Genomic DNA, 445,678 nt, shown 5'->3' with positions numbered 1-445,678 from the left:
AGCATTTCTTTAAACCACCGTCTTGGGCAAGAGTATATGGCTGCAGCCTGGAGCGTCCCATGTCATCCGTCCCGTCTCATGCAGTCTCGTCTCATGCTGATGCAGAGGGTCAAAAATGCAAAATCGCGAACAATTTTTTTTAAAAATTCATTTATATGATTGTCGTTAACGGTAATCATACAAATTAATAAAATGTGTTTTTTTTAACTAAACATGTCTATAAGATAAATGTAGACTATCATACCGATGAATAAAAACACTTAAAATATATGTTTGTCTATAAAATAAATGCAGATTATAGGCAAACTAAAAAAATCCTTCTGCCATCCCCAAGTTTCTACTTTTAAAAATAAAAGCTCTTATCTGGAATAAAATACTAATATCTCTTACTTTTCAAAGTAAAAGCTCAACTAACATGCTAATGAATAAAATATTTGGTGTGTTTTTAAATATTTCAAAATATATGTCCGTCTCTAAAATAAATGCAGATGATAGGCAAACTAAAAAAATCCTTCTATGGAAGGAATTTCTCTCCCGACAGAGTTCAAGTATTTGGTTTTGTTATAAAAAAAAAAGTCCCCCTTTCATACAATACAACACAAAATACAATAGAACCGCTGGCGGAAGTGGAAGAAAAATTCAATTGCATCCTGGCCCAAGACCGTGGCAGCAGAGATACGCAGTTGAATGCAGGATGGGTCCCAGAGACCCGAAGGCCGAGGCCGCGGTAGTAGAAAACTACAACTGCATTCTGCCCCGGGTCCCAGAGACCCGACAGCCGAGGCAGGGCCAGTAGAGCTGTATAGTCGAATGCTCTCGCCATGCTGATAAGCAGTTGTATTTGCAGCAATGTCCCAGTGAAGTGTGAAAACAATATAAAATATACAATTAAAAAGTCTTGGAAAGAGTGTAACATGTTCATTTTTGTAGTCTTGTTGTGTGTGCAGATCGTGGATTGTTATCCCCCCTTCTAGAGGCCCTGCCTTTAGTTGGCAGAAACGGCTGCGTCGCTGATGCAGGTTTCATCAGATGTAGCTACGTTAATATGGAACAACACAAGCATAACATTCAGAAATTAGCAAACTACATGTAGGCTAAGGCAAAATTGTTACTTTAACAGTTTTTTAACGTTTTTGATCACGAATTTACTTTAGACTTAGACTTAGAGACTTAGACTTCTCTTTATTGATCCTTTGGGATGACTCCCGCAGGAAATTGAAAGTTCCAGCAGCAGTTTTTAGCAAGAACAAAGAAATAAAAAATAGATAAAAAGACAGTATAAAGACAACAAAATCAACAAAATACCAATAAAAATTATAACAACTATAAGAACATTTGTCAAATAAACAAAGAAAAGACCATACATTATTATTAAAGTGTCAGTGTTTAGTCCAGTGTTAAAAATGATTATAAATTGACCAGGTGTGAATTTAAGTCCAGGTGTGCATGTATGTATGTATGTATGTGTGTATGTATGTATGTATGTATGTATGTATATATGTATGTATGTATGTATGTATATATGTATGTATGTATGTATCGTCCTCTCTGCCCTATTTCCTCCTCCCCCCTAGTGAGGAGTTGTATAGTCTGATGGCATGAGGGACAAAGGAGTCCTTGAGTCTGTTGGTCCGGCACTTGGGAAGGAGCAGCCTTCCACTGACCGGCTCCTCTGGGTGCTGATGACGGTGTGCAGGGGGTGGCTGGCATTGTCAGTAATGTCCAGCAGTTTGTCCAATGTCCTCCTCTCTGCCACCGTCACCAGTGAGTCCAGCTTCATGCCGACCACAGAGCCGGCCCGCCTGATCAGTTTATCCAGCCTGTGGGTGTCCTTCTTTGATATGCTGCCCCCCAGCACACCCAGGTAGAAGAGGCACTGGTGACCCAGACTGGTAGAACATCCACAGCAGTTTGCTGCAGATGTTAAAGGAGCGCAGCCTCCTCAGGAAGTACAGCGGCTCGGTGTCTTCCTGTACAGGGGCTGCGTGTGTGTTGTCCAGTCCAGTTTGCTGTCCGCCCAGCCCGAGGTTTTTTGTACGACTGAACTGCCTCCACCTCAACTCCCTCTAGCAGGACGGCCCGTGGTCTTGGTCTGGACCTCCCAAAGTCAATGACCAGCTCCTTCGTCTTAGAGTGTTGAGCTGTAGGCAGTTTGTGCGACACCCGAGAGCAAAGTCCCCCCACCAGACTCCGATACTCCTCCTCCCGTCACCGCTGTACACCCAACGATGGCTGTGTATCTGCGTACTTCTGTATGTGACCAGCTCCGAGTTGTAGCGAAGTCCCAGGTTTACAGGGTTGAAGAGAAGAGGGGCCAGCACTGTGCCCTGGGGGTCCAGTGCTGCTGACCACAGTGTCAGACATGATGTCCTTTAGCCTGACGTACGTGGCCGTCGGGGGTAGTCTTGATCCAGTCCACCCCGATAGGGGGCCACTCCCATCCTGATCAATTTGTCTGGAGTATAGGGGGGCGGATGGTATTAAAGGCCTGAGAAGTCCAAGAGAGGACCTCACGTGCCATTCCCCTTATCCAGATGGGAGTGGAAACCCCGGGGTAGCAGGAGAGGATGGCGTCCTCCACACCCAAAAACTGGCTGGTACCAAACTGTAGGCGGTCTGGGCGTGCTGTACCTGAGGTCTGAGGAGGCTGGGAAAAGCCGCTCCAAAATCTTCATCGGTGTGAAATGAGTGCACCGGTCGGAAGTCATTCAGCCCCTGGGCCTGTTCTTTGGGAACTGGAACGTGCGGATGTCTTCCAAAGGGTGGGCATCTCCCTAGCTGCAGGCTAAGGTGTGAAGATCCCTTGTGACTCCATCTGGAAAATTCTTTGCGATATCGTAATTTTGACCCTCTGGATTTACCGTTGGACACACCTCCGCGTGAGACGAGACCGCATGAGACGGGACGGATGACATGGGACGCTCCAGGCTGCAGCCATACCCGTCTCGTCTTAGGGGTGCTAAGTGCTGGACGGCACAACGGTGCCTCTGCAAAATAGCCTCAGGTAGTATCTTGTTTTGCTGGAACGTGTATGATCAAAAGTAGTATTACTCGTCAACAGAAAACTCAGATTGGACAGGTAGTAGTAGTCTATTGTTTGCCTGTATTTCTTGTGTGCTTACTTGCTTGTGTGTTTTTGTTTTTTGCTGTTATTGAAAAAATGCTGCTGCTGTAACAACAAAATGTCCCCGTTGTGGGATGAATAAAATCTAATCTAATCTAATCTAATCTAGTATAATCATAATCCTCAGAAATCCACCGGAGGTTAGAATGGAGATGTAGAAACCTTTTGGAAAAGCTTTTGGAGCTAGTGCTAGCCACTTTAATTGGAAAAGAGTTGGCAACGCTGAAGTGTGTTTCTGACCCTGAGTAACCGTGACCTCGGTGTGTTTTTCAGGGGCCGATTTGGTGATTTAGGGGCCCCAGGAAAACAGCGTCTGGCTTTATTTTTTACCATTTCTCTTACTGGAAATGGTTGAAGAAGTACTCAAAACATTTCTTTCTAAAGTAAAACTATTAACTGTAAAAAGTAAAACTAGTAACAGCACAGTACAGGTCCTGTATTCAAATTTAAGTGAAACTTTAAGTGAAAATATAGGCGTCAAATCAGCACACACATATTTAACGTCAGTTCAAGGTGGAGCTTTGAACTGAAATGTTTAATGAATAATAATGCATCATACATTTAATTCTGATAATTTGTGAGTAAAATCTGAAATAAAGACTATACATGACTAATGAAATAAAAGTCCCCTGAAATAAATAATTTGAAAAACATGTTGTTTTTTTTAAATATTTATTTATTTATTGGACTATATTATCCAATTTCTGTATGTCAATTTACATAGATTTATTTATTCATTGCCTCTTTTATTTATTTAATGTCACATACTTTTTTTTTATTTGATCAGTTTATGTGTGCATATTTTTAATTTATGTACTTATTAATTGATGTTGAATAAAATGACATTCCTTACAACAGCACTCTCTCTTGTGTGATATAATTATCTGAGTTATTCAGTGGAGAAGATGAATATATAAGAGGAATATAAATCAGTTTCAGTTCTCAACAGCCTGAGGTCCTTCATTTCAAGCAAGATATTTTATTCAAAGTATTACAAGTAGGCTACGTTCCACACTCATGCATCAAGGTATTTCAATTCAGTTTATGTGGATTCTTGCACATCTAGGATACTGTATCTCTGAAGGGGAATGAGTAGGTGGACCTGTTAGCAAAACTAGCAGTAGCCTACAGATCTACAAATCCATTTAAGTAAATCACAGACAAAGTCAATAGTTTAGAAATAAAACAAGTGGCAAAGACAGTGGAACACTGAAATAATGGAAAGGTTTCTGTATATGGTGTAATATTTGTGCCTCATTCCTGTGCAAGCAATTGTATATTTTGGTCAGAATTGACCTTTAATTTTCCGATTGTTTGATTTTAACGCAGTGGCAAATTGAGCGAGTGTGTGCGGCAGAGTTGAGCGTGCAGAGGCTGAGAGAGAGAGAAACAGCCGGTGTGCAGCAGCAGGCCGCCAGCAACTACCATTTTCTTTCATCCTGGACGCTATTTTCCTATGTTTCTGTGTCTAAGTGACTGATGGGAACAACAATCTTTGAAATTGGTCCAGTATTAAGCAAGATCATTGCAGTCGGCAGCAGTAAAACAACAAAGGTTGTCCACTGACAGGCTCAGATTAATATTCTAAGTGTCTAACTTACATTGTAGCTTGTTCCGCTGCTGCTGACTGCAGCGTTCTTGCTTCCAGGTTGAAAAAAAAATAGTAGTTACCTTTTAAACAACAGTTTTGACACCTTTCAGTCGGGTTTCCGACCACACCACAGCACTGAGACGGCTCTTGTTAAGGTCTTTAATGACATCCACCTTAACACAGATAGTGGCAAAATTTCAGTCTTAGTATTATTTGATCTCAGGGCTGCATTTGACACGGTCGACCATGACATATTACTAGACCGATTGGAAAACTGGGTTGGCCTTCTGGCTCAGTACTAAACTGGTTTGAATCCTACTTACAGAATAGGGATTACTTTGTGTCAATAGGTAAATACACATCTGAACATAGTAATATGACGTGCAAAGTTCCCCAAGGCTCCATTCTGGGGCCTCTTCTGTTTAACATGCTTTCACTGGCTCAGATTATGGAAAACAACAAAATAATAAGTTACCATAGTTATGCGGACGACACACAAATTTACATAACCCTATCGCCAGGGGACTATAGTCCAATACAAAAACTGACTAAGTGCATCAAACAAATTAACGGCTGGATGTGCCAGAACTTTCTGAAATTAAATGAAGGAAAAACTGAGGTGGTTGTTTTTGGAGCAAAAGAGGAACGATTAAAAGTCTGCGCTCAGCTTCAAACAACAATGTTAAAAACAACAAAGTCAGAAATCTTGGTGTAGTCATGGACTCAGACCTAGACCTAAACCTGAATTTTAACAGCCACATTAAGACAAATACAAAGTCAGCCTATTATCACCTTAAGAATATATCAAGGGTTAAAGGACTCATGTGTCAACAGGACTTGGAAAAACTGGTCCATGCTTTCATCTTCAGTAGACTTGACTACTGTAACGGTGTCTTTACAGGTCTCCCTAAAAAAATCAATCAGACAGCTGCAGCTGATTCAGAACGCTGCTGCTCGGGTCCTCACTAAGACCAAGAGACTGGATCACATCACTCCAGTCTTTACACTGGTTACCTGAGCCTCAAAGAATAGATTTCAAAGTACTTTTGCTAGTTTATAAATCACTCAATGGTTTAGGGCTAAAATACATTTCTGATCTGCTACTACACTATGAACCACCCAGACCTCTCAGGTCATCTGGGACAGGTCTACTTTCTGTCCCCAGAGTCAGAACTAAACAGGGTGAAGCAGCTTTCAGTTTCTATGCTCCTCATATCTGGAATAAACTCCCAGAAACCTGCAGATCCGCTGCTACTCTCAGTTCTTTTAAATCCAGACTGAAGACCTTTCTTTTTGATGTTGCCTTTCTTTAAATGACTGTTCATTTCTTTAATGTTTAATTTCTTATGTTGCACTGTAACTTTTATTCTTGTGTTTTATGTGTCTTAATGTTCTTATTTTTAACTTGTTTATTGTCTTGTTTATTGTTTTAACTGACATGTTTTATCTGTTTTTATTTTTTAACTGTTTTTTAACTGATTTAGTGTAAAGCACTTTGAATTGCCCTGTTGCTGAAATGTGCTATACAAATAAAGCTGCCTTGCCTTGCCTTTAAAATGGGTAGTAGCAAGTAGTAGATTATTGAGTACAGAATAGATTTTTTTGCTCAAACGGAATTATATTTTGCTTGTTTAGCCTATAATTTATCATAATTGTGCTTGCAAGAAATATTTTTCTGTGCTCAAAACATACAATTGCTCAATCAGGAATGGGGCACAAATATAACGCCATAGTTCATCAGTCTATTAGTGAACAAGAAAGGCAAGCATGCAAGCAGATCTAAAAAAAAAAAAAAGGCTGGACTCATACTTTCTTACCAGTGCATTTTTTGTCTTCACAAATTTCTCATAGAATCAGGATTAGCGAATTTGATCTAATCTCTGGAACACACTCCAAAATTGAAGGTGGCGGCAATGCACGTTATATGCTGGTTGCCAACCGCCGTTAAAACCCTTACCCCTTATGTCTGGCTACTTTCTGCCAACAACAGTACCAGCACTCAGGGTGGCAGTAAAAGTCCCAACGTACCACTATGACCAAGGGGGTAAGCAAGTGTCCACAAAGCATGCTCCTATGGAGCCATTTTGATGCTAACAAGCCATCACTTGCCAACAGCATCCCGTTGACTGCCATTCATTTTGACACCACTTTGACAGTAAATAACTTTACATCTGAAACGTTTAAAGACTCTATTTGTCCATTGTTTATTTCTAAAGAAACATGGAAATGTATAATAAGGCTCCATTACCTTGTAGCTCACATTATGGCTCCGTAGGAGACGTTTTTGTAAACATAGACTAACGATGGTGTCATGACCGCGCAACTTACTGTCCCATAGTAGAGGAATTACCAAGGGGGTAAGCCTCCCCTCTCTAAGCGTAGCTCACATGGCGCCATTTTAATGCTACAAAGCCAACACCAGCAGTTAGCATCCCATAGACTGGCATTCATTTTGGCGCCACTTTGACAGTGAATAACTTTACATCTGAAGCATGTCAATACTCTATTTGTCTGTTGTTTATTTCTAAAGAAACACGACAATGTATAAAAGACTCCGTTACCTTTTATCTCACATTATGGCTCCGTAGCAGACGTTTTTGTTAAAATAGGCTAACGATTGTATCATACCCACATGACTTACTGTTGCATAGTTGACAAATCACCGGTACCAAGAGAAGCACGCAGACAGTTTGGACTTACATCAGCTGTTTAGGTTTAATTACCAAGGTTAACTAGCATGTTAGTTAGCAGTCTTAGCCTGTGTCTATGTTAATGTTAACTAGCATGTTAGTTAGCAGTAATTAGCCTGTGCCTTTGTTATCTCCTAACCTATACCTACGCTCTCTGTCTCTGCTGATTGGGAATGATTGAGATTTCTCTTGGCACAGCTTCCAGAAGACTTACAAGTTTCAGACACGTTTCCCACATCATATCTAGGTCATCAAGCTCTGTTGGAGGCAACTGTGATTTGTCGACTCTGTAACACCTAGCCATCACCGGAAAACTGCTTCTATTTTTCTTCACTGGTCTCCATCCAGAACAATGGGATCTGCTGGTCCACTTCTTTATTTGTCCATGGGAATTAATTAACATTAGCCTACAAGATAAGCTCTCAGGCAGTTAGGATTTACCTTAGCTGTTTAGGTTTAATTACTAATATTAACTAGCATGTTAGTTAGCAGTAATTAGCCTGTACATATGTTAATGTTAATTAGCATGTTAATTAGCAGTAATTAGCTTGCGCCTATGTTAATGTTAATTAGCATGTTAATTAGCAATTAGCCTGTGGCTAAGTTCATTTTAACTAGCATGTAAGTTAGCAGTAATTAGCCAGTGCCTATGTTAATGTTAACTAGCATGTTAGTTAGCAGTAATTAGCCTGTGCCTATGTTATCACCTAACATATGTACGCTCTCCATCTCTGCTGATTTGGAATGATTGAGATTTCTCTTGACACAGCTACCAGAAGACAACTTTCAGACACGTTGCTCACGTCACATCTACGTCGTCAAGTTCAGTTGGAGACTGCGCAGTAACGCTCAGAGCGCACAGGAAAAGGGCTTCTAATAGCATTCAGTGGTCTCCGTTGAAAACAACGGCGTCACATTGTCCATTTCTTATACTGTCCATGACTATGACAGAAAAGAGGAGGAAGCCTGTAAATTGTCTGTTTACTTTGCTTTACGTCCACTGGTTGCCGGTAAACGGGGCAGGGCCATCGTCTTCTGTCAAGCTAGCCAGAGTTTTACAGAAAGAAAAGCGATTCTGCCTTCAGAATAAACGCACTACCGCTGCTTAAAAGACATTTTGAGTCTTCCGCTGATGAGCCATTTATTTTGAATGTATAGCGACCGGGACTTGTATATGTAACTCGGAGGTTTGACCCTGTTTGGGCCACAGTGAATGCTCAACGTTAGCTTAATATAAGGCAGAAAGGTAAGCTAACTCTACATGTATGTGATAGTAAAAACACAGAAGGAACCGTGGAATTGAACACATATGGATCCTAACCGCATAATCCAGGCTCTGAAAGGGACGATCGACCCTAATTTGAGGATAGCGGCGGAGAATGAACTCAATCAGGTAAGTGAGCTAAAGTAGTCGGTTGGTTTTTGTTTTGTTTTTTTCAAAGGGACATGGCATTAAAGAACGGACCGAAATGATGCCATGATTGGAGGATGGAAGGCCGTTTTTTGGTGATTGAGCGCGGCTTTGGCCTGGTGAGAACCCTGCTTTAAGGGGGTTTATGTCAGGCATGGACCACTGTTACCCACCACAGACTGTAGTTCTCCTCACACACAGACTGTAGTTCCATACACACACAGACTCAGGCAGCTGCGTCGACGAACAATAGGAGTCCGTTCTGACAGCACGAACCATCAGGAGCTATGGTGGCAATCCAAACTTTCTCACGTCAACACTGGAGTTCACACAAACACTTTTATAGAGCTCTGCTGCTGTATCTATCTATCTATCTATCTATCTATCTATCTATCTATCTATCTATCTATCTATCTATCTATCAGGGCTGTGATAATATGCTTTTTACCCGACATGGGTTTCTGTTGCGATTGTCATTTATTTAACAAAAAAGTTGAATAATACACTTCAAGAGACAATATCATGAGACATTTCTAAAAATTAATTGTTTCCTTAAAGAATGCATCAGAAATAAGTCAGTCTGACATTTGTTTCCTGTGTGAAGAAGTAATATGGATTTTCAGCATTTTCTGCTTTTGATCTGTTTTGCTGGAAACTGATATGATGAAGTCGCCATCTGCTGTAGCCTAGCGTAGAAATACATATATTTAGGTGACTCCATTGGTTAAAAAGAAATTGATTATAAATCACATATATACATGGATCGATTTTTCACCCCTAAAATACATATTTACACAAAGCTGTCTCCCTTCCATCAGGAGTTAAATTAGTAGCGTATTTTTTGAAATATTTTGATTAGTTGTATTTATTTATATTCTCTCTTTTTTTCTTGTCGTATTTGTGTCCCCTTCAATTACTCTAGAATGTAATATGCATGTTTATTGCCCCACGAGGAAAAAGAGATAACAAAGACAATTTAAAGTGAGTTAACAGTAAACAATATAACAACAAGCTTCTAAAGATACGGCGGCTTAAGCCTGTTCTTCACTGGTTTCATCATACTTGAAGGACAGGAGTCTTCATGTTTCAATAGGTAGTCCTAAATCTACAGAAAAAAAACAACTTCTCTGGGGTACCACAAGGGTCACTTGTTTGACCAGTCCTCTTTAATCTGTACATGCTCCTGCTTGCTGTTGTTGTTAAGAAGCACAATTTATCCTACCAGTCATATGCCGATGATCAGCTTGGTTAACAAAAATTAGTAAACTGTATAAAAAAATCGAAATTACTGGATGTCCAAAAAACTTTCTACAGCTAAAGACTGAAATTCTCGTTGTTGGTCCTAAAAATCATAGACAAAAGATTTATTCACACCTGGATTCACTGGCCCTCATTTATCAACCTACGAAGAAACCAGCGCAGATATGAGCGCAGAAAGCATCCTACAACAGGCTTCACGTAGAATTTGTGAAACCGTGATTCGTATCACACCGATCGGAGCGTAAGAATGGTCGTACATTGATAAATGCAGCGTCTGGAAACAATTGTAATTTAAATATCATGCCCCAGTATATTCTATAATAGAAGCGGCACTTTCCAGAGGTGGAGATTGAAACCCTGACATCTCAGGTTCATTTGCAGTAACGTGTGTCCTATTTGGCAGCCTAAAAACTGGTATTAAAGGCTGTATAAAGAACTATACAGCCTTATAAGAAGTGTATAAAGAATTCAGAATGGAAAGACATCACCAATGCGGTCAACAGTGTTGCTACATTAAAGTAGACTCCAGCTGAAGTTTAATTTATACATCCTTGACATACGTATGCTATAGTCATAATAGTAATATACAGGCTTATATTGCAATCTCTTAGGCCTACATGTAGGTTTACCTATATTTAAATAAACACACGGTAGCAGAGTTTAATTTTATTTTATTTTTGTTCATCAGTCAAAGCCAGGCAACCATGAGCTGTGAGGGACAAAGCGTGTCCTACGGCTGAAAACCTGAAGATAAATAAAAAAAATGTTGTGCATCGTCATGTTTCCTGTATTGAACATCCTTGCCAAACTTAACACTAGGATATATCTTTTAAAAGCGAGGAGTAATATCCTGTCTCCTTGGCGTAGCCCCCAGTTGGGGCTGTGCTGGACCCTGCTCTCTGGGCATCAGGTCAGCGGCTCCGTCACTACATCTATGGCGCCCTGTTTTCCTGCGCGATGTTGTGCAGAACCCCACAGGCTAAAACAATGTTGCAGACGTTTTCTGGCGTGTATAGAAGGGTCCCCCCACGGATGCAAGACAGAGCCATCTACCCATAATCAATCCAATAGAGCGCTCCACCGTGGCCCATGTGTGTACGTGTGCACTGTTCTACCGGTGCATAGAGGTCTTCTAAAGGAGCCAGATCTGCCATTGCTGATAAGTGGTCAGCTGAAGAATTCTCCTTCTCCTGTTACATGCTGCACCACAAGTCAGACCAGACAAGAGATTTAAACGCATTCTACGCTCACGTTCAAATTTATAAATGCCGGGCTTTGCATAGGTTTTTAGGTCATACACACGTTTCGTAAATGAGGCCCACTGTCTCTGAAACACCCTGTGACACCCTACAGTGCCCAGCTACACCATGAACTACTACAACTATTCCTAGTCACCGTTCCATTATCTTTATTGGGACTGTTATTGCCGCTGTTCATTACATCCCCAACCGGCCCCGTCAGACACCGCCTACCCTTAAAGGGAGTTCTTCCTTGCCACTTTTTTAGATGAATCGTGCAACCCTAATTGAGTTGTTTCTCTGGCATGGCAGCATTATGGTTCTTTAAGTTTGAAATCTTTAAACAATTCAAACTTTATGCCATCTCCCTTTCAAATGACAGGTTAGAGATTAGGTTGACCTGGAGCAGTGCCCGTTCAAAACGTGCCTGTTTGGTAGGGCCCGATTGCTTGGACTGTGGTAACGCTGCTTGCAGCTGTATACTACTGACTGTGTACTTCTACAGTCTCCTTCTTCAGAGGAAAACATCATACTACTACAAGTTTCAATGGCTGTTAGCTTCAAAATCAATACATCTGTGTTACCAAAGCATAAGAACAAACATACATATAAACAACAAAAGTAAATACATCTGTTATAATAATGCAAGTAAAAATGATCCCATGAGATAATTAACAAATTCTCTGACTATTCCTTAAAGGGTATGTTGAAATAATGTTTAAAAAAAAAAAAAAAAAAAAAAAAAGAATAATAATAATGATAATTTATACAATTTTCTACTTATTTTGCCTTATATTGGGGCAGGAGAAGACAAATTTAACTGCTAGCCATGCTGGGCTTTTATTTTTCCCTAATAAAAAAGGAAGCTTTTTTTCCTCAGTGTAAGTTTGCGTTTTTCAAATTATTGATGAGTAGAGGGACAGAGACCCTGTGCGGTTGGCAGAAGAGCCGTGGACTGTGCTGCTCTGAGCATCATGCTGTGTGTCTGCCTGGCATAGCCAGAAAGACATGAACTCAAAGGGAGGGGGCCCCGCATCACCCTCAAGGTAGTCTATATCCAGGAAGTTCCACTTGCGGGACAGCTCCTGTGGCCAGATGCATGTATTTTCGCCAATGCCCTTTTCCTTCCGCTTTCTTCTTGTTGGAATAATAAACGGGCATCATGGAAGTTTCTGTTGAGAAAAAATAAAGAACTTACTGAGTAACATTAATGGTGTGAAGATATTCCAAAAACTCCAAAATGTTAAGTTATGTTATGCTCAAGTATCTCTCTGATCTCGTGTCAGCTAACGTTAAAAAATGTACATGTTAAATTAATGGACTGAAATATGCAATGATAATAATGATGCGGTTATTTCATTGACAATTAGTTGTTGTTGCGTTCTTAAAAATACCACAGATGCAATTATTATCTCTTTGTCGGAAATTTCTCTCAGCGGAAAATACATCACCTTAGTGGAGAAAGATATATGAAGGTATATTGCAAAATATTATTTAATTGTAATTATTCTGGTGTCTAGACAGCAGGTTCTCTGATTTGACATTAACATGAATGCAAATTATACATCTATTATTATCTGTCCATCTGTCCTCTGCCAGTTGTTTGACACTGAGTCTGCTGTGTGTTTCAGTCGTACAAGATCATCAACTTCGCTCCGACGCTGCTTCAGATCATTGTGTCGGAGCAGGTGGAGTTCCCTGTTCGTCAGGCAGGTAGGACTCTTAGCTGTGGCTTTGCATCTCACTGCGGAAAGTTTTTTTTGGTATGATGTACAGGTGTAAAGATCCATCAATCCTCAGCGATCCAATATCGTCGGTACAAAGTGAAAATATCAATACATATCGTCATATTTAAAGGGTAACCACTGGTTCCAGTATTAAGCGAGATCGCTGCAGTTGGCAGCAGCAAAACAAGCTACAATGTAAATTAATAGGGCAATTGTCCAGCTTGTATTTAGCGTCACAAAAGTGCTCGTTTTACGACTGACACGCTCAGATTAATATTCTAAGTGTCTGACAACATTATGGAAAGGATTTCTAAGAAGGTCGACCCTTCTGTTAAAGAGTAAGATCCTTTTATTTTACATAAATAATTGGTGAAATTGCGTTTGCTAAACCCACCAGACACCATGTAAATAAACAGTAATTTTAGCATCGTAAACTACGCTACATTCAAAGTAGACAAAAACAAAATACGAAAAGACATTTTTGGTCATCTTTCCACCCTTCCAACCATTACAACTTTAGATTTACATGTGAAAACATATTGGCTCTATACACGCTAAAAGTATTGTATTTTTTAAATAGAGTCTGGTGGGTTTAGCACTAGCGACCTCAGAGCTGTTTTCTGGTTACACAGAAAGGTCTCAAAGAGGTTTTAAATGTCTATCTCGTAAGCATCCTTTCCATAATTTTAGTCTGTCAGTGGCAAAATTAGCACTTTTATGAACCACCAAATTTGCTGGTTGGTTTGTGTATAGTAGCCATAGCAACACACAGAGCTGACAATAAGCTGTAAACAGGCAAGAGGCCGTAAACTGGACGTAAACCACAGTAAAAAAAACTATAAAATGCTATATTCTGAAAAGGCCTTATTCAGAATATCCAACCAGAATATGGTTTTTGCATGACCTGTATCAAATTCGGAATAACGTCATATTTGGATTAGTAGTGGAATATTAGTGTGCATGGATATATACTCCGTTAAGTGTGTTTAAAATATATGAGGTGTTGTTCGTGACCTGCATGTATTTTCATGCGTTGATTATTTGCTGTCACCTCAATTACCTCATACGTCTGGTGTTATTCTGTATTGTTCTTAATGACAGCAAATCCCAATAAAACACCAAAACCACCAACTTCAACTTTCTATCATTTCTAACTTCCCTACTCTGTCTGATGCTCTCAGCTCCAAGCCCATGGGTTCCTACTAAAGATGTGACTCTTTAAATGAACCTCACTAATAAAGTGGCTTTAACATTTAAAAAAAAAATTGGCTCAGTGTACTAAAGAGTATTATTGGAGATTACATTTAACAGCGGATTAATCCACGTTAGGAGCATGGAGCAACAATGGAGCATGTTAAAGATAACAGAAATGTAAAATATCACCACAATAATCTTTTGAATCCAGTCTCTGTGATTGAAGATCAACTGGATAGATAAAGTTCACAATGATGTCTGTATGTGACTCCCTTTGTGTGTAGCGGCCATCTATTTGAAGAACATGGTGAGTCAGTACTGGCAGGACAGGGAGCCGTCTCTGGGCGAGGTGATCTTTCCCTTCAACATCCACGAGAACGACCGGCAACAGATCAGAGACCACATAGTGGAAGGCATCATCCGCTGTCCAGAGTCCATACGGTACACACACACAGACACACAGACAGACAGACAGACAGACAGAAGTTTCTGCAATTTATAGATAGATTAGAGTCCATATGATACATATACTGATCAACAAATGAACAAATGCCTTTTCACACTGATGTGTCCAAGCCTGACCCGTACATAAGTTTTAAAAATCTGTCCGAACCCGGTGAGGCTTTTTGGGTTTGGGTATCTGTAATCTAATGTGGACGCACCAAGAGTTTTGTTGTCACTACTTAGAATTCCTCGTAGGGGATAGAAACTACGCACTATTGCATTAAAATGAACCAAACAATAAATACAGTGCATGCCCCGTACCGTGACTGATACAATAAATGACTCCATATGTTTTTGTACTGTCCGTAGCGCCCAGTTGACCATGTGTTTGCGAGCCATCATCAAGCATGACTTCCCCGGCCGCTGGACCGCCATAGTGGACAAGATTGGCATGTACCTGCAGTCTCAGAACAGCGGCAGCTGGTACGGCAGCCTGCTGGCTCTCTACCAGCTGGTCAAAACATACGAGTGAGTAACAGTTTCAGTTACATTACAACTACAGTTTTAAAATAAGGGTGGTTCAGTGATAAACTTCATAAGGCTTATGACTGAGAGATTAAGACTGAGAGAATAACTCTGTATTTAAATCCCTGCAATGTTTCCACAAAAAGTTTTCAGACTGGTTGGTAGGCCTCCACTGTTATTTTCCACACAGCAAAAATAATTAATTTCAGGAATTATAAACCCTGGACAATTATAGGCCTGTTTGCAGATTATTTGTATCAGTGTTTTATTTGCCTGATAACGTGAAGTTACTGAATTTAAAAGTGTTCTACTTTGGCTCAGCTACAGCTCTGTGTCTGCCCCTCTGCTTCAGGGATTTAATGTCCCGCCTACAACCTTATCTGACTCTTTTACTGAGTATTACGTTGAAAAATCCTAATTCATTAAATAATTGCTTAAAACATCTTAACTATGTTTTCTGTTTGTAACATTCCAAAATCTTAATTTTGACTTTAAGATTTTCATTTTCTCTGTAAACGCATATCAGTTCCAAAAATTGGATATCAGTTTTATTAACTACTGATAATCAGTATCGAATTTGGCCTAGAAAAACCAGCAATGGTTGATCCCTAGTACTAATCAAGCCTCAACCTCCACATACAAACATCCTTGTAATTAGGAGGACCGGTCACATTTACCTGCATAAACACCATTTTATGTGTGTTTTGCATGTGAGCCAATGTAAACTATGACTACACTTGAAAAACTGTGGTATTTTTATTTCTGCCTGATTGCCAAACTTGGTATGTAGTTGAGAAGCGTTATGTTTTTGTGATAATCCATTTCTAACCCGCCGTCATTGTTTTGTGTTGTGCTTCAGGTACAGAAAGGCAGATGAGAGGGAGCCGTTGTTGGCAGCCATGCAGATCTTCATGCCCAAGATACAGCAGCTCATCAGCCAGCTGCTGTCGGACGCCACCATCTTCTCTGTCCTCATCCAGAAACAGATCCTCAAGATCTTCCACGCTCTCGTACAGGTGCATCTGCGTGTGTGTGTGTGTGTGTGTGTGTGTGTTAAAAAGCCAGTGACCGCAACTCGTATTAATAAATATGAAACGTATAAGAAAATGTACTATGGAAGTGACTGTGATGATCATGATGGTGACAGCTTTGAACTTATCGTTGTCCTGCAGTACTCGCTGCCTCTCCAGCTGATCAACAACACAGTGATGACTCAGTGGATGGAAATCCTCAGAGCCATAATGGACCGAGACGTCCCAGCTGTAAGACAGACACACACACATACACATACACACACACACACACACACACACACACACACACACACACACACACACACACACACACACACACACACACACACACACACCACACACACACACACACACACACACACTGATTTGCATGATTTTCTTGGACCTTGCTAAATTTTAGCAACTCAGCAGATAAAATACCTGTAACACTGTACAATGATCCATACAGAAAGTTACATGTTATCATTAATCTCAACACTGTTCCCTGCTTCAGTGAGGGGAAAAAGTATTTGATCCCTTGCGGATTTTGTACATTTGCCCACTGACAAAGAAATGATCAGTCTATAATTTTAATGGTAGATTTATTTGAACAGTGAGAGACAGAATAACAACAAAAATCCAGAAAAACGCATGTCAAAAATGTTATGAATTGATTTACATTTAATGACGGAAATATGTATTTGACCCCACTATGAGTACTTGGTGGCAAAACCCTTGTTGGCGATCACCGAGGTCAGACGTTTCTTGTAGCTACCTTCAGCTCCCGCCACAGATTTTCTATGGGATTACGGTCTTGAGACTGGCTAGTAGGGATTAACCGGATACTCGGCTGAAACGAGTATCCGGTACGGATAAAGCACTTTTTTTGAGTACAATTATTATAGAAGTAACGCGAGTCAGTGTCTGTGCTCGGATTGAATAAAACTCCTCATTTGGTGGCAGACTGTATCTGCGTTCTGTGATAGGCTAGTCACAGGGCTAGTCACAGTGCCCCTCCCCTACACAATTCTGTGATAGGCTAGTCACAGTGCCCCTCCCCTACACAATTCTGTGATAGGCTAGTCACAGCGCCCCTCCCCTACACTATTCTGTGATAGGCTAGTCCCAGCGTCCCTCCCCTACACACATACAGATTCCTTGTGTTGCTGTGTGCTGCTCAGCTCTATGGAGGACCAGGTCTACCATATTTAAAAATAAATACAGAAATAAATAAATGCTCAATAAATAAATAAGCATACAATTAATTGCCCCAAAAAATACAATAAACAAATAAATGTAGGTAGAAATTAAATTATACAGTGAGACATAAATGTATATATCTCTTTTAATTAGCTTCTTTATTTATTCACCTTTGTAATAATTACCTTATTTATTTATTGTCCGTTATAATCTTCAACTTTATTTATTAATTACTTATTTTTTAAATGTATTTATTTCTGTGTGTGTTTAAATTTGTTGTCTGTTTTATTCTTCCGTTGCATTTTCTACCCTATTTATTTTCACCCTTGGTATTTATTTCTGCCTGTCAATTTTACATTTCTTCATGCATTCCTGCCTCATTATGCAAATGAGGAGGGGCGGGTCTTAAGGAGTCAACTTCTGCCCATTGGTTGGTTAGCATTTTACTGCATCGGTCGAATCTACATGCCACTGGCCACAGTCACAACAAAGATGGCTACCTATGATGAAGTTGTCAGTGAGCTGAGGCATTTAGCAACTGTTTTTGAAAACAATGCTAACGTTATAAGTATTGACTTTATCATTTTTCATTTAGACGCTCTGACAGAACGTGTGTTTCAGTTAGCGGCACACATGGACACAGATGTCGACAATGTAGTTTTTCAGAATCTGGAGGAAGCGGCCTATCTTCTTAACTCGGTCGCTAACGTTAATCACACACCTGGGATAGCTGGTCGCCCTGCTTATATGCTGCCTGTGGACGCCGTGGAAAAAAATGATTACACTGATCATAAAAAAATTAAGTTAAAAAAAAAAAAATTATATTGAGTATGAAAACTCTTGTTCATTACATTTTACTTCATAATTGCAACCGTATGTGTATTCATTGTTGCAAAACTTGTTCTGTATATAGTTTGTTTGTTACCATGACAACACCATTGATCTGAAGCTCGATGCTGTCATATAAATAGTTTTCTAATCAGCAATAAATATAACAATTTATGATCAACCCATATCAATTGAATGCTTAAAATAGCATATTGGTTAAAGCCCCGCCCATTTCAAGACAACCCTGACCCACTTCCGGGTTAAATCCTGTCCACTTCCGGGTGAAATTCTTCCCACTTCCGGGTTAGGCCCCGCCCAGTCCGAGTACAGATACGGATACAGATAATTCATGTGGGAAACAGATACAGATACAGATAATGCTGTACTCGCTCATCCTTACTGGCTAGGCCACTCCAGGAACTTAATATGCTTCTTCTTGAGCCACACCTTTGTTGCCTTGGTGTGTTTTGGGTCATTGTCATGCTGGAATACCCATCCACGACCCATTTTTAATGCCCTGGCTGAGGGAAGGAGGTCCTCACCCAAGATTTGACGGTACATGGCCCTGTCCATTTTCCCTTTGATGCGGTGAAGTTATCCTGTAGCCTTAGCAGAAAAACACCCCAAAGGCATAATGTTACCACCTCCATGTTTGACAGTGGGGATTGTGGTCTTGGGGTTATAGGCAGCATTCCTCCTCCTCCTCCGAACACGACGAGTTGAGTTGATGCCAAATAGCTCCGTTTTGGTCTCATCTGACCACAACACTTTCACCCAGTTGTCCTCTGAATTATTCAGATGTTCATTGGCAAACTTCAGACGGGCGTGTATACTGTATGTGCTTTCTTGAGCAGAGGGACCTTGCGGGCGCTGCAGGATTTCCGTCCTTCATGGCGTAGTGTGTTACCAATTGTTTTCTTGGTGACTATGGTCACAGCTGCCTTGAGACCATTGGCAAGATCCTCCCGTGCAGTTCTGGGCTGGTTACTCACTGTTCTCCAGATCATTGCAACTTTACGAGGTGAGATCTTGCATGGAGCCCCAGGCCGAGGGAGATTGACAGTTCTTTGGTTTCTACCATTTGCGAATAATCACACCAACTGTTGTCCCCTTCTCACCAAGCTGCTTGTAGTCCATTCCAGACTTGTGTAGGTCTACAATCTTGTCCCTGACATCCTTGGAGAGCTCTTTGGTCTTGGCCGTAGTGGAGACTTTGCAATATGATTGATTGGTTGCTTCTCTGGACAGGGGTCTTTTATACAGGTAACAAACTTAGTTTAGGAGCCCTCACTTTAAGAGTGTGCTCCAAATCTCAACTCGTTACTTGTATAAAAGAAACCTGGGAGCCAGAAATCTTTCTGATTGCGAGGGGGTCAAATACATATTTCCCTCATTAAAATGCAAATCAATTTATAACAATTTTGTCATGCTTTTTTTAGATTTTCTTGTTATTCTGTCTCCCACTGTTTAAATAAATCTAACATTAAAATTATAGACTGATCATTTCTTTGTCAGTGGGCAAATGTACAAAATCAGCAGGGGATCAAATACTTTTTTCCTCACTCTAACTCTTGTTTAATAATATAAAACTATCTAAAGTTAATTCTTGTTCATTTTGTTTGTTAGATCATTGTTTGTTTTATGAAGTGTGATGTTATTAATCCATGATTTGGGGATCCTAAACACACTGTTCAGATCTCATCTGAGCAGATTTCTTTCATTCAAACAACTTTTACAGACAATTTAATAAAAGTAGTGCAGTGCCCGTTGAAAATGTTCCTGTTTGGAAGGGGCGAGTGCTTAGCCTGTGGTATTGTTGGTTGTAGAATTCATCAAAACCAAATTGTACCCCAGAATTACTTACAGAAAAACCCCAAACCACTTCACATGCCACACCCCTGTATACCCTAGTACTAACTTACTGATTTACTTGACAGAGAATGTTGAAAAACAAAATATCCCAATGAAAATGTGGAGTAACCAGACATTAGCCTCATTGACTCATGGCAGTGTGCTAAGAGTCAAAGGCGTAGTAGTGCTCCTTTGCACATTTTTGGGTTAGGGTATTTCCATTGAATGCCAATGTCCGCTGCTTTCTTCGCCCTTCTGGTCGGGCCCGCGCGTCCCAGAGCAAAACCCTTTTTGGGCCCCCACTTCAGGCGTATTTATTTTGCGCGTGGTTAAAACAGGGGGGGAATGTACAAACCGCCTGTCGGGCAGTAAAAAGGGCAAATTTTGCGTTTTTCCCGCTGCTCGCTTTCAGGGAGGGGGGGAAACCCAAGTGCCCTAATTAGGGAAAATTTCTCCGCCTTTAAAAGCAGGTGAAACCCCCACTGCAAGTTGGGGCCCTTGCATCCCCCCTGGAAAAAGGGCCAAAAAGCAAAGGAAGGCAAGGAGACAAGCTGAAAGGATTTTTTTTCACAAGGCCCCTTTTTCAGTTTAATCATTAAGCGTAACTTTAAGCCCCAGCAATTACATTACGGGAAAAAAGTCAAGATGAATTAATCCCCTCAGCTTCACTTCCCCTTTCCGCAGTTTTTAAAAACCCCTCGCAAAATTACATAAAAAACAAAAATTTTGGCACAGGATCATTTCAAAAAGCATGCATCACAGTGGGAATACGCAGTCTGCCTAAGCCGTTCATGCCAAGTATTTAAACGCTTGCTACGCCCATCTTTTTCCCCACCAGTGCTAAATAACAGATCATGCGGATTTTTTGACAGCCCATTCAGTTGCTTTAAATTTGGAAATTTTAGGGTATAAGGGGTTTTAAAGGCGCTGAACCTATGAAAAGGAGGTTTGGTAAACGACCCTAAGTGAGTACACAGGTGCGCTTTCTGCAAGTTGGCCATGGGGCTGTAACACTATTTTGCAAAGTCAGGGGGGTCAAAAGTTTTTTACACTGCTTATTGACTAAAAAGAGGAATAAAAAATCTGTTTTTGGGAAATTTTTTTTAAAACCTAAATTAAAAAGAGGGTTAAAATCCAACCTTTTAAGGGCACCATTTTCTTTTGGAAGAAAAGTATTGTAAAAAAATAAAAGTTCTTATTTTAAAAAAAAAGGGGGATAATAACTACCCTATGTTAAATTCCCATAGGCAGGGAGATTTTTTATTTAAAGGCCTTTTTCCGGATTAGGATATTTTGTCCCTGATAAAGTTCCTTTGGCCTTAAAATTAAAAAGCCCCAATCATCACACTTTTACAAGCTTGAGAAGGCATGGTTTTTTTCTTAGACAATACCGGGTTTTGATTGCTGGAGAGATTTTATAAAAAGTACCCCCAGCTATCTAAGCAGGGTAAAGAGTTGTGGGGGATGTGGGGCTTTTTTAATTTAAAGGCCGGGGAACTTTATCGGTGCAAAATTGAATCCAGGAAATAACTGCCTTAATAAAAAAATCTGCGCCTCTATGGGAATTTTTAAAATGGGGTTGTTAACTTATCCCCCCGTATTTAAATAAGAAAATTTTTTTTTTCAATTTTTTTAATTCACAAAAAAAATTTGGTCTTAAAGGGTTTGGGGGTTTTCCCTTTTTTTTTAATTTAGGTATTAAATAAATTTCCAAAACATTTTTTTTATTCCTCTTTTAGAAACTTAAGCATGGTAGAAATTTGAGCCCACTGTACTTTACATTGGCCCTGGGTCGCATTTTGGGAGGGGGGAAAGGGGCCAGCAGCTAGAGCAGAAAAAGCCAATGTGTGTCTTTACAAAAAAAACTGTATATTTTAAAAATCTTTTTCATTTCTATTCCAAAAAATGACAGATTTTGGACTGCACTTATCTGCGTGGAGACTGCGGGTTTAAATTTTTGGATTAAGGTTTTGAGAACACACAAACAACACACACCGACACAGAAGAGGTTCCCGTAAGATAGATGATGGTTTATTAGGTTGAGTCCCCAAATACAGTTAATGGGTAAAGGGACGGAGAACTGACGGCTTGGTTTGCAACCATTAGCTCCGTCAGCGGTTAGCTCCAATTAGCCAGCTCTGACAAATGACGTTCGGGGAGCTTTCACAACTCTTCCTAGTAAAAAAGAACAATTCAGATATGCACAATGACAATTTTCCTATCTACAATTGTCATTTCAGACATCCACAACGTCATTCTTACTAGTACAAATCCTGTCACGTTTTCTATTCATGTGTATGGGGCTTTCAATTTCAGATATCCACGTCATTCTCTATCTGCAATAGAATTATTACTAGGAAGAACTCCCATTTCAGATATCTACAATACAATTGTTACTAGTCAAAACTCTAAATTCAGATATTCAAAATGAAACAAACCTTCCAGATATCTTTATTGGAATTTTCTAAAATACATTCTAATTAGTTAAAATCTTATAGGAAAACAGGGCCAGGTTGAAATGCTTACCCTTTAAGTACATTACTTAAGTAAATGTACTTGGATAAATTCCACCACTGTATGACGAGATGTGTAGGTGATATGTTGTTACAAAACTAAGTTTCTTGAAAAAACAAACAGAATCATTTGCTATCCAATAATAATGAGAACAAACAGTAAATGTCATAATAACATGAAAAGTATAGTTATAATGGGAAAAGGGTCCTGGGTCTCGGACTGGGTACTGAATCATCTATAATATCGAGTATTGAAAAAATGCCTCATCATTCAATACCTAAGGAGTAAATCTCATAATCAGCGTCAGTGAGCCAATCAGCATGCAGCATGCTTCTAGCAAGATCTAATAATGTGATTGGCTGTCTAATGTTACATGTCGTAGAGACACGCTGGAAAAACTTTGCGTTATGCAAAGAAGAAAAAGCTGAAAATAAACACAGATTTGTGCACTAATGAGTACTTTCTTTCCGTTTTATAAAATTGACATAAAAAAAAAAAGTAATGTTTAAGACCCGGATATCGAAGTCACGGTATTGTATTAAAACTTTTTGAACAATACCCAGCCCTACCAAAAACTGAACATAAAGTGTGTGTGTCTGTGTGTCTGTGTGTCTGTGTGTCTCTGTGTGTCTCTGTGTGTGTGTTTGTCTGTGTCTGTGTCAGGAGACGTTGGAGGTTGATGAGGACGACCGTCCTGAGCTGGCATGGTGGAAGTGTAAGAAGTGGGCATTACGCATCATCACCCGACTGTTTGAACGGTGAGTCCAGAGCTGCTCTCATATTACCACAAAGCAGATATTTGCAGTGAGCAGAGGGACAGTAGCTGCCATTCACATGCTTCTGGTCTGAATTCTAGGTATGGAAGCCCTGGCAATGTGACAAAGGAGTACTACGAGTTTGCAGACTTTTTCCTGAAGACATATGCAATGGGCATACAGCAGGTAAGCATGTGTCACTGACAGATGTTGGTTTAGATCGGGGATCGGCAACCTTTTTTGAATTTTTATGTGTCAATGTACAAAGATGAAGGTGAACAGTGGCTTTTTTTGAATGCGCTTTTTTTTTTAATTTTTAAAATTTATTTTTCATTGTATGCACTGAAAAATAGTTAGGCCTTGTTTCTTACGATACAGTTGTAGATATAGTTGTTCTTTCTACAGGCTCCCCTCTTTGTTACTCATTTACTCTTACAAAACTATGTTGTGATAAAGGCTACTACTAATAAGCCAAATGTAAACTGGGCTTACCATTAGTACGATCCCTGTCCCCGCCTTTCACTGCTCGCTCGCTCTGTCCGGTCTGTATGTTACTTTCAGCTGTATGCATGCCTCTGGTCTGTCAGCTAGTCTATATCAACTAAAGTACATTTCCAAGATAAAACATGACATCTGTCGCGTGGCTCACATGTCCCTCACCTTTCCCTTTCAGTGTGTTGCCGTTCTCAGACTCCGATCTCTCTGGGGAAACAAGAACAAGCTTCGAGCTAGCAAGCTATACGCTATATGTCAAGTTTTAAAGCAGATTTGGATGGTACAGCAAGGCAGGCCTACTTGGTTCTTTTGGGGAATGATTATAAAGATTTACAAAGAATATGTTTAGGGCATTTCTCTCTAACTGGGACGTTTTGGGATTGATTGGTAGGATTGTGTGGACAGATCCGACCAAAACAATCGTGATTAGTTTAAAGAAATGAAATCAACCCAGAGCTTTTTTTTCTCCTATCCCATGATGTATGTGTGGTGTAGCCAGACCTTACTCCACAGTGCTGTTGAGAAAGCGCTGGCAATGTGAGACTAGTTGTCAGCCAACTGTGACATGTAGGAAGTGTCCACACTCTCATCTACAGCCACACTGAACATCTTTTGTATTTTTCAGTGCAACAGTTGCTGCATTTGCCGCCATTTCAGCAATGCTCCTCTCAACAAGTCTTGCAGACCGTGGCGAGATGAAGGTCTTTTTATTTTGTACTCCATCAAACAAAACCTCTGCACTGTTGAGGAAAGCCTCCTTTATGTACCCTCTCTTTGTGGATGGTTTCCTACATTTACTTTCTGATTTCTCTCTGTAGCCTGATTGTTTTGGAGGTGATACATTGATTTAACCGTGCTACTCTGCTCAGCATATGTGACACTGGCCCCTTGATGGTTTCAATACTTGGCTGTGTTTGACTCATCTTTTGTAGTTTTTCTTGCTTAGTTCCAAATCACTATCACAGCAAAATGCACATATGACTCTGGCTCCTTTTGCAACCAAACTTTGTAGTCCAACTGGTCTGAAACCGTAGGCTAGATTTGCTTGACATGTCTCATGCAGATTGGTGCAGTGTAGTCTCTTTGCCAGGTGGTTACTGGTAACTACACCTGTGCTGTTGTCCTGCAGAACACTGTAGGGCATTAACACATAGTGTAGTTTAGTAGTCATCAACTACTCTACAAATAATTGAATATTCAAGATATGTATATATGCAATTTTGCCAATAAACATGAATGTCCACAGATGTTATGTTTATGAATGCTATTCATTAATTGAAAAAAATCTGTTGTGGCTGGTACAGGGGAATGAGCTGTCAAGAGGACACAGATTAACACATTAATGAAAATAGGCTATAAACGGTGATTTTTATAGCCTAACCGTGAGAACAGAAATTCTAAACTTAGCCTACTCATCACAATAAAGTACCATGATAAAAGTGCAAAAATAGAAAATATCCAACATCTGTGTGATAAACTGACATTTATTAGCTTTATTATCTTTGGGACAGAGTCCTAAAATAAAAAAAATAAAAACCATATAGCTCTGATATAGCAACTTTGCTTAAATTGTCTTGAGACAGAATCGTTTCCAAGTTGGATGTTAAAGGTTTGGACAATCTTCTAAATACAGCATCTTCTCTCCCTGGAGTGAAGTGCTGGTTTCCTCAAATGGGACTGTACTGAGACGATATCTCAGCTTCTTTGACACAGTTTTTCACTTCAAACGTGCAGTGTTTTTTGTAATGTAGATTCAACATATTTTAATATTACCAACCTAATTTAGCAATTTGTAATTATGGGACTGCACATAGGATATATTTAACATAGTAGTGACATATGTCAGTCTTGTAGTATATTATTTTCTTTCTCATGTGCCACTGACTGTGTGTCGTAGGTTGCTGATCCCTGGTTTAGATTATGTTGTTTATGCCTGGTTGCTAAGGCTCTGACGGTTTTGGTTTGACTGTTGTCTCTGTGTGTGATGTGTTGTCTGTCCAGGTCCTGCTGAAGGTGTTGGACCAGCACCGACAGAAGCAGTATGTGACTCCTCGCGTCCTGCAGCAGTGCCTCAACTACCTCAACCAGGGCCTGTCCCATTCACTGACCTGGAAACAAATGAAGCCACATATGCAGGTAGGACAGTCATGGAGGGGATTGATGCCGAGTGAGTTTGTAGATGGCTTTAACATTAGCTGGATACTTGTATTAAATTAACATTTTGCAGCTAAGTATCCGCATTCACTTTAGATTTTCCATGGTAAGCATTTTACCTTTAGCTGCCATTACTTTACCATTAGTTGCTGTCACATAAAGAGATAGACCGTATAACTCTGCAGTCTGTTCTGGCTAGATCTTTGATTCTTAGTCCGAAACTTGATCAGACCACCCCTAATGGGTTCAGCTTTGGTAGGGTTCTAGTTGCCTCACAATCGGGTTAGGGTATATCGACGGTTAGTGCATTTCTATCATGGGAACTTTCCTAGAGGTCCAAGAACCTCTTGAGGAACTTAACCTGCCCCAGGTGAAAAAGAAATGTATCAGTGCTTTTTTTTTAAAGATGAACTTACCACATTTTAATTGTACTAGAAGTGCATAAGCTTGAAGTATTAACCACTGAGATTATCATTTAGATAAAGTCTATTGAGTCACTATCTATTACTGAATGAGGCCCTGGCATTAGCAGTATTATGAACTGGGTGTCTGAGGCAAAATTCTCGTGAAAAATCAAAGGCGGCGCACAGTTTCCGTCACACAGCAGGAGCTAACAGACACTCATCAACTGCCAACTAGTCTATGTCCAGGACGTTCCACTTCCAGGATTGCTCTTGTGCTGTCAGAAATGCTGCAGAATGTCACTCTTTTTGGCAGATGTCCGTCCCCTTAAAATGTGTCATTTCATAATTTCAACACTCTGTCCACAGTTCTTGAAAGGTGGGCTTTAGAGGGATGCAACATTTCCTCTATCACTAGTGTTACATTTCTTTCCTTCTTATTGATTGTTGTTTTGAGCCACTGTATTTCTCCTCCTGAGCTTATTTCTCATAAGCTCTTACATCCTCTCTTACAGACCATATGCCAGGAGGTCATCTTCCCTCTCATGTGTTACAAAGATGAGGATGAGAAGCTCTGGCAGGAAGACCCTTATGAGTACATCCGCATGAAGTTCAGTGAGTACTCAAACACTCGGGTAATCACAATCTCGCGTACTGCTTTTGATGGTTGTCAGTTGGCTAACAGAAAACACACCATATCTGCCAGCAAATGTTGGTAGAAGAAAGGTCTTGGTGGTATTTTAACATAAATGCTGTTGATTTTAGCTTTAATTACCATGCAGTTGTTAGACAGTCATGTACAATAAATGATTAGATCACAGGAAAACTTACAGGAAGGGATTGGACTTTTGTTATACACCCACTTTGAGTTGTTGATTTTAAGCTGCATTATTGCTCTCCAGATTTTCAACTTTCTTTTTCCCTTCCCCCCCCCCCTTTTAAAAAAAAAAAACAGCAGAAGACCACATCGGGTGCCACTCCTTTCAGCTAAGAACAGGAAACTGAGACTACAATTTGCACAAGCTCATCGAAATTGGACAATACAAGATTGGAAAAACGTTGCCTGGTCTGATGAGTCTCGATTTCTGCTGCGACAGTCGGATGGTAGGGTCAGAATTTGGCGTCTACAACATGAAAGCATGGATCCATCCTGCCTTGTATCAACGGTTCAGGCTGGTGGTGGTGGTGTCATGGTGTGGGGAATATTTTCTTGGCACTCTTTTGGCCCCTTGGTACCAATTGAGCATCGTTGCAACGCCACAGCCTACCTGAGTATTGTTGCTGACCATGTCCATCCCTTTATGACCATAATGTACCCAACTTCTGATGGCTACTTTCAGCAGGATAATGCGCCATGTCATAAAGCTGGAATCATCACAGACTGGTTTCTTGAACATGACAATGAGTTCGCTGTACTCAAATGGCCTCCACAGTCACCAGATCTCAATCCAATAGAGCATCTTTGGGATGTGGTGGAACGGGAGATTCGCATCATGGATGTGCAGCCGACAAATCTGTGGCAACTGTGTGATGCCATCATGTCAATATGGACCAAACTCCCTGAGGAATGCTTCCAGCACCTTGTTGAATCTATGCCACGAAGAATTGAGGCAGTTCTGAAGGCAAATGGGGGTCCAACCCGTTACTAGCATGGGGTACCTAATAAAGTGGCCGGTGAGTGTATGTGCGCCTTCTCTACCACTGAACCAACCTGGCCACAAGAATCTTTGATTGTAATACGTGGAGGAAGAAGTGTTTCCGCCATGTTGTATGATCCCAATCTTTATGAGTGAGGCTGAATCCCATTTCTCTGTCTTACCCCTACCCCTTGGCCCTTGAAACCAAGGGGTAAGTGGTAGGGGTGAAAACATACCCCTATGAAATGGGACACCACTTGGTTACATCACCATACAGAATTGATCACAAACTTCCAAGATGCTGTCTCTGTCTGTCGACTGTGTGGGTTTGGACAACAGTGGCATATGTATTTACATATTTATATATTTTATAGTTATTTTATGTTCACTTTGGTGGTGCAGAGGCAGATGTTGTTATCTGTTTAGTACTTAGGTCTGTTTGCAATACATATGTATACACATGTATCATGTATACATACATATACACCCTGTATACACGGTGTGTTGTATATCTGTTTTAGTTATCACCGTTTTGAATGTCCTTGATGTTCAGAAAAACATTTTGTTGACAAACAGCTGTCTGTATTGCTGATAAATTGAACATTACTGGGAAAAATATTACATAAAATGATGTTACAGAACCATTATCAACTATTAGAACCATAACTAACATGTCACACACATAAAAAGGCACTCATATGTGTAAAACTAAAAAGAATACACACAAGACCACAAACGAACAAATTAACTACAGCTGTTCTGATATTCCAGACCAGTCTGATGCCTGTTGGCCAGTAACCCGCCCCCCTAACATTTCATCAGTGTCCCATAACAAAACCAACAACAATATACAACTGCATGAACAATGAACAGGAATTAATTACAAATTATTACAATAATACAGTACCAATGCAATAATGAATGGGTTAAACATGAACATGTGATTTAGGAAACTTCTGCGTTTTCAGCCCCAAAGTGGACCAGCTGCTGTTCCCTCCTGTGTCCTCCTGTGTGATACAGGGCGGTATATGTAAGCACCTAGCGATGTATCATAGACCGTTAATATTAATATATATATAGCTATACAATCTATGCGATGTATACAGTCCATTCAAGGCAGAAATATGTGGGACTGTTGTGCAAATCAACGTTAGCGTTAGCATTGCAAGCTAGCGATTTTTAAAAAGTTTCAGTTAGGAACATGGTTGCAAGTATATATGCACAGGACTGCATAGACCACAAAACAAGACTGTCGTAACTTTTTAATCAATTATTTAAGCCGAAAGTACTTACATTTATGTGTCTCTCTGGTCGATGGGCAGCCATTGATGCCTAGTGTGTTTTCAAGTGAGGTCGCATCCACACTAGGTTCCTAGGGCTATACACCCCTTGGTCTATCCCCTACCCCTCGGTCGTAATAGGTATTGGGACAGCACTAGGTCCCGCGTGAACGCGCAAAAGCTAGGGGAAGGGGTAATGGGTAAGACAGAGAAATGAGATTCAGCCTAAGTGTCTGTTTTTTTCTGTTACAGACCTCTATGATGACCATGCCCTACCAGCCACTGCGGCCCAGAGCGTCCTGTGTAAAGCTGCCCGCAAGAGGAAGGAGGTAAGGAGGAGCATTTTAGAACCAGTCCAGAGGAACTGGGTACATTTACTCAACTAGGGCACTTCACAGTGTCTAGGCACCTGCTCTTTGCATGAGGACATCAATTTTACAAGACTTTATACTTTTACGTTATTACAGTTTGCCTTATGGCTGTAGTTGCTGGTGGGTGTGTGATTTTACATGTAAAGCACTGCAAAGATATTACCTTGTACCTCAGGGCTTCTTATGCCAATGTTCTTTATTTTTACTGGGACGCATGGCAGTACACATGACTGCTATGCGCACAGTAAATGAGTCTGTGTTACCTTCCTTGAAATACCTGTTATTTCTGACAAATCTGTTCACCGGTTGTTTGGTAAATTGCTCTTAAACCCGGACCCTATTTTCCAATTTTTTTGTGTCTGAGTGTCTGATGGGAACAACAGTCCGTGACATTGGTCCAGCATTAAGCGAGATCACTGCAGTCGGCAGTGACAAAACAAGCTACAATGGAAGTTAATATGGTAATTGTGCAGCTTTTTCCTTCACAAAAGTGCTTGTTTTGCCACTGACAGACTCAGATTAATATTCTGATAACGGTTGACTTTTCTGTTAAAAAGTAAAGATACTTTTTTTAAACATAAAAACAGCTGCAAATCTGCTTTCGCCAACCCCACCAGACTCGATAGTAACAAAAAATAAAACTATGTAAAGTCGTTTTGGGTCATCTTTCCACTTTTCCAACCATCACAACTCTAGTTTAGGTTGAAATAAACACATAGTTTACCGATTTACATGAGAAAATATGTTGGCTCTATACACGCTAAAAGTATGTTGTTGTTTTTTTTGAATGGAGTCTGGTGGGTTTAGCTCTAGCGACCTCAGAACTGTTTCTGGTTAAACAGAAATGTCTCAAAGAGGTTTTAAAGGTCTATCTCAGAAGGGATACTTTCCATAATGTTGTCAGACACTTGTCAGCAAAAATGAGCACTTTTGTGAATACAAGCTGGACAACATACATTGTAGCTTGTTTTGCCGCTGCCGGCTGCAGCGTTCTTGCTTAATAACGGACTGATGTCAAAAATTGTTGTTCCCATCAGTCACTTATCATTTTGGTGCTGGTTTTTTCTTTGGGACTGGCTAAAACCTCTTTGGGGGGCGCCAAAAAATTCCTCTATGCAGGAAAAAACCCTGTATGGTGTATAAGCAGTGAATCAACTGACAACTCTTGGCAGGTTCTTCCTCAGATGATGGAGTTCTGCCACCAGATACTGATGGACCCCTCCGCTGACCCCCGCAGGAAGGACGGGGCACTGCACTGCATCGGAGCTCTGGGCGAGCTCTTGCTGAAGGTACACACATTCACAGACACAGATACACCTCTGTGTGTGACTTGATTTATTTTTGGGTTAAACTGTTTGGATAGAACCTTTTTAAGGTTTAAAGTTATTTTAATCTTCCCCGGGCTGGGATGTGTGTATGGATGCAATGTTGTGTTTTCTTTTTGTGTTGTCTTTTTAATTATTATTTTATTTTGCTGGCTCAATTTACTGTTATGGGTCTTATTTTAGCAGTTGTCTCATGTGAAGCACTTTGTGACTTTGTCAAAACACTTATTTTGGGCGCCTGGGAAGCTCGCCTGGAAAGCTCACCTGGTAGAGCGTACGGCCATATACAGAGGCTGAGTCCTCGCCGCACTGGCTATAGATTCGGTTCCGACCTGCCACCCTTTGACCCGTCCCCCGTCTCTCTCCTCTTTCATTTCCAAGCTGTCTTATCAAATAAAGCCCTAAAATGCCAAAACATTAAAAAAAACTAAAAAACAATACCCTTATTATGTCTCATCCTATAGAAGCGGATGTACAGGGAGCAGATGGAGCTGATGCTGCAAAACTATGTCTTCCCTCTGCTCAACTCTGCTACGGGTTACCTGCGAGCCAGGGTGAGTGAAACCCATAATAAATTGAGAAAATACGCCGTGCATTTTATTTCTCAAGTAGTTGCACAGGAGTATAGAAAAATAGGCAAACCATGGGGTTATTTCAGATAGACTATTTATTGGATTAGAAGATAACATGCTGTAACGTAATTTATATTGTTATTGAGATATGAAATGACCAGTAGTGGAAGAAGTTTTTAGATCCTTTACTTAAGTAAAAAATACTATAGTCCTGAGAAAGTCAATTTAGTAAAAGTATCATATGGGAAATTAACTTAAAGTATTAAAAGTAATAGGGCTCAGTGCAGAAAAACAAACAAAACAATCAAAACTGGGTAGTTTAATTTATAAATATTAAATGTTAATTAAACATATTTTATACATGTGTTTTGCACATTTGTACAGTACTAAAGTAAGTACTAAAATGTACTAAGTTACTTTCCACCACCGTACGCGTGGTGGTCCATCACTGAACGCTACAGTAGACACTTGTATTAGGGGCTTTGAAATGAATCATTGCATCGCGATGTGGATCTGGATGATTCCGCATGGATGCAGCGACAGACCATAATTGTTGATTTTTCAGTCGCTGCTTTTTTTGTTTCTGCCTTTTGTCTGTTGTCTGCTGTATTCAGACTCCACTACATTCAGGAGGGATCTTTTTATAAGAGCACATACAATAAAAATGGGAGTTCATATACAGTGGGGCTCAATAGTTTGGGCACCCCATGTAAAAATATGTATTAATGTGCATAAAGAACCCAAGAAAAGATGGAAAATCTCCAAAAGGCATCAAATGATAGATTAGACATTTGTATAATATGTCACAAAAAGTTAGATTTTCATTTCCATCATTTCCACTTTCAAAATAACAGAAAACAAAAAATGGCGTCTGCAAAAGTATGGGCACCCTGCAGAGTTTCTAGCAAGCACCGCCCCCTTTGGAAAGCTGAGACCTGACAGTGTCATGGATTGTTCTCAATCATCTTCTGGAAAGACCAGGTGATGTTAATCTTAAGGTTTTAAATGGCCAGACAATCAGCACCATGGCTTCTTTTAAGCAGTTGTCTAAAAAATTGTAACTGAAAATAGTCAACGCTCACAAAGCAGGAGAAGGCTAGAAGAAGATAACAAAGAGTTTTCAGATGCCACTATCCTCTGTTCGGAATGTAATTAAGAAATGGCAGTCATCAGGAACAGTGGAAGTTAAAGCAAGATCTGGAAGACCAAGAAAAATATCAGACAGAGCTTGTGGATTGTGAGAAAAGCAAGTCCAAACCCACGTTTGACTGCACGATCCATCCAGAAAGACCTGGCAGACAGGGGGGGAGGTGGGCACAAGGTATTAACTCTGCAGGGTGCCCAAACTTTTGCAGACGCCATTTTTTTGTTTTCTGTTATTTTGAAAGTGTAAATGATCTAAATAAAATCTAACTTTTTGTGCCGAATGTCTAAGCTGTCATTTGATGCCTTTTGGAGATTTTTCCATCTTTTCTTGGGTTCTTTATGCACATTAATACAAATTTCTACCTGGGGTGCCCAAACTTTCAAGCCCCACAATATATCTGACTGCTTGAATTTCTTGATGAAAACTACTGGGTAAACCCAGCCCGATCTGACGGCAATTTAATTTTGCTCTGCAGCTAGAGCTGGAAACCTGTTGATAGTTGGTCTGATTGGTTGAAGGACCATCCAATTGTGTACAGAGTAATTTGAACTATGCCCGTTGGTCATGTGCAGTAGAAAATACAGACTAATGTTCCAACTTACAAAAAATTGAGCTTGGTCTGGTGATGGCCAGACTACATGTGTAGCAATATATAGTAATATTGAGGAGGTGAGGCAACGAGATGCGTTGTGTTATTGAATCAATTCAATCATTGACAGGATAATGGTAATTGAACTGAATTGTGAGACCGGTGAAGATTCACAGCGCTGACTTGTAGTGGTGGTTTCTGAGATCTAAGAACACTGTGGATGGACTGAGCTCCAACATGTCTGGCTGTTGTATTGACCTGTGCTTCTGTGCCGTATTGTGGCAGTCGTGCTGGGTGCTGCACTGCTTCAGCCCCCTGCGTTTTCACGACGAGCTGGTGCTGAGGAACGCAGTGGAATTGGTCAAACAGGATCTGATCGACGACAAAGAGATGCCTGTCAAGGTGGAAGCTGCCATCGCTCTGCAGACACTGGTCAGCAACCAGGAACAAGGTAGGGCTGCTCGATTCTGGGGGGGGGGAAAAAACGTTTGAACTTTTAGACACTTTGAGACAAAATAAGAGTTTCCAAAACAATCGGACTTCTGGATTACTCCGTATTTGTGATTGTCAAATTTGATTAACTGCAAAGTCCAGAACAAGGTCTGTGGAGGAATATGGATGTTTGACAGTATTTTGAAGTTGATACCAATATGGAAAAACTTTCTCACTTCAGTCAATTGATACTACTGTTAGAAAAACAGATGACAGAACAAAAGGATGGTGCAGACTAATGGATGAATAATGGTGAATGCAAAAAGTGCAAATATTACCATGAAATGCACATTTACTTAATACTACTTTTAGGTAGAGGTGGGGGGTCCCCAGGTTGGATCAGTGGTAGAGCAAAAGGTGGAAAAGCCCAAACAATAATCTTTAAAAAAAATAAATTAAAAAAAAGGTAGAGGTGGGGGGAAGTCTTAGATCTTAGATGCTTTGCATCGATGGGCAGCATTGTGGCCCAGTGGATATCACAGTTGCCTCACAGCAAGAAGGTTCTGGGCTAGAATCCCCGTCGTCCTTTCTGTGTGGAATTTGGATGTTCTCCCCATGTTTGCGTGCGTTCCTCCAGGTCCTCCGGTTCCCCCACCTTCAAAAACATGTAGATTAGGTTCTCTAGCCAGTACCCTGACTCAGATCTGGAGGTGGTCCCCAGGCACTGTAAGTGGCTGCCCACTGCTCCCTTGAGGTATAGGTAGAAGTGCAGAGGATGAATTTTGCTATGTGACAATAAAAGTACCTTTCTTTCTCTTGAAGGATGTATCATATGTCTCAATGCAGAACACTTTTTTGAAGATTTTTCTTATTTTCTGTTGTTTACGATCCATTCTTGCCTTACTTCCTTTCTTTTTCTAATGTCTTTCCTTCCAAGTTTTGTCTTTTTTCAAAGTTTTTGTTACTTCATTCAACATTTGACGCCTTTGAATGTTAACATTTTTACAAAATAAAATGTAATGTGGTAATGTGGTCACACAGTGAGTAAAAACAAATCATGTATAGAAATCAAAAACTTTGATACATCGATAATTGTTTGATCATTGCATCGTAGCCCTCTGAATGGTAATCGAATGGGGAGGGGATAGTCATTTTTTGGAAACACACTTGTTTTCTTGATTTCCAAAAGTAAGATGTTGATTGTAATCTAATGTCTGTGTGTTAAGTTGATTGATATCATGACTATTATACTGCATATAAGAGATAATGTCATTGTTGCCAATTAGAACCCCAATAGATACACACACACAACACAACACAAAACAAAACAAAACACACACACACACACACACAGACTAAAAAAAGAGAGGGTCAAAAAACCCAGAGCCGAGTTGTGACAGGTTAACCTTACCGGTGAGAGAGCTAACATGGAGCTAACTAACGCTCATTTTGCACTGTAGCCATTAGCGCTCCCCATTTCCTCCACGCGCTCTCTCTCTCCCTTAGGGATCTGCAGATCAGCAGTATGAGCTCTGTATGAGCCCACATTTTAAATTTGAAAACAATTTCTGATATTTAAAAATAGTCCGGCAGAGATAATGATCAGATCTCTGCCCATGGCAACGGTCTGTTACACAGTAACAACCAATCATAGCTGTGTAATAATATGATATAAAATGACTGTGATGGGGGATCTTACATACATGCTCACTCTGTGTTTGTGTGTGTGCGTGTGTGTAGCCAAGTTGTACATCAGGCCGTACATCCGGCCCGTCATGCAGGAGCTGCTGCACGTGGTGAAAGAGACGGAGAACGACGACCTGACCAATGTCATCCAGAAGATGATCTGCGAGTACAACCAGGAGGTGGCTGCCATCGCTGTGGACATGACGCAGAACCTGGTGGGAACACAACACGTGCACACAATTCTGACCATTTCATATCTGGCAAAGCCTTAAATAGTCTTGATTTGTATGATATTGTTTTATGTTTTTTCAAACATGCACTGTGTGTCTATGTTTGGGTCAGGCGGAGATTTTCACCAGGGTCCTTCAGAGTGAGGAGTACGAGGAAAGCGAGGACAAGACCGTCATGGCCCTGGGCATCCTCAGCACCATCGACACCATCCTCACTGTAATGGAGGACCATAAGGAGGTCACACAGACACACACACACACACATACAAAGTCATTACAGAAAATACTTGAACATGCTGTCACTATATTGTATTGTGTGTGATGTTTGATAGTATATGGTTTTTCATTCTGCCTCTCAGATCACTCAGCAGCTGGAGGGGATCTGTTTGCAGGTGATTGGTCTGGTCTTGCAGAAGCCCATCATAGGTATGGCAGGTGTGTGTGAGCGGGCAGTCCAGCGTTTTTACATGAACACACTCACTTACACCCATATTTTGCCCCTCCTTTAGATCATTTTATTTGGGTATTCACACAGGCCATGTAGCTAATATTCACGTGAGTTTGATATCGGGATCATTTGTTTAGTCGCACTACTTGCATTAGCTGCTGGTGTAGAGCTGTAGGCACCAACAACGTTTCTTTCCGTCATCAATATGGCCAAAATAGTTAAGCACTAGACTTAGACTTAGACTTCTCTTCATTGTCAGTCAATACAAAATACGACTAGGGCCGTAACACAGGCAGTATACAGAAAGGGCATGCTCTAATTTGTGTATGTAAGAAAAAAATGAGAGTTGATGTAAAGTGGGTGTAATCCTGGTAATTGGAGCAGCTTGCCTTGCAGAGGATTGCATCCTTCCCACTTTGTCAATGAATGGATTAACTGATAATCTCCTGCTGGCAGAACGGAAAGCTGTGTTCAGGCAGAGGCAGATAGAGCAGCCGGAGATGGTCATAATGAACAAATGAAATGATAGAGATGTCAAGCAAATTACACTTCAGGAAATTTATTCCACACTTACATACACACTCAAAGTCCAGCACCTCGGCACTTTTAGTTACTTTATTGTGCAAATCCCCGAGGAGGGGGGACTCAACTAGGACTGCACAAAATTAATTTTGCCGTCTACATCAAAGGATGTGCGATGTTTACGCTACACTTTTTTGCTGCTTGATAGAAAAGTAAACTTTCACCTGTTATCCTTTTACATGAATGTTACCTGCCGACCTTTCCCCTTTAAGACAGGAGGCCATGTGGGCAACGTGTGTATGTGACATAACGCTTGCTAGAATGTTGCGCCTCATGATTAATTTTCAATGAGAGGCAAGCGGGCAGATTGGGAGGCGCATGCAGTTTGACAGGTGACGCAACAAGCGGGCGCAATCCTGTGAAACATCCTGCTTTACAGAACTAGAGCTGTAATCAGGCCTTAGAAATTAGGCCTGACAAGAACCAAGCCCAACAAGTTCATTTTGATTGACAGCTTTTCTAAAAGCTTGAGCCCTTTAACGTAGGCTATAAGCCACTTTGAAGTAGGAACAAAGAAATGAAATAAGTTCTGTGTAACATTGTGACATCTCAGCACTCTAAATAGGCTTTTTGCCAGAGGCCAGCCTACGTTTCACCTCCTCAGCATTCATTTTTGCGCTAATTGAAAGCCACACCTGACCTTCCTCAGGTTTTCCAGCTAATTTCCAACTGCTACTAGAGTGTATCTACTCTATGACCTGTTTGTTGCTCCTGTGCTGACAGTGTAGCGTGGGGACAGATCTGGCAATGAAAGACTATCCTGGTTTTTCTCTTTAGTGTCAAAATACAACAATGCAACTTAAGATGAACATAAAGTACGACTAACTGCCTTTGATTTGTCCAAATATGGTTTTTATTTTTATTTCCATCTGATTATAAGTGCCCTACATTTCTACCTGTATTATTGAAACTTTGGTCTTAATGCTTTTAGTTGTGTCATGATAACATTGTAGTCACCTCATTCATAGTTCAGATCTGGGAACACAGTAACTTGGCTACATCAAAGGGCCAATTTCCACTGGTGTTAACGTGATCGGTAAATTGATACATCATCTCAATAATGACATTTACACCTGGTAATAGTCAGCTTTCTCATTATTTGAAATCTGCCTACTGTGGGGCGTCATCTATAAAACTGTGGAACTTTCTATACATACACAAAGTCTCTTTTTGTAATTGAGCATTGCATTTTTCAATCTCTGTCATAGATCTTGACATATCTTGGCATTTGGCCCTGCTGCCATTTGTTCAGCTTGGAGCAGTATAGCTACCAAACCACCTTTTCAGGCTTTACTGTAGGGGTCTTCAATGTTTTTTAGACATATGACCCCTTGGCTAAAAAAGAGTCAGAGCACATAACCCTTACTACATTGTATTTAATTGCAAAAGTGCATACAATATTAAGCTTTTAAATTAATAACTGTTGCCATAATCATTGATTCATCATGTTTTAATGTTAAAATGGGGCGCAGTGAATCCTTAAGCCTAACTGTCACTTTGGATGGCTACCTAACGGCTACCTTAGCTATAGGCTAGTAAGCCTATCATCATTGTACTTTGACAGGACCCCCCTGTTCTTTTTGAGGGGTTCAAACCTACTTTAAGGGTTCAAAGTAGGTTTTTTTCCCATTGTTTTTCATGTCAAGAAGGCCATTCACACACCTTGTTCCAAAAGTGGAAAAGTAAATAAAATAAATAAAAACGTAAAATATATTCTTTCCTGTCCTCCGCAGAGTTCTACGAGGAGATCTTATCGCTGGCGTTTGGCCTCACCTGTCAGACCATCTCCCCCCAGATGTGGCAGCTTCTGGGTGTCTTGTACGAGGTCTTCCAGCACGACTGCTTCGACTACTTCACAGGTCTGGTTACATGAATGTGCGAACCCGTATTGACTCTTTCAGTAGTCCAGGAGAGGCTCTCTGTTGGTTTCTGGGAATGTGATGGCACTAACAGTACATAAAGGCTGCTGCAGTGTCAGAAACAGTCCCCCTCACTTTGTCTTCACTGATACTCTAAAAGCCTTGTTTCAGCTTTTCACGACTTTGAATCAAATGCGTAACTCTGTGTTCAACATTGGGGGTTGAGATTTCCACCAGCAAAATTCTAATTTTGAATGTCAAATACTTAATTTTTTGCGTGAATTTTTCTGCAACAATATTTGCCTTTTCTGCATCAATGTATGGTGTAAATGTTTTTATTTATGTAAAGGAAATTTTAAATTTTTATTATTTATATTTTATTATAAATAGAGATGGCAACCAAGATGATCCAAGCCACTCAGCATTTTTACTAGCCGCTATTTTGTGGGATCTTGCAGTAATTGTATTTTGTATTTTTTTTTGTTTTTTTTCAAATAAAGTTGACTTTGGTGTGCTACAATAAACTTTAAAAAAGATTTAGAGCCCTTTTAAATGTTAAATTGGCACTTTAAACACCCAAATCAAGACTACATAAAATGTATGAAAAAGTAGCTAGTGAGAGTGACTGTATTACGCTCCACTGCAGAAATCTACCCTTATTTGGTGGATTGGCGCGAACTTTGGCGGATCGGCGGCAACATTGTAAACAGATTTCTATTAGAAAATAATTCACAATAAAATAGGCCCTCCTGGGGTGGTTGCCACCACGTACAGAGCTGGTTGCTATGGAACGCATCACGGGTACGTTAGCCTTCACTGTACGTGAGCTAGAAACAGACTTTTAGCACAGACTCTCCTTTGCTTAAAAATAAAGAAAGGCCCAATAACACAACCAGCTTGTAAGTCACTTGTTGTCTAACGTTTATTTGCTCAGACTCTGATGATAAATTATTGGGCAAAGGAATTCAAACATAGCTGTTTATACGTTTTTTATACCCCCGGGTATGAACCAAACAATTGCCTGATTTGAGCTAACCGTTTTATAAAATTTGACTGACCATCAGTGATTTCAGGGCCCCAGATCATTTAGTACTGGATTTGAATTAAGACATTATGGGACCAAATTGACAAAGATATTTTCTTATATAAACCCATTAACATATCATTTATGACAATCCAAATGGTCGCACTTCTTTTTCTAACTATAAAATGTGTTTATTTTCCCGCAACCAATGATGAGGCTGCTGTTCATGTGTTTCATATTCTCAAAAATCTGGTTTATGATGCCAGAACATCAGTAACCCATGAATCGTTTCAATTCATTAGTGAACAATTCTTCCCATCATCAATTTTAGTGCAAGAACATTTTTAGACAAGACATCAGGACATTTTTATTACCACGATTTTTTTGTGATGCATTACTAAAATATATTTATTTTTGGGACCACTTTATTTAAAGGTACTTACTTTTAAAAAACTTTGTGGAATGGTGCACACTGTTTGAAAAATTTTAAAAATGTATTTTTTTATATGTGGAAACTGGTGTGTGAAACTTAATGTAACCATGATCAGCACAACTGAGAAACGAACCAATTTTGCTTTTATTTTTTATTGAAACGTATTTGATGTTCTAAGGACTGAATGTGGGAGAAAACCGAGCACCCGGTAAACCCAAACATAACCGCCACAGTAGACAGACACAAACTCAAAAAGGCCCCGGCCCGATCACCGACCCTCGCCTTCTAGCTGTGAGCTCACGCTGTTGACCACTGAGCTGGCCCTGAAGCTCGGGTCCTGCCCCCCATCTAGTGGCCTCCTCTCCATTGGTCTCTATAAGGACAGGGGCCGGTGGAGGAAAGGGTAACCTGGATGTGAGGCAGGACTGGAGCCCTTTACTGCTAATGTTTTTTTTATTTTCCTGAATGTTGGAGAAAAACTCGAGGCGGCCGGAAAACCCTAACGTAGCAGACCACACCACGTTTCACTTAAAAACAACCAAACCTGGTTCTACATCTTGGGGATGTTGGGAGATGGCTTTGCCCACGATGAGAAGAACCTGGAGATGGTGCTAAACCTTTTTTGGGGGCGTCATCAGGGTGATTTTTTGATAAAAGGAAATACTTTATCATTCGGGTTTGTCTAGGTTGCATGGGGACCAGCACCTCTTCTGCACAGCCCCCTTTTTAAACTCAATCCTGGGAATGGCCTTTAAAGGTGTTGAAAGGGTCTTCCAGCTTCCCAAAATCTCAACCCCCTTTTCGCCCCGTTCTTTCATCAGACGGCAAATGGGGCCTCGGGATTTCCAATGGCCCTTTCTCTTTCATAATATTCGCAAAACCACTTCTCTTAAATACCTTGACTCGTTTTTTCAAATTTTTTACCCTGTGCTTTGCACCCTTTTGGGGGTTTGCTACATGTCTCCCACAACTGACGAACCTGCAGCTTTTCCCAAAAGGCTCCTTTACACGGCCTTGGTACTGGGGTTTTTCCGGGGCTGTTTTTTAATTTTGGTGTTTTAAACCTTTTCACGTGCTGTCGTCTGGTGTTCGCCACCACCCCATCAGCCCAAAAATTCCAAACCCTTGTTCGATATCAGCGTACTTCGCATGTGAGTGAAAAAATCCCGCTAAACGCGGACCCCCTCTCGGGGGGTTTCGGGATCATCCGGGGTTCCACCTATGGAGGGCCCTTTAGAGATTCGGTAAGTTTCTGTGTGAATAACATCCTTTTCCGGGGACACTTCTTGAACTTGGGAATCACATTAAAAAATCTCCAACTTGGGTTTTTTACGGTCCTTTCGAAGGGGGTGTCAAACTCTTTTACTTCCTGCATTGCATCTTGCTTTAAATATTGGTCCTTTGTGAATTTGGTCCCAAATCCTCCAAAAAAAAAAATGATGAAACCAAGCTTTGGGCCAGCCATCGAAAAAAAGGGTCTTGATCTTGCCTCTATTTTTTTAAAAACCTTTGGCTTTTTTTGACTGTCCACCCAAAAACCTTTTAAATTTAGAAATTTAAACCCGAGGAAACCCTTTCTCAACATTTTCATATCCACGCTTTCACTTCCCGCGCTTTACTTGGAGTCGGGCCTTCATTCAAAGAGGATAATTTTTGTACTCACCTCCTTCTGAGATTTTTTCCAACGCTTTTAAATTTTTGAAATCTCATAACACTGCCTGAGATGAGGTTCACTGGTTTTCTGCTTCTGCAGTCATCATTTTTTTTCCCCTCCATATCTTCTGCCCTCTTTTTCCCCTCTGTCTTCAGTGTCTTTCCGCCCTGTGTCCATCATTTCTTTCGGGGGGGGGTCTACCTATTGTCCCCTGGGCGGTATTTTTGGGTTGCCCACTTCTGTTTGAAAGGCACCCAATTTTCCCCTTTTTTCTGAGAAGTTTTTAACATGTTAAGGCATGACAAACTAACTTTAATCTGCGAGGGCATACGCGCAAAATTTTACGGGCTCTGTGGGGGCTAGCAGGGGGAAAACCTTTACACTTTTTGAAACCTCTTTACTATAAGCCTGTCAATGCTGTGAGCTGACACACTCCCCTGGTCCCCGCTTCAGAGCTCCCGAAACCCGTAAGTATTCCCCAGACTGGACAAACACGCTCCTCAAAACACAACCCTCAGACCCAAACTTTTTTCCTCCTAAACTTAAACCAACTTTTGAAAAGGCTTTTTATGTTTCCCAAAAAGCGGGTCAGCCGCAGATTTTGTGGTACTCGGGGGTGCGGGATTTAAACAATTCCCACTGTTCGCTGTTATCCTTTTGAAAAAAGGTCCCCAGTGGCGAACGGTATCTTTTGAAACCCGGTTTCTCCCTGTCTCGATATTTCATTGGACATATATTTAAATCCAAATGTGTTGGTCTTTTTTCTGTACTATTAAGTAACAACTGTTTGTAAAATTTAAATTGTGTTTTGGGGCCAAGGACGTTTTTAAATTTTTTGCAAGTTTCAAAAAAATAACCTACGATTTTTTTATAATTTTTTGTGAGAACACTAATGATAAAACTTTTTCCGCTCCGAAGAAAAAAAATGGAAAAAATCTTCTTCTCTCTCTCTCTCTATATAGAGATATAATCCAAAACCAAAAACCTTTAAATCGATGTCCCGGGTCGAAAGGATAGATCAAAACTCCACCCCCCAAACAAATGCAGCTAAACACTGTTTTTAGGGAACCCCACCTGGCAGATTTCTAAAATGCCAACATTCCGCACAAGCATTCATAACTCTTCACAATAAAGGCATTATAATTGGATCATAAGTTACTCCAAGTCGTCCAAGTGGTCCCTGGGTGCCCCGAGCAAAACAATCAAATTTCTGAGGCTCCGGTAGACATAAGCCATTACAGGCAGGCAACCAAGTCACCACAAGTGGTCATTGCCTGCTCCAAGCAAAGTATGCTCAGATTACTATTCTATCTGACAACATTATGGAAAGGATCCCTTAAGAGAGAGACTTTTTAAGAAATACATAAATAAATATATAAGATCCTTTTTGTTTAACATGAAACATCCCCAAAATCGCTTTCACCAACCCACCAGATTCCATGTAAATAAAAAATTATATCACCGTAAACCACACATCATTCAAGGTAGACGCAAACAAAATAAAACAAAAGCCATCTTTGTTTGTCTTGCCACTGTTCCAACAATCACAAATTTGCTTTGGTCACAAATAAACCCTTAATCATTCCATTTGCATGCGTAAATATGCTGGTTCTATTCACGCTAAAAGTATTGTTGATTTACATGGAGTCTTGTGGGGTTAATGATACGGATTTTGGGGCCATTAAATGTTACACAAAAATTAATTTACACTAACTCTAACAAAAAGGTCTATCTCTGTAGGAATCCTATGCTTGACCAATTTCAAAAAGATCTTTGTTCACATTAGTCACTTAGACACAAAAACATGTGAAAATCCTGGTCCAGGTTTAAAAATATATACACCAACACACACCAATGGCGTTAATGTTAATGAAGGTCTGTGTTTGTGTTACAGATATGATGCCTCTTTTGCACAACTATGTTACCGTGGATACAGACATGCTCCTGTCCAATCCTAAACACTTAGAGGTCATCTACAGCATGTGCAAAAAGGTCAGGCTATAAATGTCTTCACCAGCTGTTCTCAGATCCATCAAATGTGAAGGATCCTGTTTTTTTCCAGTGCTGCTGATGTGTTGACTGGTCAACTATTTTGACCTTTGACCTGTTGTAGGTGTTGACCGTTGATGCAGGTGAGGACGCAGAGTGTCACGCTGCCAAACTGTTGGAGGTCATCATCCTGCAATGCAGAAGCAGAGGCATCGACCAGGTCAGAAACAGCCCCACACACTATAGACCTTCCTTTTCATGGAATCAGTTGTACTTTAACCATAGGCGTAAATATCATCTTACAGTTGAGTTGGGGGAAGCAATACATCTTTTTTTAGGGGGAAACGAGGAAGAAGTGCTTGCCCTGCCTTGACCCAGAGACTGACGTAAGCCGCGTGGCCACCAATAACAATTTAACATACAGTATATCTACGCTCTAACAATCTTTTTTTAACTGTTAACTACAGATTTAGGGAATGTAGGCAGCAGCATAAGTGAATGTTTTGTTCCAGGACTGTCTCCCTGTCTTGAATAGTTGCATTGCGCAGTTATTTTTATTTTGGCACCCATGTTTTCCAATCTGTCTGTTCATACTGGGCGTGCAGCGGACAGGCTGCGATCATTGCTCCGTCACCTCTATTTCTTGCGTGACACGTGAGCGTATGTGTCAAGCCAGGCAGGTAATTACATACAGGAAGACCACAGTGCAGCCGGATACTTTACAAAAAATAAAACTCATTTCAAAATGAAACACCTAGGTTCATGGTTTGGGATTTTGGCTGGAGAGAGACCAACGGACGGAGAGAGAGTGACATACACACACACGCGCACACACACACACACACTCACCACAAAAACATATAGGCTACTATTACCACCGTTTTCCCCACTCATCCTCTCTCTTTCTATCGGGGATAGAGAGAAAGAAGGATCACCTTGTGACCAGTGCTGAGATATATGCGGCCGGTATACACGGCCAGGTGTTCAATCAGGCATCGTATCTACGCTGGTGTGTTTTCACTGTTCCACTGTAGCATACAGAGAAATGAAGGTGCTCCCAGCCTATCATAGTTGATATAGTTGAATATGGGATACTTGGTTTTCAATTATGAGAAATTAGGGTTGAGTAATTAAAACAGCTACATACTTCATGTACACTCACCGGCCACTTTATTGGGTACACCTGTCCAACTGCTCGTTAACACTTAATTTCTAAGCAGCCAATCACATGGCGGCAACTCAGTGCATTTAGGCATGTAGACATGGTCAAGAGAATCTCCTGCAGTTCAAACCGAGCATCAGTATGGGGAAGAAAGGTGATTTGAGTGACTTTGAACGTGGCATGATTGTTGGTGCCAGAAGGGCTGGTCTGAGTATTTCAGAAACTGCTAATCTACTGGGATTTTCACGCACAACCATCTCTAGGGTTTACAGAGAATGGTCCGAAAAAAAAAAACATCCAGTGAGCGGCAGTTCTGTGGGCGGAAATGCCTTGTTGATGCCAGAGGTCAGAGGAGAATGGCCAGACTGGTTCGAGCTGATAGAAGGGCAACAGTGACTCAAATAACCACCCGTTACAACCAAGGTGGGCAGAAGAGCATCTCTGAACGCACAGTGCGTCGAACTTTGAGGCAGATGGGCTACAGCAGCAGAAGACCACATCGGGTGCCACTCCTTTCAGCTAAGAACAGGAAACTGAGACTACAATTTGCACAAGCTCATCGAAATTGGACAATAGAAGATTGGAAAAACGTTGCCTGGTCTGATGAGTCTCGATTTCTGCAGCGACAGTCGGATGTAGGGTCAGAATTTGGCGTCTACAACATGAAAGCATGGATCCATCCTGCCTTGTATCAACGGTTCAGGCTGGTGGTGGTGGTGGTGTCATGGTGTGGGGAATATTTTCTTGGCACTCTTTGGGCCCCTTGGTACCAATTGAGCATCGTTGCAACGCAACGCCCTACCTGAGTATTGTTGCTGACCATGTACATCCCTTTATGACCATAATGTACCCAACTTCTGATGGCTACTTTCAGCAGGATAACGCGCCATGTTATAAAGCTGGAATCATCACAGACTGGTTTCTTGAAACATGACAATGAGTTCGCTGTACTCAAATGGCCTCCACAGTCACCAGATCTCAATCCATAGAGCATCTTTGGGATGTGGTGGAACGGGAGATTCGCATCATGGATGTGCAGCCGACAAATCTGCGGCAACTATGTGATGCCATCATGTCAATATGGACCAAACTCCCTGAGGAATGCTTCCAGCACCTTGTTGAATCTATGCCACGAAGAATTGAGGCAGTTCTGAAGGCAAAAGGGGGTCCAACCCGTTACTAGCATGGGGTACCTAATAAAGTGGCCGGTGAGTGTATAAGGTAGTTCATTGGAAGATGGTTTCCTTGTTGTAGTGTCATTTGAAATTAGAATCATTTTACAACACAACCAGCCCTCAAATTACAACTTATTTTATCTGAACCTCATCAATCTTTGGGTGTACTGCTGCTTTCTAATTCTTATCTCATCCAGGGGAAAACAATACAAATAAACAATACATTCAAATATAGTTGGCAAAAAAGCCACACTGAAACACATCTTGGTCCTTTTTATTATTTAATATTATTCCATATTATCAAAATGTTTATGGATTCTAAACGTGGTAGGGAAACGAAAGATTGTAAACAAATGAAAAATCTTTATTACTCGGCTAAATTTACAGTGATTAAAAAGATTCTGAAATGTCAACTCATTTTTTTTTACGTGTCACAGTCCAGACTCACTGAACTCGAAAAAGCAGGAAACCAATCAAGAGTTAAAGTCGTTTAAACAATATTTATTTGGAAACTAAAACATAAACAACATAACACATTAAACTGTAGTCTGTAACACAGTGGTGGTTGCAATGCTGAATGTATATATGGTGTTGTGAAGGTAAAAGGAAAACTAAATGGTGAACTGTGGGAGTAGCCACAGACAAATTTCTCTGTTTTTTCCTACGTACAGTGCATCCCTCTTTTTGTGGAAGTTGTTTTGGAGCGTTTGATGCGGGGAGTGAAGTCCAGTGAGCTGAGGACCATGTGCCTGCAGGTGGCCATCGCTGCTCTTTACTACAACCCAGCCCTGCTCATTCACACTCTGGAAAACATGCACTTCCAGCTCAACCCTCAGCCCATCACCGCCCACTTCATCAACCAGTGGATGAATGACACGGAGTTCTTCCTGGGGTAAGAGGGAGGCCTTTGTTGTTTTGAACTCGTTAGGGTAGGAATCACAGGTATTAGCTAGGCTACATTTACATTGTTACGTTTTGGTTTTCAAGCAGAGTTTTGAGCAAAAAGGGATCTCCATGCACCCAAGTGTTTTTAGCTCCAGTGGAAGAACTAATTTCCGTTTTAACTTTAAACATGCCCAAACCACACATCTCATCATCATTCTGGTATACTGGGCATAAATAGGAGGCAGCATGTATACTCCGCACGTTGCTGGTAGTTGCCATGGTAACATTAGTATCTTAATCTCAGAGAACGAGACAACGTGAATGAAAAGCCCCAAAAAGGGGTGTCAGTGTGAGTTGCAAGGTCCCGTTTTACCGTTAGACGGCAAACAACCAGCGTTCCAAACCAAATTGGGTCAGAATGTTAATGTCCAAATTTCGTTTTTTTTTTAAAACCAAAAATAGCAAGAAAATGTAAAGCCTTTGAAGGAAGCCAGAGCCATTTGTTGCGCAATGTTTTTTGGGGCCCACCCGCCTTAATACTGCAGGGTCAAAAAATTGCCCCACGCCCGTTATTCTCTTCCCCTGAAAAATCACCACATGAAAAATAACGCCTTCATGCCTTTTTGCTACTAAAAGTAAAGGGACAACTCGGGCGTAGGTTTGCCCCCCCTTTTTCTCCCTCTCCTATTGTGTCACGTCCCTCTGTTTTTTTGTTTTTTACTTTTCGTTTTTTGAACGAAAAAAAATTTTGGAGTGGAGATAAAGAGCGAGTTCTTTTTTTTCTTTTGTTGTTGCTGGGACTTAAATGGTGGGGAACCCAATATGAGGTTGAACGAAAGGTCATGGGGTTTAGCCCAAAATGTTTGAAATAGGGCCGGGGTTGGGGGCCTAGGCTTTATCAGTATCAAACCCAGACCGGTTTTACAGTCGAATTTCAACAATCCAGCCTTTAGCAGTTTATACCTTTCTTTAGGCCCACTCACCGCCGTGAAATGCACCACTGAAAAAAATTAACGCCTTATGCATTTTTCCCCCACTAAAGCTAAAAGGTACATATCTCCACGGCTGGGTGTCCCCTTTTGGTCATTTCCGGAAAATTTTACTTTCCCAAAATTTCCCCTTTTGTAGATGTTACCTGGTTTGATTCAAATGATTGCAACCCTTTAGCCTGAAACCCAAAAAAAATTGGGTTTAATTGTTGGACTTACAGGCTAAGAAAATCATTGAAACCCGCTGGAAAAACCCAAATCTGATGGGCTGTTCCCCATGGTTTTGTTTTTTGGGTGTCGTGTACGGACCCAGGATTTTTGGACACTTGCCCCGGCTTTTTGGGGTTTTTAATCCGCAAGACTTGTGCTACAACCTTTAATTTGTTTTTGGTTTTTGGTCCACAAGGAATGACAGTATGGAAAGGTGGAGGAAAGGGGCCAGAGGTTTACTTAAATCCCCTCCGAGGAACCCGGGTTTTTTGGGTACGGAGGAGAATGTCTCCACGAGTAGGCTTTAAACTTTCCCCTTTGATAAGCATGTTAGGTGGCCGGGAAAATCCTGAACATCCCTTTTATTCGCTATAGGTTTAAATGTGGGGGGACTTCCCCTGATTCTTGACACCTTTCCCTCCTTCTCTTTCCCGTGAACCCATTCATTTAATGAGTTATAACACGACTTTTTCCCTTTCCCGGGGTCTTGTCCTCTTCCCCCAAATCTTGCCCCCCTCCTCTCCTCCCACGCTTCCGAGGTGTTCTGGCTTGGATTGTGGAGTTTGGATCGTGGTTTTGGGGTCACTGCTGCCTCCCCTTTCTGCGCAGCCCCTGTGCAATTTCCCTGTCTCTCCTTTCTCTCTATCTCTTTCTTCCCCCCCCAAATTTTGGGAGTGCCCCCCCCCCCCTGAGATAGTTCTGCCTCTTTAAAGAAGTTTTTTCCTGCCTCTGGCCGGTTTCTCTTGGTGGGAACTGTTGGGGGTTTTGTAAAAAAAAAAATAGCACAGATACGGTCTAACCGTCTTTCATGAAAAGCGCAAAGGATTCTGTTCTTGTGTTTTGGCTATATAAATAAAATTGAATTTAATTTATTGAAGGGTACCGACAACTTTTTGATTTAAAAGGGCGAAATTTAAACCCCCAAAATAAAAGCGCATTTATTTCAGTTGGATATTGGTATTAAAAAATTACACAGATCATGAACCATTGGTGTTTTTGTGTCAAGTGGTGCCTGGAAAGTGTCATCGTCCAACGGTTTTTTGCCTCCGCGTTTTCCATTATTCCTAATAATGGCACCTTTTTGTAGGGGGTTGGAATGAAGAAAAATCTTTTAAACAAAAAGGGTATCTTAACCAAAAACTCTTCATAGGGTTTTGTGGGTTGGGGCTTTAAAAATAAAAAATTTTAACCAAAGGGGTTCTGTTTTTCCAAAAAAAGACAAGAGGGGGGAGGTTTGGCTGCCCCACAACCAGACCCCCTCAAATATCGGTTGGGGAAACCCCCATGGCAGGCTCAAACCAGGGGGGGATAAAGGTTGTCTTTAAATTTCCCCCTTTCACCGCAATAGGATGTTTTTACCGTTCCGGTTGGCAAAACTCGAAAACACTAAATCCAGAGTCCGAAAGCCGTTTTTAAAGGACAGGTCCCTTTGTTTTTAATAGCGGGAAAGTTGTCTCTCCGCCTTTTGTTTTCCCCCCCACCGATACCCACAAGGGGTTACCGACCAGAATTTTGGTTTTTTTAGCTTGCAGGCCAACGGAGAGTTTCAAGACTGACCGTGTGCGTGTGCGTGTTGTGCGTGTGCGTGCACGTGCGCGTGTGGACAGAGAGACGGAGGAAAGCAGGGAAAGGAAATGCGTGTTTTAAATACACAATATTTAAAAGATTAATAATGAAACGCAATGTATGGCGGCCGGCGTTGATTGTGTAGCGCAACGCCACCAGTTATGTGTGGGACAATATCTTGTCTAGTCTTGCATCTGGTTTATTGGACTACAATAGAGCTGTTAGAGCTGGATAGAATGTTTTTTTTTTGGAGATAGTAAGTGCCTTTGGGGTGGACTTTGGGCTTGTTCACTTTAACTTATAACATGCACAAAAAAAGATAAATGACACAATAAAAGAAAGGGAAAAAAGCATAATATGAGCACTTTAAGACTCCACAGCTTCAGTTGCCCTTATTCGTTTATTCATTCATCCCCTAGGCTCCATGACCGTAAGATGTGCATCATCGGCCTGAGCGTGCTGATGGAGCTGCCCAGTCGGCCGGCAGTGCTGGAGGGAGTCGCCGCCCAGATCATCCCCTCCATCCTGCTCCTGTTCCTGGGCCTCAAACACCTCTACGCCTCCCGCCTTGTCAACAAACCGGACCTGCTGACCCATGCAGGAGCACAGGAAGAAGACCAGAACGGTGAGAAAGGATCAGCCGCGCACAGAACAAGGGCGATGTTTGGAAAGTAAAGAAAAGAACGGAAGAAAAGTTGGGAAGATAGCGTGCAGGACAGAAGCAAAGGGACTAATGTAAAACTAGAGAGAAAAAAAGAAATAGGCTTAGCGATAATGAAATGAGATTCTCCATTTCTGCCAACAACAGATCTTCCACTTCTCAAATCTTCATTCAGCACTGAGCATGGCTCAAATTAATTGCACCACATTCACGTTCTCTTCCCTCACAGGCTCTTACTTTGCTTCAGTCAAGCGAATAGGATTAGAGTCCCAAACCTTGTCTACTGCTTGTGGGGCAGACTGATGAATTAACTTATCGCTACACTGGCGGCTAAGAGTTTCTCCTCTGGCCTGGTATCTAAAATGCATTGATTCCACTACATTAAATGGTTCCGAATTGTGTATTCTTAAAAAGAAATCTTACATTGTTTTCCAGCAAATGTTGAACGTGTTCAGTTTTCAAATCTGCTCCCAGTCACAAGGCAAGGATATGAAAGGACAATGTTACGGAGCAAATATCACCTAACTAAGCTTTAGTGTGTAGGTATGTGTTTTAAATTCAGCTTAAGAGTACTAATATAGTAAGACTGTATACAGTAGATATGAAAAGGTATTGTAGATCTCAATATAGCAAGTTTTGTTTTCTTGAAATCAGTAAACAGGCTGATAGTTTTTTATATATGCACCAATCCAGGGGTGGCCAACCAGCTCAACATAAAGAGCATCATAGCAAAGAGCCACACAATACATGCACGTCCACACTACAACAGCAGCAGTGACTTCCAGATGTAATGACCCTACTTAGATTGACTAAGTGGGAAACTTGACAATCAATGAATCAGTAAGGGGTTCTATGCTCGCTCATTTTCATCAGGTTGCAGGATCTTTTCTCAAAACTAAAACAGTAATTTTTTTTGTTTGTAAATGATGCATTCAAATGTGTTTTTCCTTATCTAAAACATGTTTCACAAACTGAACAGCCCACACCCTCACAGGTCAGCCAAAGAGCCACAAGTTTACCACCCCTGCACTAGGCCATCAATTATAAGATAGAATTTCTCATACTATCCAATATTTCATTTATTTCTAAGCAGATTTTCTATTCTGTATTCTGATCAAATCCAGAGCAATTTATAGAGCCGTTTATGTAAAGAGTTTGACCACTAGAGAATCAAATGTTCTGAGCTATCCTGTTATGCAGTTGGTTCTGAGGTGGTCACGTGTCTCGCAGACTCCATGTTGTATACCAACATTCATTCGATTTCCATTAATAGAGTGGAGGGAAAATTGGAAAGAATTTAATAAATTATTTTAAAAAATTGAATAAATCACTGAAGAAAAGCCCAATGTTTGCGCTGTTGTCAGCAATGAAAGACAGGGAAACGGCAAAAGATTTCTCAAGCTTCCACATGAACCAAAAAATGCAAAAACTATGGGAGCTGAATGTGAAAAGAGCAAACTGGAGCGCAAATGACTGCTCATTATTGTGTTTGGTAAAGTTCTCTCTTTGACGTATGATAATACATTACACTGGACAAATATAGTAATACCATGTAGTGTACCATGCTGTCAAAAAAGTTCTAACACTGCTTTAGAAATGAATGAAGTTTGAAGTTAGCAAGTGTTAGTTTTTTAGCTAGCACTCATGTACTTGTGATCTTGCCATATCAGATGGCTTTTGATCGAGTCCAGGTGTCTTTGTTATGTTTATAATAATATTGGAGAGAAAGTGAAACTCAGCTTTCACCTTGTTTAGCTTTTCACAAGTTAAGACCGCTTGCTATCGATGCGCTGCAGTTTGCTAACGTTAGCACAACAGCGTTAGTCTAGCCTACTTACGTCTATCGTCTATACGTCTATAGCCATATTACAACAGCCTTTGGAATTTCCTAACTATCTACGTCCACGTGTCAACATAAGACCTATGGCATGAGTCCTTCTTTTGTACCATAATTTTATTGAATGAAATATTAAGCTACGCTACTATGTGATGGGTGGATTTTTGTTACGTTACACACAAAGCTAACTGGACGTATACTAGCGGACTTATTAGAAAGGTAAACACTGCTCGGAGACAACCATGTCACTACAATGGGCCTTTTTTAGAGGCCCATTTACCATATAGAAGGTAAATATGCACTGGAATATTTCCGTAAGGGCCTTTTGCATATTGACAAACTAAGAGAATAATGTGTCTATGTGTGTTTATGGTGAAATTAAGACATTTATTTCAAGATAGCATATTCGTTCCATACGGTTACACTGTAGAGTCATCTGATGATGGTAATACAATATGGGGCCCAGGATTTGAGTTGGCCAAACTCTCTATATAAACGGCTCTGACAAAATCAAAGGATTTCGAAGGAGGGCAACCTTTCTGTTAAAGAGTAAGATCCTGTTTTTAAACATAAAAACATTCCACAAATTGTATTTGCCAAACCCACCAGACTCCATGTAAATAAACTTAATAATTAAACTTTGCAAAACTGTTTTGGGTTGTCTTTTCACTTTTCCAAGCATCACAACTCAACTTTTGGTTGAAACACATAGCTTACCAATTTACATGTGAAAACATGTTGGCTCTACACGCTAAAAGTATTGCTTTTTTAAATTGAGTCTGGTGGGTTTAGCGCTAGCAACTTGAGAGCTGTTTCTGGTTAAACAGAAAGGTCTCAAACAGGTTTTAAAGGTCTATCTCTGAAGGGATCGTTTCTTTAATGTTATCAGACACTTAGAATATTAATCTGAGTCTGTCAGCAGCAAAACAAGCACTTTTGTGAAGGTTATACAAGCTAGACAATTGTCCTATGAACTTACAATGTAGCTTGATTTGCCGCTACCAACTGCAGCGGTCTTGTGTGTGTGACTGAAGGTGACAATGTTAGGTGAACATACAAATGCTTGTTTTTATGTGTGAGATTTTTTAATGTTACCTGTTGACTGTTGGAGCAGACGATGCATGAACATTTTCTGTGTGATCAGACAATAAAGTTTTATTTTATTTAAGTTTTAGTCTTATCTTATATAGAGTCAAGAAACAGTTTGTGCAATGTGATGTAAATACAATGACGCTATACAATTATTAATACATTATTAGGGCTTTGATCCTAACGGCTGTATTACTCTGTGTATGGGCAGAGGAGATTCCCAGCGATGAGGATGAGGTGAACGAGAACCATAACGACATGCAGCAGCAGTCCAGCATGGCAACGGGCCAGGCCAGCGAGGATGATGATGATGAAGACGAAGATGACTACTGGGATGACGACGGCTTTGAGGGAACCCCCTTGGAGGAATACAGCACGCCTTTGGACTACGACAACGGAGAGGACGAGTATCGCTTCTTCACCTCCGCCCTGCTCCGTAAGTTATTGTTCCAATATAAGACCAGGTGTCAGCTTAAATGTTTTTTTAGGGTTAGGTTAGGTTTGTTCTTTTCTTTTCTTTTCTATGTTCGATTACATGCTGGTTTATTTTGCCAGAGCTGTTCACACTGTGTGTGTCTGTGTGTGTCTGTCTCTGTATGTGTCTTTGTGTGTTAGGGGTCCAGAACACTGATGCAGCCTGGTACCAGTGTTTGACAGCTCCACTCAGCGACGAACAGAAGAAACAGCTGCAGGAGATCTACAGCATTTCACAGCAGAGGAGGAGCACCGCTGCCAAGGGCCAGTGGTGAGAGGCTACAAACAGACACACACACACACACACACACACACACACACACACACACACAGACACACACACTCACACATGGTAGAATACAGATAGGGAGAGAGAGAGAGAAAACAGGTCAGTTTTATTACCCAATATCACATATTTCTCAGGGGGTTATATTATATATAAAATTACAGTATAGACATCAGAATGATAAAACTATAGATATATTGTTAGCATAAATTTAAAAAAAAATGCATCCAGGAGGATATGAAGCAACTTCCTGGTTTCTCCAAACTAATAAAACCTTAGCCACACAAGACTGAGATCAATACGGCAGCTGGATAAGGACAGAATAAGCAATGAATTGAAAGTTATGGCAGAAATTATGAGTTTTAAGCATAGACTGTAAACATAATGGAAGTAGCACCCGGGACGTCGCCTATTGGTTTGTGGACTGCTGTTCTGAAGCCTTGAGTTGGGCGAAACGGGCATCGGCAACTTGTTTTTTTGCAAATGTAATGATTTTAGACAAGAGGGTAGAGCTGGAGAGGATGGCATGGCCAAACCAGTATTGTTCATGGTTGCAATGCTGCTAAGCTAAATGCAGATTTTCTAAAGTGTAGATTTTCAACCTTTCTGAAGCGACGCATCCATCTGAATTTTACCGGACGATAAACACAGACCTCTGGCTACTGGAGGCATTCACCTGCATACAGCAGAAGAGAAAATCAGCAGACTTCCCCTCAAGTAACCAGCTAACACTAGTGCTAGTTTGACAGCTTGGTTAGCATAACACTGAACAAGACATTTTAAGGCAACCCAGATATTCCAGTTAATGGGTCTAAGTTTAAGAAGAAAACACAGGCCCAAAAACAAGTTTACCGCTATTTTAAAGGTCCCATGGCATGGAAAGGTCACTTCATGAGGTTTTTAAACATTACTATGAAATCCCCCAGCCTGCCTATGGTCCCCCAGTGGCTTGAAATGGTGATAGGTGTGAACCAAGCCCTCTCTGTCTTTGTGAAAATGAAAGCCCAGATGGGCCGATCTGGAATCTTGCCCCTTATAGGTTACCTCCCCTTTCGCTGCCTTCCCGCCCAGAGAATTTGGCCCACCCATGAGAAAGAGACATCATAGCTTTCAAACAAGTTAAGTGGCAGTTGGTCAAGGCCACTTGCCTCCACTTTGCCCCCCCCCCCCCCCCCCCCACTCCCTCTCCCACTCCTCCTCAAAAGCTACAGACTCAGAAATGCCACATACTAAAGAAAGCTAATATTGGGACTGGCTCCAGTGGCTGTAATTCTGCACCAAGGCTGAATTTTGGGAGAGCGACTTCGGATACAGTATTAGGGGACCACTAAGGTCTGTATAAAAGACATTTCAGATACAGTATTAGGGGACCACTAAGGTCTCTATATAAAAGCATCGAAAGAGGACCATGTCATGGGACCTTTAATGTCCACTTTGTTAGCATGGTTAGCATTGCTAAGTCTCTGTGTAGCCACGTCTCTAAAGCATCCCCTGCTTTATCGTCTACATTTAAAATCAATGGGACCATAATTTACACAAATGAACATCATGTTGTATTAAAGAAGACTTAAAACTAGCAATTTACTGAGGTAAATCATGGTAGAAGTAGGGTCATTTTTTCCTTAGACTTCTATAGAAACAGACTTTTTTTTGGAGCCAGTGGACTCGCCCCCTGCTGGAAGTTAGATGGAATGGATGTTTAAGGCTTCACTTTACAGACCCGGATGCTTCGTCCAGTATTTTTACAGTCCATGGATTTAAGTTGGGAAAGAGAAAGAGAGATCCCAGAGACATTAAAACTGGAAGGAGGTTGGGAATAATGCTCTATAAATTCAGTTAGGGATGTTTTTAAATTGGAACATTGTTCTGTAAGGTTGTCACAGTCACAGTTTTCATAGTATGAGGTGGAGATTTCCAACTTCATGGAACGCAGCATGAGGACATTATTCATTCAGACAAAAAAGACCCAGAAGGAAGAAAATATTTCAAATAGCAGGAAAATGGAAAAACTTCAGTTATCCCAAGAAATATTTATCTTATGTCCCATAACGACCACCAACACAAGACCCGTGGTTCAAAACTCTTCAGGATTAAAGCACATAAAAGCATCTCCTCTGCCGTTAACTGACGAGAATACTTTAGTTTGGTCCAGTAAAACATATTAGCAAAAAAACTATTCAAAATATCACATAAAGACATTACAAACATACAGTCCCTGACAAAAGTCTTGTCGCTTATCTATTTTGTAGAGACACCTGCTATTAACCTGACTTTTAATTAATCAATTGGTGTAAGAAATAGCTCATATGAAAAGCTAAAACCCTCCCAAATGATGTTCAATGCACTGAAATAAATTAGTTTCACTGAAACAAGATTTATCATTTAAACAAGACAGAAAGGTCAAATTTTGGCAAGACAAAAGTTTTGTCGCCTATACAGAAATTGAACAAATGTACTGCAAATACTAAAATATGTCAGCAAATGAAATAGCGGTGCATCTTGTATGACTTCCATGAGCTTGAAGGACTGCATCCATGCGGTTTGGCAAGGATTCATACAATGTATTGATGAAGTCATCAGGAATAGCTAGGAAAGCAGTCTTTCTGCCTCCCAGAGTTCATCAATATTCTTTGGTTTGGTCTTCCATGCTTCCTCTTTCATCCTACCCCACATATGCTCAATGATGTTCATGTCTGGTGACTGGGCCGGCCAATCCTGGAGCATCTTGATCTTCTTCGCCTTGAGGAACTTTGAAGTGGAGATGGAAGTATGCGATGGAGCACCATCCTGCTGGAGAATTTGGCCTCTTTTATGGTTGGGAATATAAGAGGTAGCTAAGATTTCTTGGTATTTGAGACTATTGATGTTGCCTTCCACCCTGTAGATCTCTCGCACACCCCCATACTGGATGTAACCCCAGACCATGATTTTTCCGCCACCAAACTTCACTGTTTTCTGGGTGAATCTTGGATCCATGCGGTCTCCAGTAGGTCTCCTGCAATATTTGCGGCGACTGTGGTGTAATTCAACAGAAGATTCATCTGAAAAATCCATTTTCTTCCACTTCTCCAGCGTCCATCCTTTAGCAAGCTGTGGGCCTTGGCAAATGCCACACGGTTTTTCAATTGTCTTTTGTTTAGTGCTGGCTTCTGGGCACTGATTCGACCATGGAGGCCATTTTGAGACAGAATCCGACAAACCGTTCTGGTTGACACAGGGACTTCAGGGGACCAGGTTTGGTGGAGCTCTGCTGCAGTGGAAAATGGGCTGGTCTTGAATTTTCGAGCCAACAAACGGTCCTCTCGAGCAGTTGTCTTGCGGGGTCTGCCTGACCTGGGCTTGTCAAAAACATCTCCAGTGTCTTCAAATGTTTTTTTAATCCTCTGTACTTGACGCTGAGACACATTGAAGGTGTCTGCCACATCAGCGTTGGATCTGGTCTTCAGTCTCTTGATAATCAAAACTTTAGTCTCAGGGTGAATCTTAGGCATGTTTGCAGATGTCTAGTTGCAGTTGATGTGAAGGTCTAGTGTACTGGGGTTGTTTTTATACACACCTGAGACCTAATTGATCCATTATTAGACACAGGTGAAGCTCATATGACAAGGCGACAACACTTATGTCTTTGCAAAAATTGACTCAATGGGCTTTACCAAGCTGTGAATATTAGAATACTTTCTTTTTGCACTGAAACATTATTACAAAAGCTGTTGGGATTAAAATGAGCCATTTCTTGTAAATAAATCTTGATTTGAAATATATTTCAGCGGCACTTCAGGTCAATTTGTACACAAGCGACAAGACTTTTGTCAGGGACTGTATATTATTAAAGGAACAGTTTTCCAAGATCACTCTTCCATCTATTCCATTAATTGAATAATTAGCAGAATAAATTAATGATTTGGAGACAGTGTGCAGAAAGTATAATTGTACTGTACTTTACTGTATTAAGTACCTTTACTTTAGGATCACAATATTATTTTAATATGTAGATATATTGACAGTGCATTATAATTTACAGCTTAAAATGACACATTACTTTTCTGACACCTTCTGGTATTCTCACTTATTAGGTATGATTAATACCCATTAAATAACAAATTACAGTACTACAAAAATTCTAAAAACAATTACTTGGGGCTTTTATTCTGAAGTTGATCTTGGGAGGTCTAGCAAGATCTTGCAAAACTTTTGGTGAGATCAAACTTTTCCCTCAGACATCTAGAATGACCTGATGAGCTTTGAAACACATCCTGTATGTTTAGTCTTGAGTGAAACTGAATCTTGGGTTTTCAGAGCGCCATGGTGACAGACCGACCGTAGAATCAGAGAAAGGGGGGTGTTGAAGAAGAAAGGAGCTGGTCTGACCTGACCTGAAGTGGATTTCAGTCTAATCTGAATGATATCAGTCCAAGTCAGACCATATCAGATGTATTGGATACAACCCAAACCAGGTCCCAGGGTGCCATCAGAACTGGATGGAGGAGCAGGGGCTGAGTCGCCATTACAGTTTGGACCTGGTGTACTGTAAAGGTCCCCTACTGGATTATTCCTATCACCGGGACAGGACTGTGTGACTGTCTGTGTCTGTGTGTCTGTGTGTCTGTGTGTCTGTGTGTGTGTGTGTGTGTGTGTGTGTGTGTGTGTGTGGTGTGTGTGTGTGTGTGTGTGTGTGGACTCAAGATAAAGCTCTGCATTCTAAATATAAATGTCCTTGACCAGCAAAAGTAGTTTTAAGTTCTTGTACAGTGCAGTCCTTTTTGTGTGTGTGGGTGTGTGTGGGGGGTTTGAGCAGCTGTAAGAAATAAAACCACAGAATGTGCGTTTGTACATACTCTAAGCATTTGTCGTAGTCTGTCTGTAGTTGTAGCACTTTTTATCATCTTATGAAGCGAGAGCCGAGGGGGGGGGGGGGGGGGGGGCAGGTAGTGCCCGGTTGTGCCCGGTTTCTGTTTGGATGCCTTGTATACAGACTGCGGATGGACAAGAAAGTCAAAGACCTGTGGCCTCAAGCTATGACATCACACATGAAATGTGAAGGGGGGGGGGGGGGGGGGGAGTGATCTCGGGAGAAGCAGTAAATTGTCTTTCTGTTTGTCCCTGGGTTTTGTTTTGTAAGGGTTTTCAGAACTAATTTAAAAAAGAAAATCATAAAAGTTCATGTTTTTCAGAGTTGTTTCCTCCTTCCTCCCTACCTTTTAATGAAACGTGGGTTTTTTTTGTGTTAATGCTGGCTGCCAATGTTACCAGATGTACTTGCCGAACATTAGCGTTTAATTGTGAGAATGTTAGCATGAGAATGTTAGCATTTAGCTCCAAGGAGCAGTACAGTCTCACAGAGCATCTTGTGTGGCTGTTGACTCATGAGTCTAGTTTTTCTTTTTATAATGTTGTTTTTTACCATTACATTTGGAATTAAACAACACCGTGCCCTTTACACTTTAAGAGATTAAATAATAAAAAACACCATGTATGCCAAAATAACCTTGCATAGCCCATGACTGTCAGCTCACATTTTTGGCCCCAAATCCTGCCACTCACATGCAGTTGAAAAAAAACGATTATATTCGGGTTAAGGCATTACCCCGATTCTCAAGTGCCATGTAACCACTGCCCGAGGTATTCCTGCATGTATACACCTGAACCAGAGTATGGTCGGGTTAAGCATCTGCGCATGCTCCAACTGCCCATCCACACTCCGCTGAAGTGGTTTTAGAACCAAAAATAATCCGTCAGCGCTGTGAATTGTAGTCATTGCTAAGATGCCATACAATCCGGGGCTGTTAACGTTATGTGTTTGCAAAAAGAGTGGAGGGACAGAACAACCCCCGCTGCGACTGCTGGTAAATGTTAGCTAATGAAGTTAGCTTTCTTATTCCACCCAACAGTGTGTAGATAGTGTGTCGGTCTGGCAAGAGCACTGTGCTTCCCTATGTTGTGACAAGAGTGTGTAAATTAAAAAAATCATTAAGTTGATACAGCTGGAAGAAAGCAGAACGTTTTTAGCAAAACTTCCAAAGGTAACAACCTTTTTCACGCCGGCTACTGACAACACTAACATTAACGCTACTAAAGAGCAGCAAGAAGCCGGTGCTTGCGCTAGCAATGCTAACACTGAGGAGCTACCCAAGGGCAGCGTCAGCCCAGGTTGCGCTAGCAATGCGGGGGCTACATACAAGACAACCTTACAGGATCCTTCGGATGGAGATGGTTACTGAACTGCTGCTTTCACTGTCCATGATGATAACTATGGCAATGACGAAGATGGTGACACACATAATACTCAGCAACAAGACCCTGTGAGTAGCAGTCCTTCTAATCAATGTGTTATGTTTGAAGATGATCCAGCACTCTGGCCAAAACAGCTGTCAGACAGAGAGCACGTCTTTCTCAGATAAAAAAGGACTGAAAAGGGGGAGAACACGGGTTGTGAAGGGCCCCATGCCTGTGTTTGCCTTAGGCCTCAAAATGACTAAATCCGCCCCTGGCGCTAAGAACAAAGCTGTGAACCAGAGATATAATAACATTATCTTCTACTTGTTTCACAGCAGTTCCGTTCTAAAGCACAAATTGAGACGCGCACCTCGGCTCACCTCCACTCAACCCTGTTGTAAGGTATCATATTGACAGATTCTTTGTGAATGCAGAGCTTTTTTCTGTCCCTGACTACGTTTGCATGCACATATTTCGTTTTTTGTCCTTATTCCAAAAAAGACTATATTCCTCTCCGTTTACATGGCTAATAAAAGTAAATATATTTAAAATGAAATAAGACGAACAAACCCAACTAAAAAAGAAAAGAAATTGTACAAATAAATGCCCATTCCTCTAAAGTAATATGGGAGAAAACAGTGACAGTCAATATTGCACTCAAAGACAGTCCTTTAAGTCATTTAGGTTTCATTCAGACCAGTAGCATGTCTTAATGTCCTGATGACAGATAAATCATTATCTCTTTTCTAAGTTTGAGTTTATCCCAACAGCTGACTGGAATTGTTTTAAGGCCGCCTATATGGCAACCTGTCTTCCGGCTGCAGTCATCTGCACTCGCGAGGCAAATGTTTGGCCTAAGTACACCCCACTGCACTTAATGATTCTGTGGACTGATAGAAAGAGGGAGTGCAAATTGCCGGTGTCCCTAAAGAACCTCAGCCCTTCACAGGGCCATGACGTCACACGTATTACATAAGTCTACATTGTCTAAGTCTACAAAGCATCCAAATAGCACCATCTCATGGGACCTTTAAAGTGTAAATTTTTACACTTGGTTTTGATAAGTTGTTTGATGCTATAAAAAGTGTGTCACGATTGTCATGATTGTGTGTCATGATTGACAGGCAATTTAGTCCAGCGAGTGTATGGGCGGGACTTTGTTACCCCGGCTCCAACTCCAGTCATTACTCCTCAGACTCTGGCTCCAAATGACGCCACCTGCACAAGATGGCGGCGCCTGTATCTGGGATTTTCTTTAAGTGGGAGGGAGTGGAGATGCAACGTCCATCTTTATATATTGTCTATAGTCAGTCCGTCCATCCATCTCATTCTCGTGAATGCCATATCTCAGGAACACCTTGAGGGAATTCCTTCAAATTTGGTACAAACGTCCAATTGGATTTAAGAATGAATTATATTTTGGTGGTCATAGGTCAATCTCATTCTGACCTCACAAAACAGTTTTGGCCTTAAAGGGTAACTGCTGTTTTTTTTCAACCCTATTTTCCTATATTTTTGTGTCTAAGTAACTGATGGGAACAACAATCTTTGACATCGGTCCAGTATTGTAGTCAGCCTGTATTTACCTTCACAAAAGTACTATGTGTCTGACAACATTATAGAAAGGATCCCTTCAGAGATAGACCTTTAAAACCTCTTAGATACCTTTCTGTTTAACCAGAACAGCTCCAAAGTCATTAGCGCTAAACCCACCAGACTTTATTTAAAAAAGCAATACTTTTAGCGTGTATAGAGCCAACATATTTGCACATGTAAATTGGGAAACACTGTGTTTAATTTAACCTAAACTAGAGTTGTGATGGTTAAAAAAGTTGAAAGATCATCCTAAATGTCTTTTCATAGTTTTATTTTGTTTCTGTTGACTTGGAAGGAAGTGTATTTTATGATGCTAAAATCACTGTTTATTTACATGGAGTCTGGTGGGTTTAGTAAATGCAATTTCACATCTGTTTTTATGTTTAAAAAAAGTATCTTACTCTTTAACAGAATGGTTGACTTCATTAGAAATCCTTTCCATAATGTTATCAGAATATTGATGAGTCTGTTAGCGGCAAAACAAGCACTTTTGTGAAGGTAAATACAAGCTGGACAATTGTCCTATTTACTTACATTGTAGCTTGTTTCTCTGCTGCAGACTGCAGTGATCTCACTTAATACGGAACCAATGTCAAAGATTGTTGCTCTCATCAGTCACTTGGACACAAAAACAGGAAAATAAGGACAAGGTTGAAAAAAAAACGGTAGTTAACCTTTAACTCAAGTATTCATATGTCAATTAATAACAGGGAACACTACAAACTGTTCCGTCATGTAGAGAGAGCAACAACTGTACAAATAAGTGTTCTTTTAATGTGTAGAATCCTTCTCTCTCACACTCTTAAAAATAATTTGTCCTGAATGTGAATGACAGTACGGCTGGTGGAATCTGTTTTTTTGGGTGACGTATCTAGGCCAACCGAGGAGGCTGCTGCAGCAGTAACATTTAAGTAAGCATTAAATGTAAGCAGTTAAGTAAGCAGGCAGCATTTCCACGCCAGGAGAAGAGAACTGGAGGGAGAAACACAGGAGCTGGTATCAAGAGGAGATTTGCCGTGAGGAAAGTAAAGAGCAGTGATCAATCAACACTGTTATGGAGCTAGATTTGTTTCTTTATTAAATGCGAGAAAATAAATTATCTGAGAGGAAAAAAAAAGTTTGAGAGAAAAAGTTTTCATACCAATATCGAAAAAATATAATATTTGAAATTTAAAAAGAGTTTAAATTTCTGAGGAAAAAAATCTCTCTCAAAATACTTTTTTAAACCCTCAAATTTATATTTTTCGCTATCAGTGTGAAATGTTTTTCTCTTTAAACCCTAGTCTTTTCTCTCGATGTAATTTTTTGCTCTTGTCTCAGGAATTTTTCTCTCGATGTGAAACTAGTGTCGTGGTCGGGGCCACGCTCCTTTTGGCCACTTAGGTGAGCACCGTTTTGTCTTGGGAGTCCATCTGAATCATTACACCATAACTAGCAGCCAGTCCACTTCTAAATAAAACCCTTTTAATTATCTCAACACTTTTTTACAGTCAATCTGAAATGCTGGCGGTGAGCTCCAGGTCCTGCAGCCGCAGACGGACCGCCGTCAGCGGGGCTCGGCCAGCGTGGAAACATTCGCTGCCGACCTCGACCTGATCTGATCGGGGCTCCAGCGGGACACGGAGAGCCCCAAACCCCGTAGATTTTTTCAGTCTCAAATATTATTATTTTTTGCTATTGGTATGAAAACTTTTTTTCTCAAAGACTTTTTTTCTCTCATAAAATGCTTTTTTGCTATCAGTGTGATAACTTTTTCTCTCAAACCTTTTTTTTTTTCTCTCTCAGATTATTTATTTTCTTGCATGTAATAAAGAAACAAATCTAGCTCCACACACCATAGGGGTTGGGTAAGTCTCGCGTTGCCAGACCTTCCTCCACAGCGCTGCGGAGGAGGGTCTGGCTAATGCACACAGCATTCCTGGTTTATCGGCATGTCTTTAAACCAATCACAATCATCGTGGGCGGTGCTAAGTGCCGGACAGAGCCACGGTGACTCTGCAAAATTTGTTAAAGCAGTTCCGTGACCGTGGAGAGCAAAGGTTCATCACTGGATTTGTCAAGCTGGAAATTAACTTTTTAATGGTTTTGCCCACAGTGCTGCATAATACAAGGAGATTACTTGGGTCAAGAAATTCATAAATGATGTCAATGTATTGATATTTATTTATTTATTTATTTTAGGGCTGTCAAACGATTAACATTTTTTAGTTGATTAATCGCATAGTAATGGTGAGTTAACTCACGATTAATCGCATTTTTAAAATTCTATTTCAAATCCACTCCAATTGAAGTTAAATGAGATTATCAAATGTAATGACACATTGTCATTCATACCAAATGTACTTAATAAGTAAAAACTAGACCAATTGATCTCAAGGGGTTTTTATTGACTGGCTGTCACTTACTGCATTTGTAATCAAGAAGTTACTTACAATTATTGAATGTAAAGTGGAACAAAAAACAAAATAATTTCTAATGATGTTGACAGTCTGTGGGCAGAACAGAAAGTAGACCTTTCAAGTGGAACTAAACACACAAAAAAAAAATTTTATTGGATGTTCTTTTGGGGCAAAAAAAAAGTAACTTTCAAATTACGTGAGAATCGGAACTCGAATTGGAGATAAGTCTCCCCTTTTTTTGAAGTCAGATGATATTTGGTTTTTCTAAATTTCTCTTAGTTTCCCAAGCCAGTCTAAGACACCAAGTTTGGGACATTTTTTGATGCAAGGCAGCTCGCTTTTTCGAAAAAATGCCCTGAGAGGGAAAACAATCTTCCCCAAGTAAGAGGGGGGGTGTTTCCAAAATTTTTTGGGGAAGACAGTAATTTTTGTAGATACAAGAGTTTTCACCACCTCTAAGGGCATCACCTTGCGAGGACGGCCAGCCCTATAGCGTGAGGAGTTTTCCCCAAAAACCCCCGCCCCTCGACTCGGAGTAAAGCAAATAAAAGGCTGCCCTTTTTTGGGGGTAATGAGGGTTTTCCAGGGGCTGTCCTGTATTCCCCTTTAGAGACCAGCAAACAATGCCCCACCTTGCTCTTTCGATTTTTTAAATTAGGTCCTTTAAACCCCGGTTTAAGGGGAGTTGAAATTTTAGCCCGTAAGGGGGTTTGTCTTTCGGGTCGTATATCCGCAGAAGGTTTGCTTTAACTTTACAATTATGCTGGATCTCCAAAAAGTCTCCAACCCGGGGCAGTGGCAATGCAGGCAACACGAGAGCGGATCAAAATTTTCACCCCCAAGGGTTTTTGTAAAATATTACAAATTTTGTACAATAAAAAGAATTTAGGGGTTAAAAACCGTCAGTGAAAAATGAGAATTTGGTAGGGAGTAAACTGAACTAAGGGGTATTAGGCTGGACGTAAAATGGCTTATGCCCCACAGGCCCGCTTTAGCATCTCTCCATACTCGGGCAAAATTACAAAAAGGCAAATTTTTTTTCCTTGGGGAGCACAAGCGACCCTAGACAAAAAAGGGGTTGGTTCATGGTCAAGACACTAAATTGCTATAAACACTTTTAGGGTAAAAAGAGGCATTTATTAGGGCATTGGTATGGAAGAGGTGAGTGCACAGGGGTCCCCAAACAGAGAAAGTTTTCAGTCGGTTTTTTGTAAATGGGGGTTTCAAAAATTTGGCCCAAAAAGGAATTTTTATCGAAAATAGTACCGCTGGTCGAGCAATCTCCAGTTTTGAATTTCCATCTCAGATTTGTTGGTGGTAATTTGGTTTTTTTTGGGGCAAGAACATTCTCAGTGCTTCCGATTTTTTTGCACCCTTTTAAAATCTCCAATGGATTCCATGTAGGAACGTCCGAAAAGAGTGCCCCAGCCTAATCCATGCCAAATTTCTTGTCTTGAGTTCACAGATTAGGTGGGGCGTGTTTAAGTGGCCCCCCACTTGGACTTTGAGGCACCGTCAAATGCACTGTTTTTAGAGCACGTGATGACGTTGAATATATGAGCCCGGGCCCGGGGGTTTTCGAAGGGAGTGTTCGAAGCTGCAAACAAAATTTTTACACTGTCTGTTCAGCGTGTCCTTTCTCTTCAAAGTTCCCCTGACCGCCACATCAATAAAAGCTCGCGCATACGTCAGCCAATGCCTTCATCAGTTTCATTACAGTCAATGCATGTGAATGCAGCTTCCACTGTCAGAAATAAGCTGTTACCCAAGTAGCTATGATTCCCTAGCGATGTCCAATAGTCCCCAGTAAGCGCGACAGAAGATGTGTTGGCCAAATTCGTAGCTATTTTTGCCTTCTGTGTCATCCCAAACTCGTGTATCCGGACATGACTTGTGGGCCCGGGATGGCAACTCTTTAGGAGGTCACCGGAGGCAATCCGGATAATATCACCGGAGACCTTCGTTCCCTATATAAAAGGCCTGCATGCTGTGGCTATCCACAGTTAGCTATAGCTTGGGTCAGTTTACTGGAGGCGACGTATCCATCGATCTGCTTCTAAAACGGCTGTCAAGTGTAGTTTGTCGTCGTTACCAAAAGCAGAGCTAACGCGGGACCCGTGTGTTTGGCTTGCAAGTGATCCCTCAGACTGGATGTACTTCGGTGATAACTAAACTCAGCTCGACAAATGCTAATATAACTTCGTTTTGTCAAGTGTACTATCTGGCAAAGTTTTGAAAATAAACTTCCCATCCATACCCCTTTCTTTCTCCATAATTCAACTTCTGTGCTGATTCTTTTCAATCTGGCTGCAACCTTTTATGAGACTACCCTTGGCGGCAAAAGCTACTGTTTATCAGTGCGCGCCCTGTCACACACCCAATACGGGTCCTTCAAGGGGTCAAAGACAAAAGTGCGCTAATTGCGACATTTTTTCTTAAACGAATAATATATGATTGCGTTAACGCGTTATTATCGCGCTAATTTTGACAGCCCTAATTTATTTATCTATTTGTGACCTTCAAATTCAAGATGGCCACCAATTTTTGGCTCTTTAAACGTGATTTTTTTTTCTTAATAGACATCGAGCCTTATCGTTAGGCTCAATTGAAAGCTCTGCTCATGCTGAGTTCAGTTATGAACAGTAACATTACAACATACACATAGGTCATCAGATATCTGGGGTGGAACCAATGAAAGCAGGGAGACAGAGGAGGTTCTTTAGCTTGGAGTTGTTTTTATTAAAAAATTGATTACATTACATTTGGCTGACGCATTTTTAAAAAGCAACGTACAACATGGTAAACAGTTTAAAGCTTTTTAAAACAATTATCCCAACAATTCTAGAACAATTTAAAACAATTCAACAATTTGGGCTAGTAGGTAGAGTGGGCGCCCATATGTAGAGGGTTACTCCTAGACACAGCGGGCCCGGGTTCAACTCCCACCTGCATGTCATAAAAGCCTAAATAATGCCCAAAAAATAATCATTAAAAAAATCATGATAAATTATTTATTATGATTTATTTTTTGAATTAACTAAAAAGACTCTCCATCTGAATCTGTTGAATCTCCACACTGACTCCTCTCATCATCACTGCTACTCTTATCTGAGCAGTCATGGGGTGTGAGCTGCTGGGGCTGGGGGGGCAGGCAGTGACGCACTGGTCGACACTTTCCGTTCACTAGTCCCCAGTCGAGACCAATGGGAGAAGGATGTTCCTGCAGATTGTAATGTAAAGCTTGAAATATGTAAGGTAGTTTGTCCTTTCCATATGAAAATTCAAAGAGTTGTCATCAGGTGGGAGACAAATTATACACTTATTCTTCATTTTGTCCCATTTTGAAATTCTGGCCTGCCCTCAACTCACATCTGCACTCTCACCATAAATAATGGAGAGGACAAATGCCTTCACATCTGTTCTTACTTCATGTTTTAATTCCAGACTCTCACCCACTCATCCCAGGATCTCTCTTGCCTCAGAATTGATCTTCACCTTCTCCAACCCCTTCTTCTTCCCATGCCCTTAGAACCCCGAGGTGTGGTAACCGCCAGTGATCACATGGAGAGGTATGCTGATATCTGCAACCTCCTCCGAGAGCATGGCACGGCATGCTTGTGTTTAATCAGCAGATCACCTCTGACTTACTGTGAGACATAAGTTGCTTGGACATACACATCTAAGTCCTCGCAGCCTAGAACAACTGGTCCAGTGTACTGTATCTGCTTCTGGGTGTCTGAAGACATAGTCCACATTAGCCAGGCCGGTGCTCAGATTGGTTGACGTTTCTTGCTCGCAGTAAATGATGTCACCCTGCACCTGACTTGTCTTTCCAGCTGTTCCTTTATAAGTTTCTGTAGTCATGAGTCGGTTGAACTCAGCGGCACCTGAGAACCTGTCTTCGGGCTTGGGGGAAACATTTGGGTCTTTTGGATGTTTTGCTGCCCGACGATCATCCTTGATGCTGAAAGGAAGGTCATATACGACACTGACAAGGATGATAAGGTATGCATTGGCGTGGCGTGAGAAAATCATAGTGTCACAGCCCGGGTTGTGACCTCCAGATTCCCTGTGTTTTCTGTTTGTTTTTCCTTGTCAGTATTTCCCTATGTCAACTTCCCCGTGTGGTGTGTGAGTGCGACTTCATCTGCAGTGACGTGGCGCTGCAGGCATTATTGGGCACACCTGGCTTCTATCACAATTAACAACAGTACAAGAAACCCAGCCCTCCAGTCACTCGTCGCCAGATTGTTTCCACTCACCATGTGGTAAACTCCTCAGGTCTTCATTCTCAGTGTTTCAGTTTCTAGTGAGAAATCTTAGGTTTACAAATTGTCGTAGCGCTGAAAGTTAACTTTGTCTTTCTCATCTGCAGCCGTTGCCTGCCACGCTCCCTCGTCACCTGTAAACCTCCGCTCCCATCAGGACTGTCACCTCACCACCATCCATTCACAGTCGGACTTACTACAACCCAGTCAATAAACCACTTCTAACTTTTAACTTTGAATCAGTGTTCTGAATCTGCTTCTGGGGTCCACACAGGAGCTAACCCTAACAAATAGTATGGATTTTATATGACGGTTTAAAAGAAATTGACATTCAAAGAGCCAAAAGTTGGTGGTCATCTTGAATTTTAAGTTTACTTTATAGATGACAAATCCAGTGAGAAACAAACTTTTGTTCTCCACGGTCACGGAGCTGACCGTGAGAGTCTAGCTAGCTGTCTGGATTTACCCTGCAGAAATCTGAGGAGCAGTTAACCATAGTCTTCAGAAATCCACCGGAGGTTAGAACGCCAACACAAAGGAAGGGGACGGCTGTGGCTCAGTGGTAGAGCGGTTGCCTGCCAATCGGAAGGTTGGTGGTTCGATCCCCGCCCCTGCAGTCATTGTCGAAGTGTCCTTGGGCAAGACATTGAACCCCGAGTTGCCCCCGGTGCTGCGCATCGGAGTGTGAGTGTGTATGAATGTATATCTGATGAGCAGGTGGCACCTTGTACGGCAGCCCCGGCCACAGTGTATGAATGTGTGTGAATGGTGAATGTATCCTGTAGATGTAAAAGCGCTTTGAGCAGTTGTTAAGACTGGAAAAGCGCTATATAAATACAGCACATTTACATTTACATTTACATCTGTGAAAAGAGGGACATCTGGCAAAATTTTCGACGGCAACGGTGCAACCCCAGAAGTGGAAGATCATATAGACCAAGGTTGGGTTGATTTCCAGCTCCACTGCCAGCCGCTCTACACACATTGGTCTGGGTGATATGTGGAGTCCTTGAAAGTTGGATCCATCCTTGAGTCCCATTTAACTGTGACAGGAAAATATTAAGGAGCAGAGGGCATCTATTACACCCCATGAGAATGTCTCTAAATTTACAAAGCTCAGTGGTACTGTACTTACCATTAGTGGTGAAAGACCTTCTTGAGTCAGTACTGCACCATAATAATAGAATTCAGTAAAATCAGTGAATTAGGACTAGGTCTCGTTTGGAAAAAAAAGTGATTCTAAAGTGTGTATTTGAACAATAAGTGAGGACCATTACAAATCTCTCCAGACATTAGATGCCAGCTTTCAGTGTTCTTTTTTATATGTATTTTTTATTGGAAACCAGAGATGCAAAGTACAGATAAACAGTAGGTTCCAGTGCTTTTCTTATTGTGGTTTTCATTTCAAGTCAAATAACCTTTTTAAAGTTCTAGATATCATTTTAGACCTATTTCAAAACTTATAATTAAGATGATGAGGTGAAACTGTCTAAATTAAAATCGTAATACAAATCGACTCTGCGTCCATGTATCATGAAAGAATTGAATTGGGTCAAAAGCATACCAGCCCAAATGCACATATGAGTGGTCTGTCCCAATCCTTTAAGATACATATCCTCTTTATTAAGGAAACAACTGGATGGTTGGACTGGACGCACCGTTTATGCTTCACATACACCAGGTCTTACGTTGTAGCCCCGAAACCAGATACAGTTTACAGTTTCATAAATCAGATTTGCAAGCTCACAAATCTCTCTTTTAGCACTTAAATCTGCACTCATATTAGTCTTTTAACCGATAGAGACAAAACCTTGGGTAGCCATTAAACAATGCCTCTACTGTATGGCCCTAACTTTATCAACCATGCTCGTCTCATAATGGCTGCATTTATAATTTTACAAAACAATCATCTCCTTAGCACCCGCTTCATGTAGCACTTTAATTGCCTGAGCCTTGTTAATCACTTGTGTGATTGTGTATTACGTGCTAGTCTTTCCGCTGCTTTGAGCGCCTGTCTTCCATGCTGTATCCCTGAGGGTCTTGTCAAGTGCAGGCGTCCCTGTGCTCTTCATGGCTGAGTGTCACTGTAATCGCCCTTTCCTCTAATGGCCTATTCAACCTATAACACCATGGGTAATATTTCACAGGCTCTATGCTCGGGGTGGCAGGCAATGGCAGTCGTAACGAGTGCCATCGCCATTTAATGGCAATCAACCAGCCTGCTGTAATTACAGATGAAGCCATCTATAATTCCCTGTGCCTCCGTGCTGGGGCCAGTGACCGTGCAGTGGCCTTGGCTGGAATAAAATCCCCCGCAGAGCGACTCTATGTGGAAATCAGTTGCAGTGGTGTATTTCTCAAACCAAGGGGAGCTGTGATTACTGTAGATGAAGCGGTTTACTGCTAGAAATGGTTTGTTTCTCTACCCCTTTTAAAATGATTTTTATAACGATGAGTCTAATCTCCAAAGACTCTTTACATTTCATATTATGCAAATGTACAAATACACCTTTGCACATCTGCAACAAAGTATTTCCTGATTGAAATTAGCCTGATTTCTTTACTTATACAGTAACCACAAAATTTAGTTTAGTTTAGTTTAATTTTATTTCTGTGTCATGGCAAACAATTGGCCCATCCCACTTGGGATTACAAGATAAGATACCACAAATGTATTTAGCAAATGTCTTCCAGCTGAGTGTGAAGTGGCTGGGATGAGGATCAGCACCTCTAAAGGCCATGGTTCTCAGCAGGAAACCGATGGAGTGCTTTCTTCAGGTAGGGAGTGAGTCCTTACCCCATTGAAGGAGTTTAAATACCTTGGGGTCTTGTTCGTGAGTGAGGGGACCATGGAGCGTGAGATTGGTCAGAGAATCGGAGCAGCTGGTGCGGTATTACATTCCGTTTATCGCACCGTTGTGACGAAAAGGGAGCTGAGCCAGAAGGCAAAGCTCTCGATCTACCGGGCAATTTTTGTTCCTACCCTCACCTATGGTCATGAAGGCTGGGTCATGACCGAAAGAACGAGATCCAGGGTACAAGCGGCCGAAATGGGTTTCCTAGGAGGGTGTCTGGCGTCTCCCTTAGAGATAGGGTGAGAAGCTCAGTCATCCGAGAGGAGCTCGGAGTAGAGCCGCTGCTCCTTCGCGTCGAAAGGAGCCAGTTGAGGTGGTTCGGGCATCTGGTAAGGATGCCTCCTGGGTGCCTCCCCAGGGAGGTGTTCCAGGCACGTCCAGCTGGGAGGAGGTCTTGGGGAAGACCCAGGACTAGGTGGAGAGAGTATATCTCCAACCTGGCCTAGGAACGCCTCGGGATCTCCAGTCAGAGCTGGTAGATGTGGCTCGAGAAGGGGAAGTTTGGGGTCCCCTACAGGAACTGCTGCCCCCGCCACCCGATACCGGATAAGGGGATGAAGATGAGATGAGATGTTTCTTCCAGTCGCATATGCAAATCATTCGGAAAAATACATGAATACAAGTATATATATATCGTCCTGTTTCAACAGTAAAAGGTAAATAAAACACCAGATCTAAACTGAGCACATAGAGATCTCGGCTTTTTAGACAAATTATAACATAATTACATAATAATAACATAATTCTCTTTGCCATATTCAGATTTTATCATCACAAAAGTACGCAATTTTGGCTTAGGCCATATATCATCGGCCTGTTGCTCTTTGTCTTTAGCAAACACAGATTCTTTAAACAAACCAATATTCAGTTTTTTATTACTACACCAAAGCCAAAGTTGAAAAACAATTTGCATAAATCTTTAGACCAGAACTAACAATGTGTTTATCCCAGAGAAAGGTTTTTTCTCGTCATCCTATTTTCGTCCATATCTAATAAACAATTCTGTTCCCATCCCATGTTTCCCACTATAGCCAATGTTGGTGATTATTTGTGCACACCCAGAAAATATCTTACTTATCTTCTATTCATTCATTCATTCGTATTTATTATACAGGAAAGTTAGAAAAAGTAACATTACATCACAATGGAAAAACGGGCCTCACTCCGTTTAAAAACTGGTTTTCAGCAGGTTCCAGCACGTCAGAACAGACATTGATACAAGACATCGATATGGAAAGATAAAATTTAGACAACTATAACAACAATACAGTTACATAAGGACAAAGACATTTATACATGACATCAGCTGGGCTGGACAGATACGGACAGTGCAAACAAGGCTTGGACAATACATGAGCAAATTAATTAATGCGTGCAAGTGTAACTGTTAAGAAGGAGCTGTTTGTATGCCTTTTTGAAATATGTGATGGATGACAGTGTTCTGATGTAATACGGAATGTCATTCCAAATCTTGGTATATATATAAAAAACTGATTTCTGACCAAAGTTGTTTTTGTATGGGGGAACTGGAATAAGTGCCTGTGAGACCGACCTAGTGAGGCGACCTGATCTAACGTGTGTCGGAAAAAATGCAGCAAGTGCTGGTAAAGTAGTATTTTGAATCTGAAAATAAAATGCAATTGCTTGGCTGTTTATAAAGTTTTCATAAGTCAAAGCCTTAGAGCGTTCAAGTGCAATACAATGGTGAGACCACTTTGGAAGGTTACTGTGGATCTTGAGAGCTCGAAGGTATAGTCGTGCTATTGGTTCAATGATTTCCTTTCTGGTAAGTGAGCAAATAGGAAGACAGTACGACATAGTAGAAAACACAATTGCATGTAAGTACACTCACCTTAAGGATTATTAGGAACACCTGTTCAATTTCTCATTAATGCAATTATCTAATCAACCAATCACATCGCAGTTGCTTCAATGCTTTTAGGGGTGTGGTCCTGGTCAAGTCAATCTCCTGAACTCCAAACTGAATGTCAGAATGGGAAAGAAAGGTGATTTAAGCAATTTTGAGCGTGGCATGGTTGTTGGTGCCAGACGGGCCAGTCTGAGTATTTCACAATCTGCTCCTGTCCGTCTTCCCTGACCGCTCCTCGACACACCATCACCTGAGCTCCGTCAAGCCTGGATTTCTTCAACCCGTGGGCTCTTCCTGTTTTATCAATAAATCCTGCCTGATCTCCCTACTCCGGTGTCCGCACCTGAATCATTCCTGTGTACCATAACAGATAGAAGAGCAACTTTGACTGAAAAAAACACTTGTTACAACCGAGGTATGCAGCAAAGCATTTGTGAAGCCACAACACGCACAACCTTGAGGCGGATGGGCTACAACAGCAGAAGACCCCACCGGGTACCACTCATCTCCACTACAAATAGGAAAAAGAGGCTACAATTTGCAAGAGCTCACCAAAATTGGAAAGTTGAAGACTGGAAAAATGTTGCCTGGTCTGATGAGTCTCGATTTCTGTTGAGACATTCAGATGGTAGAGTCAGACTTTGGCGTAAACAGAATGAGAACATGGATCCATCATGCCTTGTTACCACTGTGCAGGCTGGTGGTGGTGTAATGGTGTGGGGGATGTTTTCTTGGCACACTTTAGGCTCCTTAGTGCCAATTGGGCATCGTTTAAATGCCACAGCCTACCTGAGCATTGTTTCTGACCATGTCCATCCCTTTATGGCCACCATGTACCCATCCTCTAATGGCTACTTCCAGCAGGATAATGCACCATGTCACAAAGCTCGAATCATTTCAAATTGGTTTCTTGAACATGACAATGAGTTCACTGTACTAAAATGGCCCCCACAGTCACCAGATCTCAACCCAATAGAGCGTCTTTGGGATGTGGTGGAATGGGAGCTTCGTGCCCTGGATGTGCATCCCACAAATCTCCATCAACTGCAAGATGCTATCCTATCAATATGGGCCAACATTTCTAAAGAAGGCTTTCAGCACCTTGTTGAATCAATGCTACGTAGAATTAAGGCAGTTCTGAAGGCGAAGGGGGGTCAAACTCAGCATTAGTATGGTGTTCCTAATAATCCTTTAGGTGAGTGTAGGTTTCAGAAACAGAAGAAGAAAGATATGATCTGATCTTATTATAAACATGTAGTTTCTGATTCAACTTTTTTGTTAAATTAGACACATGTTCCCGGTATGTAACTGGTATGTATTTTGCACCAAATCACAATTAGATATATTTCTAACTTCTCTAACCCCACAATATAATCACAATGCAGAGTTAGGATGCATGTAGGGTGTAGACGCTTAGTTCAGGGAAGCGTTTTGGGAAGGAGGACTGGTTCTCCACATTGTGTGTAAGTCATGTTAATATGTTTATCAGAAGGTCTTGTACACAGAGTCTCATACTGCACAGGTATTTCAGCAAATCTGTGGGATCATGGTTGATATTGCAGAAATTAAATCAGGATTTAGGGCCCCATTAAACATCAAAAAGATTTGTAATTACTTAAAAAAAAGAGATGGTACAGATTGCGTCGCTACAAGAGACCCATCTAGATGACAATGAACATCTAAAGTTAAAAAGAGAGTGGCCGGGTTATGTTTAATATTCGTCTTTCACAAGTAATAGCAAGGGTGTGGCCATCCTAGTCCAAAAATCTCTGCTTTAGTTAGGGCTGACACATCAGGCAGATATGATTAAATGGACATTCTTTGGGGAAGCTGTCTCCTATTTAAATGTGTATGCCCCCCCGGTTTGTCCCTCAGATTTCTACACTAAGGTATTTTGTTTGGTCTCTGAGTGGATTGTTGAGTCTTCAATGATAGCTGTTGCCTAAACCTGTACTTAGATAGCTCTAGTAAAACTGTACAGTCTAATATGGGGCAAGGTCAATCTCTCCTTGGCTGCTGCATGGATGACTATTTTTTTTTTCTCTAAAAATGCCCTTCAGAGGGTTATTTCTTGCTCCATTGGCAATATAGTTATTAGCGATCACTTGCCACTGTTTTTAGTCATGTCCGGGAGGGCTCAAAGCATTAGAGGGCAAAGGCACTTTCCTAACCATTTACTTAAAAATCCCAATTATAAAACATAATTCAGTGAACATTATTACTGAGAACAGTACCCCAGATGTATCTCCCAGTTTACTTTGAGAAACTGCTAAGGCCGTTATTCGGGTCTCTACTATATCATTTTCTGTAAGTCTTAAGAAAAAACAGAGAGCAGAACAACAGCTTCTTGAGGAGCAATTAAACAAACTGCATGGAGAATTTATCCTTAAGCCTTCGGAAGGCCTGAGGCTCCAAATTGACACTATTACAGCAGCTCTGGACACTGTTCTATCTAAAGAGGTTTAGAAATCCATTCTGTTTGGTAAGCATAAGATATATGAATTTGGTACCAAGCCAAGCAAATATCTAGCCAATTTGATTAAGGGAAACGCTGGCTCCCAGGCTATTCCAGTTGTAAAGAACAGTGCTGTTACAAGAGTCCATAACAAAGATATTGAAAAGCAGATTAAGTTGTTCATAAGCCTATAAGCATAGTCTTGTATTTTGTGTTAATTCTTCCGAGCAAGTCTTAAGGCAGTAAATGTAACACAGCTAATCTAGATAACGTTTACAATCGCGAGACTTGTGATTCAGTTCTACTAGTTGTACGGCACTCATGGCTCCCTGCATGGACATTTCTAAAACGCTGTCTGTGTCTGAGCTAGAGGCCAAAACAACACAGTGTATCATCCAGAAAATCGGCTGTGATTGTAAACTAACATGTACCGGAGCAAGTAAAGTTTGTAAAGAAGATCCCTTGTCGAGTCTCGTAATATACCCACGCACCTCCATCCCACCGGAAGGTAAAGCATGACAATATAAATAATTAATTTCTTGATTTCTATGAACAATTCTTAATCAGATTACAGTCCTGGGACAGCCTCTGAGACTCAGAAAGAGAGGCTTATGACCCGTAAGGAAAGGCTATCAGTGACTTACAAAATAACAAGGGCCCAGAACCTGATGGGCTGACCACTGAATTTTATAAAGCTTTTGGAGACCTGTTGGTTGACCCTCTTCTTAATATGCTATTGAATTCCTTTGATTCTGGGACTCTATTTGACACTATGATGGATGCAAACATTTCCCTAATTCTGTAACAGGAAAATCTGCAGATGAATCCGCCTCCTACAGACCAATTCACCTGCTGGACATAGACTGAAAATTATTGTTAGTAGAGATGAGCCGGAGATTCCGCTGAAAGCACTTTTGCCGAATAAGTATTATACGAGTAATACGAGTCAATATCTATGCTCGGATTGAATAAAAATCCTGATTGGGTGGCGGACCGTGTCTGCGTTCTGTAATAGGCTGGTCATCACAGCGCCCTCCCCCTACACACACACGCTCTGCCCCCTCACACACAGATCACTGAGAAGTGAACAGCTCTCTCCCTCTCTCTCTCCCGCTCCCTCAGTCACTGAGGTCCGCGGGTCTTTTCCGTTAACATTTAGGGTTTCTTCAGCTTCAGGTTTGTTTTTTGCTTCGGTTTGTAGTCCTTACATAGTAACCAGTAGATTTCTGGTAAACATAGGGTTTGTTCAGACATGCTGCTTAGAATGCAACTCGCGTTGCGTCTCTGCTGTCTGAGTTTTTTTTTTTTTCTAATTTAGTCAATCTATTTGATCCGTAGAACACAGTCCCCCCATCCCCTCCCTCTCTTTCTTTCTCTCTCTCTTTCTCTCTCTCTCTCTCTCTCTCTCTCTCTTTCTCTCTCTCTCTCTGTGTCTCTCTCCTATCTCACTCACTCACACACACACACACACACACACACACCACACACACACACACACACACACACACACACACACACATACCTGGTGTGGAAATAAAAAAAAGAACCAAAAACAAAAAAAATCACGCTGATCATAAAAAATTTAAAGTTAAAAAAATAAAGTTATGCTGAGTATGAAAACTCTTGTTCATTTCATTTTACTTCATGATTGCAACCGCATGTGTTGTATTCATTGTTGCAAAACTTCTTCTGTATATAGTTTGTTTGTTACCATGACAACAGCATTGATCTGAAGCTCAATGCGGATGCTGTCATGTAAATAGTTTTCTAATCAGCAATAAATATAACAATTTCTGATCAACCCATATCAATTGCATGCTTAAAATAACATACCGGCTAAAGCCCCACCCATTTCAAGACAACCCAACCCACTTCTGGGTTAAATCTGACCACTTCCGGGTTATGCCCAGATAATGCTGTACTTGCTCATCCATAATTATTAGATTATTTTTTATATTATAATCATACAGAGGGTGTCCTTCCAAATTTAATTTCAGTGGAACAAACTGGGTTCATTTTGGGTTGTAACACACGCAATAATGTAAGGAGACTATTGAACCTCATACAGTATGGTTCAACGTCAAAGGCCAAATCTCTCGTCATCTCCCTTGACACAAAAAAGGCCTTTGACAGGATTTAATGGCTCTACCCAAATATAACCTTGGTGACAATTTTTATAAAGTGGATATTTCTTCTAAATGCTGCCCCTCTATGTTACTACAAATGGCCTGAGGTCTTCCCCGTTCTCGGTAGGACAGGACACTAAATGCCTCGCCACTTTAATTCGCCCTCACCTTGGAACCCCTCGCAGAGGCCATTAGATCTGATCCTTTGGTGACAGGCCCCATGTCTCATAAAATCTCACTCTATTGTGATGATGTCCTCCTTTACTTAAGCAGTTCTGAATCTTTTATCACACAGGGTGTTGACATAATTAATTCCTTTGGCTGATTTTCAGGTTACAAAATTAACTACTCTAAATCTGCAGCTATGCCCCTCCCTTCTCATGTATCTTGGTCTCTGTAATGCTCTTGCTTTTTCTGCTGGGCATACACATTCCTCCCTTACTCTCAGGCCTCTACAAAGCCAATTTTGTACCTGCAATTAGTAAGATTAGCGAAGACCTGGTCCGATGGACAGCTTTGCCACTGTCTCTCTTAGGTGGGGTGAATCTTATCAGAATGGCTATACTTCCCCGGTTACTCTATCCTTTCCAAATCCCAGCCCTGTTAACGTGAAAATCCTTTTCTGTTTGTAACAGAACTTTGACTTCCTTTCTCTGGAGGAATAAGCGAGCCAGGTTGAAACTCACTATGCTACAGCGCCCCCTCGAGGAAGGGGGCTCGGCAAAACTGGATTTTTGACACTATCAGTAAGCATCTCTTTGCACCTATATTTGGCATTGGTTTGACCAGGGTGCCAAATCCACCTGGCTTGGTTTGGAGGCTGCCCCAGTGGCCCCTATTCCTTTGCACCATATATATTATATGCATCTAAGAGGTGGCTCGCCTTAACTTTGGAAACATTATTTTAAAGTACAAAAGAATCTTTGGTGTTGGATTGATCAATATTGAAATCAATCAATATAAATAAATAAGGTATCTGTTGTATAATTGTGTTGCAAAGTGGGATGTAATCAATGACAAAACGATGCCACGTTCCCCCCCATAGCAAATATTTATTTTTCGCTGTATTAATGTTCAGAATATTGAGTACAATAACTTGAGGCATTTGTTAACAATGTTGTCATCTTTCAGAAAACAACCAGTTTCAGAGAGTATTCTTCCAGTTTCTGGCAGTGTGGAGCTGCTATAGCAGACAGCACACAGGATATTCAAAGCACAAACTATCTTAACAAATGCAGGAATCAGCTCTGGAGGGACGCCCGTATTTCAAACAGCTTATGGTGAATAATTCCTCCTGGCAGTTTCCCTTGTAGATCAGCAGGAAGTTGTGAGAGAAGAGAGATGGAGGGAGCAGGTGTTTTATTATTCTCTGATGATTCATGGAGAGCGTTGAATATCTGATGTGGTGATTATAGAGGCTGTGAGTACAGACAAGAGCTTGATAAGGAAAGGCAGCCTCGCAGGGCGACCTGGTTACAGGGCAACAGGTGTATCTTTCCGCCAGCTGAAGGGAAATGCAAGGCTGACCAACCTTGGGAGGGAACAGTGCCAAACAGAAGCAGAGCAGGGTTTCTCTAATGATGATGCTGATGAGGAAAGCTGGGAGGAGAGCAACAGGCCAGATGGGGAAAGTGTAAGGAGATGAAAGGAGGGGAGAAGAGTGTTGAAGGCTTTTGGTCTGCACTTTCATCTCTTCCTCCACCCAGTCTCTGTCTCCTGCTCTTTCATCTGAGTATTCTGACTTCCCCCCGTCTTCCTCTCTCCTTCCTTGTACACCTACTACTAGCCTACCTAACACCTAAACCTACCTTAAAAGGGTAGGCCTAACCCTAGCCTAGCCTAACCCTACCTTACCTAAGACCAGCTACCTAACTACATACAGGTAAAAGCCAGTAAATTAGAATATTTTGAAAAACTTGATTTATTTCAGTAATTGCATTCAAAAGGTGTAACTTGTACATTATATTTATTCATTGCACACAGACTGATGCATTCAAATGTTTATTTCATTTAATTGATGATTTGATGATTTGAAGTGGCAACAAATGAAAATCCAAAATTCCGTGTGTCACAAAATTAGAATATTGTGTAAGGGTTAAATTTTGAAGACACCTGTTGCCACAAACTAATCAGCTGATTAACTCAAAACACCTGCAAAGGGCTTTAAATGGTCTCTCAGTCCAGTTCTGAAGCCTACACAAACATGGGGAAGACTTCAGATTTGACAGCTGTCCAAAGGCGACCATCGACACATTGCACAAGGAGGGAAAGACACAAAGGTTATTGCTGAAGAGGCTGGCTGTTCTCAGAGCTCTGTGTCCAAACACATTAATAGAGAGGCAAAGGGAAGGAAAAACTGTGGTCAGAAAAAGTGTACAAGCGATAGGGATCACCGCGCCCTAGTCAAGATTGTGAAAAAAAACCCATTCAAAAATGTGGGGGAGATTCACAAGGAGTGGACAGCTGCTGGAGTCAGTGCTTCAAGATCCACCACCAAGAGACGCTTGAAAGACATGGGTTTCAACTGCCGCATACCTCGTGTCAAGCCACTGTTGACCAAGAAACAGCGCGAAAAGCGTCTCACCTGGGCTAAGGAAAAAAAGAGCTGGACTGCTGCTGAGTGGTCCAAAGTCATGTTTTCTGACGAAAGCAAATTTTGCATTTCCTTTGGAAATCGAGGTCCCAGAGTCTGGAGGAAGACAGGAGAGGCACAGGATCCACTTTGCCTGAAGTCTAGTGTAAAGTTTCCACCATCAGTGATGGTTTGGGGTGCCATGTCATCTGCTGGTGTCGGTCCACTCTGTTTCCTGAGATCCAGGGTCAACGCAGCCGTCTACCAGCAAGTTTTAGAGCACTTCATGCTTCCTGCTGCTGACCTGCTCCATGGAGATGGAGATTTCAGGTTCCAACAGGACTTGGCGCCTGCACACAGCGCAAAATCTACCCGTGCCTGGTTTACGGACCATGGTATTTCTGTTCTAAATTGGCCAGCCAACTCCCCTGACCTTAGCCCCATAGAAAATCTGTGGGGTATTGTGAAAAGGAAGATGCAGAATGCCAGACCCAAAAACGCAGAAGAGTTGAAGGCCACTATCAGAGCAACCTGGGCTCTCATAACACCTGAGCAGTGCCAGAAACTCATCGACTCCATGCCACGCCGCATTAATGCAGTAATTGAGGCAAAAGGAGCTCCACCAAGTATTGAGTATTGTACATGCTCATATTTTTCATTTTCATACTTTTCAGTTGGCCAACATTTCTAAAAACTCCCTTTTTTGTATTAGCCTTAAGTAATATTCTAATTTTGTGACACACGGAATTTTGGATTTTCATTTGTTGCCACTTCAAATCATCAAAATTAAATGAAATAAACATTTGAATGCATCAGTCTGTGTGCAATGAATAAATATAATGTACAAGTTACACCTTTTGAATGCAATTACTGAAATAAATCAAGTTTTTCAAAATATTCTAATTTACTGGCTTTCACCTGTAGCTCCATTACCTGTAACATCCATTTTAAGATAACACTTTGATTATAAGCCCCTGGACTTGTCCTCATGAGAAAAATGACTGCCTCTGTTATTTGTTTAAACACTTAAAATAACTTGTGTTGACCTTTTCAAGAAATGTGTTTTGATTGAAAACAAGGCCATTTTACCAGAATCATGATTGTATTGAAAGTCATTGGAAAGAAACAACTGAGCACAAATTACTTGCTTCTGTACAAGTTGCAAATACACTGAACAAAATTATAATATATTGTTTTTGCCCCAATTTTTCATGAGCTGAATTTAAAGATCTAAGACTTTTTCTATGAACACAAAAAACTTATTTCTCACAAATATGGTTCACAAATCTGTCTAAATCTGTGTTAGTGAGCACTTCTCCTTTGCCGAGATAATCCATCCACCTCACGGTGTGGCAACAAGATACTGATTAGACAGCATGATTATTGCACAGGTGTGCCTTACGCTGGCCACAATAAAAGGCCACTCTAAAATACACAGTTTTACTGTTGGGGGGGGGGGGGGTCCGGGGTGGTCCAAAAACAGTCAGTATCTGGTGTTAGGGTTAGGGTTATGGTTCATCCATGAAGTAAACCCCTCTCCAAAGTGCCAGACTCCATCGAAAGTGAGCATTTCCCTCTCAACGACAAACTGCAGTCAGGTCGAGAGAGAGAGAGAGAGAGAGGAGGGGGGGGGGGGGGGGGGGGATGAACTCTAACCCTAACCATAACCCTAACCATAATAAATTTGTGAACAATATTTGAGAGAAATAAGCCTTTTGTGTACGTAGAAAAAGTCTTGTATCTTTAAGTTCAGCAACTGACAAAGGGGAGCAAAACAAAAAGTGATGCGTTCATGCTAGCTGCAACTGTATGGTTGGTACATAGCGGAAAGTGGGCTTGCAGAGTCCCGACGCCGACCGACAACGCTGGAAAGCGGACCCGGAGCAGAGGTTGCTTCCTACAGTGTGGAAACCAAAGCTAGTAGGCCTGACTCCGGAAATTGATATAGTGACTGGGTGTATCAGTTTAACACAGCACAACACCTCTAAATAGGATACATAGATAGACTCATCCAGGCCATTGTAGGTCTCACTCTCACGTTAAATGCACAAATGCAGGGAAAGGAGACAATATCATTAATGTTACAAGCTAGGTTAGCTTGATAGAAACTATGTTTGGTTCTTCTACGAGCCCTACTGTGGCAGCTTCATCATCCTCCTGTAATAAAAATGAACAACTTTTGTGTTTTACTTTAACCCATTATGAAAAAACCTGTGGAGTATTAGGAGTACAACTGCATGGAGGTCTTTCCAAGGCTCCACCAGGCATATTACACTATCAGTAGCTGGTAGAAGATGCAGAAGATTACCCAGAAGAGTGCCTCACCTAATTTGAATTTTGTTTTCACAATATTGTGCAGGCCACCTCACAATTTTTCAAATATGTAACTCTGAGTCAACTTGAAGTAGAGAGCAATGTCTGAAGGACAACTTGGAATCTGAAGTAGCAGCAGTCACTTGTATAGAATTGTACTGCTACAAGAAAATCAGTGACTAAGATGGATGGGTGAGTGCCACTGAGCTAACACTGGCAAAAAAAGATAAACATATGTCATTCATTTCAATATGTATCCTGTTGTGTAGGCCCATGTGTCCTGGGGGGGTGGTTGGGTCAGATGAGCTTCATTCAGAGATGCCTCAAGCAATTCTTATTTTTTTGTCACATGACTGTTGCAGAGACTGGAGGGCAAAACACACTGGGAATTCCATAGAGCAAATTTTAATTTTTTATATCCCACAAGTGTTTAGATCCCCTCTCAAAAGAGAAAAACAAAACAAAGATATGTGTATAAATTGCAAGTTTTAGGCACATTTGACCCATGTACAGCACCAACTGCGGTGACTCAGTCGTTAGGTTTGTGTATTTCAACTAGCCAACGCGCTAGCCAGCTTGCTACGCTGCTCATCAACTCCACGTTAATTACATGACGTCGTAACTTTTGCCACTGCTCATTTTTATAAAAGGACGGCGCAAGAAAACATGTCTTTGTTTACATGGTAAAATGTGCTGTTGGATTGCGTTTCATATAGCAATAGAAAAGGATGGCTTGCTAGTGCGCTAACGTTATCTACGCTAGCTAACACCGGCTGTCAGTAACAAACATCTATGATCCAATGTCTTTTTGATAATCTACACGTTTTCTGCCTTTCTAAAATGAGCAGTAAAAGTTACTATAATCTGTTCAAGGAGTCGAGAACAGACAGCATTCGCTATCTAATAAATGATAAGTTATCTACTTCCACTTTAAAACCAGCTACGGTTACGTTTCTGCCACAGCTGTCCACTACTTTAGCGATGTTTAGCTACATAATGTTAACAATAGGCCAAATTATGTGTAGAATCCAGGTCAGAACAGAGGGAAGTATAAAGGAGCAGAGCGGACGTAGTAACGCTGAGCGCAAAAGGTATTTAAATTAAACAAGCTGGTTTGGCCATGGAGATGGGAGATTCGGTTAGCATGACCACAGTCTTTAGTTGCATTGGTGGTGAGTTCAGTGTCAGTTGTCATTGTTTAGTGTAAAAGAGGCAAAGAAGCTCTACAATATAGAGCTTGTCGTAGTCCCACAGTCAGAGACGCAGGTAATTAGGAGCTGTGTCACTTTCATCTGTCAGTTTGCTGTAAGAAAGAAGGTCAATTTGTTTTCAGCGTGAGCAGCTGTTGCGTGCCGTAGTGCCAAACGAGCTCTGTTTCAGAGCAGGAGGCTGAGTGCTCAATGACCAGCTGGACACCACGCAACAGGAATCGCAATGAGTTGGTCAGGTCGCAAGGGGACACACCAGATGTTCAGAATGTTGTTGACTGAATCTCTGCTGTCTGCCCTCAGGCTCTCTCTCTCTCTTTCTCTCTCTCTCTCTCACCCGCACACACAAACACACCCACACACATGCTTTTTCTCTACGTCTCTCTCTTAAACCTCCTTTGCTTTGTGATCTTAAAATAATTCTTCAGAAAACAATTCACAGGAAAATACAAATGCTTTAGGTTGTGGAAAGAGATATTTCCTAAACAATAAAGTAGATATGTCTGTTTTTTTTACATTTGCAATGTTTTAAATGAATGATTTGATATGTTGCAATAATTGTGTCCGTCTGGATTCAATAGCATGAAATAAGTTAAACAAACATTTTATAAAATCTGAAGTTTAATGATAATTTAATAAATTACAGTATTGTACAGTTAACCTAGGTTTTACAATAATACAGTAACACTTAGTTGCTGTAATATAAATTACAGTAACACTTACAGTAACACACTGTAAAAGGAATATACTGTTCTGTAAGTACTGTATGCAAGTAATACAGTAAGTTACAGTAAAAACCTTTTGACATGTCTAACAGTGATAGTAATAGATAAAAGTAATAAATGTATATGGTATAAATGGTGCAAATGGCAGGACAGTATCACTGCCAAATTCACCAAATTAACCTTAACACTGACCATTTATTTGTATGACAAATATATAGTAACACTAACCACTTTCATATTATTAATATTCCTTAAAAGAATCCATTATAAAATAATTTCAAATGGCATGACATTTCTTCTGCTATAGTTCCAAAATATGTTTTGCTTGGGTCTGCGTGCGAAGGGGGGGGGGTTGTGTTTCTCTGTGCTCACCTTTAAATCTCGTTTGGAGCTAATCACGATCCAGTACATAACTTACAGGTATGAGGAAACTTCAAATCTCCACTGCACACAACGGACTGTTCCCCAAAGCAGAAGACATCTTCTGTCCAGCAGTTCACTATTCAAACACATTGGCTGAGGCTGCCTTACAAGGTGCCACCTGCTCATCAGATAAACACTCACACACATTTACACTCTGATGGGGCAGCATCTGGGGAAACTCTGGGTTCTGTGTCTTGCCCAAGGATGCTTCTACATGGGACAGCAGTACCAGTGATCAAACTGCCAACCTTTCGATTGGCAGACGGCCACAAAAAAAAAAAATCCAACTTTTAAATATCGTAAAATGACCTAAAAGCTGCTGAATGCACGTTGGGATAAAACAGAACATTCGGAAAAATTAAAGTTTTCTTTGACAGCACAATGGAATGCACTGAGCCACAGCCGCCCCAAACAAACACCCAAACAAGTCGTAACAAACAACATGCAGAATAACGCCCTTAGTACACGATACAAAGACCAGTCTCTACTGGACCAAATGGCAATGAATATTTCGGCGCATCATTTGATCTGAAGCGGACAGTACAGGCAAGAGGAGCATCACTGCATTTTACGCTGGTTAACACTACACTCTGCAGCATTTATGGGGTCTTGAGTTGCTTTTTACTGATCATTGATTTTGTTAAAAATCCTGTTACTCAGAGCCGGAAGTCTGTCTTTAGATTAAGTGTGTGGCTCTTAAAAGAGCTTTTTATTTGTGATTCAGGACCAGTTTTAACCTCTGAAGCCTATTCAACCCCTGTACCTAGTAGGACACAGCTGCAAAAGGGAAAATAAGCAACAAAATGCCCCCCCAACAACCTGGTGTGCAACTGGATAACAGATTTGCACCTCTGCTGCAGGGCTCTGGACAGCCATCTGATGACCGGGATTGCGTCTCATCGCCACACTACAGGGTAAGGACTGAGAGCAATTCAAAAAGTAAAAAGCTAACAACTGGGCCTCAACCCCTGATTGTGGGTGACTCTGCTGTAAAAGATTTAAAAAACAGTAAAAACACCAAAATACTCTGTTTTCCCAAAGACAAAGACAAAAAATCCCAGATATTGTGGCAGAACACCCAACTGTGAAGAACATTATACTGCATATCGGGTCACATGATGTTGTAAAGCAAAAGTCTGAATTGCAGAAACTGGACTTTATGCAACTGCTGGACACAGTCACCCCCCTAAACGCCAGTCAGAAGAGGAGCTGAGAGATTCAGCCAGCTGCTGGCACTAAACAAATGGCTTTCAACTGAATGTACCGTCCATTCTCTGCAGTTCACTGACAATTTTAACATTTTCTGGGAGCGCAGACATCTTTTTAAAGCAGATGGACTTTTCCTTAATGTAACCGATTGGTTAGAGGTTGGTCATGTGAACGGTCACGTGACCAAGGCGGAAATAAAGGCTCCGCCGAAAGAGCTCACTGTCTCTTTGTCTGCTGCTGTTACCTGGCGTGTGTGGGTCTCGGGTGCTACAGCCAAAAGCCAAGCGTCTGCGGTGTGTCGTGTGTGGGTCTCGGGTGCTACAGCCAAAGGTGAGTTTGGTGACATGTTTTGCACTTTTGTGAGACAACTGTAAAGGTTCTAATGTCTGTCTGTTTCGTTCGTACAGCCAAAGCCAAGCCAAGTACACAAAGTCCGAGTGTCACTGCTGTTTGCCTTGACTGTGTTGTCTATTTTGGATTATTTTATTAACTTTTAACTGATAAAGCGTCCGTGTTTTTGGTTTGTTTTATGCTTTATTGTTTGTGTCACAAGGTGGTTTTTGGGAGAACGTGGTCAAAGTCTGAGTGTGTTTGTCCTTGTGACTTTTAACTAGGTCTTAGACTTGAGGAACATTGATGGTTGTGTCAAGTAGTGGATAACAGGTGGTGACGTATAACAAACTGATTTTTTATTAAATATATTGCATGGTTTTAGTGTGATTTGCATGTGTTGGTTTTATTGATATTTATTTAATTATATAATCCACCTGCTGCCACTGTAGCAACCAATAGTTTAACAAATTCCTGTGCTTTTCTAAATTTTATAAAGTACCTTTTTTTACCAGACTAACTTCATTTCTCCCAGACCCTAAACATTTGTCTTTTGCTTTCTTTGTTAGATTAGTGGTGTTATTTGGTCTTTTAGTAATTGTTAGTTTTTATTTCTTTTAATGTACAATAAATTATTTTAATAGTCATACCTAACAAACGTCTCTGATTACTTTGTGGCCTGACCTGCGTAGTGGGAACCCCTGGGATTATTATAAAAATCAAATTCATATGGTAAACTCTTTGGGTGGAAGTCCCAAGGTGGCGTTGTCTAAGTGGAAATTATTAACTTTGGCTAAGCCCTCCATTGGGCCTGGTTACATTAACAAGCCAGGAGTAAAGCTGTTCACCTCTAATCTACTTTACTTTCTGCGCTACACACCTGCTCCCTCTGCCAAGGACACGAGACAAAACAAATCAAAACAAAAGGAAGACGCAACAAAGTGCGGCAGTGATCCAGCACAGCCCCCACCTGTGCAAAGATTTGACCATGGGAGACCACAGAGCAAAGACACAAAACCTCCACTCCCCTCTAGTCCCACCCGTCCAGCACCCCTCAAACCCCTTTACCAACCCCGAACCCAATGAGGATTCACCCATTCAGCACCCCTCAAACCCCTCTACCAACCCCGAACCCTATGAGGATTCATCTCTGCTGATGTCTCCACACACCCTTTCCCTTATTTCCCCCATCAATTATACACCCCTTTCTACCCCCATGGCTCAACCCCGGGCAAAAGTAAAACGCCAGGCACCTCTGCCAGGAGGTCAGCAAACTCCTTCCCCCCCAGACTGATAAGGACGCTTGTGTGCAAAATCCAGCAAGCACTAACTGATATGTGCCGGGCCTTGGCTGCAGGACTAGTGATACTAATGACTCTTTCCAAGACAAGCCCAGGCCCTGTGAATTCAATTCTTCCTCAATTTATGTTGTGATTTATGATGTGGTAATAGGAAAAAAATGGTGAATAAGCACTTAACTGCAAACTTAGCAAATTTAGCATCCATTCCTCGTCAGCTACAGCCTGTCCCAAAAAATGAAAACACACTAACACTAGCCTTACTAAACGTCAGGTCTTTTGCAGGAAAATCATTTTTAATCAATGATTTTATTATTAAGCACAATCTAGATTTTATGTTTTTAACTGAAACCTGGTTAGACCATAATAACAGCGCTGCTGTTCTCATCGAGTCAGCTCCCCCTAACTTCAGTTTTATGAGTGAGAATAGAGTGAATAAGAAAGGAGGTGGAGTCGCCATTTTGTTTAATGACTCATTCCACTGTACGCAAATATGTTATGGAAATTTTTTTTCTTTTGAATATGTGGCTCTTCAGCTAAAGTCTACCCCTCAAGCAATATTTCTAAATATCTACAGGCCACCTAAATATTGTGCAACCTTTATTGATGACTTCACTGAACTGCTGTCTATAATCTGTATTAACTTTGATTGTGTAATCATTGTGGGTGATTTTAACATTCATGTTGACAATCCCCAGGTCAGGGCGACCAAAGAAGTGTGTTGTGTTTTTGAGAACTATGGACTGACTAAGCATGTGACAGAGCCCACGCACAATAAGGGGCACACTCTGGACTTGATTGTCTCCAAAGGTCTGAACATTTCCAAGGTTGTGGTGACTGACGTTGCGCTCTCTGATCATTCCTGTGTTTTCTTTAACGGCACTATCTCTGTCCCCAAAAGTGTCCAAACAAAGATAATCAGAAAACAGTATATCACTGAAAACACCATTGACACATTTATACAGCTTTTCTCCTCCACACCCGCCCTCTCTGGGCTCTCTGGGCTATCAGTAACTGAGCTTGTAGATAATTTCAACTGTAAAATTGCAAATGTTATTGATGCCATTGCTCCCACTAAGGTCAAAGTTGTCTCTGGTAAGAAAAGATCTCCATGGAGAAATGTCCTATTGGTGAGAACAGAAAAAAGAGAGTGTAGGAAAGCTGAACGAAGGTGGCGAAAAACAAATCTCCTGGTCCATTATAACAACTATAAAGAGAGACTTCGCATTTGTAATTTGGAACTGAGGAATGCAAGAAGGTCCTTCTTCTCTGATATTGAACTCATTGGCCTCACTGATACTGTGTATTCTTGGTTTCAATCCTATCTCACCAACAGGCAACAATACATCACCCGCTAGGGCACCCGCTCTGAATTGGCGCCAGTCGCACATGGAGTGCCTCAAGGATCGGTGCTTGGCCCGCTACTTTTCAATATCTACATGCTACCCCTTGGGATGATCATCCGGAAACATGGACTCCTCTTCCACTGCTATGCGGATGATACCCAGCTCTACATCAGCACTAAGCCATCTACTCCCCTTCCACCAGTGCCACTCATCAACTGCCTGAAGGACATCAAGAACTGGATGGACAGTAACCTCACTAACTCAATAATGACAAAACAGAACTCATGGTGTTTGCCCCACAGTCACTTCTCAAAAAGGTTGGTGACATCACATTGGATGTGGATGGCTGCTCTATCTCTGTATCCCCTCAAGTACGCAACCTGGGTGTTATCATGGACTCCACCCTTTCCTTCCAACAGCACATCAAAAACACTACTAAAACTGCCTTCTACCATCTCAAGAACATCTCCAGACTCCGAAAGTGGCTTTCCACTTCTGTAGCTGAGACCCTCATCCACTCCTTCATCACCTCCCGTCTTGACTACTGCAACGGTCTCCTTTTTGGTCTGCCTAGCAAGTCTATTGACAGACTTCAGTATGTCCAGAACTCTGCGGCTAGGTTGCTAACCCACACAAAACTTGGTCTTCACATCACTCCCATCCTGAAGAAGCTCCACTGGCTGCCAATTAAGTCCCGGATTAAATATAAAATTCTCCTACTGACATACAAATCTCTCCATGGACCTGCACCTCAGTACCTAACAGATCTGCTCCACCCATACACTCAGTCACGGTCCCTGCGGTCCTCTGACAAGGACCTGCTTGCTGTCCCTAATTCCAGGCTCAGGACATTTGGTGACAGAGCCTTCTGTGTCAGTGCACCATCGCTCTAGAACAAGCTTCCCCTTGACATTCGCTCTGCCTCCTCTATTATAACCTTTAAAACCCAGCTTAAAACATATCTCTTCACTGAGGCTTATGGAATTTAATCTCTCCTGGCCTCTCAACTTCATCTCTTAACCCCCCCCCCCCCCCCCCCGATTGTTTAAGCGTCCTTGGGTTTGTGAAAGGCGCTATATAAGTCAAAGTTATTATTATTATTTCTAGAAACAATAATAATTCACGTGCTTTGTTTGCTACTGTCGATAGGTTAACAAACCCTCCAGTACCGGTATCATCTGAACTTTTATCTACCAAGGCCTGCAATGACTGCATTCTTCTTCAAAGACAAAATTCAGAAGATTAGACAAACAGTCAGTGCCTCCATATCAAGTTCAGGATATGTGTTGTCACAGTGTTCAAGCAAAACTAGTTCCAATGTGACAGAATTTCATATAATCAACCATGAAAACCTGGAGGACATTATACAACATCTGAAAACCTCCTCCTGTTGCCTTGGTATTCTACAAACGGGTGTTTTCAAAAACGTTTCAACTTGTTTGGCTTCTGATCTTTTACAGATTGTGAACTCGTTTCGTCTTTCAGGTATCTTTCCACAGGCCCTGAAAACTGCAGTAATCAAGCCACTCTTAAAAAAGAACAATCTAGACACATTACTAATGAGCAACTATAGGCCGATATCAAACCTTCCGTTTTTAAGTAAAATCATTGAAAAAGCGGTTTTTCTAAAACTCAGCCATTTCCTGTCACTAAACAACAGTTTTGATACCTTTCAGTCGGGTTTCCGACCACACCACAGCACTGAGACGGCTCTTGTCAAAGTCTTTAATGACATCCACCTTAACACAGATAGTGGCAAAATTTCAATCTTAGTACTACTTGATCTCAGTGCTGCATTGGACACGGTTGACCACGACATATTACTAAACCGATTGGAAAACTGGGTAGGACTTTCTGGCTCAGTACTAAACTTTGAAACGTTTGAATCCTACTTACAGAATAGGGATTACTTTGTGTCAATAGGTAATTATACATCTGAGCATACAAATATGACGTGTGGAGTTCCCCAAGGCTCTATTCTGGGGCCTCTTCTGTTTAACATCTACATGCTCCCACTGGCCCAGATTATGGAGAACAACAAAATAAGTTACCATAGTTATGCGGACGACACACAAATTTACATAACCTTATCGCCAGGGGACTATAGTCCAGTACAAAAACTGACTAAGTGCATTGAACAAATTAACGGCTGGATGTGCCAGAACTTTCTGAAATTAAATGAAGGAAAAACTGAGGGGGTTGTTTTTGGAGCAAAAGAGGAACGATTAAAAGTCTGCGCTCAGCTTCAAACAACAATGTTAAAAACAACAGACAAAGCCAGAAATCTTGGTGTAGTCATGGACTCAGACCTGAATTTTAACAGCCACATTAAGACAATTACAAAGTCAGTCTACTATCACCTTAAGAATTTATCAAGAGTTAAAGGACTTACGTGTCAACAGGACTTGGAAAAACTGGTCCATGCTTTCATCTTCAGTAGACTTGACTACTGTAACGGTGTCTTAACAGGTCTCCCTATTAAATCAATCAGACAGCTGCAGCTGATTCAGAACGCTGCTGCTCGAGTCCTCACTAAGACCAAGAGACTGGATCACATCACTCCAGTTCTGAACTCTTTACACTGGCTTCCTGTGTCTCGAAGACTTGATTTCAAAGTACTTTTGCTAGTTTATAAATCACTAAACGGTTTAGGTCCAAAATACATTTCTGATCTGCTACTACACAATGAACCACCCAAACCTCTCAGGTCATCTGGGACAGGTCTATTTTCTGTCCCCAGAGTCAGAACTAAACAGGGTGATGCAGCTTTCAGTTTCTATGCTCCTCATATCTGGAATAAACTCCCAGAAACCTGTAGATCCGCTGCTACTCTCAGTTCTTTTAAATCAAGGCGGAAGACCTTTCTTTTTGATGCTGCCTTTCTTTAAAAGACTGCTCATTTCTTTACATTTCTTATACTGCACTGTAACTTTTATTCTTGTGTTTTATGTGTCCTAATGTTTCCATTTTGTTTTTAACTGTCTATTCATGTGTTTTATTGGTTTTGAATGCTTATGATTTTTAACTGTTTGTACTTGTGTTTTATCTGTTTAACTGATTTTATGTAAAGCACTTTGAATTGCCCTGTTGCTGAAATGTGCTATACAAATAAAGCTGCCTTGCCTACACCACATCCATGGCGCTCACCGCCTTCCTCTTGGCGTCCTGGGTGTTAGGTGACAGCATCATGGATTACATTCCCCAGGAACACCTTCAACACACCGTGAGTGTCCTTATAGATCTGACCCGAGACGCTCTTCGCTCCACTGCAGCGAGCCAAGCGGCGGGTTTAGTGATCCTCTGGATGTTATCACATTTTCCTGCTAGCCATCCACAACGTTACTGCTACATCGCTTTTTGACTACAGAATGATCCAAGGCCCAAATCACAGAATGTAAATTGCACGTCAAAGAAATGAGTGGTAAATTTGCATTAACTTGTCATTAACATAATCATTTCCTGCCCTAATAATTATATCTTGATGAGTTCATTTTCCAAAACATATTACTTATTTTGTATTCGTTTTTATTACTCTAGTCTCTTTTCCAGGTATTTTCAATCAGCCAGTCAAAGTAGTGGGCTAAAGCACAGGAAATATTGGCATTTGCGACAGAAGATTATAAATTTAGAACAAATCCTAAATGATATTTAGTAGGACTGTTATGACCAGGTAGCATGCTCTAATTAAGTGGATCTATCTATCTATCTATCTATCTATCTATCTATCTATCGAACGTCGTCCATCCATTCATCCATCCATCCATCCATCCATGTTGACTGGGTTTTTTGACAATTGATTTCATTTGTCTGATTTAGAGCAAGCATTACGTATTATATTTTTAGCTCTATAAGCGATCAACTTTCCCCCCCACCTTTCTTCCCTGGGCTACAAAGTAAGAAACTATTTAAGACGAGGTGGCCGAGTGGTTAAGGCGATGGACTGCTAATCCATTGTGCTCTGCACGTGTGGGTTTGAATCCCATCCTCGTCGGTATCAATTTATTTGGAATTGTGTTTGGTTCAGTGCAAAACTAAAGTACGGAGTGTGGATTGGTGGAGTGATGCCACTACAGCTCCTGGGCACTGCCAGGTGCTCTTCAGCAAAGCACCGTACCAGCTCAGCGTGCTGGTCTAGCACTGGCAGTCCACTCACTCTGACATGTCTCCATTTGTGCATGAATAGGTCCTGAGCATGTGTGTGAATTTCAGGCCTGTGTTTAGTGATTACTTACAAAACAGAGTGTAAATTGTAATTTCCCCACCGGGGATCAATAAACAGTATAAATAAATAGAATATACATGCTTATACTGCAAGAATTTGTAAGTAGTTTTTTGAACTTTTTTGCTTAAAAAACTGTATCAGACAAATTTGTCAGTTTAACATTTTTATGAAACATGTCTGGATGGGACCTCAAAGATGGTGAATATAAAGAATGAATCTGATGGAAGTCATACATGACCAGGGTGGGATATGCGAGGAGAAATGCGTGGGATTTCCCCCTTTCTGGTCTATATATCCAACCCATATACCTGCCTCTTATTTCTTTCCCGGGTGGGGAGAAAATGTATCCATCCATCGTCCATCCATCTTATCCGGTATCGGGTCGCAGGGGCAGCCGCTCCAGCAGGGGACCCAAAACTTCCCTTTCCCGAGCCACATCAACCAGCTCCAACTGGGGAATCCCGAGGCGTTCCCAGGCCAGGTTGGAGATGTAATTTCTCCACCTAGTCCTGGGTCTTCCCCGAGGCCTCCTACCAGCTGGAGGTGCCTGGAACACCTCCCTAGGGAGGCGCCCAGGAGGCATCCTTACCAGATGCCCGAACCACCTCAACTGGCTCCTTTTGATGTGAAGGAGCAGCGGCTCCACCCCGAGCTCCTCTCGGATGACTGAGCTTCTCACCTTATTGCTAAGGGAGATGCCAGCCACCTTCCTGGGGAAACCCAATTTGGCCGCTTGTACCCTGAGAAAATGTATCCCCCACTCAAAGTGATCAATGCTACTTCACTAATAGACCATAAACCTAAAATAGAAGTATTTTAAACTAAGTAAAGTGAAAGTACCAAAATGACTAGTTAACCCTAGTTAACAAGGAACGGACAAGCGTTTCCTGGATGAAAATATTTTGTTTTTGCCGCGGAGTGGATTCCACTCTTGGCCATGAAAGTGCTGTTTTATATTGACATTATTACTTTCAATTGGATATTGAAGGTCATAAATAAGTGTGCTGGCATGGCTGGCCGAATGACTCTATGGTTTTGAAAGGGGATTTAATTCTTGCATATTTTGTTTTGTTGTGCACGATCAACCCCCCTCTGCTTTTTCCCCACACATCTCACCCCGGATTTGACCATGGTTATGACATATTTATATACTATAGGATTAGGCCTAACCCATTCTGCCTCTTTTCCCCTGCAACAGTTATTATATACATATATAAATTTGTTTCTGTATTTAATTATTAGTTCATATTAATGTTTAATATGTTTGTTTGTTCATGTATGCACCATTCCCCAAGGCAGATTCCACATAAGTGTAACTTATTGTGGCAATGAACCCTTTACTGATTTTCTGATTTTGATTTCTAATATTCGCACCTCTCCTGCAGGAGCATCCTGTGATGTGTCTCCTTGCTTTGCGGTCATTATCACCACCTCCCAATCCTCTTTTCGGAATCGTTAGTCTGAGGGTGCGCGGACTGCGGAGGAAAGATGTGTGCCTATGCGATCGTGCAGTTTCCGCTGAGCTTCATTGGTTTTTCTGCAGCTGATGTATCTGTCTGTGAGGCAACGTCCTCATGCGCATGCGTGCAGAGGCGGGCTCTCGGTGCTGATGCGTTTTTTAACTACACATAAGCTCGTACATTCAAGACTGATGTCCCAACAATGCCGTTTGGCCACTATGCACACTTAACAATACTATTTAAAATAAAATTATACAGCCTGCTACAAGCATCCCCCTCTCTTCCTTTCATTATTCCCACATAAACTCCAAGGGGCTTGTCTTAAAATAATATTCCAGTCTTAGCCAATATACCAGTGTGCCAATCATAAGTGTGAGTTTCATTAGACTATTTATGTCAAGTGTCTAGACACAGACAACATAATTGGAGCTATTCAGTTGTATTTTTCTTCTTCAGAAGAATGTTTTTCCAGCTATTTATTCTTACTCTATAGTTGTTTAGGTCATTAAGCTATATTACTGCTATTAAGAAACACTTTACCTGTCACCTGTCTGCCGACACCCACAAAAAGAAATACAAGTCCATGCAGGCTCACAATCTTAATTGTCCCCAATTGTCTTTCATTTCTGCTGTTCTTTTTTTGCATGACCTAACCTAACCACATTCCATTAGGTTGAGAAAAAAAAACACCCTTTCCATTCCTTCCAATAATATCCTACTGCTTTGTTTTTACAGACCTTTTTTTTTTCCTGAATCTTTTCTCTCCCCCCCTCCAAAAAAAAAAAGAAAGCCACTGGCTCTTCCATCTGAGAAGGCTGACAAGCAAGTGGACATTTAGTTAAGATGTTTTTCTTTCTAAACGACTCTATTCGAGCTCAAGAATGAGCTTTCAGGCACATACTTTGTATTTTAAGGCAAAAAAAGAGATTAGGCCATGTTAAATAATAAAGTAAACCAATTAATCCCCAAGTAATGTTATAATATAATAATATAATAGGCTAATACAAATCAAATTTAAACAATACAGTTAAGAAGAGTAAATGTCTAATTTTCTATTTACATAGAAAGAAAAACAGTAAGCTACGCCAACAGCTTAAGACTCTGGTGCTTTTCAGTAAACCGTGAGTATGACGTTCACCGACTGCACCTGAAGGCGGCACAACTCAACCACTGTCTCCGCACTCCACAGCACACACAGCCGCTACCTGCAAGGCGGAATGGAAGTATCCTCCAGTACTCCCCGCTTCATCCTCAGCGCAGCGAAGCCGCGGGAGAAGCCAGGCCCGACATGACAGCGCCGGGACGGGAGAAGAAAGCCCGCCAGCAGCGGCGGTTGACCGTCCGGCCCGAGGCGGTGTGGGCTGTGGGGCGCTACGCAGTGCTGGCCGCTCTGTGCGTCCTGTGCTACGGCAACTCTCTCCACGGGGAGTTGGTACACGACGATGTGTGGGCTATCATTAACAACCCGGACGTCCGACCGGACTCCAGCCTTAGAAACATCTTCAGCAACGACTTCTGGGGCAAGAGGATGGCGGACAACACGAGCCACAAGTCCTACAGACCGCTATGCATCCTTACCTTCAAGTAAGTTCTTCCGGCTCTTCAACTCGGCAGTTTTTCCCACACCTGGAGCTCTTAAAACAGCCACTGTATGCTAGTTTAACCGCAATATTCCTTTCGCTAACTAGCGGATGAAAGCTATACACGTTACTAAAGCTGACGTCACACAACTGTCCCATAATGGATAGAATCTGTTGCAGCCTCATAGTTAACTTTACACTTTGTTGCAGTGGCTTCATATAATATGGTGGATATGAACTCATTACAAACGCGATAAAACTTCATAGAATTCTAGGAAGTTAGGGTTTGGATTTTATAAGACCTCCCAATCCGATTTCTGTAGTGGTAATCGTATATAGATATGCTATATGATAAACTCTAAGGACATAGGACTATATCCTAAAGGAGTGTTTCCAAAATCAAGTAGGGAATTCCTTATGAAATCCTATAGGACTATTTTTAGCTTTGTTAAGGGCATGTTATAGCCTAAATATTAGATTCCCATCCTTCAAACCTATGCTCCTATTATAAATATTTATATTATGAGATAGAGCAGAGAGAGTTGCTCGACTGGCCACCTTCACATTTAACTTGTCCCAGCACATCCCAGCCCTCCTGCCAACAACTCTTATGAGACTTCAGGTTTCAGAATTAATTGAATTCAGATGACACTGAGTCCAAAATACAGAGATAGAGATCATGTGGAAGTTGTTGTGCAGCTAAAGAAGACTTGCAATTTCATGGTAGTGGAGTTTGAGATGCAGTGTGGGTAAGGATGCAAGAAGGTTATGTAAAAGTTCTGAACCAGCGGCTGAGGATGGGAAAACACGGCCTGTGCTGTGCTCCAGGAGGGCGGATTGGTTACACTCAGCTTGGCGCTGGAATTCTGTCGGAGGAACCAGGCGAGCATTCAGAACAGGGTGGGATTGTGTTATAAAGGATATTATGTTGCACTGATTGCATGAGAAAAAGAAGGGCAGCCCACATTGTGTTCCTAAATGAGGGGAAATGAGCCAGACTGAGCCTTTGATGATGCAAGAGACCATTGAAACAGATTCAAAACACAGATTGTCAGCTTTCTCTTTTGGTTTTATGTGTATAATAAATAAAAAAGTGGTATGGTAACAGGGTTTTTCCTGGCTCACAATGGGACTTTGGGGGACACACGTATTAAGTGGAAGGTCTGGGTGTCCTCCCCCAGGAAATTTTGATTGTTTGAGCTTGATGGGAACTTTTCAAGAAGCACGTTTTGCTCCTAAATTGAAAAATGTTGGGTTGACTAACATAAGGTAGCCTAACTGCTATTACTGTTGTAGCTAATTTTACAATAATACAACAGTGTTAAAAATATAAATGTTATAAAGTTTTATGTTTTCTATTTTGAAATACATTCTACTGATACAGTAGAGCAACAGACCCCCATGGTTTGGCATGCATGTGAACCACGGATCCTATTGTAGTTTAACTAGCGCTGTTAAACCTGCGGTATACTAACCGCACCCGAGGTAGCGTACACTAATATGTTGTCAAAATGGCGTAGATCTCGCTAGTGCGCCAGGATTTATAGCGCAGAGGTCGTGCACCACTTAATTTTTTTCAGCGGCGCGTGACAGGAAACAGGAAGCCAGAAGGAGCTTGAGGGAAACCGGATGCCAGGACTCTCAGAGTGACTGCAGGGTTCTGGTAAACTTCCTGGGTTAAGATGAGTTTTTATATAGTGAATGAAAGGCTTGATCCGATGATCTACTTTGTCGGGATTGAAGCATTGACGGCAATGCTGCAGCCAGTTCTGCCGTTGTTTACCTTTTTCTTCTTCTTCTAGTCAGTAGAAATAGCAATGCTGGTAGCCTTTTCTCATTAGCGCCACCTCTGTTCAGGAGAAGACTGCAGCTAGTGTCGCGACCACCACATGGGAGAATAAACAGGTACGTTTCTCACATGGCGTCCCATTTGCGCGCGTCAGCTCGACTGCGGCTACTGAAAACAGGCCCTTACATGATTGAGGCGCAGCAGAGTCTCTGCAGCAGGCCGCCGCCTCTGCAGCTTGTTCTGGGAGTCATGGCGATGGAGATAAAGCAGACGCAAAGTTGTTTTATATGTGTACTCTCATATGGTTTGCATCAGGTGTAAAAACCACCTGTACTAAAATACTGAACGAGACTACTATGTAACTGGACTACGAGCTTTTTTTAACAATTTTTTCACCAATATTGCGATTTAGAATGCGATTATTTTTCAAGGTCTTTGTCCTTTGTATTATTCAACAAAGACGAGCAATAAATTATTGTATAGTATGAATGACACAAGATTCAATAGATTAAACCAGCTGTTCTTTCCTGGAGGCCAGGCCTGTATGTGATGATGAAATTAGGTGCTGCATAAATTTATATAAATGACATCTTATAGTGAACTACTTCAATCACAGTAGTATGATGAGCACTGACCAATATGATATGTAATATATGAAAGTCAGAAACAAATCACACAAACTGAAGTGCAGATTGCAGAAATATAAATCAAATATGTGGCTGTACCACACTTGGTAGTATTTAGATTATTTACCACTAACGGAGGTGTAACGTTACCATTGACTGCTGTTCTGACTCGGGTGCCTGGGTCTGTTTCCTGATGGTTTGGTAAACTGCCGTTAGCGTCCTTAGCACCGGAGTTGAGTGCTGACTGGGATAGCTGCTAGCCGGCTGGGGGCTAACTAGCAATGTAATGATATGGAAATATAACCTCACGGTTATAGTGACCAAAATTATCACGGTATTCAGTATTATTTAAAAGTGTGTTCAATATGTTCAGAAAGCACTGATAGGCCGAAACAAGCTGAAATTGTTTCAAAAAGTGTAACAGTGTTTATCATATTACAAAAAAATATAATAAACTATAACTACTTGAACCAGAGATCTCTGACTTTGAGATCCAGGAAGATTTATTTACAACTCCAACATGAAGTTAACTATGAAGTTGTATTTGACGTTACATGTGAAGTTGGATGTGGTTCTGAAATATAAGCAAATAATAATGCACATTAATAAGCATCTGACTTACTATGTACATTTTTTACCAAAACTAAATGTTATAGCCACCAGCATATAACAAGACGCAAAACTAAGAATTACATTTTTTCTCTGTAATAATTAACTTAAATGTAAGATATTGCTCAGTAACACATATGCATGACAGAGCAAACAGTGTAATACCCCTTTAATATTTTAGCATGTGGCTCCACGGGCTGGTCTGTTTACTGGCGATAGCACCTTGCTAGCAAACACAACCTGGATATCAACATGTGGATGCACAAGTAATATTAAACAATCTGCACATCTATCAGCTATAGAATAAGAAACACAGCAACAGCAATGTTATCAAGGTGATAATATCTCTCTCTGTCTCTTTCTACAAATAAATGTCAAGTCGTAATACGGGTAAACCACATCGTAGCAGAACACTTATTGAAGATAACAAGGCAGTAAAACCTGTGACAGTTTAGCAAGCTACAGAATAGTTCTGGGTTAGGGTTAAAGAAAAGAAAAAAGATAAAGAAAAAGTCTTCTGAATACTTCTTGGTCTGTAGTACTCAGTGTTGAGGACCATAAGCTGGCAGCAAAAGTGTGGTCAGATTTGTAATTTTTTTTTACCCATTATTTGATCAGATCACATTATAATGTCATAGCTGCTAATATCAGCAAACCATCATTGTCATTGCATGCTGACGTTTGCATTGATCTGATACGGAGGCTAGCTTACTCATTCAAAGTATTTCCCATATCATAAAAAAACACTGAGTGAATCATGTGTTTTAGATGTTCTTATCATATTCTGTTAGTAGTGTGTTGGTTCTTTTGTTCCTGCATGCTGCCTGCTCCTATATCCCTGGCTGTTTAGAGCTCTGTTAATTTGAGTTTCATAAAACGTCCCTACAGTCACCAATGTAAGACATTAGGTTACCACAAAACATCTTCTTTTGTTATTTATTAGTCACGCATTACCAGAGCTACAGCGCTGTCTGGAGTTGACGGTGAAATGCATTGCAACAGTCCTCCGTTATTTTGGTATTCGAATGCTTCTATGAAGCAGCAAAATCAGGAAATGTTGGGGCTTCGTCAGCAGGAACATTTCGTGGCTCCCATAAGCGAACTTGAACAGTAAAATGAATATAAACTAAACTTCAAACCAAGAAGCTTCAAACGTACAGAGAGCTGAACACACAAAGACTTATAAAAACATCTTCCTCACCTGCATAGGCCCTGCACCTGTCAGCAAATCTCGTTATGTCGCCACCCATATACACACTCACCTAAAGTGATCCCTCGGATCAGAGAGGCTCCAAAATCATGGTAGCAGCTGTCGCCATGGTCCCGCTACACGATCTGTGATACCATGTTCATCTTGCTACACTCTGCGGTGCCCAGCTACGTCCTGCTGTGCCTTGTAATGCCCACAGTGACCTGCTATGCCATGAACTACTACAAAGAACTGCTACAAACTACTATTTTTTCTACTTTTTGTTATTTCCACTCTTCATTCTAACCCCAACCGGCCCGTCAGACACCGCCTACCAAGAGCCTGGGTCTGACCGAGGTTTCTGCCTAAAAGGAAGTTTTTCCTCGCCACTGTCGCACTGTTGCTTGCTCTGGAGGAAACTACTAGAACTGTTGGGTCCTTGTAAATTCTGGAGTGTGGTCTAGACCTACTCTATCTGTAAAGTGTCTCGAGATAACTGTTGTTATGAATTGATACTATAAATAAAATTGAAATTGAAATTAAAGGATTATTAGGAACACCTGTTCAATTTCTCACTAAAGCAATTATCTAATTAACCAATCACATGGCAGTTGCTTCAATGCATTTAGGGGTGTGGTCCTGGTCAAGACAGTCTCCTGAACTCCAAACTGAATGTCAGAATGGGAAAGAAAGGTGATTTAAGCAATTTTGAGCGTGGCATGGTTGTTGGTGCCAGACGGGTCGGTCTGAGTATGTCACAATCTGCTCAGTTACTGGGATATTCACACATAATCATTTCTAGGGTTTACAAAGAATGGTGTGAAAAGGGAAAAACATCCAGTATGCGGCAGTCCTGTGGGCGAAAATGCCTTGTTGATGCTAGAGGTCAGAGGAGAATGGACCGACTGATTCAAGCTGATAGAAGAGTAACTTTGACTGAAATAACCACTCGTTACAACCGAGATATGCAGCAAAGCATTTGTGAAGCCACAACACGCACAACCTTGAGGCGGATGGGCTACAACAGCATAAGACCCCACCGGGTACCACTCATCTCCACTACAAATAGGAAACAGAGGCTACAATTTGCAAGAGCTCACCAAAATTGGACAGTTGAAGACTGGAAAAATGTTGCCTGGTCTGATGATTCTCGATTTCTGTTGAGACATTCAGATGGTAGAGTCAGACTTTAGCGTAAACAGAATGAGAACATGGATCCATCATGCCTTGCACTGTGCAGGCTGGTGGTGGTGGTGTAATGGTGTGGGGGATGTTTTCTTGGCACACTTTAGGCCCCTTAGTGCCAATTGGGCATCGTTTAAATGCCCCAGCCTACCTGAGCATTGTTTCTGACCATGTCCATCCCTTTATGGCCACCATGTACCCATCCTCTGATGGCTACTTCCAGCAGGATAATGCACCATGTCACAAAGCTCGAAAAATTTCAAATTGGTTTCTTGAACATGACAATGAGTTCACTGTACTAAAATGGCCCCCACAGTCACCAGATCTCAACCCAATAGAGCATCTTTGGGATGTGGTGGAACGGGAGCTTCGTGCCCTGGATGTGCATCCCACAAATCTCCATCATCTGCAAGATGCTATCCTATCAATATGGGCCAACATTTCTAAAGAAGGCTTTCAGCACCTTGTTGAATCAATGCCACGTAGAATTAAGGCAGTTCTGAAGGCGAAGGGGGGTCAAACACAGTATTAGTATGGTGTTCCTAATAATCCTTTAGGTGAGTGTACAATTATACAGTTTAACCCTTGTGTTGTCTTCCCATCAAAATGAAAAAAAAAACACTTTATGTTGATGCTTTTTATCAATGTTTTTAACTTTTCTAACGTTTTTGTACCTTTCTTCAACACTTTTGACGCTTTTTTTGAATGATTGTCACTTGTTTGATGTTTTCAACACTACGTAACACTAACATATTAACTTTAGTTTTACAGTTATTTTTGGAATTTATGGTCAATAAACCTAATTTTTAGAAAATTATACTTAATGTTTGAGTTTTAAAAGCAGAAATTAGGAATTATTTAGACTAAAATTAAAGGAATGTATGTTGATGAATAATCACACCTGGAATATGTCAACTTTTGCTCAAGATTATTTCAAAACCACTTCAATTTTTTTTTAAATGCTATAAAATTGAATTAGACACTTCATAATTAATGAAAGTAGATATTTATGCCTGCCAATAAGCGATGTGTGGAATCAATCAAGTTATCTTGGGTAATTACAATCGGGTAGTTAAAAAGAACACTGATATAGGAAAACGGGGGCAATATGAGGGTGATATATACTATGTACTGTGTGTGTGTGTGTGTGTGTGTGTGTGTGTGTGTGTGGTGTATATATGTATATATATAGGCTGCAGTCTAGGGTTGGCAGACAGACAAACTGTAGGCAGCGCTTTTTCTTTTTAACAACAGACATTATTAAAACAAAACTAGCCTATATGCAAATGATGTATGTGTTTATTTCCATGTAGGGCGGGGAAGTAAGATCTGATCATAAGTGGTCAATGAGGACGTTTGGACTCACCTTCTACAGACAGATGAAAACACGTACCTAGAGCTGTGATCAGATCACTCGGATCGGATTTTGAATACCAGGTCAGAACAGGCCCAACACATTGCTGACGCTATGGCCTCGTTCACACCTGGCATTAAAATCCTCCCTGAGTGATTGGATCACAAGTGGACAGCTCTAAGTACGGGTGTGAACTAGGGCTGCACAATATACATTGTTTTTTAATTGCCATCACAGTATGAACTGGCGCAATATACATATTTCATAGAATAGAATGTACTTTTTAAAGAAGATACTAAATGTTATACTGTTTTGAAAACAATTGCTGCATCATTTCTTGTAGCTTGCAGTGTTGTATAGCGGTGAAGTTGGAGAGAGTACTAGCAGCATGGCACTGAGTGGAGGAGGAATGGTTACACCCACCAGCAAAAGAAGCCACAATATTATTCCTAATATTGTAAATTGTGTATTTAAAGAATTAGGCAAATTCATTACATTTCTCACAAGTGTGGAGCTAGGCAGGTACTAAGAGCATTTAAGTTAATCAGTTGTGCTGAACAGAAACTTTTCGGTGATCAATAAAAAAAATAATAATGCTGTCTGAACATTTTCTTTTCTTTGCATTTGTAGAGCATGTTGTTATAGATATTATCAGGTTAACAGGTTGAGAATTTACTTGTCGCGGTGGGTGGCGCAGGATGTGATGGTGCATGGGTTCAGTTACAAACTAGTCAAACTAAGGTTTAGTAGCTATTCATTTAAAACAATTACTACATAACATTAACAAATCATTTTTTTAAAAGAATAACTATTTACATAATTAACAAACTAGACTGGAAGATGATACAGATACACATGGGGTGTATGATGTTTTTGTCAGTTAAATGTGGTAGCAGGTATAATACCTGATTACCCAGGCCCAAATGTTATATACTAAACCTATAACTTAACCTTAAACCCATACTATGATCCATACAGAAAGTTACAGTACATGTTTTTATAAATATCACCATGATCAAGCGCATGTCTCCTCCTAACTACTGTTAAATCATTTTAGACTAAGGTTATCCAAAGTTAATTCTTGTTCATTTTGTTTTACATCATTGTTCTTTTGAAAAGCGTCAGGATCTTGATAAACACTTATTGCTCATGTTGCACTCATTACATCTCATCTAAGCAGATTTCTTTCATTCAAACGACTCTAGAATGTAGTTTAAAACTTTTATAATAACATCTAACTTAATAAAATGTAGGCTTTTATTCAGGCTGAGATTGACAATACAGTGAATCGGTACGAGCATGGAGACGGAGGCGCCACAGTAGAACCTAGGTAGGGGAAACACTGGCTTTCACATTGCCATACTTAACTGTTATACATCACGTCATGCCTAACAATGCCCTTTTGCCAGGATGCAATCACAACAGGAGCTACCGCTTAAACATACATTTTGTGGTCAACTTTTTATTGTGTTTTTAAGCACAGTACACCGAGTACCTACAGTATACAGAGCATATGGACAAATACAATGACCAAACAAGCAGAAACTGCAAAAAAAAAGAAAAGCTGTTGGTGGTTGTATATGATGATTTAGAGTAAAGTTTGTTTAAAAAGGTTTTGTTTTGTAATGTCTACCTGTGCTTGGGGCACTCGGTGACCACTTGGACAACTTGGAGTAACTTGTGATCAAATTACAATGCCTTTATTGGGATTGTATTTTTAAAATACTTTCTGTGGTAATTTATTTTAGAACTTTGAACTCACAAGAAGCCAAAAGCAAGTCTCATTTTTATTGACAAAATGACAATCCCAGCAGTTGCTGGGATAGTTTTATCAGCTGGAGGGAGTTTTTCAAACTCCATTGGAATGGTGCAAGTTTTGAAACCTGGATGCTAAAGTTGCCTAGCAACGGTTGCTAAGCTGCAGTTGTTGGTTGGTTTTGATCTCTGACATCAGAGTCTAAAAGGCTTTGATCCTTTGTGATGTCATACGCATTTCTTTATATATAGGATTAAAGAAAGGATATTCATTCTATTTCTATCTGTTGCTGGAAAAAGGTTCTCATCGCGTTCTCATTCATACTTTGATACAATCAAATTTGGAATATAAAAAATCTGTAGGTTTTTCAATACTTCTTTCGATAACAGTGCCAAAAACGTAAAACAGTCCTTTGCGCGCAAAACAGCATACTTCATTTTACCAACAGTGCTGTTACGTTAATAGTCACGGAACAAAGACCAACACAGTTGGATTTTACAATAATCATGTCTACAACTGAAATATCGCAGACGGGAGAAATGCCGGAGGTTTCAGAAGATACCGTTCGCCCACTGATCGGATCCTTTTTCAAAAGGATAACAGCTGAACAGTGGGAATTGTTGAAATCCTGCACCCCCGATGATACCACTAAAATCATGACGGCTGACCTGCTTTTGGACATCATAACAGCCTTGTCAAAAGTCTGGTTGAAGACTCTTAGGAGCGAAAATGTTTTGGCGTCTGAGGAGTGTTGTGTTTCTGAGGAGCGTGTTCTGTCCAGTCTGGGCGACATACTTCATCGGAGTTTTGCAGGAGCTCTGAACGCTGAGGACCAGGTGGAGTGTGTCAGCTCACAGCACTTGACAGGCTTAGTTAGTAAAGAGGTTGCAAAAAGTGTCAACTCGGCTCTCTCCACTGCTATGCCCACTACAGAGCCAGTAATTATTCAGCGCGTCACTCGCCCTCGCAGATTAAATGCTATGCTTCGTCATGCCTTCAACATGTTAAAAGCTTTCTCAGCAAAGGTGAAAATTGTGTGCCTTACTCAAACACGTAAGTGGACGACAAGTCATACCAGACATAGAGAGACAATAGGTCAGACCGCCTCCCAGGAAGAACTGATAGGAGATATGGAGCAGGAAGACTCTGAAGATCAGAGAAAACACGAGACAGAAGATATGGAGCAGGAAGAAACTGATGACTGCACTGAAGCAGAAATCCCAGTGAACATCTCATCTCAGGACAGTGTTATTGAGATTTCAACATTAACAGCTGTCGAAGAAATACTCATGAAGGAGGTGAGTACGACCATTAGTCCTCTTTTGAATGAAGTGCCAGACTCCAAGTATAAGCTGCTGCAACATGAATGCGCTCGGCATATTGAAAATGTTGCAGAAGACATTGCTCGGTTAATTACTCAAATTAAGAGTTTGGGTGGGATGTGTCAAAAGAAGCTCAAAGAGTTTATAAAAGAAATAGAGAGCAAGATCAAGACCTTTTTTGCGATGCGCTTGGCCAAAGCTTGGTTTCATCATATATTGGAGGATCTGAGGACCAAATTCAACAAGGACTCCAATATTGAAAGCAAGTATGCAATGCAGGAAGTCATAAAGAGCTTAGACACTCTGCTTCAGACAACGGACAGTAAAAAACCACAAGTTGGAGATGTGGTTAATGTGATTCCCAAGTTCAAGAACGTGTCCCTCGGTAAAAGGATGTTATTCACACAGAAACTTACCGATATCCTCTACAAGGACCTCATCCATAGGATGGCACCCGAGATGATCCCAGAACCAACGAGAGAGGGGTCCTGCAGTAGCGGGATTGTTCCTCATTCACATGCTGATATGTACGCTGATATACAGAACAAGGTGTGGAATTTCCTTGGACTGATGGGGTGGTGGCTGAACACCCAGATCGACGGCCACAGTGAAAAGGTGTTAAACACCATATTAAAAAATCAGTCCCTGGAAACACCACAGTTACCAAAGGTCCACGTCGTCAAGGAGCCTGTTGGAACTGCTGCAGCGTCTCGCTCAGTATGTGAGGAGACATGTAGCAAACCTACACAGGATGCAACGGCACATGATAAAATTAGAAAAACGTATGTCAAGGTATTCACAGAGAAGCTGGTTTCGCGAATATTAACGAAAGCAGAAGTGACCATTGGAAATCCAGAGGCCACCATTAGCCGTCTGTATGAAAGAACGTGGGCCGAAATCGGGGGTGTAGATTTTGGTAGCAGCTGGAAAACCTTTCAACACCTTGACAAGGCCATTCTCCAGGACTTGAGTAAGAAGTGGGGCTGTGCAGAAGAGGTGCTGGTCTCCATGCAACTAGAGCAACCAGAACTGATAAAACTGTATTGCCTCTTTAGTACAAACATCACCTGATGACGCCACCAAAAAGGTTTGGCACCATCTCAGGTTCTTCTCATCTGTGGGCAAAGCCATCTCCAACATCTCCAGATGTAGAACCAGGTTTGGTTGTATTTAAGTGAAACGTGGTGTGTTCTGCTGTTAGGGTTTCTCGGCCGCTCCGAGTTTTCTCCCACATTCAGGAAAATATAAAAAAAACAAAATTAGCAGTAAAGGGCTCCAGTCCTGCCTCACATCCAGGTTACCTTTCCTCCACCGGCCCTGTCCTTATAGAGACCAATGGAGCAGGAGGCCACCTAGATGGGGGGCAGGACCCGAGCTCTCAGGGCCAGCTCAGTGGTCAACAGCGTGAGCTCACAGCTAGAAGGCGAGGGTCCGGTGACGGGCCGAGCCTTTCTGAGTTGTGTCTTGTCTGTGGCGGTAGTTGGGTTTACCCGGGTGGCTCGGTTTTCTCCCACATTCAGTCCTTAGAACATCAAATAACTGCTTCAATAAAAAATAAAAGCAAAATGGGTTCTGTTTCATCATTTGCTGTTTGAGCTCAGAATGAAATTCTGTGGATTATGTTAAATATATGAATATCAACTACCATCCAATCAAAAATCATGTTACATTTAAGTTTCACACACACTTCCACATATAAAACATTTCTAGATTTCTCAATATAAGTGTGAAACATTCCACAAAGTCTGTTTTTAACTGTAAGCACCTTTAAATAAAAGTAGTCCAACAGTAAATATATTTCAACAATGCCTCACAAAACATTCGTGATAATAATAATGTTGTGATGTCTTGTCTAAAAATGTTCTTGCACTAAAATAGATGATGAGGAAGAGTTTTTTACTAATTGAATTGAACGATTCATGTGTTACTGATGTTTCTGGCGCATTACCCAGATTTTTGGAATAAACATTTTAAATTCAAGCAATTATTCAAAAAAGAAGTGTGTCCCATTTTAATTGTCATAAATGATACATTAATGATTAATAAAAAAAGGAAATCTCTTTGTTAATTCTCCATTAATGTCTTTAACTACAGTACTAACTGATCTTGTGGCCTGAAATCACTGATGGCCAGATGCTTCAAATTATTATCAAATGTTATAAAATGGGTAGCTGAAATCAGACAATCTGATTGGTTCATAGCCGTGGTATAATAACCACATACAATGGCTAAGATTTGACTTCCTTTGCCCAATAAGTATCACTGTGAGTCTGAGCAAAAAACCTTAGACTAACAAACTGATAGCTGGTGCCATGAAGGGATGGAACGGGAAATGAAGCCATAACCTCTGCTCTCCTTAAAGCCACCAGATGTTTTTGATGTAAACAGTTATTTTACCTCACTGCTCTACTGCTGCCTCCATCAGTTTGTTGCTTGTTTACTGCTGTCTCGATCAGGTAGTTGGTGTTATTGTTGTTTCTCTAGCTTTAAGCAAAAGAAAGTCTGTGCTACAAGTCTGTGCTAGCTGATAGTGAAGGCTAATGGTAACTGCACTGCGTTCCAGACTAACCGGCTCGGTATTAGATTACATTGACTTTATTGATCCCAAACTCGGAAATTTCAGTGCTACAGTAGAAACATTTCAGATACACAGCACAGACTATAGAATATCAGAATATCCAAGAAATAATAATACATGAAAGCACGAACAAATATTTGAGAAACAATTCAATTCATTTATAGTATCAAATCATAACAAAAGTTATGTTGGGACACTTTACAGAAAGAGTAGGTCTAGAGTAGATAGAGTAGGTCTACTCTTTAATTTATAAAGTCCCAACACTTCCAGTAATTCCCCCAAGAGCAAGAATCTAGTGCAACAGTGGCAAGAAAAAACTCCTTTTGGGAAGAAACCAGGACAGACCCAGGCTCTAGGTAGGCGGTGTCTGACGGTGTTGGTTGGGGGTGTGATGCACAGTGGCAGTAACAGTCACAATAAAGATAATGGAACAGTGACTAAAAATGGTAGTAGTAGTAGTTCATGTCATAGCAGGGCGGTGCATGGCGTTATACACAGTATGTAGCGTGGCAATGAAGGGTATAGGTGGACGTAGCAGGACGCAGCAGGACAGCCGGACCATGGCGACAGCTGCAACCAAGATCTTGGTGCCATCCTAACCCAAGGAAATATGCTGGCCGAAAAAAAACATTAGGACTCCGGGGAGTAAACTCCCCAGAACTAGGTTAGTAATAATAATAGTAAATAGTCATTTTAAAAATTAAAACAGAGTGAATCAAGATCGTGATTTTATAATTATTAATCGTGCAGGCCTAGTTAGCAGGTACCTCCGTTTAATTGTTGGCTCCAGTTAACTCCATTACAATGATTGGCGAAGCACGTTGCTAAGGGGAACACACAAAGGAAGTGTTAGGCTACGGAAATCTGGTCCAAAAAAAGACATAGGGCTGAATTTCCAGCAGCAACGGTGCACTCCTGGAGATGGAAGGTTGTGGATATAGACTGATCGCACGGCAAGCCACAGCACAAGCAGCGTGCTAGTACCATCAGTGAATCGTGTTGCCGGTGCTGACGCTGTGTAACACATGGGCAACATTTTGCAATATTAATAATCATGAAATTTCACTGGTAATGTAATCCATGGCTTGTCATTTCTTCCACCGTGGTATCGTGTATTTTTGTACTTTTGTGGACTGTCTGTCACGGAATGGAAATTTCAAATGAGTAACAAATACTGGCTGTAGCATTGTTGTTAGAAAATACAATCACAACTTCGTTTCCTTAACCCTCATGTTGTCCTCAGGTCAAATAGACCAATTTTTCCTATATCAATGTTCTTTTTAACTACCCAATTGTAGATACCCCAAATAACATGATTGATTCCACACAACGCTCTATTGATGGGTAATTTTGATGGGTCTAATTCAATTTTATAACATTTGAAAAAAAAATGAAGTGGTTTTCAAATAGTATTGAGTAAAAGTTGACATATTCCAGTCTAAATATCCATCAACATACATTCCTTTAATTTTAATCTAAATAATTCCTAATTTCTGCTTTTCTAACTCAAACATTAGGTATAATTTCCTAAAAATTGGGTCTATTGACCATAAATTCCAAAAATCACTGTAAAGCTTAAGTTAATACAAAAATGTAAGAAAAGGATAAAAAAAAAACATTGATAAAAAGCGTCAACAAAATTGATGGTACACAACACAAGGGTTAATATCTGATGTATTGTGGTACTTTTTTGATTTAATACAGTAAATCTATTACAGATTGGAACTGTTCTCTTTTAATAGTAAAAAAACAACAACCAGACTCTGCAGCTCTGTCCACGTTGGCTCTGGGAATGATATTTCAGGGGAATTCATTTGGGGAAAACCTAGAAGTGTGTTGTGGAATGTGAATGGCTGCTCTGGTGAAAGACTTAATGTGTCCCCAGGCGGAGCTTTATCAGCACACGCTGCACTTAAGAAAACTAAAACAGCGAGTGTGTGTGTTTGTGTGGTCAGGCAGCTGGATGGTTTCACTGTTTGGTGATAGTCGGTGTAATTACCCAACAGCGTAAAAGCCCTCAAGCATCTGGTCGCCAGTCCTCTATCTGGCAATACAGTGGTTGATGGCGCCTTACCGCTTCTCCTGAGAGCAGACAGTGTGACTTGCGGCTTTGCAGGAGTGTGTGTTTCTGCTTTCAGAAACACATAAACTGGAGTAAATGATAAGTGAGAGATATCAGATCTCACCATATTCTTGACCAAATACATCAATGTCTATTTTGCAACGATATTGCAGGGTTAACAATTGGTGCATTCACAAAAAAATGGTTACCCTGAGATTTTCGATAAATAATCCTTAATAATGTGGTAAACAGTTTCAAGTGATATTATAGACATAATTATATTTGTTTTTCCCCAGCTATTTACTGACAATGTTTACATGCATGCACAAAAACAGTGTGATGTCAAAACAAATCTTAAATTCTTCAAATGATACTGCCTCAAAATGTTTCACAAGAGAAAATTGAGTTTGTGTGCTTGTTATTATCAATTTAGACAGCAAAATTGTATGTCACAATATCTTGGTATATGATTTGTTAACGATATCCATTAAAGATGATAAATGATCATATTGAATTATTGCCTAAGCTACAGTATTAACCAGATACAAAGATGATCTTTTAGGAGGGACGGGTGTCAGGTGATCGTTAAGGATTGACCATACTGGTTCTTCCAATACAGATTATAGCCAATAACCAATATTTGAACCGACATGCATATTTTGGCTGCACGATAAGAGGAAAATATGCAATAAGGTATTTCAATGTCGCAATAATGATTGCTTGCAATACATACAATAAACTGCTTGTTGAAATTAATTTGTATAAACAATTTGAAAATTGAAGATAAAAGTTCCCTTTTAAACTGCAGTTTGTTGCTGATATTTTCTTTCCACCAACACAAAAATCGCTGAGTGTCTTTCGTGATATGTCGCAGCCTATCTCGATATGGTTATTGCGCCAGTTGATATCACCATGACAATAAAAAAATGATAAGTTGTGCAGCACTACTGCATATACAGGGAAAATTTAAATCTTTTTCTTTGGAATGTCACAAACTCTAACACAAAACTTTGTACTTTGTAGAACACTTTTTAATTCATTCACTTTATCGAGCTGAGAAAAGGCATTCCCACTTTGATCTGTGAAGAAATTATGAAAGGGTGATTCGGGTCACAGGGAACGCCAGGCCCTTTTTCTCCCCTCTTTCTCTCCTCGTGGAAATCTACCAGCAGTTGTTCAACTCTTGTCTCACTTTGCCAGACCTTCCTCCACAGCACTGCCAAGGAAGGTCTGGGTAGTCCACACAGCATTCTGGGATGGGAGAAAATACCAATCACAATAGTCTTGGGCAGCCCTAAGTGCCGGAAGTTTTAGTCGTCAACAGAAGACTCCGATTGGACAGATAGTCTAGCTAGCTGTCTGGATTTACCTTGCAGAGATCTGAGGAGCAGTTAACCATAGTCCTCAGAAATCCACCAGAGATTAGAACGCCAACACAAAGAAAGCCCAAGGGATAGCCAGCCTAAACTAGTGAAATCCGGCAGAATTTCCATCGGCAACAGATCAATCCCGGAAGTGGACCAGCGTAGATATAGGCTTGTCAAGACTTTGCATATTAAAAGTATTAACAGATAATGCTTATTAAATGGAAAATAATTGATAAGGCCAGGCCATTTTGAAGACAGACAACATGGTTTTGCTAATGTGTGATATTTTGCATCTGTCATAGTAAGGGCAAGTTTTGCTTTTTGAAAACCAAGTTTCAGCAAAAATCCCCTCACAGGCATTTTCTATGCTGCAGCTGTTTCCGCAGGATGTATGATTACTTTTAGAAATTACAGAAAATGATAGTTTATTATTAGTATAGATAGTTTTATGAGCAACATTTTCTGTGTAGTGCCATAGATGAAGATGAATGGCGGCAGTACCTGGAGGTCTGTGTTTACCCGCGGTAAAACTCTGCCATGTGTCAAAACAAACAACTTTACCTCCTTAGTGTTTAGCTGAGCAAATTGCCAAACTCGAGTCTTAATAACAGTAGTCTACAAACCAATGGGTGACGTCACTGCTGCTACCGCCACCATCTTTACAGTCTCTAAGGAAAATACATGTATGAACATCAGCCAATCAGGGGAATGCATCAGTTTTATGTGAGGAGGGGGCTACAGGAAAGAGTTCAGTCCTGATGGTTAAGGGAAGAAAACTGCTGGTTTGGTTTTAGTGGACTGTGACCTGTAGTGCCTCCCTGAGGGAAGGAGCTGGAGGCGTGAGAAGGATGTGAGGAAATAAGGAAGAATGTTGGCTTTGTATCACAGACTGGAGTCAGATTAAGTAGACCTACTTAGAAAGGCTCAGTGCTTAACTTCTATCTATCTACTATCATAAAAGGCTCAGATGTACGCAAATAGAGAACAAAGATTCCAGGAATTTCACGACTCCAAAAATCTGTCAACGTGCCGCGAAACATTGTCATTGGCCTGACATTAAGCACGTCTGTCTCTGTGTGTATATGCAGCAGCATGAATTACAGCAGGGTTGCCACCAGTGTATTGCATACCAAGCCTGAGTCAAAGCCCCAGCGGGCCATCAGGACAATTTTAAAATGTTTTTTTCTGAACAAAAAAAATGTCTCATACAAGTAGCTAACTTTTTTAAGAAAAAATAATGTAGGGAGGTTAGCCCCGAAGTTAACAACAACTTTGGCCCAAGCTCAGTTAAGGTGGACCGATCTTTTTTCTCCTTTTAGTAACGGACCACTCACCAGGCAGCAGCAAATCAAAGCAGCGAGGAGTCAGAAATGATAATAAAATCTAACTGCAGTAAACCAGTGCGGAATGTCACGTCAAATTTATTCCTAAAGCACATTTAAAAACATTTCAGCTCTACAGTGTAAGGGCCACAACAGCAAAGGCATGGTCATCCCTGAGCTGAAGTCAATACTGAACCAAACTTAACCCAATGAGCAGCCAGCACTGCCTCCGCACCAGTGAACACTGCAGGGCTTTTGGGATGCTATGAAGGTGAAGGACACACATCATTTCTAAATATACGCACACACGCACACACATGCACACACACATTCACTCTCTCACTCACACACACACGCACACACACACACACACACACACACACACACACACACACACACACACACACACACACACACACACACACACACACACACACACACCACACACACACAAAAGTCACTTTTTGTCTGGCTGAGCCCTGAACTGAGTAGTGATTGTGTTGAGAAAACAAGGGAGATAGGGAGAGATAAAAAATAAAAAATGGCGAGAGATAGATACCAAGAGGCCATGTGATTAAAATAGAATCGCAAGGACAGATGACACAAGACAGGGACGGATGCTCTTCTGATAAATGAGGAGGAGGAAGAGGAGGAGGAGAGGAACACAGCAGATAATAGAAAGAGACAAAAGTAGGAGATGAAGAGTGAAAAATACAAAATGAGAAAGAAGGTTAGGGAAGTGATGGACGGTGCAGTTAAAGTCCGAGAGAAGCTGATTCAGATGACGCGAGAGCTTCATTTCCCAAAAGCTTTTACTATCTTTCAGAAAAAAAATGTTATTACCTAAAGGTCAGGTTAGGGACGTGGTGTCATTCTGTCCATGCCAGCCATATTTCAGAAAATGGACTTTGTTTATCTCATATTCGAAGCTTATCTAAGCATATTTTTTGTTGTCTGCCCCCTTTGCCTGCAGTGTTTCGTGCAGCTTATTTGAAATTGCAGAGATCCGTTGTAATGCTTTCCAGAATATTTAATAACCTATTTTATAAGGGAGGGAATCCAAAATTGCATCTATCGTGATTTCTTTTTTTTACGATTATTTTAAAAATGGATTCTTTCCCCTAATATATATATATATATATATTATATATATATATATATATATATATATATATATAGTGAGTCTACACACCCCTCTTAAAATGGCATGTTTTTGTGATTTAAAAAAAGGAGACAAAGATAAATTATGTCACAACTTTGCTCACCTTTATTGTGACCTATAACATGAACAATTCAATTGAAAAACAAACTAAAATCTTTGAGGGGGGAAATTATAAATGTGCAACAACCTGGTTGCGTAAGTGTACACACCCTTAAACTTATAGTTTGTTGAAGCACCTTTTGATTTTATTATAGCACTCAGTTTTTTGGGGTAGGAGTCTGTTAGCATGGCACATCTTGACGTGAAAATATTTGGCCACTTGTCTTTGCAAAAGTGCTCCAAATGTGTCATATTGCGAGGACATCTCCTGTGCACAGCCCTCTTAAGATCCCCCCACAGATGTTCAACTGGATTCAGGTCTGGGCTCTGGCTGGGCCACTCCAAAACGTTAATCTTCTTTTGGTAAAGCCATGCTTTTGTGAATTTGGATGTGTGCTTTGGGTCGTTGTCATGCTGAAAGGTGAACTTCATCCAGCTTTCTAACAGATGCCAGAAGGTTTTGTGCCAAATATTGCCTGGTATTTAGAACTGTTCATAATTCCCTCCACCCTGACTAAGGCCCCGGTTCCAGCTGAAGAAACGCAGCTCCAAAGCATGATGCTGCCACCACCTGGGGATGGTGTTCTTTGGCTGATGTGCACTGTTGTTTTTATCTTTATCTTTTGGTATTATGACCATAATTATGGTTTCATCAGACCAGAACACATTTTCCCACATGCTTTTGGGACACTTGTTTTTGAAAACATCAGCCGGGCTTGGATTTTTTTCTCTTAAGTAAAGGCTTCCGTCTTAACACCCTACCCGAAAGCCCATTCATATGAAGACTACGGGAGATTGTTGTCACATGTAGCCAGAGGTGGGTAGTAACGAGTTACATTTACTCCGTTACATTTACTTGAGTAAGTTTTTGAAAAAATTGTACTTCTAGGAGTAGTTTTAAATCACTATACTTTTACTTGTACTTGAGTAGATTAGTGAAGAAGAAACTGTACTCTTACTCCGCTACATTAGGCTACAAGGAGCTCGTTACTTTTCTTTTTACCTCTTTGGTATTCTACGCGTCATTGTTTTTACCCCAGCGTACGTCTCATTTAATGTTTTATTTTGACAGAGAGAGAGTCTTCCGCTTAAGGCTCTACCACGTGACTGTGTTCCACCAATCAAACGGCGTTGTGCAGTCACGTGACCATACTCGTTCTCAGCGGCGGGACCATAGACTGTATATATCTATGGGCGGGACGTGTTAGCTTACAGTCGTAGCAAAACAAAGAATCAACCGTTGCCAAGGCAACACAGACGTGGAGGAACCCCCCGGCCTCATAGTGAAAGCATGGTTACCTTTTAGGAAAAGTGCGAAACAGCAGCTACATCATGCGGCGTCTTCTGTGTCGACCAAAACAAACGGACATGTGAGCGTTCAACAACTCAACATCTAACCTGAGGAAACGTAGCGGTAGTTGTAGTTTCTGCTGTGGAGAGGTGGATCTTTGTCTTTTAGGTTACATACAGTATGTTTTACACATGCAGTATCCATCCAAATTTAATGTGACAAGTCTCTCACTTAAGCTATTTTGTAATTAATAAATTAATTTTAATTTATTTTATTGATTGGATGAACAATAGTTTGCCTAAAGATGATTATTTTGTATTTTTGTCTGTCTGATTGATGCTTGTGTTAAGAAATAAATCAGACGTTACTCAACAGTTACTCACTACTTGAGTAGTTTTTTCATTAAGTACTTTTTTACTCTTACTCAAGTAATTATTTGGATGACTACTTTTACTTGAGTCATATTATTCTGAAGTAACAGTACTTTTACTTGAGTACAATTTTTGGCTACTCTACCCACCTCTGCATGTAGCACACTGCCAGTACTTGCCACAAATTCCTGCAGCTCCTTTAATGTTGCTGTTGGCCTCTTGAAGCCTCCATGAGCAGTTTTCTTCTCGTCTTTTCATCAACTTTGGAGGGATGTTCAGTTCATTGGTAATGTCTCTGTTGTGCCATATTTTCTCCACTTGATGATAACTGTCTTCACTGTGTTCCATGGTATATTTAATGCTTTGGAAATTCTATTGTACCCTTCTCCTGACTGATATCTTCCAACAGTGTGACCCCTCTGATGGTCTGGAAGCTCTCTGCAGACACTGGCATTTGTTCTGAGATGCAACTAAGAAAATGTCAGGAAAATCCTACTGGAACAGCTGCACTTTATTTGTGATTAATCAGAGTCACTTTAAATAATGGCAGGTGTGTAACGACTTCTATTTAACATGAGTTTGAATGTGATTAATTCATTCTGAACACAGCCACATTCCCAGTTATAAGAGTGATGCAAACCAGGTTATTGTAAGGTTTTTCTTTTTCAACCCCAAAGATTTCTCTTTGTTTTTCAATTGAATTGTAAACGTTAAAAGTGGAAAAAGTTGGTCTAAGTTTTTTACATTACAAAAACCTGCCATGTTAACGAGGGTGTGTAGACCCTGCAAGTGGTGGGGGCGAAGAAAAAAGCGGCGTAGTTGCTTCATCAGACACCCGAGAGATATTATCTCAACAACTCAGAGAAGGATTCCCAGCAGGGGGGGAACGGTTCCCAAAATTCATAGTTTGGTTTTTGATTCAGTCTACTTCCACATGCTTTTCATTTATTTATTTGGCAAAAAATGTGACTTAACAAAATTCTGGCCAAGAACATAAGGAACAACACTTCTTCCTTGTCACATATTTATTGGAAGAATAGGTTTTCTAATTAGTGCAAACAAAATGCAGCTTCGTTAGTTTTATTTACACATGGCCACATTATACGTAGACCAAGGCCATCAACTTAAAGTAACGCATAAGCTCAACCAACACCTTTTGGATTTTTATATTTTGGGTTTCATGCATTAAGCTGCCAACGTAAGCTAGCTGCTGGCTAATTTACGCAGGGCTATGTTGTCTGTATCAGCTAAGAACAGAGAAATGTTGAGTTAAAAGCGAGCAGTCTGACATTTGTAGAGGTCTGTATGGTTATACTGTAGCAGCAGGTGTCCTTTTCAGGCTATTTAATGAAGGGAAACATTAGGGACTGTTCGGTATTTATGGAATGGACCACCATTAGGACCACCATCCCTATTAGGAAAATAGGGGAGGGCCATGTCTTTTTATTCTCTGTTGAGAGGAGGGTCACCCAACATTTTTTAGTCTTGGATGTGGGGGGGTCACCCAACTTTTGTATTCATGAAAACAGCAAAATTTCAGTGGCTTGATTGGTGCATATTTTTCCATGTTGCTGTCAGTCACAGCCCCCATTGCTAGCAGATTGGTCCAACCCATACACAGAGTTTGCCCTGGTGGCTAAAAACGGGTAATTGCATTGTTTAAAAAATGATGTCTGTCATGACCAGATATTTTATAAATATTTTAAATAACCCAAAACAACTGAATGGTGGTAGGTAATACGTCTGATTTCAGAAACTTCTTTAGTGAAACAATATTACCTGGCTGACGATGGGAGCAGCAACAAACAAAACAAAAATTGGATTTCATAAGGGCAAATTGTTAAATTGATACATTTTTATGATGTAATTTAAAGTCTGCTTTAAAAATAAACATATACAGTATGGTTATTTAGCATGTTTGTTTTGTTCATATGTGCTCATGCTGTGTTCCCCTCGTACAATTAGGTATTTTCTTTTTTTTTTTGCCCCCCTGGCTCGAGTGTCAAACTCCGCCTAGGCCTCTAGAGCACTAGCAAAGGTTCCAGAGTGAATATGATTTCTGGCACCAATACGCTGGCTCATCTTCAACTATCCTTTCTGTCCCGGGGATTTGAAATGGTGCAAACCACAGCCTTTTCAAGTCATTTGAGAAGGAAGGAGTGGCAGAATGCAAGCTCGTCTAAGAAATGGAGTTTTGGATAATGTTGAGCTTCGGCAGCTTTACCTATGTTAAAATATACAATGACTGAGGAAGCCTAGTGACGAGTCCGTAGCAACCAGTTCACATGTTGAACTTGTTATTACCCAGTGTGCTTTGTTGAATGGTCTCAATGTTTTTTGTTTTATTTCTTGTGAAGACTAGTTCACTAGAGTATCTTAGTATTTTAAGTAATGCATTTAGTTTCCATGCCTATTGTGTTTCCACAACAATGTTAGTGAGTAAATCTACGGAAATGGCACCATAACAGTGGAGTGTGATGTGTAAGATGAGAAAGCAGAGAATAAATCATGTATGTCATAGCTGTAAAAAACACTAGCCAAACCAGAAAAGAAGGCCTCAATGAATTGTAGGGGAGGGTCAGGCCTTTTTCCCCCAATCATTTTGGAGGGTCATAGAAAGTGTATTGCTAGCGAAGGCGGGGCCAAGTTTTTTTTGACTAAAGATCCTTAAACTCCTCCCTTGGCCCCTTAAATAAATAAGGAACAGTCCCTAATGGGTGGAAAAGTGCACTTAAGTCAAGATTCGGTTCAGACATCAGGGTTCAGTACAATGGATGGGAAAAGCAAAACAAAAAGGCAATTTATTTTGTATTGTTTATGTCTCAGGCTGTACCACCTAGTGTCATACAGTCTCTCTCCTGAGTGTGTAAAGTAAGATGTAAACAGTGAACAATAAGTACCCACATCATCTCCAGACTCCATCTGGAACTTGTAAACAAAATAATGAAAATACAGCATCTCTGTTCACTGCAAAGACAAATTAAATCAGCTGTTTATTGCCACATTATCACAACGTCTCCCGGCAGTTTTCCCTGCAGAAAGCTGCTCCCTGCCTGGTAAAGCTAATATAGTTAGCCTGGAGAAACAAGGCGTCTGTCCCAACTAACGTTACGGTTCGGAGCCGCGGCGTTGGAAGCATAACACTAACTAACAACATCAGTCTTATCCACCACTCTCATGTCTGTACTACTGGAACTGACTGGGAAACCCAAGTTTTCCCAAACTTTCAATTCAATTCAATTTTATTTATATAGCGCTAAATTACAACAACCGTTATCTCACTGCGCTTTTCATAAAAGAGCAGGTCTAGACTGTACTCTGTGATGTTATTTACAGAAACCCAACAGTTCCCACCAAGAGCAAGCACTAGGCGACAGAGGCAAGGAAAAACTTCCTTTAAGAGGCAGAACTATGGCTCAGGTTGGGGGGGGGGGCAGGCATCTGCCTCGACTGGTTGGGGGTGAGAGAGAGAGAGATAGAGAGAGAGAGACAGAGAGAGACAGAGAGAGACAGAGAGAGACAGAGAGAGACAGAGAGAGACAGAGAAAAGACAGAGATAGACATGGAGAATTGTAGCAGAGGGTGTTGAGCAGGAACATGGAGGCAGCAGGTGACTCCAACTACAGCTTCAGAGCCAGAACCACCTGCAGGAAGCAATAGGAGGAGAGAGGAGAGGGGCACAAGACTACGGGAAAGGGAAGAAGACGAGTTAGTAACATGCATTAATGGGATGAGGTTGCATACAGATGGAGAGAAAGAGGAGGAGAGAGATGCCCAGTGCATCATGGGAAGTCCCCCAGAAGTCTAGGCCTATAGCAGCACAACTAAGGGATGGGTCAGGACTGTCCCTAAAGAACCTGCATTTTATACAGTAGTTCCGCATTGCATTAATTAATTAAGTTTTATTTATTTTTATACTGTGTATTCTCCATGTAAATTCATGCATCGAACGAACCGTTTCTGTTCAATACAAATACATGAACCGTTCCATCCCTAGTAAACATTTTGTGAGTGTTCATATCACAAACACTCTAGTAAAGGCACCGGCTGGCTGAGCGTTCAATCACAAACACTGCGTCGGCTGTCACTTGTCATAGTTCGGCAAAGTTAATGCTCCCCTACAGCCGACACAGACAATCTCATCCAGACAACTGCAGTTTCACTTTGGCTTTGGTCCCCCCCCTCGCCCAATAACTTTATGTGAAAAAGAATTCTGAACAAGCCTTTTTGACTAAAATCTGGGAAAAATGCCTTGAACCGTGATTGGCGGACCGAACGGCTGTTTTTTTTTCTTGAACCGTTCCATTAGGGCTGGGCAATATATCGATTTTATATTAATATCGATATATGAGGCTAGATATCGTCTTAAATTTGAGATATCCTGATATAACACAAGTGTTGTTTTTTCCTGGTTTTAAAGTCTGCATTGCAGTAGGGTGATGTAATTATCTGAATACACCAGACTGTACCCACATAGTTATTATATCAACATAACTGACGATTATTTATCAGATATCTCGTTGTGCAAATATTTTGTGAAAGCAACAACTGTCAACCCAATAATATTAACACTAAATCAGTATCAAGGTTTTTGGTCAAAAATATAGGGATACTTGATTTTCTCCATATCGCCCATCCCTAATGATAGGTGTATTATCATCATACAGGCCCGGTCAGGCTCATTGTTATTCATGTTTGAGAGTAGTGGTTATACAAAGAGCTGCACAATTAATCGAATTTTAATCGCGATTGCGATTTTGACTTCCCACAATCAAATTTGCGTGATTGAGCGATTTAAAAAAAAAAAAAAAAAAAAAAAGCCAATCTACCGCTACTAACCGTCTGATCATGAGCCAGTCAGAGTAGTTCCCTGCAACCCGTGTAGCTTAGTTTCTAGATGTAGACAGTCCCAGAGGACAGAGTAACGAGAGGAAAACTCAACAGATAGCAGTCTGTTATACGTCGGTCTTAAGGATTACCAGTTAACGCAACACTTTGTCCCGTCTGTTGTTTTTAAGACAACAGCAGTGACCAGTGCTAGTCGGTGCTAGTAGCGTCTGTTAGCTGTTAGCTCCTCTAGGACGTACCGGTGCTAATGTCCTACAGTTTTAATTTTTATTAACACAGCTGTATATTGTTAAGTATGAGGGGCAAACCTGTATTTGTACCAGTGTTTCCGCTGGTAACTGCTATCGCGGCGGCCACGGCGAAGAACACAGAAGTTATTGAATGCAACTAACTTCAGTTGGTAGAGTGACAGCGTGTGAGACGGAGCTGCTGGACCTGGGCCAGAGATGTGACCCATGGCCAGAATATCATAGTTCATAAAAATGCAGCGCAGTGACGATACAGACATTTCATACACACGCCGTGTGTTTCCGCCATTCGACCTGTTCTGGACCCGTTAATAATGAGTCAGCTGTCTCTCTGTGGGTAACGTCCATCACACTCCCTCTCGCAGTTATAAATAGCCTACGTGACGATAAAATTTGTTTTGGTTAAAATCAACAAATAATCGTGAGAATAATCACGATCAAAATTTTTATCAAAATAATCGTGATTATCATTTTGGCCATAATCGTGCAGCCCTAGTTATACATCACTAAAAGGAAACAGATTAGATCTCTCCAGCAGCCAGTGTGTGTCCATCAGCAGCCACACTTCCTGTCAAAACCTCCTTGAACGGAACACTGGACCCTGACCTGCACCTCTTTGGATAAGCACATCAGCTGAATGCCTCAAATGAGAAATTTGAATTCCTCTGAAGCCTTCACATCGCTGATGGGTCAAAGACCTTGGCTGGCCCTCTGGGAAATTGATCTCAGAGCCCTTCACTTGCTCCACACTCATCTCAGCATTAGCATTAGATTCGATCAGCATCAGCTAAGGTCAGGGTGAGATAATGGTGAGGGTTAATGTGCTCTCTGCAAGCTCAAGCAGTTTTTTTATGTTGTCCTCATTGAATTATGAATACAAGAGGAACAGTGGAGGCCAGAGTCTCCTTCATCACATAGTACACTGGATGAGGGCTCACAGAGGGCCCCGTTAGAACTGATTATAATCACAAACAAGGAGTTCAGATGTGAAGCCCTACTCTATTCAGCTCGTCCTTTTCATCAGCAATAAGGTTGGAAAAATCATATTCCACTCTCTCACCCCTGCAGAGATCTGAGGAGCAGTTAACCATAGTCCTCAGAAATCCACCAGAGTTTAGAGCGTCAACACAAAGAAAGAGGAAGGTAACAAATAGGGAAAGGTATTGAACCCCGGTATTAAATGGGCCCCAGGGGTAAATTATGAAAGACCAGATCATTGTTAAGCTCTGATTCTATTGGTTTTGCTACAGGTACTGGAGAAACAATAATTTATGTATTTGTTGCTACATAAAAGCAATAATAATTTCGTCACAACTCCAATTTTGTTTAGATTTACGACATTGGTCCTTAATGCATTTTTGCTATTCCCAATCCAAAAGAAAGATCGCTGTCGCTCTCGCTCTCGCTCTCTCTCTCTCTCAGAACACCCGTGTGCGAGGTGCGGGAGCACCTGAGCTCTCACTTGGTGTGGAGAGAACTAAACATACAGAAGTGTGGTTACCCTTTACTGTAATTGATGCTGAAAAATAATAAATAAATAAAATAAAAGTGCAACAAGTATTTTGCATGTAAGGGCGGAAACACAAGTAATCTTTCAAGACTAAGTGAAGTGAAGTCCAACACACAGTTTTTGACCATCTAGCTTGTTCATCTCTGGTTGCCCCCGGTATGTTGTATGCTAGCTGCCTGGAGCCCACACACGGAGTTAAGTCAATTCTACAAACATGAGTTAATGATTGCAAGTAATTATTAGCCAGCTGATTGTTGTGGGCGTGTTCATAATTCAAGGTTGATTGATGTACAGTACAGATGAGAAAATAAAGCAGCTTCAATTCTGTTTTCCTTTATAGGTCCCATGGCATGAACATTTCACTTCATGAGGTTTTCTATCATTAATATGAGTTCCCCCAGCCTAACTATGGTTTAAAATAAAGCTGTGGGTTTGAACAAAAAATGTTGCTCCTTCCATTACCTTGGTAAATAATCTTAAAATCTATCTACTCCTTGTTCCTCTTTGAAAATCCACAATCTATAAATATGCACATATTTATTGTTTCTGAAGTTGAAATATCTCCTACTTCACCCATGAAATAAAATGATATGAATATGATAGAAAATAAAATCTAATATCATGGAATGGCAGCTGTGTCCTAAACCACTGCAGTGCTTTCGGAGTTGGCTTTGATCAGGTTGTTGATATTCTGCTGGGTGGTAAGGGAATTGTCACAGTGTAATACCAATTTATGATAAACCAAGTGAAAATTGCTTCTCACTGTTATTCTACTCTGATGGATTAGCTGCTGGAAGTTCTTAAGCAGGGTGTGATTCCGACACTTTTATTTGAAATTCATGGCACTGCAGAAAATGGATTGAGATTCTGTTGAGGATAATAAGACAATCCCTTCACCCAAGAAATGTAAAAGCTAATTTACCTTGGAGATACCCTCCATAATCCCAGAGCGGAATAAAGCGGAGCGATTGGTTTAGATAAAGTTGACCCTGTTTTTGTCTGTATATGGTTAGGGTTTATAGAAAAATGAATAACATTGACTGTACTTATTTATCCATCACTCTGTTTTTTTTGTATGAATTTGAATCATATCTGATATCTTTTACGCATGAACACACAGCCAGAGCTTATGCAAGTGCAGCTCCTGTCTCATCTCACAGTGCTGAATATTTCTCTCTCTGTCTGTCAGGTTGAACATCCTGCTGGGCGGCATGACACCTCTCTATTTCCACCTCATCAACGTGTGTTTGCACTGTGCCGTAACCTGCCTGCTCATGCACACTTGTGAGCGCTGCGTGTTTGAAGACTGGCGCCTGGCCTTTGTCACAGCACTGCTCTTTGCCGTGCACCCCGTCCACACCGAGGCTGTGAGTACACGACACACAGAGTTCAACCCTCTGGGTTCTACCGTGACATCTTGAACACAATACAAATTGTTTTGCCTTTTCTCAATCTAATTTGAAACTTTGACCTTTTACACAATGTCTCATTTCATTATTTAGCTGCTATAAGAGCAACGACCTTTAAAATCACTGCCAGCCATTTTGCAAGCTCTAATGAGGGCATCAACCTCGGGTCCTGAGGAGCACCTCAAAGGAATACTTAAGCGTTTTGGGAAATGGTTATATGCTGGACTATTTCTTGGCTGGGACCAGGAACTTCCTGGAGCCTCTTCCCTTTTTCTTCGGATCTGGTCCCAGTCAAGAAATAGTCTGGAACACAATCCCCAGATGAACCGCAAACTGCTTATAGATAGATAGATTGAAGATAGATAGATAATTATTTATTGATCCAAAAAAATGGGAAATTACGGTGTTACAGCAGCACACATACATTAGTCACACAACACAGACTATAAATATAAATGGGACACTAGGAAAAAATATACATACATACAGTATACATGAAATAATAATAACAATAGGAATTAAATATAAGAACAAATATTTAAATATATACATCATGGGAAAACAAAATGTGCAACTGCTTAAATAATATGCTAAATGTATGCTAAAATGTAAATAAACCAGTTGTGCAGGTTGCCCTTAGTGCAATATTGTGGTGTCTAAAAGTCTCATCTAGCACCCAGTGATGACATGTTAAAGACTTTTATTGCTTTTGGTAGGAATGATTTCTTGTAGCGGTCTGTGCGGCATCGAAGTTGTTGGAGCCTCTTAGAGAAGCTGCTCCTCTGTTGGACCAATGGGGGGTGGAGAGGGTGGTCAGTGTTATCCATGATAGATAACAGTTTGTTCAGAGACCTCCTCTCCACCACAGCTTCAAATGTTCCCTGCTTGCAGCCGATCACGGAGCCAGCCTTCCTGATCAGTTTGTTCAGTCTGTTTGTATCGCTGGCTCCAATGCTGGTGCCCCAGCAGATGGCGGAGGAGAACAGAGCGCTGGCCACAACAGACTGGTAGAAGAACCCCAACATCCTGCTGCACACGTTGAAGGATCTCAGCTTCCTCAGGAAGTAGTCTGCTCAACCCCTTCTTGTAAACAGCAGTGTTGTTGACCTTCCAGTTCAGCCTGTTGTCAATGTTGACACCCAGGTATCTGTACACCTCCATGTCCACGTCACTTCCCAGTATGCAAAGGGGTTGTGGAGCCGTTCCCTTCCTCCTGAAGTCAATCACCATCTCTCTGGTCTTATCCACATTCAGCAGCAGTTGATTCTTAGCAGACCACTCCACAAATTCATCCACCAGTGCCCTGTACTCCCCCTCCTGTCCATCCCTTATACACCCAACAACTGCAGAGTGGCATGACTCTGAGTTGTACTGGAAGTCTGTGGCGTATAAGGTGAACAGAAAAGGAGACAGCACAGTCCCCTGTGGGGCCCCCATACCACTCACCACCACATCAAACAGAACACGGTCCAGGCGGACAAACTGTGGTCTGTCTGTCAGGTAGTCAGTGATCCAGGAGACTATGGACACTCCAACACCCATCACCCGCAGCTTCTCACCTAATAGCAGTGGCTGGATGGTGTTGAATGCTCTGGAGAAATCAGAAAAAGTGATTCTCACAGTGCCGCCACCGCCATCCAGGTGCAAATGAGCTCGCTGCAGCAGATAGATGACAGCGTCGTCCACTCCCAGACGAGACTGGTAGGCAAACTGTAGAGGGTCCAGAAAAGAACTCACCTGCGGCCTCAGGTAGGCCAAGACCAGCCTCTCCAGCACCTTCATCACATGGGATGTGAGAGCCACTGGGCAGTAGTCCTTAAGGCCAGATGGAGTCGACTTCTTGGGGACCGGGACAAAGCAGGATGTCTTCCACAGCAGCGGTACCCTCTGCAGTCTCAGGCTCAGGTTGAAGAGGTACTGGAGAACACCAGACAGCTGACTGGCACAGGTCTTCAGGACCCTGGGGCTGATGCCGTCCGGGCCAGCAGCCTTGCGCTGATGAAGCAGGGGGGGGTGCTTGAAGTGTCAATGAGAGGAAAAGTGCTGTAGTGGTGGTGGGGGGAGTGGGCTGACTGCAGGAGGGCTGACTACAGGGGAGTGAGGAGGGAGGTGTTGGAACAAAAGAGGGGGGAGGAGGCAATGAGGGGGTGTAGGGGGTTGGTGGAGTGGTGGAGGAGGCAGGGGATGGCTGTGAGCTAAACCTATTGAAGTAGTAGTTTAGCTCGTTTGCTCTCTCCCGGCTGCCTGGTGTTTGTCCTCTTCTCCCCCCACACCCGGTGATCTCTTTCATCCCTGTCTACACCTCCCTTATATATCTGCTGGAGACTGGCCTCCAGCTTCCTCCTGTAGATGTTTTTACACTCCCTCAGTTTATCCCGCAGTCGGTGCTGTACTTCCCTAAGCTCCTGTCTGGCCCATGACCTGAAAGCTGTCTTCTTCTCCTTCAGAAGGACTTTCAGGTCACTGGTGATCCACGGCTTGTGGTTGGGAAAACAGCGTACAGTTCGGGAGGGCATGGTGGTGTTCTTACAGAACTTGATGTATTCTGTGATACAGTCAGCCATGTTATAGATGTCCTCCCCATGTGGCTCACAGAGCACGCCCCTGTCTGACTCCAAGCAGTCCTGCAGTGCCTCCTCAGCCTCCTGAGTCCACCTCCTCACAGTCCTTTTGTGGACAGGCTGCCGCAGGACACAATGAACAGACATAGGAGACAGCAAGACAAGATTGTGATCTGATTTGCCAAAGGGGGAAGGGCAGTGGCACTGTATGCATCCTTAGCATTTGCATACAGGAGGTCCAAAGTTTTATTTTCTCTTGTGGGGCAGTTAATGTATTGTTGAAAGTCCGGGAGGGATTTATCCAGAGAAGCATGATTAAAATCCCCAGAGATAGCAATGAAGGTGTTGGGCTGCTGCGTCTGGAGTCGTGAGACCGTGGTGTGAATGACGTCAGCGGCTGCCTCCGTATCAGCAGACGGTGGAATGTAGACAGCGATCATTAAGGCGGACGTAAACTCCCTCGGTAGATAGTACGGACGAAACCCCACAGCCAGCAGTTCAATGTCCGGGTTACAGAAACGTTCCTTCACATTCACATGTCCTGGGTTGCACCACGTTTCACTCAAATACAGTGCAACCCCCCCTCCAGTCTTCTTACCGCTTTCTGTAACGTTCCTGTCCGCCCGAACGGTCAAAAAGCTGAGTACCGCCACACCATAGTCCGGGATGTGCGAGTGCAGCCATGTCTCGGTAAAACACATTAAGCTGCACTCGCGGAACTCCCTCTGGGTTCTAATGAGCGCTGCTAGTTCGTCCATCTTATTCGCTGGGACGGCAGGCCTGTGTTTTCTTCTTTTTTCTTTACGTTTTATTCCTCCTCTGCAACCCCGGCGTCTCCTTTGTAGTTCCTTTGGGATTTCAGGTTTGGCCCCCAGCAGCAGCACAGGTCCACACAGCGCTATCAGCTGATCGCGTGCGTAAACAATAGTCCCGCTGCCTTGTGCGTAACATGCAGTTGCAAAACAGGACCAAAGTAAGAACAAAACTAAAAGAAAAATTCCAAAATTTACAGGCCCCATCCTTAACACAGATGTACAACACTTAAAGACTAAAAATAAATAAAAATAAAGCGACTAAAAACACATAAAACACGCATACAATCAGGAGCAAGACACAGCGCCATCTTCCAAAATTACTAAGCCATAATGGTAGGCTGATTTAGTTATCTTCAAAGTGAGGTGGGAAAGCTCTTTCCTGTTTCCTATAATATGTCAGTGATTGATGAACTGTATTAACGACGCTCACCTTCTCAGACTATAAATGTATTTTAGCGGGGCAGTATATGGAGAGATGAAGTTGGAGCAACAGTATTGTTTGTCCCCTGGACATCCGTCCAGCTGGGCTAACCTTAGCTACAGTGAACCACACATCAGTCCATCATGTTGATCAGGTCTGCAGATGGGAGCTCCGCAATTTCAAATGAAGTCAATATAATGTGTTATTTACTTTATCCTCCAATTAACTTAGTGTTTACTTGTTACTTGTTCTTTTTATTCTTAATGAAGCCTACTGCGTCAACACAGTCATATCCAGGGTTGGGTATTATTTTTATTTTTTTTCCAACACCAGTGCTAAAACAATACCCTTTTATGTTATATTAGAGTGAACATAATCACCTCTTCTGAAGAGACCATCATGTTTTTTGAATCCTCCATATCCTCCTTGGTTACTAGCAACCGCGTGGAGAATGGGTGGGGGGGGTGATCACAGAAGATTATATAATGTGGCTCATCCCAGAAGTGTTGTCATTACTTAGATTCCTCATGGGGGAGACAGAAACTACGCACTGTAGATTTATTGAAAATTAGCTATTGCCAGTGTTTCCCAAACAAAGACTAATTTGTGACGGTGCGCCACACAATCAACACCGGCTGCCACACATTGCGTTATTAATTTTTTTTTAACACTATTTAAAACACACATTCGTTCAGCTGCACTTTCCCTACTCTCCTCTGTTTAATTTACACGCACACACATAAACAGCCCCTCCCCTCCGTGCACACAGTGTCTGTCTTCATGAAAACAGTGTTGCTAGCGACAAATCTGGCGGCTTTCTATAAAAACGTTGCCAGTTTGTCCAGCAAGCATGCAAGGTATTTTGTTTTGTTTGTTGGTTGTTTTTTTGGGATTATTTTTCCTGTCTTGCTACTTGTGTTTTTTTCTTTGGTTTTCTCCCCGGTCTCGTGTGGTTGTCTCTGTTATGTGATTCCCTGGTAAGTGTCTGTTTGTTCTGCTTCCTGTTTTGTTTTGATAGTTTGGTTTCCTGTCGTGTCTGTCCTTGTCTAGCTTTGCTTTGTCTCTGTTTGATTGTCCTGCCCCGCCCTAATGTGATTCACCTGATGTCTCACCTGTTCCCCATTACCTTGTTACCTCTTGTATTTAACCCCTGTGTTTCATTTGTCCTTTGTCAGATCCTTTTGTCAGTCTGCGTCGACTTGTCTTGCCTGTTTTCCCAGTTTGCTGGTGTTCTGCCTGTTTGCCCTTGCCTCGTCGTCGTGCTCTGTGTTCCCTACCGTTTCTTTGTGGATTGTGTTTCCCTGGATGTCCGTTTTTTCCCTTGGACCTTTTTTGTGAAGTTTCCAGCCTTTGTGCTCCGGCGTTTTGTTTTTCCCTGGCTCCCCGTACTCCTGTTGTGTTTTGGACTTTGCACAATAAACCTGTCGAACTTACTACCTGTCACTCTGCGTTTGGGTCCTCCTTCCGCCACCACAACAGTATTTTTCTTTTGTGAGGAGCAGAGGAGCAGCGCATCCCCCCGTGTGCGTAGGCAAGCAGGTAGAAAGGGGAGAAGGGACAGGGTGGGGTGGTCGGTGTAGGTAGGAGAGACAGCGGAACGCAACAGGACAAAGACGCAGCTGAGCTGACCTGTCCCTGGGCAAGCCAGCCTTTGAGAATTCTTTAATGATATTTTCCCCCCCCTTTGTAGAATTACTTTTTTAAATTTACAAATAGGCCACCTAACTAGTATTATAAGGTAAAATAAAATCCTGTTTGGAATTTGTGATTATTTGGTTAAAGTTTTCTATTTCTTTTCATCTACCTTGCTGACACAACCACTAAGCTTTATGCAAATTATTGAGTAATGATGTCACCAATATGCAAATAAGAGTAAGCAACACACACACACACACACACACACACACTAATTGCTAATTTGTGGGTAACGCTGATCGCTATAGCTTTTCTTACTATGACAAGTCAAAATGTCCGCTGTGAATAAAGGTCTATATGTTGCTCCTGACATTTCCATGTCTGAATGGAAAGCCATCGAAGTGGAACATCTCTCCAGGTCTCATTAATTCAGTTCAGCTGGAGTCAGTGGAAACCAATAGATAATTCTTTGTAATTCACTAGTGCATAATTACATGCAGTAATTTATCCTGTAGCCTATGTGGTTGGATGATTGGTTGAAAGAATTGTGGAATAATGTTTGAGCAAATTGATTGGCCTTGGAAATGCTCTTGCTGATTTGTTTATGAATTAAATTTCCTTTTTTAATACGTAATAAATTATAGTTATTTATCATTTGTTCTATTTAAAATGCAGCCTCCTGCAAGACAGCCAAATGGGAAGCAGAGTCAGGGGCAGAATTTATGCTCAAGATGATTCAGAGTGTATTCAGAGCCTAAAAACAGGCGACATTCCCCTTGGGGTCTGCTTGTTCTGTCCCAGTTGAGTATCTTGTGCTGCTGCTTCCTATTGGACCAAACATGACCACCTCCATACTTATTCAGCAGTCTTTTCTGTGACTGTGAGGAGTTTTATCCAAATTAAAAAAAAAAAAGTACCCTCCACCTAACTAACTAACCAAATTTTTCGCCAAAGGCTTTTTAAAATGCGAGGGGGGGTGATGGGCGCACTCACAGAAACGCTGACCCCTTATGAAGGGTCCAGCACGGGTCGAACGGGGATACACAGGCGTGTGAGAAAATTTTGATCTCACGAGATTTTATGAACATGATATTGGGTCTGGGTCACATCTTGGCCCGGTCTAGCAACTCCGCCACACGCTTTTTACTCTACCAAAGAAGTTAGTTCATTCAATAACTTCGTGTTCTGGCCAGGGGCGCCCGATGAAATTCCAGGGGGAAACACTGTACGATACAGGTTGCCCCTCATACCTAACAGATACAGCTGTGTAAAACAATTTAAAAAATGGACAAAAGCAAAAACGGACGACGGGCCCCCTGTGTGGCCGGGGGGCGCGGAGAGTAAAGGGAGAGAGTAGAGGGGAATCCCCAAAAAACCCCCCCGGGTTTTTCAGACAAATGGCTTCGCAAAAATTTAAACCCTATCCATTAAACAACTTGCAGCGGTGAGGCTTGCACCGGGGCGTCCTAGAAAGCTAACAGCTAACGACCTAACTACACCGAACACTGGGCCCGCGTTTTCTAAAAAAACACATGGGACAAAAAGTTGGGTTATGGAACGTAAACCTTAACCCCTTAAGACTTCTATCTGTTTAGTTTTTGTCCCCTTCTCTGTCCCCTGGGACTGGGTTTCATCTAGAAATAAGCTGCACGGGTGCAGGGGAAATACCGACTGGCTCTGAGAACAAAGGGTTTCGGGGGCGGTATATGCTATCAAAAAAACCCCCCCAGCGCCTAGGTATACGCTTTAAAAAAAGATAACGCTCGATCCCAAATTTTTTCGTGGGAAGTAAAATTTTGACGCAATTTAATTTATTAATTTTTCACCCTAATTCCCCTAAGAGCAAATAAGTTTTCCTAACAAATTTCAATCAAATATTTTTTATTGACCAACTTTTGAAAGTGATCTATAAAAAGATGAATAAGGCCCCCATTACATTTTTTGAAGCCCCAAAGGGGTCGCCTTCAAATTTCTTGTTTTTTCCAACCCAAAAACTCCAAAAAATGAAGAAAAAGGCCCCATTGTAAAGATTAAACCATGGCATGAAGCGCCAGCGAGGTGGTTTGGGGTTTTCCCAAAACCCCTGCCCCGGCGCATGTAAAAGAGTTTTCCCTTAAGCTTATTTAACATAGGTTTGTTTGGCCCGAACATCCCCACGTCCCTTTAAAAGGCGGCTGTTTTTACCTTGCTCATTGCTTTATAAGGGGGGGATTTGTCATTTTTTATCTGTAATCTTTTGCACGTGTGTGTGCTGCTGTGCCTCCCTGTGTGTGTGTAACACGCATAGTGTGTTCGCGCAGTGTATAAGCCTAGGAGCAGTTTACTAATGCACTGTTAAAATAGCAATAAAATGCTGCGTTATTGACTTTAGAGTTTTTGTTGGTCAATGGCTCGATCACTTACCGCTGCCTCAAGTTAGCAATACGCCCAGAATGCACCTGAACACACCTCCCTGTAAGACCAGCACGCCCAGAATGTACCTGAACACACCTCCCTGTAAGACCAGCACGACCATGGGCGCAAAGATGGGGCAGGTGCATTTGCTATTCAGACAACGTGGGCGCTGGATGGGAAATTAACAACTGCATCGGTCTTAAACTTGAAAAGACACTTGCATCGGGCTTTGCACTGCGCTGCTCCGGGTGTAAGATATGATATGTCATTTATGCCATTTTACAGTAATACTGTGAGGTGCTTCACAAGATGGGAACTGAGAGGCCATCATGTTCTCTCTCCTCCTCTGTAGAGTAGACATCTTGAGTCATGGCCGCTTGCCTTTCCAGATAAATTCACATACCTCTGATTGTAATTTACACCAATAGCCAGCATGAGGGGAGAGAGGTAGCATAGAGCTCACAAAATAAATCCTGGGTAAAACATTCATTTTAACCACTGAGATACAGGCTTGAATCAAGATGGGGAGACCCATCCACTTTTCCATGTTTTTCAAAACTTTGTTCAGGGCAACGTTAGTTACTTTGGTAACTCCAGATTCTATTAGTATAGGCTTCGCCCTCTAAGGGCTACGCTATTGGGTTTATCCCTTCGCGCATGCGCAGTCGTGAAGATTTTCTTTCCCGCCCTAGCGTCCAGCTCGGGCCTCAACTACGTCCGCATTTACTGCATATATACAGAGCGGACCCGTTGTTCGACTCCCAAAACATCAGCTTTTTCTTCAACTAATGTTCTAGGAGCAGGTGGCCCGGACCTTAGAGGGCTACGCCTATACTAATAGAATCTGGAGTTACACAAGTAACAACGTTCATTTCGTATAGGCTTCGCCCTCTAGGCTACGCTATTGGTTTAGGGCGAAGCTGATGTAGTCAATGCCACCTGCGGCACAAGGTCCACAAGCCGAACATACACCACATTGCCCAGCGACAATGTACAGAGGCTAGTCAGAGTCATTCTTCTGACAAAGCCTGCCCTGCCAATGGCGTGGCCGAAAAGGTTCATGTGGCCCGCAATATATGCAGTAGTACACTGATTAATGGGGGTAAGCGTGATTGATCCTGTCGCGCATGCAACGGAGAGACATGATTACCTCCGTGCGTGCAACATGATTATGACAATGTATGAGATAAAAACTGTGTCTCACAGAAATACCCCAGGTACAGGAGAGGTGAGACAGCAGAGCAGGGTCATTCGCACTAGGTGTGAAGGAGATTGGCAACAATCAAGGCATCCGCTTTTTTTTTTTTTTTTTTTTTGCACATTCAGCGCGGCATTACGCGTCACTGACTGTGGACAAAACCGCATGAGACATGGAAGATTCAGACATATCTCGCAGATAAAAGCGGATGAAGGGCACGGGGAAGCCCAGGAGCTGCCGCGCAAATGTCGGCTACTGCCATGCCTTTAAATAGAGCCGCAGACGCCGACAGAGCCCTCGTAGAGTGACCCCGAATGTCTTGGGGGGCTCTTTCCCTTCCGAGCTATAAGCCTGGTAATAGCCTCGCACAGCCAGGGGAACAGACGCTGTTTGAGAGGGCGATCCTTGGGAGTGTTCTCTATAATGCACAAACAGCTGCTGAGTTTTCCTGATATTTGCCGTGCGTAAAATGTATTGTGACGAGCGCGCACCGACACAACCGGTGGGAAGCCTCCTCCGCACCGTTAGCGTGAGGTGGGGGAAAAAACCCTCGAGGGAAAACACCCTTGACCGAAAAGAACTAGTTAAAGTCTTCGGTGTGAAGGAGGGATTTGGCTGTAAGGTGGCTGCGCTCCGTCCCCTCTAATGGAGAGGCAGACGGAGAAACTGACAGTGCACATAAATCACTCACTCTTTTGCCGACGTTAGGGCAAGGAGAAGTGCTGTCTTAGCGACAGCTTCTGAGCGAAGCCTGTGTCAGGGCTCAAAGGGGGGCTTCCCCAAGCCCGGAGCACCAGAGCTAGGTCCCATTGGGGGCGAGGGGGCGAACAGCCGGTTTTTGACGCTAACCCCTTCAGAAAACGCTTCACCAGGGAGTGCGCAAAAAACTGTCCTCTCACCGAAACCTTCATGACAGGATGAGATGGCTGCTGCGTATGCTTTGACTGTAGATGGAGCCAAATCATTATCCACCAGAGTTTGTAGGTACGTCAGCACGAGAGGTAGGGACACGATGTGGGGTCTGCGTCCCTCTCTGTGCACCAGCGCTGGAAGGCAGACCACGCCCTGCGTAGCCTGCTATGGTAGAGGGGGCTCTGGAGCCCTGGATCATGTGCGTACCACGGCGGGGGGCAAGCCTAATCTCTGTAAGCGTTCCCGCTCAGCAACCAGCCCCACAGCCTCTGATTTATCACTGGGGGATGACAGATCGCACGTTCAGCTGCGATAGTGCTCTCTCCGCCACGGAATCTGCCAGGGGGGAGCCACCAGCAGCTGAACGAGGGTTGGAACCAGGACGCGCTCGTGCGCTCCGGTGCCACCAGAACATTACAGATCTCCTCCTGGACGCGCTCCAGTAGGCGAGGGATCAGGGGGACCGGGGGAAAAGCATATAGAGGGTTTTGGGCCAGGGTTTGTGGGAGAAGGCGTCTACGCCGAGGGGAGGGTTGTCCCGCGCGGGTCAAGGAGAACCACAGTGTGCACTGTGTGTTCTCTCGTGAAGCGAACGATCCACCTCGTTCCTCCCGAACCTGCTGCATAACGTTGAACGATAGGGGATCAATCTCCACTCGTTGTGGGAGGGCCCCCCCTCGACATCAAGTCGGCTGCCCGGTTCAAAATCCCGGGGATATATACTGCTTTGAGAGACAGCAGGTGGCTGTGCGCCCACAGCAGGAGGCGTCTGGCTATTTCTAACAGCCGGGCTGAGCGTATGCCGCCCTGGCGGTTTATGAATGCCGCCGCCGTGATGTTGTCCGTCCGTACTCACAACATGCCTCCCCGTCACCACTGGTGTAAAGTGTTTCAACACCTCAACACCGTGGACAGCTCCAGGCAGTTTATGTGAGGGAGAGGGGAGGAGGCCAGGCCCCTCCCACCCCCTGTGACTCGCACATTCCCCCAGCCAGTGAGGGACGCGTCTGTGTACACCGTCGCATATGACGTCACTCTGCCCAGGGGAACCCCGGAAGACAGGGTTTGGGGACTCCCCCAGTATGCCAGGTCTGATTGGAGGAATGAGGGATTGGACAGCATTCGCCATTTGTGGCGAATGGGATCGAGCCGCTGGCGGTGAAACCCCCTCTGGACTTTCCTCATGTGGAGGAGACCCAGGGGGACCACCGTGTGTGCCGCGGACATCATGCCCAAGAGCCGCATACCTGACAGCGCTGACACTGTCGGCGCGCGGCCTGAGCGGGACAACAGAGAAGTCAGGGCTTCCTGCCTCGGTGCTGACAGCCTGGCTCTCATGCTGATCGAGTCATGTCTACGCCCAGATAAACTATCGATTGTGCGGGACGAGGGCGCTCTTCTTCCAATTTATGGCAAAAACCCAGCGTTTGTAGGTGCTGCAGAACCTCCATAGTGTGCAGCGCCGCCCGCTCCCGAGAGGGGGCTAGAATGAGCAGATCGTCCAAGTAAAAGAGGACTCTGATGCCCTCTCCCGTAGAGCTGGAGCGCCGTTTCCATGCACTTGGAAAAGGTGCGGGGGCTAGTGAGTATCCGAACGGCAGCCGGTTGAACTGAAACGGGCCCCTTGGAAGGAGAAGCGCAGGAATTTCCTGTGCCTGGGAATGATTTGGATGTGAAAGTAAGCGTCTTTCAGATCCACGGATTTAAACCATTCGTTGGGGCGCACACATTCCAACACGTGCCTGATGGTGAGCATGTGGAAGGGGCGCTCCATGACATAACCGGTTGAATTTCGACAGGTCGAGGATGGGACGCAGTCCTCCTGACTTCTTCGGGGTGAGAAATAGCGAGAGTAAAAACCCTCGTTTTCCTCCCCTGGAGGGACGCGGAAATAGCTCCGCTCGCCACAACCCTTCTAACTCTGACGTCATTGCGTCTGACTCTGCCAGGGAGAAACCGTCGTCTCCAAACACACACCGCGAAAGGGGGCGGGGGGAGGCGAACTGGAGTGTGTAACCCCGTGTATCACTTTGACATCCACGAGTCCATGTGTGTCAAGCCCAATCCATGCCGCGCTGCACTCTGACAGTGGGCGAGCACATGTCTGAGTGTTGTTCACCGACATGGCAAGCAGGGAGCGCAGAGCCCATCCCGCCGCTGGGCGAGACGAGTGATTGCGTCGCCCAGCCCATGGTAGGGCTTTTTCGAAAGGGCAGTGGCCGGTCGCCGCCGTGTGGGGCGGGAGCTGCGGAGGGGGACCGGTGGGGGCCCGACGCCGAAGCTTGGGAAGACGCAGCCGCAGCCGATGCTGCGGGGCGCTTCCGCTTGTGACGGTTGTCATGGCGACGGTGGTGGCTGTTTGATGAGGAGCCTTCCACGAGCCGAGCCTCCGAAGCCGCTCGGCGTCCTCCGCCGCTTGATGGAGATGAGACGTGGCAGTCTGTAGGCGCGGCCAAATAGTCCATCGGGGCTATGGGACCGTACAGAAGCTCGCGCTAATGTCCGTGGCAGCTGAGACATGTGGAGCCAGATGTTTCGCTGGGCCACAGTCTGCCAAGCCATCACCCTGGACAGCGCCACCGTGGACGCCGTGGTCAGGTAAGGATGCGTCATAGCCTTACCAATCTCCGTGGCAAGCTCCGAGGGAGGGCGCCGGGAGTAGTGGCCATCGCGGAGGCGGCGGAGGCCAGTAAGGCGATGTTGTTTTGTGCCGCCAGCCCCTGGGCGGCACATTGGTGGGCCCGGTCAGTGACTTGAGCGCACACTTGATCCTGGGGAGAGGGAGGCGTTGGGCTTCCGGTGGCCGAAGAAAGTAGCTTTCGGAAGCAAAATGGACGCCAGGCTCCCCTCCAGGGGAGGGACTGAAGGAAAACCTGCTCCGTATCGCCCTGAACCCGAGTAAACGGGGCATAGCGAGAGACGGGAGCCTTCAGTTTCCCGGCTGGAGAAAGCCTCCTCCACAAATGGCCGAAGCTCCGCGAAGCGCGGCCAGAGTGGGGCCCGTAAGAGGGCGGCTCCTGGCATAAACATCACCGCTCAAAGGCCGCGAGCGGGGCTGGCAGCTCCGCCGGGAAGCGCTATGCCTCTAAGCTCCGCCGCCTCCTTATGATCTCCGGCAGGTCGGCGAAGAGAGCCTTAGCGGTGGGGCTGGAGCCGGGTGGGGCAAAGGGGAAGGCCGCTCGGGCGGTGCCCAGGCCGTTCGAGACGAGAGAGCTCCAGCGGGAAAGCATCATCGCCGTCTCGAGGCCCAATCCCCCCAAAGGGGAGGAGGGGGACCCTCCAGAGGGAGGAGGGGAAACCGGTGATGGAGCGCTGTCAGAGAGAGCGGAGTCAGCGGACTCATGCTCGTCGAAAAACGCCGTCCGCCAGCGGCTCCAAGGTGCCGCCGGATTCCTGTCTGTCTGCCCAGCTGCCGTCTCCGTCCCCGCCAGCCTGCAACCAGAAAAAGCAAAACTGGCAGGAGGCGTGGCGGGTGAGAGCCTGGCCGTCGTGAACGGCACCCAGGCAGGCTCGCCAACGGGGTGAGGTCCGGCGGAAGGATGTAGCCGGTCCGGCAGGAGGGGCAGACACGGCACCGGCGGAAGGTCTTGAGCTTGACTTCTACTGCGAAGTTGAAAAAAGTGGGAGTCGAACAACGGGTTCCGCTCTGTATATATGCAGTAAATGCGGACGTAGTTGAGGCCCGAGCTGGACGCTAGGGCGGGAAAGAAAAATCTTCACGACTGCGCATGCGCGAAGGATAAACCCAATAGCGTAGCCCTTAGAGGGCGAAGCCTATACGAAATAGAACAGAATAGTCGCTTATTGCTTAATAATCTAGTTGAAGCAGGGGAAGACCTCAATGCCTAAATATTTAAACTGCTTAGCCACGGGCATGTTATCAGAGATGGTTGTGTTGCGGGCAGAGTCATGAAGTAGGACAGATGTTGACCAGTTAATTTTAAAGCTTGATAAGCTACCATACTCCTCGCACAATGATAGAAGGTGAGGAAAAGTCTGTACAAGTAAAATACAAGTACCTCAAGTTTGTACTTAAGTACAGAATTGAGTAAATGCACTTAGTTACATACCACCACTGGGTTACTCTGTGTTCCCATATGTCAGGTAATTTATCACTCACACACCTCTTTACATTTAGAACCTCTGCTCTATTTTCCATGTGATTCCCAAATGGGAAACGCTTCCTGTTAGCTGACTTTGAAAGGTTGTGCAAGTTGTGTCATCTGTGTCTAGGCAGATAGATTATTATTATTCCACTCCCCTACTCCAACAGTTAAGGTGACAATACAAGGCTCGGATGTTCACTACTTGAGCGCTGTACAGAAATTGGAATGGGCACGTAGGGGAGGGCAGGAGATGAATGGAGCAGAGCAGTGTGTGCAACACGGAGAAAGAGTTGAGTGCAGAAAGAGAGATGCATGAGACGTGGTGAAGGGCGATGAAAGGAAACGACAGGCAGGCGGAGAGTGAGGAAGGAAAGCAGCGAGCGAGAAAGAGATGAATGGAGAGCAACAGGGGTTATAGCAGGACAGGTCTCCTGCCAGGGCGCTCCACTGACTCCCTGCACAGACAGACGCCAAGGCACAAAGGAGGAGGAGAGGAGAGAGCAAAGGGAAGGTTCAGAGGAGAGGGAGAGAGAGAGAGAGCTGGGAGTGAGGGAAGCAAGAGGACGAGACAGAAAAGAAAGTGAGAGCGTGAAGCGTGAAGGAGGCAGAAATAAGGTCTCAAAGTCTCCAGGCTGGGGTAGGAGAGAGTTTGATTTCCCTGCTCATCTACCAGCGTGCCAATCAAACTGCCAGCATACAGGCAGAAACTCTTGGGACCGGACTGGGAGAGAGGAGGGAGAGCTGGCAACTGGCTCTGTGTACACACCCTCAAACGACTCACGCCTACTTTCTGTTTATTAGCATTTTATTAATCCTATTGTCTTCCCGTCAAAATTGAAAACATTATGGTTGATACTTTTTAGTCTTTTTCTTATGTTTTTGTCTCTTTTTTGAACACTTTTTTCAATGTTTGTCACTTTTGACGTTTTCAACACTACGTAACACTAACTTATTAACTTTCGTTTTACAGTTATTTTTGAAATCAATCATGTTATTTTGGGTAATCATAAATGGGTAGTTAAAAAGAACGTTGATATAGAGAAACGGGTCTATTTGACCCAAGGACAACATGAGGGTTAAGAGTCTATTTAGGCATAGTTTTCAGCATTTTTGTCTTAATCATACATTTCTTAGTCTATATCCACAATGTTCCACTTCTGGGATTGCTCTCCCCCCGGATGTCACTCTTTTTGGCCTGGTCCTCAGATCTCTGCAGGGTAAATCCAGACAGTTAGCTAGACTATCTGTCCAATCAGAGTTTTCTGTTGACAACTAAAACTACTTCTGAATGTACACATGTTCCACCAAAACAAGTTCCTTCCTGAGACTATTTAGTAGGGGTACCGTGACTCTGTTTGGCGCTTAGCACCGGCCAAGACGTTTAAAGAAAAGCCGATAAACCAGAGCATGCTTTTCTCCCATCCCAGAATACTGACTAGCCAGACCTTCCTCCGCAGCGCTGTGGAGGAAGGTCAATCATTGGTCAATCCTTAATTATCCTACGAGAATAAATGTTACAGTGCAGTAACAGAGACAAACCATTATTTAAAGAAAGGCAGCATCAAATAGAAAGGTCTTCAGCATCACAGCTTGATGTCACCTTTTCCCTCCGTTCATCATTGTTATGTTCCAAATAGCACCGGGATCAGGGTGTTTCGGGTTTCAGACAGACTCCACTGTTTTCTTGGGTCCAGAATGGCCGGTCTGGCAGTTGGTCAATGGGACTCCTTTCACTGAGCTGAAAAGCCTCCATTCATCCATATCTCCTCTCCTCTCTCTGCTGATAGCATGCTGACCATGTTTGGACACCATCGGCCATATGTGTGACACACACACAACACACACACACACACACCCACACACACACACACACACACACACCACACACACACACACACACACACACACACACACACTCTCTCTCTCTCAAAGCTGTTTTAGGATTAAGCAAAGGGACAGGAGACTTGAGACACAACTCTGACAGTCTGTTTGTAAAAAGCTCCCTCTGCATTTGAGTTTGGGTGTGTTTAAGCAGGCTGTACTTTTACACTTCCTCTCCCCCTGTCCTGGGGTTTGGATGCAGAGACGCAGCTGCAGCTGAGCTCAGATTCCTGAATGATTATGTAATAGACCCAAATTAGAGAGAGAGAGAGAGAGAGAGACAAAGAGAGAGAGAGAGAGACAAAGACAAAGAGGGGTTAGACAAATAGGTACGTTTTTCTCCTCCTCCTCACTTTGTCACACTGCCAGCATCCATATGGAGTCATTTATTTCTGCTAATAATGAAACAAGCTGCTGAATTACAATTAAGAGGCTATTCTAATAAATATTTTATTGCACTTTTATAAAGTTGGAGAAGTGCAGTCCAATTTGCAATTTGCAGAGGCATGCAGAGTAGTACAATAAATACAGTAACATTTTAAAAATTAAAAAAGGATAAGCCGTACACATTCTACTTGTTTAACACATACAGTAAATGCAAAAATAAGCTGCACACAGCACGATCACAAATGACATTAACGTGACAATGATGATAACGCGAAAAATAATCTTTGCACAATACGAAATAATGATACAAGAATAAGAGCATAGATAAAAGAACAATGGTCCAAATCTAAACAGCGAAAGCAGAGATATCCTGACTTTTAGTCCCTAGTATGAGTCAAATAGGAAAAGAAGTTGATCCTACACTTCCCATTGTGCACCCAACAGCATTAGAGAATCATTAAAGATCCCGTAGTAGTTTTGGGTGCAGTTGTTGTTGCTGTTGTTTAACAATTTAAACTAAATGCTTGCTCTTGGGGAAATTATTGGAAGTTGGGTCTTTGTAAATTATAGTGTGATCTATACTTTATCTGTAAAGTGTCTATAGATAACTCTTGTTATGATTTGATACTATAAATTAAATTAAATTAAAAAAGTAGCGTGGCGCTAATGTCAGAGAATCATTCCTTCTGACTGGTGACATCTTATCCCATTACAACTGTTTGTATCAGAGGCAGGGTTGGTAATGTTGAAAAGCTAGCAATTTGAATGCGGCATCTCCTCAGGGCTCCTTTTAACCCTTCCCCCTGCCCTCGGGGCTTCGCCCACACACAGATTCGTTGCTGCAGAAGCATTGCTGCCTTGCTTCTCCAGAGCAGAGCGGAGAGACTATTTGACTTCATTCACCGGTAAGCAAATCATTAGTCGAAGGAAGGTCTGCAGAGTCTGCACAGCAATCTGGGTATGGGAGAATAAAGTGCCCTGGTTTATTGGCATTCTGATCACAATCGTCTTGAGCGGTGCTGAGTCCCGCATGGAGCCACGTTGCCTCTAGTCTCAGGAAGGAACTTGTTTTGGTGGAACGTGTACGTTCAAAAGTAGTTTTAGTCGTCAACAGAAAACTCTGATTGGACAGATAGTCTAGCTAGCTGTCTGGATTTACCCTGCAGAGATCTGAGGAGCAGGTAACCATAGTCCTCAGAAATCCACGGGAGCCAATGCCAACACAAAGAAAGCGGACGGGGAATGACATCGGAAAATGGACAAGAGTGACAGCCAGCAGAATTTCTGGCTGAACAATCCCAGAAGTGGAACATTGTGTGGCTATAGACTAGCAAACCTCTGTTATCATTCACAATGTTTAAAACAAACATGACTGCTGTAAGCTATGCATCGACGACGTGCATTGAGCTCAGGCTTGTGGAAGGGTAGAGCACACGGAGCGGGACAACAAGGCATTTTATTGGTTCTTTTCCAAGCGGACCGCAAGGCAGCACCTGGTTATCTGTTTACTGCAGCTTACTTTTCAACCGTGTTAGTTATTATTCTTAATTATTAGTGTGTGTGAGACAAGAGACAGTCTTCACACATACACTATTTTATTAATGCAGAGAAAGACAAGTCTCCCGTGCTTTCTTCCCCCCCCCCCTCCACCCCAACTCGTCCTTTAATCTTGCATCTCTCTACCTCTTAGTTGATCACTCTTCATCCCTCACTTCCTCCTCTGTTCTTCTCCCTTTCATCTCCGACCGTCCGGCCCCTCAAAGTATTTGTGGGTGACTAAGCAATGTGTTTTCAGTAAACACGCACACACGCGTGCACGCAGGCACACACACACACACACACACACACACACACACAACACACACACACACACACACACACACACACACACACACCACTTCCAACTCACACTCTACCATCTACTTAAGGATGTAAATAATCTCCTTTCATCTCACTGCTTCTAAGAGGTTTGTGTGTGTGTGTGTGTGTGTGTGTGTGTGTGTGTGTGTGTGTGTGTGTGTGTGTGGGTGTGCGCTCGCGCCCCCCTTAAGAAGAGACACATATTTTGTATGTTTCGCAACACATACTTACAGTATATACACACACATACATACATACATACATACATACATACATACAGTACATACACAGACATCTGATATGACTGTGTGTTTATATATTCCCTAAATTACAGTACCTGGAAATGTGTGCATGTGGATCAGCCTCATATCTACAACCCAACATTCAACTAGGATGGGGAGATATGGCAAAAGATATAATCACAATGTATTTTCCCATTTTAATTTATATCGATATTTATCACAATACAATTTTTTTGACACTTTAGAATACAGTTTATTAAAGCTCCATTGTGTAGCTTTTTGCGTTGATTCTTAGCAAAAAACCCTTTGGTCTTTCACAAATATGTGCTCATTCATGTGTAATTATTTCCACAAACTAATCATCAGTATTCTCGTACGCGTAGTATCTGCCATTCAGAATCATTCAGAACATGCACGAGGGACTCACTTGTATGTGTTCTGCCATGTTGCGCCTCCATCTTTAAAATAAGTTTGCCTCTGGACATACCTCTGCGTTTTGCTCTTTTACACTCAGAAGAATACTCAGCGACTGCCGGCAGATTTGAAAGCCAGTTGGAGATGGAGCATCGCGCCTATTCTCTTGGACATGTAACAGAGTCACCAAGGAAGTTAAAAAGATAATTAAAATGACACAGACTAGCTACAGCTAGAACAGCTGCATGTAACCATGGAGATACTAAGAGATTATTTAGGTTTCATTGATATGATTGCTCATACTGCTTAGAGAAATATATTAAACACACAGCATTGCCTGTTGCTTTCTTTGCTGTAAATATTGCCTTAGACTATTAATCTTGTACAACAAACTGAATAACGATAGCACTGGTACTTTACTAACATTAGCTTGCCACCTAGGCGTTATAACGCGCTCGGAATGGGAGTTGTAGAAAGTAATATTCAGTTGGTTTTCACATACACTTTTAACACTAGATGGGAGAAATTCTTACACAATGTAACTTTAACATATACAATGAAAAAACATGCAGCACATTCAGCACAATGTTTTTGTTGAGATCTCACATTGCAAATGCACATTAAAGCTGCATGCAGCGTTGGACGGGCCCTCGCTCCTCTGCCTGTGTCGGGGTTACTGGCGGATGCCGCTCCCTGCGACTCAGACACTACAAATGGTCACCAATGAAAAGGAAACTCCCTGCTGAGTTCAGTGATACCTCACATGGGACTACATCATTAGCTGTGAAAGGGGGCGTGGCCAAAGCAAAGGGGTCGTGGCAAACCTTTACCAATAAAAAAGGAAGTCTCTGCTTAGTTTATTGATATCTCACATAAGACTTTACCTTTATACCTTTTATATTTGTATTTTTTCTTTAACATTGGTTAGTATCTGTATAACACAGCCATACTATGTTTGTATACATTCGGTCTAATATGTGCTGTAGAAAATGCTTCAGGGTTTAATGGAACAAAAATAATAGAAATGCTAATAAACCAGAGCATTTTTGTTTCCCATCTTGGAATATTGTGTTGACTAGAGAGAGACTACAGCCCAGCTAATGCCAGCAGACGAACTAACTGCAGGCATTCTTTTATGGAACAAATTGAACATGAAATTGAATATTCATAAACCTGAGCCCTGGACTATGATTAGTCTGTTGGAGTTAGCTCAAGCTTGCTTCGGTTATATTTTAATTTGACTTTACACAATGTCTATTGGCTTTTGACTTGTCTACTGAGCCATCCGTTGCTGCTGTTTTTCTCCATCATGCCTGCAGCAGTAGGATGGGTTACGAGGAAGTATCAGGGAAGTATGGCAGCTTGATGATAAGTACAGGTACTGCAAAGGGTCGAAATAGTAGCCTAGCTCCAAGAGGCCGTAGATGTCAAGGGCATGACGCGAAGCCGAGTGAAGTGTAAAATAAATTAATAAATGGTAGCATGTGATTAAAAAAGAAATTAACCCGTTATGCTTGGCCCTTAATCGCATCGCAATGAACATATTAATGCTGACAGCCCTATCCCTGGCTTCCCTGCTGCTAACAGGGGACGGCTAACAGAAAGCTACATTATGTTAGCACCAACTACCGGTGGCTAACGTTAACGATTTAGTTTCCCTGGTGCGGAGCCTCGCCTCAAAAAACGGGAAAGAAATTACAGTTAAAAAGCTAAAGCTATAACACGCCGATCAACAGAGAGCCAGAGAATGAGAGGGAGAAGCCATTGCTAACTGCTAAGCAAAAGTAGCTAACAGAACTGAATAGCGTGTAAACAACTGTGGGATTAGCGTGAAAGTCGCTTAAAGAAAGAGAGAGGTAAGAGTGCTTGAGTGAACTAGTGTGGGTTTAAACGTAAAGGGGACAATTAGCCGTTGTAATGAAGAAAGTGACCAGATGAATTGCGTCAAGCTGCTGAAGCAAGACCCTGTCAGCAACACAGAAGCATTGTCAGCTGAGAATGACGGAAGTTAGGCTTACCGCTGTATGCCAGTATGTCAGCCAAGCAGGCGGCAGGACAGCCAAGCCTGTGTGTTTCATTGGATAAAGTGGAAGCTGCTCTGCATATGCATAATATATTATGTCCAATTACATGTTCAACAGATGTTGGCATTAATACACTTTTGAGTATTCTAGCCAGGCCTAATTTGATCCTGTTGTGATTTAATATGTCTCGCCTGTTATTTTATTTCCCCCTCCTTGGGCCATTGCGTGTGTGCGCGTGCGTGCAAGCTGCTGAGTTTCCTTTGCTCTTTTTATTTATTTATTTTATGAGATAACATGAAAGTCCCTCCCTCCTCCTCCCTTTCTCCTTGTCATGTCTGTCTCCTGTTCATTGCCCTCCATCCACATGGCCCTCCTGGCCTGCTCTTTATCAGTGTCTGCTCAAAGTGTTTACTGCTCCCCTGCCAGGCTTTGGCTGACTGCTGCGCCACCACACACCAAACACACCAACTGGACCTGTGGCTCTTACTGTAGATCAAATTTATGGAGAAACACCACAGCATTAAAGATGATATACAGCACATACTGTATATTACTCGCCAGGCAGGGAGCTAACAGTTTTGTCCACTTTCCCCGGTCTGCAATCCATCCTAATATGTCCCAGCTTCTAAGGCGGCTGGTAGAGCAGACCCACATAGCAAGCAGCCAGAGCCAAGCAGCATTTGGCCTAATCTCTGTGAATAGATATCTACATTTCCCAGTTTTGATTGTTCTGCATACTCAACTTTAAAGAAAAACGTCAACCCAAACAGTGCACATGCTGACGGTCACCATAGAAAAGCTTAAATACTGATTCTTAGCTGTGATAAGGGACACCTGTAAGGGCCATAATCACAGTAATTCAGGTTTTGGTACATCCAACCCATGAGTAATCTCTAAGATCTGTGTGTGTGGTGTGTGTGTGTGTGTGTGTGTGTGTGTGTGTGTGTGTGTGTGTGTGTGTGTGTGGTGTGTGTGTGTGTGTGTGTTGTGTGTGTGGTGTGTGTGTCGCAGGTGTCTGGTATCGTGGGCAGGGCTGATGTCTGGCCTGTCTGCTGTTCTTGCTGACGTTCCTCTCCTACATCAGGTAATATGACTCTGCATCACACACACACACACACACACACACACACACATTCACACACACACACACACACACACACGACAATAGACATTTTATGAACACAGCTTTAAGTACATAGGATGGTCATATAAGATTTGATTCTAAACCGGTTATTGATGCAACTTTTTTTTCATGTACATTTCAATGCGTGATTTAAAAAAATATATACATATAAATCTGAGTTTGTTACATTTTTACATATATTTGTCACACACAAGTTGTAATGAAATGGTTTGTCTACTGAGGTGTTTATTGTGTCACATGTAATGTGATAAAGTAGATCAACAGCCTTCATGTGTTTTGCCTAATTATTTTATGTACGTCTTATCAGATCATGTGTATACATTTATTTGGATACGAAACGTTTCTTTTCCCTTTTGGCCATTTTTGTGTGTTTTTTTTCTGCCCTGTTGCCTAAACTCTAAGTAGACTTTCAGTCACTCTTTCTGATTCGTACAAGTCTGGAAACAGGAATTTGTAAATATTGAAAATACGTTTCTCTGTGACCCACGGTGCAATAAGGACACGTACAAGTATAATATAAAAAAAACATAAGAAATATATACAAATAAGATAAAGAAAGATAAGTTATATATACAATTAAAAAGATAAGTAATATGTACAATACAGTAATACATTTTAAAGGCAAAATCAAACAGTACATAAAACTAAAGATTCCTGATACTGTGTCATATATTTTAATCTGTTTTACAGTTTTTTTCAATTGCTAATCGACAGTGGGTACAACTGAAGCCACATGTGCAAAACTCTTAACTCCAGTCTGCACTACCAGCAGGCACCTGAGCTCAACAGTTCACATTACCTGCAGAACTCATTCACAGCAACACAACTCTTCTCACACAAAAACACACACACACACACACACACACACACACACACACACACACACACACACACACACACACACACACACACACACATACACACACACACTTCTCCGAACAATCCTCACTGAGACAACACACACTGACACTCAGAACACACTGAGAGTAAAAACACTGGAGTCAAACACCAAGTCAGAACATACTAACTTTCTCATCTTCACAATTTGAAAAAATTTAGTGACTTCACACTACTCAATAGTTTCTTTAAAGAAAAGATAAAGATTGTACAATATACCAATTGTTCTGTAAGGTAATCAAGGAAAATCAGCAGTTTGCTTCAATATAGTATTTTGTCTCTAGTAATTTAATGAATTATTGGAAAAAAAACTAAAGTTACATAACAGTAACATAGACTAGTGTGACTAATCCTGCCTCTCTCCAGCATCATGCAGCTAGTTGTCTTCATCTCACTGGATGTCTGCATCACCTCTAATTACTAATGAATGGGGTGTTTCCATTGCTTTCACCTCCTTTACTTTCTGAAAAACAGTAAGAACGCTTTTTATAGTTGTGTATATAACCTCAGATATCTGACCTGGACATGTTGGTGTCTTTGCTTTTTTTACCTGTTTGATTTACGGTACAGTGTATAATTGTTTACTGTAATTCTTATTTGGTGATCGGATAAAAAAAAGCTTTCTGAGCATTCTCTATTCAAATACCATATATGTTCACTAACAAGTATAAAACAAAAAAACCTGCTTAGTCTTTCAGCTGAAATTTCAATCAGCAGTGTTTGATATGCACCAGACTAAACTCTATTTCTAAACTATAACAGCTGTATACTACCATCCCTGAATGGATTTTATATGATTTCTATCATTGTTGGATGGCCTGGCTGAGCTTAAACAATGAATGCCATATAACTTTGTTTTATTATCCATTTTGATGTCAGTCAAAATGGAAAAAGAACAAACTTTTTTTTTAAGTAGACATTCTTCAGGGCTAAATAACGGGTAAAAACCCCCGGATAAAATCAAATCGGTGGATATACTCCGGTATTTTTGCTATGCCGGCATTTTAGGCTGTATGCTCCTGTATATGTGTTTACATTTTTCTTGTGGAATGAGCAAGTATTAATGTCAGATGTTAGGTGTGCTCACTTTCACTTTCAGTGGTTTGGTCTGATTATTTGGCTGTTATTTATTTTAAAGATATTTTTATGGGCATTTTCACCTTTTAATTTTTGACAGGACAGTTAGGTGAGAGAGAGGGGGAAGACGTGCAGGTCAGACTTGAACCCCGGACCTCTGCGTCGAGGCATAAACCTCGAAGAATATGTGCGCCTGCTCTACCACTGATCCAACCTGGCCACATTAGTTGAATGTTTGTGTTTCTTGCCTCAGTGGACTTTATTTTATGTTGCAGCGTTCCCTGCCACAACCAATGGTAGAAATGAAAACCCCAAGTTGTTAAAAAAGACAACAAAAAACAGATTATCATTTAATGTAACAAATGGGGCAGCACAATATATCGCTTTGTTTCAATCGTCATTGCTATATCATCTGTCGCAAAATACATATCGCAAAAGGCAGCAACATATCATGAAAGACCATAAGATATTTAATGTTAGTTGAATGAAAATATTACAAAACTGCACTGGCTGAATCTCTCTGAATTCCAGTGTATCACTGATTCATTTGACTTGAAACAACCTGTTATGGGTCCAACACATAACCCTGACCACACTTTTGACTCTTTCTGTTTCAAATTACTCTTGTTAGTACACTCACATTTTAATTTTAGACCTTTATTTGTGACATGACAGCTTATAGATGAAAGGGGCAACAGAGGGGTAATGCAAAGTCCAAAGGGCCGCAGGTGGTAACCAGAGGTGGGTAGTAACGACTTACATTTACTCCGTTACATTTACTTGAGTAAGTTTTTGAAAAAATTGTACTTCTAGGAGTCGTTTTAAATCACTATACTTTTACTTGTACTTGAGTAGATTAGTGAAGAAGAAACTGTACTCTTACTCCGCTACATCAGGCTACAAGGAGCTCGTTACTTTTCTTTTTACCTCTTTGGTATTCTACGCGTCATTGTTTTTACCCCAGCGTATATATCTATGGGCGGGACGTGTTAGCTTACAGTCGTAGCAAAACAAAGAATCAACCGTCGCCAAGGCAACACAGACGTGGAGGAACCCCCCGGCCTCATAGTGAAAGCATGGTTACCTTAGAAAAAGTGCGAAACAGCAGCTACATCATGCGGCGTCTTCTGTGTCGACCAAAACAAACGGACATGTGAGCGTTCAACAACTCAACATCTAACCTGAGGAAACGTAGCGGTAGTTGTAGTTTCTGCTGTGGAGAGGTGGATGTTTGTCTTTTAGGTTACATACAGTATGTTTTACACATGCAGTATCCATCCAAATTTAATGTGACAAGTCTCTCACTTAAGCTATTTTGTAATTAATAAATTAATTTTAATCTATTTTATTGATTGGATGAACAATAGTTTGCCTAAAGATTATTATTTTGTATTTTTGTCTGTCTGATTGATGCTTGTGTTAAGAAATAAATCAGACGTTACTCAACAGTTACTCACTACTTGAGTAGTTTTTTCATCAAGTACTTTTTTACTCTTACTCAAGTAATTATTTGGATGACTACTTTTACTTTTACTTGAGTCATATTATTCTGAAGTAACAGTACTTTTACTTGAGTAAAATTTTTGGCTACTCTACCCACCTCTGGTGGTATCAAACCTGTGGCCGCAGCGTCCAGGGCTAAGCCTCTGTATATTAGCGCGTGCTCTACCTGGTGACCTACCTCATTTTTAATGAGAAACCAGCTGTGAAATGTTCTTTTGCTTTCCCGGCCACCGTCTCTGAAACTAGATCTGCTGAAATAGACACTAATAAATAATTCAAGTGTGCCAATCCTGTTTACTTTGTCGAAACGTAAACACTCAATGTGTCTTAATGTTGTGAAATCTCGTTGTTGTTGTACAGTAAGTGTTAGGGCTGGAACACCGTTCAAATAAGATATAAGAGTAATGGTAGCAGTAATGGACAAGTCCTCTTCCAACCTGTAGGGGGACCGAAGAGGAACACTGCTTTGGTGCCTACTGTAAAGGTGCTGGTTGGCAAGCTAGTAGCTAATGCTAATGCTTTGTCTATAACGTTGCTAGCTAATTCTTGGTGAGCAACATACGATTACAACGTTGTTCAACACGCTCAGTTATTTCAAGTATGATTGTTTTTAATAACTCTGGACCAACCCACAAATTCATTAGTAACTGTATAGATAGACGACTAATCTAATGGTAATTTAACTAGCAATCACACCCCTGTCTGTTTGCCTCGCTCTCCCGGTGCTGCAAGGCTTTAGTCGGGATGAGAGCTGACAACAGCCCCTCAGACACTTTTACAGTCAGCCCCCAACAAGCTGAAGCCATCCACTATCATTACATCCCTGGCCCAGGGACACATTCATAGTCAGCCCCCAGCCAGCTAGCAACCATCCACTATCATTACAGCCCCGGGGCACATCCACAGTCAGCCCCCAGCCAGCTAGCTGCCATCCCCGTCAGCACTTAACTCCAATGCTAAGGATGCTAATGGCAGTTTACCGAACCGTCGGGAAACAGACCCAGGCACCTGAGTCAGTACAGCCCATCGTCCTCCAGCTCTGCCTCCACCGTAGAGGGTTTATTAGCTGGATTTAGGAGTTCCTCAAAGTGCTCCTTCCACCGCTCTATTACCTTAGTTGAGGTCACCGGCGTCCCACCCTTACTGTACACAGCTTGGATGGTTCCCTGCTTCCCCCGAATGGTTTTCCTTAAGCACCTTAGTGCCGACTGAAAGTCCTTCTCCATGTTTTCTCCTAACTTCTCCCACGCCTGCTTCTTTGCCTCTTTCACGGCAGATGCTACAGCCCTTTGGGCCCTTCAGTACCTTGCAACTGCCTCCGGAGTCCTCGGGGAAAACATATTTCGGAAAGACTACTTCAGTCGTACGGATTCCCTGACCACCGGTGTCAGTGTTTGTGGGTTACCACCCCGTGATGCTTGCTTCAACAATGGAAACTTTGGACATTGTCCTTTCAGGTTCAATGCCCCCAGCCTCCACAGGGATGCACAAAAAGCTCCGTCGGAGGAGTGAGTTGAAAGTCTGTCGGGCAGGGGTCTTCTCCAAATTGATCATTGACCTTTGGCCTAGGGTGCTCTGGTACCACGTACACTTATGAGCATCCCTATGTTAGAACATGGTGTTTGTTAAAGACAATCCATGACTAGCACAGAAGGCCAAAAACAGACAACCCCTCTGGTTTAAATCAGGGGGACCGTTCCTCCCAATAACGCCTTTCCAAGTATCTCCATCATCGCCCACGTGTGCGTAGAAGTCCCCCAGCAGAACTATGGAGTCCCCCATTGGAACCCCATAAAGGACTCTATTCAAGGTCTCCAAGAAGGCTGAATACTTCGAACTTTTGTGTGGTGCAAATGCACAAACAACAGTCAGAGTCCCCCCCACAACCCGCAGGCGTAGGGAGGCGACCCTCTTGTCCACTGGGGTAAACTCCAACGTAGCGGTGCTCAGCCAGGGGCTTAAGAGTATCCCCACACCCGCCTAGCGTCTCACACCCCGGAGAAGGAAAGTGTCCAATCCCTATCCAGGAGTATGGTTCCAGAACCAAGACTGTGTACGTAGTTACTTTTTTGAGGGGTGCACTTCAGGCTACGGCGTAGGGTACAGTGAAGGGTCTGTATTTCCACGTACCAACACACATACCCACAATGTTGATTTAATGCAGAAGCATGAATTGGCTTTTACGGTGCAATTTTTTTCATAGGTATAAACAGTAATGGGGTCAACCTGATCTGATACAGCCTTGCAGTTGTTTTCAGCATGCTTGTCAGACCATTGTTTTTTTGTTTCTCCTGTCTTCTCTTTAGCACCAGTAATATTTGTAGTGCCCCAGGGTGCAATTTTAGGACCATTCTTATTTCCCCTTGGTCACATCATACTTAGACATGCCTATATATTTCATTGTTACACCGGTGATAGCCTGTTATTTCTCTCCATAAAACCCAATTGTCCTTCTGATCTGTCCTGTTTGGTTAAATGTCAAGCTGATGTAATTCAGCAAAATTTCTTAAATAAATTAGAAAGACGATATTGTAATTAGACAATAATTAATAGTTTTAATAGAAGTTACAGCTGCAGTCATATAATCAAAGAGCTCTCAGACCTCTTTTATTTTTGACAAATGCTGCCAATTGGCATTCAACCTAATATGACTACCTTTGTAGCAGCGATTGTGTCTGTGATTAGGTTTATTGTATTTCACTTATGTTATTTTGTCTGATCCCTGAATGTGAACATTTCAATGTGACATTTCTTATTTGCAGCCTAGACCCAGATCTTAATTAACTTAATGAAGCAATTCATTTCACTTATTTTATCATCCTGCAACATGGCAATTATAGTAATGAACAGTAAGTGTCTTGTCCTCGTGCCATCCTCTCTCTGTGAGGCCTGTTATCATCTGTCATTATAAATCACCGTCTTTCTCTGTCTCTCTGTTACAGGAGTGTGGGTGTGTGTGTCTCTGAGGACTCTCTGCCCTCCACGGTGTCGGCAGGGTGTCTGCTCGTCAGTTTGTTGCTGGGCACCTGCGCCATGCTGGTCAAGGAGACGGGCATCACCGTGTTCGGAGTGTGCATTCTCTATGACGCCCTGGTGCTGTGCCGCAAGCCTCTCATCCAGTAAGCACACACAGTTTTTAGCTTTGTTCTTTTGTTTTTTCTTATCTTGATTTATTTGGCGACTGGTTCACTGAGCGAGCACAGTTTTTAAGAAATGCTTGGCTTTTTATATATATATATATATATATACACTAGTTTATACCTGGGAACTGCCACCATAGATAATTTGTTTCTGAAACGGTTTTCACAACAAATAGCTGAGATAAGAGGACTTTTTACTGTATATGTGGAGTTGTATTTTGAGCCATGTGGTATCCAGTTTACACTTAAGTTTGGGGTAAACAGTACACAGAGGTGTTACCAAGTTGGTCTTAGATTTATAGTCCATAATTAGTTGCAGTCCCTCCCACAAACACAGTGTTAAACAGGCCCGGAGCAAAAACTGTAGTATTTTTCATCACGCTGCAGCCTCTCCCCTGCTCTGTGTCCGGGTTGAGATGTAACACACACACACACACACACACACACACACACACACACACCACACACACACACACACACACACACACACACACACACACACAGTCTCTGTCAGTTGATGTTCACTAAGTCTTGACATTTTGGAAACCAGTTGCTGCCTTCAAGGAAGGAAACTTACATCAATCAAAAAACAGGTATGCTTTGGAAAATGGTCAGCAGTGATGTATAGACATCTATGTAAATAAGCAATAACATGAAAACACATATCAATGTGGGTCTTAAATACTGCACTCTAAACAAATGGAACTCTCCATATTCAACCGGAATGTTTCAGTGTTAGCCATATCATTGTGTCCACATGTTGCTCTTAAGCTGATAAATGGCTTCCCCCTGTCTGCAGAGTCGCAGTGGGGAGTTAGGAGCATGTGTGTGTGTGTACACACACACACATGTGTCTTTGTGTATGTGTGTATGTGTGTGTGTGTGTGTGTGTGTGTGTGTGTGTGTGTGTGTGCGCAGGGCTCAACAGGAACGGCCCTTGGCAACCGATTCATGGCTTTTGGTTGGAAACCACCTCTTAAATATATATATTTTTTCATATATAAAAACAAATCTAAACTTACAAAACTGGAAATTATTATTTAAAAAAATGCCAATATTCTATTTGTTTCTCTCTGTACAGTATAAACACTACGTTCGTGCGCTACTCAACATTTCAGCTGTTGTGTGAAAAGATACAGGGATTATTTTTTGACAGATGAACGGGGGGAGAGAGGGGGGAATGACATGCAGCCGCTGGTCGGAGTTAAACCCGCGGCTGCTGCGTCGAGGGGTAAACTTCTATATATGTGCGCCCACTCTACCAACTGAGCTAACCCGACCACAACAAAACAATTTTCTGTTCACGTAAGAGCTCATGTTGAACCTGTTTCGGTGCCTCCTTACGGTGCCACCTAAATGTCTGCGCTGCTCTCTGATGCTCCAAAACAGACGCTAGAGGCAACAGAAGCATTGCTGCATGTCATGCTAGTAAATAATAACACATTACACTTGGCAGCAGGTAAGATGAGCCTGCCATTACCTACAGTAACAACTGGATTAAACATGTTAAAATGCTGATGGTTAAACGGTGTAAAGGTGTGACTGTGTTTCACTGTAGAGGATTTCAACAGTCTACAGCTACAGCTATGAGATAAAGACACAAACTAGCACTGTGGTCACTGCTGTTGTTTGAAAAACAACAGACAGGACTGAATGTTGCGTTTACTAGCAAACTGGTAAATCTCATGTTGCATTCAAAGTCATAGTAAAATACTCTTTTCATATCTGTTTGTTTTAACAGCAGTTTACTGGTGAAATAAGTAATTATTGTTAAAAGTAATTGTTATTACATTTTTAATAATCATTTAATTCACCCCTTTTTGTGCTGATGTGAAAATTGATCCTATCCGTGACTCAAAACCGTGATCCGATCCGTGAGTTTTGGGATCTATTGCACCCCTATTTGGGAGGGATGGGAAATTATATTAGAAAGCCATTCTGTCATTGTTTCATTTTTAAAATGTGTGGTATAGTTACATAAGAAATGAATTGCTCCAAATATAGGTAGTAATAGGCAACCAAAAGCTGATGCCTGGTTGCCAAACCGGCAACCGCTTTAATAAGTGAGTGTTGCGCCCTGGTTTGGGTGCGCGTGTGTGTGTGTGGTGTGTGTGTGGGGGGGGGGGGGGTGGGGGGGGGGGGGGGGTGCGAAGGCATTTGTGTGTTACTCCCCGTTTGTTGTGTGTGCATGCCCTTATGTGTGAGTCTGACCATGTCGAAGCCAGGTCCAGATGTTTTGGGAGCCTCCCTGCTGTGTAAACTGGCCTGGAATGTACTGGAATTAGCCTTCTGTCACTGGGCTGATAACACACTAAAACACTTTGTGCTTGGGGATTTGTGTCTGTGTGTGTGTCTGTGTGTGTGTCTGTGTGAGTATGAGTGTACATCTTCCTGCATGTGTTTGTGTTTCATTGACTGGCACTTTAGATTATTGTTTTGAGTGACATCATGTTACAGTATTTATGTATGTGATTGGATTTCTAACTAATTTGGGGTAATGTTATGTTGAAACTTAAAGCGAAGGGGAAATTTACAGGATTCTCACAATCATTAGTCACAATGCGGAGGGATAGCCTGTTTTTTTTCTAGGAATCTTTAAGAACTTAATTATTGGTTCCATATTTAGTTCCTGTGCTATACATCACACTCCCTGAAAAAGTCCCTGCTCCAGCAGCAGTATTATTCAATTCAATTCAATTTTATTTATAGTATCAATTCATAACAAGAGTTATCTCGAGACACTTTACAGATAGAGTAGGTCTAGACCACACTTCAGAATTTACAAGGACCCAACAGTTCTAGTAGTTTCCTCCAGAGCAAGCAACAGTGCGACAGTGGCGAGGAAAAACTTCCTTTTAGGCAGAAACCTCGGACAGACCCAGGCTCTTGGTAGGCGGTGTCTTACAAATGTGAATACCAGGCAATAGTGATATCGGACCATGCACCACTGTCAATTACCTTAAACTTGCCTACTACAAGCAGTGGATATCGGCCGTGGCGCTTTAACACATTACTCCTCTCAGATAATGAGTTTGTTAAATTTAACTTAAGAAATACATGATTTTTTGGAGTGTAATCGGACCCCGGGGTGTCCTACTGTCTAATTTGGGGAAAACGTTGAAAGCCTATCTCTGAGGCCAAATCATATGTATAGTGCCTTGTAAAAAAAACAACAATCAGGCTTAAAAAGATAGAAAGTGATATCTTGCAAATCGATGGGGGTTCTCTCACATTCGCCGCAGCTGATTTATTTAAGGAACGATTGGCTCTCCAGAGGGAAATTTCAATCTGTTTTTTACGAAACTCGTTGAGAACCTTTTAAAATAAATCCAGACAAAAGTCCTATGAACACGGCAAAAAAATAGGAAAAATCCTAGTTCATCAACTACGGCAACAAAGGTCGATTAGTCAATCCTTGAAATTATTGATGAACACGACAAAAAAATAAACTGATCCGCTAGAGATTAATTATGGGTTGCGAAAATACCGCAATTAAACACATTGAATCCAGTAGAAAAAAGGTGTTTGTTTACAAATTTTTTTTAACAAATTTACTCTGCCCACCATTGGGGGGAACAATTTTTGCCTGAGTTTTTTGGAAAAGACCATTTTTCGAAGACCGAGGTATTAAAGCAATTGCCACCATGCAAAGTGGGAATCGCCGGGGCCTGATGGTTTCCGAGCGAATTTTTCAAAAAAGTCTCCTCGAACTTTCCCCTATTTTACTCGCTGTTTATGAAGAGTCCTCCATCTCTGGGGCATTACCAGAACCATGAGACAAGCTGTTATTTCTTTAATTCATAAAAAGGGGAAGAGTAAGTTAGGGGGTAGCTCATATCGACCTATCTCATTTTTAAACGTGGATAGTAACTATTTGCCAAACTATTAGCACGCCAATTGGAAATTGTTTTTCCTTCACAGTGTCTGATGATCAGATGGCTTTATCAAAAATTGCTTTTCATTTTATAATATACGCAACTTTTAAATATCCTCCACCATCCAAATCCATCCGTATACCTGAGGTGCTTTTGTCACTTGATGCTGAAAAGGCATTTGACCGGGGGGAGTTGGGACTAACTATTTTTACCCTTTAAAAAAATTTGGTTTTGGTGCAAAATTCATTTCATGCATTAATGTTTTATATTCTTTTCCTGTAGCAGCCCAAATTTTGGCAAAAAATAAATATCATCCTTTTTCCAATTGGCCGTGGGACTAGACAAGGCTGCCCACTTTCCCCCATTATTTGCGCTGATGATTGAACCCCGGCAGTGGCAATACGGTCCGATAGTACTATTAAAGGCACACTGAGGGATGAATCCGAACACAAAGTGTCCCTTTATGCGGATGATACCCTCTTGTATGTGTCTGAACCACTTGAGACCCTTCCTCGATTGCTGTCATTATTTAGGCATATGGGTCACTAGTAATTATAAGAACCTATATAAAACAAATTTTGTTTCATTGATAGACTCTATAAAACAAGATTTTGAACGCTGGGGTACACTACCGCTATCATTAGGAGGTAGGATAAACACCGTCAAAATAAACGTCCTACCTAGATTTTTATATCTCTTCCAGTGTATTCCAATATTTTTAACTAAATCGTTTTTCCTACTGACAGACAGGCTGATATCAGCTTTTATATGGAATGGGAATAATGCACCCATCCGCAAAAGTATTCTATGGCGACACAGAGAACATGGAGGCCTATCATTACCCAATTTTCAGTACTACTATTGGCCAGCCAATGCTCGTTCTATGTTGTATTGGCTTAATCCGCATGCTGGCGGTCCTAAATGGCTGTCCCTTGAGAATCTGTCATGCCATCCTGCCTCTTTGAATGCATTGTTTTGCTCAGCATTGCCATCACCTCATCCAATATATAAATATTCTTAGAATCCAGTGGTTAAGCACTCCTTAAAAATATGGGGACAGTTTAGAAGACATTTTTCACTTAATGATATTTCAGTTTATACTCCCATAGTAAGGAATCACATGTTTACTCCTTCTATTATAGAGATTCTTTTGGTGCCTGGTCTGTAAAAGGCCTTAGGGTACTAGAGGATATATATATATATATATGAAGGCACTTTTACAACTTTTCAACAAGTGAAAACAAATTCCTAAATTTCCCCAAAACTCATTTCTTCAAATATCTCCAACTTCAGCAGTTTTTGTCGCATCATTGTAGTCACTTCCCTCATTACCACCTGAGTCCCTTCTTGAGAATGTCCTAAAAGTGAATCCATACTCCAAGGGGGCCATTGGTAAAATCTATGGTGCAATGAATATCATAATATGGGACCTCTGGCTCATGTGAAAAGATTGTGGGAAGAGGAACTGACTACAGGAATCTCTGAGGATATATGGGAATCTATATTGAAAAATATTCACTCATCTTTAATATGTCAGAGGCATCGAGTGATTCAACTTAAGGTTGTTCATAGACTGCATTGGTCTAAAGTTAAGCTGGCAAAATTTAGATCAGACATAGACCCTCACTGTGATAGATGTGAAGTTGAGCCTGGCACTCTGTCTCACATGTTTTGGCTTTGTCCCAAACTTAAAGATTTTTGGTATTCTATATTCAAATTTATCTCTGATACCTTGGGGACAATCATAGAGCCTGAGGCCACGATCTCTGTTTTTGGCATTGTGCCGCAGCATTTACACTTAAATAAAAACAACAAAAGCCTCATAGCATTCACTACTCTTTTGGCCCGGTGGCAGATACTGCTTAAATGGAAAGACACATCCCCTCCACCTTTCAAAATTTGGCTCACTGATCTTCTATACAATCTGACTATGGAAAAAATAAGGTATGCTACAACAGGCTGTGCCTACAAATTTTTTTGATATCTGGCAACCGGTTCTGGACCAAATTAGGAAGGTGGATCCATCTTTACTCTCAAACTCAGAGGAGTAATATACTGTATGTACTCGTGCTATCCTTTCTAAAACATGTTAATGATTGCTTTTTGTTTTTGTTTTTCTCAAATTAATATTTGTATTGGTGCAACAGGTGGGGATTGTTCCTGGGTGGGTTGGTTAACATAAAAAGAAAATGTATTGTATTGTAAAATGTATCTTATATTTGACAAGATGTTCAATAAAAATACTTTGAACAAAAAAAAAAAAGGAAAGTCTTAAGCCTACTCTTAAATGTGGAGACGGTGTCTGCCTCCCGAACCCAAACTGGAACCTGGTTCCACAGGAGAGGAGCCTGATAGCTGAACGCTCTGGCTCCCGTTCTACTTTTAGAGACTCTAGGAACCTCAAGTAACCCTGCATTCTGGGAGCGTAGTGCTCTTGTAGGGTAGTAAGGTACTATGAGCTCTTTAAGATAAGATGGTGCCTGACCATGAAGAGCTTTGTAGGTGAGAAGAAGGATTTTAAATTCTATTCTGGATTTTACAGGAAGCCAATGCAGAGAAGCTAAAACAGGAGAGATGTGGTCTCTTTTCCTGGTTCCCGTCAGAACACGCGCTGCAGCATTCTGGATCAGCTGTAGAGTCTTTATGGACTTTTTTTGAGCAGCCTGATAATAAAGAATTGCAGTAATCCAGCCTAGAAGTAAAAAAAATGCATGGGCTAGTTTTTCTGCATCATGTTTCAGTTGCTGTGAACTACTGAGGTGTTAGCAGGGTTTACTGGTTTCATTGGTTGAACATGCTGCATCATGGTGCTTCTAGTGAAGTACATGCAAACAAGCAGTGAGTGACAGTGCTCTGTTGATTGCATTCTGGGTGAAAGGTTTTTCTGCTTTATTAATATTTAGCTTTGAAGAGATACACTGTGAATAAGGACCAGTTAGTGATGCAGATACGCGGCTGCTGCGTTTGTTGATAGTTTTTTCCCGGCATTCTTTCCAGCCAGGCGTCCACAGGCAGCTCAGTGTTGCTGGAGACGTTGCAGTTCACGGGCAGACCATGCACTGCCCCTCCCCCACTAGCATGGCAGTCTTAAATTACAAATCAAGCACAGGTTTATTGCTTTCTTAAATTATTTAAATGTGTTTAAAGGACATTTAGTGATGACCTGATTATATCTGTCTTATAACATGTCAGCAAGCAATGTATCATCATGGCTATGTTGTCAATGTTGATGAAAGCCTTTCACCCTCTCAAAGTTAACCATATGCAGTGCACCCATCCAGATGATGCACATTGCACACATCATTTGGGTGATATGAATAGAAGATGATTGCAGAGGTGACCCTGACCTGTGTTTTTGTTTATTATTTTTGAAAGAAATGGCAGAGCAGATTCCCAAAACAAATCCAGTGTGGCAGGGTTAACATTTTTCTGATGTAAATTGAGGGAGCAAAAGCAGTATCGGCTCCAAATATTGACTCAAGAAAATCGGTAGACCGTATCGGTCATCGGTCAATAGTAGCATCATCAGCATTAAAATATCTATATCGGCCGATCCCTAGTGTGTGTGTGTGTGTGTGTGTGTGTGTGTATGTGTGTGTGTGAGCCAGCATAAGCCTGTGTAATAGCAATAGTAGTGGTGTAAAACTCGCAGAAGACTGCTGCTCTGCAATAATGCTGGCAGCCTACATGAGGGTGGAGGGATCAGATGTCTCTCTCCAGAATTCACATATTTTGGTGTTTCTTTTTCTCTCTCCGACTCAGAGCTGAAGTCCTGGTAAACACATGGTGTTGACTTTGCTCCTGCCTCAGCCCAAATTGTAAGCACAGCCTGCTGGAGAACAGCTTTACTGTAGCGTTCAGATTGTCTTTGGACCCTGGTTTCACTCAGCGGCAAGGTGGTCTGCTTCTGGAGAGACAACACAAAACACACACACACACACACACACACCGCATTATCGTGTCTTTAGAGATGGCACATAACATATTTTTATCCTTGAAATGCTACAAAGCACTTTTAAGTGTCTCGAAAATGGTGAAGTCCCTCTCCCCCACACACACAGACACATTAACAATGTATATATGCATATATTAGAACACAGGTGGAGGCTTAGCATAAATGAGAAAAAAATAGATTTTGAGAGTAAACCCTTGTGTTGTCTTCCGTCAAAATTGAAAATCAACACTTTTGTTGACACCTTCTAATATATTAAACTTATAAACTTTAGTTTTGCAGTTATTTTTGGAATTTACGGTCAATAAACCTCATTTTTAGGAACTTAAACCTAATGTTTGAGTTAGAAAAGGAGAAATTAGGAATTATTTAGACTAAAATTAAAGGAATGTATGTTGATGGATAATCACAGACTGGAATATGTCAACTTTTACTTAATACTATTTCAAAACCCCTATAAAATTGAATTAGACACCCCAAAATTAATAAAAAAGTAGAGATTTGTACTTGCCAAAGAGCGCTGTGTGGAATCAATCATGTTATTTTGGGGAATTGTAATTGGGTAGTTAAATAGAACATGGATATAGGACAACGGGTCAGTTTGACCCAAAGACAACATGAGGGTTAAAGAGAGAAAGAAGTAGTTGTCAGTTTTTTGCTGTTTCTGTGGGATGTATAGGAGGAAAAACTTAACACAGATAGAAATAGGTTATTATCTATATTCCAAACCGTAGCAAACCTTTGCCTGTTAGGATTATGTTTCTTCTGCAGTTCACACATCTTCACCTGTGGTGGTAGTTAATGGAGGAATGAGGTGGGACTGCTGTGAGACCAAACAAAATGCCAGCATAGTGATCTTTTAGAATAGGCGGCTAGAGTTACCAACCAACAGAGGGCCAAAGGGAAACCAGAGCTCCCAGGTTCTGTTCCCGGGGTAAGAAAACCTTGTTCAAAATCCCATTGACAACACAAATAACTAAAAATCAAAATCCTTAGAAAATAGCCTTAATCAACAGTATTTTGTGTTGTTCACTCCATATGTCTAGAGAGGGATGTGATTAAAAAAGAATCTAATATAGTTGATTATTCATTATTTCTGTTTTAAGTGGCCTTTAACAAACATTTCCAATCCAGACCAAGTGACGGTTCTCTCTGGACTTATGACAAATTTCTGATAAATAAATGAGAATTAATAATAATTTCCAAAGGATATCAGTTTTTTGGTGACCATCATGCTTTGTGGCAGGAGATTGCAAACGTTTGAACATAATACTGTATATATTAGGGTTTCCGCAAGATCTTTAACTGTGAAAAAAAATATCTAAAATTTCAAAATCCAAATTTGAGGCCTCTTAAAGTCTTAAATTCACTGAAGTATTGTGTACTAGGTCTTAAAATCAATTTAAACAGCTCCTAATTTTCCTACACCCATGTAACACCACCTGTAATGCTCATTGAAATGTTCCCGCAGCGCTTTAGAATATATGTTTTTGAATTGGATTGTGGTTGTTGTAGTGGTGTTGTAGTTCTTTCCTTCGCTAGTCCAAATCTAATTAGCTGTTTTACAACTACAAATGAGACCAACAGGCAACTTACATTGCAGCCAATCAGCTTTCGTGTTATTTGCGCAAGTCTCTATGGGATGTACCACAGACAGAAAACGGATTTTATTCTTCACCTATGGGGAAGTGAAAGTTTAACGACACTTGGCTTTAAAAAGCCACATTTAGGGCTTAGTTGAAGCTAATTGCTTACAAGGTATTTATAGGCTACTGCTTCTTATGCAAGAAAGCAATTAAACTGGGAACTTTCGAAAACTTGGAAACATCTATCTGCTATGAAGGGTCTCCAGATAATGACCAGCTAATGGGACCAGGCTCCAGGTCCCAGCAATACCTCCACACTGCCTGGGCGAGACCCCCCCAGCACCACAACTCCTGTAAGCAACCTCTGGGTCCTCCACACGGTAAATAGACACCAGTCCTGCAATGCAAACCATGAAATGTCGTTTTTTTTATTACATTTTTCATGTTGTGATATAGGTCTTACTCTTCATTTATAATAATAAGGTCTTAAAAAGTTTTAAATCTGGCATGGTGAAACTTGCAGACCACCCCCCCCCCCCCACCCCCCCCCCCAAAAAAAATAAAAATGCAGCGATGACAGTTACATTCAGGCACCAAAATGACTCTTTAAGCTTAGGGAAAAAAATGGTGGTTGGATTAAAACACTCCGAGGAATGAACGAGCGTGGGTGGAAGCCATCCCTGTGCCTGGTGTTGTGGGACCGGTTTGTGGGACAACTTGTGGCTGGGATGGTTTGGGTCTCTGATGAAGCTGTTGTCTTTCTTTTTGCACCACAGTGAATTCTGGGTAACCCTGCCAGAGGCTATTCTATTTGTGTCTCTATATCTGTTTACGTGCAACATAATAATTTGATTACAGCCAGTTTAACCTCTTTAACCCTACACACTCACTTGATGGCAGATTCCTAATTACAGACTCTTGTAATACAGCCATCCTCAGCTCAAAGCCGCGGAACTGTGGTCAATTAAACATTTAGCAAAAGTCCAAAATATTACAATTATGTCAAATATGTCAGAATGAATTACAGAGAAATGTGTTTAAAACTGTCCACAACACAGCTCAAATTTTCTATTCAACCCTTGGCTTTTTAATTTTTAAATTTTTTGGCTGTGTTAACCCTCTGGGTTTAAAATTAATATGTCATGTATTTAGATTAATAGCTTCACAAGTTGGCGTGGCAAAATATCAACATAAACCTTATAACTTACCCTTTCAAATCTATACACTGCTAAATAATATGTGATTCTAAAGATATTAGATATTAGGTTAGATCAAACATAAAACCTTTCACATTACTCAGTCACAGTAGGTTACATTCCACGGAAACAGCACAAACCCATATTTGCATCTCCATTTCCATTTATTTTCAGTATTGCTGGAGGATCTAAGTCACACTAGAATACGCCCATGGGAAACCAGAGAAAATGCCATGCAGGTTCAGGCACAATTCATTTAAAGACGAGCACCACGGCGAAGTGACAACTAACGTTATAGCCTAGTAAGTCATAATTTGTGTAGCCGCAATACAGACAATCATTACTTTAAAGGGGGGATTTGCTACTTTTACTGTGGATTTCCAATCTGTGTTGATGGTAAATGTGGTAAATCAAAGGAAATATGTTCTTTAGTTTGTGCTATATTGCCCAAGAAAGCTGATTGGTCCTGCTTGCAGAGTCTTTTTCCAACTATACTTACATGTACCAGGATGCATTGTGTGCAAGTGGGCTTACACAAGCTATCTTTGCTTTTTTAAAGGTCCCATGACATGGTGCTCTTTGGATGCTTTTATATAGACCTTAGTGGTCCCCTAATACTGTATCTGAAGTCTCTTTTATATAGACCTTAGTGGTCCCCTAATACTGTCTCTGAAGTCTCTTTTATATAGGCCTTAGTGGTCCCCTCATACTGTATCTGAAGTCTCTTTTATATAGACCTTAGTGGTCCCCTAATACTGTATCTGAAGTCTCTTTTATATAGACCTTAGTGGTCCCCTAAATTTTCTGAAATGTCAAAAAAGAGTGAAGAAAATGCTTATGACAAATTCTCAGGGCCCAAGGTGAGTGTTTGTACAGTATAGTGAAGTGAATGCTGGGTAACCCTGGCATTCAAACAGATGAAGCCCAGCAGGTAGCCAGAGGCAATTCCCTCTATATATATCTGTTAGTGAGTTTACATGCAAGCCAATACTTTGATTACAGCCAGATAAACCTCTTGACCCTACACACTAACTCTTTGGCAGGTTTCTAATTACAGACTCTTGTAATGCAGCCGTTCTCCCAAGGTGATGTCCTTAAATTGCTTGTTTTGTCTGACCAAAAGTCCAAAACAATATTCAATTGACAGTGAAATACTGTATGTCAAAAAAATCCTCACATTGTAGAAGCTGGAACGAGAGCAAGTTAGGCCGTTTTTTTGAAAAACTGACTAAACCAAATGATCCGACATCAAGATAGTTGGGCATGCATAGATAGTTAGATAGATAGCTGGAGTCAACGTCCGTGTTTTGGTCCAGTTGGTTTTTATACTTGATGCCAACCGTATGGGAGAACAAACAAACTGTAAAGACCACCTTTTCAAGTGGACTTGAGCATAAATGTGTTCACACTTATCAAATGAGCTGGACCTTGGGGTCAACTTTAGGGGAAAAAAAGAATGTATATACGGTATATATAACTATTTAAGGTCTCAGCCCCCCCCCAATGTTGAACCCAAAGTTACGCCCTTGGGGAGGAGTGAATGTCTTCCCCTCTTCCTGCAGCTCTTTGACTGAGAGCGGATATGATGATGGAATTCCAGTCCATACCCGGAATTGAATCAATGGCCCAAAAATCTGCTTCAAGACAGACAAACATGTGTTGGCATTCTACCAACAAATACAATGTAAATGAGTTTAAGTATGAGAGCAAATTTGAATTTGCCAGTGTAAGGGAGGTTACTAATACAGTCATATGCAGTCTCAATGCTGTTTTGGGATTTGCTACAAGGAGGTATTATAGAGTGTTGCCAGCGTCACAGACAGCCTGCCCAGTCCCGAGCTCCCTGTTTGGTATACAGAGGAGATTAAACTGCTGCTGATTTAATTTAAGCCTTAATTAAACCTCCACAGCTGCCAGTAGAGAGAGTTTGGATATCTCAGAGATAAAGAGCTCTGGAAGTGAAAATAAGTGTCAAAAAGAAAGATGAGAGCAACGTGCTGGGACTGCATAGAAATTCATTAACAACTGTTAAGTAAATACTAACACTGGAGCACTTATCTGTCTGTAAACAACGTTTGAGAGCCTGCAGGAACAACATTCTCAGTGAAAAATCCTGATTGTGTGCATGTTTTGTGTAAACTCTGCTTTTAACCCTGTACTAGAATTTCTGGAATGGCTTTGACATTGGCCACTTTCATGCCCTAAAGAGTTTACTTATCCTCAGTGATCAGGGGGAATCTACCAATCGGCAGGGCTGGACGATCCTGGGCTTTGACCTCTTCTTCCTCTGTTTGCTTTGGTTTGGCACAGTCCATATATTGCTGTTTCCTCATTGCATGTGGTGTGTTTACGGATGGCTTAGAGATAGTGGTCTGTCAAATATGTCTTTTGTACAGGTTTCTTCCCCCAGTATGTCACATATAACAAAGGAATTAATATTGTTTGTTCCATGTATGTAGTTGTGTTTACAGATTTTGCACTTCACTGCATTCGTACATATTCGAAAATAAAAATTAACACAGCTGAACTGTAAGCTGCTCCTTAGCATGAAAGGTTTGGAGAATGAATCCTGTTACAGTTGACCTAGTGTCTTCAGTGCATAAACAGAAGCACGCACATGCGTAAAATCCAATTTCTTGCTGGTATTTCTTCCTGGGAAGAGGGAGTAGATTTTTGTGAGAATTATATACTCAGGGTGCTCAAGCCTAATGTGCATATGCAGGATGGTAAAATAGCAACTTAACACTACATTAACAGCTCCAGCAGGGGACCACAAACATCCCTTTCCCAAACCACTTTAGCCAGCTCCAACTGGGGGATCCCGAGGTGTTCCCAGGCCAGGTTGGAGACATAATCTCTCCACCTAGTCCTTGGTCTTCCCATAGACCTCCTCCCAGCTGGACGTGCCTGTAACACTTTGGTAGGGAGGCGCCCAGGGGCCATCCTTACTAGTGACCTGAACCTACTCAACTGGCTCCTTTCCATGCAACGGAGCAGCGGCTCTACTCCGAGTTCCTCATAGTTGACAAACTTTCATGTACATGTACACTCCTTTTATCGTGCCATCAATTCATTCGGGTCTTATTAACCAGCTAGCTGAGCCCAGGACATAAAGTGTGGGCCACTATTGATCTCCCCCATTTTCTGTTCAACTTAGTTTGGTAATAAAATCTATAATACTAACTTCAGAGGGTAAAAAGCTTTGGAGCACACAGATTTATTTTAGTGCTGTCTGTCAAACGATTAAAATATTTAATCGTGATTAATAGCATTAACTCACAATTAATCGTACATTTTTATTTATTTTTAATGTCCCTTGATTTCTTTTTGTCCCTTTATTTTTTCTCATTTTAATGCTTTATCAACGTGGAAAAGTGGATTGGCTTGCTTTGTGCAAATGTTTTTTTATGAAACTTAACATTGGCATGTAGCCTACTGTAGTGTTTAGTCCCCCCCCCCCATCTGCATATAGCCTACTGTAGTGTTCAATTTCACACTAACATTCCCACTTGGAGCAAATAATCTGTCACACAATGTAACACTGTCCGGGGGGGGGGGGGTAGGTAATTGGCAGCTGTGTGTGGTATTTCAGACCAAACACACAGATCAATTTGGTATTGTCAATGGAACATTTGGCAACTTTTTAAAAAGCAAACTTTTCCATCCAGAAAGCGTCCATTTTGGCGTCTCGCGCTCGCCATCTACTCAAAATGTAACTTTACTACTCTTTTGGCCGGCGAGCCTGAACAAGTGTGTGCTGCATGCCTGTTGTCTTGTTTCCGGTCTAGCGAGATCCGGTGAGTGTTGTTGCAACAGCATGGAAAAAATAAGAGCTATCCAGCCATGAGCGGCTTCTGTCAGATGCCATGTCTCTGCTTGAAAAACAAGAAGTTGGGTGGAGCTTTGAGAGTCACTAGAAGAATATTAATGGTCCTTTAAGAGAGAGTCACTGTGGGTACCTGTCTTGTAGCTGCAATAGTGGCTCTACTATGAGAAGCTCTTCTGCTGTCTGAGGGGGAGTGTAAATGCTTGCTAACATTGCCTTAAGTGGCGCAAACTGGAGAGATTGTCAGCCAGTGCTCTGCTACTGCTGTCATTAAAAATATACCTCAGAGTATGGCCTATTACATCACAGTTAGGAGAGGCCACAGATTGTCTTAAATGAACTTTTAAATCCATGCAGACATACACTGCCTTTCAGAAGTTTTAAATCACCCGCCACAAAAGCTTGATTCAATTAAATCAGATTCTTAAACCCCAATAAAGGGCACCCCCACGAACCGAGTTTCAAAATAACACTCCCCCGGCCACTTTTATTAGTCCCCCTGTCCCCAAATGCTCGTTTTAAAACTTAATTTTTTAAGCAGCCCATCACATGGGGGCAAATCATGCCTTTTTGGGATGTAACCTGGGGGGAGAATCTCCTGCAGTTCCAAAAACCGGGATCAGTATGGGGAAAAAGGTGATTTGAGTGACTTTGGGAAAGGGGCCTATTGTTGGTTTCCAAAAAGGGTGGTCCCGGGGTTTTCAGAAAATGCCCAAACTACGGTTTTCACGCACAACCCTCTCGGGGGTTTTCCCGAGAAGGCCAAAAAGAAAAAAACCATGAGCCAGTTCTGTGGGGTAAATTCCCTTTTTGATGCCAGGTTTAGAAAAGGGGCCCAAAAAGGTTCACTGATAGAAGGGCAACCCCCATCCATCCCCACTTCCCCGCGATCCGGGATCGGGTCGCGGGGGCAGCACTCCATAGGCCCCAAAATTCCCTTTCCCGAGCCACTCAACCCCCTTTCCCACTGGGGGATCCCCAGGCGTTTTTCCCCGGCCAGGGGGAGATATTTAAACCTCCACCTAGTCCTGGGTCTTCCCCCCAGGCCTCCTCCCCCGCGGACGTGGGCCCGGGAAAACCCCCTAGGGAGGGGCCCAGGGGCAACCCTTTCCAGAGCCCGAACCCCCCAACTGGCTCCTTTCGACGCGAAGGAGCCGGCTCTACTCCCGGGTCCTCTTTGGATGACTGAGCTTCTCCCCTTCCAAGGGGGCGCCACCACCTCCTGAGAAACCCCTTTTGGGGCCCCTTTTACCCTGGATCTCTTTTTTTCGGTTTATACCCACCTTTATGCCCCCTTGGTGGGGAGGGAAAAAAATTTTCCCGGTAGATCGGGAGCTTTGCCTTTTGGCTCACCCCTCTTTTTGTTACCAAAAAGGGGCATAAAAAATGGAAAACCGCCCCCTGCTCCATTTCCCCGACCCCCTCTCACGCTCCGTTGGGCCCCCTCACCCCGGAACCAAAACCCCAAGGGATTAAACTCCGTCAATTTTGGGGGAGGGCTCCCTCCCCACCCAAGAAAGCACCCCCTTTGGTTTCCTGCGAAACCAGGGGCCCCAATTTTTGAGGGGCGATCCTCATCCCCCCCCCGCTTCACACTCGGGTGGAAACCCATCCCATTTATGCTGAAAGGGCAAGACCGATGGATGCCCTCAGGGGGCCCCCATCCCCGCAAAAACAGCGATGAGATCCCGAGCCCCGGGAATGCAACCCCTCCCCCCCCCGACCCCCGCCCCTTTTATCCCCCTTTCCCTAAAAATTTTCAAACAGGATTTTTTGCCCAAAACGCAGCCCTGGCGGGGGGCCAACCCCCCTGGAAAGGGCCGACTTAAATTTCCCAAACCCGGGCCAGCTCCCCCGGGTTTGGGCATACAAATTGGATGGGCCCCAAAAGGGCCCCCCCCCCCCCATATTTTCCCGGGAGCCCCTCCCACCAAATTTTTTTCCCCCGGGGGGGCCCGGGCATACGCCTTCTCCAATCCACAAACACTGTTTGCCGGGGGGGGGCTACCCCAGGCCCCCTCCAAAATCCTTGCCCAGAGTAAAGTCATCCGTTGTTTTCCAGACCAACGGGAAACCGCATTTTTTCCCCTTCCCCCCCGAGGTTTTGACTATTGGCCGAAAAATCCTTTTTCCCGCCCCTTGGAGTAACCTTACCAGGGGGGCGAGAATGTGGGGTACCCCTGTAAATTTCACACCCCTTTTGGCCCCCTTTTTTTTAAGGGGGAACCCCACCCCGGTCTTCCACTCCTTAGGGGACCCCCCAGCTTTCCCCGCAAGGGGTTTAAGAGGCCCTGTCAACCCAAACAGCCCCTCCACACCCAAGTTTTTAAACAAATTTTTTACGGATTTTCATCAAACCCGGGGGGTTTGCCGCTGTTTATTTTTTTGACTACCTCAGCGACTTCCACCAGGAAAAATTTACGCCAAACCCCCATCATCCTTTCCCCCCTTTCCCCCCCAAAGGGCGTGTCGCTTGGGGTTTTTGGAGTTCCCCCAAAGTCCCTTCCACCGCCCTATTACCCCCCTCAGTGAGGTCAACAAAATTTCCCCCCCTTACTTTATACACTTGGATTATTCCTCGCTTCCCCCTCCTGGGTGGCGAACCGGGTTTTCCAAAGCCCTTTGGGGGCCGACCGAAAAATCTTCTTTTCCCCTATCTTCCCCCGAAATTCTCCCACACCCGCTGCTTTTTCCCCCGGGCCCCAGCAGGGGGCGGAGCCCTTTTGGGGCCCCCCCGGGAACCCCGCACTGCCTCCGGGTTTTCCCCCAGACAACCTATCCCGGAAAAACCCTTCTTCATTTGACGGCTTTTCCCCGACCACCGGTTGGGGGGCCCCCCCCCCCCCAGGTGTTCGGGGGTTTTCCGCCCCCCTTTAGGGGACCTAAAAACCCCAAGACCCCCCGCTCACCCCGCCCAGCTTTAGCAAAGGAAGCTTTGAACTTGTCCCTCAGGTTTCCAAAGCCCCCCCCCCCCCACAGGATGCCAAAACTCCCCGGAGGGGTGAGGTTTTAAATTTCCCTCCGGGCCCGGGGGCCTCCTCCAGACTTCCCATTTACCCGCACTACCCTTTGGGCTTTCCCCCTGTCTTCCAGAGTCTTCCCCGAAAAAAAGGGCCCCCCAAAAAAGAAAAAAAAAAAAAAAAAAAAAAAAAAAAAAAAAAAAAACCCAAAAAAAAAAAGGGGGAAAAAAAAAAAAGAAAAAAAAAAAAAAAAAAAAAAAAAAAAAAAAAAAAAAAAAAAAAAAAAAAAAAAACCCCCCCCCCCAAAAGGGCCCCCCAAGAAAACCCCTTTTCCAAAAACAAACCAACAACCACCCTTTCCTGGTTTAGATCCCGGAAAAAAACCCCCGTCCTTCCCCAAACCGCCTCTCCAATATCTCCATCTTGCCCCCCGTGTTCATTGGGAAACCCCCCCAGAAACTATGGAGTCCCCCACTGTAGCCCCATACAGGACCCATTCAAGGGCCCCAAAAGGGCCAATCTCCTTTTTTGGTGCATACACCCAAAAACAGTTTAGATTTTTCCCCCCCATCACCCCCAGGGGTAAAGGGGGGGCGACCTCTCGCCACCGGGGGGGGTCCAACGCAGCGGCGCTCACCGGGGCTTTTGAGTTCCCCCCCCCCCCCGGGGCCCCACCCTTGGGGAACTTTCCGGGAGGAAATTTCCAACCCCCATCCAGGAAACGGTTTTCCCAAAACCGGGGACTGTGCTATAGGTAACCCCCCATTCTCCCCGGGACCTCAACTTCCCCCCACAAGTTTTCCCGGGTCCTTCCCCCCCATAGAGGTGACATTCCCGCCCCAAGCCAGCCTCCCGCCCTTTCTGGCCGTTTGAAGCCCCCGACCCTTTTTGGGCCCCCAGTACCGGGGCACCCGACCCCTTTTTGGGTCCCCCCACATGGGGGGGCCCATGGGTTTAAGGGGAACAGTGACCAAAAACCACCCGTTACCAAACCCCGGGGGCCAAAAGCACTCCCGAAAGCACGTACTCGAAATTTTAGGCAGATGGGCCTACAAACATAAGACCACATCGGGTTTCCAAATCCTTTTAGCTAAGACCCGGAAATGGGGGACTACAATTTGGGACACTCCTTTGAAAATTGGGCCCAATTTGAAGATTGGGAAAAAAGTTTCCTGGTCGATGGGGCTCGATTTTCTGCTGCACGTCGGATGGGAGGGTCAGAAAATTTTTCCTTTTACAACCCTTTAAAGGGATGGTCCATCCTGCCTTGTTCCCCGGTTTTTTAAAGGGTGGTGGTGGTGGTTTCTGGTGGGGGGAATTTTTCTTTGGACCTTTGGGGCCCCCTTGGGACCAATTGAAACCCCGTTTTCAAAGCCCCAGCCTACCTGATTTTTGTTCTGACCAGTCCTCCCTTTAGACCTTAAAAATCCCCAAATTTTGATGGGTCTTTTAGCAGGATAATTCCCATGTCCCCCAAAAACTGGGGTCTCCCAAATGTTTTTTTGAACATGAAATGATTTCGCGGGACTCAAAGGCCCCCCAAATCACCCAATTTTCAACCCCAAAAAGCACTTTTTGGATGTGGTGGAACGGGGGATTTGCATCATGGATGTGCAGCCGACAAATCTGCGGCAACTGTGTGATGCCATCATGTCAATATGGACCAAACTCCCTGAGGAATGCTTCCACACCTTGTTGAATCTATGCCACGAAGAATTGAGGCAGTTCTGAAGGCAAAAGGGGTCCAACCCGTTACTAGCATGGGTACCTAATAAAGTGGCCGGTGAGTGTAGATTGACTGCTGGTTCGTATTCACTTACCAAGGCTTCATTTCTTTAAAGTTGGACCAAAGATGCCCAGGGGAGTTCTGCTGGACTGCTGTAACAAGCTGTGCTGTCTGCCCTGTACAGCTTGCTCCACCAAAAAAAAAGAAATTGTCTGTGAAACACACACACACTCCTATTGTGTGATATAATGACTCTGGTAAAGCATGATAAAAGGGTTGTTTTGGTTTTATTTCAATGGGGGAAACTGCAGAGGAAAATGTGATGTATAATAGTGATGAAGATGACAGAATGTGACAACAAGGCAAGATGCATCAAAGACGTGTGTGTGTGTGTGTGTGTGTGTGTGTGAGTGTGTGTCTGTCTGTCTGTGTGTGTGTCTCATTAGAGGCCTGTAAGCTGTGTGACCATAGTACTTTGAAGAGTTGTATTTTTTCAGACAGAAACCTCTGAAAATCCAACAGTGTGAAGCTGCGTTGGGGTTGGGACCCACGGTTTTAACATTGCTGCAGTAAAAAAATGAACTGCAGTTCAGATGTAGTATGAAGAAGCATGTAGTATGAAAAGAAGAATTATGAAGTGAACAAATAAAGTTGAAAAGAAGATCAAAGCAGGTCATGAATTGCTCGGTGGCTGAACAGTCCCTCTTTAAACTGATGTCTGTATTAGCACAACTTTGTTAAAAATAAAACAAGGAAAATAACTAGGCTCTAATTACCGATCAAATGTACCAATAAAATGACATTCGGAATTCATAATCTTTTCTGAATTTGTCCAAGCATCTGCTGTAATACGGCATACACATAATCCACCAAAGAGCACTTAGCAGACACAAAAAAGTCTTAAAGGTCCAGCATTTGGGAATTTCCCCCATCTAGTATTTACATCTTATACCACAATCAACTCTCTCGTACAACGCAGTTCAAATTACATATACAGCTACGGTAGCCTTCACGCTTCAAAAAGTCGGTCTTTTGCTTTTTTCAATATCCGTTTTAATTTCTGGGAAGAAGACTCCTGTTCCTGGACTCCTGTTCCTGAAACTTGGATGCTGAATACGTGCATGAGGCCGCTCCCTTAATTATACTAACAGACTATACAATACCATAAAATAGCATAAATGGCTCCAACATGTGAATGGTACTTTTTCTTTATAAATAAAGGAGTGTTAGAGGTGATTGTTGTCGTCGTGATTGTGGTGCTGCTTGTGTGTATTTTCACTAAAATTGAGGTCAGCTGCTGCAAAGACATAGACATGGCACTGGACACTGGCAAATATTTGACTCATTCACAAGCTGATTAAGGATTAAGTGCTATGAGCATAAAACGTGGCAACACTAAAAGCCTCAGCCTATATTGCGCAAGCAGAAAAGAATAAATTACTACCAATGCTGTGTGAAACAAAGAACAAACATCAAATATCTCCTGCAGCTGCAAAAACACAAAAAAGCCCATTTCCCAGTTGGATTTAGATGGTTAAATCCAAATCCAGTTACCTTGGACTGCTTGCTCAGACAGACTAGTATGCATACTGCCGCCTCACTTCATGCAGCGTCACATGAAGGCTGTTAGCACTGAATGCCCTGCAGTCAAAAGGAAAAGCAACAATCTCACAAGAAAACTTACCAAAACTGTCCACAGCATGTCACAAACAGGCCACAGAGTGAAAACACAGTGTTAAAATAAGATGCCAGTAAACACACTGGGCAGCTGTGGCGCAGGGGGGGTATAGAGGTCATCTACCGGAAGGTTGATGGTTCAATCTGCATTCTACGTGTCGAAGTTGAACATGTTGAACCCCAAGTGGCTCCCGGTGGCTGTTCCACCAGTGTGTCAGTGGTCCCTAGGCTGTAGTGTAGCACTTTTGAGTAGTTGCTAAAACTAAAAAAATACTATACAGTAGGGCTGCACGATTATGGCCAAAATGATAATCATGATTATTTTGATCAAAATTTTGATCGCGATTATTCTCACGATTATTTGTTGATTTTAACCAAAACAAATTTTGTCGTCACATAGGCTATTTATAACTGGAGAGGGAGTGTGATGGACGCTAGGCTACTCACAGAGAGACGGCTGATCATTATGAACGGGTCCAGCACGGGTCGAACGGCGGATACACACGGCGTGTGTATGAAACGTCTGTATCTTCACTGCGCTGCATTTTTATGAACTATGATATTCTGGCCATGGGTCACATCTCTGGCCAGGTCCTGGTCCAGCAGCTCCGTCTTACACGCTGTTACTCTACCAACTGAAGTTAGTTGCATTCAGTAACTTCTTCTGTGTTCTTCGCCGTGGCGGCCGCGATAGCAGAGTTACCATGGAAACACTGGTACAAATACAGGTTTGCCCCTCATACTTAACAATATACAGCTGTGTTAATAAAAAATTAAAACTGTAGACAAATATCAGAAGTGTGGACCGGCGGCCGCTGTGTGGCGGGGCGCGGAGAGTAAGAGGAGAGAGAGGAGAGGAGAGAGAGAAGGACGAGAGAACGTAGAAAGATCCCAGACAGGCACGGCTTTACAGACGAAATGGGTCATGCAACGCAAAATTAAACCATATCAATATAAACAACATTGCAGCGGATGCGAGGACATTAGCACCGGTGCGTCCTAGAGGAGCTAACAGCTAACAGACGCTACTAGCTAACAGCTAACAGACGCTATTAGCTAACAGCTAACAGACGCTACTAGCACCGACTAGCACTGTTTACTGCTATTGTCTGAAAAACAACAGACGGGACAAAGTGTTGCGTTTACTGGTAAACTGGTAAACTTCAAGACCGACATATAACCGACTGCTATCTGTTAAGTTTTCCACAAGCTACTCTGTCCTCTGGGACTGTCTACATCTAGAAACTTAGCTGCACGGGGTGCAGTGAACTACTCTGACTGGCTCATGAGCAGACGGCTTTACGGACCGGTAGATTGGCTTTGCAAAAAATACGGAGCGTTCTATGAAATGACGTTTATAAAAAATAATCGCTCCATCACGCAAATTTGATCGTGGGAAGTCCAAATCGTGATGGTGATTAAAATTCGATTAATTGTGCAGCCCTACTATACAGTCCATTTACAATATGAACGGTGGAGTCCTCTCAGAGTTATTGAGTTACTAGTTGTGCATTGCCAGATCAATCTACAGTGTTGTAGGGTTGGTAGGGAACACTAGATGGCAGAAGGGTATTTTACAATAACTTAGAATGCACCATGAGTTTCAATTTGTAATTGAACGCTTCATTAAGTTCAGTTAGTGGTGTTTCTCTAACTGCGACAGTGTGTCTCAAAGTGCAGCTAGGCTACTTTGTGTAGCTGCAGACTGTTGTACTAACTGGTACTAACCAAATTTTTTTCCAATGAAATACAGCCACACATTATACGGTTTTATGGCGATTTTCCACTGCGTGGTATCTACTCGACTCGCCTCAACTCTACTTGCCTTTTTTGGTTTTCCATTACAAAGAAAAGTCCCTGGGACCTGCTACCAGGTACTTTTTTTAGTACTACCTCAGTCGAGGTTCCAAGCAAGCTGAGGCGATACCAAAAGGTGACGTGGAAACCTGCAGACTGCTGGTTGGTCGGATCACTGCATTTTTAGCAAACAAGAGTGCGGAGTATGTGTCCGGAACAAACGGGATATTTAAAAAAAGAAATCTAGCCAGACACAGACAGATTATCTACTCTCTGCACTATTCTCACTTTTTCAATATTAAGGGTTATTAGGGGCTTTATGTCGTTTCCAATATTTCACACTGTTACTTGAAAAGTTTTCATTTAGCTTTTCAAGTAGCATCATACCCTCCCGTACATCCCGGTCTTCTTCCTCTGCACCCTTTGACAGTGTCCTCACCGGCTCTGCTGTCCCAGATGCATCCCAGTTGTTGTCATAAGCCTCTTCATGACTCTCATAAAGATTATACGAAGCCCAGCAGGTCAGAACCAGAGATCTCACCCGTCGGACATCGCCCACCAGGCGGTCTGCGGCGGCGATTTAGCAAAGCGTGAATGCTCTGAAACACAAACAGTACACAGCAGACATGTTGGTGTGTAATCATGGTTGCTAAAGTTCATGTACTTTATATAGTGTATAGTAAATACTGACTGCGACGCTGAACACATGCAAATGTTAGCTAACCTTACCAGGAAACTAAACTTACCCTTTTGTGTCGGCTAACAATAGTCATGTCGACGTCTGAACTCCGTTGGAATTCCCAAACTCCTGTTTTTTTTCCCAGTGGTGATTTTTGTTCTTTTGAAACAAAACATTTCTTCTGGCTGTAGCAAGTAGCTCACGTGCTGTTGTGAGTTGCGTTGAAAATTACATCATCACACGGAGCTATGGTGACCAGCCATGCTGAGGCGTTACTCAATCTGCAATGGAAAACGGATGCAGAATGCGTCAAGTTGAGTAGAGGCGAGTCAAGTCGAGCTGTTACCAGCAGTGGAAAAACGCCATTACTGTGTTACTGTGAAGCGGACAGCTAGATCCTTTTGTTTTATTGCGATCACGGTGTTGATTGATTGGTGTTGATTGTCCCACGCCGCTGGCTAGTGTTAGTAACTGTGGGTGAGGTTAATAAGCTTTCTTTGAAGTTTCTTTGAAGCTTTCATTCAAAGGTTCAGATTGCAACATTTGTTTAATTTGCAAGGAGTCTTAACTCTTGCGGTTTCATCGCCATCTTTGACTGTGGCTTGGCTTAGCCATCCACGTGGTCATGACGTTATTGTTGTGGCTCCACAATGACAATTAATGTTTGTATTTTTCAGAGAACACCCTTTTGACACAGTTCAGTTTTTGGTCCATGAGTCCAGGGTGGTGCTCCATTTACTATTTGTTCAATTTAAGAAAGTTATCAATATATCCATATTAATATCTTTATTAATACTGATAAAATACCTTTTGATTATTGCTAATAACTGAGCCTGTGCCCCCTAAATTCCCTAAGCAGTGTTGTCTGCAGTTACCTTCATTCATATTAATTCAATTCAATTCAATTTTATTTATAGTATCAATTCATAACAAGAGTTATCTCAAGACACTTTACAGATAGAGTAGGTCTAGACCACACTCCAGAATTTACAAGGACCCAACAGTTCTAGTAGTCTCCTCCAGAGCAAGCAACAGTGCGACAGTGGCAAGGAAAAACTTCCTTTTAGGCAGAAACCTCGGTCAGACCCAGGCTCTTGGTAGGCGGCGTCTGAGGGGCCGGTTGAGGTTAGAACGAAGAGTGGGAATAACAAAAATATTAGATTTCAGTGTTGTGACTCGGTCTCCAAACACCTGTTGTAGGATGACACAGGAACTCCAGCTTCATTCTGTGTGTATTAATGCATGTTTGTGTGTCTGAATATTTGTGTTTTTTATCTCTCTGTGTTGAGTGGGTGATCATTCACAATCCATGCAAGTGAAATAGAAGAGGGGGGATGTGGGTATTATAAGGACCGTATTTGTATTCTCATCTTAGTGGAGCATCTGCTCCATGTTCCTCCCAGACGTGGCTAATTAGCGACAAGGGAGGCAGGTGTACATGCTGTTGCTATTGAGGATTAATCTCCTTCTACCTGTCAGATAGACTCTACTCAGACTGTCTCACTCTGGCTGCACTTACTGTAAATACTCACTGAAATACTGCACTGCTGCCACAGCTTGATTCCTCACCTTGTATTGTTAATTAGAAAGGCCTCTTTAGTTGCAAAATTCTTTGTTTAAAAAAAGCTACTTTAGCTACGTTACTCGGTTATGCTAATCCTACTCGGTCATGCTAACGTTACGCGGTTAAGCTAACATTACTCTGGCGCGTTAACGTTAGTTGGTCGTCCTAACGCTACTCTGCCGTGGTAATGTTACTCGGTTGTGCTAACGTTACTCTGCCGCGTTAATGTTAGTCGGTCATGCTACCGGTACTCGGTTGTGCTAACGTTACTTGGCCATGCTAACGTTACTCGGTCATGCTAATGTCATGCGGTCAAGCTAACGTTACGCAATCAAGCTAACGCTACTCAGTCGCGTTAACGTTACTCAGACATATCACCTCAACGTTACCTGGGGCCAAGGTAGTGCCAATGTTAAAGTTGTTGGTACTTATTTAATTTAAATTTAATCTAATCTAATAGTTTAGATTCTGTAACTGTTTCATGCATTCTCCTTCATATAACGTTATTGTATAATGTTGTGGAGCCAAGCAAATCCTTTAGTAATCAAAGCTTTTAGTATGATTTATTATAATATTTTAATTGTTTTTTGTACTCTATGTACTCCTGAAAGAAGAATAAGCCATTATGAACCTACATAAATTGAATTAAAAAAATCTTTAAAAATACTCTGATACAAATTTTTGGTCACACCACCCAGCACTACTGGCCAGGTAACTAGCTTGCTTGCTTGCTAGGGGGCTAAGTTCTAAGTCTAGCACCAACCACTTTGCAGAGAGAGAGAGAGAGAGAGAGGTCTACATTCTTTAAATTAAGTTTTACGGTATGGGACATTACTTTATTTGTTTATTTGTTATGTATACCTATGTAGATCTTTTAAAAGTAGATATTTTATGTTGAAAATAATATACCTATACAAGTAGTTATGTATCTTGTTGTATGTTTTCCCCTTTATGGACATAATATGCTAAAATAGATATTCCAATAGTTTAAACTTATGTGTTGTTTTTTTAGAAGGTACATTGTAACTTTATTTTTCAATTTTGACAGTGATTGATCAGATGAGATGAAGATGAAAAATCCATAGAACCTTCTGTGTGTGCCCTTTTAACTTCAGTTTGCTTGCTTCCTCACTTCTCGTGCACTGATTCACTGAAGCCACATAGCCAGTCAAAAGGATTCCTCTCACGAACGTCTCCGTGTTGAATCACCCAAAAAAAAAACAGAGTGGTGACGGTGCGTGACATACTGTAAAAACTAAGGTGACCCAAGTTTCCTGTCCAGAATCTTTGCTGTTTCAATGATGTCATTTTTACAGTACTGTACAGCACCACCATACTTATTCCCAGATCTGGGCAGGAAGGCTGTCTTGGTGGAAAGGCAGCAGTCAGACGGGGCTCAATGGTTTATGATTAGGCAGATGGTAAAGAAACACTGGGCTGCTACCTGTTTGGTGGCGTTGAACTACCCCACACTTTGTCTCTGGACTGTGCTTATCATGAGATAATGGCCCTGGTCTCACGGTGCAATTAATGGCCAACAATAACAATGTATTCTGGGTAGGAATGCTGCGGTTTCACTATGCTTTAAAACATCATGTCTCCGCTACACCAAGTGTTAACTGACTATACGTTATGTGTGTGTGCAGTTCTTATTAAACCTCCTTGACAACATTAACGTGCGCGTTTGTGCACACACGGCACATCAGACGCTGTCTGGTCACCGTGAGTATTGACTGTCGGAGTGACGGTGGCTCCCCGTGGTGGGATGACTTACTGCTGCAATTTTTTAATGTAACACAAAGTTAGCAAACAGCAGGAAAACACAGAGCAGAGCCAGGCTTTGACCTCAGGACAGCTGCAGCTGCAACGGGAAATTCAACCCTATTGTTAATTGTCATTGTTTGTTAAAGTTGTTAAGTGTTTGTTACCTTGTTAACGTTACCAGTTGGCTAACATTAGCCTGTTTATTGTTAATTGTACCGTTACAGTTAAAAACTAACGAGTCAGAAGCCGATATTTGCATTTACTGTCTTGCATTTATTATTGGATAATAATCAGGATAATTGTGAAACCGTGATTATTTTTCAGACTATAATTGTACCAATCCCTAATTCTGGGCAAGCTGCAGCCCTCAAGTCTGCATTGACTAACATTCTCTTTCAGTCGGTTTACGACACGTCATACAGAAATTTGTGAAATCCATAAAATAATAAACTTTTCTCATTACAAACCATAATTATTGTTTGATTGCTAACGTTAGCTCAAAACGCTATTTAGGTGACAGCCTTTGTTGTGTTTGATTGCTAGCTTGTAGCTAAGCTAGCAGTCCTTTTAAAAACGTTTTAGCTATCTATGATTGTTTGATTGCTGACGTTAGCTCAAAACACCATTCAACTGACAGCCTTTGTTATGTTTGATGCTAACTTGTAGCCAGTGAACCAACTTTGTTAAGTAGGTCTATTTGTACTTTATTGACATTACAGAAGTCTCTTGTTAGCATCTTGTATGTTACTTGTCGCAGAGTAAGGCGTGTGCGACTCAAATCTGTACTCGACTTACATCGGGGAGTGACACTCTCGAAAGGTCAATCTCTGAAAGTTGACCTGAGCTTTTGAGTGGACTTGAGTTTTTAAAAATATTGAAAAACACTTTAGATGACAGCAGGGGTTTTCCAGACTGGAAGACAAGAACAGGTGAAAATAATGACACTTGATTCTGGAGGAGGAAGGAACAGCATTAACAAAGGCCTTTTTGACCTGAAACAGTCTCTCAACTTTGTAGTTTTTTTGCTTAACTTCCCGTCTTTCTTTCTGTCTCTCTGTCTTGTTTTCTCTTTCCAACATGCAAAATGCAGCAGTCTGTCCCCGCTGCATTCCTTCTGCTTGCCTCATTCCTATTCCATCCCTCTTCACCTCTCTGACATGCTGCATAAAGTACCCCGCTTGCTTGACACCTAACTTTACGTTTCCCTGAAATGTGAGGAGATTTCCTGCTGACTCTGGAGCAGACGGGCAAAAAAGAAGACATCAAGGAGGTGTTAGAGGTGTTTTTCTTTTAAAGGCGTAAAGAGCCACACGTTACATTACCATTCTCACGTCTGTTTCTATGTGTCACACTTGCGCACATCTTTTGGACGGTTATCTCTGTAATATTGCACACAATCTATATACTCTACTGTAAACTTTTGCACATTCTCTGGTTAGTATTTTGCACATTCCTGCACAAAATTGTACTGCTCTTTCATTTTAAAACAGATATATTTTACATATTTCTCATAGTATTTTTTAAAATTTTCTATATTTATGTTTCTAGACTTTCAAGTACTTGCTTGTATTTTTATTTCTCTGTTTGTCATGCAACTAAACACCAAAGCAAAATGCTTGTATGTGAACACCTACTATAATAATTCTAAATATACAATATATAATTATTCTGAAGAGAACAGAGAGCTCCTCCACCTCCTCCTTCTCTCTCTGTCTCTGATTTGATGCTCATTAGAATGCTTTGCCGACCATATCCATCTCTTGGTCTTGTCCCAGCACTCCCTAAGTAATGTCTTTATTCTCTTATACATTTTCTGTGCTACAATGGCAATGCGTTCTCACTCCGAACTTGTAAAATACGGACGTTTGGACAGTGGCGCCCTTCGCCGTTGTTTTAGAACGTACTGGGGAGAGCAGCAGCTACACAGGGATTAGCGAGTATAGAATAGAATGCCTTTATTGTCATTATACACAAGTACACGGTACTTGTGCAACGAGATTAAAGCAATCCCTTTGCAGTGTTGACACAAAAAAATATAAGAATATAACAGTATAAAATATAACAGTATAAAATATCAAAAATATAAAGTCAAAGATATAAAGTGTAGTGACTGTCTAGTGTAGTGACAAAAAAATATAAGAATATAACAGTATAAAATATCAAAAATATAAAGTCAAAGATATGAAGTGTAGTGACTGTCAAGTATACATGTATAAATCAGCTTGAATAAGCATAGGTAAGTGTTAACACTCAATAAATAATATTGCACAGTGATGGAATGAAATGATTAAGTACTAATATTAAGTAAATAAATATTGCACAGTAATGGAAAGGTTAATGTATTAAATATTGCACTGTATGAAATGAAATTGCACAGATTCCAGTGTCCTATGAGGTATTATATAACAGTAACAGTTTAACAATAATATTGCACATTGTCGGACGGAATGAAGAAGACAGTCCGGGGGCCGAGGGGGGCTGTGGAGTGGAGTCAGTGCATATGTGAGTTCAGGGTGGTTATGGCCTTCGGGAAGAAACTGTTCTTGAGTCTGTTGGTCCGTGCTCTGATGCACCTGTAGCGCCTTCCTGAGGGCAACAGGTCAAACAGATCAGAGCCGGGGTGGGAGCTGTCCTTTATGATATTCTCTGCTCTGCTGAGGCAGCGGGAGGTGTAGATGTCCGTCAGGGAGGGGAGAGGGCAGCCGGTGATCTTCTGTGCTGACCTTACAACCCTCTGCAGCCTCTCCCTGTCTGCCACGGTGCAGCTGCCGTACCAGACTGTGATGCAGTAGGTCAGCAGGCTCTCGATGGATGAGCGGTAGAAGGTCAGCAGCAAGTTGGAGTCCAGGTCGTACTTCCTGAGGACCCTCAGGAAGTGTAGTCGCTGCTGGGCCTTCTTGATGACCGCTGTGATGTTGGCTGACCAGGAGATGTCAGCTGAGATGAGGACACCAAGAAACTGGAAGGTGTGGACCCTCTCCACACACTCGCCGTTGATGTACAGGGGGGCTAGGTCGGTGCTCTTCTTCCTGAAGTCAACGATGATCTCCTTGGTTTTCTTGGTGTTCAGAGACAGGTTGTTCTCCGAACACCAAGCTGCCAAGTTCAGGACTTCCTCTCTGTAGGCTGCCTCGTCTCCCTTTGAGATGAGTCCGACCACTGTGGTGTCGTCAGCAAACTTGACGATGAGGTTGTTGTTGTGGGTCGGACTGCAGTCGTGGGTGTAGAGGCAGTACAGGAGGGGGCTCAGCACGCAGCCCTGTGGGGAGCCAGTACTCAACATACGAGTGGAGGAGAGGTGGGGGCCCAGTCTCACCGTCTGCGGCCGATTGGTGAGAAAGTCCTTTATCCAGGCACAAGTGAGAGGGGGGAGGCCTAGAGTGACTAGTTTGGATATGAGAATGTCCGGGATGATTGTGTTAAAGGCGGAGCTGTAATCCACAAAGAGCATCCGGACGTAGCTCTGCTGCTGCTCCAGGTGGCTCAGTGCAGAGTGGAGAGCTACGGCGATGGAATCCTCTGTGGATCTGTTTGTGCGGTAGGCAAACTGATAGGGGTCCAGATCTGGGGGGAGGTAGTCCTTGATGTGTTGGAGAACAAGTCTCTCAAAGCACTTCATGATTACCGGGGTGAGGGCCACAGGACGGTAATCATTTAGGCTGGTGATGGGAGACTTCTTCAGCACTGGGATGATAGTGGCTGATTTTAGGCAGGGGGGGATGACTGCCTGGGCCAGGGAGAGGTTGAAGATCCTAGCAAAGATGAGGGCGAGCTGGTGAGCACACGCCCTGAGCACCTTGCCAGGAACTCCATCTGGGCCAGCAGCCTTCCTTGGATTCACTGCTAGGAGTACTCGTTCAACGAGTAGTATGTAAAGCAGACATTCTGCGCAGGCAGGTTGTGGGGGGGGGGGTGGATCGGTCAAACACAACACAACCCACAATACAACATAACATTCCCTGACCAAACATCCATATTTTACGAGATGGGAGTGAAGCAATTAAAATCCATATGAAATTGAATCGTGAACCTAAAAATTGATGTTGAATTGAATTGTGACATTTTCTGAGTCGTACATCCCTAACCGCCAAGGTGTTTTCAGTTATTCTAGCTGAGTTGACCAGATGTTCAGGTCCTATAACCTTTGTCCACCATACTGTATGTACTCAGACAGAGATACATCAAGAATGTTACTGTTTATAGCAAATGGTTGGATTTTCAAATTTGACAGAAAATTTCTTTTTAGCTCTGAGGGAGATCCCAAACAATCGGGGAAGTAGATTTGATATTTTAGCAAGCGATCAAAGACATCTCACTCTGTTGGAGTTGGAACAAAAGAAACATTGGAGGTTCTTCACTCTCAAAGGATATTTAGCTGAATACAGGACGCAGCCTGCAGAGAGCATTTTAATCAGACAGTTGTAATTTTGGCCGTCCATTAAGTCATGGTAATTAGAAACAGCTGATATGACCTGCCTTCAGCCATATTTGTCATTTTAATCTATGAAAGTGATGTCACTGCAGACAGAAAATTAGCAGCTTCTAGTGTTTTCTCTAGTGCTACTCTTTGCCAAGAAAAAGAGAGAGTTAACGTCATTGCTTCATTTTAGCCAATATGGGTGTTTTGCCAAACTGGGTGTCAGTCACACCGGTGTGCCCCGAATTTCTTTTTATTAACACACTCTAATTGTGCTTGCCCTGTACGGGACAGCACCACTGCAACACTAGCTGGCCAAGGTGGACAAAAAGGCAAAGTGCAGTACTGAAATAGAAAGGATTTGATCGGCTTTATTTATACCGGCCAACCATTACAATATACCTGGATCGGCATCAATGCTGATCCTTAGGATCAGTTCTGGACATCTCTACTTTCTTGGTCTTGTATTGACAGTTGCTTTAGAAGAGGTGCTTCACATAGACATGTAAGCTTGCCTTGCCTTATGGTTGATCAGCTTTAGCAAGTTCCAGTCTTTGTTTGTTGATCCTCATAGTGAACCAAAACTGAAACTATCTTGCCATCTAGTAAGTTGGAAATCAATCTAAAAACGGATGGTAGCCTGTGTTGGAAACCGGTTGACAGTGAAGTATACACGATTGTAATTACTAGGATGGGAAGGAGGGTAGACGGGCCAAACTGTCCACACTTCAAAGCATTGTTAGGAATCAAATTACTTGTGAGGACACTGGGTCCTTATGCTGTGTCTTTTTCAGTCTGCTTCTGTGTTTCTGAGTACCGACACACCTCAAACCACATTTGGCTGGTGCTCAGAAAAACCTCAAAGCAGACACTCTAAGTGTGTGGTGTGGAATCTCCACTTAAGTTATAATACTTTTCCTCTCACATGTTCTCTATCAAAGAAGATGTGTTTTTCTGGAAAAAACACGGCAAGCAAATTGTTCACATTACTCATTAAGTGATGGCACTGATAAACAATTAGTTTTCTTTGAAGATACACTTCCATGCTCAGCGATAACGTTTTAGTACACCATATATCTGGAGTGATCTGCAGTAGCATTATCTCATAGCAGAAACATGGAACAGAAACTTTTTTAGTTTGAAATCTTTACCTGTTTCTCTAGAACGTCAGGGCAGTTTGAGATGGGACTGTACAAATCACTACATCAGCAACTTTAGCAATAATGCACAATGAAGTGTCCCATTTTAGGAAAGTCATGTACGATGACTCCACTTTGCATTGTGGCGTTCTTAGACTCCACCTGTAATAACAGATTTGATACTCATATGTTTCTATTTGTAAAAAAAAGAAAAAAAAGAATGCAAGTTAGAAATGTGAAAAATGGGGGCAATCTGTCAGATCGTACTGGCTGCGATCAGGAGCGGAGTGGCCGCGCCGGCTAGCGCGCTGCAGCGACCCTTTTGGATTCTTCTTTATTTCTTCCGTGAGCAAATGGGTCAAGCCAGGTAGGTAATCACATACAGGAAGGCCACAGTGCAGCCGGATACTGGACAAAATAAAACGCATTTCAAAATAAAAAATACCCAGGTTAATGGATTATTTTGGCTGTCTTGACTTCTCAACTGTGCCTAGAGCGAGACAGATGATGAGACAAACTGCAGCCATTACTGTGGCCAGCTACGTGTGTGGGGCGATGACAGGAACTCGCGCCGGGACACGATCCGCGGTCTCTGGGGGAAGCAACAATGGGGAAAGGAAACGTCAAGCTCCGGCGACAACAACAGGACGGACCCCCACACAGGGACACTATCCACGGTCTCTGGGGGAAAAGGAAAGGAAACTTGCCGACCACAACAACAAGACGGTTGTACTTAGGAAAAAAAGAACACGGAAAGGAACTGCAACACGCGGGACGCAATCCCCGGTCTCCTTGGTGATAGTCCTGTGTTGTTTGACCCATCCGCCACCCCACTAACCTCTCTGCGCAGATTGTCAAGTTTTCAATAATACTCGCTCCCTTAGTTGTTCTGTGATCATGAAATAGGCTTCCCATTGAAATACATTACTTCAAAACTTGTAATTGACACCTGAAAATAATGGCATTAACGTGACCTGTACACAAATCAGTAGATTAAATAACGAGACCATTTCACAAACTGCCATGAGACTGGTCTGTTGTGGCGCTTCGTGGCCAGTGTGTCCCTGTCCTTAGGAAGAAAAATAGCTTTCTTTTGAATATAGATGATATTTTTACACACTTTCTGTGAGTATTTGTATGAGCATGTGTGATGTCCATGAGTCTCATGAGTACAAAACACTCTCTGCAGCTGGATTGCCTCTCCTGTTCTGGATTGAGGAGATTGCAATAAGAAAAGAAACATGTTTCTCCATGAAGACCCTCAGTAAAATTAAAGGTTAGAGTGAAGATGGATGGCTTCAATATGAAGACAGTGCTCTTTCTAACTCTGAGGAACGACTCCTGAGATCTCACAGGAGAGATAGGGAATGTGAGTGTGTGTGTGTGTGTGTGTGTTTTGTGTGAGAGAACATCTCTGCTGTGTCTCTTTGATTAATGAAGAGGTTCTTTGGGCACTTCAGGCTGTATCTTACAGTGAGGAACACACACACACACACACACACACACTCTTACACAGAGCAAAGCTCTCCCTGGGAAAATGATGAGCCTTTTCTCTGGGAAAGGTTGTGACGCTGTAACGATGCCTGAGAGTAATCCTCTGCTGGGCTTTATGCAATGCAGATTGGTCCTAATCTGGCAGATGGATGAGTGATTTTTTTGGATGCTTTGTGTATGCTCTAATGCACACAACCCTGATCATGGCGCAAAATATGGTCAGCTGCGAGGGGAGGGGGGGTTGTAAAAGCATTTTAAGCCATAGCAATGATTACATCACTGTGCCAAGACTCAGCAATTCACTCTGAACTAGCAACTCCTGCATGTCATTAAAACCTCCTTCTTTCACCTCCGCAACATCGCCAAAATCAGACCCTCTCTCACACCCCCCCACTGCTGAAAGACTCACGCCTTTATTTCCTCCCGACTGGACTACTGCTACTCACTTCTCCACGGCCTCAGCTCTACCAACATCAACCGACTCACACTGGTCCAGAACGCAGCCACCGACTCATCAGCCGCTCCAAATCCTGGCACCACATCACTCCAGTCTTAAAACAACTCCACTGGCTCCCCATCTCCCACCAGATCACCTACAAAATCCTGGTCCTCACCTACAAAGCCCTCCACCATCTGGGCCCCTCAGACCTCACTGACCTCTTCTCCCCCTACCAACCATCACGGTCCCTCAGATCCACCTCAGCCAGTCTCATCTGCACCCACAAGTCCAACCTCCGCGGAGCCTTCCCCAGGGCAGCTCCCAGGCTCTGGACCTCCCTCCCCTTAAAGATCCGTGACTCTGAGTCCCTCACCATCCTCCAGTCCCACCTCAAGACCCATCTCTTAGCCTCTGCCTCTGTAGCACTACGCCCCCCTCCCTTTTCATCTGTGCCTGAATCTTGTTCTGTTTAGTGTTGTCTTGTTTTGTTCTGTTTTGCATTGTTTGTTTTCTACTTTCCCTGTAAAGCATCTTGGAGTCTGTGAAAAAACACTATATGAATTCCATTTTTATTATTATTATTATTATTATCATTATTAATATTATCTCAAAACACTTTACAGATAGAGTAGGTCTAGACCTCACTCTATAATTTACAAGGAACCAAGAATTCTAGTAATTCACCCCAGAGCAAGCCAAGAGTAGCGAGGACGTTCTGTGCTGACAGACGATGATCCCACTTGTGGACTGGACACAGCGGTACACACATTTATTTTAGTTTAAGGGGGAGTAAGAGATACCAAAGATAACGTTTTATTTCCAATTAAAAATAAGATTGTTTTTGGTTTTCATAAACAAATGCGAACAAGCAGTGTTTTTATGAGTGAGTCCCTGTTTTGTTTGTTTTGTCCATGAGCTGAAGAACTACCTGCTCATGTGCTGCCGGTTTAATTATTTCAGTGACTGTAACGGGCCTGTTTAACCCTTGTGTTGTGCAAACAAAAGTTTGACATTTTCGTCCCCTTTTCAGACTTTTTTTTTGTTTTTAACACCACCTTACTACCAATAGTTGTTCAGTACTTTTCAAATTCATGGTCAATAAGACTCTTTTATATAGAATTATACCTAATATTTGAGATAAAAAACCTGAAATTATGAATTATTTTGACTAATAGTTAAGATCAGAGGAATAAAAGTGATCAATTGTATTTGAAAGAGCGTTGTATGGAATCCAATCCATTTATTGTGGTAATTTGGTTAAAAAGAAACTCATATTTCAGATAGACATTTTTTAAAGGGGTCAAATTTGACCCAAGGACAACAGGAGGGTTACGATGTGGAAAGGACAACTGGCAGCTAGCAAACATGGATGTAAACAATGTCACAACACAAATAGTACTGGTAAAATGATTTATTTTAGTCCTAGGGGATTGCATCAGTAATGGCTGTACCAGCCACTAACAAGTCACAACAGATATGGATACCTTGGTTGGAGGGATGTAACTCAAATCGATTCGACTCAATTCACAATCTGAACTTTAAGATATTTTTTTTTTTTTACAGAATGAAATGACTGAAACGTGTTCCTTTTATTATTATTTATTAGTATTTCATCTTCAATAACAAAAAAATTATAAAAAATGTAAGATTAAAGAAAGGCTTGGTTATTGCTATGGCCGTATAGATACTTTTAAAGGATTTATTTAAAACGTAATGATAACTTATAACAACAAAGTTTTTTGCATTTTAACTGGGGTTGAGCCAGCTAACGGTACTAGCTAACGGTAGGCTAACTTAACCTAATGTATGTTAACTAGTGTCAAACCTCTAGGCTGTTCATCCCAATTCATTTTTTATCGCCACCTGTTGTAATCTTTTCACAACTAAATTGAACCGATTGACAATGCATCTTTACATCCCCAGGTCACATCAGGCAACCAGAGACTTCCTGCTTCCTGTATCAATACATTTTTGGTCCTTTCTGGTGGGCGGACAGCCTTTTTGCTACTATGAAACTACTATCTACTACTACTATGAAAAAGATTTCCCTCTCAACATTAAGGGAGATTGGCCAAAATGGGTTGATGCCTGATGCATTCTTCTCTTTTTGCACACCGCCAGCCCTTTGCTAAGCTTTGGGTATTTTTTTGCTTCTCCCACACTATTTTCATGAGAAAGCACAGGACATCAGGGGCCTTCTTGTGGAACCTATATGGCACTCTGTCAGACCCTGCTGCTCTTGCTTGCCAGACTGTGTTTTCTACCTCTTTCCATTTAGGAGGGCTAGATTGAATTCAAGTGGTTGAATTGGTCGGATGTCCGGCGGGATGACTATCTGCTCATGCCTTTTGGTATCGTAGTGGCCGTTTTCCAGGTGTTTCTCCAGTTCCTGCCTTGTTACTTCCAAAGTTCAATATTTTCCTTTGTGAAGATGTCTCTGCCAAACTTAAAGGGGTCTTTATAGAAACATGTTCTTTCATGCTCTATCTTCCTGCGAATCTTCCTCAGATTTTCTCGCAACGTGGCTCCCAATGTCCGCTTTAGTTCCACAATACTTTCTCTCTCATTGTTTTCCATTGTTTGTATAATTGTCGCCTCTCTCTGACTAGCCTCTCGATCTCTTGCTGCCTCCTACACCTGGCTGGTGCTGGTACTTTCTTTTCTCTTCTCCCTTTAACCACTCCAAAGCACTCTTCTACACTACAGTCCCTGACAAAAGTCTTGTCGCTTGTGTACAAATTGACCTGAAGTGCCGCTGAAATATATTTCTAATCAAGATTTATTTACAAGAAATGGCTCATTTTAATCCCAATAGCTTTTGTAATAATGTTTCAGTGCAAAAAAAAACTGTCAAAAAGTATTCTAATATTCACAGCTTGGTAAAGCCCATTGAGTCAATTTTTGCAAAGACATAAGTGTTGTCGCCTTGTCATATGAGCTTCACCTGTGACTAATAATGGATCAATTAGGTCTCAGGTGTGTATAAAAACAACCCCAGACACTAGACCTTCACATCAACTGCAACTAGACATCTGCAAACAGGCCTAAGATTCACCCTGAGACTAAAGTTTTGATTATCAAGAGGCTGAAGACCAGATCCGCTGCTGATGTGGCAGACACCTTCAATGTGTCTCAGTGTCAAGTACAGAGGATTAAAAAAACATTTGAAGACACTGGAGATGTTTTAGACAAGCCCAGGTCAGGCAGACCCCGCAAGACAACTGCTCGAGAGGACCGTTTGTTGGCTCGAAAATCCAAGGCCAGCCCATTTTCCACTGCAGCAGAGCTCCACCAAACCTGGTCCCCTGAAGTCCCTGTGTCAACCTGAACGGTTTGTCGGATTCTGTCTCGAAATGGCCTCCATGGTCGAATTAGTGCCCAGAAGCCAGCACTTAACAAAAGACAATTGAAAAACCGTGTGGCATTTGCCAAGGCCCACAGCCTGCTAAAAGGATGGACGCTGGAAAAGTGGAAGAAAGTGGATTTTTCAAATGAATCTTCTGTTTATATTGCAGGAGACCTACTGGAGCCCGCATGGATCCAAGATTCACCCAGAAAACAGTGAAGTTTGGTGGCGCAAAAATCATGGTCTGGGGTTACATCCAGTATGGGGGTGTGCGAGAGATCTGCAGGGTGGAAGGCAACATCAATAGTCTCAAATACCAAGAAATCTTAGCTACCTCTTATATTCCCAACCATAAAAGAGGCCAAATTCTGCAGCAGGATGGTGCTCCATCGCATACTTCCATCTCCACTTCAAAGTTCCTCAAGGCGAAGAAGATCAAGATGCTCCAGGATTGGCCGGCCCAGTCACCAGACATGAACATCATTGAGCATATGTGGGGTAGGATGAAAGAGGAAGCATGGAAGACCAAACCAAAGAATATTGATGAACTCTGGGAGGCAGAAAGACTGCTTTACTAGCTATTCCTGATGACTTCATCAATACATTGTATGAATCCTTGCCAAACCGCATGGATGCAGTCCTTCAAGCTCATGGAAGTCATACAAGATATTAAATTTGGATCTCACAGCACTTTTTTGACCAGGTTGTGTAACAATTTTGTCAACTCACCCTGTTGGTCCGGGGTCAGTCCATCTCCCTGCAGAGTCACTGCTGGGTGTGGTCCGGTTGTGTCTTCCACTCCAATGTGCCTCACCTCAACCTCCACCACATCCGCTGTTACGTTGTTAAAAACCAGCTCCCGTTCTCCTTGAATGTCAGTTGTAGCCACTTCTGTCACTTGGGCCAGCGGCTGTCGCTGGGGAATCTCTACCGGATATGGTAATTACATTACATGTCATTTAGCTGACGCTTTCATCCAAAGGGACTTACAATTGCTATATGTCAGAGGTCTCACGCCTCTGGAGCAACTAGGTGTTAAGTGCCTTGCTCGCGGACACATTGGTTGATGTATCGCAGTGGGAATCAAACCCAGATCTCCCACATTGTTGGCATGTGGCATGTGTTATATCCACTGCTCCACCACCACAATTAATTAATTCATTAATGAATTGATTAAACCCTTACTAGCTTATCGTTGTGTCAGTGGATTTCCTGTGAGTCATGCAACATTGGCCTCCACTCTACCTTTGAGATTTCAAATGACTTGATTTAGTTAACATGGCATCAAGTGCTGAAACTGCAATCTTGGTGACAGTTTTGTAAGCAGAGTGACAGCAGTTCCAGGACTGAAGTGTCAAGTTTTAGATGGAACATTATGTGGCGGTTGTTCAGGAAGAAGGCACGGACATAAGATGAGCTGAGGCTTTTCACACTTTAGTTCAGTTAAATGAACAAAAAAGGGCACCTAACGCACAAACACACACACACGCACACACACACACACACACACACACACACACACACACACACACACACACACACACACACACACAGATAGCATGCAGGCAGAATGTCAGTTTTGTCCATGTCAGAGAGCTGTGAAGGGTTTCAGCTCTGTGACTTCCCCAGAGCTGCCCATCACAGTTCACACTACATCACACATCATAAGACATTGCATGGCATAACATCAACTCTGAGAGAGTGACAGAGAGAGAAAAAGAGAGATTTGCAGCACACAGCAGATATATTGAATCCTGTCTAATGCAAATGTGAAACCAAACCAGCAGAGCACTCAGTGAATACAGTGAAGACAGTCTTTCTATGCATTTGTGTACAGTGTATGTTTATTTGTGAAATTGTTAGGTGAGATGGTGTAACAAACCGTGAGAAATTCCGGACTGTTATCTGATGAAAATTATAGGGAGGGTAAACAAAATCTATTAATGTCTTTCCTGCACAAAGCTCTGACACATATTCTGAGAATTGCTATCCTTAAATGTTAGAAATTCCTGGAAACTGAATATTTTCCATATCATTAAATGACTCCAGAAATTAAAAAAACATTATGGAAGTTTTTAAATGTATGTTACGGAACACCCATAACTGTCCATGTTTTTATCAGAAGTGGATTAATTTACATCATATAGCCATTTGGAGACGTTGTTTATCTCATCATCATCATGATATATAACCGCTGATAGCATGCAGCTGTGTTCGTGTGTGTGTGTGTGTGGGGTGTGTGTGTGTGTGTGTGTGTGTGTGTGTGTGTGTGTGTGTGTGTTGTGTGTGTGTGTGTTTGTGTGTGTGTGTGTGTGTGTGTGTGTGTGTGTGTGTGTAGGCCACTACAGAGTTTCCACTTCACCCATTCAGTGACTCAGTCTGAGCCTGGAGTGTTGTGCGCTGGCCCTGTCATTTTTCAGTGGCTGGGCAAGTTTAAATAACAGTGGTACATAGTGACAAAAAGGAGGAGGACGAGGAGAGAAACTGCCACTGAGAAGGAGGAATTATAAAGGATTTCAGCTTCGCAGCTGCAAGTGGAGTATTGAGGGCTTTGACCTGAGCTACAGTCCTTTACCGTCTCCTGTTCATGTGTGAGAATAAGCTGACCCCGACCTTTCTTGAAAACAATCAGCCACAGTCTATTTTCTGTCTCACTTCCTACCTCCCACAACACCTCCCCACAAACACACACCTCCTCCCCTCCATTCATCCTCCAGTGTTGCCACGGTAACAGTTGTCATGGTAAATTAGCATCCTGCCATGCCGATGCACGGAATTGTCTTTCCAATGATCCTATGGGAAAAGTTGAGGCCCGGGTCGGAAGACACTAACATCTGTCTGTTCCTCTCTCTCACTCTCACTCTCTCTCTCTCTCTCTCTCTCTCTCTCTCTCTCTCTCTCTCTCTCTCTCTCTCTCTCTCTCTCTCTCTCTCTCACACTCTCTCTCTCTCTCTCTCTCTCCCCTCTCTCTCTCTCTCTCTTTCTCTCAAATTTTCAGTTTGCTTTATTGGCATGACAAAAAAAATCCATCTGTGTTGCCAAAGCATAATAACAAGCATACATATAAGGAGTACAACAATCATTGCTATAGTGCATATTTATTATGTAGGGGTGGGAGCTAGGGCTGCAACTAACGATTTTTTTCATAGTCGATTAATCTGTTGAAAACATTTGTTTCAGCACAATCTAGTGAAGTTAGCACAAGACTGTAGTCATTATCTGAGCCAGCGGAAGCATGTAGAGGTTAAAGCTGCGTAGATAGGCTAGGCTAGGCTTGCTTGGGCTCATCTTCTCCACATTTTTGGTGGTGTTTACTCTGATGTTTACATTTGAAAACTTGATTGCCCAGCTGGCTAGCTAGCTGAGGCCAGCAGATTTGCAGGAGGGTAGAAGAGTTGGTAGGAGACTGGGAAGTTGATTTCACAACCCTGATGTGGGACTCGTAGCCACACGCCATCACCATCTAACGTCAACCCCTATTTCCAAATAGACAATTCAGCATAAATTTAATAATACACGTATGGAGCTGACTGAAAGGAGACTGCAGTGGTCGGAGTGTGGCCCGTTACAACTGTCATTTACAATTATAAATTCTTTAAGGGCGTATTCACACCAGCATCATTTAGTTAAGTTGAATAGAATTTGTTTTCCTTGTTGGTGCGGTTGTTTTGGGAGGGTGCAGTCTTGCATTGCCAGACAGGCTAGTCCACACAACATCTCTAGTAGGGTAAATATTTGCTCTGGTTTATCGGCATGTCTTTAAACCAGTCACCGTTGTCTTGGGCGGCACTTAGCACCAGACAGAGCAACCGTACCTCTGCTAAATGGTCTCAGGAAGGAACTTGTTTTGGTGGAGCATGTGTACTTTCAGAAGTAGTTTTAGTTGTACAATAGAAAACTCTGATTGGACAGATAGTCTAGCTAGCTGTCTGGATTTACCCTGCAGAGATCTGAGGACCAGGTAACCATAGTCCTTAGAAATCCACCAAAGGTTAGAACGCCAACACAGAGACAGAAGACGGGGACGGACATCCTGCCAAAAATGAGAACGTTAGTCATGCAACAGAAAACTGGACAGATAGTCTAGCTAGAGTTTAGAATGCCAACACCAAGAAAACAGAACATCTTGAACAATCCTGTAAATGAAACTTTGTCGATCTAGACTACAACAACAACAAACCCTGGTTTGTCTCAGACAGGGTTGCCGTCTATTTGCTTTACAATAACGTACATCTTAAACAGCACATATCTCTTTACTGTGAACCTTTGCACATCAACCAACTCAATATATGTGCACATCCTGCACAACAACTGCACAGCTCTCTCATTCTAAAACAGTTAAATTGTACATAATTGATAAAGGATAGTCTTTTTCATTCTTCTATTCTATAATTATACTCTTCTTTTTTTTTTTTTACTTTAGAAGTACTTTGCCTGCATGTTTATTGTATGCACCACAGCACATTTCTTGTAATTGAAAACCTACTTGCAATAAACTTAATTCTGATTCTAATAACAATGGTAATACAAAAAAGAAGGGACTCATGAGCACCGATATTTATATTCATACTATTTATATATTCTGCCTCATGACTGCTATGGTTGAACACACCAAATAATTAAGGTATCAATGCTTTGACCTGGATTCTCTCCAAAGTGCACATTGCTAACATTTTTACCTTCAGAGATTTTTATTGAGAGCATATGAGTTTTAAGCCCATTAAAAGTAAGTAAGTGCACCACTCTCTAGAAACAAGTTGGTGAATGGTGTTCATCAGGGAAAACAGCCTGGCTCCTTTTTTTTTTTTTTTTTGCAATGCAGACGCAAGTGCTGCTGCAGAGTCTGACTCTTTGTCATTGTGTCTCTTTGCTCCGCAAATCTCAGCAGAACAGACAGAGCAAAGACAAATATAGAGTAAAGGGAGTCGAGAGCAAAGGGAGAGAGAGGCAGAGATGAAACAGGCGGAGACAGAGTGTGAGACAGACAGAATGTGTGTAGAATTCCTGTGAGATCTCTTCTCTCACCATCTCTAGAATGCTTTGAAAGCTCTGCACAAGGGAAACATCTCAAAGTGACGGGGTGTTGAATGGATTCTCCTTGCTTTTCCTTTCAGTAGTATCTGTATGATCCCTCCTTCTCATCTTATTCTCTTGCTGCCTTTTTCTGCAGTTTAAGCTTTTTCTTTTGTTTCTACCTCAGGCTAATCTATAGGACTCTGTGGTCTGGGGGAGGGGGTCATAAATTATCTTTATTGAATGGCTGGATCAATGAATGTGTGTGGTGACTTTGAAAACTTTGCATTGCAGGAATGCAGACACGTACATGTTGTTAAAATGGACACTTTTTAATGACAAAACTACTGAGAGGCCGCAAAATGTCCTTAATATGGAAGAAGCACCAACATAACAGAGTTTTGATGTTGAGATAAACATTGATGGCAGAGGTAAACATACTGAGATTTGGAGGTTCCAGGTGAACTTGAGGAAGACATAGCAGATTTGCGGTTTTAACACATCTGTGAGGATTCTTGTGGAGGTGCAGTCTCTCTCCAGTAGCCTATGTAAATTACCCGTAAACCATGCCAGTATCCAAAGACCACCATGCCATGGGACGTGTAAAGGGTTGGGTTGTCAACAAAACAGTACCAAATGTTGCATACACAGGAGGAAATCTTTACTTCTTGGGGAATATTTTTAGTGGCGGATTAATCCTTATTTGGTATACTAGTCAGTATTTGTGAGTACACTACAGTGTGTGTGTTTGTTCATCGTAATGAAGGAACTCTTTACTTCATTTCACAGGGATAGTGCATAATAATAACATTGAAAATATGCCAGAGTTAGCCAGAAAGGCTTTATTTCATCTGTAATACCTGGGCAGGTAATAGTATAAAGTTCTTACGTAAAAAATAAAAGCAATAAAGCGATAAAAGCAGTGGGAAAATATGCGGATATTAACAGAGCCCACACTATATATACAACAAGGGGAGACAGCTCTTATGACACACAGAGGCATGACAACAATATTGGGCCTGGTTAGGTGTGAATATTATGTACAGAGAGCTGGAGCAGCACTTACACTAAGCAAAATAATGACAAGTAAGACAATAATCAACACAAAAACACCTATGAGGTGCGCGCAATACATGTTAATTAATGCATAAGTTGGCATTGTTTGCTGGTGTTGATTTTCTTGTTACAATTCACAATGTCCTTTTTTTAAGAAACATTGTTAATGCTAACCACTGTTCATTTCACTTTGTGTCATTTGGAATACCCCCTTAATGTAAGACAGGCTCTGTGGAACACGCTCTAGGTGTCTGCTATCCACCAGTTAAAATGGAATTCAGAGCCACAGTGAAGGAGAGGACCACTTTAACAGCCAAAACACCCAGTAAGACTTAAGGCTAGTAGAGTGAGACTGACCTGCTGTATGTCTGTATCCCTCAGTCACCTGTCTGGCTCCAGATTCAGGGACCTCCAACACATCTGCAGCCCCTTCATCAAGCGAGCCTGCCTCGTCTCTGCCTATGTGAGTATTTATTTAGATTATTTTACCATTATGGTGGTTCTGCATGCTTTAGTCATTTGCCTACTAATTGTAAATACTTACTATTTCTAATGGCCATTTTACAAAGTGAAACACAGATTTTAAAGCGCCTTTCTTGGCACTCAAGTAAGCCGTACAGGGTATACATACTTAAGCCATTTTGAAAACAGTAAAAAAATACTATACAACAATAACAACAGAAAACAGCAGAGCAATAGACATTCAAGTGTAATAGGCTGCTTTAAACAGATGTGTTTTTATTTGGAACGGGGGGGTGATAACGACTTGCAGAGGGACTGAGTGCTCTGCTCCCCAGGGGGGTGAGATGGGCTGGTGGGACAGAGAGGTGTATGGAAGAAGAGGATCTGAGGGAGCGGGAGGGAGTGGGACGCTGGAGGAGATCAGACAAATATGGGGGCGCAAGGTTGTGGATGGCCTTGAATGCAAACAGGAGGACTTTGAATTGGATACGGAACTGGACCGGGGGCCAGTGGAGCTGTTGGAGGACAGGAGTGATGGATGGAGGAAGGGGTTTTGAGTTATGATGCCTGCAGCTGAATTCTGGACCATTTAAAGATTGTCTAGGGATTTGTGAGCAAGACCGAAGAGGAGAGATTTACAGTAATCCAGACATCCAAGTGACATGACTGTGGACAAGGATGGCGGCAGTGTGGGGGGGAGCCGATTGATGTTTTCCAGGTGGAAGTAGGCTCTGTGTGGTAGGGTAATGTTATTGATATGAGGTTGAAAAGATAATGTGCTGTCAAGGATGACACCCAGAGTCTTAACTCACTGACTGAGCTAGGCGGGCTAACACGCTGTCAGCCCGGTTGGTGGAGCGTGGAGGGCGACAAGAGCTGGACCAGATGGCCTTTATTCCTGTTGAGCTGTTGTGGGGGAGATTCCGACAGGACCCTAGGTGGATGTATCTCCGGCAGGGCTGCAAGACGATGTAGGTGGCCGAGTACAACAGCAAACCCATCACTAGCAGGAGAAATGTAAATGTGCTGTATTTATATAGCGCTTTTCTAGTCTTAACGACTACTCAAAGCGCTTTTACATCATACAGGAAACATTCACCATTCATACACATTCATACACTGTGGCCGAGGCTGCCGTTACACTGTCCAATAAGGTGATTCTGGTAAGATAAGAAAATAAAAAGTTACCGGCGAGCAGCAATAAATAAATAAATATGCCTTTGAACATATTTCAAAGGCATATTTATGAAATAAATAAATGAGGCAACAGATACATCATGAAATAAATAAATGAGGCAACAAATACATAAATAATGAAATAAATGTAAGTATTCATATAAAAAATTATCAATATACTGTGTATATATGTATACATATATAGATACATTTACTAAAACTTTTAATTATGTCATGGTACTTTTTATTTCATAAGTCCATGTTTATTTATTTCAAAAGACTTTTATTTCCTAATGCCACATTTATTGATTTCCCTCTCTATATATTTCCAACTGTTATATGCAGATCAGGGTGCGTGGCTATCTTTCACATTTTGGGAAAGGTTTGAGTGTCGTACCTCTGTCCTGCCCTGTTCTCATGATGTACACTTTTACTTCCTTCAATATTGCCTTCCATTTTAAAGTGTGTTTTGTCATTGTACACTATAAATGGACTGTAAACAGGAAGCTGTTGGTGGATTCTAAAATCCCCCCCCCCGTTCCTCCAGGTGGTGGTCATCATGTCGGTCAGGCTGTGGCTGATGGGAGGATCCATGCCTCTCTTCTCTGAACAGGACAACCCTGCCTCCTTCTCACCACACCTGCTTACCAGGTCAGTGTCAGACACACACATGCGCACACACACACACATGCACAAGCACAAGCACACACACACACACAAATACACACACACACACAAAGACACACACACACACACACACATACAAGAACATACATACACTCAGAAGCACATACACACTGACACAGAGACACACGCACACACACACACATATCAGTGCATGCCTAGTAGTGTATTTGGCTCTAAGGAGATGGACATGGTGGTAATACTGACAACTTTTGACCAAACTTTCTCCAGTAATAAAAAGTTGTTATGTCTTAAGAAGGGGTTCATAGTACGTATCAGGACAGAAATTTGTTGTTACTTTTATCTTAATTTATGTTATTTTATAAACAGTCTATAAACAATCAATTAATTCACGGATGTTGTAAATGATTTCCTTTTGTTACAAAGACTAGTATTTAGAAACTCAGCAACATGTTGCTGTTGAGGCAACACATCAAATCATAAAGCAACACTATTACCTCACTAAGGGAAAAGTCTGCTTTCAGGTTTTGAATGATATAACTATTGGAAGGAATGCCATGAAATTTGGTACAAACATTCATTGTCCCCAGAGAATAAATCATAATTACTTTGGTGATCCACTGACTTTCCCCGTAAAATGTCTTAGTGTCTTCTCAGTGGATTGGTACAAAATGTTGTATAGACATTTATGGTTCTCAAATGATAAATTATATATATTTTTTGATGAACCCCTGACAAACGCCACATTCGTGGTTTGGAGTGATTTACCTCATCAACTAGGCTATTGAATGGATTCCCATGACATGTGGTAAAGATATTCTTTTTCTCCACATTCCCCTTTGTGGACTTGTAATCTACCGCCCTCATCAGGTCAAAACTCAGTTTAAAATGATAATATAGCAAAGAAGAGACATGGTAGAACAGTGGGGGGGTTGGATTGGGAACCGGAAAGTGGTTCAAGTCCCCATAGGGACCAAAGTATGGTGGTGGACTAGTAGCTGGAGAGGTGCCAGTTCACCTCTTGGGCATTGCCAAGGTGCTCTTGAGCAAGGCATTGAATCCCAAACTGCTCGGTCTGTTGTTCCGGTGCCGCTGGAAATTCCGCCAATTTCCCTTCGGTTAACTGCGCCTCAGATCTATGCAGGGTAAATCCAGACAGCTAGCTAGACTATCTGTCCAATCTGAGTTTTCTGTTGAGGACTAAAACTAATTCTGAACGTACACGTGTTCCACCAAAACAAGGTCCTTCCTTAGACTATTTGCAGAGGCATTGTGGCTCTGTCCGGTGCTTAGTGTCGCCTAAGAAAATGGTGATTGGTTTAAAATAATAAACCAGAGTAGGTTTTCTCCCATCCAAGAATGCTGTGTGGATTATTCAGACCTTACTCCGCAACACTGTGGAGTAAGGTCTGACAATGTGGGACTAATGAGATCCTAGTAAGTTAGTATTAAGGATTGCGGGTGCCAGCAGACAGCAGTAAGTTCTGATGGTCCTCTCAGCAGTGTCAGGGTTTGTCGGCGTCGGTGAGCGATTCGAACAGCAGTGGTGAAAAATAGCTCTCCTCTCCCTCGGCCACCTGGGAAATTTACAGCGGATTCTCATATCCCTCGCTCTGTCCTTCCTGCTCACCTTCATTTCTTTGTCATTATTTTTGCTCCCCGATGTCTGTCTGAGCCTCCAGTATTCCTTCATCACCTATATGTGTGACTGTCTGTCTGTCAGTGTGTCCTCGCTCCATCCATCCTGCTCTTCTCGTGGCCGTTCAACATTGACAGTATGCAGGTAGAAATTTAAAATAACTTTTTAAATTTGATTTTGACTCATGGACCCAGTTTCTCCAGGCTTTGTTTGGGGGCCTCTACTATCTAACATGTTTATATGCTTTAACCAAATGAGTAGGATTCCCACTGAGCCAGTACTGAGCCAAAGTTGGTTTTCAATCCTTATATATATAGCACTTTATATATAAAGTATATAGAAAGTATATATTGGAGGTGGCAGTAGCTCAGTCAAGAGTTCACCTCCTGGACACTGCCAAGGTGCTCTTGAGCAAGGCACGGAACCCCCCTCAACCTCTCAGAGCGCCTGTTTAGCACTGGCAGCCCACTCATTCTGACATCTCTGCATTAGTGCATGTAAAGGACCTGAGCATGTGTGTGTGTAGTTAAGGCCTGTGTGTAGTGTGTAATAACAACAGTGTAAATTGTTATTTCCCCATCAATAAAGAGTATAAATTATTATTATTATTATTATTATTATTATTATTATTATTACTATCTCAATCATCAATAACGAGTTTTGGACGAGAATTGGACGGGCAGTTCAGTGCAGTACTCTCAGTACCATAAATAGTCTTACAGTAAAGTTGGTACACGGGCCCATAGAAATAGGGTCTGATAAACAGTAGCACATTACAGGAAAGAAGGATGATGAAATATTACAGCCATAGATAATGTAGTCTAATTGGTTCATGTTCCTAACTAACTTGTGACAATGAATCTCTGTATCTTGAAACATTAAACATGGAATATTGTTTCTGTCTCCATACAACTATGCATTAATGCAACAGTTACTCATCATTTAGAGCAGTTGTATCCGTTGGTAGTTAGATCACTGTAATGAAATGAATAGACAATCATTTGAAATGTAATGGGTGAATTGCTTTTTGAAGTAGTAGTACGTTGACGTTAAGTTGAGTCATATTGAACAGGTGATCTTTGGTAAATGAACAAATGATCTTAGGTTTATGTGTATTGTATCCAAGCAATTGAAACAAATGTTAGAAGTTTGAAAAAATGTGCATTTTGATCATTGGTTGTATGTTTTGTGTCTAGAGTTTTGAGAAATGACGTCAAGTTTCTGAAATTAGTGCTTGTGAGTGATTGTAAAAAACTGTAAATATGACTAAAACTCACCTCAACGTTTGATGTTAGGATAAGAATTAAGAGAAAATCTAAGAGAAGCTGACCAAATGACACCGAACACTACAGAACTTTGAGATCGCTGTATTTTTCCTCCGAGCCATTTTACTCATTGAGATTGCTTTGTTGTATATGCAAACATGTGTCTGTGTGTGTTTGTGTGTCTGTGTGTGTGACGAGGAATAGAACAGCTGAGTGCGCTGCTTTCCACCTCAGGAGAACAGAACGTCCAGATGCCACCTGGCAAATGACTCGTTTTCTCTTTCTACGCCCCGATCTACTTAGGATAAACTACTTTTATCCTAACTTCCGTTTCTTCTCCTGTCTGCGAGCTTCTGTCAATACGAGAGTGTGTGTATGAGGGCGCCTTTGTGTGTGTGTGTGTGTGTGTGTGTGTGTGTGTGTGTGTGTGTGTGTGTGAGATAATTTGTGGTTAGAGGGGCATGAAAAGTCTGGAAAAGGGAATTGAATTTATGGCCCAGACCCATCACATGACGACAGGTGGAGAACATTCTGCTGCATGCTAAACAACCTGTCAGCACTACCTTAGTGTGTGTGTGTGTGTGTGCGTGCGTGCGTGCGTGCGTGCGCGTGTGTGTGTGTGTGTGTGTGCTCAAGACAACCTTTGAAAGTCCTCTGCAGTTCTTTGTATGCCCATTGACTCAGTTCTGTATTTATTTTAGACTTTGCCTCTCGTGTCTCTCCCTAGCCGTCAATCTCTCTAATAGCCGATCTGAACAGCACTCGGGGGAACAAAGGGAGACATCAGAGGGCTCGGGAAGAGGGTGGAGCAGCACTAGCTCCTTTCGTCTTCCTGACATGTTTTAATTGTCATGTTCAGAGGGGATTCAGCTTGTGTCACACACACATACGTACACACACACGCACCATGGCCCGTAAAGGTGGCTTCACAGCCACGTTGAGCATCAGAGTCTTCCCTTAGATCGTCCTGGAGGAAATCAATACCTAACCCGCGGCCTGACTATTAAGAATTCAGTCCAACACGAGCTCTGTCAGAATCAATGAGGACTTTAGCTCAGCGTCTTTTGTGCTGTTACCTCATTTTACTGGAGTCAGAGGGGACAATCGACTTGAAGTGGTTGCTCTAAATTAGCTGGAAGTCAGTTGTGGGAGAGGAATAATAATGGCTGATGAAAGAATGACTCTGTAAAAATGAAAACACGATGGTCAAGCCTGTCTAATATTACTAGACATTCTACTATGCCCTCATTTGCAGCCATGTCTCCTTAAATTATGTTTATAGGGAACTTAACAGGGCCCATTCCAGGGTTATTTAAGTGTGGCGGCACAGGGTGGGGGGGGACCAGAAATCAGTCAAGGGGGCCCCGGGGGATTTTGATCTAGAATACAGCAGATAATTTGCTTAGAAATATAGCAAATATTGGATAGGATAGACCAACAAGATGCAAATTTGGTAAATAAAACACATCACATTCCTCATTAATTTAACTTTTTATCACTTTATTTTCAATACACCTTTTTTTATGGGCTCTTTAGCTAACATTTGGATAGTCATCATAGAAACATTCAGTGGTAATTTTTTTAACAGAAGCAAATACAAATAAAGTGCAATACACTTCCAATAAACTTGCCTCAAACTTCAACGGAGAAAACCCTGCTGTACACAGTTTTCAGATGAAAACAGAAATAAACTGTGATACTCACTTATTTCCAGTGTTGGGCAAGTTACTTTAAAAAAGTAATTAGTTACAGTTACTAGTTACTTCTTCCAAAAGTAACTAAATAAGATACTCAGTTACTAATTATAATAGTAACTAGTTAATTCAGAAAGTAACTAATGCGTTACTTTCATGTAAATTTTAAAAATGCTCAAATGTGACACACCCTCTTTAATGGAACATAAAATACATATGCATGTTCAATTATTTATGATAAATCTGAATATTATAATGAAATGGACACTTAATACAATGCATTATTAACAGAAACTGTACACACATCTAAACTCTTTTAATGTTGCCCTGGGGCAAAGTGAGACTGGCCTCCAATCAGATGCCATATGCGATATAGCGATTTAGCAAAAATAAATTAAAGTGGCCAGATGTTTGATTGATGTGTGTGTGTGTGTGTGTGTGTGTGTTAGAAAGAGTGAGGGAGAAGTGAGAAAGTGACAGCGATTAGTTTCGGAGTGTGTAGCCACTCCAGAGTCATAGTGCCTGTTTTCTGACCATGGTGGGAAATTTTTAGCAGGAAAAGTCCCCCTCCCCTTGATTTCATAATGCAAACGCCGTTATTTTATAACGCTGTTATTTCCATCCCTGCTTAATTTTTACAGCCACAAGTGCTCTACAGCGAGTTTCATAGGTTTCTAAACTGGCCTCAACATTTCAACAAAGTACTCAGTTGCCGTACAATGTATGTTTAAAGTATGAATCTATTTACCAAGTGGAAATGCAGCGATTGGCAGAACAGGCAGCAAATTGACAGTATTCTCATCCAATGGAAATCAAATTACTGGGATTGACAGCACTCTAGCCCACCCCCCTACCCCCCTAGACCAGCCCCTGGTACTTCAATGTTTTTCTATTTACGTTGTTAATCAGGATGGATGAGGGGGTGGGAGGATGACTTTGATAGCGCACTTCAGGGTTCACATCCTGACTCGTCTGGGGTAAGGTTTAGGCACGAAAGGACTTTGGTTCAGTCTTTCTTTTGTCTTTATTCAAGGGGAAGTTTGTGCACAGGCATACTGCCGTCACCAACCATGGGTTCCAGGGAAGGTGACTCGTGCCACACCTACACTTCATTGTTTTGTTCTCTTAGACTCAAAACGTGCTCTGTGGACAGAATTGTTGGTGTGGAAGAGGATTTTTGTATCTAACCAGACCATGATCCATCCCTAGCCTTAACCAAGAACTGTGAGTGCCTGAACATACCCATAAACAAGTTTAATAATTCTAGCAGTCTCTGGCACTGTGCTTCTTCTGTGGGGTTAGTGTAGTGTGTGCTCGGGACTTGCATAAATGTGATCAGTCACAAGACTCACAAGGGCATGCTAAAGCACTCCACATTGCCCATGCTCTATCTCTTTCTGCACTTTATTCATCCCTCCTCCTTCCTCAGATCAAGTCCCGTTCTGTCGAACCCTGCCCCGGCTGTTTCCACTGAAGCAGATAGCTGCCACACTGTGGACACATCAGTACTCCAGACAGCCATACACTTACAGACATATGTAGGGAAAGGGAGAAGAAAAAGACAACCACAGCAAAGCAAACCAATCAGAATTAAATTCAGCTGCAACACAACAGCACCACTTTTATCATTAAATACACTGAGTGGTTTGACAATGTGAATGTCAAAATGGTTTAAATCCATCTTTGTCCGCTGCTCCGTCAGGTTGCGGGGGGGAGCAGCTCCAGCAAGGGACCCCAAACTTCCCTTTCCCAAGGAAAACTCTAAGAAGGGGGGAATATCCACTAAAGCTTAAAGAAAGCTCACTTTTACAGTTGTTGTTCATTCGTTATTACTTTTTCTAAAGAAGCCAGGAGTTGAGTTTTTGATGAGCTGGCATTGCTCAACTTCAAAAGCGCTATTGTCCGAGTATCTTTGGGCTCCAGTAGTCAAACCTAAAATTCTTCTGGGCCCATAGTCATAGCAAGTGAGTATTTGTTACAACTGCATGCCAAATGAATAAGAGCACACAAGGCACAATTGCCTCCTAAGTTACCAAACGGAGTCCGATGCAGTCAGTCGACATTAAACACACCGCGGCTACATTCACTTCCTGCTAACTTCTTCAGAACAGCAGCACCGATCAGTTTTAACCGAATAATCTGACTGGCTCAGCCAAAAACACCAGATCTGCAGCACGTTAGCAGGTTGCTACAGTTTCTTTGACGCAGACTTAACCAGATAGTCCGCGACTGTCCTGCTTTTATTACAGACTCACAACAGACAGTCGCTGTGTGCATGGACTCACAGCGGACACACTGGAATGGATATTTGGCATTATTTCATACAAACGGGAACCACAGATGTATGAAACTGTCAATTGGATTAATTTACCTCTTAATCGAAGGTGCTGGAACTCCATTCAGGATTGTTCTGGCCCCCTTAAACCCCTGCTCATGATTGATTTAAATTCTTGTTAGGCTTAACTATTGATAGCATTGCTGTGTGATTCTAATTTTCCTTGTCTTTTTTTCTTCTTTCCCATCTTACCCGCACCCTCCGTCTCTCCACCACCTCTCTTCAGGATTTTGACCTACTCCTACCTGCTGTCTTTCAACGCCTGGCTGCTGCTGGCCCCCATCGTGCTGTGTTACGACTGGCAGGTGGGCAGCATTCCCCTGGTGGAGTCGCTGGGTGACCCGCGCCACCTGGCCACCGCGCTGCTGGCCGTGGTGATGCTGCTTCTCTGCCTGCACTGCGTCTTCTCACTGCAGGTAAGAGCAAGAAAGGGATAAGTAGCTGAATTTCCCATGAAGTCTTTTGCTTCCTGATGCTTGTCAGTCCTCGTTCCATCATGCAACTACATCATTTGAAGAGTGGGAAGAAGATATGTAAGAGCTGGAAAAAGCCTACAGCTAACAAGGTTCTAGAAGAAGCCTTATGTTTACATGAAAGGTACAGTGGCAGTTAAAAGCTTCTGAAATTGAGCATTTTCTGTTAAGTCTCATCAGCAACTATACTTTCATTTAGGCAGTATAATACACAGAATAGAATAGGTATGAATTCACTTTAATTATCAACCTTGCACACTTAAAGGCAAATTTGGTTTTGTGTTGACTTGGACCCTATTCTCCCAAGCATTTGTGTCTAAGTGACTAAACTAAAATATTTGAAATTGGTCTGGTATTGAGCGAGAATGCGGCCGCCGTTAACCGGGCTGCAATGTAAGCCTACCTAATTTCTATACTTCTAAACAAAAAACTCCCGGAGCGCTGTTCACCCGACTCAAGTTCCACACTCCAAGCCCCTGTCTTCGGATACGAAGTCACCTTGTAATGGACCTTCCTTATTATAAAAAAGTTACACGCTAAAGCCTTAAGAGCTACCCGCTAACTAACCAACTGACATCAATGGATTTTGCAGTGAATAATTATGGCCCCAACAGAACGAGTCCTTATTATTTAAATGTCCTCTTGACCTCTCCAACAAAAGGGAACCAGACAAATGCCATGAAATTTGTAAAATCCAGTTTTATTGTCTTGGAGGTACCTGAAGGAACAACCACACAATTTTTCTTTTTTAATGTGCATGACACAAATTACGGGAAACAGTGGCCCATACAAATCATAGTTTTGTTAACACGCTGTACATGAGCCAAACTTTTTCACTTTTTTTTTACTCTTCTTTGCATTTCTTCGGTTTGAAGAAATGCCATTAAACTAGAGAAAGTTTTTCTCCCATCAGAATGCTGTGTGTGGAATACGAGACTACTTAAAAAAGCTAAATATTGCACTCGGCTGTGCTCAGTCACACACTTCAAACACTCACGTAATGCTACATGTTTTCATCTAGTCACCAAGGTTTAGGTGTATGGGAAACAAACACACACATTAGACACACATCCTTCCTTCCTATTAATTTACATTTTAAAACCAGGCTCATCTCGCACACCTCTTGTTACTGTGGAGACAGAGCTTGAAAGTGTGTTTGCGTATATATCATGTACAGTGTGTATTTTTCAAGGGACTGTTTTCTCTCTCTTAATCAGATCCAGGTTTTTATTACCTTCTTTCTTCCCTCAGCGCTTTTCTTCTTTTTCCCACATTGCATCTCTGCTTATGTCTGTCTTATATTTTAGATGGAGTCTTTATTGAATCATGCTGCAGATTTGTTGTATTGGCAGAAGAAATCATTTAGTTACACTAAGGCTGAGTCCTATTTCTCCATCTTCCCCCTTATCCCTTACCCATAGCCCTTGTCTCTTGAAACCAAGTGGTAAGGGCTAGGGGGGAAAATATACCCCTATGAAATGGGACACCACTTGGTTACATCACCATACAGTATTGATTACAAACTTCCAAGATGCCTTCTGTAAGTGTGTATGTCAATTGTGTGGGTTTTGAAAACAGTGTCATATGCATTTATATTCAATGGGGCTCAAATTTTTGGGCAACCCAAGTAAAAATTTGTATTAATGTGCATAAAGAAGCCAAAAAAATGGAAAATTTCCAAAAGGCATGAAATAACAGATTAGACATTCGTATATGTCACAAACCGTTAGATTTTATTTCCATAATTTACACCTTTAAAATAACAGAAAACAAAAAAATGGCGTCTGCAAAAGTTTGGGCACCCTGCAGAGTTTATAGCATGCACCGCCCCATGTGGAAAGCTGAGACCTGACAGCGTCATGGATTGTTCTCAATCATCGTCTGGAAAGACCAGGTGATGTCAATCTTAAGGTTTTAAATGCCCAGACTCATCTGACCTTGCCCCAACAATCAGCACCATGGCTTCTTCTAAGCAGTTGTCTAGAAAATTGAAACTGAAAATAGTTGACGCTCACAAAGCAGGAGAAGGCTATAAGAAGATAACAAAGAGTTTTTAAATGCCAATATCCTCTGTTCGGAATTTAATTAAGAAATGGCAGTCATCAGGAACAGTGGAAGTTAAAGCAAGATCTGGAAGACCAAGAAAAATGTCAGACAGAACAGTTGCATGATTGTGAGAAAAGCAAGTCCAAACCCACTTTTGACTGCACGATCCATCCAGAAAGACCTGGCAGACACTGGAGTTGTGATACACCATTCCACTATAAAGAGATACTTGCACAAATATGGTCTTCATGGAAGAGTCATCAGAAGAAAACCTCTTCTACGTTCTCACCACAAAAATCCACATTTGCAAATGAACATATAGACAAGCCTGATGCATTGTGGGAACAAGTTCTGTGGACCAATGAGGTTAAAATAGAACTTTTTGGCCGGAATTAGCAAAGGTACGTTTGGAGAAGAAAGGGCACAGAATTTAATGAAAAGAACCTCTGTCCAGCTTATGCATGGGAGGGGATCAATCATGCTTTGGGGTTGTATTGCAGCCAGTGGCACAGGGAACATTTCACGAGTAGAAGGAAAAATGGATTTAACAAAATTTCAGCAAAATTTGGACACTTGATGCCATCTGTGAAAAAGCTGAAGTTAAAGAGAGGATGACTTCTACAAATGGATAATGATCCTAAACACATCTCAAAATCCACGGTGGATTACATCAAGAGGCGTTAACTGAAGATTTTGTCATGGTCTTCACAATCTCCTGACCTCAACATAATTGAAAATCTATGGATACATATTAAAAGAGCAGTGCGTGACAGACAGCCCAGAAATCTCAAAGAACTGGACGACTTTTGGAAGTAAGAATGGGCAAAGATACCTCAAACAAAAATTGAAAGACTCTTGGCTGGCTTGCCAAAGGTATTAACCATTTTTTTGTTTTCTGTTATTTTGAAAGCGTAAATGATGGAAATAAAATCCAACTTTTTGTGACATATTATACAAATGTCTACTCTACACATTTGGAGCCTTTTGGAGATTTATCCATCTTTTCTTGGCTTCTTTATGCACATTAATAGAAATTTTTACCTGGGGTGCCCAAACTTTTGAGCCCCACTGTATTTATATATTTTATAGTTATTTTATGTTCACTTTGGTGGTGCAGAGGCAGATGTTCTTATCTTTGTACTTAGGTCTGTTTGCAATACATATGGGTATACAAACACATGGTGTGTTCAGTTATCACCGTTTTGAATTTCTTTGATGTTCAGAAAAACATTTTGTTAACAAAAATCTCTTTAGTGACCAATAAATTAAACATAAATGGCAAAAACATTACATAAAATATATAATAACAGAACCATTATCAACTATTAGAACCATAACTTACATGTCACACACATAAAAAGTCACTCAAATGTGTAAAACTAAAAAAAGACACAAGACCACAAACAAACATATTAACTACAGCTGTTCTGATATTCCTGACCAGTCTGAAGCCTGTTGGCCAGTAACCCCCCCCCCCCCCCCCACATCATTGTCCCGTATCATAACCAACAACAATATACAGTCCCTGACAAAAGTCTTGTCGCTTATCTATTTTGTAGAAACACCTGCTATTAACCTGACTTTTAATTAATCAATTGGTGTAAGAAATAGCTCATATGAAAAGCTAAAACCCTCCCAAATGATGTTCAATGCACTGAAATAAATTAGTTTCACTGAAACAAGATTTATCATTTAAACAAGACAGAAAGGTCAAATTTTGGCAAGACAAAGGTTTTGTCGAATATACAGAAATTGAACAAATTTACTACAAATACTAAAATATGTCAGCAAATTAAATAGTGGTGCTGTGGGATTCAAATTTTAATATCTTGTATGACTTCCATGAGCTTGAAGGACTGCATCCATGCGGTTTGGCAAGGATTCATACAATGTATTGATGAAGTCATCAGGAATAGCTAGGAAAGCAGTCTTGCTGCCTCCCAGAGTTCATCAATATTCTTTGGTTTGGTCTTCCATGCTTCCTCTTTCATCCTACCCCACATATGCTCAGTGATGTTCATGTCTGGTGACTGGGCCGGCCAATCCTGGAGCATCTTGATCTTCTTCGCCTTGAGGAACTTTGAAGTGGAGATGGAAGTATGCGATGGAGCACCATCCTGCTGGAGAATTTGGCCTCTTTTATGGTTGGGAATACAAGAGGTAGCTAAGATTTCTTGGTATTTGAGACTGTTGATGTTGCCTTCCACCCTGCAGATCTCTCGCACACCCCCATACTGGATGTAACCCCATACCATGATTTTTGCGCCACCAAACTTCACTGTTTTCTGGGTGAATCTTGGATCCATGCGGGCTCCAGTAGGTCTCCTGCCATATTTGCGGCAACTGTGGTGTAATCAACAGAAGATTCATCTGAAAAATCCATTTCTTCCACTTTCCTTTTAGCAGGCTGTGGGCCTTGGCAAATGCCACACGGTTTTTCAATTGTCTTTTGTTTAGTGCTGGCTTCTGGGCACTGATTCGACCATGGAGGCCATTTTGAGACAGAATCCAACAAACCGTTCTGGTTGACACAGGGACTTCAGGGGACCAGGTCTCGTGGAGCTCTGCTGCAGTGGAAAATGGGCTGGCCTTGGATTTTCGAGCCAACAAACGGTCCTCTAGAGCAGTTGTCTTGCGGGGTCTGCCTGACCTGGGCTTGTCAAAAACATCTCCAGTGTCTTCAAATGTTTTTTTAATCCTCTGTACTTGACGCTGAGACACATTGAAGGTGTCTGCCACATCAGCAGTGGATCTGGTCTTCAGCCTCTTGATAATCAAAACTTTAGTCTCAGGGTGAATCTTAGGCCTGTTTGCAGATGTCTAGTTGCAGTTGATGTGAAGGTCTAGTGTACTGGGGTTGTTTTTATACACACCTGAGACCTAATTGATCCATTATTAGACACAGGTGAAGCTCATATGACAAGGCGACAACACTTATGTCTTTGCAAAAATTGACTCAATGGGCTTTACCAAGCTGTGAATATTAGAATACTTTTTGACAGTTTCTTTTTGCACTGAAACATTATTACAAAAGCTGTTGGGATTAAAATGAGCCATTTCTTGTAAATAAATCTTGATTAGAAATATATTTCAGCGGCACTTCAGGTCAATTTGTACACAAGCGACAAGACTTTTGTCAGGGACTGTACAAGTGCATGAACAGGAATTAATTACAAATGATTACAAAAATACAGTATTAATGCAATAAGGAATGGGTACAACATGAACACATAATTTAAGAAACTTCTGCTTGTTTTCAGCTCGAAAATGGATCAGCTGTTGTGTCCTCCTGCCTCCTGTGTGATACAGGGCGGTATATGTAGTATAAAGTGGACCAGCTGCCGGGTGTCCTCCTGTGTGATACAGGGCGGTATATGTAGTATAAAGTGGACCAGCTGCCGGGTGTCCTCCTGTGTGATACAGGGTGGTATATGTAGTATGAAAGTGGACCAGCTGCCGGCTGTCCTCATGCCTCTTGTGTGATACAGGACGGTATATGTAGAGCACAAATCAATGTCTCCAAAGCAAGTAGTGTTGTGCACTGATATCAAATGAAATTCTCTGCTAATGGTTAAAACTGTGGACATGTATACAGTCCATTCAAGGCATAGAAATGCGGACCATTGTGCAAATCAATGCAGTGATTAGCGTTAGCATAGCAAGCTAGCAATTTTTGAAAAGTTTCAATTAAGTACATGGTTGTACCAGTATATATGCACAGGACTGTATAGACCACAAAACAAGACTGTCGTAATTTTTAAATCAATGACTCAATTAAGCTTACGTCCAGATGTTGCTGCTACTTTCTCCTCAGGCGGTTTATTCTAGAAATCTGTATTCATGTTTGATATCTTTTTCTCTGCATTGAAAAAGTCCCAACTCATGTCAAACTTGTGAGCCTTGCACTCTGAGAAGCGTTGTTTCTCCTATAGTAGTACAGTACTGGCGGGCTGCCAGACCAATGGGAACTACTGCCAGGCCAGAATTTTTATTTTTAGTAATAAAAAACTAACGCCAAATATCCATTTTGTTTCCTTAATGTAATTCTGCAGCAGCACACTGCCATGAACTGTTGACTTTACACTGTCCTTCGGTCTTTGATAGGCAGTTTGAAAAAAAACAAAAAGTTTTGAAATTACATTTGAGTAACAAAGTTTTAGGAAACCGCATTTACATTTTAAGAATGATCCACACATACTGCGTCCTAGTGGTATGTAGTATGAAAAAGTGAAATTGTTTTATTCTGCAGTATGCTAGGCCAGTCAAAGCCTTTGAACAAGCTCTTAAAGCACTGGGCAAAAAAAAGAACTCACACCACTAATGCAAATGAAAAATACTAATAACTAATTGAGCTTTGCATATTTTGTTTGACTTTATGAGATGCTGAAAATGTAATAAACAGTGACAGCCCGGCCAGCGAGCTTGTTACATTGCGCTTTATAACTTTAAAAAACCACAGGTTCCAGTTAATCTTATAATGCATATGTGTGTTGTTATTTTAACAAACGATCGGGGAATTAAATGCCTTGTGTCCAAGTCTCCTGAGAGAGCTCCAGCCAGCTCACAGCGGGGCTGTGAAGGAGGATAAGTCGACCAGCAAGCCAGCAACCCCAGCAGGCATTCGCTACTTTAGAGCTTCTGAACTCCAACATTGCAGGAATAAATTTGCAAGTAGTACACTTAGTGACTACTCGCAGGGCTAATTGGTGGACTACGAGCTAGCGGCTAACATGCTAGCTAGCGAGGATTGTAGTATTTTCATTTTATACTTTTATTTCATTACATTTCATCTATTTAACAGCTTTGGTTACTAGATACATTCCAGATTAAGATTTTACTTTACTTTGCCAGACCTTCCTCTACAGCATTGCGAAAGAAGGTCTAGTTGGCTACACAGTATCCAATTCCTTATATTTCTTTATTTCTTGTATTTCTACACTATTTATAATATTGTGCAACTACAACACAGAGTTTCCCTTCGGGGATCAATAAAGTATTTCTGATTCTGATTCTGATTCTGAGTATTCCTGGATAGTAGAAAACGGGCTCTGGTTTATCTGTATTTTTAAACCAATCACAATCGTCATGGTTTGCGCTAACCTCCGCACGGAGCTTCTGCTATATAGCCTCGGGAAGGAACTTGCATTGATACATTCAGAATCAGAAATACTTTATTGATCCCCAAAGGGAAATTCTCTGTTACAGTTGCAAGAGTATATAAATATCAGAGTAGAAATATAAATAATAAAAATGGTATGATACAGTATTTACATAATTAAGGAGTTTTAATAATTAATAAATAGTAGCAGCAGAGTATTGAACACATTTTAAGCCATTGTTATTGCACAAAAGAAGTTTGAGTTGAACAGAAAACTCAGATTGGATTAGCTCAGGGCTTGGCATTAACTTTTGAGGCACTTGTCCTTTGGACAGGTACATTTACGGTTCACTGGCCCATGCACTAAAGTCACTTGTCCTGGTCATTTGTTTGTGCTAATGCAGAATTCGAACAAATCGTTGAAAGCATCAATACACTATCGACATTAGTACAATTCAGTTGAAACAAATGTCCCAAGAATAGATTTCCTCTTCAACAAGAAAAAAGGATTTCCAGACTCCCTAATAAGTATTAATTTGTCAGGTTACAAAGCAGTAGCCTAGTGTTACAAAGCAGAGAGCCCGTCGTTAAATGAGTCATATTAACTTCATGCTTCATCCACACAAAGCACACTGCTTTAGCCACGAGTGACATCTGTATTTGGCTCGTTTTCTGTCAACGACGTGGCGACGGGGTAAGGTTAAGGCCGAATTAGCAAGCTAACGACTATCACCGGCTGGCTGGCCGGATGGTTCCGCCGGGCTTTTATGCTCCATTGCTTACAGAGAATGAGCTGAACAGTGGGCTGGGTCTAACGTTAGCGGTATGCTGACCCACTGCCACTGGGTCTAACACAGTGGTTCTTAACCATGTTGGAGGTACTGACCCCCACCAGTTTCATGTGCGCATTCACCGAACCCTTCTGATGATGGCCAAGCAGGGCGTGTTATCACGAATCATATGAGTCGGGTGTGTGTCTTGTTCTCCGCCGAACCCCTGAGACTGACTCACCGAACCCCTGGGGTTCGATCGAACCCAGGTTAAGAACCACTGGTCTAACATTAGCGGTCCGCTGACCCACTGCCACTGGGTCTAACATTAGCGGTCCGCTGACCCACTGCCACTGGGTCTAACATTAGCGGTCCGCTGACCCACTGCCACTGGGTCTAACGTTAGCGGTCCACTGACCCAATGGCGCTGGGTCTAACGTTAGCGATCAGCTGACCCACTGCTGCTGGGTCTAACGTTAGCGGTTAGCATGGCATTTTATTTAGTTTGAGTTTTAACTTTTCTAGTGGGGCAAGTAAATTTGTATTTCACTTGCCCTACAAAAAATCCACTTGTCCCGGACAAGCTGACAAGCTTTAATGCCCTGCTCTAGCGAGCTGTCTGGATTTACCTTGCAGAGGTATGAGGAGCTGGTAACCATAGTCCTCAGAAATCGACCAGAGGTTAGAACGCCAACATAAAGAAAGATGAAGGTAACTGACATTGGCAAAAAGACATGCAATCCAGGACGTGGAACGTAGAGGATATAGACTAAGATTTCACATAAAAAACATGTGATCAGATGAAATAGTATGATTCATCAGTATAGATTTAATAATGGAATAAGTGTTATATTAGTTCCACCTCGACCAGCTACAACAATAAAGTAGCACTCACATATTAAAACATTTCCTCAATGATATAAAACAACACGGAGGGAACATTCTACAAATTATTTTACTTTCAATACTTAAAGTACATTGATAATACTTTATCAATTTTTATTTTTACTTTTATTATGTATTTTTACTTAAGTAAAATCTTGAATGCAGGACCCTTTTAATGTTATACAGTAGGTTTTGCTACTTTGACTTAAGTAAATGATTTGAATACTTCTTCTACCACTGTTGGTTTCAGCAACTCACTCTCCAGAGACTTGTGTTTTCTGCAGTACAGAAAATGTTAAATATTTTGGAAGGGACCGACTTGTTTTCAACAGCTAAAATTGGGCCATGCACAGTAAAACAATATGGACTAAAGCTAGGATTTTGCCATTTCCAGGGATTTAGTATAGGACCACAGTGCTTATGTGGTAAGTACAAGAATGATGTGCAACACTGCATCAGGTCAGGCTGGGTAATTATTAATGACAGCTGGACTTGTGGAGCCAGTTGGACTCACAGCATAGGCGGTACAATCTGACCTTTAGTTATTTTGCCCACTTTTAGGCCAATCCGTCTTATTGATAAGGGAGTGCTGCATGTGCACCGTTGCAAATGTATCACTGTTTTAATCACAATGTATTGCTACCGCCAAATAGGGGCGGTGAAATCAATCATTGCATTGTGATGCGGACCTGGATTATTCTGCATGGATGCAGCGACAGACCATAATTGATTATTGCCTACTGATGTTGCGTGTTGATTTTTCAGTTTCAGCTTTTTTGTTTCTGCCTTTTGTCTTTTGTCTGCTGTGTTCAGACTCTACATTTGCTACATTCATGAAGGGTCAGGAAGAGCACATACAATAAAGATGGGATTTCATATATTTCTAAATTCTTAAATTAGTTGATGCAAACCATGCATAGCAATATATAATAATATTGAGGAGGTGACGCATCACAATGCATCGTGATATTGAATCGTGGGACCAGTGAAAGTTCACACCCCTACCATCAAAACAAGACTCCTCACAGTAGGCCTATAATGAAATTTTAATAAATAGGTTAAATAATGCTTGAGATAATGCATGAGACCCGTAGGAAGGGAGGAGAGAAGAAGGCTATCAGAACTGCTGATGTTGTTTTGTGTGTGTGTGTGTGTGTGTGTGTGTGTGTGTGTGTGTGTGTGTGTGTGTGTGTGTGTGTGTGTGTGTGTGTGTGTGTGTGTGTGTGTGTGTGTGAGAGAGTGAGAGTGAGAGAATGAATGAGAAAGGGCTGTAGTCAAGTCCACCTTTGTCGAGTCTAAGACAATTCCAAGACCAGGTCTAGTCGAGACCGAATCAAGACAAAGTCCAAAGAGGTTCAAGTCCAAGTCAAGAGTCCAAATGAGAGATCGTAGAAAGAAAGTGTCAAATTAGACCACATTATTTACTTAAAATATAAAATGGAATTGTTAAAGAGTACAAAAAAAGAATAGTATTGTTGAAAGAGTACAAAGTGCTCACTGGCTTTGTGTCTGTGACCTAAATGAAAATGATTGAGGTATATGATCCAGCCAGGTTTGTACCAGGCGACCAATCACAACACCTGTTCTAGATGGATTTTGAATTAAACTAATAACTGTTTTTTGAACGAGCACACTTTATCAGTGGTTTTGTTTAAAGGTGGAAGTTACTTTACAACTTAAGCATATAGAAATAGAAAGCCTTTATTGTCCTTATACACAAGTACACAGTACCTGTGTAATGAGATTGAAGCAATTCCTTTACAGTGTTGACACAAAAATATAAGATAAGAATATAAAATATCTAAAATATCAAAAGGTAGTGCAGAGAAAAAAGGGGGGGGCAGTTGCAGTCCGGAGAGCAACTGTATGCAAATATATAAATGGCTTGAAAACACATTGTGTGAAAGGAGATAAGTATAAAACAAATAGATAAATGTTGCACTGTAATGAAATGGTTAGGTACTAAGTAACAGATACATTTTGCACAGTAATGAAATGGTTAAGTACTAAATGATAAATAAATAAATAAATATTGCACAGTAATGAAATGGAATAGTTAAATATTAAATATTGCCCTGTATGAAATTGCACAGATTCCAGTGACCTTTGAGGTTATAATATATAACAGTGTAAGAGCATTGCACAGTCTGAGGGAAGAAGAAGAAAGTCCGGGGGGTGGGGGGGAGGGTGTTGTGGAGGGGAGTCAGTGCATGTGTGAGTTCAGGGTGGTTATGGCCTTTGGGAGGAAACTGTTCTTGAGTCTGTTGGTCCGTGCTCTGATGCACCTGTAGCGCCTTCCTGAGGGCAACAGGTCAAGCAGATCAGAGCCGGGGTGGGAGCTGTCCTTTATGATGTTCTCTGCTCTGCTGAGGCAGCGGGAGGTGTAGATGTCCGTCAGGGAGGGGAGAGGGCAGCCAATAATCTTTTGTGCTGACCTTACAACCCTATATAGTGCTGGACTTGGTCGAGACCAACTAGAATATTTGACAAGTCCAATGGCCGAGTCCGAGACAAGTCCGAGACAAGTTCTCGTCTAAATACCAACAAGTCCATAATGAGTCCTAGACAATAGACACAACATTTTAAGTCCGGACTACAGCACTGGAATGAAAAAGGTAGACCGAGAAAAGAATGTACATGAACTACTTTTAATTTGCTGTCAACTATTAAATCAATAGCCAACTATTTGATAATACATTACTCGTTTTGACTGATTCTATGATTGCAGCTTATTAAATGTGTATAGTTTATTCTCTCGTCTGTGACAGTAAACTGAATATATTTGACTTCTGGAAAAACAAGACATTTGAGAATGTCATCTTGGGCTTTGGTAAACACTGATCCACAAGTTCTACCATTTTCAGACACTTTAGAGACCAAACAACTAATCCCTTCATCCATAAAAATATATATACAGTAGTATAGACTTTTTATGTTACCACACACTATGTAATATGTTGAATGAATTAAAAGTCACTCTCACACCCATTCTACCTCCTTCAAATTGCATGCAGCTGTCAGTATGAATTAGTTCTCTCGACCCTTGTGACCTTTTCTCACTGCAGTCCAGTTCTGTATGAAGCACGCTGCTGACCCCACTGTCTGCTCCAGAAGTCATTTGCATTCAACCCCCCCCCCCCCCCCCCCTCCATGCCATCTCCCTCACCCCACCATGTGATTGACACGTCTCTAATGACCTAATGGTGAGTCCAGAGCCTCAGCCGATTCTATTCCAACTTCCTTCCTGTGGTAAAGGAGAGGTGAGGTTGCTTCATTTTGTTCCACAACAGAAGGGGAAAAGGAGAAAGTAAGTCCTTGTCCTGTTGCACTAGGGGTGTGGAAACATAAATAGAAAATTGTATGTAACAAAGACTTTTTTGCGATGATTTTCAGAATTACTTATTTTCCCTAGAATCAATGTTTTTATATTTTTTTATTTTCAATATATTATATTCAATATTGTTTTGTTTATATGGTACCACCGTCTTGTTTTTCCTATTTTAAAATTTGAAAAGAAAATTGCAATACTTAATACGATTGCCATATTTCTAGAATCACAATACAAATCAAGTCTGTACCGATATATATTATTTTATTATTACCAGTATTGTTAAAGAATAGAATCAGAACAAAAGCAAATTGTCCCAGTCCTAATATGCACATGTAGAATTATGTTTTGAAAAACTGGAAATAGAGAAGTACACTGGATGAATTTGTCAGTAACGTCCATACTGTGTGTGTGTGTGTGTGTGTGTGTGTGTGTGTGTGTGTGTGTGTGTGTGTGTGTGTGTGTGTGTGTGTGTGGTGTGTGTGTTTTGTGCGCTTTCAGGGCCAGTGGTCAGTTCTTCTGGCCAGCCCTCTGTGGTTGTGGCTGGACTCTCCAGTGTGGGTGGCAGGTCTTCAAAAATGTATACGTTATACAGTCCCTGACAAAAGTCTTGTCGCTTGTGTACAAATTGACTTGAAGTCCGCTGAAATATATTTCTAATCAAGATTTATTTACAAGAAATGGCTCATTTTAATCACAACACCTTTTGTAATAATGTTTCAGTGCAAAAAGAAACTGTCAAAAAGTATTCTAATATTCACAGCTTGGTAAAGCCCATTGAGTCAATTTTTGCAAAGACATAAGTGTTGTTGCCTTGTCATATGAGCTTCACCTGTGTCTAATAATGGATCAATTAGGTCTCAGGTGTGTATAAAAACAACCCCAGTACACTAGACCTTCACATCAACTGCAACTAGACATCTGCAAACAGGCCTAAGATTCACCCGAGACTAAAGTTTTGATTATCAAGAGGCTGAAGACCAGATCACTGCTGATGTGGCAGACACCTTCAATGTGTCTCAGCGTCAAGTACAGAGGATTAAAAAACATTTGAAGACACTGGAGATGTTTTGACAAGCCCAGGTCAGGCAGACCCCGCAAGACAACTGCTCTAGAGGACCGTTTGTTGGCTCGAAAATCCAAGGCCAGCCCATTTTCCACTGCAGCAGAGCTCCACGAGACCTGGTCCCCTGAAGTCCCTGTGTCAACCAGAACGGTTTGTCGGATTCTGTCTCAAAATGGCCTCCATGGTCGAATCAGTGCCCAGAAGCCAGCACTAAACAAAAGACAATTGAAAAACCGTGTGGCATTTGCCAAGGCCCACAGCCTGCTAAAAGGAAAGTGGAAGAAAGTGGATTTTTCAGATGAATCTTCTGTTGAATTACACCACAGTTGCCGCAAATATTGCAGGAGACCTACTGGACTCCGCATGGATCCAAGATTCACCCAGAAAACAGTGAAGTTTGGTGGCGGAAAAATCATGGTCTGGGGTTACATCCAGTATGGGGGTGTGCGAGAGATCTACAGGGTGGAAGGCAACATCAATAGTCTCAAATACCAAGAAATCTTAGCTACCTCTTATATTCCCAACCATAAAAGAGGCCAAATTCTCCAGCAGGATGGTGCTCCATCGCATACTTCCATCTCCACTTCAAAGTTCCTCAAGGCGAAGAAGATCAAGATGCTCCAGGATTGGCCGGCCCAGTCACCAGACATGAACATCATTGAGCATATGTGGGGTAGGATGAAAGAGGAAGCATGGAAGACCAAACCAAAGAATATTGATGAACTCTGGGAGGCAGCAAGACTGCTTTCCTAGCTATTCCTGATGACTTCATCAATACATTGTATGAATCCTTGCCAAACCGCATGGATGCAGTCCTTCAAGCTCATGGAAGTCATACAAGATATTAAATTTGAATCTCACAGTACCAATATTTAATTTGCTGACATATTTTAGTATTTGTAGTAAATTTGTTCAATTTATGTATAGGCGACAAAACTTTTGTCTTGCCAAAATTTGACCTTTCTGTCTTGTTTAAATAACAAATCTTTTTTTAGTGAAACTCATTTATTTCAGTGCATTGAACATCATTTGGGAGGGTTTTAGCTTTTCATATGAGCTATTTCTTACACCAATTGAATAATTAAAAGTCAGGTTAATAGCAGGTGTTTCTACAAAATAGATAAGCGACAAGACTTTTGTCAGGGACTGTACATCTTAAGGCAACATTATACATTATATTTTTGTACGCCTGACATTTTGGCATCTGCCCTATCGCCAGCAGCCTTTGTTTAAATCGTAAACAAGTTGCTGAGGTTGGCACATTTGGCCGCGTCAGCTTGTACAGTATAGATTATTTTTAAATTGTGGGCCCTGCAGCTCCCCCTTTCATCTTTCTATTCATCATCTCGCTTTTTAATCTACTTATATTTTTCTTTCTTCCTCAATCACATCTTCTACCTGGCTTTTGCAAGTGTAGCCTGTTGGCGGTGTGAAATATTTTTAACATTTCTGTCTTTAAAAACCATACAACCATGACACGCTAACTTGTCAGAGTGTGTGCTAAATAATGTTCCCAAGTTAGACTAAAGTTTGGGGATGAGGGAAACTGATATATCTGTTTCTGAGATCTGTGCTGCTGAACTTGAGATGCTTATACATGCATTTATATCCTCTCACATTGACTACTGTAACATGCTTAATTTGTCTCCACTTGATCGCTTTTAGTTAATCCAGAATCCTAGATAATCTCACACTACCCATGTTCTTAAAGGTCCCATGGCATGAAAATGCACTAGTTTTTTAACTTTAATAGGGTTTTCCCCCAGCGCCTATGGTCCCCCCAATGGCAGATTGGAGGAGGTTTTAATTTTCCTGGGATCTGCTCTGTTTTGGGGGAAAATAAAGCCAGTGGCCCATTTGGGAATTCCCTCCCTTTTTATGATTCCAAGGGGGCAAGTTTACCCCCCTTTTGTTCCCCTTGCCCTAAATTTTGACCGCAATGAGAGAGAGACATTGTGATTTTCAATCGAGAAAAGTAGCAGTTGGTGAAGACCCCCCAGCCCCCACCTACCCCCCTCTCTCCTACAGACCAGACTCAGAAATGACTCTAAGAAAAGCTCATGGAAACTGGCTTAGTGGCTGAATTGCACCAAGCCGATTTTTGGAAAAAGTATTAGGTACCAAAAGGGCCCCCATAAAAAAGAGACTTCAGTTTACATTTTTAGGGGACACTAAGGTCTAATAAAGAGATTTCAGAACGTTTTGGGGGGCCCAAAAGGGTCTATAAAAAAGGACTTCAGAACTATTAGGGGACCCAAAGGTCTATTTTAAAAGAGACTTCAGTACGATTAGGGGACCCTAAGGCCTATAAAAAAGACTTCATACAGTTTGGGGCCCAAAAGGTCTATAAAAAAGAGATTAGTTTAGGGATGAGCCGGACCCCCGGCTGAAAAGGTCCGGTAGGAAAAAGATTTTGCAGAGTCAAGTTTTTACGAGCTATAGTCAATATCGGGTATCGGATGAAAAAAATTTTTTGGCTGACGGACCCCCCCTACACACCGCTTGCCACTTCAGAACAGTTTGAGAAAGCGCCCTTTTCCCCCTCTTTCCTCTCTTCTCCCGCCCCAGCACTCAGGTCCGGGGGGTCTTTCCTTAAATTGGGGGTTTCTTCGTTCGGTTTTTTTTTAACTTCGTTTGTAATTTTACTAGAACCCCGTGATTTCTGGTGAAGTGGGTTTTCAGCATGCTGTTTGGTTTTAAAGTGACTTCGTTGGTTTTGCGTCTGAGTTTTTTTTTTTTTACGTAGGGTTCATTAAAGCAATGCAGATTGAAAAACAGGGTTTTTTTTTGACCGAAAAACCACGCCCCCCCTTTCTTTTTTCTCTCTTTTTTCTCCCCTCTTCTGGGTCTCTCTTTACTAAAACACACCACTAAATACCTTGGGGAATTAAAAAAGAACCAAAAACAAAAAAAAACCCCCTGATATACAAAAATTAAAGTTAAAAAAAAAGAAATTTAATTGAGATGAAAAAACTCTTTTTCTTTCATTTTATTCATAAGGCAATGCATATGTTTTTCTTGTTGAAAAAACTTGTTGTATATAGTTTGTTTGTTCCCCAACCCCCCAATGATCTGAAGCTTGATGTTTTATGTAAATATTTTTTAATCGCAAAAAATAACAATTTCTGACAACCCATATCAATTGCTGTTAAAAAAAAAAGGGTTTTAAAGCCCGCCCATTTAAAGAAACCCAGCCCCTTCCGGGTTAAATTCGCCCACTTTGGGGTTTAGGCCCCGCCCAGTCCGAGTACAGCCAGAAAGAGTGGGTAAACGTAAATACAGTAATGCTGTACGCTCATCCACTTCAGATACAGTTTTGGGGGCCACTAAGGCAATAAAAGGGGGACCTTCAGAACAGTATTGGGGAAAAATAAGGTCTAATAAAAGATTCAGATCAGTATTGGAGACCTTAGGGTTTATAAAAGATCAAAAACATTTTTAGGAGCCCATAAGGTCTATATAAAAGGGGGATTCAGATACAGTTTTAGGGGCCACTAAGGTCATATAAAGAGACTTCAGATACGTTTAGGAGACCTTAAGGATAAAAAAGATTAGATACAGTATTAGGGGACCACTAAGGCCTTTTGTAAAAGATCCAAAAAGAGCAAAATGTCAGGGACTTTAGTCTTTTCCCTGGCTCCCTGGCCCACATAGGATTTCATTTTAATATTCTTTTACATTTGCGGTCAGGCTAAACCCTCCGAGGGTTTTACTGTGGACTCTTTGAAAAACAGATAAAGACTTTTTGAAAAACAGATAAAGACCTTCTTTGTAAAAATAATAAAAAACCCCTTTTTTTAAAGGGCCCTTTTGGTTTGCCCTGTTGCATTTTTTTAAATGTATTAAATTAGTGCTTTGTAATTTAAACGGGGTTATATGGTATGTTTTATGTGAAGCACTTTGGGGTTTTGTACGGGATGCTGTTTAATGTATTTTTTTAACGCAGGGTTACTCCCCCAGGGGGTCTCCCTTTAGGCCCCCCTTTTGTAATCCCAGCAGTTTGGGGCTAATACCATGTCGCATTTTTTCTCTGCAGAACAATGTGTTATTTTTGCCATTTTAAAAGGTTTGTTTTAGATATTTTTTGCTTGAGGTCCCTAAACATCCTGGAAAGGAGCATTGGGTGCTGGAAAAACAAAAACTTTTGTGAACAATGAGGCTAATTCATTTCATGCGGGGTGGGTTAGTCCCCCCTTTTTGGCCCAATTATTTCAGTAGCCCCCTTTTGAAAATAACATCAACATAAAAAGACCTTTTGACCCCAGGATAAACACATCCTCAAAACCTTTCAACCATAAAATATAGACTAGGGCACCCTGGCAGTTTTTCCGAAAGAAATGGAACACTGAAAAAGCAATTCTTAAAGAAATCTCCAACGGCCAAACATTTTGATAAAAAAAAACAAGGATTTTGGGCTTGATGTCTTGGGGTTTTTTGGTATTTTGGGTGTTTGGTAATACTTTAATCAAATGTTTTTTAAACCTTATACATTTAAAATTTAAATTTTGCTAAAAAAAACACAACAGATTGGAGTAACCTAAAAAAACTTTACAACCAGTTCTAAACTGCTCTCAATTTCCATCTTTAGATATAAACCTTTCTATGTGGCAAAATATTCTGATCTGAAGTGTTTTCTCCCCCTTTAAAAAAGGAACGCATGGTCTCTTAGGGTCAATTTTTGTAGTTTTTGGGAGGGGGTTTGGAAAAAAATAGGTTTGGGTTAAAAGGCAATCCCTTACTTTTATGTTTAAAATATAGTTTTAAATTCTGCGCCCCCCCCTGAGTAAGTAACTGCCAAATAAAAACGACGGGGAAGTCCCCTGAAAAGCTTTGGACCAGATCATTAAAAGTATAGATGGAATTTTGGCATTTTTGCTTTCCTCGGTGGAAAGGGTAGATGGCACCCAATGGTGCATAGAAAGAACGGGTTTTGGTAACATTGGTTTATAAAAAAATTTAAAAAATCTTAAAAACTGCTAAAAACACAACATACATAGATTTTTTTTTATTCTTTTCACCCCGAGAGTCATTAGGGCCCAGCCAGTCTTGAGGGTGTAAAATATCTATTTTTTTGATCCCCAAAGACGTGGGGGCACCAGTGATGGGGTAGGTGACGTTTTTTGTTTTTTTTCAAAACTAAAAAAAGTTTTAAAAAAACCCTAAATAAAATCCAAAATATTAAAGCAAAGATAAATTGCCCATGGGACTTTTTCTATATATTGTACACAAAATGAAGCGTATTTAAAGTAGCCCTAAGGTATTATCCACAGATCGGACGCTCAAAGGGTTCATTGTTCTACTTACAGATGTGAAAAATTATGAAAATAAATACAAAAAGTCAATAATTATTAACTTCTTTTTGTGTGTACCACAAAACGCTATGTGTAAAGGCTTTAGGCTGCTCTACACAGGGCTCCGTGCTCTTTCTCTCTTATACCCCTTTATCCCCTGCTCTATAATATTCAGGCCATTGCCAGTCGAGGATTGAGTTGGTAGATTAAAGTGTTTTTCCGAATGTGTTTGTTTACTGTGTATGTGTAAAATCACTGTAGGTCCCTTCCTGTCAGGGATGGTCTCAGTAGCTAAGGAGGAGCCCTTCTACAGCAGAGCAAGCCTCTGATTTTAGCAACACTAATCAGAACGTCACACTTCTCTTGCTCTCATTACTGATGAGCCACTCTACTGAACCCAGCGCAGGCCTGTTGCCTCAGCCTATTAGAGGCCTGTTTGTTCAAATAAACAGCCATAGTGGGTTAACATGGAGGGAGAGAAGGCAGAGGCTGTGGGCTGTGTGAAATATGAATGGCCTCAGAAATGGGCTCCATAGAAAAAGGAATTAAATGGGAATTGATCGCCTTAATTGCTTCTCTGTTGCACAGATGATTGTTAATATATAAGACAGATTGGTCACAGCTGCTGTGTGTGTGTGTGTGTGTGTGTGTGTGTGTGTGTTTGTGTGTGTTTGTGTGTGTGTGTGTGTGTGTATGTGTGTGTGTGTCCACTTGTGTGTGTGTTGGCAGAGTGGGAATAGCACATTACCATTCACAATGGATGTGCTTTTCAGCCATGATGTTTAAAGGGGCGCGATGCAATTTTGACCATTTCTTTGCCGTTTTCTCTCTTTTTGCTCGCAGGTTTCTCAATAGAGCCCGCCTTACAGGTTTGTCTATAGAGCCCCCCTTAAAGGTTTGTTATAGAGCCCCCCTTACAGGTTTGTTTATAGAGCTCCCCTTAAAGGTTTGTCTATAGAGCCCCCCTCAACAAGTTTCACTATGGAACTCCCCCTACAGGTATCTCTATAGAAAAAATTTATCGCTACCTTGTGGTTAGCCAGTTCCTGGATGGCCGTATGTGTGCAGTGCCGTGAAGAAATTTGATACATCGCAAGACCTAATATCACGCCATACTGAGTCCGGTTACCGGTCATATAACCATTCCAATGACTCTAACCATTCCAATGAGCTAAAAAAACTGCATTGTTCCACTTTAAGCGGTTACACTTGGAACTTTTCGACTTAGTTTATTTTGAAATTGTAATGTTGTTGTTTTTTCTCTCTCTCTCTCGCTGTCTCTCTGCAGAGCCAGAAGAGCAGGGAGGTGTTGGTGGGAATGTTGTTTCTGGTGTTTCCCTTCATTCCAGCCAGTAACCTCTTCTTCAGGGTGGGGTTTGTTGTGGCCGAGAGGGTTCTCTACATGCCAAGGTGAGTGAGTGTGTGTGTGTGTGTGTGTGTGTGTGTGGTGTGTGTGTGTGGCTTACCTGCATTAATGTTCTATTGATTTTGTATGATTTGTACTCCTGCTCTTCTATAGAGATTAAATAAATGCAATTTCTTGAGAAAAACATGGTTTTAATTTGGTAATCAAAGTTTCAAATCTGAGGGTCTTTTGTTCCTCTTCAACCATCCTTCCGTAGGCCCTGATCACACTGCACACACATTGAGCAAGTTCGGTCAATGAAATGTTAGAAAATGGTTAAAATGTGGATCAGTGTTTCTTAAATGTCTTGTTTTGTCCACAATTCAAAGGTACTCAGTTTACTGTCACAGAGAAGAGAAGATGGAATCAGAGGAAGGAATGAATATATATTTAAAATGACTTAAGGTGATGAATCATCAATACGATACGCCACTGTTGAAATATGGTTACACACATCTCCTCTATATTTATATATTACAATATTATATAGTCCCAAGTAAATATCTGCACTATTGCCTCAACCTGTCTATATTGTTTCTCTTTATAGAGTGTATGTATTGTATGTTTTGTTGTTTGTTTTGTATGAGTAAGTGCATTGTGAGCAATAAGATCCAAAGCAAAATTCCTTGTATGTGTCCTCCTACCTGGGGCAGAAGGTTGGTGGTTCGATCCCTGGCCCTGCAGTCCCATGTCAAAGTGTCCTTGGACAAGACACTGAACCCTGAATTGCGCCATCGGTGTGTAAAGGTGTCTGAGTGTTAATCTGACAGCAAATAACCGTATTTTAACAAGCGGTGGCGTATTCCTTTAACATGGACCTGAATATTGCGGTTATGAGGCTTAGCCTGTTTTTGATTTTGCGTTGACCAACTGCCACTTTGCTCGTTTGAAAGCCAGGATGTCTCTCTCTCATGGGTTGGCCAAATTCTCTGGGCGGTCAAAGCAGAGAAAGGGGAGGAAACCTTGCCCCTTATGAGGTCATAAGGGGCAAGATTCCAGATCGGCCCATCTGAGCTTTTATTTTCCCAAAGGCAGAGCAGGATACCCAGTTCTTGGTATACACCTATCACCATTTCTAGCCACTGGGGAGCCATAGGCAAGCTGGGGGAACACAAATCAATGTTAAAAAACCTCATAAAGTGAAGATTTCACGCCATGGGACCTTTTAAGATGTGCTCACTTTCAGTTTGCATTCCAAATGAAGTGGTTAAGATTAGTGTTACCAGTGAATGTATTTCCACTATAATTCCATCAATAAGTAACACTATGACAGAATGTATGACTGTTTTGATAATGGGTTTTGTTCATTTTCTGTAATAAAACATCTCAATGCAAAAATCCTATCAGATGGGGGACCCTGGGACAAAATCTTAACAAATGAGGGTCTGTGGTCCAATTAGTGTCCTTGATGTGGACAAGTTTGGGAACCACTGATTTACTCTGGAAAAAACTTTTCCTTTTAAACTAAAATAAAATAAACGCAAATACCAAACAGTGAGCAGTTATGAAAATGTATATAATGCATGTATGTATGATCTTAGCATTTCTCTGGATCAGTTGTACAAACTGTCTCAGTCACTATTGATATTAACGTTTTAGGGATATTAATCATTTGAAAGAGGTGACAAGCTATCACCTTGCCTCAGCTCTGGAGAGCTGTGTGTGTGTGTGTGTGTGTGTGTGTGTGTGTGTGTCTTACACAGCAGTATCGCTCTGTGCTGCAATTCACTCTACAGTCAAGCGTCTCTCCTTACTATGTTTTTCTGCTCTCAATCGCTCTGTCCTCTGTCTATCATTCCTTGCTGTTAGACTTTGGTTTTTATCCCATCTGCCGACTTCTCCTCTTCCCCTTATCCCTCCATCTTTATTTCCTTCTCCGCATCTGTGTCTTACATCCTCCTAGTCTCCACACTAAATTGCAGTCTGTCAGAGCTGTTTTTTCTCTCTCCATCTTCGATTCCTTAGGCGGTTTATCCTTTAGGTTTTGTGCTGCATGAAATGTAAATGTTCCCTATGAATCATGAGATCCTTAGGGGCCGTGGGTAACCACGATTAGGCTTAGAGGGCCCATGGGGTCCACACATACACATTCACACACATGCTTTCACAGTGAATCCTCTCTAGGAACAAGGGGCTTTAGCTGGAAGCACATAGGCTCAGAAACCCTCTGACTGGATCTCCCTCAGTGCTCTGTTCACCTGCTGCATGGCTAATTGCAGTGTAACTGTCAGCAGACGCTTCTGCTGCTTCCTGACTACAGTTCCATGTAATGCATTTCAACTGCATGAAAAATAAGCACTACATAGGGCTGGGAAATAATTCAATATGATAATTTATCGTCTTTAAATGGAATCATGTTTTGATTAATTTATATTTTGAGATATTGTGATATACAATTACGGTGTCTAATTTGATAACAAGCACGCACTAACTCAATTTTCTCTGAAGATCAGGTGTGAAGCATTTGAGGGAATATCATTTGAAGAATTGCAGATTTGTTTTGACATGCATGTAAACATAGTCAGCATAAAGCTGGGGGAAAACGTTTTTTTTTTTTCTCTATAATTTCACTTGACCGCTAGATTTAGTTTTGGAGTTAGCAATGAAAGTGGCTGAAAGGCATACATATTGTGGATGTTGTAAATGTACTAGCTGCGGGTTGTGAGTCATTCATCCATAAACCTTTGATTAGACTGGTATAAGTAGAATAGAATAAGTATAGAATAAATCTTTATTGTCCACCAGGGTGGAAATTGTTCTTTGGCTCACCAGACCTACAAGACAGTTAAAAATAAAGACAACATCTCATAACATAGTAAGTAAAGGATGGTGGTCTTTGCATAACCTGTGTCATGGCCGGCTCAGAACCATGGCAAAAAACAGGAGGTGACACAAGGGGCTGCAGCAAAGAAACCAAGTATTGATAAACTATCATAAACAGCTAGATGTCAAAATGTTATGATGTGGCGCACGCAGTACAGTAACATTTGTTTCATAAGAATGGTGCAAATTAATTTCATTGTGCTTTCTATGTAATAATGTTTCACATGCTCTCTGTTTAACATTGGCCTGCAGTACAAGTCAGCCAGCAGACTATAAACAGCTTGCAGACACCTACATTTCTTCTTTTCCACTTCCTATCTGTCTCCCATCTTCTCTCTTGACTTTGTGTTTCTTACTCTGGACTGAGCCTTCCTCTAAGAATTGCTCTTCTTTCAGCCTTATCACCATTAACCAAGTCATGCCAGTTTAAGCCTTACTTGATATCTTTCTTCCCTTTTTTCCGTTGTTGCTTCAAGGTGCATATTAGTGTATTTGCACTTGGATGCCACTAGTATGGAAAGAATGGAAAAAAACTTCTTGCCTTAAGCCATCAACTACTGTATGACATCAAACACAGAGGACAGTTACACTGAATTCTCTTAGTGTGTGACCCAGGTCAGAGGATTCGTTGAAAAATGGTTGAGATGTTGTGTTTTTATGTTAAGCCACAGCAGCCACCCATGGTGAATATATGGGCATCCATGGGACCTGAAGGGATTTGGGGCAAAGGCAACATTTGGGGGTCTTATGTTATGTCACATTGTTTTGATAAGGCGGATGTAGAGGCAGCAGAAACATCTGGGTCTGAAAAGTAAAGCCAATAATTGGAATCGATCACCACCGATTGCAGATCACGGATGATCTACAGTCTTATTAAAATCAGAAAGAGAGCAAAACTTGCCCTGTTAAAGCCTATTGGGTGCTAACTCTAGCAGGAGGATAACACGGTGTAGGCAGCACCGATTGGTTTCATTTTACTGATTACTGACAGCACTCCAAATTTACAAACAACAGAGCTATATGTTAAAATTGACCGGTATTCTCCTTTAACCCACTCTTTTTTTATACCGGTAGTGAAGGTTGGTAGCTAGGCACCTACCTGCTACTGACAAAATCCCTCCTTGGTCAGTATGGTGTTCAGCTATTCCTGCTCACAACTTTGACGCCTTAATCCCACAACCATGATGGTTCTCCTTATCTGCCGGCCCCCTAAACCCAACTCTTCTTTCATCTCTGAAATGTCTGCTCCCATCACAATACTCTGTACTACCTCTGCCAATGACATAATCCTGGCAGATATAGATAGATCGTGTCAATGGAGTTGTCCTTTCCTTCCCCCCACACCAAACCAAAGCAACAGATTCACTCCAGAAAGCTGAAAAACATCAATGCAGATGCCCTGGTCCTGGACCTTCAACTTCTCTCCTTTGGCTCAATTACTTCCTTTCTGTTGCTGACTTCGTGGATTTCTATAACCAGTCCCAGAGCCGTCTCCTGGACCTCCACCCCCTCTCAACATACAGGTCGGTCTCATTCATGTGCTCAGCACCTTAGTACACCTGCAAGTTGCGAAAGATGATGGTGGCTGGGCGTGTCCTTGAGTGGTGGCTCAAGGCCTCTGGACTGACTGTTCACAAATCTGCATACAGAAAACATAAGCGGGTGTATGCAGAATTACCGCGGGATGCACGGACCAGGTTTTATTCCACCATCATAAACAGCAGCCCCGGTAACTCCAAACAACCCCCCCCTCACTCTCCCACTGTGAGACCACTGAGGAGAGGTACAACATGCACAGCTCTTTTTTCAAAACAAAAAGTTATTAACATCCGTTCACACCTCTCCGCCACTGCTGTCCTGCCCCTCCCAACTGCCAACCCACCGTTTGAGATTGGCCAGCCCCTCTTTTCTCCAATGCCCCACAGGAAGGAGTGGAGGACGTCATCAAAAAATTAAGCCATCCACCTGTGCCTAGGACCCTTTCCCAGCCCTGCTGAAGGCCAACATCTCTCCATTAATCACATCATAAACCCCTCCCTTCTGGTCAGCTATATCCCATCTGCGTTAAAAACTGCTGTCGACAGACCTTTACTGAAAAAAAACACTCTGGATCCAGAAGTTCTTTTTTTACTACAGGCCCATTTCCAATCTTACATTCCTATCAAATGTTCTTGAAAAAGCAGTTGCAGCACAACATCATGATCACCTTAAACACAACAACCTGTTTGAAAGATTTCAGTCTGGTTTTCTCCCTGGCCATAGCCCAGAAACAGCCTTGGTCAGGGTCACCAACGACCTCCTGATGGCAGCAGATGCTGGTTCCCCATCTCTACTCCTCCTTCCTTCTGGACCTAACAGCTGCTTTTGATACAATAGACCACAACATCCTTCTTCACCGCTTGCAATACACCATTGGACTCTCAGAAAATGTTCACAATTGGTGAATCTCATACCTGACTGGCAGATCTGAGCACATCGCCCTGGGCAAAGCTAAATCACACACCCACAACATCTCCTGTGGTGTCCTTTAGGGCTCTGTGCTGGACCCATCCTCTTCTCCAGCTACATGCTCGCCCTTGGCAATGTCAGTAGCAGACATGGGATATCATTCCATTGTTATGCTGAGAACACACCGCTTTACCTCACCTGCCTGGAGGAGAGAGAGACATGGATGAAGCTCAACTTCCTTTAGCTGAACTGTAACAAAAAGGATGCCATCTTAGTTGGTACACCACAAAAGCTCCGCCTTTCCACCATCACCAGTATCACTTTCTATGGCCAAAACATCTCCCTTTCCACATCTATCAGCAACTTGGGGATTAAAATGGACCTTCATATGATGCTCCGAGGCTGTGGAACACAGACAACAGAAACATATATTTTTAAAAAACCTTTTTAATAAATGTTTACAGGACTTTCTTTTAACTATTTATTGGCTTTTTTTTAATTTTAATTATTGACTTTGATTTTTTTTTTTTCTGTTGTTTTTAGGTCAAATTTGACCCCTTTCCAAAAAGTTTCTATATCACAAATTTGGGTTTCTTTAAACACATTTTCTAAAAAAGTAACCTGGATGGTTCCCAACAACGCTCCTCACAAGTTAAATAAGTAATCAGTTCATTACTTTCATTGAATTTGTGTGTATTTTATAGCATTTGGAGAGAAAACAATTGGTAAAAGAACTTTAAAAAAAAGAGATAAAAATGTCTAAGTGACTAAAATGTCAACAAATTTCAAATAAAGTGAAAAAATAGATAAAAATTGTGACTAACTTGTGAAAAAATGTCAAAGTTACAAAAGAAAATGTTGAAAAAGTGACAAAAACATTGGGGGAAAGCCACAAAAGGATAAAAAAAGACCATAACCTTGTTAAAAGGTTTTTCATTTTAAATTTAGACTCAGAAAAACAAAAATGTCCAGGTGGGTGGGAAGACAACACGCGGGTTAACTGCATTATATGCTCTGTATCACTTTGAGATTGCTGTAATGTAAAGTACAATACAATTTTTTTTATCATTATTAACAGGATACAAGTGTTTCTGTGACTTCCTGTTTGGACTGAAGGCTTCTGGACACAGCTGGAATCTGCCTGCTCTCATTCACTTCACAGGCAAGGCGCAGCTCATCCCAAAGGAGCCTATTGTGAAAGGGCTTTTAACCTGCATTCCTTCTAATTCACGGCATTTCCAAGAGTTTATGTTCTCAATCACTAGTTTCAAGTCTTCTTCAATACAGGATGATGTTCATTTTGTAAATTATGGACCCATTTATTTTTTTAAATAGTTGATAAACCAGGGGATACTTCAGGGGCGGGCTTCTCGCTCACCTGTCAATAAGGACAGAGGCTTAATGCAACTGTACTACTGTACTGCAAACTGTAAATTTGTGAATTTGCCCTCACAAGATAAATAAAGACGTTCTTCTAACTATGTTAACACTGTGGACATTAAAATAACTGTGAACCTGTTTTTATGTGTTGTCCTTGTTTTTGTCTTACTTTGTAAGTGTTTGTGAGTGTTTTTATTTCATCAAAGTTGGTTGGAACACGCCGCCATAAAATGTCTTGTTCAACGTTCTGCCAACCAAGCTAGCTAGCTACGGCTAGTGTGTTGGCGTGACGCCAAAGCAGCAGTCCCCAAACCAATGGATGGCATCACAGATGCTGTTGGCATTGTTTTTACAGTTTATGGTGAAGAAGTCTATATCCACAACATTCCACTTCCAGGATTGCTCTTGATGTCCGTCCCCTTTCTCTGTCTTTGTTTTGGCGTTCTAACCTCTGGTGGATTTCTTAGGACTATGATCCAGACAGCTAGCTAGACTATCTGTCCAATGGAAGTTTTTTGTTTTCATCATTCTGGAATGCTGTGTGGACAAACTAGGCAACCCTCCTCTACAGCCCTGTAGAAGAGGGTCTGGCATTGCAAAACCGATGGTGAAGAGCCCAACTCTAAGAGGATATAGGTGTGCAGTAACAGATCGAGAAGTGTTAATTAATAATACTTTTTCCTCTCCCCCTCCTGTCCCCTCGCTTACATCCCCCCTCCTCCCCTTTCCATTTCTAGTATGGGTTACTGTATCCTGGTGGCTCATGGCCTGGGTCGGCTATATTCTGTGGTGGGCCGTTGGGGCACAACAGTCCTCAGTGTCTCCATGCTGCTGCTGCTTCTGCTCTTCTCCTGGAAGACCGTCCAGCAGAACCGCGTCTGGCTCTCCAGGGAGGCCCTCTTTCGGTAAAAAGTGTGTGTGTGTGTGTGTGTGTGTGTGTGTGTGTGTGTGTGTGTGTGTGTGTGTGTGTTTTGTACATATGGTGAAGTAGGTCCTTTTATTTATTTCAAAACAAAACATTTTTTACAAAGACTGTATTTTTGGACTCAATTTACACACAAAAGACTCATTTCATATTTATGATGAAAGAAAATAAAAAAGTAGAAGATCCACTTCAAAATACAAGGACGTCATTCTGGATAGCAGGACCATCTAGTTTGTTTGTTGTCACTGTGACGTTGCTGAGATGTCTGCAGCTCATTACTTTCTACAGACTGACCTCATGCCTCCACCTCCTTTTCCCTCCTCTTCCTCTTTGTTGCAGCTCTGGTATCCAGACTCTTCCACACAATGCCAAAGTCCACTACAACTACGCCAATTTCCTGAAAGACGGCGGCCGGCACCAGGAGGCCATTCACCACTACACCACTGCCCTCAGGTCTGACATTGAACTTACTGTACTGACCTAACACATTCTAACTCCTATTCTCCACCACTGCTAAAGATACGCGAGCTGCGGGCCAGCGAAAGAGCATCCAATCAATTTATCAAAAGATACTGTTTGAATTCTACAAAGCAGTTTGTTAAATGTCACAGACTTTGCTATATGTCACAAGGTCAAGGTTTCCCTTCATTGATACCTTACACCTGATACTTCTCTCTTGGTGCCACTGTAGGTTAACTCTATTTTTGTGCATATTCTGCAAAAACTGAGCTTTTATAGGAACACAATCAGGTAAAATAAGGCATAGTTGCTTAGTGGCTTTCCATAGAGGTTGTCCTAGTGTTTCTTCTATGTAAACTTTGCTTAGGACACTGTTACCTTTTAAGTATGGTTGTCGTTTACATTCAACAACTATGTAGCTACATGCTAGTTACTTTTCTGAATCTGACTTGAGGTGATCACCTAAATCAGGAGTGTCAAACTCATTTTCATTCATGGGTGACATACTCCTAATGTGATCTCAAGTGGGCCAGGCCAGTAAACCTCTCCAGAAAGACCAGAAACTCTATCTGCCACTCTGAGTTTCTTGTCTCGATTTTGACAAACGCAAGTTGCTTCTGCTACGACAGCGTTCTAAGGCCATTGTAGGAAAAAATAATGATGTTACAGACTCAGGAGAGAGGGGTTATTTTCTGAGAGAAAGACATAAACAAACAAAACATGTTTGAAAGGGCAGAAAAAGCATCAGCGGCACCATCGTTAGGCCTTTAAACCGAGCACGTTGTGACGTGGCGTGTATATTTCTCTAACTATGCCAATGACAGATATCAATGATGTCAGATCAGCCTGCTACCTCCACAACACACACTGTGAGCCAGTTAATTCAGCATAACATCTTGGGGACGCGTAGCGTTAATTTCTGAAGACGTGCACTCTCCAAAGGAATGCAGGATATGCGTGGCAACCATCTTACTCCTATTTCCCCCCTCTGCTCTGCTGTCTTTTCTTTCCTCCCTTCCTCTCAGGTTGTACCCCCGCCATGCCAGTGCCATGAACAATCTCGGCACTCTGACTCACAACCCAGAGGAGGCTGAGCGCTACTACAGGAAGGCACTGGACACCAACCCTCAGCATAACAGAGCTCTGTTTAATCTGGGAAACCTCCTTAAGTAAGACACACACACACACACAACACACACACACACACACACACACACACACACACACACACACACACACACACACACAGACACACTAACTAAACAGCTATTGGAGAACAAGGCCTTTATTCACAAAACATTTAATCTTACCACCAGGAGGACTCTTTAACAAAAGTTTCTAGCTAAGAGCTTGAACCCTCCTAAAAAGCGGCTCTAAAATTGCCGCTGCTAAGAGGTCAGTTTATTCTAGGCACGTCCTGAGATTTAAATAATCAATGAAGTTAGGCTGCTGTGCCTCGTGTGTAAATTTGCACAGGATCCCTTGATTTGGGGACACTTGGGAGTCTCATTTCCAGACTTTGTGTCCTGCGGCTCAGACTGTATAGGTGCAATAAAATGGAGAAATTACTTGAAAAAAAAGGCCCAAACTGAACAACTCAACTTGCAGACCTCTAGCATATCTATTCACCACAGGAGGGATGAGGAATGGGGAATGTGTTGGAAGATAGACCCTTATTATTCCTGGATTGGCTTGGGAGCGCTTCTGAACTGTTACAGTACAATATGATGGACCCTTACATTGTCCAGTATAACACTTTAATAAACTGTTAATAAACATTTAAGTTACAGAGCTATATTTCCTACTCCCTCCTGCTTGGGTGTCTCTTTAAATTTGGGGACTGCCATGTTATCACTCGTTTAGGACTCAAACTTTTACACTTGGATTCTAGGAACTTGTTGGTCTTGAATTGGAACTTGATGCTGGACTTCATAACTCTTCCACTTCCTATGTAATAGTGGTTTTTAAAACACCTAGAATTAATTACAAGTTACATGAATGCCTTTGAAGGTGGGATCACTGCATCACCGCATTTGGAGTCTTATAACACAGTTGGTATCAATGCATCAGAACAAAGTCAGCCACATTGATTTCAAATAACTAACCATTATTAAACTTTGATGACCATAATTCATTGATGATGCAGAACCTCGGAGTCATGGTGTGTCAATGAGGACACAAACAGATATGTTAAACCGTAGCCTCAGTACTCAGATGCAAATCAATGTTCAGCGGAACATGTACTGGCATTAGTCATACTGGAGTCAGAGACTGTAGGTCCTGAAAAATAATGACTCAGTCCGCCCCCTAAATAGAGTTGCCAATTACCCCGACTCCTGACCCCGCCGCTGTAATTTGACAAGCTCTTTTTGGTTTGATTGTTTGTTATGCGGTCAAACAGCATGGACTGACCTGACCTCTGCTGGCTGTAATAGAAAATCACATGAATACAAGAAGCTGAAATTAAATATATCATTATGTTTTAGCTCCACTACTATCTCCGTGGTAACAGTGGAGCTGTGAGAACAAACCAACCAACCAAGTGGGTCATCGATCCACTGCTGCAAGCCCACAGCAGCACTGTCTGTGTATGTGTGTTTTGACCTCCAGCAGTTAAGGTTAGGTAAGCTGATTGGTCAGGGGATTGGACTTGAACCAATCAGGGTTTCCGTTATCTCGCGCGAGCATGGACCCCTGGCCAATCGTAGCACGCAAATGCTATTTAAGGGGTTCCTTGAGAAAAGCAGAATATACAGCTACAGTAGCTTGGAAAATAGTGATATGGGGCTATGGATTTAATTATGTCCTGTCTATCAGACTGCAAATGAGACAAGAATTAGTACGCTAGTGCGCCCCACTGCCCCTCCGTCCCATTCTCACCCACTTGGAGACATCTTCGCCAGGGAGGAGAGCCGGAGACAAACCCCCAGTTAGCGCCTCAAGCTTTTTATATTCAGCCAGGTATAGTCATTCATTTATTTGACAGATTGTCTAGCCAGCTGTCTGGATTTGCAAGGTAAGATAACAGAAATCCGGCATTTCCGGCTGCACCTGAGAAATCCCGGAAGTGGAACGTTGTGTATATAGACCCTAGCTCCTCCCACACTACTGAAAAAAATCCTAGAGGGAACGCTGGATGATGATGATAAGCATATTGATGATAATGAGATTGGTGATAACATTGCTGATGATGACGCCGTGTTCCAGATCCCAGGGGAAGGAGAAAGAGGCTGAGACTCTGCTGAAGGACTCCATACACTTCGGCCCACATTTTGCTGATGCCTACTCCAGTCTGGCCTCCTTCTATGCTGAGCAGGTAAAACATCCCCCCCCATCGCTCTCTCTCACACACACACACATACACACACACACACACACACACACACACACACACAGTATTTACCTTACTTGACTTAGGTGCCTAGAGGTGTGTAATAACTCATCACTACTTAATGACTCTTGAATCACATTAGCCTTAGCTGTAGATAGTTAATCTCTCTGTAGGGAGCCATGAAACAACATTAGAAGCCTGTTCAGTTGTACACACTCCAGCTTCTTGTAACCTTGGTCTAATTCATTCCTGTTTTAATCTTGTATCCATTTCATTTGCATTCTCCCACAGAAACGCTTTGCTGAAGCCAATGAAGTGTATCTGAAAGGTATAGAGAACTGTCCGGACAGCTCCGACCTGCATAATAACTACGGAGTGTTTCTGGTGGATACGGGTGAGTTAAACTTAGTCGCTCTTTGGCCCTGGGGCTGTTGGGTAAACACAGAGTCCCATTACCACTATAGGCTTCTGCTGCATAGACCGACATGCACAGGTTTTCCTTAACAAAAGGATTGAACCACTGCCTAAATGTTAAGTTGTCTTAAGTTTCTTATTTTTAGATAATTTGTTGGGCATTTTAGGCCTTTATTGACAGGGACAGCTGAAGAAATAAAAAGGGGAGAGAGAGGGGGAATGACATCCGGCAAAGGGCCGCAGGACGGAGTCAAACCCGCGGCCTCTGTGTTGAGGAGTAAACTTCTACACACAAACATCCATTCAGGAACCGGCTAACAAGGTAGCGATGGAGTTTTTCACACTATCGTCATGACTGAGCCGGCAAAAAAGATGCAGAAAGCTAGGAAAGCATTGTTGGAGGAAAAGAGGAAGAGGAAACGGCAGAGTGACCGAGGGAGGGGTCAGACACAAGGAAACATAGGAGCTGTGGGGGGGGGGGGGCTCTAAAGAGAAACCTGTCGGGGGGCTCTACAGAGAAACCTGTAGGGGGGGCTCTATAGGGAAAACTGTAGGGGGGGCTCTATAGAGAAACCTGTAGGGGGGGCTCTATAGAGAAACTTGTAGGTGGAGCTCTATAGGGAAAACTGTAGGGGGAGCTCTGTAGAGAAAGGGGGCGCTCTATAGAGAAACCTGTTGGGGGGCTTTATAAAGAAACCTGTAGGGGGAGCTCTATAGAGAAACCTGTTGGGGGGCTTTATAAAGAAACCTGTAGGGGAGCTCTATAGAGAAACCTGTTGGGGGGCTTTATAAGGAAACCTGTAGGGGGGGGCTCTATAGAGAAACGTGTAGGGGGAGCTCTGTAGAGAAAGGGGGCGCTCTATAGAGAAACCTGTTGGGGGGCTTTATAAAGAAACCTGTAGGGGGTGGCTCTATAGAGAACCTGTTGGGGGGCTTTATAAAGAAACCTGTAGGGGGAGCTCTGTAGAGAAACCTGTAGGGGGGCTTTATAAAGAAACCTGTAGGGGGGCTCTATAGAGAAACTTGTAGCAGTTTTTCCAAGTTTCTATAGAGAAACCTGCGAGCAAAAAGCGATGCGATTCATTCATTCATACATACATTCAACCTTACTTATACTCGAGAAATCATTGAGGGGCTCATTTACAATAACATTGAGACAATTTACAAGGACAAAAACAAAACAACATACATCATAGAAAAAAAGCGAAACTTTCTAAAATGGTAAAAAATATTTGTTAAATAAATGGGGATAAGGATGCAAAACAAAGTACAATTATGTAAATCATGTTCACATAGAGGTTTAAAACCAGATTTATAAATCAAAGGGAGTTGTGAGCTGATTTTAAGGCAGTGCTAAGTGAAAAGCAGTTTTTCCAAGTTCAGAGCTTGTGGAACATGAAGTAAAAGCAGAGCAGTCAGCAGAGCGAGTCTGATAATATCCCTCTGAGTAACCGAGAAGTTCTGGAAGGTAAGATGGCAGTTTCCCAATAAAAGCCTTATAAATAAAGAGATACCAGTGAGTATAATGTCTTTCTTGGAGAGAAGACCACCCAGTACTTTCATGTGAAATACAATGATGTGTACCAAAGACATCAATAGTTAAGAATGTCAAGGCAGAGTGATACACTGAGTCCAGATATTTAAGAGTTAAATGTGGATGGAGGATGCTTATCTATAGATTACATCACCGTAGTCCAGGACTGACTTGAAACCTGCTTCAAAAACCTTTTTCCTACAAAACATGAAGAAATATGTTTGTATTTCTGTAGAGATAATAACTTTTTGCCTGACCAAACCAACCTTAACATTGAAAGTTCAATTGTATAAATATTATAATATATTTTGTTGGTAATCAAAACAAACAAGATTCAGACAAAGACAAGGAGTTAGATACAAAGGTAAGGTATGTATTGTAAAGTTCTGTAGGTTGCTGAAGGGGTAGTGTATATCAGCAACTTTTAATTAGCCGGATGTCCCTCATTTTGTCCGGATGTTTGTCCCCTTCCTCTTTCTCTGTGTCGGCATTCTAACCTCTGGTGGATTACTGAGGACTATGGGTAACTGGTCCTAAGATCTCTGCAGGGTAAATCTAGACAGCTAGCTAAGACTATCAGTCCAATCTGAGTTTTCTGTTGACGACTAAAACTACTTCTGAACGTACACATGTTCCACCAAAACAAGGTCCTTCCTGAGACTATTTAGCAAAGGCACCGTGGCTCCGTCCGGTGCTCAGCACCGCCCATGACCTGTGTGATTGGTTTAAAGACATGCCAATAAACCAGAGCACGTTTTTCTCCCATCCCAGAATGCTGGGTGGACTAGCTAGATTGGCAAAGCGGGACTACTGAAGGGGAGGATGGAGCTTATAGCAGAGAGCCAGGGGTTTGGATTTGAGCAGGGCAAAGAGAGGCCTTGGAGGCTGCAGATCCAGAGTTTTATCCAGGGGGGACTGAGTGAGCAGCGATCCGGAGCAGAGCAGCTGGGTGAAGGCAGAATGGTGGACTTGACCAAGCGAAATGGAAGGAGCAGACGCTGAAGTCAGGACAGGCAGGCCCTCAGGTTTATACGAGTGCACAAAATCTTCCCTTTACCCCACAGCACCGCTGCCAGAGCAATGCTTTTCTGTCTCGCATGGTTCAACAGTCACATGCCTTTAGACAGCAAACCCTAACCCAGATAAGTTCATAGTTTAGTTGCCTGCCGCAGTGCCTCCAGCTGCAAAACTTAAACTTACTATTTGTTTTAACAATTTTGTGTGACATACTGTACTGTATTTGTGCAAGTCTCTGCATTTGTGTACTTCCAGTATGTTTCAGGCTGAAGCGATGTCTGCTGGAGAGGGAGAAAATCAATCTAAACACCAGTGATGTAAAGTCAACACTTGTTCGATTTCTTGAACTAAAACACAGCTGTGTGGTCCTCTAGATATTGCAGTGCTGTATCAGGCTCACTTATCCACCTCTGCTATGATGGAGTGATACATCTGCTTTGATTTAGTTTAAAATGAATGTAGAATTTATGGCCCCATAACCACAAGGTTGGCGGTACAATCCCAGGCTCCTCTGGCCACATGTCAAAGTGTCCTGAGCAAGACACTGAACCCAAGTTTCTCCCCGGAGGCTGTATACATAGTTCTCCACTGCTCCTTATACTAGGATGGGTTAAGAATGCAGAAATAAAACTTCACTAAATTGTACAGTGTGCTTGTGACTATGTTCACACTTGGTGTCTTTTTTGACTAAAAACACTTGACGAGGGTGCTTCTGTAGTGAAAAGAAGAATCTGGCAGCGTTTTGGTTTCAAAAAGCAGCCGAGAGCTTCTTTTGTTGCTATAACAACAGCTAGTTCTGTAGTATCCTAAAGCATTAAAAGGAGCGGTGCTAACGTTAGTTAAAACAAAGCGAGTTCCCTGAACAGGGAGCATCTGTTCATGTCAAATAAGTCGCTGTGCTCCTTGTCCGCTCGGGACTTTAGCAAAAACACGGTTTACTCTATACATAATTATAATGTAAAACAGATGCCGGCAGGTTAAATAAAAGACGCCAAGTGTGAATAGCCTAAGATTAAAGTTTGTTTTGTGTTTTTTTTCAGCATATTACACATTTATGCACCTTACCAGAACTTATTATAATGGGACATTTTTACCAAATACCACACAAGTATGAATGGTTGTGATATTATCATGAACACTGAATACTTTGAATGTTTTAAAACTCTGTAGAATATAAATGAACAGGAGCAGGTTTCAATTTGTAAAAATCTGGTCACATACTGTACATTTGATACATCTGTCTCACTTTGTTCGCGTCCTTTATTTTTTCTTGTACTTACTTTATCCTTCTTCTCTTTCCCTACTGCATGTTTCTCATTTCTTATGCATTTCCTTACACTGTTAATTCCTTCATTCCTTTCCTCTATCCTCATACTTCCTTTCCTTCCTCCCTGTTCTTGTGTTCCCCAGGAGAGGGGGAGCTGGCAGCCGCTCACTACCAGCAGGCTGTTAGACTCAAACCAGCACACTACGTTGCCATGGTGAACCTGGGCCGCCTGCTCAGATCATCCAATGAGAACACTAAAGCTGAGTCTTGGTACAAAAGGTGAGTAATATATGATATTTTAGCAGCATGATATTTCTACTCAAGGAGGCCTGGAGCACAAATATAGTAGTTGCAAGGCTACTACTTTATACTGCTGTGTAGTTGACCGTGACCTTTGACCTCCCAGAAGTTTTTATTTAATCCAAACCAAATTTGAAAAATGGGTTGATGGCTAATTCACAACAATCAAAATCAAAGGAGAAAAATAATCCATTACATCAATTACTTACACCCCAACAGTATGGAAAATCAGTAAATCAGAAGATGTCATCTTATAACTAGGGCTGGGTATCTTTAAAAAATATTCAATATCTGTACCGATACCAATACTGTGACTTTGACACCTGTTCCTAAAAGATACCTTTTTCAATATCAGTTTTATGATAACAAAAAGAAAGACAACATCACAGCACACTTTTTTAAAGAGTTTTTCCTGCGTGTCTCTATGACGTGTAACGTTAGACAGCCAATCACAGACATTATTAGATCTTGCTAGAAGCATGCTGCATGCTGATTGGCTCACTGACGTTGATGAGATTTACTCCTTAGTTATTGAAATTGGGTATTGAATGCCAAAGCATTTTTCAATATTTGATTCCTTAGAGGCAATTCAGTCAGTGCCTAAAAAGTATTGAATTCTGTACCCAGCTCTGCTTATATTCAATTAATTTATAATAATAACAATCCCTCGCTCCTTGTTATTGCTTTTCAAATTCCATTCCAAATTCCATTTGTCTTAAAGAAAATACCTAAGACCCTAGTTAAAATATTGTAGCATCAGTTAATCATCATTTGATCAATTTTGAGACACTGGTATAACGACCACAAACCATGCTTTGCGATGTGGAATAATTAGCAGAAAACAGTGTCCAATGGCCATGTTGTGTTGCCTTGTTGGAATGTTTAAGGGCACCGAAAACTGCTCTGAAGTCAGACACTCAAATAAAATGGTGAAGGGTAAATATAGTGCACTAGCTAGTAATGGGTAGTGCTTTTGGACACTGTTGCTTGTCTGTACTTGTCTTCTGCTGTGAGCCAGGCTCATAAATGTTTGAATTTACATTCTGCAGCTGTCACTTGGTCAACAAATAAAGTTTTCTCATTTTAAGTGTGAAATTATCCATTGAGATGTATTGGATTTTACATGCCTGCTTTAAAGATTTTTGAAAATGTAAAGACCCTACAACTGATCTGTTTCTGTAGCATTTTGAACATAAGATATAATTCCTTCTGAAAAAGAAACTTTGGTCTAAGAGTTTCAATCTAATAATAATTGTTGCCAAATTGGATTGATTAATGTTTAATGTACAACAGCGCTGCTGCCTCTGTTGACTTTTGCCTCCTTATGTGTACACATAGACTGTAAAAGTTTGGGAAAGGGCCTTAAAGCTGCATTTCATCTGAATTCCAGCAGGGTGCGACTCCACTGGCTCCAAAAATAAGTCTATAGAAATCTTGATCAAAACATTTTCATGATAACTTTATGGTCTCAATTGCTAATTTCAAGTCTTCTTCAATACACCATTAGGCTTATATTAGTTATGACAGAGGCTGTGGACATTACATTAGACCTGAACTTGTTTTTAGGTGTTATCCGTGTTTTCATCTTAAACGTTGCCTCGCTGTGTTTTTATATCATCAAAGTTCATCGGAACATTTTGCTCAACTAAAAATGTCTTGTTCAGCATTGTACCGACAGAGCTAGCTAGCGCTAGTGTTAGCTGATGACTTGATGAATGTCCACAGTACCCAGAGGTCTGTGTTTACCCACTGGAGGACTCGCTTCACAAGGGTTGAAAAACTGCACCTTTCCCTCTTTAGTATTTAGCTTAGCGCAGCATTGAAACCATAGCAATACTGCCTTGGCTGCAACATCCTCCCCAACTCAAACCTCTCATCAAAAATCATTACACCAAGATGTCCAAACTCAATGGGTGATATCACTTGTGCTACGTTCATTTTTTTTAGTCAACGATCTGACCACATTTTTTAAATATTAATATATGGTGATATACTGTATATCAGTTGGGTGTATCTTTGTGAAGGCCTCGTGCTTTGTTTTCCACTGTGAGCCAACAGGTCAGTAGGCCGCCGGACTGCTTACAGCAAGGTGCAACAAGAACAACTAGGAAACTACTAGAACTGTTGGGTCCTTGTAAATTCTGGAGTGTGGTCTAGACCTACTCTATCTGTAAAGTGTCTCGAGATAACTCTTGTTATGAATTGATACTATAAATAAAATTTAATTGACTTGAATTGAACAAGGTTAATGAGAAATACAGTCTACTAATCAAATCATAGACATGTTGTTGTTTTATCACTGTAAGTTGCAGCTAAAACACTTGTTTTAAAGTGAACAGCAGTTGTAGAAGGCCATCCTTTGTGACCTTTGACCTTTTCCTTCAGGGCGCTGCAAGTGACGAGGAAGGTGGACATCCTGACTCCGCTTGGAGCTCTGTACTACAACACGGGCCGCTACGAGGAGGCTTTGCAGGTGTACAAAGAGGCTGCTGCCCTTCAGCCAGACAGCACCGACATCTGGCTGGCTCTGGTGAACAGACACACGCACGCACTCACACATATACACACACACAGACATTTATTAAATCATGAAATGCCAGGATATCTGTGTGGGTAAGTGTGTGGTTTGGGAAAACTGCCACTTTTTGGATATTTACTAAAACAACATCTGTCTGGCCTCAAACATTTAGCCAAAACCTGGGAAAAAAATGTTTCTCACACACACAGACACACACACACACACACACACACACACACATACACATACACAGTGATGTAGTGGAGGCTAAACGCACGTAAACGCCGTTTATGCACCTCTCAAAATTCGGAAATGGCGTTTACCCACCTCCAAAGTGCGTTTATCCACCTCTGAATAGCCTATCGTCCCAAAGCCATTCTAAATTAAGCTTATGTTGTTTTAGTTTGTTCATTATTAGTTTCATAGGTTGGTAAAACTAAGACGAAGTCCATCATATTGCGCTACATTACGGTCAGTGTGGACCAATCTCTTGTGGTGTTTGGGGTATCAAGCCCCCAACGTCGCCTTCCAGGCAGCGCTACCTGGAAGGTGATAGGATTGGTCAATGGTTGGGTGCCTTGAAGTCACGGTCGCAGCGCTGCCTTGAAGTCGACGTTGGGGGCTTAAAACATCAAGCAGTAAACAGCAGTCAAAGATTCATCAGTCACTCTATCCTCCGTTAGGCTACATGTCTCATGTAGGTAATGATGAATGGGTTTTAAAAATGGATATCCGTCATTTTTTTAAGCGCCGTCAAGACAGCAGCCGTCCTCCTGATGCCAGCAAACGGTCTCGAAAAGAAGCCCAAAGTGAGTGAGCTCGGAAAACAGGACTCAACTTAATGTTTTTGAGGTTAATTTGGTTAATGGCAGATTCATGCCACTGACTCAAAAAGCCACGGCATTGATTAGGTTAGCCTACCCCTTTCAGAAAGGAAGTTGCAGGTCACCTAGCTACCTTTTCCCATTAGTGAAATTCAGGATATATTGTCTGATAAATAACTGGATGTTTTAGGATATATTGTCTGGTAAATAACTGGATGTTTTAGGATGTATTGTCTGATAAATAACTGGATGTTATTTCATTCTCTGGCCACTGAAAGTTAGTGACAAGAAACTCCCTTTGCTAGTCAGCTAGCTAGTTATTGTTGTCGCTCTAGCTGTTTGCGGTTTCGCAGGTAAGGTAGATGTTTCTATGGTAACAGCGAGTTGGACCAATTAGAAACGTTGCTGTTACGCTTAGGATTGTGGGTAATATAGTTTTTCTACGTAAGATAGTGGATAATTGTTTTTCTTATAATGTTACAAGGTTGATATCATACAGACTTCTAGCTTCATCAGGAGCAGAAACTGGGTCAGTCTACCTTGGATGGTTTATACATTATGGCTGATAATCTAAATTCTTATGGAGAAAATCAATGTGATTTTTACTATATATATACACACACACACACACAAAATACTACAGAATTTATAGTTTACCCACCTCTTTTTTTACCACTACACCTCTGCACATACACATACACACAAACATGCACAAATTCACACATGCTATTTCTGTTCCAGGCTCAGGTGTTAGCCATGGCCGGTCGTACCAAAGAGGCAGAGAAGATGACCTTGGACATCATATCCAGAGAAGGCAGCTGTATCGAATGTTACCGCCTCCTGTCTGCCATCTACAGCAAGCATGGCAACTACACAGAGGTGTGTGTCTGTGTGTGTGCAAGCATGTGTGTGTACAGCCTTGGTGTCTGGTGCTCAGAGGTAAGATAACACACCGTTAGGGAGGATAAACTCTCAGCAGGAGATGCTTTCTGCTCCAACAGTTACCGTGGAAACTAATCACCTCTGTTGCACATCAGACCAGAAACCCCTTTTCCTCCCACTCTGTTCTATCACCACCATCAGCACTTGTGATTGGCTGTCTGACACTTTCACTGTCTCACAGTAAATATGAATTCTGTGTTTTTAAGGATGCAGAGTGTTAACACTAGATGTCTTCAGTACAATGATGTGCAAACACACACACTAATACCAATGACAGTGTGGTATTGAGGGACAATATTGTCCCATTTGTCCCATAATACTTTTGTCGCAGAAAGAGAGGAGCTACCTACAACTTGAAAAAAAACGTGAAGAAATTGCACCCCAAAAATGCAACATTTTAGGTTCAACTAAAACTGATATTAATACAGTATATAAGTGTACAAATGTGAGTCCAAGCTATAACAAGAAGCGTTTGTTACCAACAATGGCATTGCATAACCAAACTGCAGATCAGTCAGGACTGAAACGTGTCACTAAGACAACGTAAGGATGTATTTTCTTGTTTTTGAGATTGGCCACTATTATTTAAATAATTATTAGTGCATGCCCTTTTACTGTATGTGACAAATGTTGCAGATGCAGTACTACACAGAGCTGGTATGTATGTGTGTGCATTCACTCAGATCGTATCACAAGGAGTGTAATGTCATTACCATGACCAGTTGGTGGAAGAAGTATTCAGTTACATGTAGAAATACAATACTTTAGAAATACAAGTATCCAAAAGTTATACTGTAGTACTGTAATTATAAAAATGGCCTTGTCAGTGTAACAGTTTATTTTACTGTTTGAGGTACTTTATATACACCTAGATTGATGTTACAATACATTATATTTTACAAAGTGATCATGTGTTTGTTATGTAAAAGGGTCATTTTTTTTTTTTTTAACCTGTACTCTATTTTCCCATTCATTGGTCTCTAATGTGAACAAAATCTTTAAAATTGACGGTTAGACATGTACCCAACCCTGTACGTAAATGTAACGGTAGTTGCGTATGCATGTACTGTACGTGGTTTGACTCAGAAGAGATGACATTAGGGCCGTATTTTAACGATATACGCGCATAGCGCAGGTGCATCAAGGGCCTGTACAAATCTACTTTTGCTGGTTTATCGGCAGGAAAAAGGGTCCGTGTGCCAGGCGCATTGTTCAAAAGAGTTTTACTTAGTGTCTTCATGAATTCATAGCTGTGTTTTTGGCATAACATGCAATCAACCAATCAGAGGTCCTCTCCCATTCCCTTTAAAAGTCAGGTGTGTTTGGACCTTGGCGTATTGCTATTATGAGGGTGGATTTGCTAAGCAGGAAGGAGAGATGTTCAGGATAAGAAACTGACAGAGCCGTGTGTTTATGTGTGTGCGCGAATGCACTCGTTTAATACGATTTCACATTGATTTTATTTTTAATTTTCTGCATGTGTGTGTGTGTGTGTGTGTGTGTGTGTGTGTGTGTGTGTGTGTGTGTGTGTGTGTGTGTGTGTGTGTGTGTGTGTGTGTGTGTGTGTGTGTGTGTGTGTGTGGTACCAAGCATAGTGTGCATACGTTGTGTACGAGCCTAGGCGCATTTTGCTAATGCGCTGTTAAAATAACAATGAAATACTTTCATTTTTCGCAGCCTCAAGGTAGCAATTCGCCAAGAATGCACCTGAGCACACCTCCCTGTAAGACCAGCATTTTGGTAGAATATCTACGAATTGTAATGCATAGGTTTTCGTACAACACCATATGAACCTGTGGTGCACTCAGATATGAGATATCGGTTTCATCTCACTCATGGCAATATAATATTTCCAAAACCGTTCCTGCTCTGTTCAATGTTCTCCTTTGTAATAATTGTACTTGAACTTGTATTCACCTGGAAACATACACCATTTGTTCATTCAGTGTACACATTGTGTCTTGTTTGAAATGTTCTCCCCCCAGGAGAGTACCTGAAGCCAAGAGCACAATTGAAACATGGAGTCTGCTAGAGTCCCACCAAATAAAAAGCACAAATCAAATCCTTTCATTCTCTCTCTCTTCTCACTTTGAGTGAGAGGCGGTGATAAAGCTGACGCTGCACTCTCTCAGAGAGACAGGAAAACATGATCATACTCTTCATCTCTTCCCCTTTCTGTCTGGCTAGCTCTGCTGTACATCAGTTAAGACTTCCTCTTCTCTGGGTCATCTGCTTCTTCTTCTCTTCCCTCCATCCCTGTGTCCTTCAGAGGCCTTAATGGTTCAAAGTAGCTTTTTGTAGGGCCTGCTGTGACCACTGCAGCAACTCAACAATCGCACCAGGAACGCAGTACACTCAAACAGCAAGATGCTCAACTCTAAGAGAAGGGGCATTTTTTGTGGGTATATTCATTTATGCGTGTGTTTGTTTGTATTTGACTGTGTGTGTGTGTGTGTGTGTGTGTGTGTGTGTGTGTGTGTGTCTGTGTGTGTGTCTGTGTGTGTGTCTGTGTGTGTGTCTGTGTGTGTGTGTGTGTGTGTGTGTGTGTGTGTCTGTGTGTGTGTCTGTGTGTGTGTGTGTGTGTTTCGGTGCCAGGCGCTGGGTGCTCTGGACCGGGCCTTGCAGCAGAGTCCCAGTGATCTGACAGTGAGAGCAGAGCTGTACTTCTCCAAAGGAAACCAGCTCAGAGAGATGAACCAGCTGGACCGAGCCTTCGAGGTACTGCTCTTCTTCTTCTTCTTCTTCTTCTTCTTCTTCTTCTTCTCCCTTTCATTCTCAATTTAATTCAAGGGGCGTTATTGGCATACAAGTTTCGATAGCAATTTTGTCACAGCATCATATGCAAATGTTCACTTTGGTGGTGCAGAGGCAGATGTTATCTGTGTAGTACTTAGGTCTGTTTGCAATACATATGTGTATACAAACACATGGTGTGTTGTATATCTGTTTCAGTTATCAACGTTATGAATGTCATTGATGTTTCAAAAAACATTTTTTTTTTATCTGTCTTTTTGCCCAATAAATTAAACATAACAGGCAAAAACATTACATAAACTATACTATATTACAGAACCATTATCAACTACTAGAACCACATACACAGATAAAAAGGCACTCAAATGTGTAAAACTAAAAAAAGACACTCAAGACCACAAACAAACAAATAACTACAGATGTTCTGATAATCCTGACCCGTCCGATGTCTGTTGGCCAGTACCCCCATTAGCGGTTAGCGATTAGCGTTAGCATAGCAAGCTAGCGATTTAAAAAAAGTTTCAGTTAAGAACATGGTTGCAAGTATATATGCACAGGACTGTATAGACCACAAAACAAGACTCTCTGGTCGATGCGGCAGCCATTGTTGCCCGTTGCACAATGTATATCTCTATCCCTCGATTTTAAGTAAGCTTGCGTCCTCCCTTAGTTTTTTCATTCACTGTCTATGATTCCAAGGGCCATACACCCCTTACCCCTCAATCAAAAAGAGTAAAGCAGAGCTGCCAACTTTTCCCAAAACCGTGGAGTGAGATTTGGTGGGGCCAACCCATATATTTGCCGCGTACAAAACAATTTCTTTGGCTCTTTCAGCATCATTATCCTTCAGGGTTTAAAATGGGAGTTGTTATGTGTGGGGGGATGGGGGGGCACTCCCTAGGGGAGTCTGGGGGTATGCCCCCTCAGGAATTTCTTTAGAAAAATAAACCATTAAATGTCACTTTCTGGAGAGTTTTGTGCAAAAAATGGAGAAATCAAGTCTTAAATGATATGTGCCAAACTGAAGGGTTAAGAGCCTTTTGCATTGTTGTTGTATCAACAGGTATTAGAGCATTTAGCATTTACATTAATGTTAATCAGTCATCACTTGATTACACATTGTATTACCTTCTTATGATATAAGAAGTGACCCAGACAGTGTGCCAAACTTAATGAGCCACATGAAGAGACAGTAGCAAATGTCAGTAGCAACAGCTGAGAAGATTTGGGTCTGTGGTGAACAGGTCCAGGGGTTCCTGGTGTAGGGACCAGGGACCCAAAGTTAAATTAATGTTGGTCAACCAGAAGGATCAACTAAGACCACTGAAATTCTAAAGAATAAGAACCACTGATTTACATAAATTCTAATCCTTTAACCTTTGTGCCAAGGCTCAGTAATGTTTGGCCCTCATCCTATTTGCCCCACTTACTGTATTTACTTTTTTGGGGAAAAAAAGATTATTTGTTTGTTTTATGAAATGAAAAAAATTGAATGAATTATTTACAGTTACATTTAGAGATGCACAGAGTCTAGAGAAGCACAATAGTGGCCCAACCATGCAGTATCTGCCCCCCCCCCCCGGTGCTGGCACAAACATCTGGACAGGTTTCCAGATTTTGTGACGAGATATATCATTTTGAGTATTACACAGTGAATGTTTCTGCTATAACTATTTCTACCCATTTCTACATCAAGTTATGCTGGAAACAATTGAAAATATTGAAAAAAATAAGGCCCTCAGGTGTTTTGTTGGGGAAGTATATCTCTTTAAATGTGCACTTATTCATGTGAATCATACATTAATTCATTTGAATGAATTTCTAAACCTCTGGACTTCATATAGCTCAGATGTGTTTCATCAGATTTCTGCTCATGTTTACAACTTTGTGCACAATCAAAATATAACTACTCCCATCTCTGTTGTCCGAGGTTTGGAGAGTTTAAAATATTGTCTGCTGTGCATGTTATTGCTCCGCTGACATGCTAGTATCTCACTCAGACCGTCTGACGGACACAGAGGACCATTTGGGTCTCTGGTCTGACAAAGTTCAGAGGTGGCTGTACTCTGTTCTTCATTGGAAGTCTAGGCACGGATGCAACGCGTCACTGACCACAGCGAGTCCACTAAAATAAACTGATGTTGCTACTCTACCAGCCGCGCTGCTCACCTCTATTTTTACAGAGAGAGTGGACACGAAGCAACGGACGGGTCTGTAATACTCAGAGCACATACCTGAAGTAGGGGAAATCCACCTGGGATGGCTCGTGAAGAAATGTTCTCAGTTTGCGACAATTTGAAAATTCTACAGACAGGGAGCGCTCTTGAAACCCCTCATTGTCTCTGAAAGCTCAAGTAATCTATCGCGCGTGGCTCAACTGGTAGATCTATAGGTAAACTCATCTTTCAGAAATTTGACCAACCGGGTTAATACTTTAGCATGAGAAATTGGGGGTGTGGTAAGTGAGCGTGTGAAACCAGTCAAATGCGTGTGTCTCACGGCCAATGCGAGTGAGTTGGCACCTCTGGTAAAGGGACAGCACTAGGTCTTGCGTGAGGGGTAGGGGTAAGATAGAGAAGCGCCTAAGCGCCTAAGCTGGCAAAGAAGAAAAAGGCGAGGAGAGAAACATGAGACTGAGTCCATTCTGCAGACCTCTGTATGCAAAAGACTTGATATCCTGTTTATGCAACACCTTTTGTGACAAGAACATTGAACTAGGGTCTTCATGATGGACTTAAACCTTAAAACCTAGTCTGGAAAGTGAAAGAACTTTTATACCTGCCAAGCTCAGTCGATGAATCGTTGAAAACTGAACCTAGATGCAGTGCAATCTAATGTGATGCGTTGTTAATGATTTTTAAGTATGCATTTGATACTCTTGACTGTGTTCTAATTCCACTGCATCAAGTTAACTGATTAAAAGAGCTGTGTCGTAATAATTAGATGTAGAAAATTCTGATCATGTTTAGAAATGTGATGTTGTGGTGGTAACGACTGGAGTTTACTGTGTAGAGGGAAAATGGTCAACATGCTTCAGGTCACTCAACACTGGGCCCTAATGTTAAATTGGCTTTTGCTTTGGCAGTCATCTTATTAATTATTATTTTTCTGCTCTTACATTTGAGTCAAGATACAGGTACAGTGATCGCAGTTTGGGGAAAAAGAGCTGAGTGATCAAACGGTTATTTTAGGACGACGGCTCAACTGGGTGTAAACCTATGTGACAAATAGACACGAGCATCAGTGTGTGCAGAAAGGGAAACCTGTACACTCTGTATTTTTGCATTCTTACCTGTGACTACAATATTTCAATTGACTCAGTCCACCTGGTTTGTCCCTGGTCTGTTGTTGCACCGCAGTGTTTCAAGACAACCGTTTCCTCTGTTTTTACTATCTGTGACTGCTTTGTGGCCGGAGCCGTGTGGGAGCCTGTGATTGTAGATGTACCATCGCAATGTCGTCAGCCTCTTCATGATTTTCCACCTGTGGTTGATTTGAAGTCTTCACTACCTTTTGTAAAATCTGTTTGTAATAAAAGAAAAGCTAAAGCCATATGTAAAAAGACTAAATAAAGGCCAGTTTTTTCTAAAAAAAAAAAGTAAGATAGAGAAATGAGATTCAGCCGTAATGTAGCGTTTTATGTGGAGTGAGCACTGTGTAAGACTCTGTTTAAAGCTTAAGTTTGTAACTTTTTGATGTTAATGAAAGTCCGTTCCATTCAAGCCATTGCCAAATGAGTTGATCCAAAGCTAATTTCTCAGTATGACAATGTTCAGAAGATTGTGGCGTCCGGTGACTTTAGCGTGCAGAAACTGGAGTGAAGATAATGACCTCTTGTAAGAGTCCATCATGTTTTTTTTAATAGTGGAAAACACTGATGTAGTGGAAACAAGATAGTAAGAGCCAAAGAGGCCATCTCAGGTCACTGCAGCTTTAAAGAGAGCAGGGTTTGTGCAGGGGAAACTGCTTCATTAGTTGATACAGATAATGGCGTGATGTGCGAGAAAGTGTTTGAAGTGCAGTTTAAAACGGGTTATTTTAGGTTGTCTGTCTGGTTTTTGTCTCAAGTGTGTCAGAGCAGAAAGTCTGGCTTTTGATTCAAACATGCACAGCCCTGCCCTAATCCCTGCAGACAAGGAGCATAAATAAAGGAGGCGCAAATAGTGAGGCTTTTATATAATGCAAAATGTTTCCATTGCTTTATTTTGATAAACATTTTAGGTTGTTTCTTAATGAGACCATGGTTCCAGGGCGGCTGTGGCTCAGTGGTAGAGCAGTTGCCTGCCAGTAGGAAGGTTGGTGGTTCAGTCCACAATGTATGAATGTGTGTGAATGGTTCCTGTACTATGTAAAAGCGCTTTGAGTAGTTGTTGAGACTAGAAAAGCACTACAGTATATAAGAACACTCCATTTACATTCCATCAGTCATGTTATTTAGAGAGGGACACAGCACAATTAAACATTAAAGTGTCCATATTATGAAAAAACACTTTTCTGGGATTTGGGGTGTTATTTTGTGTCTCTGGTGCTTGGAACTTGGAAAAAAACACCCGCTAGTTGACCATAATCTCCAAAAGAACTACTTCCTTTCCCTGTTCGGCAGGTATTCCACAAGTGGCCCTTGTCTAGAAGAAGTCTCCCAGCTAATCCTGCCTTGGACTGACCAAAGCTGGAGAAAGAGTTATCTAGCTGATGGGATCTTACCTAGCTAAAGAGCATGTAGGACTCCCAACAAAGATAGTATAGAAGTGAGATGTTTCACTCTGTAGCTAAAACAAGTGAGATGTCTCACTCTGTAGCTAAAACAAGTGAGATGTCTCACTCTGTAGCTAAAACAGAGACCTAAACACAAAGGGGGAAAACAGGATCTGCAGCAATGTGCAGTACAACAAAAATAGGGTGTTTTTTTTTAAATAAAACCATGGAAACCTATTCTGGAAAATGAGCATAATATGGGCGCTTTAACCTTGTACAAAAACAAGAAGAGATGCATTGTGCATAGTAAGCTGTATGCACACTACTGGTTTGCTATGGAATGGCATATCTAAATGGTATGCAGTTACCAATAATCATATTAATCACACCTGTGCTTTCCTGCGGTGCCAAAATCAAATTCAGCTCCCTATAATATGAAATTGTAAAAAGCTCTAATGTTTTCCATTGTGGTCTCACTGTTACAAAAGTATAAACACAGCTGCAGCTAATAGTAAGAACCTGGATATTCCAAACCAATTCCAAACCAATCATATTTCACAACCTCTGGTCCATCTGGTTTCATTTTCTAAAAAAGCGTGTAAAACATCAATCTTGTTGTCCACTGTCAATCTATGAACAGTTTTTTTCAGGAAAAACTGAGCTATTAGAATAGTTGTGCTGCAGTGGGGTCACAATTTGAACAATTTGAACAGAAAATATATTAATAAAAAGAGCAATAAAAAATGTTAAACCAAATGTTAAACCAAACATGCACGTTTGGTTAATCGCGGTCTTCACGATGAGCTAATTGCATTCTTTAACTTCTCGATATTGATTTCCAAACAATTCATTGTTCAGCCCTACTCTCGCTGCGAGATAGCTGCTGGTTAGTAAATACACAGGGACATTACAAGCCTGGGAAATATGGGGATTGATACTGGGATGTCTACACAACTGTGTGAGTCGATTTACTTCAAATAGTTCACCACTGTACTCGAACCAAAGTTCAAAACACATGTCATGTGTGGCTCACAAATGGGTTGAATACATGCTGCTATATAAAGGAATAAAGGATGCTAATTTACGAAACCTTACCTTTGTACCTTCTCATTTGGAATCCGACCACATGTGAGAGATTTAAATTTCAGTGGTGAACTGGGCCTAGATCTGTCCTCAGACAAGCTGTTTCTATTCTTTCATCATATATGACGCTGACCAGTCTCTTTTTGTTCTCCCCCCCCCCCCCCCCCCCCCCCCCCCCCCCAGAGCTACAAGCTGGCTGTCAAACTCAAACCTGACCAGTCCCAGGCCTGGATGAACATGGGAGGGATCCAGCACATTAAGGTTCTTTTCTTTTATATTTACATTTCATTACAAGAAGAAAAAAACAATCACAAAACACAAGGACATGTCAGTACGTGTGCTACGTCCAAGGTTACAGAATAAAATATATAATACAATATATAAATACTTACTTATGATATTATTTCAAAAGTAGCTGTTCTACTTCCAGGATTGCTCCGTTTTCGCCAGAAATTCCGCCGAATATCCCTCATTTCAGCAGGATGTCTGTCTCCTTCCTCTTTCTTTGTGTTTCTGAGGACTATGGTTACCTGGTCCTCAGATCTCTGCAGGGTAAATCCGGACAGCTAGCTAGACTATCTGTCCAATCTGAGTTCTCTGTTGCACGTCGTAGGTTAAGTAGCCTGTTATTAGTGTGAAAGATGTGAAACATTATCCACATAAATGATCAAATTTTTACGGAATATTAGTGGCTATAATTAGGTTTTTTCATAGACTTTTTTTTACATTGTCACTTCAAGTACATTTTTTCATACATCACAAAGTGACGAGTGAAGCAACATTTAAACATGAGGCCCCTGTTGTCCTACACCTTCTAGCAGTTCTTACCTCTGTATCTGTGTTTGTGTGTGTGTGTGTGTGTGTGTGTGTGTGTGTTGTGTGTGTGTGTGTGTGTGTGTGTGTGTGTGTGTACACTCACCTAAAGGATTATTAGGAACACCTGTTCAATTTCTCATTAATGCAATTATCTAATCAACCAATCACATGGCAGTTGCTTCAATGCTTTTAGGGGTGTGGTCCTGGTCAAGTAAATCTCCTGAACTCCAAACTGAATGTCAGAATGGGAAAGAAAGGTGATTTAAGCACTTTTGGGCGTGGCATGGTTGTTGGTGCCAGACGGGTCGGTCTGAGTATTTCACAATCTGCTCAGTTACTGGGATTTTCATGCACAACCATTTCTAGGGTTTACAAAGAATGGTGTGAAAAGGGAAAAACATCCAGTATGCGGCAGTCCTGTGGGCGAAAATGCCTTGTTGATGCTAGAGGTCAGAGGAGAATGGGCCGACTGATTCAAGCTGATAGAAGAGCAACTTTGACTGAAATAACCACTCGTTACAACCGAGGTATGCAGCAAAGCATTTGTGAAGCCACAACACGCACAACCTTGAGGCGGATGGGCTACAACAGCAGAAGACCCCACTGGGTACAACTCATCTCCACTACAAATAGGAAACAGAGGCTACAATTTGCAAGAGCTCACCAAAATTGGACAGTTGAAGACTGGAAAAATGTTGCCTGGTCTGATGAGTCTCGATTTCTGTTGAGACATTCAGATGGTAGAGTCAGACTTTGGCGTAAACAGAATGAGAACATGGATCCATCATGCCTTGTTACCACTGTGCAGGTTGGTGGTGGTGGTGTAATGGTGTGGGGGATGTTTTCTTGGCACACTTTAGGCCCCTTAGTGCCAATTGGGCATCGTTTAAATGCCACGGCCTACCTGAGCATTGTTTCTGACCATGTCCATCCCTTTATGGCCACCATGTACCCATCCTCTGATGGCTACTTCCAGCAGGATAATGCACCATGTCACAAAGCTTGAATCATTTCAAATTGGTTTCTTAAACATGAAAATGAGTTCACTGTGCTAAAATGGCCCCCACAGTCACCAGATCTCAACCCAATAGAGCATCTTTGGGATGTGGTGGAACGGGAGCTTCGTGCCCTGGATGTGCATCCCACGAATCTCCATCAACTGCAAGATGCTATCCTATTAATATGGGCCAACTCTCTTCCATTCCTTCAACCAGCTTCTTAAAAAAGTCACCGTAGCGATGTGTGCGCATATGCAAAAACCTGTTAATATCCAAGTCTTTGACAATGTTTTAAAGGTGGCTTGTTGGATTGTGTACAGTAACCATAGCAACACACAGAGATGACTTTAAGCCTTAAATAGGCCATAAACTGTTGCAAACTACAGTAAAAACCTTAATTGAGACGCATATTCCGAATGCGCTTTATACATGTCCAAAGAATGCCTCTTTCAGTAGTTATCCATCCTCTACCAATTTGGCCTTACATGTTTTTTATACTATATGTATATACATACTGACTCCATATTAAAAGTGACATTTCTCACAGGAGTGAATTATTTAGTGTCAATTGTTTGGTTTTATTTACTTCAGAGATTGGGGAATAAATATATTATGGATTTTAGAATGGATTGCATTTCCCACCATCTGGGTAGACAATAATAAATATGTAATCCCAGAATATGAATTATGAACCTTAGAGTAAAATGTGTATTCATGCACATCCTCATTAATACATCTCCAATTGTCAAACGCCACAGCCAAGCGTGCCATCAGCTGGTAAAGCCTGCTCGGACCGGTCAACACTGGGCTGAGATGCCCAACATTTTAAATGTGAAAGTATTACTTTGTTTGTTAACTTTGTTTGATATTTCATTGACATTTCATGATAAAGTCTCAATAGGCAGTCCCATTTTTACTCATTAATCAACAATTTACTCTGTTCCTCTGGCATTACCATGACACACATTTCAATTTCAATTTCAATTTTATTTATAGTATCAATTCATAACAACAGTTATCTCGAGACACTTTACAGATAGAGTAGGTCTAGACCACACTCCAGAATTTACAAGGACCCAACAGTTCTAGTAGTTTCCTCCAGAGCAAGCAACAGTGCGACAGTGGCGAGGAAAAACTTCCTTTTAGGCAGAAACCTCGGTCAGACCCAGGCTCTTGGTAGGCGGTGTCTGACGGGCCGGTTGGGGTTAGAGTGAAGAGCGGAAATAGCAAAAATAGAAAAAATAGTAGTTTGTAGCAGTTCTTTGTAATAGTTCATGGCATAGCAGGGCACTGTGGGCATTACAAGGCACAGCAGGACGTAGCTGGGCACAGCAGAGTGTAGCAAGATGAACCTGGCACCGCAGAACGTGTAGCGGGACCATGGCGACAGCTGCTACCATGATTTTGGAGCATCCCTGATCCGAGGGAACATGCTGGGGAAAAAGGAACATAAGGACTCCGGGGAATGACTCCCCAGAGCTAGGTTAGTAACAAGCATTTCTGGGACATGGATGCACATAAATGAAAAGATAGAAAGATAGGAGAGAGGAGCTCAGTGTATCAAAATAAGTCCCCAGCTGTCTGAAACTATTACAGCATAACCAAGAGAGACAGGGTAAAGAGAGGAGCCTGGTCGGGCTAGAACTCTCCCCAACCGGATCGGGCTGTATGCCAAGTCTCCCTGTAGTTTTATCATATTCTTGATTATATAATAGATAAATCTGACAACTATGACGAGAAGCAGGTGGGCCGGGTTAGGCGGACGCTGCGACTCCTCACTCCCTAACAATATTCGATTCTATGCCCTAACTATAAGCTTTATCAAAAAGGAAAGTCTTAAGCCTACTCTTAAATGTGGAGACGGTGTCTGCCTCCCAAACCCAAACTAGAACCTGGTTCCACAGGAGAGGAGCCTGATAGCTGAACGCTCTGGCTCCCGTTCTACTTTTAGAGACTCTAGGAACCACAAGTAACCCTGCATTCTGGGAGCGTAGTGCTCTTGTAGGGTAGTAAGGTACTATGAGCTCTTTAAGATAAGATGGAGCTTCACCATGAAGAGCTTTGTAGGTGAGAAGAAGGATTTTAAATTCTATTCTGTATTTTACAGGAAGCCAATGCAGAGAAGCTAAAACAGGAGAGCTGTGATCTCTTTTCCTGGTTCCTGTCAGAACACGTGCTGCAGCATTCTGGATCAGCTGTAGAGTCTTGATGGACTTTTTCAAGCAGCCTGATAACAAAGAATTGCAGTAATCTAGCCTAGAAGTAACAAATACATGGACTAGTTTTTCTGCATCATTTTTAGACAGGATATTCCTGATTTTTGCAATATTACATAGGTGAAAAAAGTCGATCCTTGAAATTTGCTTTATGTGGGAATTAAAGGACATGTCCTGATCAAAGATGACTCCAAGATTCCTCACAGTGGTGCTGGAGGCCAGGGTAACACCATCCAGAGTAACTGTCTCTTTGGATAATGCGTCACGGGGGTGCTTGGGCCCCAGTGCAGTAACTTCAGTTTTATCTGAGTTTAACATTAGAAAATTACAGGTCATGCAGGTTTTAATATCCTGAAGACACATTTGAAGTTTAGCTAACTGATTAGTTTCATCCGGCTTGTAATTAGTAATTAGTGATTTTCACAAGTGCTGTCTCTGTGCTATGATTAACTCTAAATCCTGACTGAAAATCCTCAAATAAGCTGTTGTTATGCAGAAAGTCACACAGCTGTTTGGCAACTGCTTTCTCAAGAATCTTAGAGAGAAATGGAAGGTAAAAATAAAAATAACGCTGACAAATACACTATAAGGGAATAAACAACACTTATATAGGGACTCCAGGAGATCCAGGGTACAAGCAGCTGAATGGGTTTCCTCAGTAGGGGGGGCTGGCGTCTCCCTTAGAGATAGGGTGAGAAGCTCAGTCATCTGTGGGGAGCTCGGAGTGGAGCTGCTGTTAATCTATGTAACTCTAGTTTCGGTAGTAGATCAAATAATTTCACTGACTGTCGTCCATACTGTTATTAGCCACACGTCAGATGGGACATGTTTGACCAGGTTTTCATGCGTTTTTTCAAGAGTTTTATAGATCATTTTTTTCCCAAAGCATATATTTGCATGCGTTACCATGGTGGCTCTACACAAACCAGCCAACAGTTTGCAAGGAAGCAGACCTGATAGGAAGAAACTCAGCCAATTGTAAACATTATCAAAGACTTGGATATCAACAGGTTTCTGGATATGTGCACACATCGCTACGGCGACCTTATCAAGAAGCTGGTTGAAGGAATGGAAGAGAGATGCTGTTTTCGCACTGTCGTACAAGTCCTCCACTGCTGGGAAACTTTGAAAAAAAAAATTTTTACACGGCTGCATGTAAACAGGAATATTAGTGGAATATTGTCTTTCATTAGCCATGGAAACGCTTAGTCAGAATATTGTCTTTTTTTGGAAGAAGAGCAAAAACTGGAATGTACGTAAACATCAGTGGTGCACACGTATATTGCTTGTAATGTGTGTTTGTTTGTTTGTGTGTGTGTGTGTGTGTGTGTGTGTGTGTGGTGTGTGTGTGTGTGTGTGTGTGTGTGTGTGTGTGTGTGTGGTGTGTGTGTGTGTGTGTTGTGTAGGGAGACTATGCAGCAGCCAGGATGTACTACCAGCGAGCCTTGCTTCTGAGCCCCAGCTCCAAACTTCTGAAGGAGAATCTGGCCAAGCTGGACCGGCTGGAGAGGAGACTGACAGGGGGAGCATAGACCACCACGGTTCCCCAGACACTGTACCATCCTGGGCACAGATCAGGGGAGCAGGGCACAGCCCTATCTCTCTGGAGCCCAAACACCAGCCACCAGGCTGCTGGATAAAACCCACCTGACCTGGTTGCCTGGACCAACGGCGTGAGTGAGAGCAGAGGAGGAGGATGAACTTGTCCGACCTGCAACGTGTTCGCAGGTGGAGTAAGTGTGCTGGAGTCAAAGAGACTAGTCGAGCCACAGTCCAGAAACCTTTCCTGGGGTAAGGAGAAGAGAACAGCTGGTTGAAAACCACTGGGAGCTCCATGTGTTACCCTGTCTGCATCGGCTTTGCATTCACATCTGCTTTGTGTTTGATTGATTTCTTTTTTAGGTTCATGTGAAGACATTATCTATATGGCACTTAATCATAAATTGTAATTCAGTCCTCTGTGAGAACTTTTCATGTATCTCCATTAGTGCAGTGAAAGTGTTTGGAAACATGTTATTATTATGAAGGGAATGAGCATGGAAACAATGTGTGTGATAAATTCATCTCAGCTCAAAAGTACACAGCTTTTCGAACTTTCAACCGCATCTCAAAGATTTCTGCGGCAAGTGGAGTTTGCTCAGGTGTAGTAAGGTGACACCCGGTCACACACACAGACATTGGTCACATGACGAAGTGGTCAGTGTCATCGACCAAGAGTCAGTGGACGGCTACATTCAACAAAGAGATATGATTGAAAGCTCTGAAAAGCTAGTAAGTGGACTATTGAATTTAAATGATTGTGTTACAAAAGAAGGGAATATCTTGACACAAAACTTCACTCTCTTGTGAAGTATATCAGCACATAGTCTTACAAACGTAAACATCTGTAAAGATCTCAGATTGTATGAGAAATGTATTAAGATTTATAACGTGTTTTTTCTCTTCAGATATAAACTATATGATGTTCATCTGACTTCTAGTTCCAGAACTGGCTACAGTGTGAAGGCCCTTTCACATGGGGAGCAATTGTTGCGCCGCCTAATTCATTTCAAATGAGATTTGAGCGAGCAGGGGCGCACAATCCCTTGCAACTGTTAAGTTTGTGCTCGTCACACGCTCACCCGCTGCAAGAGATGAACTGTGTTGAACTTTTCCCTAACGTTAGCTGCCTACAATAACAGTGCGTGGTTAGGAAAGACTAGGATTGCCACTATTTGTTATAAATCAACTTGTGATTAGGGGTATACAGCTAATCTCGTTCAGCTGTATGACAGGGATATACCAGTGCACAGATTCTGTGTCAAACGTTGATCACCGAGGGCGTTAACTCGCAAAACATTGTTCGCCTGTATGTTCACCTGAAGGTGTGTGTCCGTTGTCAGCAGCATTTCCCTGCTTCCCATTCATTTTGTGGAAGAAGCAGTGCAAAGGATTCTGGTTCAGGGACTTTGGAGAAGTGGGGCGTCAAGTTGTCAGCTTCTCATTTGCATAAAGTTGAATCCAGCCAACTTTATGCAAACGAGGAGCAGCCAGCTTGGCTCGACGGCTCTCAAAAGCTCACAAAAATGAAAACTGAAAAACTGACCGTTGATCTGAAATGAAGACAGATTCAGCAACTGCAAGGCCTGTTTCTCGCTTAAAACGTTTCCAGAAACACGGTGAACTAATTTTGAAAAATACGAGATTGTATTCCAAACAAGTCGACATTATGGCCGGTTATGAAATTCAGAATACGCCAACCCCACGTGGCGACTTTGTCCAATGGGGTGCAGCCATCACAGTGATAGCTGGGTGTAGACTGTTTTCTTTGCTTGTCAGTGGTAAGTGAAGAGAAACTGGTGGCGAGCACACTAGCGTGTAATGTTGGGTAGCGGAGCGATACCAGGACACGTACTATGAGAAGCGCAGTGAGACTCCACGGATCCGCGTGACTACGCGGGAAAGTGTTGCTCCCCGTGTCAAAATCCCTTAAGACCTGATGTCGTGAGCCTTCCGCAAGTAAAATAAGCTAGCGAGTCTACTCCTGTGTGAGGAGTTAGTTTGTGGCTTCATGCATACCATAACCTCTGAAGAAGGCTGTTTGGTTGCTTGTTGTGGTTTTGTTGACATTGATGTTTATTGTGAATACATTTTGTTATGGAATGAAAATGAAGCGACCAGTGCAATGGCTTACTTGCACCAAGAAGAATAAAAGTATATGTTTTATTAAATGGTGTTTGGAGTTATTACTATTAGGGCTGTCTTGATTCTCCAAATCCACGATTCAATTCAATTGAACTTTTTGTGTCAGCAATGACCGCAATGTCACAATAAGAGTTAATAGATGGCAGAAGGGTCATGATGTTTGGAAAGAGCAGCTGCAGGCTACCGGTAAGCTAACGTTATGCTGTGTCTTTAGCTGCATGCTAACAGCCGGTAAGCTTCACTGTGTCTGTTGTTGTAGTTTTTCTTCCGCAAGCAGGCAGGAGTGGAGGGAGAAAAAATACTGTCTTCTTATCCTGCTTCAATAGCTTATTTCAATCATTTTTCTAATTAAAATGAAAATCCTGACACCCTTAATTACTATTAATTTTACCGTTACAACCCTGGCTCAAGGGAAAAACAGGAGGAAGGAATGAAGATGGATAAACAAGTTTTTAAGTCAATAAAAAAGAATGCAAAGTGACAACTGGCTGAGAGACAATGCTGCAGGGTGAAGCAGGGGCTTTCACTCAGGAGCTCAGAGTAGTGCCCATTTACGGCTGGTATGCAGAGCTCCACCCCTGGTCCATCTGCAACCACACAGAACAGACATTATCAAAGAAAACAATGTCCTGCGACTACAAATTTGAAAATTAAAAAAATATCTGGAGAAGTGGAGTAGAGTCTTTGTATGGAGGCACATTTGTCTCAATATTTGTTTGAATTCTTCAATTTGTAGAGCTCAATTCTACGCTTGCGGATTTGCATTTAACATTGAGTTTTGAGACAAACTTTCCACAACTCTACGGTCTTTCTATGTTTAGTTTTTTTTAAATAATAGGTGATAAATTACATGCATTCATTGGCATATTTTATGTTTAGAAAATGTATAAGTAATACATAGAACAAATAAACTAAAACACTAAAACCTAGTGTCCTACTAACAGAATATTTGGGTACGGTATTTGTGCTAGGCTAAAGGCTAACCCAAGCAGACCAGCTCTCCCAAATGTTTTTACAGCTAATCAATCCCTGTAAAAGAAACTCAACTAGATTTTTACAAAATTACTTTCCTCTATGTACTGTATAATGATGGAAGACAATAAAGTATCTTATCTAATAGTTTAGCATTTAACTGCAGTCCTGAGCCTTTGCCCACAGTTAGCAGAACTTCCACCAAAGGGACATCCATGCACATCTCCATCTGGAGAACAGCCAGTAGGAATGTTCTCCTCTCCCCTCTCTAAAATGGCCTGTAATTGGCCAAAGTGTCCTTTAACAGGCTACATTTTCTAAAGCCTGAAAACAGAACCAGGAGGAGGTGCCAGAGTCCACTTGACTTGCAATAAGCTGAATGATTACTATGGAAACACTGCCAAAACTAACCGCCTGCCCCGGCTTTAACAAATACCACTGGCTCCCTGGTCATCTTCGTCTTTGTAAATTAACACACGTTGCTGAGCCCTTTCTTACATGCTCACAATGACATTGTCAATATGTTATTTTAATTCAATTCAATTTTATTTATAGTATCAATTCATAACAAGAGTTATCTCGAGACACTTCACAGATAGAGCAGGTCTAGACCACATTCCAGAATTTACAAGGACCCAACAGTTCTAGTAGTTTCCTCCAGAGCAAGCAACAGTGTGAAATGGATGAACATGGAAAAATGTTCACCATCTTCCTTTGAAATGCAAAGATTTTAAAATTAACACTGCACACAGAGCTGAAGCTGATAGTAATGTTTAGCAGGTATGTGGCCATAAACTAACCTGATTATAATGCTAAAAGTAAAGTTAAGGAATCTCCAAAGTGATTACAATCCTCCCTCTTGGAAACATGAATCACTGTACCAAATCTTATTGTATTCATTTTCTGGTCAAAGTGGTCAACCAACAAATCATATTACATTTCTAGAGCCTCACAAAATAACTGTGGTAACTAAGTGTGGCTTACTAAGTAACTGTGGCAATATGATGATAGGACATCAGTCTAGGGTCTTTAGAGAAGTAGGACTGGTTAGCTGATGGACAGGGTGCTGATATGACACATCCTCACGTGTATGTGTGATGCTGACGTGGAGATTGATATAAGAGATTCAGATTAACATTGACTACGCAACATGCACTTTTTGCTCCTATTCCGAAAAAGGCAATATTCTGACTATGCTGTTTGCATATAGAGAGCTATTGTGCTGCCCTGTGTATATGTGCTGGATGTATCTTGCCAGCCCAATAAACGCGTTCCTAACATCAAGGCTCTGAAGAAGTTAATCCCTTGTCCACTGGTTTATTTAAGTTGCAAGGAAAACATAATTAATATAATACTATGCTTGCTTTTAACATGTACACATGTATACACTGTCATTATTAACTCAGTCTTTTACATGAATTAATCCTGTTGTTTGCCTTTTTACTGTTACCCTATTTATTGTAGATTTAACTTCAAAAGTGCTATGACATATTTTACCTTGTAATGAATTATCTGTTCATTTATTCATTGTAGCTAGTATTTTATGAACTTTCAATGGCCTAGAAATTGCAATTATAAACAACAACTGGAAACATTTTGAGCATCAAAGTTCACAAAATGCAGCATTTTCTCTAATATAATGCTCTGCAATCAATGTATAACCAAGATGCTAATCCAAAGGCATGAGATGTATGAAGATGTCGCTGGATTAACTCTGATTCAAGAAAACATCAGGGGTACGTCCCAAAGCCCTTAAATTGCAACCCTGTGTCATTCACCTGCCTCCCTTCCTCGCGTTTTAGTCCTTTCCACCGAGGAGGCCCAGGAGGATCGAGGGAATCATGGGAGGAGAGAGGCAACAAGCAAAAGTGTTTTGGAGGGACGAGGCATCCTTTCCTCTGAAGCGCCACATGAATTCGTCAGCTGTATGGACGGAGTTAGCAACGCCGTCACCTGCACGGCTTCCGGGAAGGCTGCTCTTGTGTGTCCTCACCTATAGCTCCTCGATGATACCTCCTCGATGATCCTTCCTTGGGGACGAAATAAGAGCTTTGATACGGCCTTCAACGAGGAGGAACAGAACAACATCTGGTTCAGCTGAGGACTAAGGAGTCAAGGAACTATCAAATAAGGGGGGATGAGATTCAGCCCAGCTCCGAGAGTCATGGTCATTTTACTTCTGGATTAATGATCGCAATACCTATCTTCTTTTTACTGACATGCTGAGAAAGTGGTTCAGTCGGTGTTTTGTGCTGGAAAACGTCCCTGTTTACAAATGGCCAAGAGTTAAAGACATTTGTTGATGAATTTCAAAAAGCACCAGAATGAGACGTGTGACATTCAAATGACCAGTCCACACCATTAAATTGGTACTGTGTTATTGTGGTGGTGGTTGAACGCTGTGGCTGACACACCATCATGTAGTAACCTAATTATTCTGTCATACTTATCATGATAGCCATGCCTTGATAGTATGCTCCATAGAGCCTGCCAGTAGAGCTGAATGATATTGTGTTTTAGCATCGACATCGCGATGTACGCATGCGTGATAGTTACATCGCAGGACGTTACAATGTTGACACTAATCCAATTTTGCTGCTTGATAGAAAAGTCAATTTTCTCCATTCTCCTTTTACATGATTATTCCCGTCCGACCCTTCCCCTTTAAGACAGGTAGCCATGTGGGCAGCGTGTGTATGTGACGTTAGTCCGACAGGGTTTATTGTAATGGGAAGTGAGGCTCTCCGTGTGTAGAAAAGTACCGTAAGCAGCAGCTGCCGCTGACACAGTGATGCACATAGTTTTGATGGATAGTCAGTGAAGCTACAGTAGTCAGTGTTTTACGTTTGCAGCAAATACAAACTAAATCACCTGATTAATGCAACATATTCACAATGTCTACCGGCCTCCCCTAAAGCTAATATGGTTGTCTTAAAGAAACAAGGGGTATGTCTGTCCCAACTAACGTTACAGTTCAGAGCCACGACACTGGAAACGTAACACTAATGTACTACAGAAGTCTGTGTCTGCTCTAACGTCATTTTCACTGATTTAATTGTTCTTTGATACACAGAGTTTGTAGCTAGTGAGTGTGACATTCAGGTCAGATCAATTTATCAAACTGGCGAGCTGGCCCTGCAAGTCGACCACAACCTAAAATTTAAAGGAAACAACATGCAGTCACTGTCATTCACGTTAGCCTGGATTGATTATTATGTGAATACAATGGTGTCATGCTAGTCAACCAGCGTATTTCTACCTGATGTCCCTCTCCAAAATCACTTCAGAAGAGGAACGTTAGTCACAGCGCTTACTTGCTTTGGTGTTTGTAAAGCAATAAAGTTAAACAAAGAAGGGTCCACATTAGAAAAGATACCTTTTTCATTTTTTTCTTCTATGTAGATGCACTCCCCTACAAAATAACTGCAGTAGTTGAGAATGATTGATTATTTCCAAACAGAGCTATTTATGTCATCTTTTAAAAATTACTTTTTCTTTTTTCATATCGCAATATATATTGCAGGGGAAAAAATTATCGCAATGTAAGATTTTTCCAATATCGTGCAGACCTACCTGCCGGTCCACCAAGTCAAAGGCTTTTGTGAGGTCTATGAAGGCCTTCTACAAAGGCTGATTTTTTTCTTTTCTTTCTGCAGTTGGCGGGCCGTGAATATCATATCTGCTGTACCTCTGGATGGGCAGAAGATACACTGAGATTCAGGGAGTAATCCCTCAGACAGTGGTAAAAGTCAAGTGGCAAGGCCAAGAGCAAGAGAAAGCACTTTGGCTGTTGTTGATAGGAGAGAGACTCCTCTAGATTCCTAGATTCCTCGGTCCACCCTTTGAGCACAGGGGGTTTAGGCAGCGGTTGCTTGGGCCATAGACAGCCTTAGAAGCATTAAAAAGCCTCTTGTATTGCCTCATACCACCAGTCTCTGGAGTTCCAGAGCTTTTTCTGTCCACCAGGCATTCCTAAGCTTCCTCAGTCATCTCTGGATGTCCGCCTTGGCTTTGGAAAGAGCCAATCCTTTTGTCAGGCAGGGTATATAATTTTGCCAGGCATGAAAAGCTTTTCTTTTTATGGAGATGAGCTGTTTTATTTCTGCGTCGTTCTCATCCAACCAGTCCTGATATTTTCTGGACTTGTACCCCATGGTGGATTTACAGTAATAGAGGATGGAGGATTTGAGCATATCCTTGTGTCTCATCAGGATATTCCTGTTTAAGGCTTTTCCCAAGAGGCCTGGGTGGCAGCGTCATTGAGGCTTTGAAAGTTCACCCTGGGCCCGAATCTGCTTTTTTTGAACCCTCCCTTTCCTCTTGAGTTTGATGGCTATCATTGAGCGAATGAGGCAATGATATGTCCAGCAGTCATCTGCATTGATCATGGCCCTCGTTATCTTCACTTCACGGAGGTCCCTGACCCTTAATTTTAATTTGCTATTGTTTGAAGCAAGATTAACTAAAGATCCAATTAAGTTTGGCAAACGAGAGTGTTGGTCATACTGAGCACATTTGCTGAGAAACAGAACTTCATTAGAGTCAATATTCCGATGCCTTCCTTCCCTACAGTCCTCTTCAAGAAGTGGTGGTCCCTGCCAACCCTGTTGTTAAAGCCTCCTAGGGTTTTCTCAGGGTCTTAAAAAGTCTAAAATTGGAGAGACAAATCAAGGCGGCTTTATTTATTTATTTTCTAAAGATTTTTGGGCATATTTTTAGGCCTTTGATAATCCATCATAAAGGCATGATTTCCCGTCCTGGTCTGGGACACACATTCATACGGTTCGATAAATTACTTATTGGATTTATCATTGCACCTACAACCTGTTCTCAATTTAGCTCATCCTGTACGTCTTGTCTGAATCACTCAATTCAGTGTTACCTGCCAATTGTAAAATTCACCCACATTTAGCGGGTGCAGGGCTGCCCACTTTTCCAAAAAACTTGGGGTGAGATTTTGGGGGGGCCAATATTTTTCCCGTACAAAGCAATTTCTTTGGGTCTTTATCCTTTAGGCAGGGGTCTTCAACAGGGGGTCCGCGACCCCTGGGGGTCCGCGGAGGGACTGCATGGGGGTCGCAAAGTTTTTTTTTTGTTGATTAACTTTTTTTATATTTTCCCCCCCCCCCCCCTGCAGTTTTTTTTTCCCCTAATTGAAATGTCTTTAAATCCACATTAACTGAATTCACACACTGTAGTAAAAAATAAAAGGAGGCAGAAGATGTCTTCAGTCATCAATGGGACACATGGCACTATAGGGCCATTTGATATACACCCAATTTTATCATTATATCTTTGGGGTCCCGCTCCCCTCTCGCCATCAGATTGGGGTCCTTGGCCTGGAAACGTTTAAGACCCCTGCTTTAAGGTTTAAATTGGGATTTGTTTTATGTGGGGGGATGGGGCTCTCCCTAGGGGTCTGGGGTATGCCCCCCAGAAAAAAAATTGAAAATAAACCATTAAATGGCACTTTCTGGAGAGTTTTTTTGCAAAAAAAGGGGAGAAATCAAGTCTTGCATGATATGTTGCAAACTATAGGGTAAGAACCTTTGCATTGTTGTAGTATCAACAGGTTTTAGGGCATTTAGCTTTACATTATTAACTTCTATGATATAAGAACTGCCCCACACAATGTGCCAAACATAATGATCAGATGAAGAGACAGGAGCACATGTCAGCAACAGCTGAGAAGATTTGGGTCTGGGTGAACAGGTCCAGGGTCCCTGGTGTAGGGACCAGGGACCCAAAGTTAAATTATGATGAGGGATCAACTAAGACCACTGAAATTCTAAAGAATGAGAACCACTGAGTTACATAAATTCTAATCCTTTAACCTTTGTGCCAAGGCTCAGTAATGTTTGGCCCTCATCCTCTGTACCCCACTTACTGTTTTACTTTTTTGTGAAAATAAAGACTATTTGTTCATTTTAAAAAACATCAAATTAATTAATTACAGTTACTTTTAGAGATGCAGAGGTTAGAGATGCACAATATTGGCCCAACGTTGCAGTATCGTATATATATATAGTACATATAGTATAGCTCAGATGTGTTTCACCAGATTTCTGCTCATATTTACAACTTTGTGCACATTCAAAATATAACTCCTCCCATCTCTGTTGTTGAGTTGTAATATAGTCTGCTGTACATGTCATTGCTCCGCTGATATGGTGGATCTCATGCAGACCGTCTGACAGACTCAGAGGCCCATTTGGGTCTCTGGTCTCTGACAGAGTTTAGAGGCGGCTGTACGCTGCTCTTCATCGGAGGACTACATGGATGCAACGCGTCACTGCCCCCCCCAGAGCGAGTCCAATAACATGAACTGAAGCTGCTACACTACCAGCCGCGCTGCTCACCTCTATCTTTACAGAGAGAGTGGACACGAAGCGACGGACGGGTCTGTGATACTCAGAGCTCATACTTGAAGCCGGGGAAATGCACCTGGGATGGATCGTGAAAAAAATGTTCTCAGTTTGCGACAATTTGAAAATTCCACAGACAGGGAGCGCTCTTGAACCCCTCACAGTCTCTGAAAGCACAACGAGTCAATAACAAGTGGCTCAACAGGTAAAAACATAGATAAACTCATCTTTCAGAAATTTGACCGACCGGGCTGACACTTCAGCGTGAGAAATCGGGGGTGTGGCGTGTGCGCGTGTGAAACCAGTCAAATGCGTGTGTCTCACGGCCAATGCGTGAGAGTTGGCAGCCCTGCGGGTGGTCGAGTGTTCATTTCAGGCCCTACCTGTGCCTCAGAAATTTGATTGTTTTGCTTGGGGCAACCAGTGACCACTTGGACAACTTGGAGTCACTTGTGATGAAATTATAATGCCTTTATTGTGAGGAGTTATGAATGCTGTAGGTTGCAGCTTTAAAAAAACTTTTTGTGATTTTGAAACTTAAGACACAAGAAGTCAAACACAGGTGTCTTATTTTAATCGACTTTTGCAGCTAAGATGGCAATCCCAACATTTAGCTGTGGGCAGTTGTTTTTTAAAACTCCATCGGAATGTTGGCAGTTTAGAAACCTGCCAGTGTGCTGGTGTTGCCTAGTAACAGTTGCTTAGCTGCAGTTGTTGTTGGGTGGGTGGAGCTTTGATCTCTGATCTCTTTCTGATCTCTGACATCAGATTCTAAAAGGTTTTGATGCTTTGTGATGTAATACACGTCTTTATATATAGGACTATAGATAGGATATTCATTTCATTTCTATTCTTCGGAGCTGGAAAGAAGTTCTCATCACTAACGTGTTCTCACAAAACGATTATAAAAATCTATAGGCTACTTATTACCTCTTTCGATAACATTGCAAAAACGTAAAACAGTCCTTGGCGCACAAAACAGCATACTTAATTTTACAAACTGCTGTTACGTTAATAGTCACAGAACAAAGACCAACACAGTTGGATTTTACAATAATCATGTCTACAACTGAAATATCACAGACAGGAGAAATGCCGGAGGTTTCAGAAGATACCGTTCGCCCACTGATCGGATCCTTTTTTCAAAGGATAACAGCTGAACAGTGGGAATTTGGGGTTGAAATCCTGCACCCCCGATGATACCCAAAATCATGACGGCTGACCCTGCTTTGGACATCAAAACCCAGCCTTGTAAAAAGTCTGGTTGAAGACTCTTAGGAGCGAAAATGTTTTGGCGTCTGAGAGTGTTGTGTTTCTGAGGAGCGTGTTCTGTCCAGTCTGGGCGACATACTTCATCGAGTTTCGCGGGAGCTCTGAAGCTGGGGCCCCAGTGGTGTGTCAGCTCACGCCATTTGACAGGCTTAGTTAGTAAAGAGGTGCAAAAAGTGTCAACTCGGCTCTCTCCCTGCTATGCCCACTACAGAGCCAGTAATTTCACGCTCACTCGGCCTCGCAGACTAAATGCTATGCTTCGTCATGCCTTCAACATGTAAAAGCTTTCTCACAAAGATAAAATTGTGCCTTACTCAAACAAGTAAGTGGACAAAAGTCATACCAGCGTAGGGAGACATTTAGGTCAACCGCCTCCCAGGAAGAACTGATAGGAAATGGACGGAAGACACTGAAGATCAGAAAACACGAGACAGAAGATATGGGAGGAAGAAACTGATGACTGCACTGAAGCAAATCCCAGTGACATTCATCTCAGGACAGGGGTTATTGAGATTTCAACTTTAAACAGCTGTTGAAAAAATACTCTGAGGAGGTGATACGACCATTAGCCCTCTTTTGAATGAAGTGCCAGACTCCAAGTATAAGCTGCTGCAACATGAATGCGCTCGGCATATTGAAAATGTTGCAGAAGACATTGCTCGGTTAATTACTCAAATTAAGAGTTTGGGTGGTACGTGTCAAAAGAAGCTCAAAGAGTTTATAAAAGAAATAGAAGCAAAATCAAGACCTTTTGCGATGCGCTTGGGCCCAAAACTTGGTTTCATCATATTTGAGGATTTTAGGACCCAAATTTAACAAGGACTCCAATATTGAAGCAAACAGCAAAGCAGGAAGTCATAAAGAGCTTAGACACTCTGCTTCAGACAACGGACAGTAAAAAAACCCCAAGTTGAGATGTGGTTAAAGTGATTCCCAAGTTCAAATGTGTCCCCTCGGTAAAAGGGTTTATTCACACAGAACTTACCGATATCCTCTACAAGGACCTCATCCATGGATGGCACCCCAGATGATCCCAGAACAACGAGAGAGGGTCCTCAGTAGCGGGATTGTTCCTCACTCACCGGGTGATATGTACGCTGGGTATACAAACAAGTGTGGAAATTTTCCCTTTGGGCTGATGGGGTGGTGGCTGAACACCCAGATCGACGGGCCCCAGTGAAAAGGTGTTAACACCATATTAAAAATCCCCTAAATCAGTCCCTGAAACACCACAGTTACCAAAGGTCCCCGTCGTCAAGGGGCCTGTTGGAACTGCTGCAGCATCTCGCTCAGTATGTGAGGAGACATGTAGCAAACCTACCATATGCACCACATGATAAAATTAGAAAAACGTATGTTACAAGGTATTCACAGAGAAGCTGGTTTCGCGAATATTAATGAAAGCAGAAGTGACCATTGGAAATCCAGAGGCCCCATTAGCCGTCTGTATGAAAGAACCGTGGGCCGAAATCGGGGGTGTAGATTTTGGTAGCAGCTGGGAAGACCTTTCAACCTTGACAAAGGGCCATTCTCCAGGGCTGAGTAAGAAGTGGGCTGTGCAGAAGGTGCTGGGCTCCATGCAACAGAGCAACCAGAACTGATAAACTGTATTGCCTCTTTAGTCAAACTCACCTGATGACGCCACCAAAAAGGTTTAGCACCATCTCCAGGTTCTTCTCATCTGTGGGCAAAGCCATCTCCAACATCTCCAGATGTAGAACCAGGTTTGGTTGTATTTAAGTGAAACGTGGTGTGTCTGCTACGTTAGGGTTTTCTCCGGGCACTCTGAGTTTTTCTCCCACATTCAGGAAATATAAAAAACAACATTAGCAGTAAAGGGCTCCAGTCCTGCCTCACATCTAGGTTACCCTTTCCTCCACCGGCCCCTGTCCTTATAGAGACCAATGGAGCAGGAGGCCACCTAGATGGGGGGCAGGACCCGAGCTCTCAGGGCCAGCTCAGTGGTCAACAGCGTGAGCTCACAGCTAGAAGGCGAGGGTCCGGTGATCGGGCCTGAGCCTTTCTGAGTTTGTGTCTTGTCTGTGGCGGTATGTTTGGGTTTACCCCGGGTGCTCCGGTTTTCTCCCACATTCAGTCCTTAGAACATCAAATAACTGCTTCAATAAAAAATAAAAGCAAAATTGGTTCTGTTTCATCATTTGCTGTTTGAGCTCAGAATGAAATTCTGCGGATTCTGTTAAATATATGAATATCAACTACCATCCAATCAAAAATCATGTTACATTTAAGTTTCACACACCAGTTTCCACATATAAAAACATTTCTAGATTTCTCAATATCAGTGTGCACCTTTCCACTAAGTCTATTTTGTAGTAACTGTAAGCACATTTAAATGAAAGTGGTGCAACAATATTACAATTTTATTTATTTATTTATTAATTTATTTGACAGGGACAGTGTACATTAATTAACATTGCTGTAAATGCACCAGATCTTAAATTATCTACCAAAAAAACAATAAGAAGATTACAGTCAACAATACAATAAAAAATAAATAAAAAGCAGTAAAACAGATAAAACTCTTCAAATACCGTTTATAAATACAGTGCACAAGTTTGCTAATACAGACATTAGGAAAGACAAATGCCTCACAAATAAATTCAAGGGAATAAGGATGTCCTGATGTCTTGTCTAGAAATGTTCTTGTACTAAAATTGATGATGAGGAAGAATTGTTCACTAATTGAATTGAACGATTCATGTGTTACTGATGCTTCTGGCATCATAAACCAGATTTTTGAGAATATAAAACACATGAACAGCAGCTTCATCATTGGTTGCTGGAATAAACACATTTTATAGTTAGAAAAAGAAGTGCGACCCATTTGGATTGTCATAAATGAAACGTTAATGGTTTATTATAAGAAAATATCTTTGTCAATTTGGTCCCATTAATGTCTTTAATTCCAAATACAGTACTAATTGATCTTGTGGCCTGAAATCACTGATGGCCAGATCAAATTTTATAAAACGGTTAGCTCAAATCAGGCAATCTGATTGGTTCATAGCCGTGGTATAATAACCGTATACAACAGCTATGTTTGAATTCCTTTGCCCAATAAGTATCACTCAGAGTCTGAGCAAATAAACGTTAGACTAACAAGTGAATTACAATCTGGTTTGTGTTATTGTGTGTCTTTCTTTGGTTTTAAGCAAAGGAGAGTCTGTGCTAAAAGTCTGTGCTAGCTCACTGTACAGTGAAGGCTAACGTTACCTGCATGGTGTTCCATAGCAACAGCGCCACATACAGAGCTTTATTTTATTGTGAATATGCTTATTTACTGAAAAATTTCTGTTTAAAATGTTGCCGCAACCCGCCAAAGCATCCATCAACCCACCAAATATGGGTAGATTTGGGCAGTGGCACTCTCACTAGCTTCTTTGGTGGGTGGCCTGCCTTGATGATTGATGGAACAGTGGACAGACAAATCAAGACGGCTTTTTAAATTTATTTTAAAATTATATTTTTAGGCCTTTGAGCGTATTGATGCTAATGTGCAGGTAGATTGACAGTGTTACCCGCTAATTGTAAAATTCACCCGCATTTGGCGGGTGGTCGGGTGTTAATTTCAGGCCCTGTACCTGTGCCTCAGAAATTTGATTGTTTTGCTTGGGGCACCCAGGGACCACTTGGACAACTTCGCAGTAAGCACACATACGTCTCCACAATGTATTGGCAATGTAATCAAAATACGGCCGGAACACGTAGTAGTTTGATCATTTGCTCACTTGCACGACATCCCCGAGATGTTGCTCCTATACGTTTCAGCGTGTGTGAAGCGGCTGGGATTAGGATCAGCACTTGTAAATCTGGGGCCATGGTTCTCAGCAGGAAACCGATGGCGTGGTTTCTTCAGGTAGGGAGTGAGTCCTTACCCCAAGTGAAGGAGTTTAAGTACCTTTGGGTCTTGTTCGTGAGTGAGGGGACAATGGAGCGTGATTGGTTGGAGAATCGGAGCAGCAAGTGCGGTGTTACATGCCATTTATCGCACTGTTGTGACGAAAAGGGAGCTGAGCCAGAAGGCAAAGCTTTCGATCTACCGGGCAATTTTTGTTCCTACCCTCACCTATGGTCATGAAGGCTGGGTCATGACCGAAAGAACGAGATCCAGGGTACAAGCGGCCGAAATGGGTTTCCCCAGGAGGGTGGCTGGTGTCTCCCTTAGAGATAGGGTGAGAAGCTCAGTCATCCGAGAGGAGCTCGGAGTAGAGCCACTGCTCCTTCGCGTCGAAAGGAGCCAGTTGAGGTGGTTTGGGCATCTGGTAAGGATGCCTCCTGGGCGCCTCCCCAGGGAGGTGTTTCAGGCACGTCCAACTGGGAGGAGGCCTCGGGGAAGACCCAGGACTAGGTGGAGAGATTTTATCTCCAACCTGGCCTGGGAACGCCTCGGGATCCCCCAGTCGTAGCTGGTTGATGTGGCTCGGGAAAGGGAAGTTTAGGGTCTCCTGCTGGAGCTGCTGCCCCCGCGACCCGATACCGGATAAGCAGATGAAGATGGATGGATGGAAATTACATGGATTGCTAAAGTAAGATAGATAAATCATACACAATTGCTTATAATACATTTTATTCATGAAGCACTTTTCAGGGTTCTCAAAGAAAATTTACTAAAGTTTCAAATTATTATAGAAAACAGCACACTATAACACATTAAAAGCTATTCTGAAAATACTAAAAACTATATAGCTATATTTTTAGATAATTATCCTACTTTGGTCTATACTAAGGGCTAATGTACAAAAACACAAGCTTAAACCAATGTTTGTTTTTTAAGTCTACCACTGAGGCAAAAAGCTGAGGCAGGCACGTTTCCTGGGAACAGTGTGCAATGGCTTAAGTTGTTTTCTCTCGTTTGGTGGGTGTGTCTCGATTACTGGCTATGTTCCAGGTTATTCCCAATCAGAATCAGTTAAGAAAAACGTCACTATATCAATTTTTGGATGCCAATGGGCTCATGATAATGTTATTTGAACCCAAAGACACTGAACAATTGAGCCAAGAATAACATTTATTTATTTAAGAACATCGTTATTTTTCTTAATCTGTTGGAGTCACTGAAATATACAATATTTCTCTCTTTTGGCTACACACTCGTGATCTGTGTATCCCTGCTTCACAACAGCAGCGTGTACATGTTGGAGAACAAAAACTACTTCTCACACTATATTGCCCACTGTCATAATGTCAATTATTTCAGTATCTAAAAAAGAGTATCTCTGCTCCAGCCTCTTCTCCAGTCTGTTGCCAGTCGGGGAAGTCCTTGATGGCTTACTCGGCTTCAGACTCAGGAAAGCTGTGCTGCTGCTGCGGCAAAAACAAAAGATTTGGGTTAAGTGTGTTATTTAAAGCTGTGTCTTTTAATGCATGGAAGTATTTTTAGATTTCATTTTTTGTTTCTTTTCCCTTTGTTTTTAAGAAGCGGTTGAGTAATAAGTGTAACGCAAGTCTTTTTTTTTTGCAGATGTGAATAGAAGACCGGTTTCATTAAGTAGAATATGGCAAGCCAAATGTTGTTAAATTTTCAGCAAAATTTTCCTCAGACGCTCCAATTCAGCCTTTTTGAACAGTAAGGCCATTTGGTCAGTAGGGGGCGCTGCAGTTTGTGAGGTTTCATTTTGGATGAAGTTCAAGATTCACAACAGGTGGGCTGTTTACGGTAGAAGGGATACATCTACGGCCAAAAGTTACGCAACAATCCTGTTAAATCTAGATTAATATAAAGACATATTTGTTATACTTGCACCCAGGAAAACACGTACCGTTCCTCTATAGTTTTAATTCAAATCATGATCTGTTTCCTGAACTTAACTACTCGTTTTGGTGCCTAAATTTAACTGTTGGCACCGTAGCTGTATCCCATCTATCTGTTAAAGCGCCATTCTGACAATATGTATTTAGATCACTTTCTAAATGAAAGCTTTAAATAGCATGTTAAACATCGTCCCATAAAATATGCCATAACATTCTCTCTAAAAGGGCTAACATCAAGGTTTCATGGTAATCACAATGATTTAAGAGGTATTTACTTTTGATTTCAAAGGTGCCATTTTATGCTGCCCTCTCTTTACTTCCTACTCAAAGAGGTAAGCCTCTCCTCTCTAAGTGTAGATCCCATGGCGCCATTTTAATGCTACGAAGTCATCACCTGTCATCCCATTGACTGCCATTCATTTCGGCGCCACTTTGACAGTAAATAACTTTACATCTGAAGCGTTTTAAGACTCTATTTGTCCATTGTTTATTTCTAAAGAAACAAGACAATGTATAAAAGGCCCCATTACCTTGTAGCTAAAAAATAGGCTAACGATTGCGTCATAACCACGCAACTTACCATCGCATAGTCGACAAATGACTTGTCAGTCAATTTTCAGGAGAAGCACACAAACAGTTTGGGCTTCCATTAGCTGTTTAGCTTTAATTACTAATGTTAACTAGCATGTTAGCAATAATTAGCCTGTGCCTACGTTATCTCCTAACATATACCTACGCTCTTGTCTCTGCTGATTGGGAATGACTGAGATTTCTCTTGGCACAGCTACCAGAAGGCATACAACTTTCGGACATGTTGCCCACGTCACAACCACGTCATTAAGCTCAGTTGGAGGCTGCGCAGTAATGCCTAGCCATCACCGGCACCAAAGGGAAAGTGCAATGACAAACACATCAGTAACAATGTTTAATAGTACCGTATATGTATACTGTAACGCATACTGTAATATATTTTAGGAAAATTATTAATAATATGACATGTTGACTTATGCTATAGAATACAATTGTGCTTTCTCAGAAATGTCCTTAAAAAGTTATTGCATCTGTTACTTCCTTCTTAACTAATTCTTACTTTTGTCATGTGTCATTATGTTTATAAAGTGACAATACTGTAGTTACTACATCATTATGAATTTGTACATTTGTTCAAGCATGTTCTCATATAGACTTTTGTTGTTTATATTGTGGAATTTTGTACATGTAGCATGACATGAAGAAAGAGAACATGTTCCACGTCACAGCTGAGATTATTCTTTTAACTTTTATTTTGTGTGTTTTGTCTTTAATTTAAGGACAGTGGCAAAGTGTGGGATGACACCTGGGAACCAGCCAAAGACTATTTATAAAAGAAGCAGTGTTCATGGTCCTGTGGAAGCTACAACTTACAACAAGCGTCCACATGTTACGACTTGGGAGTGAGAACGTGTTGGCATTTTCAGCTTTGAACAAAACCGTTCAGGAGTTATTACGGCAAAGGTGGGACGTGCGTAATGTTTCATCTCTCCCTCCTGGACAGGACGAATGAAACATACAGTTCAAGCCATTTGAACTTCCCACAAATTTAATATTTTTCTGTATATCATGGATGGTACTTCCAAAAGGTGTTATTTTAGATAGATTGTTGCAGGGCTATACGTCTCTGTAAATGTCTGTTAATAACTAATCACCGTCATCCTGAAGCGCGTATGAAGCGGTTATTGAAATATCATGCACTGTGGATGATTGTGCTATTTTTATAGCTAGAACAGTAGGTTTTCCATTTACATCATGTTTTTATTGTGGAAAATGTCGTTTCACTAGGTTTTTACATGGGTTATACCACTGGTTATAAAAATAACGCCTTCAGTCTCCATAGGATAACATGGGAAAACTCGACCCCCCTACCTGGTGGGCTCAAATATATTTTCATCTTTCTAAAACTGTTTTTCCATGTCTCACCTCCATAAATAATTGTATAAACACAGAAATTTGTGCATTTACTTAAAATCCATGGCGTTACTGCCAGGTCGGGGACATTTGAAACAGCTGTTTCAACCGTCCGACATAGACACATGACATCACAGCCTGTTTAGCTTCTCATGTAAACAAGCATGAAATATGAAAGTCTGGGATTGTGGAGAACACTAAATGATCTACTGAATAAACATGCAGTCAAACCTTTAAATTAAAAACACTCATTAATAATCAACAAGATTTGACCGCAAACGAAGTTTACTTTTGACCATCAAAACTCATTTATTGGCTGTAACTCCGTGATAAAAGGAAATAACAGGGAGATATTTGGCTGATAGGAGGAGGGTAACATGCTCTATGTGTTGACCTTAGGAAGTCTGTCTATCATCATTGCACTGGGAGAAAACTGGAATGTTTCATCCGTCCCGCGTTTCAATTGTCCTTGCTCTCCCCTACAGTCTATGCAATGTATACAGTCCATTCAAGGGAGAGAAATGCGGGACTGTTGTTCAAATCAACGTTAGCGGTTAGCTATTCGCCTTAGCGCGAGCTAGCAATTTAAAAAAAGTTTCAATTAAGAACATGGTTGCAAGTATATATGTACAAGACTGTATAGACCATAAAACAAGACTGTCGTAATTTTTACATCAATTATTTAAGCCGAAAATACTTAATTTATGGGTCTCTCTGGTCGATGCGGCAGCCATTGTTGCTTGCTGTGTCCTCACTTGGTTTCGAGGGCCATACAGCCCTCCGTCTTAGCCCTACCCCTCGGTCAAAAAGAGAATTGGGACAGCACTATGTCATGTGTCTTATTGATTTTTAATGCTTATGACTTTTAACTGTTTGTACTTGTGTTTTATCTGTTTTAATGATTTTGTGTAAAGCACTTTGAATTGCCCTGTTGCTGAAATGTGCTATACAAATAAAGCTGCCTTGCCTTGCCTATGTCCCGCATGAACGCGCAAAACCAAGGGGAAGGGGTAACATAGAGAGATTCAGCCTTAGCTTCGCTAGGTTTTAAGTATATCTTTGTCCCATAGTTATATTACATATGAGAGGGGTCACATTGTAAAGTAAATGTATCTGAAGTTACCATGTTTGTCTGCAACGTTAGCTTGCCACTTAGCTAGTGTTGGGATTTAAAATGTTATATGTGCTTAAACATAGTGTGTGATTTGCATTATACATTATACATTTAAGCCAAAAGGCAAAAGCATTATTTCAACATAATGAAGACATGTTGGTCATGCATTAAGTTTGTTGTTCATGCATTAAGTTGTTTTGCAATACTTCTGTTCTATAATATAAGATGTTCTGTTCTATAAGATGTTCTGGTACATAAATATGTCAGAAGCAGAATTGATGGTTTTGGGAAACATCCTGTGTTTGGTTGTGGTTCCTCTCCCTGGCCCAACCAAAGGGCAGCAGGTCATGTAATCTTTTTTCTGCAGGTCCTGAAAGGGTCATGACTTTCAGTCACATTCCAACTGAAAAGATCGCAAATAAGCACACAAACATATCACACCACTGTGAGCTGGAGACCCCAACCCTTAGTGAATAAGGCCAGGGGTGCAAGGGCCAAAGAGCCAGACAAAGGAAGGGGAGAGCTGTGATAGCTTGATCCATGTAACTTTGACTCTAGGATATCCTATGTAATAAAAAGGATTCACACATCAACATCTGAGATTTTTACTATTTATTGACTGAACACTGAGACTGGAGCAGGATTTAGCTCCAACACTAGCAATGGTAAACATGCTAACGTTCATTTTTTGCAAATCAAAGTTTACGTTTTCCTACTTTAAACGTAGTGTCAGTAAAATGCAAAACGGGGATTGTCAATGCTTATCATTATCTAACGCTAACTATTAGCAGATGTATAACCAAGTTTCTTATAAGGTTTGGTTAACTGTAATAACCAAAATGCACCGATAATGGGCTAGCTACTGTTTGCCCCTTCAGTAGGGTGACCAGACGTCCCCGGTTTTGGCTACCTGTCCCCGGCTGGATCTGTCCCCGGAAATGTCCCCGGTTTTCACTGTGACTGAAAGACCCGAAATTGGAATGAAAGAAAGAAAAAAAAAACTGACAAAACGTAGCCAATAATCGCACACCCACCACACGCAGGCCCCAGACCGCCAGAGCCCGCGGTGCTCAGAGAGGTTTTAGAAGCCGTGTGTTATGATGCTAAAATCACTGATTATTTACATGGAGTCTGGTGCGTTTAGTGAACGCAATTCCGCGGACTTTTATGTTTTAAAAAGGATCTTAATCTTTAACAGAAAGGTCGACCTCCTTAGAAATCCTTCCCATAATGTTGTCAGACACTTAGAATATTAATCTGAGTCTGTTAGCAGCTAAAGCACTTTTATGAACGTAAATACAAGCTGGACAATTATCCTATTAACTTACATTGCAGCGATCTCGTTTAATACTGCATCACTGTCAAAGGAAAATATGTCCTCAGTAGTTTTTGTTGTATCTGATTCTCAATGAGCTGTTGCAGAAACAAGCCTTGAGCAGTAAAGCAAAAGCTGTCAGATAAATGTAGTTCAGTAAACATTACAACATTATGAATATTGAGACTTTCTATCTTGAAATATTAAGACTATAAGGACTTTCTATCTTGAAATATTAGGACTATAAGGACTTTCTATCTTGAAATATTAGGACTATAAGGACTTTCTATCTTGAAATATTAGGACTTTCTATCTTGAAATATTAGGACTATTAGGACTTTATATTTTGAAATATTAAGACTTTCTATCTTGAAATATTAGGACTTTTTATCTTGAAGGATGGATTTTTTTATCTTGAAATATTAGGACTTTCTATCTTGAGGTGGAGTGGAGTGGAGTATGAAGTAGCAGCAGGGGTGGGTCTAGGATCATACCTTGGGGGGGGGGGGGGGCTCAGCCCCTAATAAGAACAGCGCTAGGTCTAGTGTCCCCGTTTTAAGTTTTACAAAAATAAAAACATTACTTGTTTTGGAGGTAAATACACTTCTGAGCTGAAAATGTCCCCGGATTTTGTCTAAGAAATCTGGTCACCTTACCCTTCAGTCTATAGTTGGCGCATTTAGCCTTGAAATGCTGTTAAGAGCTAATGTTAGCAGAGATAAGCTCATTTAACTAAGTTACAGTTACAATAAAGAACAATGGACTGTTGTTGATTCATGTGTATTCTCCTAGATAATTAATGAAGTACAGTTACATGCAAGTGTGCATAGATATTTAACTATGAGGGGCTTAAACGGAAATTGATTCTTTCTCTTTCTTTCAGAAATAGGAGTGCTGAGAGCCACGATAGCATGTTCACCCACCCAATGCCCCAGAAGTAAGTGTCAGGTTCAGGACACTTTAACTTACTAAATAAACACGGTCAAGCAAGAAAAACGAGACGCAGACGGTAATGAGCAGTTTGATAGACAATTGCAAGAGGGAAGGTCACGCACAAGAGCCACCTATCCTCCAGCGCAGCTCTGGGAGACTTCAACACTTTCTCTGCAACTCTGTCCCTTTATTCACATTTGTTGATACTGGGTGACATCTGTTATTTGGGTTATGCCTACGTTGAGAAAAACCAGGGCAAAGTGCAGGTCGCTTGAGCGAAGTGTACTCTGAGTGACCTCCAAAGCTAAGATATTTACTGCTTGTGATATACAACAGTGAGACATTTATGACCTCTTGTAAGAAACAGCAGCAACACAGAAAAAGAGGGAGAGCAAAGAGAAACACAGTATTGTTAAATGTGCATATAATAAGCATTAAAGATATATATAATAAGCATGTAAGAATATATGACAAGCAAGATATGAATATATATAATAAGCATGAAAGTTATAATATTTTAAGACACTACTACAGAGAAATATGAAATAAAAGACTTATAAAAATAAATTTCTCTGTCAGTAAGCAATAGTAATAGTTTGTTTCTTTTGATAGCTTAAATATGATACTTCTCTCACCATTACAAAGCATTTTTCCATCCAGCAACAATCAGGATCATTGCAGACAACTAGGCAAAGACCATGGGGAACAACCTTGGCATTAAAGATGTCTACATCTACTGGTTCGGCTGGGGTGGTCTGCGGGGGAAGAGCCTTCTCCCTTTCTTTTTCTAGTCCCCACACTGTGGCGGGAATGACCTGGAAGATGTCAAGGGCATCAACCTCGTCGCAGGAATGAAGGAGGACCTCCAGCTACTACTGTAATAAACAATGTCCATGCATCTTCATCCATCCATCTTCATCCGCTTTATCCGGTATTGGGTCGCGGGGGCAGCAGCTCCAGTAGGGGACCCCAAACTTCCCTTTCCCGAGCCACATCAACCAATTGACTGGGGGATCCCGAGGCGTTCCCAGGCCAGGTTGGAGATATAATCTCTTCACCTAGTCCTGGGTCTTCCCCGAGGACTCCTCCCAGCTGGACGTGCCTGGAACACCTCCCTAGGGAGGCGCCCAGGAAGCATCCTTACCAGATGCCCGAACCACCTCAACTGGCTCCTTTCGACGCGAAGGAGCAGCGGCTCTACTCTGAGCTCCTCTTGGATGACTGAGCTTCTCACCCTATCTCTAAGGGAGACGCCAGCCACCCTCCTGAGGAAACCCATTTTGGCCGCTTGTACCCAGGATCTCGTTCTTTCGGTCATGACCCAGCCTTCATGACCATAGGTGAGGGTAGGAACGAAAATTGCGCGGTAAATCAAGAGCTTTGCCTTCTGGCTCAGCTCTCTTTTCGTCACAACGGTGCGATAAACGGAATGTAATACCGCACTGGCTGCTCCGATTCTCCGACCAATCTCACGCTCCATGGTCCCCTCACTCGCGAACAAGACCCCAAGGTACTTAAACTCCTTCACTTGGGGTAAGGACTCACTCCCCACCCGAAGAAAGCACTCCATCGGTTTCCTGCTGAGAACCATGGCCTCAGATTTAGAGGTGCTGATCCTCATCCCAGCCGCTTCACACTCGGCTGCGAACCAATCCAGTGAGTGCTGAAGGTCACAGACCAATGATGCCATCAAGACCACATCATCCGCAAAAAGCAGCGATGAGATCCCAAGCCCACCGAACTGCAACCCCTCCGCGCCCCGACTAGGCCTCGATATCCTGTCCATAAATATTACAAACAGGATTGGTGACAAAGCGCAGCCCTGGCGGAGGCCAACCCTCACCTGGAACGAGTCCGACTTACTGCCGAGAACCCGGACACAGCTCTTGCTTTGGTCATACAGAGATTGGATGGCCCTGAGAAGGGACCCCCTCACCCCATATTCCCGCAGCACCTCCCACAATTTTTCCCGGGGGACCCGGTCATACGCCTTCTCCAGATCCACAAAACACATGTAGACTGGTTGGGCATACTCCCAGGCCCCCTCCAAGATCCTTGCGAGAGTAAAGATCTGATCCGTTGTTCCACGACCAGGACGGAATCCGCATTGTTCCTCTTCAATCCGAGGTTCGACTATCGGCCAAACCCTCCTTTCCAGCACCTTGGAGTAGACTTTACCAGGGAGGCTGAGAAGTGTGATACCCCTGTAATTGGCACACACCCTCTGGTCCCCCTTTTTGAAGAGGGGAACCACCACCCCGGTCTGCCACTCCTTAGGCACCGTCCCAGACTTCCACGCAATGTTGAAGAGGCGTGTCAACCAAGACAGCCCAGCCACACCCAGAGCCTTCAGCATTTCTGGACGGATCTCATCAATCCCTGGGGCTTTGCCGCTGTGGAGTTGTTTGACTACCTCAGCGACTTCCACCAGGGAAATTGACGACAATCCCCCATCATCCTCCAGCTCCACCTCTACCACAGAGGGCGTGTCAGCTGGATTTAGGAGTTCCTCAAAGTGCTCCTTCCACCGCCCTATTACCTCCTCAGTTGAGGTCAACAACGTCCCATCCTTACTGTATACAGCTTGGATGATTCCTTGCTTCCCCCTCCTGAGGTGACGAACGGTTTTCCAGAAGCACCTTGGTGCCGACCGAAAGTCCTTCTCCATATCTTCTCCGAACTTCTCCCACACCCGCTGCTTTGCCTCTGTCACGGCAGAGGCTGCAGCCCTTCGGGCCCATCGGTACCCTGCAACTGCCTCCGGAGTCCTCCGAGACAACATATCCTCCTTCTTCAAGACTCCTTCTTCAGTCGGACGGCTTCCCTGACCACCGGTGTCCACCAGGGTGTTCGTGGGTTACCGCCCCTTGAGGCACCTAAAACCCTAAGACCACAGCTCGCTGCCGCAACTTTGAACATTATAAAATTATAAAAATATATTATAAATTGTATATTATAACATATAATATATTATAAAAAGATTATAAAATCGATCATTGACCTTTGTACCAAGTACACTTATGAGCAAGTACACTTATTGTTTGGTGCATATGCACAAACAACAGTCAGAGTTTTCCCCCCCATCACCCGCAGGCGTAGGGAGGCGACCCTCTCGTCCACTGGGGTAAACTCAGGGTAAACTAAATTGATGAACGCAGCGGCACTCAGCCGGGGACTTGTGAGTATCCCCACACCCGCCCGGCGCCTCACACCATGGGCAACTCCGGAGTAGGACAGAGTCCAACCCCTATCCAGGAGTACGGTTCCAGAACCGAGACTGTGCGTAGAGGTAAACCCCACCAGATCTAACCGATAGCGCTCCACCTCCCGCACAAGTTCCGGCTCCTTCCCCCACAGAGAGGTGACATTCCACGTCCCCAGAGCCAGCCTCTGCCGCCCGGTTCTGGTCCGTCGAAGCCCCTGACCTTCGCTGCCACCCATATAGCAGCGCACCCAACCTCTTTGGATCCTCCCACAGGTGGTGGGCCCATGGGCTGGAGGGAGAGGTGCCACGTTGCTTGTTCGGGCTGTGCCCGACCGGGCTCCGTGGCAAACCCGGCCACCAGACGCTTGCTCACGAGCCCACCGTCTGGGCTTGGCTCCAGACGGGGGCCCCGGGCTTCCTCCGGGCGGGGTCTCGCTATCCCTTCCTTGCTCAACCATTGAAGTCTTCGAACCATTCTTTGTCTGGCCCCTCCCCTGAGACCTCTTTGCCTTGGGAGACCCTACCAGGAGCACAAAGCTCCAGACAACACAGCCCTCAGGTTCATAGGGACACACAAACCTCTCCACCACGATAAGGTGATGGTTCCCGGAGAACAATGTGGCACTACAAATTCAACTACTTCTTTTTATTATGTAGACATGTCTTGTGACAGTTAAGTTAGCCTTTACCTTAACCCACAGCAGTGTTTCATGTGGGGAATTTACATTGGATTGTAAAAGGTGAACTACATTATTTAATTCAAATTTCAACAGAATCTTCTACAGAAGTAACTATAGGGACATACAATATTGTAGTCCTACAAGAAGACATTGAATTTGTAATTAAGTCAAGTGTAATTGAAAATGCACTAGGTGCTGTTTAATCTGTGTAGGGTTATTGTAAATTCATAACAAAAGTATGATCACAAATTGCAAAGGAAAAAAACTTTCAATGAAAATTAAATCAAATATACCTGATATTTACTGCAATGACATTTTTAAAGTAAAACTAAAAACCATACAAGGACACGCAATGTCAAGATCTAATTCTAACAGTTTAAATACATAAAACATACATACAATATACACTCACCGGCCACTTTATTAGGTACCCCATGCTAGTAACGGGTTGGACCCCCTTTTGCCTTCAGAACTGCCTCAATTCTTCGTGGCATAGATTCAACAAGGTGCTGGAAGCATTCCTCAGGGAGTTTGGTCCATATTGACATGATGGCATCACACAGTTGCCGCAGATTTGTCGGCTGCACATCCATGATGCGAATCTCCCGTTCCACCACATCCCAAAGATGCTCTATTGGATTGAGATCTGGTGTGGAGGCCATTTGAGTACAGCAAACTCATTGTCATGTTCAAGAAACCAGTCTGTGATGATTCCAGCTTTATGACATGGCGCATTATCCTGCTGAAAGTAGCCATCAGAAGTTGGGTACATTATGGTCATAAAGGGATGGACATGGTCAGCAACAATACTCAGGTAGGCTGTGGCGTTGCAACGATGCTCAATTGGTACCAAGGGGCCCAAAGAGTGCCAAGAAAATATTCCCCACACCATGACACCACCACCACCAGCCTGAACCGTTGATACAAGGCAGGATGGATCCATGCTTTCATGTTGTAGACGCCAAATTCTGACCCTACCATCCGACTGTCGCAGCAGAAATCGAGACTCATCAGACCAGGCAACGTTTTTCCAATCTTCTATTGTCCAATTTCGATGAGCTTGTGCAAATTGTAGTCTCAGTTTCCTGTTCTTAGCTGAAAAGAGTGGCACCCGATGTGGTCTTCTGCTGCTGTAGCCCATCTGCCTCAAAGTTCGACGTACTGTGCGTTCAGAGATGCTCTTCTGCCCACCTTGGTTGTAACGGGTGGTTATTTGAGTCACTGTTGCCCTTCTATCAGCTCGAACCAGTCTGGCCATTCTCCTCTGACCTCTGGCATCAACAAGGCATTTCCGCCCACAGAACTGCCGCTCACTGGATGTTTTTTCCTTTTTCGGACCATTCTCTGTAAACCCTAGAGATGGTTGTGCGTGAAAATCCCAGTAGATTAGCAAAGTCAAAGTCAAAGTCACGTTCAAAGTCACTCAAATCACCTTCTTCCCCATACTGATGCTCGGTTTGAACTGCAGGAGATTCTCTTGACCATGTCTACATGCCTAAATGCACTGAGTTGCCGCCATGTGATTGGCTGCTTAGAAATTAAGTGTTAACGAGCAGTTGGACAGGTGTACCTAATAAAGTGGCCGGTGAGTGTATATATATATATATATATATATATATATATGATATACATACTTCTGAAGTGGTAACTATTTGGAACAGGACCCAAATGCAGACAGAACACAGAGCAAGACGTGTCAATTAACAGGTTTATTTAAAGTACTCAAGTATCAAGTCGAGGTTTCCAAAAGGGGAAAAGCAATTCCAGGTTTCCAGGGTGAACAGGTCTGGTGGTTTCCAGGAAGGTGAGAGTCCGTCAGAGGAAGACAATAAGCCGGCTAATGGTGGGGTCCAGTGGATGGCAGGAGTCAGGTTCCAATAGCAGCTGAGGCACAAGAGAAAGGATAACAGGCAAATGCACAATTAACTCAACAGATAGCAAGGTTAGTCATGTGCGAGACTAACTGTGGTTGTCTTGACTGTGATCTGATGCAGAGTGGAGGACTCACCCGGTATATAAAGCAGAGGTTTATTGTGGTAGATAAGAGCCAGCTAGAACCCATACATTCAAGTACAATCTCATGATTTTACATGAATGTATGCTTCAGTTGAGTACATGCAGTATTAATTAAACATACTCCTACATGTCAAATTTATCTTAGACAATGTGTAATGTACACAACATTTTTAGTGACGTGTGCATTTTGGTAATAAACAACATTTGTAAATATAGATTGTAACATGTGTACGTGACTCATCTTAAAACAGACTAATGTGCTGACAGAAGGTCCTCAAATAGATTAGCAGACACAACTAAGTGGAAGAAAGACATCAGTGTAACAGCATCAACAACTGTGGTTAATAACTCCTGCAACAGCATGCTCGTTAGGTACATTAACAGGCTGAAATATTGTATTTATATTTTTTTGAGAAATTTTCTAACATAGTGACGCTTTAATATTGAACCTGGTGCTGTATACAATATATTTATGGTTGCAGAACTGAAGATTTTTCAAGATAGAACATTAATGTAAATTTCCAATAAAACAGACTTTCTGGCGGCGGGGATGGTTTTGTGCCGTTCCTTCGGGCACCTCTGGGTAACGTTACCCATTCAAGTAAAGGCAGTCTCTCCGCTTGTCCTGTGAGAATGCACCACACGAAACTCAGATGTGAGGGGTTATTTCTAAATCACACGCGGTCCCAAAATGATTATAATCACGTGCAAATAGGGTTTATGAATTTTCACTATAACGTTAGCAATATCAGGCTTTGATTTAAAGATAATATTACCATTACATGCGCATCGATTAGCAATGACATCACATATGGTTATAAACAGATAACCGGCGAAACCGTTGTGCATACCTACTGTATTCGACTGTAACATTAAATATATTTTAATGCGTTTACATTATTAACACTAGTTAGCCCGCTAGCTTGGTTAGCAAGGCGCAATCTAGCTAGCTAGCTAACTGATATTAATTGGGATCCTAACGTTGGCTAACAAAAACAGTACTAAAACAAAGTAACGTTACTTACCGGAAAATTTAACAGCCGATTGTCTTGTCGTGTCACCGAACGCAAAGTGTTAAAGTCACTAAAAGCGTGGTCAACCCCCCAGATGAAGTTTACGTGCCATGGATAAGGTTTGCTTAACACTCTGTCATGATTGACAGGCCAAGAACTGTCAATCACATCTTAGCCACGCCCTAAAACACCCCCTGCTTCATCACCGATTTTAAAATCAACAACATCGTAATTTAAAAAATGATCATTATTCTGTGTTGCAGAAGAGTTAGAACTAGCGATTGAGACCATAAACTCATTATGAAGATGTTTACTGAGGTAATAAATCAAGTAAGAAGTGGGACATTTTTCCATAGACTTCTATAGAAACCAACCTCCTTTTGCAACCCGCGTGTTGCCCTCTGCAGGAATTCAGATAGAATGCAGGTTTAAGTTACTTCCGCATGTGCATCACTTTGCCGAACCGAATGCTTCTGTCCATCAATATATATACGGTCCATGGGACTGACCCACAGAGAATTATCACTAGGTACTGCAGTTTCTCGCAGCGCTAAAAGCATTTTAGCGTCTTTTAACTTATTTTTGTTTTGTTTTACAGCCCATAACTTTAGCCTTCTTTTTTTGGTTTCCTCTCACTGCTCTCAGTAGCTTCACATTCAGCAACAGAAGGAAGTTGTTTCTGGAAAAGCATAAAGAGAAAGACAGCTATTTTGATCAGGAGTTGGTGACGACCAAAACAGAGCTAAAGGCAGAGTGTCATTTGTGGATTTTCCTGGTGGACAAACACAACTCCAGATGTGTAAATAAATATATCAGCTATATCAACCTTATAGGGTGATTATGTCAGTGTTGTACATTGCACATACATACAATACATCGTATGCCAATGCTAACCTTCCACCAAACTTAACTTATTTTGTTTATCTAATGAAATAACAAGAAGCAGCTGAGCTTTAGTAAAATCCCACTGACTCTGTAGACATTTAATGTCAGCCTCTCTAGATGGAAGCATCATCTGGATGACTGAAAATATAAACATTAAGCTTCATCCTGGAGACTGCTTTGTACTTTATAATGTCTTGCCGACAGAATCATTTTCCCACCTTACTTACAGAGTTAGTAACAGCCCTTCTCTCATTTTTGTCACCTAAAACTCAGCCCTTTATCAGTCTCTGCTCTTCTTCTGTACTCTGCAGTCCAACCCCTTTGTCTTCAATTCTTTCATTAGCCTGATAAGGTAGGCCAAAACTGGCATTTTATTAGAATAAGATCTAATGCTGTCATTGTCAACCTCTTCTGGTATGGCAGACATCATGTTGCCATAAAAGTTGTTAAATTAGATTCTTGGTAAAATTCAGTCTTTTCCCAAACCCATTTAGATATCATCAATAAATAGGAGAGCCTGTTTCCTTCCATAGCCCCCCACACGCTCCCGCTCTTTTTTTCTTCCCCTTAGTTGTCCCCTACTGGAGGGAGGACGGGGGTTTGAGTGTCCCCGTTTCCCATCACCTGTAAAATTTCGAGCCGGCCCCCCGGTGAAAGGGGTATTTTGCCCCCCTGTAGGAATCCCTTGATCGCCCCTCAAAAAAAAACTTATTTGGCCGGAATTTTGGAGGCTTTCCGAGAAGTGTGGGAGATTTTTTTGGGGGGGGGGGAAGGGGAAAGGGCCCTTTCCAAAGGGCCCGGGACAGATCAATATTTGAAAATGCATCAAAAAAATTTTAGTACGAAAGCATAATAAAAATTGGGCATAAACCTAATGCATAAATATATTCTGGGTTTTGTTTTAGAGAAAACCTAAGTATTTTTTTTCCCACATACTGTGTTTTAATGCCCGCATTGCGCTGGGCGGTTTTTCATGGGAAAGGGCACCCTGGGGAAAAACAAAACTCTTTTTTTTTGTGTTTTAAAAATTCGATGGGGCGGCGAACAGGCCCCAAAGGAATTACCCTTTTTACTTATGTTTGTTTTTCTGTGTTTTAATATGTTTATTACGCTGGGGAGTGTTTTATGTGTTTTTTTAATCATCAAAATCAATCAAAAAAAAAATTTAGAAAGGGTTTTTTGGGTATATTTTCCGGGGATATTGCTTCTCATGTGTGCATTCAATCAATCTAAAGAAAAAAGAGAAAAATGGGGCATTAACTGTAAAAAACCTTTGAACCCCTAACAAAATTGTCCATTACTATATATAATATGGATTTTTTTCTTTAAGACATATAAAACAATGCACATTATAACCCAATGGTCTTACACAGCTTTCACATGAAAGCATGGTTTGCAAATATCTAACACACTTGCCAACTCGGAGTGTAGGTGTTTTAGGTTTTAGTTAAGTGTGAGTCTTTTACTCACATCTAAACATGTAAATGTTTGTGTCATATTATTTCAACAACGGGGTTTCTGTTTTTAAAATAGGCATACATAAAAACAATGAAGAAAAACTGTAGACAGATTTGTCAACTGACAGGGGAGGACCGTACTGCCCTACAGTTTAAGCATGACCTTAAAAATTATTACATTTAAAAATGTTGCTGCACATTCAAAAGACAGTTTTTTCAGTAATGAAGCTTTTTTTTTGGGTGGCGCGGGATGCTTGGGGCAAACAATTTAGTGTTAAAAAAAGGAAAAAGTTAAGTCAAAAGTTTTTTTAAGAGCTTCTAAATTCAAAAGTTTTGCCAATGTGGTTTTTTTCAGTTTTTTTCCGAAAAAAACGTTTTTTAAATAAAATTTGCCACAAATAAAAAAATAGTTTGTCTTGCATGGAGGACTAGTGATGTCACATAATTTGGAACCTGAGGGAAGAATGTTTTCAGGTCATTTTGGGGCCCCAAACCAGAAAAAGGTTTGGGTTTTTTTTTTTTCTCCATGTTATTTGCAAATATCAATTCAAAAAAACAAACTTTCTATCAGTCAGAAATCAAAAGATTTTCTTGCACACCACGATTTCTCAAAAAAGAGACAATTTCCTGACACTTTTTGCACCAGAGTTCAGAAAGCCCTATATACTGAAAAAAGGGACTTGGAAAATGTAAATTTTTATCCACTTTTCTAAACCCATGTTTTTTTTTAAAATTTTTCCCCTTTAAGATTTTCCCGAACAAAAAAAAATTCCCGAGGAAAAGCCAATTTTTGCTGAAAATAATCAAATAAAAACTAAAATTAGTAGCAGTGAGCAGCTTTTGGTGATTTGGCTTTGTTGGTTGATTGATAAGCCCGTCTTTTTCATCTTTGAAAAATTAACTATCAAGAAATTAAAATAAAAATTTTCCCCACGTTTTTTTTTAAATCCCCCAAAATGTTGGCTAGTTTTTAAAGCAGTGTGTGCCTAAATTTTTATGCATAGTTAAATATGTCTTTAACAAATAATCTAGCCTAGATATTTGGGATTTTTTTTTTTAAATTTGACTGAAAGGTTTTTGAAATTCTGTTGCTGTCCCCCAAAAAAACAGCCGGCATGGTGATCAGCAGAGGGGAAAAGCAAGATATTTAGTTTTTTCAAATTTTGTAAAAAGCATGATAATTCCGACTTTCCCCCCCCCAGAGAAAAAGATTTTTAAAATTGCAGGTTTTGAAGTTGGCGTGAATGATGCTCTAAAGGTAGCCCAGCTTTTCTGTGGGTAAGGGGTTGGCCAGGTGCAAATAGTTTCTCAAATTTTTAAAAGTCAAGGGGGAGTCAAAAAATTTTTTTAAAACCTTCATTAATTTAGGCTATAGTCTGGTCACATGTTGGATATTTCAATTAAAAATTATTTTAAAAAAATTTCCACAAAATAATAGCATGTTCTTGAGTGGAGGGCTAGGATTCACAAATTTGGGAACCCGGGGAAACATGGGTCGGGGCCATTTGGGGCGGACCCGAGATACCACGGTTGCTTGTTTTGTTCCCAGGGGCTCATTGACATATGATCATGATTCAAAAAAAACAAAAATTTTATCATCAGAAATTCAGAAGTTTCTCTTTCAACCCCGATTTTTCAAAAAAAGACAAATTTAAAGACGATTTTTTCACCCCCAGTTCATAAGACACTATCACTGCAAAAGGGCTTGGGAAAGTGAGATTTTTCCACTTTCTAAACCCATGTTGTTTTTTTTATATTTTACCTTTAAGACTTTGAAAAACAAAAAAATTTCCCGGGGGTTAAGCCAAATTTTTGCGAAATGAAAAAAAAAAATAAAATTTTAGCGGGCGCTTTTGGTTGATTGGCTTTTTTGGTTTATTGATACAGACCCGGCTGTTTCTCCATAAAAAAATTAGATGATCATAGAAAAATTTTTAATAAAAATTTTCCCACGTTTTTTTAATTTCCCTGCCGGGGTTGGCTAGAGCAAGCGTGTATAAGCTTTATATGCCTATGTAAATATGCTTCATAGACAATAATCTAGCCTAGACTATTTGGATATTTTGTTTAATTTAGACCTGAAAAGGTTGTTTGAAATACTCTGTTTGCCTCGTGGCCCAAACAACAGCCGTGCATGGTGATCAGCAGAGAGGTGTGACAACTGCAATGATAGTTAGATTTTTCAAATCTTTGTAGAAAAGCCATGATAATGTCCCGACTTTTCACCCATGAGCAAAAGAGCTTTAAATTAGCATGTTGTTGAAGTCTGGCGTGAATGATGCTCTAAAAGGTAGCCCAGGCTTATCTGTAGGCTAAGGTGGTTGGCCAGGTGCAAGGATGATGTTTCTCAAATCATTTATTAACAGGTCAGAGGTGAGTCAAAATGTTTTAAGACCTTCATTAATTTAGGCTATATGTCTGGCTCACATGTTGGATAGTTCCAATAAAACTGTATTTAATAAAATTGCCACAAACTAACAAATAGCATTGTTCTTGCAATGGAGGACTAGTTGATGTCACATAATTGGAACCTGAGGGAAGACATGTGGTCAGGGTCCATATTGGGTCAGGGACCTGATGATACCACGGTTGCTATGTTTTGTCTCCAGGTGCATCATTTGTCATATGATCATGATTCAAACAAAAACAAACTTTCTATCAGTCAGAAATTCAGAAGATTTCTACTTGTACACCACGATTTCTCTAAAAGAGACAATTCAACTGACGACTTTTTGCACCCAGAGTTCTACGTAAGACCTACTATCACTGACAAAAGGACTTGGAAAATGTAAGATTTATCCACTTTCTAAACCCATGTTGTTTTCTGTGTATTTTACCTTTCAGACCCCAAAATTAAGCAATGCAATCATCAGTGTAAATTAATCAAATAAGACTGTTTGTAGCCTATAAGTTTGAAGAAGTAGCTTGGTTGAAGCAGCTTTTGGTTGACCTGGATTTGTTGGTAGGTTTTATACAAACCATCTGTTTCATCTATTGAACAAATAGCCTGATCATAGAAATATTATAATAAAAATAATGTTTCAAGATTTTCTTCAACTTCTTGCTGATGTTGTGCAAGCAGCTGCAATAGTAAGGTAATATAATCCTTATTATGCATATCCTACATACAGTAGGCTATGTATATGTATTTTTGTTTTTTAATGTAAGCCTCAAAATGCCGTTTAAAATATTCAGTTTTCGTTGTGCCCCGAACAATAGCCCCACACGGTGAGCAGCAGGTGTGGTGAATGTAATAATATTTCTTTAGATGTTTCCAAAGCGGTGATAAGGTGTCGAGTTTTCACCCATCAGCAAATAAGCTTGGCAATTCAGCCTATTTTAAGTAAATTCAGCTTTCTTGAAAAAAAAGTCGATTCCACAGTGCCTATGACATGGCTTTGACTCCATCGGTCTGACAATCGGACAATCGGACATCTTCATTCAGCTTAATCCGTCGCTCATTTATTATGAATCCAAAAGATGTATTCTTAATAGCAGTCGAGGTCGGGTGTCATTTCAATTAGTTTTCATGAGTAGATTGTGATTACAGTTTGATTATGGCACTTTATCAGTGCTGTTGACTATGTGACGTGACGAATTTTAGAGAGACTTATCCTGTCCCATGTCCAAAAAAAACAGTCTCAAAAAAATGTCATCTTCTTATAAGTATTTTTTATGCTGCTAACCCCTTTTATACTTTTGTTTTTTTCCACTGTGATGTGATGAACAGTCCCCCCCCCCCGTTAAAAATATGTGGGGCAGTTATATGAGGGTTTTATTTTTTGACCCCCCGATGGACCCAAAGCGTAAGGGACAAACCCCACCGGGCCCCGCAGGGCCCCCCGGCCCCCCCCCATAGGCCCCGCGCCCGCGGGCCCCGAGGGCTTCCCCCCGGGGACTGACCCTGGCTCCCCCAGTGGGGAAAAACCCCCGAGGGCTGAGGTAACTCTGACTCCGGCCCCTCAGGGGAAAAAATGAAACATTTTTTTACGTATGTTGAATGTACACAAGGCATGGGCCCTCGGTAAAAACCCCGTGAAAGAAATGCATACATTTTTGGGACAGGGGAGGAGCATACTTTTTATAAACCCTTTGGTTTTACTCAAAAATCAAATTGGGCACTAAAAAAAATGTTTAATTGATTTTGTTTTAAAAATTTAATAAGCAATTTGTTGTAATTTAGCCAAATTTTGGAAAAAAGAAATAGGGAATTCAGAACTTAGTATTTTTGTAATATTTATTTGGGAAGTAATTTTTGTTAGTATTATTTAATGATAAAAGGCGAGGGGTTGCGTAGCCCCAATTTTTCCCCGTGTCCCCTGACAAAAATCCCTTATCAGCCTAGACTTATCAATCTGTAGTGGGCACACATAAATTCATACTTGAAGAAATTACCGGTTTTTTTTGTTCCCCTTTTTGGCCCAAAAAAAGGCCCTTTTTCACCCCCCGGGCCCGTTTGGGGCCTTTGGGGGGGACCCGATTAATCGGGTTTTTCCCCCCGTTTCATTTTACTACATGGGGTTTTGGAAAAAATTTTCCAAAATTTTGGGGAGTCAGTCGACTATCTCAACACGCGTGGGTTTAAAGGGCGGGGTAACCCCAACAAAAATCTCGATAGGAGAAAAAAAAAAAACTGAGTTGTTAAATCTCAAAACACAATCAAATTAGGGGCAGCGCTGAACTGCGGACGCCCGCGAAGGGGGCTCAGGGTTAAAGGGAAAAAATTGTTCAGGTGAAATTGGGAAGGGAAAAAAAAGGGTTTCCCGTTTTAAAAATGGAATAAGTAAGCTAAAATTTGCTGCACAAATTTGTAAATTAATTTTGGGTCTTCCCCTTGGGATTGCCGGGGTAATTAAATTAGATAGAAATGCCTAAACAAATTCTTTCAAAAATTTCCCCAACTTTTACTGAAAAAGCCAAGTGCCGTTTTATTACACCAAACCAATTTTTTTTAAAATTCCCTTTTTAGAATGGGCTTGGGTAGCTTGCTTATTTTTTGTTTCCCCTTGCAAAAAGAAATTTTAAAAACCAAAACACAGGGAAAAAAGAAAGGGCAGGGGAAAAGGGGACATCCTGCGTCGGCTGTTTTTGGGGAAAGTGTTGGTTAATCCGGCTAATGGGTTTTTGGGTTAACATGATGTTGATTTTTTTTTATCTTGATGGCACTCAATGCCCTCAAACCCTTATGGGCCGGCCCCAAAACCCCAGTGGGTTTAAAAAAAGGACGGGTTTTTTTGGAGAGGAAAAGGATTTGGCGGCTGGACGATTTCCATTCAACCCGCAGCTAAGCCTGACCTTTGGGTTTTACTAAAACCCACCCAAAAAAATCCTTAGGGTTTCCCCCCATTTTTACAGCTTTTCGGGGGGGGGGGCCCTTTTCCTTTTCCCCGTTTCTCCCCCTGTGGCCTAAACCTGGCCCCCCCAGTGGCTTCCCCCTTTTTTTTCTGACTCTAGCTTTCAAGCGGTTCCTTCAACTCTTTACTCAATCTCCATGTGCCTCCCCCCGTGGGTCTGAATGGTCTCCAAGTGGGTTCCCTTGTATCTCTGACTCTAGCTCTTTAAGTGGATTCCCGTCTATCTCTGACTCTAGCTCTGACTGAACTATTTTAACCTACATATAGTAGATGGATAAATGATATTCACCTTTACTCTCTTAAGACTTTACCTACTTTCTGTCATGTGCATTTGTTGGGGAGAGGAGGTGGATGTGAAGGGCAAAATTAAGTGAGAACCCTAGTGTGCAAGGTAAATATGATTTGTTTTATGTTACTATCAGAATGATGGAAATGGATAGTTCTTGTTCATTTCTGTTCTTTTAAGTACTTTCTGTTGTCTGTATTTGTTTTGTTGTGACAGAGAGGAGAGGAGATGTATGGTTTTCAACCCCGATTTCATCTGATATGTCAAATGCTTGTAATTGACCTAGTTCTGGGAAGTTTACTCCACAAAATCCTTATGTGTTTTTTTGCCCAGCATATTTTCTTACACCCTACTACGCTTTGCGATGCCCTGCGATGCCCTGTTGTTCCCTGCAATGCCCTGCGATGGCCTGGGATGCCCTGCGATGCCCTGTGATGCCCTCTGATGCCCTGCAATAGCCTGCGATGCCCTGTGATGCCCTGCAGTGTCCTGCTGAACCCGGCTACACCCTGCTACACTCTGCGATGCCCTGCAGTGTCCTGCTGAACCCGGCTACACCCTGCTACACTCTGCGATGCCCTGCAGTGTCCTGCTGAACCCTGCTGCAACCCGCTACGTCCACCTATCCACTGCTATGCAACGCTACACCCTGTAACGCCCTGCAATGCCCTGCAGTGACAGGAACTACTATGACTACCATTTGTAGTCACTGTTCCATTATCTTTATTGTGACTATTATTGCCACTGTTTATCACACCCCCAACCGGCACCATTTTCAAAAAAGAAAACCCTTTTAATATTCCAATAAACTAATTTCAACAAATAGATTGAACTGTTTTTCCTACTTTAGTCAATAAATGTTTAATGATATAATTCTGTTTATAATCAATAGTAAAGTAGTAAACCACAGAGAATAGTGAACATGGCCTCAAAAATGATAGGGGAGCCACAAAATCACTTAACCCTCATGTTGTCTTTGGGTCAAATTGACCCGTTTTCCAATATCAATGTTCTTCTTTTTTTGGGGTGCCTTATTCAATTTTGTAGCATTTGAAAAAAAAATTGAAGTGGTTTCAAAATAGTACTGAGTAAAAGTTGACATATTCCAGTCTGTGATTATCCATCAACATCCATTCTTTTAATTTTAATCTAAATAATTCCTAATTTCTGCTTTTCTAACTCAAACATAATTTCCTATAAATAAGGTTTATTGACCATAAATTCCAAAAATAACTGTAAAACTAAAGTTAATAAGTAAGTGGTACGTAGTGTTGAAAACATCAAAAAGTGACAAACATTGAAAAAAAAACGTCAAAAGTGTTGAAAAATAGGGGAAAAAAATAAGAAAAAGTTAAAAACATCGATAAAAAGCGTCGACAAAAGTGTTGATTTTCAGGAAGACAACACAAGGGTTAAGCAGTATTTATAAAGAACACATTGCAAACAAAGCTGAGAAAATTATTAGTGACCACTTTTGCTGTGTACTGGATGTACACAGCAAATTGGAACTCCTACCTTCAGGCAGTACCAACAACAAATAGAAACATCTTTAAGAAATCCTTCATCCCCAATGCTGTGAAGGTGCTAAATAACATAAATGGAATGTAGAGCGAGGCAGACTTTCGACCTGCAGGTTCTATGCACGGCACAGCATTTTTAGTAGGCTATTTTTGTTTATTTATTCACTTTTGTAAATGTAACTTTTGTAAGTCACTTTTTATGAAATGCCTGAAATGTCTGTTTTGTCCGTCTTGTTGTACTGTTTGTAATGTCCTGTCTCTCTTGTGTTCTTGGTAAAACTGAAGAAAGAAATGTTTTTCATATTCCTAATATTAATACTTTTTAACAACTCATTTTCTATGGAAAGTTAACAATTTTTGAGGTAGACATTTAAAATGTTCAAGTCATTGGTAGAAGACTGCATCCAGACCCCAAGTTGATCATTTTGTGCTCGACGGAGGGACTGAACACACTGAGAAAATTTCAGAAAATTTGAAAAATGTTATCTCATATGGTCTCATACTGTGAACAAGGTTTTGCCTCCACACTGAAATAAACCCCAAACTCCCTCAATAAAACATTAATCAATCAGTGACTTAACAAACCTTCTGCATCTGGACAGAGTCAGGTTTGCTCTAAAAGACTGGCTGGCAGAATAAAAAAAATAAAAAATAAAAAATAAAAAATAAATAACTTGGTCTCCTTTTGTTGTTTCTGGGAGAAGCCCACACTGAAATGGACTCCACTCATTTTACACCATCATGTGAGTTTGAAGAGAGCAGCAGCTCACTGTAGGAAGATGGAATCTAAAACTCTACGGTGTGGCCGAAAACTCTGCAGACAACGTAAAGGGGAAAGTTGTAGAGCTTTGTCAAAGTATTCTCCCAGATGAAAATAACAAGCTCCCAGCCGCGGTCAACGTCGTTCATCGCATCGGAAAACTAACACCTGCCAGCTCTCGGCCCAGAGCAATTATCATCAGATTCTCCCAGAGAGCCTACAGGGACGCAGTATGGAAGGCAGCAAAGAATCACCCCATCATGCGTGAGAACAAGCTCCGCTGTGCTGAAGATCTCCCTCTTCCTGTCAAGGAGGCCAGACTGAAATTGTGGCCTTTGGTGAGTAAGGCACTCAGTGAGGGAAAGCCTGCTTACTTTGTTGGAGCACAAGCCTTTATTTTAGTTTATTTGTGTTACCTTATTATTAAGCCTGGACCTAAGTTTTGTTTAGAAAACATTTCTGTTGGATATAATAATATATCTCCTGAAGAATATATTTACTGACCAACATTCTGAGAGACTATTATTTATTTTTTTACCAATATATATTTTATTGAGATTTTTTTTCATTTGGAAACACAAACATGTAAATATCAGAATAAGTTCTCTTTGTAATTATTACATGACAGTAATTATTTTACTTAAATCGGAGAAATAAAAACAGGGAAATAAAGGGGGAACAATTAAAAAAAAAAAAAAAAAGCATAGCTTCTCAGAAACAGGGGTGTTCAAGCAGGTTACTATTATTTTAAATATGTTGGTCTCTTATCTTTTTTGGAACTCAACACTTGATTTTCCACCAATAACCCTGTTATGATCCCAAGGTGCAGGTCGATGCTCGGTATATCAGTATTAGGTTACTTGTTTCGTAGTATCTTATAAGCTTTTCTAGTTGCTAATATTTCATTGTCTATAGTTTCTGTTAATGTAAAGTGTTTTTATTTGTTAAACAGCTGAACACAGATTTATGGTTTTGTCATGAATCTCATTCAACTTCAAGTGATGTAAACCTTTTGAGAACTCAGTGGGTAATGAGTTATGGTTTTCTCACTGCTCAGAAAGATCTGCAGGTGTCTTAACAATGAAGCAAAGATATGATGGTGACATACTACACACAGATTCAGATCCAAAAGAGCATTTATTTGCCAAGTGATTTGTTATAACAAGATTGTTTAAATAGTTTTCAATGTATATGGGGACAATTCTAATCTAGAAAACATCCAACTATTTGCTGACATAGAGAATAGACTCCAACATTGGTTAGCAAAATTTCAAAACTCTCATATTTTGCTTGGAGGTGACTTTAATATTACTTGAAATTCCCAGATTGATAGGTGGCCACCTGCACGTGATAGTGGTAGAAATACCTACTTTAAGATTTTCATGGAAAGATATGATTTAACTGACTTATGGAGTGTTTAATTCCCGGAGGTTTTATCCTTCACCTGGAGTAACAAAGACAAAACTAGGCTTTCCCGTATAGACCTTTGGCTAGTGTGAAAAAGTATTAAAGAGCAAGATGTGTCAGTAAATATTCTTCCCTGCCCCCTAAGCAATCATAAAGCCATTTACATTTCTATTAAATTACTTCCCTCAGATGGTTGCAAAGCTAATTATTGGAAATTAAATAACTCCCTTCTTAAAGTTGAGGAGGCTAAAGAGAAAATCCCCCAGTTGATAAAACACTTTTTTAACAAAGCTGAGATGTTAAATTGATTTAAAGTTAACTGGGAGTTATTTACATATGAATCAGCCAAATATTTTAGGAAGCTGGGTAGCAACCTTGCTAAATTGAGGAAATTAGATAGATAGATAGATAGATAGATAGATGGATATTTATTGATCCCAAAAAAATGGGAAATTACGGTGTTACAGCAGCACACGTTCATCAGTCACACAACACAGAATATAAATATAAATGAGATACTAGGAAAAAAATATACATACATACAGCATACATGAAAAATAATAATAAGAGGAATAAAATATAAGAACAAATATTTAAATATATACAGGATGGGAAAACAATCTATCGGTCCTATCTCAAATATCACCAGATGCTTTAACAGAGGAGGAAAAGATAGAAATGTTTAATTTAAAAGAGAACCTGGATAAAATATATAAAAGGAAGGCAGAAGGAGCTTTTATAAGGTCTTGGAAGCAGTGGTTAGAAGAAGGAGAACAGAATTCTTCATATTTCTTCATACTGGAAAATAACTACCGGACTAACCTAATGTTACCAGGACAGTTTGGTTAACTACCGGACTAACCTAATGTTACCAGGACAGTTTGGATAATTAACTTAAACCTTTCTCCTTCTGTCTGCAGTCTTGAAGCAACACCATCAGCAGCTGAATCTGATCGCCCTTCATGTTGAATATACTTGCGTGTACAGTATATAGTAATGTTTGAATAAATGTTATAATGAAGATACATGTTTCTTTAATGTCTTTTTAGAGCTTGTACACCTAACGAGTTATTATTAAAACAGGTAGCATCTGAATATAATTATTCAGTTAGAAGCTTCCTGTGTCCAGGTCACAATTTGATGGAAAAATTGACATTGAAAAACAGTTTATATTATATGCACACCTGAAAACTTAAAGACACAGATAAAGCACTTAATATAATACATTTATTTTTTAAATGCCAATATTTAATATAGCTAATAATCAATTGAACATCTCTCTTTGGCCTCTGCCTCCCAGCTCTCTCGTCTTTTGCTTTCCCTCTCCTCCTCATCATCTCTCCCTTCTGGTGATGCTAGTGCAGCACCTGGCCCTGGTTTGTCCTCCTGGATCGGGGCAGTCAGACTGCAGCAGACTGCTCTAATGCCCCATCCATGTTGGCAAACCAGGGCCAACCTGCTGCTGTGGCTTCCATCCTCAGTGACCGCCTCCGTCTCTTCCTTAGTTCCTCTTAAAAGACAGCAAGCACAAGAAAACAATAGATAGATAGATAGATAGATAGATAGATAGATAGATAGATAGATAGATAGATAGATAGATAAACAGATAGATGTTGATCCCAATAAAATGAGAAATTACAGTGTTCCAGCTGCAGCCCATACCCCTGGTGATTAGCTTTAGTCTGAAAAAAAGGATTGCTCTCAGTGTTCATCCTCTATGCACTGATCTGCCAACAATATTGCAAGCATTTCTCCTGTGTAAACTGATCATTTACATCTCTTGTTCAGATGAAGGCAGATCCTTTTTTCTCTGTATTATATAAAGTATAAGACAGACACTGTAAATTCCATTTATACGCAGATGACACAATGATGTATTTGATTGCGCCAACAGCTGACCTGGCATTAAAAATAAAGTTCTAATTTGAATGTTTTTTTCCAATGGATTTGAAATGTAAGACGTCTTGTAAATTTTATGATTTTAATCAGATTTTTGGATTCCCTCATTGTGCTGAATACCCATTTGCTTTTTTCCTTCATGGATTTATGAAGCTTGATAAAATAATTACATAAAGAAAAAAAAAAATTCTGCAATTTAGTTATGATTTCCACCTGCATAGGGAACTTATTGTAATAAATAAATTTGAAAAAATGTACAAAATTTAAAGCATTTAAAGAAAGTCAATTTTATTTTAGACAGCCCAGAATTATATATTTTTTCATTTTCAAGGTTTGCAATGTGGAATATGACTGATTCCATCTGAAGCTTTGTATTCCAGACAATTGGTTCATTTGTTTTCTTTGCCAGTTGTCATCTTTTTAGCATGGACTGCAAAGGTCTCCGCCACCAGTAGGGGGAAAATGATGGAAGCATCTGCACACACCTGGAAAGACAGAAATGAGAAGCAAAGATTCAATCAAAGATTCAAAATGAGCCATGTTTTTTTTAAATTGTGATGGCAGGATAAATTACCTTTGAAATACATCATGTCTGCTTTTGCTCTACACAGAGATCGTGATTATTTAAAAATATAATTATATTGGGCCAATCTACTGTATAGACTGTACTTATGATGCAGAAAAACTAGTCCATGCATTTGTTACTTCTAGGCTGGATTTCTGCAATTCTTTATTATCAGGCTGCTCGAAAAAGTCCATTCTCTTCAGCTGATCCAGAATGCTGCAGCACGTGTTCTGGAAGGAACCAGGAAAATAGATCTCTCCTGTTTTAGCTTCTAAGCATTGGTTTCCTGTAAAATCTAGAATAGAATTTAAAATCCTTCTTCTCACCTACAAAGCTCTTCATGGTCAGGCACCATCTTATCTTTTTAGATTTAGATTATTAGAATTCAGGGTTACTTGTGGTTCCTAGAGTCTCTAAAAGTAGAACGGGAGCCAGAGCGTTCAGCTATCAGGCTCCTCTCCTGTGGAACCAGGTTCCAGTTTGGGTTCGGGAGGCAGACACCGTCTCCACATTTAAGAGTAGGCTTAAGACTTTCCTCTTTGATAAAGTTTATAGTTAGGACATAGAACCCACCTGCTTCTCGTCATAGTTGTCAGATCCCTAACCCTAACCCTAACCCCCTAACCCTACCCTAACCCCCTAACCCCTAACCCTAACCCTAATGCCAACTGTTTCTCCCCCTACCCTAACCAGGGTTTGTATCCCATCCCCCACTCTCACCTTCCTGACCCTAACCCCAACGGTTTCTCCCCTACCCTAACCAGGGTTTGTATCTCTTCCCCCACTTTGACCTTCTTGACCCTAACCCCAACTGTTTCTCCCCCTACCCTCACCAGGGTTTGTATCCCATCCCCCACTTTGACCTTCTTGACCCTAACCACAACTGTTTCTCCCCCTACCCTAACCAGGGTTTGTATCCTATCCCCCACTTTGACCTTCCTGACCCTAACCCCAACTGTTTCTCCCCCTATCCTAACTAGGGTTTGTATCCTATCCCCCACTTTGACCCTCCTGACCTTCCTGACTTCCTTTGACACACTGAGCTCCTCTATCTTTCTATCTTTCCATTTATGTGCATCCATGTCCCAGAAATGCTTGTTACTAACCTAGTTCCGGGGAGTCACTCCCCGGAGTCCTTTTGTTCTTTTTTCCCCAGCCTGTTCCCTCGGATCAGAGAGGCTCCAAAATCATGGTAGCAGCTGTCGCCATGGTCCCGCTCCATGTTCTGCGATACCATGTTCATCTTGCTACACTCTGCGGTGCCCAGCTACATCCTGCTGTGCCTTGTAATGCCCACAGTGCCCTGCTATGCCATGAACTATTACAAAGAACTGCTACAAACTACTATTTTTTCTACTTTTGTTATTTCCACTTCATTCTGACCCCAACCGGCCCGTCAGACACTGCCTACCAAGAGCCTGGGTCTGACCGAGGTTTCTGCCTAAAAGGGAGTTTTTCCTCGCCACTGTCGCACTGTTGCTTGCTCTGGAGGAAACTACTAGAACTGTTGGGTCCTTGTAAATTCTGGAGTGTGGTCTAGACCTACTCTATCTGTAAAGTGTCTCGAGATAACTCTTGTTATGAATTGATACTATAAATAAAATTGAATTGAAAATTACTGTATCAACACATTGTCACTCCCATTTCGTAAAATACAGATGCTTGGTCAGGTTCCTTTGTTCTTGTTATTGATGCTAAAGGTCTCCTTTAGTGTCTTATCTAAATGAGCTAGGTGGTCTCTTTTGATGCTGTTATGTTAAGGAAAAGGTCGTGGGTGGGCTAACGTTTCTGTGACACACGGGAATAACGGGACAGTTAAAGAAGAAAGCAACTTTAGGAAAGGTACCACACGGGACACAAACCCCAGTCTCTTGAGATAATAAGTGTTATCTCGAGAGACTTTCCAGATAAAGTCGTTCTAGACCACACGCTATAATTTACAAAGCACCAACAATTCTAGTAATTCCCCCAAGAGTAAGCAACTAGTGCAACAGTGGCGAGGAAAAACTTGGACAGACTCAGGCTCTTGGTAGGCGTTGTCCCACAGTGCCGGTTGGGGGTGTGATGCACAGTTGCAATAATAGTCACAATATAGACAATGGAAAAGTACACTACAAATGGTAGTCAGTAGTCTTCTGGGTGAAAGTCTTGTGTTTGACCCATCCGCCCCCCAAACAGAATGTCTGCCTTACATACTACTCGCTAAACCCTGTGTAGCTGCTGCTCTCCCCGGTACGTTCCACAAACACGCCGAAGGGCGCCTTTTTTGTCCCTTTAGACGCTGACAGCCACTGTCCAAACGTTCGTATTTTACAAGTTCGGAGTGAGAACGGGTTGACCATTAACAATTGGAACATAACTTTGACAATAGTATGTAATACTTAATATCAAATACCTTCACAGGTTTAGCATCTACACTGATCTTGCCCCAGGACACGGCCTCCTCAGGACTGCCCCCTGAGTCGGAACCATCAAACTCCTGAGCCGTGTTCACGTACACTGCATAGTCGGCTCCATTCCTCTGTAAGGAGACAAAGCATTGTGTCATTAAGCCTGGTACTAATGCACCAATGCAAATACTAGATATCAATTTCACATCAATGTGGTGGCACTGTGGAAGGTAGACCAATTGGCTTACAGTGCACTTTCAACTGCGTTTCCTCCACAGCCTTTTGAAATATTGTAATTTTTGAGCACTCAAGAATCTCTCTATGGATGGGTCAGACAAGACAGAACTTATGTACAACCAAAAAGTCAACGTTCATGTCATGGTGTCATGGTGGTGTGTGTTTCTGTTCTCTCTCTGGCAGTGTTGGTGCAGCTGAGGGCGTGGCTGGCTGAGCTGGTCTCTCTAACTAGGCACACTTGGAATTGATCTTGTTTACCACCTGGCACATGAAAGCCTGGGCAAGACTCCCGTTGTTGGTATAGTGAAGTGGCACTTTATTTTCTAAGTTTCTTTGTGCTCTTTAGTTTTTGTAGTTTGTTTGAAAGTTCATGTTTCGTGTGGACCATGAGCACTGATCGCTCGTGTTGCTGGACAATTAATAATGCCTAAAAAAGTGTGTATCTCTTTTTGTAAGGTATCATCCATATGAAGGTAGATCTGGATGAGCTGCCAAAATAATTAATACCAAAGTGTTCTGCTCTGAAAGACTTCTAGAAACAGCCTTTTCTCACACTTCTTTGAAAGAAAGAGTACAAAGCGTATCTTTGGCTCAGGACGTCAAAGTAAAAAATGCAGGCTACTTACCCAGAAATTGGCATTGCATACTTGGTGTTTGGCTACACCTCCTCCCAGGATGATCATCCCTGTGCTGTTGGCAGCAATTGCGAGGCTGTTCAACTTTGAAATATCTGGAATTAAATGCGTTGTATAAGACCAAGTTAAACCACAGAGACAAATTAAGTAAGCCTCTAATAAGTAAGTAAGTAAGACTCTCTTACCTTCAACTATGTCCAGTCTCAAGCCCGGGTTTTCAGCTGAGAAGACAAAGAGCTCGTCTCCTATAGCGCCGTCTGTTAGGGCAGGGCAGAACACCGGGATGTTATTCTGAAACAGACATCAGCTCACTGCTCAGTAACCGCATAAACACTCAACAGTTGTTCCAAGATCACTCGCATACAGTACCTTGTAGGCCCAGTAGTAGACAGATTCAGGGTTGTTGATCTCCCTGCCCAGCCGATGGATCATCTTAGATGGAGTCCAGCAAATGCCCTAACAGAAGTCACATAAAAAATAAAAAAAATCAGTAAGCTTAATTTCAGGGCTAGAGTGAGAATCTCAACTTTGATAATAGATAGAACAACAATTTTAAAAATTCCTCCTGTATAATGTTCAATAATGGTTGGAATTTAGAACTCTGCCTTGTAGGTTGAGTGAGTGATTTGATAAAGTTTCAATTATATTAGGAACCTGAAATCTGCTAAATTATTTTACATTCAATGGGACAAAACTGGTGGCCTTAATCTGGAACAAACACACTGATGTTTATATTTCAACTAACATGGAGGTGTTAGTTCTCCAAATGTCTGATCCAAGAAGGACACAAACAGGACAGCTCTCTCTCACAAACACCCTTATTACTGCTAACAAATGCGGCACGTTATTATAATTGAAGCGTTTTTTTTGTCATCAGACCAACTAGATCTCTGAGCCGAGAGGCAAAGACTTTTTTCTTCCTTGGTTAGTGGGCCGTTCACGAGACAAGCGCGTAAATGCTGCCGATTGGCTGAGGTTGAGTAAAATTAGTTGGTAAGCCAATCAGAGGTAGAGTTGGGCGGGTGTTCATAAGCAGTCGGAGACACAACGAACAACACAAGCGAGTCAAAGATTTACCACCATGGTCAGAAAACAGGCACTATGACTCTGGAGTGGCTACTCGCTCCGAAGCTAATCGCTGTCACTTTCTCACTTCTCCCTTGCTCTTTCTCACACACACACACACACACACACACACACACACACACACACACACACACACCACACACACACACACACACACACACACACACACAAATACATCTATGTTGTAATTTGTATTGGTCCACAAGACATAATATCTACATAGATGGCATCTGATTGGAGGCCAGTCTAACTTTGCCCCAGGGCAACATTAAAAGAGTTTAGATGTGTGTACAGTTTCTGTTAATAATGCATTGTATTAAGTGTCCATTTCATTATAATATTCAGATTTATCATAAATAATTGAACATGCATATGTATTTTATGTTCCATTAAAGGGGGGGTGGGTCACATTTGAGCATTTTACAATTTACTTGAAAGTAACGCATTAGTTACTTTCTGAAGTAACTAGTTACTTTAATAGTTTGTAACTGAGTATCTAATTTAGTTATTTTTTTGGAAGCAGTAACTAGTAACTGTAACTAATTCCTTTTTAAAAGTAACTTGCCCAACACTGTTCATAATTCAACAAGGACACTCTGCTAACCACTTGCTAGCCTAAAGTCGGAGCTGATTAAAGAACCAGCACCAACACTCATACCGCAGAGAGACAGAGAGACAGTGAGAGAGAGAGAGACAGACACTGCCCTGCCGCGCTGCAGGAGACAACCAGCTGATGAAACTAAGTTGCGACTGTCCTCACCCACCCACCTCCACGCATTTGAGTAGGTGACAACTTTTGTTTACCTGTGAACCAGGTGTGATGCTCTAGTTTGTGTCGGGAAGATATAGCAACAGGGCCTTCAGACGTTAATGTCCTGTAGACAAGCTGCTGCAGATTTGTCTTGTTCTGCATCTTGGTTGCTTCATTCATTGTTTGCCATTAATATGTTGATTCTGTTAGTTCCCATCATTCCTTTCTTTCATTCAGTTATCTTATTTTGATATTGGTAATCTTTATTTTTAGGTATATATAATGTAGGTAGTATATTTAGCAGTATATTTAGGTATATATAAGGTATATAAATCCTTTATTTATAAAGAACCTGATAATGTGCGTTTGTGAATGTAAAGTATTAATAAGCCACTGTTTATCGAGATACGTATGGGGTGCCAAATGTAAAAATTCAGATACAATTTGAAAGCTGATTTATTTTGATTATTTAGCTCACTTTTCTTACATTTAGATCATTTCCCTCACATTTAAGACACAATTTAGTGTAAACCAACATGCAATTGTATGTATGCAATTGTCAACAATATGTTTTGTAAAAGTAAAAGGAAAGGAAGTTAAATATTGCCATAACGCAGGTCAGCTGCTGGTTTTTCAACAATATAAAAAAATAACAATATAGAAAAATATATTACGCTAGAAGTTTTAAACCATTTTAACAATATCGCCCAACCCCAACTTGCAGCAATTCTCCCTGCATTTTAGAACATTTTAGAAAAAATGTTAAAATGTTCAATCCACACACCTGAGTGTTCTGCTCCAGCAGCATCTGCTTCAAGATCGCAGGCATCCATTTGTGAAAGTTAACATAGTTTTCTTGCGGGATCAGAGTGTTTCCAGCCCTGCAGCCAACAAGACAGCCACTGAATTGAATGTTCCTCTAAATTATGCTATGAGTCCAAAAAAAACAACCATTCAGTTAACAATCAAAGCAAATACCTGCAATTGAGAAACTGGATTTATTTGTAATTGTTTGGCCATTATCAATTATCAAAAAAGTCAGTTTGATCCTTTTTGTGTCCATCAACTTTTTAATCAAAAGCAGGGTTGGTAACCTTTTTCCAATATACTCTTTTTTTTAAATTGTTTGAAATGGTCTTTACATAAAAATATATGGGCTCTAATAAAGAAGTGAAAAAGATCGGTCCTCTTTAGCAGCTGTAATTCACATCCAATGTGCAGTCCACTCAGAAAGAACCAATGACATGGCTCCCTGCTCACTGCGAGTAATCTACCCCTCACAAGCGTGAGGTCATTGTGCATCATACTCGTTAGGTACTGCAAGTCTCCTACTACTCCTGAGGAGATGCTACTTTCAAAGCTTTTCACCAACCGTGCCTTTTTATGTGTGGTTTTCCAGCTCTAAGGCTGTTAAAGGGATTTAGCTAGTTCACGTCTTTCTTGAAATCGTTCTCCATTCTATTTACAGCCACATTTTGAACCTATTCTGTTAATTTGATATGTTCTCTGACCTGTTATGGCCCTTTTCATACAGATCCTTGCCAGACATAGTAAAGTCTCCAATGTAAGCCGGGCTGAAACACTTCATCAGATCCTCCTCTATACCTCCAGCTGTGGTCACTAAGACATCCACCTACAGAGACAGAATACAATGTATGTATCAGGGGCTGCAGCTAACGATTAGTTTCATAATTGATTAATCTTCTCAACTAATGAATTAATCATGTAGTGTGTAAAGTAGTGAAAATACTGTGTATATAAAGGCTATATCAAAGAGATTTTTTTTAATATCTAGAAAAACAATGAAAACCTGGTGTTAATAAGCTCGTTCGAGATGAACTGCGCCTCGCCTGTAAAGTGGGCGAGAGCAGGCGGCAGCAGCGGGGGGGCGGTGACAAAAAGCTGCGGTTAAGTCGGACAGTTTCCAGCCGATTCCAGCAGCCTTCAGGCTGGACAGGAAGTGACAAAAACACTGTTGTGCGATTCCGATTTATTAAAATGTAATCAGACCCAGATATCAGCTGGTACACAGTCTCCAGTTGTTTTAGTTATGACAGAGTAGCTGTCAAAGCACTCTACATGCGATATGTTGCTGATTTTAATTAACAACACACTGTAGATGATCAGTGATCTGCTCAGATCTAGTCTCTCTGACTTCTAAACGTCTCTATCAGCCACACAACATGTGTTCTGGACGGAATAAGTCTTTAAATCAGACAAATAGCAATTAAAATCCCTCCGATTCAAAAACGATGAAAAAAGTTTATATAAAACGTCATCATGTTGTAAACCAATCAGATTTTAAATCAGCCGAGAAGCCGGCGTTTCCCAGCATGCTCTGGGTCCGCATGGGTCCTCCTGGCTCTTGCAGTCGGTGAAAAGCAACTGCGCCGCCTGCGTCTCAGAACTGCGGCCGCCTTGCTCTCGTGAGATTTCCGTTGCCCACGTGTGCATGACGTCAGAGCAAGTCGGGACCAAGTCGGACACAAATCTAACCTGATAGTGAACAAGGTGAAAGAAGTATCGTTTAGACACACAGATATTACCCTGCCAATCATTACATGCTAAAATTTAAAAGCGACATCAATGCAAACTGTTCTTTCTGTGAAGATCACCCAGAAACTGTTTTACACCTTTTTTGGTATTGTTTATACTCCAGAAGATTTTGGCAACACCTCAGCAGATTTATCATTGACCGTATCTATAAAGACTTTGCTTTATTATGGGAAAATGTTGTATTTTGCTTTTATAGAACTCAAAGTAAAGATATTTTTTATTATAAATTTATTAATCCTTTTGGCCAAATTTCATATTCACAAATGTAAATTCAGTTCTAAAAAACCTAATTTTATTCTTTTTTCCCATGATGTTGTGCATTATATAAATCTGATTTCGGGCTCCCATAACAAGAAGGCAGCTAAAACTGTCAGAATATGGTCCTCCTTATCTCTCTAATGACCTTTAAGCTTCCCCTGGCAAATTGTATTGTATTATTATGTTTTTTGTGTTTATATTTTTTACTTTTGTGTGTCGTTGGTGTTCTGTTTTGTATTTTTTGAAATAAAGATGGCATTTAAAAAAACAAAAAAACAAAACACAAATCTAACCGGCATGCAACGGGCGCCGATCGCCGGTGATCGATTCTGCGCAGACCTGGCTCATCTCGAACGAGCCTAATGCTTCCTAGTTGAGGAGGGTTGTACCATTTTGTGTTCTGCGAGGTAGCGGATAGTCTCCCTGAGTCCGCTGCTGATGAGGTTGGAGGTGTAACTGAGGAAGATGGTGCAGCTCTTCAGGCAGGGGCAGGTTGATGGGTCTTCATCAACACCTCCCTCCAGTGGTTGCTGACGCCTCTCGATCTGTGGGCATTAAAAGCACTGATACAACTAGAAAAGGCAATCATCAATCCAGCTGCTTATATATGCACTGCCATCAGTAAATAAGTAAGGGTTAATGCCTGATGAGGTGTCCATTGTTAGGAATTAGTGGAAGAAGGAAGATGCTGGTGACTTGCCAAATAACATTTTTTAAATGACTTTTACAATCAAAACGTTTTTTTCAAACAATAACTCCGTTTCCCAGGGTACACCTGAGGGTTTGACTTATACCTGAAACAATCAATCCCATCTCATTAGGTTCTTATGGAATTCAAATGTTGTACACTGTTCCAGTTAATAGGAAAGACCTTAGATGTGACTTGCAACGCTTAGCAACAGGAGATATTTATATTCTGCCCAGCTCATAGAACCCTTTAGCTCAGCCAGCTATGATCCATAAAGCTAATGTTATTCTATCAGAATCCCAGTCATAACACAGTAGTTGGCCATCAGTAAATAGATTTTGATAGTAAAGGAATGTACGGTGGCTGACAGGGGCAAACACCCTGCAACTTAAGAAAACACATGCAAATGGACAAAACACACGCAAATTAAGAAAACATCTTCATTACTTTGACAACACATGTGCAGCATTTATCAAACGCGCTGCAAATGCACACATCACAACCAAATACAGAAACGCCCTGCAATAGGAATTTAAAAAAAGCACACCCTGAAAACAAATGCAACAGAAAAACGCTGCATCCAGTTTACACAACGGAAGGCGAGGTTATGTCAGAGAGTGGATATTTTGTTTTCCTAATTTTTGTATTTATATTTTGAAGTGTTTTTTTTCAGTAACATATATGGACTTTAAAGTATCTTGTATTAAAGTACAAGAGCTAGCAATCTCTTGTAAAAATCAGTCTCTAACATATAACCTGTTGTTTTTTTATAATACTGTAAAAGACTAGGGCCAAATGTAAAAATGAATATGCGTCTTTTAATATTGCCTCTCTCTCTCTCTCTCCGTGGGGTCGACAATTCCACTTAACGCTCCGCCTAGAGGCCTCAAGAACTTCCGCTGAGTAAACTCGATGCAGCGTTTTTCTGTTGCATTTGTTTTCGGGGTTGGTTTGCTTTTTTGCATTGTTTGGTAGTGTTGGTGTACTTGCACCGTATTTGCTAAATGCTGTGCATGTTTGTCAAATTAAAAAAATATGTTTTCTAAGAAAAGATGTTTTCTTAATTTGCTTAATTTCTTAGTTGCAGTGCGTTCGCATACGACACCGTAGGAATGATCCACCATGTGTAACGTACTGTCAGCCGCAGCCTGAAGTAGCCAATGGGATAAGAGATGATTGCAGTGGAACAAAGTCCGTTCAGAAGGGCAGTGTAGAGTGTAACGTACTTCTTGCAGCTTGTGTGTTCGTGCCATCCTGTGGAGCTCAGAGGACAAGGCACTGGAGGACTACACTCAAAGTTGGAATTAACAGATTCTCATTTTTTAAAGCCATAGTGCTTAGGTCAGTGAATCATGCACCACCCCCACCCCTCCTCCACACAGTTGCTAGTAGTGTTTACGCCGCCCAATCCAGGAGGGTTAAAAAAAACATGACTCTTCAGAAGAGGGAATTATCTTGTGATTTTTATGTCCTCTTCTTCTCCAAAGCTGAAGCTGCTGTTGTCCTTTCTTAGTGGGGACGCATAACGCATCACTCGAGCGTCTGCGTGTGAATGTCGCTGGACTACACTTTCTTTGTAAACGTAGCCACACTAAGAAAATACAAAGAGAGTTTTGATGAGTTGATAGACTTCGTTATCTTTGGATCAATGTAACATACTGTACATGTATTTTTTCCCTGTCTCTACAGTTGCTGAGTGCCAAAGGTGGTGCTATTAGTGCCCCTGGTGGTTGTGTATCCCTCCTTTGTGCTGTGTCCTCAACAACATTGTTTTTATTCACCACTGTGTGTTTGTGTGTGTTTGTGTGTGTGTGTGTGTGTGTGTGTGTGTGTGTGTGTGTCTGCGTGTGATCGGGGTGATTCTTCCCTGAGACCCCACTTCCCATTAACTACTCACTCTAGGCCTCAGCACTCTCCCCTTAACCCCTGTGTGATTTTTTATTTTATTGTTTTTATGCAAATGTTTAATTCTTTTCACTGTATAATAAAGTAATTGTCTTTAAAACAGAACCATGTCCCCCTGCTTCTTGTACAATTAAACCTCTATGCTTTCCTCATTATAAGTCCAAGTCTATTCCCTGGGTGAAATCCCCAGAGTGGCGTTGTCGGTCTCTTCTTTATTTCTAAGGGTTTTTCAGAGCCCACCATCCCATCCTAGTTGCCACAATCAATCTGAAATAGTTGCACACTGGTGCTTTCATTTAGAATCAGTCAGTTTCACCGGAACTAGTAGATGTCCTTTATCCCTTTTAAGTGGACACCCTGCAGCCAATCAGAATCAAGTATTCCCCCAGACCATTGTCTTTAGATTAAGGCTGAATCCCATTTCTCTGTCTTACCCCTACCCCTTGGCCCTTGAAACCAAGGGATAAGGGGTAGGGGTGAAAACATCCCCCTATGAAATGGGACACCACTTGGTGACATCACCATACAGAATTGATCACAAACTTCCAAGATGCCGTCTCTGTCTGTTGATTGCGTGGGTTTGGACAACAGTGTCATATGCTTCTTGTAGCACCAAAGCTAAACAATAAATTTGACAAAAGGAACATGGGCATTCACTGAAGTTGTCCCTTTGTACCACCTGTCTCACCATTGCGTTGACCTTTTGGATAGCCAATCCAACTGTAGTGGCCTGCAGGCCTGTGGTAAGGTAAGCCTTCAGCAGGGTGCGGTAGTCCACTCCCTGGTTGAAGTCGTAGCCCCGGACCTTTAGTGTGTCCTTTGGTATCGGGGCGGTTTTCCTGAGATCTCCAACTATTGGGTGGTTATGATGTGCCATATTTTCTGTAAGAACATAAAGAAACACTATAATTACTGTAAAACAACAGTCAGCAATGCTCATCACGCAGTCACTGAGAAACTCAGACCATACCATGGTCCACCTGATTCCCTCATACAGGCAGAGACTAAAGTTTCTAAACTTGTTGTAAGGACATCTAAGAAGTGGACCAGTGAAGCTGGGGTGGACCTTCAGCCGTCTTTGGAAGTACATATTGGGATGTTTTCAGGACTAACAGCTTGGGCGAGCACACAAAGGCTGGGAGTGCTGCATACCAACACTCGAGGTTCAATGACGACAAGCCCTGGTTTACAGCCAAACTTAGACGGTTGGTGAAAGAAGAGACGAGACGTTCAGAAAGGGAGACAGAGACTGGTTTAAAGAGTCACAATACAGGTTTAGAAAGGCAGTGACAGAAGCGTCAAAACTCTTCAACAATTTTCATTAAATGACTCAATTTCTGTCTGGAGGGGAGCTCAGTCAAATAAAAAGCTCAGTCAAATAACAAGCTAAACCCCATGACATGACATTTAGTAATTTTTTTCACACTTTGCACAGATTTACACTTGTGTGAGGGACCAAGCTGGCAGGCACAATGAGTTGTTAGGTAGACTTTAAGAAAAATGTAGATTTTTATTTACAAAACTAAAAAAACAACTAATTTTCAGAAAACAGAAAGTCCTGGGCACATAAAAGAGGTGTCACCTAAACTAACTCAGGTAACATAACCAAACAGGCCTAACAAGACTGAGACATGGGGGAAACTTATGCTGGTCAGGCCATTCTGACACAAAGGGGGGGTAGATAAACACATTAAATAGACAACCACAATACCCACAGCCTGTGTTAAACCAATGCTGCCTAATATAAACTAAGGATAAAATCAATCAATTCTAGCAATTCCCCCCCCCCCCCCCCCCCCCCCCCCCCAGAGCAAGCCTTTAGTGTGACAGTGGAATGTAAAAAGAGAGCTGAAGTGCATAATGAAAATGTTACATTTCTTCCAACTTACCTGCTCCGTGTGTTCGCGTGTCTATGTTGCCTAGTAACGAATTTATGGTGGCCGACACTGTTTAAAACATGGGGGACCGATGCGTGCTGGCGGCAGGAAACTTCACTCCGTGTGTCTGCGTCTCGTCCATCATGTAGCTACAACTTGATGGGCGTGGCCTTCTCAGCGTGGGAAACACAAAGTGTGGCGTGTGAGCGTGCAAACTACTTTAAATGCGTGTGTCTCAAAGCCAATGCGTCAGGCTTGAGAACCCCGCGACGTCCAGCACGGAGCTGCGCCAAACGAAGTTGACAGAAGCGCAGAAGAGAAGAAGAGTTATGATTATGATCATATGAGACACCGTCTCGTCCACTGCAGGTTTAACCCTCTATTGCATGAATTATTTTTTAAACATGGTAAAAATGTCTTGATGTGTTTTTATTACTCCAGGATGCTTAAATAATGCAATTGCAAAGAAATATTTTTTTTTAAAATGAAGGGGGGGTAGTTGGTAATTTGTTGCCATATGGCAACAACGCGCATTCGTGGAAAGTGCTAAAAAATCCATTATTTCTTTAAAAACATGCTTTTATTGAAATAATTACGAAACAAATTCAACTTATATGTATCTACATGTATAGCCCAATGTGTTTACAGTCAAATTAGTTTAGTTTTAATTGTAGTTTTTGATAATTATTAATAAAAACACTGTAATAAGTCTGTCATGTACACCTGAAAGAAGACACACGGATACAATGTACTTGATTAAGGGCAAAATAAGTACAACACACTGACTAAACTTACAATTACTGAACTATATGACCACTGGAAACATATTTCTGATACATAATCTTCCTTTAGGAACTCCTTATTTAAACCAGAAGGGTATATTGACTATAAATGTCATTGGACACACCGATTGATTTGAGTGCGCCAACATGATTTCCTTTGGAGTAACTCCATTTTATTGGTGAGAAATTCATTTACATTAGTGTGTAATTAATAATTTAGTAAATATATTAATTACAAAATGGCTGAAATAACATAATATAAATACATTTTATGTTTTTCTTTGAAAATACTATAATTAATTGCAAACATAGTGTTAGAGTAGCCTAAAGTTATAGTAATTCAATTGAGCCCATTAGGCAAAATGTACACATTTCACCTCAATATTTGCATAATGTTGCCATATGGCAACAAATTAATTTTAGCCTTTTACAGAAAAAATACAACATTTTAACTGGTTTAAATGATGAAAAATTAAAGTTGACTTATTCCAGATAACAGTTGAATTTTCTTTTCTTCAAAGAAATGCTTCTAAAATTGAGAAAAACGACATTTTGGCTGATCCTGGAGCGTGAGCCTTAGTGTGGCACATGTCCAGAAAAAGGGGGGGGGGGGGGGGGGACAGGATTCTGTGGGTATGTGAAGTCATCAAATGGGTACAACTTCAAAATAAAAGACCTATTTACACAATTAAACAAAAAACAATGCATTTTACATGGTTTATTGTGAAAAACACTAAGAAAAAGAATTTGTTGCCATATGGCAACAACATGCAATAGAGGGTTAATGTTGCACACCACTGTTTTTTGTAAGTAGTTTAAAGTGTCAACATTGTTATTGTGAATCTTGGTTTTAACCTTCAAACAAACGCCCCCCCAAGGGCACCTCAACGCCCCTCTTTCCAAAATATAGCTTTTTTGCCCATGTGGCCCTAATCCTGTTCAGAATGTCTCCTCTCTCTCTCTCTCTCTCTCTATATATTATATATATATATATATATATATATATATATATATATACTTCAATTTAAATTCATGTTGCTTTATTGACATGACAAAAAAATCCATCTGTGTTGCCAATGCATAAGAATAAACATGCATATAAACTTTAAAAAATAATATTAATACAAGTAAACAGGATACTTATGATACAATTGTAGATACTAAAGGAATTATGTGCATGTCCCTCAAAGGGTACTTTGAAACAATAAAAAAAGAATACAAAAATAAAAATTATAGTTGGCCTATATATAAAATTCTCTATGTATTTTGCCTTGTATTGTGGCAAGAGAAGACATATGTAGCTGCTAGTCATGCCGTGCTTATATCTTTGTTTAAATGAATTTCAGCTCTAGCCCACAGATTTTATGAGAGGCGGAGCAACACTGGAGAAAAAGGACTGTTTTTTCCGCCAAAATCCTGAAATGAAAGTGAAAGAAACTCAGTGCTGCAGAGAGACGTCTGGTGTTCTCTATTGGAGTAGGCCAACAGCTTTTGTTTACGAAAAACACATCAGAAACCCACGGGTGAGTACATGGATGATTTGTTAGTGTGTGTGTGTGTGTGTGTGTGTGTGTGTGTGTGTGTGCGTCTGTGTGTGATGTAGCAACAACTATAAAGTCTAGTACCATTCTGTATAGTGCTAGAAAAAAAATTCAGGTGAAGTGGCATTAATTTAGTCGTCCCATTAGCACCAGGATTGTATTACGAGCCCCAGTAGGACAATCTACTGCCATTCAAAATACTCTCGTAGTAAAAAAGCAAAGGAAAGGGTCTGTGGTCCGTCCTTTACTGAGCATAGAATTTTATTCAATCAATCTGAAAAACAGTGCAAAATGTGGTTTAATTGTGGGCATTAAAAAGGAAATAGGCCTAGTGTTTTCCTGTATTTATATTAAAGCGGCTAGTTAAATAAACAAGAACCTCAAAAGCAAAAAAACAGGTCTAATTTCTGTGTCAGAAATCATTTCAGATTTGTGGCTTTCTTTTCGTCATTGTGTGCATGCGGGAGCTCAGAGCGAAAAGGTGTAACACTGGCGTCAGATGTTTTAGGGATTACTGAGGGGACTTAGTGATTATGACAGATATTAGCCTTCAGTATCTGGTTCACTTGTTTTGATATACTTCATGTAGGTTACTTAAAGTCGATTAAAAAGAGGAACAAAAAAACATATTTTGGAAACTGATCATAATACCTTAATTCAAATTTTTTTGGAAGATCCAATATTTTAAGGACACCAATTGTCTTTGTGAATGAATAATGTATTGTAAAATAAAGTGGGCATAAGTATACACACCTCTATGTTAAAATACAGGGGGCATAAGTATACACCCCCCTATGTTAAATTCCCATAGAGGCAGGCAGGTATTTATTATTAAAGGCCAGTTATTTTATGGATCAGGATATTATGCCCCCCCCCCCCCCCCCCCACATTATCACATATAGACCCATCACCATACATAGAGATTGGCGTGGTGTTATTTCAGTTAGCTTGTTTGATTTGCATTGAGAGATGATCTTATGGAAAGTTCTCAATGCCTATCTCTATGTATGGTGAAGGGTATGTGATGATGATGGGGGGGGCTATTTTAATTCTAAAGGCCAAGGGAACTTTATCACGATGCATAGTATCCTGATACATGAAATAACTGGCCTTTAAAAATAAAACTTTCTAATAATACTGTTATACATAAATATGCCTTTGAAGCGGATCATGTTTTTCTGTTTTTTGATACATTGTCTAAGAATTGGGACAGTTGTGTTCATTCAAGCATTAATCATTTTGTTATTGTTATCAGTAAAAGGTAATACAATGTAATGTTATTTGTGTGCTTTCCTTTCAACAAAGTATTATTTTAACAGTACTTCCACCTTTCAAAGAAATATTTTTTTTCATGGCTATTTGCTGTAGAAAAAAGAAAATCTGAGAGATCTGCTGACACCACATTTAAACCATTACATTGTGCAGTTTGATGAGGACGTGTGCTAGGACTCCTTGTGTTGATCTTTGAGACCCAAAGCTTATAATGAGAGAACAGAAGGAGGAGTGAGAAAGTAAATTGTTTCCCTTTTTTTTCTTGTTTTCTAGACATGTCTGCTGTCTGCAATTTCCTTTCTGAAGAGCACTTTCTGTGTTCCATCTGTCTGGATGTGTTCACTGATCCAGTCACCATACCGTGTGGACACAACTTCTGCAAGAACTGCATCACAGAACACTGGAAGATTAATGTCCAAAGCCAGTGTCCCATGTGTAAAGATCTTTTTGACAGAAGGCCTTTGTTGCGGGTCAATACATTCATATCTGAGATGGCTGATCATTTCAGGATGTCCAACATAAAGAAAGTCAGCAGCTGCTCAGTGCTCTGTGATGTCTGCCCTGAACCCAAACTGAAGGCTCTGAAGTCCTGCCTGGTGTGTTTGGCCTCCTACTGTGAAACTCACCTGGAGCTTCATCACCAAATCACAGGCCTGAAAAGACATAAGCTGATCGACCCTGTGGAGGACCTGGAAAACAGAATGTGTAAGAGGCATGATAGACCTCTGGAGCTGTTCTGCACGACAGATCAGGTGTGTGTATGTCAGTTCTGCACTGAATCAGACCACAGGAGACATTCCATTGTTCATCTGATGGAAGAATATAAACACAAGAAGGTTAAACTGGGGAAGACGCAGGCTGAAATTCAACAGATGATACAGGAGAGGCGACTGAAGGTTCAGCAGATGAAAGATTCACTGAAGCTCAGCAAGGATGATGCAGACAGAGAGACAGCAGCCAGTGTTCAGGTCTTCACTGCTCTGATCCATTCTGTTGAGAGAGGCCTGGCTCATCTTATGGATGCAATTGAAGAGAAGCAGAAAAAAGCAGAGAAACAGGCTGAAGGTTTCATCAAAGAGCTTGAATGGGAAATCTCCGAGCTGATGAAGAGAAGCACAGAGGTGGAGAATCTCTCACGCACTGACGACCACCTCCGTTTTCTTCAAAGCCTCCCATCCTTAATCCCTGCTCCACCCACCAAAAACTGGACGGACGTCCGATTTCAGTCTTCATTCATGGGCACTGTGGGAAGAGCTGTGGCTCAGCTGGAGGAGACACTCCGTAAAGAGATGAAGGAGCTGTGTGCTGATGTTGAGCTGAAGAGGGTTAAGCAGTATGCAGTAGATGTTACTCTTGATCCTGACACTGCTAGTCCCTATCTCATCCTGTCGGAGGGTGGGAAACAAGTAAAGTGTAGTGATACACAAAATGATGTCCCAGACAACCCTTTGAGATTCTCCATCTGTAACGGTGTTTTAGGAAAGCAGAGTTTCTCTTCAGGTAGATTTTACTACGAAGTTGAGGTTGGAGGCAAAACTGAATGGGACCTAGGGGTGGCCATTGAATCGGTCATCAGAAAGGGAAAGGTACGATTGTCCCCTAAGAATGGCTTTTGGAGTATATGGTTGAGAAATGTAGATGAGTATAAAGCTCTTGCAGGCCCTGGTGTCCTTCTCTTACTGAAGAGGAAGCCTCAGAAGGTGGGGGTGTTTGTGGATTATGAGGAAGGTCTGGTCTCATTTTATGACGTAGATGCTGCAGCTCTGATCTACTCCTTTACTGGCTGCTCCTTCACTGAGAAAATCTACCCATACTTCAGTCCTTGTAGTAGTGGCGGTGGCACAAACGCTGCCCCCATGATCCTGCTCCCTCCATTTCAAACAAATTAGACATATCAATTTATTTCGTCTGCTAATCTCCTCAATTACTTAATTCCGCTTAATTAAGTTAAAGCATCCCAAACATGAAAAATACTCTAATTGTATTAGCTGTCAAAAGCATAAAGAAACAGCAGGGGAGAAGTGGGTGAACAAACTTAAAGTTTAAAATAAAATTTGACAAGTCTGTGTGAAGATTCCCATGCTTTATTGTCAGTTTAAAAAAAATGTAAGATCATTTTTGGGCCTTATTTTTATAGGACAGCTGAACACATGAAAGTGGAGAGAGAGGGGGTTGACATGCAACAAAGGGCCGCTGGTCATAGTCGGAACCAGGGACACTCAATATGCCTCCATACATGGTGAGGTACTGAGGTAATCAATCAAGAGAGAATCAGCATCATTTTCTCATAGGCTTCTTTTCAATAAAACAAACATAAGAGCCAACCAATGCTGGAAATTAAATAAGATGCAGGTTTGAGGCACTTCCACATTTGATTTATCAAAATCAGAATCAGAATCAGAATCATCATTTGTTGATCTCCATAGGAAAATTTTGTGTTGCAGTTGCACCAGTAGTATAAATAATCAAGTAGAAATCTAAAGAAAGAAATATAAGGAGTGTGGATATGTACGGTATTTACATAGTTAAAGGAATGTTATGATATGGTATTTACATAATTAAGGAGTTGTAATGATGAAAAGTAATAATAATAATAGTAATGGTAGCAGTTGAGTATTGCACGCATTTTAAGCCAGTGTTATTGCACAAAACAGATAATATTTTCCACAATTACAGGAAGCTTCGTCCAATAATTTAATAGTCTATGTCCCGAACACATATTCGATCATTCAAGGGGCAGCGAGAGCCCTTACTGTCTATATTAATATATATATATATATATATATATATATATATATATATAATAAAAAAATGATAAACATAATAAGAGCACAAGGTTACCTGCAGCTTTTGCTGTTGCCAAAATGTCTATGTCAAAAAAAATGTATCAATAAGTGGATAGTTAGGATTTCCTTATCAAGTGAAAATAGTTAAACTGTATAGAGTGAGAGAGATGTATGATGATGACAATTATTTCTTTTAGACATACCGTCTGGATACTGAAAATGTCTTGCATACGTTAATTTTTCAGTATTTTAATGTAGTTTTTGCTTTGTTTCATTTGTTGTCTGTTTGTCGGTTCACAACGCATTCACAAAGTGATGGTAGACTGATCTTTAAAGACAGTGTTAGATTTGCAGACTTGTCTAATGCAAGTTGGCTATTTATTCAAAAATTGACTATGAATCAGTGCAAATGTGTCTACATTTCTGTTTAACTAGCTAGCTAGTAGTGTGGAATAAGCAATGAGAGGGGTAAGCCATACCAGTGTTGTGTAGAAGTTGGTTTTCCTGTCACTATGGGTTTCCTCCCCAAACTTAATCTGTGCATATACAATAAATATCCCAAAGAAGACATATAGAATAACATAAGGAAATGCATAGGCGGGGATGAAAAAAACTCTTAAGTGTTCGTTATTGCATCCGTCAGTTTGTTGCTCAATGTTGTAATTATGATTGGTTATGGATATATTTGTTTACACTCATGTAGGTGTTGCTGGGCTTCCCTAGGAAGTGCGCTTGCTTGCCTTGAGGACTATACCTTTATGTAATAGATGATTACATCAAATGAAATTAAAGCTTAATTAGTGGGTGAAATGAGTAATTACCTTTTAAGGATCATGTTTGTCTTTTTAATTATTTTATCAATAAAAAGGAAAAATACAAATCAGGCCTGGGGATTATTATTAAACTGCTAAAATGATTTGAAATAACCAAGAACAATAACAGAAACACAAAATAAAAAGTGAATTTCTTGCCAGCTGGTTAATTACATGGGTGTACCGACATGTGGATTAATAGATGGGTGAATGAATGAACAAAATAGCAAAATAAATAAAAACAATTACAAAATAATTTATTTTCATCAAGGTTGATAAAATTCTGAACATTTAGATACATTTAAGAATGAATACAAACAATGCACAAATAAATTAAGATAAAACTCTGTAGTGTAAACTACAGAATAATTTTCCTTCAGCATGATTTTTACCTGTGTTAGCAAGCAGTTTTAATATTAAATTAAACCACGTTCCCAACTGTAATTACATTTTACATCTTCATAATAGCATTTCTACTATTCTACTATTTCTAGTTTGAATGCCAATAGAGGTATCCAAAATAAGAACATATCTACAACTTTGATTTTACTGGTCAAAACAAAATTTAAGTTGTATTATGGATGTTTTCAATACATATCCATTCTAGCTATTAAATGCTAAAACAGCCACAAAAAATTGAAATGATTTCTAGACATCTTAAATTTAATTTTGACCAGTAAAATTGAAGTTGTGTATGTCTTGAAATACAATTTTTACCGGTAAAATTTATGTTGTTGAATACTCTATTGACATTATAACCAGTGATAATACATTTTTAATGAGTAAAAATGCTTTTATGGATATCTAAAATATAATTGTGGATAGTCAATGAACCCTTTTTATGTTAACCTGTTATCAGATATCATCTCTACATTTGTGGATATTTGCAATTGTATTGTTTCTAGTCACAATTCTAATTGTAAATATCTAAAATTGCCTTTTTAATAGCCAAAAAAGGAATTTTTGATATTTGCAATGACATTTTTACTAGTCAGAATGTATTTTGGATAGTCAAAATAACAATATAGATATCTGGAATGTTCGTTTCATTTTGGACATCTGAAATTAGAGTTTTGACCAGTAACAATTGCATTTCAGATATCTGAAATGGGAGTTCTTCCTAGTCATAATTATATTGCAGATATCTGGAATCTTCATTCTGGATAGGAAGAATAACGTTGTGGATATCTGAAATTGAAATAATGCATTCATGCCACCTGGGAATATCAGGGACCGGCCCTGCGATTACGTTGTTTTTTTTACTGCCAGAGTTCACATGGTAGGGATGCATGTTCTTCTTTTCTGTTATATTGGCGTTTTGGCATTACAACTTGTTAAATTACTGCCACAAACTGTTGGGCGTAGTATCAGGTGTATGGAAACATTAGGCTACAATAACCAAGGACACCCCAAAGCTCTTCAATTACGCAATACTTTCCTCACTACAGTGTGTACAAGAGCTCAAATCATAGGCCATCCCGATGCCCATGAACGCACGAAAAGCCCCATACACATGAATGGGAAACGTGACGTCATTTGTACTAGTAAGAATGACGTTATGGATTATCTGAAATGACAAATGTAGATAGGAAGAATGGCATTGAGGATATCTGAATTCTTGTGAAAGAGTTGAATGACATATATCTGCAGTACATATCCAATCTAGCTATTAAATGTTAAAATGGCTTGCCATGGCGAGTAGTAATGGACTACATGAAAAAGAGCAGTCCAAAATTTGACGTGTGTAGCCCTTTAAGGCTCGTGCAACGTCCAGTGCATCTCGTCATTCAGTTGTAACGTCACATGCGGAAGTATCAACATGGAGAACGGGAGAGAGTCTACCACGAATTCACTTCTGAAAGATGGTAAAAAAAAAGAATTATGGGTGGCAGCGGGGATATTTGTCCTATTAAAAATGTTTGTTGATAGTTGTACAACATATATTTTAAAGCTTGGCCCAATTTCGTCGTTCAGTTAGCTAACGTTAGTGCAAAAGCACTCCCGAGCTAAGCTCATATTACATATCTGGATTTGTAATTGTGACGTGGTTATCCAAAGAGTTTTAGGCTAATATACCCATGGGTTTAGGCACTGGGCATACAAGTTGGGCGGCTCATTTGCACTGCTTTGATATATTTTCTATAATTTGTGAATTACACTAGTGGTGCCAGAAACTTAAAGAGACTAGCTACAGCTGAAAGACATAAATAACATATTTTATACGGCGTGTTTGCACTCTGTAGTTATTACACACAGGGCCTGAATTACACACACATGCACTAATGGAGAGATGTCAGAGTGGGGAGGGGGGTTGCCCATGTAAAGGCACCCCGGTTTGGTGCCTTGCTCCAGAGCATCTCCCCATACTTTGGTCTGTATGTGGACTTGAACCAGCAACACTCCGGTTCCCAACCCAACTCCCTATGGACTGAGCTACTGCTACTAAGTGATAATTCCAAAAGGGTTGGATGAATAAGCATTAGTTCTAAATTGATCTACTGGATTATTTAGATTATTTGTTCTTTTAGTTTTTATTATTATTACATGTTCGAAATAAAGCATTTATTCAGTCAGTCAGTCAACTACATGAACCATTGATTTTATTTATTTTATTTTTGATCTTAAGTCATATAAAAAAAACAAAAAAACACAAGGTTGCTATGCAGCATTGCATTATCACTGGTGCAGTGAGGTAACATTAGGGCCTATTTATTATTTTAATACCTTTTTAACAGATTGTGCTTGTTTTTTCCTTCAGTTCCATGCAGTGGTGTAGTTTAATGTATTGTAGTGAGTAGGGCTGGGCGATATGAAGAAAATCAAATAACACGATATCAATACCGCAACAATAGTGTTGACTATTGATGATTTCACAAAATATTCACGCAATGAGATTTAAGATAAACAATCATCAGGAATGTGGATGTAATGACTAAGTGGGTAAATGCAAATAATAGAACAGTTACACCAGTCTGGTAAGATCAGAAAATGACATCACTTTACTGTAATGCAGCCTTTAAAACCAGGAAAAGACACCACTTATATTACGATATCCTTGTCTTGGTATCCTCCCCCAGGGAAGTTTTGAGCATCAAAAACTTTATTTCATGTATTTGGACACACTTTTGTGCACCAATTTACAGTGGAAATACCTTTATTTTGCTTATGTGGAGAAAGTAAAACACAGATGACAATTCAAATTAAGTCAAAACTATAACGAAAAGTATGTTGTTCCGTGTCATTGGGCATTTTTAAGTGGCTATATGAAAACCCTGAAGCTTTCTAAGTGGGTATACGGCGTATGAACGTAGACCACACCACTGGTTCTATGTAATTTAAGGTAAGATTTGGCACAGTATTGGTGTGCAATGCTATTTTCCTGCTCATCTTTGTGCTGGTGTACATGCCTCTGATATGACAGCCCAGTGATGTATACACTACTGTCAATATTCTTTCCAAACTCCATGCAGACAAAGCTAAAAAAGCTTGTAATGTCCATTGTTATATGTGTGCCAATCTGGATATGAGACGCATTTCAATGCCAGGTGTAAATAGGGCCCCCCCATTTACACTTGGCTTTAACCATGTGTTTCCTAACCCAATTAAACAGATTTTTTTCTAAAGGTTTTCCAGTGCTAATATAAACATTTTGCTGGATGGCTTTCTGATGTCAGCTCACAAAGAACATGTCAGAGAGAAACGGCAGGTTGTGGTGGAAAGTAACTAAGTACGTTTGCGTAAACGTACTTACAAATTAGAGGTATTTTACTTGAGTCTTTGCTCTTTATGCCACATTCTACTTCTACTCTGCTACATTTCAGAGAGAAATATTGTACTTTTTACTCTACTACATTCATCTGACAGCTTTAGTTACTGGTTAGTTTACACATTGAGATTCTTGCACAAAAAAGACATTTTGTTTATAAAATATGATGTTTTATTCTAAATTAAACAGAAAACAACAGACTGAATGTTTTATTGAAGATTTTTTTTGGTTCTTGTTTCCGTAACAGTACACCACTAAAATGACATGTATGAACAGTATGAACTGTATTGAGTATATTGAATGGCTTGAGGACGTGCTGCTGTTTTTTTACAGGGTGTTACGCTGATTTCCTGGCACAGGACTTTGATGTGAAGACGTACACAGCTCAGGCTATTCACCATGCTGTCATTGCTGAGCAGCTGGCCAAGCTGGCACAGGGCATCAGTCAGCTGGACAAGGAGCTGCACAGCCAGGTACAAACCCGACACACCACAATACAGTCACACCAACGCACTGGGAGTCTAACCCCTAATTTCCACCGGGCAAGTCTGCGTTGTGTTTGGGTGCGGTGCAATCACCGCGAGCAATCATGGCCATTTAAGTCAATGTTTTATATTCCACCAGCTGTGCCATGGCGTGTCCCAGAAGTGTGTGTGAAGCGACTCTCAGCTCGGCTAAAGATATGTGTCCGGTCTATTTTCACATTGGCCAGGAAGGGAAACACCGAGACTATCTAGTCAAGTTACCAAAAGACACCGCCCCCCTAACTGTTTATGTCTCCTCTACAACACCACGAGAGATTCATCTTGGAGGTGGAAAAACATACATCACAGATTATTTTATTGTAAGGACAACACCAGAAAAATAAAAGGCATAGAGTTTAATTGCAGGAGTGCTTGGAGTTGAAGGCAGTAACTAACTTAAAAACTAGTAACTAACTTAATTAACATGTAAGTGTTCTGTAAAGTACTTGTGGAGACAATATAATCTGCGAATCGGGCAGCAAGACGCTCCGCTTCTGAGACGCTCCCAGTGTGGTATAGTGCGTGGCTGAGGACGGAACAAAACAGCGGCGCAGCCCAGTGGAGAATCGGAGTCAGGGTCAACTTATAGTAGAGATGGTGAAATGAAGGTTCATTACTCAGAGTTTTACATGAAATAGTGCACAGTCAAATTCAAATCACAATTCTACTTTAAAGCTAAAGTGGAACTTTTTTCTCCCCCATCTGGCCGTGAGAGTAAATACACAAACACCGTCCACGTGCTTAAGAAAAGCAAGGTATTAGGTCGTCTACATCCACAAAGTTTCTCTACCAGGCTTGCTCCGTTGCCTCTAAAAATCCCGCCGACTGTGCTTCTTTCGACCAGATGTCCTTACCGTTTTTAAGTTGTTGCTTTGGGAAACCTTGATTGTCATTTTATTTTGTATTTCGTATTTTCTGACACTTTATAGACCAATTCTTTGAGAAAATAATTGATGGCTTCATCAATAATGAATGTTAACCCTAGTGGGAACAGCTAAATTAAATCTTTGACTCGCCAAAAGATAGATAGAAAGAAAGATAATCAATAATATAGTGTGTGCTGTGTTAACTTCATTTTTTTAACAGTAAACAATATCTGTGAAATTGCTAATGACCACTCTCTTTATTGCCACCAACACTGCAGTCCAAATGTCAAAACTATAATGGAAAGTATGTTGTTACGTGTCATTGGGCATGTCAAATAGCTGTTTAGTATAAGAGAAAGGAGGCTGTTTAATAGGAGTTGTTATCACACTGTCACTGACCCACTAATATGTAACCATAATATTAACCCCAATCCATATTTGTTAATACTCCTTCCAGGTTGTGGCCAGACATGAAGACTTACTGTCTCAGGCGACTGGGATAGAGTCCCTTGAAGGTAAAGAGCCACATATGCCACCATTATAATTTCAAGATCAGAAATTGGCAGGAACAGCTTCATTAACGTGCAACATGGGCTTAAAAATGTTTTGTTATTTTTTTCCCTTCCTGGCTGCCATTGGTTTTAGTTCATTTAAGTACACTACGCAAATCAATTTCTGACACAGCGTGTTTACAGATATGGGGTTTATCATAGTCCAAAATTTATTTTTTTAAAGCATTATGATTCAACCTTAAGCCACTTTTTTTGATAACTCTCTCTCTATCTGTTGGTGTATTCATTTAAGATTTGGATGTTTAAAATCAGTAAGTGGTTTATATTTATTTAAGGCTATCTATGCTTATCTGTTCTTAGCAGCACTCATAGAGCTCTGCACTGTAGGCACCATTCATACACCGGTGGCTAGGCGTGCAACAGATCGGATCACAGATTTGAGTCACGGATTGGATTGACTTTCGGATCAGCGCAAAAAAACCCATCTGTTTCAGAGCATTAGGGAGCAGAGCAGGTGTAGTGGCACCGAACTCCATGTTATTATTCCGTTTGGTAGATACTGGTTGTTTAGGCACCGGTGGCGTAGAGATTTATGAGCCTACTTTAAGCAACAGTAACAACAGCTGTTTCAATTTGGGGTTCAGTATCCCAAGTCCACTTTAACATGTAGACTGGGATCGGGGATCAGGCATCAAAACCACGACCTTCCGATTGGTAGACGACTGCTCTACCTCCTGTTGCATTAGGCTGTTTTACTACTTACTTAGCAGCCAGTGGCTCAGAAAATTACACTCTACAACATTGGTGTTTTTTTATTTTTTATTTTGGTCAAAATTATGCTTTAGTTGTCCATCAAGTTTATCATTATTTTTGTAGCCCAATATCAGAAATCACAAATTTTCCCCAGGGGACTTTACAATCTATATAGCATATGACACCCAGAATAGAGCAACATGATACAATGACAGTATATGCACAACAGTTACACCAGTCTGGTAAGATCAGAAAATGACATCACTTTACTGTAATGCAGCCTTTAAAACCAGGAAAAGACACCACTTATATTACGATATCCTTGTCTTGGTATCCTCCCCCAGGGAAGTTTTGAGCATCAAAAACTTCATTTCATGTATTTGGATCAGTAAAATGTTACAAAGAATGTGAACATTTATGAAAAAGAGGGATGTTGTCTAACTTCTTTTTAACTTGGGCCCCGAGACTCTGGAACAAACTTCCCATTCATATTAGGGTCTCCTCTACTGCCGAGATCTTTAAGTCTCGTCTTAAAACACATTTTTATTCTTTGGCGTAGGATTTAGCTTAGGGACGTTTGCATAGAAGTGTGTTGTTTGTATGATGATCATTGTGTCTATATTTTTATTGTCTTCCTTTGGTTTTATGACATAATATAACTTTGTGCAGCACTGGCTAACTAGGTTGGTTTTAAGTGTGCTCTATAAATACATTGACTTGACTTGACTTGGGACAGAAAGGAGACCTGTGTTCTGAGAGCACAGAGTCCTGGTTGGAGTGTTGACGTTAAGGGCTTCAGACAGGTATGAAGGGGCGTGGCAGTTTACAAATTGTAGAAAATCAGAATCATCATTGCGTCTGATCTGACATGGACCAGAAGCCAATGAAGGGAAGCTAAAGTGGTATAATGGTTATATCTTCAAATATTTAGCATAGCAGGAGAAATTAGTTCCATGGCTGTATAATTTGGCCAAGAGGTGAACTATAAAGAGAGAAAAGCAAAGGGCTCAGAACATGGCTCTGAGGTACTCCATGTTTTGCATGTGAAAATGTGAGAGCCAGGCCAAAGACAGCATTTTTCTTCTTCCAGTCATTTATGGAGTATACAGTGATCAATATTGTCAACGGCTGCGCTGAGATCCAGTAGTAGAAGCATCAAGATGAATCCTTAATAATGAGAAGACCATGTACAACTTCAGTAAGCACAGTTTTGGTGGAGTAGCAGGTCCCGAAAGCAAATCAATTTATTTTATAGTATCAAATCATAACAAGAGTTATCTCAAGACACTTTACAGATAGAGTAGGTCCAGACCACACTCTATAATTTACAATGCCCCAACAAGTCCAGTAATTCCCCTAAGAGCAAGTATTCAGTCTCGAGTAGAAACTCCCTTTTAGGGTCTGTCAGCGGTGTCTGACGGGGCCGGTTGGGGGTGTGATGATAATAGTCACAATAAAGATACTGGAACTATGACTAGAAATAGTATTTGTAGTAGTTTATGGTGTAGCAGGGCACAGCAGGGTGTTGCAGGACGTAGCAGGACGTAGCAGGGCATAGCAGGGTGCAGAGCAGGACAAAGCAGGCAGCTGCAACAATCATTTAGGTGCCACCCTAATCCAAGGAAAACAGCGAGGCAACAGAAAACATAAGGACTCTGGGGGAAAAGCTCCCCAGAACTAGGTTAGTAACAAGCATTTCTGGAACATGGATGCTCACAGATGGAAAGAGAGGAGAGAGGAGTCCAGTGTGTCAAAGGAAGTCCTCCGGCAGTCTAAAACTATAACAGCATAACTAGGAGCTGGTGCATACAAACCTGAGACAGCCTACAAAGGGTTGGTAGATGAATCTGACTATGAAGAGAATTGGTGCCGCTTATTGAATAGGTTAAAAACAGATTTATATTGAATATATGGCATGAAAGTTGTTGAAAAACAGCAGCCATAAAGCATGGGCACATTGCCTGCTGCAAGACACAAGTTGTCAATATTCAGCATAGAAGGTCCCAGAAATTGCCAAAGATCTTTTAACAAGTGTGTGGTAATGGTACTAAAAACACAGATTGTCACAATCTTACATTATAATACTGTGTTCTGTAGCCTGTTTCAGAATCAGAGAGGAGTTTTGCCTTGGTGATAGGTGCATACATACACAAACAAATATTGAACATTAATAAGAAATAAACAATAAATACAGAAACGGATATTTACAAAATAGCAGTTTAGTATAAGAGAAAGGAGGCTGTTTAATAGGAGTGGTTATCATATTGTCACTGACCTTATCTTTTTGCCAACATCCATGTTTTCTAATTGTTTGTCCTAGAGGTTTGATGTTATGACAACGTTCTCATCGTCATTATGATAATGTCCAGAAACCAACTGTCAGAATGCCTAACAGCCTATCAGTGCACATGGCAAGACTTTTGAAACCACCCAGATCTTTCAACAGTATTGCTAAGGAATGATAATTGGATATATCCGTTGGATGCTTAAATAATTACCTGCTATAGCAGTTTTAAAAGATCTCATTTTTAATTATTGCAGTTCTCGGGTTTCACCACAAGAGAGGGCCTGCGTTTTTCAAATGAAGTCTGCTAAGAAAGTAGCTCTTAAAATCAATGTCAGATTGTACTGACGGAAATCTCTATTTTGCTTTTGTTGTTTTCAGGGGTTCTTCAGATGATGCAGACAAGAATCAGTGCTCTGCAGGCAGCTGTTGACAGGTAAACCGGTTTCCCTGTGGCTTTAGTCAGATTAGTTGCATTTGTTGTCAACATTTACCCAAAGACGCTTGGCTTCAGCAACTGCTGCTTGACATTTACACACTTGCTTACAACCACTGTCTCTATTCTTCTCTTTTCTTAGCTGGGCCTTTTAGTCCATAAATCCCCTGAAAACGTGGTTTCATAATAACATTTTCAGTCCAATATGTATGACTACATAAGCAAACGTCCTTACTTTATCTTCTAACACTCAGATACTCGCTAATCTGCATCAGAAGTGTGTGTTTGACACTGGCATGGCAACACAAGCAAAAGGCCTCATAACTATCATCACATTTTGATTCAAATTTAGCTCAAGGAGCATGAAATAACCCTTATTGCTGTCTACTTGAATGGTAGAAATAGAATGTAGCTCCCAAAGATGCCTCACCTTTTCTTGTAGGACCATCATCACATCTTGAGGTAAACCCTTTGATGAAGATTTGTGTTGCTTTATCAGCAATATTAAACCAAATATTTTATTAGGATTTCATAAATTGACTAAATCGTAAGTAGGAGCTTAAAGGGTAACTACCGTTTTCGCCAACCTTATTGGTTGAAAATTTGGCTTATTGTTTTTTTCAACCCTATTTCCCTATGTTTTTGTGTCTAAGTGACTGATGGAACAACAATCTTTGACATTGGTCTAGTATTAAGCAAGATCACTGCAGTCAGCAGCAGAGAAACAAGCTACAATGGAAGTTAATAGGACAACTATGAAGCTTGTATTACCTTCACAAAAATGCTTGTTTTGCCACTGAGAGGCAAAAGAGTTAAAGAGTAAACCCACCAGACTCCATGTTATTAAACTGTAATTTTAGCATCGTTAAACACACATCATTCAAAGTCGACACAAACTAAATAAAACTATGAAAAGCCGTTTTTGGGTCATCTTTTCACTTTTTCCAAGCATCACAACTCTAGTTTTGGTTGAAATTAACACATAGGGGGTGGTAGTAGCTCAGTCCATAGGGAGTTGGGTTGGGAACCGGAGGGTTGCTGGTTCAAGTCCCTGTACGGACCAAAGTATGGTGGTGGACTGGTAGCTGGAGAGGTGCCAGTTCACCTCCTGGGCACTACCAAGGTGCTCTTGAGCAAGGCACTGAACCCCCAACCGCTCGGGGTGCCTTTCCATGGGCAGCCCCCTCACTCAGAATAGAAACAATATTATAGAACAATAAGGATTGGGATGCACCAGTGGAGGAAAAAAAAAATGCTACAAATTAGTTCAATATGTTGGGGACAGTTACAGTTTTATTGGTGTAAATGTGAAAGAAAGTCAATAACAATACCAGCTCCACCTCTTCAAAAATGTAACGCCTGCACACTTACTCCACAAGAGTTTAATAATGACAACTTTCAATTCTACATTGACCTTCATAGTCAAGACAAGACAAGCTCTATGATGACTGGTGTGGTTCGTCCAAAAAGGTTGATAAACCATCCAGAAACATATAACGATTAGCACATCAATTTAAATACATAGAAAAGTAAATACAGAAAGAAAGAAAAACAGGTTAATACATCAGCCATATTTCAGAAAAACACAAACAAAACGTCAACAAACCCTTTTTTTAAGTAAAATTGTCTAATTTTAATTTAAAAAAAAGCATTCTATCAAAATGTAAACGTACAATATGTAGTAACAAACACCCATTAGACATCATTTTTTTTATCTCAGCAAATCCAATAAATGAACAGCCATTGAATAAAATAGTTTCTACTGGATGATACCTTTTTAAATTACAAATATACTTTACCTAAAAAAGAGTTACTGTAATCCAGCTCACTGTCTGAGTTAAACAGACAACTTGTCATGGTGGACAGTAAGATTTAATATTTTCTAACTTTCCCTACCTGCCAAACTTTACACCCTGATTTTGGACATTTAATGTTCCTCGTTCTGGGCTCGACCCAGAGACGGAGTCCCAAAGTCCAGTTTGTTGAATTAATATTAACAGGGCTTGGCAACTTTTCTTCTTATTCCAATGAGCATGTTTTGCGCCTATGTTTAGAATTTAGGAGTGACTGATTATTAGGTAACTGCAATCACTGGTGGGGCTAATTTGTACAATAATACATTTGTGTTATGAATGCTTAATGTAATGGAGTGTAATGTTTTCTATTTTGACATGCGCTTGTGAGTTTCCTTTGGCGCTGGCTAAAAACCTCTTAGTTGTCGGAAAACCCCTGCATTAGCACTCGTCAGTGAAGCCCATTGTAGTAAGCTGGATCAATATTGAAATATATCAATAAAGTAGGTCTCTTCTGTTTGACATTGTTCCAAAGTGTCATCTAATGAATGAATCACTATTGACAGGCGACCAAATAATAAACTCTTTGTGCATTTCTTCAGGATCAGGACGAAGATTGTAGACCCGTACAACAAGATTGTGGCCCGGATCACCCAGCTTGCCAGGCTGCAGGTAACTCTCCACTACACACTTCATAGTGATAGTATTTACTTTTCTGTGGCTGTGTGAATCAGTCAGTTTCTCTTTTGAGATGGCAGGAAAAAAAACTGCCAAAGAACATTATTTGCTTTAAGTTTTACAAAACCCAGAGAGAAATCGACCCTCTGTAGGAGAGAGGTTCAGCATTTGCCTACATGTACGTAGGCAAGAGATTTGTTGTGTGCAGAGCTCTGCTGCTGCATGCAGCTCAGTAAGAGCACTGGACTGCAGTTCTCCTCTTTGTGCAGGAATCATGATTAAATATTGATGAAACTGCGGATGTAAAAAGGTGTGTGTGTGTGTGTGTGTGTGTGTGTGTGTTGTGTGTGTGTGTGTGTGTGTGTGTGTGTGTGTGTGTGTGTGTGTGTGTGTGTGTTGTGTGTGTGTGTGTGTGTGTGTGTGTGTGTGTGTGTGTGTGTGTGGGTGTGTGTGTGTGTGTGTGTGTGTGTGTGTGTGTGTGTGTGTGTGTGTGTGTGTGTGTCAGGTGATCAGTCACTCTGTTTTTCTCCTCGTCAAACAACACAATGAGCCCTATTTTTAACGATCGAAGCGCATGGTGTTATTTCAGTTAGTGGTTTGATTTGCATTGAGAGATGATCTTATGGAAATTTCCCCATGCCTATCTCTATGTATGGTGAAGGGTATGTGATAATGGGGGGGGGGGGGCTATTTTAATTCCAAAGGCCAAGGGAACTTTATCAGGATGCATAGTATCCTGATCCATGAAATAACTGGCCTTTGATAATAAAGATCTGCCTGCCTCTATGGGGATTTAACATAGGGTTGTGTATTTATTTACAATACATTATTCATTCACAAAGAAAATGTGTGTCTTTAAAAGGTTGTATTCTGTGTGTGTGTGTGTGTAAGTTTCATTCAAGTAGCTCACCATTCCCCCGCTCTTCCTACTGCAGGTGGCCTGTGACCTGCTGCGGAGGATTATTCGTATCTTGTACCTGAGCAAGAGGCTCCAGGGTCAGCTCCAGGGGGGCAGCAGGGAGATCACCAAGGCTGCACAGAGCCTCAATGAACTCGGTAAGGGCATGCATGTTTATTGGTTACTGGTCATCTGTTTTTTTAAAAACTACCATTGGTGTCCGTAACCTTCCGCTTTCTTTGTGCCGTAATTTTAAACTCCGGTGGATTTCTGTGCTGTGGAGGAAGGTCTGTTTATGCGAGATTATTGCCCTTATGAAACACTCAATAATAGTAAACCTATTAATTTAAATTCTTATATTTTGCGAGAAAAATCGGAATCTGCGACGTAACCGGTAACATGTCTGTCAGGTAAATGCAATAGAACAATTTTCTAAAGTATTCCTGTTTTCTGTAGCCGAGGCCCCTTCGCAGCCTCCTTTAGCTAATTACGATTTTAGGGATTCTTTTTAGAAGAAGTGGAACCTAGGCAAGATATCTGGCTGCAGAAATGCACCTTGAGCAGCGGCAGCCTACGATAGTCTATCGTGTGGATGTGTTGTGATCTATAGCACCAGGAGGAGGGGATTACACAGCAGATTTACTGATGGCAGGGCTGTTGATCTTTAAATCAGAGCATGGGCCTTGCTGTTTCAGTTGTATGCCATGGTATGGCTTGGCTGATGTAACAAGACTTGAACATACAACTCAACTAGATCAACTAGACTTTAATATACAATACATGTATATAAAAAAATCTGTAGAATTTATTAATTTGTCGTTTAGTAATTATACCAGACTCGTATATGCTTCTATATCCATTTAATTTGATTATGTAATGCCTTGTTTGTACCTATACAACAGTTGGCCTACATTTGACCATTAAAATACAGCGTGAAACACCTTGTGTGAGCTGGAATCTGCCAGATTCTGCCAGATGCTTCTCTTTAGTGGTGTGGTGTGTTCAAGGGTTAGTTAGCTGGATTTGCAAATGGACTGTATTAGATCCTAAGTCATTGTTTACATATTGACCAGTTATTTATTCAGATTGGTGTATGCCTGTTAAAGTTACATGAAATAAGCACTTGAACCTGCTCCTGAAAACAGTGCAACTTAACACTTAATAATTAACAAGTTTCTGGCAATCCTGCCTTTATCCTTGTTCTATTAAATCAAACTACCTTCATGTCCATAACCTGACAGCCCCGCTGGATTACACTCAAGGATTCGGTATGCTTGAAACTAACTAGGTTGTATGATTTGTCGTCCTACCATGTCAAAAGGCAAAGGTGGTGATATTCAATTCAATTTTATTTATAGTATCAAATCATAACAACAGCTATCTCGAGACTCTTTACAGATCAGAGTAGATCTAGATCACATTCTATAATTTATAAAGTCCCAACAATTCTAGCAATTCCCCCAAGAGCAAGCATGGTGCGACAGTGCAACCATTCGCACTGGCGAGGAAAAACTGGATGGAGACAATGTTACCATTTCTTGCTTCATGCTTTTAATGCTCATAACTTCTAGTCCTTCTGATGAGGCGTATTATGAGGTCATGAAAGTGAAACCCATTTCAACCCCAGGCACCCCTTTCTCTTAGCTCTTCATCATAGAACTTGGTTTCATTTTCATGGTTAGAATTGATGTGTCTAACACTGACTGGATAGGTACGGAGGACTGTGTGACCTAATGTCAGCAGAAGAAAAGTGATATTGATGCATTGAATGTCATCGTCATCCGTTATCTATTTGCCGTATTACCCTTAGTTATCACAAGGCTTTAAGGGGGACAGAGCGAGTTCAGAAGGACAAGTGTTTTCAGTAGCCTGTGAACACACACACACACACACACACACACACACACACACACACACACACACACACACACACACACACACACACACACACACACACACACACACACACACACACTCTCAGCTGAAATTCCATTGGCTGTAAAGACCTTTTAAAATGGGGTCAATGTCCTCAGCGTTCTCTAGTAGCACAGCAACATGCTCTTAAAGTTGATAGAGTGTCGGCTTCTGGTGTCTGCTGTGCCAGTCGCCTTTGGTCCAACTATTCCAACCATTTTCCAACTGGCCTTGGGTTCTTTGTGTTTGGTTGTGGTTCACACTGTGGGGTAGAATCACTTCAGTACGGTTTAGAGAGGATCATCTAAAGCGTAGTTTAATTTTAGTCCTATTTTCTTTCCCCTGAGGTTACCAGAATTTGAAAATCTTCAATGATATACCTATAGAGCTGAAATACACTTCTGTCCACATGCTTTTTGTTTGGGGCTGTTATTAGTCATGCTAGTGGGAAAAACAGTATTATATTTGACCATGTCAAATGCAGCACAGAGATCAAGTACAACTGAGACTGAACTTTTGCTACTCTCTGTATTTAAGTGGATGGCATTGAAGACCTAAAGGTCCCATGGCATGAAATTGTCACTTTTATGAGTTTTTTTAACATTAATATGAGTTCTCCCAGCCTGCCTCTGGCCCCCCAGTGGCTAGAAATGGTGATAGGTGTAAACCAAGCTCTAGGTATCCTGCTCTGCTTTTGAGAAAATGAGCTCAGATGGGCTGATCTGGAATCTTTTCCCTTATGAGGTCATAAGGGGCAAGGTTACCTCCCCTTTCTCTGCTTTGCTTTTCTCTGCTCTCTCATTTATATAGACCTTAATGTTCCCCTAATACTGTATCTGAAGTCTCTTTTATATAGACGTTAGTTGTCCCCTAATACTGTATCTGAAGTCTCTTTTATGTAGACCTTAATGGTCCCCTAATACTGTATCTGAAGTCTCTTTTATATAGACCTTAATGGTCCCCTAATACTGTATCTGAAGTTTCTTTTATATAGACCCTATTGGTCCCCTAATACTGTATCTGAAGTTTCTTTTATATAGACCTTAGTGGTCCCCTAATACTGTATCTGAAGTTTCTTTTATATAGACCTTAGTGGTCCCCTAATACTGTATCTGAAGTCTCTTTTTATATAGACAAAATTTTCATACCACTGGACCTTTTAACTTAGGCTACATCTACACTACTATGTTGTGGTTTAAAACTCTGTTTTTTGGTATTTACACCTCCTGTCCACACTACTGCAGTGTTTCCGAGCCCCTCAAATGGAGACATTTGGAAACAATGCTGCCCCCGTTTTGATCTGAAACTCCAGGGTTGTGTTGTTGCCTGGAGGGCACAAAACCGAGACCTTCGGAAACAACAATCTACGTCACTCTGTCTTATCGGTTAGGTATGCTTAGATACCTCTCAGTAACAGTTCCACCTCATCCAAGCAAATAAATCCCTGCTCATACTTTTCACCCTTGTTGTTCTTTCTCCAAAGTATTTTCAGTAATTTTCAACTCATACATCGATGATTTATGAGTACAAACAATTGGCTTCCCGTTTACAGCAGTACGCGCATGGCCAGCGTATTTGAATGGTCATGTGATAGGTGTTGTCAGACTTGTTTATATAGATAGATAGGACATTACTACTGCTAATGGAGCTAAAACGCTTGTGTGGATGGAGACCGTTTTTGTCTCAAAATGCTGTTTAAAAATGAATGCTTTTTTGTGTGGATGTATTGCAGTAGTGCAGTATTGCTGCACCACTTCATGGATGAATGGAGGCATCTGCTGCCCATATGTCATCATCACCTTGTATTGTAAGGACACTGAGTAGCAACTCCACCACAGTGTCCATGAGTCACATTTCAGTCTTGCAATTGCACATTGGGACGTGTACCAGAAATATGTTAAAAAGATATGTATATACAGTATCTATAAATAAAGAAACCACTACTAACGTTTTATCAATAATTTTTGATATGACCGCCAAAGGAAAATTAGCTCACTATGTATGCTCAGAATCTTCTTCCCTGGTGTTTGGTCAGCCGTTGACGTAGCCTTTATTGCCAACTACTGGCCAGGCAAGCCTTTGGAGTCGTTTTCGCTTCCTTGTCTGGCCGGAGAGATTTTGTAAATGAATGTTGCATGGACAGATTTTTAAATGGAAATTTTGTTTTCAAAAATATCTGTGTAGGTGTACAAAGGGCCCTAGTTTGTACAATAGATTTAAAAGCTCACTACATGACAAAACAGGCAGAGATGACCTTTCTGAGGAAAGTGAATTTCTCATGTTTTTCCCCTGCATCCAATTCCACATGTAGAAGCAAGAGAGCAGATGGATACTGTCACATATTGTGCCTTTGGTTGTTTATTACAAATGGAGATAAACAATATCAAGGTATTTTATGACACAGTACATTTGTCTTCTTACGCTAGAGAACAACACACACTGCTGCTTAGATACAGAGATATGACTAAATTATCCTTGATAGCACTCCACAACATTCCTTAATAAATAGCATAAATTAGCCTCTTTGTTTGTCTTTGACACCTAGTTTGAGACATTTTTTTTGTACAGAGTAAAAAAAAAAAAATCAACTGTAAATGCAATCCTTGAACTCGTCCACGTTCAGCTGCTGGTAGTTTCATTTATGTGTGATATTTATTTTATGGAAACTCCTCACCTTTATCTCTGTATTCCTCTGATCTCAGGGAACACATCTTTTCTAGAGCCACCATTTAGTATTCATTAAGTAAGCTGCCAAGGATTACTGTACTGCATTGTTAATGAGCACATGTGTGTTTTGCTTGTTTAGACTTGTAGTGTATTTTCCCAACATAGTCATGTTTCTTCCATGTTTTCCCCCAAATACTATTTAATTATAAACAAAATTCCACATCTTCCTCTAAAACAACAGTTTTTAGTTACTTTACCTCAATGTGTGGAATTTCACCAAGTCCTACTTTACATATTTGATATATTTACATTTAAGCTAATCCCACTACTCGGCGTCCTGCGAGCACAGGCATTTTTCTCTGGCTTCCGTGTCCTCGAAAGTGACCTTCTTGTTTCTCCTGGGGTCTATCCACGAGTTATGGATGACCACATTGTTTGGTGTAGGGTCAGCTTCTACTACAGACACTACCCTCTTCTTCATCTTGCTTTTCAAAACCTTTTGGAACTTCTGCCGAGTGAAGGCGTAGAGGAGTGGGTGAAAGATAGTGGTTCCATAGGCCATCACCAGGAAGCCCAAGCGGAGGCGAACAGTTAAATCACTGGGCCCGGTGCTGAGGATAATGGTGTTGAGCACAGTTATTGGAGTCCAGCAAAGTAAGAATGTGGAGATGATAAGAAGAGACATCCTGAAGACTCGTTTCTGCCTCTCCCGTCTCTCCCGGTGACGCTTTACTGCTCGTCTTAGAGCAATAATGACTGACACTGATGCCCGCATGCCCAAGGGTGCATTCCCACCTGCCCTAACTCCTGTGCTGCTCTGTGAAGCGTCAGTCGACTCCGCTTGCGTCGCAGTGCTCAAAGAGATAGTGTTTTTGCGCTTTTGCTTCTTTTTTGGTAGGTTGTGCTGAAAGCGTGTGCCAATGCGAATATTAAGTGCCTGAAGGATCTTGTAGTACGTCACTAGCATTACCACAGCTGTAAAAAAGAATATAGGGATTTGTGCTAGCAGGTGGTAGTACAAACCAAGTTCTGTGTAATACTCATTTGTATGAACCACTGTGAGCACTGAAGTCTGGTTCACATGGTCTGAACCAGAGTTGATGAAGAAGCCTACTTCCATGAAGGGAACCAGGAAACTGAAAAAGGATAGAGCCCAGATGGATCCCAGTAGAGCTACAGCTCGGCCCATGGTGAGAACACGGTTTGCCGGCCGCACTGAGATGTCATACCGGTCTACAGTGATGGCCAGGACGTTAGCAGCAGTAGCCACGCTTGCAAAGGAGACGCAGGCCTCATGGAAACAGCACATCCTAGCAGTGTCAGCTTCCAAAGGAAGTAACACCACCACTGCTGTCAGCGGGATGCAGCATACACACACCTGGAACGAGAGGAATTCAGTTCACATCTCAAATGCATTACGTTTGTTTTCATCTAATCTCTGCTTGTTTGGCATGCTTTGTAATGCTTGCTATAGAATTCTAAATGGTAAAATATGATGGTGTCAATCCAGACTACGTACTGTAATCATTAGTCATGCACAGCTAAATTGCTGAAGGCAATATTGGCTTTGTATTAACCCTGAATACCCAACAAGCCAATCATTTACTGTCAACCTACATTTGATGACGTTTACATTAAAATGAACATGACATTTTTCCCTGGTATATTATTGATATCAGTGAGGTTTTTAGTAGTATTGGTCATTGTAACATTTACAATATCGCCAACAGTTTAATCCCTTTAAAAATCTAAAGTTGTATTTTAGAATTTCCATAATTCTACTCTAGAAAATACTGTTTTCTCTATTTACGATTAGAAAAGCATTAACTAAATTCAGTATCCATTAAAATGAAGGAGACATTGGGCTATCAATTAGATTTTGTCAACTTCCTGGTTTTTGTTAGACTAGTAGGAACTACAAGGCAAAGCTCATTTTGCCATTTGTATGGCAGAACTGCAGAAATAAAACCCTTCAACTTTTGGGGGCAACACTAGTAGCACCTATTATTTTATATAGCAAGTAAGCCAAGTTTATTTCTGGAGCACCTTTAAGCACAGCTTAAAGGAGAATTCCAGTCAATTTCAACACGTAGCTCCTTTGTTTGTAAATGTGTAGTGCTGTCAGTAGAGAGGAAAATGAAACCTATCGGTGCTGCCTACATCGAGTTATCCTCCTGCTAGCATTAGCACCCAACAGGCTTAAACAGGGCAAGTTTTAAACATGTTTGTAGCCTCTTAACATGTTCAAAATGTCATCCCAAGTGCCTACCCATGCAGTGATTCATTCAGAGCGAACACAGTAAATCTGACTGCTGTAGATGTGACAGAAAGGCATAAAGGTTGTGTTAATCCATACTTCTGTTTATTTCTGTAACCCTATCCCTAATGACTGGCTCAGCAATAGATGTGTGGCTCTTTTTAGATATTGAAGCATAGTGTTCCTTATGGTTTATTTTTTTGAAATGTTTGCAGTGCTGAGGGTTAATTTTTTATAGCACCAGAAGTCTCAGTATCCAACAACTTGATGTTGAATCCCTCTTGGCAAAAAAAGTGACTAATAGCTGTTGATAGAGGTCAGGACTCACCAACACATCCACCACATGCAGGTTCATGGTGATGATGTTGGAGACAGAGCTGATGAGGTTCTGTTTCATACAGTAAAGGACGAGCACAGTGAGGTTGGAGCTCAAGCCTAAAACTATCTCCAACAGCAGGAAGCCTGTCAGAGAAACCTACAAACAGAGAGAGCAGGGTGGCATTTAGTGTGAAATTCAATGTTATTTTAATGTGGTCATAATAATGCATGATCATAAAAATGTGTGAACATTGACTTTATACAACAAGGAAGTCTTCGTACTTACACAATGTGTTTTAGTATGAACCCATTAATGAGCCGGACAGTTGCCAGTTTCCTGAAAATATCATATACTGTACCTCTGTGGATTGACTCATGCTGTCACATTAAGTTGATTAAAGAAAGCCATCTGAGATGTGAGGCTGCAGCAGTACCTGGAAACCGATGGGGTAGATAGTCCCGTCTGAGGTCATGTCCAGGTCATAGGGGTCAGCTGTGTCGAGCACCGTCATGTTGCTCATGGTGGCTGCAGAGATCAGCACTGGAGATGTGTGCATTATCCCGATGGGAGGAAGACGCCTGGAGAGCAGTATGCAACAAAAAAGGTCTATTCAATAAATATTAAAAACATATGAAGTTCTACTAGATCTTTTTTCAACCAGTGAACTTGCAGCTAATGCTGCATTTTTCTTTTAGGTAAGATTGTACTATAATAGTTACGATTAGGGCTGCGGGAGGTTATGGGTTTTACTGTATCTCTAAAGTTCTTTTGTCACTTTCTATGTGTAACACCGTATGAAATACTATGAATTCCTTCACGGAAAGATTGTCATTGTGCCCCTCTTTTTTGGCTTTGCGTTTGAGTGTGGCTGTTTTGTAACAGCTATAAAAAGATCCTTCAGGTGCTTGGACTTCCACGTTGTACAAATTATTTAATTTCTAGATTAGGTGTGCAAGTGTGATATCAGGCCTAAACTCACCACTCCCTCCCAGCAGTGTCCTCTCCAGCTCAGCAGCAGTTGAAGTGGCCACAAGGAAGTTGGTGGAGCATGTCACAAATTATCCCACCATATCTTGACTTGACGAGATCAGTCTTCCCTTCATCCATGTGACTTACAGCATTCTCTCTGTAAACATATCAGAATTTGACGGACAACAAAAAGTCTTGTGTGCTTTAGCTTTGGGGATACTGGCTCCGCTCAGGCGAAGGAAAAAGTCTGTTTGTGAAACACAGAGAACAACAAACACCCGCCACTCGTTGGGGGGCATGTGGTTTGCAACATCAGTGCAGTGCACTGAGATCAATGCTTTCTTTCATGCATGGCTCTGTCTCATCATTGTCTGTTGTGCTTGGACTGTTGCCTCCAGTCTAATTCCCTCTTGAAAATGATGCCAGTGCCAGTACAATCCTCCCGTCTCCACTTCTCTCCACGTTTCAGGTAGTGTACGTCTTTCACACTCGTCCTGATATGGCCCACAGCAGTTTATGCCATAAGTTTTATAATTTCATATTTCAGAAAACAGTGGAGGTAGAAAGTATAGATGTCAGAATGGTTGAGATGTGTCAAGAGAAATCTAAACAAGGTTGTGTGTTTTTACCTCTGGACTCAAAGGTCAGAGACCCGGATATAGGTCATATGGTCTTTGGAGGCTACTCAAAAAGACTGAGCCCTCGACTCCTGATTATTCACAGCCTGCATACTCCTCTGTCCTTCAGAGACTGCCACAGAGGAATTGAGAGTGATGTCATGTCCCATTATTGCCATCACCTTCCTTTGCCTTTACATTTAATCTCTGATCCTGCGAAGAGAAAGAATAGAAGATTTCAGTCAAATAGTTTTAAAGAAAGAATATGTGTTGCATAGATATCAGATCTTTCTCCCTGGTCTGCATGTTGCATCATGTCTCCCGCCTAATTTCAACTCATTTATCATCCTCTGACAACTAGCTTGCTCTTTCTGTGCTAATTGGACGCCTGTCTCTGTATTTGCAATGTGTGTTTAATCAGTTTATGATGCCTTGCCTTTTATCTTTGATGGTTCTGTTCATGTGTTGTTAAACAAATGAGCACTGGAAACTGTGAACTGGTTCTCTGCAGACTGTCTTAGTGTATCAAATGATATGCTGACTTACTGTCACAACAACGGGCCACACGCGGTTTCATTCAGGATCAGGACTCAGCTGTCTTGAGATTTTAAATTTGGCTTTCGTTTGGCTTTAAGCGTGAGTGGCTGGGGACATCAAGTACTGAAAGCTGGCATTAAAGGTCTGGTCGAATTCAGTCATATTTACTTATTCTTAGATCAGATAGTTCCTAATATATATTAAGATGTGGCCAGTGTCAGACTTTTTCTATTCAAACACTATGTTCTTTTAAGGTTACTCTTGTTTAGACCACATTTGAGATCTGAATGAAACGGTTTTGCAGAAGAATGCAAAGAATCACAAAAATATTGTACTGGTACTCAACAAAAAGAATGCGGGAATGATCAACTATTAATTTAAATTTCTATTTACAGTACATATGCTAATATCTGTAATGAAGGGGACTCTAGATTTGGTGTGTGAATCTATTTACACATGTGTCAATTCTGTAAGTTAAAAGGTGTGGAATCAAATGTACTATGGACCATACTAAATTCTTATTGGCTGTTTTTAGATAACTGCACAGCTCTGACGCAGCAAACTTGGCATGATGAATCAATACTAGTTGCTCAGTCAGCTGTATGTAGGCTACGGCTTCTGCTGCTTTTATTTTGGTAATATTTAACGATTCCATTTAAAGAGACCCGGAACCCCAGAGTATGAATATGTATTTTGTGAACATGGTTCATGATATAAACTTCATAATCCATGATGACCTGGGAAGTTATTGCACGTGTAATTATTTTGATATATTTGTTGTGGATTATACGTCACATCACTTGTTTTTTGCCGTGGAAAAAAAATCATCATTTTGTTGTCGTAATCATTGTAACCAATTATAACTTGTAGTAACGTGAAGGTATTTACTATTTCAGTCATCGGTGTGGAGTCCAAGATGTGAATGAATGAATTGTTTTTATATCATTAAAATGGTCCATTCCACATGACACTTGATAGTAATACATTTAAATAGATGCTACACACAGAGTACGGTCTAGACCTGCTCTTTTATGGAAAGCGTAGTGAGATAACTGTTATTTGGCGTTATATAAATAAAATTGAATTGAATTGTGTTACTATACTATATATTACTATATATATTGTTACTTTATCTGTATCTGTGGTGGAGAACTGTAAATCCAAGCACCTTTACAATGGTTTTAGATGCTCTCTATATGCTCTGTTATTCAGAACAGGTGACACATTTTCCAGCGTTTGATTTAAATAAATAGGCTTTACAAAGGGAGGTGAAACTCCTGCAGCTAAGGCGTGGGACATGTTGAAAGATGTGGGCTTACATTAACCTTAACCACGCAAAACTTTGACATTAACCCAACCAACATCAACTTCAACATGCCTACGAAGTTGTGGCAAAATGCCGAGGTTCCAGAGCCAACTCTGCCGAGGCTTCATTTATATGAAGGATATCTGCAAAGTGATGCCCATGTCTTAACAAGGTGCCAGGTAAGCAAAGGAAATAATTAGTTGATTAATCCATTGGTCTGTCAAGAAAAATATGAACAATTTTGGTAATTGGTTAATCATATATTAAGCAAAAATGCCAAGCATTTATTGATTTCACCTTCTCAGATGTGAGGATTTGCCCCCAATTTATAAAAAAGCCATGAAAAAAGGAATTTAATATCTTTGGGTTTTGGACTGTTGCTTTTTCAAAAAGGCCGGCTTGGGCTCTAGAAACTTGATGGGTGTATTTAAATATTTACTGACCTTTTTAGACTAAACAATTGATTGAATAGATGAAAAAAAATCTGCAACAATGACAGTGATGTATTCTTCTTGACCGGTTCTTGCTCTGATACCTTAAAGTAAAGTCTTTATAGTCTTTTTAACTGCACAAAATATGCAAAATTGTTGGCTTTGGCTCATCATTTAGCTGTATTTTCTATTACATGAAATGCATGTCCTGTGGGCATCCTCATTCTAAGCACAAATTCTAATTCTTCTCTACAACAGGAAAGCGGGTCTCTTTGGGAGGCAGTTTTTGAAGACCCATATTGCCTGCTGTTTGACAGCCACTCATTTTGTCTAATTATTCTTGAACTGAAATAGTCACTGCTTGAACATTGTGACTCACAGGCTCAACAACATGTCAGCAGGCTGTGTGTTGATCTTACAGTGCCTTCGTCTAACACATTCACATTGCCTTGCTATCAGAACACGATAACAGTGTTAGTACATAAATGTGCCGTGTGTTAATTTACCTCTAGACAAAGACCATTCCTCAATCATCCTTGGGTCTGCAGAAGTGCTTTCCTTCCCTGTAGGGCTTTGTAATCTCAATCCCCAAAGGTAGCGTAGAACCCACAGGTGATAACTCTGATTTGCTGAAGTTTAGGATAATAGTCCATCATTCAAGGGTGCGTGTTAGTTAGTCCCTTCGGGATGGACATTTGACGGGTAAAAAGCATGCAGCCACAGAACCTGCAGGGAGCAAGAGAGATACTGACGCTTCTGCTCTCCCACCGCCTCTCTTCTCTCTGCTGTGCTGCTTTTTCTGTCGGTCTGTCTCTCTGTCCTGCTTCCTGCCTCTCTGCCTTCAGTAGCCCTTCCTACTCGCCCTCCCCCTTCTTCCCTTTCTAAGACTGTGTTCTCCTTCTCTTTTTTTCCCCTTTTACACCTCTGCGCTTGACTAATTGGACGCAAAAAACAGATGTAACACTCTTCTCATAATTTCTCTCATTTCGTATGTTTCTTCCTTTCTTGTTATCTTTGTGCCGCCTTATGTAAGCAAGGAAAACTTCAGCATGCAGGGACAACACATCTTTTTTTTATCCTTGAGTGCTTCTGCCTTTCTTTTTTTCTCTTTCCTTTGTTTGTTTACCCACAGAGAAAAAAAAGCCTGTGAGGAAAAACTGTGGCCATAACATTGCTAATGACAGCATCCTTCCTCTCCGGACTTTGGCCACTCCTCCGCTGTTTCTGTTTGCATTGCACCTGCCAGATAGTACATGCTTAATTGTCCCAATCTGGCTTTCATTGGAACAGTCGCAAAGTTGCCCTTATTGCCTGGGCATCATATGTGGAAGGTAGCTAGTGAGTGGACTAATTAGGGCTACTGGGCATTGGCATGGCAACAACAGCACCGCCGGCCACAGCGATCACAGAATTCAAATCAGGGCCTCTCGGCTGTCTTCCGGGATACACCTCTCCTTTAATAATACAAGAACTTATGATCTGGTCAGAGAGAGAGAGAGAGAAAAGAACTTGCAGACAGTTTTTTTTCTGAGTATGATATGTGAGTGAGGCAGACATAGAAAGACATGTAGACAGCTCGGAGACAGAGAAAAAACAGACCGTTACAAGACAAGGCTAGCCTACAGGCTGCTGACTTGTCCCCAGCTGTGCTATTTCAAACAGAGGTACATACAAGGGAGTACAAGTGCAGGGCTGTGTTTGTGCTTTGTATTTCTGAAAGAACATTCATGGACTCTGTGCTTAGGGATAAATGGCACACCAGTAAATGTTGGGGACCCTCTGTATGCTCTGCTATTCAGAACAGGTGACACATTTTCCCGCATTTGATTCAAATAAAGAGGCAGATAGGACATGTTGAAAGATGTGGGCTTACGCTAACCTTAACCACGCAAAACTTTGACATAAATCCAACCAGCCGATCACCTACTACTGTCAACATGCCTACCAAGTTGTGGCAAAACGTCCAGGTTCCAGAACCAACTCAGGCTGCATTTAAATAAAGTGTATCTGTAAAGGGATGCCCATGTAGGAGCAACGTGCCAGATCAGCCAGGGAAATAATGCCACACCAGGGATCCGGTAGCAGAAATAGCTGCAAACGCAAGGTCAAGAGCTAATAACTAAAAACTTTAAAAAGGGCACACCTTTGAAAAGTCTAAGTGAACATAGGGTAAGCAACCGAATATCCATTTAACAATCAGGGTTTTTACTGCAGTTTACGGCCTTTTGCCTGTTTATGTCTTACGGTCGACTGTGCGTTGCTATGGTTGTTGTACACAACCCAACTAGCCGAAAGTTTGCCAGGCTGCAGTCAAGATGCACGCCTAAAAGAAAAGCCCACAGCTCTGGTCGAGACGAGAAACTCAGCCACTTTTAAATATTATGAAAGACTGGGGTATCAACAGGTTTTTGGAAATGCTCAAACATCACGTGGAATGTTTACTTTCATTAGCCATGGAAACCAATTAGTCAGAATATTGTACTATTTTTCAGAATAAGGGCAAAACCCAGGATATTATGTCCATGTAAACATAGTCATTGGTTTACTTTGATCCATGTATAGATCTGGTCATTGTCAGAAACGCCTGAATCAGCAACTGTTGAATTGAGGCAAAATTCAAGTAATCAAAATTAGGATGCAGAGGGTATCTTTAAGTTTCCCAAAATGTGTATTAAAATGTAGGCGCGCTATGTCATATCAATCATGATAATACCAGTATCATTTTTATTTTTATATGATTTCTTTTTTATAATGGCAATATTATGGCTTAATGAAATTGCCTGTTATTTTGGCAACGGTTTAGATGTGCCTTTTGTTAAACATTTTATATTTCATACAGATTCTGAATCTCACTCGGAGGTATGGTTGTTTTACAAACTAAGGGATGGAGATCTTTTTGTTTTTGTTTTTACGGAATATTTGAAGGCAAACTGGTAACGTTCATGCTGAAATATAGCACTATATTTTAACACTCATTTTCAGCTGTACTTGAATTTAATGATAAAATATTGTTCAGTATTTTGACATATTGTCGAGAATATAATTGTATACCCTAAAATATCATGGTATCATTTCAGTGGCATATTGCCCTCACCTTTTTAAAAGTTTCCTGCTCACCTCCCCATGCCTTCTCTCTTCTTTGTCCTCCTCTGTCCCTACCTGAGGTCTCCCGTCCTCTTCCATCCCAAAGTTGAATAGAATAATTATGGTAATTTAGTTATTTTCATGTTTTGTAAAAAGCTATGTTAGCACAGCTCATTCCCTTTAATTTAAGTTGATGCTCATTCTGACCTAATGACGACCGTGCAATCACTTTCATTTTCATCGTGATTTATGATTTGTAATTATAACACTACAATCGCAAAAACAGAATCATGGAGAACAACAATTATTTTGCAAATTGCGTTTTGCAAGTAAACTCTTATAGTTTTTATCATCATGGCGTGCACCTCTCGAAAAACGTAACCACACGTGGCGACGCAAGTTGCTCAGCCGAGGCTTGGTACCGTTGCATCCCCCCCCCCCCCCCCAACTATTTTCCTGGTTCTTCTTCTCCATAAACAACATGAACTCAAGGAGAGGTTTAACTTCTCCTGCTCCAGATGTAAGATCAGAAAGAAGATCAGAAAGAACAGGGGAGACACTTTGTTTCTCTCACTAGGACTCTAGAGTCGGTCCTCGCTCCAAAGCTAATCGCTGTCACCCTCTCACTTCTCCCTCGCGCTATCACCTACTCCCCACCCCACACACATGCCGGTTCAACGCACACACCAGCAAGTATAAACATCAGGCAAGTTACGTAGGCTATGGCAAATGCTCAACCATGAAACGGCCTTTAGGCATGTCTTCATATTCCAGCCTGCTCATATCTCTGCCTGGCCCTGTTTTAGTTTTCTTCTTGGCTTAATAAACTTCCCACAAATCATGACTGTAGAATCACTGTGTCCAAACTCTTAAGAGTCACTTGATGTTCGCCTGACCCTCCTCATACTTTCTATTAAAAACAGCATTATCCATCACATGTTGTAATGCTCTTAAAGCCTTACAAACCACTGGCAATTAAAGCTTATTTGACTGTTTCGCCTAGTTGTAAATGACTGTGAATGGTGCTCACAATCCATACCCTGCCACATGTGGCAGGGTAGAGGCAGTGAGGTTTCCCCCTCTGTTACCTGTCTCCCTCCACAACCCCCTTTTCTCATTACCTCCATCACCAAGGTGATGCTACAGGGAGTTACACTCTGCCATGCTAGTAATTTGAAGCGCTGCAATGCTGTGTTAAATTCCACTGTAGAAAATCATATTGTGATGGATGGATAATGTTGATTATTGATTATGTCCATCTCATTGTCCTCTTAAGAATCAGCTGAGTCAATTCCCCCAGCACAGAAGCCAGGGCACATCTGGGCCAGGGCACATCTTATCCTCTGGGAACAAACACATAATATCAAATGGCTTGTGCGTGCATGCGTGCGTGCGTGGCTTCAAGCATTACATTTCAGACAGGCCACTGAGCATATTATGACAAAAGTCAGACTAGACCAACCCCTTCCTTTCTCTCTCTTTCTCACAAACACACATATCTAAACAAGCAAAGAGATTTGGGGCTCAGCTGTTTGTTCGTGGTCTCTGGCAGGCTGTAGTCATAATGAGGCTTTGAGCGGATTGCTTTGTGGCTCCTGGCCAATTCTTGGTTTGTCTGTGTCTCAGCCAGCCACCTGCCTGGTAATATTCTCTCTCTCTCTCTCTCTCTCTCTCTCTCTCTCTCTCTCTCTCTCTCTCTCTCTGTGTCTCTCTCTCTCTCTCTGTGTGTCTCTTTCCCTCTCTCTCTTTATGGAAAAAGAGCTAACAATCTTTAGATCTAGACAAAAAGAAAAACACATCTGAAATGGTTTGATTTCAGTCCCCACACCCAACACCGGTACGCCTCTCCTGTCCTTATGAGCAGCTGATTTTTACTCTACTTTTGTCATCCTGATTCTTCATTACATGTGACTGTCAGAAAGATATTAAGCAAAAGAGTAAGTAATCAAAAAGTGGGTTGGGATGATGGCATAGAATTTAAGGAACTGAGCTTGCAGCTTTTCATGCCATGTAAGACCGGAAAGAACAGGATAATGGAAAACATTTTTTCTTTTTTTATTTACCTTAACACCCACAGTCCAAACATAGTTTTATCATGAATATAAAATCAACTTTTTTGCTCACTTTCCTTGCGACGAAGATAACTTATGGAAAAATTGACTTAAAGCCCAGTCTGATAATTTGTCTAACTTCTGAAACTAACAAACAGAGACAAACACAACCACGTGACGCAGCGATCAGCCAGGTGTGTGGAGATTCAAAAATATATTTTTTAAATGCGTTCAATGACAGAGTGTGTGCCTTTTATCTATTATTTTTTCTGAACAGTTATGCAGTCTTGCCCCTCTTTGTGAGGAAAGGCTTTTTTGCCGCACTTTAGTCGGGTTAATATTTTGTTCATGCACCAATAGTCAACCTTACCATATCGCCGCAATATCGACATTGATATATTTGGCAAAAATATAGTGATATTTGATCTTCTCCTTATTGCCCAGCTCTACTACAAACACTTACACCTGCGTATGTGGTCCGACAACGCACAGGTCCTGATCTGTGCCCTAGTGTATATACTTTTTAATCCTTTTTTAATGCTGCTCGCTCTGCAGCTGCTTGTCTGCCTATATGTGTCATTATAAGCAGCTTAATACTGCATCCCTTGCCCCTAAAGATTTAGACATGCATGCTTGCTGGCCCTTGGGCTGTCTTATTACTTGCTCTGGTAAGTTGTTTAGCCCTTATCCTCCAAATGAATGTTTCTCACACCACACTTGGCTGGAATACAGAATTTATAAGAACCGGAGAGTTATTAAGAAACCAACTTGTTGAAAAGTGAGGGTAGGACATTGTGTACTTCTGCTCATAGTGCCCATATGGTGTTTATACACTATGGGAGCGCCGTATCTATTTATACTTGTGCGTGGTGGTCGCTACACTAGTTGCAGTCTTCTCCTGAACAGAGGTGTCGCAACTGAGGAAAGGCTACCGACTTTGCTTTTTCTACGGACTGGAAGAAGGAGAAAAAGGTAAACAATGGCAGAACTGCCAGCAGCATTTATGTCAATGTCAACAGTGGCTAAGATGAGACTGGAGTCAATGGATGAGGAAGAACAGCGGCTTATGAGCCTGTTTGCAAAGAAATGAAGAAAAAGAACGTGGAATGTCTTTCCTTAGAATAACGCCAGACTTAAATATGGTGAGTTCAACATCCTCGGGAAAGGATGGAGGATGATAGATGAAGAGACGCTCTTTGAAAACTTCAGAATGTCTGCGCAACGATTTGATGACCTACTTCGTCGGATCAAGCCTTTCATTCACCATAAAAGAACTCATCTTAACCCAGTAAGTTTACAAGAGAGACCTGCAGTCACTCTGAGAGTCCTGGCATCCTATACCAGTCAGAATGCAGTTGCTATTGGCACACTTGCTCAGAAAGCTTGCTCTCGATTCATCATAAAAATGAACACTTGAATAAACATCAGGTTGATCAGAACAACAGAAAATGACAGAAACCAATTTTGGGGAAAGTTTATTTGACGTGTACTTTGACGTTTTGTGGGTTTGGGATAGGGATGTTTGACCTATGCTGCAGCCAGCCACCAGGGTTGATAGACTTATACGTAGAAGGCGGATACCCAAACCAAGCCAGACGGGACCCGACGGCAGCCGACAGGACCCGACTGGCCAGGCTTGGACAGATATTTAGAAATAAAGTTTGGGGTCGGTCACATCAGGGCAATAAGGCATTTGTTGTAAAATGGGGCTGTGGCTCTTTTAAGAGAGCTCAGTGGTGTGTGTGGGGTTTGGAGAGGGCAGAAGAGAGATAGAGAAAGAAAATGCAGAGACATGTAGATGCGACCGGAGCAGAGTTTTGTACACATTGTGTGTGGTGTCCGAAATAAACCCCAGAATGAAAGCCGAGTTCATTAATTTGCTAACCAGAAGCAGGATTTTTTTCTATTAATAACGTCGGCCCTGGAGGTAACAAATCTGCTTTTTTTGTGACCACAGTCGGAAACAAAGCAATCAGGAAAGGTTAACACATTGAGCATTTTAAATTAAACAGATTATTACCCTGTGTGCGCTGATGCGCTCGTCTGTCGGCCTTCCTACAGTTGCTTAATTAAAGCAGGCTTTCCACACAAACGCTTTATTAGAATAGACTAGAATGCTTTTATTGTCATTATACACAAGTGCAGTACCTGTGCAACGAGATACAAGCAACCCCTTTACAGTGTCGACACAAAATACAAAAATATAAAATATAAAAATGTAAAGTACAGGTAGTGCAAAAAAGAAAGGGGGGGGGGACCTGGTGCACAGTCCTGAGAGCATCTATGTGTATATCTATATATATATATATATATATATATATATATAATATATATATATATATATATACATACAATAGTTTTGTATACACATTATGTATTAGTATGAGAAAAAATGAGATTTTAACTGTGTCAGGCTCAGGTCAGGCTCGGACATAAATATCTTAATGACTGTCGGACACAGGCTCGTACACGCTTCCCGATCAGCACTCTAACTTATGCAGCGTTTACATCAACCCTTGACCAACCTTCTTACCCCATAAATACCATATAATAATATCAATCAACATCTCATCATTTAATAAAGATGTGTATGGCAACCCAAAGGTGATTTATTCTTTTAACAATCGATTCCTCAGATATCGATGCATGTTTTTTTTTTTCATTGGCATTTTTGTCCGCGCCAAGCCATATCATGCTGTGTTGATAGTTTTAGCTTGCAGAGCCACGCCCAAGGTGAACCTTCTCGGAGTAGTTATAGATATTTCAGTTTGTGCCACCCAGTGGGAGAAAGCTAGCCTGGTTCCAGGGATGAAGGGGAACATCCTTTTCCTTCATAGCTAGCTAGCTCCAAACTACAGTCATGAACAACAGCAAGAGAAACACAGATTGTTACAGCTCGTTGTAAGTCAAGTTTAGACAAAACTCTAACTAGGCTGGGAGTAATCAGCAGGTACAAAGAAAAATGTAGTTTGTTCGTGTTTGTCAAATCTTCAGTGCTCCTGTCACTGCTTCCATGTAGCTATACATTTTTTACTTCAGACTGTTGTACAGTGTTGCCAGAAGGCGGTTGCAACAGCAGGCCGTGGTTTAGTCACATACACCAATCTGCTATCTGTCTTCTCCCAGCATATTCCAGCCTGCTCATATCTCTGCCTGGCCCTGTTTTATTTTTCTTCTTGGCTTAATAAACTTCCCACACAAGTCATGACTACAGAGTCACTGCGTCCAAACTCTAAAGAGACACTTGATGTTCGCCTGATCCTTCTCATACTTTCTATGACTAACAGCATTATCCATCACATTTTCTAATGCCCTTAAAGGTCCTATGACTTGCTGCTTTTTGAAGGCTTTTTATATAGGCCTTAGTGGTCCCCTAATACCATATCTGAAGTTTCTTTTATATAGACCTATATATAGACCTTAGTGGTCCCCTAATACTGTGTCCGAAGTCTCTTTTATATAGACCTTATTGGTCCCCTAATACTGTATCTGAAGTCTCTTTTATATAAACCTTAGTGGTCCCCTAATACTGTATCTGAAATCTCTTTTATATAGACCTTTGTATAGACCTTAGTGGCCCCCTTATACTGTATCTGAAGTCTCTTTTATATAGATCTTAGTGGTCCCCTAATACAATATCCAAAGTCTCTTTTATATAGACCTTAGTGGTCCACTAATACTGTATCTGAAGTCTCTTTTATATAGACCTTAGTGGTCCCTTAATACTGTATCTGAAATCTCTTTTATATAGACCTTTGTATAGACCTTAGTGGTCCCCTAATACTGTATCTGAAGTCTCTTTCCCAAAATTCAGCCTTGGTGCAGAATTATAGCCACTAGAGCCAGTCCCCCAATGAGCTTTCTTCAGGACGTGCCATTTCTGTGTCTGTAGCTTTAAATCCTATTGGGGGGGAACTCATATTAATGTTTAAAAAAACTCATAAAGTGAAAATTTTCATGCCATTCAAGCCTTACACATTGGTTATTAAAGCTTGTTTTGCCTATTGCCTATAATCACACATTGACAGGGTTACTTCAATTTCATATCAGTGGAAAACAAGAATTCGTTACAAAACAAGTCAATATTTCTTCCTCTAATGCACAACTAGGCTTTCCTAAGCAGGTGGGTGGACAAACAATGCTGGGGGAAAAGCTGAATGGAAATGTTTAACACGCAGTCAGAAGTGCTATGTGCTTCTTTGAAAGTGTTGCTGACAAATCTGTCAAGCTGACTAGACCCGCTGTCATTTCTGTCAACGGTATGCAAATTAAATAACAGAAATATGATTTTTATCACAAAGAAGATGTGTTCATGAAAACTTCATGAACTTCAAGACTGACTGGGCTGTTTGGAAAGTGATTTAAAAAAACATAGTCTTTGTTAGGAGATTTGAACATGATTTTTACATGTCTTTCATGAAATGAATGAAAAAAACGAATTTTTCATATTATTTCTGATTTCTTGATTAATCCATTGAGTTGTTTTCTCTATAAAATGTCAATCAGTGTTTCTTAAAGCCCAAGATGACATCCTCAGATGTCTTGTTTTGTCCACAACTCAAAGATATTCAATAGGGATGCATTGCTAGACATCGGAATCGACAAATAAGTTGACATGCGCCGATGGCAATATCCAATGTTTATCCATTTTGTGTTGTCTTAAAGGAGAATTCCGGTCAATTTCAACATGTAGCTCTGTTGTTTGGAAATGTGCAGTGCTGTCAGTAGAGAGAAAAATGAAACCAGTCAGTGCTGCCTACACAGTGTTATCCTTCTGCTAGAGTTAGCACCCAAAAGGCTTAAACAGGGCAAGTTTTAAACCTGTTTTTAGCTTCTTAAGAAGTTTAAAATGTCATTACAAGTGCCTACCCATGTGCAGTGATTCCTTCTGAGTGAACACAGTGAATCTGACTGCTGTAGATGTGACAGAAAGGCATCCATAGCTCTGTTTATTTCCTGTTTTCCGGTGAAGTCCACACTAGTCGATTGTCGAACTCATACAATCCAATATTCAAAAATGTATTTTGGCCAATTGGCCGTTGTTACGTCCTTAGTAATGACTATGTTGAAACAGGTTACAACCTGACAACTCAATGGAACCGGGAGAGCTGCACCAGATCAAAAGTTCAAGAGCCCAATGTTGCTTAGTTACCTGTGCACATGTACGATATCTCTTGAACTCTTGAACTTCAGCTCTCCTGGCTCCACTGTGGGGTCAGGTTACAGCCTGTTTCTACATAGTCATTACTAAGGGCATAACAAGGTAAGGAAAGCCGAGCCCTCCCTTTCCCAAAATCCTGTCTCCCTGCCCTAAGTCACATACTCTTCTGCAGTAAATGCCATCTTTTGTGAGTTCCATGCAATAAGTTTTAATAACCACTTTTTATATTGTGTTGACATTTTATGTCTACAACCTTTTTTATTTTTATTTTTTTTTCAACTTTTTTGTTGCATTCAATGCAACTTCATGCAGGCCGAATTGAGGTTACTTTTAAAATCACTGAACATCAGTAGGCTTATCAACAAGTCAACAAGACATGCTTAACATGCACCAACATTTGGCCTAATCATAACTGGCCGGGCAACCCAAAGGCCAAGGGTCCACCCCCTGAAGATATTGAGCAATAAACACTTCATTTCATGCATTCTGGTGAATTTCTATGCCCATATTTCTACCTTTTTCTGAATCAATATGCTGGAAATATCTTTATGTAAAGGGAAACGGATTACAATCCAAATATAAAAACATAATGGAATATATTGCAGTAATGTTCTTAGGTATTCTGTATTGCTTTCAACTTATGATTCTCCTTTAGATCAACTTTTGTAATGATCTGAGTCAGCACACATGTAGCTTAATTTACTCTTCCTTCCTCTTTTGCATCTTTTGTTTGGGATATAACTTGCGTAAATTTGCATATGACAATTATTTTCCTCAATTATATATTATTTTATTATATTATTCATTTTAATTTATTATTAAACCCCTGGACTGTAACATATCAGATTTTTGAGCAATATTTCTCCTCATGTTCATAATCCCATCTGTGTTCTCTGAGATTTGGAGGAGTTGTGATATTTTGTGAAAATATCACAAATAGGCTTTTACAAGAATAAAGTTACTATATTTCAGAAAATGCACCATAGCCTGCTGTGCATTATGGGATTGCTCTGTTGATATGGTAGATCTCAGACCTCCTGACAGACTCAGAGCCCTGTTTGGGTCTGTTACACATCAGAGGTTGAAAACAGGAACTAGGGCAGAGATCCACGGAGCACAAACGCCTCACATCTGCCTCATCATGCCTACAGCAGAGCCAGTCCATTACCTGAAGCTGCACAGCTTTTCACAGCAAAGGGGACACTAAGCGACGTCCGGTTACATATTTGTCAACTTTCAAAATAGGCTACGCTCAAAACATTTGGGGCTGAAGCCAGTCTGTCAGTGGGAACAATGAGGGCGCACTTTTGATGCGCAGAGATGTTCGATGTGGGCCGGCACTGCAGAGAGAAATAAACGCAAGTCCCCCTTCACCTGTAGCCTTGATCTGTATTTGTTTTTAATCAGGGTCAGTGCGGAAATCACACACTCACACAAGTAGGTGGAGATGAAGGGGATTAGGACTTTCATAGCCTTAGTGGAGATCTGGGGAACTCGCTCTCCACAGACGACCAGAAACGGGTGATTGGCATTTCTCCCAGTCTCTGTCGCAGAGGTGCAACTCGGACCCCGACCAGGTGAAACTGAACTTTACCTCAGGATAATATTTCCTGCGTTTTTTTGCTGGATCCTGACCTAGGACAAGGAAGCAAGGCATTTTAAAGTTAATACATGCACAATTACCGATGTCAATAGAACTATGTACAGTTACTTTTTCTTTGCCTCCCCAAGGGAGGTGCGCCTCACCTATTGAAAACCGCTGACTTCGACAACATAACCATAAATATAAATATGTCATGACAGGCCCAATTATCCATCCATCCATCTTCGACCGCTTATCCGGTATCGGGTCGCGGGGGCAGCAGCTCCAGTAAGGGACCCCAAACTTCCCTTTCCCGAGCCTCATCAACCAGCTCCGACTGGGGGATCCCGAGGCGTTCCCAGGCCAGGTTGGAGATATAATCTCTCCACCTAGTCCTGGGTCTTCCCCGAGGCCTCCTTCCAGCTGGACGTGCCTGAAACACCTCTAGGGAGGCGCCCAGGAGGCATCCTTACCAGATGCCCAAACCACCTCAACTGGTTCCTTTCGACGCGAAGGAGCAGCGGCTCTACTCCGAGCTCCTCTCGGATGACTGAGCTTCTCACCCTATCTCAAAGGGAGACGCCAGCCACCCTCCTGAGGAAACCCATTTCAGCCGCTTGTACCCTGGATCTCGTTCTTTCGGTCATGAACCAGCCTTCATGACCATAGGTGAGGGTAGGAACGAAAATTGCTCGGTAGATCGATAGCTTTGCCTTCTGGCTCAGCTCCCTTTTCGTCACAACGGTGCGATAAACGGAATGTAATACCGCACCGGCAGCTCTGATTCTCCGACCAATCTCACGCTCCATGGTCCCCTCACTCGCGAACAAGACCCCAAGGTATTTAAACTCCTTCACTTAGGGTAAGGACTCACTCCCTACCCAAAGAAAGCACTCCATCGGTTTCCTGCTGAGAACCATGGCCTCAGATTTAGAGGTGCTGATCCTCATCCCAGCCGCTTCACACTCGGCTGCAAACCGATCCAGTGAGTGCTGAAGGTCACAGACCGATGATGCCATCAGGACCACATCATCTGCAAAAAGCAGCGATGAGATCCTGAGCCCACCAAACTGCAACCCCTCCCCGCCCCGAGTACGCTTTGATATCCTGTCCATAAATACTATAAACAGGATTGGTGACAAAGCGCAGCCCTGACGGAGGCCAACCCTCACCTGGAACGAGTCTGACTTACTGCCGAGAACCCGGACACAGCTCTCGCTTTGGTCATACAGAGATGGATGGCCCTGAGAAGGGACCCCCTCACCCCATATTCCCGCAGCACCTCCCACAATTTCTCCCGGGGGACCCGGTCATACGCCTTCTCCAGATCCACAAAACACATGTAGACTGGTTGGGCATACTCCCAGGCCCCCTACAAGATCCTTGCGAGAGTAAAGATCTGATCCGTTGTTCCACGACCAAGATGAATCTGCATTGTTCCTCTTCAATCCGAGGTTCGACTATCGGCCAAACCCTTCTTTCCAGGACCTTGGAGTAGTCTTTACCAGGGAGGCTGAGAAGTGTGATACCCTTGTAATTGGTACACACCCTCTGGTCCCCTTTTTGAAGAGGGGAACCACCACCCCAGTCTGCCACTCCTTAGGCACTGTCCCAGACTTCCACGCAATGTTAAAGAGGCGTGTCAGCCAAGACAGCCCCTCCACACCCAAATCTTTCAGCATTTCTGGACGGATCTCATCAATCCCTGGGGCTTTGCCGCTGTGGAGTTGTTTGACTACCTCAGCGACCTCCACCAGGGAAATTGACGACAATCCCCCATCACCCTCCATCTCTGCCTCCACCACAGAGGGCGTTTCAGATGGATTTAGGAGTTCCTCGAAGTGCTCCTTCCACCGCTCTATTACTTCCCCAGTTGAGGTCAACAACGTCCCATTCTAACTGTATACAGCTTGGATGAGTCCCCGCTTCCCCCTCCTGAGGTGGCGAACGGTTTTCCAGAAGCACCTTGGTGCCGACCGAAAGTCCTTCTCCATGTCTTTTCCGAACTTCTCCCACACCTCTTGCCTCTCTCACGGCAGAGGCTGCAGCCCTTCGGGCCCGTCGGTGCCTTACTACTGCCTCTGGAGTCCTCCGGGATAACGTATCCCGGAAAGACTCCTTCTTCAGTCGGACGGCTTCCCTGACCACTGGTGTCCACCAGGGTATTCGTGGGTTACCGCCCCTTGAGGCACCTAAGACCCTTAGACCAAAGCTCCCCGCCGCAGCTTCAGCAATGGAAACTTTGAACATTGTCCACTCAGTTTCAATGCCCCCAGCCTCCACAGGGATGCACGAAAAGCTCCGCGGAGGTGCGAGTTGAAAGTCCATCGGACAGGGGCCTTTCCAGACAGTTCCCAATTTACCCCGCACTACGCGTTTGGGCTTACCAGGTCTGTCCAGAGTCCTCACCCCTCCACGACCCAACTCACCACCAGATGGTGATCAGTTGACAGCTCTGCCCCGCTCTTCACCCGAGTGTCCAAAACTACGGCCTCAGATCAGATGAAACGATTATAAAATCGATTATTGACCTTTGGCCTAGGGTGCTCTGGTACCACGTACACTTATGAGCATCCCTATGTTCGAACATGGTGTTGTTATGGACAATCCATGACTAGTACAGAAGTCCAACAACAGGCAACCTCTCTGGTTCAGATCAGGGAGGCCGTTCCTCCCAATCACGCCTCTCCAAGTATCTCCATCATTGCCCACGTGTGCGTTGAAGTCCCCCAGCAGAATTATGGAGTCCCCTACTGGAACCCCATACAGGACTCCATTTAAGGTCTCCAAGAAGGCCAAATACTCAAAACTCTTCTTTGGTGCATGTGCACAACAGTCAGAGTTTTCCCCCCCGTCACCCGCAGGCGTAGGAAGGCGACCCTCTCGTCCACCGGGGTAAACTCCAACGCAGAGACGCTCAGCCGGGGGCTTGTGAGTATCCCCACACCCGCCCAGCACCTCACACCCTGGTCAACTCCGGAGTAGGACAGAGTCCAACCCCTATCCAGGAGTACGGTTCTAGAACCGAGACTGTGCGTAGAGGTAAGCCCCACCAGATCTAACTGGTAGCGCTCCACCTCCCGCACAAGTTCCGGCTCCTTCCCCCACAGAGAGGTGACGTTCCACGTCCCCAGAGCCAGACCCCCTGACCTTCGCCGCCACCCATATGGCAGCGCACCCGACCCCAGCGGTTCTTCCCACAGGTGGCGGGCCCATGGGATGGAGATAGGGGTGCCACGTAGCTTCTTCGGGCTGTGCCCGACCGGGCTCGTGGCAAACCGGCCACCAGGCGCTCGCTGACGAGCCCGCGTCTGGGCCTGGCTCCAGACGGGGGCCCGGGCCTCTCCGGGCAGGGTCACTCCTCTCTACCTCGGTTTTCATGGGGTTTTGAAACAATTCTTGTCTGGCCCCTCACCTGAGACCACTTGCCATGGGAGACCCTACCAGGAGCACAACAGCTCAGACAACACAGCCCTCAGGTTCAACCTCTCCAACCACGATATAAGGTGGTGGTTCCCCGGAGAAGGGCCCAATATCTAACTTTAATAAACTATTTAGCTTTATGTGTTATCACACTAAACTGTCATTAAGTAGTTGGTCATGAGAGCATTATAATTTTTTAATGAATATTTTTTCTTGTAAAGTGAAACAATTTGAACCTGTCATGAAGTTTGATTTCATCAGTAAGTGCTAATAAGATGGTGTCATGAATAATATCCAAAACCTCAAATAAAGTGGAACCATTACGACCAGTTGACGACCGTGATTGCAGTGCGCGATTTGATAATTGGGCCTATCATGACATATTTATTACAGGTAACGTTGTCTAGGTTAACGTCAAGTTGTCAGTACAAAGACATCGACAGGTTGTACGGTCTTGGTTAATGTCAAGTTATCAAAACGCAGAAATTGTTGTCTTCATTAAAGCCAAGTTGTCATGACAAAGACATATTTTTAACTTTATCTTTAACTTTTTTCTTTCATAAAAAAAGGCTCAAACTGATTAATTGGTTATCAAAATAGTTGACAATTAAATTAATAGTTATCTTGGCAGCTCTAGAAATGTTTTAATGCCTATGCCCCGACAACAGCTCTGGCCGGAGACGTTATGTTTTCGGTTGTCCGTCCTAATCTTGTGTAACGTGTGAATATTTGTATCTGTAAAAGAGGAGCCCTGTAGAAAGTGTTCGGGAACCACGGTACATAACGCTTCGGTAGCTGCTTCTTCGGGAAATGTCCTAAAGAATCAATAAATAAGACTTAACTCTCAGTCACAGTCTCAGTCTCAGTAAACTAATCCAATTATATCCCAAAAATAGGATTAAAGAGTGTGTGTGTGTGTTGTGTGTGTGTGTGTGTGTGTGTGTGTGTGGTGTGTGTTGTGTGTGTGTGGTGTGGTGTGTGTGTGTGTGTGGTGTGTGTGTGTGTGTGTGTGTGTGTGTGTGTGTGTGTGTGTTGTATGAATACCTGTCACAAGGTGTGGATCTGAGCGGCATTGAGGTGATTGAGAATGACTTGCTGCTGATCAGCAGAGCCAGGCTGGAGGTGGAGAAACCAGGCAAGAGACTGCTGGAGCAGGGCATGAGATCCAGGTAACATACACACTCACACAACAAAAACAAAAACAGAACTATTTACTTTTTGTAGTTACAATTGTTGGTTTGTTAGTATTCATTTTCAGGAACAAATTAAATATTTTTATATTTATTTATAATTATAGCAGACATACACCACTTCTACATTTTTGGCTTACTTTGAGGACTGTTGAATAATAATAAGAGTGAAGGCCTCCATGTAAATGCACGAGCCATGTGACAAGCAGCCCTGTCATTCAACCCATATAGTCAAGCCATATATTTCTGTTCCCTGGGCCTTAATATTGCATATTTACTCTTTTTAAAAGGAGTAAATGAGTCATAGAAATCAAAACACCCCTACATATTACACCACACTGTGCTTGGATTAGTAAGCAGAAATCATTTCTAAAAAGCATTTAGTTTTATTATTTGCTGTTGTGATCTTTTATTTCCACTTTGTATATGTGTCGTCCTGTAAAAGAGGGAGCACATGTGAGCTCTGCTGACCTTCATCTGCCCCAGAAAGCCTTCTTCTCAGGGGGACAGTGTCCTATTAAAGATTGTTCTTCCGTGTGTATGTGACAGTCTGTTCAGTGTCCATGATGGCATATTGCCAAGGAGAGGGTTGTAGTGGTGGTGCAGCCATGTTCAGCTTAGTTCATTGCCGACATGGAGGGATGATAAAATGTTGATCAGGTTTGTCTCTCTATGACTAAGAGCACATGTCACAACCTTCATATCTCATGTTCTAATCACACTTCTCATCATGCTGTTGATCAGCTTTCATTTCTACTTACTGCAGGAAATGGAGAAAACATAATGAAAACATTCAACAGCCTATCCTGAAGGAGATGTTGCTGTTTTTCAAGTGTTATTTTTAGGTGCTTGGATTTGATTCATCTTCATGTTTATGTTTGCGCTCTTAAAGCAGAATCCTCGTTCCTAGGGCTGCATGGTTGATCTAACCGCAATCACAATGTTACTGTGCGATTACATAACCACATTTGTGTGATCGAAGTAAGGCTGAACGATTTGGAGAAAATGTCATATTACGATTGTGGTTTACAACACTGTTATTGCAACACTGATAATAGTATCATGAGTCTATTTGCTTCATTATCAAGGAAAATGCACAAAATTCTGTATGTTTAAACATAAAAAGTTAAATGAGCAGAAGAAATACAAATTCTGCAATAGTTTTTATTTGAAATTACTCAATATTTAACTATTAAATTGTTACTAACAAAACAAACTTTTTTTCAAAATAGACATTTTGGCTATGCTCAACAGTACAAATGAAATATGAATGAAGCAGGGTGCCAAGCAACTATGATTTAACAACAAGGTTGACACTATCAGAGCTTGTATTTCACAATTAATGAACAGTGGCAATAATAGTCACAATAAAGATAATGGAACTATAACTAGAAATAGTGGTTGTAGTAGTTCATGGCACTGCAGGGCACGGAGCAGGACCACGGCAGCAGCTGCAACCACGATTTAGGTGCCACCCTAATCCAAGGAAAACTGCTTGGCGACAGAAAACATAAGGGCTCCGGGGAATGAGCTCCCCAGAACTAGGTTAGTAACAAGCGTTTCTGGGACGGCTAGACACAAATGGAAAGAGAGCTCAGTGTGTCAAATGAAGGAAGTCCCCCGGCAGCCTAAAACAGGATAACTAAGAGCTGGTGCAAGTCAGACCTGAGCCAGCCTACAAAGTAGGGCTGCACGATTATGGCGATTATTTTGATCAAAATTTTGATTGCAATTATCCTCACGATTATTTGTTGATTTAACCAAAACAAATTTTATTGCTATTTATAACTGCAAGAGGGAATGTGTAACCGTACTCACAGAGGGGACGGCTGACTCATTTTAAAGGGTGGTCCAGCACGGGTCAATGGCGGATACACATTTGTGTATGAAACGTCTGTATCGTCACTGCCCCTGCATTTTATAAACTGTGATATTCTGGCCATGGGTCCTCTCTGGCCCAGGTCCAGCAGCTCCGTCTCACATGCTGTTACTCTACCAACTGAAGTTGCATTCAATAACTTCTTCTGTGTTCTTCGCCGTGGCGGCCGCGATAGCAGTTAACCCGCGGAAACACTGGTACAAATACAGGTTTGCCCCTCATACTTAACAATATCCAGCTGTGTTAATAAAAAATTAAAACTGTAGACAAATATCAGAAGTGTGGACCGGGCCGCTGTGTGGTCGGGCGCGGAGTAAGTGGAGAGAGAGTAAAGAAGAGGTCCCACACAGGCTTTACAGACGAAATGGGTCATGTAACGCAAAATTAAACTATATCCATATAACAACATTGCAGCGGATGCGAGGACATTCGCACCGGTGCGTCCCAGAGGAGCTAACAGCTAACAGCTAACAGACGCTACTAGCACCGACTAGCACTGATCACTGCTGTTGTCTGAAAAATGACACACACAGGACAAAATGGTGCGTTTACTGGTAAACTGGTAAACCTTGAGATCGACGTATAACCGACTGCTATCTGTTGAGTTTTCGTCCCGTTACTCTGTCCTCTGGGACTGTCTACATCTAGAAACTAAGTTGCACCGGGTGCAGGGAACTACTCTGACTGGCTCATGATAAGACGGGTTTACGGAGCGGTAGATGCGCTATGCAAAAAATCTGAAAAGTGGGAAATCAATAAAAATGTAATATTGCGATAAAAATTTGATTAATTGTGCAGCCCTACTACAAAGGGTTGGTAGATTAATCTGATGACTATGAAGAGAAGCAGAGAAGAGAAGGGGTGCTGTGTCTGTAGATATACACCCTCCCCTGCCTGTTTAGGTGGACGCTGCAACTCCTCACTCCCTAACTATAAGCCTCATCATAGAGGAGAATTTAAGTTTACTCTTAAATGTGGAGACGGTGTCTGCCCCCCAAACCCAGACTGGGAGCTGGTTCCACAGGACCATAGCCTGAGAGCTGAAGGCTCTGGCTCCCATTCTGCTTTTAGAGACTCTAGAACCACAAGTAACTCTGAATTCTGGGTACTTAATGTTCAGTGGGACATAAGTAAAATGAGCTCTTCAAGTAAGGATTGTTTGCCATTTGGCTTGTAGGTCAGCAAAGGATTTTAAATTCAACCGGATTTTAGGAAGCCAATGCAGAAGCTAATACATTATGATCTTCGCGACTGCAGCAATGGATCAGCTGGAGAGCTTGAGGGTTTATTTGTTTCTGAAGTATGGAATGTCAGCTGAAATAACATTTGGACTATTTAGCATCGTTTGAGACAGATGTTCTAATTTGGCAAGTTACAAGGTAAAAAAAGAAAATTAAAGAATGATAAATGACCTGAAAAATGTGTATCCGCGATTCGTTTGTTCGTACTAATCACAATGGTTTATAGTGTCATCCTACGTATTAAATCACGTATGAGGAAAAAACTGATGCAGAGCTTTTATATCAAAGCCTTTTTAGCCATTTTTTTTTTTTTTATATACAACATCTGTGCGGGAAGTGTTAAGTGAATTCACCGAAGCTTAATCTCTGGGTGGCTGTGGCTCAGGTGGTAGAGTGGTTGCTTACCAGTCAGAAGGTTTGTGGTTTGATTCCTGATTTTTAAAATAGTATCCTGTATTGTCGTTGTTTGTGCACCTTTTTCCCGTGTCTTATTCCATCCACGTCATGAATGGACTCAACTCATCTGACAACTAGTATTAAGTGATTAAACAGTCATATATCACACCACTTAGTTTCCCCAGGTGGCGTAGCAACAACGCAGGAAGTTCAGTTTTGACCTGAAAAATGTTCACCCTCTAGTGTGAATGTGTGTGAATGGTTATTAGATGAGCAGATGGCACCTTGTACAACAGGCTCGGCCACAGTGTATGAAAAGCGCCATATAAATACAGTCCATTTTACATTTACATCACTAAATAAGTACAAGCTGGAGAATCATATTTTTATGTATGGATCACTTTGATTATTGATTATGTCCATCTCATTGTCCTCTGAACAATGAGCTAAGTCAATTCCCCCAGCACAGACGCCAGGGCACATCTGGGCCGGAGCACAGCTTATCCTCTGGGAACAAACGCATACATATCTAATTGTGTGTGTGTGTGTGTGTGTGTGTGTGTGTGGTGTGTGTGTGTGGTGTGGGTGTGTGTGGTGTGTGTGTGTGTGGACTCTACAGCAGTTATACTCAACTTGCTGGGTGACTTGCCAACCATTTTCTAAATCAGGCCTGATGCCAGAGTGCATAAACCAGCATCAAATTATAGCTTGTGTATAAAAAAAAATGTAAAAACATGCAAGGGGAGGCTCAAAGGTCCAGCCTCAGCCATGCATGTCCTCAAATGTAATTTGAATTTCAAAGAAAAATAAGTTAGGGGCCTTTTAAATAATATATAATAAATAGTAATTCTTTTTTGGGTGTTAATCGGCCCTTGGCCTGCTGTCATTTGCAGGTCTGTCCTGTCATTCTGGACCCACAAAAGTGGCCCCAGGGCAAAGCAGGTATACTTTTTTTTCCACTCCTACTTCCAGAGACAATGAGCAGTTTTTTTTCCAAAAATTGGACAGAAAACCACACACCACACACACACACACACACACACACACACACACACACACACACACACACACACACACACACACACACACACACACACACACAGTTCTCTCACTCCTGTGTATTCCGCCCTCAGTAGAAGTATTTTAAGCCTGACTACTGCTGTATCAGCCTCAGCTAACAACTTCTCTCTCTGTGTTATGTGTGTGGCCATATGGGGGTCTAGAGACACAGACACACGTATATTAGTGTAACACACACACACACACACACACACACACACACACACACACACACACACACACACACACACACATACATATCTATTTATCTACTGTGTGTGTGTGTTTGTGTATATATATATATATATGTATGTATATATGTGTGTACATATTGTATATATCTCAGGGATTTGCTTTTTTTATTTTTTTATTATGTAAGCAGTTGGACATTCTGCCTGGGCTGTGTGGGAGCCTCACCTCAGCGCAGTAATCTTGTCAGCAAAGACCCTGTAGCCCATCTGTTCTGTTCAGCTCACATGACCCACGTAAAAAATCTTTTCCAACATCTTTTTAGAAATATGATATAATATAAATTGTGCCCAGTGCCTAAAAGTTGCACCAAACAGCAATTCTAGGCAGCGTTAAGACGATGCCTCTCCAAAGTCCCTTTTTAAATGAGCAACTATGTAAAGTGGGCAGCACCATCAGACCTGTCACTACTGCTAGCTACAGCAGCCAAGAAGCTCATTATCTCATATTGAGCATGAGTGTATGTTTTACCGAAAGCTTAAATTGACTCATGTTAATCATTTTTCCATCCATTTTGTGCCGCTTATCTGGGTCCAATTATTTGGGATGAACTGAAAAAACCTGATATATTAATAATTCAAGGCCCCATTGTCACCAACAGATTTTCAATTATACTTTCATACAGCAGTATACAGTGAAACAGGGAATTAAATTCAAAGGGTCTAAAAAGTCTTGCATTTAACTTGGTTAACTCAGAAACCCCCAAAAAACAATAAGAGTTATAATAGTAGTGCATTCTCCAGGTCAGGAGTATTGATCTAATCTATTATAGGCTACAACTCACACAACAGATAGAGAGGTTTAGTAAGGTTAGCATATAATTGGATAGAGCTACACATTTGAAAGTTGCTCAAAACTGCTAAATATAGATCAACGCTATTGGCTGTACAGCCTTATTTGTTTAGATTGACCGTCGAAGTTCATTGATTTCTTACCATCAGCCACTGATTGCACACACCCACCCAGCCACTCCATACTGTATTAACTTCACAAGCTCACGTATCAGTTCGTCTGAAGGAATAGCTCCGTGTGTAGTTTGCGAGCGAGAGAGAGCGACAGAGAGAATGATGTGGATTGGCTTAGAGCAGAAAGCTGTTGGCGATCTGGGCTAAGTAGAAATTAACAGTAAAGTAGTCTTGTGGTAGTAAATGTACAGTGTAGGTTACAGTATGTCCATTAATAAACACTACTGCTCCTTAAGACCCAATAAATTTCACATGCTTCAAAAACATTGCAAGGGTGAATCATTAAGATATTTTGTTGTCCCAGGCCTAAATATTATCTGTATAAATTGAAATGTATTAATAGTAGCACGTAGCCAACTGCATTCATGTGTACAGGGGTGTGTTTGTGTGTACAGTATCCTCCCACCTCCAAAAAAATAGGCCTTCCCCTTAAACCACAGTGTTGTTTGAACACTGGAATTTAACTTGCATAATTTTTTGTGTAAATATATCGAACATTGAATGACAAAATTAAATGTTGTCTAAATGACCTAAATATTATTCCTTCATTTAGCCCATAGTTTTCAAAACTGGCCTATAACATTAGCAGTCCAAAAAAACAGTGCAAAAAGTACATTTACCTGCTTGAAATGGAGGCCGATTCCTACCAGGAAAAGTTTTTAATAAAAAAATTGAAATACTCAAAAATTGGGAATATTGAGATATTCAGGAAATGTGCTGAGAAAAGTGAGGTGAGAAGACGGATATCAATCTCATGTGCATGAACTAAGTCAGAAAGTGGTTAGCGTAGCTTGGTTGGAGAGCCTGGCTCTGTCCCAAATTTTTTTTAAACACACCTACAGCACCGCCACCTACGAATCTCTGTGACTAACACGTTGTGTCTGTTTTGTTTAATCTGTACACAACCAGAACTGTAGAAATTACAATTTGTGCCTTTACCAGTCAATTATGGTAGTCTACAACTTGACTTGCTATAAAATTCTTGAAGGCATTCCGCCTCTCATCCAAAAGGCTTCTTCTGTTCTGACTGATGAGTAGGGAGTTCCAGGTATTTACCCACTGGTGGGTTGTGTCACCAGATGGTCTTGAGTCACATGGGAGTTGTAGAGAGTCGTGTGGAGTCGTAGAGAGTCGTGGGGAGCCGTGGGGAGTTGTTTGGAGTTGTTGGGATATGTTGGGAGTTGTAGGGAATAGTTAGGAGTAATTGGAAGTCGTAGAGAGTCGTTGGGAGTTGTCGGGAGCCATTGGGAGTTGCTATGAGACTGGAGACGTTGGGAGTCGCAGGGAGAAGTTGGCAGATCCAGTCAAGGCACCTCGTAGTGATACGTAACTCTGAACCAAACTTTTTCAGTTTTTACTTTCATAGTTTGAGAATGTAGCTTTCCCCTGAAACCACATTAGTCTTTACCTGTGCTGTGAGAGTTAACCAGAGAGATGCATCCTTCTGCCAACATTTTTTTTGTCATAATCCACTGATGTGTAATTCCTACACCACCCACGGATCTGTTTTGTGAAATAGAAATATAGAAATATTTTCATTATCAATTAACAGCATATTATTTTGTCGATTAACCCGTTACTTGTTTTACCTTTAAAATATCAAAAGGTATTTCACAAAATCAAAAAGTCTATCACAATTTCCTAAAGCATGTGATATATTCAAATGGTTTTTTTAATTCTTTTTTTTAAGATATTCAACTCAAAAGAAAGGTATGCTTTAAAGCATATACCGGTAGTGTTGACAAATATAAACAGTCTGCGCAAAGTGTAATTTGTATTTTACATATCCTCTTCTCTCATTTCCTCCTCTTCTCTCCTCTCTTGTTTCCTCTCCTTTTTGTTTCCTCCTCACCTCTTCTCAGTTATTTTTCTTGTCTTGAATTTTTCTTGCTACATTTTCACAGCTCTCTCTCATTAGACCAATGTAAGATGTATTTTTAGCTGCTGCTGTCACCTCTGTACGTACTGGAAAACTGAATGTGAGTGTGTGTGAAACTACCCGACTCATTAAGTTGATTTTATGCAGTTAAAAACAGCACCACGGATGCCTACCAACTTAATTTCTCTCCTTCCTTCTGTCATCCTCTTTCCATTCTTCGGTCAGAATCCGACCCAGGTTGGCACAGCCCTCCAGGTCTTCTATAACTTGGGCAGTCTACAAGAGACCATTAGTTCTGTAGTGGGGGGTTATAAGACCACCATACAGGACAACATCACTAGTGCTTTGGACATCAAGGGCCTGACACAGCCCACCAACCCCAGAGGTAAGACCCAAGGAGGATGGTTCTTACAGAACTTTTGCCTACATAGTACACACAGAGAGACACACACACTGGATACATTGCACTCATTTCTATAAGGCAAAAATGACATTCTAAAATTTGACCCAGTTTACGAGCGGGCTTGATCCGAAATAGATTATTATACCATGACCACAGAGAATAGTCAAATCGGGCTGTAAGGCGTGTGCTATTTTTATGGCTCTGATGTAGCGACCACATCATTGTTCTAATTAATGCGCACAAAACTTTCAGATAACCAGCACTGATTAGGCTAGCGTTTCTTCTGGCATTTTCAGGTCTATTTTTGAGGAATATATCTCTAATAAAATTTTAAATTTCCACACATAAAAAATCTTTTTTTGTAAATAAAAAGTTTGGTGATTCTATATTTTTTCACAATTCAGAAAATAATAAAAAGAACCAAACCAGTGGATATATCTACTAACAAGTATTGTCACAGCCAGATATATCTTCTTCTTGTGCTCTAGAGCTCCATTGATAACAAAAACTGAGTGAGAGGATATAAGAGACGGCATTATTATTAGTTGATAAAAACGTGACGGGACTACTTTCTTAACATGTTGCTTCAAGCCTAAAGTTATTATCCAAGATAAAACCAGAGTTTTTGTAGCTGACTTTACGTTGGGAATGAAGGGGCAAGGGAGTGGCTGTATTTGTTTTGAGATGTGTTCTGGGCAAATGGAAAGAGCTTCTCTCTTGTCAGAATTACATTTTAGGAGGTTTTGAGACGTCCTGCTTTTTATGTAATGTAGGCAGCTATGTACTGAGGCAAATTTCCTAGGATCAGAAGGTTTAAATGACAGGTACAGCTGTGTATCATCTGCGTAGCTACGGAATGAGATAATAAATAAAATAAAATAAATAAATAATTTGTTTATTAGTCCCCAATGGGGAAATTACTGTACTGCACTCTGTGTACACACTTTTTGTTAGTACTCACACACAGGCCTGAAATACACACACATGCTCAGGACCTATACATGCACTATACATGGAGAGATGTCAGAGTGAGTGGGCTGCCAGCTGAACCAGCGCCCTGAGCGGTCGGGGGGGTACGGTGCCTTGCTCAAGGGCACCTGGCAGTGCCCAGGAGGTGAAGTGGCATCTCTCCAGCCACCAATCCACACTCCCAACTTTTTGGGTCCATACGGGGATTTGAACCAGTGACCCTCCGGTTCCCAACCCAACTCCCCTATGGACTGAGCTACTGCCACCCATGTGATGACGGATAATTTTTCCCAAGGGTAACATGTACATGGTAAACAGAACTGGTCCCAAGATTGATCCTTGTGGTATTCCATGTTAAGTCTGAGGTCCAGGACAGTTCCAGTGATACACTCCCACTGTTTTAGTCTGTCTATAAGGATGAAATAGGAAATGCTACTATGAAGAAATTAAGTATTTTGTCACAGTCAGCTGGAGAGTAAACGTCCACAGTTGCAAGAGGAGAGTTTACAAGCCGATTGATAGTATTAGAGAGGATTCTCGGGTTATGCTGGTCCTTGGCTTCTTTTATCTGATAATTGTATGACGTAAGTGGTTTTTTGAGCATCAAACAATGCACCAAGAATTTACTGGATGTTCAGCCTTTCTGCAGGTTCTTCTGAGGCTTCAAATTTCCTTATACCTCCACAGGGTTATTTTGACAGTGGATGTAAGTACGTTTTGAAAGGAGCAACCACGTTCAGTGTAGATAGGTATTTCTGATTAAAGCAACGCCACCCAATTTAGGGCCCGCAGGCCAAGTTTGGCCTATGCTCCCTTTGTTTTGGCCTGCCATGGCATTTGACATTCTCATGCTTATTCTCCTCTTATTTTGAAAGCGCTATAAAATCCTAAACGTAGTGACTCCAAAACACATTTTGTGCCGGTTAAAATAACTTGATCTGTGTTGTACGGCAATGTAAAGCACAGTGCTGTTAAACTTCCCAATAATTACATACAGTGCCTCTGTTTATCTAAGAAGAATTACAAGAATTACGGTATTCTTCAACATCTATTTTTTACCCGTGGCCTTCAATTCAGATACATTTAGGCCCTTCATGTGAAAGAATTTGGGCACCTCTGGACATTTTCATTAGAAAAAATTGCCAAAAATAGCCAAATTGTCACTAGCTGTGTAGGGATGTAACGGTATGAAAATTTAACCTCACGGTTATGGTTACCAAAATTATCACGGTTTATGGTATTACCACGGTATTTTTAAAAGTGTGTTCAATATGTTCAGAAAGCACTGAACAGCACTGCTAGCAAACACAACCTAAATATCAACATGTGGCTGCACAAATAATTTTAAACAATCTGCACATCTGTCAGCTATACAATAAGAAACATGAAAAAACCTTAATTCAGAGACTGTCTAGATTCAAACAAAGTCTGAATTATAGGTCTAGTCTGTATCCACAGAAACATTTTAGGACTTGTTAACATTTTAAAACTTGGTTGTAGCATGACTTGAGGTGTTGTCAACATGAAAGTTTAAATCCCCAACAATCATAACAATACAGAGAACTGGAATTATTTCAGACATCATTCCCTTAACACTTGCTAATTATTTTTACAGAAATAAGGCAGAACTTAAAATGATTTTGGAAAAGTACTGCTGGGTCTGCTCCATGCCCACTTGCCCGAGGGGAGCTGAAGAATTCATAATTTTGGTAGACCCAGTTTTTAAATGGCTGTGATCACCAGTAGGAAACAGTGGGTTTGGAGCGGTGAACCACGGAGGGTGGGAAAGTTGGGAAGAATTGAGAGATGGATAAACACATTGTTGGTTTTGGTATTTTCCTTGGATTTAATGACGATGAGAAAAATTTAGAATGATACCAGACTTCTGCTATGAAATTAGCAATATAAAATAGCATGACAGAAAGGTTCCTCTAATTGGCTCCTGCAATTGTACAAAGAATCATGTTTTTTGTGTCAGCTGTTAAGTTGGGAAATGGGATGAAACATACCACACATCAACAAACAAACAAAAAGCTTGCACATAGTGAATTTGTACCCTCAGGTGCACCAGGCAGAGCAGTGCTGCCGACACCTGGCAACACAGCAGCTTTCCGTGCTGCTCTGTGGACCAACCTGGAGAAACTGATGGACCAGATATGTGCTGCATGCAGACAGGTACCCACTCCCTGAGACACGTTTTTAAGCACATCAGTCAGCAGGACTGATGAGATAAAAATAACATTTCCGCATATTTTCCAGGTGCAACATTTGCAGAAGGTCCTGATGAAGAAGAGAGACCCTGTAACTCACGTGTGCTTCATCGATGAGATCATCAAGGTGGGTACCTTGCTCTGGTTTTGATATATAGCTGCATATCAGGACAACAGTTACAAGGCTGGTCTGGCCCAAGAGTCATTAAAAAATGGAAAATAAAAGTTTTAGTATGAATTAATTGTCAGGTTTCTCACATTCAGTGTAAAATGTCCACACACATTCATGCCTGCTGTCGTCTCTAAGTCACCATCTCGTACACATAACACAGCAGACAATACATGAGAGCTTAATTATATGACCAGACCAGTACGCCTAGGGAGGAATAATACTACCTGACCTGTGGTTATTATGTGTTCATTTGATGAAGCGCAACTTTGTTAGCAGGGTTGGGTACCGAGACCCGGTGCCACTGACATGCCTCTGCTGCTCTCTGAGCCTCGGACTTTAAAGGCAACCGAAGCATCACTGATCGTTGATCATGCACTCAAAATTTTCAATACAATTTTGAGGGGTATTTTGAGTCATGTTATCAAATATTTGTGTACAATACCCAGCCCTAATTGTATGAAGATGGAACATCAGAAATCTCCTTTTAAAAAAAGAAATCAGAGTGGGCCTTTAAAGTGCCCATAATAAGAAAGAAATCACTTTTTCTGGGATTTGGGGTGTTATTTTATACAAACTTGGAGAAAAAAAACTATTCATGCTGTTTTGAGTGAGATCCGGTTTTCTGAATGTCCTCTGTCTTCAGTCTTTGGGTGAGCTGTTCAACATCTGCACGGCTTTCTACGTCATTAGCCGAGACGAGGTGGCTAACCGTAGCACATGCTAGCGCTAGCATGCTAGCTCGTTCTCAATGGCAAAACACTGCTACTACACACTAGAGTTGACCTTAATCTCCAAAAGAACTACTTCCTGTCCCTGTTCTGTTCTCACAAGTGGCCCTTGTCTAGAAGAAGTCTCCCAGCTAATCCTGCCTTGGACTGACCAAAGCTGGAGAAAGAGTTATCTAGCTGATGGGATCTTACCTAGCTAAAGAGCATGAGCAGAATATGGGCGCTTCAAAGGCAACGTAGAGCAATTTGTGTTGAAATACTCAAAAATCATGAAATTGCTTTAAGAATTTTGTTAATGTTGGAATTATTTGGAAATGGAAAGATGGCAAAAAAGCAAGAAAGAAAGCAGCAGGCTCCCAACCCGCAGGCCAGTCACTTAATAGTAGTAGTTTTGTCAATAGTAATGGTGGCAGCCGTCAACACACTATCATCATCATCATATCACTCTCTTACCTCCACAGAAACCTAGTTGTACAAATCAGAGCGTAAGACTGTTACTATGGAAACAAAGCTCTCACCAATTACCCAGAGACAGATGTGTGAGTTGGAGACCTAATGACATGTCTAAATGCAAGGCTCCACAGCAGGGCAGCTGCACTATCACTCAGCCTGGTGTCCACAGAAGAACGACTAAACAACCACATTGTTCTACTGTCAGCGGTCACATCTTGCAGTAGCTGCATCAAAATAAATATGTTTACACAGAAGGAGAAGGAGAAAGACAGAGAAGCACCTGAGATGAGCTGTAACTCATGAGGAAGACAATATTATTATATAGTCGGTAGTGTTGTAGCCTAAACACACCCACCCATCCCCAGGGATTTTTTATGCCTAGACAGGTCAGTACTGTACACTCCTGTGCACTTTGTTGTCTCCTCGCCTCGATCCTGATTTCTTTGTGTAATCGGAATTATGTCACTGCCCACTTATTCTACAGGGAAAGACAAACAGATTCTGGTGGACAGACCTAGAGAGGATCATTCCTACTTTATTTCCTCCTGGTTTGAATATTGTACTTTCCATCATTCAGCTCTCAGCAGGAGAAAGCTCTTGTGTGCTACTGCTCATGCAGAACATGCTCTGAAGGATAAGACTTTGTAAGAAACCTGGCAGCAGGGACAAGAGTAACAACTACATTTTCGGATGTTAATGCTGGTTGTGAGAGTAGTGTGTACATAAACAATGTTTACATCAAACTGAAATTTCAATGTTTACAGAGAAGCCTCACAGTATTATTCAAAGTATCTATTATAATGGCAACTTGTGCTCTAAATGTAACTATATAACAGGCTTCTTTTGGCGCATTCAAAGAAAGGTTTTGGTGGTGCCATAGTGTGATCAGGCACCGGCTTAAAAACTCTGATTTGTTAAGTCTAAAACTTGCTGAATTTCTTGCTTTAAGGTCTGGGCCCCTCATCTGTAGTTATTTTAAATAAGTGTTTTTAAGTTAGTGTTACATTGATGTAGTTATTGTAAAACTATTTTAGACAAGAGTGTTCATGATAAAATAGTTAAGTATTCAGTTTTATTCTGAAGCAACCATACAGTACATGCCATAAAGCATGTAAATAGCTGAACTTTCCAGTCATATGTAAATCTCAAGCTACGTTTACTTTGTTACGTTTTTGGTTTTCAAATAGAGTTTTGAGCCCAAAGCAATCTCCATGCACCCAAGTGTTTTTATCTCCAATAGAAGAATTAATCTCCGTTTAAACTAACACCCCACAACCTCATCAACATTCTGGCATACTGGGCATAAACAGGAGGCAGCATGTATACTCCGCCTGCTGCTGGTAGTTGCCATGGAAACGTTAGTAGCTTAGTCTCAGAGAACGAGACGACATGACCCATTTAGGCGGCAGAATATTGGCGTCAGTGTCTGCGGCCGTTGAGACTGCAACACAACCCCATAGATTCCAAACCAGAACGGGTCAGAAGTGTTTCCAAATGTCTCTGGTTTAGGAGCTCAGAACACCAGAGCAGGGGGAATGAGAGGGGGAAATGTTTAATTTAATTAATTTATGTAACAGGGACAGTGTACATTAATTAACATTGCTGTAAATGCACCAGACCTAGCCAAAAGGCTATTTTTCATCCGTTGTCCCTGGACAGATCTTAAAATCGTCTACCTAAAAAACAACAATAAGTAGATTACAGTCAACAATACAAATATAAAAGCAGTAAAACAGATTTAACTCTTCAAATCCCATTGACAAATACAGTGTACACGTTTGCTTTAATACAGACATTAGGTTAAAAAAAGTTATTTAAAAAAAATTATACCACACATTGACCCAGCAGAGACACAGCAGAGACACAAGTGGCAGCACGGTTGGGTTGAGGGAATATACATATTCTTATTAATGCTGACATGTCTGATGGGTTATGAACCAGTTTTTTTAGATGTTTTTTGAACAGAGTGTATGTGGTGAATTCTCTGATGTTCTGAGGGACAGAGTTCCACTCCTGTGCTGCTGTGACTGAAAAGGCACTCTGACTAAATGCACTTTTCTGCAGAGGAACAACACAGTCTCCTCGGGTTGACCCTTGCGTTACTCTCTAAAGTGGCAAAAGATTTGTTTATTAACCAAAACGCAGCAATGTAAATGTAGCCTTACATGACATCAAAAGCATTACTCTGCTTCTACAACAGACTCCACTCTTCTGGTTTCAGTCTTTCCTCTAGATGTTGAAACTGGCTGCAGAGATTTATTTTCCTATTCAGGCCCAGGAGCATGACTAGGTCCAATACTGATGTTGGGTGATCAGGCCTGTCTCACAGATAACTCAGTTCATCTCAGATTTCTAGGACTATGGTTAACTGCTCCTCAGATTTCTGCACGGTAAATCCAGAAAGCTAGCTAGACTGTCTGTTCAAACCAAGTTTTCTGTTGCACGACTTAAACAACCTTTAACGTACACATGTTCCACCAAAACAAGTTCCTTGCTGAGACTATTTAGCAGAGGGACTGTTGCTCTGTCCGGCGCTTAGTGCCGCCCAAGACAATTGTGATTGATTTAATGAAAGGGTGAAAATGCTCCCGGAATGCTGTGAGGACTAGCCACACATGTCCAGTTAAATAATTAAAGAACCTTCCTTCAGGCTCAGTGTGATGAAATGTGTGTTTGTGTCTATGACGCTTGCTGTTCTTTTTCTTGTCTATTAGTAGTTGCACAGAGTCGTTTTCCCAAAGGCATTGAGTTCAGTCTGTCTAATATTTTATGATGAAGGATGTCTGCACTAACTACCACAGTGATAGCAGTGTTAATGATGGTTGTGATGTATAATGATCATTGTAATGGCCTTATATTGTGCTTGCCACAATTAAGGATTATGTCTCAATTTTAAAAGTATTGTCTTATTGCACTACTGCACAGCAACTACTGCTGCTCATTAACTATACCCTTGTAGCTGAGCTACACCAATCACATCACTGTATCTGATATAGGCGGCACCAGAGGCAAGCTGCACCAATCACATTGGTGCATCTGATATAGGCGGGGCCAGAGTCCAGCTGAACAGATTACCAGTTGGCTCCGCTGGTAGCTAAGTGTATGGGGCTCTGGATACGTCACTCCGTGTGCTGTTGTGATTGGTCGTAGTGTTATCCAATTGCGTGCAGTGAGATTTTCAAATGCATGCTTTGTGCCGTCCCTCGAGGTGGGCAACTTTCATTACTCGATGCCAGACCCTTAATATTTCGGATTGGAGTCTGGATTTCCAGGCTACACAGCAACACAAATTTCAGTTTATTCACGTTGACTTCAGCTACTATTGTTGTATAAAAAATGTTTTACTGTGTTGTTTTGGAGTGCAGCTACCATCCTCAGACCACATTTAAGTTTGGTGTACAACAACTGCGTTCAGATGAAGCCAGTCTGCAAGTCTCTATTTTTTAGAGTAAAATATGGATACATTTATTACATCTCCAAAATGTTCAAAAGTTTGAGAAATCTGAAAGAAAATGGAATGCTTGTTCATAGGACTATCATCAACACAACTTCAATAGACTTAAATAAGCAATCAGAAAGAAGGTGTTTCCTATCAACTCACTTGCTCATGTCACTCACAAAGCAAGGATACACCATAATTCTTTTGTTTCTCTTCTCTCTTCTTGATGACAGGATGGTCAGCCTGATATCCTCTACACCTTTTGGAATGATGTAACCAAGACACTTAGTGAGGAGTTTCACAGAGCAACTGAAGGTAAGACTGCTAAAGCTGCCAATTCAAAGAAAAGATGAATTACTCAGAGTTTAAAATGTCTCTTAAGACTAACAGTAGATAGCTGCATCACCAGCAGCAGCACAAACAGCTAGTGGGAGGTCTCATTTAGAAAGCCATAATCATCAGGCTGTGACAAGAGCTCAGTTATCAGCAGGAAATAAATGGGGCTGCAAGTAATAGAAGGCCTGATGATCATGGAGCTATCAGAGCACAAAACAGTCTTATTGAACCAGTGTTGGCCTGTTGTACAACCTTAGTTTGTATTAAAGCAAAATTGTGTGACCCGACAGTCACAGTACAAATCACGTATACACAGCTGCCGGACATATGGATTTTAAACCAGCTCTGTGTCATTTTCATGTGGGCAGGGTGTTTAAATGAACAGGGTTTGGATTCCCTCCGTGATGCGTTTCCCGTCATCCGCGGGATATCGCCAGACCTACGTTGCTCTGCTGCGGTGGCACCTCCCAGCACTGGCGCCACGGAGGGAAGCCAAACACCCTCTGCCCACACTGCCATGAAACAGAGCTGGATTTAAATCAGAAAAAAGAATGTCTTTAAAGTTACTGTTGGTAGCTTTTATTAAAAAAGATATCTGTTTTTGTCATACTTGCTCAGACTGTCACTATATTTTACTTGAGAAAGAAAGTGTGTAATGGAGACTTGATAATTGCGACTGTAGCTGGTTGGGAATGTGTTACGGCTGTGGAGCATCGGTCGGATGCTCTGATGCTATCTTCAATAGATTTATTGACAGCAGGCAGATGATTGTCTGTCTGTGTGTGGTTCTACAAAAGAACATATCAGCATACAAGTACAGACAACGGTGCTGACAGGATGCAATCATTAAGGCTAGTTAATGATGATAATTAATTAATGACCTAACTTAATTAACTAGCTGCTTATACCAAATAACCAAAATTATATACATCAGCTCCTTATTAGATTAAACAGCCTTCTTGATGCTGTGGTCTCAGTAACAGAAACTCAAAACATAGTTCTGTCTTACCCCACCATTGTGAACATTCCAATAATAATTATATACTATTATGTAAGTACACACAAGCAAAATATTAGTGTAATGCTTATAATGCTAAGCATGGCTAACTTTATGCTAACATACTGCATTTTAACTGAATATCCCAGAACAGAAAACATCAATATAAACCTAAGGATCCTGAAATACACGTACATTTCACACCAGTGTGCTCAAATGTCTCTGAACACAGGCGACAACTATACCCTTTAGAAATATGTAGTATGCTTTTCTCTCGACCACTCTTACCACTAACTCAAAAAACAGTGTTATCCGCCACCGCATCCAGATGTCCTCTCCGCAACACCAAAACAAAGGCTCTATTTTGGCTGATCCCTGCCACCAAAATTGTTGAGCCATAAGTCTGATTTTGCATCTATCAGAAAAAAAAAAATTCTGCTATTTTGAAGTCCAATATGAAAACAAATGAGAGGGTGTGCATCTAAAAGCTAAGTCAGTTGCAGCACACAGGCATTATTAAGAGAAATTGATAATTTTTAAGTTAAGTGCCTCTCAGGAGTTGAACAACTTGGAACAAGTTCTAAATGGGAGCTTATTGTTGTTTCACCTCCCTAATCATCCCTCTTGTGTTCCTCCATCTCACCGGAGTCTTACTGCAATCAATTGTCAAATAAAGCAACAAATAAAATGCCATTACCCCTTTTCAAAGAAGTTTCAAAAACATAAAAATGAACATAGATTGTATCTTTCTAAGAGTAGGGGGAAAAGACTTAATAATGCTAACAACATCTCTCTCTCTCTCTCTCTCTCTCTCTCTCTCTCTCTCTCTCTCTCTCTCTCTCTCTCTCTCTCTCTCTCTCTCACACACACACTCTCAGATCATTATGAAGGCGTCTTAGTAGAGAGTTGTCTGATTTCACAGAATAACAAAGTGAGAACAGGAGAGGCGGATTTGGCTTCTTGCTAACATACTAACTGGCACTTTACTGAAGTATGTGTGTGGGTGGTTTTGTGTGTGTGTGTGTGTGTGTGTGTGTTGAAGATATTTTGGAACTAAAATAAGGAAGGATGGCATGCTTGCTTGTTAATATGTGAGTAATATAGAGGCTTTAATATATGATTACTGATTGTCCTCAGTTTCCATATTCTCTCTCCAAAGTTCAAAAATACACCTACACATCTAAAGTTATCATATCTAGTCAGTATCTTGTGTTTAATCCGTACACAGCATTGTAAAACCAACTTGTGTGGTTTTACACACAAGGGGGAGTTTCACTATTTCTTGCTGATAAAGTCAGGTGCAGTGACTGTGTACAGCTGTACAGAGTCTTGTCATTGCAGTGAGGTTGCCAGGTTTGGTACCATCATATCTGACAACCTACTGGAGACGCTGTACAGAAGTGCTGGGTAGATGGAAACAAATATTGTTTAAAACAAGTTGTTCCAGCACGTTAGTGCTCCTAAAACCACAAACTGTAATTTAATTCAATTTCTGTTAGTGTATGTATCAGACACACAAGATGAAGTGCGTTAATCATTAAGCTTCAGGGTTAGCCAGTCCAATTTAGGGCTACACATGGACCATGTCAACGATACATTCTGTTTATTTTTCATATTTGATTTTGCTAATATGATGTGATGTTACCACACAAGTTGCGTGGACAAAAACAACATTTAAACAATTTTAGGCACTATTTTGTCTATAATACATGGTTGGTCTAAATCAGGGCTATAGCCAAGCCGTTGAAATGTCACGTGTGTTTATTGTCTGTGGTGTCACTAAGTTGCCATTATGGTGGTATGACTACAGTAAGCTACAGCAAGCTGCCGGCCTGGTGTTCTGACGGTTTGTGCTCCCTTGTCAAAATATGCAGTCAATGTGTTTGTGTGTAATTCCCTCAGTATTATGACATCTTTATTTATGTTTTTGATAACAAACTGGGATGAATGTACTTAGATATTCTGATACTCTATTCTAAAAACAAAATAAATATGCCTGGACAGCTCAGTCGGTAAAGAGGGCGCCCATATACGTTATCGAGGTTTACCCCTCGACGCAGCAGGCCCGGGTTCAACTCCGACCTGCGGCCCTTTGCTGCATGTCATTCCCCGTCTCTTTCTCCATTTTCATGTCTTCAGCCGTCCTGTTTTTAAAGGCATAAAATGCCCAAAAAATAATCTTAAAAAAATTAACATTTGATAACTTTCGGTCTGTCTGTTTGGGAGCTAAATAGATAGACTGTGACAAATAAATTACACTAACTTTGCATTCATGATGGAATATCAAGCATCTCACAAGCTGCTTGGGCAAACACTGCAAAAACAGATTTCAATACCATTTTGACTAGGTTTGACTGGGTTACACAAAGCCATACTAAATGGGAACTAACTTTACAACCAAACTCCAAAACGAGCACAAGCCCGCAGGAACATCGTCACTCTGCCATTTTTTACTCAAATTGTTTAAGATTGCAAACTAACTTAAAACACTGACAAAATACTGCTGCTAATTATATCCATGCCTTAATGTTACTTTATAACCGCGGTGGTTATGTCAAGCAACTAAGCCTGTTTGGATATGAATACCTCCGCATCAGTGTTAATTTCGTTAACGATAATAAAGACGTAATATGTTCATCAACAAATGACGGGATAGCACCGCTATCAATGAAATTAAACTGTGGCAATATCAATAATGGATAAAAAAGACAGGACTAAATTGTAGGAAAAAAAACAACAACAACTTTTTATATTTGTCACCTTCCATCTTTTCTAGGGATGCACCAAATCCAGATTTTTGGGGTTTGGGCAAAAACCGAATCCACTGGTTAAGATTCAGCCGAATCAGAAACCAAATACTGAGTCCTCCTCCCATCCTCAGTCCATTACCACAGTGAACACATTAATGAAGTAAACAACGTCCACAGCCTCTACAATAGTTAAATGTAACAACTAAATGTTGAATTCACACGCTCCGTTCCCACTGTAGGGAGACTCATTACCGAGAGAACAGCTGACGGCCCGGGAGAGGCGTCGTCTGGTTAACCCCAGTTTTTAGCTGTGACTGTCCTTCCTTTGCCGTACTTGAAGTTGCAACCTGCATTCTGGCTGCTGTCTATAGATTCCTTCATGCACAACTTGTACTCTTTCAGATGTTTCATACGCAAATGTTTTGACAGCGGCGATGTTGTGTTTTGTTTTAGAGTCCTTGCCGCCACAATCGGCATCGCAAATTGAACTTGTAGCTCAACTCTATTCCATTATTAATTTCTCACAGCTTACTTCATTGACCAGTCAACCTACGTAAACACTGTAATCATCAGTGGCATGCAAGCGTAGGGTTCGGTTCAGTGAAAAAAAATTCTAAGGTTTGGCAGAAACCGATCCCCACCAAAACGCCCAATATTCGGCCCAACCCAAATCCTGGATTTGGTGCATCCCTAATCTTTTCTTACCCTTTCTGTCTCAGATGGGTGCGACTGATAACCCTGATAACTCAGAGTAAGCACAAAACCAGGGGTTTAAGTGGGCCAGAACGATCCGGAACTGGGCTCCGGCACCTTTGAAAAATTTGTCAACAAATAATGTCTGAGTTGAAAACCCATCTTGTCGTCACGTAAGGGCCCTGTTCCTCTTGCGCAGACATTTTAATTGCTTTTTGTGTCTGTTAAGAGGCACAAAGTCACTCTAAAACTGGCCCTGACAACTGCCGTTTTAGCTGTGTTGCCTGCACCGATTCAGGTCGGGTTTTTTCAATCAAAAGTACACGCATTTTAGAGCTATCAAGAATTCTCCTTTAAAGTTTAAAGCCTTTGCATTCTGCACTAAACCAATCTAGCCTCCTTTCTTTTATACTAAACACCTATTTTGTATATATTTGTTTCTGTATATATTTATTTCTTGCTAATATTTAATATGTTTGTCTGTTTGTGTATGTATGCACCAAGGCAAATTGTTGGGTTGCTAAGGGGTCTTCTGTAACTAATGTCTGGTTACCACCAGCCAAGCAATCAACCTGTTCCAAACAGGCCCGTTTTGAAGGGGCCCTGCACTAGTTGTATGTATGTATGTATGTATGTATGTATGTATGTATGTATGTATGTATGTATGTATGTGTACATACACACCGCCACCAACTTGAGCTGCAAAAAAGCTCTGGCCGCCCCGCCAAGAATGCTTGTAAAAAAAGTACGGGGAAGCTTTGTCACGCTTTGGCCGCTCTGACGTGGCGGCGTTTTCTGTTCGACCGGGAGAAGCACACGCAGCCACGGCCAATACACTGACACTAGAAACCTTTATAAATTACATATATAATGACAGAAGTTGTATTAATTGGTCGCAACGAAGTCTGTTAGCAGTTAGCTCGCTCGTTAGCCGCTGAGCCATAGCGTAACCTAGTGATCAGTGCCGGACTTCACTGTGAGCGGATGTGAGCGGCAGGTACCGTTAACTTGTTCCTATGTACAAACAACGTTATATTATAAACGAAAGGTAACCCAGCAGCTGTTTTGGTAGGAACAAAAGATTACATTGTTTGTTTCTCCAGGATCAGCCAGCGCAAAGGACGTCTATATTCCGATTGGCGGCTGGCGTTACCGCTGCTTGCAGCTGAACCGCGTCATTGCTCATTACCATAAAGTTGAACAATTTTAACTTTCTGATTGACCCTCAGCACGCTCAAAACGCCCAAAACGCGACGCCAACAGATTTGCCACTCCTTGCAGCTGAGAGAAGCCGGCTTCCATTGAAAATGAAGGACTTCCGGTAACTTTAGACGCTCAAGTCGGTGGTGGTGTGAACGTACGGTAAGCAGGTTCCTCACTGCCTTTGCTTGTGCTGCTTATTTTTTTCTAGCTTCGTCCTTCCTAAAGCAGGCGTTTGAAGGAGAGTTCCCTAAGCTGTTGCGACTGTACAACGAGCTGTGGCGCCGCCTGCAGCAGTACAGCGCCAGCCTCCAGGGGGCGCTAACAAGCAGCGGAGGAATGGACGCGTCTCTGGACATCACCACCACTGAGACAGACAGCCAGGACCTCTTCACACATGGAAAACAGGACTACAAGTGAGCCGACACAAAGACAGCAACATAATCCAAGTCACTTCAGAGTGTGATCACACCTGCAGGCTGTTTTGTTTGGTGTGAAGCAGGGGGAAGAAGTTTATTTTGGAGCATATTTGTGGTTTGTTTGGATTAACACTTTAATTCGAAGTTCAGTTATTAGTGAACAAGCACTTGTAAAGGCTTCCTCAACTAACAAGTAGAGTTCTAGTCACCTATGATCCATGTCCAGTGCCAGAACCTGTAACTACCACCCTTTCTCACTCCCAGCTCATAAAATACTGACGCTTGGTCAGTGGCTCTCAGTGTCAGATACCGACGCAAAAATCACCCTTTAGCGTCCTTATGGGACGCCCAGGGAAGCTGCAGCTTGACTGTAGAGCTGTAAGATGACGTAGTATTAAGAGAGACAAGCGAGTAGTATAAAAGGTATATGAAGATTGGGGGTGGGGGGGGGATGGGTCAAACAATACAGGATTCTCACCCAAGAGACTGGGGTTTGTGTCCTGTGTGTCACTAGAATGTAAATTTTTATAACCTCAACCACAATCAATCTTTTCCTAAACCTAACTGTACTGTTCTTGTGCTGGATGTCAGTTAAACGTACACCCCGACCCAGAGAGTCAAAAAGTGACGCCAACAGTCCCAATCAAGCGCTTTTTTAGCGTCAATAACAATTGCACCCGACCAAGCTTTGCTTTCTGAAGCAATGGGAGTGAGATCTGTGTTGGTAACTAGCTGAGTATGTTGGACTTGTTGGATCTTTAGTGGAGTTTGATAGTCGAGGTGTCTAGACAGACCCACCCCCAGTAGGGGTCTCTAATGTTCATGTCTGGCTGTAGAATTCTTTCAGGTTCAGGTCAGTTTTGGAACGGACAGACCTTTCTTGGGTGGTGGAAGACTTGCATTTTATACCAATAAACCCTTTTAAGCAATTATTTTAATCGATGGTCGGCCGCCTTAACAATTGTTTAATCGTTTAATCATTAATATTTTATGAAATACATTTGAGGTTTGTCCATTAGAAAACCGTTTTTACCACTGACATGACCTATGTTTTGATACAAAATAAAATCAACAAAAGAAGTTCTAGGGTAACTACCCTTTTCCGATGTTTTCGTGTGTTTGACATCAGTCCAGTATTAAGCAAGATCGCTGCAGTCGGCAGCGGTAAAACAAGCTACAATGTAAGTTAATAAGTTAATTGTCTAGCTTGTATTTACCTTCACAAAAGTGCCCGTTTTGCCACTGACAGACTCAGATTAATATTCTAAGTGTCTGACAACATTATGGAAAGGATTTCTAAGGAGGTCGACCTTTCTGTTAAAGAGTAAGATCCTTTTTTAAGCATAAAAGTACAAAATTATAGAAAGGATCCCTTCAGAGATAGAGCTTTAAAACTTTAAAAGTCCTTTCTGTTTAACCAGAACAGCTCTGAAATCACTAGCGCTAAACCCACCAGACTCCATTTAAGAAAAACTTACTTTTAGCGTGTATTGAACCAACATATTTTCATATGTATATCTGTAAACTGTGTTTATTTCAACCTAAACTAGAGTTGTAATGGTTGGAAAAGTGGAAAGACAACCCAAAAAGTCTTTTCATAATTTTATTTTGTTTAATTTAACTTTGAATGACGTGTATTTCATAATGCTAAAATAAAAAAAGTATGGTGGGTTTAGCGAATGCATTTCGTGACTGTTTTATGTTTAAAAAGGGACCTAACTCTTTATCAAAAAAGTTGTGAAAAATATTGAGGCTGAGGCTGTCAGTGGGGAAGCACTTTTGTGAAGGTAAATACAAGTTGGACAATTGCCCTATTAACTTAAATTGTAGCTTGTTTTGCAGCTGCCGACTGCAGCGATCCTGCTTAATACTGAACCAATGTCAAAGATTGTTATCCAGTCACTTAGACACAAAATCAGGAAAATAAGATCCAAGTAAACACCAAGTTACTTAAATGATAAACTAAATAACACAATAAGGACCATTTTAAAATACGGAGCTCCCACCTGTTGCTATTCAACTGCTGCTGCAAACAGCTGCTCAGCTGGACAGATGTCCCGAAGACGAAAAAGACAGTTGCTCTGACTTTATCTCTCCAATTACCGCTACCGCTAAAATGCATTTATAGTGGGAGCAGGTGAGTGTCGCTAATCTATCACTTTTGTGTTGATTTAGTTGGAAGATTGGAACATTACTAAAGCCAAGGCACAAATTTCTTGATTTTTGATAATTACATTGTTTGACAATGCATAGCAGGAACACAGCGGCTGCGTCTAAAAACTCCCTATTTACTATACAGTGCACTCCATTTACTTTAGTTTGAGTGTTTGAATTTTGGGGATAAATATTATAGTTTAATTTCTTTTAACATCCACACAATGCAATGCCTCATGTTTTGTAGATATAAATGTGCCCGTGTATGTGACAGTACACATGTCAGTGATGACCCAAAATGATAATGAAGTGGCCAAAATCTCAACTGACAAGTCGAATTTTGCACAAGCCTAAAGATAGTGATAGTTCATTGAGAAGTGATCTGTAGAATTCCACTCTTGTGAAGAGCAATCAGTTCAAGAAAAGCAACCATGTGACCTATTAAGTTTAGGTATTGGCATTGGTATCAGGAGACAAGAAATGGGATCGGTGCATCTGTTGTATGGTAGCATGGAGCGAGAGACCGTGTCTGTAAAGAAGGTGGGAAGGAGAACTGTGAAATGAAGCGAGAGCATAGAGGGAGGAGAGACTGAGGAACAAAGGAATGATTTAACAGGTGGATGGAGGAGTGAAGACATGACAGAAACAGCAAGCAACAAGTCTTTTCTTGTATGAGCACTAGGAGCACGTTCATGTGCTCACCAGTCCAATCAATCTGCTGGCTACAAAGAACATAGCTTAAGGAAAACACATGTCAGACACATTTCAGCCTCATCAAGCCCTCATGGAAGCATATCTGCTGTTTACAGCTTTGAAATATTTACAGTTTTGTGAAGCCATGATAGAATAGTACATTTATCACTATCTTACATAGTGAAAGAACAGGATGTCTCACCATATGCATGGTAATAATGGTTTCTCAAACATACACAACAATTATGTAAGTGCACTCTGCATCTTTTTTATTTTTTGTCTTTCTCTCTCTGTGTGTGTGCGTGTGTGTGCGCAGCCCAGAGAAGGCTCTGAAGGACTCTCTGCAGCCGTACGAGGCAGCCTACCTCTCCAGGTCCCTCTCTCGCCTGTTTGATCCCATCAACCTGGTGTTCCCTATGGGCGGCCGCAACCCACCTTCCAACGATGAGCTGGACAGCATCATCAAGACCATCAGCAGGCAAGCACAGTACATGCCACATTGGCTGCCTTACAGCAAAGACCCACTGGAAGTGACTGAATCAGCCAATAAGATGAGATAAGCCTTTATGTCCCCAGAGGGGACACTCACGTGTTGCAACAGGGTGATAGGCATTAGCAATGTTAATAGCGACTTTTAAGGTAGAAAATTACATGACATAACACAAACTAATAATTATTCTCACAGAGTGTTTGTGAAATCTTTTAACAATTGAGTTCTCTGCTGGCTGCAGTTTTCATTTTGCTTTTTCCATGCAGCAGCGCACGCCCACATGCGTCTTTGCAATCCCGCAGCCGGAGCTTTGATCTGCACATTTATCGTCTTTAACACAGCCAGCAGCTCATCAGGTCCCGCTGCCTCCAGCGGACCTTCCCACGGCTCTGGCTGTCCTCCCCCATCGCGCAAACACTGCGCTATTTCTCTACAGTAGGCCTGCTCCCATCCCGGGACAACCTCTGTCTCTTTTTCCTCTTTGTTTTTACTCTTCTCTTTTCTCTTAAACATGAACATATCTGCTTGCAGTAGCCTCCCCTTTGAATCCTGTTCGTGACGCCAAATGTTTTGTGAAATCTTTAGACAGGATTGCGGAGTGGTCGACTGCAGGCAAAGAAGCACTAAAAACACTGTTTTCCGCTAAGATAATTTCCTTTTATCAACCGCGGAATCCCGTACAGATGTGAGCAACAACCTCACACTGTCAATAATCAACAACACTGTAAAGTACACTCTCCTTTACAGACAAACACTCAGAGGCCGTACCTGCTAGAATATGTATCCTTTTATTCCCCACAGAATACAGCAAAGCAAACAGCATGCAACAGACATGCACTCCATACGTGATGCATAGTATACACTACTTCAGAGCTTTTACCTCAACACAGGACTGGAGAGCCTGCTGCGAGTCGCGTACGAGACGTCCAGCTACGTTGATGCGGGCCCTGCCGGACTGACGGCTCTCCAGTCCTGTGTTGAGGTAAGAGCTCTGAAGTAGTGTATACTATGCATTTGCTTTGCTGTATTCTGTGGGGAATAAAAGGATATATATTCTAGCAGGTACGGCCTCTGAGTGTTTGTCTGTAAAGGAGAGTGTACTTTACAGTGTTGTTGATTATTGACAGTGTGAGGTTGTTGCTCACATCTGTACGGGATTCCGCGGTTGATAAAAGGAAATTATCTTAGCGGAAAATAGTGTTTTTAGTGCTTATTTGCCTGCAGTCGACCACTCCGCGATCCTGTCTAAAGATTTCACAAAACACAGAGAAATGTGTCTACTATTCAGTCTTATAGTATGAAGTACTTGAAAGCAGTACATGAGTAAAAGTACATGTATCTTACCAGAAAATGAGTTTGGTAGAAGTTAAAGTCACCTTTTAGAATATTACTTTAATTAAAATATTAAAGTATCTGATATTTATTGCACTTAAATTTCAAAAGTAATTATCCAATATTAAATGTAGTAAAAGTAAAAAACAAAACTTTGATTATGAACTTTATTGTGGCTTCATCATAGTGGCGCATACTATCCATGGTTACCACATCTTCTTAAACTTAAAGTTCAAAGTCTGACATCAACAAAGAGAAAAACAAACAGAATATTCATTTTTTTGTGAGGCAGAATCTTTCACTCCAATGTAGGAAAACATTTCTTGCAAGTTTTTATGGAAAAGTAGTAATATAGTAGTAGTATACAGTTTATTTAGGAAATGTAGTGGAGTTAATGTAAACGTTTTCATATGTAAATAACAAAGTAAAGAGACGTGAAAATTCTACTTAAGTACAGTAACTATGTATTTATACTTTGTTATATTACAACACTGTTTCTAATGAAGTCAATACAAACCATCAGCCATCATCCAGAACCTGGATCTGGATCAGCGGCAGTCTGCAAAGTAAGGAAGAAACTTACAAACAAGTTCATCTACTGTTATGGATAATCAGACAGAGATGGTAAAAGGCAAATATTGCAAATCTTTTATGTAATTAATCACAGGGACGTTACCAGGGAAAAGTAACAAGGTCTCACCCGATCAGTTTTCCCCAGCATCTCCCAAAGAACACAGAGATACATAATGATTTATATTAAAACTCACAAAACAAGAAGTCTATGCTCATTGGAAAGCAGACAAATTAATAGGTTTCTAAACCAATGAAAAGATTTCTTTACCATAACCATACTCAATGACAAGCTTTTGCATGTCTCCATACAATTTCATATATATAGCTTTTCCTTCGGGCATTCAGGGAGACTGTCTTCTTCACCAGTGACAGGCTGTCATACGGTATATGTTTACATAGATTTCTATAAATGGTCCAGAGCCTATAGCTATAGGAATGTATCTGCACATGTCACAGTAAGCAAAACCTCTATATGGGCCTCTAGCTGTGATATTGACAGCCGGTGTGAGACAGTTTTCAATTCAATTCAATTCAATTTTATTTATATAGCGCCAAATCACAACAACAGTTATCTCATTGCGCTTTTCATAAAAGAGCAGGTCTAGACCTCTAGACTGTGATGTTATTTACAGAAACCCAACACTGGTTTTGAACACAGTGTTTATAAAAAATTGAACAAATGATTGAATGAATAAATAAAACTCACACTACTTTAGCATTTTCACCACAATGACACAAGATTCAGGTTCAATCCAATTTTATTTATATAGCGCTAAATCACAACAAATCAAGATAAGTTAAACAGGCGCGTCTGAGCTGTGGTTTTGTTCCGTTCTTCGCCACGCGCCATACCACACTGGGAGTGTTTCAGTAACGGAGCGTATTGCTGTCCAACTCGCACTTTTATTGTCTCCACAAGTACTTCAAACAATCAGGTGTTTATGAAACTGGTATCTACCTTCCAAGCACTCCATGGCTTCTCTTTTTTGGCATTGTATTTATAAAAAAGATCTGTGATGTTGTTTTTCCATGTCCAAGGTGAATCTCTCGTTGTCTTTGGTGTTGAGGAAAAAATAGAGGAGAAATATACAATATTGACGGGGGGGCCCAGCTGTTTGAACGCCCCGCGGCTAATCCTGACGCGTATTTTTAGCGGAGCATAGAGCCGTTTCACACATGCTTCTGGCGCGACGCAGCTGGTGGAATATCAAGCATTGACTTGAATCGCAGTGATTGCTCTACGGGGGTCGCGCCACCTCCAGAAAATAGGGGTTAAGAGCCTATAGTTTATATTTTTCTAATGACAGTGTATGAAATGACAATGTGAAAGGAGTAGTTGCTAGTTATTACCCATCAGAGAATTATCACCTCGATCTGCAGCGCCCCTCATCTTTAAGGAGCTTCATGGTTCCAGCTCCTTGTTGATCTTTAAAGGTATCATCAGGTGGACACAGACACAACTCAAAATGAATGAGAATGTTTCTCTGGAACTGCTGGATGCATAAATAAGCAACTGAGATGATAAAATGTGTTCAAAACTGGTTTCCACTATCCTCAAATGGCCAAAACTTTCTACAACCCAAAGAACTATATGAGCCTAATTTAATCAAACTATTCCTGGTGCATGAACAACATAACAATCCCTTTCAATTAACCTGATCAAACAGCTGTTGTCTGGGTGTTATGTGTATTTCACTAGTAATAGTATCTAATTAGGTAGAGCCTGCAATAAAGACTTCTGTAATGTCATTGCTTATACACAGTATTTAGGGAGAATTGACAGATTCTCAATTACTGCTACAGCTTTTGTTTCTCCTCACTGGTAGAGTGTTATATTTTTTAAAATGATTTTATAATAAATGTGATCTTAGACCAAAAAAAGAAGCACTCAATATCAAATACCAAACCCTGATAGTGACACAGTGACACCAGAAACGGTATGGTAGAAAATAAAGTATTGTTTCCCAGAAAACGTCAAAATATAAAACAATCATTAATTTAATCAGTAATTCACCAATTACTACTAGCTCACCTGGTAGATCACACGCCCATATATGGAATTCACTCCCTGACCCAATGGCTGCAAGTTTGACTCCAACCTGCGGCCCTTTGCTGCATGTATTCTTTCTCTCCTCTTTCATTTCTTCAGTTGTGTTATATAAATAAAGGCCTAAAAGGCCCCAAAAATAATCTTAAAAACATTGTACACCCAAGCTACCATTGAACTACAAACATGCTAAATATTTTACATTTGATAATTAGCCGGGTAATATTATTTTAATGTGTTGGATTATTTGTTTGTTTGTTTGCAGTGAGCTGAATGTAGCCTCAGTAGATCCCAACCTGTCTCTGGCTGTGTCCAAGAATGCTGCCAAGACCATTCAACTCTTCTGTGTCAAGTCTGAACAGCTGGTGTGTGCAGCATCTTCTGTGTCTGTGTGTCTGTGTGTGCATGTTGGTCGGTCTATAGGTCTAAATCAAAATCTGTTTCTTCTTAACCCACCACATGTCCATAACACAACAAAAGACTGTATCAAAAGCAACAAAATGTAATGTATGGCAATTGCTTCTATTGTGTATGTCCTGTGTACGCTACATGCTCTGCCACCCTGTGTGTCCCTCCGTCTGCAGCTGTGCACTCAGGGTGAAGCCAGTCAGGTGATTGGGCCACTGACAGAGGGCCAGAGGAGGAATGTTGCTGTGGTCAACTCCCTCTACCGTCTGCAGCAGGCTGTCACCAAGGTAAGAAATACTGTCTGTCTGCTGAACTTCAAAACTTCAGCAGTCTAGGATCCCACTGTAAGAGAAACGTTACTATAGCACTGCCATAGTGAGGTCATTTCATCACCAACGAGATCTCACCGCAATAATCCAAAAATGTTAGTCATTTTAATGCCAAGCTTGCTTTCCTCCTTAATACGGTTCTTGAAAGTGTTAGGTATGAAGTTTAGTTAATACGTTTCTTTATCGTAAGAATGACTATATACATATATTGTATACTACAGAAATGTAAACATGTAATTAGGGCTGGGTGAATTCAATACGTTTTAGGCACCAAACGAATTTCCCCATAAAGTATTGAGTATCGGAAAATGCCTTGTCATTCAATACCTAATGTGTAAGTCTCATTAGCCAATCAGCATGCAGCATGCTTCAACAAAGGACTAAGAATGTCTGTGATTGGCTGTCTGACGTTACACGTTGTAGAGGCACGCAGGAAAAACTCTTAAGTTACACAGAGACAGCTCATGTAGTAGGAGATAAAACATTAATGAAAAGATTTATGCCGTATTGTTGTAATTTATTTTAGTTTTATAAAAAAAACTATATATCGGCACCCACTCTTCAACTAAGCTATTGGTACTGTTATCTTTATATATATTATGTATACTGAACACAGCCATGTACACGCTTCTGATAGTTTTGAACCTGGATCAAAGCTGAATATACAAGATGCAGCAGCCTCAGTTAACAAATTCCAATGTTGTGCATTCATGACTTCGTGCTGATGACCCTTCATACAGATGACCCTTCAGCATGTGGCAGTAATCAAACATGGCTTGTTAAAATAATACTTCACAGATTTAGCATTGCATTGTTGGACTCAAGATGGACCGTTTAAATCCAAAGAATCAAAATGGATGCAGCAGACCCAGAGATATTGTCTTTCTTCCATCTTGTCAATCTGGAGCCTACATTACCCACAATGCAACAATGTTTATCAGACTAGACACAGCGTTCTCTGGAGCCACAACATTTTTATCCTGGTGGCCAAGTGGTTAACGTGCATAGTGAATACCATAAAATGAATTCTGGCTGGGGACTTTGTTACATGTAAACCCTTTCTCTCCCTCTCTGTTTTCTATTTACATCTATACTAACTAACTAACTAACTAACTAATCCAATGAAGGCAACAATGCTGAAAAAGGCAAAGTAATTACAGTCCCTGACAAAAGTCTTGTCGCTTGTGTACAAATTGACCTGAAGTGCCGCTGAAATATATTTCTAATCAAGATTTATTTACAAGAAATGGCTCATTTTAATCCCGACAGCTTTTGTAATAATGTTTCAGTGCAAAAAGAAACTGTCAAAGAGTATTCTAATATTCACAGCTTGGTAAAGCCCATTGAGTCAATTTTTGCAAAGACATAAGTGTTGTCGCCTTGTCATATGAGCTTCACCTGTGACTAATAATGGATCAATTAGGTCCCAGGTGTGTATAAAAACAACCCCAGTACACTAGACCTTCACATCAACTGCAACTAGACATCTGCAAACAGGCCTAAGATTCACCCTGAGACTAAAGTTTTTATTATCAAGAGACTGAAGACCAGATCCACTGCTGATGTGGCAGACACCTTCAATGTGTCTCAGCGTCAAGTACAGAGGATAAAAAACATTTGAAGACACTGAAGATGTTTTTGACAAGCCCAGGTCAGGCAGACCCCGCAAGACAACTGCTCGAGAGGACCGTTTGTTGGCTCGAAAATCCAAGGCCAGCCCATTTTCCACTGCAGCAGAGCCCACGAGACCTGGTCACCTGAAGTCCTGTGTCAACCAGAACGGTTTGTCGGATTCTGTCTCGAAATGGCTCCATGGTCGAATCCCGTGCCCAGAAGCCAGCACTAAACAAAAGACAATGAAAAACCCTGTGGCATTTGCCAAGGCCCACAGCCTGCTAAAAGGATGGACGCTGGGGAAGTGGAAGAAAGTGGATTTTCAGATGAATCTTCTGTTGAATTTCACCACAGTTGCCGCAAATATACTACTGGAGCCCGCATGGATCCAAGATTCACCAGAAAACAAGGGAAGTTTGTTGGCAGAAAATCATGGTCCGGGGTTACATCCAGTATGGGGGGTGTGCGAGAGATCTGCAGGGTGGAAAGCAACATCAATAGTCTCAAATACCAAGAAATCTTAGCTACCTCTTATATTCCCAACCATAAAGAGGCCAAATTCTCCAGCAGGATGGTGCTCCATCGCATACTTCCATCTCCACTTCAAAGTTCCTCAAGGCGAAGAAGATCAAGATGCTCCAGGATTGGCCGGCCCAGTCACCAGACATGAACATCATTGAGCATATGTGGGGTAGGATGAAAGAGGAAGCATGGAAGACCAAACCAAAGAATATGATGAACTTGGGAGGCAGAAAGACTGCTTTCCTAGCTATTCCTGATGACTTCATCAATACATTGTAGGAATCTTGCCAAACCGCATGGATGCAGTCCTTCAAGCTCATGGAAGTCATACAAGATATTAATTTTAATCTCACAGCACAACATTTAATTTTCTGACATATTTTAGTATTTGTAGTAAATTGTTCAATTGGTGTATAGGCGACAAAACTTTGTCTTGCCCAAAATTTGACCTTTCTGTCTTGTTTAAATAATAAATCTTTTTAGTGAAACTAATTTATTTCAGTGCATTGAAATCATTTGGGAGGGTTTTAGCTTTCATATGAGCTATTCTTACACCAATTGATTAATTAAAAGTCAGGTTAATAGCAGGTGTTTCTACAAAATAGATAAGCGACAAGACTTTTGTCAGGGACTGTATATTAAAGGTCCTATGGCATGAAAATATTTATGAGTTGTTGTTTTTTAATATGAGTTCCCCCAGCCTGCCTATGGCCCCCCAGTGGCTAGAAATGGTAATAAGTGTAAACCGAGCCCTGCGTATCCTGCTCTGCCTTTGAGAAAATTAAAGCTCAGATGGGCTGATCTGGAAGCTTGCCTCTTTTGAGGTTATGAGGAGCAAGGTTACCTCCCCTTTCTCTGCTCTGCCCACCCAGAGAATTTGGCCCACCCATGAGAGAGAGACATTGTGGCTTTCAAACGAGCAAAGTGGCACACCCCCAGCCTCCACCTTGCCCCCCTTCTGTCCTCCTCAAAAGCTACAGACACATAAATGGCACGTCCTAAGGAAAGCTCATTGTGGGACTGGCTCTAGTGGCTGTAATTCCGCACCAAGGCAGAATTTAGGGAAATAGACTTTAATTCGGTTGCTTGTTCTATGTGTCATGTGTTTGACTATGTAAAGTTGTACAGTATGTTCCTATTTATTTCTGTAGCCTCTTGGCCAGGTCATGTTTGTAAATGAGAATTGGTTCTCAAACAGTTTACCTGGATAAATAAAGGTTAAATAAAAAATAAAAAACTTCAGATACAACATTAGGGGACCACTAAGGTCTATATAAAAGAGACTTCAGATACAGTATTAGGGGACCACTAAGGTCTATATAAAAGAGACTTCAGATACAGTATTAGGGGACCACTAAGGTCTATATAAAAGAGACTTCAGATACAGTATTAGGGGACCACTAAGGCCTATATAAAAGAGACTTCAGATACAGTGTTAGGGGACCACTAAGGCCTATATAAAAGAGACTTCAGATACAGTATTAGGGGACCACTAAGGCCTATATTAAAGAGACTTCAGATACAGTATTAGGGGACCACTAAGGTCTATATAAAAGAGACTTCAGATACAGTATTAGGGGACCACTAAGGTCTATATAAAAGCATCCAAAGGAGAGAAAAGGTTTCTGTTCTCTCACAGGCAACATTGGTGATGGATTTTATAACATATCTGGCAGTTAATGCCTTAAGTAATGGCCATTGTGAGCATGAGCGACACTAAATTTCATGATTTATTTGATCTACATTATGGTCTGTTGAAAGTATACTGAACACATTTTTCTTTAAATTCATAATTTATTAAATGAAAAACTGCATGGATGAAAAGTTTATGGTCTTTTGGACTGCAAGGTGAAAGAAACCATTTAACCTCCTCAGTAAGTTCAACTTTTTCTTTAGATTTCCCACAGGTGTGACAGTGCCATCCACATTGCACACACATTAGCGCACACAGGTCTCTAAATTTGTGCCTGTGATTGGACTGTTAATGCATAGAGATGTACATGAAAGGAAGCAATGGAAATTAAAGGGGGATGAGAGGAAAAGCAGTGTGCAGTGTTCTTTCAGCCTCCTCCATTAAAGATGTATGGCGTTTCCTGGCACAGCAGCCAGGATGATTAATAGCCTAAATAAACTGATTACTTCAGCATAAAATATTTAACCTCAAGTCTTTAAAATTTCTCTGTGTGAAAACAGTGACAATTTATTCCTTACTGGCAGAGAGAGGGAGGGACATAGACCGGATGGGAAATAGGAAGGGGTAGATAGGAAAACAAATGCAGAGGAGTATTTAGCATTAACTAGACCTCTACTGAAAATGTACTAAAAATAAATCTTGATCTATATGTGGGAAATAATGGACCTCTTACCAGTATCACCTTCGTTATGTGTAGAAAGCGTTATATTCGTAATTAAAGAGCTTCCTTAGGTTAAAACATATAGTTGGTATTTTTGCAAACTGGTCTCTTACCTATTTAACATTTTTTTGTAAATGTTGGTCATTATGTCTTAAGTACCATGATGTTCCACAGTGTGTATTTATTTTCAAACGATGTTCCGCCAGATGTATGTCTTTTTGACGATGTACATTTCCTTTCGCCTTTCTTTGTGTTGTCATACTGTGGTGGATTTCTGAGGATACACGTTTGTGAAAGTGTAGAAACTGACGGTGTAGTTGATTGATTGAATTAATAACCCTAATCACCAGAAATTCCACCGGATGTCCCTCATTACGGCCGGATGTCCGTCCCCTTCCTCTGTTTCTGTGTTGGCGTTCTAACCTCTGGTGGATTTCTGAGGACTATGGTTAACTGCTCCTCAGATCTCTGCAGGGTAAATCCAGACAGCCATCTAGACTATCTGTCCAATCAGAGTTTTCTGTTGACGACTAAAACTACTGTTGAACGTACACGTTCCACCAAAACAAGTTTGTTCCCGAGATTATTTAGCAGAGGCACCGTGGCTCCGTCCGGCATTTAGCACCGCCCAAGACAATTTTGATTGGTTTAAAGAAATGCCAATAAACCAGAGCACGTGTTTCTCCCATCCCAGAATGCTTTGTGGACTAGCCGGACCTTCCCCCACAGCGCTGTGGAGGAAGGTCTGTCACAGCAAGACTAGAGCTGAGATAACCAACCCTGATGACATCACCAGGGTTATTTTCTTAGACTTTGAAAGGGTGCCTCTTCAGAGTGTGGAGACATTCTGCTCACAAGTGGATAGAACAGAAATAATCATTATTTGTGCTGATTTTAAGAAAGACATCATTTGAAATTAAATTTCTTTCATAAGTCATACATCAGAATTGAAACTATAGTCACCATTTAGACTATACCAGTAAGACTGCAATTTTCCACCTGAGAAATGTGGCAACAACCATACGATACCATATCATATCTAAATCTTTCTGATGCCACGGACTGGGTCATGCTATGGGTTTCTCTAGTCTTGACTGTTGCAATCCTCTTTAGGGCTGGGTACCGAATTGGATACTTAAAGGCACCGACCGAGTTGCCTCTAATGTTCGATATTGCGAAGTATCAAGCATCAAGAAATGCCTCATCATTCAATTTCACCAGTTTCAATACGTAAGGAGTAAATCTCATCAGCGTCACTCAGCCAATCAGCACGCAGCATGCTTCTACACAGATTTGATCATGTCTGTGATTGGCTGTCTAACGTTACACGTCATTTCTTTTTGTTTTATAAAATTGGTGTTCAAAAAAGTATTGTTTAAGAAGCGGTATCAAAGTCACAATATTGGTACTGGTATTGAAATCTTTTGCCCTATACCCTTGTGTTCTTTAAACTGGACTGCCAAAGAAATCAGGGAAGAGATTTCAGTTTGTACTACATATAGATGCACGAGTTTGAACAAAAACAAATCAAAGCCAGCACAACACACTTTCTTTCATCTTTCTCTGTCTTGTCTCTTCCTTTATCTCTGTTGAATTAAAAATGTATTGCTAGTTGTTGCAGCTTTGAATGGTTCAGCACTTCCATATATAGGTGAGTGTCTGGCCTTATGTACTCCCAACCTTTGCCTCAGGTCATGATGCTCTACAGCATTACATGTAAAGACAGAGGTATGGAGAGGCAGCCTTTTTTTTATTTTTTATTATTGACCTAAACTGTGGAAAAGCCTGCCCATTAAATTCTTAATCTAACAAATGAAACTTTTTGTTTATTTAATGGTTGTGTGTCGCCTTTTGAGTGAAATCTTAGAAGTGTTTTGGTACAATTTGATGTAGATCACTTTAAGCTGCATTTTATGTATGAAAGGTGTGTTACAAATAAAGTTTATCATTAAGTTATGCTTATTTTCCTCTTAACCCTTTACCTGTTGTGTTGTTTTTCCAGATTATTTCAGGATTAGGGTCGTGTCCGCCAGCTGCTGCAGAGGCCATCTCTTCTTCTTTGGAGGTATCACAGCAAACAGCCTTTTAATTTTTCCATCACACTCATTCTCTGGTGTGCAAGAACTATTTTTTTGATCTATGCCGAACAAACCAGCCGGACGCCAAATTGGGCCAGAGGTGTAGAATTTGGTGGGGGGGAGGGGCAATGGCCACTTTCCTTCTTCAGACACCCAGAACCCATCTTCGAACGCTGCCTTTATTTTACTACTACACATGTAAAGTTTTATGACTGCATCTTGCACGGTTGTGACGCTATGACAAAATCAGTCCACACACACACACACACACCATGTTTCCACTGGGAGCCTGAGGCCACGTCCACACAAACCAAAACATCTTTTTTCCCCCGTCTTCCCTAGCATTGTTTGAAGAATATTAGCGTCCAGACGGATTCATTTGTAAAGGACTCAACATGCTACTTCATATTCCAGGCCTATAGGTGGCGCTGTTTCTGTTACAGAAATTCACCAAAGACAGAGAAGAAGAGGCTTAGCATGCACATAAAGCTTGCTCGCTGTATACAAACAGACAAACAATTTGCCCTGGTAACCCTAATAGGCTAAATATCGTCACCAGCAGGAACACAAGCACGTAGTGTTGTTGTTATGAGACGTCGTCGTGGGATAAAAGGTCGAGGGGTGTGGCAATGACATCATCGATACACAAGTATGCAGCTTCACCGTCCAAACGAAGTCGCCAGGGTGCCGTTTTTGAATTTTTTCACCCTAGGACCAGGTTTCAAAAAAGTGCGTTTTCAGGTGGTGCGTTTACAGGTCTCGTTTAGACGATTGGCCAAAAAGATGCAAAACATGTGCGTTTACACCAAAAAGCGTTTCCGTGTGGACGGCTCCTGAGAAAACTGCTGTCTGCTGTCTTTCTACTGTTATCCACACTGAGACACGGAGCCTTTTGTGGGAGGTTTCAGGCCTCCCCCTTAAATCTGTCCCTATCTTGGAGGAGGACAAGGGGAGGGGCGTGGTGAAGGAGAGGCAGAAGATGAGGAGCGAGAAACAAAGAGGGGGTGTTGTTTGGAGCAGTTTCTCTGCTACTAATTAATGGTGCTTACAACTTGCCTGGCAGTGAATGACTCAACCCCTGTACACCCAGAGGCAGGTCTCCCTGCACTCTCTCAGTGTTGTATAGATTATAGAAAAAAGGTCATCACATATTGAATTAGAGTTGCTGTTGGTGGAGATGTGATTTCAGGAGAAAGGTTTTGATTTGGAGTCAGGTTTTCTCTTTTTGATGCTTATATTCCTATTTCCACCGTCTGTTCTTTACAGAATCAGAGGACTGACTTTGTGTGTTTATCTCAGGCAGTGCAGGTCCTGATGAGCAGTGCCGTGCAGCCTCTCCTGCAGTCAGTGAGCGACTCTATAGAGGCCATCATCATCACGCTACACCAAGAAGACTTTTCAGGGTAAGCAACATTTATCCTGTTTCCACTGCAGGAACTTCTCCAAGCACACAGGAGTCAGTTCAGGAACTCACCTGTGTTTGGACTGGAGGAACTCCTGAATGTAGTTCCTCGGCTATAGTTACTGGCCTCAGAAAAGTCCCTGCTCTGGGGGTAGCACTTCCCCATGGCCCTGGAACTATGGGGGTGCAGCATGCTGTGTTCTACAATGCTGAGTGGTCAAACGCAAACCTCAGGCTGCTACAGCTTGTGGACAACTTCATGTGGTAAACAGCACTGGGTGCTACTGGAATAGAAAGTATTGGATTTGTTTTATGTCTTCACAAGCGGTGGAAAAACAAACAGAAATGCATATATATGTAAAAAAAATAAATAATAATCTTTCATTGGGACCAAGTTACAAACTGAGCAGGACATTTTATAGTTGAAAAATCAGCTCGTCACGGCCCTCTGGTGGACAATTTGTAATGGGACACGGTTCGGAAATGACCTCAAACATACCCTGGAATGTCTGTGCTGATATCAACAATAATACCAACATATCTCCAATAAGCTAATACCGACCAATATATGGGCCTGGCTGATATTCATCTAGCTCTTCTTTTCACACAAAACAACAGACCTGGTAAGGAGATGATCTAACGGTAAAAATTGAATTTCAGAATTTCACAATTTGTGACGTTGTGTAAAACGTAAATTAAAACAGAATTCAATGAATTGCTATTCCTTTTCAACCTATATTCAAATGAATACACTACATTCAATGGGAGACAGGTGTGGACTGCAGGCAGGCCAGTCTAGTACCCAGCCTCTTTTACTACGAAGCCATGCTGTTTTAACGCGTGCAGAATGTGGCTTGGCATTGTCTTGCTGAAATTAGCAGGGATGTCCCTGAAAAAGACGTTGCTTGGATGGCAGCATATGCATATATCTCTCTGTTATTTGTGTTATCCAAAACAGCAACATAGAGAAGAAACAACAAATATTCAGTAATATTCAGTATAACAGTCAGTTTGTGTGTGATTTTATACTGGAGGCTTGTTTTTGTCTCTTTCAGTTTGAAGAAACATGATGAGCTCAAATCCTCAAGTTTTAAATTTTATTTTAATAAATGTGTGTGTGTGTGTGTGTGTGCGCGCCAGGCCTCTGTCCTGCCCTGGTAAGCCAGATGTTCCGTGCTCCCTCTACATGAAGGAGCTGCAGGGCTTCATCTCCAGAGTGATGGCCGACTACTTCAGACACTTCCCGTGTGTGGACTTCATCTACGAGAGCTCAGAGTCCATCGCTAGGAGGGCCATCGAGCTGTTCGTCCGCCACACTAGCCTGCTGCGCCCGCTGGGAGAGGGCGGCAAGATGAGGCTGGCAGCTGACTTTGCCCAGGTAAGGGAGAGCTTCGGGACACGCCGTCAGAAGGCTGATTCTAGGGCAGGGTGGTGGACAGATGATTCAATGCCAATTAAATATGTCTCTCTCTGTCTCTCTCTATGTGTGTGTGTGTGTGTGTGTGTGTGTGTGTGTGTGTGTGGTGTGTGTGTCTCTCAGATGGAGCTGGCAGTGGCTCCTCTGTGCAGGAGAGTGTCTGAGTTGGGGAAACCTTACAGGATGCTGCGCTCTTTCAGGTGTGTATGCTCGTGCATCGTGGAGACCAACACTCATCACAATCATGATGAGGACGAGAAGTCAATTTCATCCACATGTTTTAGCAGAGATGTAGGTCAGCACCTTACTTCTCTCTCTTTCTCTAAAAAAACTATCTTGTCACTTACCTCTAGACTGGTACCGTATTTTTATTTGTCCATGTTTGCAGATATCGCTGAGATTTCTGTCTCCATCTTGATATAATGGAGGTGAATGGGATTTTTTTTCCCAGACAATTCCACACTCAAAGTTACATTTGAAATACTCCACAGCTAAGTGTTCTACCACAAACATGTCCCAGTTGCTGTGACAATCCAAAAAACCCACTATTCAACAGTTTTCATAAAGACTATTTACGCAGAAAGTAGTTCCTATGAAAACTGTTGCCAGTGAGGTGTATCAATTAACCAAAGTCAATTTTCGTGTCTGTTGAGTTTTTAATTTTCGCTGCTTAAGCAGTCACCTCCATTGTATTGGGGTGAAAACAAAACTACCAGATGGTCATTTTGGTGAACTTTCCCTTTACATTTTCTGTTTGAAATGCTAAAGTGCCATAAAGGACCGTACCAGTTGTTAGTTGGTGGTAGGAATTTGTTGGTGTGTTGAAGTGAGAATGCGAGTTGCATATTGCAATCACAAGCTACATTATCAAATGCAACCAGGAGCACAAAGTCATTGAAATGAAGGGAAGTCTTTGCATTAACGAGGTTGCAGTCAGTTTGCTAAAAGCAGCATTGAGGAGAGGTTTGAAAATGATCCATGCTTGTAACTGAATCAGCACAGTGATAAGCTATATGTAATCAAAAGGTATTAACTACAAAGGCGACGGCAATGAATTATTTATCTCAGGGAGGTGTCAGATCACTGGACTTTGAGTTCCCAGAGCATCCTGAAATGGAGTGAAAAAAACGTTTTGGAAAACTGTTCCGCTTGTTTGGGTGGAGCATGGCAGACAGCAGTTTTGGGGGTGGTTATTATACAGTGTATGGCATTTTATTGTGTGCTTTGTGATCCAGGCCACTGCTGTTTCAGACCAGCGAGCTGGTAGCCAGCAGTCCCGCTGTGGGGGACCTGATCCCCTACAGCACCCTGCTGCACTTCTTCTTTACCAGAGCCCCCCCGGAGCTTAAGTCTCCTCACCAGGCCTGTATACACACACACACACACACACACAAAAACATACACACGCAGACACAGAGATGCACACACACACAGACAGACACACACACACACACGCACGGAAGCAAGCACATACACAGAGAGACACACACAAAACAAAGACATATACAGAAACATACACAGACAGACATACAGAGACACACACTTATCCTAACCTTAACTATCACAACTAAATGCCTGCACTCTAACCTGTACCTTAAAACCAAGTGTTAACCTCCCAACAGTATTTCCCACCTAACGGAGTGTTGTCCCCCCCCCCCCCCCCCCCCCCCCCCCACAGAGAGCAGAGTGGTCCATTGCCCGTTACTCCCAGTGGCTGGATGATCATCCCTCTGAGAGAGACAGGCTCACTCTCATCAGGTAACAGTTTTTTTCATTTGCTTTTACGTTCATAGGTCAGCGTGTTGGCACTTCACAGGTAACACGCTCTGTCTTCCCTACCTGCATGGGATCATAAAGACCAGTGACGGGCGGTGATGTCAGTAAGAGGCTAGGCACTGAGTTATAAAAGCCAGATTACCTAAATTATTGTTTAGGCTAATAATCAAAACAGTACGCTTAACGTTACGCACAAGCGCGGCACACACGCACGGTCGATAGCAAGACATTTCCAATCAATCTATCAATTAAAATCAATCTAATGTATTTATATAACACTTTACAGCAACCAGCAGGCTACAAAGTGCTTAACAGAATGAGTCTAATAACATCATCCAATAGAAAGAGTGAACATAGCAAACAGTCAAATCAGAAAAGGTCTCAAAGAAACAAAAGAATGAAACTGTCCCACCACTGATACGTGTTAAAAGCCTGACTTAACAGATATGTTCTGAGTTTGGACCTAAAAAGAGCCACATCTGTAACAGTGCGAATATCGGGGGGACACACACTGCTCAACTATGAAGGCAAATGGCTAGCAGCATTCGTTCAATCACACTAAGCCCCAAATAGTTTCTGACTCACCACTAGCTGGTGTAATGACGTCCGCTACGCAAAGGGCCAGTAAAATCTCGATTTTAATTGGTCCATGTTTGATATGTAACGGAGATGATTACTGGAATCACACATTTACGTACAAAGGCACAGCAGAGTTGTGCCTTTTGCCGTACATGTTAAAGAATACAGGATCGAAGTGTGCATGCGCAACATTGGCTAATCGCTTGAATGGACAGTAAAGGCACTGCTTATTCTGCCTTTTTGAATATGCATAACTGCTACATTTGTCATCGTACCGTCTAAATAATTGGAATAACACACATATAAATCACAAGAATAAACAGTACAAATAAAAATAAAAGCTTATTAAAAACATTTATTTAATAAACATTTTTATGCTTGAATTTGGGCAGGGTAGGCAGTGCCTAGCTTGCCTACCCTGACTGCACGTCACTGATTAAGACCAGGTCATCCCATCAACAACCTCTCAGTTCTTAAGAGAAACAAACCAGAATGAGAGGGCTTTTTTTTGTTTTTGTGTGTATTTCAGACCTGTGTCTAGTGATTCCTAACAGTGTAAATTGTAATTTCCCCACTGGGGATCAATAAACAGTATAAATTATTATTAGTTATGATTGTCAAAGACTAAACTAGCCAACATTATCTGAAGTAGCCAAACTGAGCTCCACCTTGACATGCTGCTTACATGTAATGCCTCAGCATGAGTAATCCAAACTCAAATACTGCTGCTTTTTTAATTTCAGTACACTTGGCTAATGATACTTCTGTATTTTTACTTCAGTAAAATTATGATAGCAGAACTCTAACATGTTATGGAGTATGTTCTCATTGAGATATTGCTTGTTTTACTTAAACTGGTAACACTTCATTATTGATATTGTCTACCAGTAACACAAATATGGTGGAGGTTGAGCAACTGCTTTTAAATGTGGCCCACTGTGTATAGTGCATCACATACTTGGATTTGTGTCCTTGGGCAAGACACTGAACCCCGAGTTGCCCCCGATGCTGCGCATCGGAGTGTGAATGTGTGTGAGTGTTTATCTGATGAGCAGGTGGCACCTTGTACGGCAGCCCCGGCCACAGTGTATGAATGTGTGTGAATGGTGAAAGTTTCCTGTATGATGTATGATGCTTTGAGTAGTCGTTAAGACTAGAAAAGCGCTATATAAATACAGCACATTTACATATAGAACAATGGCGCTGCATGCTGTGCATTGAAAACATGTCTGCTTAAGTTATTACTAGACAAAAGCTGTTTATCTGTTCTCCCTTTAAGGGGCGCTCTGGAGGCCTATCAGCAGTCGGTGAGGGCTCGGCAGGGGAAGGAGTTTGCTCCCATCTATCCCATCATGCTCCAGCTGTTACAGAAAGCCAACAGCAGCTCCCAGGAGGTCCGGGGCTGAGGGGCTGTCTGACAGAACAGCAAGTAGCATGTTAAACAGAATGTGAAGGCAGAGGATGCTGGGATCAGGTTCAGCTCCACAGTTCATTATGCCTCCTTTATTATTTAAGACTACAGTAGCTATATTCCAGCTAAAAAGTGATTATTCGACTAAATCCAGGGACTTTGTTCTGGAGGGAAACACAGAGATTTGATAAGTTAGTTTGTTTTTGTTTAAGGACAGCCATTTATCTCAACTGAACAAAGCTAAATATTATAAAATATGTTCATTATAATAGAACTAACAAAATATAGCTTAAGAATTATTGAAATTATACAGCTGCAAAAACATCTGTAAAGGTTGATCTCAATTACCAAGGTAGTAGAATCCAAACCACTGGGACTTTGCTGTTCATATAAAGGCTTTGTGATCCTCACAGGGATAAATATGGGCATCTTTTCCAAGAACCGTAAAACACTTCTATTGTCTAGTGATTTTAACACAGCTTTCTCCAGACGCCGCTGTACACACGTAACTGACTCTTGTAACGGTGTATATACACAAGTTATGTTTTTCATCAATGACTTTTTGAGAATAAATGGGGAAATGTTCGCAGGACTTTTATTTGTACAGTAGGGATCTCTCACATAGACAGTATGACATGGGCGGTATACACAGGTGTTTTCAGATGGGCCATTTCCATTGGTTGGGGGGAGGCTCTTCTATCAGGGGTTCCCATGGTTTCCACTCAGTCATCTTCCTGGACAGAGCCAGCTCACACTCCGCCTGCACACAGAACACTCAATTACACTTTGAGAACCTCGGATTAAGGTATCCCATGGATCACTAAACTATAAACTGCATACTGTAAAATACAGCTAGGTACAGCCAGTAGTTTAGCATTTATTATAAGAACAGTATGGAGTATTGAGTTTATCATGAAAATCAAAAACATTACATGCTGACACACTATTGTTTGGGTACTTCTAAAACAATTCCAATTCCTAAACCGATTCTTGAAAAATGACATCAAAGAAAGGCAATGACCCAGTGCGGCATCGTGGGATCCTGGTACTCACCAGGCAACAGATGGCTGCTGGGATTAGGTCAAGCTTTTAATGTTTAAGGGTTTTTTAAATTTAAAATTTCAATTTGACAATTTCTTGTTTTAAAGTGTGTGTATGTATATATATATATATATATATATATATATATATATATATCCAAGTCACCTAACACAACGCTACAAAAATTTTACAATAAATAACATAACAATTACACTATTAACAAGTAACAAAATAAATGTTGAGCTCCTATGCTAACCAGCGCCCAGAGGGAAAACATGGCATTTTAAAAGTAGCTAGCTAATGGTAGACTACAGAGAAAGGAATTAGTGTAATTATCAAACGTGATCATCTTAATGGCAATGATCACAGAGACTTTAGTTATCCATCTACATACTGTACAGTACATAGAACAGAATAGTGTTTCCTATGCAAAACAAAAGAATGAAAGTTGAAAACAAGATGCAGAACAAAAAAATACAAAGTGGTGTAACTAAATGTGAACAAATGCAAAGTCAAGTAGTGAAATAACATTTACTGTACAATTACATCTTCAAATGTTGACAATAACTGCATTACTTGGTGTGTTTGCCAAAATTACAACTAGAATTGGCCGGACAGTTTTAAAGTGTTAATGCCCCAGCGTCAGTGACCTACCTGGAAAATAACTTCTTCAATCTGCCCACAGTTGATCTTCTTCTCCAGCTTCTCTACATCAGGCTCCTGTGAAGAGAGACGCATCCTTTCATCATATGAACACACACACACAACGTAGCCAGCATGACGGTAGATCACCATGGTAACCTATGGTGCAGATTTAATTCAAGGGATCAGATCAAAACCGGCCAACCGCCGTACTGCTGACCAATCAGATCACTGGAATCAGACTGGATCATATGTGCTGAAATTACAACAGTGAGACATGTTGATAAATCAGTAGAATCAATCAGTAGAAAATAAAGCCCGCTACAAACGAGCAACACCGCTAACACTGAACATGTTGAGTATGCCGAATTTATTATAAAATACATTCAATTGCTAAACCTTTTACAACCTTGGCCTAACTTCTTATTTTATTAAATATATGTGATGATTTTGTGTATATTATGCAACCACTAGAACCTTATTTCCGTGCAGGTATCACGTGTCCTGGTCCTAAGTAGGAGCCTGACTCTCGTGAACACGATCATCGCTGCCACAGTGAAACCAGAGTTAACCGACTGATGAGAACGGATAGCATATACTTGGCTTCACAGGTGTTAGGCTCAGTGAAGCCAGGTAGTGTAAGGAGAGCCAAACTAACAAGTTTCTGCAGGTTTCCCAAAGTCAAATGTAAGACTTTTTTAAGAGTATGATATATGAACATTAAGACATACATCAAGACATAAAAATAACACCATATATCAGAGTCGGGAAACACCTCCTGACTTCCTCAATCCTTTCAGTGTCATTTCTGCAATCATTTTTCATTCATATCACCCTAAGGATGTGTGCAATGTGGATCATATGGATGGGTGCACTGCATATGGTTAACTGTGAGAGGGTGAAAGGCTTTCATCAACATCGACAACATAGCCATGATGATGCGTTGCTTGCTGACATGTTATTAGAGATATAATCAGGTCATCACTAAATACCCTTTGTCAGCAAATTTAAATAATAAAAAAATAAATAAACCTGAAAAGTAGTCATTGAAATAAAGTGTTTGATTTGTAATTTAAGACTGCCATGCTTGTGGGGGAGGGGCAGTGCAGGGTCTGCACGTGAACTGCAACGTCTCCAGAGACACAGAGCTGCCTGTGGACGCCTGGCTGGAAAGAATGCCGGGGAAAAACTATCGGCGAACGCAGCAGCCGCGTATCGGCAAAATAATAGTAAAAACACAAATATCGGCCGCCCAATAAAATCTGTCTATCACTACGCTGCACAACTGTCTGAATGTAGTTTGTTGGAGACCCTTCACAGCCGTTAGACGTTTCTTACTTTTTGCATGAGACCCTAGTGCCAGTTAAACTAACGTTCCCAGTTTAATTGCTTATTTGCAAAAGAAGCAGTAGGCTTCAAATACCTTGTTAGCAAACTGGCTTCAACTAAGCCCTAAATTTAGCTTTGGTCGTACCATTTTGACGTGGTTGAACCTCTCGCTGACCAGCTGCTCTGTGTACTTCCTGTAGGCGGCGTCCTGTGGCATGGTCTGCAGTGACGCCAGGATCTTGGAGTACAGAATCCTCAGCCGCTGAGAGAAGACCAGAGCACATTAGTTGGTGGAAGCAACCGAATCCTCCCTAGAGTTTAACAGTGACGGCTGGAGTGTGCCGATGAGCCGAGATTAACTTTATTTTGTGGCATTGTGTGATCATGGTGTGTGCACAGCACTGAACTCCTGCGTGCTGCGTTCACTGTCAGCTGCTCACCTCGTGGGGATTGTGGGACACTGCCAGGCCGACCAGGCCGGTCGTCTGAAAGAGAACAGCAGGAGAGAAACTCTTCATGCCTGAGTCAACATTGTTATTATGATTATCATTGTTGATATGGCTCCTATGATTGTATTGTTAAAAAAAAAAGATCAATACCGGTACCGAGACCAATAGAGTGACTTTGATACTGGTTCCTAGACCATTATTAGGTCTTGGTAGAAGCATGCTTATTGGCTCACTGACTGATATTTACTCCTTAGGTATTCAGTTCAATTTCAATTCAATTTTATTCATAGTATCAATTCATAACAAGAGTTATCTCCAGACACTTTACAGATAGAGTAGGTCTAGACCACACTCCAGAATTTACAAGGACCCAACAGTTCTAGCAGTTTCCTCCAGAGCAAGCAACAGTGCGACAGTGGCGAGGAAAAACTTCTTTTTAGGCAGAAACCTCGGTCAGACCCAGGCTCTTTGGAGGCGGTGTCTGACGGGCCGGTTGGGGTTAGAATAAAGAGTGGAAATAACAAAAATAGAAAAAATAGTAGTTTGTACCAGTTCTTTGTAGTAGTTCATGTAGGGCACTGTGGGCATTACAAGGCACAGCAAGACGGTATTGAATGATAAGGCATTTATAGTCAGTGCCTAAAAAGTATTGAATCTGTTAAGTTATTACAGTCTAGTTGCCAAATATAAAACAAGGCCATAAGACACAAACATCGGAACAATACTTCTGCATTGCCTAACACAATGGTATGCCTGATCACGATTAAAACACTGTGCTCAAAGATGAAAATTTAGATATTTGTGTTATATATTCAGATATTAATTATCAGATGTAGAGACTTCATCTTCAGCTGAGCTGGCTTTATTGCAGATAACACCATAGCAACATTCTAACATGACCCTCATGTCTCTCCTCAGGAGGGTGACCTAGCCAGGTCATACACTCTATGAACTCTACTTCCCAAAATGCAAATGGTACTCGAGACCTCTGTTGGTCCTGTACTGCAATGACATAGCTACAACAGCAGCTTCATAACAATTCCATTCAGTTATGTGTATGTATACGTTATGGTGGTACTGTATTATAGGCGTAATTATTCAGCACGCGTCTTCTGTAACTACCTTGTATTTCTCAATGGTGGTTTGAGTATTACTCTCAAGTATTCTCGAGAGCAATACTCTTCTCAGAGTACTTTCAAACACTTAAGGTCAGGTAACCTCGAAGTTATGTTGAATAAAGCAGAGTTGCAGGGCACTGGAACGTTAGCTAGCAAGCTAGCTAATACGTTAGCTACGTCAGCTTAGCTGGACGGTTTTCACCATCCAGGTAACGTTAATGTATGTGTATTATACTACTAGCTAAGTCCATGTTACCAAAGCCTTTAGCTGTTGTAGCTTTGGCTAACTGGAACCTGTAAAGAACCGCGGTCTTGAAACCAGGCAGCCTTTCCTAAACACACGGCTAACCTAACGTTAGCTAGCTAGCTGAACACACCGCGGCGGCTCGTTTAAACTGTGCCCATGTAACGTTAAGTCAACCACGTAAGTACACCGTCAGGCCATGGAGTGAACCCAACATTGACGTAGTTTGTACTGCATTCTTCACACCACTTCTTTCTAGCACTAAAACTAAAACATGACCTCTACCCGTACCTTTTTCAGCAGTCCAGCCATTCTTCTCTGCTGACTGAACAATTTCCGGCCACTAAGTATGACGTCAACTGTTTACACACCATACATGAGACAACCATTTATTTTAACTGTCTATGCTACTAGGTTCAGGTTAACGTTTAGCCATAGCATGATGGAAAACTGCATGGTTGCAATATAACACACTAGATTGTCCATTAAAGAAAACGTTTCAAAGCAATATTGCCAAGCTGTAAAAGATTTTAGAATAAAAAAGCATAGACAGTCTTAGACTTAGACTTCTCTTTATTGATCCTTTTGGGATGACTCCCGCAAGGAAATTGAAAATTCCAGCAGCAGTTTTAGCAAGAGAAAAAGAAATTAAGAAATAGATAAAAAAGACAGTATAAAGACAACAAAATAACAATGATAAGAACATTTGTCAAATAAACAAAGAAAAGACCATAAATTATTTTTAAATGTCAGTGTTGAGTCCAGTATTGAAGTGATAAAGTGACTAGGTGTGAATTTAAGTCCAGGTGTGCGTGTATGTATGTCTGTATGTGTACTGTGTGTATGTATGTATGTATGTATGTATGTATGTATGTATGTATTGTCCTCTGCCCTATTTCCTCCTCCCCCCTAGTGAGGAGTTGTATAGTCTAATGGCATGAGGGACAAAGGAGTCCTTGAGTCTGTTGGTCCGGCACTTGGGAAGGAGCAGCCTTCCACTGAACCGGCTCCTCTGGGTGCTGATGACGGGGTGCAGGGGGTGGCTGGCATTTTCAGTAATGTCCAGCAGTTTGTCCAATGTCCTCCTCTCTGCCACCGTCACCAGTGAGTCCAGCTTCATGCCGACCACAGAGGCGGCCCACCTGATCAGTTTATCCAGCCTGTGGGTGTCCTTCTTCGATATGCTGCCCCCCCAGCACACCACAGTGTAGAAGAGGACACTGGTGACCACAGACTGGTAGAACATCCAATTCAATTTCAATTCAATTTTATTTATAGTATCAATTCATAACAAGAGTTATCTCAAGACACTTTACAGATAGACCACACTCCAGAATTTACAAGGACCCAACAGTTCTAGTAGTTTCCTCCAGAGCAAGCAACAGTGCGACAGTGGCGAGGAAAAACTCCCTTTTAGGCAGAAACCTCGGACAGACCCAGGCTCTTGGTAGGCGGTGTCTGACGGGCCGGTTGGGGTTAGAATGAAGAGTGGCAATAACAAAAATAGAAAAAATTAGTAGTTTGTAGCAGTTCTTTGTGGTAGTTCCTGGCATAGCAGGACGCTGTGCGGCATTACAAGGCACAGCAGGACGTAGCAGGACGTAGCAGGACGTAGCAGGACGTAGCAGGGCACCGCAGTGTAGCAGTTGAACATGGCATCACAGAACGTCTAGCGGAACCATGGCAATAGCTGCTACCCTGATTTCGGAGCCTCTCTGATCCAAGGGAACATGCTGGGGAAAAAAGAACATAAGGACTCCGGGGAATGACTCCCAGAAATAGGTTAGTAACACGCATTTCTGGGACATGGATGCACATAATGAAAAGATGGAAAAGATAGAGGAGAGAGGAGCTCAGTGTATCAAAATAAGTCCCCAGCTGTCTAAAACTATTACAACAAAACCAAGAGAGACGAGGGTAAAGAGAGCTCCAGCCCGGCCGGGCCAGAACTCTCCCCAACCGGATCGGGCTGTATGCCAAGTCTCCCTTTAGTTCTATTATATTCTTGATTATATGATAGATAAATCTGAAAACTATGTGACTAACTACTAATCCCTAACAAAATTCGATTCTATGCCCTAACTAGTGTATCAAAATAGTCCCAAGCTGTCTAAAACTATTATTACAACAAAACCAAGAGAGACAAGGTAAAGAGAGCTCCAGCCCGGCCGGGCCAGAACTCCCCCAACCGGATCGGGCTGTATGCCAAGTCTCCCTTTAGTTATTATATGATAGATAAATCTGAAAACAATGTGACTAACTACTACTCCCTAACAATATTCGATTCTATGCCCTAACTATAAGCTTTATCAAAAAGGAAAGTCTTAAGCCTACTCTTAAATATGGAGACGGTGTCTGCCTCCCGGACCCAAACTGGAACCTGGTTCCACAGGAGAGGAGCCTGATAGCTGAACGCTCTGGCTCCGTTCTACTTTTAGAGACTCTAGGAACCACCAGTAACCCTGCATTCTGGGAGCGTAGTTCTCTCCTAGGGTTGTAAGGTACTATAAGCTCTTTAAGATAAGATGGAGCCTGACCATGAAGAGCTTTGTAGGTGAGAAGAAGGATTTTAAATTCTATTCTAAATTTTACAGGAAGCCAATGCAGAGAAGCTAAAACAGGAGAAACGTGATCTCTTTTCCTGGTTCCCGTCAGAACACGTGCCGCAGCATTCTGGATCAGCTGTAGAGTCTTTATGGATTTTTTCGAGCAGCCTGATACAGAGAATTGCAGTAATCCAACCTAGAAGTAACAAATGCATGGACTAGTTTTTCTGCATCATTTTTAGACAGGATATTCCTGATTTTTGCAATATTACGTAGGTGAAAAAAGGCGATCCTTGAAATTTGCTTTAAGTGGGAATTAAAGGACATGTCCTGATCAAAGATGACTCCAAGATTCTTCACTGTGATGCTGGAGGCCAGGGTGATGCCATCCAGAGTAACTATATCTTTGGATAGTGCGTCACGGAGGTGCTTGGGTCCGAGAGCAATAACTTCAGTTTTATCTGAGTTAACATTAGAAAATTACAGGTCATCCAGGTTTAATATCTTGAAGGCACGTTTGAAGTTTAGCTAACTGATTAGTTTCATCCGGCTTGATTGATAGATATAATTGAGTATCATCTGCATAACAATGAAAGTTTATGGAGTGTTTCCTAATAATACTGCCTAAAGGAAGCATATAAAGTGAACAGGATTGGACCGAGCACAGATCCTTGTGGGACTCCATGACTAACCTTGGCGTGCACAGAGGATTCATCGTTAACATTAACAAACTGAGATCGATCTGATAAATAAGACTTAAACCAGCTTAGAGCAGTCCCTTTAATGCCAATTAAATGTTCCAATCTCTGTAATAAGATATAATGGTCAATGGTATCAAACATCTGCAGTTTGCTGCAGATGTTAAAGGAGCGCAGCCTCCTCAGGAAGTACAGCCGGCTCTGTGTCTTCCTGTACAGGTGGCTGCTGTGTTTTCCAGTCCAGTTTGTTGTCCAGCCACAGCCCGAGGTATTTGTATGATTGAACTGCCTCCACCTCAACTCCCTCTAACAGGACCGGTCGCGGTCTTGGTCTGGATCTCCCAAAATCAACGACCAGCTCCTTCGTCTTAGAGGTGTTGAGCTGTAGGCAGTTAGTGCGACACCAGAGAGCAAAGTCCCCCACCAGACTCTGATACTTCTCCTCCCGGTCGCCCCTGATACACCCAACAATGGCCGTGTCATCTGCGAACGTGACACAGCTCTGAGTTGTAACAGAAGTCCGAGGTGTACAGGGTGAAGAGAAGAGGGGCCAGCACTGTGCCCTGGGGGGCTCCAGTGCTGCTGACCACAGTATCAGACATGATGTCCTTCAGCCTGACGTACTGTGGCCTGTCGGTGAGGTAGTCTCTGATCCAGTCTACCAGATAGGGGTCCACTCCCTATCTGGTAGACTGGATCAGAGACTACCTCACCGATAGGCCACAATGTTTAGTTTTCTACAATAAACCTCTATACAGGATTAATGTCTTTCTTTGACCTCAGGAGAAACAAAGAGAGGACCCATTTCATTTTTTAATTTATTTTTATTGTACCCCTTATTGTATATTATATATATATATATATATATATATATATATATATATATATATATATATATATATATATATATATATATTTTTAAAGCCACCCATGTTTGACTGGGCCTTCATACAACCTGTCTGAATCCCAGTGTTCTACACAGTAGCACATACTTTAATCAAACACGTTACTTATGACCACAATTCAGTAGATTTCATTTTTTTCATTTTTAAAGATTATTTTGGGGCATTTTTAGGTCTTTATTTGACAGCATAAGACAGAGAATGACATGCAGCAAAGGGCTGCAGGTCGGGATGGAACCCATGGCCGCTAAAGTATATTACATTTTTAATGGAAGAACAGTGACCATGCTTCATTTTAAGATGTCCCTGTGAACCAACACAGCTGATCCAGGAATGCTGGGGGGCTAGCGAGACCTTTCTTTGCAGCACTGTGGAAGAGGGTCTGGCAATGCAAAGCTAGGTTAAGAAACAAACACTCAGCCTAAGCAGAGGTTGGAAAAGTTTAATGACATCAAACCAGAGAAATGCAAGCTATATGCACATGACCAGTAGTTATCAGTCCATTTAAAAATGTTTGGCAGAAAAAACATCTATCTACAGTAAAAAAAATTCAAAGTATAAAAATATATTACAAATCTCAAGTATTTACAAAGACAGCTTCTCTCTACATGTGTCTGTCTACAGTTACACTTCTGTCAGTTAGTTTTCAGTCTAGTTGTGTTACCTAAAACAAGCAACATCTCCCCCCCCATGCCCTCTGTAAACTCAGCACCTAATGCTGAAAACACTGGTGGCCTCACTCAGACAGTCATGAGAAAATAAGTGACTAAACTTCCAGCATCGTCTGGGAGAGGGTGGAGGGGAGAAGAGGAATATAGAGAAGGAGACAAAGAGAAAAGGAGGCAATCTCCTCCTCGAGGTAAGATATGCAGGAAGTGACAGTGTTGCCCCCCCCTGGAGGTGGTTAGAAGAACATCCTGAGGGGAAAAAGGTTGACATTTACTTTTGGTCATGCAGACAAAGTAAAGTCACTTTCATTTTGCAAGTCCTACAGAGTGAAGTAGACATGCATTTTTAATGAGTCCTGATGATATTTTTTTACACACACACACACACACACACACACCACACACACACACACACACACACACACACACACACACCAACACACAAACACACACACACACACACACACACACACACCACACCACACACAACACACACAACCACAACACACACACACACACACACACACACACACACACACACACACACCACACACACACACACACACACACTGTAGATGTTGGGGTCCAGGTGTACAGCTGTGTCTGTGGGCAGCTTTGACAGATGAACCACCTTGGTCTTCTGCTGCAGCCTGTCGCTCTCATTCACCCACACATCTGGCAGTCTGACACACAGTAAAGAATACAGTCACGCTTATTGGATGTAAGCTCACATCTGCACTGTGGATCAAAGTATCACAGTTACTTTATTTCTTCTCACATGTGACATATCGAGCGTTTCTTTTCAGTGAACAGTGAAAAATTGCATTTGACCAGCTCTTGCCTAGGGGGCGCCCTATGCAAAATCTGAATACAGAGTTAATCTTGAGTTGTGGTCGGATCTAATTTAAGCCAATCCCACCATCTCATCTTCATTAACCTTTTAAAAGCAGCAGCTTCATGAAACCAGAGGAGAGTCTGGTCCACTTTCTAGAGGTAACTGGGAGGCAGAAACATCCAGGAGGAGGAGGAAGTGAAAACAGGGAGAGAGAGAAAACAGGACTTACATGTCTTCAGGTGTCCAGTGCAACAAGACCTTTACTTTCCCAGAGTCCTCTTTCCTCCTGGCTATTACCTGAACATACAAAAACACACAGGCATGAAAATGAATTGCATTAGACAGATTTCACAGGAATTGTATTTTTATAAGATTTCCAGTAGTCTCGCATCACCACCTTACTCTACAGCTGTTTCCCAAAACCAACCGAGTTTTGCAACGCGATGGACATAATAATAATAATAATAATAATACATTTTATTTAAAGACGCCTTTCTTGGCACTCAAGGACGCCGCACAGGGAATTCATAAATTAAGAACAGCAAAACAAATACTATACAACAGCAAAACAAATACTATACAACAGAAAAACAAATACTATACAACAGAAAAGGCGGAGCAACAGACATTTAGGTGGAATAGGCAGTTATAAACAGATGTGTTTTTAGTTGTGATTTGAAATGGGGGAATTAATCAATGTTTCTGAGTTGGGGGGGTAGTGAGTTCCAGAGACGGGGAGCAGAGCGGCTAAATGCTCTGCCCCCCATGGTGGTGAGACGGGCGGGTGGGACAGACAGGTTTATGGAGGAAGAGGATCTGAGGGAGCGGAAGGGAGTGGGACGCTGGAGGAGATCAGACAAATATGGGGGGGCGAGGTTGTGGATGGCCTTGAATGCTAATAGAAGGATTTTGAATTTGATACGGAACTGGACCGGGAGCCAGTGGAGCTGTTGGAGGACAGGAGTGATGTGGTGGATGGAGGGGGTTCGAGTTATGATGGGGCAGCTGAATTCTGGACCAATTGAAGTTTGTGGAGGGATTTGTGAGCGAGACCGAAGAGGAGAGAGTTGCAAAAACGAGACGGGAAAGTGACGAGACTGTGGACAAGAATTGCAGCAGTGTGGGGGGTAAGGGAGGGCGGAGGCGATTGATGTTACGTAGGTGGAAGTAGGCAGACCGGGTAATGTTATTGACATGGGGTTGAAAGCATAATGTGCTGTCAAGGATGACACCCAGACTCTTAACCTTGGGGGAGGGTGAGACGGAGCAGTTGTCAATTGTGAGAGAAAAACTGTCTGTTTTGGAAAGAGTGGCTTTGGTGCCAATGAGGACACAGGATACAGCAGCAACTGTGTGTGTGTGTGTGTGTGTGTGTGTGTGTGTGTGTGTGTGTGTGTGTGTGTGTGTGTGTGTGTGTGTGTGTGTGTGTGTGTGTGTGGGGCCCACCGTGCTGTGGAAGACCACACTGTGTCCGTTGCCCAAGCTCTCGATGTGTGTTGCCAGGTTGAGGCAGATGGCTCGATGGCGGATGGCGTCCATGGTCTGAGCGTCAAAGAAGTCATGCGGCCGCGCTGGAAACAAAAAACATATTTTGAATACTAACAACAAAAAAATTAATATAAATAAAAAATGTGTATGCACAATTGAGGGACCCGATGAGCATATTGTCACATAAATGTGCGTTTACATACTGTATGGCTGTAAAGAAAATTGTGTTAATTACATAAATATTTCATAACCTATTTGTGTTGATTTGAATGAAAGACAACATTCTCTTATGATCAGGGTTACAATGGTTACATGCCACATAAGTACAACGTCTCCAGTTCAATTTCAGCCATGGGACCTTTGTTGCGTTTCTTACCCCTCTCTCTCCCGTTCCCAGTCTGCTCTACACTGGCATCTGTTTAATGAAGGTGAAAATGCCAGAAAAATTATCTTAAAAAAAGTATGTTCATGTACAAGAACCTTTTATAGAGGGCGAAGGTCAACTTGCCCTGACCGTTACTGCAGGAGATCAGATATCTCCATACCAAATAAAGTTAGGTCAAAGTATAGAACTTTCACGCAGCAACAGTCAAAATTTCTTCATCAACAGTTGGAACGAAGCCCAATACAATCGGAGAGCTCCATGTCGGACTATTGACCAATCAGACTCTCCATCCTATCAGGAGGAGGGGGGTGAGAAATTGTTGACCCGCATTCTGAATCCAGAACCCTTTGAATTAAATGTCTGTCTGCAAGCCAAAGAATAAAGCATTTTATACTTCAGTGTTCGGTTCCTTATTTATTAAATGTCACAGAAGGCTAAACAAGAAGGAAAACCATGTCACATGCTTTAATGTATAAAAATGGATTGATGTAAAAAATGTCTGTGTGCACACACACATTCTTGTTTAACTTTATTTGTGGGGTCCAAAAACCAGCAGTTCAGTATACTTGTAAATAAAGGGCCATTTGAAGGTTAAGACTTGGTTGTAGGATTAGGGTTAGAGTTAGGTTATGATTAAGGTGTGGGTAAGGGTTAAAGTTAGGGGCCAGGGAATGCATTGTCAAAATGACGGGTCCCCACAAAGGTAGTGTACTATGTCTATCTATGTTTGTATGTATCTATGTTTGTATGTATGTATGTATGTATGTATGTATGTATGTATGTATGTGACTCTGTGTGTGTGTGTGTGTGTGTGTGAAACATACGGAGGGAGCGTCTGTGTTTGTTCTTGAGTTTCCTCCTCTTGTTGAGGCCCGCCTTGGATGGAGACTCCTCTTTCACTTTGCCCTGACTGGACAGTTTGGATGAACTCTGGGAGCTGAAGTGAGTGGGGACGTGACGGGCCAGCCCTCCCTGAGAGGCAAAGGTGGCGTTGCAGCCTCCCACCACACACTGCAAGAACATAGATGATTTACAGGGTCGGTAGCTAATGGGGGGGGGGGGGGGGCACCTCACAATTCGATTCCAATTCCATCGATTCTAAACAGATTATCAATGTATCTATTTTTTTATGTACATTTCCATGCATGATTTAAAAAACATACATACATATGAGTTTGTTAGATTTTGACATATATTTGTCACGCACAACTTGTAATGAAATGTTTAGTCTACTGAGGTTTTTATTGTGTAGTCATCCAATGCTTAAGCCTTAAACATGCTGAGTCACCTTCTCTCTCAGTGATCTCCCATGTCAGAGGCTTACTCATGCTTGTGGAGTACATGAAACATGAGGTGGTCACATGTTATGTGATAAAGTAGATCAACAGCCTTCATGTGTTTTTTGTATGTCTCATTAAATCGTGTATATATACAAAACATTTTTCCCTTTTTGCCATTTTATTGTTTTTTTCTGCACTCTTGCCTGAACTCCAAGTTGTTGTCATCCTTTAAAAAATAAATGATTCTTAGACGCATCGCGATTCTCTCTAAAACCCTTCCGAGCTTGATTCTGACAAGTAAATAATCAATTATAAAAAGAAATATAAATAGTATTTCTTTTTTTAGATGTGTTGATTTTTATTTAAAAGTTCCTGTCTCCAGACATGTACCAATCAGAACAACCACCCCTTCTAACTAGCCTCAGGAAGGAACTTGTTTTGTGGAAAGTGTGCGTTCAAAAGGTTGTTTTATTAAACACAGAAAACTCCGATTGGAGTCTAACTAGCTGTCTGGACCAAAGCCAACACAAAGGAAGAGGAAGGTGACGGAAATGCGGCCAAAAATAAGGGAGAGCCGGTGGAATTTCCAGCGGCACCTGAACAATCCCAGAAATGAAACAAGGTTGATATAGGTTATTTCAGAACCAACCGCTGTCCACACTGGCCTGCCGGTGTAAACGCGGTGTCGGGTAAAGTTGAGACAGCGTAGACATTTCAAATCGGATTGATATGATCTCAGTGGTACAGGTGAGCCTGAAATCCAATGCCCACTGCTGAATGGACTGCAGCAAGGAACTGTGGTGAAGTGGTTGATGTGAGGTGTGTGTTGTCACCTTGAAGGGCTTGTCTCCGCTGTGGGTCAGCATGTGTCTCTGCAGCCAGCTCTGACTGGTTGACGGCGTGTTGTACACCTTGCAGCCCTTCCACAGACACACAAATACCTGTGTGTGTGACACACACACACACACACACACACACACACACACAAAGTGGTGGTGAGGTTACCAAAAAAAACTCTTGAAGATACAAAACACTTTCAGACTAGTCGTGCTGGGACGATTCCCCTGGGGAGGAACAAACCGTTACATGACAGAGGTCTAAAGGAGAGTAAAGTTGCCAATGTATTCCATCTGCTTGTCACATGAATTTGGCTGTATTTAAATTCAGTATAGGTGACCACAGAGCAGTGACACAACACTCAGTGAACAAACTGTCCTACTGCTGACCACGATGGCTGTGATGAACTGTTTTGTTTCCTGCCAACTAAGAGGATAAGGAAGACAAAGAGATTTTGCAGATATCTGACGGTGTTTCAAAGGAAAGTCTCTCTCCACAAAAAAGACAGACTTTCCTTTGACAGATAAACAGTGACCTTTTAGACAGCTAAATCAAACTAAGTACATAAACACACCCATGGCAGTGTCACACACATACTGACCCCCCCTCTCTGTCCGTCCACATGTGTGGCTCTGATGTGTTCGGCCAGGTCGGGGCTGCTGAGAAACAGCAGCTGGCAGTGATCCCAGCAGCATGTGTAGCTCAGAGGCTTGCCCCTGCCGGTGCCGAGCCGCTCCCCGCCACTGCACTGTGACCGTTGAGCATGGCCGGGGTGGAGCGACCGCTGGACGCCGTGCTCTCCATGTCCATCAGGGTGCTGCCAATACTGGAGAAAACACACACCACAACACACACACAACACACACACACACACACCCACAACACACACACACAACACACACACACACACACACCACACACACACACACCACACACACACACACACACACACACACACACACACACACACACACCACACACCACACACACACATATAGAAAGATACATTAGAAAGACGATAATAAGTTTACTCAGTTCACAATGGAGGTTTAGCTGTTTCAGCTATTATCTTTAATCGAGAGAATAGCTTAAAGACAAGAAAGGGGGGGGGGGGGGGGGGACATGCATCAAAGGGCCATGGGTCGGACTCAAACCCACTACCCAAGGACTCAACCTACATCGGCGCACAGTCTACTGGGTGAGCTAGACACAAGCTGATTTTTAAAGTGTACTTTAAAAAAAACTAAAACTGGAAACTAACAATCTGGAAATTGTTGGTAATAATATTATACACATATCTAAAGGTCCACTGTGGCTCAGACTGTGTGTGATGTAAGCAGATCACAGCTTGCATAGTGCAGCAGCCTCTGTCTCTGTGTGGGGGCCGAGCCAGCTGACCATCTGTTCTGATCACTGTCCATACCGGCTCTCTGTAGGAGCTGTGCTCACACATCCTAAAAGAGGGCCAACACCTCTGAAACACACGCACAGTCACTGTAACGCACAGTCACTGTAACGCGCACGCGCGTGGGAACAAAGGTTACAGTGAAGTCTTACAGCTGTCACCGCAGCAGGATTACCAAAAATTAAGGAGCCGCCAAGCTGCTGAGTCTCAGTGAGCCACTTTCCCAGTTTTCAAAACGCTTGTCAAAGGCAGCGTATTGACGCCTAAAGCACAGCTAAAGGCGTTGATAAAAGGATTTTTAAGGCCAAAACTGATACAAATATTTGGTTTATATTTCAATTTATTTAAATGTATTTATTTATTTAAGAATCTGATTCTGGTTTTTTTTTTAATCCAAAAACGGGTAACAAAACATAAACAGATTTCCCTAACATTAGTTATTTGTAGTTATTTATGAGTACTCACTAAAATAATATGATAATGCTTTGTTTTATTGTCACAACAGAACAGAGGAACATCAAAATATATTAAAGTTCTGAATTTTTTTTATAAAAATACAAACTTAAGATATGAAACTTAACGTCCTTTAAACAAAAACAAAAAAAAAATCTGTTGCCCACAGGGACGTTGTAGAGCGTCCTCTGGTGGACAGACTATACAACGCCAACACTAACAGGGACGTTGTGGAGCGTCTTCTGGTGGACAGACTATGCAAAATCAACACTAACAGGGACACTGTAGAGCGTCCTCTGGGGGACAGACTATGCAATGCAAACACTCAGAACATGAATTTTTTTTAATATTCATAGCTCAGAATTATTTATTTGTCATTATAAATGATTCTGATGAATGAATATTTAATCTGCCATTATAAATGCCAATACCGAGGAATGCCTAATATCGACCGATAATAACGACATATCTTCAAATTTCAACATAAAAGCACCCGAAAGGGTTAAACCCTGGTATGGTAACTCTATGCTAGTAAATGGCCACTGTATGTGGCTGTCTGATGAAAGTGGACAGTATATTTTAGAGTCCACCAGTGGTTAAACCTTTCTTCCTGAGGTTTCTTCAACAAGACATTGTGTTTTCAAATAGGTTTGTGGCTAGTTGTGGGGTTATAGCCACAAGCGTTATGCTTTAAACATCTGCAAACATGTGCTAACACTCACAATAGCATGCCCCTGTAACTAAGCATTAAAATGTCTTACTTACTAATGTACTTTTGTCAATAATTTGTGTATCCATCCAAAGTGTATCCATACTAAGCTTCTGTGCGTACGTTGAAAACTGCAAACTACAAATAAAGATTCTTCATCCAAGAATCAAGTACTTGCTTTTCTGGAGCTTTTAATCACTTCTCACAGTCTTCATCAGTGGGTGGCGCTATAGCAACCATACAGTAATTACAAGTCATTTTTTTCTCTCTACATTAACTTTCTAAGCAAACTCCAGCCGCTGATGAAGACATGGTTGAAAGCTAAAATCTGTAAGTGTGTGTTGCGTTAAGATTTCTTTTTGTCAAACTACTGTTTCCGAGTTCAGAAATGAACTCAAAAACTCAAAAATTGACTCAAAAATGAACTCAAAAACTATTTCTGTCCCAATTTACAGCTATACATCTGTCCTGTGCAGGGACGTGCAGACATTATGGGCGGCAGGGGCTCATGGAAAAAGAAAGGCCCAACACTTAATGAATAATGATTTATTTTTATGTATTTATTATTTATAACAAAATGCTAAATATTAGGGGTGGGAATCTCTGGGCACCTCACAATTGGATTTGATTCAGAGGCCAACGATTCGATTCTAAACCGATGCAACTATTGTACCTCAATTGCAACAAAAATATTTTGTTTACTGATGTTTTTTATTGTGTAGTCGTCCCATGCTTAAGCCTTAAACATGCTGAGTCACCTTCTCACAGTGAGCTTCCATGTCAGAGGCTGAGTCATGTTTGAAACATGAGGTAGTCACATGTAATGTGATAAAGTAGATCAACAGCCTTCATGTGTTTTGCTGAAATCTTGCCCCTTATGACCTCATAAGGAGCAAGTTTCCAGATCGGCCCATCTGAGCTTTCATTTTCTCAAAGGCAGAGCAGGATACCCAGGGCTCGGTTTACACTTATCACCATTTCTAGCCACTGGGGGACCATAGGCAGTGACATTTTCATGCCATGAGACCTTTAAGGGGAAAAGACGCTTAACTTATTAACTGGGAAATGTTCTGTGGTAACATGTTTGTTACTTGGTTTATCCTGTTCATCTGCCTTGTCAGAGGAATGCTAGATGACGTTATTAGACACAGATTCTGCTGTAGCTGTTCACCTGGAGTGTCTCCAGTGAGTACAGTAGCCTGTAGGGCCATGATGCCTCAACTAAACCTTAGCTAACTTGTAGCTCATGCATGTTAGCAAGACAGAAGTCTTTTGGCAATTAGCTGCAGACCAGAGGCACTGGCTGCTTAGTCTTTTGTTCATTACTAGAAAAGCCAAGAAAAACTTTCTGGGGTATGAGGGACTTTCTGTCTGCCTCTGTGTGTGTGTGTGTGGCGGAAGGAGACACATTGCGGAGGGGGGGGGGGAGAGAGAGAGAGAGAGAGAGAGAAAGTCTGATCTCCCAATCTGATGTTTACATTTTTTAATTCAAGAAATATATATTATCATGAAAGAAAAAAACATGCATTCCGCAAAAGGGGCACTTTCTCTCGAGGAAGAAAAAGGGCAGGAGCTCAAGCTTTTGATGTCTGTGTGTGCACGTGCCTGCTCCTGTGCACCTAATGCTGCAGGACTGATTTCTCTCTCTAGTAACAAAAAACTGTTTGTTAACCGCATAAAATGTAATCTTTGGTAAACAAAAGGTTCATAAAGTAACTTTGTGATTAAACAAAGTTCTTGAATTGCAGATGAGCAGAGAAAAACAGGTGGAATGAACTCCTTCTCTCTGAGCATACCGTGTGTCAATTTCACGCTGACTGTGTTCAAAGAAAATACTGCATGGTTAGTCTGAATATGAAGGTTATAGCGCTTTACATCATTGGCTGACAAGCGGGACTTGTTTTTCTACTTGGTTGAATTATTATGAAAAGGTTGAGATATGCTTGATTGGAGATAAGTTTCTTATTCTTGGCAAAGTTGAGGGGGAAAGCAATGTGAGATGTGAATTTGAATACACAAAATGAAAATAGTTTTTAAGGAAATAGCAGGTACATACAAATCAAATCCTCACACTAGTGTGTTAACCCTCTGGGGTGTAGGCCATTTCCCCCCATATCCAATTAGTAAAGCTATTCTTTTCACCAGGTGATCGCCTGGCTTCCTTTTGTAATAATGATTGTATATCTGCGGGGATGACACATGAATGTATAAATTGTTATAGGACAACAGTTTCCCACAGACTAGAAAGCAATGTCAGGACAACTTTTCTTTCTCTTCTGATTCGTTCTGTTTTGTTGTCTCTATTTCTTCACTTACTGGTAACTGGCCAATGAAACATGATCATTATAGTGTTTAAAGCTCTAAATCAAACTACTAAGCCAGCGCTCTACAAAATAAACCAAAAATTGCATAGTTATTCACACTTTCACTATATTGCGATAACGATTTTGAGTTGAGATAGATCGCCCAGCCCCATTATGTATCTTGAATTGTTCATTAGCTATGTATGTGTGATATCTGTAAAGCTTTTTTCTGATCCAAACCGTACGTACACACCGCCACCGACTTGAGCTGCAAAAAAGCTCTGGCCGCCCACCAAGGAAGCTTGTCAATAGGTACGGGGAAGCCTTGACGCGTTGGCCTCTCTGACGTGGCACCATTCTCTGATTGACCGGGAGAAGCACACGCAGCCACAGCCAATACACGGACACTGACACCTTTTATAAATTACATATATAATGACAGAAGTTGTATTGTTAATTGGTTGCAGTGGGGTCAGTTAGCAGTTAGCTGTCTCGTAGCCTCTGAGCCGTAGCGGCGTGCAGGCAGAGCAAGCAGCCGCCAGACTAACCTAGTGACCTGTGCAGGATTCACTGTGAGCGGACCATTAGAGACCATGTGACCGGCAGCTAACGCTAACTGTTCCCTATGTATAAACAACGTTATATTATAAATAGGCAACCCAGAAACACGATTATGAGCTTGTCCTCAGAATGAATGTTTTGCTAGGAACGAAAGTTTACATTGTATGTTTTTCCGAGATCAGCCAGCGCGAAGGACGTCTATATTCATTCATATTCATTACCATAGAGTTGAAAAATTTCAACTTTCTGATTGACGCTCAACATGCTTCAACGGCGACAGATTTGCCGCTCCTTGCAGCTGAGAGAAGCCGGCTTCCATTGAAAATGACTTCCGGTAACTTTAGACGCTCAAGTTGGTGGCGGTGTGACTCTTTCTGTGAGAGAAACATCATTACACACACACACACACACACAACACACACACACACACACACACACACACATTATATCCTGGAATGTAAGACATATAATGCTGTTGAGAAACTCTTGCAAATTAAGCAAACTGTTGTTAAAAAGGAACTACGCTGTATTCGCTTAGGTAACGTTACAGTTGACAACTTTTTGCAGCTGTTCATTAACCACCAGTCTGCAGTGATACGTTGCTTCTTCACCATGGTACGGAAAAAACAGACCGTCACAGCCGTAAATTCCTCTCTGTATTTTTCACTGGTACTCTTTAAATGGATGGCAGCCTAGTTTTCAGGCACAATGACTCGCTAATGGCTTTTCCCTGGCATGCTTTATTTGCAAAACTCGAAAGGAGAAAGCTGATTCAAAACATTTCCTCGAGACATTCAGCATCTTACCATTTCAAGAACATTCGCAGCAATGGTACAACTGCTACTGATGCTTTAAATGAGATAATACTGACTCGTGTTTATCAATGTTTGCCAATGGACAAATAGAGGACCATTGCAAAATATTGAATCAACAGGGAGCTGTAGATCACTACTGGACAACAGTTTCCTGTAATCAAAGTGAAAAACGGGGCAATGGAGCTTCCAGTGATCCACAGCAGCCATGCAAACACCGTGCAGTTACTCATACTGCACCTTATAAGGAGCCATGTAGGTGTGCACAGTACAGGTTTCACAACAGTGTTAGTTTAGTCATTTCCCACCTTGTTGGCATGACTGATGTTTATGCACCGAGCGTGGTTAGATGATATCTAGTGAAAGGTTCAGGATTTAACCCACAGTATCACAACTCCTCTGAATGAGTCACAGTTTCAATCCGTCACAGAATCCTTGAGGGGAAGTTCACTTTCTACTGAATCAAGAAAAGGTTTACACTTTAGAATAAGAGGGAGAAATAAAGGGGATTGTGGGGACAGAGAGGAATTTCAAACAATACCCAGAGCCCTTTTCACATCCAGGGCACAATTAGCGCACGCACAGATTCAATTCATTGGACATCAGTGCCGACATTGACCTTATTAAATTGTGTTCTGCTCTGTTCATTTGCTACAGTGTAACAGGTGTGAATGTTGGATTCAGAAAGCTACAGAAATGGTCAGACATTGAGCGCCTTGGTAGACGACTGGTTACAGAGCATGCCACATAGCCACAATGCCGTGATATCTACTGTATATCATAACCCCAGCAGTTCTGGTGAATCTAAAGCGCTGATGATGCAGAAAGGCTTAACTTTGAATTGGTTAATAACCCTGAATTTACATCCTTAGACTTGATAACCTATAAGTTGTCACTTTATGTGTGAGATATTACATTTACCATAACCTACTTTATAGACGATTATGACACGAGTGTATGTTATGTTTTTATTTGTGTATTTATGACTTTTAGTATATTAGTATATTCAGGTATGGCACAGCAAAATGTGTACACAAGCTTGTGCAATGACAAAGACTATTCTATTCGTAATGGTAACTGATGAAATGCATCAGCCATAAGAAAATAGTTGATTTTAGGACATAAAGATGAAAATTAGCTGTACACTTACACATCCTGTCTTGACTAGAATGGAAAAGCAATACAACGCAAAGCTGCCAGTTTATATTTTTTTAAATAAAATACAGTTTAATCACTAATTTTGACCAAGATGCACGTTACGGTATCTTTTAGCAAATTGAAGTGCTCAGTAATCTTAGAAATGCAGTGGACACTCCTATGCAATGTTAGTTTTTAAGGATTAATTAATTTAGACTTTCTTTGGGGATGTTGTCGCAATGAACCATGGTGACAGTTCACCCCCAAAATGTTTTTTTCAGCAATGTGACTATGATTCAGATATGACTATGATGCTACTTTACCCAATAAAATATTACCATGAGTAAATAAAGAGTACCATTACTAATCGTTGTTATTTAACTAATTACTACCATGTACCTATTATTCTGAATTTTCTTATACATGAAGTTAAACTTAATAATAGGCCTACTGCTGTTTTAAGATTCTTTAAGTAGAAGTGTTAAGGAATTGAAAGGATTACAGTTTGAGCGTGACCGCTAACAACGAGGAACAACACTGGAGAGGTGCATCTGCCTAAAGTCGCTCCCGCCGACCACCCGGTGGGAGCTGGAAGAAGTTGCGGCGAAAGGGACGCCTATCGTGGTCAGATGACGCTGTTGCCCCCGCGACACAGCGAGTGAATGAAGACGAGGAATGAATGGATAGCTGTGAGCTGATAAAGAGATTTGCCCCATAGTGAGAAATGCATTCTGCCATAATGCTGTTGTAAAATGACCCTTAACAGAAGAGTTCAGAGTGACTGTTGATAAATCGAAACCGTCCAGAACGTTCTTGTTAGGTTACGATAACGTGCAATTCGCGGAACACTGCCGAAACGTTTTAGCCAAAAGTTGATGTTCTAGGTCCGTTTAAAAAAAAACTTTTATGAATAACCGTAGGGGAACGTTTGTTACAACATGTAGCCAACCTTTCTTACAACTCTTCAGCTAATGTTTACCGAACCAAAACTGGTTTGCCGGGGTTGACCGACTTAGGCAATAATGATCCTATAAACAAAATCGTTACTAGCTAACAGTTAAACACGGCGAACTTAGCATCGTGTTGTGAGCTCACATCACATCTAGGTTGTTCTACAAATCAGCGTAGGCCTCTTCATAATGCTTAACGTTAACAATACTAGCTACTTCAACCGACCTGTCTTCTGAATCCATCCGACTGAGCGGCTCTCCATTCGACGAGGTCAGTTCCACGCTGGCCGGTCTCTTGGTGCCGTGCTCGGCTTTCTCCGCGGTCTTTGTGCGGTCGGTAGGAGGTGAGGAAGACACGTTCTCCCCCTCTCTTTGTTCTTGTTTCAGCACCCGGGAGCCCTCTTGTGCGGAATCAGTGCCACTCGCCAAACTGCCCTGTGCGGGACTTTTCACCGGTTCAGAGAGTTTACTGCTGGGTTCCCCTTCGTCGTTGTCGGTCTTTTCGGTCGGTAACACTGTTTCTTTGTCGGCGTCGGGAACAAGAGACGGGTTGTCCCCGTCCTCCGACGCCGCACCACGACCACTGTTCACGTCCATTCCTGCTCTGTTCTCGTTGTTGTCGCCCGGTTCCTGTTTGGGGTCCGGAACGGCCTGTCCCTCCTTGCCGGTTTCTGTTGTTTCCCCGGTTCCGTTTTGATCCGACGTCGGCTGAGAATCTTGTCCGGCCCCTTCACTCGTTATTTGAGCCATTTTCGAACAGCACGAAAAGCTATTTTTGTGATGTTCCACTCGAAAAGTTGCCCTCAGGCTGCCCTTCTTCCTCCACTCACACTCTCCGCTTCAAGCGTAAAACACAGCAGGAGGTTTGCATGACGTCGGGGCCCCGCATGGCCAAAGCTTGTCTATTGAGAAAGATGTCTCTCTTGGTACTTAAACACGCGACTTAAACAAAGCAATGACTTTGTGAATAATGTTTAATAAATTGGATTTCCAACCAGCAGTGCCTAACCATATTCATTCTACTTTTTTCCAGATGCCTATAGCAGTTAAATTATGGCTTTTTTGGCACTGACCAACAGAAAAGGCTTTTCGCAGTAGGCTCCATATGTACACAAAAAATATTTCTAAATTAATATTTTTTAAATTGAGCTAATTAAGACTAGGTTAAAAACAATACCGATTCAGCAACGCTAATAAGCATTCATTGGAATGAGTTAAGCTTAACTCATGTAGCAAATCCCAAAGTTGGTTTTGCTTTCATATTCAGAGCTGATTACCTTGATGGAATGTCTAATCTGATAAATAAACAAATATGAGGGGAAAAAGTGATGTATTTAATTTTAAAAGGTGGGTCAAATTCAGCACCGCGCGGAGGAGTAGACTGAACTTTTTTTTTTTTTAAACAACAACAGATTCATCTTCGTCAACATAGACGATCTTCGTCATTGTGGCCTCTCAGCTCCACGTGTTCCTACAAACAGAAAAATGATCCAACTCTAAAAGTGCTGAAAAGGCACGTTCTTATCTCAGCAAGGTGCATATTCCTGCAAGCACCACCACTGCCTTCGTTACTGTATTACAGCCGTTGTTGTCTTAAACCACAGCTGACTCCACTGTCTGTGGATACCCGTGCGGGTCTTAGTAGCCGACTTGTTGCATTGAAATGAAGGCCTGCTTCTGTCCTGCCTGTGCTGCTGAGACCGAGGAAAAAGTAGCCTAGGCTACTCTTAAAATAACAAATTCCCGGTATATAAGGCTACATATGGGCCACATCTCATATCCCACTGGATATTAAGTAACTAATTACAGTAAGATAAAATATTCACTATTTATTTTTGAAAAAGAAACATCTGAAGCTACACTCACTATTTTTTCCCAGTGCTTTCAACCATATCTTCATCAGCAGCAGGGCATTTGCTCAGTTGTCATGGAGATGGATATTGGTATACTCATAATTTTATACACAGCGCTTTTTGCATGTACTGGCTTAAAAATGAAGACTTCTTGACTTTGAAAAATAGTTTGCAAAAAAAAACATCCCAACTCAAGCTCCATTTACTAGTTTTTTCCCCAGAGATTTTAACTAGAAGTTAAACAATTTGTCAAATATTTGGTTAGTCATGAACCGGAAATTAACAATTTTGGTAAAATAATAAAAAGTGAAGTTGAGTTACTTTAAGCCATTTCACAAATTCTTCATCATCATCCTGTTTTTGTACTTTGACACATTTGATCATGACTCATATTTGAATCCTGTGACAATATGAATTTCACAAAAAAAACAACACACCGACATGAATCCCACACCATGGTCACTTTTTTCAACATTTTATGCTATGACTTTTTCATCACTTGTTTTTGACATTCTATAATAATTATTTTTTTTACATAGGGCCTACTGTACTATGGCTTTTTTGCGACAAACTATAGGCCTAATGTGGCTTTTTTCACTTTTTTTTGATATACTATACCATGCCTTTTCATCAACCCCCCCCCCCTCATACTATACTATGACTTTTTCATCACCAGTTCGACAAACTATACAATGTTTTTTTATAACTTTTTTTTCTACATGCTATACTATGGCTTGTCTTATCATTTTTTTCAAAATACTATGCTATGACTTTTTTATGACTTTTTTTTTACATACTATACTATGTGTTTTTTTGACAAACTATAGGCCTACTATTACATTTTATCACTTTTTACGACATACCATACTATTAATTTTATATACAGACTAAACTGACTTTTTCGACATACTATAGGCCTAATGTGGCTTTTTCACTTTTTTGACATACTATACCATGTCTTTATTAAATTTTTCCCCACATCACCATTGCATTTTTATCACTTTTTACAACAAGCCTATGAATTTTCTTTACATACTATGCTATGACTTTTTTCGACATACTATAGCCTAATATTTTTTGACATACTATAACTATACCATGCCTTTTTGTCATAAATGTTTTTCCCCATTCCCCCCATCATCACCATTTCAACATACTATATGTTATGATAAGGTTTTTTATCACTTTTTTGCCATACGATACTATTCCTGTTTCATCAGTTCTTCCGACATACTACACTATGCTTTTTTTCCTCATATTTTTCTACATACTATACTATGGCTTTTTGAATCACTTTTGTCAACATACTATGACTTTTTTTCGACATACCATAATAGGAATTCTCTTTACATACTCTACTATGGCTTTTTTTCTGACATACTATAGGCCTAATGTGGATTTTTTTTATTTTTTTTACTTTTTTCGACATCATATTTCTTTCCCGATACTATACTAAGACTTTTTGAACACAATTTTGACATCCTGTTATATGGTTCTTTTGACATACCATACTATGCTTTATTTATGACTTTTTTCTACATACTATACTATGGCTTTTATCACTTTTTTTATTATTTTTGTTTTTACATACAATGAGTTTTCTCAACATACTATACAATGTTTTTTTATCACACTTTTCGCCATACTTTACTATGCCTTTTTTAATCACTTCTTTCAACATACTATACTATGAATTTCTTCAACATAATAGGCCTATACTATGTTTTTTTATTACATTTTTCTCCATACTATACTACTCTTCTTTCAACATACTATACTATGACTTTCTTCAACATGCTATACTATGGTTGTCACATGATCAGCTGGACAGAGATGGCGGCTTAAGGTTTAGCTCCTGGCCCAATTTTGCCAAATAGTTGTGTTATATGGTTCCAACTCCGGTATTCTATCACTTTGCGCTCAACAGAGTCATTTAAAGCAGAATGGCAAACAAGAACACAACCCTACGCGGCGATACAGATGCCATTGCAGAGGCATTACTGGAGAAACAGAAAAGCTACTTTGAACCACGTTTTTCTCAGATTTAGTCTCAGATTCAACAGGTGAGGATCGACAACAACAACAAGCTAACTCCAATCCATGCGCAGCTAGCATCTCTGACTGCAAGCCTTGGCTCTATCGGATCTCATGTGGACACACTAAAACCATTGTGGAAAGCAACGCAAGTATTCTCGACAGTCATGGCCATGCTTTTCAGGAGATGGAGGTGAAGCTAGCAGATGTGGAAGACAGAAAACAAAGATGCAAATTCCTCATCATAGGGCTGAAAGAGGGGCTACAAGGTGCAAATGAGAAGTACCTCTCACGCTCGCTGCCTAAGTGGTTCTCGAATCTAGCAGATGTTCAGATAGAGATTATGAGAGCCCACTGAAACCACAGTGATAGCCCAAAGAAGAACGCCACTACTAGTTGCACATTGACTGGGTGGCTACGGCTGTGGCTCAGCGGTAGTGTGGTCGCCCGCTTGAAGGTTGGTGGTTCGATCCCTTGCCCTGCAGTCCTGTGTCAAAGTGTCCTTGAGCACTGAACTGAACCCTGAATTGGCCCCAATGTTGCGCCTTGGGGCGCAATGTGTGTTTAAGAATCAATTAAAATAAAGAGTACATCAACCACAACTGCCTACTGGCGCTGACGAGCCGTGGGGCCGCCATCTTGGACCGGTCACTCGCTCTACTCAGTCTAATCTGTTTGGCAGGTGCAATGAGCTGTCAGAGCATTTAATTAATCATGCCTCACTGAATACCAACCTGATTTTCACATGTTTTTTTTTGCTGCAAAGGTCATACATATAGCTATGATACAGGACACATGGTTTGGTGTATTTTAATATTCATAGTGGGCTTAACAGTAATAAAATCTTCTGATATGATAAGAAGTGACCAGACGTCCAAGATCAAAACTGGCAACATAATCCCCGAAACGGAAAAAAACTGGGACATTTCCAGTTTGATTATTAATCTGATTGAAAAACCTAATGTGTCTTCAAAAACATAACGGGGACACAGGTAGGTTTTTACTGTAAACCAAAAATGGGTACTGGCCCTTGAAACCGGGGAAGGTATGCTAGGTATTTAGCAAATCACACATTATGAATATGATAGAGAAGCAGAAACAGATAGTGACAGTAAAGTCAGATATTTTTGTAATAATATATATATAATATACAATACATATATATAATATATTGTATCAGAGTCTACTTTTTATATTTGTCTCTTTCTCTCTCACACACACACACATAGTAGTACCACGTTCTTCTGCATCCATCTACTCCCAGCCCTTGACATTTAGCAACCCCCCTACCAATACACACACATACACAACCCCTGAAAGAGGACTTTTTTGCAGAGCTTCTTTCTCATGATTCTCTTTCTGCAGTTCAAGAGAGGTGAGTTTGGCAATGTGGTGCAGCCTCATCTTGAGAAACACAGACACAACCAATGACAACAAGTCAGAATGATGGTTGTCGATGCCAAACTGTCTCTCCTCAATGTGTTCCCCAAGCAGAAAGACATCCCGGACGATGTGTGTGACTGACAACACCTTAGGAGCTTGCTTTGACACTTTCCACTCCTTCCTCACATCTTTCTCCTAGAAAACCTTTAAAATGAAAACGGAAGATTTGGGAGAGTCTACACAAAAACATTTTAAAAAACATACAAAAACATTTAAACCATTCTACAGTCAGATGTTCTGTTGCCTTTATTTTAAGCAAGTGGGGTGGGAATGAGACATGAGAAGTATCTTTTGTTAGGGGGAATTACATGTGAATAATAAATAGTGTTGGGCAAGCTACTTGGACCTAGTAGTGGAAATTGTGAGCTAAGCTATTAGTTAGTCGGCCATGAATAACGCTTCACTACACAAAAGCCACCACCCAATTACATGTAGCAAGCTAAGTAACACAAACACAGCAGTAGGCTTGTTCACTGCATAGGAAGCTACTTTAAGTTGCGCTAATTTCACATGACAATGAAAGTGTAGTGTCACAAAGGAAACTTGATTCAGGAAATAGTGAAGCTACCACCAAAATACTAAGTTACTAGCTAAGCTACAAGTAGCACCTGCCCAACAGTCCTAGATGGCGGACGCATTTTATGCGACCAGCAGCCAATGTGGCATCTACTCTTTATTATGTCTAAGGTTTTTGGAGACACACACCAGGACACACACACACACAGCAACACCACACAAGCATACATAAAAGTAGTAATTTGTCTGAAATATTAACTTGTATCTCATGGAAATAAATAGAAACAATGGTGTTAATTGCAAATATGACTTGGACTTTCATTGATCAAAAAAGTAAAAAGTTCGTCAATTATTCTACCCGTGGAAAGGCACCTCAGGGGCTTAAAGCTTGGGCTTAGCTTCTACATTCAAAGTCAAAAACTCTTTGCTTGGTGTGGCCTCAGCCACAGTGTATGAATGTGTGTGAATGGTGAATGATTCCTGTACTATGTAAAAGCTCTTTGAGTAGTTGTTAAAAGCACAAGGCTACAGCCCGGCCCTCACAGATTCAGCAATGTTGTGCCAGGTGTCCAGAGTCTTTCCTGGCACTCCATGGATGTGCCTCATGGAGACTTCCGTACTGTAAATACGTCATCGAAATAAGAAAGGATCCATGTGCGCATACACAGGTCGTGAGGCGGTTTCCAGCGGGTTGCAATCATTCTCTTTGCAACACAGCACGTTTCCGAATCCCAGACAGCTGAAAGGGTGAAAGGTCATTCAGAATCAATACATTGACAGTAGCAGGCACAGTAACATTAAGCAAGGAGGACATTTTGGATGCAATATTGTTCCAGAACTGATCAACGGGAGAGCATTCCCAGAGCATGTGAAGATACGTACCTTGTGTTTTTATTGGGCAGAAAGTGCATGAAGGGCTGCTAACTATTTTTATGTGGTGCATTTTCTCAGAGGTGAGATATGTCCTATGAATGAAATTGTAGTGAATCTGCTGATGGTCTGGATTGCATGCTTCTTCTGGAATGCAAGACCATACATCATGCCAGTCAAGAGCGAGGCCTGGGCAATCACGTGCCCAGATCCTCTCAATAGGAAGGTCAACGCGACCAGATATCACCAAGAACTGATAAAGCCTGGATACCATACCACAGTTTTTAGGCTGCACAGTAAATAACTTCCTCCCTCTCTCCTCCGGATAAGTCAAGTCCTCCCCAGCAGCATGGGCTCCTTACAAGGGGCAGCCTGAGGTGAAGCAACAGCTGGCCGAAATGGCGGTCAAGAGGCCCGAAAAAACCCTTCTAGGATGATCTAGTGAAGAACCCTTGGAGTCGCCTCTCTCTCTCTCTCTCTCTCTCTCTCTCTCTCTCTCTCTCTCTCTCTCTCCTCTCTCACGTACAAAGATCCGCTCGTCGATTGGGCTGGCGAGGGCAATGAGAGCGTCAAGGTCCTCTGGAAGATCCAATTCCGCTAGCCAATCCTTCAGTGCACTGGACAAACCACACAGAAAGACATCCAATAGAGCAGTCTGAAGCAATCTTAGCCCTATCCGTAGGGTAATGGACAGACTGGAGCTCAAAATGTAGTCCACACTGTGCCAAGGAGGCTCAACAGTCACCGGACTCACCAAAACGTTTAGGCTGGGACAGATGAGGCAGAGCCGAGGAACTGGCAGACGGCAAGACTGAAAGGAGACAGGTGGTGTTGCAGGAGACTGGCTGGCTTGAAACTGTGAAGTCAGGAAGGAAACTTGTTCACAAACGGTTCTCTGTTGCTCCAGCTGACTCTGAGAAATACCTCTCATCTCCATTTTAAGGGTAGACAGCATTTCATCTAGGTGGGGAAGCCTGTGTCCTTGAGATCAAAGAGCGTTCTGTATTTTACTCAAGTCAGTGAAATCAATGATTGTGGTGAGATGGTACTAACACACACACAGGAGATTGTACTAACATCAAAAACAGGATATGGATGTATGAATGGACGACTCAAAAAAAGTAAAAAAAAAAAGTTTATTAAACAGGCTATACTATGATTTTTTGATTTGTCGTGTTTTCCAATTTGCTGTTGTGCTTTATGATTTGCTGTTGCATTTTTCTTTTTGCTGTTGCGTTTTTCTATTTGCTGTTGTGATTTGCACTTCAAGGCCACCGTAGAAATCCCATCAAAGCCTGATGATTTTCCTTTTTTGCATATTCTGTACTACCAGTCTTAACAAATTTGTCCAAGCTAGCTGATTCCTCTGCTGATAACTGAGGCAAGTCAAGCTGATTTAACCAACTGTCACAGTGAGATTTATCCAGCGTAATCTCTGATCCATACAGATTGGAATAAAATGTCAGAAAGGATTTATTTATTCCACGGCCGCTTGTACCCTGGATCTTGTTCTTTCGGTCATGACCCAGCCTTCATGACCATAGGTGAGGGTAGGAACAAAAATTGCCCGGTAGATCGAGAGCTTTGCCTTCTGGCTCAGCTCTCTTTTTGTCACAACGGTGCGATAAACGGAATGTAATACCGCACCGGCTGCTCCGATTCTCCGACCAATCTCACGCTCCATGGTCCCATCACTCGCGAACAAGACCCCAAGGTACTTAAACTCCTTCACTTGGGGTAAGGGCTCACTCCCCACCCGAAGAAAGCACTCCATCGGTTTCCTGCTGAGAACCATGGCCTCAGATTTAGAGGTGCTGATCCTCATCCCAGCCGCTTCACACTCGGCTGCGAACCAATCCAGTGAGTGCTGAAGGTCACAGACCGATGATGCCATCAGGACCACATCATCCGCAAAAAGCAGCGATGAGATCCCGAGCCCACCAAACTGCAACCCCTCCGCGCCCCGACTAGGCCTCGATATCCTGTCCATAAATATTACAAACAGGATTAGTGACAAAGCGCAGCCCTGACGGAGGCCAACCCTCACCTGGAACGAGTCCGACTTACTGCCGAGAACCCGGACACAGCTCTCGCTTTGGTCATACAGAGATTGGATGGCCCTAAGAAGGGACCCCCTCACCCCATATTCCCGCAGCACCTCCCACAATTTCTCCCGGGGGACCCGGTCATACGCCTTCTCCAGATCCACAAAACACATGTAGACTGGTTAGGCATACTCCCAGGCACCCTCCAAGATCCTTGCGAGAGTAAAGATCTGATCCGTTGTTCCACGACCAGGACGGAATCCGCATTGTTCCTCTTCAATCCGAGGTTCGACTATCGGCCGAACCCTCCTTTCCAGCACCTTGGAGTAGACTTTACCAGGGAGGCTGAGAAGTGTGATACCCCTGTAATTGGCACACACCCTCTGGTCCCCCTTTTTGAAGAGGGGAACCACCACCCCGGTCTGCCACTCCTTAGGCACCGTCCCAGACTTCCATGCAATGTTGAAGAGGCCTGTCAACCAAGACAGCCCCTCCACACACAGAGCCTTCAGCATTCAAGCGGCCGAAATGGGTTTCCTCAGGAGGGTGGCTGGCGTCTCCCTTAGAGATAGGGTGAGAAGCTCAGTCATCCGAGAGGAGCTCGGAATAGAGCCGCTGCTCCTTCGCGTCGAAAGGAGCCAGTTGAGGTGGTTCGGGCATCTGGTAAGGATGCCTCCTGGGCGCCTCCCTAGGGAGGTGTTCCAGGCACGTCCAGCTGGGAGGAGGCCTCGGGGAAGACCCAGGACTAGGTGGAGAGATTATATCTCCAACCTGGCCTGGGAACGCCTCGGGATCCCCCAGTCGGAGCTGGTTGATGTGGCTCGGGAAAGGGAAGTTTGGGGTCCCCTACTGGAGCTGCAGCCCCCGCAACCCGATACCGGATAAAACGGATGAAGATGGATGGATGGATGGATTTATTTATTTCAACAGGGTTAGTTCTAATATTACCATCTGCAGATTTAATAGCGGGAATGTCTGCAAAATAATTACTGGACCTTAATCTCATAGCAAGAAGGTGACTAGGTCTAGCATCCTGAAAGTAATAGCACTGTCTTGCTCTATGGATGAGGAAAATTAGATTCCTGTTTCAGGATGTTGTTAATTTCCTTCTTGACTAATGATTGTTCTAAAGCAATGAAAGCCTTTGAAAGACTTGAGTGGCCATTTTTATGGTCAGTCTTAGAGGTGATGGGCTTTGGTAAAACTTTCATTGGTATGATCAAAGCTTTGTACTCTAACCACTCAGCCCGAATTTTAACCAGATGCACCTCCTCCTCTTTATTTTGAATCTCTAGATCTTCCCGCCAAGGTTGCCCCTTGAGTCCTGCACTATTTGTCATTTCTCCAGAGCCACTAGCTCAAGCATTCTTTAATCGATTATGGTGTCACCAATATGCATTCGTAATACACAGCATCATCTCTCATTATTTGCGGACGATGTTTTGGTCTTTTTAGAAAACCCCTCTAAGTCTCTTCCTCACCTTCTACCATTATGCGAGGAGTATGATAGCTTATCAGGCTTTAAAATCAACTAGTCAACGTCTGCAATTTTTACATTTAGATGATTCTGCCCGCAACTCAACCATCTCTGCCGACATCCCAAATGCAGTTTAAATATTTAGGCATTGAGGTCTTCCCCTGCTTAAACCAGATCATTAAACATAACTATTCTGTTGCTCTGAACAGTGTTTTGAAGGACATGGAAAAGTGGATGGGTCTCCCCTTGTTGATTAAAGCCTGTATCTCAGTGGTTAAAATGAATGTTTTACCCAGGATTTAGACTCACCCAAAGGATTATTAGGAACACCTGTTTAATTTCACATTAATGCAATTATCTAATCAACCAATCACATGACAGTTGCTTCAATGCATTTAGGGGCGTGGTCCTAGTCAAGTAAATCTCCTGAACTCCAAACTGAATGTCAGAATGGGAAAGAAAGGTGATTTAAGCAATTTTGAGCGTGGCATGGTTGTTGGTGCCAGACGGGTCGGTCTGAGTATGTCACAATCTGCTCAGTTACTGGGATTTTCACACATAATCATTTCTAGGGTTTACAAAGAATGGTGTGAAAAGGGAAAAACATCCAGTATGCGGCAGTCCTGTGGGCAAAAATGCCTTGTTGATGCGAGCGGTCAGAGGAGAATGGGCCGACTGATTCAAGCTGATAGAAGAGCAACTTTGACTGAAATAACCTCTCGTTACAACCGAGGTATGCAGCAAAGCATTTGTGAAGCCACAACACGCACAACCTTGAGGCGGATGGGCTACAACAGCATAAGACCCCACCGGGTACCACTCATCTCCACTACAAATAGGAAACAGAGGCTACAATTTGCAAGAGCTCACCAAAATTGGACAGTTGAAGACTGGAAAAATGTTGCCTGGTCTGATGAGTTGATTTCTGTTGAGACATTCAGATGGTAGAGTCAGACTTTGGCGTTAACAGAATGAGAACATGGATCCATCATGCCTTGCACTGTGCAGGCTGGTGGTGGTGTAATGGTGTGGGGGATGTTTTCTTGGCACACTTTAGGCCCCTTAGTGCCAATTGGGCATCGTTTAAATGCCACGGCCTACCTGAGCATTGTTTCTGACCATGTCCATCCCTTTATGGCCACCATGTACCCATCCTCTGATGGCTACTTCCAGCAGGATAATGCACCATGTCACAAAGCTCGAAACATTTCAAATTGGTTTCTTGAACATGACAATGATTTCACTGTACTAAAATGGCCCCCACAGTCACCAGATCTCAACCCAATAGAGCGTCTTTGGGATGTGGTGGAATGGGAGCTTTGTGCCCTGGATGTGCATCCCACAAATCTCCATCAACTGCAAGATGCTATCCTATTAATATGGGCCAACATTTCTAAAGAAGGCTTTCAGCACCTTGTTGAATCAATGCCACGTAGAACTAAGGCAGTTCTGAAGGCGAAAGGGGGTCAAACACAGTATTAGTATGGTGTTCCTAATTATCCTATAGGTGAGTGTATTTTGTGAGCTCTATGCTACCTCTCTCCCCTCCAGCTGGCTACTGGTGTAAATTACAATCAGCGGTATCTGAATTTATCTGGGAAGGCAAGCGACCCTGACTTAAGATGTCTACTTTACCGAGGAGGATAGAAGATGGTGGCCTCTCAGTTCCCAACTTTAAACATTATTTCTGGTCCATTGTATAGAGATCCCTACTCACTTGGTTTAGTCCAGATGTGTCTGTCTGCTGGTGTACCTAAGAAGATCCCATGAAAGAGCCTTGGGACTCCATGACATTCTCTTAGCCAATATTTCAAACAAACAGTGCCAGCTACACTTTGGCCTCATTATCTCATTTCTTATCAAAACTTGCCATATAGCTTGTAACTGCCACACTCTTTCCCCATTATGCAGTAATACAGCACTCCTGATTGGTGGGAGGCTGATATCACCCCCACAATGTGAACAAAGGGGAGTTCATTGTTTAAAAGACATTTTTGGTTAGGTTGGCTTGTTACCTTTTCCTGACTTACAAAATGCATTCTGTTATGTCTGTTATTTTCCTCTTTTTCTTTTACCTGCAGTTAAGAGCAGTACTGAAGGTGTACAGCGTCCCCTGGCAGAGTCCTTTGCCCATCCATCCTATTCAGAAGTTATTTACTATGCAGGCTAAAAACTGTGGTATGGTATCCAGGCTTTATCCGTTCTTGGTGATATCTGGCTGTGTTGGCCTTACTATTGAGAGGATCTGGCCACGCGATTGCCCAAGCCTCGCTCTCGACTGGCATGATGTATGGTGTAGCATTCCAGAAATATCATGCAATCTAGACCATCAGCAGGTTCACTACACTTTCATTCAGAAAATTAAAAATTAAAAATGTGATCACAAAAAAACATACTATATTATGATTGTTTGTTACTGGGGTGACTGTGACTCAGTGGTGGGGTGTTTGCCTGTGTTGTAGGTAGATGTTACCAGTAGTCTCAGTATGGTGTGTAACCAGAAGGACGAAACAAACGTTCTTGATTTAAGATGGGGTGTTTTTATTGCTCCCAAATAAGGCCAAAAAGGTAAAATACAAAATAGCAAAAAGAATAAAAACTAGAACTGCACGCAGTTTCAACGGGGTCCAAGCCTCCCCGCGCCAGTCGTCCCCAGCGACCCGGGGAAATGTTCTATGTTGATTAGAGCGCCCCCTAAGGGCCTGTCTTTACCAAATTTGGCAGTGAGCGTCCGAGCGGTGGGCGAAACAATCATTACCGGTTTGGTTTTGATAGCATTTACTGTGGCAGAGAGATTGCAATTGCAAATTTCCCATTTAAATGCATTGACTTTGTCCACAAAACCAAAAAACGTCAATTATAGCGCCCCCTAATGGCCCATCGTTACCAAATTATGTATGAAGCTTCCGTGCGGCATGCCAAACAATCACCCCAAGTTTGGTGTTGATACCACGTATTTTGGCCGAGATATGGCAAAGTACGTTCATGAAAAACACACTTTTTTGTATTTGTAGCGCCCCCTAGTGGGCGATGTTCGTGAAATTTCTTACAGAGCCTCAGCGGGTCATACCAAAGGATACTGGAAAGTTTGGCTTTGATAGCATTTATTTTGGCCGAGATATGGCAAAGGCAATGTTTTCATAGCTAGCAACTAAACTTTGTTTGCGCGTAACACACGCAATTTTTATCCTATAAAAAATCTTTATGCAAACTTTTGTCAGGTCGGTCTGGAGATGCTATGTGCCAAGTTTCGTGCAGATCCATTGCACGGTCTCGGAGGAGTTCGAAAAAGTAGGTTTTCGATAAATCGCGATTTTTCACGCATAAAAGTCTAGGCGGAAATGGGCGTGGCCTATATCAAGAGATTCAGTAGGATCCAGGAAACGCGTGGATGTAAGGTTTTTAAATGTACGATGTACGGTTTGAGTTATAGGGCCAAACGTGTTTTTTCTCTGCTATAGCGCCACCTAGTGGTAGAAGTGGATGAATTTCTTTGGCTGAGGTCTTTGCGGACTTTCGGACCAGTCCTGAAAATGGCGCGTCGCCACCATGTACGGTTTGGCTGCAGCACCAGTTTTATGCGGAGAAGAATAATAAGAATGGAGAAGAAGAAGAAGAATCCTTACGAAAACAATAGGGTTCCACAGCCCTGCTGTGTGAACCGCGTATCGCCTTGCGATTACCGCGGTGCACGCATCCTCGGGCTTGGACCCCTAATCAAAGACTTTGAAAACTGGAAAAGAAATAGACATGAGAGTCAAAAAGATAAAAGTAAAATACCAAACCAAAAGAGCAGCTGCTCACAAATTGCCTTTTGACTGCAATTAAATTGGCTCTCACTAGACTTATGTCTCACTCCACCCAGCTCTCCTTAGTGACTGAAGCCTCCCTCCCAAATATCCTGGTGGCGCACCTCGGAAATGGACTAAACCATTCTCACTAAAGCTGCAGGGGTGGCTCAGGCGGGAAATATGCAAACGGATTTAAAACCAGCCAAAAACACTACTCTATGTAAAGAAACACTCGTGAGAATATAAATATAACCCCAAACAGGTTTAACCTCCCCACAAGATATCTAGGTTCACCATATTAACATTTTATCGTTTAAATCGTTTTTTTTTCTTTTTTAAATGCATCTTTATTTCAAAAAATACAAAACAGAACACCAACAACACATAAAAGTAAAAAAACATATAATGCACAACATCATGGAAAAAAGAATAAAATTAGGTTTTTAGAACTGAATTTACATTTGTGGATAGGAAATTTGGCCAAAGGATAGTAATTTATATAAAAAACATCTTTTTTTTTTACTATGATTTCTATAAAAACAAAATACAAAATTTCCCATAATAGGGGAAGTCTTTATAGATTGGAAGATAAATCTGCTGAAGGGTTCCCAAAAATCTCTGGATATGAACTCCCAAAAAGGTGGAAAAACATTTGGGGGTATCTCCAGAAAAACTTTTGTCAATGTCTCTTTTAAATTTCGAGAAAGATGGGGAAAAATCTGGGAATTATTCTAAACGCCCTTTTCACCGTTCCTATCAGGTATTTTGGGGATCTCCAACCTTTTTCCGTCAAATCTTTAATAATCGTTCCAAAAAAATGTAACTTTTAGGGGAAAACAATTTCTCTCTAAAATAACCCCGGACGTTTTTATTATTCGGGGAATTGGAAAGCATTTTTTTCCAAGGGACTCAGCCAATTGGGAGGGGACAGCAGAAGGAAGTCTACCCCTATCAAACCATTACGTCCTGAGGAAGGGCGTAATACGATCGAAAAATTCCTCGGCGTAACGGAATGTTGAATTGAAAAAAACTCACTGTAAGTAAAAATTTTGCCCCTCCCATTAAACGCTGATCCCCAGCAAATTGTTTTAAGTCCCCACCTCTAAAGAAGAGGATTTTTTTTTAATAATTATCCTGTTTTTCCCAGATTGGTATCTGGGGGGAATTTTGCGGTAATTAGACCCATGCTAAAGACCGCTTGGGGAAGGTGAATTTTACAGGGTTTTTCATTATATTACATTTCAAAATAAAACTTGCCCACCAAGGAGAGAATATTAGTGGGAAAAAAAATTCAGTTTGGACGGGGTTTTTTAAGAAATGCTTCCCTTTAATTTTTAAAAAGTATTTTTAGAGTATGAAGTCCAAAAATTTGACCCCACCTTTCAAAATTTTCTGACAACACTTTTTTTGATTAAGGGTTGTTTTTTTCCGATAAGTCAAAAGCTTCTTCAATATCTTTACAAATTTACGTGGGTGTAAAGAGAGATGCGAGTGACCGGGATCCCCCTTCACTGGTAAGTAACACCGGCCTTTTAGAGAAAAGTCCCTTGAAACCCGGTTAAATTTTTTTCTGAGTTTTTTTAACGATGGAAAAATTTCTGAACATCTCCTTTCTGATCTTAGAGTGAAATCCAAAAATATGAACTTTTTTTCCCTGTTTGGAATGTTGCGATATTTGAGATTAAAATCTCTTATGTAGATTCCATTTTTAATTTTCCCGGCTAGACCGGGGCCTTGAGAACGGGTTAATTTGAATGCGACACTTACCGGGCCGTTTTTTCAAAAAGAGGGGGACCCTTTTAGCAAGCTGACTTTTTTGATATATCCCTACCCGCGACGCTCCTTTTTACAACGCTGTTCCGCCAATTGAGAGAATTTGTGTACAAAGTGAACGATGGGAAATCGGACCCCCTGACAATGCCACTTTAGATTAAATCTTGGGGATTTCCTTTTTCAGTTTGATAGAGCATTTCCATTAATATATAACTTTTTAAATTGCTTGCAAAAAAAATTTCCCAAAAAACCAAATTTTCTAAAGACCGAAAAAAATTGGGTGTTCTCTGTACAAAGGCCGATAGAAAACAAGAAGAGGTGAAACCTCTTCAATCAGCAGATAGTCAAGAAATCTAAAACTGTCTAATTTTTTTAGAATGTGCCGTCCCTCATGAAGCCTATTGTGTTATTTTAATTGTGTCAAATTTTTTTTAAATTTCCGGCA

General features: G+C 41.5%; 8 protein-coding genes, 2 long non-coding RNA genes and 1 other non-coding gene across 14 annotated transcripts; 6 read left to right on the top strand and 5 right to left on the bottom strand.

Moving 5' to 3' along the window:
• Positions 1–8,258: 8,258 nt before the first annotated feature.
• ipo8 (importin 8) lies at positions 8,259–58,843 on the top strand. 3 transcript variants are annotated; one of them, XR_004327673.1, is made up of 25 exons: positions 8,259–8,798; positions 12,946–13,027; positions 14,520–14,676; positions 15,049–15,207; positions 16,064–16,220; positions 16,377–16,466; positions 23,274–23,368; positions 23,467–23,551; positions 25,862–25,996; positions 26,931–27,030; positions 29,585–29,661; positions 30,876–30,992; positions 31,493–31,582; positions 33,622–33,787; positions 35,509–35,669; positions 35,797–35,922; positions 36,044–36,119; positions 38,448–38,573; positions 43,579–43,676; positions 43,798–43,893; positions 46,682–46,902; positions 50,080–50,285; positions 53,459–53,683; positions 53,871–53,992; positions 58,304–58,843. XR_004327673.1 is itself a non-coding variant. In XM_032504863.1 (25 exons), coding segments are annotated over exons 1-25 (3,051 nt in total). In that variant the 5' UTR covers positions 8,263–8,714; the 3' UTR covers positions 58,305–58,843. The 3 variants fall into 3 exon arrangements, 2 of the variants coding, with proteins under 2 accessions (XP_032360754.1, XP_032360753.1); XM_032504863.1 differs by having other exon boundaries at positions 8,263–8,798; positions 36,044–36,110; positions 53,863–53,992; XM_032504862.1 differs by having other exon boundaries at positions 8,263–8,798; positions 53,863–53,992.
• LOC116672912 (uncharacterized) lies at positions 44,245–63,276 on the bottom strand. Its single transcript, XR_004327681.1, has 3 exons — positions 63,264–63,276; positions 62,186–62,187; positions 44,245–44,427 (listed from the first exon to the last, which is right to left on the bottom strand). It is a non-coding gene; the product is annotated as an uncharacterized LOC116672912 (long non-coding RNA).
• Positions 63,277–93,122: 29,846 nt separating this feature from the next.
• trnas-gcu (transfer RNA serine (anticodon GCU)) lies at positions 93,123–93,204 on the top strand. The gene has a single exon. It is a non-coding gene; the product is annotated as a tRNA-Ser (tRNA).
• Positions 93,205–96,028: 2,824 nt separating this feature from the next.
• tmtc1 (transmembrane O-mannosyltransferase targeting cadherins 1) lies at positions 96,029–262,721 on the top strand. The gene is given in 20 exon segments (XM_032504865.1): positions 96,029–96,479; positions 124,353–124,530; positions 146,434–146,458; positions 146,461–146,506; positions 152,986–153,162; positions 197,071–197,152; positions 198,875–198,978; positions 206,132–206,321; positions 226,151–226,272; positions 233,656–233,823; positions 234,183–234,296; positions 235,328–235,471; positions 237,510–237,618; positions 237,925–238,027; positions 242,009–242,144; positions 244,551–244,695; positions 246,249–246,386; positions 249,045–249,167; positions 255,165–255,242; positions 260,418–262,721. Coding segments are annotated over 20 exon segments (2,604 nt in total). The 5' UTR covers positions 96,029–96,183; the 3' UTR covers positions 260,544–262,721.
• A 25,207-nt stretch (positions 262,722–287,928) lies between these two features.
• LOC116673160 (uncharacterized) lies at positions 287,929–290,780 on the top strand. Its single transcript, XR_004327772.1, has 3 exons — positions 287,929–288,043; positions 288,937–288,938; positions 290,769–290,780. It is a non-coding gene; the product is annotated as an uncharacterized LOC116673160 (long non-coding RNA).
• A 12,359-nt stretch (positions 290,781–303,139) lies between these two features.
• Positions 303,140–316,106, bottom strand: LOC116673243 (deoxyhypusine synthase). Of its 2 annotated transcripts, none has more exons than XM_032505430.1 (10): positions 315,825–316,106; positions 314,624–314,838; positions 311,732–311,887; positions 310,040–310,161; positions 309,313–309,409; positions 307,061–307,147; positions 306,877–306,982; positions 306,683–306,786; positions 305,825–305,950; positions 303,140–303,349 (listed from the first exon to the last, which is right to left on the bottom strand). In XM_032505430.1, the coding sequence occupies exons 2-10, from the start codon at positions 314,810–314,812 to the stop codon at positions 303,254–303,256; spliced, it is 1,083 nt and encodes a 360-aa protein (XP_032361321.1). In that variant the 5' UTR covers positions 314,813–314,838; positions 315,825–316,106; the 3' UTR covers positions 303,140–303,253. The 2 variants fall into 2 exon arrangements, with proteins under 2 accessions (XP_032361321.1, XP_032361320.1); XM_032505429.1 differs by having other exon boundaries at positions 314,624–314,817; positions 315,825–316,099.
• Positions 315,882–321,704, top strand: LOC116673241 (E3 ubiquitin-protein ligase TRIM21). The gene is made up of 3 exons (XM_032505427.1): positions 315,882–316,181; positions 317,941–318,117; positions 319,681–321,704. The coding sequence occupies exon 3, from the start codon at positions 319,683–319,685 to the stop codon at positions 321,294–321,296; it is 1,614 nt and encodes a 537-aa protein (XP_032361318.1). The 5' UTR covers positions 315,882–316,181; positions 317,941–318,117; positions 319,681–319,682; the 3' UTR covers positions 321,297–321,704.
• A 3,051-nt stretch (positions 321,705–324,755) lies between these two features.
• Positions 324,756–407,224, top strand: cog5 (component of oligomeric golgi complex 5). Its single transcript, XM_032505432.1, has 22 exons — positions 324,756–324,870; positions 327,105–327,244; positions 328,619–328,676; positions 332,092–332,146; positions 334,542–334,611; positions 335,553–335,671; positions 362,871–362,998; positions 370,912–371,076; positions 374,126–374,238; positions 374,323–374,400; positions 379,299–379,380; positions 385,253–385,457; positions 388,624–388,785; positions 393,015–393,114; positions 393,334–393,444; positions 399,979–400,041; positions 401,354–401,457; positions 402,597–402,834; positions 402,997–403,073; positions 404,109–404,235; positions 404,552–404,631; positions 406,508–407,224. Exons 1-22 carry the CDS (start codon positions 324,825–324,827, stop codon positions 406,632–406,634), a joined length of 2,448 nt encoding a protein of 815 aa, XP_032361323.1. The 5' UTR covers positions 324,756–324,824; the 3' UTR covers positions 406,635–407,224.
• On the bottom strand, positions 339,770–347,353 carry LOC116673242 (G-protein coupled receptor 22). Its single transcript, XM_032505428.1, has 5 exons — positions 347,039–347,353; positions 343,652–344,471; positions 343,106–343,250; positions 342,682–342,828; positions 339,770–341,474 (listed from the first exon to the last, which is right to left on the bottom strand). Exons 3-5 carry the CDS (start codon positions 343,226–343,228, stop codon positions 340,422–340,424), a joined length of 1,323 nt encoding a protein of 440 aa, XP_032361319.1. The 5' UTR covers positions 343,229–343,250; positions 343,652–344,471; positions 347,039–347,353; the 3' UTR covers positions 339,770–340,421.
• On the bottom strand, positions 407,213–411,927 carry ndufa5 (NADH:ubiquinone oxidoreductase subunit A5). Its single transcript, XM_032505431.1, has 5 exons — positions 411,754–411,927; positions 410,092–410,136; positions 409,797–409,913; positions 408,335–408,400; positions 407,213–407,399 (listed from the first exon to the last, which is right to left on the bottom strand). Exons 1-5 carry the CDS (start codon positions 411,772–411,774, stop codon positions 407,298–407,300), a joined length of 351 nt encoding a protein of 116 aa, XP_032361322.1. The 5' UTR covers positions 411,775–411,927; the 3' UTR covers positions 407,213–407,297.
• Positions 411,928–416,036: 4,109 nt separating this feature from the next.
• Positions 416,037–430,340, bottom strand: LOC116673237 (zinc finger protein aebp2-like). The gene is given in 9 exon segments (XM_032505425.1): positions 416,037–416,525; positions 416,847–416,959; positions 417,341–417,408; positions 418,558–418,682; positions 419,809–419,995; positions 421,098–421,205; positions 421,703–421,840; positions 421,843–421,927; positions 429,658–430,340. Coding segments are annotated over 9 exon segments (1,560 nt in total). The 5' UTR covers positions 430,182–430,340; the 3' UTR covers positions 416,037–416,313.
• Positions 430,341–445,678: the final 15,338 nt, after the last annotated feature.

The sequence above is a fragment of the Etheostoma spectabile genome, chromosome 23 (assembly GCF_008692095.1).
Source record: "Etheostoma spectabile isolate EspeVRDwgs_2016 chromosome 23, UIUC_Espe_1.0, whole genome shotgun sequence".
In the NCBI taxonomy this organism is placed as follows: domain Eukaryota; kingdom Metazoa; phylum Chordata; class Actinopteri; order Perciformes; family Percidae; genus Etheostoma; species Etheostoma spectabile.
The sequence above is the reverse complement of the archived record's forward strand: the minus strand, read 5'-3'. Positions and strand labels throughout refer to the sequence as shown.

Bases quoted from the DNA above. Each gene is read 5' to 3' on its own strand.
- ipo8 (XM_032504862.1), top strand. From the start codon at position 8,715: ATGGATCCTAACCGCATAATCCAGGCTCTGAAAGGGACGATCGACCCT. The intron at 29,662-30,875 runs GTAAGGAGGAGC...AACTCTTGGCAG, and splicing joins CTGCCCGCAAGAGGAAGGAG to GTTCTTCCTCAGATGATGGA. The intron at 53,684-53,862 runs GTAAGTTATTGT...TTTGTGTGTTAG, and splicing joins CTTCACCTCCGCCCTGCTCC to GGGTCCAGAACACTGATGCA.
- LOC116673241 (XM_032505427.1), top strand. From the start codon at position 319,683: ATGTCTGCTGTCTGCAATTTCCTTTCTGAAGAGCACTTTCTGTGTTCC.
- LOC116673243 (XM_032505430.1), bottom strand. From the start codon at position 314,812: ATGGCACATCATAACCACCCAATAGTTGGAGATCTCAGGAAAACCGCC. The intron at 310,162-311,731 runs GTACAACCCTCC...CTGTCTCTGTAG, and splicing joins ACCTCGCAGAACACAAAATG to GTGGATGTCTTAGTGACCAC. The intron at 305,951-306,682 runs GTAAGTAGCCTG...GTCTCCTTACAG, and splicing joins TATGCAATGCCAATTTCTGG to AGGAATGGAGCCGACTATGC.
- ndufa5 (XM_032505431.1), bottom strand. From the start codon at position 411,774: ATGGCTGGACTGCTGAAAAAG. The intron at 409,914-410,091 runs GTGAGCAGCTGA...GTCTTCTCTCAG, and splicing joins TGTCCCACAATCCCCACGAG to CGGCTGAGGATTCTGTACTC. The intron at 408,401-409,796 runs GTACGACCAAAG...CTCTCTTCACAG, and splicing joins GGTTCAACCACGTCAAAATG to GAGCCTGATGTAGAGAAGCT.
- LOC116673242 (XM_032505428.1), bottom strand. From the start codon at position 343,228: ATGCACACATCTCCAGTGCTGATCTCTGCAGCCACCATGAGCAACATG. The intron at 342,829-343,105 runs GTACTGCTGCAG...CTCTGTTTGTAG, and splicing joins TCTACCCCATCGGTTTCCAG to GTTTCTCTGACAGGCTTCCT. The intron at 341,475-342,681 runs GTGAGTCCTGAC...CTCTCGTTCCAG, and splicing joins TGCATGTGGTGGATGTGTTG to GTGTGTGTATGCTGCATCCC.
- cog5 (XM_032505432.1), top strand. From the start codon at position 324,825: ATGGAGAACGGGAGAGAGTCTACCACGAATTCACTTCTGAAAGATG. The intron at 335,672-362,870 runs CGGTAAGGGCAT...GTGTGTGTTGTA, and splicing joins GCACAGAGCCTCAATGAACT to TGAATACCTGTCACAAGGTG. The intron at 388,786-393,014 runs GCAAGCACAGTA...GTTTGTTTGCAG, and splicing joins ATCATCAAGACCATCAGCAG to TGAGCTGAATGTAGCCTCAG.